Consider the following 422,899-nt stretch of genomic DNA (forward strand, 5'->3'; position numbering starts at 1 on the left):
TACGACGAGAAAGAGGCAAAATACAGTGTCGATCGGAGGAGACTGGGCCTCCACCAGGGCTCTGCAGACTCGTAGGATTCCGTGACACAGGGATTTCCCTGGACGATACGGAACGGCAAAGTAGCGTGAACGGTCATAACGGAGGGCAGCATCAGAAGGAACGCAGGCGAGTCAACGCAAGCGAGGCAGGTGTCAGTGAGGGAGTTGTGCAGAAAGAGAAAGGGGAATCCCGAAAACGAAGAACAACAAAGGCGGAAAATATCTCTGCCAAACCAGATCCACGGCCAAGGTATTCTGTATACGGGCCTGGTTGTTTTTTCCTCTTTCGTTTCGTATTGTGGTCGTTTCCTGCTCGTTGCCGTATCGTCGGACAATTTTCTCCTTGACACGTCGCACGGAGTCGTCCGTCCACTTACACGAATTGTCCGGTCGTCTATTAGCTCCAACTCCTCTTTGTCTCTAGCAATTTGCACATCTTTCTGCTCATCCTTTCACATGGGATTGAAAAGAGCAAGGGAAGAGAGCCAGCACATGCGGCGTGTGGTGTAAAAACATGGCGATACGAAGTAGCGCATCTGTCGAAAAACGTACTTTGTAAGCCGTCTCCATTGCACATCACATGGGCCCCGAGATGAAAATCCCCGACGCGGCGATCCGAGAATGAGGCAAGATAGAGGCACGGCAGTTGGATATCACGACAAATCTTGCGTACGAGAGATGGCGTCGTCCACGTCCGGATGATGTCCGTTGTAGGAGTACAGAATACCTTGGTCTTTCTCGTCCTTGTCCTCGACCATCTCCTCTTCAGAACTGCCTCGCTGCCGTCTGTGTGCCTGTTTTCTCTGTCCGTTTCTGTCGTATCCATGTCGACGCCTCTGTTCCACGCTAAGCAAATTGACAGCCTGGGGTCATTTTGTAACCCTGCCTGTGCAGAACATCTGACAGTTTTGCCTTGATTTTCATCAACAACCAATGTCCGGTCTGTCAAAAATCTGCAGCGTCACCTTTGGATAGCATGAAAACGCGTTCCTATTTTCAGCTGCGATAACAGCTTCCGCATGGCGGATGTGAAATCGTTTGGTACGACGCCGTTGTATCTTCATCACATCCGATTATCGCTCTCTGTCTTGTCAATTGCGGATGAGGACCCATGCCATGTGCAGCCATTGTTGTTGACGACTTTTCCACCATCACAAGGACCATCGACAGACAATGTACAAAGGACAACGTGCAGAATACGAATTACATCGTACTCCGAATCAAACAAAGACGCGGCGCATTCCGCAGGGACATCACAAGGATGCAGTAAGCCCAATTCCATCACACTACGTTTAAATCACAATCACATTCGGTCCATGCAGTTTTGGGCAGGTTCCCCCACGCGGCGGTGTGATTTCAATGCTGCTCTGCTCGCTCATCACAGCCCAGGCCTGGCCGTTCACGTCCTTTTCTTCTGTCTTTCAAAGGGATCATCCTCCCATCCTCCCATCCCCCCATTTCACCCAGCGCCACGCAATATCAGCCAGATGCCCGTCCGCCTCGTCTTCTGGATGCAATGCTTTGCTTTCTTTTCCTTCCGTCTCACGCCCAATATTGTGACCGTTGTTGGCAGTACGAAGCAGCGATCGCATCTGACCGTCACATTTATGCACTCTTTCTGCCTTTCCTGCACCTGTATTTCGCAGCTGTGGCGCATTCCGTCTTTCCTACACGTCCCATCGTGACTGGTGGCCTTTGAAGCACATTGTGCCGTGGTGTATTTCGTACAGCATTGTGATGACCGTTCAACATGGTACAAGAACAGTTCATGTACCTTTAGCAGATGAAAGGACTTGTGCGGATATTACTGTTGTCTCGAGTTTTCTTACCATTCTCTTTTCGTTTCTTTTCAGCTCCCGTCCGGCAGAGTCACCTAAGCCCAAGTTGGGCAGTCCCTTCACCAAACGAGAGCTGACAAAGATTGTACCTTGTCATCCAATTGACAGTAATCCATCATTTGCCTAGCACAGCGTATGTGATGAATGGGCCGGTATCGCCAGTCTATCACGTCTCAGAGGTTCAATCTCACATGCTTTTTTTTTTCTTCCTCATACTCCCTACAAGGACAAGAATAGATCACCGTCTGATCGTGATCATGGTTTATGGGGGCTTCCTGAACCCGGATTTTGGGTCTTCCGGAGTCCTCAGAGGTAAAACGGTGTTGCATAACGCCGTCATCACCTGGCAGACGAAATAGTTTGACGCATGGTAAAATACCATGAACACCATTCAGGGTCATCTCAAACGCACACAAGGACGAGAGGCCTGCTACCCGAGCCATTCCCACGTGCTGAAAATGCATCTGCACGGTCCTCTTTTCTTGTTTTTGGCCTTTTTTGTTTTGTCCATTTTCGCCCAGGTACGGAGTACTCCGTGTTCAGAGAAGTAGACGTACAAGATGAGACAGTCCAGGTATGATGCACAGTTACGTTGACATCCATCCAGTGCAGGGAACGAACTGGCGAGGAAGAAAAATGTGTCCGTGCGTAACCCGATTCGATTTGGAGGGAAAGGCAATTCTGTCTTCTCTGTCTTCTGTCGGCGAGCGACAAGAGATAGCAGCAGGACATAGACGCTTGGGGATAACTTGAAGACGGACGTGTTTTTCCTGTCCGCTGGCGTTTGTAACAACACCGTTTCGACAATGTTGATTCCGTTTCGACGTTGGACGTTGAATTTCACACCTCCGAGGACCTCCCCTTATTTAGACATAATATTACAAACCCCTGAAAACAAGTTGTGCGCGCTCGCAATCCCGAAAACTTCGCGCAAACGCAATGATCGTCCTGCTCGCATGCTGAGAAGTAGAAAATAGCTAGAAATAGGGGCTCGCGTTGCTACGTCGTTCAACGAGACGAAAGGATGTCGCAATACAAGGTAGACGGCCAGACTGGCGAGAAAGCGGGCAAGACACAAACGGAACCAGCGCCAATGTAAGACAAAACTAAAGCTAAAACCTTTGATCGTGTGTTCCAGGTATAATAACCTCCCCCGTACAAGATAACCTGCCTCCCTGCTCCGAAATCGCGAAAGGGAGAGCACATATTGACCCCGCTTATGTAGGGAGAAGTAAAAAGTAAGACAAGCATACGAGAACGACGGCACAAAAACACACGAAATGCAGGAAGCCTTTTACGGATCCCAGGCAAACATGATCGACGGCCAAAATGCGCCGCGGGACACGGCTATCCAAATAACGACGCAAAACACTCGGGCTTCCCCCCAAAGCTAGAGGATGCGAGGTTACTCCGAATGTCTCGGGTCCCGTAGATCGCCCCACGATAGCCTTGGGGCCGTTTTAGTATGTCGTAGAGGTTGTGAGGTTGCGAGGTTGTGAGGTAGTGTTGTAAGACATGCAATGGTGCTTATCAGCTGGGACTGGTGGACAAACATATCCAAGATGCCCAATGAACCGACAAGAAACGGAAGATCCCAAACGGAGCCGTGTGCTTCTTGTGTTGTACGGAATTCATGAAGGGCAGGAGAGGCGGGATGTGCACGATGTGCAAGATATGCACGATAAACATAAATGCCCACGCGTTGTATTTCACAAATACCGAGCATGGCAGGTGTCTGCTCAGGCTGTGCTGAGACCGATCTGTGTCTTGTCGTGCTGGTCATCGCCAAAACGGGCCTGGTCTAGTCGTAGTTTGAACGACAGTTGACAGTTGACCGTAGAGAAGCCTCTATTGGCCAGCCTTGCCAGTCGGTCTCCCTCTGTCAATTGCTTCCAACTACAAACAACTTTCTAATCAGTTTGCTCTTGTTGTGTGTCAGAAGCTACGACGTGTTATTCCGCACGTCGTTCAACGTACAGAGCAATCAATTTAACTTTCCCCTCACAAGAAAGTAGACGAGGTCAAAGCTTCCTGTCCCGTGTCCTTCCCCGCTTACCACACACCCTCTTTTGGGGCTTGCAAGAGCTTCCATAGCTTCATCGGCTTTGCTTTTTCTTTTCTTTTTTCCTTCCAGCCGTACATCGTCTATCGTCGGCCTGGAAACCGGTACGTTTCCCTTTGCTCGTCTATCCCTTTGAAAAAGGAATAAGAAACATTCATTACACATTAGGATACGTTGTATTGTTCGGCCGTCTCGCGGGCCTTTTCTTGTTTCTTTATTTCTGGCTGTACGACACACGATTGCCTTCTCTCGTGGCAGCCGGCCGGGATGGTTAAAAATATATGAAACGGGAACGCGAAACGCACGGGGATCTTTCTTTTTCGGTTTTGTTTCTGTTTCCTTTGTTTTCCTGGTCGCTCAAAATAGATTGCGACGGGACGATGACGGAGTCAATGAACCAAAACTATATACATATACACGTATAGAGATAGCCCGGCATTTCAAACGATTGATCTTCTGGGGAAGCGCTGACAAAAGGTCCAGCAGCGCAAATAGAAGGCCATCTGAGGCGGCCTGGGGCGATCTGAGCGGCCGGCAGAGCAAATGAATGCCACGTTTTCTAACCCGTCTTCTGGCATTGTCGTTTGTCGTTCGCCAAACATCGCTCTTTACCCGGATGTGCAAAACGGAAGCATATGTCCACGTAGAGTGGAACAGACAGAGACAGTTTGCCGTTTGTGCAAGACACGCAGATGTTGACAGAACGGAAACACGAAGGGTTGTGCCACTGCACGGGCTGCATTTCAAAACTATTTTTGCTCACGCTGCCGGTTGATCGATCACTGTGGACGTGCACCCGGGCAACCTTGCCGAGCAAAATCATGGTGCGGTTTTTTCCACTGAGCACATTAAAAACATGTCCGGAATCACAGACGTGTGTAGAGCACGACGTCGTTTGCTTTAGTAAGGTTGTTGATTAATTTATTGATTCTTTTTTAATTCGGAAAGAAAGGTTTTCTTTATATTTTTGTTTTCATTCTTTTTTCGAAACTCTTTTTATTAAATACTGATAATAAAATTTCATCACACACATTTTGTAACTGGTTATGTCACAAGAAATAAAATCCCGACAATTGATTACCAATAGCAAACCAAAATAATAAAAAGTACTCAACAATCGTTGTTGTTGCCTTGTTCTGCAGGTATCCTTAACACTTGCCACAGTACTCGGGACTACAAACGGAATGATCACTGTGTTGTTGACCGAACGTGATATTGACATTAATCCCTATGCCTTACACGTATCCAGCTGTGTGTGTCACAAAGCACGACTTGAGGGATACAAAACAGAAAGTAATACAGCGTACGCTCCGGCGTGTTGTACTGCTTTTTCTTTTTCTTTTTTCTTTTTCCCTTATAACGTTACGAGCAGGCAGCATCAGATCCAGGTTTGTGTGGCAGGCGTCTTGCTCGTATGCATCATTCGCCTTCTCTACTTTTTGGTCTCGATCGCCACTTCTCTTAGCGTCAGTGTCCATAAGAATGTACGCCGGGGGAAACAAATTTATGATACTTTGTAAATAGAACAGTTTTGCTTGTGATTGTCTCTCTCCATCCTCCGACCGTTGGCGACAAAAGAGAACGCCATGGAAATAACACCCGGAAGCCCCGATCCGGGCGAGAGCCTGTAGCAAAACGGGACACTACCCGCACGCCAAGCGCGTTAATCATGACATTCTTGACAATCGCCATAAGTGTTCTTTGCAAGGACAGACTTATGGATAACTACCGTTTTCCCATTTAGCGCCCATCCTCGTCGTAATTCTTTTGAATTCCCCGATCATACGTGCCCCGTACTGAAGGGGCGATTGTGAGCACCGGAAGATGAGCTGACTTGGGTTTGGAGCTCAGAGCTTTGGGACCTTACTGGTCTAAGCGTGTGGCGCCCGGTTTCCCAAAGGACGGAAAGGATGAAAAGGATTGAAGGATGCAGCCGCCTGCCCCCTGCTGGAGGAAAGCAATGCCTTTCGTGTCAACCCATAGCATCCTTCAATGTGGGTGGGGGTCGTCCTGTGGCGCTCGATAGACAGTCGTGAAATAGAATGCTGCAGGACCCCAAGTGGAAAAAGGTGGAAACTGCCATACGGCAATGATTCTGACAAAAGACGGAGAGAAGACAAACAACCAGCACGCTAGGAGTGTTCCAGTCCCCTGTTTTACAGAATCTGCCATACTCCACTCGGGGAACGCTGCCGCTGTTGTTAGTGAGGTCTTACAAAAGTATTTGGAACGCCCGCGTGCAATTAGGAATAAAAATGACTCGCTTTTTGGAGAGTTGTAAAGCCTGTCGAAAACTGCCAAAAACCGCCAAAACTGACAGAAGCTGACAGACAAGGGCCATGAGCGCCACCGTCACGACAAACAATACAGCACCAGAAGAGGACCTGTCGACTACCTGATTTTCAAAGCCAAGCCCCTTTTTTCAACTCATTGACCACTTTTCACATCTTGTTGTCTCCTTTTTCCCAGTTGTACGAATATCCTGTATGTTTGCCGACGTTTGGATACGAACAAGGCTCTCGTGTCCAAAGACGTACGAAGTAGGCAAACGCCCTAGCCGATCAGAAGCTGTCAAGATGACCCTTTTTTCAACAGCAGCTACCCACCGCAGCGGATGCCCCATAGTCGTGAGCATCCGTCGTCGTATCCCTTTTCCCGTCTGCCACTGGCGGCCGCAGCTTTACCGCTTTCGAACAAGAATGCAATCTTTATTATTTGATGTGGCAAAACTATGCACTCCGTATTTTTAGGCGAGCAAACAAATGATATCATTTCACGGATGGACACGATGGCAAGCCAACGAATCGACGGTCCTTGCAAGTCGTATATCCTCGGATGACGACCGGACAAGAGGCGAAAGCACGGTTCACGACGGCTGCACGGAGCACATACGATGGCAGAATATCCGAAGCATCACCCGCATCTGGGAAATTTTACACATCCTTGGGGGAAAATGAACGGAAAAGAATCACAAAAACGAATATGAAAACTCTTCACTTTGCGTTCAAAAAAGGGGTAGACTGTCCACACGACGGCAAGAAATACGGGAAGACAGCAGTGAGGCGCCGAATAGCATCACCCGTAAGACGAAGCACCGTGCAGATAATTTCGCATATGCAAGTCGCGTCGCGTTTGTGATGGACATGCGTTGCACAACATGCGTTGTGACAGACTCGTGGAAGGATCAGCAGAGCTATCACGAATGCTCGCAAAACTGCGCGAGCACAAGTACGGAGCATTTACAATATACGTCGTACCAGCACTGACCGACTATGAAGCTTTTGCTTTGCTTTCGTACCTTTTCCGCCTCTTTTCTTGTACTCACGTATGCCGTACGCCGTACGCCGTACTCCTATGGAGAACAGCTGTCAAACAGGTCATGAGGCCATGGCATGGGCTCTCCGCCTTTTCCACTCATTCTTTTCGGTACACGTCGTCCAGATTGACCGGCACCTTCCGTACGTACAACGCAACAATACTTTGTAAGCTGACTTTATCCATCTGCAGCATGCATTTCCCTCCTTTTGCGTCTGAATCGATCGCTGCTGTGCAGGACGCAGCGTGTTCCTTTTTGTTGTGTCAGCCTGCAGATTTTTTTTGTTTTGGTTAAAACGTACGCACTAATACCAGTCCATCCATTTCCTATTCTGTCCCATCAGACTCTGTACAGGGCCGTAATACTTCGTACAGGTCATTACACCGTACTTTTGTGCCGACCAGCATAGCGTGCTGTAGATTTCCCCTCCCAGTGCTCACACCCCGACTGCCTACTAAATATGGAGTAATTACTCCGGACCTCGTGTTGCCGTCGAAAAAACGAGGCTCTCCTGTTCATCCCTTGGTTCCTCGTCGCCGGTAAAACGGCAAACGGTAGCAACCAACGGCAACTACCGTTGGCGCTATTTTCTCTCCTGTTGCATAATCGCAACCGTTTGTGTTGTCATGACCGCAGCTCCACAAGCAAGAAAAGGACGGCGATTGTGCGAGATGATTGCTGTTTTTTTGGCCTCGTACGTTTGCCGCCCCCTTTCATCTTTTTTTTTGTTGCCTACTCCCCTCTCTTCTTCCTATTTATCTCTCAAGAATAGCAAAAACGACAACAGCTTCATTGGCGTCATCCGTGAACGACCTCCATTTGTCTGTGCGGCAATGCATTCTGACCATGCTTGGGCAAGTCGTAGACTACTTTTACCGTCTGTTAGAAACTGATTTTGTTTTGTTCGTGTCTGTTGATTCCTTAACCGTCTGCGCCTCGGCCTGGACCGCATGGTCCATTTGCTGGCTCTCGCGACTCCCGCAGCTATTTCCGTCTTGGCCAGGCTGGTTCGATTTGGTCTACGATGTACACACTATTGCCTTTTTTTTTAGACCTCTTTTTCCATCTGCAGACCGTACCAATTAACGGGGAGACGAGTCAGGACCGCTTCCCACAGTAAAACGGGGCCGCACAACAGGAAAAAGGAAAGAAACAGAGGGGCCTGACAAGGGTTCCCCTGCACTGGACCCGAATCCCTGGTCTATGGAGCAGTAAAGAGGAAAAAGTGAAAAGATGGGGCCAGACGAGAAGGGGGATGCAGAAAAAAAATACAAGAAAAATGAAAGAAAGCAGGGCGAAGTGGGAAACGAGGGAAAGCAAAAACTAGAGGAACCAGGACGGGAATCTTCAAAGTCGGGTGAAAGCTGATAAGCAGATAGGCCGATAGCCTACGGCCGACCGGAACCCAAGGCACACTTGCCTGTGTTCCAAAAAAGAACAAAGACCTGTAGTACGTCGAAGAATGTATATGAATCAAGAAATCCAGAAAGCAATACAGTAAGACCACAAAGGTGCCTCATCTCCCTGTCTCCTTTTCTTTACTGGTCCTTTTCGGCTGCGAGGGGGGCCTTGATTCTGTCAAATTTATTCTGTAGTTGGCCCATGCTTTCCGAAGAGCTGGAGTCGGGTCTGTGTTCGGCCACAGCGACAAGGAAGACGACTACACAGAAGAAACGATAAGCAAGGCAGTTGGCGTAGCAGGTCGCAATTACCAAGGCCATGGGAGGTGGATGCCAAAAAGAAGAGGCATTCCTGCTCCGTACTACCACCGCCGTGGTTTTGAGATGTATCACAAAAGAGGGGAGACTTGAGAGGCAAAACCCACACTCGCGGTCCCAAGAAGGAAAAGAGGGCCGCAGGTCATTCCCGAATTCTGGGACCAGTGTTGCAGCGCTTGGAGATTGGTGGGTGGTTACGCTGGTCTCTGGTGTATGTGGTGTGTTTTCGGGACTTTTATGGTCCGGTGTCCTTTAACTTGCCGACGAAAGAGGAGAGCTCGCAATTCTACACGAAAACACGAAAGAGACGACCGACGAAACGACGAAAAGATCAAGCAGAGTGTGGTATTTTTTTCTCCCTCTATTTTACTTTTTGTTTTTGGCGCTGTGCTTGGACGCTTTTTTTACGTATTTTCTTCAACCGATCGCGCACGACTAGGTCGGGGGGGGATCGACGTAAAAGTCGTGCGAGCTCGCGGCCTGTGAACGCGATCGACCACAACCTTCTCAGGCTTTCTCGCTTCTTGCTTCTTGCTTTCAAGACGTTGGGCTTTCAGTGAGGAGTTCTCCAACGATCCAATAACAGGTCGGGTTTCACCGAGACAAAAGTCCCTTGCACGTGAGTTTTGACGATGCCCAACAGAGGGCAATCATCGGCCACTTTTTTTTGTTGCGTACTTTTGTGTCCCTGTTTGCGTACTTTTATTTTGTCACTGACCTTTCCGCCATGGTTTGACAAAGTCCTGTGCATATCTGCCCTATGCTAGGACCGAGCGTGACAGCAAGACGAACAACAGACTGCCGACCCAAGCACACCATTCATCAAATGTTTCGATATCGATCTCTTGGGAATGAACATTCGCACATTGCACATCGCACATCGCACCCTGCTTCATCTCGCCTCACGTCGCCTCACCTTACTTGACCTTACCTCACCTGCGAGCATACCTAATGTCACACTCGGGTACCAACTGACCATGGGTGTCGATATTACGGCGAGGCCCTTTGGAAAGTCGACAAAAGGTCGTCTGTTGGCCATCGTAAAACCCTTTTCACTCATATTTCACCGTATTAATTACCTGCCAGCCTCAGTACATGTACTTTGTATCTTGCCTGAACTTGTCCATTGCGCCAACCGTTGGCAACAGTTTGGAGAAATTTCAGGGCCCGGACAAGGTATCCGGCACACCCGGACGAAATGTGTGGCAGTGTCCATCTGGTCTTTGTCTTTCTTTGCTTTTTGTCTTTTGTCACAAGCGGCTTGGTGACGTTATGCCCGTTGTGGCTGTTGGACCTGTTGGTCAGGGCGTCTTTGGTTCCGGGAGCGCCCCTGAACGTGCTAAAACCTAAGCGATGTCCCCAAAACGTTTACACCTCCCAAACTAGTTCAGGCACAGACCGTGGTGGGTTTGTGGGTGCCGTGAGACGACCTGGACGTTGGAAAGGGTGTACTTCCATTTATATTATTGTTATGTGTGGCTACAAGTACCTCTCCTAGCCTTGTTGTGTATTTTTTTTTTTTTTTGGTCATTTCTTTTGTCTCACTTTGGGCACCCTGGCAGAGTATTACGTGTAATAGAGCAGGGGACAGACCACTCATCCGGGGAACATGCATTTCATTCCGCCCAACTTGCAACGTGATGGGAAATAGACGCTCTGAGCCGCTGGCAGTCCGTGGGCCACACACCTTTGAGTCGCAAAATTGATACGAAAATCAATTCGAAAATCGATACATAAATATGTTCATGAAAGTGATTGACTTTGACGACACAGACGAGTTCCTGGTTGTTGGGTCCAGTGGAGGATGAGCATACCAGGTTGCCGGGATGTCTTTCTTGAAGCTCAATGGGGGGCTTTTTTATGCTCTGAAGCCACGGTCGAATACCCGTTTGATGAGCAGAAGGGGGGATGCTATCTGTATCGGACCGTGGTTTGCAATCGCCTTACTGCCCGCCACTGTGGCACAAACCTGTTAAACTGAAAGTCATTCCAAGATGCCCAACCCTAGGTACCACATCCTCTTCAGTCGTTGGCATTATGTGCGCCGTTCGTGTCATGTACAAGTCGGGCACCCGATGAAAGGCTCTGTCCTCACCTCGGTAGTGCCGTGGCGGAGAATGGTGGTTTGATAAGTTGAAGCTAAACGCGACAAGATGCTACTTGAGTTGTTTTGTACTTGAGAACTATATGGAGGTATAAAAATGGAATCGCAAACAAGAAAGGCAAGCGTAACGATGAATTTATTTATTTAATTTTAATTTTAAGTTTTTTTTTTTTTTAAAAAAAAAACCATAGACACCCCTTAAATAGCGAGTCGTCGAAGAAAAAGACAAATAAAAGACTCAAATCATTCGATACCAAATCCTTCGCACGCGACACATGCAGTAGAGGTACAGTGAGTGCAGCAATGTTCAATATTGAGATGCATGGAAGATAATCGCGCTGCTTGACTCTGACGGCAAGATTCTTACATATGACTGGACAACCAAGGGGCCGCCTCAATGGGCCGCTGGGGTAACCGCGGGACCTGAGGAACAAAACACAGAGCAACTTGTAAACGACGTTCTCGCGTCTGCGCTTACCGCTTGTGCAGTGCGTTCCACGGTCGCGGTCGACGTCGGAAAAGGCTCCGTCTAGATCACAATATATAATACTGAGAGAGGACCAGGGACAGCACGCATTTGACAAGTTTGTCACACCACTGCTCAATGCCTATTGGTAATGACTATGCCTCTCACCAATACCCGGCGAGAGAAGGATTTCTTGCGGCCGATGTTCCTGGCCCTTTCCCCTCTCTTTCTTGTCTGTGGACTGCCTTGGGCTTGGGCTTGGGTTTGGGCTTGGGTCGCCAAGGCCCCCAGTCCAATTTCTAACAACGAGCGCCCAAAGTGGAGGAGGTCAAATAAAAACAAGAACCACTACCGGAAGAGCGAGGGCCTTCCCGAGCTCTAACCAGAATACCCGTCTCCTTCGTTATCGAGAGTCTGTGGGGGCATATCGAACGATATTTTTCTTGTCGCTACAGTTGTGTGTTTTTGTCAATCAGAATATCGTGTTATTGTCTCCTCTTTGCAGCGACGGTCGTTCTGCACGGGAGCATTTTGAGTCTTTGACGAGCCATACCAATTCAGAGTGCGAATAAAAAATAAAGAAGAAAAAAGGGCACGAGCGGACAAGTGGATGGTTCAAGAGATACGAAGTAAAGGAAGAGACGAGAAACAGGAGACAACAGACAGTACAACTGGACAAAAGTGTCAACGAGCGACATAGCCGAAAAGGTGCAACAGTCGAGATGAAAAGCCAGTTTTCTTTTTGCTCGATTGGGGCTGGGCAACGTCGCAGCAACGCAACGCTGGCCACCGGTGACAGCTCGAGGTGGGGCAGCCGGGCAGGTGAAAAGACAAGACAAAAAAAAGGAAAAAAAAAGGAAAAACGACGGTGGCAGACGCAGCTCTGGCTTGGCAATGCGACGCTGGGAAGATACCGGCCTTTGCCGGCCCCTGGTTCTGCTCTCTTCCCCCACCGACCGTTAAATTGGGGCGCAAACTGGAGGCAGAGTCAAAGGCGGTAGACAAGCGACTACCTGACAAGCACTACCACAGTACTGTGTAAAGGGAAAGATCGGCCTGAACGGAGAGCGACAAAAAGCCGAAAGCGCAACGGCCAGTGGATGGGCAAATTCAACGGCAGGAACGAAGCGCAATTGGTACCGAGAAGGACCTTACAGCAACAGGACTACAAATACACCGTAGTACCAATCGACGATCCTCGTCGTATTTGCAGATATTTTTGCATATTACGCCGTCAGGACGGATATACGAAGCTCTGGTCTTTGCACTGTTTACTTTACTGTCGCCTTCGCTTTGCACTTTTTGCAAGTTCCTTTTGTCGCCTCCTGCATTTTGCTGAGGTGCGACGTGCTGGTACGCTAACGGTGGAAACGCGGTGTGGTTCGTGCCTGCCTTTGTCTTTTTTAGGCTAGCGCAGCAACCGCTTGCCCCTTTTTCAAGCTGGCAGGCTGGCAGGCTGGCCATTTATTTTTGGGGGCCTGTTCTTGCGCTTTCCGTGGTGATTCCGTATTGTGACGGAAAGGACGGTTCTTGCAGTTTGGAGAAAGAACGGTTCGGTCACACCTGCTGTGTTACGAGCCGTTGTCCACCCGTTTCCCAGGTCGATTCCGCTCTTTCGCTTTGACGCTGGGTTGCCCACAGCTGCGTATTCACCGGTTGTTCACTGGGAAAGGAAAGCGCTACCCGTCCCGCGTCCCAGCACCGTCAGGCCACGTACTTCGAGCACAAGTGCAATGTACTTTGTATCTTGGGAAGATGCGGTGCTAAAGGGATCGAAAACATGGAAACTCTCCCAAACTACGTTAATGCTGGGGATGCTGTGGGTATCAGGCCATCAATATCTTGCAAAACGGACGCACGAGTCCAGAGGGTCCAGAAGCCAATCGGCCCCTACACAACCACAACACGACAACAGAAACAAGTAAAAAACAAGACACTAAACCTTCTGGACTGCTGGCTGGGACAGGAAAGAGCCACCCGCACCCCCCTTTTCCCCTCCTTTTTCCTCATCTGTCCGTTGGACAATTTGGGTGCTGTGTACACAAACCACACGGTGACCCGTTCTTTCCAACTTCTGTGTTGACGGTGTCCGTTACGGCAGCGTCATTCAGTCCACAGAGTCACGCCTTCCCGTTTTTCTCCAGTTGTTTTCACTGACTCGTTCTTGGGCCTGGCTCTGTCCCTCTTGTTTGCTCCTGCCTTTGGCAGATGGGTGGTGATGTCCCAATTGAATGCCCGTGAGTGCGTCATATGTGTAGAACGATCTTTCCTCGTCAGTGCCTACCTGTAAATTGTATCGAACCTACCAAGCCGTCATCAGCTATTCTGCTCGTCCTTTTGGCTTCACAGTTGCTCCAACCTGCGGGGCCTGCATTCCTGTCTCTCCATCGCACCCGATCTACGGACGCTCGCGCTCTCCCTCCATCCCTCGCTCCCTCCGCCTGTGGGCTTATGCGCACTCCTGTACTTCGTACACTACGCTCCCTGCTTCCCTTGCTTCGCTCGCCCTGCCCTTCTCCAGTGTCTAATTCGCCCTCCCACTCAGAAACATACGCTGCATCGTGCGTCGACAGGCACCAGCGGCCGACACTCGCCGATACATCTCTCCGAGTGCTCCGCTTGCCGATCGGCCGGCTCATAGAATACAACCAAAGTACATCCTTCGATCGAAAGGCTGCCAATAAAGCGCCTGACAGCGAGGATCCAGAACAGAACTAATTGCGAGACTACACTCAGACAAGACACATCATCACGCACTGTCGATTACGCCAGAGCACAAGGTACGACGGTGCGGAGTCCATCTGGTCGGTTTTGAGTTTGTTTGTGTGTGTTGTCCGCGCTCCCTTTGCCACAACATGTGATGTGTCTTGTTTCTGGGGCTTGCCAGACTGCGATCGTCTCCGTCTGTCCATTTTGGCAGACGCTTGGTTGCATTAACAGCCCGTCCGTGATAGGGGGGGCTTGTCCATACAAGCAACCCAGACGCACTACCCTCGAACCCTCGAGCACCGTTGCATTCTCGCTCCTCGCTTGCTCTTAAACCTCACTGACCCCGTCGTCCGCTGTCACTCATTCCGTCTCTTTCCCCTCTTTTCGACCTCACCGATTTGTTGTCGACCTGCCTGCTTTGCTTGTCGATTCCGCGGCCGCCTTGACAAATCCAGCCTCTTTTTCTAGTCTCAAGTCTCGCCTTGTCGTCTTGTCCGTCAGCGGCCACTAGGGATAGTTTTGGCTCATGACACGTCCCGACGAAACGGAACACACTTGCCTCTGAGTGTTTACCGTCGGCTCGACACCCTGCTTTTTCTGCATTGGGCGCACATCTTCTGTGACCATCAGGTAGGCAAACGTTTCCGTCTCTTTCCAGTTTTTTCCAGAGTCCCACTGAATACCTCCGTCATTGCCTTGCCTCATCTTGTTTTGGTGCTCTCTTTTGAGAACCACCACGTATCCGCACACTCGTCTGCATTGCACCTTGGCACTTGGGGTGGATATACCCTCCCCCGAAACGTCGAGGGCCAGGGGACGCCCCTGTCTTACACCAACGGGCGGAGCTTGCCCAGGGGATCCTCTTGCGAAGCTTGCCCACAACCTCACGCCCCATCCAACCTCAACCGAGCTTTTCTCTGCGTCCCACGCCCAAGCACACGCCCCCATACACAAGTATGGCCCACTACTCTCTGTTGTGTCGATGCGCTACCCACTTACCCACGGCGTGGTTCTCGAGTGGTCTCCCTCATAAGCGCACTCCCACCCTCTCTTGACATTCTTAACAATCCCTCTGCGCCTCTTGGACTTCCACTTCCACTTCCTCTTGAACTTTGGTCTCTGCCACCAGCTTCTACATTCCTCCGCGTCTTTTTTCAGCTCCCTTTTCCCGCCCTACGGCCTATCCCTTTCTTCTTTCTTTCGACGCTGCTTCATCTCGCGTTTGCATTCCAGGCGACGACTTTCTTCGAGCCGACGCGCATGTCGGGTCTGGACCGGGGCTGATCCAAGTGAATTTGAAGGTCTTTTTTGCTTTTCCAAACATACGACAACCGTCGGCGTACTCATCGACGTACTCATCAGCATTCTTTCGACGGCACTTTCTCGCGCTCTTTCTCTGCCTCGACGGCAAGTACGATCAATCACACTATCCAACAAACAACATACAGTGACGCTTCATATTCATCCTGCTCGTCTTATTCGAATTGAACGACACTCATGGTGCTGGCCTCATCGACCTTCCAGCAGCAATGGCTATGCTGAGTGAACATCCCATGCGTACGAGCCTTTCCGTGGCTCCTCTCTCTTTTCAAAAACACTCCTTTTCGACGACCTCTTCAAACGACGATGGCTATCTGAGCGTCTACCCTCACCACGCGGAATCGTCTGCATCTTCCACCACTCTCTCTGCATCTACCGTAACCAGCAAGGTCTACAGCAACTCACAAATGACTCCGCCAGCAACACCGAATGGCTCCAACGAGAGCTTGCCACACGGCGACCACCCGCGGCAACAATCGACGGCAGCAACCGGGACAGCTGTAACGACTGCATCAGCTTCGCCGCAAGACTACTCCCAGGACCACGCGCAGGAGTATGCGCAGGAGTATACACAGGAGTACGCACAGGAGTATGCGCAAGACTACCACCACAACGAGAACTACATTTACACGTCGCCGTCAATGGTCGACCCGCCACCAGTGTTCCACAACTTCTTGCGCGCCTACTATGCTTTCCACCCGAGCTATTCCCCAGCTGACTCGACTGTCACCCTGCCGATGAACGAGGGCGACGTGATCTTGGTGCATTCCATCCACACGAATGGCTGGGCCGACGGCACCCTCCTGGCCTCCGGTGCCCGCGGCTGGTTGCCGACCAACTACTGTGACGCCTACGACCCGGAGGAGATGCGCAATCTGTTGAATGCGCTCCTCAACTTCTGGGACCTGATGCGCAGCACGACCGTCAACGACAACGAAATCTTTGGCAACCAGGAGTTTATGAAGGGCATCATCGCCGGCGTACGCTACCTCTTGGAACGGACAAACTGTCTGACGCGCGAGTCGGCTGCGGTCCAGCGCCATGATGGTCTCCGCCGCGGCCGCAAGTCGCTGCTTTCAGAGTTGTCGTCGCTCGTCAAGTCGGCCAAGCGCCTGCAAGACCACCAGCGTTCCACCAGCTCGACCGAGAATGCCAACGACATCATCGACGAGATGATCCTCAAGGCCTTCAAGATTGTCACCAAGGCTGTTCGCTTTTTCGACGTCTTGGAAGACGACCGCCGCCAGCGTGCACCGACAGTGGCTGTTATGGCGACTGTGCTGGAGGAGAACTCGGTGCCGCCAACGCCGCCTGCCGATGCCATCACCTTCCGTTCCGGCACCAACCAGAACGCTGGCACTGACGGGCAAAGCGATCATGTTATGGTCGACAGCAATGCAGTCGACAGCAACAACAACAACGACAACGACAACAACGACAACACTGTGACACTCTCTAGCTCTGCGCCCGCGGGCTTGAGCATGCCCGCCTCGGCGTCGACCCCGCTGTTGTCTGCGTCAACAGCAGTGGCACCAGTAAACAAGCGGCTGTCTAGCATCGCTGCTAGCTACCACAACCGTCTCTCCCAGACGACACCGCTTGTCAGCCACCGTATGTCCTCGTCGAGCATTTCTCATCGTGTGTCGCTGGCGGGACCCTCGTCTCTCTCCCAACCCCAGAACCTGGTGTCCAACCGGCTGAGTGACCGACACGACACGTTCTTGTCCTACCTGGGCTCGTTTATTGGCCGTCTTCACCTGCAGTCGCAGTCTCGCCCGCACCTGGCCCTCGCAATCAAACAATCGGCTACTTCCGGCGGCCAGCTCCTTGTGGTGGTCGACGTTGTCTCTGCGCACAATGCTCTCAGCCGAGAAATTTTGCTGAAATCTCGTGGCGCCATGTGCGACCGCATTGTCGATCTCGTGTGCCTTGCCCGAGACATTCTGACGAACCCCATGCCGGACGTCGAGGATGTCATCATGCCCCAAGACAATGGCCGTCTCCTGAGCGCCGCCACCGACTGTGTCAAGGCCACCGGTGAGTGTGTCGCTAAAACGAAGTGGGTCATTGAGCGCATTGGCGATTTCGAGTATGAATTTGATGATGCCACTCTCGCGTTTGACCTTGATCTGTCTGTCTTGGACGCTGCGGCTGCCGAGAGCACGGTCCACAGCCCCCTGGACACGTCTGCGCCGCTTGTCGAAGACGAGCGGCCGCAGACGGCCGGCGGTTCAGCGAGCGTTGTCGACTCGGTTGTCTCCTCGTCAGTCTCTGCGGCGCCTGCTTCTGTGGCCACCTTCTCTACTTCCCTTACCAGCAACCACGAACCGAATTCTTCCGTTGACGCCACGACGGCCTCTGCACCCACCTTTTCCTCCGCCAACTCGTCCCCCAGCAAGCGCACTACGCGTTCCACGCCCTCCATCGACAAGCCGCTGCCTGAAGTCCCCCAGGGCGTTACGTCGCCGATCGAGGAGAAGCGCTTCTCCCACCACCGGCGCTCTCTTTCCATTGCCGCCGAAGACAGCACCAGCTCCATGAACAGCAACAGCATGGCCACGGCGCCGGCTCCCGAGGTGTTTATTCGCCCGACACTGCCGCCTCTGCGGCGCATTTCGACGCTGCTGCCCAACGACGACTTCAGCCCAATCGAGCCGTCTGCGAACAACGACGGCGAGTTCACCTCGTCGTTCCGTTCCGAGAGCCTGACGGCTCTGAGCTCTGGCACAACCAGCACGTACGCTAGCCGCGATTCGGAGTCCAGCCTTGTATCGCAGTCCTCGACGCGCGCCACAACACCCGAGATGGCCAACAACGGCCCGAAGAGCCAGCCGTCTCTGTCGGACATCAGCATGACGGGTAGCGGCACGCTCATCGAGGATGGCGAGGAGGATGTTGAGTCGAAGCTCCTCGAGCGCACCTACGCGCACGAGCTGATGTACAACAAAGAGGGCCAGGTTACCGGTGGCTCGCTCCAGGCTCTCGTGGAGCGCCTGACGACACACGAGTCCACCCCGGACGCCATGTTCGTGTCGACGTTCTATCTGACGTTCCGCCTGTTCTGCACACCCATCAAGCTGACCGAGGCCCTCATTGACCGCTTCGAGTACGTCGGCGAGTCGCCGCACATGGCCAACCCGGTTCGCCTCCGCGTGTACAACGCCTTCAAGGGCTGGCTCGAATCGCACTGGCGCGACGAGACGGACCGTGAGGCGCTGGCCTTTATTGTCCCCTTTGCCGAGCACAGACTGGGCCTCGTCCTGCCTTCTGCTGGCCGCCGCCTGCTTGAGCTGGCGCAGCGTGTCAGCTCCAGCGACGTCACCCTGGTCCCCCGCCTGGTGTCGTCCATGGGCAAGACGAACACGTCCATCTCGCAGTACGTTCCTCTCGAGACGCCTCTGCCGCCCACAAACATGTCCAAGAGCCTGCAGCACGGCCTGTCCAACTGGAAGATGGGCGGCACCGCCCCCATCATCATGGACTTTGACCCGCTCGAGTTTGCGCGGCAGATCACAATGCGTCAGATGAGCATTTTCTGCGCCATCATGCCCGAGGAGCTTCTCGGTTCGCAGTGGATGAAGAAGGGCGGCCGGGACTCGCCCAACGTCAAGGCCATGACGGCTCTGTCGACGGACCTCTCCAACTTGGTGGCCGACACCATCCTGCAGTACCCCGAGGTCAAGAAGCGTGCCAGCGTCATCAAACAGTGGATCAAGATTGCACACCAGTGCTACGAGCTGCACAACTACGATGCGCTGATGGCTATCATTTGCAGCCTCAACAGCTCGACCATTAGCCGTCTCCGCCGCACGTGGGATGTGATCTCGCCCAAGCGCCGTGAGATGCTCAAGATGCTGCAGGCCATTGTGGAGCCGGCGCAGAACAACAAGGTCCTGCGCGGCCGCCTGCACGACCACGTGCCGCCCTGCCTGCCGTTCCTTGGCATGTACCTGACGGATCTGACGTTTGTCGACATTGGCAACCCGGCGACCAAGCAGCTGCCTGGCCAGGATAGCGGCGAGCCCAATGGCGCCGGCTCCAACGGCTCGGGCATGACGGTGGTCAACTTTGACAAGCACACGCGCACGGCCAAGATCATTGGCGAGCTCCAGCGCTTCCAGATCCCATACCGCCTGATTGAAGTCCCGGACATCCAGGACTGGATTGCCAGCCAGATTACGCGTGTGCGCGAACTCGAGACGCCCGGCAACAACATGCAGGTGTCCTACTACCGCAAGAGTCTGCTGCTGGAGCCGCGCGAGAACCAATCGGCGATCAAGTCGGTGGTGGACGCCGGCACATCGGCCGCTTCCACGGCGGCGCCTTCGATCAAGGAGTCGTCTTCGTCTCGCACCGACCTCTTTGCCTGGATGCGCGGTGGCAATGCCAACAATGCAGCCAACAACGCGTCGAACGGCGCAAACTAATCTTACCAACACACATACACACTCTCTCCTGTCTCCTCCCTCAACTTTCACCGTTTCTTTCATTCTATTACATCTGGCCCATTTTGCATCGTTCTACGCCTTCTAAATGATACCCATTTTCTCTTTATTTTCTTCTTTCCCTTACTTCTCCCCTAAACTCGCCACCCTTCCGATTCGATCCTTCCTTTCTGTTGTTTTTATATTTGGCTCTGATCATGGCTGTTACGCCTCTACATGTCATATCATATGTATTGCTCACGGCCGCATTCTCTAGCAGACTTTTTCTACTTTTTTCTTATCTCCTTTCATTTTCCTATTTACCTTTTTTCTTTTCTTTTATACAGCTCATTGCACATGGTTTCTTCTGCGGGCAACCGTCTGGGACTTTTTGACAAGATCAAAGAGCTTCGGAGCTCGGCAGCTGGGAGCGCTTCTTTTGTCCCCTCTTTCTGTCATTGTATTTTTGGGTTTGGTGGCGCGCTTTGGTGTGTTCGGCAGGGAAAAAAACAACTATGGGGAGTTTTTGCTGCTTTGTTTTCATCCATCTTTTGTCTCTTATATATTCGGGTGTCTGATACTGGGCGCCGGGGTTATCGACCCCCTTTCAGGATTCTTTTTTCCATTCCTCCATCTTACTTTGGACAGGCCCAAAACCAAACGAATGGGATACAAAACGGGGAAACCCACCTCGGGAAAAAGCAAACAACTGCTGCTACTATACACAACTGTCAAAATAGTGTGCTGGCTTGGATACCGGGTTCGCACCCGCCAGCTTCAGCGAACAAATGGTTCTAACTAAAATTAAATTACGTTACTATATAAACTTTTCCCGTGCATTGAGAAGTGAATAATGCGTGCTGCAAGTGAATTTGGTAGTCTGCCTGTGAGCAGCACAGACACGGCGTAGTACAGTGAAATGACCTGCTTTGGCAGTGCTTGTGGCCCCTTTTTGGCCAGGCCTTATCTGCAGATTTGGCGGGAGGCAGTTGCCTGCAAGGCACTGTCACATATTGGAAGGACACACGATCAATTGGGTCCCTATGTAGATAGCACGTGCCGCGTCGGGTTAGCGGGTCGAAAGAGGAGAACAGCGCAGATTACCATCCTTCTGCATGTGCTAACAATGCGAATTTCCCTTTCTCCTCGGGGAACCGCATGTGGCTCTCGTCTCTCCCATTCTTCGTCTTGTTAAATCTGGCAACCCCCAATGTCTCTACGGCCCCTTTTTGCATCTTCTGGCGTACTCTCCTTTACTCTCTTTTTCTTTTTTTTTCTTCTTTTTTTTCAATGTTTGACGCATTGTAGGTTTCTATGTCATTCTGCAGACATCCACTTGGATCTTGGATACGACGCAATTACAGCGGATTGTCGACGACACACTACTTGATTGACGGCCATTGATCTCCGAACCGATGCTGAATGGCCAGTTGTCTTCCATTGTTGACGCTTTTTCACCTTCTCGCTTCATCACGCATGCTAGCTGCAATTTTCATTCAATTTATATATACGGTATGGCTTGTGGCACTCCTTCCCCCTTATCTCTTTCCACCCTGCTATTTACTTGACGTATCCTGGATGCCCTGAAGGTGTCGTTATGTCGTTTCCACGAGTTCTGTCCTTTCCTTTGTTCCCGTGTCCTTGGTCCCGTCGGCCCCTCCCGTGAGGGGTACCGTCTATTTCCAGCCGTTGAACTTGAGCATGCTGCCCTGCTCGTCCAGCGCGCGGTGCAGGTCAAAGGCCTGGTACAGCAGGTGCGGCTCGTGGCCCATGCCGCGCTTCAGGCAGTACGCGTCGGCCTTGTCGAGGTAGTCGCTCAGGATGGGCTGGTACAGCGGGTGGGCGCACTTCTTGACGATGACGCGGGCGCGCTCGCGGGGGCTGAGGCCGCGGACGTCCGCCAAGCCCTGCTCGGTGACGACGATGTCGAGGTCGTGCTCGGTCTGGTCGACGTGCGTGCACATGGGCACGATGCAGGAGATGCCGTGGGGGTCGGACTTGGAGGGGCGGGCGGAGGGGGTGTGCATGATGGAGTACTTGGCGTTGCGCAAAAAGTCGGCGGAGCCGCCGAGGCCGTTGAGCATGCGCGAGCCGTTGACGCAGGTGCTGTTGGCGTGGGCGTACAGGTCGACCTCGACGGGGGTGTTCATGCCGATGACGCCGAGGCGGCGGATCAACTCGGGGCTGTTGGACACCTGCTGCGAGCGCAGCAGCAGCCGGTCCTTGTACGACGCCCAGTTGGCGTAGAAGCGCTTGAAGCCGTCGGGGGAGAAGCGGATCGACGTGGCCGTGGCAAAGTCGAGGTGGCCCGAGTCAAAGAGGTCCAAAAAGGTGTCCTGGATGACCTCGGTCCACACCTTGAGGTGCCAGAACTGGGCGTTCTGCAGGCCGCCGATCACGGCGTTGGCAATGTTGCCGATGCCCGACTGCAGCGGCAGCAGCGACGGCGGCAGGCGGCCGTGGCTGACCTCGTGCTCAAAGAACTCAATCAGGTGGCCGGCGATCTGGGAGGCGGCCGCGTCGCCGGGCGCGTTGGGCAGCGTCTGGTCCTGGTAGTCGGACTCGACCACGCCAATGACCTTTTCGGGGTCGAGCGGGATCGACGTGGTGCCGATGCGGTCCTCGACGGCCGTGATCAGGTACGGCTTGCGCCGCGGCGGCAGGTCTGTCGTGGTGATGTCGTGCAGGCCCTCGAAGCTGGGCAGCGCCGTGTTGACCTCGATGATGATCTTGTCGGCCATCTGCATGAGCTCGGGCGTGGCGCCGACCGAGGCGCCCGGCACGATGCTGCCGTCGGCCAGAATGTCGGTGGCTTCGACAACGGCCACGTCGAGGCCGCGGTGGCCGTTGGGGCGGTCCTTGGTGTAGTAGCCGTACACCAGGTCGACGGGGAACATGGACAGGTGCTTGTCGAAGAACTTGATGGAGCCGTCGTTGATGCCCTTGGCGATGGACTTGCCGACCTGGTGCGGCGAGCGGCGCTCAATCATGTCGAGCGCCGCCCAGCGGTTCTCCGTCTCGGCGCCCGAGGACGCGCCGACAAAGAGGGAGTAGCGCAGCTGGCCCTGCAGGTTGTTCTTCTCGACGTGGTCGGCCAAGAACGTCGGGATCTTCTTGGGATAGCCGACGCCGGTGAAGCCGGACCAGCCCATGTAGGTGCCGTTGGGGAAGTGGTGCAGCAGGTCCTGCGGCTGGCACACCTTGGCGAGCATGGATGCGCGCTGGATGCGCGACTTGAGGGCGGCGGATGCCATGATGTGAGGAGGATGAGGAGAGGGTGGGAGGGGGGGGAGGGGAGATGGTCTGGGGTCTGGGGAAGACGAGAAGAGGACGAAAGAAAAGACGGGGAAAGGAGGAGACGAAGAAAGGGAAAGAGACGAAAAGGAGGGGAAAGAACAGAAGAGCAAAAGCAAAGGGAAAGAAAAAGAAAAGAAAAAGGAAACGAAGACCGTTCAGGGAGGCCAAATATAGCTTCAATGGGGATGGCGGAGAACAAGGCCGGCGGCACCGGTTTCGCGTGATATCGCAACGGCACTGGACAGCCCAATGCGTGATTCGGGAGGAGCTGGAGTGTGTGGTAAGAGGCACAGATTCAGGATGTCGGCGACGAAGGGCCGAAGACGCTCTTGTGCCGATTCCAACCCCCTTTTGTGGTTGATTTGTGATGGTTCCTGGTTCCTTCTTTGTTCGTCCGTATGACGGGTATCTTCACTTTTGCTTGGTCGTTCTTGCTGCCGCTGTTGCGCCGGCGCGTTGGACGCTAAGCAGACGTCATGTTCTTTGTAGTAAGGCAAGAGCCAACGGCCGACGTCGATTGGCAGCTTCGATGCTCCACACCAGCAACAGCAGCAGCACGGCTCTTCATTTGCCTTTTACCGAGCGGCAGCCGAACTAGATCCAGGCCACACCTATTTCTGGGCCGCTCACAGCACGCCAACTGGTGCAAAAGTCCCGTTCGTCCATTGCACCCTGACTTGACCCATGGGCCGTCTTGGACGAGGCTCTTATCGATATGAATACGAAGCAGGAAATGTTCTCGCGTTTGCCACTCTGATTGACACGCGAACACAATTTCAGCGAGGGGGGCAAAAGGCCCAAAGAATGACGAGTCAATTGGCATCTAGAGCGGAGGCGCTTGTAATTCCAGTGCACTGACTCTTTTGGCACGAATTTCGAGATCGGCTATGGATATGGATGACTTTGTCCCCATTGGCCAATCGCTGGCGTTTCTTTTCTTTGCATGTTTTGGCACTTCATCTTTGGTAATGCTTCCGTCCTAGTCTCGGACTTGTGTGCCTGGCTGGACATGACCCCCGTACTCCGTATCATCCGACATGCACAAGAAAAGAACAGCACGCAAACAAAGAATTGCTTTGCTTTTATTAATCGGCAGGTAGTAGTACTAAGAGAGGACTATGCCAGGTATCACAAAGAGAAAAGAAACAGTAACTTTGACAATAGGGAAAGAGGTATTTGAAAAAGGTCTCCCATGCCAGTGCCGGCAGACATGCAAGACGAAAAGAAGACAAAACAGCTCAGTTCAATGAGCCATCGCCATCCCAAGTCCCCAGCTCCGTTCCAGACACTGGCTTTTTGTTGCACACCTCGGTTGCATCCCATCAACATGCTCGGAAAGACAAGACAGGAGCAGATACACGAGAGAACAAGGCTGTCTTGTCCCACCACGTCGACCCTGCTTGTCCGCCTTTCCTGCTCCACACATCCCAGAAAATTCGGCAGACGACGCTGTTGCAGAAAAATCGTAAACACGTCACTTGAGAAATCGCAAAATGATTGTCATCGTCCGTCACGACACGGACAAGTGTCGGCGGCTTAAACGTCGTGGTGGACAGTCTTCTCCTGGAGCGCGCCAGGGGCCATGACGTCCTCAATGGTCTCGTCCGAGAACTTCAGGTCCTCTTCGATGGTGACCGTGTCCTTGATACGGAGCACGATCAGAGGCGCAGCGACGATGAGAGCGCCGGCAAGGAGACCCCACTGCAAATGCGTTAGCTGTGAAAACAAAAGACTCAAAAAACGGAAAGACATCGCGGGGAACGGGTAACATACGGTAGCACCAAAGATGGTTCGGAAGGGCTTCCCGACGCCGTCCAGGCGCCAGAAGACGGCCGCACCGGCCGACTGGATGCCCTTGTAGAAACCAGCCAGGTTGGCAGCCTTGCGGCCCGAGTTGGACAGCGCGCCCATGAACCAGTAGATGCACGTCTGCCAGCAGGCATCGTAGAAGCCGTAGGCCATGTACAGGAACATGGGGCCAATGTACATCTTGCCGCCGTCGGTCCAGTCGACCGGGACGTAGTCGGGGTTCTTGGGCGTGGCCAGCGGGCGGGGCAGCTGCAGCCTCATCCACGCGTAGCCGCCACCCCAAACGGCAAACGTGAGGACGGCGAGGGCCACGAGGGCGATGCGGGCACGCATGCTGCGGCGGATGCCCTGGTAGTCGAGCGCGTAGCCAAAGACGGTGGCACCCAGCATCTGGGCCAGCCAGTACAGCAGGTTGTTGAGGGCGCGCGTGCGGGTGTTGAAGAAGGCCGCGTTCATGTCGTTGGTCTGGTAGGTGGTGAAGGTGTTGGAGGCGAAGAACATGGGGAACAGCAGCAGGATCCACGGGTCGTCAAACAGGGTGTCCTTGAGGCCGATCATCTCCGTCTTGATCGAGGGATTCTTCATGAGGATGATCTTGGAGCCGTCCTCGCGCACGACCGAGGTGGCGTTGACCAGGAGCATGGCAACCACGGCGCCGAGGAACATCAGCACGATGAAGCCGGCGTAGGTGCCGTCCGAGACGGTCTGGGCAGCGGTGGTGTGGATGTTCTGGCCCAGGGGAATCAGGGCGCCGACGACGCCGCCCAGGTTGAAAATGACCCAGAACCAGCTGATGTAGCGGCCCTTCTTGTCCTCGGGGGGGTAGGCCATCATAATGGTGCCCTGGCCCGTCCACAGAAGACCGGCACAGAGACCGAGGAAAGCACCGGCGAAGATGACAAAGCCGTCGTTCGCAGTGTGCGAGTAGCACAGGAAGCTGGCGGAGTAGATGCAGTAGCCGATACCACCGAGAGACAGGGTGAGCTTGACGCCAAAGGTGTTGGCGAAGGAACCGGACAGGAAACCGACGACAGCGAAGACGGAGTAGAGAGCGGTAGAGGCGGCGTCCTGGGCCTTGGTGTCGACCTGGCCACCGGCACCCATGCCGGACAGGGCGTTGAACATACCCGGGCACAGGAAGCAGACAAAGGCGACCATGATAAGCTGGATCTCAGGCGAGGCATACCAAAGCTCCTTGCCGAAGATGCGGAAGCCCTTGTACTTCCAGCCAGGAGGGCGGATCACATTTCCTTCGGGGCCGAGCACGGCGACCTCCTCAGGAGCATATGTCGGGGCGGCAGCAACCGTCTCTGTCTCGGGGACGGCGCTGACGTTCTTTTCGTCGGCCATTTTGTGAATGTCAAGGCAACAACGAGATTACACTGTTCTTTTCTGGGGATTAGTCTTCCGTACCAAAGGTCCGAGAAATGCCTGCTAGGCGCAAACAACGCGTCAAAAGAAGAGAAAGAGAGCCAGGAATATGTCGAGGGTGCGAATTGGGACCTGACGGTGCGTGGCGGCTCTTTTGAAGACGCGTGGAAATGCGAATCCGCGCTGTGGACAAAAAGACAGAGAGAGAGCCAGGGCCCAAAAAACGAGAAATGGGGCCAAAAGTCAGTTTCCACGACCCGGGCACAGAAACTGAGGTTCGTGCGGACGGGCGCTGTTTGTGTTTTTCGTGCGGATGGTCCAGCCCGTGGCGTGAGGGTGCAGGATGCAGGCGGTGACGTGGAGTGGCCCAGTAATAAAAGAGACACAATCTAAATGCAGAAAGGAACTTACAGTTCAAGCCGGACGATAACCTGTCCAAGCGATGCAAAGGCGCGGAATATGAAGGCCCAGGTCCAGTACAGAATAGAGAAGACAGGAAAAGGGCACGGCTAAATCGAGGAGCCGACCGGTGGGATATTAATATGAAAGTAACAGAAGAGAAGGTGTGAAATAAGAAAAGCCGCCGGTTCGGAAGCCTGACCTGAACTAGGGTCTGTCGTACAGGTTAATATCCTTGCTTGAAGACAAGAAACAAGAGACACGAGAAGTAAACCGAAAAAGAAGGGAAGACACGAGGTTCAAATAAGAAGGAAGTGTAAAGACCCAGAATAATTATGGAGCCTTGGTGCGGGTGAAAGAGGGCTAGAGCGCGGCAAGGTTGCAGAAGGATAAGGAAATAAGAAACGCAGAAGATAAAAAAAAAGTAAAATAAAGGACCAGGACACCATACAAAACACAAAGTAACAAATGGACCAAATGGAACAAGGGATTGCTTGTGGTAGGTGCCAAGGGTTCAGAGGTCGCTGGTCGTCTATACTGGTAGGGTGGAGGAACACGAGCCAGGTGTGATACTGGGGAAAAGAGGGTGGAGAAGACCAGAAGAAAAGCGGTACAGAAGTACGGGGGCAAACGAGAAACAAAGAGAAAGAAACAGAGGTCACTTGTACGCACAGGTTGTGCAAGGTAGCAGCCACCAGGCTGGGTCTAGTCAGGACTAACGTGTGGATGAGCCGAACGGGCAACGGCAGGCCAGCAACGGGTGGTAGTAGCACGGCGGTAGCGTGGTAGCGTCCACAGACAATGGTAGATAAAACGGAGGGTGTGGATGGACGAGGCGAGAGCACGACGTCGAAGTTGAGGGCGTGAGAGGTAGCGTCCTGGGAGTTGTATCAAGCGGCCAGCAGAGGCCGAGAGTCGAAGATGGAGAACAGAGAGATAGGGGAAGGAAGACAGTGGAGAGTCCACGCGAAGTGACAAGAAAACAAGTGAAAGAGCGAATCGCACGAGACACGAAGAGGCGTGTACGATGTAGAGCGGAAACGACACGAGTGGCGCGTGGGGCGACGTCGTACGTGACAAGCTTTTCGTCTATCCGTGGGTTCACCCTAATCTCTGTCTCGCGTTGGCAGGTTCAGGAGTCCGTTTTGGGGGGGGGGCAGGCTGTAAGTGATTTCAGATTAGAATACGACTTCTCCTACTAGGGGGGCACACGAGTCGGGAAACGCAGCACGAGAACAGCAGCAGTGCCGGTGCTGGATTCAAAGGTGACACCCGAAAAATAGAGAGAAACAGCAAAACACTAGGCACGACAGAGCAATACAAAGAGTACTCCGTACAACAAGCACCAGCGCCACTAGACTGGGGATGTCGCGACCGTAGTGGGCCTACGTGGCGTGGAAAAAGGAACAACGTCCGGGGTGACGATGATGGGATGTGCAGGGAATGTAGATTACGCCAGGGGTGTGGACATGTACGAACGCACCTGTTGTTTCTTCGCGTCCAACGTGTTTTTGTCTGTGATTGTCGGATTTGGTCAGCGACGTGTTCTTTCTTTGGGATTTGGCTGCCGCCGACCTTCACTCTGATGCTTCCTGATGCTCTCTGGTCCGTTTCTCTCTGCTCGTGTTGTCTTGCCTGCAGCCTCAGCTTACGGGAGATCCGAGTGCCGCAGCAGGATTTGGTCAGTGAGACGGCAGACCAAGCCTCCGAAGCGGGGGATAACCACTGGGCAGGAATTATGTCTGCGTCCGTTCGTAGATGCACGCAGCAGGATGCTGTGGTTGACCAATGGCAGAGACACAGTGTTCGGCTTTGGATGAATCGGGACGAGGAAACAAAAATAGGGGACCAAATGAACTTCAGGCCAGACGGGGATCGGACTCACTGGATACGAGACACCAGAGCACTGAATGACGGCGTAATTAACCTGCGCAGGTAATAAGACACCGCGCTCGTATCCCTTGTTCCAGGGAGATAGGGGTGCTGTCGATCGCCAGTTGACGTCTTCCGTGCCGTTGAGAGAATTAAGATACGAAATTGGGGGAATGGGAAGCTGGAAATACAAGGCAGACTGATACTTGTCACCCATTGTGTACAGTTGTCGCCTAGGGAAAGCGCATTCAGCTCAGTTCAACGCAGAAGGAAGGCGTAACTGTCGTGACTGCCCGTCGACACACAAAGAGGTATCTTACTGTCACAGGGCTTTGGCGCGAACCCCAGCATCGTCCACACCCAGATCGATAAGGCCGGACCGAATATGAACGGCAGCTGATTGGCCCAGTGGGCCAGTAGTCAAAGAAGGATCTCCGCTTTCCCGTGTAAGGAGCAAAAGCCCAACAGCAACGCCACAAAGGCTCGGGTTTGGGCTGCAGAGTCGCCTATTGGGTTCTTCGCAGCGAGGCAGACCTGGAGCCATGCCCGTTCAGGCAGGCGAGTGCCGGAAAGTCGTTTTAGCACCAAGAGGCTCTGTCAAGATACAACAAAGGCGCCCTCGGCGCCTCATGCAATGGAGTCGCCAAGCGTGCATCTCCGCATATTCCAGGGGTTGGAGGGTGGAGGGGTGCTGCTGGGTAGGGATAGTGGGTGGCGGGAGGGTGGCTCTTTCCCTCGTTGGTCCATTCTCTTTGCTTTTTTTGGCGTTGGCTCCTGCCCACTGATCTCGTGCAATTCTCATGTAACGTTTCGTAGAATTTGTCTAGTGTCATCTTTTTGTTTCTGCCGGCACACCCTTTTTGTCTTTTTCTGCTGCCCCTTGCAAACCACACCATCTCCAACACACCTTTGCGCTCACGCTCTGCAGCCACACGCAGACACAATGAAGCATACCATCGAGCCTTCGTGCTGGCCGGTTCAGCTGGAGGCACTAGAAGGCCTCGTGTTGCTTCGCTTCTGAACTTGTCCGTTTCTTTACTCTTGTTCTTTTTGGGCTTCCTTTGGCATATTTCCTCTCATCTCTGATCTTTGATGAGATGACTGACACGAAGTGCCCCACCGCCTTTGCATCGTACGCGGTGCCATTGTTGCATAGATAACAGCGGCGGACTGCCCGTTCCCAGAACTACGATGAGCACCAAACGACACGCGCTTCTGACGGCAGGCCCGGACCCGTGACCACGCGCGTTGTAACCTGAAGCCTCCAAGATAGTAGCTTTTATTACAAGACTCGTGGTTCATCTTGCAGTGCCTATTCTCTCCACGACGTACTCTGTACAGGGCTGCGATACGAGATCCTACAAGCAATTAGCAGCTGGCAAGCAAAGAGCGTTGAAGCGTTCTAGCCATGGTCACCCTGAAACCACTTTTCTGGGTTTCTCGTTCACGTCTTGACCTTCTTATCTGTCTGCCCTCAACCCCAGCCCAGTTTCTCACACCAGCATGACAGGTGCTACGTGACGCCTGGTCTCCACCCTCCTGTCGTCCCTTGATTTCTCATACCCTCTCCAGCACCATCAAGTTCGAGGAGGCGTGTTTGGATTGTTGCCATCTGTACGCCGTATGGAGACGGGTTTTTGTTTACAGATAACGACGGTGGTAGAGGAAGGATAGAACGGCAAGCAAAGCACACAAACACTGGCCAACACCGCGAGATACGAAGCGAGGCAATCCCATACGATATGATACCCATGTCCAATCCCGACAACACGAGATAGGAGGCAAATGTGGAAGATTACCGACCTTGTGGTGATGTCGCCATGGCCACGATGCACTTCTTATCTCTTGGATCCGTCCTTATCTGTCGTTGATGCCGGCTCATCCCATGTCTTTGGCACTCCCGCGCAAGCAGCCCTTGCTGGTGACAATCCCTTTCTGCGCTGCACGCTCTTTCCAGATCAACGACGATCTTTAATCTTTAAAACGTGTCTCGTCGTCTTCGCCATTTGGGCTTCACCATATTCACCTTACCTGGTCCATGGCCTCAATCTTCGGTCTCTCCACCCAGTCGCTGCCCCCTTGTCTACCCCATATTTTTACCGTACTCCAGACTGCATGCTCTTATGACTCGTCTATGACTTTTCGTTGGCACAAGGCCAGAATATCCGGGGTCAAAGGAACATGAGGCGAATGGCGAAAACGTGAGGAGCATGCGAACGTAGCTCTCCAACTAACACAGTAGCGCCTCCCCAGACCAAACGTAGCATCTGTTGGTATTTTGTGGAGACAGGCAGGGCCTGCAGCTCCAAGTGTCAATTGTCAATGGTGCTGTCAGAATCCAGATCGCAGAAAGGCAAAAACGATACACACACGGACAAAGATGCAGAAACGGAGGACATGTGATTCAGGAAAGAGAGAATGCAATCCCGGACTCTCGTGAGAGTCATGATCGCCTTGCATCGTATTGGGATCAGACGACACGAGCATAGACTTCGGCAGACGAAAGAAGTAAGGCAATACCACCCTTCAAAATACTTGCAAACCTGTAAACGTTATAAGCTGGTGTATTTTTTAAACAAAAGATCCAAAAGAGACACATGAGAATCCGAGAGTCGACCTTCTCAGTCAGGGTCCTCCTCCATAATGGTGTTCTCCAGGTCACTTTTCTCCCCCATTCCCCCGAGCCCCAGATCCTCCACAGCGGATGGACCTTTGTGGCCTTTCTGTTACCTAATAAGAAACTCATGTGGGCTCGGGCCAACATGCAAAAAGAGACATTGGATCCGTGGTTTCGTGGGTTTCGTGGATTTCGTTACAGCTTTGCCTGCAGGTTTGACTTGTGAAAACAAGCACATACTCTCGTGACAAGAAAGCGCGTTTCTCACAGCTCCGACACGCCAATACTCCATACATTATTTGACCGCCGTCTAATTCGTACTTGGCTTGCAACATCGATACGTGACATCGGAGAGCTTAGATAATCGGAAAAGGAGGGGGATGCGGAGGCTGCAACCATACCGAAAAAGCTGGCTGGGTAATTCATACCAGTTGAAGCTTAGGGAAGCTTGGGGAGCTTGCTCGAGTCCAGAGCATTTTGGCGGAAGTACAGCATGGGCTTGTGGACAGCCCTCTCGTTATCGTGACTTTTCCTTGCCTCGCCGAAAGGGTAGTTTCCAGGCTCTTGGGGCATGACTCGTGCTGAGCCAAACTTGAACAGACGCAAAAATGACACGCCCCGAGTGTTCTACAATGTGCGGCGCCAACAGCGGGCACTGAGCGGACCGGCATGGTTCTCGCGCGACGGCTAACACGGTCTCACGGTCTGGTATGCGAGCGGGATGCATTCACGGATGGTCCAAAAGACGAAATGTATATGGTATGTTGAGAACCAAAACACAAGAACATCACAAAACAAAAGACACGCCGCTCGACGTGTATTCCTCCGCGGGGTATCTAAACTGCGACCATCTCCGCTCTGCCCGTGTCTGTTGAGGACCGGCCGATTCTCTCGTTTCTTCCTTTCCAATGCTGAAATGCTCAATACTGATGCTGCTTTGTTTTTCTTTTCCCAACTCAGACTATGCAACAATGCAATGCAAGGACACACCGACGCCTCCTCTCCTTGTCGACGTCAAAAGCCGGACGTCTCACCGTCTCGTTGTCTACGAACTGCGACGACCCAGCGGCTCAAAGGGGAACAGCGCACTAAGCAACGCCATGCCGATGAACAGCGCCGCACACACATAAATGGGCGCCGACGTGCTGGTGTTGGCCACGGTCGCAATGACGGCGCTCAGGATACCCATGACGCGGTTGCACGCCACGGCCACGCCGTTGCCGGTGGCGCGGTGCGCGCTCGGCAGCACCTCGGGCGTGTAGGCATAGAGCGTGCCGTAGTAGATGTTCAGGCAGAAGCCAATAATGCAGCTAAAGGCAATGTTCTGGTCCTCGGTGCGCACGGCCGTGTACGCAAAGAAGAAGGCGCTGGTTAGGACCGCGCCAATGGACATGGTGTAGCGACGGCCCAGGAACTTGATCTCGCAGAGCCAGGCGGCGAGGACGGGGCCGAAGATGCCGGAGACGTTGACGAGCGCGTAGTTGCGCCAGGTGTCAAAGGTCGAGACGTTGAAGTTGGCGCCGCGGGTCGCAAGGTAGGTGGGCAAGAAGACGTAAAAGAGCGGGTACACGAGGCCAATGCACGTCCACGACAGCCAGACGAGCAGGGTGGACAGGCCCATTTTGCGCGTGGAAAACAGGCCGCGGAAGTGCTGCACGGTCTGGTGGACGGACGACGAGACGCTGCGGTGGGTCGCGCGGCCCTGCGCGGTCTGGACGACGCCGCAGGCCTCGAGCTGCTCGAGGGTCAGCGAGCAGGGGCGGTTGTACTTGGCGGCCAGGTTCTGCAGGGTGTTGACGAGGGCGGCGTCCTCGCCCTGGCCCAGCAGGTACTTGGGCGTCTCCTTGAGGCGGATGACGGTGAGGCGCAGGATGGACATGACAAACACGAGGGCGCCGCTGGTGAACATGACGTAGCGCCAGCCCATGTTGTTCTGGCGCGTGCAGGTCGCGACGGAGCTGCAGTTGAGGTAGCCCGGCGACATGAAGCCCCAGGCGATGAAGCCGGCCACGGCCTGGCCCAGGCCCCACCAGGCGGCGAGCAGCGTGAGCGCCCACTGCTTGTTGCCGGGCAGGTACTCGAGGAAGACGGTGGTGTCGAGCACGAGGTTGCCGCCGCCGCCGAAGCCGATAAAGGCAATGAACACGCCGAGGGACGCCCACGTGGGCATGGCGCCGGCCAAAATGCACGCAATCGAGCAGATCATGAGCGACACGTTGAAGGCAAAGCGACGGCCGATGATGTCGGCGCTCAGGCCCCAGAACAAGGCACCCGTCAGCATGCCCGAATACACGGCAATGGTCAGGCCCTTGTCGTAGCCGGTGCCGCCAAACTCAGTGTAGGCAGAGGTCGCAATGATGGACTGCAGCAGGAGAATCAGCGAGTCGACGGCATATCTACAGCGGGTTGTGAGTTAGCTTTGCCGCGTCCTTGGGGAGCAGAGAGAGTTCCGCGAAAAAATGAAAAGCACGGAGCGCAACGAGTTCGACACGCACCCAAAGCCGTTCAGGATAAAAAGCTTCCAGTGGTACGGGGTCCAGCCAATGTCGTCAATGGCCTAGACACACAGGTTAGCAGGCGTTCTCAACGCGGGGCCCTCCTGCTCCGGCAACGTCCTCCCGCAAAGGCTCGTGTGCTTACATTGTTCACCAGGTGCATCTTCTGGGTCAGCGCTGGGTCGACGTCCTGCTGGCCGAGAATGTCGATGCCCTCGCGCAGGGACGAACCCTCGGACGAGCGCATGAGCTGCTCCTCCTTCTTGCGCTCGTCTTCGGACGGAATCTTGCCATTGTTGCTCTCACCAGTGGCGGTGGCTGTCGCCTCCGGCGCAATGCCGACGGCCTCGCCGTAGGTCGGGAGCGGCCGAGCGGGCGCGCTGGAGGGTGCTTCGAGGTCCGCCATGGCTGAGGAATTCCGCAATGGTGCTCAATGGAAAGGGAGAGCGAGTCGCGTGCGGGCCGGTGGTCGTGTGGCCTGCTTTTGACTCCTGGGTGGCACGAGAGATGCCCGGGTTTACGAAAGGAAGTGACGGCAGGAGCAACTTATCATGGAGGCTGAAAAGGGAAGGAAGTAAATAAAGACGTGAGGGGCAGGAGGGCAAGACTTGTCTGGGAAAGAGCGGTTTGCGGGGAAATCGAACAACTTCGAGAGAAGGCTAAGAAGGGGAGAAAAACAATCGAAAACATTCTAGAGATAACGAAGGATCGGCGGGCACGACCGCAGTTATGTACGTGCCGCTGTGATGCCGACTGTTTTGGCAAGCCCCCAGGCTTTGGCATTCACGTCCCATTGGAAGCTAAGAGGCGTCTTGGCCTCGAGCTTTTCAGCGCATCTTACACGTGCATTGTTGGTTGACGCTTTGGCGCCATATGGGGGCGCCGTGGTCAAACGGATCCGTTTTGAGGAGGTGAATAAAAAGATACATGGTGTAGGATGGAGACAAAAGTATCCGATTTGCCCAAGGGACGCGTAAAACAGGGAAATAAGTGCAATGGGGGTACTCGAGGGCGAAGAACCGGCAATTGCCAGTGAGGCCCGGTGGCCCTCAGTGAGTGTGCTTGCAGCCGTACTTCGTAATAATTCGTACTCCGTTCGCCGTACCATGTAATTCGTTCCAGAACTGCGTGCTTACATTTCACTTTTCTGCATGGGTAGAGGTTTGGGGGGACGCACGCTGACGAAGTTCCTTGATTTCTGCGCCGTCTCATTTGTTTGTTCTCGTACGGGGGGCCACTTTGCAGCTAGACGATTTTGGTCGGAGCCTGGGCAGCGGTAACCGAGTGGAGAGGGCCACTCTTCGGCAGGGGGGAATGAACGACATGAACAGGACTGGGATGGGGGCACATGGGGCGAAGACCAGGGCCGTGATCCAGACGGACAGAAATTTCTGCACTCTTCTTTATTTTGGCAAGCTGCAGGATGGCCGTGGGTGGCCTCAGTGACCTGGAGGATTCCAATACGCTCACACGAAGAATGCAATAGGTGTTGGTGTTGACGAGCACTTGGCATGCCCAGATACTGCCCTGGCCGGTAGGGAAGAACGAGGAGGCACGAGAGCAATATGGCATTGGTATGGCATTCCGCACGTGTAAGCTACTCTTTGCAGAAATAACTCACACGACTGCACTTTTTCGACACTTGTCAAGGTTCTCGCGCCGAAGATTTGGTCATACTTTAATGATTCCTGCAAAGTTACGACATAGCCCAACAGGAAAACAGCAAAGGATGGGAAACTGTGCCGCATTACTGTGTATGACGGACGACAGCAGAGGGTGTGGGCTGCAGCAACTGGAACCAGAAACGACAGCCGACACAGCATTTTGGCCAACTCGTGCGTGAGAGCAAGGTGGTGATAGGCCGGGCCTAGTTGGCTTTTAGTCTCACGACGGTGGACGGGGGATACTGACAAAAAGGGAAACTGGCAGCACACGTTTTGCACTGTCCCAGGTTAGTTCGGGCGAGAGAGACGCCCTAGCAATGACTTTCTCTGGGCGGCTGTCGGATGGCGTTGTCCTTTTCTTTTTGTTTCTGTTTTATTTGGGGGCGAGGGGGGGTGAGTTCAGACGAATTGGACGGTGCTACAGGGGAACAGAGGTCAGACGAGCAGCGATACCAGGAAATGGCCGAGTGGTCCAAGACTCTTTTTTTTTGTCTTCATGGGCAGTAAGCTTAACAGTGGTTGGGTCGTAGGGCCCTGAAGACCCGCCGATTCCCCTTGATGTCTCCAGGCCAGTCGCCGCACTACCCCGGTTTCCATGTGCAAAGTTCTACTCGTAAGATTACCTCTGCAAACCAACGAAATGGTGTGCAGATCCAGCAGATAGACTCGTTGTTGGGGAGTGCGGCCACTTTTCCGTCTTTTTAGTCCGGTTTGACCCAGCCACCGCTGTAATTCTCCAAACGGTGCAAGGCTCAAAAGAAACAAGGGTACGACGCAATACAGCCTCCTCTGTACGAAATACTGAGCACAGACTTTGCCAATGGGCATGGAATATTAGCTGCAGGGAACAAAGAAGTGATCACGAGGGTCAAAATCTCACCGACTAGAATCGATCCGGGGAAGAAAAGACAGCAAGGCACTGGTCAATCTCGACAAGTGACGTCACGATTGCTGTCCAGACGGAAAGGAAACAAGCAGACTTGTGAGGGATGAAATCGTCGCCGTCTCGTTTTTCGCCTCACGAGAGGTTTTGGCGCCAATGTCCGCCATTCACTTGGCACTACCCCACCCTCTCGTCCTGCGCACGCGAATTTGACTCCGAGAGATGGGTTTTTACAACGCTGCAATTACAGCGCCTTAATGGCCGTCCGCTTTTCGTCACCCTTGTCGCCGGTTTAAAAGCTCCAATAGGAGCCGGCTTTCTCCATCAAAGCCTGTGTCCAATAGGAACTGCAGCACTCCCAGGACTGTTGGTCTAGTGGTATGATTCTCGCTTAGGGCTTACCCTGAGTTGCATGCGAGAGGTCCCGTGTTCGATCCACGGACAGTCCCCAAATTTTTGCTTTTAAACACGTCACCAAGTTGGACAAAGCTAGAACTAAGTTACGACGGTATACCAGATCCAATAGTATGTTATTTTTTTTATCTACTTTTCTTGGGCTTTATCCCCTAAGCAGCAGCTCTTTTCTAACTGGAAATCCTCGTGGGTTATAAACGTGGAAAATACAGCACATCAAAAAGTTGTGGAAGGTAAAGAGAATACCAAACAGCGTAGTTCTCTTGGGCAACCCTTTTCTCATATTTGGCTGTCTCGTTGGTCGGTCGCCGTTGCCTGTAATCGGACTAATTCCGTATGAATGAAAAGGCTCGAGTCGCAAACTCCCTTATAACGCGACGCTCGCAAAAATATTACAGGAGATCCCAACGTCGTAGAAACTTATCGCGGTGCCTTCCACAAGACGTTCAAAAAAAAGACAAAAAAGTTGGGGACTGTCCGTGGATCGAACACGGGACCTCTCGCAAGTTTACAACTCAGGGTAGACCCTAAGCGAGAATCATACCACTAGACCAACAGTCCTTATACGTTTCTAGTCGTTGGCTAAGTTTCCGGTTTTAGCACATATGTAGCCTGCGCAATTTTAGCTCAAAATTGACATGCTTGACAACAACATCTTAAACCGTTGTCAAGAAGTCTAAAGAACATCGTCATGGTCAGAAAATATTGCTTGATTATTTAATTTATACATCTTAGCCTATCGGTCCTTGTAGACTTCTGATTGAGAGGAGACGTGGTTTAACTTGTTTAATGAGAGTCGTTGCAATCTTTACTTAAATCAGGACATAGGATCTTTCACGCAGTACAGATTTTTACAGCAACATCTTCTATTCAAAGTATCGGTTTGGCGATTTCCACTTGAACGAGTATTTGTTGTCGTGTTTTGTTTTACTATTCTTATTTTATTTTTCAAACAAATAAGAATCCGCGAGAAATCTGTTTAACACATTAAAACTACAAAATAAATTAACTACCGGTTTACAAAATATCAATTGCACAGCCAAAAAAATACAACTTGACTCTTCAATATCGGCGCCAGTACACTATTATAGGTCGTTCGTACATTCTTCACTTGTATGTTGGCATTGCCTCACTAATCTAATTTATTCTATTACTATTCAAGGTGTATGAAGGTTGACCCTACAAAATGCTGATACCCAGGCGATCAGTAAACTTGTTGTTGAACATGCCCGTCGAGTTGAGCTGGCGGTAGACTGTATGCCACGCCTCGAAATCGGGATACCACGACCGCACATCGTCGTCCGTCACAAGGTCAATGTCGAGGCCCCAATGAAGACGCGGGGAGTCGATGCTGTCTGTGCACATCCGCTCTTTAATGTCCTGCGCGAGCTTGGCTCCTGTCTCGACCCCGACCAGCATGTCCAGCTCAATGGCACACGTCATGCGGCCAGCCTGCGGCGCCAGGAACGCGTCGGACGCGCCGATGAAGCGGATGCCCAGAGGGCCGGTCATGTAGTACTCATGGCGCTTGGCCTCGTCGCGGAACACGTCCAGCAGCTTGTCAATGACGGGAACACACTGCTTGGCGTCGCAGTGCAGCTCAATCGCCATCGCCTTGATGCTGTTGGCCGGCCCGAGGTTGAACACGCGGAAGCTCTTGTCCACATACGGGCCGCTCTCGACAAGCGTTGCAATGGCGCGGTTGATGGCAATGGGGCTGATGGCAGGGAACCGCTTGAGCACGCCAAGGAGGTGTGGGATCGAGTGGATGCCAAACTGCTCCAGGAGCGTGCTGAGCCAGTCTTTGCGGGCACCCGAGGGCTGCGTCTCGGCCGTCACCCGGTTCCTCTCGACACGTACGCACGAGTTGTGTGACCACCACATGTACGGGTTGAGCACGAGCTCGAAATGGTGGGCGCCGGCGACCGCCGGCGCAACCGGCGCCCAGAGCTCGGGAAGAAGCTCTTTTCGCACCTCGTCCCATCTCGTGGCCGACCGCAGCTCGCGGACATGGAAGGCTTCCGTCACGTCAATCACGTAGCTGTAAATCACCCCGACGCAGCCCATGGAGACAAGGGCCGTGCGGAACCAGTCATTATCTTGTCTGAGCACTACAGGGAGCCCGTCGATGGTGCGGGGGAAGGCAGCAGGGTCGCTCAGCGGCCCTTTGCCAACATGGGAACTGGCTGGCTCGATTTGGTAGACGGTGCCGTCGGCGACGACCAGCACAATCGCACGAACGAGGCTGGACATGGGCCCGAACCCGATGCCAGATCCATGTGTCCCGGTCGACATGACGCCGGCAACGGTCTGGCCGTCGAAAGCGCCCATGTTGGGGAGGGCCAGGCCACGGTTGTCCAGCTCTTCGTTGAGTTCTCGGATCGTGACGCCTGCTTGGACGCGCGCAAGATTGCGACTGCGGTTGCAGGCCGTCAGCAGTGCATCGCCGGCAGGCCCTGGTACTCCCCTCTCGGCCTTGTTCGCCTTGACCTGGACAGGCTTGGTGGTGCCGACGATGCCTTCCTCGCCATTGTCCACCATCGCCACCCGCTTCAGGAGGGTCATGTCGACGAGCATAGCGTCGGTCGAGTAGGTAATGTCGGAAAATGAGTGGCCGGAGCCGACGGCACGCACACGCTGCTGAAGGCTGTGTGCGTCGGCGAGAACGGCAACAAGCTGTTGGAGAGACTCGGGCTTCACAATCACCAGCGGCCGGTTGGCCTGCTCGCCGACGCAGTTCACCCACGTCGGTTTATCGGCAGCCTGGTCGTTGCCGGCGATCTTGTGGCCATTCTTGGCCTCGGAGCTGCCAATAAGATGCCCGTGAGAGGCAGCCAAAGATAGATGCACCGCCTGTCGAGCTTGCACGTAGCGCTGCTTGGCATCCCGACCCCGTCGCCGGTGCTCGACGCCGGGGTCCCGCACCACATTCCACACGCCGTCGTGTGCGTTTTCCGGGTTTTGGCAAAAGACCTTGTCCAACTCCTTCAATGTCTTTTCATTGACGGGCTTGCCGCGGGCGTGGCGGAGTTGTCGCTCAACCGAGTGCTGGTTTCCCATGTCTGGGCCTGATGCACTGGATCTCCTAGGAGAGACGGATATCGATAGAGATGTTGGATTTTAGGTGGCTGTCTTATAGGTAGGCGATTATCGTCCAAGGACCGCGTCTAGGATTGGGTCGAGAGGAAGATGTACCAGTGTAAATGCGGGTGGAAAGTGTCGACGATGCAACGTCTTGACCTTAAAGACATGCATCACCAGTCAACAGTGCATCATGAAGCAATCACGGACGGCGGGAAGCCGCGTTCCATCTTGATCCTCGGCGTCCTTGCCATACTTTTCTGCATGCCGTGATTAAGGAAGTTGTGAAGGGCCGCCATGATACCGGTTAGGAAGCCGTGTCCTTGTGGTGACCGTATTGGGAAGTCTTCAGTTGGAGTCCGGGTCCTCTGGACATATGGCTTAGAAATGAGGCTTGAAGTGCCCATCGTTCTTCCCCTCACCGAGCGTTTGCCCTCGAAATGCTGGGCTTGTGCCAGGTGGGGCGACACAAAAGTATGGAAACGGGTCCATTGCACCTTCCTAAACGAAATACATCCATCCCAAGCATGTTTGTTGGCTTCCTTCCATATTGACGAGCTTCAGTCGTCACCTGGCACGTTTGTGCTGTGGATTGCTGGTGATCTCCTCCTCACCAGTCGCCCTTTTAACCATTCAAAGTCAACACTGCCAGCTAGCTTAACGAACCATCAGCTCTTACACCGAATACAAAGACCATGTTCGACAAAAGCTCGCCATCTTACAACACGCCAGCTATAGAGCCTGTTCTGGGGATAGATTTCAAACGGAGAACGACTTTCCACAGGTCCATTGGTACCGGAATAGCGCTGGCGCTCCCCCCAGCTTGAATGGACACACCATTGATCATTGATGGCTACCCCAGAGGACCAGCGCAGGTTCGGGGCGTGACTGGAGCGAGGAAGCGTGGTCTCGAAGCGAGGTTTACAAGTGCGAAAGTGAGCATCACGGCAACCAAACTTCGGTGGAAGGTAATGTGGGTGTCCATTCTGGAAGATTTTGGCGGAGAGGCATATGGCGACCTTCCAAACATACTTAAACACAGAACCTTGACACAAATGTAGCTGCGGACGACTAGTGATATTTTGTTGCCAAAGGACAAACAACAAAAAGAAAGCAATAAATAAGCGCGCTTTGTTCAAGTACACACGCCATATTTACGAGATGGCAGCAAAGAGACGACCCACCGACAGCACCTCCTGAGGCCGACGTGAGGATCCAAACCGGCCAGCCAAGAACCTCAAAAAGATTAACTGGATACTTCAGTGGAATGAACGACGTACGCAGGGCGCGAGAAACACGGACCTCTCTGCACAGCTGAAAACACCGGGCGAGTGGAAGTAATTTTGCAAACTGGGCCTGGCTCGCTGGGAGACCTGCAGTCGTTGAACAACAAAACTGTGGAGTTGTGGAGTGGTGAATTTCGCCGTGTCTGATTTGTCCGTCACAGCCGTGCAGTTGCGAGCCAACGCAATTGCGTGGAAGCTCTGTTGGATCTGACCATTCAGGCGTCGCCCTCGACGGCTGCATAAAGCAAGGCTGCGCGAGATACATCAGCGCTTCACATGCCTTTGTTCTAAATAGGTACTCAGGAAAGGTCCCTGACCCCTTGAGCGCAAATTTTGCTTTGACGAATGGGTTGACGAGCCCGCCCTCGGTGTGGTTTTGGCCTTTCACAAAGTGCCTGAAAGAGGACATTGCACATACTCATTGTTGGCCAGACCAAGTGGCACATGCTCTAATATGGATTTCTCTGGTGTGAACCAAGCAAGGTGACCTCACCAGGCCACCTTTTCACCGACGCAGCTGCGTTGGGACGCAAGTGAGGTGAAGATGACACCGAAATATCACCAATTACAAACATATCGACAACGAAGCAAGCGTCAAATGAGGACTCCAGGCAATGGAAAACCAGACTAAAATGGACCAAAGACGCCCAGAGCCCAGAATAGCACAAAGCTGAGAAGACAACAAGGAAGTTTTAGTTAAACAGGGACGAGAATAACGCAAAGGCAGCAAACATGATCGTTCTCTATGTCGAGGCAGACCTTGCGAGAAGTGTTGAAAAGGATTGGTTCCTGTCCCTTCCTCGGCACCATGGCTTCTCGACTTTCTCCAGATCTTGTCATTAACCTGGAGTAATTTATTTGCTGGCTACACTTTATTATTTTTCTATTTTCTTTCGGATCATTACACTGGTTGACCTTGTGGATCAGGCATAATCGTTGTGCGCCGTCATGGGAGCGCAGTCCAAGATGGCCCCGCATCGGTCAACGGCGCATGACAACATGAAGAAGACACAACAGGTCTCTGGCACAAAGAAAACCGATTTGGTAGTTCTTCCATCGAAGCCTGCAGGAAAGCGGGAAGGCTTTGCCACGCACTTGCATGCGTCAACTCTAGGCGGACCGGAACCGTATAAAAGAGCCCCTTTCGTACCAGTCGAAAAGACGGGTGCAGACACCTATGTTTCAGGGGCCGAGAGCGAGATATCAAGATCATCGTCTCCTGTTACTGATATGGCAGCATCGTTACCCTCATCCACCAGCAGCTTGGCTGCATCGTTGCTCTTGCAAGATAGAGGCGCGGATGGAACAAAGGATGACTCCTCGAGACAGAGCGACGCCGACTCTTCGGGGAGAGAATCTGATAGTGGGTAGGTATATGACATGCCCGTGATATGTCAGAACCCTTTGTGGTATTGTTTTACAATTTAATACTCACAGATTGTCGACTAGATCTGGAACCGCACTCAGTGAAGTAGACAGGCAGAGAAGCGGAGACATGACACCAGGTCCGAACCTATCACGATTCAGCCAAGTGCCCCAATTACTGCACTCAGGACGGCCTACTACGCTTGCCGGTCCCGAGAACGACATTGGCAGCGGCATCGACAATGAATACAGCAGCCCCAGTACCAGCGAGAACAGCGACAGTGACCGGGACACGGATGATGACAGTTTTGACGCTGACATTTTGGCCGCTGTGGGCGGGAATATCGACCTGGCCGTGACTTTGATCCCATATCTCCACAGACTGAGAGCAAAGTCTGTACAAGAAAAGATTGACAATTGGCAGATCGAAGTGGCGGATCCCGTCGACGGTGACGATGGCACCAATGGCAGTATCGACTCTCCCGAGTCACTCCGCGCACACCGCGGAAGCTTACGGTCCTCACGGGCTGCAAGAAAGAGACGCCATCAGTCTGATTCTGACAACGACCAGGACGAATATGATGATGACGAGCGCGGGAATGATAGTCCCGATTTTCTGGGACTGCCCCAAGGAATAAAGGACCTGTATTTAGCTTGCCATTTCCACAAGTTTGATCCCATAAAGTACGGGATTCGACACTTTTCTCCGGCATCGTCTCGGAAGGACGAGTATCGAACGTGTGCTGGCCCAGGTTTCAAGACCATCCAACGACTGAAGTAAGTACAAACTTTCGTTACTGACAGGTTGTTCCGAAATATCCTTAGTCAAGTGTGTCAGTGGCTAACTTTCTCTGTGTCACCAGGGAGCATCTAAAGCGGAGGCACAAACCAGTCCAGTGCGACCGCTGTTATCATATCTTCACCGGATCGAACAGTGTCCCCTGGCTTCAGCAGCAGCTGACTGAACACCGGCAACGTGAGGAGGTCTGCCAGAGGGGCGACCCATCGTTGAAAGAGGGCATCAGCGAGGCCCAATGGACTGCTTTGGAACGCAAAAACCACAAGAAGAGTCAAGAAAAGCACAAGTTAGAACGTTGGTATGATATTTGGCGAGTTCTTTTCCCCGAGGCTGACGAGCCAACAACACCATGTGAGTTTTCAAGAGTGGGAGATCATTTGGGGAGAGATCCCAGCGGCTACAATCGAATGAGCGAACGTGCTAACAGCAAAATTGAAAGTCTACGACGCAGCGGTACCAAGGAGCAGCTTGGAACAGTCGAATGGGAGGCAAAAATTCGTTGATATGTTTCAAACACTTCTGTCCGCCAAGGTGCGACAAGGCGATGTGCGCTTCGACAGCACTTGTAGCGCGGAAGAAATGCAAGATCAGCTTAAGAACACTGTGAGCTTTACGTTCCAAGCGTTTGTTGGTTTGTATGGGTTTCCCAACTCGGCCGATGTATCTTCGATTACAGGTACCACAACCCTCCAGACATCAGCCTCCGAAGACGCCCCAGCTGCACAGCAGCCTCGATTAGGAAATGGTGGCTACCAGTACACGATGGCGCCGCCAGAACAGGAAATTGGCAATCTGGGGAGTTTGGCAGGACCGTCCTCATCTTATTTTGTGCCAAATTACGACCCATATCTGCAGCACTCACCGTCGGATCTGTCTGGGAATCCTTCCGGTGAGCACACAGGTGACGCAACAGCAGCCGCGGACACGGAAAATGGTGATCCCAACGAGCGTGGCGTACCAACTACAGCGGCTTCTCTCATACAGAGTCTCCCGTATGTGTTAGCACAGTCTACTCCCGACCCAGCATCACCAGGACAGGGGCTTGCGCAAGCACTGCACCCACAGCGCTCGCCCTTCCTCCACCAGATGGCCGAGACAAACCCATATACTGCTCAAGTTGCAGAAGCATCCAACGTGCAGCGGCGAGAGACACCTATAAAGCCGATGGGGCCGCCGTCTCACACCTCCTCACGCAAATCACGACAGCGAGCATCGAAGAAGAATGGATCACGGTCTGAGAAACGTACACTGCCGCCCCTCCAGCCGGCCCCGCACCGTGGGTCTCAGCATGTCGACCCGGCGCCGGGCTTGCCTTCAGTGAATCTGGCGCCGAGTTCTCCCCACCCACAGCTGCCGCAGGGTGCGCACGGGGCGGCATATTCACCAAATGTCCCGCAACAAGCGCACATAGGTCAAGGGGGCTACTACGGACAGCACGGACACTACGGCCATTATGGACACACTGCCGGACCACCCGTGTCCGGGTCGGGCGGGGGAGCGCACATAGCAAACACTCGTTACACAGAGTCCGGCCATAGCCAGGCTTCGGAGTACTACGACAGAGTGACGTGGGTGGCGGGGGCCGTGCCACAGGGACCTGCAGGAGTATCGCTGCCGCCGATGGAGACGCAGCCGTATGATGCAATGCCGCTGACGAGGTCGCAGGCGAACGATGCTGGCTATTACAACCCCCAACATGGATACGGGGGTCCGCACCGCGAAGATTACCGTTCTCACCAATAAGGGGACGACATGTTGATGTTTTGGGGCTCTGCCTGATTTTGATTTGATTTTGATTTCGCCTTATGGTGCTGGTTTTGGCGTTGGGTTGAACTGTTTGTTTACATAGATACGACGTACTTACCTGCTTGTGATTACGAATCCAGTGCTTCACTTTGAAAAAAGTAACTGAACATTAAGACGAGGTTGTTTCATTGCCCAGCTCTCTAACTCCTTGTCCGGGTAATACACCGGCGATAAGCTAACCATTGGTAAAAACCTGGGAAGTAGACGTGGACACACTGGGATCGCGGCCTTGTTAACAAGGCTAGACTCTTCGAAGCAGTTGAACAATGCAGCTAGTTTGAATCCTTGAAGTTCGGAGCACCGTTTCTCGACGGGTGAGAGGACATGGGCTGCATTTGATGTCTATGGATGACTTGAACACAGCCCCACGATTCGAATAGAAAGTCTTTAGATTCGGACACGAGATTTGTTGTTCACCTTCGTAGTATGTGCGCCTCAATCTGGAGCCTAAAGTCACTTATCATTTTACGCGGGGAGGATTCCTTGCCAGACAGCCCACTATTTGCTTCTAAATTTAATCCCTTACAGGCTTACCAGGCCCTGGGCAGGCATTTCCACCCTGTTACTCTGGCTCGTATTAGTTTGTGGATTGCGCACCGATGTGTCCACGAGTTTGGGGGAGGAACTGTTGTTGGAACGAGCGCCCCACTATTTTGTCTCTTGCTCGCTCTTTCCTCTCCCCAGGCTCTTCCCCATTGGTCGCTATCAGCCCCGAGGCAGACATGCCAACGCCAAAAGACTCGGACAAGTAATGAGGCGCTGAAGAAGGAACATGGGCGCCGTTGAGGTTGATTGCTCCTGCCAATACGACGCTGCGCGGCCACGCTGCGAGAATCTGCAACACGAGAAGGAAGGAGCAGGGCGACGCACGTAATACAGCTTGCTTTCCTTGTTTCTTTCTTGCCTTTTTTGTTTGTCGCCATTTCATTCTGTCTTGCTCTTTCCCGGTTTGTGAAGCTCATCAAAAGCAACCTGCGCTCCTGCCTTCCGGCTCCTCGATATGCGCCGCGCTTTCCTGTAGCTCCAAATCCTCGACCGCGCTACACTTCGAGGGGACGGGGACCGACGTGACCAGGTGGGCATCGCGACTGCCCACCTCTGAATCAACAAATTTGACAAATACGAGAAACCCCGGGGCGACAGAGAGACACAACGAACAAGCGCACGGAATAGTGCAGGCGACTGGCGGCAGGCGGCACAGCAGGCACGAACACGAATGCACACAGCCCTGCTCGTGTCTCCCGAACAAAGCCCTGTCCTTGCATCGAGTGCGTGCCGACTGTGAGCTGTTTCTTGTTTGGATCTTTTTTGCTTCTTTGGCGCGTTTGGCCGCCCCTATCGTCATCGCGTCTTGGCGGCCATCCCATTCCGGTCTCATTACGTTTTTGCTTTTTCTGTTGTGATTATTACGCATCTCTTTTATTGCTTCTTTCTCTTTTCTGCCAAACGAACCATGTTCTCCCGCTTCCACCATCGGCGAGGGGCGTCGAACTCAACGCCGACATCCCCTATACCACCCGGCACCGATCAATTGACAGCATGGGAGCCGCCTGACCTGCAATACAAGCAGCAACCGCAGCACTCCGTCGCACAGCGGCCGCTATCGACGGGCAGTATGGGCGATGCAACAGTCACGGCGGCAGCTTCGGCCGTAGGCAACACGGCAGGGGCAACTACTTCGACAGGAACAACAGCAGCGCCCTCCGCGTCCAACATGCCTCCGTCTCTCCCACCGATCACCCGTGTCGCGTCTTCTATTGGGACCTCGTCCGACGCCGACTACAACTTCCTCAGCGACCCGGCCGCGAAACCGAATCTCCCTCCTGCCGGCCCATCCTACTCTGCGCCGTCGACCTCGCTCGGCCACCGACGAACTCCTTACCAATCGACACAGCCTAACGTGCACTCGACGCCGCGCATCTACTCTCCACCTCAGATCAACGAACCCTCTCCCCAGCCCCAGCCAGCGACAACGAGCGAGTCCGGCTTTATCGGCGGTGTTGCTCTGGCGAATCTCCGGCGGCACGGTGCACAAGATCTGTCGACGGCTGCGGCAACAGCAGCAACAGTGAATGCGTCGAAGCGGCCGTCCTCTTCTCTGTCCAACGTGGCAGCGTCGCCAACATCCACAGCCATGTCCTCGCCCGCAGTGTACGGCACGCCCGAGCGACGCATGTCCCGCTCCAAACCGCCTCCTCCGCCGATCAACACGAACCTCGCATCGCGGCAATATCTATCAGCACAAGGCGCCAACGGCGGCAAGGACCCGCGTTCGGGCAGCAAGTCAGCAACGTCCTTTGTCACGCCAACAGATCTCAAGTCGTCCGCTGCCGCAGCTGCGGCAGCAGCCGCAACAGCCGCAAATATCGCCAACGAAGCGTACAACCAAAGCTCTCGAACTTCCCACGGTGCAACAAGCAGCAGCGCGGCGAGTGCGGCCGCTGCTGCGAATGCTCGGACAAAGAAGAGCCTACCCTTTCTGCGGAAAAACCCCGTGTCTACTTTACTTGGCCGCCGCAAGACCGGGGTAGGTGGTTCCGATGTCACCGGCCTGTCGAATGCCAACGCCGACGGGCCGGTTTATGTGCCCATCCGTGGCACACGCGTTCACGATTTTAGTGCGCCCGGACCACGCCGTGCGGTTCCACCGGATGCGCCTGCGGTCACCACATCGGCTGCGGCCGCAGCGGCTATGGCTGCCATTGCCAATGTCGGTGGCAGCCCCCGCCCTAATTCGGCGACCAGTCCTTCTTCGAAACAGGCGCCCGTTCCTTCGCAGATCCCCAACAACATACCTTCCTCCTCAAATGTAGGCTCCGCCGGCGTCGATACTGCACCACCGCAGCTGAGGTCCACAGACATAAGCTCCGCACGGCTGTCTCACTCGACACCGCAGCCGACGTCATCTTCTTCTTCCTACCCGTCCAGCCGAAACTCGTCGGTTACACCAGACGCAACACAAAATTCCGTGGCCCCATTACCAAAACTAGGACAAGGACAAGGTCCAGCAGAGACACAGATACAGACACAGACACTAGTACAGGCACACATACAACCACAGGGACAACCACAGGGACAACCGCAGGGACAACCACAGCCGATGGCGGAGCAGCGAGGCGGCCCCATCCACATGCCCTCCCAGAACACCCTGCAAACCCTCCAGGAAAACCGCACGCTTTCATTTGGCGAGAAGCCCCTGCCAGAGCGACCCACCACCAGTGACGGTCCTTCCTCGTCCTCTGTGCGAACCGCGTCGACCTCTGCGCGATCGCGTGTTGTCTCGGCCGATGTCGCGTCCCTCTTGAAATCGTCGCCCTCCACAGGCACCACACGGTCGCACAATGTGTCCTTATCCGACGATCTGTCGCCCAACACCAACACCACCGACAACGCAGACACAAACGATACCACTAGCGGCCTGCCATCGACCTCGGCCACCACGCCCGCGTCGGTGGCCTCGGTGGCTGCGTCTGCGCTGCCGAAGCATATGAAGAGCACCTCCTCCCGCTTTAGTTTTATGATTGGCTCAGCCAGCGAGGAGAAAATGCTTGAGGAGCGCCACCGGCAGAAGCAAGCCGAGAAAAAGGCCACAGGCGGCGGCGGCGACGGTTCCGACGACGATGGCATGGGCACGCGCGACTCGCGCTTTGACGATTTGGACGACGACGGCTACGACTACGACGCCATGATGGACGACGATGGTCTCGAGGAGCGCATACCGGGCGTCAACGCCGACGCCGACGAATACGAAGAAGACGATGCCCATCTGTTCCGCTCGGAGGACGATTACGAAGAAGAGATTCCCCACAGCGGACTGGACGAAGAGGACGTTTCCGAGACGGGTCTCGGCGGGCTGAGTCTTGATGATGAGCCCACGTTGCACATCGAGGCCGAAGACGACGATCCAGAAGGCGTGGACCCGGACAACGACCAAGAGAATTTCGCTGGCTTCGTCTTCCAGCGCTCCAACCCCGCCTCGTCCCTGGTGAGCCCGACCAGTGCTGGTGTTACGGCTACGCCGCGTGATGCAGCCGGTCGTGTGATTGGCTTTGCCCTAACGATAGATGCGACACCCGACAACTACCCTCCCTCCGCCTCGTCGCTCTCGTCTCTCGATCCCCACGGCGTTGCCGATACCGTTGTGCCAAACACTGGAGCGAGCGCAGAAACAAATACCGCCAAGAAACCGGAAGTTGGGCACTCTTTGCTCTCGAATGATGATGTACATACGCGTTACGAGGAGCAAGAATACGAGGCGTTTAATGGTGACGACTACGGAGGTGATGACTCCCACGAGGACATGGACCAGTACGAAAACGAGGTCGACAATGTCGAACTTACGGTCACCTTGCAACCCCAGCCAACGACCGTTAACTACAATACCGTAGCGCAGCCCAACCCTGCCTCGAACCCGACCTCCTATGGCGACGACCTCTACTACGACCAGGGCCTCGCCGACGAGCTCAACTTTGGCCAGACAGAATCGTCCGGTGCTGTGTTTGACGAGTCCATCTTTGATCTCGACGACACGGACGAATACGGTCGTCCGATCCCCGGTGCCTTTGCCGCGGCCCAAGCGGCCCAACGCGCCGCCATGGCTGCTGCTATCGAAGCCGCCTCGTCTGGTCCAGCCTCGGGCTCCGCGCGACACGAATCCGATGTGCCGTCGTCTGAGTTGTCTGACAAGTCTCCAGACGCCGACTCGACCGCTCATACATCGATGAGTGTGGCCGGCATGGCACACGGCAGGAATGACAGACACGGACCGATGGCCCCGACGCAGTCGACGCAGACTACGGACTCCCCGTCCGTCCCCCTGCTCTCCTCTCAGTTTGCACCTGTCCGCAAGAGCGAAGACTCGTTGACAGCCCTGCGCCGGCAGCTACCGCCTATCATGACCGATGCCGAGCGCGTTGACGCATACCAGGCAGCTCTGGCCGCCGCTGCCTATAAGGCTGCCGCCTCGGGCAAGTTCCGTCGTGACTCGTCGTCGACCCGCTTCTCCCCGGAGCCGACCAGCTCGCCCCCGGCGTTTGACATGGACGACATTCGAGGTACTGGTCTGGGTCTGCAAGGACAGACCCTAGATGCGGACGGCGGCGTCGTTGAGGTCTCGTCACCCGTTGCCACTGCTGCACAAGTGCTGGGATCGGATGGAGGCCTTGCAGGTCTGCCGGGCCCGGGCTCCGCCTCCCACCTGGCGTACGCTTTCACCAGTGAGCGCGACATGGACTATCAGTATGACTTTGATGACGACACTGGTGCATACACGCAGGATATGGATGACTATGATCTCGATGACGACGCTATTATCGCCGAAGCGAACGCCGAGGTTCTGGCCAACGACATGGATGGATTCTACGGCCAGGAGTTCAATTTTTACTCGGCCCCGCTCCCGCAGTCGTCACGCAACAACAACAGCCACGGTAGTAGCAGCAACAGCAACAATAACAAGAATGCCGACATAGACCGGATCCAGTATGCGAATGGCGGCTATTTTATTCCTGATGGCATCGGCCGTAGCACGTCTGGCCGCGTTGTGTCCCGCGAGCCCAACCTCACGCCCATCACAGAGCGCTCCGAGTACTCTAACCGTAACAGCGTTATGTCTCTGGCGGTGCCGCCATACGGAAGCAGCAGCGAACTCCGCTCGCCTGGGCTGGCGCAGCTTGCCCTGCTGGCTGAGGGTGACAACAGCGACCTCAGCCTGTCGGCACTGCTGCGCCTGCGGAGCCGGACCTTTGGTGGCAGCAGTGTCAGCTCGAGCCGCGAGGGCAGCCCCATGCTCATGCAGAGCAAAGATAAGGACCTCCGCGAACGCGGCGACCGCGACAATGCCTCGTCGCCCTTTCCTGGACCGACGGCGTCGCAGCTTCAGTTGGTCTCCAAACAGTACCCCCTGCCGGCGCAGTACCACCACCGCACGGCCTCGGGTGGCGGCAGTGGCAGTGGCAGTGGCGGTGGCGGTGGCGGCATCACCTATTCGCCTCGCGGTGCGGCGGGCAGCGACCTTAACTCAGACAACGGCAGTGAGTGCGGCAGCCCGACGCTCACGAACCTGCACCCCGGGACCAGTGGTGGCGGAGGTGGCAGTGGCTATGGTGCTAACAACATGTTGCCGTTGCCGACATCGCCGATCCCTCCGGCGAGCAGTTTCCCTCCGGTGATGGAGGAGGACGACGAGATGCTCGAGATGACCGAGGCCATGCCTGAGACTGCCGAGATCGGTGGGGCGGACGCAGAAGCGCACGCGGTGGCGGACACAGCGGTGGTGGGCCAGTCGGATGTGGGGGGCGGCCAGAGTGCCATCAGCTCGGCTTCGGGGTCCATGCTCTGGATGCACAACCCGTTGCAGCGCAGCGGCAGTGCCCGTACCAATACGAACACAGGCCACGGCTACGGCACCGGCACCAGCGAGAACAACACCGTCCTGCCCGAGGACCAGCGCCAGCAGCTGCGCCTCAAACAAATGCACGACTCGGAGGTCTTGGACCTGGAGCAGCAGCTGCAGGTCAAGGCGCGCGAGACGGAGCAGATGCAGAAACAGCTGGAGTGGTTGAGGACGCAGCAACATCTGCTTCAACAACAGCAGCTGCAGCAACAGCAACAGCAACAGCCACAGCCGCTGCCACAACAACAGCAGCAGCCGACAGCGGACGCATCGCCCATCTCCCCCGCCCGTGGTCCGCCACCGCCCATCCCTCCCATGTCGTCGCGCCGTCCGGGCAGAGGCCACGGCCACCGCCATAAGGGGTCCTCGGACAGCATATCGTACGTCAAGGAAGAAGAGGCCGAGAGCAGCGAGAGCCGGTGGGTGATGGAGCGGCGGCGGCTGGCCGAGACGGGCGAGGTCGAGCTGTTGGAGCGCGAAGTGGTCAAGAGGATATGAGCCTGGACTTGGTCTTGGCCTTCTCTCTCTCTTTTTTATTCGATGCCTTTCGGTTTTTTTTTTTGTTTTTTTTTTTTTTTTTGTTTTACGATGTTGGAGGAGTCAGCGAGCGTTTTACATTACTCTTCCTTTTGTTGAATTACCGCTTTCTTCCACTTTCCACTTGCTCAGCATTCTAGGCGTTGGAGATGGGTTTCTCTCCTTTGGACAGGACGGCGTCCATTTTACGGTGTACAAAAGTTTTTGACCATATCCTTTACCAAGCGGAATCAGAATAGAGATGGTAGATATGGGGTGGGATGGAAAATGGTGGGGAGTTTCCACGAGCTGCAGACTTTCCACCAGGATGCATTTTTATTTTTCTTTGATACCACTTGACCGCAACACTGCGGTCGATAATATTTTTGGAACGGTATATTTTATTGAATTGGATAAAGACCGCACACAAGCACTTTTAATCAACTGGTTTGCCTCCCTTTTCTTTTTTGTGTTCTTTTCCTATTGTCATATCTGGCCATTCTCTCTTCACCAGCAACTGGCTTTCTCATGTATCCGATGGCAAAATGGGCACGCTCTTCATCCAGTGGTAGGCGTTTGAGTTGCCCGTTTGAAATTGAATGCATGCGAGGTCCAAACATTATTTCCTGCTCGTCATGAACCGCCTGTACGCGCAGGCCTTCTCGCCGGCCATCCCGCCGCCCCAGCCCTCTACGCAGCGTGTCTCAAATCGAGTTGATGATGCCAAGTTGACGCCCACCCGCTTGTCATTTAACTCATTTACCGACAGACGTTTACAAAACGTTCTTGCGTCCTTTCTCCCTTTAACCGCAACCCGAAGAGAGGAAATAAGATGAGAGAATTCAGGAAGAGCTTCAGACACGGACCGCCAATATGCAATATCGAGCAACTGAATTACCGAGAAATCACAAAACTTACGATTCTACCGCCCAGCGGCTGTTCCCCCGCAACCATAGGCTCGTCCGTTTCTGGTGCTACCGAAATTTGCTGTTCAGGGCATCCTATCGTTATGAAGAGACTTTAAAAGAATGGCCCCCCTTTCGACACACACCATGTTGGCAACCACTTCGACCTGTACCAAACCCACCTGCTTGTCGGGATAACCGCCAACATGCTTCCGTCTCTACTCATTGTCCTCGGCGCTGCAGCCGCTACGACTTGGGCGCACACCTGCCCCGTCGCCGACACGTCCATTGTGGCGCACAGTGGAACGCCCGTCGGCAAGATAGAAGCTCACAATGGCTTTGACATGTACATTTCCAAGCCTGAAGGCAATGCCACCAAGGCTGTGTTGTACCTGACGGACGTCTTTGGCATCCAACTGGCAGAGAACAAACTGCATGTCCCCCCCCCAGCTCCGTGCACGACCAAGTCCATTCACCCGCACACTCACTGACCGCCGACGCAGCCTCGCCGATTCGTTTGCCCGTGCCGGCTTCTTGACGGTGGCCCCCGACTTGTTCAACGGCACACCCGCTCCGGGTGACATCAATGTGCCCGGGTTCAACACCACGGCCTTCCTCAACGACCACGGCCCTGCACAGACCGATCCCATTGTCGCCGCCGGCCTCGCATACATCCGCAGCCTGGGCATCACACGCGTTGGCGCCACGGGCTATTGCTTTGGCGGACGCTACGCCTTCCGTGCGGGCAGCAATCTGACGACGACGTCGATTCGGCCGGGGCAGGGCGCACGCGCCGTCTTTGCCGCACACCCAAGCATGCTCGGCGACGAAGAGATCGCGGCGATCCAGGGCCCGGCCAGCGTCGCGGCGGCCGAGACGGACGCGTTGATGCCGGCGGCGCGGCGCACCGAGATTACGGCGCTGCTGCAAAATTCGGGCCAGGAGTACAGCTTTGCGGTATACGGCGGCACGAGCCACGGGTTCGGTGTGCGGGTGAACGTGACGGATCCACGGCAAAAGTTTGCCAAGGAGGAGGCGTTCTTGCAGGCGGCGCGGTGGTTCTCAGTGTGGCTGTAGAGCGGGCAAGGGCACGGACGAGCAAAGCAAAATGCCCGGCAGCTCGAGTTGAAGAAGTGACAGTCTGAGTTCTCGTATACTGTGAATGTGAAATATCAGTAGTGTCATCATACGGCATGGCGCCTTGCGGCATTACTGTGATACGGAAAATGGCCTCTGAGCCGCCCACAGCCACGCCACCCTTACCCAGCCTCGACCACCAGACCAATTTACCCAGAACCGAGCAGGGGCCAATTGCCCATTATACCATTATACCGGCGGCTCCATGCTGCGCTTCGGTACCGAAAATCAATTCAAATAGCACTCTACCCCCCAAAGCATAAACGTTGAAATTGATTGACATAGGAGATCCGCTACAGATGAGCCTGTGGGGGATTGTACGTACGTATTTAACGGACAGCGATCGCCCTCGAATCGTCTGCAAATGCACAAATTGCGCCGCCTGTACCTAGCAATTCTCCGATTTAATTTGGAGATGAGTGTGTCCGCCGGAAATCGTCATGGCAAACTACGTCAATGACGAGGACAGCTCGAGCTGTGCATAAATGTGACGAGGCTAGCTCTTCGACAGCACCGTGGCCGTTCTGCAGACGTGTCTGTGCGGCGCAGCGGACCTCGCGTCTCGAAATATGCCCTGGCTTGTCCCGGAGTCGTAGTCCGTTGGGGAGCTCGTGTGTCCGCGATATTATAGACGCCCACTTATGACGTTTTTGACCAGTCGCTGATCCACGCGGTCTGTTGCATGTGATGATCTGCCCTTTGCATGGTGTCGAATATTGGTTGGCACGGCATGAATCGGGGGTTGCCGAAAGTCACGCTGGCGACGTTGCTGAAGCTCAGCTGTCAAGTGGCCAGTGGTCAGCACCAACAAATATAAATAGGACGACGGATGGCCATCGTGACCATTGAAGGGAAACATCTCGACACCATCACCCAAGACAGAAACAGAAACAGACAACGCTCGTCCTCTCATACAACAACCACCTCCCAAACATAACATCATCACATCCTTCACATCCACAATGGCCGCTCCCATCCCCGTCGCCAGCCTCGGCCGTGATGCCAAGGTCTCCGAGGCCGTCCGCGAGCGTCTCCTGCCAGACTACGATGGTGGGTGAACTACCCATACACCCCTTCTCGTTTGCTGGCTTTCTGCTAACGTCTCAAGTCGTCCACACGTGCCTCGACCTGGCCGCCGCCGAGGTCGAGCTGCCCGCCCTCTTTGGCGGCAACCTGCAGACGGCCAACGCGGCCGGCCTGGGCAGCAACGCCACCAAGCCCGCCGACCAGCGCGCCGTTCCCCAGCTTGTCCTCTTTGGCGGCGACATTCCCGACGACGAGGTCAGCCGCATCACGGCCGCCATCCGCGCGCAGGCGCCGGCCGTGCGGTCCGTCAAGGTGTCGAAGCTGGACGTGCTCAAGGCGGGCGGCCTGGGACCCAACCCGGACGTGATTGCCAAGGTGTACCGGAAGAAGATTGCCAAGGACGAGTAGGGTGTCGACGGGAGATGGGGTGTCTACCGGGGGGCGTCGGATGGATTGGACGAGGTGACTGCAAGGCGTGCATCCTCAACGTAGGTCGAGTTCCAACCTTTTATTTGTCAGTAGACAGTACATTTTCTCGCTCAAAATGGAAAACTCGTCGTTCCTTGTGTCGCTTCTAAGTGTGTTTGCCAGACAACGAAAAAGCCATTTTGTAGTTCACATATGCACGTAGTGTATGGAGTAGAAGTCGACAGGGTACAGACGCCACAGTAATGGTGGCAAACAATGGGAGAGACCTGCGTGCATCACGCATCCGCACAACAGAGTTCAGTTCAATACTGTCCGCATGCAAGGTTACGGAGAAAGTCAACTATGGACGACACGGACCAAGGTGACTGATGCTGCTCGCTTTTCCGGGCCCCCTTTTGCGACGACGGCCTTGGCTGGCCCATCGACAGTGCCTTACAAGACAGTCATGCCCACAAAGTGCCGCGTCCCAAAGACGCCTGGCACGGCCAAGGCCAACACGTTCCAGTGCCCAGCCGGCAGTAACGGCAAGAAGTCTGTGGCCCAGCAGTTGCATTCGCGCACGCCAGAGACCAAACCACACCCAGCACGCGAGGCCAAGGACATTGTCGCGCTCATCAAGGAGATCAAGGCCACGGCTGAACGCATCGCCACGGCCGCTGCGGATACGGCGGCTACTTCCAGCTTTGGCAAGGGGAATGACGACGACGACGACGACGTCGACCGTCCGGCCACCAGCGGAGGTGTTCGACTTGTGGCCAAGAACAATGACGGGGGCGTGAGTGGAGGGAGTGATTAGATTCGGAGCGAGTGGAAGGTGACGGACGGGTGACGAAACTGGGCCTCGAGAGGCAGCTGATAAAGGCACTGGGGATATCGATGGATGCAACGGGAGATGAAGAACTAGAGAGTACGAGTCAGAGACGTGGCGTGGCAGAAGCAGAAGCAGAAGCATGGTCTCAAAGAAGCACAGGTATAATGTGACGGACTGGCATTTTGTCAGATGTCTGAAACCGGTGATTTTTATCTTTCAATGAAGTCGTTTGCAAAGTGACGGCGACGTGACTTTTGTGGGTTGCCTACACTCATTCGATTGCACAGCCGTCCAGTCGACGAAACCACAAAGCCGGCGACGATAACCCAACTGAAGCTTGTGAACGGCGATTTGGTTACAGTGACTCTGCCCAACGTACATGGGCGGGCCAAGTTGTGGTCATGATCGACGTATGGGCTTCCTGGAGATAAGAATGACCACACTCGGTCGTCTGCACCACTGTCTTGTTGTCACGAATAAGCACGAAACAGATATATTTCCGGTACAAAAAGGCAAAGAAAAAGTTGCAGCAGAAACCGCATCGTCGAGTTTCCGCCAAAAAAGTCGACGCGGCGACTTCAAAAAGCTGGGGACTGTCCGTGGATCGAACACGGGACCTCTCGCAAGTTTCGCAAACTCAGGGTGTTCCCTAAGCGAGAATCATACCACTAGACCAACAGTCCTGGTCGTGCTGCTGCTGCTGCTGCGCCTGTTGTTCCGGTCGGGCTAACTAGAGGTTTACTAGGAGGATACCATGTGGGAATTCCAACTCTGCTGCCGTCTCCACGTGCTCCTGTCGTGTCAGCCTCGCGGCCAAACATTTCCAGATAGAAGACATAGACAATGGGCATGATGGCGACAGGCATCGGGCGCCACGAATCGTGGTCATGGCTGAGCTGTGGTTGATGGCTTAAGTTGTGATCGTGGGTTTTGCGTTGTAATGGGCATTCTTTCCCCTCTTCCCCGCACAACGTGCAGTGTGGGAATGGTTGGAGTAGGGAAGCTGCAAGATTGCGTCTCGTCTCCTTGTCCCGTTGTCTCCTGTTTTGGCAGTAAATCAACAACTCGAACGTGGCTGTGATCAGCAGATGCCTGACTAAATAAGCAACTATAATTAGCCTCTCAACCACTGCTCTCCCATCGTCGTACACCGTCTCACCTCTCCACTGTCCACTCACCGCCATGAGCCTCGACAAATTCAACCTGCCCAGCTCCATGCGGGCGCTAGGTCTGTCTCCGATGTGCATGTGCCATGTATCGTGTGTCCCTCACTGACGACATCTAGAATATGCCTCTGCCCGCAACTTCTCCGTCGTCACCAAAGCCCTCCCCCCCGTCCGCCCCCACGACGTCTTGATCAAAGTCAAAGCCTGCGGCGTCTGCGGCACCGACGTCCACATCCACCACGGCGAATTTGGTGCCGTCTTTCCCCTGGTGCCGGGCCATGAGACGGTGGGCGTCGTCGCTGCGTTTGGCAGCGCGGTGTCTGGCTTTGCGGTGGGCGACCGCGTCGTCGCCGACAACTCGGAAGTGTGCGCGTCGTGCCACTACTGCCGGCGCGGCCAAGAGCTGTTTTGCGAGCGCTTTGTCGCGCACGGCGTCGTGGTCGACGGCGGCTTTGCCGAGTACGCCGCGTACCCGGCGCATCGCGTCTTTTTGCTCCGCAGCGACACGCTGACCGACGCCGACGCGACGCTGCTCGAGCCGGCCGCGTGCGCCGCCCACGGGCTCGACCGCATTGCGCCCGCAATGGGCTCGACCGTCCTGGTGTTGGGCGCGGGGCCCACGGGACTCGTGCTGGCCCAGATGCTGCGCGCGAACGGCGGCTGCCGCACGGTGCTGGCCGCGCCGCCCGGCCCGAAACTGGACGTGGCCCGGTCGCTCCAGGCGGCCGACGAGTTTGTCGAGCTGCCCCGCGACGCGGCGGCGTCGGCCCAGGCGCTGGCGGCGCTCCGAAGTGACAACCCCTACGGCTTCGACATTGTCGTCGAGGCCACCGGCAGCGCCGCCATTCTCGCGCAGGCCATCGACTACGTCGCCAAGGCCGGCACGCTCGTCGTGTACGGCGTGTACAACGACGCCGACACGGTCGCGTTCGCGCCCAACAAGATCTTCAAAGACGAAATCACCATCCTGGGCTCGTTTAGCCAGACGCACAAGTTCCCCGCGGCCCTTGACTACCTGACGCGCGGCCGCGTCGCCGTCACGGGCATTGTCAACAAGACATACCGGATTGAGCAGTGGCAGGAGTGTCTGGACGCCATGGCCAACAAGACCGTCATCAAGGCGGCCATTGTGTTTGACTAGGGTAGGCGGGGTGGATGTGCATAGGATGACATGGGCAGTATCAAGGTACGATGAGCGAGGTGTTTGAATGTGTGTGTTGCAAGGCTGGTGGTGTTTTTCTAGATTCTCGTATGTTATTAAACGATAAGGGCGAGGTCGGTACATATCCGGCAAATTATAAAATAATAAACTTTAAACATTCTTTTTGGCCAGGATCTACTTTGCTTGGGAACGTGACTGCGGCCCCATGTCCTCGCCTTTTAAAAACCATACATGTTTTCGTCTTCCGTATAACCCCAATCTAAACCATTGTTAGCAACAAGCAGGGATACGCAACGTAGGACGGCGCAATCGATAATGGTTCCAACTCACCTCTCAGGACTGGCAGCACCGCATTCTGAATCATGGCGGGTGGTCCGCACAAGAACACGACGCTGTCCTCGGCCGGCGCAAACAAGGTCTCCCGGATCAGACCGGCGTCGACGTGGCCGCGCCGCCCCTGCCACGCTTTGTCGGCGTGGCTCAGAATGTGCGTAATCTTCATCTGTTGCTGGTCCCGGCTCGCTGCGTTCTTGGCCAGGGCATCGAGCTCGTCTCGAAGCAGGATGTCACCCTCTGCCTTGTTGGCGTCGATGACGCGCAGCTGCGTCTCGTCGCCGCTCGTGAGCAGGATGCGTGCGATCAGGGCAAACCCCGGCGTCACGCCCGAGCCGCCCAGCACGAGCGACACGCGGGCAAAGCGCCGCGCGCGGCCCTCGATGGTAAAGGCTCCGTGGCCGTCGTACGTGATCTCGCCGGTCGGTCCGCGCATCTCCACCTCCTCGCCCAGTGGGACGCAATCAAGAATGTTGGACATGGCACCGCCCGGCTGCGACACGTCCGGAAAGTACGTCTTCACCGTCAGCTCGAACGTGCCGTGGCCATCCCGCACGGACTCTGTGTCGTCGTCGTCGTCGTCGTCGTCGTCGTCGTCGTTCGCTTGGCGTTTCGCCGTGGTATTGGCCTGGCCGCTTGGCAGCGCGGGCAGCAAGGGCCGCGTCGGGGTGTAGCTCCGGACGAGCATGCGGTCTTGCATGTGGAAGCCGATCAGGATGTGTTGGCAGGTGCCGAGTCCCAGGGTGTCCTTGCCGTCCGGCAGCTGGAACGTATACTTGCGCGTGTCGTGCGAAATGTCGCGGCGGTCGACCAGCCGGACGGGCACCCATCGGTGTTTTTGTATGGCCAGCCCGCTGGGTCTGCCCTCGTCGGCCGTCGCCTGTTCCTTGGCGGCAGCCTCCGCAGTCTGCTGGATAAACTGCCGTGCCTTGTCCGTCACCGACCCTAGAGCGCATTCTTTGTTTTCATCACAGTCAGCATTTGCCTGTGCCTTCGCTGGAATCTCACTACCTCACGTACCATTCAGCTTCGCATAGGCGTAGTCGTCGTGGATGCTCGCAAACTCGTCCGTCGTTTGCTGGTGGACCTTGCCAGCATGTGCCAGGATGGCCGCTTTGCCGCCGGGATGCCAGCGCAGCACACTCGTCGCGTCGTACACCCGGCCATCGACGACGAGCCAGCAGTCGTCCTCTTGGCCGTGCTTCTCGATCTCGTCGCGCGTGAACTGCTTCTCCGGCACCGCCGACGCCTGCTGCGCCGCGGCAATCTGGTTCTCCGCGCTGGGCTGCATCCAGCCGCCGTCGCCCGTTCCTGGCTCGACGGGGTGCCTGAACAGCACAGCCAGCATGTCCGAGTCGGGGCGTTCCACCGGCTCCGCCTGGACGACGTAGTGGCAGTTGTTCATCATGCCCATAATGTTCCAGTTGGGCTTCTCCGGCTGCGTGTTCTTGAAGACGTCGAAGCAGCGGACCGTGATGCTCTGCGCGCCCACGAGCTGCACCACGTCGACGTCGACGTGCCAGTGCAGCCAGGTCCAAAACTTGTGGCCGTGCCGGATCGGGTAGTCGGGCAGCGTGCGCACGCAATACAGCCACGTGCTGCCGCCATCCAGGGAGACTTCCACCCGCTGGACCGCGTGCCCGCCGCCGCCGTACGCATACCCTGCGACGCGGTAAGTGCGGCCTTTGCGCGCCTCGGCCAGCGGCACCGTTTCCCCGTGCGCGGGCTTGACAATCACCGAATTGAGGCTCTGCTCGTTGCAGAGCGTGTCGGGATGGTGGAACATGGCCTTGGCGAACGCGCCGTCCATGTCCGTGACGAAGCCGGGGAGCACACGGTTGTCCCAGATGTGGTAGTGCGAGCGGTTCTCTGTCGCCGTGATCCACACCTTGGACAGCCACTTCACACAGCGGCCGCCGACGTAGCCCGGTATGATCAGGCGGACGGGGTAGCCGTGGTCCGGCGGCAAAAAGAGGTCGTTCATCTGGTAGGCCAGCAGGACGTCGTTCGTCGGGTCCATGGCGTAGGCGAGCGGGATGCACGTTTCGTAGCGGCCCGCGCTGGGCGTGTCCGCCCCGGCAAAGTTGACCCAGTGCCGGGTCTGGCCGTCGTCTTCGGTCGGCAGCGCCTCCAGGACGCCCGACGACAGCAAGACGTCGCGCAGCAGCGGGCCCTTCCAGTACGCGCAGCTGGCGGCCCCCGCGCCCCAGTTGAAGCCTTTGCTCTTGCGGATCTGGTTCAGCTCCTTGCGGCGGTTGCCGTCACACGCCAGGAGGACAGGAATGTTGATGGTGTCGTAGCTGTCCTTGAGCTCGTCCATGGAGAGCGACACGGTTTTCGCGCCGCACGCAATGTCCAGCCGGTGGAACTCCCACAGGAGCCTCGGCACGGCGCCGTGGTTGCGCACATAATGGAGTTCATTCGGCGTGATGAGCCCGGCGTCGAAGAGGTGCGACAGATGCGGCTCCGCGTTCAGGGGATGTTTGCCGGTCAGGCGGATGAGGTCGGATGAGCGGGGCAGCCAGTTGTCGGGCGTGAACTGGTCCTGCTCGTCAATGGAAATCGTCGTCCTATTCGCAAGGCGCGGTGCCGCTCGACGGCCGTCGTTGACCTGGAGCGTCGACATGTACTGTTTCTCTCGCAGGAGGGTTTCCAAGAAGGCTTGCTCTTTTGGGCTGTACGTGTCTTTGTCCGCATGGCCGCTGTCTTGGTCTTGGCTGTCGTCCTTGGTCGTTTGCTCGTCTGCCTGCGTTGTGCCGCTTTCGTTCGTTCCTCGCGATTGCGTTCCCTCGTTTGTCTGTCGCTTGCTTGCATTCGCCGGCCACTTCTGCTGCTGCTTCATCCAGTCCTCTGTAGTATTAAGCACATAGCGCCAGCCGAGCGAGCGATACTCTGGGTGGCGTAGGTGAAAATCCTCCTGGCGCTGGATGACCTCCCGAAAATCGACCAGCTGGCCCTCCTTTTTCTCACGCTCTAGGGCAGCCAGGTCTTCCCTGGACCTCTCGATTTCCTGCACATAGTCGCCATAGCTGTCGCTGAGCCCTGGTATTCGGCCGTCGCGGTTCCGAAATCCAATGCGGTGGTTGTGCCGACTGGTCCAATTTGGCTCGTTGGCGATCGCCTCGGGCGAGGATCCCGGATGAGGGTTGAACGGGGCCATGTCTAGAATGTCGTAACGTTGCGGTGGAATTCAATGATTTCAATGATCCGGACTTGTTCACAACGAAGCGGCGTCGACTGCCTATTATGTGCTGGGCCTTGCATCCCCGGCGTTGTTATAAGAATATCAATCTCCGCGGAGACACCCGAAAATGACGTTTACTATGCGTCATCTGCGCCTAGTTTCCAGACAGAACCAAATAAGCGAGACATACCGCGTCAGTGGTGGCATTGGGAAGGCGGGGAAGCCAGTACAGGCGACAGAACTTTTGTCTCCAAACCCCATGTAAAATATATGCCAGAGGGATAATCCGCATTCCCCTCCACGCCATCTTTGCCGTTGCTGCGTGAAAAGCCAGAGACTTTCGTCGAAGCCAAGAAAAGGTGTACTGGCGTCGGTGGTGGTTCAGCGGGCCGCCATCAGGCACCCTTACCACTTAGGCACGGGCCGCTGGTGTCTGGCCTGGCACGTTTCCGGCGGCCAAAGCTGCTCAGTCAACTCCGTGGGCATCAGCGGGGAATCGACGGGGCATCGTAGAGGGCATTGCAGAGGGCTCCCGGCGCTGCTGTCCAAACAGTACAGTTAGGAGGCGTGGGCCGTCATAGCCACCTTGTGGGCGTATATTCGACGTGCGTTTCGTGGACACTGACGCTCACACCCGCCAACACGATCCGTGATGATTTCCATCACACTGTCCGTAGAAACTGATGTGGTAGCGGTCACCGGCCGTTACTCTATGTACAGTTGGTCAACGAGGACGAGACGACACACTTCCTGTTGAAGTTTTTAGATGAGACGCCGCTTGCGGCGTTATCATGTCATCAACTCGCGGGATCACTGTCGTCTCCCGTCGAGGGTCCGTCGAGGGGCCTGGTCGTACGAGTGCTGCGATCTTGCTTTGGTGTATGCTCTGCGTTTTGCACATTCCACAGCCCTGGGTCGATGATTGGACATGGGAGACCAATATACGAAGGCTGGCGCCCGCGGGGTATTTTTTGCATATTTCAGTGCCTTGTCCATATTCCCTGGAGTCAGGCCGCGAGCAGTGGCGGTGCCGTCTCGAGATCGATCAGCAAACACATTTCTGTCGTTGTCTCCCCTCCATGCCCAACAGAAACGAGAAGAACGCTCCCGGAACCGTTCATCAACCCCAGAAAATAGCGACACGAGAATGGATCGCCAGCATCCACCGCCATGCCACTTCTTCGCACGAGGACGTTGCCGGAATGGCGACTCCTGCGGGTTCCGACACGACAAGCCGAGTGACGATGCAACCATTGCAGCAGCACCAACGCTGCCTCCCTCCGTCGGGCCGGCAGCCCCTGTCCGTGCATGGGTCCCTTGCAAGTTTTTTCAGCGAGGACGCTGTTTGAACGGTGCGGACTGCGTGTTTTCGCACGAGGTTCCCGTAGCAGAGGCGAGCGGCGACGACGGACCCGCTGACACGGACAAGGACGAGGAGGACGACGGGTGTCGCGTGCTGGGCGGTGCTGTGGTCACGTTTGGGGCTGGGGCGACTGTCGCCAAAGTGCGGTTTGCCTCGGACTTCTCCGCGGTGCGCATGCAGGGCCTGCCGGCGACGTCGACACCGGACTCGGTCGCTGCTCTGCTACTCCGTCTTGTCCCACCGGAGCACGCCCTGCTGGTGAGGGACGCCGACATACGCGTCATCCCCCCCTCCAACGACGAACCGGGACACTGCCAGGCCGACGTACAGGTCGAGGATCCGCAGTTTGCGACGCGGCTGTGCACGGCGCTGTCAAAGGCCGGCAACGATGGGATGTCGGCCGTCGCCGTCAGCAGCAACATTGCGCTCACGGCGGCCGCCGCAGCAGCTGCCGCGAGCACGAGCCTGGGACGCGTGGACTCGAAAAAGGTGTTTGTCTCGTGGCACAAGCCGACGCAGATGGTGTGGCTCGAGTTTGCGACCCGAGCCGCCGCAAACACGGTTGCAGAGCGGTTTCGGACCGGTATCTACACAGTCTGTGGCCAGAAATGCCTGGTCAAGTACAGCACCACGGGATCGTTTCGCCGGACCCGGTCCGGTGGAACCACTGTGTACACCGTCACACTGGGCGATGTGCCCGACCAGGCGGCCGCACGGGACGTTACGCAGCAGATTGGCGACCGTCTCCTGCGCCTGCAGGTCAATATGCAGTCCACGCCCGCTGGCGCGGGTGCCGACTTTGCCACGGCGAGCGCGTCCATCCAGTCGCTGCTTCTCGGTGCTGGCCCGCTCGAGTGGTCGGAGAACAGCACCGGGGCGCTGGCCGCGGGCAAGCGGTACAAGGCGACGGCGCGGTACGTATACGAGGCGGACGCCGCCCGCGCCGTCGACCTGTTCCACAACAAGCCGCTGCCCCTGAACGAGCGCGACACGCTCACCGTGCAGCTCGTCCACACGGCGCGGCTCAAGGTCGCCGACACTGTCTACGGTGCCGTGGCCAGCACCGTCACGGACCATGCCGTCCACGACTGGAAGCCTCGCCACGTCAATTTCACCGCGTTTCCAGCCAACAACGGGTTCCGCGTGCTGAAAGTCGAGGGCACGGTGCGGCACGACGTGGCGACGGCCAAAGCCACGCTCGAAACGGTCGTGGCCGGCGCCCTGGCCGTCGACCCGTCACTCGACCACAACGGCCCGCCCACGCCGCTCTGGCTGCCGGAATTTTCGTCTCGGAGCGGCACAGGCGACAGGGGCGTGCGCATCCGCGGGCAGCTCAAGGCCCTGGAGAAGAAGCATCTTGTGGCGTTCCTCTACGACTGGCGACGGTGTGAGCTGCGTGTGGTGGGCACGCGGGAGCGCCAGCGACGAACCATCGACGGCGTGGCGGCCCTGGTCCACGCCGTGGCCCGGCCGACACAACCGACACAACCGGCAAACGGTCCAGAGACCAAAGATGTGGCCATCGCACTGGACCGCGCGCAGCTCGCGTGGGCCGCGCAGGGTGGGCTACGGGCCATTGCGGAGGCCGTCGGGCCCGACAAGGCGCGGATGGACATTGTGTCGACGCCGAAGCGGATCCTCGTGGTGTCCTGCAGTGCAAGCGAGCACCAGACAATCTTGGCGATGGTGCGCGGGCTGCAAAAGGTGCCACCCATGACTGCCGTGGCGGTGACTGCCGCCGACGTTGTACCCGCCACCTGCGCCGTCTGCTGGGGCGAGGCCGAGAACGCCGTCCGCACGCCATGCCAGCACTGGTACTGCCGTGACTGCTTTGGCGAGATGTGCCAGGCCGGTGCGGAGTCCGCCCCGGGGATCCGGTGCGTAGGCGACGCGGCCACGTGCGACACGCTGCTGGCGCTGCCGACCCTGGAGGCACACCTGTCGTCGGTGGTGCTCGAAACCGTGCTGGAATCTGCCTTCCGGGCCTACGTCGTCCGCCACACCGACGCCCTGCGGAACTGCCCGACGCCCGACTGCGGGCAGATCTACCGCGTGTCAAAGACGGCCGCGTCGGCCGCCACAACGCTCTTTACCTGCCCTGCGTGCATCGCGCCCGTCTGTCGGGCCTGCCATGTGGCGCACGAGGGTCTCAGCTGTGCCGATCACCGGGAATGGGCCTCGGGTGGCTACGCCGCGCTGGAAAAGGCGAAACGAGAACTTGGTATCAAGTCGTGTCCAAAGTGCTCCACCTTGATCGAAAAGCGTGACGGCTGCAACCACATCTCGTGCTCGTGCGGCGCACACATCTGCTGGGTCTGTCTCGGCGTGTTCAGTAAGGATCACATCTACCCACATATGAGGAAAGTTCACGGGGGTTTGGGTATAGATGTGCCCGACGAGTGAAGCAGGGAAATGTGCCGGCATTTATAGTGAGCTGCGTTTATGCGTCTATGAAATCACACCGTGCTTTCTTTTTCGTTGTTTTTTTACTTTTTGTTTGCCTCGGTTGTCAAAAAGATAGAAATATCTCTCTTGCCAGTAATTCCCTTGCGACGTAGTACGTTCTTGTCGAGGCCGGAAGTTGGCCAACAAGTCGTCCAGCAATGGCGAATCGACGTAAACGCGTCCAGGACGGAAACCTCCTAGGCCTCTCCGACCAAGGCTGCCTTGTTCAGCAACGTCTTCTCTCTACTGTCCTCGGCGACGAAGGCATGTCTGAAACGGCGTTTGCCTTGGATCACGGCGGTTTGCAGCCAGAAAACGTTATTGTCGATGCCGATGGCAACATTCAAAGGTGCGTCACCAACAGAGCAGAAGACGAGACAGAGGCAGATGTCCTCTTACCTTGGTTTGTCCTTCTTATTTACCTTTCTGCATCGAAATACAGTGTCATCGACTGGGCCTTTGCAAGCATGGTCCCCGTTGCGCGTGCTGCGGGACTTCCTCGCTTTCTGTGGCCATCCGAAAGTCTCGGCTTCGCCTCAAGTCCTCTGGCCCAACGGGACAGGCAAGTTTACACTGCTTCGTATGCCTCCCAATCATCCCAGGCGGCTGTTTACATACGACGCTGGCAAGGCGGCAACGACATGGATCTCCGCTCGCTGTATCTAGAGTCGATTTTCAGCAAAGGTATGCACTTGAGCTTGGCGCAGCTGGGATGGCAGCCACTTTCGGGGCAGAATGAACAAATTTGTACATTCCAACAGGGTGCCATGCAATCGCATACAAACCGGCGCACCAACCGAGCTCCGCACTGCGTCTGCGCCGTCAATATTGAGCCCCATACGACTCCAACAGCTCGACCACGTCGTCGTACCCGTCGTCGTCAGCATAAAATAGCGGCGTTTTGTCAAACTTGTCCCTCGTATCGATGTTGGCGCCGTGCTCCAGCAGCAGCCGCACAGCGGCCACGCGCCCCTGCTCAGCCGCCAACGACAGCGGCGTTTGCCCGTCGTTATTTATCGCTTCCATGTCCGCGCCTCGTTCGAGCAGCAAGCGCACGATGCCCTCGTACCCCCGCAGGGCGGCCCATAACAATGGCGTCATTTGAAGGTCGCTCGTCACATTGACGTCGGCGCCTTCCTCAAGCAGGATCCGCACGATCGCCTCGTGGCCCTGCATCGCGGCCACCCATAATGGCGTCTGGTCCCTGGCGTTCGTCGCTTCGATGTCGGCGCCTTGTTCGACGAGCAGCCGCACAATGACCTCCCACCCTTCACTGGCGGCGAAGAATAGCGGCGTCCAAGCATCAGCACCCGTTGCTGTCGCCGTGTCGGCGCCCCTGTCGAGCAGCAGCCGTGCCACGGCCGTGTGCCCATAGAGGGCGGCGTACGTCAACGGCGTGAAGCCGTCTTCCGTCTTCGTTTCGATGTTGGCGCCATTGTCGAGCAGCAGCCGCGCGACGGCCTCGTGCCCCTCTTCGGCGGCGTACGACAGCGGCGTCCGGCCATGCGCATTCGTCGTTTCGATCGGCGCACCCGCCTCCAGCAGCAGCTGCGTCAGGGCTGCGTTCTCGGCGGCGTACGACAGCGGCGTCTTGCCGTCCTTGTCTGCCGCCTCGACATCGGCACCGTGCTCCAGCAGTAGGCGTACGACGGATTCGTGATCCTTTTCGATGGCATGCATCAGCGGCGTCCTGCTGTAGGTGTCCCCCACGTTCACGCCGGCCCCATTTTGGAGCAGGAACCGCACGACCGACTCGAGTCCAAAGTAGGCGGCGGCTGTCAGGCCCGTTAAATCCTCGGTGCCCGGTCCGAATCGAACTTCGCAATAGATGGCGGACCACGTCACGTGGCTCCCGGATTCTGGATCGCAAATGCCGGACGCCAGCGGCACGATGCGTGCGTCGTCGGCAATGCCGGCCTCGTGAAAGTGGAAGGCCCAGTGCAACGCCGAATAATTCAAAAACGCGATGCGTCTGTTGTCGTACCCATCAGGTGCGTCCGGTTCGTCCAGTTCGTCCGGTTCGTCCGGTTCGTCCGGTTCGTCCCATTCGTCCGATGCGTCTGTTGGATCGGTGAAGGAGACCACGTCCGGCGTAAAGTCGTACAGATAGAGCACGCAGAGCTCGGCCAGGACGGTGTGTGCATGACGGGCGGTGATGGAGTGATGCCAGCGCAGGTTGGATGGCGACGGCGACGTAGGCTGATCGGCCAACAGAAACTCGCGCGCCGTTTGGTGGAGAAAGTAAACCTTGCCGTGATAGACGGAGAGGAACAGGCCGCACCACGAGCGCAGATTGTGCTTGAAGTCCTCGTCGTCTTCCAGGTCCAGGTCGTCAAAGGCGTTGTGGCCGACGTTGTCGTCCTGTATGTTCATGGCGACGTTCATCTCCGAGAGCGTCAACGGCCGCCGCGCCGCCAAGACGATGGCCAGGGCTTTCCGGGCCTCGCGGTGGTTCTTGGATTTGTTGAGAATCTGCTCATATGCCTCGGGGACGCTCTTGGGCAGCGTCGCAATGGCCGCATCCACGCCCTTGGCCGTCTTTTTGAAGCTTTCCGTTTCGAGGTGGTCAAACACCATGTAGATCCAGAGATAGGTCCGGTGCGACACGGCAAGCAGATTGTCGGTCAACCGCACCCGGACCTGGGCCGGTAACTTCATCCGTTTGACGCGGTATTGGATGACGAGATTGACTTCGGAGCCGATGGCGTCCGACTGTTCCTCGCCGGGTATATGGACGTGGGGAAAGGCGTCCAGCAGGTCCTGGTCGCCGTCGAACTGGGACACAATTTGCTCGTACGGGCGGCTCGTGAGAAGCAGCTTGAGCTTGGGACGGGGCGCCTGGGCCGGGTCGCCGCCGTCGAATTGGTCCTTCAGGTGCCGGATCAGGTCCTTGAATTCGTCTTCGGCGCATTCGTCGAGGGCATCCAGGACGACGATGACAGTTCCGGCGCGGGCGTCGCGCACAGTACGGTCAAAGATCCGCCAGAGGGATTCTGTCGCATGGACGAGTTGGCTGCCGTCGCGCGCGTATTCCGGCACCGCGTGCTCGATCAAGGCCGGATTCTGGGCAAAGAGCTGGTGAAGCAGTGCACAGAGTGCCTGGCGCACGGTGTTTTGGTCCTGGTCCTTGAAGAAGAAGTAGCAAATGGTGGTGGTGGTGGCCGCAGCCGCGGCCGACTGCGGCAGCGCGTGATCGACCAAGTACTTGGCCAAGACGGACTTGCCGCAGCCCGGATCGGCCGAGACGAGCAGCGGGCCAAAGTCCTGTTCGCGCAGCCACTGCTGGAAGTGGTCGTGCGTCAGAAACCACTGGCATGTGCCTTCGACGCGGTCTTCCACACGGTTCTTGTACCACTCGTACGTCGCGTCTTTGCCGTCGGCCGTCAGGCGGAAGACCTGGTGTATCTTTTCTTCCTTGTCCGTCAGCGCCCGCTGCGCTGCGTCTTCCTGGAACGCAAGCTGTTTCTCTGCAATGTCCACGTGCTTCTCGGCGACCCGGAGCTGCTGCTGCGACACAGACAGCAGCCCCAGCATGGTGTCGTGGGAGGCGTTGCTCGTCTTGTCGAGCGACTCGAGCACCTGTCGCGACACGAGCTCGTTGATTTGCCTCAGGTTGCCGTTGGCGGCCGCCTCCAGCCGCTCAATCTCCTCTCGCATCGTCTTCCATTCTGTTGGTAGAAAGGTGTCTTTTGCGTAGCCTTTGAGGCGGCTCTGATAAAACCGCAGCACACTCTTGATCTGGAACTCGAGGATGTGCTGGTAGAGGTCCATGATGCTGCTGCTGGCTTCTACGATCAACGCGTCGGTGACCCCGGCGTTTTCGCCGAGCTTCGTCAGCAACGGCTCCAGCGCGGTGTAGTAGCGCATGCGGGTGGTGACGTATGTGAACCCGTCGCGGTTGGCGTCCTCTGTCGTCTTGGCGTTTGTGAGGAGCGGCAGAATCATGCAGACACCGGCCCACGCAATGGACGCCTCGGGCGACGCCTTGACGGCCTCGCCGATCCAGTCCTTGGCCCAGAGCACGAACCCCGCGGCCTGCGCGACCTGGTCGGTTAGGACAAATTCGTGGCCGGCGATGGTGTATTTCGCCTTCTTGTCTTCGACTCGCTGTAGCCCCTGTCGGATCACGGTGTCGAGTTGGCTGTGCCGCGGTGAACTGTCGGGCGCCAGGGTCACGTCGTTGTGTGGCGCGTCTTGTGCGGAGGAGTTGCTCTGCAGCGCGGGATCTGTATCACAGAAAGTATAAATTAACGTATGCCTCGCGTGTACGATACCATAAAATGACGTCGCGGTCCATACTCGCCATCTGCTCCTCTTGCGAGAGCAGTTTTTCATAGTCCCGCACCAGTTGCGCCTTGTCCTTGCCAAGGGCGTCATATGCGCGATCCCACAGCGACTGCGCCGTGGCCGACGAATCTGACTTTGGGCGATGGACGAGGTTAACCGGGCTGTCACCGGAACGCTCTAAATGCTCCGATTGCGCGTGTTGGTCGTTTTTGCGGACTTTGGATGTGGAAGCAACCGATGCGGCATCGGATGCGGGGTCGGATTCGGCGCCCGGCTGTGCCCGCCCGTCACCCTTTCTGTCTCGCCATTTGTGTAGCTTGTCGCGGAAGCCTGCCATGTCCTTTGCATCCGGGGTTTCAGATGTGCGCGATCCGTGCTGTCTGTCGATGTGTTTGAAAAAGCAAATTCAGGTCAAATTTGTTTTGGGACATTTCGCAATCATATTTTGTGGCCAGGCGCGGGGGGACTTGGCTGCGCATGCAGCCAAGACACGCGGTAACTGGGCGACAGTCTGTGGAGGATCGAGGCGATAGGCATCATTACAGAAGAGCCACAGTTAAAAGCGACAGGTACGTGGGGTCGCAGAAGGAAGGATGTGGCTTGGAAAACGAAATACGAAACGGCAGCGCAGCTGGAGAGTCTTCACGGGGCGTTGTACATTGCAGTGTTCCAAAAGACCCCATGCTGTAATATAGGGCAGTATCCTCTCGTTTTACATAGGTCTACATGTATATGTCTATTTATTTATTTCCTATCTTTTCGAAAACAACAAAAACAACACATGCATTATGTACGTTTTCCTGCGCTCGCGGTTACATTTTGTGGCAGCGGCTGTAACGCTAAAACTCACTAGTCGCACTCTACTTTGTCTGCAAATCACAGGGGACGAACGCTGACTAAAAAATTTTTGGTCCACCGGTTATCTGGAAATATCGTCTCTAGATGCAAGGAGATTTCACAGAAAACGAAAGCAAAATGCTAGAATGGCACAGTCGAGCTTTTATTGTTTTTGTTTTTATTTTAATTTTCTTTCTGTTTTATATTTCTATATTTTTCGTACAAGGCGAGGGAAATATAAATGATGTTTCAAATATCTCTTCACAATAAACTGAAGATCTTTTGCTCAAAACATTGCAAGTAGGTTTGTCCATTAGCACATTAATTAAAAACCTTCTAATAAAAACTCAGTCGTCACCTACGGTTCTCATGACATTAGCCTGCCAGTCGTGCCTGGGCTAGCGTTACCTGTTTGGCTGTTGTTACATGCATGGTTCGATATCAAGGGCCCAAAGAGCCCGACCAAAGTACACTGCATTGTTGACCTAAGAGACGGGACGCACTGATACTTGATTATTATAGCCAGAATTCTCGCTACGTGACGACTCAAACTAGCAGCGATGCTTCCACTTCCAGTGGTGACATTGGCCGTTGCGTAGTCGTGAATCCAACCGTAGCCACGGCTCATGGGTGGTCTCAAGTGCGAGACTTGGACGTCGGGATAGAAGCGGCTTGTGAGGGCTCCACCAACAAGAATACGCTTAATACAATGCGAACATGGCGAGAGACTGAATGCGGTAATGATCACAGCAACAAGCATTTCTTGGCCGCTCCCCACTGCGACGGTAGAGCCTCTTTGCCCCAGCGTATCCCAGGCGTCTGGATAAGTAGCGATGTACCGTCAATTTTAGCGGCGCGCTTCGACACGCGTCGCACAGCCCCATCGAGGTAGTATTCTTTCGCTGTCGACCCTACGCCGATACCATACTATCTCTACGGGAAGTATTTGAGGATTGCCATAAAGGTCAAGCTTGTGACGAGCGAAATATCATACCTGTACTGTAATTGTCCAAGTCACGGGCATTCGTATCTCGCCAGAAAACGGCACCGGCGTGATGTTGTCTCCGGCCAAGGTCCTCGCACCTTACATTCCCTACGCCCATACTTGTCGGACGGGGAGTCTGTTAGGCCGACTTGGGCGACTAGCCGAAGAGCTAGAGCGGCAGGTGCCGAACCGCGGGGAGGCAGAGGGCCTGTTACGGCGGGGCTATGCCACAAGCTGCTATCTTAATTGGATACAGATAAAAGGAAGAGCAACGGCTACGCTATGGCCCGGGACGGCGGTTTTGCCTGGGATGCCAAGTGCCAAGCAGAGATGCCGATGCGGCCGCGTGCCCTTGAACTAAAGCCCGAGGTCTAGTCAGTGGAAAACGATGTTTCCACGAGTCCCCCTGAAAAACGATTGTACAACATACATATGTTAGGGAGCATTCTTTATTTGACACGACCTGGCTACCTCGCCAACGGAGAAAGGCCAACAAACCACCGCGTTACTTTAACCCTACCTCTTTTGTTGTAGTGGTGGTCTGGCACTGCCCCAATGGCGAGAGCCTATATCTTCCACACACATCCCCCTGCCCTTCGTAGTCCCATGGATGCCAGAGGTCCTAAACCACAATCTCTTTGATACAGTTCATGACAGAAATCATCATTGAACATGGCGGCGACGTCTTCCTCCCCCAGCCGTCTATTCCCACCCGTTGTAAATGCATACTCGAACTGGGGACGAATAAAGACCTTCGACCTCTGCGGTGCCAGCCGGGACGAGTGCTTGTATGTCGTCGAGTCGCACACCGGCTTCAGCGGCAGAAAGCCGCTGGGTGCCAGACCAGGCCTCCTCCTGCACAGCGGAATGAGCAGAAAGGACCCCGTCCTCGCCGCAGCGGGCAACGAAACCCCGGGCCGCTCCCTCAACCCGGACACCATTGTTCTGTTACCGTGTCTCGACCCCAACGAGGAGGCATCCACAATGGCCATTGAGAAAATGCGCCTCGCTACCACGGCCGGCTCGCTGCGTTTCGCTATCGAAGCGGGCGAGGAGATGCGGCGCGAGGAGTTCGAGTGGCGGAAGATCCGCAAGGGCGAAGACAACGCGGCTGCGTCCGGCGGATTCAGACTCGTGCGGCTCTCGTCCCGCTCCCCGACGGCCCAAGCGCGCAGTGGCAGCATGGCGGGTAACAGCACGCAGCTCTCCGCGTTGTCACCCGCAGCAGGTGGCTACGAGACGGTCGCCATCCTTGCATGGAGGATGAAATGGATAGGCTCCACCCACGGCTTTTCGCTCTACCTGATGGGCACCGAGAAGCTGGGCGACCGCTGGGCCTTGATGACGGTGATAACGGCACTGAGGCTCTTCTCGCTGCATGTCAGTGGCAAACTGGTATTGGGGTTGGAGGGTGCGCAGTTGGGACTGAAAGGGGTCTCGGCTGGGTTCAACATAGCGGGGTCTCTGTAGTGATGGATCTACAGCAAGGATTATCCCCTTGAGGCCGAAAATATGACTTTTTTCAGCCGCACCTTATAATTGGTCAATTAGGCTCCACATGACCAAAAGATACAAACAAATACATTACCCCACCACCTAAAAATAAGTCACACCTGTTCAGCGCCATTTCCAGCCCCTGAATTAGCCCACCGATGCCACCGCGCCCAACAGTCTCTTTTTGAATTTTGGTACAACGTAACGCCGCACTCCTGGCATCCCGTGTTAATTCGAGCCTTCTGGAGAGGTGCCCTGGCAAGTTGAGGCTCGAAAAACAGCATATTACGCTTTTTTGAAGAGCAATAGACACAAAATTGTCGCTTTTGTAGCCGAATCGTCGTATGATTTATAGTTACGGGCGTGTGAATGTAAGGTGTGCCCGTATGGTTTTTATGGCTCCGTAAGGCGACTTGTTGACCGAACTTCGTGAAGATTTGCTCAAAAAGTTGCTGTCGAAAAGAGCCATAATTACTTTTTTCGTCGTTGTTGTTATACCGTCGTAAAAGGTATGCGTTTGAAATAGATATTTCAAATAAAAAGAAGAAAAGAAGTGTTTGTTGCCCACCTCGTCTTATTCGTCTTTTTGACTGAAATCCAGCACGTAATTGATCACCAATATCGACGCTATTCATATGGTGATTATATGAATCTATGATACTTGGTATCATGAGGTTTTTCGTAGACTCGTTGCTAAAAGGTAGACGTGCGGTTTTTGTACTTGTTGATGTTTTTGCTGGCCTTCGACGAAGTCTTTCGACAGGATCTTCCCAGCCATTGAAAAAAGTACTCAAAAGAAGCACAAATGCGTTATCCTTGAAGCCGAATTGCATAACGTCGGTATCCTTATGTTTTCTGGCATATACGGTGCCCCATGGTATATGATCCTTGGTTTTATCCTCCGTACGTAATGTCGACATTTGTTTACTGTCGATACGATTATGGCGTGTTGTCCCGGTGGCTGAAATACCTCGTTTTCGCAGCTCTTCGAATAACTGTGGTGATGTAAATAGATTATCCATAAAACAATGGTAACCATACGAAGAAGAAGGCGGTGATGGTAATCGATCAAGAAGATCAATAACAATGCCTTGTGTAGGTGCGAGGCCCTCTTGTTGTTTATATTCGACAGGTCCTTCACCTTTTGAATGAAAAGACCACTTCAAAAAGTAGCCAGCATCGGCGACGACCCAGATCTTATATCCTACCGGGATTAACTTATTCGGTAGATGCACGATGTCTTTACTTCGGCCTGTAAATCGAACCATAGCTTCGTCGACGCTGACATCACTAGAAGGTCGCCAAAATGTAGTCGAAGTAAGCTGTAAATGGTCGCTCCAGCCTTTGATTTTTTCGAATACTGTTGATTTTGATTTATCCAACGTGTCCCACGTACAAAAACGCCTATATAACCCGACGAATCTATCCCGTACCATAAATCTAGTGATAGGATGGATAGTGGAGGTTGGAGAAGTGTCCTAATAAGCGTCAATTGACGGTAAGGTGATATATAATATATATATTAAAATACCGAAGAAAACGTAGAGCTCTTCTGTATAAGTAGGCTGCTAGTGACTAGACCGTCTAGCATTTATATAGACAGCCTATTCTGCCACGAGAGAGAGAGGGCAAAAGAGAACGAATATTTCGAAAGGATCACGAGGTAAATCAGGAGAGATTTGCCGGGCGAATTGCTTCTTTTCCATAGTTTTGAATGGTGAATAAGGAGTCAGAATATACCGTATATCTGAGGGTGTAGGCACAGGTTTGAGAGGTGCAGATTCAAGTGTAGAGACAGGTGCTTTTCTAGGTGTTTTTTTCGATTTTTTGTTTATTTTTTTGGCCGGCGTAGTGGCTTCTTTTTGTTTGATGTTTTTACTCCTTTTCGGTGGCATCTTCACGTAAATTCCAGAAAAAAGTAGCGATGTTATGCCTGAGACGCGCTGCCATAGAAAAATGTATGGCGTGTTGTCTAGAGGACTACGCGTTACCCCCTGCCATAGAAGTAAGTAAAAGTACTCACCTCCCCACAAGAGGCCCACAAAAAAAAGTCATATTTTCGGCCTCAAGGGGATAAGCTACCGACCCTTGCCAGGCCTGGGGATCTTACAGCATTGTTCTCTTAAGTGCCAAACACAACGTATGTTTTATTTTTATTTTTATTAGCGAATCTTGACTATTTTTAACCTCCGCTTGTGCCTGAAACTTTGCAATTTCTGGTTCTAGCGGCCCCCTTAGCGTTCTCTTCTCTTATGGTCCCTGCGTTCCTGGAGGCGCCAATTAGTTATTTCTATTCTTCGAGCCGCCCCTTGTTTCCTTCGTACATCGGTCCAAGTATTTTCTCTGTTCTATCATCTCTGGCAGACCTGGGTCTTTTCTTTTGTGGCCTCGTGCGCGCTCTCGTATGAAGGCACTTCGACAAACAGGCATTATTTAGTCACGTGAAACTCAATTAGCAACTTGAAGGCGGGGATGACACGAAAATATAGCCATGTGACTAGCACGTCCATCTCATCCAATCTCAGGTTTCATCAAAACAAAAACATTCAAACGGCTTTGACGCGCAACACTCCGTCCGGTATACACGTACCTGGTGCCCCATGCGCTTCTTGCGCGCGCCCTTTGCTCAATACGCCGTGTTGCATCCGCAAACCACATGACGCAGCGCCATGGACTCGCCATCGACAATACCGACGTACGACGGCGAGGACGCCGAGCGCGTGTTTGCACGAAGCCGCGCACACTGGCAGCAGGCGCTCGCCCAGGCCCTAGCGCTGCCCAGCACAGCAGCGGCCGCAGCGCCCAAGGCTCTGGATGTGCAGCGTGCGCTGTTCCGCACACCGGCGCTGCCGGACTCGCTGCCGCGCGATGCCGACACGATCTACGGCATGCCGTTCTGGACGGGGGCTCCCCTCAAACCGTGTGCGCATCGCAATCTACAGGGACCAAAGGAGAAGTTTTCACTGCGAACAAAGTACCGCATCCGCGTGACGGTGGCGCCGGCGGAGAGCATGTCATTTGCAACGTGGCCAGGCACGCCCCACAATGGCGTGGCGTGGCTGGCGCTGGGCTGGGCCTATGTGCTGAGTGCTAGCCTCGCCGAGCGGCAGGGCGTGTCCGTCGAGTACCGCGACGAAGACACTTGCAACGTCGACGGCCAGACCGATGGCGTGCAGCATGACAATACGCAACAGACTGTGTCGCTCCCGTACGCCACGCCGGCCGAACGGCGATGGTGGCGTGCCATCACCGCCCCGGGCGCTGGCTGGGTGCTTGCGGACGGCGGCTTGACGCCATGGGCCGTCGATGTGGCCGAAGAGGGCCTGGGGCGCGTCGCTGTCGCCACGGATGCCGACGAGATCGACGCCGTGGCGGAGACACCTCCCACGGCGCGACAGGCCGCGCGCTACCTCGCCCGCATGTGCGCCTTCTTCCGTCTCGGCAGCCAGAGTTCCGCCGCGTTCGCTGCCGCGCTCACCTTTCCACTGCATAGCCACACATTTTGGCGTGAAGAGAACCCCATCTGCTTGCCACGGCCAAGGCTAGGCACCGATATTGGCCGTGGTGGTAGCCGCGGTCGTGGCCGAGGTCCAGGTCGAGGTCGTGGACGTGGCCGTGGCCGTGTTCATGACGTTGATGCCATTGATCCCGCCTGCGATCTTGCCAACTGCCCTTTGTCCAGCGAATTCGCTAACCTCAGCTACTACTTGTCGCTCAGCCTCGCGCCGTGGGTGATTGGTTCGGCTCTCTTCAGTGCCTTCTGGGAGCGTGACGTGCCTTGCCACTTGGCTGGTGCCTGGATCCAACCCGCCGCTGCCATCGTCATACCAATCCTGTGGACGGAAACCGGTGCCACCCGGCCCGATGGCGACTTTGAGCTTTTTGCTAAAGTGCTCTCGGGGACGCGTTCGGCTCCCTTGTGGCTTGGTGTCGCTCTTTGTGGACACGGCCGCTTCTTGCAAAGCGTTTATTGGTACCTGTCCCACCTCCAGTCTGCGGGTTATTTGGTCTCAAGAGGGATGGCGGCCGCTTGGACGGGCCTACAGGCCTGCTTTTTACATGACTTACTATCGGCCTCGCCACAGGGTGCCGGCCTTGTGTCCCGTGCCCACGTGTGTCGGTTGCGGCATGCGTTTACCAGAAATTACCCTCCGGATGAGAACTTTCAGTACATGCCCTTGCATCCTTGGCCCCCATTTGGCGTGATGCGCGTCGAGGACGTCGAGTTGGAGATTCGCGCGCATGTGACATGCGGCCACCGCTGGACATATTCCCACTGGACCTGGCTAGTCCCGGGTGCCGATACTGACCAAGACGATGGCTTCTTCCTCAACAGGTCCACACCGATGCCGCCTGCTCGAATCATTCCGCCCCCGCCGGCACCCGATTCACCTCTGGATGCTACGCTTACGGCAGCCTTGGAAGCAAACCCCATTCAGCCCACCGAGTGGGACAAAATCCGTACCATGTCCCGTCATGCCACAGAGACTATTTTTTGGTGGGCCAACACTCAAGTCGAACGGGGTTTTGCTGGCACCGTTTTGCCGCAGATGCCGGCCCAGGGCGATCGTTTGCCTGCAACGGGTAGCCCGAAGCAACTCAAGCATTACGATGCCATGTCGGTGGAAGTATGGCGAGATGGCGTTGTGCAAGCTGATGCGCCAGGGGCACTGAGTCGCCTTAAGATGTCGTAAAGTTGACGACGAGAAAGATAGGTATATAAACAAAGACATATATTAACAGATCATAATAAATTCGGGCACCGAGGTAGCGTTGAAGAGCAGCGGTGGAAATCGGTCAATATTTGGATATGGGTATTAAATCAATTCTGTTCACAAATTCTAACAAGTAGTCAAGCTACCGTGTATGTAAGACTTTGACTATCGTCGACGCTTTCTTCCCCCTGCATTTTTACGGTTTTCTGTGCCCTTCCCTTTTTGCTGCAAGCCTCCGCCATCTTTATGTTTAAAAGTATAAAACCCGCCTGTCGTAAAGGGCGGGACATATAACAAACAGTCCACCTGCTCATCCTCCGTAAATACAAACGACTTGCTCCAATCCTTGACATCTACTGTGAACTGCTGCCCATCTGGAGCTGTGAAATATACCTGCTTATTTTCGGTCAAGAAGGTTTCCACGTAAATTGGCAGAGACGCCTCGAGAGGATCATGAATCTGCGCCTCGCCGAAGGCCCCCTCCCAGCCAGCGATTTCCTCTTGGAACTGTTCCACGCTCCAGTGCAGAGGGTCAATGGAGTCCTCGGACTGTGTCCGTTCATGCTTCAATGCATGTGGATGTTGGGCCTCGACGTCCGCGGAGACTGCAACGCCACTGGCCTCGCCGATTGTCAAAGCCCTCTCGTGTCGAACTGGACGTCATCTGGACAAAAGTGCGCACCGGCCCGTGGCTGGCCTGTATGAAGGATGACAAAAGAGGGATTAGTTTTGATTTTTCGACACGTTGACAGGATTTCTTACACTTTACCTACATGTAAGGCATACGGGAAGCAAGTATCTTATTGCATACAGTATCTCTTTCTCACATCACCGGACAAAAAAAGAAGATACAACGTTCTTTATACGCAAGCCGTGACGCAAAAGGCGCAGATTGGAACACACTGCAAAGCATAATAATAGTAGGAGATTTTTTTTCATAGTCAGCAGGTTCGCCCTGGACAACGAGCACATCGATTTTGCCATTCATAATGGCAAGGAGAGTGGTTGTCGATATGACACAAATGTGCAGAAAAGCGAGCTGCTGCCTAGCTAGGCGGTTTGTATTGGCCGTCGTTACTCCACGGGCGCCTGTAAAGACTGTATGATGCTACAAGTGTGTGTGGTATTGCAGCACATTTGGGGGCCGACGGTATCCTTGACCCCTGCACCTGCCTACGGTTCACAAAATGCATATGTTTGATGTTAGCGACGACCGCAAGCATTTGGAATATGGGTGCTTCGAATCTGGAGGTGTGTGTATTTGGTGGCTGACGTGCAGCCGACAAGTTCTGTGAACTGTGATGTTGCTGCAGAAGGCGAACAGGGCGAGTTTGTGCACGTTCGAGAATGGGCCAATCCGGCGTGTGATACCGCCCAATCTGTGAACGTATCTCACTATGAGCGTGTGAAGTCTAACATATGGATATTATGATGGGCCTAACGCAATGCTTTTACAGCTCAAAGGCTACGAACCAATGAAAGACGTGAGAATGGACTTGTGGAGATGTGGTACATGGATTTGCGGCTGTGACGACCCAAGCACCAGAGGAGGGCGAGCGAGAGAAGTATACGTCGCGGAGCAGGCAAGTACGCACATTGAAACGGCACCCTGGTACTCGTCTTTGCATATATTGCCGCTGCCGTCGACTGTGAAGAGCGTGTACAGTTTAGCAGCAGCAATTCTCTCGGCATTTCCATCCGCTAGGTTTGTACCCCGAGTCCAGCCAGCACACGGCCGACGAGATACATTTGCTATTCGCCGCGGAAATCCCCTGAACATAGGACGGCGAGGCCAAGTGTGCGCAGCGCAAGGCCGAGAACCCCCGGTCTGGCGGGCGGTGCGTGTGGTCCGGTCGGCAGAGGTATCGTGGCCCATCCAACAGAAGGAGGTGACTGAGGAGCTGAGGAGACGAGAAGCTACGCGCGATGGCCTAGCCAACGGCCAAATAACATGTTACCGAACCATGGTTCCGCCGGCTGTCATATTACCCGGTCCGCCAAGAGGCACGAGCCAGTGGCCTTTTGTTAATTTGCCGGTGCACTTTGCAGAGATCCGACATTGCAGGTGATATTTGCCATTACGAACATTGATATTGGCTGTAGATTGTTTGCCAGCGGCCTGCAAAAAGCCAAGCAGTCGGAAAGTCCACCCGTGACGGTTCTTCCCCGCCCCAGATGTCCGCTGTCCGTAGCAAAAGAGGCAAGATTTGCCCTGGCCAGAGGGCCCTGGCCGTCTTTGCATGTCCAGACGAGTATGTAGCTCAGATTTTGCTCGTCCCGGGTCTATTTTGGGGACACGAAATAAACCAGGAATTGTAGCCAATATAGTAGCGTTGCTCTGGCGTCTGCACTATGACGGCACAGAAAATTTTGTTTTTGGTATATGTATAGTCAGAACATCCTGCGGCAGTGACGCCGTATGGCGATTGTTTGCTCGTCCAAGGTTGTTGCGCTGCGCTCGCGATAAGCAATCGAACATGTGGCGACAGTGGACCATTCTGTTTGCCACAGCGGCCTCCATCGTCACCGCTACGGCATCAGCACATGGCGTTCGCGACCTTGCCGACAGTCTTGCATCGTCGACAGAGTCTTCGCCAGCACAGGCCTCGACACTCATTACGAGCACCGACGGCACCTGCGGCAACGGAGTAACATGTGACGGCTCATCCTTTGGCAAGTGCTGTTCCGAGCACGGGTACTGTGGCGACGCCGATACCTACTGCGGCACGGGCTGCAATGCGGCATTTGGAACGTGCAATGGTGGCAGCGGTGGCAGCGGCAGCAACAGCGGCAGTGGAAGTGCCCCGGCTGGGCCAGTGGCCACGTCTGTTGTGTGGCTCACCGAGACGGTCACGGTGTCTCGAACCGCAGTGGCCACCAGCATAGTCACCTCCACGTCGGTCATCGTCTCCACGTCTTTTGTTACGGCGACCGCCACCGAGACGTCCGACATCGCGGCGACAAGAACGTCCACCGTCACCTCCACAGCCGTCGTCACCCGCACGTCGACTGTCCTATCCGTCTCCACCGTCCGGACAACCACGACTGTTGCGTCCACCGCTGTGTCCACATTTATATCAACCATCCTGCGGACCAGCGTCACCATCGTCACCTCAACAGCCATTGTGACAGCCGGAGGCGGGCCGACCACGCCAACAAGCCGACCACCAACAACCGGCCTCCCGCTGCCGACCGTCACGACCACGGTCATCGTCTTTGGTGGAGGCGACGACGGCAACGGCGGCACCCTGCCGTCGTCCACGCTCTGGTTCCCGCAGCCGACACGTACGGGCCCCGGTCGGGCGCCGCCGGCTGCGACGCCCTCGCCCGTTCTCAAAGGCACCGTGAGCGGCTGCACGCAGTACTACCGCATACAGGCGGGCGACACGTGTGATTCGGTGTCGGACAAGGAGGACGTGCAACTGGTGAACCTGTAGGTGGGGTTGGCTGCACTCGGACACGCCTGGTCGGGAAATATGCTGCTCACAATGTGCGGTACTAACGTGCGTGCAGACTCACGTGGAACACGAATCTCTCGCGCGGCGCGGATGGCTCGGTTCTCTGTGGCCTCTCCGGTCTGCTGCCCATCATCAGCTCGTGCAAGACGTCCTGTGAAAGCCTGCCGGCTGGCTACTACATTTGTGTGGGCGCGTAGGATGGAGTGTGCTTCTGTTTGAATGCATTGAGGGGACTCATGGGGGGCTGTTTCACAGCACTTTTATTCATCGACTGGTTAATTGTTTTACTCGCATATAATTTTCAATATTCTGCATTTATTTCTGCTTTTTGCATTCCGCTCTTCGTTTTATTCTTCAACGAAAATGAACAGGAAAAACAATTCCAACATCGTGCAGTAGCTCACATTGTTGGATATAGATTATACGTTCTTACTGTCGTCGACATGATAATACTCACAGCATATCAAATCTCGGGTCGTCTACCGTAGACAGGAATCGCCATTTTCCACAAAGGACAAACCGAACGATGACTACGGCTCCCCTACCTCGGTATCGCCACTTGGTGCGGCCCTGGCGCGGCTGGCGCGGCCTAGAATATTAGTCACGTCTTCGACTGACAATCACCAATATCGCGGGGCTGACGAAGACCCCGGGAGCTGACGGATATCGAGGAGGCTGACGTCTATCGAGGGGTCTGACGGCCTGCGCAGAACCACGACGTGTCCGATGGCAAACAAAAATGAACGAGGCACTGATCGGGAAATCAGCCAACTTGGAACTCGCAACTCAAATACCAGTCAAACCTTCCACGACATAGATTCCATTCCTACTTCATCAGCCGACCAACACAATGGCCTCGACCAAGTATACGCTTGCCAGTCGCGTCAAGGTACTCTCCATGCCCGAGCAATGTGTGTGTTGATCACATCCGCTGACCCGTGGACAGCTGGCCGACGGCCATACGATGCCGCAGATACAGCTCGGCCTCTTTGAGATGTCGCGCGCCGAAGCCAGCGCCTCCGTCGAGGCCGGTCTCGCCGAGGGCTACCGCGGCTTTGACTGTGCGCAGATGTACGACAACGAGCGCGAGGCGGGGCAGGCGTTGCAGGAGGGACTGGCCCGCCACGGCCTGACGCGCGCCGACGTCTTTTACACATCCAAGCTCGCCGAGAACAGCACGTCCTACGACACCGTGCGCGCGTCCATCCGCGAGTCGGTGGCGGCCTGCGGCCTCGGCTACATTGACCTCTTTTTGCTGCACAGCCCCTTGGGGGGTCCCGCGGCGCGGTGGACCAGCTGGCGCGCCGTCGAGGACGCCATCGCGGCGGGCGAGGTGCGCTCGGGCGGCGTGTCCAACTACGGCCCGCAGCACGTCGAGGAGCTCCTGCAGCACAGCGGCCTGCGCGTCGCGCCCGTCGTCAACCAGATCGAGTCGCACCCCTTCAACACGCGCACCGACATCCGCGACGCGTGCGCGCGGCACGGCATCGTGGTGGAGGCGTATGCGCCGTTGACGCGCGGGATGCGGATCCAGCACCCTGCCGTGACGCGGCTCGCGCAGAAGTACGAATGCACGCCGGCGCAGGTCTTGGTGCGCTGGTCGCTGCAGCACGGCATGGTGCCGCTGCCCAAGAGTACCAAGCGGGCGCGGATGGCCGAGAATGCCGACGTCAACGGGTTTGAGTTGTCGGCCGAGGACATGGCGGCGCTGGATGCAATGGACGAGCACCTCGTGACCGACTGGGATCCAACGGATGCAGAGTAGTGTGTACGGCCACGCTGCGTGTCTGTGTCGCTGTGTCAATGAAGAGAGGAAAAAAGAAAAAAAAAATAGGCTGAATGTAGCAGTCTCTGATTCTTTGGCTTCAACCGCCTTGTCATCGACCTCGAGCAACGCGCAGTCACCTGTACGTCGCTGCAGCGGTGGCCCTTTTCTGTCGAGCATGCCTCACTACGAGTGGCGACCGGCCATATTCTCCGGGCACAGGAAGATACATTAAGGACATGGGTGCATCGCTCCTCTTGTACGGCCCACTGTCACGCGATTTGCCACACCCTTCGTCCGCTTGGAGGCCGGCACGGGACGTGTTTGCAGTGTCTTTGTCATCCTGGCCCGTCGTCTACTGCCTGACTGGCTCTTTTTCGTAACTCCGCGCTCAGCTGTGCTTACGTCGGTCGGAGTACTGCATTAGTCCTCACTGTCGTTGGGCGTGAGCAATTAGCGGCACCACTCTTGTCTCTAAGCTTATTATAACAGACAGTCTGAAAAGGCGTCGATGACATCGCCTAGGGCCGGTTTGCAGGATCTCAGATTTATTCAGCAAACACATTTGCAGTGTATGGTGACAGCTTCCCCTCACGGACAGCCTTTTGTCGCAATTCGTGGTCAATCCCCAGCAGGTTGTGGATGCTCACGAAATGTATGTCGTACTCCGCACAGCCTTCCACATCTCGCGTCGTTTTGTTGCCGACTTGCGCGAGTCGTGTCTCCGCATCTAGGTCGTCAGCACTATATGCTATCCAACAACTACAGCTATCGACCTTGGCAGTGTGCTGGGCCGAGTTGGTCCGGAACATGAGGGAACCCGTCGCGAGGTGTACGGTCGATTTTGTGGACTCTACAATTGCGTATCCCCGACCACGCGGAACGTATTGATCGGGTCGACTATGGAGACGTGCTTGCCATGATTGGATAGCAGGCCTCTGAATGACGCTGGCGAGATAAAGTCGTTTGTTGTGTCGTATTGTTTCATGACCCCTCAACCCCTCCTCATAGTCCTACAAAAACAAAAAGGTCATTGTATCTCCTCTCCGTCCAGTCTTACTGCCCATCTCTTCATCGCCAAGATACCATTTCGTGATACCATTTCGTCTGAACAGCCGCCATCATGTCGACGTAAGTATTCACCCGCTCAAATGCCAATGCAAATGGAACGAAACAAGAAGCTTACCAAGACAACACCTCACCAGCTCTATCCTCTTCCACGACGCCACCATTATCACGTTTGACGACGCCACCAAGCGCATCAAGGTTGTCGCGCCAGGCTCACTGTGGGTCCAGGACGACCGCATCGCCGGCATCTACGACGCCGACACGCCGGTGCCGGCCGACCTGCCCGCCAACACCGAGAAGGTCGATGCCACCGGCAAGATCATCTCGCCCGGGTTCGTCGACACGCACCGCCACGGCTGGCAGACGGCGTACCGGTCGATTGCGGCCAACACGACGCTGCCCGAGTACTTTGTGCGCTACGGCCAGTATGCCGCCCTCGGCGCCTTCACGGCGGACGACGTCTACGCGGGCCAGCTGGCCGGGCTCTACGAGTGCCTGAACGCGGGCGTCACCACGACGCTGGACCACGCGCACCACTGCTGGGACGCAGCCACCTCCAAGGCCGGCCTGGACGCGTCCATTGACAGCGGCCTGCGCGTGTTTTGGTGCTACACCTTCCACGACCTGCCCAACGGCTACGACCACGCACAGCAGCTCCAGGTGGCCGACAAGCTGCGCACCGACGAGCGGCTCAAGACGTCGCCGACGGAGTTTGGCGTGGCGTACGACGGGTGGGCCATGAGCCCACCCGAGACGGTGGCGTCGGTCGTCGAGTACGTCACGACCAAGGACGTGAACGTCCTCACGACGCACTCGCTGGGCGGTCCGTGGGTGGCCAACCACGGCCCGGAGGTCCTGGAGAAGCACAAGGTGCTCAACACGCCCGTGCCCGTGGTCATCTCGCATGCGTCGTTTGTGAGCGATAAGGACGTCGAGCTGCTGCGGTCGTCCAACCAGTACGTCTCCATCACGCCCGAGTCCGAGATGCACTACGGCCACGACCACGAGCACAACCACAAGTTCTTGGACCAGTGCGCCCTGGGCGTCGACACGCACTTTACCTTCTCGACCGACATGGTCCAGCAGGCCCGCCTCTGGCTGCAGGTCACGCGGCGCACCCTCTTCCGCGAGAAGCTGGCCCAGAACACCATCGGCCACCCCAACCCGTTTGACGTCGAGCAGGCCTTTTACCTCGCCACCGTCGCCGGCGGCCTCGCCCTGCGCCGCCCCGACCTCGGCGTCATCCGCAAAGGCGCCAAGGCCGACCTCGTCGTCTTCGACGGCGACTCCCCCAACATGCTCGGCTTCGTCGACCCCGTCGCCGCCATCCTGCTGCACTCCAACGTCGGCGACGTCCGCCACGTCCTCGTCGACGGCCGCTGGCGCAAAAAGGACGGAGTGCTGCAGCCCGCCGCCAACACGGGCGCCGACTGGGCCGACACCATCAAGCCCACGTTCCTCAAGAGCGCCCGCGGCATCCAGGAGCAGTGGGCCGCCCGGCCGCTGCCGACCATCGAGGGCAAGTTTTGGGGCGTGACGCCGCACGCAGTCATCGACAAGGTGAATGTGGTGAGGAAGTAGGGCATGCGGGGGAGCAGACAACCTTGAATGTTTGGCAGCAGCGAGTGGAGGACTGAGCACAAGGAGTGGTGATGACAGATGAGAGATGAGCGACGATGAGTGATGATAAGCGACGATTAAAATGAATCATTTACCCTACGAAAAAAAAAAAAAAAGCCATATGAACTCTCCATCTGATGTATCAATAAAAAAATGAGCAATGAGGACGGCGAACTAACAAGAAAGACACGACAAAAACATATTGTCAATCGTCTTCCTTGGAATCCAATTTGGGCTCAGTCGGGGATCGAACCCGAGACCTCGCACATGTTCCTGCAAACTGCAGAAGGGGATTGCACCCGAAGCGCGAATCATACCACTAGACCACTGAGCCGGCAAGGCCTGGTGCCCTGCATTTGATGGGCAGCGGCTCATCCAGCGGCCATTTAGAGCCGAGAACGGCCGCCAACGCTGAGAGCGAGAGAAAACAACCGCATGTCACACCGAATTTGAACAAGCAACTCCTTTTCAGTTTTAATCATCATGGAGCATGGAAAGTAAGGTAGCAGTGATCAAACATGATGTTTTATTTGCATGTTTGTCGAGTGTGCTATCTGAAAGCTAACTCATCCAAGAAACCATTCACATTCACAATCAAAAGTCACAACCAAAATTCACAATTGGAATTCACAGACGGGGCTCCAGCGGCACTCTATCCAACGTTCAAGTCAATATTGACAGCAGGGCGGGCCACATTGACACGCCAGTGGTGGCGGTTGGTCGGGTCCTTTTGGTAAACATTGACCTCAAAAAATTTGTTGTGAGAATCGCACTTGTAGTTTTTGTACCTGGCAGGACGTTGTCAGCATGTCTTCTTCTCTCATCAGCGTATCACCAACAGAGTTTCTCACGTGTTCAGCTTCTGAAAGTTGGCTTGGATCAAAGCCTGCTCCGTGATCTCGACAAACTCCGTGGAGTCACCCCCGGCCGGCATAAAATACCGCTTCGATTCCAGGGCGCCGTAGTTGACCTGCTTGGCCAGCTGGATGACAAATATCGACGACGTCGCGTTGCTCAAGGCGTCTGGCGCTTCGTTCGGTGAAGTGCTGCGCGGGTACTCCGCCCATGCCATGAAGCGAACAAACATGTTCTGGTGGAGAAGGTACGCAGGCCGGTACGGCTGGATGGAACCACAACAAAACAAAGAAGACATATTACTGTACAGTGAGATGGCAAAATTGGCGAATGGACACTGTGAGATGTTGTGAAACGGGACAATATCAGAGTGAAAGTAGACAATAGCAGTCACCGAACAACAGGAAACAAACAAGCAACAAGATTACAATTCAAGAGATAACCTTTCCCAACAATTAGAGACAACATACCGTCCTCCTTATACTCCGCGTTGCCGCCATGGACGACCGCGTCTCTCAATCTGTCCAAACGACGCATTGTGCCTTCAGGAAGACAAACATCTTGACACCAGAGGATAAACAAAATCTAATTGGCCACAATGCAGGACACGCCTCAAAATATGCAGCCGGTCTGCAGGTTTCACAAAAGTGCAAAACTATTCAGCTCCCATCCGCCTGCAGATTTTGAGGCGTGGCCTGCTTCGTGGCCAATCACATCGAGTGAGGCCGACCTCGCATCCAACTCCTCACATCTGGGAACCAACCCATCAGGCATATATGAAGAGCCTACCTCCCCCGCGACGTCTTTTCAAGCTTCTTTTTTTTTTCTTCTCTTTTTCTCCACGGTCGGCACTTGGTTGTGTCTCCGTGTACACTCCTTTTGCCTTTTTTACTGTCACTCCTTTATTTGCTTTTTATTTCATTTTTTTCCGCTGCTTTTGGTGGTCATTTATTTCCCCCTCGCCTGCCCGTTGCGTCGTCCTCTCTTCAAAAACCAGGAGGCTGTGATTTACCTTTTTTCCACGTCTCGATAGAGGCCACCCCTAATATCTAGCCAAGAACCAGCCGCGCCACGTAGCCCAAACAACCAGCAAGAACATCATTTTTCAGACCAAGATCGTGACTGCCATCAGTTTGGGTATGTTGACCCGAGTTGGGTACAGGTTGGTAGTCGAGGTCCTCTCGACGAGTACGACTGGGGTGATTTACGACTTGTACAGCCTGCTGGACAGGACGGCGACGAAGACGAGGAGCAAACAATATGGCCAGAGCACCAACAACAGCATCCACAAACCCAAACCCAAAATCAAAATCAAAACGGCAATGATCCACAGAGCGCCAGTGCAGACAATCCACTCCAGTGTCCATACTGCCGCAGCATCTTTGCCAAGAGGAAACGCTTGACGTAAGTGGCTCTGGCGATGCGTCGTTGAATTACAGTCTTTCTAACAATGCCCCATCCATCCCAGGCAGCATCTTCGGATACACACGCGCCCCTTCTCATGTGAGGAGTCGCAGTGCACACGTGCCTTCTCCACGCAGACGGACCTGGACCGCCATGTGCGCGAAGTGCATGGCCCCAGGCTGTACTTCTGCAGGTATCCCGGGTGTACGACCAAGGCAGCGCGGGATGGCATGCCGCGCAGGGCCAACTGGCAGAGGCATATGCGAACACTGCATGGTGTGGAGGTCGAGTAAAGAAAGGAGCATGGTGGTGGGTGATGCATCGTGTTCGTGTTGCCTCGAAACGCAGGCGATTCTAGACAATACAATCATCATTGCCAAAAACGTGTGCCTTGTAATGCAGCTGTCCAATTTTGTGACTAGTAAAATCACATCGACTATTGGATGGCATTGTTTCATAAGTTGTGCTCCAACTCCTAGTCATCATGAATCACCGTTCGACAAGATGACATTGGGGATGAAAATATTAAGTTGAGTTTTATTCAATATTTACATAGCCGAGAAAAACATATCTGAATAAAACTGGCAAAAAACTTTTGTTCATTTAGGTATTTAATTAAAAAAATAAAAAGATAAAAATAAAACGATTTGCACGCCAAGTCATCATCCCTCTCATAAACTACATGTTACTTATTAGTAATATTAGGAGGCATTAAGCACTGCCAAAGTATCATACTCATGCTACAACGTTGTGGACGTGACCACATTGATCTCGCAATTGGTAGTGTCGTGTGCGGTAATACGGCTGCTTCTGCCACACATAAGCACAAATCATCATGATAAAGGCCACATAACAGACATTGCTTCCAAAAAGGGCGTTGGACATAACGCATGATTACCAAGCAGACAAACGTTATTTCAACGTCGTGTTTCATATGGGACCAAAACAACGACCGCTGCGGGCTTCAGGAGTTAAGCTTAGCGCCGGGGCTTCAGCGACAGTTGGCAGTTAAACATCAGGAGTAACGTGGATATCTTACCCCCAAACTCGATGCGCGGCCAAATGAATGCCAGAGGCTGTTCCAAAGACGTGACACGGAGTTTACATTGGTGTGCTGTGTCAGTCTATCTTACATTGGCGGGGCCAAAAGCTATGGTGGGTCACTTCAGGGTTGTAGCTTCACGGATTGCACTATTGGTGTGACAGACAGGTACCGTTCGGCGTACGCTAAAAGGATACCTCGGGGATGCGAAAAGGTACTAGCCAAGCAATCAGGCCCACTGCAAATTGCGCTACATCGCACCCGACGTACAAGTCACTTTATGTCCAGTTTCGGCGCAGTGCATTCCGACGCCGAAGTGACTTCCATCCTAAATCACTAACCCACATCGACTGGCGGGAGTGCGAGCCGCTGCACGATGCGTCTGATAGGTGCATCTGCTGGTAAGCTCCGGGGCACCGACATTACGGTTGGGATTTACAACCTTTTCACGCGACGACAAGAGCCGCTCTCCGCAATCTTGTCCATTTAGCTGTCCTCGTGGATTGTAGCTCTATTTCCAGCTTCTCCCATTGTACTGTTGCTCGCCGCACGGATTGTGGCCGCGCCGAGAGATGACAGCACAAAAGAGGACCATTTGTCAGAAAGGAGCCTCAGCCTGAGAGCATAACTGTCAGGTAGGATCACGCATGGGGATGGGAGACGAGCATATTGCTGCTATTTGTAAGCCCTTGGGTGAATATCTGTGTGTTTTGCATAACTCGGTTCGGCGCCCTTGCGTGTCCTGGTTTTGTCGTCTTTGTTTGTTGGCGTGGTCGTCGGCCGTATTTACTCATCATTTCTTTTTTCTTTTTTTTTTCCGTGTCTTTCTTCCCTCCACGTTTTCAATGTCATTCGTCAACTGGAAACGGAGATCTGTAGGTTGGCCATGGGAAGAAGTAAGGCCCGACTGCATATTGCACGCTGGCGGAAACGTGGATCAAGGAAATCCCACAGTAAAATGGGATATAAATTCAAACCAGTAAACAAGCATAACGAATAACGACCCGGAGGCGAAGACGTTTTCAGACCATGGGATAAAATTCAAACAAATAAACAAGCATAACGGCCCGGAGGTGAAGACGACTTCAGGTCGTATCTCCGTTCGCCGTCTTCCACTTCGTTTCACATTTCGGTATAACATGTTCTCGTTCGTCTTGCCTGGTCGTCCACCCATGACTTCATTTGTTTTTCTCTTTTTCTGTTTTTATCCACTCCCATTTTCCATTGTCACTCTTATTTATACTTGCAAGACCCCCCACGACATTTGCCCGTCCATCCCCACTGACAGTCAGATCACCACATCATAAACTACCTACTCGTGTCTCGGGGCCACACTGTCTGCAACAAGCGTCTGCGAGTATCTGAAGACATTACCGTCCCGTACGCTAACTTGCTGCTGCTCTCGTCATCCCATACCCGCATCTTGCAACCACACAACCACTCCACTCCACTCCACCACTAGGCAAGATGTCTGATAAGGAGACAACGTCCGGCACCGGCACTGACACCGATAACAACACCCTGCGTGCCGACCACACACCCGTTTCAGCCGCTGCCATCGCCCAAGGCAACCCTGCCGGCATCCGCACCAAGGTCATCGATGTGGAGAAGAACAGCGGCGCACCCAATAGTGACGACGACGACAAGGCGGACGACGACAAAAACGGCGTTGCCGCGCCTGCACAGGGGCCCTCGCCCTTTGGAGATGCGCCCGATGGCGGCCTGAAGGCCTGGCTGGTCGTCCTCGGCGCATGGGCCACGTCCTTTTGCAGCTTCGGCTGGATCAACAGCATCGGCGTCTTCCAGGACTACTACGAGAACGGCCCGCTGTCCAACTACTCGTCGAGCACCATCTCGTGGATCCCGTCGCTGCAGCTCTTTTTCATCATGGCCTTGGGTCCCGTGATCGGGCGCCTGTTTGACGCGTACGGGCCGCGCTACTTGATCCTGGGCGGCACGCTGCTCCACGTCTTTGGCCTCATGATGGCCTCGCTCTCCTCGCAGTACTACCAGTTTATGCTGTCGCAGGGCGTCTGCAGCGCCATCGGCGCCGCCGCCATCTTCCAGCCCGCCCTCAGCTGCCTCCCCGGCTGGTTCAGCAAGCGCCGCGGCCTCGCCTACGGCATCTTGGCGACGGGCACCTCGGTGGGCGGCGTCATTTTCCCCATCATGGTCAGCCGCCTCATCGACAGCGTCGGCTACGGCTGGGCCATGCGCGCCAGCGCCTTTCTGATCCTGGGCCTGCTCATCATGTCCAACCTGACCGTCAGCTCCCGGTACCACGACCACCCCGACTTCCAGCGGGCCCCGCCCCTGACCGGTAAGCAGATGGTCACGCCGTTTCTCGAGCCCGGCTTTGCCACCATGCTCGCGGGCATCTTCTTCATGACCTTTGGCATCTTCGCGCCCATCGACTACATCCCCGTCGCCGCCCTGGCCACCGGCAACGTCACCCCCAGCCTCGCCCTCTACATGGTGTCCATCTTCAACGCGCTCTCGCTCTTTGGCCGCCTGCTCGCCGGCTGGGTGTCGGACCGCATCGGCAAGTACAACACCTTCATCATCGCCTGCTACGCCGCCGGCGTCGTCGTGCTCGCCCTCTGGATCCCCGGCACAAACCGGTCTGCCCAGATCGGCTTTGCCGCCATCTTTGGCTTCTTTTCCGGCGCCTACATTGCTCTCATCGGCTCGCTCGTCGCCCAGGTGTCCGCGCCCAAGGAGATTGGCTACCGCACCGGTCTCGTGTTTCTCATCGCCGCCATCCCCAGCCTCACCACGAGCCCCATCGCCGGTGCCATCCTGTCCGTCAACAACAGCTGGCTCGGTGTCAAGATCTTTTCCGGCGTGCTGCTGCTCCTCGGCTCGTCCGTGACCCTGGCCGCGCGTGTCATCTACACCGGCTTCAAGCCGACGGCCGTCTTCTAGGACGACAACAAAAGGCATGGTGTGAGCCGCAGGTTCAGAGTCTCGTAATCGTAATAGAATGGACAATGCAGAAATTCTGCCAGTTGGAAAGTGGCATGATGGGGGACGGGGTAGTTGTTTTCTCTTTTCTTTTTTTTTCTTGCCTGCATCCTCTCCGGCGTTTCCTTCTCTCTCAACACTAAAAATGTCGGCAAAGGGCTTGCATTCACTTCACATACGGCGTTCTAAGATTCCTATTCTTTTAATTCTGTCATGTTCCTCTACTTTGGACCTGTTTTCTCATCTTTTTTGTCTAGATATAGCTCCGTATACCAAATTCGGAATCACACCTCTCCATTTCCATCATATTGTAAATATTCATGTCCATGTCCGCAAGTCCAGTTGCCATTTTCTACTTTCCATCATCTGTAGTCGTTACATCGTCCTTCCTTTAAGTATTCACATCGTATGTGCGCATCCGAAAATCGTCTTCCACCGTGTTCCAGTCCATAAACCCGCGCACCCAGTCCACGTCCATGTCCAGGCCCAGTGCGCTGTCCCCGAGAAACTCTGTCATGTCCGCGTCCGCAAATGTCGGCTGCCCATAGCCAGAGCCTCCATCCAAAGGAGGAGCCGACGAAGGAAGAGCAGCAGCCGCAGCATCTGCTGGACCACCCAACGCTGAAAGAGTCCCCGCAAGAGCAGACCCAGAGGCCGGCGCGGCTCCGTTTGTGATGGACACGCCGGACTGATTTGCGCTCGTTCCATCGTCGTCCGTATGGACGTTGTCTCCATCGTCGGGAAGCGGCACAGTCGAATCCGAATTTGAATCCAACGTCTTCCCGTTCTCGGGCATCGCCTTCCCGTCCAACGCCGCCTGCGCCCGCAGCGCCTTCTCCCGCAGCATCGTCAGCAGCGCCCACTTGGAGTTCCGGCCCCCCCGCGCGCTCTGCCGCGCCTGCCGCGCATCCTCCATCTCGTACATGCTGTCGGCCACGGCCCACGCCCGCGCCCGCAGCGCCGCCTTGTCGGCGGGGTAGGCCGGGATCGGCTCCACGAACAGGTGCCATAGCACGTACAGCAGCGGGTGGTACTGCGGGTAGATCTCGGCCGCCCACCGGTAGTCCTGGATCAGCTCGTCTTCCATAATGTCGACATTGAGCTCCATCACCTCGCAGGCGAGCGCCAGGACGCCGTCGCTGGCGACGGCGCAGCGGGGGTTCCCCCCCGCGCGGCGCGGCCAGCCGGTGGTGGCCAGCGCGGCCGCCAGCTGCAGGCGCGTGATAAACTCCATTTTCCGCTGGATGAGGCGCACCGTCTTGTAGGCGAAGCGCTGCACGGGGACGACCATGTTGCACTGCTGGAGCAGCTCCTCGACGTAGGCGTTGCGGGTGGCCATGATGGCGCGGCGGCGCTCTTCGGTCAATGGCAAGTCGGGCGAGGAGGCATGGCGGGCCAGTCCGGAACTTCCTGCGCGCCGTAACGCTTTCGTCTCTGCCACGAGATGCGTCACGTACGCCATGGTAGTGCCCAGCCGGCGGATGCACACGGGCAGGGTCATCTCCGTCCAGCGCATCTGCGGCGTGGGCAGAACCGTCATGTCCGGGTGGAGCTCGCGGTCGTTTACGTTGAGGGCTTCTTGGATGTCGACGTCGGTTTCCGTCAGGTCGATGTCGATGCCATGGTCCTCGGAGGCGCGGTCGTCCTGCTTGATCATGTGGCCCCATACGCGGCGGCGCATTTCAGACTCAAAGGGCGTCAGGTTAAAATTGGCGCCGTCACGATGAAGGCCGATCGACTGCGCCAGCCGTACGACCATGCCGTACAGCACCCAGATGGACTGCCCGGGGCTGTGCGCGCGGGACATTCTCTGTGTTGTCAGTTAGTACCGTGTGTCATGGCAATGGCAATTACCAAACGTCGCAGAGGGTCGTGGCATACCAAGAACAGCGTCAATGCCTGCAGAGTGGGCAGGCTGGGCGACTCGAGGAACCGCGCCTGGACCAGCGCTCGCTCCATGCCAGCGCGGTACCGGTCAAGGGCGACGGCTTTGTCCTCGCCAAAGGCAGTTTGGTACGCGGCCGGCTGATAGGACGTGACCGTTGCGTAATAGATCGAGAACAACAGACTCTCAAAAGCGGGATCCGTCTTCTCGGGGCTGTGGATGGCCGTGAATACGCTCACTTCGGCTGTTGGCACGTGCAAGACCTTGTTCATGGGTTCGACAGAATGCAGGTACTCGTTCCACAGCTGTATGGCCTGTCGTTTGGGCGGGTGGAACGCGGCATTCGCATTGGCGTCCCCGGAGGACAGCGTGCATGGGATGCTCTGGCAGCCGCTCGCGACCAAGCCAAAGAGCGTTATGGCGGGTGCCGCCGTTGCAGAAGCGCCTTGGGGAAAGACAGGCTCGGCGTCTTGCTCGCTGTCCTTGGGTGACGCCAACGCCGACCGAAATTCTTCTTCCTGGTTCGGTTAGCCACGTGTATTTATTATTTTATTATTGGTGCGGGCGCACAACATCGTACGACGTACCGCTTCGAGAATCTTGGACAAGAGCATCTCGTTGATGTAACGGCTTGCGTAGGCGTTGTGGAGAAGCATCTCCCGTTTTGCTGCACCTTTCCTACTCAGTGACCCGTCACGAAACGGCGACGGATGGTCTTCACTCGTGCCTCCTCTGTCAGATGTTCCGCTTGAGTGGCTGTCGCCGCCATGGCTCGACGTCATGGTTGCCGAACGCGACGTCGGTACGGCACGGCCAGCACGTCTTTCCAGCGCGGCGGCCAGGCTGTGACTGCCACTAGCGGCACTGTGGCTTGGCCGCGCTGTGTCGCTCTCGTAGCCTCCGCTTTCGTCCTCATTGGTGTCCCCGTCGCCGCCCGCCACGGCCACAATGGTCCGCTCCAGTTGCACCAGCCGCGACGCAATGTCTGCAATCGTCGTCTTGGACTGCCGCGGCGCCCGCTTGTTGGACGGGTAGCAGCACAGCACGCCCGACCGCACGCAGCCGGCACACGGCATGGTCTTGTCGCAGCGCACTTTGCGGCGGTGGCACACGATGCAGGAGCGCTCGACGACCCGCTTGGGCGCGGTGCTCCGGCGTTGCTGGATGCGGTAGGCCGGCGATGCTGCGGCAATGTCTGCCCTTCTCGCCGGGGACAGCGTCTGTACGACCGGCTGTGCGACGGACGCCGGCGTCGAGGTCGACATGGAGCCTGTCGGAGCAGAGGCCATGATGTTTATGATGTTTGAAACTGTGGTGTTTGTGTTGTGTGCGATCGAGGCCGGTCAGGTCATTCGTTGCGTTTATGTTGTATGTCGTAGTGTGTTGACAGCTGACATCTTCACGCGCACTTGTGTACGCTGTCGGTCAGATTCGTTGCTGGTGGCATAACGCTCGGCGATGCGACTCGTTAAGTGATTATTAAAGCAGCTCTTCACAATATAGAACCCCAAACAAGGAGATACCTTAACTCCACGACTGGCCATGCCAGCTGATCACGTGCACAGTGCCGGCAGCTTCCCAATGATACGAAGGACATGATGTGCGAACCAGAGAGTCACAATGCAGGAAAGAATCACAATGGGCCATGTCAGATACAAAATAAGAAACACAGCAAGGTTGTGGTTTGCATTGACCAAGAGCATGTGTGAGGGCCATTAGCTACGTCGTGGATCGTGAGAAAGGAGAGCCCCAGTGCCTAAAGACCCAAAGACAGTGCTTTCAACACTAGTTTACACTGTATTGACCGCCTCTCTCCCGCGTTGTAGCCTTGTCTCTTTTCGTGCAGCATGCATTTTCACGCGCTGAACACATGCTAGAAATGGCTCGTTTTTCGTGTTCCCCTCATTTGCTGTGCCGAGTGCACTTACCCAAAACAGTGCCGATCGCTAAGCTCCGGGGCTCATCTCCACCTGAACACTCCAGACACCACTAAAAAGACGCCAAAATAAACTCCAAAGGTCGCCATTGGCGTCGCACCAGCGCCCACCATTGCCAGTATTGACCAGTACTGGCAGCTTGGAAGAGGAAAAACGCCAGCCAAGACTGCTTAGCCTAGGCCTGTCCAGACTGCCCCTTCCAAGACAGCCCTGTCAGTGGACCTATCGTCCAGTCGTGGACCTCTCCTGGACCTGTCGAGCTACACGACGCCCCATCCACACTCCACTGTAAGATATCAGCCCCATCCTCCCGACGCCGACACCTTTCTCTCGCTGTCGAGTGTCGGCCTGTGTGCCTGTGTGTATCTTTTCTTTCTGCCCAGGCGGCCATCTTGGCTTTTTCTTGTTTCCATCTTCCGCGTCAATCGCATATTCATCGTCGACATCCAATCGGCGAGTCGACGTTGACGATACAACGGCATTGCTAATCTCGAGAGCCGTCTATTCAGTCTACGGCCTCTACCGCGCCTGTCGCCTCATTCTACATTCCTGACTCTTAAGCATCCGCCGACAACCACCTTCACCTACCACACAACAGCATCCGCGACTCTCCTTCCGTCATGGCCGCCCGCTGGAGCAAACGGCGGCTCACCATCAGTCTCCTCCTCTCTGGCATCTTCGGCATCCTCTACTACCAGTCCAAACAGCACATTGTTTCGCCATGGGGTAATGTGCTGCCACCCGGCTCGGCGCCCCTGCCGCACCCGGAAGAGGCCAATGGCGGCGCCACAACACCCGTTACCCCGGTGGACGACGGCAAGTTCCACTGGTCACAGGTCGAGCTGCAGCACCCGATCCCGGTCGAGTCGATGCGGCCGGTGCCCTCGCCCAACACCGTGACCCTCAAGGGCATCCCCAAGATCCAGCACAGCTTCAAGACGGAGTCGGCGGCCGCCCGGGAAGTGCGCCTGGCGCGCCTCGAGCTCGTGCGGGCCAACTTTACACACGCGTGGAACGGCTACAAGACGCACGCATGGATGGGCGACGAGGTGCGGCCGCTCAAGGGCACGCCCGTCAGCAAGTTTGGCGGCTGGGCCGCGACGCTGGTGGACACGCTGGACACGCTGTGGATCATGGGCCTGCACGCCGAGTTCCAAAACGCCGTCAACGCGGTCGACCAGATTGACTTTTCGACGACCAACCTGGACCAGGTGAATGTGTTTGAGACGACGATCCGCTACCTGGGCGGCTTTCTGGCGGCGTACGACCTCAGCGACGGCCAATATCCGTCCCTCCTGGCCAAGGCGACGGAGCTGGGCGACATGCTGTACCTGGCCTTTGACACGCCCAACCATGTGGTGGTGACGCGGTGGAAGATGAACGACCGGCGCAAGGGCATCTCGCAGACGCCGCACCGGTCGTCGCTGGTCTCGGAGCTGGGCTCGCTGTCGCTCGAGTTCACGCGCCTGTCGCAGCTCACGGGCAATCCCAAGTACTACGACGCCGTCCAGCGCATCATGGACCTGTTCGAGGCGCAGCAGGACCGCACGCACCTGCCCGGCCTGTGGCCCGTCGTCGTCAACGCCGAGGCCGCCGACTTCACGGGCGGCACCGGCTTTACGATTGGCGGCATGGCTGACTCGCTCTACGAGTACCTGCCCAAGCAGTTTCTGCTGCTGGGCGGCGCCGTCCCCGCATACCGCACCATGTACCTGAAGGCGCTGGCCGCCATGAGCGAGCACCTCTTCTTCCGCCCGCTCACCAAGTCGGCCAAGCCCCTCCTGTTCCCGGGCGACAAGAACACCAACGGCAAGCTGCCCGCCGACACCGTGCGCACGCTGCCCAAGGTGCAGCACCTGGGCTGCTTTGCGGGCGGCATGGTCGGCCTCGCCGCGCGCCTGTTTGACCGCCCGGCCGACATGGCCGTGGCCGAGCAGCTCGTCGAGGGCTGCCTGTGGGCCTACGAGTCCGCCCCCTTTGGCATCATGCCCGAAATCATGTCCGTCGCCCACTGCGCCACGGGCGCCGCCAGCACGCCGTGCGTCTGGGACGAGAAGACGTGGCTCGGCGAGGTCGCCGCCAAGCAGCGCCCCGGCGGGCCCAAGAAGAACGGCGACGCCGACAGTTTCAACGTGGCCAAGGTCGTCGACGACCAGCGCCTCGTGCCGGGCGTGCTGCGCTACGAAGACCGGCGCTACATTCTGCGGCCCGAGGCGATTGAGAGCGTCTTCATCCTGTACCGCCTGACGGGCGACGCCACGCTCATGGACCGCGCCTGGGGCATGTTCGAGTCCATTGTCAAGGTGACGCAGACGAGCATCGCCCACACGGCCGTCGACGACTGCACGCAGCCCCTCGAGACGTGGGCCGACAGCATGGAGAGCTTCTGGCTGGCCGAGACGCTCAAGTACTTTTACCTCATCTTTGAGGACCCCCAGGTCGTCAGCCTCGACACGTACGTGCTCAACACCGAGGCGCACCCCCTGCGGCGGCCAGCATAGACGTGCTGGCTATACGACTTGTGTTATCTCTGTTTGTCAGGTGATTGTGTACGTTATTTTCTTCGGGGTTTATGTAAGCCAAAGTCAACAAAGGGTTGACAAGGTCGGCTGTGTATGGACAAGGGTTTCAGTTATATACTACTAGAGTAACTTGCAATTTGGCGTTTTTTTCTGGTGATGAACAAACTTGTACGGTCTGAAGAGAGCAGTATGCATGTTTGCAACCCCAGCGGCAACGTGGGGAAACTGCATTCCATTCGGTGCATTGCCAACATATGCGACACGCTTGCAAAGTGGCCAGGCACGAGCATCAGTTTTGTCGACGGCGGCCAGCTCGCCGACAACAATCTCAACATGTCGGAGAACGACTGGGTTCGTCCCCAGACAATAGATCCGTGCAAAATTCTGCGTATCGAGCGGAATGGACCTACCGGTGGAAGACAAAGACGAGCGGTGCGACTGGTGCCGGCGAGTACACAGAGCCCTCCAAGACATGGGCTACAAAGAGGCGGCAGAAGTATGGATGGTGTGGTGGGACTTGCCTTGATCTTGACCGCGGCCTCCTGACCATCCCATAAAAGACATCATCACACTTTCGTCTTCCACGTACGGCCATAGATAAAGGAAAATACGGGATCCCGTCCGCTCTCCCCTAGTCAAACCTTTAATCGGCGGATTAGTAGTTGGGTCGGTGACGACCAGCGAATACCCGCTGCTGTACGTTTTTTGTCCATTCTTTTTGCCTTTTTTTGCCTTTTTTTGCCTTTTTTGCCTTTTTTGCCTTTTTTGGCCATCCTTTGTCATTGACTTTCTTTCTTTCTTTTTTTTAACTTTTCTACCTATACTTATATATACACTTTCATCCCGTGGATTTTTCAAATGGCACGTACTTAATATGTTATTCAGAACCCGACAGGTCTTTTGCCCACTAAGAAAATGAAAAACGAGTCGTCTAATATCGGTGTCCATCGGTGTGGCACAGATAATTACACTTTATGCCCGACATGGAAAAGCACGGGACGAGCCGTCAGTGGTAATTCGTTCCCTGTATCGGCCATGGTTGTTATTTCGGATGTCCATGTGAAGTTTACGAATGTGTGCCATCTCTCTATGCGGTCCCATGTCGTAAGATAGCACAGCCTCCTCTTCTCTACCGAACTCAAAACCTCGGTGACATCATTTCCTTCACGCGATAACGCGGACGCTAGCATGGCTCCAGGGGTACCAGCCCTGGCGCAGTGGCATTGAAAGCGACAATGATAGTGCCCAGGGAGTACTCCAGCAGATTACAGGGCAGAAGAGTATGCCGATTCGGGGCGTCTCGGGATACGGCCGGGTGCTGGTCAGCGCGGGTTAGGGAAGGCTTTGGATTTTTAGGGCGTTGTTAGCGGCAAAGGCGCAATCGTAGCGGCGTGATTTCTACACTGCTCTGTTGCGCAGACGCCTCGCAGTTAACGCGGCTCGGCACAGCAAAGCCGAGATCCGCAGCGAATAGACCCCAAGTCCCCTAAAAGTCGCCAAATCGGTCGCGTTGCTCGGGGCGTAACGAAAATGACGAAAACCACGAAATTGACTACAGTAGGAAAAGATCTGATTAACCGACAAAAGAGTCATAAAACCAAACATTGATTTGGTAAATTCGAAGAGGAGTGACACAACGGGACGGCATTCTGACGGATACAATTTCATAGACTGAGAGGCCCTGACAACTCTGACTGTGTCATCATAGTCATCATACCTGGAACTTCATATTAGTCAAACAGGCAAATCGCACTTTCGATTGTGCCGTATTGGCGTCCACTCTTTATTCGTTTCCACTTTCGCAAGCCTCTCTTCGAATTGTCAACTCTTCGTTTCCTTTGTCCTGCATACGCACCTCGACGATGATTGCTGGTCTGCTGTCGCGTGCTTTTTGGCGGCCACAGCCGATGCGCCCGGCGCCTGGGCGCAACCTGAGTCAACTCGCCGCGACCAAGCCACAACCGCTTTTCACTTTCCGGTTCCGCTTACAGAACAGCCTCCAACGACCACCACGACGGACACAGACGACACAGACGACACAGACAACACAGACAGCAAAGTCGGAGCAGACCCAACAGCAGGCCCGTGAACCACATACAGCCAAAGCCGAAGGGCACCCCGAGGCCGAGACGCACAAGAGCCTGCCGTCGCCCGGTCCGCCCAAGGACGACCCCATCCCGCTTCCCAGCAACGTCACGCCCCTCCCGCTGTGGCAGCGACTGGGCCCACTGACCTGGGCGGCCGACTCGTACGGGCGCGCCCAGCGGCGACGACCCTATGTGACGCAGCTGTGCAGCGCGCTCGTCATTGCGCTGTGCGCCGACATGTCTGTGCAGCGCATGAACCGGGAGGCGCCGTACGACCCCAAGCGCACTGTGCGGTCGTTGGTGATTGGGGCGATCTCTGCCATTCCGGGGTACAAGTGGTAGGTCAATCTGCGTAGCTGGCAGCTGGCTGTTGGCAGTTGGCAGTGAACGGCTGTAGTCAACATTGTCTTCCTCCCCCCTCCCCGACGTCGAACATCATCATCCGCTAACCGCCGCTCCTAGGTTCGTCTACCTTGCGCAAAACTTCAACTACGGGTCGCGTGCCCTCTCCCTCCTCGTCAAGGTCTCCATCAACCAGGTCGTTTTCACGCCCATCTTCAACACGTACTTTTTCGGCATGCAGGCGCTGCTGGCCGGCGAGTCCCTGCAGCAGTCGTGGGAGCGCGTGCAGCAGACGGTGCCCACCAGCATGTACAATTCGCTCAAAGTGTGGCCGGCCGTGACGGCCTTTAGCTTCACTTTTGTGCCGCTCGAGTACCGCAGCATCTTTGCGGGCGTCTTTGCCGTCGGCTGGCAGACGTACCTCATGTACCTGAACCGCAAGGCCGAGACCGCCCAGGGCATGGCCGGTGCGGGTGTCGCACCAACAGCTGTTGCGGTGCAGAGTGAGCCTCCTTCACAGTCGGCCATCGGTGCGCCGGCGGTCGCAGCATCTCTTGCGGCCAAACCATAGAGTTCCATAGAGTTGGCGATACGATTTACGCTGCCATTTTCTTACGTTTTTCATACACCTACAAAGGGCCGTTCATTTGTTATAGACCATAGACTTTATGAATTTTACAGGAATTTAATTGATTCTTCATTTACCTTTGTAGAATCGAAGAAGAGTGAGTCACTGCACTCTGACAACCACATCAGCACTCTTGCTATGTCCACAATACCATAGTACCCGTGCCGAGATGCATTCAATCATTAAAAGTCAACATAACTTTACATTCCAGTATCTCATAAACAAAGGACCAGCTCGTCGTCGTCGGCAGTGTTGACAGCCGATGTTCGAGAATGTCACGTGTTCGTCATGTTAATATCACGTGCAATGCCTCCGCAAAAAAATCGCGTCTCGCGAGAGCTTCTTGCCTCAGCCGAACTTTGTTGTAGCTGCGACCCGTGTTTTCGTCGAAGCTCTCCACGTCGGTTGAGTCTACCATTGGCGTTTCATTCTTTTGTCTTTCGCCATTCTTATGTCGTCTCCGACGACTGTTTGACACGTTTCGACGATGGCCCCCCTTTACCTCCGTTTACGGCCCTCGCTGGCGTCCGTTCTGCGCCCAGCACACATTTCCCGGCGCCACTTGGCTCGGAGACGCAGCCCATACTCGACGACGGGCGATGCGGTCAAGGCCGCTGCGTCGACGGCTGCCACCACCGCAGATGCTATCAACAAGGCTTCGAGTGCCGCCGAGTCGGTCAAGGCGACGACGGAGACTGCCAAGTCTGCCACTACAACTGCCGCAAACACCGCCGCCAAGACAGTCGCAAAGGCAGCCACGACACCTCCCCCTCCTCCGCCGCCGCCGCCACCGCCACCACGTTCCGGTAGCAGCTCATCAGGCTCAGGCCTGCGTACTGCCGTCTACGCCACCGCCGTCGGTGCCACTCTGTTTGCCGTCTTCTTGTACGGCACAGACACACGTGCGTCGGTGCACCGCTGGATCGTGCCGCCGCTGATCCGGACGCTGTGGCCGGACGCGGAGGATGCGCACCACATTGGCACGGAGGCTCTCAAGGTGCTCTACCGACTGGGCCTCCACCCCAGGGACCGGACCGACGACATCCGCACGAACGTGCTCGAGGGCCGCGCCTTTGAGTATGCCCTTTCAAATCCCATTGGCATTTCGGCCGGCCTGGACAAGGACGCCGACATTCCCGACGCGCTGTTTGACCTGGGCGCCGCCGTCGTCGAGGTCGGCGGGTGCACACCGCGCCCGCAGGCGGGCAACCCGCGGCCGCGGCTGTTCCGCGTGCCGAGCGTCGCGGGGCTGGTGAACCGCTACGGCCTCAACTCGGTGGGCGCGGACGCGCTGGCGGCGCGGCTGCGGACGCGGCTGCGGGCGTTTGCGCGCGCCCACGGCATCCGCGAGGCAGACGTGCTGTCGGGCGCGGCGGGGGTGCCCGTCGGGTCGCTGCGCGCGGGCAAGGTGCTGGCGGTGCAGATGGCCAAGAACAAGGACACGGACGAGCACGACGTGGCGGCCGTGGCGCAGGACTACGTCTACTGCGTGCGCCGGCTGGCGCCCTACGCGGACGTGCTGGTCGTGAACGTGAGCAGCCCCAACACGCCCGGGCTGCGCGACCTGCAGGCGGTGGCGCCGCTGACGCACATTCTGTCGGCCGTCGTCGACGAGGCCCGGACGACCGCGGCCCCCGCGGGCAGCGCGGCGGCGCACACGGCCGCCATCGAGTCCGGGCTGCAGACGCTGCGGGCCTGGCCGCCGCGCGTCATGGTCAAGGTCTCGCCGGACGAGGACGCGGACGCGCAGATTGACGGCATCGTCGAGGCCGTCGTGGCCAGCGGCGTCGACGGCATCATCGTGGGCAACACGACCAAGCGCCGCGACGGCCTCGTGCCCGACAAGCTGCGCCTGCGCCGCCACGAGGAGGCCAACCTGCACGAGACGGGGGGCTTTTCGGGCCCGGCCATGTACGATCGCACGCTGGCGCTGGTGGCACGGTACCGGCAGCGGCTGGACGAGCAGACGCGAAGCGAGGCGGCTGGTGGTGGACCCAACACGGAGCGCAAAATTCTGTTTGCCTCGGGCGGCGTGACCAACGGTGACCAGGCGCTGCGGCTGCTGAATGCGGGCGCGAGCGTGGCGATGCTGTACACGGGGCTGGTGTACGGCGGTGCGGGCACGGTGACGCGCGTCAAGGAGGAGATGCGGGCGCTGGTGGGATCCAAGGAGGCGGCAAAGGCATAAGTTGGACACGAGGGCTGTTCCTCTATGTCGCAAGGTGTCGTGTTTCAACAGTGTATTATTGGTAGATTTTGTCATTTTATGTTTTCGTGGTCTGTTTATTATTGATTATTTTGTTGTATACATAGATCAAGAGCAAAGAATACAAAGAAATGCCCTGTCTTCAACCGCCTCCATCCTCGAATGTATACCCCATTACATGAGCTCCCCTCACGATGGAGGCAACGGCCTCTGTCCCAGCCCGCCTCCACCGAGTTCGAAAACCCGCGCCGCTTTCAACACGCCGAGGTCGTCAAAGCGTTTCCCCACAATCTGCATCCCGACAGGCAGCATGCACTGCCTGTCGAGCGACGGCGCCCATCCACACGGCACACTGAGTGCCGGGTGACCCGTCGCGTTGAACGGCGCTGTGTTGTTGATGGACCCGGCGGCGAGTCGAAGCAGGCGTTCCGCCGACGACCATCCGTCCATGTCGCGGTCGGTCATGTCCGGCAGAGGCGGTGCGACAGCCGGCGCCGTCGGTGACACCAGCACGTCGTAGTTTGCGAGCGCTGCGTCGTACGCGGCGCGCAGCTGCAGGACGTGCCGTCGAGCCTTGTTCTGCGCCGCATACGGCAGCTCCTCCCCCAGCAGCGTCTCGACCATGGTGGCCAGAACGACGGACGGGTTGTGGGCGGTGACGACGTCGTAAAACGGCTGGCTTTTGTGGTGGACACGCACGTCCGGTGTAATGTGCGGCAGGTCGTGCGCGAGTACGTCCGGTGCCCGTCCGCCAAACGCGTGCGAGGCCATCTGGTTGCGCACGGCGGCGGTCCAGATGGCCGCGCCGAGACTGTGGAGCGGCACCGAGACGTCTTCGACGACGGCGCCCATTGCCCCAAAATGATTGTGGACCGCGGCACGGACACACGCGGCATTGTTGCTGTCGGTGCCGGGGATGCTAAACGATTCCGTGATCAGGCCGACCCGGAGAGGACGAGAACGAGGCGTGAGACTGGCACGCTCCGCCGTGGCTGCCTCTGTAAATCTCTGCAACTCCTCGTGGTACGCCACCACATGCTCCCGCAGAGGACTCTCCGGGCCCATGCGCGGATCGAGTCCGTCGTAGCCGGCGAGCACAGTCAGACAGAGGGCAATGTCGTCCAGGCTGGTCGCCAGGGGGCCCACGTGGTCGATCATCGGCAGCAGCCCTGCAACGCCCGTGTACGGCACGAGGCCAAACGTCGGTTTGAGGCCGTAAATGCCGCAGTAGGCCGCCGGCACGCGGATGGACCCGGCTTGGTCGCCGCCAATGGCAATCAGAGGAGCCCCCAGGGTCATGGGCACGGCCTTGGTGGCCGCCGCTCGCATCTGCTCCCCCACCAGAGCCGCCGACCCGCTGCTGCTGCCCCCGCTGTTGTACCCCCGCTGCCATGGATTGTGCACCGGGCCCCAGATGGACGAGAACGACATGGGCGACAGCGAGAAGTGCTCGCACGTCGTGGTGCCTTTGAGGCGGGCGCCGGCCAGCAGCAGACGGCGCACGACCGTGGCATCGATGGGAGACACGGGATACTCGGTGCCGGACGAGCCAATAAACTCGGGGAGGGTGCCCAGCGTCTGCGGCAGCCCCCCAACCGCCACGGTGTCCTTGACGACGACGGACCTCCCTTTAAGGAGAGAGGACTCTGGCGACTCCGTCGACGCCGGCTCGACGACGGCCGTCACGTCGCACTGGTGGCACCAGGCATTGAGCGGGTTGTCGGCCGGGTCGGGGCGGCTGTACTTTCTCGGCGACGCCGCGGTCGCCGAGTCGTTTTCGTTTCGCGTTGGCACAACACGCAGGCGTGGATCAATGTAATCGGGCAGAGCATCGATCTGCGTGGCAATGGCATACGACGACCGCAGCCCGAGCAGGTACGCGGCCTCGTGCTGCGGTGCGACCTGGAAGCCGTTGCGACGGGCGAGATCGTGTAGCTTCTCGCGTGTGACGACAGGATCGTCTCTGTGTCGTCCTTGTCAGACACAAAATAAGGAAGACGAAGAAAATCAAAAAAAGAAGAAAAAAAAAACCTGCGAAAGCAGTACATGACTCACACTGTAGGATCGGACAGGGATGCCAGAGACATGGTGACGGTGAAGAGATACTCGTGTAGGTGGCGAATGTGTTGACAAGATTGTTTGGATGTTCGTTTTCTCCGTTGTTTTCACAGTTTACACAAAATACGCTCTGTCATTATCAAATATAACCACCGCACTCTCCAACTGGCTCCGTGATCGCTTTCTTGTTCACACGAATGATCGTACATACAAACGAATAGAACAGCACCTGTGCTGGCATTGTCATTGGTGTTGATGCCAGCCGACGTCGCAATTGCTTGGAAGCGGGGATTGTTCGGATAATGGGCGTTATGAGGAAATAGTGGTGACGGTTTGGCCGACGGACATTGTCGGACAGTGCCCTTCGGATAAAGCGCAGAGGATGTGGCCTAGTGAGCTTGTAAGTAGCAAGTGCTGTTGTTTTATTATTATAATACGATATTTATTACTTTTCCTTATTCTTTATTTTTATTTTATTTTTTAAAAAAATAATGTACACTTATATCGTTCCGAAAATCGGGTGGCTCTCTTCATTCGGAGTTACTTGGACTTTGGTGATGTCGTGAGAACTGCAAAAAAGGCAAGCATTTATAAGTGCACGAAGTTCATCTATTCTCTTCAATGCATACTGCACTGCATGCTGAACGAACATTGAGTGCATTTCATCACACAACAGCACAATATACATCTTATTCGCACGACAACACCATGGCCTCCGACGACGTCCAGTTCCCGACCTACCCCGACATCAAAGGGAAGGTCGTCTTTTGTAAGTCTGTGCTCTCGTCCAAAGTCAACTCGTCACTCGCACTCACTCATTGCTTGACCCATCGACGCAGTGACCGGCATCGGCCAAACCGGCGACCAGAGCATGTGGGGCAACGGTGCCGCCACGGCGCGGATTCTTGCCCGCAACGGCGCACGCATCTTTGGCTGTGACCTGAGCCTGGCCGCCGCGCAGCACACCCAGTCCCGGATCCGCGCCGAAGGCGGCGAAATTGAGGTTGTGAGCGCCAACGTCACCCAGGACGCGTCCGTCCAGGCCGCCGTCGCGGCGTGCCTCGCCGCCTACGGCCGGATCGACATTCTGGTCAACAACGTCGGCCGCTCGGAGCCGGGCGGCCCCGCCGACATGGCCGAGGCGGTCTGGGACGCGCAGGTGGACGTCAACCTCAAGTCGGTGTACCTGTGCTGCCACCACGTGCTGCCCCTCATGGAGAAGCAGGACGGCGGCGCCGGCGGCGGTGTGGTGGTCAACGTCGCCTCCATTGCCGGCCTGCGCTACATTGGCAAGCCGCAGGTGGCCTACGCGGCGACCAAGGCAGCCGTCATCCAGTTTACCAAGGCGACGGCCGTGCTGTATGCGTCGCGCGGCATCCGGCTCAACGTCGTGGTGCCAGGCCTCATGGACACGCCGCTCGTCGGGCTGCTGGCCGACAAGTACGCCGGCGGGGACCTGGCCGGGTTCAAGGCGAAGCGCAACGCCGCCGTGCCCATGGGCCACATGGGCAGCTCGTGGGACGTGGCCATGGCGGCTGCGTTTTTGGCGTCGGAGCAGGCACGCTACATCACCGGCCAGCCGATTGTCGTCGATGGTGGCATTACGTCGTCAACGGGCTAAGCGGTGGTCGGGGTATAAGTTGTACTGTGTCATAGATATAATACTTGCTATTGAATGAATATAAAAGAGTTGCTTTATTATCGTCATCCACTAGGGTTACCTTTGACTCGTTGTTCCTTCTCAACACCCCTACCCTACTTCTTCTCCAGCAACGCATACACGGCGTGGACCTCGGGCACCTTGGCCTCGAATTCCTGGCGGGCCTCGTCCCACACGCGCTGCTGCGCCACCCTGCCGCTGCGGCGGTTCATGAACGGTGGATAGGCGACCGCGTCAAAGTCGTGCAGGATCTGGCCGTTGGCCGCGGCCGGCGCAGAGGCGCCGTTGACGAGCGCGGCGGCCCCGTAGCTGGGGTCGCGGGCGCTGATGTTCATGATGAGGCGGGGGATCAGTTTGGCCTGGTTGGGGCTGGTGAGTGGGGTCCAGGCGGAGCCGGGGTCGGCACTGGTGATGGTGACGGCCGGCGGCTGCTGTTGGCCGGTCGCTGCGCGAGACGCCGTGCGCGCCGCCAGCTCGCGCGCAAAGTACAGCAACAGGCCCTTGGAGCGGCCGTACTGGTGGCCCTGCGCCAGGCCGTCACGGCTTGTGCTGAGGCGGCGCAGGTACGACGCGCCGGGCTGCCGCGGCAGGCCCATGGTGAAGGACGACGGGTAGATGCCGAAGGACGTGACGAACGTCAGAACGGGCGGCTGAGGATTGCCGGGCGAGGCCTTGAGGTGGGGCAAGAGGAGGAGGGCGATGAGCGCCGTCGACAAGAAATTGACCTGGACAGAAGACTCCCAGCCCTCGGGCGACTTGCGGCGGTGGAACGCGAGAATGCCGGCCGTCAGGAGGACGTGGTCGAGGTGGTCCACGGTCGCTGCGCGTTTGGCCAGCTCTCGACAGCCTGCATAGCTCATCATGTCGATCTGCCACACCAGAATCGTCGGCACCGCCTTGTTCTGAGCGCGCAGATCCGCCTCAATCTGCTTTTGCACGCCGGCACAGTCCTGCACATCGACGAGCACCAGCGTCGCGACGCCGTGCTGCGCAAAGAGCGTCGCCGCGCGCGAGCCGTACGCGCCATTGGCGCCCGTCACCAGGGCTGTGCGTCCGGCGTACGACGCAGTCCGCACCGTGGGCCGGCCGCTGCGCTGCTTCCACAGCAACTGCACAGGGAAGTACTCGGCCAAGAACAGCGGGAACGCGAGAGTGAGCAGACCAAGTACGGCGGCCACGATGCCGCCGATGACGAGGGCGTTGGCCATGGGAGGCGAAGAGGTCCAAGGTGGGAGAAATGCAAGAAGTGAAAAGAAAGTAATAAAGTAATGATCAGTGTTATCTATCCACAGATTGCTGGTCAAGCTGCTGATGCTGGGCGCAGTCTGCAAAGAGTGCGGAGACGACATACGTTTGACACTCGACCTCACATGATATTAACGAGGAGCGCCCCACCCACTGTGTGGCTGGCGAGCAATTTCCTATTTGGGTTTAGCATAGTCAGCTCTGCTTGACGGAGGACCACAGCAGCTTGTTTGTATTTACGGCTTCAGGTCTGTCATAGTAAACAACATCGCTGTCCTTTATTTTCCCCTTTTGATTATGGACAACCCCCACCACGCCTATGCTTTCCCTGCCGACTTGAAGACGTGCATCATGCGCTCAATCTCGCGCGAGTAGACCTCGACGCCCTCGCTCTGCAGCGCCGTCAGCTCCTTGGTGGCGCAGTGGTCCTCGACAAACTTGTGGTACTCCAGGCGCACGTTGCGGTTCTGGTTGATCTTGACCATGCCGAGCTGCATCGACGTGTGGATGAGCGCGTCGGACAGCGGGTGCGTTCCGTGCAGCACCAGCGGCACGTCCGTGCCGACGGCCTCGTGGATCTGCCGCAAACGGTCCAGCTGCCACCACGCTTCGGCGCCGCCCGGTCCATAGGGCCCGTGCACGTTGCCGAAGCTGGGCGCCAGAAAGTGCGTGCCCGTCTCGCGGACGAAGCGCGCCGCGTCCTGCGGCTTCGTGAGGACCTGCTCGAGCTCCAGGAACGGGATGCCGTCCTCGCCGCCCTCCATGCGGCCCAGCTCGGCTTCGATGGTGACGTTCTGCCGGGCGGCGCGCTCGACGATGCCCTTGACGTAGCGAATGTTTTCTTCTTCCTCAAACAGCGACCCGTCGACCATGATGGAGTCGAAGGCGCACTCTTCGAGCGCCCGGTCCGCGTCCGCGGGCTGCAGGCAGTGGTCGAGGTGGACGGCCACCGGCACGGCCGCGGCGTGGGCGACGTCGGCCACGTAGCGGACAAAGGCCGGGCCCTGGAAGTGGATGGACCAGGGGAAGAGCTGGATGATGGCCGGGGAGCGGCAGCGCTCGGCGGCGCGGATGACGGCAAGGACGCCCTCGACGTTGTACCTGGTGGCTGTTAGTGGGGTGGAGCGATTGGCACATGCCACTGTAGAGGTGAGCTTACACGCAAAAGCCACCGACGGCATAACCGCCTTTGCGTGCGGCGTCGAGGATCTGCCACGTCCTGTTTTCTTCAGGGTAGACCATTGTGAGGATAGCAAGTAATGACAATGCGTTGATTGGGGTCTGTCGATGGTTGGTATGTTGTCAAGCAGCTACTCTCCTGTGAGCTCGGGATGTCCAGATATTTTGTGCCACAAAGTGTCACAGCAACAAACAATTTGGCTGCGACACCGGACGGAGCAGGTGCGGACAATAGCCAGGTTTCGGCAGGGTTGTGCTTGTGCTTCATCTTCGGATTAGACGACTCAGAGCGGAATCGGACATTGGCGCCACACCGAATGCGAGCTAATTCGGAGAAATCTGGTCAGAGGGCAAGACAACACAAACCTGGTCAAAAAATCAACGACGCAGCTTTTCCATCTCCAGCTCCTGCGGCCTCGGCTCCAGAAATCGGTCCACCTCCTCCTGCCAGTACGGGTTGTAGGGATTGACGTGCCACGCGTTGGTGTACTCCCAATACGCCGGCATCCATGCGGCCGTCTCCCAGTCGATGATGCCTGTGACCGTGTCGCCGTCGGCCAGGATGTTGTTGGCTCTGAGGTCGCCGTGGGTGAGCACCGGCGGCTGGGGTTCTTTGTAGTTCTCGTGGAGCGCGAACAACGTGCGCAGGGCGGCAAAGCGCTCCTTTGTCTCGGTGTCCCATCGGCGCGGCGTCAATGGTCGCATCATACCGTTCGTGACGTCGTGGCACTGCTTTGACAACAGGAGGTAAAGATGTCGCGGTCACACTGAAACAAAGTACAGCGCTCCTTGTGCAACGCCCGAATCTTATTGGCCACCTTACCAGCGCACCATCAAAAGACGACACATGTAGCATGGAGTCACCCAAGATGTCGTTTTACATTTATTGTTTTATTTTCTCTTATTTAAATTCGTCGTCAAATTTTGACGCCCAACTGAACCACTCTCCTGAATCAACCCATGACAACCCTTGGTTCCGCTGGGCCATTCTCGCGGCTCCCCTCACTTCTTGGCAATCTCCTCGCCGGCAACGGCAGAGAAAAAGGCGTCGCTCAGGTGCCCGCCGCACCAGGTCATCTTCTCGTAGCCGTCGACCTTGTAGGGCGTGCGCGTGACGGCCGGCGTCTGGATCTGCTCGTAGTAGGCGCCCATGCCGCCGTCCGTCCACAGCGCCGCCGCCCGCTCAATCTCCATGTTGACGCCCTGGATCATGTACATTGGCTGGACCTGCCAGACGACGCCCCAGTCGGACAGGATCTGGGACGCCTCTTTGCGGCGCTCGTCGGTCCAGCCGGCGCTGGCGGGAAACGGCCACTCGCCGCCCCAGGCAAAGGCAAACATGCGGTCGGGGCCGAGGGCGGCGGTGACGGCCTCGTGGTAAGCCTTGAGGTCGTGGTAGTTGGGCTGGTCCATGCGCGCCCAGGAGAGGTCCGAGAGGGGCGCCACCACGAGGGCCCGCTCGACAATGGTCTGCACGGTCTGGCGGAAGAGGTACTGGCCCTGCGCCGAGCGGGGGAGCTCCCAGTCAAAGGGCACGTCGAGGCCGAGCACAGACTGGGCGGCCGCGCGGCGCTGCTGGAGCGAGGTGCCGTAGCCCGTGCGTGCCGTGTACGCGGCCACCTTGTCTGCTGGCACGCCGGCAGCGGTGGCGGCAGCCGCAACGGCCTCGTCAAACGTCGCCAGGCCGGCCTCCTGCATCCACGACGCGCGCGCGTCGGCCGCCGACTGACCTGCCTGGGCGGCCGCCGCGATGGCCTGCTGCAGCGTGTACTGTTTGTCGAGAAAGGCCGGGTTCGTCGCGCCGAGGACGTACGCGTGATCCCGCGCATCGGCCACGCTCGTGATGAACTCGGCGTGGTCCGTGTCGCAGCGGGCAAAAATCAGCGTCTCGGCGCCCAGCACGTCCAGCTGCAGCCGGATGGCCTTGACGCGGTCCCTGTACTCGGACGTCGGCACGACCGTCCGGCCCTGGCCCGTGGTGAACTTCTTGAGGCCTAGCGCTAGGTCGTCGATGTGGATGGCCGCCGCGCCCAGCTCGGCCAGCGCCTTGGCGGCCTTCATGCCAACCGTCAGCGACCCAAAGCCCATGTCGCCGTCGGCCACAATCGGCATCAGGTAGTCCCAGTGCTCGGCGGCGGCGCGTTCCGACGCGGGGAGCGACATGCGGTACTGCCGCTGCCGCTGGTCGTGCCACACCTGCGACCGGAAGATCTTGTCGACCACCTTGGGCACCGTGTCCCAGGGATAGTCGGCGTGGTCCATGCCCGGGTACGCGTTCTCGGAAAACCCCGAGAGGCCTCCCGACACGTACACGGTGCGCATGTACTTGGCCATCTGGCTGACGCCCACGGGGTCCGTGGCGCCAAACGTGAGCTCGGACGTCTTGTTCTTGTGGTGGTCCTTGAGGAGCGCCCACAGCTTGAGGGCCGCCGGCGACGACACGCACGGCAGCGTCTGCGAGCCGCGCAGGGCCGCGACGGTGCGTGCTGTCCACGGCCGCTGCACATGCTGCTGGCGCGGCGTCGCCCACCAGGCCTCAATGTCGCGGACGGTGGCGTCAAATGACGCCTGCTCGGCCTCGAGCGATTCGGTCGAGGGAATGGTCATGGTGTTTGGTAGGTTGAGCAAGACGTGATGATGGTGGATGTGCCAGTGTTTGGTTGTACATTTGCAAGTCTACAAACATGTTTGTATAAAGTGAATATTCTGGTTTCTTAAGCACATTACCATCTGGCTCCTATATCGGACGGAAAATGATCCTATTGTACATACATGTGGGTTTGCCCGTGGCCGTTTGTCCGCGAAGATCGCTTGTGAAGGGGTGGAACTAAAAAGGAAAAAAAAGAACTGTTGGATGATAGTCGCATCAGCTTAGCTACTTGTTCTATTATTCGGACTCTGCAAGCTGCATCAGGTCGGACTTGTCCCATCGGCAATAAGAAATCAGTCGAATTTCAAATCGGTATAAAAGTCCAATATCAAACAGAGCTAGTGCAAGCCCATCAACCATATGGCGCCGTCTCTCCATTCCCATTCCCATTCCCATTCCCATTCTCCATTGTCCGAGACGTTCTTCCCAGCCCCCGGCAGACCCCGGCAGTCCACGGCCGTCACACGACTTGATGTATCTGCACCCCACATAAGCTCACATGGAAAGTATGGGGACAAAGTATGGGGAAACTACGGCGTACAACGTATCCAACGTCAAGTGTCCGTGCAAGTAGATGTCTTGGAAATGAGATGCATTTGGTCTGCTACGACGAAGATGACCACCTATCAGCGGTTGTAGTATTAACTGCTCCATGTGGCCCATCTTCCCCATCATCCCCATCATCCCCATCATCCCCCATATTTCTCCGTATTCGCTCAGCATTCCCCACGTCTCGTTGTCTCCACATCTGTGTCTACAAGACTTTGGACAGAATCTTCTGCAACTGGGTCTTTTGCTTCTGCTGCGGGCTGTCGCGCTCGTCGCCTTCGACGCGGCCCGTGTACAGGTCCATCTCGTCGAGGGCGACCATTTTGGTCTTTTTCACCAGCTTCCAGAACGTGAAGAAGCCGGCAAAGATGGGGATGCCGACGTAGGCCGACACAAAGTTCTGGGCGTTCCAGTTGCCGTGCGTAAAGACGGCAAAGCCGTTGAACAGCAGCACGACGACAAAAAACACGAGGCCGAACCAGGCCGTGTACGGCTGCCCGGGGCCCCGGAAGGGCAGCGACGACCGCTCGATGCCCTGGGCCAGGAGGGCGCGGCGGAAGCGCGTGTAGGCGTAGCAGAGGCACGTCCACGTCAGCAGGTAGCTGGTGGCGACGAGGCCCGACAGCCAGTGGAAGACGTTGGACGACGCCGACGACACCGTCATGTAGGCCAGCAGGCCAAAGACGGCGGTGGCGCCGACGCAGTAGTAGGGCACGCCCTGGCGGTTGCAGGCGAGCAGGAACCGCGGCGCCTGGCGCTGCTGGGCCATGGCGAACAGGTAGCGCGAGCCCGTGTACAGGTTGGCGTTGGCCGACGACGCGGCTGACGTGATGAGGACGGCGTTGATGAGGTGCGGCAGGACGGGGATGCCGGCCGACTGGATGGCAATGACCCAAGGCGACGCCTTGACGCCGCTGCCGCTGACGAGGTCCGGGTCGTTGGACGGCACGAGCAGGCCGACAAAGAAGGCGCCCAGGACGTAGAAGAGGGCCAGGCGCCACAGCACGCGGCGCACGGCCTGTGGGATGGCGCGCGTCGGGTTGTGCGTCTCGCCCGCCGCGACGGCCACCTGCTCGGCGCCGCCAAACGCGTAGGCAGCGCTGATGAGCGTGCTGAACAGCCCCAGGAAGCGGCCCGTGCTGCCCGTGGCAATGTACTCGTTCATCGCGCCCGGGTGCACCCAGTAGCGGAAGCCGATGCGGTCGTGGCTGGGGCCGCCACCGAGGTCGAGCACCAGCCCGAGAATCAGGAGGCCGATGATCGTGACGATCTTGAGCGACGCAAAGAAGAACTCGGCCTCGCCGTAGATGGCGACGGCGCAGAAGTTGAGCGCAAAGACCAACACCAGGATGATGGAGATCCACGCCGCCGGGTTGATGTCCGTCCAGTACTGCACCAGCAGGACGGCGCCGGCCGTCTCGCCGGCGATGGCAATGGCGCAGTTGTACCACTGGTTCCAGCCGACGGAAAAGCCCAGGGCCGGGTCGACAAACCGCGTGCAGCTCTGCGCAATCATGCCCGGCAGCGGCAGCAGCGACGCCATCTCGCCGACGCCCTGCATCATGGCCCAGATGGCCATGGACGTGAAGAGGTAGCCCAGGAACAGCGACAGCGGGCCGCCCGTCGCCAGCGCGTTGCCGATGCCCACAAACAGGCCCACGCCGATGGTGCCGCCAATGGCTATAAACTGCACATGGCGCTCCTTGAGGCCGCGGTTGAGGTGGCCGTGGTCGCCTGCCGTGTGGACGTCCTCGACCTGCGCCTTGGCCTGGCTGTCCACCTTTTCGAGGTCGTCGCCGGCGTTGGGAGTCCCCATCATGACGGAGTCCTTTTTGTCGTCCATAAAAGGCGATGCCAAGTAGTAAGCAAGTAAAGAGGAATGCAGTAGCCAAGTAGAGTGATGGATGAAATAAAAGGGACACGGTATGAGCGACGTAGGAAAGAAACATCCACCAGCCGATCACGTCCCACCTCAAAGGTCAAAGTCGACCTTGATCTTTATATCTAGAGACCAGTGACCACGGGGTCTTTGGCACTTCGTATCGTATCATCCTCATCCGTCGTCGTCTCTTCTCCTTCCCCTGCCTCCTCACCTTCCCGGTTTCATTGCGCTAAGGAGCGTCTATTCCCATCCTAGTGCAGTGCCTGGGGTTTAGTGTAGGATACGCCTATCTTGGGATGTTCCGTTTAGTCGGGTTGACGACTCGCCGCTATCAACGACTCCACAGATGAAAGATTAAGTGATCGGACAATGCAAAGACGAAAGCGGGGAAGCGCTAGTGTCCTCGACACGTCCAATTGTCCGAAGCGTATGGAGTTGCCGAAACATCGACAAACTTATATATCGTGACATTCGTAGACTGTCAATGTTTGTTGACCGTGTCACTCGTCCATCGTCGCAACAAAATCCCACGTACCTTGCATTCTCCACCGGTTTCGTTCCTCGTCACTGTCACCATCACCATCACCATCACCTCACCTCACCTCAAACAATGGCCTTTGTCCAAAAAGAATTCTTTACCCGGCCGGCCCACCCTCCCATTGGCGCCGCGCCCGTCTCCCTCGCCGACGCCATCGCCGCCAGCACCACCGGCGATGGCCGCCCCGACCAGTGGTACAACATCGGCCCGGGCATCTGGGAACTGCAGCTGAACGGCGATCCCGCCTCCGACAACAAGGCGGTCCTCCAATGGTACGAGCCCAACACGCGGTCCGTCGACCCGGTGGCCGTCATTACACACACGTACATTGAGGAGGTGTGCTTTATCCAGGGCGGACTCACGGATGTGACGCTCGGACAGGGGTGGGGTCCGGGGAGCTATGCCTACCGCTTACCTGGCATGAAGCATGGGCCCTACCAGGCATCGTCAGAAGGCTGTCTGCAGTTTGTTAAATTGGTGCCAGTGGAGAACCAGAAGTAGAGGAGGAGAGGAGGAGGGGAGGTCAACGCAGATGTAAGGAGAGGACTCGGTGAATAACTGTACATAATGTTCAAACTCAGAATCATTTGGCAGAGTTGCATGTCCATTGAGATTATGAAGGTGACTGCAGAAGTACATGACAATATCACCCCTGAATAACTCCTTTTGTGACCTTCTTGTCACTCACTTCGGAGGACACGCCACTTTGGATCCTGTGTGTCCACCTTTCAAATAATACGAGAACGTACGTAATACCTATTGTCCGATGGAATAGTGCAGAGTTGCGCAGTGACCGACACCGGCCCCTGTATGCACCATATATCTATGCTTGTGACTGGACCTGTATTCCCTTTGCATCTTTCTTTGGCCGATAGCATCATATAAGCCACAGCATTGTCAAAAACGGCCGCCAACGACACATCATCACCGACCATCAGACAATGGGCTCCATCGACCACACTGGCCTGCCCGAGGCACTCATCCTCGGCGCTGTCCACCACGCCACCGATGTCCTGGACCGTCTGCAGCGGGCGTACACTGTCCATGTCCTTGCGTCCGGCGTCACGCGAGCGTCCTTCTTCGCGGACTGTGCCGCCGGCCGCTACGACAACGTCGTCGCCATCGGCCGCTCCGTCGACTCGGTTGCGTTAACCGGCCGCTTCGACCCCGAACTGGTCCACCGGCTCCCGCCGTCGGTCCGGTTTGTATGCCACAACGGCGCCGGCTACGACCAGGTCGACGTGGCCGCATGCCGCGCCCGCGGCATCGCCGTGTCGAACACGCCAGACGTCGTCAATGCGGCCACGGCCGACACCACGCTCTTGCTCCTCCTGGCCGCGCTGCGGCGGGCCCGCATTCCCCAGGCGGCCGTTCTGGAGGGACAATGGACGCAGCCTGGCTTCCGGCTCCCGCTGGGACGCGACCCGGCCGGGCTGACGCTCGGCATTGTTGGGTTGGGCGGCATTGGCGCGGCCGTCGCCCAGCGCGCCGCGGCGTTTGGCATGCAGGTGCAGTACCACAACCGGCGGCCGGCCGCAGATGCGTTCCTCAACGACAAAGGTGTCCGTGCGACGTACGTGACCACGCTCGCTCAGCTGCTCCGCACCAGCGACGTCGTCTCGGTGCACGTCCCTCTGTCGGACGCGACGCACCACTTGATTGGCGCCGCCGAGTTTGCGCAGATGAAGGCCGGCGTCGTCTTTGTCAATACAGCGCGCGGGCCGGTAGTGGACGAGGCGGCGCTGGTCGACGCTCTGGAGAGCGGGCATGTCTGGAGTGCCGGTCTGGACGTGTTTGAAAACGAGCCACACGTGCATCCGGGTCTCCTCCGAAACGAGAATACTGTCCTCTTGCCGCACATTGGGACAGCCACCAAGGAGACTCGTCGGGCCATGGAGGCACTCATGCTGGAGAATGTAGAAAGCGGACTAGCAAGGGGGCATCTCAAGACGCCAGTACTGGAATGCAGAGAGACGGAGAGCAGCTGAAAGTAGCATATAGTATTTTAAATTATATTACATACTTAATCTTCTCTCTACGACGAGTCTGCTAGTCCCAATGGCACAGGCCCGTCGTATTGCTGACTATCAATGGCATCAATCATGTCCTGCCACGTCACCAGGTCCGTCGGCCCCGGAAACGAAAAGGCTTCTGAGAAGGGCGGCTCACCGCTGGCTCTCAGCCGAAAGTCTGTGCCCAGCCATGCCGCGTTCGGATCCCACGGTGAGAGGGAGATGTCTTGCAGCAGCGGTTGCCACGCGTTGGCGGGCGTGCCTCCTGTTGGGAAGCCGTTGAGACCGGCATTGAGGCCGGGTTGGAGAGGTGCAGAGGCGTGTGCGGGCATGGGGGCTGCCGGTTCAGCAGCTGGAGGTTCTCGTTCGGGTTCGGGTTCCGGTTCGGGTTCTGGCTCACGTTCTGGCCCTGGCTCTGGCGGTTGCGGATACTCTTGTGGTGGCAGAGACGTTTCCTGTGTCTCTCCCAGTCCCGCCCGTCTCCGTAACCGTTCAATGCACAGCTCTGCCACCTTGACTTCGGCGAGCCGGAAGTCGTTGACCCAGATCTCGTTGCGCTCCTTGTCGCAGAAAGCTTGCAAGTCGTTGACGACGGGGTGGATGTCGACCCGCGTCTGGTTTACGTTTTCATTCTGTGACCTCTTCGTCCGTTGTGCCACGGATCCCCCAGTGCGTGGAAACGTCCTGGGAAACGGTCTTGGTTGCTCCTGGATGGCCAGCAACCCGAGAACAATAGCGCTGTTGAACAGCTGCGGCGCCCCGAGACACCAGACGTAGTGGTCGGCCGGCCCGCCGCGACCCTCGCCCGCGACGTCGTGCTCCAACCGCGTCTTGAGGTCGGCACACGCCGATGCATAGCATACCTCCCGACTGTAGCGGTGCTGATCCGTGACGGAAATGCGCCAGGCGTAGGGGCGGTGCAGTGTGATGCGGGAGAAGTGGAATGCAGTATGGAGGTAAAGGCGGTGCCATTTCAAAAAGGGACGGCTGCTGTCCAACGAAACATCCGTGTCCTCCAAGGCAAAGTAGGCCGGCAACGACTGCTTCCAGGCGAGCAGCTGCGCGTCCAGGCGCATGACTTCGCGGTACGACGCCGCGCGGAGGCCAAAGGTCTGTTCCTGGATGCGGCCAATGATGCGGGCCAGCCTGTACGAAAAGATGGCCAGGACGCTGGGTGTGGGATGCGTGGTGAGCGGTTCCGCCCGCGCGGCATTTGCTTCGTCGTGCCCAAGATCGTCGAGAAACACGTTTTCCGGCTCTTGCGTCAGGCTCAGGTTGTCCAGGATGCAATAAGGACGCCCCAGTGCCAAGGAAATCATCCGGTCCAGCAGGTACAGGTGGCACCACAGCCTCCGCCTGGCCTCGGTCACGCGCCGTGGCAGTTTCCAGTGGGTGCCATCAATGTGGACGCCCTGCGCAATGGCGAGCCGCGATGCGAAGCCCACCGTCAGCCAGCCTTCGGTGATGCGCTGCGAGAACAGACAGTACCGCGTGGTCAGGATACCCGCCCGCACCAGATCCGTGCTCTCCCCGTAGAACGACGGGGCAATCACAATGGCCCGCCGGCACGCCCAGAAGAAACTCATCGACGCGTCCTCGTACTCGCGCTGCACTTCTGGTGGCGCGCCGCCCGGGCAGTCCAAGTAGGTGCCAATGGCGAGGACGATAAATAGCAGCGCCAGCCAGCGGATGTCGACCGTCGTGACATCGTCGAAGCCGGCCCTCCGCGAGTAAAAGCGCTCGTACTCGCGGCGGAACGAGGCCGGGTGCACTGCGTCGGCGGTGACGCTCACATTGGCCAAGAACTGGTCGACAAGACGGTCGACTGTACTTCTCTGCCGCGGCAGCATCCCCAGCAAATCCCAAAGTTGGGAAAAGGGCCCGCCCTCGTCACGGAACGGCCGCGCAATCGAGCTTCTGAGGGACATGTTGGCACCTGGCTGGACATACGGCGCGGACGTGTCGAGCAGAGCAGCCGCCGCCTGCGGTCCAAAGTAGGAACTGCCAAAGAACGTGGGGGCGCCGCGTGATTTCCACAGCTGGCCCAGCGGGGCGACATTGCCTGCACCGGTGTTGGTGGTCGTGCTTGCACTGGTCGGCCCCGGCTGACTGGTGGACCCGGCGCCGGAGACAGACGTCGACCCAGAGCTGTTACGTGGTTGTGGGCGGCCCTCGTCAATGTTGCCCGGTTGAACCTCGAGAGATTGTGAGTTTTCGGCGTCCTCAACTGTCGCCCGTGCCGATGTCGATCTGGGCGCCGTCGTGTTCTCTATCGTGTTCTCAGCAAGGCCAGACCCAAAACCACCTGCTTTGTCCAAACCAGGTGCCGCGCTCGTGTTAGGAGTTCCGGCCGTGATGGCCGACGCCGGAGTGAGAGGATGGGATGGTGACGCGGGTGGACTGCCGGCACGACCGTGACGTAGCGGTCTTGGTCGTGGCGGTGGTCGCCCCGTTCTAGCAGCGGCCCGCCGTGTCCGTCGGCGACTGCTCTGCTCTTCGCGTTGCTCGTCACGAAGCACGCGCGGCCGGCAGAGGTGCTGGACCTGTCGGAGACTACAGTTGTGGCACGGGATGGTTCCGTCGCACTGCTCGTCAGTGGTGATCACGGAATGTGTGACCGAACAGGGGAGCGGTATCACCTACCTTCTGCTTCCTAGTATGGCATTGTGAACACGCCTTGGCAATACGGCCGCGTCGCCGGGGTGTCAGCACGCCCTCTGAAACACCGTCAAAAATGCCTTCAGAAACGCCTGCACCCATCCCTACGCCCAAGGCCATGGACATGATAGCTTCAGCGCCCGCTTCGGCCGATGGATCGTTCGGAGATGTCTGCATCCTGACGGGGTATGCGCACGTGCTGGGCGAGGAGAATGGTGGGAGTGGCCTGTTGTCGCATAGATTGTGATTATTTTGGTTTGCATCGGACAGTCGGACTAGACAAAATATGCAAGCAAACGCGACCCTTGTTTACATCTTTATCTTGGACGAGAGAGGCAAACCGTTTACCGGGGAAAGCACGACCAGTGTTTGCCAGGCGTCTTGTTTGGGAAGCCACGGCTTGTGTCGTCGGGTGTCGTGCCGGAAGGCGCTAAGAGACAATCTCCGATGGCGCAACGATTGTCCGAAGAACGTATCAATCGCCAAAAGAGGAAATGGTCAAAGAGGGGAACGTTAGCCGTTGTCCATTGTCCGAAGGCCAAACTCAGTCTGGATTAGTCTTGCTGTCAGAAATGCAACAGTTAGGGAGCGAGTCACTGACACCAAATTCTGTCACCGAATACTCGGCTGCAGGCTACATTATATGCAAAAAAAAAAAAAAAAAAAAAAAAAAAAAAGAAAGGCGCACAGAACTAACCAAAACATCGAATTGGCGTTGGCAAGAGGGCAGACTGCCCAGCAGCAGTTTGGGACGAGACTCGCTTGGAATTCAATGGTCCCTTCTAAAGGAAGAAAAAACATGGTCGTATTTACAGCAACTCCCAACTAAGCTGGCCGACAAAGTATCAGGTTACCGTAACCAGTAACGATTATTAAAAAACTCTTTGATAGTAATTCAACAGAACCAAACGTGTCTACACAAGCTATTTGTGGGCACGACACCGCGTATCACTAAACAAACGTAAAAATCCCCATCACTCAAACGATATATTTCCAGATAAGGCTGGCATAATTCTGGAGGTCCACATCGGTAATGGCGATATCGTGCTCTCCGACGGTAGGGGCACGAAGGTAAACTTCTGCAAATCCAATCACCAACGGGGCGCCACTGACGCGAAAGCGTGCCGGCGTCCGGTCTTGCTTCGACATATCCATAATGGGAGCAGGGCCTGTCCAAGTAATATTGATTGATTGGTCACAGAAGGGTTCGGGCGCCCGCAAACCAGCACGCGTAACCTGGCGCGTCGTCGTGGCTCCTGGACGGTTGGGCCGTTCCACCCACTTTTCGATGCAGATGGTTTCGTGCGAGGCGTCCATCTTTACAAGCACGACCATCTTGACTTGGTGGTCAGATGCCGAGAACCACCAGCGCATCTTGGCCCGAAGAGACGGCAAGGTCTGCGAGAAACCGGCTTCGACGACCAGCGTTGGCCAGTCGCCTGCGTTGCGGCTGTCAATCGGCCAGCCAGCCGAGTCAGCTTGTCCTGAAGAGCCATTCGTTGCATCGAATGTCGTTGTGCTTAGCGACATCCATCCGATGTGGGCTGTCATGTCTCTCAGACTATCTCGAACCATATCGTAGAGTATTGTATGCATATTGGAATGCCCGAGCGTTGGAACCGTGATAATGACCGCTTCATACGCAGGTTGGTAGAAAAGGCCAAACTTCTTTCCCTGGCGATCACGCTCCGCTTCGATATCGCGAAAAGTTTCGGGGGATACATCACCGACGCAAAATACATCTTGGTTTTTGTCAAGGTTGGCCAGAGACACTAGGATATCTTCGACGCTCGTAAACAAAATGTCGGGATGCGGTGAGTCTTCGTTCTCCATCGTAGTTTCCAAAGAGGCGGGCGTCGAATCTGTTGCCATCGTGTTGCTTGTCTCGCTCGTATGCTGTTCCTATACAGCTTGATCAGAGGGAGAAAACGCTGCCGGATTTTCCTTTCGCAAATGGACTTCTGTCGTGTAGTAACCAGCACCGCCCAGAACGCTGCCGGTATTTGCTTGTGCGAAGTATTCCTCCATACTAAACGATGATCAAAGCGACGAAAAAAATTGAGATTAGAAATGGTTTCGATGAGTCAGGGCTGGTGGTGGTCGGAGAGCAGAATATTGTTTGTGGCTGCCTGGAAGAGTAGGTTGGAAATTTTTTCCTAGTTCGACTGTTGCGAATTATGTGAGCTGAACGTTGTACACATGATGTCAAAATCATGTGACGAACTTTGACAACTTATTTGTATTTTACACAGACGCAAAAACCCACCAAATCCATCGACAACAGACGCTGACCATCCAGCCCGGGTTAGTCTTGCTGGCAAAAAGTCCGACGGTTGGTAAGTTGGCTTCTGCTTTGCATGTACGAAATCTAGTCATTCTCCGAAGAGCGGCTACACCATAAATACTGTGCCATCATTCTCCACCACGACAAAGAAAACATGCACACACACACACAAAACTGACCAACATGTCACAACCAGCTTCGGCGCCCCCCATCAGGGCCGTCTTCCTCGACTTTATGGGCACCTGCCTGGACTGGCACAGCAGCGTTGTCCGTGCACTGCCGGCGTCACTCACAGAAGAAGCCCGGTCGGATTTGGCCTTGGTGTGGCGGCAGGCATTTTTCGACGACATCCGCAGCCGGCCCCCCGGTGAGGCCCCGGAAGACATTGATGTGGTCCACGAGCGGCTGTTAAGGCGGTTGCTGGAGGAGGGGCCGCGCACCGATGTTGCCCACGCTTTCTCGGACGCAAGCATCACAGAGGCCGTTCAAGCATGGCACCAAATGACGGCCTGGCAAGACGTGTATGCAGGGCTCGCAGCGGTCCGCGAGCAGCTGGGAGTCGAAGTCTTCGTCCTCGCCAACGGCACCACGCGCTTGCAGCTGGACCTTGTTCGCTCGTCGGGCCTGGCGCCCGTCATCGACATGCTCTTTTCGAGCCAGCTGCTGGGCGTGGCCAAACCAACGCCCGAGATCTACAAGCGAGCACTCGACTTGGTGGGCCTCGGCCGCGACGGTCCGGGAGGAGCGGTCATGGTGGCGGCGCATGCGTACGATCTGCGCGCGGCCAAGGCAGTGGGGCTGCGGACGGTGTACATTCGGCGGTGGACGGACGACTTGGACGAAACGGACGACGAACTGTTGGTGCGGGAAAACGATGGCTACGTTCTGGATGACTTTGCCGGATTGGCGGAGGTGTTGAAAAAGATGCAGTCAGCATCCGATGGTCATTGAGTCAAATGTTGAGGCCAGCAAATCAACCACGCCATATGAGCCAGCGAGCTGTACAGCGAGTGCCGGCGGCCGCTGAGGAGGCCGACATTGGGGCTGCGGTGTTTGGGTGCAAGAAGCACGCAGACGGTGATGAGGGTGTCAGCACTATGGACCTAACACAGGCGACGCCGTTGCTGTCGGGGACGATGTAGAGGTTGTGCTGCCTGCGCTCGTACCATTGCCCTTGGTCTGGCTTGTCATGATTATTATTGTTATTTTGTCATTCTGTGCTTTTGTACGAGATGAAATATCGATTTGGTTTGCTACGGAATTTTTATGCATTTTTGTGAAGTTAAGTGGAAAATTTCCTCTAAATACTTTAATAGCAATACGTGTATTTTTTATTTTTTATTTTTTATTTTTTATTTTTTATTTTTTATTTTTTATTTTTTATTTTTTATTTGTACTATCATCTTTATTTTTATTGTTATTTTTGATGCTGCTAACAAAGTCCTTTTTCTACATTTTCTAATAAATTAACAAAACCTGGGGAAAATTGATGGACCAAAAAAAAAACACTTGAAATACACCCGGAGATCATACGATACCCGTTACCATGTCTGGATTGGTCCTGAGGCTTTTTCTCTTTTCTTTCAAAGCACAAGGTCCTCGTATCCAAATTAAGCTTTAACCTTGTTTTCCTCTTTCACCCAGCCTTTCTATGGTTAGTCCACCCGTACATGTAGATTTCTTTCTCGTATTGCGACACAGGCCATGTGCAGAGCCGATTGCCGAGACAATTATTCGACTTTGGTCTTGACAATGTACGTTTAACGTTTGACATGTCCCGCCAATGGCCGCCAACAAGTGCACCAAATGGGGCACAGCGGTGACGAAGAGCAGCTTCCCCAGACTCGACCATGTAGCGACGCCACAGAAGGCAGAGTACCAACTCTCGCCTCTTGGTAGCTGCCGTAGTTCATTCGCACGTTGTTCGACATGTGTTTGTAACACGGAGCAAGACCCTGCACCGGGTTACATGCCCTTTTTTGCTTTGCAGCTACGTGGTACATGGGGACGGTGCATCGCATCGTCGTGGTTGACCGTATGGATAATGGACACAAAGATAGGACTGGAGTCAGTTCGACCCGGATGTCACACAGAGCTCACCGAGACTTGTGCTATTGTGGCACGGGGGTCTGAGACAATGGATAGACATTGCCGTATTGGAACTTGTTGCAACTGAATGGCTGCAAGTCTCTGTTGCCTTCCAAATTGGATGTTTTGTACGACGCACGGCGGAAGAATTTACAAGGCCAGAAGCAGGATAGACTCAGCACAGTGTCTCATGGCGATACAATTTAATTACGCGGTAAACTGGACAGATGTGCCAGTTCTCTCCCTGGCGCGGTTCTGTTCCCTGTTTCGTTGTCTTTCTTTTCTCCCTCATTGTCGGTCAAAATCAAATTGGCGAGAAGTAGTGACACCTACAGTTTCTAATTTGATGCGTGCAACCTGTCAAACTTGCGAACTCTACTCCGAATTTATGATAGGTTGTTCCCAGTTGCTATCTTACCACAAAAATGGGATTATCAGGGGCTGCATCTGGAGGGGGAGACAATTTATCACGGTCCAGAACGTGGCTGGCTAGAATATCCAGATCTGGCCTTGTGCACTTCACACCCCTGTATCCTTCGCTTCCACTGGGCTTGGCGGGTGAACTCTGGCTCGTCTGGGTTCTGCTTGTTTGCTGCCCTTCGTCCTCTTTTCTTGGCCTGGTGTTGAAAGAGAAAGCGATCTCCTGTCTACTTCGTACTGGCGCGCCTGGGATTGAAAATGTCGGCAACGAAACAGGGATGCAAAACACTGAGGTGTAAAGTCAAGTCTGATGGCCGCTGACGACCCTTTTATTACAGACTCGCAATTGAATTTCGGTTGCTTGTGCTATTATCAGCTGACCCCTTCTCCTTAGGGGCAGTCAGCCTCAAAAGGGGTAGGGTGGATGGGATAATTAGTGAATACGACCAAAAAAAAAAAAAAAAAAGAAAAAACGCGGAACATGCGAAATACGACTTGTAATTACGACCTAAGCATTCTTTGTTTAACATTCTGTATCTTTGCTCTAGCGTTCCTGGCCCCTGTCCATCTTGTGGGCCGTCGCGCTGGAAATGGTGACTGGAAATTGCCTTGGCCAGTTTTTGTTTAGGCTTTTTTGTGCTTTTTCTTTCTCACCACGAACTAAGATATTTCTTACCAGTCATTGTCAGAGTGCTTTTCTTAGGCTACCCCTTTATCGATCGCCTATTCCTGGTACATCCCTTTTTCGATTTCCCCTTCTTTTCAACGCGGCTCAGCGGGTGAGCCGGTGGTTAAGGAACTCTGGGGTTCAAAGAAAAGGGGGGGAGGCGAAAATGGCCGACGACTTTGTCTGTTCGTCCCATCTGGCCACCATTTGCATTGCTTACTTGGTACAGAAGTAGGGCAGCATGCTATCAACGTTGCTTCACTAAAAGGTACGTCTTGGCGACGACGACCTTCATCTCTTGTCCCACAATTCTTTCCACAATTCTTTCCACAATTCTGCCCACCTTTTTTTCAGCGCTCCCCTCATTCCCCCCCGTTCTCCAGCATCATCAGCATTCCTTGTCCATTCTACGACCCGCTGAGCAAATGAGCTGCTTCATAATCGTCCAGATCGCTCCCCACTGGCCACAAATCTGCAACACCGTCGAGACCGTGTCACAGAATCGAGAGAATCGTGGCGGCCGATGTTCAGAGCACGGCGTTTCCCGTCATTTCCATTCCAGTTGATCTTGGCTCACATTTGATGCTGTTGATGCGCACACGGTACCGAGATTCACACGATCGTCCTTTTGTTTTGGCCAGCTGTTTTGTTTCAGTCAAACAGCAAATCATGGTATCCGTTTGCGTCTGTCTCAGACGAGCCTCAGACGCGCCTGTTTGTCTTTTGCGTCTACAGACGTCGTTCTCAACCTCTGCCTTTCGTACTGTTGTGTACCGAAATGTGTGCATGTTCGATTTCATCTCAACATGGACTCCCGCTAGATTTGTATCCCTACCCTGCATGTACGCCGGCGCAACCTCCGTAGACATGCATGTAATGTTGCGAGCACAGCCGTACCTTTTCACTGTTCATGCTAGTTTGCCTTATGACAGCGAATAGTGTGCGTCTTGCAAGCTCGTAATTCTACGACCAATACGAATTACGACACACCCCCCCTTCTCACTGCATTCTGTGGCGTTTGTGCCAAATTTAATCAACCTTATTTTAGGGAGCCGCCCGCTGTCATTGTCTGTATCTTAACTTGTTCCGCCGCTTGAGACTTTTTCCTCATCACGGACCCTCTATGCCCTATTTGGTTGTTGGTCGTGCCTTGCCTTGTCTGGTCCTCTCCTTTTCTGCCCTTTTCTTTTTTTATTTGCTGCGGATTTTTTTAGTATGCTCGATTTCGCGCTCGCTTGGTAACTGCGCCGTTTGTGTCGTGTCGTGACGGCCGTATCGTGGCTCCAAGTTGTCTCGTTGTCTCGTTGTTTCTATTCTTGCGTTATGCCCTTTCATGACCACAACCCATGTCACTCGCCACCTCCACGTTTTTTCTGGGCCCCTTCATCTGCGATAATATACGACTACTGACCTTTCTTCGAACCGCGTCGCGTTGTCCACCCTGTACACGGTTGGTCTTTTTCCAGTCGTCCTATTTGTGTGCACCTGAATGCCAACGGCCTCTTAGTCAGTCCTCAGGCCGTCATCCACCATCCACCACTATCCACCGCCGACCCTTGGGCTCACGCCCCTGTTGACGGATCGACACTTGCCCTTGCCCTTGCCTTCCGTCATCTTGGCTCGAAAGTGCTTGGCTTTGCGGCCAATTGTCCGTTTTCTGAAGCCGTCTCGTTCTCCTTTATTGTCTGGTCGTTTTGTCTTCTGCTTCCTGTCGTCATTTTACCCTTACCCATTCACTCGTTCTCGCTCTGTCAGCACTGTCACTCGCTTTTCTTACTCGGCTACGGAGAAACAAAACGAGAGACAAGACAGGACGATAAGACACGACGACAAGACAACAAATACAACGACCCTTCGCATCGAAACCTGTCCGCTACGCTCGACCGTATCCACTGTACCCTCCACTCGACTCTTATATTACGGCCTGTCCCGAACCCTCCCATTTTGCCCTCGACGACCACGACGACATCATCAGCAGCGACGACCTTCACCACCCGTTGACGCGCCCATGAATCAATTCTAGGTGGTCGTTCCGTGTCTCCTGCCCTCACCGTCACACTTCACCATTGCAAACACACCGTCACACAGCGCAACATGGCCAACGCCGCCCTCCGGGGCCTCCGGCGATGGGTACACTCCCAGATGCAGCCGCTGTACAACCAGCTGCCAACCGACGCCGACAACGACCGAGAAATGGAAAAGGAAAAGGAACAGGACGTGGCGATTGAGATTAGCAGCGTGGGCAGCAGCCGGTCCGGGAGCAGTGGAAGCGGCAACAGAAGCCCAGAGAGCCCACGGACGTCACACGGCGAGCCGCGGTTTGGACATGGGCGGACAGCGAGCAGCGCCCACCGGCCACGAACACGACTGGCCGCGGCGGTGGCGGCCGTGATGGCGGTGCCGCTGGTCCTGCTGCGGTTAGTCTACCTGCTGTGGCTGCTGGTGACGGCGCCGTTCCGGCGGATCCTGCGACTCTTTGTCCCGTCGGCATCGACCTCGACCTCGACGGCGACGGCGACGGGCGCGTCGTCGTGGCCGGACCTGTACGAACAGCTGGAGGAATTCCAGCTGCTCGTCCCTTCGTTCCTCAAACCCAACGCCGGCGGGGGCCCGCCCAAGCGCATGCATCCGACGGCCTGGCTCGACGGCCTGCGCGGCGTCGCCGCCTTCCTTGTCGTCTGGCACCACGCCAGCTTGCTGTGGTTCGGCTGGCACGTGCACAAGGGCTACGGCAGCGAGCCGGGCGAGCGCTACCTCGTGCAGCTGCCCATTGTGCGCCTCTGCATCTCGGGCCCGCCGCACGTCGCCGTCTTCTTCATCGTCTCGGGCTTTGCCCTCTCCTACAAGCCCCTCCGCCTCTCGCACCAGGGCCGCGTGCGCGAGGCCGACGTGGCCATCGGGTCGTCCGTCTTTCGGCGCCATACGCGCCTCTTCCTCATGCCCGTCGCCGTCTCGTTTGTCGCCTGCATGATGACGTACCTCGACCTCTACGGCGCCAAGAACTGGAAGGGCGTCGCGCTGCCGAGCCGCCGGCCGCCGCAGGCGCACTCCCTGTCCGGCCAGCTCGACCACTGGCTCCGCAGCGTCACGCAGCTCACCGACCCGATGTCCAAGTCGCTCCGCCGCGGCGGCACCTTTATGTACGACCAGAACCTGTGGACGCTGCCCGTCGAGTTCGACTGCTCGCTCGTGCTGTTTCTGTGCCACGCCGCCTTCAACCGCTTCCGCCCGCGCGTGCGCATGCTCTTCGTGGCCGGCATGGCCCTGTTCGCGATCCTCTACATTTACTGGGAGGCCTACCTCTTTTTGGTGGGCATGCTGATTTGCGACCTGCACCTGGAGCTCGAGGGCGTGGGCCAGACGCCGCGGCCGGCGGCGGCCACAGATGCGACGTCCACCGACAACCGCAACGACGGCTCGACCGTCGCCATGGGCGGCCGCCCGTCCTCCGCTCGCTCCCTCCTCGTCCGCATCGCCATGCTCCCCGTCAAGGCGCTCCGCTGCCTCCCCCGCCCGTCCGCCGCGTTTTTCAAGCGCCACCGCACCGCGCTGGGCGTCACCGCGTTCGTCGTCGGGCTCTATCTCTTGTCGATCCCCGAGGCCGGCCGCGGCGGCGGCAAGACGCCCGGCTACATCACCCTGTCCCAGTGGGCGCCCCGCTTCCACCGCTCCAAGGGCAAGGTCGACGAGTGGTACTTGCCCCTCGGCGCCACCATCATCGTCGTCGCCATCGAGCGCACCCCGGCCCTCCAGCGGCTGTTCATGCACCCGCTGCCCCAGTACCTCGGCTTCATCAGCTTCTCCATGTACGTGCTGCACGGCACGGTGCTCTGGACCATCGGCCACTGGACTGTCCGCAAGACCGTGGCCCTGACCGGGTCGGCGACGGACTGGCAGTACGGCATTGGCATCGCCATGTGTGCCGTCGTCGTGTGGTTCATCATCATCGTGCTATCGGACCTCGTGGCCCGGACCGTGGACAAGCAGGCCGTGTCGGTGGGCCATTATTTGTATGCCAAGTGTGTGCGGCCGGAGCCGCCGCAGGACGTCCTGCCGACGCGCCGGGAATGACGCGCGCCTGGTTTGTTTGCTTTTTTCGTTTGTAACTTGCTCTTCTCCATTTTGTTCTAGCAGGCGAACATGTCGGGGTTTCATTCTTGTCCAGTCCATTTTCATTTGTTTTGGCAACACCGTCTTTGTCTCACAGGAAGCGACAAGACACGCATAGAGCGTCTAGACATGTAGGCGTTTCAATATTCAATATTTAATATTCAATATCAATATGTGACAACAGAGAATCGCAATGCGAGAAAGCAAACAGATCGCGGAGTCCGCCGAACTGTTTAACTGTCGTCAGTCAGTGAAGAACCAGGGGAAGTAACACCCTACGAGACAGCATTGCCCATGCCAGCTGCCTGCATTGCAACGACGGCAGATGTTTTGTGCTCTGGGTGTTGGATTTCAAGGCTCGTGCCATTGATGCGGTGGCAAAACGGCGAATATTTATGTCTCAGTACAATGTACAGGTCATTACAGCGACTGGCAGCCCCTATTCTGCCACGTGCTCGAGCCGGGGTTTTTGTAGCGACAACCTTCCGGCCTCGTTTCCAGACACTGTACTTTTACATTGGTTAATTCGGTGGACAGATGCCTCGGCTGTCAGTATTTGCTCGTCTCCAGCACGAATTGGAGCTGCATATTTACAGTGGTTTGTGCAGCCATAGCCCCCACTCGAGCTGCCCAGTGCACCAATCAGCCCCTGTAATGCCACCAAAGCTGCGAAACAGGCCGAATGATATAAATAAAGCCTGGTTTCTCCACTGAAGCAGAGTGACGACAGCGGCGTAGGTGTCCCTGGTCACTAACACACATGAAATACGACGTACGGCGTAAGTGGCGTTGCCATGCACTGCTCGTTTTCGTTTACATCTTCCTCGGTCCACCAAATCCACATACTGCACTCTCTCAACACATTATTTTCGCCTCCTGCAGCTGATAGTTCAATATTTCCTGTTACAATCTCGTCCCGCCGCCCCTGTGGACTCCTTATGGTAAGACAGAATGTAGACTACAGCTGCCCTATTGACTTGTATTGGCTTTGTGGTGGCTGTGATTTACCCCTGGTGGCTTACTATGTACATACTGTAGTCTTGCTTGTGCCACGGCATCTAGGACAGCAAGTACGACCGAAGCAGACACTCCGTGCATGACCCTCGTGGGAAGGAGCGATGCCAGGAGTGGAGCATGGCCTCCGAAGCTTTCTGGATGCTTTCCCCGCCTGTGCAGATCGCAAGGATTGGGGCTTTTGTAGTCCGTCGAGCCTGTCTCGGATCTCACCGACCCTTACGACATAGTGCTTTTGTATATGTATTCATCGCTTTATTTTTTTTCTTTGTGCCCCTGTCTTGCGTTAGCCAGATTTGCAGATCCTTCAACTTCTTTGTATATGTGCTGCCCCTCCCCGCTGCGTCATCGTTCCTTCCTTTGTTTTGCTCGTTGATGTTCTTTCTCTCGAAGTGCCATGCATTGAGCTTGTACCTTCCACTTCAAGCCATTGGTGCTGCAAAGCCCCATCTACATCATCATCGTCGACCTCCTTTTCCCCTTTTCCGCTTCGCTTCTTCCCCTCTTCCCTCTCGCCATGGACATCGGCACAGAACAGATCCCGTCACCGCCAGGCCTGCCGCTCATCGGCAACCTGCGCGACCTCGACGTGGCCGCCCCCATCCAGTCCATCAATCGCCTCGCCGAGCAGCACGGCGACATCTTCCGGCTCAACATTGTCGGCACCACATCCGTCTTTCTGTCCAGCAACGCCCTCGTCAACGAGGTGTGCGACGAGAAGCGCTTCAAGAAGAACGTCGGCAGCGTCCTCAAGCAGGTCCGCAACGGCGTCCACGATGGCCTCTTCACGGCCTTTGGCGAGGAAGAGCCCAACTGGGGCAAGGCCCACCGCATCCTGACGCCCGCCTTTGGGCCGCTGTCCATACAGAACATGTTTGACGACATGCACGACATTGCCACCCAGCTCGCACTCAAATGGGCGCGCCGCGGCCCCAGCGAACCCATCCATGTGACGGACGACTTTACCCGCCTCGCCCTCGACACGCTGGCCCTCTGTGCCATGGACTACCGCTTCAACTCGTTCTACAGCGAAGAGATGCACCCCTTTATCAGCGCCATGGGCAACTTCCTCGTTGAGTCTGGCAACCGGAGCCGCCGCCCACCACTGCCGGCCATGTTCTACAAGGCCGCCGACCAGCAGTATGCCGCCGACATTGCGACCATGCGTGCCGTCTCCGACGGCGTGGTCAATGCCCGCCGCGCACAGAACCCGCCGTCCGAGCGGAAGGATTTGCTGGCCGCGATGCTGAGCGGCACCGATCCGCGGACCGGCGAGACCTTGGACAATGCCTCCATCACCAACAATTTGATTACCTTTTTGATTGCCGGCCACGAGACGACCTCGGGCATGCTGTCGTTTGCGTTTTACGACCTCCTGCGGCACCCAGAGGCCTACAGCCGCGCCCAGCAGGAGGTCGACGACGTCTGTGGCACCGGGCCCATCACCGTCGACCAGCTCCCCAAGCTCAAGTACAGTGCCGCCGTCCTGCGCGAGACCCTGCGCCTCAACGCCACCATCCCGGCCGTTGGCGTCACCGCCCGCAAAGACGAGACGCTGGCCGGCGGCAAGTACTTTGTCAAGGGCGGCGAGAACCTGGTCATGCTCCTCATGCGCGCCCAGGTCGACCCAGTCGTCTTTGGCGACGACGCCCGCTCGTTCCGCCCCGAGCGCATGCTCGACGAGAACTTTGAGCTCCTCAACAAGGCGTTCCCCAACTGCTGGAAGCCCTTTGGCAACGGCGCGCGTGCCTGCATTGGGCGGCCCTTTGCCTGGCAGGAGGCCCTGCTGGTCATGGCCATGCTCCTGCAAAATTTCAACTTCCGATTCGACGACGCAAGCTACCAGCTGCGTCTCAAGGAGACCTTGACCATCAAGCCCGACGGTTTCTTCATGCGCGCCCAGCTACGCCAGGGCCTGACGCCCACATTGCTCGAGAAGCGACTCGCGGGCACGCCCACCGACAGCAGCAAGACCGCCTCGGCCTCGTCGACGCCCAAGAATGGTGCCGCTGCCGCTGCCGCCAGCGCCACTGGCAGGCCTCTCAACGTGTACTACGGCTCCAACAGCGGCACATGCGAGGCCATGGCCAACCGCATCGCCGCCGACGCACCTGCCCACGGCTTCCACGCCGATGTCCTCGCACCCCTGGACGCCGCCCACCAGGCCTTGCCAACCGACGGCCGCCCCGTTGTCATTGTTACTGCCTCGTACGAGGGCGAGCCCCCAGACAATGCCGGCCTCTTTGTCAACTGGCTGCGCAACGGCAAAGCGGGCGACGCGGTTGCCAAGGGCGTCGCGTATGCAGTCTTTGGCTGCGGCCACCACGACTGGGCACAGACCTTCCACAAGATCCCGACGCAGGTCGACAGCCAGCTGGAAGTGCTCGGCGGTGATCGCCTGGCCACCATGGGCAAGACCGACGCTGCTGAGGGGAACATGTTTGAAGACTTTGAGACCTGGGAGGACACTGTCCTGTTCCCGGCGCTCAAGGCCAAATACAACGTGGGCGGTGGCGATGCCAACGGCAAGGGTGGTGCTGCTGCTGCTGCTGCCGCCGCCGCTCCCGTGCCCGACCTACGCATCGAAATCTCCACGCCGCGTGCGTCGAACCTGCGTCAAGATGTGCGCGAAGCCGTCGTGGTCGCCGCCCGCTCGCTGTCGGGCGAGCCAGGCGAGCCTGGCCGCAAGATGCACGTCGAGATCGAGCTGCCGACCGGCATGACCTACAATGCCGGCGACTACCTGGCCATCCTGCCCTTCAACCGGCAGGCGTCCATTACGCGCGCCATGCGTCGCTTCCACCTGCCGTGGGACGCCAACCTCACCGTGCACACGAACGACGGCGGCGCCGACTCGACACAGACGAACATGCCAACAAACACGCCGCTGCCGGTCTACGGTGTCCTTGGTGCCTACGTCGAGCTGGGCCAGCCAGCCACGAAGAGGGTGCGTCTCCATTCCGGTTGTATTGACTTGAATTGCTAATCCTATCTTGCTCCCAATCTTCCCATCTCCCTTGATACCGTCATCCTGTCTACTCATACTAACTGCAACATTAGAGCATCCTTGCCCTCGCCGACGTGGCTGATGGCCAGGCCAAGACGGACCTGCAGCGCCTCGCCAGTGACGACTACACCAGCGAGGTCAGCGCCAAGAAGGTGTCCATCCTCGACCTGCTCGACCGCTTCCCCTCGGTGGACCTGCCCTTCGGCACCTTCCTGACTCTGCTGCCGCCCATGCGCGTCCGCCAGTACTCGATCTCGAGCTCGCCTCTCTGGAACGCCAACCATGTCACCCTGTCGTACGCCATCTTGACGGCGCCTGCACTGGCCGACGAGTCGCGCAAGCATGTGGGCGTCGCGTCCCACTACCTGTCGAACCTCCAGCCGGGTGACCGCATTCATGTCGCGGTCCGCCCCAGCCATGCCAGCTTCCACCTGCCTCACGACGGGGAGAATGTGCCGATTGTGTGCATCGCCGCCGGCACCGGTCTCGCACCCTTCCGTGGTTTCATCCAGGAACGTGCGGCACTGATTGGTGCCGGCCGCCATCTGGCGCCCGCGCACCTCTTCTTTGGCTGCCGCGGCCAGGCCGACGATTTGTACCGCGACGAACTCGACAAGTGGGAAGCCCAAGGCGCCGTCACCGTCCACCGCGCCTACTCGCGCCAGACGGATCGTAGCGACGAAACACACGGCTGCAAGCACGTCCAGGACCGCCTGTGGCACGATCGCGAGGACATGGTCGAACTCTGGCAACAGGGCGCCCGCGTGTATGTGTGCGGGTCGCGCCAGCTCGGCGAGGGCGTCAAGCAGACGCTGCTGCGGATGCGCCAGGAGGCGTGTGCGGCCGCCGGCAAGCCGGAGACGGAGGAGGAAACGGATGCGTGGTTTGCGCGCATCCGGTACGAGCGGTACGCCACGGATGTTTTTGACTAGGGGCCCGCCGAGCTGGGACCCAGCCAGGGGGGAGGATGGTTGTACCGTAGCAAGCAACAGCCGTGCCAGCGGCAATGTAAAAACGCCCATAGTCTCCCAATCGTAATGAATCTTTGCCATCGTTTTGACTCCTTTTCCGTGTCCCTCTTTTCTGTGTCTCTCAAATCATATCTTCGTCTTCGTCGTCATCGTCGTCATCGTAGGCACCCGCGGCACCACGAGCGCCTCCCGCGCCGCCCATCAGGTCTTCTTCGTCGCGCCGGCTCGCCTCTGCGGCCGCGCCCAGTTTCCGCACCCCGTCGTGCACGGCCGCCACCAGCCCGCGCGCTTCCGCCAGCTCCATGGCCCCGATGCCGCGCAGGTTGACAATCGCCGGTGCCGGCTTGCGCGCCAGCGGATGCTGCGCACGGGCCGCCCCCGCCACTGCGTCCGGGCCGGCCGCCGCCATGGTCGCGAGGTGCCGCACTTTGGTGGCGCGGGCCTCGGCGAGGTCCCGCAGCAGGGCGCGGACCTCGCCGACGGGGGCGGGCAGGTCGTCGGGGGCGTGGGCCAGCAAGATCTCGGCGACCTCGAACCAGTGGTAGGGCAGGTAGCCGGCGGGCGCGTCGGCCGTGCAGGAGGGCAAAAAGGGCGGCGACAGCGGGAGAGGGGCGCCCAGCAGCGGATCGCCGACGAAGCCATGGACCGACGGGCCGTTTTGCTGGCCGATTTGCTGGCCGTGTTGGCCATTGACCCGCCGCGCGTTGCCCGCGCCGTCGGCGCGCACGGGCGGCGGCGGCGGCGGTGCAAACCTGACGCGCGTGCCGTCGCCGTCGTCGCCGTCGTTGTCGCCGTCCTCAAATCCCTGCGTACCGTGCCGCTGGTTGTCCCGCTCGGCGGCCGGGTCGTCGGGTGTCTGGTTCTTGGTCTCGAGCACGACCAGCTCGCGCAGGCTGGCCGGGTGCAGCCAGGGCGGGGCGACGATGCTGGCGCGGCGCTGGCGCTTGAGCAGCAGCGCCAGCCACAGCGGCAGGACGGCGCGATAGGGCGGGCGCAGCTGGGGCGTGGCGCCGCCGAGGAGGGGGATGGGGTCGAGGCGCTGGCGGGGCACGACGGTGACGTGTTCCATTTCGCAGACAAAGGCGACCTCGGCGGGGAGGAGGCCCGGTGGAAAGGACGAGGCCATGGCGCGAGAGTTGTAGGTGTGAATTGGCGTTGATTGACGAGAACTGGGGGAATGTAAAGGTCGTCGTCTCTTCTCTTCTTCAGTGGTCCTTTTTTCGTACATTGAGACGCGCTTGACGCGTCCCAGTAAGTTTAGCTTAACCCCCCGCGACCTGCACATGGTGGGGTATGCACCTAACCCGTGTTTACTCGACCGCTGCCCCTTTTCGCAATTCACCCTCAGCGATGTCATACAACCTTTTTTCTAATTAGTACAATTCTGGAGTCCTACAGTTTTATTTTCCTGGAAATTTATTCATAAATTCATTTGCACCCCGATTGACACATTGTCACTCCTGTTTTATCTACCCCCATGGAATCCCCGATGCACGTAAAATCCCCAACCCAACCATCCAATGCCCTCCCATGTAACTGTGAAGTTGCCCATCTTTCTTTTCTATATTTTTCCTGGCCGTTCCCATACCGTACTGTTCATTCACTTTCCGTTCAATAAAGGACCACCAGACTACCAGACCGCCAGACCACCACCCCCTACCGATCCCACCTGACCGTCTGTGTCAGCTTCTCAAACTTGCCTGTCGCCTTGTTCTTGACCCACGCCGTCATCTGCACCTCGGGCTTGGTCTCGTCGAAAATCGCTTCGCGTTGGCGCAGGCGGAGCCATCTGGGTGTGTTAGCAGGATGTCATCAGTTGTCATCAACGGGCATCAGAGTGGGTGGTTACATGCGCGCTTTCGCGCAATCCGACGTACTGTTCATAGAGGCTCCCTTCGGTCTCGTTTTCGGCTTCAATCACCCGGTTCCAGTCCGCAATCGCCCACAGAATCTTGCTGTCCCAGAACCCGTCGCGGCGCGGGTACGCAGCCAGCAACCGGATGGACTCGTCGCGCACGGCCTCGACGCGGCACTTGCACGAGACGACAAAGAGGGCCATGGTGGGGCCGTTGTCCATGGTGAAGAGGTCGCCGCTGCCTGTGCCGCCTGTGCCGCCTGTGCCACCTTGGCCGCCTGTACCACCATTGCCGCCATTGCCGGGGCTTGGGCTGCCTGAGGGCGGCCCGAAAATGGAGGACGCTCCACCGCCAAACGGCGACCAGGCATACCGGGGCTGCTTGGGGAGGATGAGGGCGGCCAGCCGGTTCAGCTCGCGGAACTGTGGCGTCAGCTGGTACATGGCCTCGTAGTCCGAGTAGACGAGGGACGAGACGCCGATCCACGCCAGCAGGTAGGGGATCTTGAGGCTGGCGGCGCGGAAGTAGGCAGCCTCGGCGGCCGCGGCAGCCGTGGCAGACGCCGGGTCGCCGCTGCCACCGCTGCCACCGCTGCCACCGCTGCCACCGGGGTGTGCGCCCTGGCGCCGTGTGGCCTCGTACAGCGGATAAAACGCGGCGTACCAGCGTTCCAGGCAGTGCAGGTAGTCGCGCTGGATCTCGCGGGCGCCGGGGACGTCGCAGATGTCGAGCATGCGGCCGGCAGCAGTGGCGCGGGCGGCGGCGTCCGGATTCTCGTCCATGTAGCGCTGCAGGGCGGCGACCATGTAGCGGGGGAACTGGAGGATCCAGTGCTGGACAAAGTCCCACCAGCGGCGGGCGTCGTCCAAGGTATCGAAGCGGGCGGGGATGGTGGCGGGGTTCAGAGCGTCGAGGGCTTGGAACTTGATGTCGGCCGGGCGGGTGCGGCGCAGGCGGAAAACACCGAGGGACCAGGCCTGGAAGTCGAGGCGGCGGAAGACCTGCATGACCTCGTCTTCGAGGACGTAGGGCGCAGGGGAGCGCGTCAACACGCGGGTCAAGCTGTCCGAGGGGCGGTCTTCGCTGAGAGTCGTGCGGTGTCCGTTGTGTCCGTCTTGTCCGCTGGCTGTGGTGCTTACCGCATCGGCGGTGCCGTTGCCGTTGCTGTTGCTGTTGCGGCTGGCGGCCGGGTCGTTCTTCTCTGCCAGCAGACCGAGTTGACGGTCCCGCTGGCGTTGGCGCTTCCGCCGTCGCTGCCACTCGATGTCGCTGTCGGTGCCGGCCAGCAGGCTGGCCTCGTCGGGCGAACTGTAGGCCTGGGCCTCGGACAGGGCGCGCGGCGGCAGGTTCCGGGCCACAAACTGGTCGACAATCTGCAGGCCGCTCGTGATGTGGCGGAGGGCGGCCTCGCGATTGCCCTGCAAAGCCTCGAAGCAGACAAACAGCAGGCAGCAGAGCACGGCGGCGCGTTCTTTCTCGGCGGAGGGAGGCGTCGCGGGGTTGTCGCCGGTGTAGAGCTGCTGTACTAACGTCGGATGGTTGAGGGGCCGGTGGAGATGGAGCCGGGGGCCGTGCGTCCACCGCCGCCCAGACGAATGAGGCGGAGTGCGTGTCCATGGTACGTCAGAGCGTTGCGGTAGTGAGGCACGACGCTGCTGGCGGAGACGGAGGGGTCGGCGGGCGATGGCAGTGCAGGTACGGCGGCGCCACCGCCTGGCAGTTGTCCGCCAGGGGGTTGATCACCGCCGAGCATGTGGAGGTAGGACTTGCCCAGCAAGGCTGGCGACATGGCCTGCGCCATGGCGCCAATGGCAATGGCAGCAAAGCGGACGGCGGGCTCGTCTCGGCACAGCTGCGGGATGGTGCTGGTCCACAGGTGGGAGGGGAACCAGCCGCCGCCGAGGTTCGGCGCAAGTGTTAGCCAGCTGTCAAAGTAGGCCTTTTCCCATTGCGAGGCGAACATGACACTGTTGTAGTTGGGTTCGAGCGGGAAGGACGACGACGCAACGCCGCCATTGATAAGGGCCAGGTCAAAAAACGGCTGGGCAAACGTGTTCCGCTGGGCCGCGACAGCGCCTGGGGCATGGGTATAGTAGACGTCATAGGCATCGTTGGTGCCGTACTCGGCCTCGACTCCGTAGCCGTTGTCGTCGCCGTCGTCTTCGTATTCGCGTTTGTATGCTGTCTGTGTACGTGGGTATTGTGGCGTGGGTCGTTTTGGCTGCCATGTCGGCTGCCGTGCGGACGGCTGTGGGAGCGAGGCGACACTGGCTTTGCCGTTGACGTCGCCCAGATTGGTCGGTTGGTAGAGGCGGGCACGTTGCGTGTCGATTTCGTCGTCGAGGCCGGGTTCGCGCTTTATGTATGGGGCAGACAGGCTTGCTGTCGCTGCTTGCCTTGGTGCGACTGCTGCCGAAACGGGTACAGGCACGAATTCGGTGGCCGAGACGTCAGAAGCCGGCGTTGTCCGCCGGGAGCCTACTGTGGCCGACGAGGAGGACGTGGAGGGTGCGCCGTCTGGGTTGGGGTAGTTGTTTGTGTCTGTGGGAACGCGCAGCCGCGGGCTGTTGGATGTGCGCGGAGCGCCCGGCGGTGTCCCGGCGGGGGTTGTCGTCGGCGTCGCTCGAGATGTCGTCTGTGGTCGTGCCGGTGATGCCGCCGCCGGTTGTGAAGCAGCCGCGGCGGCTGCCGTCGCCGCAGTTGCATCTGCTGGCACTGATTCGTATCCTTCACAAAATCCCTGCCACTTGATGCATCGGATACACGACGGCTTGGCCTCGTCGCATTTGACGTGCCGTTTTCTGGGTGGTCAGTATGTCGTCCAGTTGTCCGTACCCTCACCAGACGTTCTCATCCGCAGTCCTACTCACTTGCCTGCATCGCGTTAGTTCTGTCCAGTCCCAAGATGAAAAAAGAAATGGCAGTCGTAGCTCAAAGCAAGACCTCAAAAGACATCACGAAACGTACATGTTTTGCACCCTGTCCGAACTTTGGGGACGCTGGCGCGGGTGGCGCGAGGCCGGTGGTTCAGGGCAAATGTCAAGACCTTGGGGCCCTGCTGCTGTTGCTGTTGTTGCTGCGGCTGTTGTGGCTGTTGTGAATGTTGCATCGGCTGTGTGGACGGTGGGCCAGGCGGCAGTCTGCTCAGTGTCAGTGTCGGAGAAAGAGTCATCGCCATTGTGAGGGGGGGAGTTGAGGCTGGCAGTTGGCGTTGAGAGTGGACAAGGGAAGGAAGCCGAGGAAAGTTGAATTTGAATCGAAATGGGAAAGAACCAGAGGATGACTTCTTTCCATATTTTGGACTCACCTGAATTCGGAAGGAGTGCCTGCAGTGGTTCGCACCTTCTGTGAGGACGAGCCACTTTCAGGTGCAGTTGCATCTGCCGCGCCACTCCCACTGCCACTGCCACTGTTGTCACTCCGGTTCACTGTAACGCCACTGTGCTGCAGAGACGACGCCATACTTGTGTCTCGGGCAATATTCCGTTTTCTGCTGTGTTTTCGCGACCTCTGTTCTCAGCACGCTCGTATGGCATTATCGTGGTGCGTCGGTTTTTTGGGCCACCAAATGGCGATTTGTCGCCTTCTGCTTCCCTCCCAGAGGAAACCGCCAATAATAAAAAATGAAGAGGCAAACGAAGAGAAAAGAAGAATAGCGAGTGCCAAGACAGGGTGTTGTATGCGTTACAAAGCAGGATATATCACAGACGGCGAACGGAGGGCAAAACTGGGAGGGATCCCGTCAGCGGTCTCACCCCCTGACAAAGACAAGACGAAGAGATAACCAGTCGGGCAGGGCGACCGATGGCCAAGGGCCGGCAATATGTGGCGCCGAGGAGAGTCTGATAAAGAAAATATGTATATCAGAAACTTGGTGTCAGAAAACAATGCACCTCGAAGAGGGCCTGACCCGAGGGACAGGAAACGAGGTCAAGCTTCCCGGACCGAAGGGTGTGACAGAGACGCGAGAGATGGTGTCGAAGCAATGGGATGACAGACAGATTGGGGGCCAGTCAACCTTGTCGGGATGCGCTTTCGTGGGTCTTTTTTTCTTCTTTATTTTGTTGTTGTGACTGTTGGTTGGGTCGATCTGACCAATACCACGCTTGCCAGGCTGCTTTTTTTGTTTGGCAACCCCTTTTTTAATTTTTTTTTCTTTTTGTGTCCTTTCCTGTCCCTCGTCCCCGTTTATTTGTCGTTGCTGTACACACTTGACAGTGGCACCACGCTTCTGAGACGACGTCAAGGGACGAAACGAAAAGAAATGGGCTGCCCAAACGGGGGAATCAAAGAGACACACACAGACGCAGACACAGAATAAGCTTGAGTGAGCGTGTCCGTCTGTGCTGTGGGGCAGGGAGGGGTGCAGTGAGCAAGGACGGAGCAATGTCCCAACACAGCGGGATGTGTGTGCACAAAGTATTATTTCCGTACTGACACAGACCGATTCTGCGTACTCGGCTCCGGTTCGTCGTGTCCGCCGCGTCGGTCGCGGGCCGTCGAGGTCGATTGGGGCGTGTTGCTGGCGGGAAATGGGTAGAAAGGGGGATGGAATGCAGAACAGGTGGGATTCGACAGAAGAGGAAAATCGTAAAAAAGCAATCGCGAGAAAATAAAGAATAGCAGGAGGAGAGGGGGGGAATAAAGGACTTGGGGGAAAGGAGAGAAGAGGGGGCGGGCGAGGGGGGCATGGAAAAGGAACAAAAACGAACAACCTTCATACTCGTTACTTTGTACTTTGAAAATCCAGGTTCAGCCCAAGTTGGACCCGGGGGACAAGGACCAGAAGACCGGGCCAAGAACCGCGTCCCAAACGGCCAGGGTCGTGTCACTTGCGGTTGCGCAGGGAAGCTGCAGGGAAGCTAAACTTTGTACGGAGAACGTCGAACGGAGGACGCCAAGGTTGGGGTGCCATAGCTCCGAGCTCAGGTGATGGTACGTTGTTGCGTTGCGTTTGCTTTCTTTTGCTGCGCGAGGGACGACTTGCAGAATACACCATAACAACACACGCCCTCTTCTGTTCCCAACGGCGTCCTCCATTTTATTTCAAACCGCCAATCTTTCACAATCTTTCAGCACTCCCCGGACAGGCACTAGGCAACTTATGGCACTCGCCGTGGGGACATGCATTTTTCTTTTGGCGAGGTCAAGATGGGGTGGGCCGCCGTTGCAATGGGTGTGAGAATGGAAAGACAACGTGAGAGCTGGCGCTGGGAGGGTTGGGATGGATGGGATGGATGGGATGGATGGTATGGATAGGCATTGCACGACAAACGTATTCGTCCAGCAAACTATTTTGTTCCTCTAGTTTCGTGCAATTGCCATTGCCATTGACGGCAGCCTTTTCTTGTTCTCCGTCGTTCATGTCCAACGCGAGCGTCTTCGTCCATCATTCCTCGTCTTCATTAGATTCAGCACCACGGCCCTTGAGGAGCCGCCGTTGCCGTTGCTTGTCTCGAGCGTGGTGGCGTCTCCAATTCGACCTGGTCTAGGCGCATCAAAAGAGGGGAATCCTGCGTGGGCCGTTCACCTAGTGAAGATGATGAGCGCGTAGCTTGTCTAGGCATGCGCCCGGCCGACACTTGCTGGGCGCCGGTTGGTCGGTTTGCGAGCTGGCGCGCTGGCTGTCGTCGAGCGTCTCTTCGCTTCTCTGTTGGAAGGGGGCTGAAAGGGATGATCGGCTGCGGGCATCTGGCCAATACCTGTCGATCGAAACTCCACATTCAGACGACCGCATGCATGTCCGAAAGACCGTTGCAACGATGTTGACCGTATTGCGAATACGAGATGTTGATCAATCTTTATTGCTGCTTTTCCTCTCCAGCACTCTTGCCCGTTTGGAAAGTGTCGCCAAAGTGGCCGCTTCATCTGGCGAGCCCGTTGCGAATCCTTCCGTAACAAGTCCCAATTTCAAGCGGCTCAGCCGTGTTATTTTACTGGTGGCCCTACGGGGCGACAAAGATTGGGCGATCTTGGCAGCTAGGGAAAGCTTGCATAGGTCGTAAGCTTGCCCTCTATCTGCCTCGTTTAATTTCTTTAACGATTGGTACTCTTTTAATTTCCTTACTTTTTTTTATTAAGTCGCCAATATTCCAGGATCTTGATATCGACGTACGGTCGCCGCCTCAAACAGTACTTCTCTTTCCTCAAGTCTCGAATCTGGCCAACGCAAAGAGATAGGGAGACAATGTCGATCGCCAAAGCCAGCACAACCCAAGTCCTCTTCCTGGCCTGCCGGAAAAGGCCAGGTCCCCTGCTCTCCCGGTGAAATCCTTCCGCCGGGGCTGTGGCTCGTGTGGGCAGGGATCGCCAAACAAGGACACGACACCCAACAGTCGTTGGCAGCACGTGGTCTGTTGGCGTCGTGTTTGGACGCTGGACCGGCAGTTGATGGTGATGCGACTATGGACCAGGGCGACTTCACGACAGCTACCATTGCATTGGGACATGACAGGATTTGTTGTCACAAATAAGAGTGGGAGAGTTGGACGATGAAACGAAACAATGTCAATTGTACGATTCTGATTAGCGAGTACCACCTGAGCCACTTTTGGCGGACAGTGGAAGCCACAAACAAAAGGGTGGAAGGCAACAAGGCGGAGCGTGTTGTTCAATACGCAAACTCCTCCGAAATGCCATATTCCGAAGCGGACTTGGACCGGCGCCCGTCGATCGAGATCGACCGAGTCGAGTGACTGTTGTTTCGTCCACGGCGCAATGCCATTCGTCTCCTTGCACTGCCTGCCGCGTCGAGACATTCTGACTCTGACATCCCAGCAGTAGGATGCATCCTGCATCCTGCCTTAGGTGGAACTTGTGTTTGCCATTTGCCGAGGCAGGGGGTGGCACGGTGGGCAGGGAACTGTAGACATATTTAAGGAGGACAAGCTGCGGATAGCAAATCACGGAAACAGGTAGATTGACCATCCCACGTATTTCTCACTTCCGGGAGTTCTTCGGCCATTGTCACGGCGTCCCCGAATGCAACAGCGGGGTAGGTGCTGTGGCGCTGTGCTGTTGTAGGGCTCTGTAGGGCTGCTGCAAGGGAGGTGCAAGTCTGCCGCAAGTCTGCCGCAAGTTGAGTTTGTCCATGTCGACATCCTGGTGAAGCAACTGCACACAAGGCCCCAGCAGACGCATCCCGACAATGTGGTCAAGACATTCGTCAGCACGAGTGGAAACGAAGGATCAAGACAAGCAAATGGGAAACAACGTTGCCTTGGGACTTCCCGCCATCGCGTCATTTGTCATCTGTGCTATTTGGAAGATGACGGCTGACTACAAATATACAGCAACTATGTGCGACTGGCGCAGCGTGCCAAATTGCACGTCGGGCCAATGAGAAGGGGAGAGACGGCTCCAAGGGCAGATGAACGGACGGAGGGTTCGGCAACGAGTCAAAACTGCGCCGTGGGTGTGGCGGCCATCCCGGCAGAATGGAACCATCGAGTGGCCAACGGGACGTGGAAGGAAGAGCAAAATACTGGAAGGAATGCGGTTTGCGATTGTCAAATCAAGTCGTGGCCAGTCACAGCGCGAGGTCAGCCGGAGCATGTACCTTTTCCGTCAGAAACAGAGTCCTGTCGTGCATCGAGGACAGGCCTTGTACATTCAGCCTTACGGCGTGGGAGGTGAGATTTTGGGGCCAAAGCGGATGGTCAAGGCACTGGGCGGTTCCAGTTTGGGGCTTGTTGGGATTCTTGTCATTCGTGGGATGCAAAGCATGTACAGAAGTATGTTGAAGGGTTCCATAATTTCGTCCGTTTCGGCTGACAACTCCGAACAGTCTTTGCTGTCCTGCCTCGTGCTTGAAGGACTGACTCCAACCATTGACAAGAAAATCAAGACGCACAATCAGCGTTGGTCTACTCAGCACATTGCATGACACAGTGTTATTTTACTACTCGTCACTTTACGTACAACATATGATCGTTGGAAAGGAGGTCTTTTATATATATATTATCCAAGAATGTTGGTATAGTTATGTAAGGTTGACGACCAGCGTCACCTCGGTCTCCATCTAGACATCTCGTCAAACCCCCCTACGTGCTCTCCTCGTCCTCCTGCCACGCCCGCGCCGGGATGGTGGAACCTTCCCTGTCCTTGATCAGTGACGTGCCGCCACAACTCAGACAAAACGCGTACTGCAGCTGGTCGTGCCGCACAAAATGGTTCGCCGGCACCAGCTGCCGCCGGCAGTCGGGCCAGCCGCAGCGGCTGCGCAGGTCCTCGGGCTGCTGGACGCGCACGGCCGCGTAGGCGATCCAGTAGGCCGTGCTGACGGCCGGGTCCAAGCAGCCGAGGAAGTGGTCGAGGCGGGCGTCCATGCCGCAGCAGAGCATGCCGACGGCCTGGAGGGCCGCCCAGGGGGTCCCGTACTGGCGACTGTTGGGTCCCGGTCCTTGCTGCCGTCCGTACATGGGCCGGCCGTCGTAGTCGTCGTCGTAGTTGTAGAAAGACTCGGCAAAGGCAGTGTCGTGGAGTGCTTGCTGCACCTTCTCCCAGACGTCTGCGTCGTAGATGCTCTGGGCAACGGACGCTGCCTTCTTGTTGAGGCACCGCAGACACAAGTAGTGGCCGCACGGCAGAATGTGCAGCTCGCCGACGGGAATGTTGTACTTGTTGCAGTCGCGGCAGAGCGAAGAGTGCCAGTAGTCAATGTCCAGGATGTGGAGGTGCCCGCCGCAGTTGTGCGCGCCGGCCAAGTCGGTCCGCGGAAGAACGCCGTCGAGGGCGCCCGGGAACAGGACCGGGCTGGCCACATCGAGCGGGTTGTTGACGGGGACACTCTGAAGGTCGGTCTCGTCGGGGCACGGGCACGGTCTGCTGTCTGTGGATATGTCAGTGGACGTAGCTGTGGACGCATCGGTTAGTTCTGTTACAATCACCTGTTCGCCTGTCTCCGTCTGGACCATTGACCAGAAAACCTGCTGTGAAGGACGGCGGGTCTTGGGAACGATCCGCTTGGGAGCCCGAGCAGCCCAGATGGCCTGCGAGCGTGTCAGCGACCGAGTACTGGACTTGGCCTTGCCCTTTTTCGCCTTCTTGTTCTTGCTCTTGCTCTTTCTCTTGTTGTGCGACTTGTGGCTGACCCATGAGGTGTGACGCTTCGTCGATGACCGTCTGCCAGCACGGGAGTTTGACTGCCATCTGTCTTGGCGCTGCTCAATGCCAACGGCCTCTTTTGGTGACGTAGAGTCCATTGCGCAAAAGGAGCCCAAGGTGACGTTGTTTGGTGATGTATGTTGCTGTTTTTTTTACTTGGTTTGAGCTGCACTGATAATTCCGTATTGTCGTCAACGATGCCGGAAATATCAGTGGATGTATTGTTTGTCGACTACAGCCCACAAGAAAATACTGCAGCATGCGGGCTATTTGTATACAATGCATGGTATTGTCGCTATTATTTATTGTTCATCGTAGTTTGTTGTTTTCTCGTCATGTTCAGAAACGAAATAGAGTACATGCTCTGTTCCCGAGATGAACTGTTGCACAAACAAGCGTATTGTTGTATGGTCTTTGCTATGAAGAGACCCGTTTGTCTTGTGAAATGCTATGGCAATGTTTAACAAATGCAATCATTGTCCTGAACAGTACGAATACTTCAAAGACCACTACCTTTTTTCATTTTGTTCATATTGCTGTTTATATTTTTATTTTTATTTTTTAAAAAAGTCCAGCTTGTATAGTTTTTTTTGACATAATATTGTTCGTTTCATTGAGGCATAGAGCACAATGATGCGGATGTTTGTTTTGTTACAAATGTCACCTATCTTTGTTAAACTTATACTAGATTGTTCATCTATTTATTGATTTTGAGACGATTAAAACAAAGAACATCAAGGACCGTCAAAGAATCACACAAAGAAAACAAATTCAAAAACAGCCACTATTCAGTCACCACTCAGGCTATGCTCTCCCTCGTTTGTTTCTATCCACAACAGTCTCCGTGTCTCTATCCACAACAGTCTCCGTGTCGTCACACCCTCCTTGTTCATCTCTGCACCGTACGTCCGTCCTGCTGCCATTTTGCCAGGTCCTGCTTCAGGCCGTCCATGATGCCTTGCACGTTGGTCAGGTTCGACTGCATGGACACAACGCGGTGCAGCGCCGTCGCCAGATCAAGGGCACTGAGTGTCGTGCCGTCAACCATGTGGTGGTCGTGTGCTTGGCGTTGGCTGGTGTTTTGTGTCTGTGCTTGCCCGTTGTGGTCACTGCCGGTGCCGCGCGGCAGTAGAGATGCCAACGCGTGTGACACGCTGGATGAAAGGGACACAATGGGGCGGGCGAGGAGGCGGCGCAGGGCCGTGGTTGGCGGTGCGGCGGTATCGAATGAGGCAGAGGCGGAGCGGGCTCGCCGAAGGAGTGCACGTCCCCTATTGCTGTCTCGTCCATTGTCGTTGTCCTCCTCGTCCGAATAGAGCCACAGGTCGTCGTCGAGGGCCCCTTTCGACGGCAGCTGTGGATCGTACGCCGTCTTGTCGGGGTAGGTGGCCATGGGCAGGTACGGCACCCAGGGCAGGCTGTCCTTTTTGAGGACGGCCGGCGCACGCCGCTTGTGCTTCTTTTCCCACAAGAAGTACGAGTACAAGCCGGAGTAGTCGTCGGGGGCCTTGTCCATGGCCTCTTTCCATGTTTTGTAGGGCGCTCCATCCTCATTGTTGCTGTCTCCGCCAACATCGTTGATGAGAGCGTTTCCATCCTCGTCCACATGGTAGTCCATCTCGCTGTTCGTGTCCGACTCGTCCCACTCACCACTGCGGTCCATGCTAAGGCCGAGCGTATCGAGCTGGGCTTCGTAGGGCAGCGCTTTCCAGGCACGATCGCGTTGCGCGCGTTCCCTGACACTGGTCGTGTTCGAGTCGGTGTCACTGTCGGACTCGCTGCCCACGTTGGCATACCGTCTCCTCAGAAGGTAATCTTCTTCCTCCTCGCTGTTGTCACCATTGCCAACCATGTCAAGTCGCCGCCGTTTCGAGCTTCTGCCGTTTTTGCCATCGTTGCCGTCGTTTCCGTCGTCGTCGTCACTGTCGTCGCTGTCGCTGTCGTCCACAAAATGGACCCGTTTGTTCTGGTTTCCGTCGACAGGTGCTGGGTGCTCGACTGCCGGCTGAGCAGCCGCGCCATCGCCGCCAACGTGACCACCAGCACGACCAGCACCATGACCATCGCCGTTACCGTCATCGTCGCCACCCTCATCTGAATCCTCATCCTTGTTGATCCATCCCAGTCGCGGCAGCAGATCCCGGGGCCGCACAAACCCGTCGGGCAGCTGCCGCAGTCCTTTGTACGGGAACTTGTCCGCCGCGTCGTCGTCGGCCACTTCCTTGAGAAACTCCTGCAGGCTCACTGGAATGTCCGGCGGTGCGCCTGGGTCGTCGGGATACAGGGCCGGGCTGTAGGTGCGCAGCCGTTGTTTGTGGTACCCATCCGGCATCACGGCGGCCTGGGCCTGGAGGACGGGCCGCAGTGTTTTGAGGTGCTCGATCAAGTTGGTGCGCGCGTCCGGGCCGAGCATGAGGTAGAGCTGCTGGGCGAGGAGGTAGAGGGTCAGTTCGGTGCCGATGACAGGTGCGGCGGCAGGGTTGTTTCCGGGTGGCGGGGGAAGGTTGGCGACCTGTGCCTGCGGGCCGGCAGCCGCGGCGCCTCCTCCATCTCCCGGAACAGCGTTGGCTGCGGCTCCGACTGCGGCTCCGACTGCGGCTCCGACTGCGGCTCCGACTGCGGCTCCGACTCCGGCTCCGACTCCGGCTGCGGCTCCCGCGCCTGATCCACCACCAGCGTTTTGTATCGGCATGGCTGGATTAGCCTGTACGGAAGGGGCAGCACTTGGTCCTGCTGGAGTTGGATGCAACGGCTGAAGTACTGCAGGAGCTTGTGTTTGGTTTTGTGGTGGAGGTGGTACTGCCGGTGTAGGACCAGGTGGTGGTGGAGGTGGAGGTGCTTGAGCCTGAGTAGGTTGAAGAGTGGGAGGTTGGTTTGTATTTGCACTCGCGTTTGCTTGTTGTGGACCAGGAATGGCAGGAACGGCAGGAACGACAGGCACGGCAGCAACGACAGGCACGATCTGTGGAGGAATATTCACTCCAACGTTGGCCACGACAGGCTTTGGTGCCTGTCCCTGCTGTCCTGGCTGTCCTTGTTGCGGCTGTGCCGGCCCTACATTGGGCTTTTGCACCTGTCCTCTGATATGGGACTGAAGTCGTGCGGCCTGGCCATTGTTGGCGGGTTGTCGTTGCGGTTGAGCTTGTTGAGGTTGCAGTTGAGGTTGAGGTTGAGGTTGCGGTTGCTGCTGAGGCTGTTGAGGCTGGTTTGGCGGGTTTGACGGGTTTGGCGGCTGTCCCGCGTTGTGTGCTTGCTTTGGAGGCATCGTGATGGTCGATGTCCAAGTGAATATGGTGTTGAGCTTGTTTGTGCTAGTCGCAGATGGAGTGACGATGCCGTGTCACGACACAAGTGAAGGAGATTAGCTGTTTGACTTCATGTCTCAACTCTACATTTCTACGTCCTCACAGCTGCGCACTTTACTATCGTCGCAGAACGACTGTACTCTGCTAATACCATTTGCGACGAAGAAACGTCTGTTGGTGAGGGCAAACGCTGAAAGCGGCGTGCGCAAGGGATGAAAGACGGAGTGACGGCCGCAATTGGCTACCAGGTCCAAACAAATTCAGGCCTATCAAAGAAAATAGAGCAAGTCCATTGCATGGAAACAGAATCAAGGTGCTTCTTTGTTCTTTTGTTCGCGTATGCTTTCGAAAGACTCTACGATCTACGAACGAATGCACATCCATTTGCTTCTCTACGTTTACAAAATCTACGCCCGGGAAAGGAATACTAAATAATAGGAAGAAAGGCGGGAAACACCATGTCCAAGTTGAAAAAAGGAAGTGAATACAAACGCAGCCACAAACGAAAGAAACTTACCAAACCTACCCAAGTGACAAAGAGACAAAATGCGGTCTGCCCTCACGCACGATACTTACCAAGATGCGTCGCCATCCCGATCGTGCGGGTTCTCGTAGTCGAACCGGTCGTCTGGTCGCTGTCGGCCCTCCCGCTCGTGCCGCCGCACCACGTCGTCAAACAGCGCGTCCACATCCACAAAGACCGCCGACCCGTCGCCGCACGCCGTGCAGCCCAGCCCAAAGGCCGACCGTGCGAGGGCCAGCTCGCTGCCGTCGTCGTCGCCGTGGAGCGTCCCCACCGACAGACCCTTGGCCTCTCTGTTTTCGTCCATCAAGCGCTGCCGCAGCGCGAGGACCCACTGGTCGGCGGCGGCCTCTTGGGCTTGGCGGGCGGCTTTGCGGGCGGCGGCAAAGCCAGACGCGCCGAGGGGCGGCAGGTGCTTGTTCATTTGTGACGAAGCGGGCGACGCACCTCGGACGACAACGTCCCGGACATCGGCGCCCCCCGGCACGTCCCGACGAATCCGCACGCGGGGATCGGCGCCGTGGGCAAACTGGCTTGGCGGGCGGTGGTAGTGGCGACGGGGCAGGAGGGCCGTGTTGGTGTTGATAGTGGCGTAGGCGTCGGTGTAGGCATCGGTGTCGGTGACAACGGCGATATCGTTGCTGTTCTGCTCGACAACGGCACCACTATGGATAAAGTCGGCACTGGCCCACGGGTCGGGCAATAGGTTACTCTGTACGGGAGGGTTAGTGAGACGGGGGAGGTCAGATGATGACGATGGAGACGAAGACAGGGCCAGACGCGGCACTGGAGGGAGAATCCATGACAGCGTGGCCGCCAAGACAGCAGCCATCAGTATGGTCCCCAAGATGCGCTGGAAATGCTCGCCCACGACAATCCGCGTCTCTTCAAAATTGGAGTGGTCGCCGTTGGAGCAGAGCCGGCGCCCTCGGGGCACACCGGACGACCACGGCGGCGGCGGTGGGGGCAGAGGCAGGCCGTGGAGGCTGGCCTCGATGGCGGAACTAGCCCATCTGACCCACTGGGCGGCCCACTGCACTCGCAGCACAAAACGGCCCGCCCAGTACACGGTGCAGTCCAGCAGCAGCGGGTTGTGCGCGAGCAAGAGCCAGATGGGGAACGCCGGGGCAAAGACGCAGGTCAGGCCATCACGGGCCAATGTTGAGGCGACGGGCCAAATTTGGTCCATAGAAGGAAGCAGAGGAAGGTGAAATGAGAACAAAAAAGAAGCAAACGGGAAAGACAACGTCGTACAAAGCAAAATCGGAGGGTGATAGGTCGGTGGGATTCAATGTCCGTAGAGTGGATCCTCTTCGGATGGTAGGATTGGTGATGACGGTCCCGGTTTGGTAACGATGTTCCCCGGCTGTGGAAATGAAATGCAAGGCGTGAGTGTAGTGAGTGAGTGCAGGATGCAGAGAACAGGTGCAGGGGTGTCGGTGAGTTGATGTGCGCTGGGATGTAAAGATACAGAATCATACGGAGTCAAGTTGAGTCGAAGCGAGGGGGACATGTTGGGAATCACTGGAATATCTTTATTTGTCGTTCGATTTGATTTCGATTCCTGTTCCTTGCATGTTCTAATGAACAAACAGTGGAAATTCGACTTTATTTTCTTCGTAAGTTTGTTTCTTTCTTTTCTTTCTTTCATTTGTCTTCTCTTTTTTCTTTGCAACATTCGGACGAAACGAAATGTCTTTGTACGTTTTTTCTCTTTCTTAACTCTTTCTACCCCTGTGGTGCATCCCACGTTATGAATAGGCACACAGCGTTGCAGTGCAGCAGAACCCAAGCCTGCAGACAGCCCAGTCCATCCACAGCAGAAGCAGCTATCCCCCCTCCCATGTCCCTTTTTCGACTGTTCTCCGTCTCACCCGTCCCCGGCGCGTTCCAGAGATTATGCACGAGCAACAATAGCCGCTGTTGTGTTGCAGGGCGCCATGGATGGGTCTGGGTCACTTTGGACGGCCACGAGGATGGGACAAAAAAGGACAGGGTTTTGGTACAGAACGTGTTTGTCAACTTAATTTCCGCCGTTTGGTCGGGTCTTTACGTCGTACTTTACCCGGTTTTCTTGTTATCAAGACGGCCTTGTGCTTGTGACGGCGTAAATGAAATGTGAAAGCAGTCGTAAATGAAGCTCCCTCCCAGCCGCATATCATTGACAGGTCATGGGTGCACGACAACGAATGGAACACCACCCTTGCATTTGCGGGAAGCAGGGATGAGCTGTCGAGAGTGCCGAGACTTTCGGCCTGGTGCTGAATTGATGCGTGTTGCCTTGCACTTTGCTGCTATGTCTTTGCCTGCACCTCTTCCTTTCTCAACCACTCCTTTTCGTATTTCGTTTTCGTCCTTTGCTCCCGCCTTTGTCACAATCAACGGTCAACATTGGAAACACGACGGTTGAACGGTTGAACGGCCGAACGGCTTAATAGTATGGTAGCTTCAGAGGGTAAACATATGCAAAATTGTGCTGTGCTGAGTATGTGGTGTCCTTGTCTAAGACATGTCTCGACTGTCATGACTTGGCTGCAGAGGCATGCAGAGGGACACGTTAGGCATCCAACGGCTGCAGAAGTGCAGAATTGCAGAATGCAAGCAGTGAGATGACGGAATACATGTTCGATACACAGGGAGACAGAATGCGAGCTTTCTGCCCGCCGCAGAGTTTGACTGTCGCTGGCTTTGAGAATCTTCACGTTGTCTTTCCCGAATGTCGACAATGTACAGAAGGGCACTTTCATTATGATTTTTCTTCCACACCTCGGCTTCTGTCCGCCTTATTGGTGCAACTGGCCCATAACTAGATGCAAAAACGATGCAAGACAGCGGGCGGTTACAGTTGCTGTTGCTGTTGCTGGTACGTGCACTTTGTTGTCATCTACATGGTTGTGCACATTGTGCCGGGCATGGGTAGGAAGCCAGAAACATGCTTCAACGTGCGACGGGCCGTGTCCGTTGGCGAAGGCCCAAAGGGAACTGCCTTTTCTCGTCCTCCACGACCACTCGGCCTCCACTTACAGCGGACCTGTTATGAAGATCGACTGACTGGGTGCAGGACGCTACAACGAGGGCCTCTAATGTACTAGAAGTATGTTGTATTCTACGCACAACTGTTGTCTCTCTACTGCTGATTCGTGAAATGTAGGACATTTCATTGATTCTCTGCGTCCCTGGTCTCTGGTCTCTTCTCGCCTCGATTGTGGTCGGAAAACATCGTCATCACACCCCCCAGCCTCTTCCAGGCACCCCGGTCTTCTTAGCCTCTTTGGTTGGAACGGTGCCTCTCGCTTGTGCCCGCTGCGTCCGCCGCGCCCGCCTTTTGTTCCCATACGTCGTAGTTCGTTCCTTGTCCGCTACCCCATGCCATGTTGGGCTTCCACCGCCATCCCGCAGGGGTTTGTTGCCTCGAGAAGAGTTCCCGTCTGCACACACGCCTTCCCTGGCGCCCTTCCCTGTCCTGGCAAGGTCCGGCTCACGCAATTCCCACAAAAACGCACAAACCACTCGCCAATCGACCCTCTTCCCTTCTTGGTGCGTGTCTGGAGATGATTTTCTGATTGTCGAGTGCAACATTGGGGACAAGGGGCATGGGCAGAAGAAGGAAAGAAGGACAAAGGAAAGAAAGAAGATAGAAAAGAAGAAAGCTTGTAAGTACCTTGCACCCTGTGGAATGGTTTTTATGACAAGCCCGGACTCGGGACAACGTTCCCTTGCAGTGACGAAACACTCCCCTTCATAATCGTTTCCGAAAAGAGTCGTCTGTACTTGTAAAATGTCGAGCTGTGTTGTACGACTTACGGCGTATGTCGCAACGAGGCAACGTCCGTCCCGGCCAACCCCAAAAGGCTAGAGCGGCGTGGCAGAAGAGACAATAGAAGAACATAACTCTCCGCAAGAACAACGGAATTGTCTGTGCTTTTGCTTTCGCGTCACAAATTCTCCATCTCCAGTATTGATTCCCCTCTTCAGCTGCATGGGTCATGCTACGCTAGTGACGAAACGGGACGAGACAAGAGAGGAAAGAGCGACAGAGGAGAAAACAAGGAAAGTGAAAAGGGACAGCGAAAGGAAAAGGAAAGGAAAAGGAAAGAGAGGAAAGTGCAGCTGGGCACATGGACGCTACGAATGTATTTCGTACACGACGATAAAAAGGAAGGCGCACAGCAAGGGACCGCAGCTCTTTCCCAAAGAAACAACACGTCCCCCGATGTCACCCTGCTCTGAACCCACAAGCACAGCAGGGAAAGAACGAAGGAGCTTGTCGAAACTGTCGAAAGGAAGCCGCAAAGGCTTGTCTGAGCTCAAGTGGGCCTGCTGTCTCTGCAACCATTTGCCGTCACTGTCTCTTGTGTCTCTCCTCACCCTCACACTCGTCCTGAAGACTGGCCCTCCTTCATCTACATATCTCGCAGCAGACCCTCTTGTTTCTGCCCTGTCTTTTGTCTCTTGATTTGCCTTTTTAGGTCGACGTCACCCTCTCTCTGATAGCTGAAATTGGCGTGTGGTGACTGGTGTTTTCGGCCTCGATCTCATCCCCTCGACGGACGACATCGAGCTTTTTATATTGTCATCGCCCGAGCGCCACTTCTCAACTCACCTCCCTCCCGCGCTCGGTCCCGGTCAGCTCGCCGTGACTGTAAGACCATTCTCACGTTCTCACACCATCACGCCCCGATACTGGCATAAACATCGCACAAAACCTCTTCCTTATTACGGTCCTCCGGGCCTTTGACCTCCCCGGATGATGGCCCTCTTCGCCTCCGCCTCCTTGTCGACCGTGGCCCTCGCCCTCGTCGCCACCGCCGTTGTCTACTATGTCTTCAGCGCTGTCGCCGCCGCCCGAAGGCTGCGTGCCTTCCCCGGCCCCCGCGTCGCCTCCTTCTCGTACATCTGGATGGCCAGCACCGCCTTAAGTGGCCGCATGTGGGAAATCTACTACAAAAAGGCCACCCTCCGCTACGGCGAGGTCGTCCGCATCGGGCCTGGCGAGCTGCTGACGAGCGATCCGGCCCTCATCCGGCGCCTCTCGGCCACCCGCCAGCCCCAGTACCGCCGCTCCGACTGGTACAACCCAAACCGCCTCGACCCCTACGAGCACAGCATGTTTTCCCTGCGCGACGATGTCGCCCACGACCGCCTCAAGGGACGGACGGCCGCCGCCTACGCCGGCCGCGAGAACCCGGCGCTCGAGGCCGAGGTCGACGCCGTCCTCCTGCAGTTTGTCGACGTCGTGCGCACGCGCTACGTCGCCACGCGCAAGCCCATGGACCTGGCCGTGCTGGCCCAGTACTTTACGCTGGACAGCATCACCAAGGTCGCCTTTGGGCAGGCCTTTGGGTTCTTGGAGCGCGAAGAGGACGTCCACGGCTACCTGCAGAGCATCCTCGACGTGGCGCCCGTCATGCAGACGAGCAGCGAGGTGCCCTTCCTCAACCGCATCGTCACGTCGCCCTTTGTCCTCAAGCTGGCCGGGCCCAAAGTCACCGACAAAGACGGCATCGGTCGCATGATGGGGTGAGAACCTGACCAGCCCCCATTTGCTCGTTCTCGTTCTCTTCCACGTCACCTGCTAACCCTTCAGTGTTGCCCGCGATATCGTCGCCGAACGGTTCGTTCCAGACACCAAGGACCGTCGTGATATGCTGGTGCGTTTTCATTCATCGTCTTCTTTTATTTGTTCTCGCTTCTTTCGCGCGTGTCTCCATGGCGCGCATGCACTAACTAACCTGACCAACCCAGGGCGCCTTTGTCCGCAACGGCCTCTCCCAACGCGAGTGCGAAACAGAAGCCCTCTTCCAGATCATTGCCGGCTCCGACACCACCGCCACCGCCATCCGCATGACGCTCCTGTACATTATGATTACGCCGCGCGTGCACGCCCGGCTGCGCGCCGAGGTCGACGCGCACTTTGCCGACCTGCCGGACGACCGAATCGTCTCCAATGCCGTCGCCGAGACCCTGCCGTACCTACAGGCCGTCGTCCTCGAGGGCCTGCGGATGCACCCGCCGTTTGTCGGCCTGCCCTTCAAGGAGGTGCCGCCGCAGGGCGACACGCTGCCCGACGGCCGGTTTGTGCCGGGCGGCACGCGGATTGCGCCGAGCATCTGGGCCCTGACGCGGCGCAAGGACGTCTTTGGCGAGGACGTGGACGTCTTTCGGCCCGAGCGATGGCTGCCCGCGCCCACGCCCGTGCCCGCGCGCGTGGCCGACGGCGAGCGCAGCGAGGACAAAGACACCAACGGCAACAGCCCGGAGACCATTGCCAACATGCGGCGCACGCTGGACCTCATCTTTGGGTACGGGCGCTGGGCGTGTGCGGGCAAGACGCTGGCCTTTTTGGAACTCAACAAGACGCTCGTCGAGATGATGCGGCGCTTCGAGCTGCAGCTGATGTACCCGCTGCGCCCGCTGTCGATGGTCAACCACAATTTGTTTTTGCAAAAGGAGATGTGGATGCAGGCCACGGCGCGGTCAACGTGACGTCGACGACGAGGCTTGCATCGTGGGGAGCACAACAAACGGAAACGCCAACGTGAACACCAACACTCCATAAAGGCACCTCCAGTTATTCCCCACGACACATGTCTTGGTTCGGACAGTGATGGTTGTTAAGAGTCCGTTCTTTGCTTTATTGTCTCGTCCTTCTTGTCCTCCAAACCCATCTCTTCATTCTGTTATATCTCCTCCCATACGTTTGTTCTTTCTGCCATAATGACCGTCATGACGATCCATCACCCCATCTACGAATGAATTTATCGCCGCGATTAATGGATTACCCGTTCTTACTACAGCAAAATCATCCGCACTATATTAAGCACACCAGTATTATGATAAACTGTCTAGATGCCGTCCTTGGACGTAGCATAACGAAAGAAGAAAAAGGAGACAAAAGAAGAGGGAAAAGTACAGGAAATGAGCGACATGAAGATAAATGAGCAGAAATCATATGATACCCGAAAAGCAAAAGCCAAATGCCTTGCTGCATATGTACAAAACGACGTCCCCCCCAAGATTGGTCTTCATCTAAGGCAGCTCCTTGAAGAGAGCCAGTAGCTTCGGGTAGTCGGGCGATCCCAGGCCCGTCACTGGGTCCCAGCCCTCTGCCGCCGGGAAGCCGTCGGTGCCACAGCCCGGGTTCGAACCTGAGGTAATGTCGTTGAACACCTCCGGGTGCTGGTACAGCACGGGGTTGACAAATCCCACCGTCGACTTGCCCTGGTCCAGCCGCACTTCGTTGACCAGAGTCAACACCGCTGCCCACACGGGCGCCGCCAAGGATGTGCCGCCAATCGTGGCCCACGCACCATTGAGCACCGTCACATAGTGGTCACCAATGGCTGACACGTCGGGGAAGCCGCGGCCGCCAATGTGGTAGACACCGTCGCCTGCTCCGCTAAAGTTGCCGTTGCCCATATCATAGTAACCCGTGAAGCTCAGGTCCACCTGGCTGAAATACTTGGCTACAGAGAACGCCTGGTACGACGGCTGTGGGAAGTAGTTGCTGAAGCCACCACCCGAGCCGAAGCGCGACGTGGCCCGCTCTGTCAGCTTGGGCACGTGTGACGACGACGTGCCAGAGGGCGCCGTGTAGTTTCCGGTGCTGTTGCTGCTGGGTGGCGTCAACGGCTCGGCCAAGTCAAACTCGGTGCCACCGACGGCCAGTACGTAAGGGCAAGTCGCTTCGCTTGCGGGGTAAAAGATCTGGCCGTCGCCGCCACAGCCATCGTAGTTGCCCCCGTCGTACGCGCCCGAGGCCACGCCGTCGTCACCCGACGAGATGACAACCGTCACGCCCTGCAGACCCAGCTTGAGGATCTCGGTGCACTGTCTCTTCCAGTAGTATGCCGGAAGGTCGGCCTCGCCGCCGCCGTAGCTGATGCTGATCACGTTGGTGGGCTCGTAGACACCGCACTGCAGAGTGCCGTTGTAGCCGCCGGGAGCGGTGTCCGGGTACGACGGGTCCATGCACTCGGGCTTAACGCAGTTGCCCGTCTCGCCAAAAGCGCTGAACGTGCAATACGAGCCGTCGATGGCGTCGAAGAACGTGTTCCAGAAACCAAGGTACGGGGTGTTACCCGAGGTCATGTTGGCCTGGATGCGCTCATCGTCGACCTGGAAGAGGACCGCCTGCTGCGGGTAGATCAGCGGCATGGCGGCCTGGAAGTCGAGCTCAGCTTCGCCGCCAGCAGTGTCAGGCTGGGTGTCGGCCGTTGCACCGTCAATGAGGCGTGGAATCGGGTACGTGCCCTGGGGAATGTTCCTGGGTGTGTTAGCTGTGGCACGCTGTACTAGACGACATGAAAGAGCCAGAAACATACGGTGAGACGACCTCAAAATAGTCGTCGAGGTCCGACTTGCTGTAGTGCTGGTTGAGGGCCTCGAAGATGCCGAGTTCGTTGCCCGGCCTGGCCGTGGTACCATTGGGTATACCGTACTGGGCTACAAGGAGGAGTCAGCAGTCTAAACGATGTCTTGAACAGCCCCATTTCTTCAACGTACTCCGAATGCAGTTAGGCGTCACGTATTCGTAGCAGTTGCTGCTGTTCATCGGCGGCGGCTTGTTCAGCGTGAAATCGGTCCCCATGGTTGGGCCGCCGGAGTCCTTGTTGGCCGACACACCGCTGTTGAGGTACGTCGGATCGGTGTGCATGGCCTTGGTCCGGCGACGACGGTCCACCAGTCCCGTGTCCAGGTCCCGGCGCCGACGCTGCTTGCGTGCCGTCTCCACATCATGCCGCAGCCGAATGCCCGGGATCACGTAGTCAACGTGCTCCTGCACAGACCGCGGCAAGTGATAGTGCTCAGCCGCGACATCGCGGGTCCGCGTCTCGCCGTGCTCGTAGACGTGGTACTCGGCCAGCAGGAGTTCCTCGGCCTCGGCCACTGTGGCATCAAACTGGATCCACTGCTTGTTGGCCGACTGCGTGATACGGTCAATGTGGATACCGGCCGATGTCAACCACCCGACAACAGCGTCGACGGTGGCACGCTCGGGCGCAAAAAAGTCGACCACCTCCTTGGAGGACATGTGTTTGCCGTAGCTCGCCGAGGTCGGGTCGGCAATGGCCATCAACCGCGCGTGGGCGCTACCGTCGTCGACGTTCCGCTGCTTGAGACCGACCCGCATGGGCAGCAGGGCGTCCGCAGGGGCACGCTGGGTGCGGTCCCAGCGGCGGGCCCAGGTCTTGGGCTGGCGCTCGTGCAGGGTATGTGTGTCCGGAATCATGCGGCGGGAGCTTTTGACTGTTGAGGACGATATCGACTCGGCGTCCTTGTTGGTCGGGTGAAAGACGCCGCCAGGCAGGTCCTTGAAGTGGGCTCGTGTATTGTGCTTGTGGGCGTGCGCTTTATGGGCTGCGTGAGCCTCGGCGTGAGCAGCGGAGTTGCGGCTACGGTGTTTGGTATCATGGGCGTCGTGGTGAGCCACGGCACGTATGTCCAGCACGGCGTGCACCTGGTTACCGATTTCAATGCCGACGTCCGGGGCCGGAACCGGACCGGCGGCGGCCTCGAGAGCAAGGCCGCCGACGAGGGCCACGCACGCGAGGGTGTTGAAATACATGGCGTTTAGCGAGATGTTATTATCATGGGGAATGGCGAGGATATGAAGAGAGTGCGTGTGCGTGCCAAACGTGAGTGGTGTTCAAAGAGCGAGAGAAAGGCAGCTCAACGGAAGAGTAAATAGAGGTGACTGTGATGTGAGCTCAAATAGAAGGAGTGAAATACAGAAACACAGAAGGAGCGACAGGACGGCTTTGGTCGATGCTGGAAAAGCCCAAAAGAGAAGGAGTGACGGATGGCACGAAAAGACAACGAACAAAACACAAGGAGGGAAGGAGCAACACAAATGAGTGACCACGGCCAGAGAGAGAAAAGGGAAGGAGAGAAAAGACGAAGAAAGGAAAGAAGAAATGTCTTGAAAAGAGCAGGTGCACAGAACAAAAGGACAACAGAAAAGGAACGAAAACAGGAGGATGGCCACGAGAAGCCCGGGTTACATGACATGGGGACGTACAACCCTTCTTCTCGGCATCAAGATCATCTTTATCTGCCGTGCTCCCTCGATGCCACTGAAAGCTGGGCGACTGACTCTGCCATCTTGCCTTTTTTACCCATTTCCACTCTTTGTGCCCTCTTTTCTGGGTCTATTCCCTCGTTGTCGCCTTTGACTCCTCTTTTTTTGCCCTTGTCGTGTGCTCGTCGTCCACCTTTGTCTTCTTGGCCGACTTCCCAAACGGGAAGCTTACACGGGAGATCAATAGAAGCGCGATGACGACACAGAGGCAGGGGACGAGGCCAAAGGGCAAGAGAGGAGAACCAGAGGATGGAAAGGGAAGGGCGCTGCCGCGACTTAGACATGCCCACATGCCGGACAGCCTTCCCTGCGCGTACGACTTGGCCGGCCACTCTTATTTCTTCTGTGTCTACTGGCCTTCCAAGCCTAGCTTTGTGGCATCATCGTCGGCACCCAGTACCTGGACCCGCGGGGCCAGCCAGCGCGGCCGTTGAAACAAGGCGACAAGAGATAAGCCAAGGGAGCTTTAATCAAGGGCGGCAAGCTTAATTTGCCGTACTATGAGGTGGTCGTTTTACAAGCTGTACAACATTGGTGGTCGAGGTCGTGTCTCGGTCGTGCAAGGAGGATCTCAAGTTTTGCGGCGCTACTACTGGCTGGCATGTTCTGTTTGGCACCAACCCCTGGCTTTGGTTCCTGGACTAGTTTGCGCAGCGCGGGTGCCATCGACGATCTAACGACCTAGCATGTGCGCAGAAACTCAAAAAGACGACCATCAGCCATCAGGACCTCGCCAGGTCGTCTTGGCGGGCAGCTGTGGCGAGATGAGAAGGGACATGATATGCACAAAAAAGCAGGTATGCAAATGGAGTACGACGAAACGAAACGCACCAGGAGCCTGGCGGGCGAGGCGCTCAGGCGCTCTCGCGCTCTCCGTGTTGCACGATGAGAATGGGGAACCGAAGGGGGAGAAGCAACGGTGCGCCGACAAAACTTGGAAGAAAAGCGGAGAGACTGTGAACATCATAGGCAAACCTGCACGCCTTGTAAGATACTTTTGATTTTATTCATCTCGCAGCGGTAGAAACACTCGACAAGATTCGCGGCACAACTTGTGTACGGGTTGTTTTATTTGCCGTACTCGGCTTCTTCTTCTGGAAGGTCGACCCTGACACCCGCTCAAAAAGGCAGCTCTATTTGCTCGCCTCTTCCTTTCCTGCGCAGCAGCAGCTTAATCGTAACGATATGTTAGACGGACTTGCATCCAATCCGACGCAGGAGGTCTGTCCCTTTCGTTGCCCGTTTTGATAATGATCGTCGCCTGTGTCGCCGCACATAATCAGGCTCGACAGGCGGTTGGCCCCCTTGTCAGGTCCCTTAGCCGATTCCCTGGAAAACGGGATGACGGGAAAACGGGATCGGCAAGCACGGGGCGCCTCTCTTTACCGGAACCTTCTATTTTGTTGGTGAACTGCGACATCCGCCACCAAACGGCGTTCTCTGTATTTATGAGGAGTTTCCCCCCGAGACACTTGCCCAGAGTGCAATAGAAATATCCTCCCTGGCAGTCCAATCGCCGTTGCACAGATGTCGTGAGATTACATATGCTAAATGAATACATGCGCACAACAGATGTTCTACAATCTCCAAGAGCCTTACACGACAGTTCCATACAACAACGAAAGAAGCAGAGTCGCGCATCCATTCCTCCCTGGTCTTATCCTGTGCTAGATAAAATGCAATGCGGCCCCTCCCATTCCCTCCACATAGCTCTCCCCTTTCTTGAACTCTGCCTTTACTTCATGTCACCCTCCCGTCTTGTCGTCGGCGGCTTGACGTTATCGTCCTCTCCCTAGCTGCGCCAGCGACCTTGGGTTCCACAGACTGTTCTGTCAATCTTTCGCAGACGTTCCATTCCTCTGCATGCCAACGCTGCCACAGATCTTCTAGAAGAAGCATGCATGAGGCAGCAAGAAGCATATACGGAGTAGGACATATGCACGAAGCACATGCGAGCATACACGAATACAGCGTGCAGTGGTTGCCACGCTGTCTGACACTGTCCGACTGGACAACGCAGCTGCTGTGATGCCGTTGCGATATGTGTCGTGCCGTCGAGGAACAAAAACATTGGGCATTATCAGCACGGGCTACAAGGCGTCCTTTTGCTGGCCGCTGCCAGCAAACTCGCCTGCAAAGTGCCGTCTTGGCTCTGTCCTACTTTCTTCTGTCGTGTTGTCTCTACGGCAACCTACATACTGTAGAGAGACCATCTCGAGAGCAGTGGACGACGGCGATATTGATTTTGTCATATTTGCTTCGCACAACAGTGTCGTAGAAAAAGTCCCAAGTCAATTCCGGATGTATGCTGCCTCTGGTGCACGTAAAATGTCACATGGACATGCTCATGGTTAAGCTTCATCTGTTTCCTGCTTTCTTATGTTCCTTGTCTTCTTCCTTGACGCCGTGATGATGAATCGCGGTTTCCTATTTAGCCAAATCGCGTTCCGACCCAATAGGGCAGGCACCCGCCATGGCAATCGATGCCCGGCTTCCCCGAGTATGGAGCCCCATTGCGCCTCGCTCGGCACGCGGCACCATGTTGGCGGTTTGGGTCGACCCGTCGATGTCCCTGGTATTTGCCCCCGTGCCATTGAATTTGCCTCTCGGGGGCAGGAAGGCTGTGCAAATCGCTTGCCCACGAACACGGGAGCACAACGGACTCCAAATCAATCCGAGTCCCTCAGGCGCGTCGAGTAGAAAATAACGTGCATATGTGCTTCTTTTTCGTCCAATTCTTAATCCTCCCGTACGACGGGCCAATGGGGATTCTACGCAGACATCTTGAACCAAGCCCCCCCAAAAAAGACGCCCAGAGTGCTGCGACATACGCGTGGATTTGGGCCGCACTGTGTTCGTTTAAGCAGCTGAAGGACACGTGACACTCCCTCACTCCTGCAAATGGCACTGTGCGAAGCAGGGAGCAAGTGTAAACCATTTTCAGGGTCCAACTTGATTGTCAAAGATATCCCCACGAATCGCCTCACTTGTATTTACTGAGGAAATGCCAGTGACATCGAAACAGTATTCATTTGCGGAGAACCTCGTCAGAATTCACACGGGTGCGATAGCTCCCCATAGCCGTAACGGTCAAGCCAGTCTAGATCCAGCATACCAGGCCCTTCTGGCCCACTCAACCCCCTATTCTCAGCCCCTATACTATTGTTAGAGCCCCTGAGGGATATGGAGACCTCCTATTTATAAGTGACGAAACTCGATATCCAGCTGTTCATTTGCACGAGAAGAAATGTAAATACGACACACCAAAGTGGAGATGTTAACCATGAAGAATCACAAGGCAGACGTCGACTTAACAGGCGGTAAAGATCAAGTACACAATAAATTGCAATGTTTAACAGGACCAGCTTTATGAAAACGACGCCAATCGATTTGATAACCAAATGTTGTGCTGCATTCAAAGGCACTGAGAGCAGTGTGCTGCAAGGGCGACAGGATAATGCCTACAGTGTCATCTGGCTGCAAATATACTGTGTTCAAACCTAGATTGATTGCCCCCGCCATGCTGTTGCCGCCACCTGTTTTGCCCCTGGCGCCAGGTGTTTCCGCTACAGATTAGCGCATGCTTACGTCGGTCCAGCACCTAATCACGGACGAAACCCCGCCCTGTCTCAGCCTCTTCCGCCATCCACGCTGCACTCACTCTGGCACTGTCAAAGGCTGCCCCGGGGCGGGGACTGCACTAAATTGATTACAGGTTGCTGAGAAGTCGTCTCCAAGCCCAGCCGCCATGGTTATCTTACAATGCAGTCCCTCCCCGCTGTTGCCCTCCGTCACCGAGTCGGCCAAAATTGACGGGTCGGTCCTGCTCTCTAATCCTCCGCCTAGTCTCAGCTTCTCCTCACTCTGTGCCTCTTTCCCTTTCTCACTCCTCGTTTCGCATCTACGTTCCTTTCCGACTGCTTCTTCATCTTTCCCTCGATCACGACCTTTCGACACGTCCATTGACAGCGCTTGATTCTCGCCTTTCTGCATTCTGCGCACCTTCATTAGCAGCGTTGGTTTTGTAACTGCGGCCCATTTCCTTCCGAACCTAGTCTCCTCCACCGCTCTCCGCCTTTCTCTCACACTCGCTTTCCTCGTTTTCCGCATTTCGACCTCTCAAACGTCTCCTGCGTCTCGATTGTCCTCGACTGCCCACAACCCGCTCTTTGAAGACTGTCTCGGTTTCGTGCTCCGCTGTCTGTTGGCTGTACGTCGTCCAGACAGTGCCTGCGTCAAACACTCGATCGACTTCTCCAAATAAAATCCCCTCCAACCTCCCCACCTCAGACACAGTTTCGCGAACATGTCGACGTGGAAATTGACAAAGAGTAAGACACCATCCAGCCTGTCCCGGCTTCTTCCAAGACAATGTAACATGGATCGTTGTGGGAGAATGCATGTCCCAACGTCAACCCGGAGGCTGTATGCTCGGAACGTGCCGGACATATCGGACGCACCTGAATACCAGTATGAATCCAAGGCTGACCATATCTCCCTCCTACTATAGAGCTGAAGGAGACCCATCTGGGTCCCCTCGCCAACTTCTCGCGGTCGACGTCCACGTCCACCATTGCTCCCGAGAAGGAAGAGAAACCTGCGGCTACGCCTACGCCTCCCGTCGCCTCCAGCACCCCGACACCCCCTTCCAGCAACATTGGTAAGCCGAACTCCGCCCGCATGTTGAGTGTCTCCTGGGGATCCTAACTCTTTCTCCAGCTGCCTCTGAAGCACTCAGCCAAACCGACGTCATCAAGCCCCCAAAACCCGGCATCCTGGTCGTCACCCTCCACGAGGGCCAGGGCTTTGCCCTGCCCGAGCAGCACCGCAATGTCTTCAACCCCCAACACCAGTCTTCTCTGTCCACCAGCAATGCCCTCTCCAACATGGTCTCTGGGTCCGTCCGGCCCAGCTCCTCGCAGCGCCCAGCAGGCGGCTTTACAAATGGCTCCAGCCGGCCGCAGACGTCCGCAGGCAGCGGCTTCGGCAGCATCCCCACCAACCACGGCCGTGTGTCGGGCAAGTACATGCCGTACGCCCTTCTCGATTTCGACCGCATGCAGATCTTTGTCAACTCCGTCGAGGGCACCCCCGAAAACCCCCTCTGGGCCGGCGACAATACCCAGTACAAGTTCGATGTGTCCCGCGTGACTGAGCTCGCCGTCCATCTCTACCTGCGCAACCCCAACGCACCCCCCGGCTCCGGCCGCAGCCAGGACATCTTCCTCGGTGTCACCCGCATCAACCCCCGCTTCGAGCAAAGCCAGCCGTACGTCGAGGACCCCAAGCTGGGCAAGAAGGATCGCGAAAAGGCCGCTGCCGAGCACGCGGCGCGCGAGCGTGCGGCAGGCTTCAGCGGCATCGACTGGGCCGATGTGCAGTACGGGCAGGGCCGCCTCAAGATTGGCGTGACGTACGTCGAGAACCGGGCCGGCAAGCTCTCGATTGACGACTTTGACCTCCTCAAGGTCGTCGGCAAGGGCAGTTTCGGAAAGGTCATGCAGGTGTGCAAGAAGGACACGCGGCGCATCTACGCGCTCAAGACCATCCGCAAAGCCCACATCATCTCGCGATCCGAGGTCGCCCACACGCTGGCCGAGCGGTCGGTGTTGGCCCAGATCAACAACCCCTTCATTGTTCCGCTCAAGTTCACCTTCCAGTCGCCCGAAAAGCTGTACTTTGTGCTGGCCTTTGTAAACGGCGGCGAGCTGTTCCACCACCTGCAAAAGGAGCAGCGCTTCGACATCAACCGCGCACGCTTCTACACGGCCGAGCTGCTGTGTGCGCTCGAGTGTCTGCACGGTTTCAACGTTATCTACCGCGATCTCAAGCCCGAAAACATTCTGCTCGACTACCAGGGCCACATTGCCCTCTGCGATTTCGGCCTCTGCAAGCTGGACATGAAGGACGAGGACCGCACCAACACCTTTTGCGGCACGCCCGAGTACCTGGCGCCCGAGCTCCTCATGGGCCAGGGCTACAACAAGACGGTCGATTGGTGGACGCTCGGTGTACTTCTGTACGAGATGCTGACGGGCCTGCCGCCGTTCTACCACGAAAACACAAACGAAATGTACCGCAAGATCCTGTCGGAGCCGCTCTACTTCCCGGGCACCGACATCGTGCCGCCGGCCGCCAAGGACCTGCTCACCAAGCTGCTCAACCGCAACCCGGCCGAGCGCCTGGGCGCCAACGGTTCTGCCGAGATCAAGGCGCACCGCTTCTTTGATGCCATCGACTGGCGCAAGCTGCTGCAACGCAAGTACGAGCCGGCCTTTAAGCCGAGTGTGGTGAGTTCCTCCCCCGTGTCCCAACAAACCCGCACGTCCACATGACTAACCGTTTTTTGATTGCTACGCACAGACCGACGCACGCGACACCGACAACTTTGACCCCATCTTCACCAACGAGGCGCCCCTCGACTCGTACGTCGAAGGCCAGCCCCTATCCCAGACCATGCAGTACCAATTCGAGGGCTTCTCCTACAACCGGCCGATCGCCGGCCTGGGCGACGCTGGCGGCAGTGTGCGGGACCCGTCGTTTGTGGGCAGCATCCAGGATAACCGATAAGCGTGCGGCGGAGTTGTCCAGTCCTTTTTTTTTCTGGTTTTTTGATATTTTGATCATTTACATCTGTTCATGCTGGTCGTCCTGTTTTTATTTTTTGCTTTCTTTTGATACACTTTCTTGTTTCTTGCCATTCGCCTTCTCGTCGTATCGTATCTTACATGTAGACGACATCGTCCATTGGTATTCGACCTTTTTGGGTGCTTCACCATCGTTTTCTGTACGGACAATGCACACAATATATGGATGACAGACGACACGGATAGGACGCTGGCCGACATACAGCGGCTGGCGATTTTCACTTTCTGTTCTTTGGGTTTTTCTGAGCCATTCCGAAAGGACGGCTTCTATGATATGTTGTCGAATATCGACGTCCATACACGCTGCCTCTTGACCCAGTGCAATGTGACATACGATGGTATTGTTGTTTCCGGGTTCCCATCCCGGTGGTTACAGATCTCATCGCTTGATATTGTACACATGAGGGTTGGTATTTTAAACAATTTGTAAGCGGCTTTATTGATCACTTATTTATTTGTATTTATTTTAAGGAACATAAACAACCAGAATAAATATTAAAATACGACGCGAAGTCTAAACTTTTCTAAATTAAATTAAAAAAAATATATATAAAAAAAATGCAAGAACCATTGACGAACTCCTACTTTCATGGTTTTAAACAACCAAACAAACAAAATATTTCCTTACTCGTCACAATCTCTGTATTATGTTGTACTTTGTCAACAATTATTTAATCATCTGTGCATAGGTGCTTTGTCTTGCTTAGGCAAGGGCTGTCTGCTTTCCAATTACACACCATTTTATGCAAGATCCGTATCCGAGCAAGATTTAGGCCATTTTGTCATTGTTGTTGCTGCGCTTAGACGTGTTTGGTCAGCTTTTGCCCAGAACGCGACAGTTCATTACTCAGCATCACAACACGCTGCTCTCCTCCTGTTCACAATTCCTTTGCTGCCGTCTTCGCCTTCCATTCCTAACTTCCTCGCAGCAAGCTCATCCAGCGCACCGGTCTCTCAAACCTAAACAGCTTGGCAGGACTGGGAACGTCGGTCGGTATCGGCAATCTGACACCCTCGGATTTGCGGGAAAATGGAATGCTATTCATTGACCAGAAAAATATGGAGAGCGAGGCCTGGAGGGAAGAAGGGGCCCGATTGGCTGGGCCAGGTAGCGCTGGCGAAAGAACGCAGGTCCTTTGGTATTAAGATTTCTTACCCCTCCATTGCTCAGCTTCAGCAATAGTCGGCGAGCTTCTGGCTTTCGGCGCAGCGATAACGTCACTGCAAATACCCCTCAATGTACACCATCTACTCTCGCGGGGCCTACTGGTGTTCTTTCTTCCAGGTTCAGACTGACTTGAGCTGGGTTGCTCCTGCCGCCTTCTCGCGAGCGTTCCTGCCTGTACCTTACACTTGTTAAACAGCTCCTTAAGATAGCTAAAAGCGAAATGTCTTGGCGGACAAAGACGGACCTCCATAGCTCCTTCCTGCCATTCGCCCTAGCCGCTGCCCAACTGTGTTAAAAAGAAGGCGATACCGGTGACGACCTTCCCCCCAAAGCGACTGCCAAGCATCGTCAATTCCCGCTCACTAAGAGCCCCAGAATTTTGGAGCCGTAAGGAAATAAGGGAAACATGGCCTCGCACGGAGAAACTCTCGCCTCGTGTCTGTGTTTCCCCGATCCAGCCTCCGTTTCGTGGTTGTCGGTCGATTCTCATCCCACGCCCACACCCCCCTGCTGGTTCTGGCCTCGCCGGAAAAGCGATGCGTAGTAAAAATTAAAAAGCTCTTAGAAATAGTATATGTCGTAGCTCGGAGGCATTCGAAGAAAGAGGAAAGAACGACTGGCCCCCCCGATAAACGATTAAACATAAACTCCTTCCAGCTACTGTTGTTCTCACGAACCGTTTCTTTCCCAAGCTCTTGTCCTCCTTCTCTCTCCGAAAAGCCTCACGTTTTCATCCAGTTGTTTCGTCGGATAAAACCAGCTGTCTTCCAACCCCACCACAACCGCGACCTACTGCAATGTAAGTGCTTTTGTTTGTTTGTCCTATCAGGTCCCACTCTCTGTCTACCTTTACGAACTCTGCATGTTCGTGGTTTGAAGCTTGAGAACAGGCGGGGCAGAAGGGCAAAAGAATACGACCGAGAGCGAGAGGTGAATGATACACGAGTTCCTGCAAGAGATTGCGCAGTCCATCGGCCGAATTTGTTTGCTCGCCCAATGTTCCCCACGTTTCGCCAATGGATGCGGTCATAGCTGGCCCAGGCATGCTGGCGGTGGTGGTGCTGGTGCTGTTCGCCGTATGAAATAAGCACAGCCCTGGCCACGGCCATTGCTTGTTGTCAAACAGTGCTTTGCTAATAAGTGGTGGGCGGCTCTAACACCGATACAGACTTCGGATCTCTCGCTCTCGCTGTTTCTTGTTCTTCTGTGTCGCTTTCGTTCTTTCTAACTTCAACCATCAACTTACTTGAATTCACCATCCAGCCAATTCTCCCACATAAACTAAAAGCAGCTGCTCTAGTACTTTCCCCTGCTCGACGTCTCGAAACCTGAGCGTTGATCCCCGCTTTCGACCGTCTCCAAACTCTCGAGGTACGTGGGACTGTCGTCCGCTGAAACAAGCTGCGGAGCTGTTTCGCCATGCTCTTTGCTTCCATGCTTGTTCTTATACTTTGCTCTGCTTTGTTTAGTGCTCCCTTGCGTTTCTTTTTATTTAGCCCTGATACGGTGTCTGGTCGTCGAGCGTGTGCTTGTCGCAGATGCATCTAGGCTCTGTTTCCACATGATGTTTTGTCTTCATGCCGGTAGCAAGAGGCAGATAGAGGGTGGAGAAAGAGTTGCTGGCAGCATCATGGGACGCAAGCTGCGACTGCCAGGAGCACACAGCTCCATGGCGGACGCATTGGACCGCGGGATGCGGGGAAAATAGTCCATGGTTACAAGAGGGCTGGCTTTTGCAGATGTGCGCTTTCTTTTTTGCATGCTTTTCTTCACCAGTTGCTAACATCAGTATTTTTAACCTCTGGTAGTGAACTACTCACTTTCCACCACTTCTTCCCAACGACGACCATAAACCCCTCCCACATTCACAATGCCGCAGGCCAGTTCTTTGCCCGCCTGGGCCGAGCTCCAGAAGCACCGCAACACCGTTGGCGAGTCCTTTGTGCTCAAGGACGCCTTCGCCAAAGACCCCAAGCGCTTCGACAAGTTCACCCGCGTCTTCAAGCTGCCCGCCGACATTGCCAGCGATGGTGTCGAGACCGACATCCTCTTCGACTTCAGCAAGAACTTTCTGACCGAGGAGACTCTGGCTCTGCTGCTGAAGCTGGCCAGCGAGGCCAAGGTCGAGGAAAAGCGCGAGAGAATGTTCAAGGGCGAGAAGATCAACTTCACCGAGGACCGCGCCGTCTACCACACCGCTCTGCGCAACGTCGGACCTGAGCCCTGGACCATGACCGTTGATGGTGTTGATGTCGTCAAGACCCCTGGCGGTGTCAACGACGTGCTGAAGCACATGCAGGAGTTCAGCGAGGAGGTCCGCAGCGGCACCTGGAAGGGTTTCACCGGCAAGAAGCTGACCAACATTGTCAACGTCGGCATTGGCGGTTCGGATCTGTACGTTTTCTATCCTTGCCGCTTACTGAGATGTGAAGAGGGAGTTCTGACTTCTGACAACGGTATAGTGGCCCCGTCATGGTCACCGAGGCCCTGAAGCACTACGGCGCTGCTGACACGACCCTGCACTTCGTCTCCAACATTGACGGCACCCACATGGCTGAGGCCCTCGCCGCCTCGGATCCCGAGACCACCCTGTTCCTGATCGCTTCCAAGACCTTCACGACCGCCGAGACCACCACCAACGCAAACACGGCCAAGACCTGGTTCCTTGAGAAGACTGGCGGCAAGGGTGATATTGCCAAGCACTTTGTGGCTCTGTCCACCAACGAGGCTGAGGTCACCAAGTTCGGCATTGACAAGAAGAACATGTTTGGCTTTGAGTCGTGGGTTGGCGGTCGCTACTCCGTCTGGAGTGCCATTGGCCTGTCGGTCGCCCTCTACGTTGGCTACGACAACTTTTACAAATTCCTGGCTGGCGCCCACGAGCTGGACAAGCACTTCCGCGAGACCCCTCTGGAGCAGAACATCCCTCTGCTGGCCGGTGTCCTGAGCGTCTGGTACTCGGACTTCTACAACGCCCAGACCCACCTGGTTGCTCCGTACGTGCTCCCCCTCCAGTCACACAACCAACAACACCTGCGATGTATGATTCGTGATTGCTAACACTTCCCAGCTTCGACCAGTACCTTCACCGCTTCCCTGCCTACCTCCAGCAGCTGTCCATGGAGTCCAACGGCAAAACCGTCACCTCGGACGGCTCGTCGGCCAAGTACACCACCGGCTCCATCCTCTTTGGCGAGCCCTGCACCAACGCCCAGCACTCCTTCTTCCAGCTCGTCCACCAAGGCACCAAGCTGATCCCTACGGACTTCATCCTGGCCGCCCAGTCGCACAACCCGCTGTCCGACAACGTGCACCAGAAGATGCTGGCCTCCAACTACCTGGCCCAGGCCGAGGCTCTCATGGTTGGCAAGACGGCCGACCAGGTCCGCGCCGAGGGTGGCGTCTCCGACGAGCTCGTGCCCCACAAGGTCTTCCTCGGCAACCGCCCCACCACCAGCATCCTCGTCGGCGGCCACATTGGCCCCGCCGAGCTGGGTGCGCTGATTGCCTACTACGAGCACGTCACCTTCACCGAGGGTGCCATCTGGGACATCAACTCGTTCGACCAGTGGGGTGTCGAGCTGGGCAAGGTCCTGGCCAAGAAGATCCTCAAGGAAATTGACGAGGAGGGCAACGGCACCGGCCACGACTCCTCGACCGGCGGTCTGCTGGCTGCTTTCAAGAAGTACTCCAAGGTCTAAATGCAGATTGGAAAAGACGGCGTAGGTGCAGAGAAGGCTGGGTTGACGGGACGCAATCAAGACTGCCTCTGTAAAGAAGCAAACGACAAATGGGGTGGCCATGTTGTAGCTCATTGCACAATATCGTTCCAATTTATACCTGATTGTCGATGACCTGTTGTCAGATTCTACTCGTAGAGATCAAACTGTGCATTTTGTGACTGTATGCGGTACGTATTGTCAAATGATTTGCTATTTGCAATCGTAAAATTTGAGTAATTTTATTAAGCACTTTTTGGAGAAAAAAATAAATATGCAGTTTGCCGCTCAATGCAAAACTGAAATAGAACATCTAAAGCCGTCATAAATATGGCGGGTAGAAGTAGGGACAGTATTGAAAGTAAAGTCATCGCGCCAGTAAAGTCAGAAGGCCTCCGTTCCGTTCCGTGCAGTTGACATGTATGTCGTCAATCTTGCGTTTGTAGATCCAGAGAGTATGGTGATACGTCTCTCCCAAAGCGCCGAAAAGAAAGTACTTCGTATTGAGGGTATGATATCCTGAGAACGCAGTTCAGAACACGCGCCGGAGAGAAAGCAGTAGAAAATGGACTGAGAATAAGAGAGAAAGGCCCAGAAAACGCGAGAACGGATTATTTTGTTGCGTCGTCGCGTTAGGACGTTGCGGCCGGCGTGTCGCCGCCACTGCCGCCATCGTTTTCATTTTTGAGTTGCGCCATGCGGTCCCTGTGCAGTAGGGCCCGTTTCCGATTCCGCAGGTCAAAGTCGAGGACGTGGCCGTAACCTCGTCGCTGCAGCTCTGCCTGGATCTTGGCAATGGTCCAGCCAGGACTGCTGCTGCCGTTGCCGCCGCCAGTGTTGTTCGTGTCACCGCCGCCCTTGCTGTTGCCACCCGTCCCCACAGTCGATGCATCCCGCAGCCATTGGTCCACCTCGGCCTTGAGCGCCCGCGGGAGCTTGCGCGCCCGCGGGTCCAGCATCAGGTCCGCCGCCGCATGGTTGTGCTGCATGTGGTCGTCGTTTGTGTAGTGCACGGCATAGCGGTCGGCACCGGGGCGCACCTCCACCAGTTCGAAGCGGAAGGGACATTCGCACTTTTTCGAGATGCGGTCTGTTGTAGGCTTGCGACGGCGCGGCGGCAGGTCGGGGAACAGTTGCAGCCGTTCCTTCTCTCGCTCGCGTTTGGCCTCCTCTTCTTTGGGCCGCAAGCGTGAGCGACCGCCGCGAAAGCAGACCATGCGGATCTTTTGGCGGCGACCGTGGGAGCGCGTGCCATTGATGCGCATACTGTAGCCGCGCGGGATCGTCCAGCCGTCGAGCTCTTCTTGCAAGGTGGCACGCCCAGACACGACAAAGCCCTCGGGCAGGGCCTCGAGTCGGCTCTCGCCGACGCCAGTTGGCTGTAGCTCCTTCGGTAGCGTGCCGCTGGTGCTCCCACCCTCACCGGAACCGCCTGCTTCGTCTATTCTGCCTTGTTGCTCATCATCGTCGTCATTATCGTCATCGTCGTCTTCGTCGTCGTCGTCTTTGTCAGCCGGCCGGCTGTTGCTGGCCTCGAGATCTCCGTCGCTATTGTCGTCTTCGAACTTTACCCTTGACTTTGTCGCATGCGACGGTTGCGAGGATCGTTTGGAGGAGGATATCGAGGTAGGAGATGGCTTCGAGGGGTCAATGTCGTATGGGGAATATGGTATCGGTGTTCCTGTCGGTGGTATGCTGAAGGATGTTGGAGACGGTATAGAGGACGACGGTGTTGTGGCTGCAGCGAACTGTGTAGCGCTTGGTAATGGTTGGTGGAGTGGTGGTAGTGGTGGCGCTGTGGACGGTAATGGCTGTCGGCTAATGCTGGTGTTGGCTTGACTGTCACGATGCTGCGTAGGGACTCGTGCATGCGTTTTGCGGACGGTTTGAGGTGTTGCCGACAGCTGTTTGTGGTCTGGAACGGCCAAGACGTTCTCGATGACGTTGAGGCGCTCGTTCAAGGCGTTCAGCGAGTCCAGAAGACTGTGCAGGATGGGGTGTTCGTCGTCCCTAGCAGACGGCGGCTGGTCATGTTCAGGTGGCATTGTGGACGGCTTCGTGGTGGCGGTGTTTGGTGTTGGAAAACATCTGCTCTCTCCAATCCGATTGCAGTGCACGCGGCGCGGACCCGGCTGGGAAAAAGGTATGCAAATGTCACGAGCGTGTTTCGGACATGGGGCGGGGAGATTGACCGGTCGATGCGAGAGGATGCGTTGCCGGCAATCTGGGGGATCGTGCAAGCGATCCTACGATGTCAATATTTCTAGACGTGGGAAGTTGTGGCAGCCAACTATTTGCCGACGAAGTGTGTTAAATTCGTCAACTGTCACTATGTGTTGCTCGTCTCGTTTCTCCGTTCTTCTATTTCTCGGAAAATCCTCTTTTGGGTTGCCGGAAAAGGTACTCCCTCCGACGTTAATCCATTCGTAGGGACCTGTGTACTTGAGAGTACGGAGTATGCCGTGGGTGGGAGTGTGAGATGAGACACAAACGAGCGAGTGATCGAGCCAGACAGTGGCAGGAAGGTAATTGAAACAGTGTGCGTGAGGCTGACGTTGAGAAGTCTATGCAAGATTTCACATGGTGAAAAAGAAATAAGAGAAGGTTTGGGAGAGCACGATTCAGAACAAATTTGAGATAGAAAATGGAATTGATTGACGGGCAAGCGAAGGAAGGTGCAAGGCAGAAGTAAGCAGGCAGCCTTGCTACGTATCGAATTGCGACTTATGGAAAGCGCCAATGAGTCAAGAGAAAGCCGGTTACAAAGACAGAGCAGAGGAAGCAGCGATGCAGATTTACAGGAGCTATTGCGCTTGCGCATGCATGTCCGCCTTCTCGTGCTGATGCACAAACGATTTCAAGTACGCTTTTGGAAGTGACTCGATCGGAATGACCAAAGCCGCGGAAGACTGGAAAGCGCCGGAGGCAGGCGCGGGCAGGCTTCTGCGGATGCATGTGGTGGAACGGTGGTTTGTCAAGTTGGCTCTTTCCAACTTTTAGGTTCCTTCCGAGGTTCTGGTGATGTCGCTGGGGACGGAACTGGGGAGGAGGGGGACTAAGCGGGGACTGAGCACTAATTAATTCGTAGTCTTCGTGGCTTCTTTTTTTTTTTGGGTGGAGAGGGGAATGAGTGTGCGAAGGAAGGCAGAGCGAAGACGGCGCGATGAAGTGTGAAGCAAGAGCAACCGGCGTCCTGTGGTGACATGTCCAGGGGCAATTGGAGGCGCGTCGGAGAGCGTGCCCGACGACATTGTTGATGGCAGACGCACGTGACGCTGTTCAACAGGTGGGGCGGCGTTGTTGACATATAAGAAGGTCGTGCCGTTCCTCTTTCGCACATCGACGACCATCGCTCTTTCCTCTTTTATCAAACTTTCGGCCTGCACACAGCACGTGAGAACTCCAATTTGAAAGGAGGGGTCGACCTTACCTTTATATATGGCTGCAGCCAGCTATTCTTCCGATAGAAGAGCTTGGTGTAGTGGTAAGAGCTCAGATGGTTCTTTCCTCGAGTGTCACCTAGGAAAGCATGTTGCTGACCTCCGCACCCCAGAGTACCCGCAAGGGTGCGCTTGATGGTGTGCGGCGCGAAGCATCCTCTGCCTGTACAGTTTCGCTGAGGTCAAAGGATCCTCTCTGAGAAACCTGCCGCGACAACCAGGAAGATCTGGATCGATAACCAATGATACCCGACCGCTAGGGGTGGACTGCGTACGGATCTTGGGGTTCACCTGTCGTGAAGGATCTAGCTCTTCCCGTGGGTCTGATCAACTCATTTTTTTGTGAAAATTTCTAATGTTTTTTTTTTTTGGTGCAGGTCACCGTCGCGATGCATCTATGAGTGTAGAATGGGCTGTTAGGTATCGCTTTTGCTCGAGTGAACGAGAGGCAGGAACGATTCGACGATACCGCGATGTGAAGATGAGCGGACGGAAGGTGCGATGCAACGAAAGATGCATACTTTGTCTCTTTTTATCTTTATGGTAATGGCAGCTGCGGGCGTCATAAGGCATGGAAAATGGAGTCCTGAAGCTCAGCTATCCGGGACAACCGTCGAAAAAAAGTTTGGACGGCGTGGGCATTTTGCACAGCCAATTGCACCCATATCTTGTGTATATCACAACACATTTTTGGAGGCAAATGCGGAAAAAGGCAAAAGGGCCAAAAATGAGGGATGGGCTGCTCTTGCCTGGGCTTGAACGGGTGTACGGGCGTGCCTTCCTTTGCGGTGGCTTGCGGTGGTCGCTCCTTCCCTAAACGCGTCTCATTGATGCCCCGCTACTGCCAGTGAGTTGCGAGTGCAATGACGCTGTGCATGGTCTTTGGTGAATAAGGGGGAAGCAAAATTGGGAGAAGGAACGAAAGCCCCCCAGCATTCATAACTTTCGAGATGCCATTTCGACGATGCAGTGAATGCTGTCATGGAACCCGGCATATGCGATGTGCCGTCGTCACTCAAATGCAGCCAACATCCATGTTTAGCCACGGCCATGCGCACCCGCTCTCTACAGCAAGCAGGCCCAAGGGTGTTCATCTGGGGGCGGCAGGTTTCGATCAGCCTTGACGATCCTCCATCGGTAAATAGCTTGTCAAGGTTGCCTCGACTCCGGACGAAGCACATGCTGCGGCTATTTCGAACCAGTTTGGGCAGACAAACCAGCCATTGGAAGAGGCATGGACGTATTCACATCGTGATCTTTGCGAAAGAGAAGAGGATGGCATAAACGTCAAATCGAAGGCTCAGCGAAAAGTCAATGGAAAGACATGGGACATGAAAGGCAAGCACTGGTACTGGCAGTTGTGCAGACTAGGAGTCTTCCACCGACGCTCTCTGCTGACTGGAAATCAGTTTATGTCTGGGGTCGCCAACAATCGCGTCACCAACTGACGTGATGCACAAACACGCCCTCGAATTTGCCGCCTGGGTTAAAGGCTGGCGGTGCGGCTACGGCCCATCTCGCTACGACGTACCAGACCATGTGCGGCTTTGGCGCCTCGGAGCTGTTCAGCGTGCTGTCCAGATGAGCAAGCTGTCGGAGACGCAGCGGCGGTACCCACTCGACCTCTTGTTCACGACGAAAAACGACGCCGGCCATACGATTTTTGCGGACTGGCATCGGCTCGTTGACCGACATGGCGTCGATTGTCACGAAGGACGCCGGTGGGTCTACGGAGGAAGCACTCCTGGGGACAATATGTGTTTATTTGGGTTTGGGGTTGATGTTAGAAAGTATGCTATTCTCTTTTGGACCGCTCATTTGGCTGCCTAAGCGTTTGTTTCACGCCTCTTTGAATTTAGTTTGCTTGCTGTCATATCAATTTTCGGCGTTCACTGGACCGTTATCTGTATCGTCTCATACTGCGGGTCGTTGAGGATTTCGCCTTGCATAATGCCCATCACATAGCTGTCGCCCAAAAACTTGAAGCGCGTCTCGCCTGCCTTCCAGTTCGAGTCCTTGGCCGTCTCGTCGCCGGACGGCTCCGGCTTATCGACCTTTCGCATGACAAACGGCGCCTCGGCACCGATGACTACAACAATCGAGTCGCCTTCACTGGTGCCCGCGGACACTTGGCACAGGCGCCCAGACGTTGTGCGCGCCAGCATACGCATGGTCGATATGCCCACCATGGACGTCTCGATTATGGCGCTGTACTGGGACATCATTTCATCAATTTTGGCGGCCGCCGCAGCCTTCGCATCGCCATCACCGTCATCGTCACCATCGCCCTGGGCGCTGGCGCCTGTGTCGGTCGGTGTCGGTGTCTCAAACATGCCCAGTGTGTGTTCGACATACTCGTCAAACGCGTCGTACACGGCCGGCGGCAGCGGGTCCCTCCGGTTGTTCATCTCGCTGGTCATGACGCGTGCAAACGCCGACCACTGCTCGGGCGTCATGGGCAGCGTCGCCGGGCTGTTTTCGAGGTCGTCGACGCCGAGGATAAAGTTCTTGGCGACGAGCAGCAAGTTGCGTCGCCACAGCTGCGTGGCGGTGAGCTCCTTGTGATTATCAAAGCGGGCCAAGAAGGGCGCAATCTCGGCCTCAGAGGGTACGCAGCGGTCGATGACGTCGCTGGGGAGGATGCTAGCGATGGTGTCGACGACGCGGGCCTGGAGGTACAACAGGGTGTGGTCGTCGGACACGGAGATTGGCGGCGTCGTGGGCCCGCCAGCATGGAACAGCTGGGGCAAGACGGAGTAGCAAGTGAAAGGGTTGGTAATGCCCATGCCGGTGAGGTTGGGCACCCACGAGGGCAGGTCGAGGGGTTCAGATCGGGTGAAAATGCTGTCGGATGTTGTGGCGGTCGTGTTGACAAGGCTGCTGGCGGCCTGGGCAAGACTTCGGCCCCGTTTGTCGACGGGTAGATCCGGTAGAAGGCGTCCTGTTGGTGGTGGCGGCAGTTCACTTTCGGCAACAGCGACGGTACGAGGCGGGCGCGACAGTTGCGGACACAAGCCGAGCAGCTTTAGATTCTGGTCGCCGACAAGGGTGGCCACGGCAAAGGCCGTAAAGACCTGTTCGGTGGTCAAGGTGTAGTCGGGCCGCAGCTGGTAGCGGGACGTTGGGTTCTGGGGCACGCTCAGGACGGCATAGATGTGGTCGCGCGGGTCGGAACACTCAAAGAGCGGCGTGGCCATGATGCAGTCCAGCAGCTGGCCGACGTGGCGGAACGTGCGGATCATGCGCATGATCTGGATGTTTTGGAGGACGAGTCCGGCCAGGTTCATGTCGTCAAAGATGTCGCCCTTGTCCTTGTCATTGTCTGTGGCCGGGTCCTGCTCGGAGACCAGCCCGGGCCCGCGGAACACCGAGGCGTGCTGAGTCAGGCTGGTGCTGCCCAGAATCTGCAGCAAGATGCCCCCGGCCGTAGTGTTGTAGGCGACCTCGGCCAGATGTGCCCAGGGGAACGTGATGCGACCGCACGCCACAAGGATGTCTTGGGCCAAGCAGACCTCCTGGACAACCCATTTGCGGCGGAACCAGGGCCGCGTGAGCAGCGCCACAAGGGGTGCCCAGTCGTGGTCCAGAAAGTTGGGCTTGCCTTGGCGCTGCATCTCCAGAGCGGTGCCATAGATGCGCTGCTGCGTCGCGTAGAGGGCCTCGCTGTCGAGCGGCATGTCGGGCAGGAACGCCATGGCTTGCCGCAGACATGCAGGGGCATCGGCCACGCGCGGATCGTCATTGTCCTCGCCGAGCCACACGAGCACACGATCGGCGCGCGAGTAGACGTGCGGCATATGCAAGATCTGGCCGGCCTTTTCGTCAAGATTTGTCTGCTGGATGCAGATGGCGTCGGCCCAGAGGGTGCGCTTCGGCTGGCCGGCAGCGGGGCGAAAGCGGCGGAGGGCGCCGTACAGGCTGACGGTGATGTCGAGGGGCTCACCGTTGCACTGGATGGAGCGCACGTTGCTGGGATCGCCCCAACAGTAGGAGATGGCTTCAAAGGGCGGGAGGCTCTCGAGCGAGGCGGAGTGCAGCTCGACACGGACAATGTCGTCATCGTGTGTGTCGGCGCTGGGATCGTCACCAGTGGCGGGTAACAGTTCGAGCAAGCGGATCTCGAAGTTGTTCGAAATGGGTACGTAAACGCCGCAGGCTGAGGGAACGGCCTCTGCCGTGGCCTGAACAGGCGACGGTTCGGCCATGTGTATCTGGTGATGGTGCGTACGGCGTCGGAAATGAGGGTAAACAAAGAATCAACTAACAGCTGAAAGACAAGATGAACGACACCCAGAAATGGCAAAAGACAACAAACGACGTCAGGAAACACGACAAGACACGACGATGTTTCAATGAATCAAGCAATACAGACACCTGCATGACACGATCAGGCTCATTCTCACTCCCCCCTGCAGACTGCCTGGCGTGTGGGGTAAGACGAACGGCTCGCGGAATTCTGCGCACCTGCGCACGATGGCACGGTAGAGATGACACCCCTGTCGTTCTGGCCCAGTAAACGGCAAGTTTTCTTTAGCATGTAGGTCTCGATGGATGTCGTCCATTGTACTTTTCTAAATGTTTTTGTATGTCTTTTCTAACGTCTTCTATTACGGCTCACGCAACAAGCAGATCTGCCGACCTTCATGAACGCCCCGTTTGTGATATCAGTTTTGCTTTTACTTTGCTACGCACGCACACTACCACCACCTCCACCGCCTTAACCGCCGCCACCATACCTCCACCCTATGCCGACTTCCAGGTCACATCGGTAATGGGCGCGGTCCACGAATCGCTCGTGTCGACGGCCACACAGGTCTGCAGCCCCTCTTTGTTGACGACGCCGTTGACGGTCGTGGGCCCGCAGTTGACCTTTTTCGAGACGACTGTGGTCGACCGCCCGGAAAAGGCGACGGGGTGCTGGCGGTCCAAGTCGCTGCAGTACCAGTCGGCGACGAGGGACAGCTGCTTCGTGGAGGGCACGTACTGGAAGCGGCAGTCGTGCGGCCACAGCGTCGGGCTGTCGTCGCCGCCGTTGCCAATGATGCAGTCGTACCAGGGCTCAGTGGTTGTGGTCGTGGCGTTGCCAACGGGCAAGGGCAGCGTGGTGTTGCCGCTCCACTTGGGGCCTTGCGAAATGCTGATGGGGAACTGGAAGCCCGGGTTGGACGTCTGGAGGATGAGGTTAAAGTTGATGCCCGTGACGCCCGCAGAGCCGTTCTTTTGGGAGTAGCCGAAGGCGCTGTAGATCCAGACGGGGTTCAGCAGCGAGGAGACCGTGCAGCCGTCCGGGACGGGCTGGGGCTCTTCGATGGAGTAGGCGGGCAGAGCGACGGTGCTGGTGACGTGACCGGTGACGATGATGCCGCCCGTAGTGCCGTTAACCTTGCTGGCGACGGGCACACACTGTTTGCTGGTCTGCGCGGTGCCGTTGCCGCCGTCGGTGGAGCTGGAACCCGGCAGGGTCTTCGTCACGCACCTGAGAGACAACGTGGCACTCCCGACGGCCGTGATCTGTACAGGCCGCGCTGCATCGCCGTCGTCGCAGAACCACGTCTGGTTCACGGTAAACGTGGACATCGCCGGGTCAAATGAGGCGTCCGTCTGCGGCCGGTACTGGCCGATACCCGACGAACTAAACTCGACGCCGGTGCAACCGACGTGGAGGGCCGTGGGCGACGTGCCGTTTGGAAGCGTTCCCGGGGCCGGGGGGCCACCTCCCAACCCCGGGGGGCCACCGCCCACCCCATAATAGGCCGAGCACCCAGACTCGTAGCCTGTGGCCGCATTGACAAGCTGCGCAATAAAGTCCTTCCGTGCCATGGACGTGACGCCGTCGCCCGTCCGGTCGACATACGAAACATCGCTCAGCGTCCAGCGGGGTGTCTTGGAGTTTGCCGCACAGCCCGGTTTGGCATGACCCGGAGGGCCCTTGGAGTAGGCCGGCGTCACCTCGACGGGCTTGTGCAGCGAGCCGCGGACCAGCACGACATCGTCGACGGCCGTGCAGCCAGTCGCGTTCTTGCCGCCGCAGCTGAGCTTGGCCGAGGCCGTGCCCTCCGCACTAAAGGTCAGCGGCTGCGACGCGTTGCGGTCGCTGCACGTCCACGTCTCGTTGAGGCCGACGCGGACGGTGGTGCTGTTGGCGCTGGCCTGGACCACCGAGCCAAGGTCGAGAAACAGGGGCGACAGGGACGCGACCCTGCACGGTGTCCATCCGTCGGGATGCGCTGCGCCGCCTGCTGGACAGGTGACAGCGGCTGTACGGTTGGTGGCGCGGTTGACGACGTGGAAGGTGGTGCCCGCTGTTTGCGAGACGGTCAAGTTCTGGACGTACCAGCTGGGAATGGAAAACGAGCTGGTCGTGCAGCCAGGGATGATGGGCGACTGTGGCGGGAGGACCTGTGCCGAGACGAGCAGCACGGCAGCCGGCGATACCAGCAGCAGCACCGAGAGGGAGAGCATTCTGGACGTGTGGACGTGGATGGGCAGTCGGCAGTCTATTTTGTTGCTCTGGCTCTTGTCACGTCACGGAGTTGCTGCCCAAGTGATGAAGCATCGCGACACACTGCAGTCGTTTTGCGTTATATACGGCCCATTGGCGTTATCTCTTTTTCTCTTTGCTTCTCTTTTATGGAAACTCCTCCTCTCGTTTATGAAATCTAATTTGGGTCTGAATAGCCTGATTCAGGGATACGATGGCAAAGATGCACGGAACTGGCAGCAATTCAATGAGGCACGAGAGGAAAATACACCGAACCGCAAACACGCACTTATTGTTCCGATCCAATTCTGGGCGCGGAATGATAACGACGAAGACAGGACGAACAAATAATATATTGGCAGAGACATTGATTCAACAGCCGCAGACACGGCTCGGGAAATTGAAGAATTGAAGAATACATGGGACGAAGACGGCGACGAAAATATCACAATTAACGACAATTAGTGACGATTCTCCCTAAATTCCGGCTTTCTGGGCCACAGCCGTCGGCCAGGCTGCATTGCACTTATCCAGGAACCGAATAATGAACGACAAGGCAGCGATGCAAATCCCATGGGTCTTTTTGATTATTCGACTCTCATTCTCAATGGCCATGGCCATGAAACAACTGAATAGATGCCACGACGTTTTCTAACAAGTTCATACCGATTACGACGGCCAACTTGTGTCGACAATATTTTTTCGTTTTCAAATTATTTCCCCTTTTTCATATTGTTTTCTCAGCCAAGTCAATTCACCAACCCACAGAGCTGTTCCTCTGCCTGTTCTTTGTCCTAGATCGACATGTGGCTCACAAGGCTGCCACTAAGAAAGATGCCACTGCTTTGCAGCTGCCACAGCGCCTCTCGGAGATAATCAAGTCCGACGGTGGCTTACACCCGTATTTGCGGCGATGTTAAAACGTCAAACATCAGTCACCGACGTCTACCGGCGTTTCCCACGACACACACCAATTGACATATTCACACACCCACGATGGCCGGCTTCATGTTCGTCAATGGCCGGCAAAACGACCGGTCGACGCAGCGGCGGATGCGGCGACACGTTATGCAGGGAAAGAACGCCGGCAAGACCCTGCATCGACCATCGCGCCAGCTGAAGCCTGTACGGAGGGGAGACACGGCCAAACAAGAGGCGATTGCAAAGTCGACGTCGTCGTCACGCTCCAATTCTTCGCTCTTTAGCCTTACAGAATCATTGGACATCTTGAAACGGCTGCCGCCGGTCACGGCATTCTATGCGGCGATCGACAGCCCGGTGGCCATGACATCGTTTGCCTTGCAAGTGATTGATGCATGTGAGTTGTTCTGTCCTTCTTTCTTTTGTCTAGTATCCTCTATAGTGGCTGCTTCGCAACCCATCATTTCTTGGAGCATCGCTAACGCGCTGCTCGGGCCATGCTCGCTTAGACTTCAACGGCACCGTCGAACGCGTCTACGCACACAGCTTCGGCGTCACCTCCGCCTCGGCCAAGCCGCTCTGGTTCCAGTTCATCTTTGCCGACGAGACCGCGTACCACTGCACGCTGGCGCTCATGCAGGCCAGCAACGAGGTGGTCTTGGGATCGGCGACGGGCTGTGTGGTGGCCACCAGCAGCGGCGCCAGCGGCGACAGCGGCGACAGAAACGTCGCCACGTATGCGCACTACGTGGCCGAATCGCTAAGACAACTCAAGACGAGACTGGACGGCCCAGAGGCCCTGGCCAACTCGACTATCTTGCTCGTGCTCATGTTCATTTCGCAAGAGCAGATGCGGCACGCGTCACGGAACGCGCGCGTCCACTTGGCCGGTCTCGCGCAAATGGTGGCCCTGCGCGGCGGCCTGGCAGCGTTTGAGACGCGGCCCGCGGACCGGCCGCTGCTGCTCAAAATCTGCAAGATTGACATTGTCTACGCCCTGCAGTTTGGCGCGCCGCCGCTCTTTTACCGAGACGTTCTGGCGAGCGTGGTGGACCAGCTGGACCTTGGGGGCCGGTGCGTGCGGGCCGCCACAGACACCGCCGTCACGCACCACGCCAGTCTGGCCCTCCAGCAGCCCGACCTCTACGCCCTGCTGTGCGACGTCTTGGCCGTGTCCCTCTTATTTGAAAAGGAGCTGCCGCGGCGGCCCATTGACGTCTTTACCTTTGGCGACATCTTTTCGTCGCTGTGCTACCGGCTGTTGCGGATGGGACGCGAGACGTTTCGAGCGGATTCGACAGCCGATCTCTACCACCTGGGCATGACCATGTTTGTCATGTCCCTGTTTCTCCGGTTTGACCAGCGACGGCTGCTGGGCTACCGGCTGATTGGGAAGAGGTTTCGAGCGGTTGTGGAGGACGACCCAGGCGAGAACAGGAGAAGCGAGCGCAGCGAGGACCCCAACGACATAAAAAACGACGAAATTTGCTTTTGGGTGGTAATGATGGGCGGAATGTGGACACAAGGGGATTGGTCCAAGGGAGACTGCCCTGGGCGGACACAAAAGGCACGCAAGGTACGACAGTTGGCCGACCGGCTGGGAATCACGACCTGGGACGATGTACGGACTGTCCTGGATAAGTACCCGTGCTTGACAGTGCTTCACAGCCAACCAGGACGGGAGCTGTGGGAGGCGTCGAGGGAGGCAGTGTAATGCATGCGCAGTTCGGTACAGCTTGAGACCTACCCAGTACCTTTGTCAGGCCGACTAGTCTTTGACTCCACTTCCCCCATGCCGCTGACCTCTGGTCATGTCCACCAAAATATCTGATTCTGATTCCATCTGGAGCGGCTCCGTTTCTACCGTCTTTCGTTCATATCCCGTCCGTCGGCCTTGTGCTTATCTCCGGACACAGCTCTGGAGACCTCCTGACGACGGAATTGGTCTCCAATCTCCGGTGTAGCAAATATTACACCAGAAATACAAAAAACGAATCCTTACATCGACCGTTTTTGTTGGCGGTTGTGCATCGTCCCAAATAGGAAGCCGATCTCGTATTGGTCAGTTCAGGGTCTGGCTAGTCCTGATCGGGTATCAAGTCTCTTATTGGCCGGTGTCACAACATAAGCGGGTCATATTCTCTGGCATTTCTTACGCTTGCAAGAAGCAAACAGGTGCTAGTCCCAAAACGGCAATAAGTCTCTTATTGGCGACGACAACATCAACGCATCGACGACGACCGAACAGATACGATGCTAACGAACGTGGCCACGAGAGACGTATATAAGAAGGGGGCATGTACGATTTACGAAATTCTGTTGCTCTTTTGTCTCATTCGCAGCTCTTCTAGTCTTCCCTCTACTCGTCTTCAACTCACTTAGTTGTCCCATCTCCTCGTCAACATCCAACCACCACCACATCCACCACATAAACTCCCACCACTCCCTCCACCAACATGCCTACCACATACGCCGAGTTCGGTCCCAACACCGAGGCGACAGAGGTTGCCAAGGCCTTCAAGGACCGCGTCCGCGGCAAGACTGTCCTCGTCACAGGCGGCAGCATCAAGGGCATCGGCTACGCCACGGCCTACGCCATGGCGTCCCAGGCGCCTGCTCACCTGATTCTGGCCGGCCGCACGCCTGCGAAGCTTACCGAGTGCATCGACGCGCTCAAGGCCGCCTTCCCGGCCGTCGATGTCCGCCCCTTGCCGATCGACCTGTCGAGCCAGGCGTCCGTGCGCAAGGCGGCGGCCGACGTGCTGGGATGGGCCGACATCCCCACCATCGACTATGTCTTCAACACTGCCGGCGTCATGGGCCTGCCGCAGCGCACGCTGTCCGTCGACGGCATCGAGATGCAGATGGCCACCAACCACATTGGCCACTGGCTGCTGTCGTGCCTGCTGATGCCGAAGCTGATTGCGGCGGCCCGCGGCCAGCCCAAGGGCAGCGTCCGCATTGTCAACGTGTCGGCGGGCTCGGCCTATATCGGCGCCATGCGCTGGAGCGACATGAACTTTGACGTCGTCAACAAGCACCTGCCGGCCGCCGAGCAGCCCAACTACGCGTTCATGACGCGCTGGGGCTACACGGGGCTCGCGGACGTCGCGTACGCCGGCATCGACGGCTACAACCGCAGCAAGGTCGCCAACGTCCTGGCCGCCATCGGGACGACGCACGCGCTCTACGCGACGCACGGCATCCTGAGCGTCGCCGTCCACCCGGGCGTCATCCTGACCGAGCTCGGCCGCGCCTTTGAGCCGGTCGTGCGGGAGAGCGTCAACGCCATGGTGGCCGACGGCACCGTCACGTACAAAACCCTGGGCGCTGGCGCGTCCACGTCGCTCGTGGCGGCCCTCGACGACAAAGTGACAGTCGAGGCGCGCGGCGGCCCCCGAAACCGCGAAAACTACGGCGCCTTCATGGTCGACTGCCAGGTCAGCGACGGGGCCACCGACCTGGCCACGTCGAGCGCGGAGGCGGCGCGGCTGTGGGCCCTCTCGGAGGATCTGGTCAAGGAGAAGTTTTCCTGGTAGGCTGAGACAGACAGAAGAGACGTGTTGCGGAGATGTCGAGGCTCGCTCTTTGCGGCAGCAGCCAAGACATAGGCATCACATTGAACCATTAGAATACGCCGCCACGACTGTGCTTTAAGCAAGTTGTATCTTAACTACAGTCAGGTTTGAAGATCAGTTGTGGAAGAATTACGGCCCTGATGGGGCAGCCAAACAAACTACAGCCAGCTCGTGGAGCCGTGCGCGGCACAGACCATCCGGCAGAGTGTCCGTCGTGCACGTTGACATTGGTGTAGAAACAACGAAGTGTATGTTGAATCTTTGAATATTGTACTTGAATATCGTATTCATCCGTCGTACTACCAGGGTATCTCGCATGTAAATAATGAAATACACAAAACAAACTACCACGCTCGGTAAATGCACTTTTTGCCTCTTTGGCCCTTCGTATTCACTGCACAACAGGCGACATCACCAAAATCACCCACGCCACCGTCCCGTCGACGTCCTTGAGCGGCGTCCAGTGGCTCATCAGTCGCTGCAGCCGGGGAGGCGCAGAAACACCACCACCACGACGCTCGCCCGACCCGGTCCCGGGCCGCTCGTACGTGCCACTCCGCTTGCGCCGGCTTGACGGCGGCCACCGCCCGTCGGACACGCGGCTGCCGTCCCACGACGACATGCCCTCGTCATCCATGGAGTCCCGCTTCGACCGACCTCCGCTCAGCAGCAGACTGGACCGCCGCGACGCCGTGCTCGCGCCGGACTCGTCGCCGCCGCCGCCGCTCGCATTCGCCGGCGACGCGAGACCCGCGCCCAGTCCCGCCGACACAGCACCCGGCGCCATCACACCACTGGCGGGGATGCTCAGCTCCAGGCTGGCCGACTCGGAGGTCACCACCCGCTGGCGCACGTTCGCGCGGAACACGGGCGTGATCGACGGCGAGCCGGCCAGTTCGGAGAGCACGGCAAACACGTCGTGGTACATGACGGCTTCTTGAGCCGCCGGGCCCAGACCCAACAGGTCCAGCATGGGCAGCGACGAAAAGGCAACCTTGAGGCGGCTGACGGAGGCGGACGCGGAAGGGTGCAGGGCGGACGTGACGCCTGCACTGGAGCCGTAGCGGCTGTTGCGCCGAGACGATGACGACAGCGGTGGTGGCATGGGGTTGCTGTAGTCCGGACCGTGGCTGGAGCCGGGCACGAATTGCAGCACCATAAACCGTGCGTACATGGACGTCGTGTCGTCGAGAGAGGGTGTGGCGGGTGGTGAAAGGTTGATTTGCGGTGCTGCTGCCGTCGTCATCGGCGACTGAACCGGCGGCGTCGAACGAGAGACCACGTCACTACCAAGGTTGAAACGGGCCGCCGACTCGCCTCGTGATGATGGAGCCGCCGACGTGTCGGTCCGCTTCTTGCGCGAGAAGGGGTTGAAGAACGACTTGGACAATGGCTTTTCCGTCCTGTCCTGCTTGGAAAGCGGCGGGCGACCGGACGCGACGTGCGAGGCCGTAATCGTGCCCATTGGGCGGTTGACGTCGCGGTGGACCGGCATGGTCAGTCCGTGGCTGGGCGCGGGCTGAAGAGCAGCCGGCGCCGCAGCCGACAACGCACTGACAATATCCCCTCGCGTCTTGACGGCGTCCGTCACATCCACCAGTCCAGAAAGCACAAACCGCACGCGACCACTGGCTGTCTTCAGGGGGCAACCCGACACCAGACTCCAGAACGGCCGGTTGTCGCGGTGATTGCGTGTGAGCACCAAATCCTCACAAAAGGCATCCTCGTTGCTCACTTCAGGTCCACGGAAGAAGCGGCCCGTTCGTGGGATGTCCTCCGACCGGTTGTATCCCAATACTTTGGCGAAGCTGTCGGATGCGTACACGACCGGGTTGTCTGGGCGGTACGGGTCCGTCAAACAAAACGCCTGGCCCAGACCCTCGAAGCGGAAGGGCGTACTGGCCGCACCCGCCGACGAGGCGCCCAGCGAATTCTTCATGCGGAACATGAGCTGGCGCTTGACAAAGTCTGGGTACATGTTGCGCACAACGCGCTCCTGAATGTGTGCATTGACGTCGCCGAAGAGCATCTCAAGACCAGGCAGGATCGATTTGGACACGTGCTTGACGTCGGCGTTGAGCGATTTGGACAGCGGCTGCGGGAGGTTCAGGGGCTCGGTCGCCGTCATGCATGTGTACGTGGTCGAGATGTTGGCCATGAGGGCCGTGACGCTATGCAGCGCCTTGTTGTATTGCTCGACCTATTCAGTTAGCATCACACACACTTCTCCTCGGTTCTCGTGGCACCGTGTCTCTGCTCACCATCTCCAAAAAGTCGAGGTTCTCGGCGCCGCCAACAGAGCGTGTGTACTCCATCAGTCGCTGCCGCGCCACAGGGTCGTCGAGCACCGCACGGACCGTCTCCCACGAGAGAAGCTTCGGAGTTGTCGGTGTCCCTGCCACGGCGCCCGGTGCCCGGTTGCCGCCATCCCCCGTCTCCTCTCCGAATCGTCCGTCCGAGTCGAAGCGCTCGTCTGTCGGTGGCAGCCGTGTTGAACCGTCTGCATTGTAGTCCGTGTACCGCCGCAGCGCAGCACTGTTGGTGTGCAGTGCCAGGCCCGAGTTGCTGCGCAGCCGGTGGATCGACAGCGTCTCCTCTGCGCTGCTGGCAATGCTGCGCGTCCGTGCCTGCTCACCGTCTCGGTCGCGCCCTCGGTCGCCGCGGCTGTTCCGCTCGTAGCCACGCTCCGAGGTCGCACTCTGCACACTGCTCATCGACATGGTCGGCGACATGGGCCCGCTCGAACGCCGCCGCTCGTACAATGTCCCACTGATGTCGAGATGCACCAGTTCGTCTGGTTGTTTGGCCAAGGCGTAAGCATACGCATCGATGGGCGTCGACACGGCCGATCCTGACGAGGACGGTGCTTGGGCAGGTAGACTCCGGCGGCGCTCGCTCCGGTTGGACGCCGACTTGGTGCTCCGGGCACTGGGTGGCGGCGTGGGCAGAGCAACGGGCTGGCGCGCGTTTTGGTAATCAAGGACTGAGGACGGCTTGGCCAGGGCCGACGCCGGGCGCTGAATCGACAATTTTCTTGGCGAAGACGACATTGTTGCTGCTATGGAAAAGATACGGGGATGAAAAGGAGAGGCGAAGTTATCGGCCGACGTTGCCTGCAGGTGAACATCTGGCGAAGTGAGCACTACAGCATGGCCGGTGGGGAGTAGAAAACGTCAAAAAACAATAACGGGTAACGGTAGGATGTTCTGGTTGCGTGCGATGTGGAATAACGAGAGGAAACGACGCTGCAAAAATATCTGGTTACAAAGAAGAAAAGGGTCAGGAGAGGATGCTTTGAGTAAAGTAGGCACCAAGTGAGGTAAAATAACGGAGGAAGGAGAGGAGCGGGGACGTGAAGAAGGCACGATCGATAAGATGAGTTTCTGAAATAGGAAAGAAAGGGGAAAGTCTGTTGGGTCCCGGGAGGCAAGTGCTCCGCTACGACATACGGCGTCGGCCTTTTTAGCGCGGTGGTCAGTCTTGGGGATCTGCCACAAACTGGGGGCTCGGTACAAATAAAGCACAGGTTAGACGGTCGTTTTACCAAACATACTGTGTACATTGTAATGTTTCTCAAGACGCAAGATTTGAGACGGGTGGAGCGAGCATCTTTCTTCGAGGGCGTCAACATGCATGTAGGGACGTCGCTGCCATCAATGGGTAGGAACGCAAGACTCAAGGTCAAAAGTGGAAAGAACCATGCGTGTCCCCAATATTCTAGTAAGCATTTGGAATTGGAGGAAAGATACGAAATACAGGGAAGGGAGTAGCAGCGAAAGAGGGAAAGAGGGAAAGGACGGCTGCGTGCGCCAGGACATCCATGTTAGTTTCTTGGAAGGCAGGAACTACGGTGATCATTTGTGTTGCGGTGGTCGGGCCTTCCCTTTATTTAGTCCTCGTCGTATTTTCGGGAAAGGGCAACAGACAGCCGCGGGCACGGGAGATGATAGTGAAGTGGCAAGAGCGAAGCGCAAGGCAGACCAACGCATGCGGACGTAAAGGGAAAAGGTCGAGTCGGGTCAACGGAGAAAACGAGGAACTCGAGAGAATACCGATAACAACCTGCATCAGAGGGACACCGGCCTTGCAGATGCAGTGCATGGAACAATGGTCGAAGGACGGCAGAAGCCCGTCGACGCATGGCAGCATGGCAGCATGGCACACGCAGAAAAACGAACCAAAGACATCCCCCGCGCAGAAAGCGCAGGATGCAATGCCTGGGCAGCCAATGCATGTGTAGACACATAACGACAATGTTTGGTACTGCCTCCTTGCGCACAGTACTGGATCCTTTCTCCTAGCAACTCAGGCCCCTTTTGACGCGCAGATGTAGTGCCGTTTCCCGTTCTGCAACACGGTGCTGTTCTTTCCTCTTTGGGAAACTGACACCTTGAAAACAGCCAACCAGACGGCACAGCGCATCGCTTGAAGAGGGCCTTGACCCTCTCCAGCACCCCCACTCGACCCGCACCGCTCCTTCCCGGATGGCACATCAAGCAAAAAAGCGACAAAGAAATTCGACATTTGTCGAAGATCAAAATTGGCCGAGAAAAAGCAAAAATCAGTAAGAACGATCGGCCAAAAAACGCCCATAAATGAAAAAGGAAAGTTGCCGGAGGAGGTCGGCCAGCAACGCAATGCAATACAGTGTTCAAAGCAAAGCAGGTCGCGATATGCCGAGCTGAACGCCTATTGTAACATGGAGCATCCGCTAGCATGGATGGATACGAAAATTAAATTAGGGGATGCCTAATCGTTGCTTGCCCCGGGCGCCGAGTAAGGAAGACGCCGGTCGTTGCTTCCATTTAGTGAAGCACGAACGCTTTCCGAATCGACCGAATTGAAGAAGGAGCGCTGACACGGAGGGAAAGAGCGCATTTCACAATGTTCTAGGCACGTGCCGTTACCCCTTTTATCGTACCATGGGAAAAGATCGGCCACATCGTCTACCGCGTCTTTTTGTCGTTTTGTGATTCTGTACGGAGAGCAGACCTCTCAAAGTTCGTTCGGCTCATACAGCTCGAGGTCGCCGATTGAAAGGCAACGCTGTCGCTTGGGCCTTGGCTCTGCCAACATCCCTACCTCGCAAAATGCCAACGTGAAGAACGTCGAGGTCCAAGCGATGGCGAAATCAATATATTACCCAAGTCGAGTGCTACGGTGTGTGTTGCATGCTACGACAGTACATCGTACATCGTTTTTTTAGCCACACGAACACAAAGGGCCCAAACCGCAATGACGGGACCATGGTGCTGGAAATGAGACGCTACCGTCAAGACGCGCACAGAGCCAGCGGTGACTGCAACTGTGATATGGATCCCAGTGCCCAGGACGATCCGTGTGGCAGACCAGCGTGACCACCGGGAGCATGCCTAGAACGGTAAGTGAACAGACCCCATCATCCCACAGTGTGATGCAGATCGTCCCGGTCCAGCCGAAATGCGTCGCATAATGAGTGATCCTGCGTGTCTCCCACAACGTACGACAGATCAGATGACAGATGTGAATGTATATTGCTGATGGATGCTAGTTCCTATGGATATTGACGATCAAAACGAAACGTTACAGACCCCCTCTCTCAAAGTGTCCGCGGTACCTCGTCTCACGCCGCGTGCCGGCCGTCGTGTTCGCGTTCCCCGTGTGATATTCGCCGACACTCGGCGGCCGGTCGGCGGCGGCCCGTCCCCAAGTGGCACTCTCGTTGCGGCCCAGCGTCAGGACCAGCTCGTGGCCCTCGGTGAAGAAGGCGTGGTCCACCCAGTTCTTGGTGTACGGCGCGCCGTTGAGCGTGGCGCTCTGGATAAAGACGGCCTCGTACGTGGCATCAAAGTTGGTGCTGCGGATGACGGCTGTCTTGTTGGTGAGCGGGTGCGTGATGTGCACTGCCTCAAAGAAGGGCGGGATGATGAGGTACACGTTCTGGCCGGGGTTCGGGAAGAGGCCCATCATCGTAAAGGCCAGAAAGCTGCCCATGGCCCCGCTGTCGTCGTTGCCCGGCAGGCCGTCCGGCGTCGGCGAGAAGAACTGCGGCACGTACGTGTGCGCGCGCTTGGCCGACAGGCCCGGGCGGCCGGCGTAGTGGTACTGGAAGACGGTCAGGAACGCCGGCTCGTTGCCAATGTACACGATGCCGTGGTCGTGCAGGTAGTCGAGGCGGCGCACAAAGGCGTCGTCGCCGCCGTACAGCTGGATGAGCGTGGCCTGGTCGTGCGGCACAAAGAAGCCGTACTCCCAGAGGCTGCTCTCAAACGTCTCGGCGCCCGTGTTCTGCAGCGAGCACACGCTGGACTCGTCCGGGTTGCTGCAGTTCAGCGGGTTCTGGTAGGACCACGTGCCGTTGAGGTTGCGCGGCTGGAAGAAGCCCGTGAAGCCCGTGTCCGTGCCGTTCCACCACTGCGACGGCTGGTCTGCCTTGTACAGGTTCTGCCAGTTGCCGCTGCGGTCCAGGTACGTCGCCTCGTCGGCCGCCGACGTCGCCAGCCCGCCGTGGGCCATTTGCGCGATGCAGTAGTCGTTGTAGCTGTACTCGAGGGTGCGCGACACGCTGCGCGTCATGGTGCCAAAGCCCTTGTAGTCAAAGTCCTGCACGGGGATGTACCCCAGCGCCTTCCAGCTGTCGAGCCCGCCGCGGCCCTCACTGGACCAGTCGTACGGCTCGACCTCGGCGTCCTGGAGGACGGCCGCGTACGCGGCGTCCCAGTCGATGCCGCCCTGGATGCCCTTGGTGAAGGCGTCGGCGAGCACGTTGTCGGCGTTGGAGCCGCCCTGCGTGTAGCCCTTGCACAGCGACATGCGGCAGTCCGGCAGCCAGCCGACGTGGCGGTACGTGTCGACGAGCGAGCGGATCATGCGCGCCAGCGCGTCCGGGTCGATGATTGTGAGGAAGGGCATCTGCGAGCGGAACAGGTCCCAGATGCAGTAAAACGAATCAAAGTACGGTTCGCTGCTCGACCACAGCGGGTTCTCGCCCGTGTAGTCCTGCGGGTTGATCATGGTGCGGTAGATGCCGCTGTAAAAGTTGCGCAGCATGTCGTCCGGTGTCGTGAAAGCGACGGCCGCCGGCCGGGAGCTATTGCCAGCGGACGTCGCGTTGGCAAAGATGGACGTGCCATTGGGCGGCGTCAGTGGCAGGGGCCGAAAGGTCGGGCGCGCCGTGCCCGTGCTGGTCGTCGACGTCGGCGGCGGCCGCTTGGGCGGCGGCACGCTCGATTCGTTGGCGTGGGTCTGGTTCTGCACGGCGAGAGCGCCTGTGAAGTTGCCGACGACGATGCGGATCGGACGGAGCTTGGCCCGCCAGGCGTCGGTCGCGGCCTGCGCCACGCTCTCGAAATCAAACGAGGGGATCTCGGTCTCGGCATGCTGGCACGCCTGCTCAACACTGATGAAGCTGGTGGCCACGCGCGCCGTGATGGGGTTCGCAGCCGATGTGAACCGCACAAAGGCACCGCCGGGCAGCGGGTAGCCGTTAATCGATCGCGAGATGGTCAGATTGTGCACGGCCGTGCTGGCCCGGCTGTTGGCATAGATGCCACTGTCCAGAATCGTCGCGCCGTCAAAGTCTGTGCAAAAATACAGCACAAAATTGCCGCTTCCAAAGCTCGGCAGGAATCGCGCGCTGCCCGTGATGCGCCCCGTCGCTGGATCGACCTGGATCGTGGCATTGTCCTGGCGCGAGTCCGCCAGGTCGGACAGGTCCTGGAGGATGAGCGGCTGGACGGGCCCCGTGTAGCTCGTCGTCTTGGTGGCATTTGTCTTGTCGAGGTACGTGCCCGTCACCGTGCCGTTGTCTGGGAACGTGAACCGGAAGAGCGCCGTGTGGTGCGCCACCGTCATATTCACATAAATGCCCGTGTCCAAGCCGATCCCGAAGAGGCCTGGGCGCGCCGTCACGCTCGCGTTGCGGAAATGCCCATACGTCGCCCGTCCCTTTTTGGGGTACACACAGCCGTCGACGGCGCCGTCGTCAGCGCACGCCGTGTACGCAAACAGCGGGAAGTTGCCGAGCGACGGGCTACCGCCCGTGCCCGAGTCGTGCATCATGCTGAAGCCCGTGACGGGGCTGCCGTCCAGCGTGAACCCGCCCTGGTTGGACCCGCTGTTGGTGTCGGCAACGGCCTTGGCCATGCCGTACGGCAACGACGCGCCCGGGAAGACGTTGCCGCCATTGGAGGCGCCAATCAGCGGGTCGACCCAGGCGAGCGGGTCGAATGTGGTGCTGTTGGTGCTGTTGGAGCCGCGGGCGGCGGCAAAGTGCGGTGGTCTTGGTCGTCTCAGCAGCGAGGGTGCGATTTTGTGGAATTCTGTCGCCGATGACGCAGCCGTGGATGATGCGGAGGCCAAAGAAGGACAGGGTGCAACGGCCACGAGAGTCAAGGCGAGCAGAAGCCAGTCGCTGCTGGACGTCCTGCGACGAGAGCTGGCCATGGTGCGGACGGTTTGTGGGAAGCTGTAGAGCCGGTTGCGTTTTTGAGCTGTACTGGTGATGGTCCTATGATGGTACTGTGATGGTACTGGTGATGTATGGAAAGATTTCCCGAGGTCTTTCGGTCCTGGAGCCTGGCCAGAAGGTCGTCACTGGCGGCGGGTAATGGACTAATTAAACCGCGGCACCGATAGGATGAATGGGATGCAGACGGGTTCGAGGAGTGGTTTTGCAGCCATGGATATATATAAATAGAGAGAGGAGAAAGAGACGCCAGCAGGCGTTGGTGAAAGAGGCGTGCGTTTCGCGAGCATATGCAGGTTGTTTGAGTGCTTTATGGCTCGCTGCTGCAGCCGCATCTGCTGTGCCTATTGTAGAAGAACCGTTGTCGGTCGAGTCGATGCGTCGTGAAAGGCGAAACAAGACCAGTCATGCGGCCGGAGGAACAGCAAAAAACGTTGGAAGAGCGCCGTAACTAAATGAAAGGGATCAGATGGTGTTGAGAGTGCTGGCCCTGTGAGTGATGTCGTCCAGTGTATTGTAGGGACCTCGGATACAACGACGTCGAAGATTGGACGCAAATGAGATTTGGGGCAAATTGAGAGAGTGACGCCGTTTCTCTATGAAAAAAAAAAAATGCAGTCATTGCAACTGCCTTTGGATGTGTGGTGACCTCTTAAAACACGCGACTCTCGTCGGCCTCCCTTTGACACGAAAACAGAAGGTGCGATGCATCCATGCATTGGCGGCAGTATTCTTTAATTTGCAGCCACTCAGTTACTTAGACACGGAATATCAGAAACCAGGAACAGACGATCTGCTCATTATTTGTCGCGTCGTTTGTCCTTTCCACAAAGGGAGTTGTCTCCAGTTAGATTGTGATGATCGGCGTCTGTTTATGGTGGCATCCCTCTATCCCTGTCAACGCCGCCCTGTGTTCAGAAGACAACAGCATCACGGTCAACTATGTGCTCATATTGTGGGAATTCAACCCGTATGTGAGAAGCAGCGAGGCAGCTTGAAAAATTGAGGTTGGTAGTATTTATTATGTCCTGGGTAGGTGCGTGGCATAATCGCAAATTAAACGGCCGGTGATGTTATCGTTTTTTTCATTTTTCATTTTTTTTTTAAAATTTTTTTAAATTTTTTCTTTTGTTTTCTTTTTCTTCTGTCTGTCTTTTCTTTCTTTTTTCTATTTTTTTTTTTTAAGAAAAAGAAAGAAAAGAGAACAATTTATAGGTAAAACACATTCCTCTTATTTCAGATATTATATTAAACGCTGAAGAAAAACGACACAAAATACCTCCCGCGACGAACTATTTCATATAAAGACACATTCATATACAGACACATCGAGGCTCTCTTTATTAGGCACCTATATAAAGATCACGACAGAGGGAGTGCTGTCTGATTTTCAACGTTGTCAGCCTTCAAAGCACTATCTTGTGGCCGATTTAGCCGGAGGTCTAAACGTGACGACACGAAGGAGGCGGGGAAGACAATACCGCCGGCACGTACGGATAGTAAATAGATTTACCGGGATATACATGTACAGAGACAGTGCCGCATTCTAAAGAGCTCTTTGATCGAGTGACCTCGCCCATTGTGGCAGGTCCAAAAAGCAAGACAGACGATACCCCCTAGGAGTAATGAGTGAGAGAGTAAAACGGGTAACATGGCAGTAATGCGTATGGTATCAAAATACAGAATCGTCAAGGAGAACGAAGAAGCCGAACTGTCACTCCTATTGCCCAAAACACCACTTTTGTCTCTCATAAGCATCATGGGCCATAAAGGGAACAAAAGAAAAACATATGCAAAATAGAGATCCACAGTCATAGCCAAAGTTCGTGTCGAGCGTAGAAATTCCCCAGCACAATATTCATAAAAAGCCCGCTCAGTTGTCCTGCCCCCGTGCTGCGGCGATCTTGGCCCGGGCCTTCTGTACGCGCTCCTCATCCATCGTCTGCCGCCACTCGCAGTCGTCGACAAACTCGCAGTAGCCGCACTTGAGCGCGGCCTCTTCAATGTCGACGCCAACGGGCGCCCGCGCCCCGCGCCACCATGCCAGGTAGTTGGCCAGGTAGCGGTCCAACACATTCTCGTCGACAGGGATGACGTTGGTACCGATGCAACGGCCGCCGTCGTCGCCGTCCCGTGGCCGCTGACGGTACTCCACAGCCACAACGTCGCCAACCGAGGCGGCGCCGTGCGGGAACGTCAGTGCGACTTCGTGCTGGAGGATGCGCACAAAGTCGTGCAGCGTGTTGCTGCTTTCCGCGTCGTCGGCGGCGGCGTCCTCCGTCAGCTCCACAAACAGGGGGTCGGCGTACATTTCCGCCAGAAAGTCGTCCGAAAACAAGTCGTGCTGGTCGACGTTGTAACGCTGAAAGACGACCTCGAAGCGGAAGTTGCCGCTGGCGAGGTCGCACAAGAAGCGGTGGTACAGATACAGTTGAATTTTGGATGGGCGTGCCGCAGCGCCAGTGGGTAGACGGGTCGACTCGCGGGTCTTGACGTCGGTAATGTAGACTTTGCGAAGTGGTGACGATGGCGGCTCTTTTTCCTTTCTGGGGCTGGATTTCGCCTGCTCTTGTGACAATGGGTCCAATGGAGACGACGGAAAGTAGTCGGTAATGTGTGCCGCTGAAGATTCGATGGAAGTCGCCGTGGCAGCCGATTTGGAGCGACGCGTTCGTCTGGTCGGCGTTCCATTGTCCTGTCCGTTTTGCCGCGGTGGCTGTTCCGCCGGATCCGGGTTTTCGTAGCTCAGCGCGTCAATTACGCCATTGACCACTTCCTGCTGGCTCTGGCCGTCGACCGGAGGAGGGCTCACGTCGACCAAGCCCCAAATGTCCAGCTCGCGCGTCAGCCCCGTCTCGCGCAGCGTCCGCAGGCCGTGGACCATGTTCCAGATCTTGACACCCAAAACGTCTTGCGGCTTCTTGACGGTTATGGGCACCGTCGTGTGCACCTCGTCCTCGAGCTTCTGGTGCACCTTGGAGCCCGCGCGCATCGCTGGCGTGCGCGTACGACGGCCGCCCGGCAGCCGCGTCAGCGTGTATTCGTACTGCAACTCGCACCAGGCGCCGGCGGTGAGGTCGCTGACAGACAAAGGCTTTTTGGGATAGGTGCGGAACTGGGCGAGCGGTGATGCAATGCTGGCGGAGGCCAAGTTGGCGGGTATGCCTGTGGGCACGGCTGCCGGCCTTGGCGGCAGCGGGCCTGTCTCGTCTGTGTTTCCTCTATTCATTGCAATCCCAACAACAGCCTCGTCCCCATCGGCCATTTCACCGTCGAGGTCGGCCACGACTTGGCTCACTAAACGCTGTTGTTAGAGTCAGAAACGGCCTTTCCCCCTTTTTTGCGACCACAAACAAACTTCTCGCATTCACTTACAATCCGGGTATTCGACGTCGAGGCCGACACGGGCCGCGTCCAAGACAGCAGCCGCGCTTGGATCGTCGTCGTCGGCGACTGGGTCGTGGTGAGGCGCAGCAGTGGCACCCACCGCCTCCGCCGCCAGAGGGCCGAGTGGCTGCGAAGCGGTTGCATTGTGTTGTGCTGGCGTGTCGGCGACGACCGGCACGAAGAGTCGGGCGCGTGGAGAGGAAGAGGCGAGTGCGATGTCCGTCTGCGCCGCTGTCGCGTTTAAGAGTTTGTGCACGTCTTCTTCCAGCGACAGGTCCCAGCCGTAGTCGCTTTCGCTTTCGCTGTCAATGTCAACGTCGACGGTGTCGCCAACCTTCTTGCCGTTGCTGTCGTTACCAGCCACAGGCATGGTGGAAATTGGCAGTCATTGCTGTGGAATTGGCCAAGTAGAGAACGAGGGAAAGATTATGGAAAAACACGACGCGGTCCGACGTCATGGTGGTCAAGCCATCGCCAAAGTCTGGCCGTTGGGTTGCGCCTGCCCAATGACAGCCCGGCGATTGTTAGTCGCCTGCCACAGGCAGCAATGACCGTAGCGTAGGGCCCAAAACGGCAAGACCTTTTCGACGCGGACGTCACAGGAACTCACGTGAGGCCATCTAGAGACCGCTGAGCACGTTGATTCCTCTCCCAGTTGCTGCCGTGTCATCACTCCTTTTGCATGCATTAGACGGATTGGCCCGTGCAAGTGTACCAGACCCAAAGTGGCCGTGACCCTAACACGCCACAATGGCTGTTTTTGCCAGGCCCAACGTAGCTTACGACAGGACTTTCCATTTCCGTCAAATACCTCTTGTGTCGTCTAGCGTGCCTTCCCCCAACCTTTCTTCTCGTATTCTGGCTCTTTCCGCGACAGGTGACTCGTCGGCCAGGCCAATCGTAGCTCCTTCCGTATCTGTCGCATGGTACATCGCCATCTTGCTGTCCTCCTTTTTCCTCCACAGTCCTCTTTCATCCTTTTTCTTCCTTTCTTCCACCTCTCCAGCCCTGTATCAGCCTAGACATCCAATCGACCTTGTCCACAGCCTCCACTTTTAGCGGCAGTACCCTTGTTGTTGGCCTCCAAGGCTGCCCGCAATTACCTCCATCCAACTCCTATTGTCTTCGATTTAGAGTGTTCTTTGGCACGACGACATTACACAAAAGATTACAATAAAGACATACCCTGACAGCCTGACGGGTGGTCCTGGCGCTTGGAAAGAAGCCTTGCAGGCCCGAACAAGAATACGGTATTTCGTATGCGGGTGCCTATTAATACCCTGTTAAAGTGGACCATCTCCAGCTTGGTCCCCGCAGGCCTACCAAACAGCGCATGATCCCCAGTCCTCAAGACAGAACCAAAGACATCCCAAGCGCCACAAAATACAGCTTGAGGTGACAGCCGGGCGAGACACAGCCTCGACAGCCTTCGTCGCGGTGGTCCTATTGTGGTTGTGCCGGTGCCTTGTTCCTGAATTTAGGGTGCCGTTGGGCCTGACCGGCGCCGCTTTGGGTGCTGCTGGCATTACTCAACCACCATCGTCCCACACTCCACAGTTCTAGATACCTCGCATTCCTCCATGTCCCTCCTCGTGTCTCTGCTCTTCCCACCCCTTGTTTCATCTACTGCAGCCGGAAGTGGCCTGCACGCTGTCATTCGGCGGCGAAATCCAGGACGTCCAGAAGAGCGTTGGACGTTATCCTGCAGCCTTCTGCTCAGCTCGAATACTGCATCAGTTTTGCTTGTCCTCTTTATTTCCTCCTCTTATTTAGTGTCTGCCTCGTCCTTGTCAATTTCGTTTCTCAATATCTTCCCCATCTTCCCACTATCCCGACCCCGTCACTGGCTTTTATTGATCTGTCCTTTGGTAAGGCAGCCGCGAAACCGATTCGACAAGACATAAATACGGCAGGTTTGGCCGGAAACGACTTGACGTACAAATTGATCAACATCAATAACCTGCCACATCACATATCTTCCTGCTTGTCATACACCGACAATATATACACTTCTTCGCCATGGTGCTTCGGTGGCTGCCAAATTTCCGGTCCCCGGTTCAGGCTCAGGCTGCTGGGTCTCAAGCATCAGCAATTGCGTCATCCAAACTGCTTACGTCTGGTTCAAATAAGACCGTCGCCGGTCTTGACCCGAATGCCGACGACGACACCATCACCATCTCGCCCCGGCCGCCCCGCTCCCTCATGAGCCTGCCACCGGAGCTCCACATCCAGATCGCCAAGCAGCTCATCTACCCAGATGCCCTGTCGCTCAAGCACTCCTCCCGCTACTTTTACAACTTTGTCGACACCGGCATCGAGCTCAAGATTAGCTGGCTCATGTCCCGCCGTCTCCTGCACCTCGACTGCCCCAACGACACCCGCTGTGATCTCGGCAGCGATCTCCGTTTCTGCCGCGGCAGTGTTCCGTAAGTTTGGCCCTCGCTTCGCTCGCTTCTTCCCTTTCGCCCGCTGCTTCTCCGCACTGTCTGGTTGTTTCCTGCTGACAACAATAGACTCCTTATGAAGCGCCGTCGTGAGCACATAGAGTGCGAGAGCCGTCCCGACCTCGGCTGCCTCATTTACAATACCAAAACCTGTGTCCACCGCCGCCCGCCGCGTCTATTGCGCCGCTGGTTCCGCCGGCGCCTCACTGTCGAGATGTGGTGGATTGTTCTTGCCCTCATACCACTCGCACTCTCTTGGCTCTGGTTTGCCGAACTTTTGTTCTTTTTATGAGAAGTTTACGCTTTTTTGTGGCTGTATTATGTACAGTCTCTATATGACTGCGCATTTTTGTTTGGATACTGTACTATATATTATGCGGCCTTCTGCAACTTTTACGACATTACGACAACACGATTTACACGTCGGGCGCTGCCCGCGGACATGTATTTGTCCTCTTTTAATATTTAATACGGTTTACTTTACTTTTATATTGGGATCTCGTTTGAGAAAGGTGTTTCTGTTTTCTGTACATTTGTCCTTCTGCTATGCCCCTCACATGACAATAGGAACTTGAACGAGATTAGTTTTATACATACTTTTCGTACACATTTCCCCTCTTCCCCTTCCTATCGCAAGTTTTCGACCAACCGCAGAAGCTTGACAAACTCTCTTCTCGCCCGCTTCTTTTGATCTCGTGTCATTTCCGACCGAACATCCGGCAAGTTCCGCGCAATCGCCTCGGCGCCCGGGTCCGCCACCTTGATGCATTGTGTTAGTGCATTGTACACAGCCGCCTTGGGCTGCACCGGCACCTGCTCGCGCATCATCTCGTGGAAGCATCTGCGCACGGCGTCGACGCACAAGGCCTTGTGGCCGGTCTCGGCCATGCGCCTGAATACGTAGACGTACAGCGCCGGCGACCGCGGCAGGCCGTGCTGCGGCGGCATGCGCCAGAGCGCCCAGAACCGGGCCCAGTCCTCGGCGTCCGCGTACGCGCCGAGCAGGGTGATGATCTGGGCGTCCTCGAGGCACGGCAGCTCGGCCTGGTGCAGCAGGGCCTCGAGCGTGGTCTGGAGGTCGTCGGCGGCCTGCGCGGCGGCGCTGACACCCACGGCCTGGTGGTCGGCGTCCCGTGCGTCGGTCGCGTCGGCTACGTCGAGCCCCCGCGGCACGTCGTTGACGGCCTGGAAGCGGCGGTTGCCGTCGCGGTCGAGGTGTGCCGGCGGCGCGGCGACGGGGCGCCGGGCCTGCTCCAGCTTCTCCGCAAAGACCGCATGGGCGGTGGTGCGGGCGCGGGCGACGCCGTTGTGCCGCGCGAGGGCCGCAATCATGGCCACAATCACGTCCCGCGCAATCGTTTCTTGCCCGCGCTCGTACATGGTGTTGAGCAGGCCCAGGGCTGTCTCCTTTCGCAGATCCAGCAGCGCCGCCGCGCGGGCTGTCTCTTCTGCGGACGGCACCGCGCCCACGCTCACAGCCACGCTCGGCTCGCGGGTCTCGTCCGCCTGCGGCGTGAACAGCGCCTGCAGCAGCTGTGCGCACAGCGCGCGGTCGACGGGCAGGCCGCCCTGCTGCATCTCGCGGATTAACTCGACTAGGCCCGCCAGGTCGTAGCCGCCGTGGCGCAGAATCAGCGCGCGGGCGTGCACGTGCGCCCGCAGCGCCCAGGTCTCGGCGGGCGGCACGTCGCGCATGCAGACCGCGCTGGCGGTGATGAAGTCGGACGTGGGCCGGCCGCGGCCGTGTGGTTGCACGGCGCCCAGCGCGTGGACAGCCTCCGGCTGGCCGAGGCTGTCGAGGTAGCGAATCAGCTGCTTCTGCAGCTGCGCCTTGCCGGCGGCGTCCTGCGCCAGCCGTGCCCCCAGCTTGGCGACGTCGCTCGCGCCGATCCAGGGCTGCGTCAGGCGGGACACGATGTCCGCATCGGGGCTGGTCTGGCCGGCGTGCTCGCGCTCCAGGTTGGCCCGCCGGCGTGCCGATGTCGAGAAGTAGCGGTGCTGCCCGCCAAAGGAACTCGAGGGCGCGCCCGAGGACGGTGCGGCTGCCGATTGCACAGTCGACTGCACAGGGGCATCCTCGAAACCGGTGTCTGCTTCTGCTTCGCTCTCTGCCCCGTCGTTGGTGTCGGTCTCTTTCCCACTGCGCGCCTTGGCCGCCTCCGCCGCGGCAAGCGTGTATTCCGGCAGCGCCTCGCCCGCTGCGACCCGGGCCTTGACACTGCGCACCAGCGTCCGCGACCACAGCGCTTCGAGGTCGAGCTGCTTCCGCTTGGCGTCCGTAAACATCTGCACCACGACTGTCGTGCCGGGGGACCGCAGCGCCCCAAAGCCGCTCGTGCGGCCCGCGGCGTCCAGCGTACTGCCCTCGTCCGCCGACCGGCCCAGCGTGCCCGCATGCAGACACACCCACTGCGTGCTGATGCCGTCGTCGACCACCTGCGCGGCGTCCTCGCCCCGGGACGCCGCGTCCAGCTGGGCCATGCCACTAGTGCCACTGGTGCCCAGCAGCTTGGCCCGTCGCGCCTTGCGCCGCAGCTTGATCTTGAGCTCGTTGCGGCCCAGCAGGCCGTCCGCCGTGGCGTGGACGCCGTGCTTGCGCAGCCAGCGCACCAGGCGGTCGGCGCTGACGTGCAGGTGGCGCTCGCTGCGGGCGCTGCCAAACAGCATGAGAAGGTCTGGGCCGAGGGCGGCGGGCGGGTCGAGGGCGCGCAGGTCGAGCAGGGCCAGGTCGTCGAGGCCGAGATCGTCGGCGACAAAGAAGAGCAGGGGCGTCAGCAGGGCCGGCGAATGGGGCGGGATGTCGGGCAGGGGCACATCGTGCGGCGCGAGGGTGGCGTGTTTGGGGACATCGACCCTGAGGTACCACGGGATGTTGTCGGACGGCGTGGACGAGGGTGTCGAGGGGGTCGAGGGAGTCGAGGGGGTCCCTTTCGTCTCGTCAGACAGAGAAGTCTGTGTCGCGCCTTCGACATCGTCGTCGTCCTTGTTTCGTGCGGGGCGCGAGACAGACAGCCACCGCGCTTGTGACAGCTGTGCTGGCCGTGCCGGCTGTGCCGACTGGCCAGGCTGTCGCACCAATGCTGTCTGTGGCCGTGATGGTCGCGTGTGCGAAGATGCTTCGAGTGCAGATCGACAAGTTGCCCGTGCCGGTGCAATTTGCAGAATACGCTGCAGCTGTGCTCGGCATGCGGCGCTGCCTGTGGCCCTCGCTGTCGGCTGCAACATCGCGGGTCTGTGCAATGGCATGCAATTGGTGCTGTTGGGGAGGCTTCTTGCAATCCAGCACCTTGAAAAGCACAACTTAGCTTTTGCCTACCACATTTTCCGCGGCTAGCAGATGCATTTATGCATTTAATGTTCGAATAAATTTAATTCGTCCTGTGGCCTCGTTGGCGGGCCGGGGCCTCGCATGCCCCACACAGCGGGCCAACTGCCACAACCAGCCAATCAGCATGCTCAGCCGTGCTCTGGGGAGGCCGGCAGCTAGCGGCCAAAATTTCTAGAAGGTCAATTTTTTCAGTGCAGTTTTTTCTGCCTCCTGAAATGAGCATCCATCGACCTGTCTGCCATTTGTTTTGTTTTGTGCTTCCACCCATTGGTTTGTTTCTGTATCATATCCATCTGCATTTCTTTTCGTCTCGTTGATAGCGACCGACTCTCACTTTCAATGGGGGCATAGATGTGCCGCCTCCTTTTCCCTCCTTCTTCTCCTCTTGTCATCGCCATCTCGACTTCTTTTTTTCCTGTCGCGTGAGGACCATCGCGATGCTCACACGACAAGCGGGCGGCCGCCACGCTGTGGCCCTGTGCCGGCTGCCCTCCGCCAACACGATGCCAAGGCTCCCGACACAGCCGACACGCGTATTACGACCCCTGCGCCCCGTCGGCGTCGACCGCCGCCTCCTCACAACACGTCCCGAACTGCGGCCATGGCGGCCCAAGACCTTCTACAGCGGCATCGGCTACCTGCCCGAACGCACGCTGGCCACCGCCCTCAACGACTACACCCCGATCCCGCATGACGACGGCGCACATGCCGCCGTCTCTCTCTCGCCCGGCGCGCCGCCCTCTTCTTCCTCCGCCTCGTCCGCTTCCTCTGTCTCCTCCGTTTCCTCCGTTTCCTCCGCTTCCTCCGCTTCCGCCTCACATTCCACCGCACGATACCCTCTCCTGTATGCGACATCGCCACCATTACCGCTCTCTACACCAGCACCACCACGCGCCCGCACGGCCGTGCCCAGCCCGCTGCCGCTCTGGGAGCTGCGGCCACACAACGTAAAGGCACCGCTCGTGCTCGACGACACCGAGAGCGTCCCCGTGGCGCGCCAGAAGATCAACACGCGCGGCGTCCCCGGCGACGTCGACGAGATGCTGTCGGTGCTCGACGCGTGTCTGCAGGTCGGCAAGCTGGACCGCGCGGCCCTCGTGCTCAAGCGGCTGGGCCAGCCCGGGTTCGCGTCGCCCGACGTCGACCTGGTCGAGCTGCACAACCGCTACCTGCGTGCCGTCGTCGACCAGCTGCTCGCCGACCCCGACCTGGCCACCGCCGAGGAGCTGCACAAGTGGTTCGAGCTCGAGATGCGCGGCAGGCGGGCCCAGCAGACCCCCGAGACCATTGCCTACATGCTCAAGGCGTCGCTGCTGACGGCCCACGGCGCGCGGCGCGAGCGTCTGGTCGACCGCTACATGGGCCTGGCCCCCGGCGACGCCGGACTCGAGGTGCTCTACATGACGGGCATCCTGAACGACCAGGACCGCGCGGCCATTACCGACATCTGCCGCACGTACAACCTCGAGTCGTTTGCCGGCGGCGAGGCCGAGGCCACGACGCTGTTTGAGGAGGCGCTGCGGTCGATTGATACGGCGGGTGTGGCGGCCGGCGCGGAGGCAGCTGAGGCAAGCCATGCGGCCACGGACGCATCCGCTTCGACGTGTGCGTCTGCCCCCACGGACGTGCCTGACATGCCCGCCACGCCCGACACGCTCGACACGCTCGACACGCCGCCTGTCCTCGGCACGCCGCAAAAGGGCATGGGCCTGCGCATGCTCAAGCAGACCCTCAGCCTCTTCGCCGAGATCCCCGAGGGCCGCGACATTGCCGGCCTCAACCTGTCCGAGCGCCGCGAGATCCAGTCGCGCCTCGAGCGCGACTGTGTCGACGCGGCCGTCGAGCGCTGGAAGGAAGAGAACCAGGCGCTGCTCAAGATGGGCCTCAACACGTCGCTGACGACCGCCTCGCTCAACGCGCGCCTCTACGAGTGGCACAAGGACCTCGAGCTGCGCCTGTCGCAGGAGCTCAAGAAGGTTGAGCTCGCCGAGGCCTCGGGCAGCAAGAACAAGGAGGACCTGGACCGCTGTCTGTACGGGCCGTTCCTGCGCCAGTCGCTGCCCAGCCGCCTGGCCGCCGTCACCATTGTCAGCACGCTCAGCGGCATGGCCATGCAGGGCGCCGACAAGGGCATCTCCATCAGCAACATCATTACGCAAATCGCAAAGGTCGCCGAGGAGGACATTCGCCTGCAGCAGCACACCAAGATGATGGCCGCCCGCGGCCAGAAGACGTCCGCCCGCGCCGCCGCCAAGACCGCCGCCAAGACCGCCCTGCGCAAGGCCATGCGCCCGGCCAAGGTGTCGCTGCAGCATGCCGGCGACGCCGCGGAGACGGCCGCCGCATCTGTTGCCGCATCTGCTGCTGCTGACGCCGCCAACAGCACCCCTGCCACCACGCCCAAACGGCCCGCCGACCGCGACGTCGCCTGGCCCATCACCATCAAGGCCAAGGTCGGCGCCGCCCTGCTGTCCATGCTCATGGAGACCGCCAAGGTCACCGCCGTCAAGGAGCACCCCGAGACGCGCACGCTCGTCTCCCAGCAGCAGCCCGCCTTCAGCCGCCTCAACCAGCTGCGCCGCGGCAAAAAGGTCGGCGTCCTCGTCGCCAACAGCACCCTCGTCGACCTCATGAAGCGCGAGCCCCGCGGCGACTTCCTCGCCCGCCACCTGCCCATGGTCGTCGAGCCCCAGCCCTGGCAGACCGTCGACAAGGGCGGCTTCCTCGAGTACCCGGCGCCGCTCGTGCGCGTCAAGGACTCGCGCAAGGACCAGAAGATCTACGCCGAGGCCGCCATTGCGCGCGGCGACATGGACCAGGTCCTCAAGGGCCTCGACGTGCTCGGCCGCACCGCCTGGAAGGTCAACCGCCCCGTCTTCAACGTGCTGCTCGAGGCCTGGAACACGGGCGAGGCCATTGCCGACATCCCGCCCATCGCGCCCAACGTGGCCGTCCCCCCCGAACCCGACTCGTCCGAGGATCCCATGAAGCGCCGCACGTGGCTCAAGGCCGTCAAGGCCGCCGAGAACCAGCGGTCCGGCCTGCACTCGGTGCGCTGCTTCATGAACTTTCAGATGGAGATTGCGCGCGCCTTCCGCGACCAGACCTTTTACTTCCCGCACAACGTCGACTTCCGCGGCCGCGCGTACCCGATCCCGCCCTACTTCAACCACATGGGCGCCGACCACGTCCGCGGCCTGCTGACCTTTGCCAAGGGCAAGCCGCTCGGCGCCGACGGCCTGCGCTGGCTCAAGGTGCACCTGGCCAACGTGTACGGCTACGACAAGGCCAGCCTGTCCGACCGCGCCGCCTTTGCCGACGAGCACGTCGACCAGATCCGCGATGCCGCCACGAACCCGCTGCGCGGCGGCCGCTGGTGGCTCGCGGCCGAGGACCCCTGGCAGTGCCTGGCGGCGTGCATGGAGCTGACGGCCGCGCTCGCGCTCGACGACCCGACGGCCTTTGTCTCGCACCTGCCCGTCCACCAGGACGGCACCTGCAACGGCCTGCAGCACTACGCCGCGCTGGGCGGCGACTCCTGGGGCGCCAAGCAGGTCAACCTGGTCCCCGGCGACCGCCCGGCCGACGTCTACTCGGCCGTCGCCGACATTGTCCGCGCGAGCATCGCCGAGGACGCCGCTCACGGCGACCCCAACGCGCGCGCGCTCGACGGCAAGATCAAGCGCAAGGTCGTTAAGCAGACCGTCATGACCAACGTCTACGGCGTGACCTTTGCCGGCGCGCGCAAGCAGGTCCTCAAGCAGCTGGACACGCTGTACCCGACGCTGCAGGCCGACACCGACATCCCCGCCATGGTCCTGGCGTCGTACATTGCCACCAAGATCTTCCAGGCCCTGTCGACCATGTTCAGCGGCGCCCACGACATCCAGCACTGGCTGGGCGAGATTGGCGGCCGCGTGTGCCGCGCGCTGACGCCCGACCAGATTGAGCGCATCCTTCACAACGAGCCGCACCAAGAGGCCACGGCCGCGGCAGCGGCAGCGGCAGCGGCAGCACCCAAAAAGTCGCGATCCAAAGGCAAGGGCAAGGCCAAGGCCGGCGCCTCGGGCAGCACGCCGACCAAGACGATGAAGCGCGAAAACGACGAGATCCTCGGCCAGTTCCGCTCGACGCTCGTGTGGACGACGCCCCTGCAAATGCCCGTGGTCCAGCCGTACCGCAAGGCCGCCAGCCGCACCATCGAGACCTGCCTGCAGGACCTGATCCTGTCGGTCCCCGCGCGCAGCGACCCCGTCCACAAGCGCAAGCAGCTGCAGGCCTTCCCGCCCAACTTTATCCACTCGCTCGACGCCAGCCACATGCTGCTGTCCGCCCTCGAGTGCGACGCCCTGGGCCTGCAGTTCGCCGCGGTCCACGACTCCTTTTGGACCCACGCCGCCGACATCAACACCATGAACCGCGTCCTGCGCGACGCCTTTGTGCGCATCCACAGCGAGGACGTCGTCGGCCGCCTCGCCCGCGAGTTCGAGGCCCGCTACCGCGGCTCGCTCTACCTCGCCCAGGTCCACCGCGGCAGCGCCGTCGCCCAAAAGATTCTCGCCCTCCGCAAGGCCGCGCCGCGCATGTCGCTCAAGGACGAGCTCGTCCTCGAGCACACGCGGCTCGCCCTCCTAGCCTCCGACGACCCCGCGCGCGTCGCCCAAGGCCGCAGCATGGTGACGCCCGCGAGCCTCTTTGCCGAGGCCGCGGCCGCCACGGACGATGCCGACGCCGTGGTCGAGGCCGAGGACATGTCCGAGTTTCGTCTCGGAAGCATCCCCGCCGATGAGGCGGCCGCGCAAGAGAAGCTCATGCAGGCCGCCCGCCCGGCGAAGGCGGGCTCTACGATACGTACGACGTCTACAACGTCTACAACGTCTACAACTACGACTACGACACCTGCGACGTCAGCGACTGGCCGCGGCCGCGGCCGCAGCATTACTGGCGGCATGAGCCTTGACGGCATTGGCTCGGCAATGGGCGACGTCGCGACCGGTGACGAGATGATGGCGCTGGAGGAGGACGACGAGCTGGCCCTGCTCGAGGACGCCGACGCCGACGCCGACATCGATCACGACGTCGACCACGACATTGACGAACTGTCCCCCGCCGACGTGGCGCTCGCCGGCACGGGTCACTTTGAAGCCCAGCTGCGCGGCCTCAAGAAGCCCTTGACCAAGGCCAAGAAGGACAAGACGGCCGCCGCCTTGGCCCGCCAGACGCCCGTCCAGGTCTGGGTCCCGCTCACCTTCCCGGCCATCCCCGCCAAGGGCGACTTTGACGTGCGCCGCCTCAAGGACAGCGACTACTTCTTTTCGTAGGCTGTCGTTGTGTCCCAGGCCCGAAACCGCCCCCCCTCCCGTATGGGCCGGCCTCTGGCCTGCCCCTCCTTCTCTCCCACCCCTCCCGCCTCCCTCGACTCGCCTCACCCTCACCTTGTACATTATGAACTGGGCGTTACGAATGGTGGTACGATTTTTTTTGCGCTTGTATTTGCTTCTGGGTTTCTTTTTGGTGGGGGAGGCTGATTGGTCGGTGTGTTGGTGAGCTTCGAGGGGGGAGCTTACGCATGGGTGGCGCGGGTACATCCTCGACCAGCCACCGTGTCGATGATCAATCTACGATTACGAGTACGTGGTACGAGGTACAAGCGTACATTGAGGGAGAGTTTTTGTGCATTTTCTGGTGTCCTTTTTTTTTATTTGTGGCTGCTTTTTTGGCATCCCTCATCTCCATTTGGCATCACTGGCATATATAAAAGCATGTTTTAGGGGACCGAGGCAACGAGAGGGTCTTGCTTTCTTCTCTCGGATCTCTTGTATAGATGTACAAAACTTGACAGAAATGATAAATAATAATTAAAAATGCCGAGCAGCAGCACAATGTGACTCGATGTGAATTGAAAGAAATTGAGAAGCGTTCCAAATTTGAAATAGACGGAAACTCCGCGAGCATCGATTTGGGAAGTAATTCGGCCAACGTGTACAAGTAGAGGTAGAAGCAGAAGGCGAGAGCAATGGAACATCATAGAAACCAGCGTATCAGTTTAAATACGTCAGGGACGTGAAGTAGCACAGTAATGGCCACTCCAACGCATCTCCTATTTGTCCTGTTGGTAACGTGTGTAATGTTAGCCTTGTAGCGGTAGCCCTGTACAGAATAAGCCATACCCAGACTCAGCGTCCAATCAGGTAGCGCCAAAGCCACGTCCACCAAAAACGACCAGCGGCTCTTCCGTGTACTACGGACTTGCAGCAACCATCACCAACATTCTCTGCCATCTGCATCTATTCTTGTATTCAGACTGCGGCCATGGCATTATTCACCGCCCATCACCGCGTCGCCTTTCCAGAGTTTTCAGTATGCTCTGGTCTCCCAAGTTGCCCATACATCTGGCAATCGCCATTAAAAGCTGGGTGGTGGTTCTTGCTTCCTTCCTTCCCCCCACTTTTTCGTTCCTTCCTTCTATCCTGTTTTCCAAGCTTCCTTCCTTCCTTCGCTTCGTTTTTACTTCCTCCCTCGCCCCTTTCTCCTCTCCTTCCTTTTTAGGGATTGCTCTTCCACCCATCTTTTCTCCTTCTCCCGAATTCATTCAATCAAACTCATCCAACTTTTCAATTTATTCTCACCAAAACAATCGCCATGAAGTCCAAAGCCGCTCTCGCCACGATCGGTTTTGGCATCACCGCGTATGTTTTCTCTCAAAGTTGCCGTCGCCTCTACTTGGAATAGGAACACGTGCATCTAACTAACCCCACCTTAGCTGGGCTGCTCCGGCCGACACCTGTCTTGACTACTCTGTTGGAAAGAGTCAGTGCTACACGGCCACCACCACGGTCGGTGAGGGTATGTTCACGCCCGTTGTGCTTGATGTTGTCATTGGTGTTGCTGTCCACGGCCATGCCTCACGATATCTAACTCTCCGCAGTCAACCCCTGCCCGTATAATCAGTGCCCGTTCCTGCACCGCTGCCGCGCCACGCCCCTGACGACGAGCACCATTGTTCCCATTCCTTGCAAGTATGCTCAGTTCTCTGCCTCTCTCATCTTGTCTTTGTTACCGTCGCATCATTGACAACAACCAGGAACCCCTGCTGCCGCAATACTGCCACCAAGACGGTCACCACGTCATGCGGCACCTGCCCCACGACCTGCACTGCGATGTTCACGGAGACCATCCACCGCTACGAGGATAAGTGCGATGAAGACGGGTTCCCCCTCAACTACGACGCCGTGGTTGCTGCTGTCCCTGCCCACATCGATGCCACTCCTACTGCTGAGCCCGGCCGCAATGGCGTTGCTGCTCCGACCCACCAGTCTCCTCCTGGGCCCACCGCCCGCCCCATTGATGACTTGGTTGAGGTCGAATGCAACCCTCGTGTTCTTCAGGAGATGCGCCAAAAGATCGAGGAGTTTGAGACCAGTCCTCCAGAGCCTGACGTGATCTTGGACCTGCGACAGCAGCTGCGCGAGAAGTCGGCCATTATTTCGGCCTACCGACAGTTGAATTTCGTGGAAAACACAAAAGTAGAAATGGGGCTCGATCGATACCAGTTTGTCAATGAAGAGCAAATTGTTGAGGACATGAGACAGGCGGCCGTCGGACAGCACTACCGGAAGCGGTCGCCGCCACCGCTGTCGCTCGGCCCAGACGGCTCGGTAGCCACGCTGCAGCCGACGCACCACTTTGGCCCCGGCGGTAGGCGCCCGGATGCCACCACTGAAGGGGGTGACGCGGCAGTCGAGACGGCCACACGGACGCCGACGCCCGAGGCTCGCAAGGACTGGCACCCGATTGTGGCGGAGCCCGAAGAAGAACCATTCCCGGAGCTGTGGCACTCCAAGTGGGGTCACGGCCCAGTCAACAACCGGCCCTCGCCTTCCACCCCTGATTCCCTGCCGACCTTCCCGGGCCCGCCTCAAGGCCTGCCTACGGGTGGTGGTATGGCTGATGCAGCCCATGCAGCTGCAGAAACTGATATGCCCACGCCTACACGGGCTCCCATCGCTGCCCGTAGGCCGCCCTCACACCTGGGGCCTACGCCCTTGGCCGCGTACAAGATCCACGAGGAGGTCGCTGAGGCTGCTGCTGCTCATGCCGTTGCTTATTGGAAGAAGTTTGACGAGGAGCAGGCTGCTAAACAGGCGGTTGCCGAAAAGGCTGCTGTCAAAAGGGAAGCTTCCGACGAGGCCGCTGCCCCTGAGCCTGCGGACAGCGCTAACGGTGTCAACGACGGCAATGACGGTTATAAGGACCCTTATCCCGACCCCGATACCGTGGGTGGCGTGCCCAAGTACGAGAAGCCCCATCACCCTCACCACATCCCGCCAAACAACGGCTCTGGCGGTGAGACGACCGATCCTTAAGGCCCTGGCACTGGCCCCACGACACGCGAAGTTGCCGGTGATGAGACTGCCACCGAGAACAAGGTCGAGAGGGACAGTGGCCCCGATGTCAACCACGGTCCCGCCAGTGACCCTACCGACTCCGACGGCCTCATCATCGAGCCGCCCCCGCCGCCGCCCACCACCGGTGGTGTGCCCAAATACCAGCACAACGAGGCCGAGGTCGAAGAGGCTCGCGAGGCTGAGGCCGCCGTGGACAAAGACGCCACCCTGCCCCCACCGACGCACCTGCCGCCTCCCAAGATCAGCCTGCCGCCCTGGGCCAAGGGGCCACTGGAGACACATGTCTCCGAGGTCAGCCATGCGTGAGCGTTGTTGAAGTTGACTCTATGGGATGCTTTCTATCCTTCATTTTTAAGATATTGATATGATGACAACGTCGACAAAAAGTCTTTTTTTTTCTTCCACCGGTTTTTTTCTTCATCCCCTTGTACCTTTTTGGCTCGGTTCGCAACTTTCGTCTTCTGTTTTTTTCTTCTTTGCTTCGTTTTACTTGTCCTTCTTTCTTTTGTCGTCTTTGTTTTTTCCAATATTCCACCTTTCTGTCGCATTCCAACTTACCAAAGGTCGACGTGTTGAATGATACCCATGCCACTGATATCCCCTATGCCCTTGAACCCTTCCACTAATGTTTGATGTTACGCTGACTTCCCAACGACCAAAAATAAGGGAAGTAAACAATGGGAGGTTTCAAAAAGGTTAATTGACTTGTAATAGTTTTTGCTCCTGTTCGTTTTTCAGCTCTGTTTTTTAATTCCTTGCAAGATGTTCGCTTTATGTCTGGGGATCAAAAAAAGATCCAACAGTAAAAATAACTCTTCTATGGCTATATTTAAATATATCCAAAAACTTAAATCATAAACACAAAACCACAAATGGCGACTAAAATGTATGTCGTAAATATCATCAAATACATGTAAATCATCACGCTAACCTACCATTGAAAACTCTCTTCCAGGTAGTCAATATTGCCGGCGTCACGCCGGCCCAGCACGTCCACTACAGACTTGCGCGCCTCGTCGGCCATACGCCCGGGCCCGCAGGCCACCACGGCAAGCTTGCGGTCCGCGCTGCCCACCCGGTTGCGGCCACGGCGGGCAGCCACCTCCACCTCACTTTGCACGTCGGGTCGGCCATAGAGGACGCGCACGTTGTGAGGCAAGGGCTCACCAAGGATGGTGTCGCCCAGCGGCAGTTGTGGCCGGTCGACACCATTCTTTGGGCGGTCGTGGCTGGCGCGGACGCTGCCATTGACGGTCTCGTCTTCGTCGTTTTCTTCGCTCGCATGTCCAACAGGGCCACTACCGCTAGGTTTGGACTGGGTAACATGAATGTCCATGGTAACGCGCGTCCCGCCCATGCCACTCGTGGAATTGTCTCTGTCGTGACCAAATATGTCACCAAGGTCTTTCTGCAGCACTTCGGCCGCAAACGCTGCTTCACGGACGGCCCAGATGATACGAATATGCTTGAGACGGCGGCCCGCAGCCGTCGCCTTGGATAGCGTGTAATCATGACCAAGGCCCGTCAAATGCGACAAGGCCACAACAATGCCGCTGCCGCCGACGACAAAGAGGACTGAGTCGTACTCGTCATCGAAACGCTGGGCGTGGCCGTACGGCCCGTCGACGAGAACTCGAAGATTGGCCGGGGCCGGCCGGAGGGGTACGGAGCCGGTTGAGCAGTCCGTAGAAGAGTAGGCCGGGTTGGCCGCGGCGGCGGCTTTGTCCCGTAGCCGACCCGTGAAGCTGTCATAGGGGCGAATGAGGAAGGTCATGGACGAGGCGGCATGGGCTGGTGGAGAGACGGCCGAGGACACAGTGGACTGGAAAGTGGGGGACGATAGCTGATATGGATTGTGACAGCAGGTGCTGCCGTAGTTGGTGTTCGACAGGAGGCGGCTGTTTTCGGACGTATCATGCTCGACAGATGTTGGTGTGTCTGCGTCAGTATCCACGCCGAGATTGACATCATCAGTGTCACTTTGTGCGTTGGACTGGTTTTCGAGCTCGACCAACTGCGGCGGTAAGCGGCGCTTTTTGGGGCTGATCGACGAGGAAGCATTTGCATCGACATCGGTATCCACGTTCGGAATCGGGCCCCTTTTCTTCTCGAGCGAGGCCACAGTGGCCACGGTAAACGGATGACTCTCCCAGAAGCGCTTGTCGTTAAGCACATTCAGGTAGTAGAAGGTACCTGGCTGCGGCTGGTAGAGGCTCGCATTGTACGGCACGACGACACGTACAATGTTGGACTGCGGATCGTAGGTGGCTTGGGCACGCGTCTTCCAGAAAAGCGGGTTGAAAGCGACGATACGCAGGACACGCATGGCGCGATCAACTACCCACACGATGAGGCACGCCCAAAAGTAAACGTCGTACTCGCCACGGAAGATGGACACGTGGGCCAGCATGCCAAAAAGGATGAGGATGGAAAAGCCAATATGGACTAGCAAAAATACCTCGTAGGCATGGCGACGTAGCCAGTAGAGCGAGAGACCCAGGAGCAGTGACATAAAAATAGTGGCGACGCCGCCTGTCCACCAGAAGAAGCGAGCCCACCAGTTCAGGAAGCTGGCGAAGCCGCCGTCTTTCCAGACGAGAGCAGTGTAGCCAATGGAGTGGACAATGGCCTGGACAGTAGCGATGCGGGCGACCCAGCGATGGAAGTTGTTGTAAGTGCCAAAGTCCCAGCCAGTCAGCCACAGGAGGATGTTGTTGCGCATGCCGAAGAGCCAGATGAGCGGGAAGTTGGCCCAAGAGATGATACCGGTGCGGTCCGAGACATAGCGCAGGAGTTGTTGCGTGATAGTGGGCCAGCTGGAGGTGGTGAGCATGCTGTTCAGATGGAAAACAAAAGAAGACGATACCGTCGGAACTTACTACATGTTGCCTGTGAAGACACGGTAGCCATGAACGCAGAAGACCGTATTCATGATGGCAAATATCAAGAGCGTGACGGACTGCACACGCGGCGGCACGGTGTACCAGCCAAAATCTTGTGAGCAGCGCTGGCCAAAGGTCGCGGGCGTCGTCAGGTGGCGCTGCAGCCAGATACGCGGCCGGCGGGCAAAGCTGTGGCCAGCCGGGGTCATACCCTGCTTCTGGTCGTAGGAGTCGCGTCCTGTAGCATCGATATCGTCAAGTACAAGATCATTGTCCTCGACCTCTTCCTCGTCAACCTGGTGGTAACCCGTCGTGGTCCGGCGGTGGAGAGTAGGTGAGAGAAAGCGACGACGCCGCCGTAGGTTCTGCACAACGGTCATGCAAACGCGGTTGCCCATGCCGTACAGGATGACGACAACCCAAAAGATAATCACAGCACGGCTTATGAAGCACGTCAGCCAAAGATCACCAATGGGTCACAACAGAAAACAGTAAAAAAAAAAAAAAAAAAAACAACTCACCCATAGAAATTGTGGTACTTGCGGACGTAGATCAGGTCCGCCAGCGTGTCGTACGAGTTCTCGTACAGCTGCTCGGAGAGGACGACGACTTCTGAGAGGACTGTGCCGCCCACAGCTTCGGGACGCTGCAGTCGCCGCAGTCGCAGCACCTTGTCGGGCGGGTAGTCGGCCAGCACGCCCTCAAAAGAAGGCAGCGGTTCGTTGCGCAGAGCGGTGCAGCTCCGGTTCATCTCGTCGAGGCTGCCGGCACCGCGGCCGTCCGAGCAGTACCCGCGCAGACAAATGAACAAGGACACCTGCATCAGCGGACTGTAGCAGTCCTTGACGCGGAAGCCAGCCTCAGGCGGGACGTCAACAAAAGTGGGCTCTCGCAAGGCCAGCTGGCAGGCGTGGAGACATGTCTCTGGGTTGGAACGGACGACGACGGGAGCGGGTGCAGAGCCAATGTGTCGTAAGGATGTGAGGGAGTACGTGTCGTCGCTGGAGACGCCGGGGCCGTCGAAATCGATGTCGTTAATCGATGGTGAGACGTGAGCCATGACGCCGGCCGTCCAGAGTCCGGCGACGACGCACAACAGCGGCAGAAGAGCCCGGCTGCTGGTTTTCCGTTTCCTCATGGCGATCGAAGGTATTGTGACGGGTGCAGTAAAGAGTGGCATGGCGAGAAAACGAATTCTCGTAATCTGAACGATAAATCGAAGTCAAAAGGCATCATCAGGATGCCATCGAAAAGGAGGAAAAAAATGGTGCAAAGGAGGGGATATGTCAGGGGGTTGACAACAGGCAGGAAGGACAGTAGGTTGAGGCGGGTGCTCAAGGCATCTCTTTCCCTGTTGGGCACTGTTTTGTTTGTCCGTCTGGCAGGTGCAGTGCTGTGAAAGGAAGCAGGAGCGCCCCCAATTCCAGCAGTTGTGCCCTCAGACAACCCACACTTGGATACCGTTCCTTCCCTTCTTTCTCCCGTGAAGTTCGCCAAGTCTCCCCTCCACCGACTCGTGTGTAAAAAGAACGCTAACATGCAAAGATCCATCTTATCAGATCCATCTGTGGCTGTTGATTGGCCGCAATGACTCCACCCGAGCGTGGGCTACGTATCTGATTGGCCTGCAGCGATCTTCCGGGTTCTTCTTGCCCAACTGGCGTTGTTTTGGTGCGAGCCGCGGTTGCCCTTTCCCAGATTGCCCGTCAACTCCTGGGGCGCGCACCAAAAATGGTAAATACAAGTACCGCCGAAACCGGGGAGCCGACTGATTGATGGTAAATCTCCTTTTTTGCCATCTTACACAGTCCACTGTGCCCACCATTTTCACATCCTTTTTGCTATTTCCAGCTTTTCCGGTGGACATGGCGTGCTTTTCACGCCGTGGAAAAAGTGGAAAGGGGAAACGATGCGCCCAGATGTGCTCTCGGAAGAGGGAATTAAAGACTTTAAAACAGCATGAAATGGCTTGGATTTACAAACTGTTGCGGGTCTGTCAGCACTTGATCTGATAATCATCTGCTGAACAATCAGATAAAAATCTGATTAGTCCAGAGAATCAGATAAATACGACACGGTCAGATGCGATCACACATTTCCTCCACAAACAACGACAAATAAGGAGCAGTGAAAGCACTGAAACGGTTATCTAGACACCCGAGGAATCGATTCGAGCAAAACCGTAAGTCAAGCGGCGCTTACAAATGTTGATGGTAAACATGCAATTCATGTCTCTACTACTAAGAAGCACATAAGAAAAGGAGAATGAGCGGCGAACAAAAGAGGGTATGGCGTTATTGAACGGACAGGCAACAATCGACGTAAAAGTAGTTAAAACAAGAAGAACACGGACACGCTGAACAACACCTAGCCGCCGTGTCGTGGATTCCACACGGACGTTTGCTGTTCTGGTGACGGCACGACGCCCATCTCGACGTCGCCGTTCCGCCGCTGCGGCGACTTTTCAAGGTCGTTGGGACCATCCGAGACGTTCGTGACTGCCGTGATCACGACCGCTGGTTTGGGTGGAGAGAGCCCGCCCTCCTCGTGGCTACTGAGGTCATCGTCGTCGATGTCGATGTCGTCACAGTCGGACGACGAATGCAGGGAGTGGTGTGCGTGCCGCGAAGGGCGGCCATGGCGCGCAAGTCCCGACGGGAGGGGTGCCATGGCCAGGGCGTTGGCGGACTTGTTGCTGTTGGCGCTGCCGCCGAAGCTGCCGATCGTGTTGACATGGCCACTGGACTGGCCACTCGACTGGCGCGCGTAGGGGTGGTGTGGCGACATCCTGGCCGACTTGCCGGCGACAAACACGGCGCTGGTGCTGCTGTGTGCGGGACTGGCATTGCCAAAGACGCCGGGCCAGAACTTGGCAAAGAGGGAGCGCAGGGGCGGCAGCGAGACGCAGACGATGCCAATGGTGCACTCGGCAATGGTCCACATGACGGACGAGACGAGGTCGTCTATGTTGGTGAGCAAAAAATAAATAAATAAATTCTAATACGTGACACACGGGAAACTCACGAGTCACGTCGATGGGATCGTAGAGGACGTGCAGGTAGGCGAGGCGGACGATGGAGGCGATGCAGGCGAAGCCGCCCAGGAAGAAGAGCACGGAGATGACGATTTTCTGGCGCCGCGGCAGCTGCAGGCGCCAGAACAGCGGGATGGGCACAAGGCACAGAATCAGGTCGGTCGTCACGTTGATGGCGGTGCTCGCGTACAAAAAGTTGACAAAGGTGTAGCAATGCGCGGCGCTGTCGTTGAGGGACCAGGCGCCGGCGACGGGGATGCACTCAAAGATGGTGGCCGGGACCGAGGCGACGCCGAGGCCGACGGTGACGCACGCCGTCGCGTACAGTGTGGTCTTGAGGAGCCCGCGCGGCGCAAAGATGTGGAGGTAGGAGGCGAGGATAGACAGCTTGGTAAAGGCGATGGCCGCCGCGTAGAAAATGTTGGCGACAAACATGAGCTGGATGCAGACCTTGAGCTGATCGAGGATCGTGGCCCCGTCCAGGTTCCAGACGTGCTGGCCGAGGCCGTACTTGGTGGCGGCAATGACAACCGAGCAGACAACGAGCGTGAAGACCGAGGCCAGGATGACGAGGTAGTCGTCGAGGAAGAAGCGGCCGACAGAGTAGCGGCGCACGGTGAGGCGCAGGACCACGGTGGACGTGATGAGGGCCATGGCGACGGCGGAGACGACCGTGACCAGCGCTTCGAGGGAGGACTTGCTGGCGAGGTCGAGCTGGGCGATTTGGGCGGGCGTGGGGTTGGCCGTGTACAACGCGTCCCGGCGGCGGTGGGTGGCGGCCATGGCGGCGGCCAACAGTGAGCCAGAGCCGGGGCCCTGCCGCTCGAGAATCATGTTGATGCGGACAAGGGCATGTACAGGCGTCGGCGCGCAGTCGTGATCGATGCAGAGGAATGCACTCGAGGTTTGCTGGTTGAAATCAGACGCTGGATGGTTGACGACGAGAGCAGGAAATGAAGTAGAAAGTGTAAAAGGCGAATAGAACTGGTTGGACAAACAAAACAGGAACGAAAGAATGCGTGGATAAAGGAGGGAGAGACGGGAGAGACAACGGCAAACAACATTCGAGAAGATGGGCGGGCACTACGGTAGAAGTAATATTGGATAGATGAACGAGACAAACGGCGGAGAAAAACAAGACGAGACAACAAACGAAACACATCCATCCGCCGTCTTGATCATGGCAAGAGGCGATCTGTGGACTGTGGACATGTCGTGTAAGTGGACAGGAAGCAAGGGTGCGTCTACATAAGATACACAGAGGATCTGCTGGGCCTGGCTGAGCCCCTGTCCCTTGCCCAACGTCCCAACGTAGCGCCAGCGCCCTAGCGCCCTGCATCTGCTCGGCACTCCATAGTTTGTGCATTGAATGGGTGGGTGCAAATCTGGGAGTCCGTACAACGTACGACGTGGCCGACGGACTCCATTGACATTGATAAGACACTTTTGTGTTTGTGCGCGTGTGGACAGCGAGACATTGGGGATATGTGGGACGGAGCACGAGAGAAGACGCGACTGGCGGCGTTTGGGAAGGACAAAAAAAGGAACAAAAAAAGAAACATATCAAGACAAAACAGGAAGACATGGCGTCGATCATATATGCTAACTGTACACAGGCAAGGCTCGACAGTAGCAAGACATGCAAGGAGGAGACGGGGCTGAAAAACGAGTAAAAAACGAGCAAATAACGCGACAAAAACGAGACAAGACGAGAATGAGAGACATTCCCGTCGATAGTCGATAAGTAGTGGGCGTTGAGAGAAACTGAAAGACGAAAAACTTTACAATGATTGGAGGCTCAGGAGCGCAACACAATAAGGGCGGGCCAGCTGGATGTGACTGCGTGGTGAGAATGTGGCTTGTCAGGTTAGGAGGCAAGACAAGTGGGAAAAATGAAAAGAACGAATGGTGAAAAGTATCACACCAACACGCCTCTTGTCCGCCCGTCACACTGTCCTGTCTCGTTAATTTCGTTTGTGCTGCGTGAACGATGGGAGAGGAAAGCTCTACGGCAACATCAATCGAATTGATCGACAGGCAAAGAACCAAACCAGCGGTCTCCCGCTCCCGCTCCCAAGTCCGTGACCATTTCCTCGAGCCGCATGCAAGGGGCACACACTCGACGTTTGCACTGGCCTACTTTTGCTTCCACGTTCGACTAAGAGTATAGCTCAACCAGGGCAAATGGAAGTAGCAACGTCAACTGTCTTCCTCTCCAGCCAAGTAAGGAGATGGAAAGGGAGTGCAGACGCCGAGTCCATTTGCTGCCCAGGCTTGGCTGGACGTGGAGACAAACTGAGACATGCATTTCCAGTTTCTCGTTTTCAGTTGGATCGTTGCCCCAAGCCGCCTTGCCATAGCCATATTGTTTGGGGATTCTCGTTGTTGCGTCTCCCCTCTTCCTCGCTTCTTTTCTGCATATTGGGAAGTCGACTGCTGATCTTTGGGGTAGAAACGTGCTTCGTTCCCAGGCGAGCCAGGCTTACAGCACACTTTCTTTTCTTTATTTATTGTCTCTATTTTTATTTTATTTTATTTTATTTTTTTGGCGTGGCCACCATCGTGTTACTTATTTTGTCTTTTGTCATATTCCCCGCTGCATCGCAACCCATATCCCCGGTCACTTTTCACACCATTATTTATTTCCCGGGTCGATCCCGTCCCAATGCCCTTTCCGTCACTTGCTGCCCCCTGCTCGATGTGACTCCCCGCCTTGTAGTCGTTTCTTGTTGCGCTGTGTCCACCACGCACTACGATCGGCCTGTCATTCCCTAGATGGACGCAAGGGATGTGCGCCCTGCCGGGACGCATGCTCGTTCAGGATAGCGCACATCCTTGGTCTCCTGCCATGCATTAGTGGCCTCATGGCGGCCGTGGTCAAGCTGAGACCAGTCAAGGCCGGCGGAGTGCATTCGAGCTGTCGCCTTTCGTCCATGCCCTATTTCCCGTCCTTTTCCCGTCCCTCACACCAAGGAACTCGTGCGTGTAAACATCACCAACGCTTTTAGCCTCGTCCACGCTATCGGCGCGCGCCAACGGTCAACCACATCTGTTGTCCCACGCACTTGTTCCAAGACAGTCGATCCGATCGACTCACGGATCATGCAGTCCGTTACCGCTCATATTATCCATGGTAAATATCCATGGCCATCTCTGTCTTGGTCCGATCTATCCCAAAAGTCTACCTAAAATGCATTACATTCGTCTTACAATAGTACACAACTCTCGCATGAACTTGTCGTCTCTGACCACCCCAGTCACATTCACGTATACCGCGTCCGCCCGGTGCTGTTGCTCATGGACGAGGCGGCACTGCTGCTCGGCGGCCTCCGTCCGCCGCTGCTGCCGCCCTTGAAGATGCTCTTGGCGGACCAGCCCCCGGTCTTGATGGGCCGCAGCGGCGCCAGGGACTCCTGCTGCAGGGTCTTGGTGAGGATGTGCGACTGGGGGAAGACGCCGAAGCGGCCCTTGCTGTTGGTGCCGGCCCAGCACCAGTGGTCGGCGTAGAGGCACTTGACGTTGGAGATGGTCTCGCCCTTGTCAAACGACAGCCACAGCGACGCCTCGCCGCCGGCGTTGAGCACGCTGCTGCTCGAGTCGCCGGACCCTTTTTGTTTCTTGCCGTCCTTGTCCTTGTCCTTCTCCTCGTGCGGCTTCCACTTCCAGCGCGTCGTCACCGACATGCCGCTGTCGCTGCTGGCCATGGGAATCTCGCTCGGCCGCGGCGGCTCCATCAGCGCCGCCTTGGCCGGGAACGCGCCCACAAACCCGTCGTGCCAGCCCATGCACCACTTGCCCTCCCACTTTTCCGGGAACATGACGCCCACCACGCGCGCCCCCGCCAAAAAGTGCAGCATGTCGCCGCCGTAGTTGGGCGGCCGCGCCAGCTTCTTGGCGCCCCACCGCTGCAGGTGCTCGCGCGTGGCCGTGGCCACGGGCGCCTGGCCCACGCTGGGCGGCACCGGCGTCGGCAGCGGCGGGTTGACGAGGTGCAGGTCAAAGTTGTTGGTGTCCGGGTCCGAGCTGCTGGCCGTGCTGACGCTGCTGGCCGACGCCGGCTGGTAGTCGGTGCCGTAGAGCACCGTGACGCCCGGCACCAGCGGCAGCGGCTGCGGGTGGCGCGCGAGGTGCAGCAGCAGGTGGTCCGGCGTCGTGAACACGGTCGCGTCGCCCTCGCGGACCGTCGCGCCCGCGTGCACGCAAAAGATGCACGCGTAGTGGCTCTCGGCCTGCCGCTGCGAGCTGATGGCCGTGGCAATGTGCGACTTGTAGAGGAGCCGGAGGCGGAACCGCGCGCCGCCGGCTTTGGTGAAGGTGGCTTCGGCTGGAGGTGTTAGTCAGCAGCGGGAGGGGAAGGTGATGATACAGGGAAAGGGGAAGGGACGGAGGGACCTACGCTTCTTCTCCATGTCCAGGCGGACCTCTTCGTAGTTGTGCGCATAGCTGCAGCCGACGCACCGGCCAATGCTCGCCTGCTTGTTGGCCACGTAGCCGCCCGTCTGCTTGATGCCCTGCCAGTGGCCGCCGCTGCGGTACAGGTCGGCGCCCTTGCAGAACCCGCCCATCATCTCAAACGTGCTCTTGGGGCCGATGCTGCAATCGGCCTCGCGCACAAACTCGCGCGTCAGGGGCACGTCCGCGTTGTCGCCCGCGGCCGATGCGGCGCCCGCCTTGGCCTTGTCCTTGTCCTTTTCTTCGTCCACCACCATCAGGCCGTTGTCAAACACCTTGTCGGACATGCCCGACGGGATGCTCGGTGGCAGATTCGGGGAGGCCATGCCGGACGGGGACGGCAGGTCGTGCAGGTCGTGGTCCAGGATGGTCTCGGGCGTGGCCGGTGGGCGGCTGTGTGGCTGTGTCTGCGGCTGTGTGGCGATCGAGGACCGTCTCGTCGTCTGCCGCGACATCGGCCGGTCGCCCGCTGCTGTCGTCGCGTCCCGCACGTCGGGCTGCATTGTGCGCTTGGTGTTGATGCGGTCGTGCCGGTCGTGCCGGAAAGGCTGCTGCCGTGATCCCGGGCGCTGGTAAATCTGCTCTTCCAGGTCGTCCAGCTCGGCATCCCGCATCAACGGATCGTCTCCGCCGCCATCATCACCACCACCGTGCACGTCGTGATCGTCGTCGTCATCAATGGCGTCCACGTCGTCGTCCACGTCGCCGCGTCCGCGGCGCGGCAGGTGTTTGGGCGACAGCGGCAGGCTGATGGGCGGCACGGGCGGCGACGGCGCAAACTTGATAAAGTCCTGGATGCTCTGCGACGAGCCGTGGCCGTGCGCCGCCGACAGTGCCGGCGGGGGCAGCGCCGCAATGGGCGGCGCAACAAAGGGGGCCGGGCCCGACGATGTGGGCTTGTTGTTCATGTTGTTCATACCGGCACCATCGGAACCGTCTGCCTCGCCCAGCGCCAGGATCGGCGACGACGTGTAGCTGGTCGGCGCCGACGAGAGGTACGACGACCGTGCCGCGGAGTCGAGGACGGGGCTGGGCGCCGTGGTCGCGCTTGTGGCGCTGGTGGTGGCCGACGCCGACCGCACGGACCCGTCGACCGTCAGCGAGTTGAACCGCGAGAGCATCAACGGGCCGTCGTACGAGTAGTCGGTGGCCACGGTGTCGCGGGACGCCCTGGCGCGCAGGCGCTGGCTTGGTGTCTGTGTCTGTGCCTGCTGCTGCTGTAGTTGTTGAAGATGTTGCTGATGGCTCCTCACCCATGCCGACGTGCGGGGAATCGACGGCGGCGGCGGCGTCGACCGCTTGCCGCCGCCCGGGGCCACGCTCTCGCTGTCGTCGTGTCCCCGCTCGTCCTGGCCCTGGCCCTGGCCCTCGGGATGGTCGTACAGCTGGTAGCGCTCGGCGTGGTCAAACAGCATGCCCCCCCGCGTGGACGCGCCCGACATGCTGGTCGCCACCGAGCTCTTGGTGTTGGCGCGGCGCAGGCTGCTGTGGGCGAGTGACGCACGGCTCGACGACGGCGCCGTCGAGGGGGCCACCGAGGACGTCGGCGTCGAGGCTTCGAACAGCTGGTCGTCGCCGTCGTCCATTGAGTCGGGCCGCGCCGTGTGTGGGTGGGACGTCAGCGAGGCGAGCCGCGGCAGAGATGCTGTAGCGCCACCGCCGCCGTTCTTGAGCAGGGACGCCCGTGACCGGCGCTCGTTGACGTTGATCGGGGGCAGGGAGGCCAGGTTCGGCATCGGCGGCAGCGGAGGGATGCCGGCCATGGACGGGGGCAGCGGCGGCAGGGGCGGGAAGCTGCTCTTGGTGGCCGTCGTGGGCGTGGACAAGGGGGAGGCCGTCCCACGTGCCGCGGACCCGCCGCCGCCCGCAATGGCCGCCAGCTGCGCCGCCGTCGACGCCCGCTTGGGCGACTCCAGCTTCAGGCGCTTCGTGTGGTTGATCACGTCCAGCGCAAACGACCGCGTGGCCGCCTGCAGCTCGACGAATTTGGCGGCGTCAAACGACCGCGGCTCCGTGTAGTCCTCAAAGTCGTACAGTAGGTCCTCCAGCTCCCGCCGCCGCCGCTCAATGTCGTCCTGCTGCAGCATCGCGTCCTTGAAGGCGTCGCCGTACTTTTCCACCTGGCCGTCCCACACCGGCTGCAGCCGCTTGAGCGCGCGCTCGCCTTCGCGGACGACGGCGCGGCCCGCCTTGGCCATGTCGGCCAGCACGCTGCCGTCGACGCTGCTGGCATCGTCCGCCTCGCCGGCCTCGGCATTCTGGATCGCCTCGTTGCCGCGCTCGACGACCTCGCGAAACGGCCGGACAATTAGTTCCTCGGCGTCGACACCCATGGTGGGGCCGGCGAGTCGAATTAAGGTGTGCGACGTGAGTTAAGGTGTGCGACGTGAGTTAAGGTGTGCGACGTGCAGTTGGTTGTGATAATGGGCCGGAGAGTGAGCACAGACGAGAAAATTCGGCAGGTAGTATGGCGATCGCAGGCAGATGCAGGCAGATAAGGCGAACGGACAAAAAGACGGAAAGCTGCAGAAACGGTTGTTGGGTCAATGTGTCGAGAGAAGGAGGGTGTGAAGGATGCAAGAGGTGCGTTTGTCACAGGTTATGTATGACGGTGTCCAGTGGAAACAAGAGACAGCAAAGGAAGACAATGGAACAGACCAAATCAAAAAAAGGAATATAAAATAAACAAGAAAAGAGAGGTTGAGATATTAGACTGGGGAAAGGAAAAAAAACGAAACTATCGAACAAGACAAGAAAAGAGATGAAATGATAAACACCAAAAAGACGAACCAACGTCCACACCGGTCCAGGTTCTCGCATGGCAGCCAGGAACCGTAAAGATACATTCGCCATTGGCGTCGTTCCGCGCGAGCTAAAATCGGTCGGTCGTCAACGGTCACTGGTACCTGTCTCTGGGACATGTGCCCTACACCCTCTCCTGTTGGCTTCGTGCCCCTCGCCATTAAGAAGCGGATCCCAGAGGGGCGGGAACCAAGACGAAGGAGACGGTGGGAATCCAGAAAAAGAAACCAAACGACGATGCCCGGCGAGCCAGCCAGCCAAGACAACAATGAGCTTCTTTCGTGAGAGTGGTGGATGGCATAGGATCATGCATGGAAGCTAGTGCCTCACTGCCCCGTTCGAGCTGCCACAGGAAACAATGCCTTTTGGGAATGTGTTTCTCCTTTGACCCCCCACCCATCCACACTATTTGCATTGTGCATCCAGACAACACGGGGGAGAGATACGACGCACCGTGAGCCTTGGCTTGCATGGAGCGTCCGCGAACAAGACGTGACTGGGCCGGAAGACTCCTGCAGCTCTCGGGACGTACGATGTAAGAACTCAACAAGCACGATGCCACAGGAGGGTGCTTCATTTCTGTCCGATTGTGAGTTGGATGGACTCCCCGGCTTGTGCGAGTATTTCTTTTACTTTTTCTTTTTTATTTGCCTCATTTTCTTTTATTTTATTTTCTTCTTCCTTCTTCCTTTGTCGGGCTCAGCACAACTCGGCTCTTGTTTGCCACCCGTCACAGGCCTCATCACAGGTCGGTCACCGTTTTCTGTCTTGACTGGCTGGGCATGGCACAAACACGGCGAGGGGTGGGGGGAGGAACACATGCGAAGAAGTGGCTGTCTGAGAAAAAGAAAACATATTCAATGCATCCGCGAGGTGGAACATTGAAAGTGGATTCGTTTTGTACGGAGTCCTCCGTTCTCCATACGGAGAAGGAGACAAAACAGAAAGAGAAGCGAAAATAAGTAATAAAACAGTCAAGAAAGGAAGGTTGTTCCTGGCTTTGCAGCAGTTTCTTCTTACACCTCTGCGTTGAATTCAAAAGTGAATGTCTCAACACGGTGCCCAGCATCGGGTCGGTGGACAAATCAGGAATGGTATTGTCCCGAGCACAAAAGTGTGGGTAACAGAGTCAACCGCGGGACGCCACCCACCCTGCCACCTCGACGTCGACCACACAACCATCGATAGACAGGGGTCCCCTCGTTCGAATGACGGTAGCGATGAGACCTCTGGTTTTGGAATGAGGCACGAGAGAGACACTCCAAGACAATGATGGTAAGATGTTGCAGAAATCTCTGTGGGCGACACTCGTTGTACAGAATATGCATGTTTAAAACATCACACGTGCTCTTCTCCAGCATCTCGGCGGCCACATCTGCCTCTCTTCTGTCTCAAAGTCCATGTTGGTCTCGCCTCGTGTCAACTCAACGTCACCCGTTTCTGGTAAGAGCGCCGTTGAAACTAAGAAGAATGGCGTTGGCGACCAGCGGACCGGCTTCGGTGCCATTTCGACTGTCTGTGCCATGACCTCCTCAAGTCTCCCGATAGCCTACGATGTAAGCCGTACAGTAATTACACAGCACGTCCGTGAGACACTTAATGGTGCCTTTCGTCTAAATATACCTTTGCCCACTTAGTATGCTGTACTCCATAATGACATCCGACATATTTGCTCTTAACTTGCAGCTCCTATTTCTATTTTCGAGAAGAAGCCGACGCGTCGACGTGATCTCCGGGCTCGACCAACTGCGACGGTATTCGTCCGTAAGTGCTTGACATGGGAGGAGTCCGCAAACTGTACGTCGTAAATGACAAACTTCTCCCCGAATATGTACTATGGCGTGGAATTCCTACGGCGAGCCATTTGCGCAACCTCGCCCCAGATCGCTTCACAATGCCTGCATTGCACAATATTTGCAAAGCCGAGGCCTTTTCTGTCCGTGCGGGAGCTCAGTGGATTTCCAGGCAGGGGTTGTCGTTGCGTTGAAAAGAAGGTCGTCGACGAAAAGGTCGTTGTCGTTGACAAGGGTCCCTCACAAGTGCTAAATTAGTGGGTTTGTGTCGAAGTGGGCCCTGACAGGGGCCACTGGCCTAAAATGTCTCCCAATTGGGTCGCTTCCATCCCCTGGTCCTTTGATTCAGGGCACAAAACAAAACACAGGAATCAAGCACGTGGGCAGCCAGACATATTCCAACTTAAGAGTGCGCTGCGATACGTTTTGGTCGAGCATTTTGGCATTTTGTGCTCAGTACGCATACATGCTGTCTCGTTATTTGTCGTTATTGTCCTGTCCTTTTCTATTTCAAGCTATTGAAAAAAGCTTGCCTCATTTCCGTATGTTCAGTTAGTAACAATACAGTCTCCAGCCCATTCTTGTCATGACAAAATTCAGGATTCAATTACCAAACATATCGCGTCAATATCATCGCGTCAAGTATCACGCAAAAAATAATCGAAACCGACACACTGCAAAACTCCCGTGAGTCTGTGCCCTGATCCAAATGTTCCGGAAACGTCCCGCCTTAAACGACACCCAAACCGTGGAACCAAAGACGACAAAAACGCCCGGTCTTGATGATCCTTTCCTGGATCTGATTTTCCTGCCCCCCATTCCTTTTCCTTTCCTCCTTCTTCATCACTTCGATTCGACCCTGGCAGCCCACCGTTATCCATCTGACCCATCACGGTCCTTGACGGTCCCCATCTCTCTCACCCTCCTCTCACCATCCATGTCTATCATCATTGCAGGGCCTTGCAGCCTCCGAGCCCCCGTCCATCATTGGGCAGCGTCTTCACGTACATTATGTGTCGAAACCAATCCTCATCCATGGTCTTCACCAAGTCATCCAACGGCGTTTGTCCATCACCCACGGTGTATCAATCTCTGTTGATCTCAATATCTCAGTATGTTACGTACCCCTCTGTGCCTCTATTCCATCATTGTATTTCGTACCATCTTCTGCTTCTGCCTTTCCCTCGCTGTCACAGAGAGCCAGTCTCCTGGGGTTGCGACCGTACATGATACCTCCACAAGGCGAATGCGGGCCTCGTTGGTCGATCGTCCAACCTATCCTTGAACTGTCTCCGTACTTCCTTCTACGCGACCGATGGTAGGTAGAATGACGTATGTCAAAGGCCGTGAAGAACATCAGCATCTTCCCTTTATGCATGTCTGCTATTTGCCATGATTGTTCGTTGTATGACAACCCTTGATCATGCCAATCAACGGAGAGACCACAGAGCAATCCAACACACGCGCCCAACCGACTGGTTTTTGGCGGTGCGTACAGCGCATCTGACATGAAGTTACTGCACCCGATGAGCCGGCCGACTTCCGTTAAACCCAACATCGACACCGACGCCAAACGATGTTTTGATGCAGAATCGTGAACGCCACAACAGCATGCCTTCCATGTGCTCTCCCCAGTTTATGCACCCGCCCCCACGTCCTGTCAAACGTGGGACGAGGCCACGACAACAATGGAGAAAACGATACAGGATGCGGCGGACGACGACGCGAGACGGGGCTTGACGCCACAAAACGCCAGCCTCTTCCACCAGTAGCACGGCGCCGGGCTCCCACGCTGTGCCACCCCTTGTCATGCTGTGCATTTGCATGTGCATTTGCATCCGTCCGCCGTCTGCCATTCGCTCCCGCGGGCCAGCAGCCTTGCATCTGGACGGAGAAATAATGGGAGATATACAGAAATTGCTGGAAAGGCAGTGGGCGTGCGATTTTGAGCCTCGTTCCGAATGCAGTGTCCCCCGTCAATCAATAGTGTGCTGTCCCATGGCGTAATTACAATGGCACATTCCTGGCCACCGCTTTCCTTCTTTCACACCGACTGCCAGGTCGGTGGGTGAATCGGGTTATCCACTAGAACGGTTGGGAAACTAGGACTTGCCCCCGGCACAGGGAGAATGATCAACCACGGCGCCGGTGGCGGGACGATGCGGGACTAATTGGGTCTCAGGCTTCAAAATGTTCTGTCCTTTCTTCTTTTTTTCTTTTTGCATTTCTACGGCAACTCGCTGGACAATGCCATTTGTCCGACTAGAACCGTGCAGACGAGAGGCCGGGGTCCGGGTTTGTACTTGTGCATTTGTCGATTGTGATGAACGACGCCAACGCCCGCTCTGCAGGCATCATTCGTGTGTTTTATCCATTTGGAGGCAAAGGCGGTACTTTTTAGCCGAAGCCACGTGCTGTCAAGGAAAAACAATGCAAGTTAAAGACGGGTAACTGGGTTCCTGACAAAGCATATTATTTTAAGGGGACTGCTTGTATGTCGTAGTTGAGGATATTTTGTGGAATAAACGCTTCATGTGTGTTTTCTTGTTGGATAGGTTTTGTTTTGTTTTTTGTACGCATTCCTTTTTTTAAAAAAAAAAAAAAAATAAACATTTGATAAAAATTCAGGTAAAAGCGTAGATAAAGTAAGAGGCTGTTGCATAAAAATACGGCTAACTAATTTTTGTGCGGCGATATCTGCCAGACTCACGACAACGAATTACCGAAGAGAAGTGTCATTACCAAGGCGTCCATCACGACACATATGACGAGTTGCTACACGACCATTCGTGAGCATCATTACGAATATGGCCGTATAATAGCGAATTCTTGGCGTGAAGACTTTTTCGTATATGGTTAAAATAAGGTTTGTTCTTGCCGTTCGGACATTGCGGAGAGACAAGGGGAAGACGGCAAAACGGACTATAATATAGGACGGGCAATAACGCCATGAATTAAGAGCCATGTGTTCAAAATAAAAAACGAGACGATATATCGCCTACCGGGAATATGAAGCACATCAACTCTATTTCGTCGGCAACCGTGCTGGCCGGCAGGAGTCTAGACTCGACAGATGTGAATACCAGTGAATCTATCTTTGGCCGTCACAATCCTTGGCAGCCGGTTCAAAATAATATTTCTTCTTCATGATGCCCCTAGTCATTTGGGCCCTTTCATTATGGCTTGTCGACATTGAGCTCCAGAGTCAGAGACTGGAAGAGGAAGAACCGCCGGAACACGCGTAGACTTTCCACACGGGACAAGGGAATGCAATTGCTTGCGCCCTCGGACATCGGGAATGGATATATTGAATCCACCCAGAGCTCCGCGCCTCAGAACATTACCCTAGCGAAATGATTGTGTTTTTACATCGTTGATCGGATACCATGACGCACTCTTGGTCTACCTACGATGGCCTTTCTTCATTAATAACTATCAGGAAGTTATTTACCCCTCCTTCGGTCATTGCGCTCTGTAGAAATAATTGGATACTGGTGTTCTAGTCCAAGTTCGGAGAAAAAGAGATTCCAGACACGCAACACGCGGCATGATATTAGCAGGGCAACAATGTCAACTCACATTACACCCGAGCCAAAAATAAACAGCCTGGACTCTGGGACAGGCGCAGTCCACCACAAACAGCCAAAATGACGATACCACAATGTGAGAGCGTGTCTACATATAAATATCTGCTTACAAGTCGGTCGTCTCGTACAATAAGGAGGCTTAACAGCTTCTGGTACCGCTCCTTGCCACCTCTTGTTGTACGCCCCCTTCTACAGGCACACTGCACTCTTTGGCAATCTGACTACATCATCCACCTCGGCAGAGAACACAATGAAGAACTTCCTCATCACCCTCCTGGCCGCGGCCTCGGCCCTGCAGGGCATCGTGGCGGCGCCTGTTGCCACCACAAACGCTCTTTCTCTCTCATCCCCGGTTCTTGAAACTCGCCAGCGCGGCGGCGGTGGCGGCGGCGGTCACGGAGGTGGCGGTGGAGGCCGCGGAGGCGGAGGTGGTGGCGGTGGTCGTGGCGGCAATGGTGGAGGAGGCCGTGGTGGTAACGGTGGTGGGCGTGGCGGAAACGGCGGCAACCGCGGAGGCAGCGGCGGCAACCGAGGTGGGAATGGAAACGGAAACGGAGGCGGCAACCGCGGCCAGCGCGGCAACGGTGGGAACCGAGGCGGCAACGGCAATGGCGGCAACGGCGACGGTCGCCATCGTGGCGGTAGCGGCGTTGGCGGTGCCGTGGCCGGGGGTGCCGTCGGTGGCGCGGTTGGAGGTGCCGCCGGTGCCAACTTTGGCAATCCAGGATATCCAGGCAATCCAGGCAATTTCGGCAATCCCGGCGGCTTCGCCGATGCCCCAGACACCAACTCTGGTGACGACGGCGACGACGGCTCCAACGGATATGACGGCAACGACTTTACGGATCCCAATGGCGCTGATGGCGGCGACGACTCGGCCGACAATACCGTCCCTGCCAACGACCCGGCCAACGTCCCTGCCGACACGCCGGTCGATGACTCGGCTCCGGACCCGGCCGAGGTGCCTGCGGATGAATCCACAGACGACGCCACCGCGCCTGCCGCTGAAGAGGCTGCTCCGCCCGCCGACGATGCTGGCGCCGCCGAGAACGACGCCGATGCTGCACCCACGCCTGCCGCCCGCAAATAGTGCACGGCTGGCATGTCCATATTTTGAATACAGATTGATCACTTGTAATATATTTCATTTCCCCATTTCAATTACTAGGTTTCATTGCAGACAAATGTAATAACAGTGCACGGATGTAATGTACTGGCATGGTCTCGTGAAAGATACGCTGCATGGCTTGCTTCGACGCTACTTGGCCGCCGTTTTAAACGATTCAGTAATGCCGTTCACGCCTGTCTCAATGACCTTGAACGCCGCTGCGTCGCCCTGTCCGCTGGCGGCCTGTGCATAGGCCTCGTCGCTGCGGTCGCACAGCACGTCCAGGTCGTGGTCGCTCAGGACGACGTCGCTGTCGCCCGACACCGTGTACACCTGGCCGTCCTTGAGGAGAAGCGACCGTAGTGTGTCCGCGTCGAGGTCGTTGCCCTCGCCCTCTTCGGCACCGTCGTCACCCGACGCACCAACAGCCATTGTTGGCTTGAGCTTCTGGTCCATGGTGCGGAACCCGCCCTTTTTAATGACCAGCTTCTCGAGCCGCCGCTTGGCGTCCGCGCTCATCAGCAAGTCCTCTTCGACCGTGCCCTTGGTTGCCAGCCGGTACACGACCACGGGCCGTGTCTGGCCGATGCGGTGCGCGCGGTCCTGCGCCTGCAGGTCCTGCTGCGGGTTCCAGTCGCTGTCAAACAGAATGACCGTGTCCGCACTGGCCAGGTTGATGCCCTGGCCGCCGGCGCGCGTCGACAGCAAGAACAGCTTGTACCGCGGGCTGCGGTTGAACAGGTCGATCTGGGCCTGGCGGTCGGCATGGGCGACGGAACCGTCAATGCGGCAGACCTTCCACCGGCGCAGCTCGGCACAGTACGCCTCCAACAGGTCGAGCTGGGTCTTGAACTGTGAAAAGATCAAGACCTTGTGGCCGCGGCGGAAGAGCGAGGGCAGCAGGCGATCAAGCAAGAGCATTTTGCCCGACGAGGTGACAATGGACTCGTCGATGGGGCGGTCGGCACCGCTCTCAGACGACCATGACCATGGGTTGTAGAAATTGTGCGGGCTGTTGCAGACGAGCCGCAGCTGCATCAGTGGGTTGCCGAGCTTCTTGTTGGCGATCTCGCGCTTGGCCAGCTCGAGCGTCTGCACACGCTGGATTTCTTCGCCGGAGAGACCAGAGAGGCCTGACTCGTTGCCTTCGTCTTCCTCCGCGGCAGCATATTCGTCGCGCAAAGCGGCCTCAAATTCATCGTCGGACATCTTGTCCTCGTCCGAGGCGTCAGCCTCGTGGTAGGTGCGCCGGCGTCGTGTCCTGGTGCGAGACAGGTCCCTGGCGGAGACGTCGCTGGCTGCCGTGAAGCTGCTGCCGGGCGTCGAGTGGCGGCTTGACTTGGCGCTCTTTGAGGCAGGCTCTTCCGTGGTTGGCAACGTCTTGCGTTTGTTCGTGGTCATCCTTTTGGTGGCCGCCGGGGGTGCGGTCTCGATCGATGCGACCGGGACAGCGGCAGCAGCAGCAGAAACATTCGTCTTTGACTTGCCCATCAGCACGGCAAACGCGTTTTTCGCCTTGATTGCGGGAGCCGGCGGCGTCTCCACCGTCTTCTTAGCACGCGGGCTGCTCCGAATGGGGACCGAAATCAACTCCACCTTGGCTTGTGGTGCTTTGAAGCGAGACGACTTGGTCCGCCCCTTGGAGGGCTTTGCTTCCTCTTCTTCTCCCGTCTCCTCTTCCTTGACAGCAACAACTGTGCTTGCCCGACTCGAGCGGGACGACCGCGATGGCCTGGATGACGGTGGCGGCGTACGGCTGGCAGCCTCTTCCGTCAGATGCTCGGCCACCTTGTTCTCCAGGTAGGCGCGCGTGTCGACAGTCTTGTCGCTGATGGCGTTGTAGAGTCCCGTCTGCTCCTTGGTCATGGGCGCATACAGAATGTACTCTCGCTTCTTGGGCAGGTAGCTGGCCACGTCTGCCTTGACACGCCGCAGCAGCAGGGGCTGCAGCACCATGTGAATCTTCTTCACCAGGTCCTGCTTCATGCGGTCCTCGATGAACTCGGCCGTCGTGTCCTCGTCCTGCAGCTCGCTAAAGTCGAACCAGCTACTGAACGCCTCCCAGTCCGTGAAGATCTTGGGCATCAAAAAATTGAGCAGCGACCACAGCTCCTTCAGGTTGTTCTGCAGGGGCGTGCCTGTGATCAGAAACCGCGTCGCCGACCGGAACGACTGCAGTTCACGGAACAGCTTCGAGTCAAAGTTCTTCATGCGGTGGCCCTCGTCGATGATGATAAACTCCCAGTTGATTTTCGAGAGATCGGCGCGGTCGCGCAAGATGATTTCGTAGCTCGTGCAGACAACGGGGAACTGGTCCGTCGGCCGGCCCTTGGACAGGTGCTTCTGGATCCGATTCGTGAACAAGTCCTTGCGCTGCTGCGGTGTCCCGTGGTACATGACGACGGGGATCGAGGGCGTCCAGTGCTGAAACTCGTTGATCCAGTTGTTCAGGGTGCTCAGCGGTGCCACAATCAGGTGCGGGCCCAGGTAGTTTTCTTGCTCCCTCAACAAGGCAATGAGCGAGATCGTCTGCACCGTCTTGCCCAAGCCCATCTCATCGGCCAGGATACCGCTCATGTTCTGCAGGCAGATCTCGAGCATCCACGTCAGGCCCTCAAGCTGGTAGTCCCGCATCGTGCCGCCCACCAGGCACTTCGGCTGCGTCGCCATCTGTAGGTCGTGCTCGCCGAGCGTCTGACCGTCGAACCCGGACCCGACGCGGCCCAGTACCTGTGTCTTTTTGGTCAGGATGTCGCTAAAGGCCGCGCTCTGCTTAAGAAGCTCGTCCAATTCGCGGCCCTTGGCCTCCCGCTCGGCCTTGTTGTTGGCCTTTTTCTTGTTCTTGCGCCGCGCGGCGGCCAAGCGACGTTCTTCTTCGACGGCATTGGCCTTGCGAGCGCGGCGCTCCTCGGCCTCGATCAGAGCTTGGTCTTCCGAAGAGATGTCGGCGAGGGTCGCGGTCGAAGCTTCTGTGATTTCGGTGGCGTCGTCGGTCTCGGTCTTGACCGGCTCGTGGGCCGGAGGTGATGACGGTGGGCTTGTCATGACGTTGGCAGGGCTTGAACAATCGGTCCCAACGTCGGATGGAGAGCTGAGATGACGGGCCATGGTTTGGAGATGGATGCGAAGGCGAGAAGAGAACGGTGTGTGAAAAGTAAAAGGGGCAGAACAGAGAACTGCCGAGACGTGAACGCCCGTGAAACACGCAATTCAAAAGCAATCTGAGAGAAATCTGAAGTGAATGTGAAAAGAGAGCCCGGGATGAGAATATTAAGGATATGCCAAAAAAAGACGAAATTCTATGCGACAACGAGACAAAATAGCTGTCTTCCAATCAATCCGAAGTCAATACTCGTCGAGGAAGGGATGAAGCCAAAAAAGGGCGCAATCCGCAGTGGCGATGTCGAGCTGAGTGCACCAGGGAAAAGGAAGGCGCGTCACGCGTACTTTCCCCGATCATTGCCGGTTTCAATTAAACTGTAGCAGGGGCAGGAGCCGTGAAGACCCACCTGGACGCCAGGACAAACGCGCCAGACTTTCGCGGTGTCACGCGCTAGCCAGGGACAGATAAATGGGACGGAGCCTGGCCGTGTTATGTAAGCCAGTTTAGTGTTGCCCCTCTGTCCTGAAGGCAGGCGTAGTGAAGCAAAGCTCCCAATGCGGGGCATTCTAGCGCTAGAAAAAGTTTCCCGCCCGTTTTGTCACACTGTTGTCGAATCTCAACGTATGTCCTTCGGATAACCTCACGAACCTCGTGTGACAACTGTGCTGACCGCAACAGCTCACCAACCGCCAAACTGTCCCTCCTACGCATCTTCCGCCCCTTTGCGCTTCGAAGCCCTCCCCGGTTTCTTGCGCCCGCTCCAACGACTTTTTCGTTCCTGCGGCCTCGATTTATTCCGAAACAACAAAAACAACAAGCATCCTTCTTCTCTACGTCCACGACACTCTTCTCCTCCACCGTCGCCTCCACATCTCCAATCATGGCGGCCATTGCCTCCCAGACCTACACCCCCGCCGAGGAGACCGAGATCCAGAAGTGGGTTGACACCGCCGCCTCGGCCGCCTCGACGCCGTCCGTCCTCGCCGAGCTCAACACCCTCCTGGCCACCCGCACTACCGTCCTCGGCTCCAAGCCGTCCAAGGCCGATGTTGCCGTCTACGAGTCCCTGGCGCCCGTCGTCAAGGCGTGGACGCCCGAGCAGCGCACCGGCAAGGAGGGCCTGCCCAACATTGTGCGCCTCGTCGACTTTGTGCAGAACAGCCCCGCCTTGTTCGGCGTGACGGTCGCCGACGCCGACAAGGTCGCCATTGACGCTGAGGAGGTTCTGTACGTGGCACCGGCAGTCGATTCCAAGGCCGAGAAGGAGCGCCTGAAGAAGGAGAAGGCCGCCGCCGCCGCCGCTGCTGCACCAGCAGGCGAGGAGAAGCAGCTGGCCGACCGGACAAAGAAGCAGGACAAGAAGCCTGCCGCAGAGGGTGAGGCTGCAGCAGGTGGCGCAGCAGGTGCTGCTGCTGGTGCCGCTGCTGGTGCCGCCGCCGAGGGCCTCCCGACCAAGAAAAAGGAAAAGAAGGAGAAGCAGGCCCGCCCACCCAAGGCGGCGCCGCCACCGCCGGCGCCGCCCTCGCCGTCTCTGATTGACCTCCGCGTCGGCCACATCCTCAAGGCCGTCAAGCACCCCGAAGCCGACTCGCTCTACGTTTCCACCATTGCCATGGGCGACGCCAAGGGCACCACGGACACCGAGGAGTACGAGGGCCAGGTCGTGCGCACCGTCTGCTCCGGTCTCAACGGCCTTGTGCCCCTCGAGGAGATGCAGGGCCGCCGGGTCGTCGTCGTCTGCAACCTCAAGCCCGTCAAGATGCGCGGCATCAAGTCGGCCGCCATGGTCCTGGCCGCGTCGCCGCGCCTCAAGGAGGGCGAGGAGGACCACCACGGCGGCCCGGTCGAGCTCGTCAACCCGCCGGCCGGTGCCCCCGCCGGCACCAAGGTCTTCTTTGAGGGCTGGAAGGGCGAGCCGGAGGGCCAGCTGAACCCCAAGAAGAAGGTGTGGGAGATGTTCCAGCCCGGCTTTACGACCACGGACGACCTCGAGGTTGGCTTTGACGCGGGCGTGGTCAAGGAGCTCGGCAAGGAGGGTGTGGGCAAGCTGGTGACGGAGAGCGGCGGAGTGTGCACGGTCAAGTCGCTCAAGGGCGCGACGGTGCGGTAAAAGTCTTACGGGCGAAGGAAAAACAAAAAAAGTATAATGCTACGTTTAGGGCATTGGGCGTATTATGGCACGGCTACATCCTTGTAACAATGGAAAATACTTTTTAAAGCGTGCCTTGATTCATGAAAGATGGCATTGAGAGCTGAGTGGTTGGAAATGAACTCGAGTCGCGGCTGGAAGACGACGATGTCTGTCTATTCCTTCACGGCAGCAGCAACCAAATCTGACATTGGCTGGAAAACTCCTACGAGCAATTTGGATATACTTCATGTCAGCGGTACGTTCCGTCCATCTTATAAAAACGAAACATAAAACGATGCCCAGAGGATGATAACAGTAAAAGTAACAAAAATGTAACCCGACCGGTACTTGCCATCATCATTCTCATCACCCTTCTCCCCATCCTCGCCTTTGCCTCCCTGCGCACTCTCTTCTGCGATTTCGTCCCATACCCGGTGTCGACCCGCCGGAACACCCAGCTCTCTCAGGATGTCTTCCGGGTCGGCTGGAAAGTACGCTTTTGGCACGCGTCGTTTGTGTCCACCGACAACAAATGCATAATGTGTGTCTCCATCCGCATAGCATAGAACGGGCTGGTGGTTTGCCATGCACAGACAACTATCAAACAGAAGACGGGCGTTTCCATTGTTTGATTGAAGCAGGCTGGCAAGTTCCGCGTCAGGACGGGCCACCATGTGCTCAAAAATCCGTTTCGCGCGCTCGTTGAATTTCACAGCGCGTTTGGCTCGTACGGTATGTTGCAGCAGCGGCAGGAGAATGTCCAGCGGCAAGGTCGACTTGCGATAAAGTGTCGATTCCGCCTTGTTACGCGTTTCCGTAACAGAACTCGTCAGGCACGACAAGATGCTCGTTAGGACGGGCCGAGAGACCAATTCGCGGTGCGATAGGGCAGTTATGAATGCCACCGAGAATACTTCAAGGCTGCCGTCGCCGTTGCTAGAAGGAAGCTGCTCCAGTAGACTCGACAAGACGCTCTCTGGCAATGACTGCCGTGCGCCAAAGATCTCCGTAATCTGTCGCAGGGTTGCAAAGTTGACTTCGGCCACCTGGTGGCGTGCTGTATGAATTTGAATGTTTTGGAGTTTAATTAGCGTTTGTATTTGTTTGGGTGTTGCTAGAGTCTGCAAGGTGGGCTCAGAAAGACGGCCAGCTTGAACCTGAAATACGGCGAGTATCCATGTCCGTATGCAACGCGCCGTTGTGGAATCCCACAGTTTCTGGTCCAGGACGTCCATTGTCGCTGGAGACAGAGGCAAGGTTGTGGGAAGGATATTAAACACACGCTGCGTAAGCTTGTTGTCAAAGTTTTCGGCCTGTGATAATATACCAAGGACAATATCGTCCACGGCAGGAAAGAGAGGTGTTGTATGGTAACATAGAGCCACGGCCGTATAGCCGCGGACACCAAAGTCCTGGTCCGCAAGACCGACAGCAAGCTGTTGGTATATGTGTGCGGGGAGAGGCCCGTCTGTCAGTCGAAACGCCAATGCGGCAACGCCACGGATTGTGGGCGTTGGACCGTTGTGCAGCAATTCGATCAGCGCCTCAAAAACAGGATGCTGTGTGTTCCTGGCCTCGCCCTTGCGCAGGCTACGTATTCGCTCCATTCTCCACGCGTTGTCCGGCGTTCTGCCCAAGATGTGGATTGCCGCCGCTTTTTCTGCGTTGGACGACGAGCCGAGAAATTGGGCCAGGCGAGCCAAAACGGCATCGGGCAGCGCTTCTAGTCTTGCTCCAAACACTTTTACTGCCGCCGACCGGACGTCGGGCGCTGGATCCAGAAGCCGGCCGGTAATTTCCAGGAATATTTCTACAGGGAGCCTTCGCGCTTGCCTCACGGCCTCTGCAGCGGCTCGGCGGACACTGTCTTTTTCGTCGTGCAGCTTGTCGCAGATGACGACAATGGCGTCTTGGGGAAAGGGCCGCACGTTGCACAATGCGACCATGGCATTGCATGCCGCACCCTCAAACACATCGCTGGTGCAACAACGAACCAGCGCCGCAACGGCCTCGGGCGGGAGAGCCGCTCTGTCACACGCGATCCCGGCAAAGGCGGTGGCGGCATTGGCCCGCACAAAGCCCGTCGTGTGTCTGAGACAATCGAGGATCAACGGCAGCGCGTCACCGAGATGCTGGCCCAGTACGTCGAGAGAATGGTGTGATCGGTCGATTGGAGAGTGGCGAAGACGGTATGTGATGGCCTGGAGAACATGGACTGGAAGAAACGGCTGCTTTCGCAGTAGCTTGCAGGTAGCGAGTGGCATGCGCCCCGACGCGTCAATGATGCACAGGTCCGGGGGCACTTCCCGTAGAAAATTGCTCTGCAGCAGCTCCAACGTCCTTGTCTCGCTCAGGGTAATGGTCCCCGTCTCGTCCTGCACAATGGGACCAGATATAAGCTCGGGAAACGAGAAGAGTGACAGCACCCGGAGTGTCTGCCACTGATCAAAGTCGTACGCTACCCACTCCTTCAAGCGGCTGCGGTGCGCGTCAAAGAGGGCCATGTCCTGGGCTGGGTCGGCCTCGACCAGACACTGCACCACCAGCGCCTGGTGCTCGTGGCCCACAATGTCGCGTGGCTCGCTCTCCAGGGCGTCAAAGAAACGCCCTAGACTGGCCGTGTCGGGGGCGTCGGTCTCGTTGTGGAGCAAGCCGGCCACGAAGCGCCAAAATCGGCTGTAGCGAGCGTCGTACTTGTGGGCGGCAAGAAACCGGTCCGTGCCCATGACGTGCCTTGCACTATCCTTTGAGACAACGAAAGCAAGCGCCGTGCCAGCTGTCCAGCAGCCGACAAAGTACTGTGCCGCAAAATACTCCTGGAACGTAGAGTGCACAAAGTGGTATGTCCGGTGGCGGTCCGTGGTGGCCATCGAATCCAGCGATGCGATGGACGGCTGCAGGGTGCGCAGACACGACACGTGGAGCAGCACATCGTCTACGGATCCAGAAAGGCACGGCGCGTCCATGTGTCGCAGCACGTTGTCGCAGTGGCGCTCGTTAAAGTAGACGGTCTCGCTGACCAGCCCCGAAAAGGCCATCTGTTGCAGAAACGCGGCTTCGACGTGGACCAGCTCGCGGATTTGCTCCCGTATCCGGAGACCACGTACCATGTCTTCGGTGATACGGCCACGGGGGCCGTACTTCTCGAGACGGGGAATGTCCTTGCACCACAGCTTGTCTTCAATGGCCCGGTAGATGGCCGTGGCCGTTTTGATGGACTGCGCTGCTTCGGTGGCGTGGTTGTCGTTGTCGGGGTTATCGTCGTCGGGGTTGTCGTTGGGGTTGTCGTTGGGGTTGTTGTCTTGCCAGATGTAACACAGTGCGTCCAGCAGCAGTGGGATCTTGACGAGCTCCGACAAGAGCCTGTGGCGGTGCAGGAACCGCAGAAACGCTTCTACACGCTGCCTGTCGCTGAGAGAATGGCGCACGTACTGCTGTACTTGGTAATCATTGAACCCCGTCGTCTCCAGCTCGCAGTCCAATGGTGGTATACGCATTCGGTTGGGAATGCGTACACCTGGTCTGGACGTGATGATGACATCCGGCTGGCTGAGCAAGGAAAGGAGAAACTTGGCTGCCCGGTGGTTGGCGTCAAGGTACTGTGACACCTCGTCGAGGCCGTCGAGTAAAAACAGCGTGCGGCTGCTTTTTGCGTCATCGTCGCTGGACGCTGTGCAGTGATCGTGGAGGACCCGTGCGAAGACTTCACCGTCTTGCAGTGCGTGCATATATTCCGCCTGAAAGAGATCCAGCAACGTGTACTTCTTGCCAGGGTCGTGACTCGTTAGATTTCGAAGGGGGAGCCAAATGACCCTGTCGTACGCCGCCGTCCAAGATTGAAATTCGGGGCTCACTGGGGATCGCGTGAGCTCGTACACAACCTTTTTGCAGAGTGTCGTCTTGCCAACACCAGCAGCGCCGTAAATCAAAAGGCGACGAGGCACACGCATCACCCCGTCCTTGCAGATGCAAGGGTCGAACAAGCTGTGAAGAGGCACCGTCTCGTTGCTTGTGTTGGACTTGGACGTCTTGATCATTTTCAGATTGATATAGCAGTCCTGCATGGGCAACCACGCGCCAGACAACCGCTCGATTTTTAAAAGGTACTCGTCGTGAGCAAGGTAATGCTTTCGAAGACGTGTATCCGCGTAAAATCGCTGGGCCTGGGTGCACCGAAGCCATGCTTTTGAGAGGAGACCGGTAGGCAACGACCCGAATGTGACGGTGTAGCAGTGAAGCGTGTCTGCGTAGTCTTTTGTTTTGTTGTCGTTGTTCGGCTGCGGTGTGTGGCTACGCATTGTGCGAGCAACCGCGTCTTTCCACGCGGCCCACCGCTTTTTGTTGTCCGACGCGCCGCCAATGACACCGTGCAGTGGATCCGAGCGGCTCTTCGGCTGCGGCAATGACGCAAATACGGCTTGGACATGATCTCGCGTGGCGCGTGCTTGGGCACCATCGTCGGCCGCCGCCTGCACCCACATTTGCTCCAGCTGGGCAGATAGGCCACAAAGAAAATCAATGTCTTGGCGGCAGGGCACCTTGTCCAAAAACAACTTGAGGATTGCAAAGGCCCTGTTCTGGATCAGCATGTCGCCGTAGCGCAGCGCCACGTACCAGCTCTTGGGCTTGCGTTGTTTGCTGACAACATCCTTGGCGGCATCAAGACTGCCCACGGCCTCGGAGATCGACTTCACCACGTCCACCATGGCAGAGACGAGATCGGGCACATCGGCCAAGCCCACAGCGCCGTTAAATAGCTTGGAGGCGTCCATGGTCGCCACTGCTCCGGCAATCTTGCTCACGGCACCAACGACGTCGACCAACTTGAGGAGGAGTATCTTGTAGGGGCCTTCGCTGTCGGGGAGGCATCGGAGCGCTTCGTAGGCATAGGTTGCGGCCTGCGCAAGGCGGATCTCCCTGTCTTTGCTCAGCGTGTCCAGCGTGTCCAGAAGTGGCTTTTGCACCGTTTCGCGGTCAATGCCGACCATCTGGACGTCGTACATGGCATGCAGCACGCTGCCCAGTGTCGACACCAACTGGTATTCTGCATTTGGGTCACCTTGTGCCACAGCGGACTCCAGGCGCCGTTTGAGGCTGCTGAGGACGGTGCCAAGTCGACTGTCGACCTTGGTGCTCGGGTCAGCGGTGTCGCGCGTGATGGAGCATCGCAGGACGTGCACAAGCGATTTGCAAAGAACCGGGTGCAGCACATTGTCGTCGGTGGTGCCCTCTATGATGGCATTGGCGAATGCCCAGAGCAGCTCCCGGTAGCGCTCTGGGCTTGCCACAACGGCCAGCGCGGCGGCTTCGTGTCCCAGGCGCAGAAGTTTTTCTTCGCGAAACACTTCGAACATCTCCGTGGCGAGTGCCTGTAGGGCGATTCGCTCCTTTTTGCTTATTACCTCGCTTTGCAGACGCTTGACAAGATCGGTGGTGGTTGTTGGTCGAGACATGGCGGCATCTTTCGATCTTTCGCGGGTTTACCACTGTCGTAAAACGTGTATTGGAGGTTGTTTGTTGTAGTCGCGCGTCGTGAGAGAGAGGAGAAGAAAGACAAAGAGCTTATAAAAAAGCCGGCTGCAAGGGGGAGATTGAAGCCTTAAGCGCCAGACAAAGAACAGCGAGCGGGGCTGGCAAGGCGTGGGATTCAGCTGCATGTTGGTCCTCGCGACCATACGGAGCGCTCATGTCCAGCCAGTGAAAAAGTTGAAACAACGTAGGATTGTTCTCGACCAATAAAACAGTAAGCCACCTGAGGGAGCTGAAATGAAAAAACACTGCTCCTAGTGCATGGGGAGAATGAAAACTACGTGCATGACATGCTTTTGTTTACTTGAGGATCGCATGGAAAGCAATACTTATAACTGCTATAGAAACCTCGAATCACGAATGGAGGAGTGCAAAGCAGTGTATTCCGTACGTTGTATGACCTGATGTATGTCGTACTCCGCATTGTGTTACAGTGTACGTTTTGAGGACCAGTGCATACATTCGTGTAAGCCAAGCCGTCGAAAACTAAGTGGATAGCTGTATAGCGACAACAAGTAAAGAAAAAACCAAGACGGAAGGAAACAGGACCTGACTGAAGAAAACGAAAATTAAAGACAATAAATTTGAGAGATGGAAGAAAGAGGGTAGGTAAAAAAAGCTGAAGTAAAAGGAGCAAAGGAGTATTGAGTCGGGGCGGAGTGCCCAGAGTATTATGTAAGACTTAGGATTAGGTGAGCCGCCTTGTCTCGTGACATGGTGGGCTTCTACATAAACCATAATCGTACTCGGATCATATAACTAAAATCTCGTCATATTTTGTTTACTTTTGCCCGCATCCATCACCATAATCCTCCTGTATACATAATCTGCACGTTCCTTTACCCCCATCGCATTAATTAACCCGTCGTACAGAAGGAGATCCACTTTGAAAGATGGTCGCTTCGAAGTGGGTCATCCTGTTAGGGCCTAACGGGTCGGTACGAATCGTACCTACCAACTTGGTTTAACAGCCTACGGGGGCTGACCCTTTAGATCGACCCCGTGTAAATCGTAAACCCCGTTGAATCACCGTAGACGCGCCAGCTTCAAGGGCAAGGGATAAGGTCTATAACAGGTAAACGAATAATTTTCTTTGACTTACTGTAAAAGGTGGCCATTTTGGCGATATTCCTCGCGATGCATTTTTGTTTTCTTACGTTTTTGACGCGCGGACGATCATTTAAAAACGATCACATGACTTGTTTTAGTCAGCTTTTGTCACATGATCCGTGTTTTTTGTTGTACGATTATGGGACGTCGACTTCTGATCAGAAGTCCGTGCGTAAAAGGAAATGATGAAATGAAATGGGGGAAGAAGAAAGATATACAAAAGATTAAATTCAAGCACCTTCACACAGAGAAAAAAAGAGGTAAGTTGACAGGAGCTTCCGTTCGGATCTCCTGCCGACAGTCATCGAGTCCTTCCATCTACAAGTGACTTCATCCTGCAGGAAAATGGCGAGATACTCTAGCCTTAACCATAGATCTGCTTCGCCATTTCGTAGGTGAGTGTTGAGATGGCAGGGCAGCGCATTCCACCCCATTTCAGTATGTAGTTCCTAGGAATGGATGCTATATGTGACACCACAGACGTTCATAAGGTATGCAAACAAGGGTATGACATCGTCATGCGCTTCGTGGACCGGGAGTCTCTCGACGCGTGAAGATGAAATTCGTCTCGAACCTATCGTAGGCATGTTGGCCCGTGATTGTCGGTTTCGATTCCGCCGGCCTTCCGCCCACGTATAGATCGTCGTCGTCATCACGGTTGTCGACGACCTCCATTTGTGCCTCGGCGGCTTGGGTAAAGGGAGGGAGGCGTGTCGTTGGTTCAGGACGAGGGATTGTCGCAATGGGCTCCGGATCCCTGCTGAGAACCATGTTTTTGGAGCGGGCAAGGGACACATTGCGGCTTCTAGGGGCTTGTTGAAAAGCCACATGGATGGTGGACCGTTCTTCGGGTTCTGGAGAAAGGGTCTCAGTGGCGGGTGGCTCGTCAGTCTCGGCAGGTTCAGGCTCGACAGGCTCAGTAGACGCAGAACCCGGCAAGCCGCCGTTGGGTTCGAGATTGGGTGGCTCGGTGCTGGCTGGTTCGACAACAGCCGGTCGCTCCGTACCGATATTTGCCTCGTCCGAGGGCTCATTCGCCTCGCTTTCGGACTCCTCGGAATGCCTATCGTCACAGAGGAAGCGTTTTCCGACAAGGCGGCGAAGCGCTTTATAGTAGCCCTGTGTCGACATCTTAAAGTCCCGCACGTACTGGTCGGCTGCCGACTCGAGCATTTTCGCCTCGAGGGTTTGCATAACCTCGTCGTGGGACGTGTGGGCCGACTCGGATGTGGGTATGCCTTCTGCTGCCCATACGCTAGGTCGCTTAATCGCGTTCTCAAAAAAAGCCCCCGGGTTGTGCAGGAAGCAAGCCAGCCCTCGTAGGACAAAGAGGCCCTTCTCGTCGTGGGGCGTGCGTGGCAGGTCATGGGCCAGGTCGAGTCTGGAAATCAATTCGGTCTGGCCAGGGGCAGGTTGCGCAAACTCATATTTTTTGAGAAATTTGACAACCCTATGTGCCTCGACATAGAGTTCGTGGCCAAATGGATCCAGAACGGCACTCAGGAACGGCAGCGCACCCGGGCCTTCTGCCGGACACGGAAGGTGCCTCCCCCGGAGATCCGCAAAAATGACGGACCAGTGGGACCTGTGGTTTACGGGAAATACAAGGAAATCGCAGGCCCTGGCAGACGGCGGAACGGTGTATTCCATGCTGCTCAGAGAATGCCACATAGAGGCCGGGACCAGGTGCACGTGGGCGTGTTGCTTGTGCTTTTTGCTCAACTCAGCAAATAGCGTTTCGAACATGTCCTCAGTGTAGTAGGCTGTTGGGTTGGCCTGCCTCAACAGAACTTCATGTTCACGGTCCAGTATTTGTCTGAGCGTCTGACTCCTTCCAGATTCTTCGTCTTCATCTTCGTCTTCATCGTCGTCTTCATATTCGTCTTCATCTTCGTCTTCGTCTTCGGCTTCGGCTTCGTCTTCGTCTTCGTCGTCTTCGTCATCGTCGCCATCATCGCCGCCGTCGTCTGTACTTCTGTCGTTTGCCCCACCATTGTTGCCATCATCGTCTTCACCGTTGTTGGTACGTTCAATGTTGCCACGGTTATTAACGTCTTTATCAGAACGTCGGGTTCGTTTCCTAGCTGATTGGGACTGGTCTGCATCTTTTCGACGCTTAGAACTTGTGTTGCCCTTTCCGAGAATATTAGTGCCTTGTAGGCTTATGTGGAGAGTCGTACCGATACCAAAGTCCGGCGAGGAGGTATAGGAGAACTCAATAGAGGAAGGAATTAAATGAAGAAATGTAGAGGAAGGAACGAATAAAATGAAGAACTGTGGAGGAGGGAACGAAAAAATGAAGAACTGTGGAGGAGGGAACGAAAAAATGAAGAACTGTGGAAGAAAGAACGAAGAATATGAAGAACCAATGGCGAAAAAAGCCAACGGGGAGGACGAAAAAATAAAATGCTACTCACCGATCTCATCGAAGAATTTGCCGCAATTACGCATGGTGCCTGTGCAACGACCATAGACACATCACAAGAACCGATGTTTGTGATGGTTCCATCCCCGTTGTCTCTGAAAGCGATGCGCTTGTGTGCGCTCTACAAAGATAGAAAACAAAATCAGTCAGAAATCCACACCGAAAGAGGCGGTGGCCTCACCATGAAATCAAATAAGAATAGCACTGTCATACTCTCCAATGCTTTGCAAGGCCTATTGTATTTTTTGCGTTGATGCCGCAACCAGCAACAGAACATGGCCATTTTTCGCTGCGGTTAGGGTCAGGGAAGGCGTATCCCCAGGGAAATAGGACGGCCTTTAATGTTGTCCACCCGCCTTGGTTGTTGGGTGCCTGGTGATAGCCCCGACCTGGTTCTGCCATCTTGATCCGTGCTGTCTCATCGTAGGACTCGCTTTCGCGATCAGCTCCCGGCCTGTTTGCTGGGAGTATTCGAACTACCTTGGTGGGCCGTGGCTGTGACGGTGTGGCCAGCTTTGCGGTCCCTGTAGTGGAACTTGGCGAGGCCGCCATTCTTGAAGGCCGCTTGTTTAGAAAAGTAGAGGGCATTTGAGATTCTGCAGGCTGACCAAGAAGACAAAAAATAGTAAAGTAAAAGAAGCACCGGTTGCAGGGTTGAACAATAAAAGGAGACGATTCAAATCAAAGAAGCAATGGCCACTCGGGGGCACCAGACGCATTTATACTCTTTGCGCCTACACCAATTTCAAGTGCTCGCAGCCCCGAAGAATATTCATGGTCTTTGTATGCTGTATGTCTGCCCAGCTACCTCATCCTGCTCTGTTGCTTGATGGCTTGTTTACGTTATGCACGCCCCTTCCCAACGTCTCTTCTCAACCAGTCGAACAGCCAACGCGGCCGGGATGTTTGCCGCAAGAAAAAAAAATTTCTCTCTCCCCCCTTCCTCGTCCCCCCTCTGCTTGTATTTTCCTGCTCCGTCATCCTACCGTGGCCTGGACACGCAGCTTCGTCGACACAATAGGGGTAAAAACTGCACTTTGCTGAGGGTGGGCGCACAGACAGGGCCGTCTTCGTTTCCTCATCACTTCACCTGCGCTGTAAAGTCCCTGGACAACACTTTTTGCCTCGTTCAGCTGGTTTCGACCTGGTCCATCATGTTACGACCTACGATATTCAGTATACGAATGCGCACCTAAAAGATGGTCTCGAATTGAACGATTGAACGGATGTGATCCGGAAACGACTGCCACAGCCCCCCCCCCCCCTCCAACCCCCCTGTACTGGGAAAAAAAAAAAAAGTCAGGGGTCATGGTAGACATGGGGATCTGATTGGTTGTCTGTTTCTTCGTTGTTTACGTGGCTGTCGCCTAGTTCCCAAAGTAGATAAGTACGAAGCAAGGGAGACGTCGTATGACATGAATAGCGTCTGTGACGGATGTGTGTCCGCGCTTCTTCTGACTAGGGGTCCTGAGTTCTGGAACGGGCTATTAATACAAAGAAAAGTCGCCGTGAAAACAGCGGCGCCGTCATGATGCCACTGGCTTGTACTCTGTACTTGCGATTATCAAAGGCAGTTTGTATCGTTGCAGAAGTACAAAGTACTTATTTTGAAAATTCGACCTTTCACAAGACCTAGTAAATAAGATTGTGACGAGCCAAGCGAGAGGTGCATTTTTGTACGACCTATTGGTCCGTGTCCATCTTAGGTATCAAGTGTAGCTGAGTATGCCTCCCTCTTGCCGGATATGCGGCACTCCTCTGCCCCGACCGCTCCCCCGCGGAAGGTGTCCTTGCTATTTTCTCTTGAATGAGATACGTCGAGTCGCTTTACTCTCTTACTCTGCATGAAGCCCGTTCGGTGGATTATTGCTTGTGGTGTTGATATGCCAGAGCTATTCTATTGGCTATCAGACTAAAGTCTATACTTCCTTCTCGACGACTCATTATGGCATTACTGGCAGAAATCTTGTGTCGGCCTTGTGCATCAGCCCAAAGCGAAATGCCAAGCTACGGCTCGATTGTACTGGACGCCTGGATGTATGTACATTTCTCTTTGACTAGATCTAACGGTGTCGAAAGCAAAAACAAGGCTAGAAATTAAGCGCCCGCCCTTGTCCCCACTTCTTTCCTTCTGGCACGCTAGGCCCCCGGAAGCGGCCAACGGCGACCAGAGCAGTAGCCATACACCACTTTTGTTTTATTTTTATCGGTGCTTTTCACGCAGGCTTCTCTCTAGGGACGGTGAAGCCGTCGGGGCAGACTATACTGGGCGCCTCGGCCTCCCTCTATACCTTTGCCACGGGTTGCAAAAACGGACACACAAGAAACGTAGACAAGAGGTTGGCCGCAAAACAGGACAGGAGAGAGTCTCAAGGGGCCGATGCGTTTGAGAGAGACCGACTTTTGGCCTCGACCTCTCTGTAGACCCGGGGCAGCGTGGTCTTGTCTCCGCGGACGGCCTCCCGTCGCAGGATATGCACCTGCAGCACGCAACTGAGCAAGGCAGACTGGGCAGAAAAGGAGGCGACGGGCTAAACATGGTCATTTTGTCTGCGATATCAAAGACGAGTTCGTTTAGTCCTCCATTTCTGGCCCCTGAGAATGGACGGAAAACGAGTCCATGGCCAGTCCAGAAATGGGAAGGGGGGGTCAGAACTGGTCATAGGGGACTAAATTTGTAGTTCTGGCCAGATTTAGGGCGTGGATGCCTCGTTGAAACAGTTTGCTGAGAAGCACAGGAAAAGGTACACATAGAAATAGTATTTAAGAACGTAATACGACGATACCTACTCGAAACTGAGAGACGCGTCAATACTCCCCTATTGTTTTGCTACTAGTATTTTGTAGCACTATACTCAGAATTCGGCAATTCCCCCATCCCCCCCATTTAGATTGTCTTTTCTTCTGCCACAGAAATGTCAGAACTACCAGGGCTGACGCCACGAGACCCCGTGCCTGGAGGACGTCGTGAAACTGACAATGACGCAGCGTCCATTTCCTCCACCAACATTAGATACTACGGACCGGAATGCGAGATTGTGATGGCAGAGCCGGGCCGCACATATCACCAAGCCCGTCGAAAGAATCGGTTTGCCAATTCGAAACATGCACTCCTACCAGCGGAATATGACTTCCCAGACGGCGACAGATGGGCATGTTCTGTGCGGGGATGCTTAAAGACGACGAGGGGATTGGTTGGCCTGGGGCACCATTGGATAGTAAGTAATCCTCGATGCGGATAGTTTGGCATTTGTTTTAGCTGGCTTGTCCTTGTCCTTGCTTACACTGTACAGGCAAGTCACATACGGACGGCATTCAGAGACAACGGGGATGGCTCGCTCTCTGCTGTCGGAACATGCGATGTCTCCATGGTCGTGAAGCAGATGCGCCCAGTAGTAGGAGCGGGCGTGACTGGACCGGTATGTATAGCCTTATAGGCCCCCAAAGCTCCGTCTCGCCTCGATGCTGACCTGACAAATCACAGAGGACGCCACAACGCAGGCGAAATATACGGCGCCGTGGCACTGTTTCCCGAAACGTGAGAGCGCGGCTGAATCTCCGAGAGCAACGCGCGGACCGCTACAACAACATTAACCGTCACATTTATAGCGACATCGAGACGGATCGCAACGAGCCAGATGAGCAGCAACAAAACGGCACGGCTGCCACAAATGACAGCTCCCACAATAATGCGGCCAGTCCAGCCGCGGACGACGTTCGGGCCGTCTTTGTCAAAAAACGACGCACACTGATGGCGCTGGAAGACCCGTCCGCCGACATCAATGCCGACACCATTGACGCGTCCGCAGAGCAGCTCCAAACGCGCAACAGGACGCATGACAATGTCTATATTTTCCCCTCCATGTTCTGGAAGAGCCAAGGCGACCGGCCGCCCCCCGCTCTGCCCACGCAGCGTCCGCTGCTAGCAAAAGACCGTGATAGCCTTGTCTTCCCCATCTACCACGAGCACGGCGACAACAAAGGGTGGTATGGCGTCTTCGTGCACCGGCGCGCTCCCGTGAAATTTGTGTTTGCTGTCGTCGATCCGACACATCCTGCAGACGCCTGGAAAATGACCGAGGCCATCGACATCTTCCGTTTCTTGCAGGCACAAGGCTGCCTCTGTGACCATCCCGCCGCCTCGTTCTTCAACCCAGACCCCGGTCTTCCTCGTGCGGCACACGGCAGCAGCGATGCCCACAGCGGCGTGTCCTTTCTGCGCGCACTGGGCTGCTTCCTCCACAGCCCCAAGGCCTTCTTTGACAGTGCGGTGCACGGCATGCCGCTACGATGGGCTCGTACGAGCTCCCGGGTGGCGTCCGCTGCACACATGACACGGGCGAGCATCCTGGACGATCTCAAAGAGTCGATACACCGCGACTTTGTGGACGAGGCGATCCAAGACTTCGTGTCCCGCGTGGACGAGTATGCAAACGGCCATGTGCAGGAGAAACGGCACCTCCTCATCTTGCACGCGGAGGCCGCAGGCCGCGCTGCGACGCAGCTTGTGGAAGAGAGCCAGGACAGCCCGCCCGAGTCGCGTACCAACAGGGCCGATGCCGCCGACGCCACAGCAGGTGAGACAGCCAGCGATGCGCCCGTCGCAGCTACATCGGCAGCGACATCGGCAGCGACAGCCTCGTCGTCCGCTCCAGTGGTCTCCAGGGAGAACGTTGTGGATGGCCATGCGACTGTACCCGCCACCCGACCACGTTCCACCCGCGCGTCGTCCCCGTCGTACTCCCACTTTTTTCCGCGCTCTCTGTCACGGACCGTTACACCAAGGCCAGCAGGGCCAGCCGCTCCATCCGCTCCGGCCGCCACAGCAGCACCAGGCGCACAGCCGACGCCGACGGCCGCGGCAGAAATATTTGTTCGCGCGGCGACAGCCGAAATGGAGGTGGACGAGGAAATAGACGTTCGCGAAGTGCCACCGCCAAACGTTCGCAGCAGCGCGGTTGATACCGACGTCGAACGCAGAACGAATAACGCATTTGTTGTTCTAGGGTCCACGTCGCATTCGTCTTAGTAATCTAGTCCCTAGTGTCCGGCTTCCTTTTATATTCGCAACGTCTAATTCGTAGTACTGGTGTTACCAACGCATGGGATAGGAACTAGCATGGCCCTCCTACCCTCCTTCGTCGGACATACGGGTGCAGGGCTGACAACCTACTTTCAGGGTTAATTCTACCTATTACAACCTACTCTCAGGGCTACCGGGGATTAGAGGTAAATAACCAAGAGAATAAAAACAGTTGACAAAGTGAATTGATCCGAAAAAGACGCAACGTGAGGTTAAAATCGAAGCGAAAATACGCGTAAAAGATGGAAGTTGATGATAATTTACAAGGTCCAAATGGGCAACGCCCATGTGTACACACTCCCTCCGTAAGACGTAGTATGTGACACCGTGCAAGGCAGACTGCAACATCCAGGGCATTCCAAGCATAGACGTGCAGGTTCAGCTGCGCCTATCGTATTGTGAGATGAGCATGCATGTATTTCGTAGGATTGCACTGATCCAACTGGATAGGTCCGTAATGTACCAAGAAGATTGCCCCACTTCAGCCTAGCGTGAGGTCAGCTTTCCTTTTACTTATGCCGCGTGTTTTTATGTACGTCTTACAGCTTGAAAGTTGGTGGTGTGTGCAGAACACGTTGTCGCAAGAGCAAGGTGTATACGAAGCACTCTAGTGAAATCCACGTCTGGATATTATGTATTTCTTATCTATAGCTTGTTATCTTCTTAAGTTTTAAAACTAAATAGACTAAGGAACAGTCTCTGTCGGTATCTTAGCATGCCGATTTCTAAAGAGCGGGCAGTCCCCTTGTATCTCCTTCTGGAACAATAGGAAGATTAAGAATATTAGGAATATTTTGAGGTACATTAATGTTAGATATATTTTGAGTAACATTATTGTTAGGGTTATTTTGAGTAATATTATTGTTAGAAGTATTTTGAGGATTATTAATAATATTTTCTGGAACATTTGGAGTATTCTGAGTAATTATCCTGATGTTTTTGTAGGTTTAAGTTTAGTTAGTAGTTTTGGCCTCTCTCCCTCCTTCTCCCCAAAAAAATATGGCCTTAAAAGAGCTTCCGATTAGAAGTCCATGCGTAAAATGAAATGATAAAAAGGAAAAGGGGAAACAGATAGACAGTGAGGAAAATTGTCAGAGGGTCCTAGGGATAGGGGTTCAATAGAGAGAGGATCACGAAGCAAGACAGCCAAAACGTAGGTAGTAGGATGTGCAAAATCTAATCCTTACCCCGCCTCATCGAGAGGAGAGGGCTCGGATGAGCTTATATTGTTATCTGTAGAAACACCGTAGATTCCCCGTTGAATCAACGCATACCTAAGACACCCACGCAGAAGGCGCCCTGGCCTTAGAGGCTGGCGGCCAGCTATAGAGGGGAGTGCATAGGCACTCTGCGATGCACCGTAGAATCTCTGGCGAATAACAAGTAAGTGGAAGGGGCCTGTAGGTGCCTGACAATTGGCCAGGGCCGTGCCGGCTGGCGGCGGCCATGCTGGCGGGCCGCGCCCAGCAGGCACGCTAGTAAGGCCTGGCTGACATAAGCGGTGAAACCCCGTTGAATCCCCGTAGATTCAACGGTGTTTGGGCATGCCATGACAAAAATGCAAGCAACTACACGTCGAGAAAAGAAGAGGTAACTTGACAGGAGCTTCGTTCAGAACTCCTGTCGACAGTCATCGAATCTTTCCATCCGCAAGAGAATTCATCCTGCAAGGTGGGATGTTTTAGCCTTAGTCATAAATCTGCTTCGCCATTTCATTAGGTAGCATCCCACACCGTTTTAGTACCTTAAGACTTAAGACTAGACCGCTACCACTAAGCCAACTGGCAAAATAGAGAGCCCTGTGGCACCAACGCTAGATAACAGGTCTGAGGTACCGCAGTCCAACACGTAGTCTGACTACATAATACGAAATACAGGAGCTCATAATAAGGAAAGAAAAAAAGGCATAACCCATATCCCGAGCAACAGCAATGTGTGTGTATTGTCCAGTGTTTTTCCAAGACATTAAGAAGAAACCTCGTCTCCAAAGTACTAGAATATAAAGTCTGAAAGAGCGAAAGGTTCGAACAGACACATACTGCCAACGATTGTATGAGCTTGTAAACTGGATAAATAAATCAACCATAAATCAAGCAAAATTGCAGTAGGGGTCGTCTAACGGTCGGATTGAAATTGAAAGGTTGTCGACATGTCGCGGAGAACTTGGTCTACTTTCATTGAAGCCAAGTAGTTGTGAACGACCTACGCTAGGGCGGTAGGGCGGAGAGAAGAGATGTTGGCCTTGGGACCCACTTATTTTATTCTGCCGTACTTACTCGTCAACCACCAAGAAAATTTACAGCGTCAGAGCTGTCCTTGCGATTGGAGTCGCTCCGCGTCTTGCCATATCGACCACTTCACCCAGCGACGCTCGAGAAACTTGTCGCTTTGGACACACGACCGCAAATATGGCCACAGTAGAAAGCTCAGACACGGTCGCCACGCCTGACCCGGACCCCGTCATCGCCCGCTACAACGTCTTCCTCAAGCCGCAGCTGCCCGCTCATCAGAAACTGCTCGTGCTCCAGTATCCCAATCGCACCGACAAGAATGCGGCCGGTAGCGGTGCCGGCGCCACCTCGCTCAGCGGCCAGACCCCGACCGAGCTGCGCATCAAGACCGCGTCGGGCATGGTCGAGGTCGACGTGCCCCTCGACTACGCTTCGGCCTACGACCGCGCCAAAGGCATCGCCTGGGGCACGGCGCTGGCGACGTCCACCAAGGCCAAGGCGGGGGGCAGCCACGGTCTGGCGGGCGGCTTTGGTGTGGGCGGCACCACCCAGGGTAACAACCGCCACGGTCCTGGCGGTAGTGGTGGTGGTAGCCGCGGTGCCGCTGCTGCCTCTGCCCAGGCGGCGGCCGCGACCCACGCCGCCGCCGAAGCCGAGGGCGGCCCATCGGCTGGGGCTGGGGCTGGTGCTGGGACCACATCGTCGGCCGACTGGGCCGAGGCCGTGCGCCAGGACCGCGTGCTGCGGCTGCAGACGCTGGGCGGCATGTGCCCGCCCGCCCGCATCGCCGAGGCGCGCTGGATGATTGGCGCCTTTGACGGCGGCAACCTGCATCTGACGCCCGTCAACTCGCTCGTCCACCTGCGGCCGCAAATGCACCATATTGACGCCGAGGCCGAGGTCGAGCGCGCCAAGCACCGGGACACAAATGCTGCGGCGGGTGCCGGCGGCGGCGAGGGCGGCACTGGTGTTGGCGGCGCTGGCGGTGCAGGGAGCGCCGGTGCAGGCGGTGCAGGCGGTCGTGCGGCCGGTGCCGCTGGCGCTCGTGCTATCCACATGACCGTCAAGAGCGCCGGTGCCGACGGCGACGAGGTCATTACGGAAACCATGGCAGACCGCCTGCGCGCCGTGCAGATGGAAAACTGGGCACGCATGCTCTACGTAGGCGACGACGACGAGACCTCGTGGGAGGTGTACGACCAGACGCTGTTCCTCAAGGACCCGGCGGCGGCCATGCAGGCAGCAACGGCCGTGGCGGCTACGACGACAGCAACAGAGAGCGGCGCCGACGACGTGGGCGGCAAGGGCAAAGACATCGTGACCGACGCCGCCCACGGCCAGCTGGTCGACAAGGTACCGGCGCTGCTCACAAACTGGACCGAAGACGACATGCTGCAGGCCATTAGCAGGATTGAGAAGCCGCCCGACGACCTGACACCCACCCCTACCGCCAGCATGGCCAAGTCGAAAACGGCCGTCAAAGGCAAGGGGCCGGCATTGCCGTTGCCCACGGCGGTTGGTGGTATCGAAATCAAGAGCGAGGCGGACGCACAATCTACGTCGCCCAATGCACAGCGCCGGACGCGCCCATTGGCCCGCTCAGCCGCGTCCAAGGCTGCGGCTGCGGCCCCTGCAACGACATCGCGCGCTCGTGGTGCTCGGGCACGGCAAGCAGGGCGTGGTGTGGCCATGGACGTGGACCAGTAAAGGTGGGGTGGATTATCTCTTAGGGCTGAACATATTAAACTTGGGTGTACAGTGCCCTTGGCGTTGATAGTCTGAGCGTTTCTTGACATTGAGAAATTGCTAGGGACTTTGGGCTGAAACGAGGGTGACTTACCAATTTGCGCCCCAGAGGTACGTCTTTGGAAGCACTCGTGGGTCGAGTTAGGGCATAAGAGCCAACCATGTCGTGCGGCTGAAATCGTCACATTTTTGGACATTGGATTCTGATGGGGGTGGAGTGGGGGTCAATTCTATCAGCATTTGGCATGGCGTTACAATGGGATTTGGGAAATCGGGCCGTCCGTTGCGGTACCGTCTGTATAGAATTCAAAAAGATATACAACCACAAGATGCACCTCGGAGGAACCAAGTTCTTCCTGCATTGCCTCGTAAAATGGGCATGCCTTGCATTGTCTTTTCTTCTTTTGGGCCTGCAAGTTCCTGGTCGATCCCCAAACCTCCGCTTTGTCCTTCTACATGTCCTTGTTGTAGCATGATACGTAAGTAATACAATACAGGTTACAAGTAGCAACACACCCTTCGTTGTGCTGTCCCCCGTTTCCAAGCCCTCATTGACAGCAAAAAAATAGTCTCGGGCACTGGATTCCTGAAAGCAACCTCCTTCTTCCCCCGTCAATGCTTTCCTATGTTGACAGTTTCTGTTGAAAACATCAAACTGTGGCAATTTTCCGTTTCCCCATCCCTACGACCCAGGCCAAGTTAAAAATGTCTGACGCTGGTGTCTTCTTGTCCCCAGAAATGGCACGTGGTAAAAATGGTCCATTTGTGAACAAATCGGCGAGCTAGACGTGGTCCAGTCCTCCCCAAGGTGGCCAATGCTCGAGAAGAACGGGTGCCGTCGTGCCGCCAAATGTCCATGTGTGCTCGATGGAGACGAGGAACATCTACCAGGCTATTTCGAGCTTAGCAGAGAGGCTCGTCCCAAGGAGTCTTTTGTTGTGTCTTGTTGTGTAGTGGCCTGTTTTGTTGTCGTGACTTTCTAACTTTTGTGATTTTTTTTTGGTTGACATTGTTGTGGTTTGACGAACTTCGTCGACGTTGTGGTTTGTTGCCGAGCAGGGTTGATAAAAATACTGCATTCGACTTTTGTGAAAAGCAAATAAACGTGAAAAATGCAGAGCAGAGGATACAGCGCAAAGCAGCAGCAACGCAAATCAGAACAAGCGACAAAACAATGCAGAGCTTGAAACAGGGGAAAGCAAATAAAAAGCACACGCTGAACGGTAAAAATCAGAAAGGCCGTTTAGAAAAAGACACGGACACTTCCAAGGGCGTCATTGGCAGTACAGACGCCTGACGCCCTGCGAATGGCGGACACGTTATGGGGACGTGCCATCACCGTCTCCTACTGGAGCAGCTCGACGTCCAGACCGATGGAACGCATAAACAGGTTCACATTCTGCAGGCGCTGCGCCGACAGGTCGACCGGCAGCGTCTTGGCCACCGCGACGGTGTCCATGACCCGGTCCTTGACGGCCAGGACAAGGCGCTGCTGCTGGTCGGGCGTCGCGCCAATGCCCAGCGCCGCCAGAAGCTGCCACACGTACATGTCCTCGCCCGACGACACCGTGCCGGGGAACATGTAGGGCAGCACCGGCTCGAGCGCATTGAAGAAGTTGTTGTAGGTCATCTCCCACGACTGCCACTGCTCGGGCGTGCCGCCGCCGGCCTGCTTGATCAGCTCGGCACGGCTCAAGATGGTGGTCAGCATCGACGCGCCGATTCTCGACCGCGCAACCACGTCCACCTTGAGGTTCGTAATCAAGCCCAGGACGCCCGCCACCAGGTCCAGCTGCAGCTCGCTCATAAACGTAAACAGCGTGTGCACCACGGTGAGCGTGAACAGCTCAATCTCCTCGCGCAGCGCCGCATTCGGGCCCGTGCCCTCATCGCTGTCGCTCGTGACCTGCGCGTTGCGCACAATGTCCAGCTGGTCGAGGTGCACAACAATCATGGTCAGCACCGTGGCGCGCAGCTCGTCCGACAGGTGGCGGAACACGCGCGGGATGGCCTTCTTGCCCTTGGGAAACGACAAAAAGGCAATGAACGGGTGCACGGGGAACTCGCCAATGGGCTCGTGCACCTTGAGCTCGCGCCACAGCTGCGTCTTGAGCACCTCGAGCTGCTCGGCCCACTCGCCGCGGCGCTGCATCAGCTCCAGGTCGTCCTGCTCCGTGGGCGGCGGCGGGATCGAGCGCGCGTGGTCCTCAATCTCCATGAGCGTCGCGTACACCTTTTCGATGCTGTTGAGCACGGTCTTGCGGTCGAGCACACGCGCGTGGCCGCTCGTCGACTGCGACACTTTGTGGTGGGCACTGGCCGGGCGGTCGGCGCCCACGCTGCCACTGCCGCCTCCGCCGCCTTCGGCGCCACTCGAACCGCTGCCGCCACCGGCCGCAGCGGCCTCGGACGATCGCTTAATGTTAAGAAGCGGCTTTGGGGTCTTGGCGTTGCTGAAGGAGATCTTGCCGAGGGTGCCTTCGATCACCAGCTGTTTGTTCTTGGGCCGGTTCTTGGCGGCCTCGACGGCACGTTGTACCTGCTGCTCCATGCGCTGCATGTGGTTGTCGGCGCCACGGTCCCGGTTCATGTAGCGGCGCGAGTTGAAGCGGCTGCCCGTCTGGAACAGGTAGGTCTGGGCAAAGTTGTTGAGCGGCTGGCCTGGGTGCTGACGGTTGCCGCCACGGATCTGGTTCAGAACCTGGTAGTAAAAGTCCTCACGGAGAGCCTCGTCGGTGCCGTGCTCGTTGGGGTTGCCAGTGGCCGACACGAGCTGCTGAAGCTGGATGCGCGTAACAAAGTTCTTGTCCTGGGGCGTCATGAGGCCGTTGTTCTTGGACAGCAGGAAGATTTTGTGGTTGCGCTTGGCACGTCTGGCCTCCTGCTCCAGGTAGGCCGCCTTCTCCTCGTCGGACAGGTGCACGAGCTGCGACGGGTGCGTAATGATGTGGGGAACACCCGAGAACGAGCTGGTCTGACGATGATGCGAGGGCTGGTTGGGGAACTGCTGCGGAGGCGGCGCACCAAACTGCTCCGAGAGCCGGTTAGGGTTCTGGAGGATCTGAGTTGGCTGGGCGGGCGGCGCTTGCCGGTGTTGCAGATGTTGCTGTTGCTGTTGCTGCTGCTGTTGCTGTGGATTCGGGAACATGCCCGGCGATGTCTGCTGTGCAGGCGGGCGCTGCAGCAGGGCCATGGGATGGTTCAGGCTATGAAGCTGGCTAGGATCGCCCAGAAGCTCCTGCGGCGGCACCGGGTAGTAGTCGCCAGGAGGTGGCTGGTGGTACTGCTCCGGGATTTGCTGGTAGATGGGCTGTTGCTGCTGCGGCTGCTGCTGCGGCTGCACGGGAGGGGCTTCCTGGGCCTTGCTCTGGTTGCGCATGGCTGCTTCGACCTCCTCCAGGCTCAGGATCTTGCGGCCGGACGGAGCAGTCTGGCTCGTCGTCGACGAGGCCTGGGGCGTAGACGAAGCTGCGGGTTTCTTGGGAGCGACGCCCCACAGGGCAGCGTCGACCTGCATGTCGGGCTCGGGCTCCTTGTATTTTTCGTAGCCGGAGCGGACAGGCTTCACGGCGGGGGCCGGAGCAAAGTAGTTCTGGTTGTAGCTGCCCACGGACGGGCCCTGTGTATAGTCGTTGCGAACGGGAGCGTTCCGGGCGACGGGCTGCATGCGGTTGAAGCGGGCGTGCTCCTCCTCAATGGCATCGGAGACCTTGGCCGTTTGGCCGAAAAAGTCAAAGTCGTTGCCCACCTTGGCCGAGCCAAAGGCGCCCGTGTTGCCGCCGCCGCCACTGGCGCCGCCGCTCGCACCGCCTAGCACAGCATCACCACCAAAGGTGTCATCGTTGAAGGCATCGCCGGTCTCCTCGAGCTGGTCGCCGAGGCCGTCGTAGGTGTCTTCGAACTCGAGTGCGTCGTCGACCGCGTTACCGCTCGCGAGACCAGCAAAGGGATCGTTGATTTGGGAGAAGCCCGGCGCGGCCGTATTATGGCGCGACTGGGAGGATTGGTCAAAGCCAAAGAAGGCCATGTTGGATATGCGGGGTCGTGGCTGTCGATGTAATCGACATGCACGAGTTGGGGGGGAGGGTTGTTGAGCTTTTGTTTGGTGTTGTGGACGGCCACGATGTTGCGCAAAATGGTGCAAATGGTGCGCAAAGGTAGGTGGAACAGTTAGCTCAGGAAATGCGTGCGCTGTCACGTGATTATAAATAATGGAGAAAATACGCCGCAACCAATCACAACGGCAACTGCCACAGAACAAGATTGAAAAAGTCGGAGCTCTTCTTGGTTTGCTCTTCTTTGATTCATGGTTTGCTGTAAGTCGTGCCGAATGCTTCTTACAGCAAATGCCGTCCTGTGCTTTGTGTCAGCCGTGTGATGACCTTCGTGTGCCACGAAGACGAAGAAGCTTCGAAGCCACATTTGAGCGCAGGAGTGTGGCGTCAACAACCGGCCAGAACGACCTTATTCTTTGAGAAGGATTCCAATTGACTAGCCGATAAGAATAAGCATTATTGTCTTGGCATGCTTGCATCTCTCAGTTGCCGGTCGCCAAAATCGCACTCCGACGGCGGCAGGACACGTCTAGGTTTCGAAACATCAATATATGTCGTACTCGTATGATGTATGCCGTGCTACATCGTGGTTCTATCAAAACGCAACGGCAGTGCAAAAATGTGAATAAAACGCCAACCATGATTGTGAACTGGGCCCCTATGGCCATGTTTTGTTTGGTGCTCTAAGTATCATGTGAAAACCTGACGCGCAAAGTGTCCAGTGCATCCCCAACGAAAACAAAGCCCACGGCAGTTGGAGCCAGTAATTACGAGCCAATACAACCCTAGTAAGTACGATCGTAAGATGTAGCAGAACAGTACCAAGCGAAGGCACTCCAGTCCTTCCGTTCCTCCGCTTCTGCCTCCTGGTTCGAGCGCCAGTTTACTAACGAACTGCTAACGGCCTCTATTAAAAAGTACCGATATCCCTGATCATCAGCTTCTATATTTAATGTGAGTCGTATTGTACCTCTGGTCCAGCACTTGTCTTTTCCTATTCAAATGCCCCTTTGCGGCTTCAGTGGCGTTGTATTGCCTTGTGCTCTAGATTCTCATTGGTCCAGCGCATCAAGCTATCTTACCGTACATATATCGGACCTGGGGGACTTGACGCAGCCTACTGTGAACGTGCAGGACGAACGCGTTCCAGAAAGGAAAAGAGGTGGTTAGCTGAGATGAAATGGGACGCTGCATTGAGTCTATGAGGTCGCTGCCAATCTGCACACCCGCTAGTGAATACGAGATGTCACTTATTACTTGGTCGCCAATATAAATTGCCTTCAGCGAGCCTGCCGAAGCAGCCTCCAAGATGCCAGCGCGCTGTGGCGTAAACCGTCCTGCCGGTAACCACGACGCAGTAGTCGGTAATTTTACTGCTGAAAATTGTAAGATTCCACTATTACCTGTCTAGTATGCCGCAGAGGCTCGTCAAGGCGCCACATCCACTAAATCAAAATTGTTTAGGGCCACAGTTTCCTCGTAGTTAGATACACCCACTGCACGACGCAATTACACACTAACCGCGAGCTGAATATACCGCCCAAACGGGCTAGACGTACCTGCGAGCCATGCGAGCATGCCTACCGTCACGCTACGCCACGCCGGGCAATTTCCGTTGAACTGAACACGTTCTAAGGGGCGTTAGAACAGGGCGTTCCAGGGCGTCGCTCCAGTGAGAGGAACCTTGCAAACACGCGGCGCGCGCCTCTTTCGCGCCATAACTCAGCGCTCTCTGTCCTCCTGGTGAATAATCCATGCGCTGTTATTTAGTTGCATCTCGACACTATGGTCAGGCCATTCGATTGACGAGCCGACGCCGACACACATGTCCTCCCAAAGACAAACTAACTTGGACAAAGGTCCGCTTTATTGCGCCCTCCTCGTAATACACCCTTGCCTTGCTTTAGGCCCCTATTCTGCATTTTGTCTCTTTTCTCGGCTCTCCCTTGCCAGGCCTTGTCCATCGCGCCTGCCTCCTTTTCTTGCTTTTTGCTCCTGCCCTTCGTATGTCGCGTATGGCATTGTCCCTGCTTCTCCTTTTTCTCAAGTCTCTCGCATCCTTTTTCACTCCAACGGAGTAACCAAATACAAGCTTTGATATATTTGCACAGGCAAAGGGATCGACCTATTCCGCTTCTTGGGGCACCCCTGCTTGTAGGCTCTTGGCTTCATTGAGACTCCACCCCCCACACCTATCCCCTTTCTTCGTCTTCGCCTTCCCTTTTCGTGGATCTCTTTTTCATCTCGTCTTCTACATACAACGCACCTGTTCACTTCTCTTTCTTCTCTTCAGTTTGTCTTCTTTTTCATTTTGACTTCTTTTTTCCCTTGAAGCAGTTGAAGGGACGTTTCATGAGCACGGTTCCTTCGCCGACATCCTTTCTTTTACTACGCTCTTTTCCAAACCGCGACATTCGGTTCTCTTTTTGTCCATCACAGACTTTACAGCTCAAGCGTCCTCTTTAGGTCGCCATCGTTGCCGCAATCATGGTCGGCAACGCCCGCTACGTGCGGTACATTGTGATCGCATTCTTTGTACGTCGACCGCTTCTTTTCCCTTTCTTGATGGCCGGCGGTGGCCCGCCGGTGGCCCCATACTCGACGACATCGCTAACCGGGTTTCCTCCCACAGGTAATCGCCATTGTCTACTTCGTCTCCAACACATCCGATAATGTCGCGTTGCGGACACCCGAGATGCTCGGTCTGAGGCCCAGCAGCAGCTCCTCGTCCTCCGGCTCATCCTCCGACTCGTCCAGCGACCCATCGGGCCACACAAACTCCCACACTGAGTCTTCTTCAGATAGCCAGAAGGCCATCAAGGAGGGTTCTACCAGTGGTTCTACTGGCTCCGGCAGCTCGGGCAGCTCAGTATTCGGCAGCACCACCACCAGCGGCGGCAGCGCCGTCGACTACCCCCTGGCCATGTCCCCCAACGACCCCGGTTTCTACGCGCCCGTCGATACCGCCCCCGGCCCTCGCATGAACGCCACCTTTGTCACCCTGGCCCGTAACTCAGACGTCTGGGAAGTCGCTCGGTCGATCCGTCAGGTGGAGGACCGCTTCAACAAGCGCTACCACTACGACTGGGTCTTCCTCAACGACAAGCCGTTTGACGAGGAGTTCAAGAAGGTCACGACGTCCCTCATCTCCGGCACCACCCACTACGGCCTGATCCCGCCCGAGCACTGGTCGTTCCCCGAGTTCATTGACCAGGACAAGGCCAAGAAGGTCCGTGAGGATATGGCCAAGAAGAAGATTATCTACGGCGACTCGGTCAGCTACCGCCACATGTGCCGCTTCGAGTCTGGCTTCTTCTTCCAGCAGGAGCTAATGCTCAACTACGACTACTACTGGCGCGTGGAGCCCAGCATCGAGTACTTCTGCGACATCCACTACGACCCCTTCCGCTACATCCACGAGAACAACAAAAAGTACTCGTTTGTGCTGTCTCTGTACGAGTACGCCGAGACCATCCCGACTCTGTGGGACAGCGTCAAGAAGTTTATTAAGGAGCACCCCGAGCACATTGCCGAGGACAACTCGATGCGCTTCCTCAGCGACGACGACGGCGAGACCTACAACAAGTGCCACTTTGTATGTATTTGCCGATTTATGTTTCTGTGCTTTTCTCGTCTTTTTGCTACCCCAACTGACCTGTCTAGTGGTCCAACTTTGAAATTGGCAACCTGAACTGGTTGCGCTCCAAGGCCTACACCGACTTCTTCGAGTCGCTCGACCGCGATGGCGGTTTCTTCTACGAGCGCTGGGGTGATGCCCCCGTGCACTCCATCGCCGCCGGACTGTTGCTGCCGAAGGAGGAGATCCACTTCTTCAACGACATTGCCTACTACCACGTTCCCTTCACCCACTGCCCCACGGGCGAGGAGACGCGCCAGCAGCTGCGTTGTCACTGTAACCCTAAGAACAATTTTGACTGGAAGGGCTATTCTTGTAAGTTTAAATATTGTTATTTTGTTTTATTTCGTTTTGTTTTGGCGTAAACTACGTCGTCGCGGCAAAACATGATCGCTAACAGTCCAGGCACGTCGAGATTCTTCGACATGAACAACATGGAGAAGCCGGATGGCTGGGAGAAGCAGAGCTAGAGCAGCACCAATCTGCTCTCATCACCTCCAATTGAAAACCATACAACCCTCCAACCTTCCAACACCGAAATAGATATGCGCGAATCACCATAGTTTTCAGAGCATGGCAGTCAGAAATGACATGGGTTACATTGAACTCCGGCGCGTTTCATCATGGCCTCCATGACGTTAAGGCACAAGTGTGCTACGTCAGACATGGCGCTGGTACGGGTCTGCTGAAGGTGGAAATCAACAGTCTGGAAATAACAGGCGGCGCACTTTGCACAGGATTGACTATGAAAGCAGTCGATATTTTGGGAATGCGGTTTTCTGTTTTGTAAAAACAAATTCTTCATAATCTTGTTTTCCGAACCGCGAAATCCTGTTTCTTTTTCGTGCCTCTCACTTTACTTGTTTCTGTTTTCTTACCTTTGTGTTTTGGATGGTTCATACCGCAGGCTACGGATAGATTGAAACGAAACAACAGGATCTGATACTCTTTTTTGGCTTTCCGGTTTGGTGCTGTACGATAAGTTGGTCAAGCCCAAGGCGAATTAAAACAGACTCGATCGTTAATGGGATTCTAGTAAATAATGTGAACGGATCAATACGATAAGGTCAATACGATAAGTGGAAGCGTTGAAAATATAACGGTAAATTTTTGGCTTTTATATCGTACATAAGATACCCGGTCACGACATATCTATCAACCCAACGCTGTCTTCCTAGCTCGAATGGCTCCTATGAAATCCAGACCTAGCCAACAGTGGCCGTCTTTGGCTTCTTCGTGCCGTATTTGCTGCGACTCGTCATCCGGTTTGCAACGCCAGCCTGATGCTGTTGTTAGCATATTGTCGCACACCAACAAGCAAGACGATGTACAGAAAACAGTCAGAATGGACATACCAGATCATATGCGCCACGGACGAGACGGTACCGCACACCAGGACAATCCTGCGCACGACCGCCGCGCACGAGCACCACACTGTGCTGCTGGATGTTGTGCCCCTCGCCGGGAATGTATGCCGTGATATGGCGGCCGTTGGACAAGCGGACACGCGCCGTCTTGCGCTCACCAGAGTTGGGTTTTTTCGGCCGCGTGATGCCGACCTTGAGGCACACGCCCTTCATTTGCGGCGCCTTCATCTCCGACAGGGCCGGCGACACAGGTTTCCGCTTGCGCCGGGGCTTGCGGCAGCCGCGAAGCACCTGGTTCAATGTGGCCTGGGTGGAAGGGGTCGAGGAGAAAAAACGGAATGCGGGCACGGCGGGCAGACGTAGCGCCAGGGAGACAGCCGGTGTCGTCATTGATGTGCATGCGGTCGTCTTGGCCACGGATTGTGTGAATCGAGTCCGGAGCGGCGTCGCTGGCCGCAACAGCAGCCGCAGGAGCGGCGACACCATGCTTGGCTGCATGGCTGGTTGTGACGGTCTTGTGGCTCGGGGTAATGGAAGAGTGATCGGCCGGAGGAGCTTCACGGTTTCCGAGATCGCGAGACCAAAACCTCACGATGCTCTGTATTCTCACGCAACCTCCTTTCCACCTTTCGTTAGCCTCCGCCAAAATTTCCCAATTCCCAGACCACGAATTTGGTCACGTGGTGATAACGGCTCAAGCACTCCAAAGTCTCCAACCGGAAGTTCACTTTTTGCGGGTCCCGTCGCTCCACGATCTGTCGCGCCTCGCTTTCTGATTGTCCCCACCTACAGGACCGACGGCAACCATTTGCTCGGCTTTGGCGTGTTCCCCAAGCCGCTGCCCCCGGTCAGCTCGCCTCCAAAGTATCAAAGAGCGGGCCTTTGTCACAAGCAATGGATACCCTCGGTACAAAGCATCCAAAGGACCGCTTATTTTCTACCGCGGGGCTGTTTGGTACACTCCGCTTGACCAGCGAGCCTATTTTCGCTTGTGGACGACGTCTATCTACGAAAAAGGGTCGCGGTAATGACGGGTTTGAGTCCTTAGATACTGTATTTTCTTTGCCAGGGTCGTTTTCTTCTTTTTATTTTCGGTCTACTTGTTGCCGTCGTGACCCGCCAAGTGCTTGTTCCTTGCTATATATGCATTCCACTGGTCGCTCTTACCCCAACTTTGCCCTCCTCTGCCTCCTTTCTCCCTTTGCTTCTCTTTCTTTGTCGGCCGCCATTCTACAACTTCGTCCCTCCTGGTTCTCCCGACCTCCCGACACAGCCCACCACAATGTCGTCCTTCGTACGAGTTCTGCGCCCGGCCCTCCGGATGGGCCAGGTCTCTACCATCTCCAGAATCGCCACGGCTGCCCCACGGAGAGCACTCCCCAGCCGGATAGTGGCCGCTCAAGCGTAAGACGAGCTGTGATGTGCCCTGTTCTGATTTATCTTTGTTGTGTGATTTACCGTATCGAACATTGCCGGCTGACCCGTTTCTTGATGCTGTCCGTGTAGCACCCGCTCGTTCTCGTACACACCCGCCCGCCGCGATGACGACGTCCCCCACCTGCCCATCATGTCCCTCAACGAGATCGAGTCGTCCATGCAGGAGGCCGTGCAAAAGTTCGCCAACGAGATTGTCCTGCCCAAAGCCCGCGAGATGGACGAGGCCGAGGCCATGGAGCCCGAGATCATTGAGCGCCTGTTTGAGCAGGGGCTGATGGGCATCGAGATCCCAGAGGAGTTTGGCGGCTCCGGCATGAACTTCACGTCTGCCATCATTGCCATTGAGGAGCTGGCGCGTGCCGACCCCAGCGTCAGTGTTCTCGTCGACGTCCACAACACGCTCGTCAACACCCTCTTTACGCGCTACGGCAGCCCCGCCATGCAGAAGCGTGTTCTGCCCAAACTTGCCTCCGAGTCCGTCGGCTCCTTCTGTCTGTCTGAGCCTGTGTCGGGCTCGGACGCCTTTGCCCTGGCCACGCGCGCCACCGAGACCGAATCCGGCTTCCGCATCTCGGGCTCCAAGATGTGGATCACCAACAGCATGGAGGCCGAAATCTTCATCGTGTTTGCCAACCTCGACCCTTCCAAGGGCTACCGCGGCATCACTGCCTTCCTCGTGGAGAAGGGCACTCCCGGTTTCTCCATTGCCAAGAAGGAGAAGAAGCTGGGCATCCGCGCCAGCAGCACCTGCGTCATCAACTTTGACGACGTCGACATCCCCAAGGACAACCTGATTGGCGAGAAGGGCCAGGGCTACAAGTACGCCATCGGCCTGCTGAACGAGGGCCGCATCGGCATTGCCGCGCAGATGACCGGCCTAGCCCTCGGCGCCTGGGAGAACGCCGCCCGCTACTGCTGGAACGACCGCAAGCAGTTCGGTCAGCTGATTGGCGAGTTCCAGGGCATGCAGCACCAGATGGCCCAGTCCTACGTTGAGATTGCCGCCGCTCGTGCGCTCGTCTACAACGCCGCTCGCAAGAAGGAGGCCGGCGAGGACTTTGTCAAGGACGCCGCCATGGCCAAGCTGTACGCGTCGCAGGTTGCCGGCCGCGTCAGCAGCCTGGCTGTTGAGTGGATGGGTGGCATGGGCTTCGTGCGCGAGGGTCTCGCCGAGAAGTTCTTCCGTGACAGCAAGATTGGTGCCATCTACGAGGGTACCAGCAACATCCAGTACGTTACACCTTTCTTTCTTTCTTTTTCTTATTTTTTTTTTATTTCTTCCACGTGCATCCATACTAACTAGTCTAGGCTGAACACGATTGCCAAGCTTCTACAGAAGGAGTACACCGCATAGAGATCCCACAGTTATGTTTAGAATGCGTGGCGAAATGGAGAAGCGTCACTTCATATCCAGAAGCAACAGCGCGGGACCCGATTCTTGATTTTTGGCGTTTTTGTTGGCCTGGGAATTTAAACGTACATTGCCGGGTGAAGTACACAAAGAAATAAATACATAAATTGGATCAACACACTCCGCAAAGACATGAGCGCCGTCCGTAGCCCGCGTTTACGTATTTTGATACAGATCTTCTCCTTCAAATCAAATCTGAACGAGGTCAACTAAACCGGTTTCCAGACATCACCATCTCGCCGTACTTTTGCAATGTGTTTTACATTTTCAAGGTAGCATCAGTCTACTACCGACACCTCGAGCTATCTCACATTCTATATATAATTGGCCAGGTAAGAGAACTGTCGCCTGCAGTACTTTTCAGTTGAAACCGGCAATGTCGTGTCACGTCAACTTTTTGTCAGCTCGAACATTTATCTCGTCTGGTCGTTTTGTGCCACGTGTATACGAGTTTTATTTTCTCGGGAATTTATTTTTCTGTTATTTTAAGCTTTATGATTTCATATTCAACAATAGCCGAGTACACACGTAACGTTATCTTTAAATTTCATTTTCATTCAAAGCTCAAAATCATTTTTTTTCTTAAATAAATTATTAAAATCATTATGATATACATGGTAATGCTAATAATCAGGAATAAAACGAGAAAAATGAAAAACGGTTAAAATATAGTTTTCAGCATGAGCAGTTTGCCCTGAACCGACGTCAACCGTTTCTCGCTACGAGGCCATCCGTATTGCCACTGTGGACAGTTTACGCAGGAAAGAGTCCCCACAACTAATTGAACCAGTCGAGAGGACTAGAGAGCTAGTGCCCAGGTTCATGTTATGCCACTGTGCCAAGCGCACTGGAGGAAAATTGAGATGCACGACATACGACGAACGGGACGCAAAACGGACCAAGTAAATTATGAGAAAAACAAGGAAAAATATATGGTGACATAAGTAGCGAGATGACTGCAGCTTGGGCTTACCCCGGAACGGCTGCCTCTTCTGGCTCGTGTTTGTTTGACGTTGCCGTCGGTCACGTGCCCCTTTTGATATAATTATCACTATTATTGTTATTATGATTATCATCATCATTTATTTTTATTTTTATTTATGTTTTGACGCAGAGACTGTAAACAAGCTGCACCAGAATTTGTAGTGCAGAGCCCAGCATATGTCGTCCGTTGTCTTTCTGCTGGCAGTCAACACTTGATGCTTGTTTGCTCCTGACAGTTGGGCTGATGTTGTGTCTTTCCCCACCTGCTGGTTTTGGGCGACACAGGCGGGGGTTTGTCAGGCAAGTCCTAGAATCTAGGACAGTTTCTAGAGCAGGAAAGCGCGATTTGCAAAGACGCCCGATCTGACAGCGCCCGACCAGCCAAACTGGTAGGAAAAAAAGGGAGGAAAGGACGGGCCTCGACAAAGTAAATAAATAGAAATATGGTAACTTCTGCTTTGACATCACTCTGCCAAAGCAATGCGGTACGGCGGACCTTTCTGTTCCCACTCCCACCACTAACGTCACCTACGATACGTCACTGTTCTGCAAGCGTAAAAGCACACCCCTGTTTAGAGCCCCTCCACCACAACCATTGCTTTGCTGTGAACTGCTTCGCGCCTTCCGCCCACCTCCACAAAACAGCGTGCCAAAGAGATTGCCACAGCGGCCGTAAAGCGCAGGAACAACCAAAACAGCCCCTCTTCTCCGTCCCTCCCCGTCCTCTTCCCCTCCTTTAACGTATCTTGAGCAAGTCTTTTTTCGCTCCTTTTGGATTTTCATTCTCTCTAGGCGGGTATTCATTCTGCGCCGTTCCCTTGTCTCCCGTTTTCAACCCCTCCCTCCTCTCCTGTTCCCAAAGCCTGCGGCATCGCATTCTCGCGCCGAGACTAGGAAACCCGGAATACTGCCCCGGTTCCTGTTCTCGTCTTTCTTCTCGTCCCACCTCTCGCCCTCGCAGCAATACGGGCACTTCGTCCTTTCTTTCGCTCACGCGCATCTTGCATCACCAGGGCTGCCATTGTCACCATAGCCTCTCGCATACCTGAGCAGCAAAGGCCCCCGTTTGGTTTTGTTCTCCAGAACTGAAACATTTTCTAGCTTGTGTTTTGTCTGCCTCGCGTCCCTCCACAACCTTTCCCCCCAATCCCCCCTCCCTCTCCTCTCCCGCCCGCTGGCGCTCCCCTCCTCCCCCCCTACCTCCCAACCGGTTTCTGCAAGAGCTTCGTCCGCTCAAGCTTCTTCTGTCTCGACCTTTTTCTTGTGCACGTTTTTGCCTCGGTCCTTCGCGAGTGTACAGTTCGCGGCGCGATATCCAGGCACGGCGGTTTGTCCTCGGCAACACACTCACGACACGACGACTGAGCTTGTGGACTGCAAAAGGAGACAGCACGAGATTAGGCGATTCCAACATATCTGGGCCTGTGGTTGTAGACTCGCATCCACGTCACGATTATTCCGGTAGGCATTCTCGAAGACAACCGTACCGGACTGATCGTTCCAACTTTTTCGGGGATCTCTTCGATTCTGTCCGTACAGCCTGACTTGGTCATCACGAACGCCACCCGAGAATTGCCACAAAACCGCTTCGCAACAACTTCCGAAACAAAAGCACCTTTGGCAACTGCTTCTCCCTTGTCACCTTCGGTTCTCAGGATTTCTTCGGCGCCCAAGATTTCCCAATAAGGCTTTCCAGAGCGTGTCAATTTCAGCCGGCCTCATCTCGCATTACAACGACAGGTTGCTCTCTGCGCCTGAACCTCCTGAAACCCAGCTGTACCGATTCTAGAGCTGCTGCCACGCGAACCAACGCGTGGCCCGAAAACTAGCAACCATGGCGGAAGAGCAGCAGATGCAACAGATCTTGAAGAAGATCGACATCGAGAAGGTGTTTTTAGGCAAGGCCATTGAGATGCGCAAGGCCGCCAACTCGGACAATGCCGATGTTCTTTCCAAACTCGATTCCGCGGTCCACTCCGCGCGGCGCCACCTGGAGTACTACGAGGACATGCTTCGTCAGGTTCAGGTGCGCCGCCTCGGCCAGGGTGTCGACAACATGAGCCTGGGAAGTGGTGGATCCAATTCTCCGGCACCTGGCTCTCTGCGTCCCCGAAGCACCGATCTGCGAAATGAAGCTGGCGGCGCCCCGCCGACGCCGCCACCAAAAGATTCTGCGTCATCTTGGGGTGACACTTCCACTCTGAACTCGCAGAACTACGCTGCCAGTACATACTCGCAGCATGGCGTCCAGTCTCCTTCGAACTACTCAGACTCGCCGGCCGACACAGCGGTTGTGAAGACGCGTCCCAACTATACGAAACTTGGTAAGATACCGTCCATGCTAGGACGCCTGCGCTCTCCTGCATGCCTTTACCTCGATATATTCTAATGGTTTCCTTTCATAGACCTCATCAAGTACGACACGCCGTACATGGGCCCTCGTATCCAGCACATGCTGTCCCAAATCCAGTTTAAACTTGATGTCGAAGAACAGTACCTCAAGGGCATCGAGAAGATGGTCCAGCTGTACCAGATGGAGGGTGATAAGAAGAGCAAAGCCGACGCAGCCTCGAAGAAGGTGGAGAGCAAGCAAAAAATTGTACTTTTGAAGCAGGCTCTGAAGCGGTATGAAGAGCTGCATATCGATGTTGACTCGGGCGACACACCAGATGGTGAGTGCTTTGGCACAGTAAAAAAAAGCGGCAAACGTCGTTCGTTGAACTTTTGGTCGTACATACTGACAATTGACTAGATGACAGTGTCAATGTTCCGAACATGCGGAAGCCGCTTTCTGGTAACCTGTCCATTCGCATCATGGCTGTGAAAGATGTTGATCATGCGCCGACCGGTCGATTCAGCCGCGGCCCGGATACCTTTGTCGCCGTGAAGGTCGAGGATAATGTTGCAGCGCGTACGAGGCTCTCTCGCACCGACCGTTGGGAGAGCGAGTTCCATAGCGTGGATGTCGACAAGGCAAACGAGATCGAACTGACGGTTTATGACAAGCCTGGCGAGTATGCCATCCCCATTGGCATGCTTTGGGTCCGGATATCAGACATCGCCGAAGAGATTCGGAGAAAGAGAATCGAAGCTGAGATCAATTCGTCGGGCTGGGTGTCGGCCGACAAAATGTCGGCTGCTCCCAACCGGGTACCGCCAGCTCAATTCCCGATGAATCCCCAGGGTCAGTTTGGCGCACAACAAAACGCTCAAGGCGGGCCTCTCTCGCCCCAAAATCCCCATGGCGGCGGTTTTGACGGTGTCGGTGCTCACGCCGCTCATCTGTCTCCCGAACCGATTACGGGATGGTTCAACCTGGAGCCCACCGGCCAAATCCAGCTCAACCTCAACTTCGTCCGCCAGAACAAGGATCGTCGGCCGTTGGACCTTGGTCTCGGTCGCAAGGGTGCCATTCGTCAGAAGAAGGAGGAAGTCCACGAGATGTACGGCCACAAGTTCGTCCAGCGCCAGTTCTACAACATCATGCGCTGCGCGCTCTGTGGAGATTTCCTCAAGGGCGGCGCGGGCATGCAGTGCGAAGACTGCAAGTACACTTGTCACATCAAGTGCTACTCAAGTGTGGTCACCAAGTGCATCAGCAAATCCAACGCCGAAACCGATCCCGACGAAGAGAAGATCAACCACCGCATTCCCCATCGTTTCCAGCCGTTTGGCAACTATACTGCCAACTGGTGCTGCCACTGTGGCTATTTACTGCCATTTGGAAAGAAGAGCTGTCGAAAGTGCTCAGGTTAGTTTTGCCCTCACTCTGTGTTAATGAATTAGGACGTTTTGCGCTAACACGTTATAGAATGTGGTCTTACTGCTCACTCTGGTTGTGCCCACCTGGTACCCGACTTCTGTGGCATGTCGATGGCCGTGGCGAACCAGATCCTGGAAGGTATCCGTACCCAGAAGCAGCGGCAAAAGCAGTCTACAAACTTGAGCGACCGTACTCTCCGGCCAGGAAAACCAAACTTGATTTCCCAGCAGGGTGGGTATGGTTCCCAGAGTGCAGCGCCTTCTCCTTACGGCCCCGGTGCTGCGTCCACTCAGGCAACCGAAGCCGCCAAGGTGATGTACGCGAACCAACCCCCACCACAGCGTCCCCAGCATCCCGATCGGACGGCGAGTGCATCTTCTTCGGCTGCTGCTGCCGCCGCCGCCGCCAGCATGGCTATGTCGGGTTCTGGTGCCAAGGCTGGAACTGGTCCTCAGGCCCAGGCGAGCCAAGACTCCTGGAGACATGACCCCGGAAACTACGGCGACTCATATGACCCCCAATCTGTGCAACAGCAGCAACAGTCGTACGGAAATGCACCACAGCAACGCAAGTACAACCCGGCAGACTACATTAACGTTGGACAATACCCAGCGACCCAGCAGCAGCCTGGCCAGATGCAACATGCTCAGCAACAACCGGTTACCATTCAGCAGCAGCAGCAGCAACAACAACAAATCTACCAACAGCCGCAGCCGCAGCCACTACAGCAGCAGCCTCCCCAAGCCCCGGTGCAGGTGAAGACGCAGCAATCCGAGCCACCCGTTTCGCTTCCTCCCGTTTCTTCCACCGCCGTCGATGTCACTGGACCTGGCGTCAAGAAGCCGCTGCCATCAGCGACCGACCCCGGCACGGGCCAGCGCATTGGCCTCGATAACTTCAACTTCCTTGCGGTTCTCGGTAAGGGTAACTTCGGAAAGGTCATGCTGGCCGAGACAAAGCGCTCGAATAGGCTGTACGCCATCAAGGTCTTGAAAAAGGAGTTCATCATTGAGAACGATGAAGTGGAGAGCATACGGTCAGAGAAAAGAGTGCTACTCGTTGCCAACCGGGAACGGCATCCGTTTTTGACCAACCTGCACGCTTGTTTCCAGACCGAGACGCGTGTATACTTTGTGATGGAGTACATTAGCGGTGGTGATTTGATGCTGCACATTCAGCGTGGCCAGTTCGGTACTCGTCGGGCCCAGTTCTACGCCAGTGAAGTCTGCTTGGCGCTCAAGTACCTCCACGAGAACGGTGTCATCTACCGCGATCTGAAGCTCGACAACATTCTGTTGACGCTGGATGGCCACATCAAGATTGCCGATTACGGTCTCTGCAAGGAGGACATGTGGTACGGTTCGACGACCAGCACTTTCTGTGGTACTCCCGAGTTTATGGCGCCCGAGGTATGTTTGCTGCCCACCTGATATCTCTTATACGTCTTTTTTGTACGAATTGCTAACTTGCGGTACTAGATTCTTCTCGACAAGAAGTACGGCCGCGCTGTTGATTGGTGGGCGTTTGGTGTGCTAATCTACCAGATGCTACTGCAACAGTCTCCGTTCCGTGGCGAGGATGAAGACGAAATCTACGACGCCATTCTGGGCGACGAGCCCCTGTACCCGATCCACATGCCCAGAGACTCGGTTTCAATTCTGCAAAAGCTGCTCACGCGCGATCCCGACCAGCGCCTGGGCAGTGGCCCGACGGACGCGCAGGAGATCATGTCACAACCGTTCTTCCGCAACATCAACTGGGACGACATTTACCACAAGCGTGTGCAGCCGCCGTTCCTGCCGACCATCAAGAACCCTACGGATACCAGCAACTTCGACTCGGAGTTCACGAGTGTGACGCCCGTTTTGACGCCCGTTCAATCAGGTATGTATAGCTGGTTTCGTATCCATGTCAGGGACTCTGTGAGACGCTTTACTAACGCCTTTACAGTACTGTCACAAGCGATGCAGGAGGAGTTCCGTGGCTTCTCATACACGGCAGACTTTGTGTAGCTCCGGCAAGCACTGGAATTTGACGATATCCAGACTTTTGTTTCTGGTTTTAGATTTTCATTTCATTTCATGCCACCTTTTTGAGGGAGAGAATTGGAGCTTGCAGCTTGTTTTATGTCGCGAGATTTTGTTTTACACTCGAGCGACTTAATGTGTTATTTGGATACGGACATAGAAAAAGTCGATATGTTTTTGGATGTCAGCTTTCTCAGCGAGTACAAGTTTGGCGACGGACGTCGCGAGAGAGCCCCTGGCGAGACCGGCGGTCGGGCGGTTCCACCTGGCTCACGTTGTTTGTTGTTCAGGCTTCTTCTGACCAGCCATCGCTATTTTTGTAATTTCTTTCTGTCGCGTTATTTCTGCGCGCCATTTCAAGCTTTGCGCGTTCCAACATTTTTCATGTCGATATATCCATTTTCACCGAAGTCATTGTTCACTTTGGGCGGCAGTTTTGCTCTTCTACAACATGCCAGCCACGTATTAGTTGCTTGGAGCGTTTTAATAAAGCCTGGATTTTCATATATTGATGTATGTTTTCTACTTTTTGAACATCAGTGTTTTATACATAATCTATGTACAGTGCCTCTTCGGATTTTCTTTTGACAATCGCTAATATTACAGTTCGCAGGTAGGATAACGCTTCCTACCGGAAAGCAAGCACCAGACCGCCGACAAAAACAGCTCCCGCGATGGCACTCTGCAGTGCTACGATGGACACATCTCGCATCCGCACGTTGACCGTGCGTTCGCTGGCAATATCCTGTGCCCATGCCTTCCACCGGACAGGATCGGGTCCAAAGGCCACGACATCATGCCACGATGTTGGCCAAGACAAGGTGAACAGCTGCAGCCGGAGCGGTGGCGAGGGGAGCGCGTCGGCGGTGGATGTGAGGGTAGGCTGCTCTGCCAAGGAGAGGTCTACTGCTGCTGCGTCGGCATCGCCGGCAAGTGGGATGTCGGCCGGTCCTGTCGTCGATACAGCAGCGCCCGAGACGGTTGCCAGCGCCGCGCGCACGTCCGCCAGCTCCTTGCGCACATCCTCCAGGACGCCCGACTCCGCCTCGGCAATGCCGCGCATCAGGCGCCTGCGCCGCCACGGCTCCGCAACGACTTGCAGGATGATGAACAGGATCACGTTGAGGCCCATCAGGCCCCAGGTGCCCCAGGTGCTCTGGCGCCGGATCCGGTCGCTCCAGACCTGCTCCTCGTGGTACCGCTTCAGGATGCCCGAGGTCAGCGCGGCGCTCAACCGCGACTCGTCGGCTTCTGCCTCCTTGAGCTGCTCCACGGCGCGCTGCGCGCTCGTCTCCAGCTCGTGGTCCTGGCGGTACAGCACGGTAAACCGTTCGAGGTCCGGCGGCGCCCAGCTGTCCTTGCGCGCCAGGAGGGTCGTGACTTCGCGCTGGGTGGCGGCGCGGCGCTCGTTGACGGCCTGGTACGCACGGCGGGCGACGCGCAGGTCGGCCTGGGCAGTGGCCAGGTCGGTCTCGAGCCGGGCGTTGTTGGCCTTGATGTGCTCGATGGCGGTATAGCCGGTGAGGTCGCTCAGCGTCTGGGAGGCCGACACGAAGCGCGCTTGCAGGTCGTCCATGAAGCGGCTGAAGCGGGCATTGAGGGCAGACCGGCGAGACTCGACAAACGAGGGGAGCGACGAGGACGAGGACGAGTCGTCGGCAGCGGTTTCACTCTTGCTGTTGGCTGCCGCTGGTGGCTGCTTGGCCGTCGCAGACGCGCCCTCCATCTTGACCTTGTCCGTCTCGGCTGTTTCTGCGTGTGGTTGTGGCTCGTCCGACTTCGGGGCCGAGGGCGCATCTGTGTTGGGCAGCGGCGGTGGCTGCGACGAGGCGGGCAAAGGTGATTCGGGTGGTGGGGGAGCATGTATGATGGAGGGTAGGGTGTCGTCTTTGGGCGGCTTGTCGGAGGAGGACGAGTACCACCGGCCCGCGGGATGGTCGCATCTGGGACAAAATACCGCGCGCGACCCAACGCTGCTCCTCGCTGCAGACATCGCCATGCCTCGTTGCGGCACACTCACCACGTGCCTGGCTGTCCGTTGTGGCCAAACACCTGCAAGCTCCAACGTCGTCCTACCCGGCATAGCGCTCTTCAGCAACGTCGTCTTCAACTGCCGGCCCATCCGTCCAGCAGCCGCCGGACAGGCACCTGCCCGGGCTGCCATGCCTGCACAAGCGCCAATGGCGATCGAAGCGACTTTCTTGTTTCGTCGAGGCGTCGTGTCTATTCCATCAAACAGGCTGGGCCTTGAGCTGCTCGCGTGAACCTGCGAAGCTTCGCCGTCCGAAGTCCAGGTCGTCTGCGGTTGAAATTGCGGGGGAAATGGAGCCGTTGGGGCTTACGCGGCGAGATATTTTGGATAGGAGAGGGCGTGCTGTGGTCGATGCAGTCGTGTTCCAATTGTCATTCAGGTTGGACCAAATACACTGCTGCCGTTTTGTCGCGCATGACAAGCAGTCGTCTAGCTTGTTGGTTCCTGGTTCTGGTCGATTCGTTTGCCCGGCCTCGGGCCGCGAGCTTCTCGTCGGCATTAAGGCCCTGAATTAGCGGCGAGCCACAGTGTGCCGCGCCCCACCTCTTTCAGGGCAGCAGTGTACATGTACAGCAACTGTGGCGGCTGAAGAAATCGAGATAAAGGTTGAAGAGCTGGTGGAAAGTCTCTTGAATGTCTTGAAAAGACAGAGGAGTTCTTGAATTTATTCGATTTTTGACGCAGTGTTTCACCTTCGGTTGTATCCGTACCGACATATAATTGTCGCCAGTACTTACAGCACCGACTATGCTGAAGACGGTGCTGTATTTAGGCATTTGGTGTTTATTTGGTGTAAGGAGTCAGTGTGCAGCCCGGCCTTCACCGCCCAAGTCGAGTGGACACACAATGGGCCCATAATTTTTGAAAATGCCCCACAAAAAAGTAGAATACGGCAGAAAAAGTTGAAGTTTTGATGCACTCTTTGGGAAGTCGCAACCGCCTGAAAACACCTTAAGTGAGGCACACTCTTTGGTTTCGTCTCGTCCTTCTCGCCCTATTGACGACCACGACAACCATATCTACATACCGCACCGGAATTGTTGCGACCATGGCGACTCCCAACGGGAAGTCCTCGACCCGCAGACAACCGCGGCCACAAAAAGTCGACCGCAAACTCAAGCGCAAGCGCGAGGTCGAAAGCATCGAAGCCCTCCAAAAAGCCGTCGACGAGCTCGATCCAAAGACTATCCCGGAGCAGTTCACCGAACTTCCCCTGTCGAAGCCCACCGCCGCTGGCCTGCGAGACTCCCACTTCGTCTCCCTGACCGACATCCAGGCACGTGCCATCCCCACCGCCCTCAGAGGACCCGACATCCTCGGGGCCGCCAAGACTGGCAGCGGCAAGACGCTCGCCTTCATCGTGCCCGTGCTCGAGAAGCTGTACCGCGCGCGGTGGACGGAGCTGGACGGACTGGGCGCTCTGATTGTCTCTCCGACACGAGAGCTCTCGGCGCAGATTTTTGAGGAGCTGCGCAAGGTGGGACGGCACCATGGCTTCTCGGCCGGTCTGGTGATTGGTGGCAAGAGTTTGCAAGAGGAGGCTGAACGGGTTGGGCGGATGAACATTCTTGTCTGCACGCCGGGCCGGATGCTGCAGCACCTCGACCAGACGGCCACCATGGACGTCAACAACCTGCAGATTCTCGTCCTGGACGAAGCGGATCGCATCTTGGACATGGGCTTCAAGGCGGCCGTCGACGCCCTGGTCGAGCACCTCCCTCAGTCCCGCCAGACACTTTTGTTCAGTGCCACTCAGACCCGCAAAGTGTCTGATCTCGCCCGCCTCAGTCTCCAGTCACCCGAGTACATTGCTGTGCACGAAGCCGCGGCCGCCGCCACGCCCAGCCAACTACAGCAACACTACGTCGTCACACCCCTTCCCGAGAAGCTGGACACGCTCTATGGCTTCATCCGGTCGAACCTCAAGTCCAAGATGATTGTCTTTTTCTCGTCGGGCAAGCAGGTCCGCTTCGCCTACGAGGCCTTCCGCCAGATGCAGCCGGGTATCTCGCTCCTGCACCTGCACGGCCGCCAAAAACAGGTCGCCCGTCTCGAGATTCTGCGCCGCTTCGCCGCTGCGAAGCACGCATGTCTCTTTGCCACCGACGTCGTCGCCCGTGGCGTCGACATTCCCATGGTTGACTGGGTCGTCCAGGTCGACTGCCCCGAAGACGCCGACACCTACATCCACCGCAGCGGTCGGACGGCGCGGTACGAGAGCGCCGGCAAGGCGATTCTGTTCCTGGACCCCAGCGAAGAGGCCGGCATGATCAAGCGGCTGGAGCAGAAAAAGGTCCCCATCAAAAAGGTCAACGTGCGCGAGACGAAGAAGCAGAACATCCAGGACCAGCTGCAAAATATGTGTTTCCAGCAGTACGATGTCAAGTACCTGGCGCAAAAGGCCTTTATCTCCTACACACGGTCGGTCCACCTGCAAAAGGACAAGGACGTCTTTAAGCTGGACGAGCTGGATCTCGATGGGTTTGCAAAGTCCCTCGGCCTCGCGGGTGCGCCGCAGATCAAATTCCGCAAGGGCGACAAGGGCGAGGACGTGAAGACGATCAAGAACCGGTCGCGGGCGATGTTGTCGAGCGGCTCCGAGGACGAAGACGCGTCAGACGGCGAAGGCGGCCTGAAGACCAGAGACAAGAGCAAGGACAAAAAGAAAAACGAGGTGCGCACCAAGGCGCAGCGCATGTTTGAGCGGACCAACCAGGACGTGCTCACCAAGCACTACCAGAACCTCATTGGCGAGGAGGGCAACGAGGCACCGGGGACAACCGACAACGCCGACGAGGCCGACTTCTTTGCCGCCAAGCGCGTCATGGACGACGATGCCCTCACGCAGGCGGCCGGCCTGCGCGGCCCTAAGGGCAGCCAATCCGCCGCCGCCGATCCCTCCAACTTTACCACCGCCAAGGTCCTCCATCTCGGCGGCGAGCGCGATCTCGTTATCGACTCCAAGCGCCGCGAGAAGCTCCTCAAATCCAAAAAGCAGCTCCTCAAGTTCCAGGGCACCGGCACCAAGATGGTGTTTGACGACGACGGCAACGCCCAGCCCCTCTACCAGCTCCGCGACGAGGCCCACTTCCGGGAGCAGGGCGCACCCGAAGCGCAGCGCCAGCAGTTCGTCCAGGCCGAAGCCGACCGTGTCCGCACGGCCGATGTCGAGGACAAGGCCCTGGCCAAGGCCAAGCGCCGCGAGAAGAAGCTCAAGCGCAAGGCGCGCGAGCGGGGCGAGGCGGCCGAGAGCGACGGCGAAGCCGACGGAGACAGAGGCGAAGACGAAGACGACATGGACGGCGGCGCCTACATTGGCGGCAGCGGCCAGTTTGGCGACGACGGCGACGACGGCCTGGCACTGCTGCGGTCCCTGCCCATGGCCGGCGAGAACGGCGACGGCAGCGCGTACGACAACGGCTATGGCTCAGAAGGAGATGCACCTGCACCCGCCAAGAAGAAGCAGAAGAAGTGGTTCCAAAACGACAGCGACGTCGACAGCGACGGCCAGCAGAGGACGACCAAGAAGGCCAAGACGTCCAAGAAGGACAAGCACAAGGTGTTTGAGATGGACGCCATGCCGGACAACCTGGAAGACCTGGAGGCCCTGGCAACAGGTCTGTTGGACGACTGACGCGATTGAGGTGGTGGTCACAATACTTTGGCATAGCATGGGTTTTGGTACATCTAGATTCAATAGGAGTTTGTCTTTTTCTTTCCTTAGTATACTCTGTAGTCCGCAAGTGAAAGGAGCCTCGTGTTCTCAAGATTTCGAGGTAAAGACCAGCCACCATCGGTGAACTTTGTAAATTGGAGTCATCCCAATACGATCCGTGTCATCGCCAAGTGTGTCCGAGCACACGCCGTGGCCAAGCCTCCTTGTCGGCCCAAGACGGTATGCAGTTGTCGTCACAAGACGAGCAACGCTGACGACGACGTCAAGGATGAGCGTGGTTGCTGGTTCGTATGAACGAACTGGAAGGTAGCTGAAGGATGGCGGCTTGATAGTGGAAGGAAGAGCACCCAAGAAATACCAATACGATTTGTACTTGCTCTACGGAAGAGCCTACCAAAGTACAAAAGACCTGAGATGGCGCAGGTGATCGTAAGGATAGGGCCGAAAAGAGATGCTGGTGTGGGGTTGTTTATTTTGCTATCTTCAATAGCTGAAAACCAGGACAATGACAAACCAAAAAAAAGGACGAAAAATAAATGTGGCCAGAAGAAATAAATTCCCAAGGCCAAGCCCTTTGGTTTCGGTGTACCGCCGCGAGGGGGCTGGTTTTGATTCGTGTTTCTGCCCACTCGCCGCCTCGAGCAGAAATAAATCCTGGGTCACTTGGATTGTCGGGATCTTGGGGGGCTTGGCTCTTTTTGGCCGCATCGGCATGTTGGTAGTGTCAGCCGCGCAAATGCAAGAGGCTGCAGGTGTCAACGCATGTACTGTACTTCGATTTCTTCCTTGTTATTTTTATCTTTTAGGTTTGGTTCTACCTGGCCCCCCGTGATGAACCAACCTCTTTGCGAACACGAACCGACCCCAAGAACTGCCAGCGCGAGGATCCCGGGGGAGACAGCACTTGTAGCGTTGCAGTGGACATGGCGAAGAATACGGAAAACGTAGATTAATCGCCCCCTCGCTTCGGCCTCGGCCACGACCGCCTATCGTCTTATTTTGTCTTTTACTTCCCATGTACGTATTCCACCTCTTTTACTTGTACTGATTTTGGTATCTTCACTCGGGCCTTCAGATGACTCTCCACGTGAACACTCCGTATTACTCCGCTTTCATCAGAGTCCATCAAAAGTGCCTTGGCATGTCTGTTTATATATTTTAGGCAATCCAAAAAAGTACTCCAGTGAGGAGAAATGGGCCCAGCGGCTGAGGCCCCGTCAAGCATTTTGCTCTTGAGGTGAGCCAGAGAACAGCCTTAAGTTGGCCATTAATGTCGGGCTTGGAGAGGTCCGATGCCTGGGATCCCCTCACAGGGCGGGATGTTACGTTGCGACATGTTCGTGTTTGGTTGTTCCTAGGCTGGGCATTGTTTTATTTATATTCCTTTTTTTTTGAAAAAAACAAGGCCAAGTCTCAGAAAACTAAGTGCAATAATACAATAGTTCCAATGTGTAAGGGAGCCAAAACAAAATTTTACCCCATCTACAACAATAATTGCCTCTCGATGCTATTATGGCCCTGGCCATTCGCATGAGACTTGTACGTGAAAATAATAAAATATACCTTTACAGGGACGCACATCATTGTTCGAGATGATAACATCATGGCTGGCAGTTCATGCTCAAACTTTCCGAGAATGAGAAGGTTCCGCGGCCAACATTCCGTATCGGGAAAATCAGGGAGAGCATATGGCAGTTCGTCCTGCAGCAGCTCCATGTCTCATAACCTTAATCCAAGACAAAGGATTTTACCCCAGATCTTTTGATCAGGAAGACTGCAAAGCAGACAACGAGTATACGGTGAGGAACAATTGAACCGGAACCTCTGCCGGCCCTTTGTTGTGGCCCCTTTTCTGTCGGTGATTATCACCAAGAACTCCCTTCCCGCTAGATGAAGGCGGCCCGCTGCGAGGAGCTAGTAGATACCGACGTCAGTGATGGCCTGGGTAACTTGGATCATATTGGCATTTCAAAGTAGTGATTCTCTGGTGAAGCTATCATATACAGACATAGATGGTACTGTGATAATATAGTCAATGTACGGCGCAGTCAATAAGGCCTCGTCCCTAAGCAAACGAAAAAAAAGGTGCAGGCCCATAGGTGTCCAAGGAAAAGCAGAATGAAAGGATACAACATATTACCGTGAGCCAGCTTGATACAAAGATCCTACCGGGGAAGATTGTCGAGAGATACAGTTTGAAAGGGGAAAACTGAAGCGTGCCGCCCGGAGAGGAACCGAAAGGACCTCCCTCTTTTTCATTATCCCTATTCTCAACAATTTGAAACCAGGCGCAGACATGCCATAAACCTCGCGTAAGGCAGACCGACGCCGGCGTCCGATATATTATGTGTATTGTGCGAAGCTCAAAAATACGATTGCGGCCCCGCAGCTGGCCTACCGGGTTCATCGGTTCGACGTCTTGGCTCTATGGCTGTTTTGAATTTCCAATTTATTTTCCCAGCGACCTGCGGCACGGGCGGGCTAGAAAATTACGACACAAAAGTACACGTCTCGTGCCTTTACTGTGAGATGATTGTACGCCAGTCTCTCTGTTCTGTATGTAATTTTTACATTTTTTGCAGGCCAATCTTGCACAGATGACATATAGACTTGGGTGTGAGAACTTCCAAAGTTAATGCCAAGGCGCAAAGAGATGGACCGTGGGACTTACGTATTCATTATAAAACAGACCGAGTTAAGAGGCTGTGTTGGGCGGTATGTTCATCGGGTCTACCCAGGATTCTATAGTTTGTTGAACTTGGGCTTTGTCTACGAGATTCGACCTGTGCCTTTCGGTACACACTTGTCCATGGCGTGGCATATCATCGCCGATTGTGTTGCCTATCTGCAACTCTCTCGTTGTACACTTAGGTATTGTGAATCCCAAAACCAAGCAAAAAAAGACTCCAAATGGACTTCTGAGAAGCAACGGCTCAACATATCATAGATGTAGACGGAGATGTGCCAAATAACACGGCATCTTAGAAGAGAGGACGTGTACAGTTAATACTTTGTGACATCCACTACCGTACAAGGATGTATACACGGCTACTACAAGCACATGTGAGCTGATCCCACGATTATGTGACAACGTTACCATGTTGATTTAAGGAACTGCTACTAAGCGCGACAAGTGTAAGTCAAGGCGCCGAACCTCTTTCTTGTGCAAAGAAAGGGGCTGACAGACGGTCGATATAGAATACTAGCAGAAGGGAAATGCTAGGTCGATAAAATATGCTCGTGGACTTATACACGCAGGTAAAATGCTCAGAAATTCAAACCGGGTAGGTACTGGCACTATTTTGACTTACAGTCTCCCAGCAAGATCTATGCCTGTTATTTAGTTTTGTACAATTATTTCATTATCGACGTTTTCCTTCTGTTTGAATTTCTGACATTATTTCAATAAGATATCCGCTGGCGTAGCGGTTCCCCAAACGGAAAGTTCATCCTGCCGACAACCGACAACCGTCGATTCCACCTTCGCGCTTTCCGCATGCCTCCTTCTGTCTAGTAATTTGCAACCTTGGACACTATCTCACACTTTTGTCGTACACGCATCGAAACTGGTAATCATAGCTCCTTCCTTGTTTGTCGCTGCATGATCTGTTTTTGGAACGCTCTTGCTTACGATTCACATCTACACCGGACGAAAATGTAACAGATTACGTACCCACACCAAAACCTTTCCCAAGATACCAAGACAATTCCGGAGAAAACCACCTCACACGACATGGAAATAAATTAAGTACAGGATTTCTATTTGTGGTCGCTCGTGCTCCATTTCCTGCCTTCGCAGTTCGCGGGAGGAAATTGGGCGACAGTCTTCTGGCAATTTTGGCCACCAAGACCGATGCGGAAAGTTCATCCCCCCACTGGCACCAAAAAGAGTGAGAGCGAACAACAAGAGGCCAAAAAGACGGCATGAACAATTTTACAACTCTCGGCAGGGGAAGGAGCGATGCGGACAGAGTCTCGAGAAACTGACGGTGGTGAAATTTAAAGAGACGTGTTAGAAGTGGACTTACGGATATGCGCTGCGCCGCTAGAAACAATTGGTACCTCTTTACCACGTCAGTTCAGTCAAAACGGGCTACAATTCATTGAAAAAAGAAAAAAAAAGGAAAGGTACGGGTGCATCTTGGCTTTTGTCATCTCATCTGAGGCGCTGTTTCTTATCCATTTAACCCCCAAGATCATTCTTTCCCTTTGGATTTCATAATGTGCTTCGCCGTAGCCAGGGAAGGAAGGCGCGTCTCAGTTTGTTAACCCGTTCTTGACTTGGAAACATGTCTGCCGCGCCGATCAGCGAAGAAGGCAGGAACATACTGCATCGCGACTTGCTACTTCCCAAAAAGGTAACTGAACAGTAAAAGGGGCAAGTGAAAAAAAAACAGACGAAAAAACACAAGCACAAAACTCAGCACGACTCGCCTAAAGATCGGGTTCTCTTTTATCAAATTTTGCAAACTGTCAACATTACAACATCACCAGACACACGACCCTCTGCACCATCACCAATCTGCCCCGTGCGCACACACGAGTGGTCACGCCAACGCAAGAAGAACGTTGATTGCAAACGACGTAATGCCACAAACGGACGTGACCACATCGACACCGTTTTTCTGCTTCTGTGGTTTTCTTTAATATGCGCTGGCCAAGTCTTTCGGTACGAAGCTTGACCTGCCTAGATGGGTCATGATCCCGGGTCAATCCAACCCGGTTAATACCTGCGCAATCTAGCCGACTGGACTGGCCAAATGCCACCTCTTGTCTCTCTGCCTGGTGCCGCTTCAATTCTGGCCTCACTGCCTGCCATTTCTACTCTACTGCTTCCCCTCATTGTCTTTATCCCTCGTCTTGGCCTTCTCCTTGGCCGCTATTTCTTGTCTGCCGCATCTCCTCCAGCCAGCCCTCCCTCTGCCGTATTCGTTCCATTTAATATATATCATGACTTCCGAGTGGCCCGTTACCTCCATCGTCCATTCTGGCGGCTGTCCCGTTTTTGGCCACCCGCCATCTGCGATGGGAAAAGGGGGTAGAAGGTGGTGGTACCTTCTCTACTTCGCTATGCATCCAGTGTTTACTAACCTGCCACGGTACCCAGGAGCCTGTCCCTCTCGACACCCCTTTGCTCGCTGTCCCCCTTTTAACCTGTTGACGACTTCATCCACGACCACACGTATCCTGAGATGCGGCCTAAACGCCATGGTGACCCATCGCGCCCCATCTGTCCTTCCAAGTTAGCCCACCCCCCATCCCGTCTGTTATCACCATTGAAGTCGACTGTGTTTCTTCCATCCCCACTCCCCCAATTTCCACAGTGATTTCACATAATTTTCTCTCACATTTTCCCACAAGTCATGCTCGAGACGACTAAACGGTAGCCAAAAAGGTCCAAGAGTACCCATCCTCCTGGGCGGCCAAGTTATTGCGGCCTGGAGTCTGGAGTCTGGAGTCTGGAGTCTGGAGTCTTTCTCCTGGCCAACACCATAATCATCCCCAGAAAAGGCTTGCAAATGCCGGTGTACGCTTTAAGTTTTAAGATGCACCCGGCGCGGGAGACGCCGTGGGGAAACAAAGGTCCTTCATTCCGCTGTCGATGTTGGCTCTGAGTCTGGGCAATTTCTTCACCTTCTGTACCCCTTGAAATACACTCGCGGCTCTACGTTTTATGTGCCTTCACATTCAAACGCCAGCAGAGCTCACATGCCTTCCCCATCTGTGCTGCTTCTCCGTGATCCGCTTGCCTCGAAGTCTCACCTCTTGCCATATTGCCTAGAAAAAGAAGACTCAGACATGTTGCGCCACTGACGGTGAGTGCACGGTTTCGTCTGTACGCGACGCTCCCGCACTCGCAGCCCCTCTGATTCATACTTCTCCTGTATTATTTTCTTACTTCTATTAAACATCCTGCCCCCATTCACCCCGTCCCCCAGCCATTATACCACCGCCACCATCCGCAACCTGCCATCGGTACAAACCGCGGGCGAATGCAAATCATTTAAGTCGTTCAACCACAAAAGGCGGAGGGTATCCCCGTTCGGAAAGATTTTCACTACTTCACCCCGGGCAAAACAGAATTTAACGTCTCGTGTCGACAACCGGAACATGATGTAGAAAGGATCCAGATTGGAAACGACTGCAAATCTACGACCAAAACACAAGGGCATCAACGACATACGTCGACGACAGCGTCATCAAGAAATATAACGGCCCCAAACCTCTACGCGTTTCCTTCTCAATACGATACCGGTTGAAATTCAGTCATTCGGGTGTCAACGTTCGAGCCACAGTCCAGAGCACAGCCAAGCCAGCACAGAAACTGGCCGCAAAGGCGCTACTTAATCATTTTGAATTTTGACGCCTGCCCTTGGTCCTTTGCTTTTTTCACGTGTGGTGAAAATCAAAGGAAAAGAAAAGGGATGGACTACGGCCAGAAAGCATGTTACTTTGCTTGTTGATCCTTGCCACTACCCAAGATGGATATTCGAGCTTCGAATGGTGGCCTGGGCCTCGCTCAAAACACAACATGCCCGTAAGTATGCCTTGGACAACAAGTCATGGCAACAATTCACTCCAGCTGACGGTTAATAGTTACGAAGAGAAGGTCGTCACCGACCCAACGACTGCTCGCATCGTTCTCACATTTCTGCGCGAGTTTGTTGAGCAGAAGATAATCTACTCGCACAGTTCACAGGGCTACTACTGCCCAATGACAAAGTGCGAATCCTCGTTCACAGAGCCCCTTTTTCTTGTCCAGCACCTATTTACGTGTCCGGAGCTCGGAAAGGGCGAGTTTGAGTGTTGGAAATGCTGCAGCTGGCACCGGTTTCCTACGACGGAGAAGGAGTGGACTGAATGGGCAGGCTGGAAGTCGACAGCAGTAGGCTTTCAAAGGAAACGGAGCCTTGGATCAAAGATGAAAGAAACATTGACGGATACCCTTACGCTTCGTCGACGAAACTCGAATCGCAGATTCTCAGTGTCCAGTGCTGGCCCTGTGGGAAATGCCGGCCTGGATCAGACGCCCCATCCAACGTCCACATCCTCGATGATTTCATCTCCAACATTGACCGGCACAACAGCTGATATGGACGGCATCGGCTCGACCATCCACCACTCGGAAAAATTTCTAGCTTCGACGGATGCCTGTGAATGGAATCAATTTCTCGGCCTAGACCAAGCACAGATGCTCTCGCCTCGTTCAATACAAGAGTTGCAGACGGCGTACAGAGTTGACCAGCAGATGGTGCCCACATTTTCACATCCCCCAGGAGCAAACCATGGGCTCGACTCTACACCTGGGACTGCAAATGCATCGGGGTATACGTGCACATTCGACGAAGGATGTTTTGTCACGAGCGAGCACCACCACCACCAGCAGGGAATCGGTGTGAAGCCGGGGTCAGGAGCGGGAATATCTACAATGGCTGCTGCTTGCTCATGTGATAGCTTCGGCAATGCAGGAGCAGTAAGCAGTAGCATGGATGACCGAAGCGCGTCTATGATGTGGTCAACAGACATAGACTCTAGCGACACAAGCAACATTTCCTCTACCCGGCCATCGACAACGTTTGACCAGACTCCATCCCTTCCTTCATCGACAAACACATCACAGGGATCATTATTCGCGGCACAGATCCTGCCTTCGTTCTCACCAGATGCTGCTCAACTTATTGCGGCAGGTTTTGCAGGTGAACCTCCGGCAAATGTATCGTCAGATATGTGTTCTTTACAGTCGCCCCCATCCACCGCACCTCTTCTTATGAATGAGAGATCAGGCACGAGTGTATTTTCACCAATATCGCCTTCAAAGGGGGACGACCGCCTAACGGTGCCTAGTTCCTTTGCGTCAACACCAGCTTCAGGAGATTTTGACCAAACCGAGAATCTCATATTGGACGAGCGACATAACTGGTACCATAACAATCAAAATGCAACTGCCTCCGTCGTATTGGCTCCTGTTCCCACCGATGGTAGCCTCGATCATATCCCGGGACCTGTCCTGACCACAGGACCTTCACTACCTTCTACAACTACCACAATATCCAACCCATTGCACAATCCACCGACAACTTTTGAAAATATAGCGAACCAACATACGCCTCACAATCCCCATCGAATAGATTCGAATCCGCATGACTCACTGGCGGTGTCAATGGATATTGACATGGATGGCTTGCCAAGTCGCCCACTCCCAACACCAACTCGACCTGTTAACCAGCAAGTCGCGTCTTTCATGCAAAGGCCTCCATCCATTGCATCAGGCCATCTTCCAGCCCAACACCCCCAGCAACACCGAGACACCTATCCACACCAGATCGGTCCACCAACCATCCCAATCGCGGTCCAGGAGCCCCCGACACATATTAACAGCCAAAAACCGCTTCACGGCGGGCTTTTCCCTCCGTCGTCCTCTCAAATGTCGTCGTTGACAGCGCATGCAGCCAATCCGCGATTTGAGTTCACTGGCACAGGGGTATCACAAACAGGGACCAAACCAGTCAGCCACCAGCGCCATCCATCCAGCTCGAGGGCATCATTACAGCCGCCGAAGACACCTACGTCGACCATCGACGATGACATCGATCCTGAGGACTTGGTATGCGACGAATGCAATTGGAAGCCTCGAGGCGTCCGTGAGAACCTACGGGGATACTTACGCAAACACAAGAACGTTCATAAAGGCCTTCGTCTTTCTTGTGACATACCCGGCTGCAAGAAGAGTTTTAGTCGACTTGACAATCTCAAAACACATCGCCGTGACAAACATGGAATCGACGAATCCACCACAATCTCCAAAGCAGCGAGCACAGCATCCGTAAGCTCTACGGGTGCCTTAGCCAGTGGACAAATTGTGACCGGTGGCATCAGTGCCCTGCCAGCCAAACGAATCATGACTATGAACGACTACAAGAACGACAGTCTAGCCGTCAATGACCTAGGTGCCGTGGTGCCCGTGTCAATGGTATCTACAACGGCACTTCCTCCACAGTCCCAGAACGTCCTTCAGGCTGCAGCCAGCATCGCGCAAGCTCAAGTCCAAGCACAGCTTCAAGCCCAGGCACAGGCGCAAGCACAAGCACAAGCACAAGCCCAGGCTCAGCTACATACCCAATTCGACCAGGGTCATCTTGTGATGCAAGACCATACTCGTGGCACTAGTCATGCTCATCCACACGTGCAGGTAGCGAATATGCAAGCCCAGCAAGCCCAAGAACTGACACAGGCACATGTTGCACAAAGTCAAACTGAGCTTTCTCGTCCTGATTCCAAACGACAGAGGGAGAGCCTCGATCACGGAGGCTACCGTGGCGTCAGAGGCGAGCATGCAGCACTTTGGCCGCTCATGCAGATTTGAGAGCCTGCATCTTGTCCAGCAGCATCATGAACACATATTTCTTTTTCTGAGCACATATTTCATTCTCTTTCTGGTGTTGACTTCACTTTAGCCCTTTGCTAAAGCAATACATACACTTTCGTTTTTTTTTTTTTTTTTGGCCTATTTTTGCAATTTATTGTTACCACTCTTTTACTGTTTCCTTTGTTATTTCTTATTTATCTCTAACATCCATGCTGCATTGTCTGCAAACCCATTCGCTTTGTCGATTTCGAAACACATTTTCAGTCATGTCTCGAATATTTCATCATTATACCATTTTACATTCAAGACGCATATAGCAAGCTCTCGCTTCTTCTAGTTTACAATTTTATACTTCCTAAGCAGATTTCCTGTCGAGGCAAGGCTAACTGTATTTGAGCACTTGCCTGAACATGGTATTTGTTGCATAAAATGTCATACCTATTTTTGTCCTTCCATTTTCAATATGATTCTAGGACTGCAACGATATTCATTTGGTTTTCCACATCCTTTGCCTTGCTTTGTGCCTTCTTTTCACTTAAAGAAAACAAAACGACCCTTGAAAATTTCAAGAAACGAATTTTCATATGTTAACATTTCTACTCTCATCGATAAAAATGCCAATAGATATACAACAATCCGGTCGTTATAGGCATAACTGCCAGAAGAAGATGCAATGGGTAGGAAATGGATTGAACAAATCATGAACCATTAAAATTTGTGTTGTCTCATCTGTCTAAACGGGAAAATATTTTGTGGACGCATGTCTGGAGTACAATAATTGACGGCTGGAACACACCGCAAGCAATTTGGAGTGTAATGCACAACAGCCGCCAAGCACATTCCCTTGCCGCCCCAACAAAAAGCAAAAAAATCCAAAAGAAGACAGGTCATCATGTCGTAAAGAGCCCAGTTTTTAATACAGAACGCAAGGACAAAACAAAAAGTCTTCTAAAAAATAACGTAACTTGCGGCAACAAGGCATCGAAATGCTTCGAGTACAGGGTATACGCGAAAGAGAAAACATACAAAAACGAAACAAATATGAAGACAACGCATACATGGAAGCCCAACCGTTTCCCATTTAGCCGTTGATTTCAGTCATGGCGAACTCGGCATGGCCGCGGCTTTGGCGGTAGGTCTCGTTCCAGCCCCCGTCCCAGCCTGGTGCCGGATGGCTGTTGTGCGGTGGCGGGGCCTGTGGGAACATGGGCGGCATCTGGGGTGTCATTTGTGGTAGCTGCGTTTGTTGAGGATCAAGTGGTTGCTTGACGTCGCCTGGCCAGCCCCACTCGGCAGTTGTTGCCCCCTTGGAAACTGACGGGCGCCGCGGCTGGTCGTAATAAGGGTGAAAAGCGTTGCGGTATGGCGGCTGTGAGGGCTGCTGTTCATACGATCCACCATGCAAGTTGGGCGACCCTCTTGGCTCGCCTCGGTCTCGATCTTCGCGCTCCCAGCCCCGAGGCGGCGAGTCGTCAGGGTGGTAGCGAGGACGCTGCTGTCGCTGCTGTTCATGGTACTGCCGGCGGCGGTCTTGCGTATGGTAGGGCGGGCTGAGTGACCGGCGCCGCGGTGGGTAGTCGTCGTGGTACGGAGCACTTCTGACTGGGCCACGGTCATCGTAGTCGTCGCGGTAGTCACGGCGATCACGCGGATATCGGTGGTGGTCATAGTCGTCGTAGTTGTCATCTTCACTGTGCACAAAGACTGCATGTCCGTCATCGTGATGGTCCTCACGACTGCCCCGGTTGCGATAGCGGTTCCATGGCTGAGGCCTTGGCGGAGGATGTGCACCCGAGTCTTGTGGCGGAGGTCCGCGAACCGGCTTGGCGTGGTCGTCCCCCCGGATCCAGCTCGAGCTCCGTTCTGCTGCAGCGGTCGGACCATTTCGAGGACCGTTCATCCCTGTTGCCTGAGCACCAACCCAAGGAGCGGCTGGTGGCGGCATGCCGAAGCGCTCGTTCCAAAAGGATGCCCACATCGAATCTATGGTAGCAGCACCAGCACCAAAGCCAGTACCGACGGCACCCATGCCCATATCAACGCTGAGTCCATAGCCTGTGGCTTCGGGACCACCTCTGGGCTGTGTCTGGTATGGATAAGGGCCCATCATGGGATGCGGCGGTTGCGTGAAGTATGGTATGCTAGTAGAACCTGGAAAGCCACCAGGAACAGCAGCACCACCAGCTCCTAGTGGACCTGGATGTGGCGCCTGCGAGTGCATGTGAGCAGCCGGTGGTGGGACAGGCGCCTCGCCAGGGTGTGGGATGTGCGGCGGTGTGTCTGGGGGTGTAAAGACTCTGTGCTCGGTATCGGGAGAAAATTGCGTCTCGTTGCCGTCGTCGTTGGTATTTTTATCTTTCTCATTCTTGCCATCGTTGCTTTCGTTGGCGCTCTCATACTCGCTATCGTCCCTCTTCTTATTCCCTGGCTTTGTCTCGGCGTGGTCCCCTTCCGCAGCCAACGCCTCGGCCTTAGCGTTACGTTTGTTCTTCGCCATCTGCTTGGCTTTAGACTTTGTTTTCAATTTAGACGTTTCTGCTTCAACAGCATTATCATCTTCCCCGGCGGCAGCTGGAGGAGTTGGTGGCGTAGGCAGGACAGGGGCTACCGGGGGCGAGGAAGCCTCGTTAGCTTGGCCATGGGTTTTCCCAGCAGACGTGCTGACATTCCCATTCCGTTTTTTGCCCGAGTTGTTTGATGGTGGCAGAGCATCTCTTATATCGACCGTCTCAGCGTCTGAGTAATGCTTCTCAGCATCTTCCTCACTCTCAGCAGAAGCCTTCTCGTCGCCCTGCTTGACCGGCTTCGAGGACACAGCAATGGGCTTTTTAAGGTGGTACACGACACGTTCAAGGCCCAGCTCCGTTGCTGCTTGTGCATCGTACCCTGCATCTGCCTTGCCTTTTCCGGGGGAGGCCTCATCACCTGCCTTGTTGCCTGAACCGTATCGTTCGTTCTCCTTGTTGTCGTTGGCCTTTTGAGAGTCATTGCTCTCCCTCCGGCGGCGGCCGGTTGAGTCGGGTTGCCTATTTACCGGGGAGTCATTATCGAAGTGGCCGTCTTCATCAAACTGGCCATACGCAGCTGGTCGGCTTGGAGGCGCCAAACTACCACCACGGCCCATCTCAAGCCCAGGCGCGTAACGATATGGTCGTTCAATGGATCCCCGCCTCATGCTGGGGAACGGTCGGCTTTGCGGGAGGCCATCAAAGAGATCACTAGGTCCGTGGTGGGTGTCACCCGCGGCTCCACGAGGTGAGAAGAATGACTGTGATGCTGCCATGTATTGTGGATGAAGTGGGTAGACACCGATAGGGAGCATCGCAGGGTGGGGTTGCATAAATGGTGGCATATCAAACGTAGCACCAGTCTGTGTTTGGTACCCCAGAGGATTAGCTGGAGGATATGGGAAATGCGAGACACCGAATGGCTGGCCTCGGCCATGAGGTATGAAAAAGTCCGGTGACGGGTATGGTGGTGGGAGATCATCATGATCTTGCTCGAGGTCGTATTGTGCAATCTTGGCGTCCCGGGATTTACTTGGCTCGGCCTGCGTCGCTGCTGCCTTGGGAGTGTCGGCTTGATGCGCGGGCGTTGCTTCAGGAGCGCCACCGGTATCGGCTATGAGCCCACCTTTCTTTGTGTCCGCCGTATCAGTGCTGCCAGCCTTGATGTCATCCATGACCTTTCTGTCTGAATCTTCGGCCGCATTATTGTCAGCTGTTCCAATGTCCCTGTCGTCTGACGGACGCTCAGGCTCGCTAGGCTTCGTGGCGACTGCTTTCGCCTTGCCCTTGAGTTTGGCCAGTTTCTTAACTGCCTTCTTTGACAGAAAAACTGGAGCAGGTTGCGGCTCTGGTTCTGGCTCCGTCATGGCCTCCTTTGTTTCCGTACCGGGATTGCGCATATCCTTCAACACATCCTCTGCTGGTGCATTTCCGTCTGCTGGCTCTGCCGCAACTGCATCCGCAACTTCAGATTTTTTGTCCGTCTTCGGCAGCACAGCCTCTACGAGAAGCCACTCAACAAACTGGCGTGGGAGCCGCTCAGCACGGTCACTTTCTTTGATTCTGTCTCGTAGCCTCTCATAGATCCAGTCGGCTGCGTCAACTTTGATGTCGACGGGCGCCTTGTTCTTGGACTTTCCCTTCTTGGACGCCTTGGGGTACAAGGCAACGGGGGCAACATAGAGCAAGGAGCCTGGTCCTGTGATGGCCTCTTCGTCATCACTCGGATCGTCGTCCTCGGGACCAGCAAGCCTTTGCTCAATCGTCCGGACATATATGATGACGGCACTGGTCAGCGTCTCGGACGCAATGCGAAACCTGTTTTGATTGATAAGATTGGCGCTGTCGTCGCTGGCATGCGCCTGTGATGTGGCCAGCCGGAACACGGTCGCCAGAAGAGCAAGGCTATTGCGCATCCATTCCATCTCTGTAAAACGCTCCGCGGCGCCCGAACCGGGGAACAGTGTCTTGAGCCGCCCGAGCTTGTTACTCGACTTGTTGGTGCTCGGCTTCTTGCTGCTGCTGGGTGTCTTGCCACTGACAGGGGCTGAACTATTTTCGCCCAGGCCGTCCAGGAAGGTCTTTTGTACCATATGAACACGGTCGATCAAGGCGCTGACACGCTCCAAGCATGGAGGTGTCAACGATACCGAACCCGAGCTAGACAGGAGTGCCGATGCGAGATCGGCCAATGTCAGGTTGACGTCGACAAAGGCCTGTGCAATGCGGCCGATCTGGCACTCGACGCTGGGATACTCGGAGGCGAGACAGTAGAGATCTTTGGCCAGTTGGACACCCAACTCGGCGGCGTCTGAAGCGCTTGTCGCGACAAAAGACGAATCCATGACTTGTCATAGTTTTTCTTTTCAGGAGCATTGACCGACAGATGTGAGAGATGTGTGCGTGGCACGATAAGGACCGAGAGTGCGCTTTGCTGACCGTAACAACGAGCAATGGGATACCTTTCCGGATCAAACGACCAGCGCCTTGGGCGAAAGGAGACAAGAGTGAGATGTAGTCTTGTAATAGAGACGAGGGATTTGCTGAGGTGGGGGAGACCAGCGTCGTCGCGCGAGTGAGTCGTCGATGCGCGCTGGCAGTGGAGGCGGCAGAAATGGAAGGAGATGAGGAATGCTGTACGGGAGAACCCACGCAAATGAAATGGAAGAATTTCAAAAGCCACAAACATAAAATGTACACCCCTCTCGTATTTTTCCCAACAGCCAGGACGAATTGGGATAAAAAGGTATGACAGAAAATGGCGAAGTAGGACAGAATAAAGAGCCGAAAACTTACAATTTAATGCGCAGTCTGGCTCATTGATGTCCAACTGAGGTCTGTGAGCTCAGCATAGCGGCTTCGATTCCCTTGTCTGGGTTTGGCCCCATCATGATGTGTCCCTTGTTCCTGCAAACCAACCCATCCATACAACATAAAACTACCGGCGGCCCACAGTCCTGCCAGTGCCTCATGAGAACGGCAGCATGTCCGTTTCCCTTTCCCTTCTCGCCCCTTTCGTCCTTGATTCCGAACCCTGTCGGCCCTGGTTGGTTCTTCGTCATCTGTGGTTGACTCGTTTGCTTGACTGCTATGTGTGGGCACTCTTTGCCCTGGCTCGCTCGCTTGCCTTATTTATTTTCATCCATGCTTGCGTTTCATCCCTGTTCACCCATCTTTCCGGAACATATTAAAGTGGGCAATGTGCATGATGGCACGGGTAGTGACGCAGCCAACGAGAAGTGAGACGGCGGGGCGCAAAGCAGAAAGCGGTGCACGAGTTAGGACACACACACCAAAAAAAGACGAAAGAAAGAAAGAGCGAGACAGCAGATGCAACGGTATCATAACACTCAAAACCGTAACACGCGAAGAGGTGACAAAACACGACCTGAGGATTCTCAGAGTGACACGACAAAAGGCCGAACGGACAAAAGACGAAACGGCGACAGGGCAAGACAAACCGTACACGACGTAAAAAATGGTGACAGCAGACGAAAAGGTTGATATGTTTTAGCCCGCCCAAAATGCACAGCAGCAACGGCCAGTTGGATCAGACGGCGATGACGTGGCAGTCGAGGAAAGTGTATGAGTTTAGCAAAAAAACTGCTAACATGAAATGAACACAAGCACAAGAGCAAACGAGCACAAGAAACCACGAAAGGGCGATGTGGAACGAAAACACAAAGTGCTGGACGGAGCGGACGGTTGGACCGCAGGGACGAGAGAAGGTAAACAAACGGCGAGCGCATGACTGCAGCTGTCGCGCGTTTTCTCCTATCAGCACACTTGTTTTCCCTCCTTGATGCATTCGTAGTGTTACCGTCATGCGTGTCTTGGTCGTCTTCACGTCAGTGTCTTCCAATCGTTGCGCGTGCTTTTGGCTTTAATGGTGGCCTTTTGTTGTGCGCTCGCGGCCAATCGCTGTCAAGGGAGGGATGCAAGGCAATGAAATTTGAATATTTGCCAAGGCCAGCATGAAAGCTCCCGACAATAATTCGACGGAAGGGATTTGTGTGTTGAAGGGATGGGGCAGCTATGCATTGCATATGCAGGTGGGATGCAGCAAGGGTTTTGATCCACTGGTGCTACCGCGCGCCTCAGAAATGGCAGCTTTGCGTGAGAGAAGTCTGCATCGTTAGATTCGTTTGCTCGTGCGTTGGTGGAATATCGATGCGAATGCAAACAAAAGACAAAGTAATTGTCGCAAAAGGGCAAAGCCAAAAATCGTAAACAAAGGGACGACAAAAAAAGGGGAATATGATGTCGAATATTCTTTCCGTGACCGCGGGCCCTTTCCTTGGCCTGCTCTGTTGAGACCACGTTTGGCCGTTTGCACTTTCCGAACCCAGGAAAAGCGGCATGCAACCCAAAATGTTCTGGAAGGAGCGTGCGCGCTTAAAACAAAAGGAGAAAGAGCGGACGGAGAGAAAATCAGGAGGAAAACGTTACGAAGCACGGGAAGGAGCGGATCAAGTTGCAAGTGGGTGAGGGGACTTCCATAGCCCTGCTTGAATTGGCTACAACACCGATACACGATAAGCCCGGGCGCTACCACACTACTGGGCCAGGGTAGTCAAGAAACTGTCTGTTCAGCGGCCTTTGGGCGATCTAGTTCCAATTTATCTCCAAATTAGCACAGCACTGGTCGTTGACGTCGTAGCTGCTGGTGCTGACAACCCTCAATGCTGACGTTCTAGGACGGTCATGTCTGTGATTCGGATGTTCCAGTCGTAGGGATTTGCTATGATGTTGTCCAGGTCGACAAATGCATTGGCACTACGTCAGTGTAATTGGCAAACATACCCGGCAAGTTCCATAGTAAACGTGAGACGTTCAAAGTGTTGCCTTGATCGTCCGCTTGGCTGGCCTTTCGACTCGCCGGTGCGGTCCAACTCAACGTGGCAAAGGTGGTGGGTGAGGCGTGATCCAACGATACAATCTGCTTGTATGAAAAGGTGCAGGGCGTGGTTAATAGTTAAAGACATTTTGTGAGCAGATGCGTTTTTGGAGTGTTCGTCTTACAACATGCCTGTGTCGGTTGTCAAAGAGAAACCTACGACCCGAAGTCGTAAACAATTTGCTTCCGTAATGGCACAGCGCAGGTGAATTCAAATTACAAATGGCACATGGCATGGTATCTTAAACGTTTCTTCGCCCCTTTCCGCCATCAATATTAATGCCTTCCTGCTTCCCGTACCATACGACTTTCCTCCGCGACAACGCTATCCACCGTGTCCATGATCGTCTCAAAGACAGGTCTTGGCCGCCATCCCAGCCGGCCCTTTGCTTTTTCATTGTTCGTGACAAGCGCCGGACCCAAATGCGACGACACATTACGTCCACCACTCCCACCAGAACCACCAACCATCGACGCTGCCCTCGCCACCCAATTTGGAACACTGATCGACGGCACCTTGCGAGCCTTTGCGAGCGCCGGTCGCTCTTTGCGGATGGCCATGGCGATACTCGACAGCGACACAGGCCGGCCGTCGGCAGCGGCCAAGAAGCGTTGACCGCTGGCGGTCTCCTCTGACGCGGTCATGGCCCGCACGTGCAGATCGGCGAGGTCGCGGACGTCCACGATACCCAGGTGGAGGTCGGGCAGGGCAGACCACGTGCCGTCGAGCAGGTGCTGAATGGCACTGGGCGCGGGCGGCGGAAGGCCAGGAAGTGCCGGGCCGTACGTACCCACGGGGTTGAGGACGGTCAGCTGCAGCTTGTTGCCGTGACGCTCACCGCCAGCGGGCAAGCCCTGAACATACTCCCAGGCGGCACGCTCGGCCTGAAGCAAACCGCGGTGGTAGGCCGGAAGCGAGTTCTTGTCGTCGACCGACCATTCGTTTTCCGTGAATACGTGGCTGCTCTCTTGCGGATGGCCGTAGCCAATCGTGGCAAACGACGACGTCAGGATGACACGATGGACAGTCGTCTCCTGGGCCGCACGAAGCACGCGCAAAACGCCATCCTTGGGTGCATCGCCCGACAACGTATGGTGGATATATGTGCAGCCGCGGACGGCATCGGCCCAGCCGTTATCGGAGGCGAGGTTGGACGCAAAGAAGTGGAGCCGAGCAAGGTAGCCGTCAACGTCGGCACCGGCCGCCGTCAGGGCGATGCGCAGACTCTTGCGCACATTGTCCTCCTGTGACAGGCTGTTCAGAGTTGTGCGGACGGCGTAGCCAGCCGCGAGCAGTTGGAGGATGAGATGCGACGCAAGGAAGCCAGATCCCTCCGTGACAAGGACGATGGTAGCCGAGTTTGCCTTGGCATGTGCCGCATCCGTTACGCCACTTGGCGTGTCGACGATGTCGTCCGGGGAATGTGCTTCGAATGCGCCGGGCGCACGTCCGGCCGGATGGCTGTGCGAGTTGGATGTTGGGGCCATTTTGGCCTCCAAAGTCGGGTTGGTCCACTACAGTCAAGTTGCAGCTAGAATGAAGCAATTCCAAGACGGCAAAACGTACTTCGTAGGTGCGCTTGGATAAGCCCAAAGGATCGTGCCAAGAAGGCTTACCTGCAAGCAGTTAGCATGACTCAAACGCCGACTCGGGGCCAGCTAGACATCTGTCATCTTCCAGGGTCCCAGTATCAGTGTGGTGATACCTGACGACAACACCAAAGACTGCGAAAATAAACCTAAAGGGCACTCCGTCTACGTATTTTAGAGATTCTGTCCTTTGTCATTTATACTTGTTTCTGTCACTCCTAGCTTTCAATGCAACAGTATTGAATTTTCAGTCTGCGCACACACCGTTCACAGATTACATTCGACGTCCTCCCTGCCACTAAACGGCGCAGACGAAAACCCAGCCACGACTTGGCTCAGCGAACATTCTTGATAACGACGGGTTTCTCCTTTGGCACACTAGAAGCATCTTTGAAGGCATCCAGAGGTGCGTCCTGTTTTATGTTAGCGGGGATTTTGTAATACATGTTGGCCCGCCTCCTAGGGACCTTGACCACCGTAGAATACCTTTTGATCGGGCGTCTTTTCTTTTCCGGGACCGTCCACCGCACCCCATTTCAAGTATAGGTCCTTGGGCAGCATCATGTCTTGGTCGACGCTGCGAATCACCAGCTTGTGCCCTTTGGTTCGGTCGTATTGGATTGTGGCATGTCCTCCCCGTTCTCTCGTGACCAGGACAATTCTGGAGACCAATGCAGCCAGCTTTCTCAGATCGGACTGTTGGGCGTCTTCCCATTGTGTGATGTCGGCCGCTACATCCTCCACTTGCGGCTTCGGGAAAATGCCCCTGTCGTGATACGCTCGCACAAGCTTGGGCGTCTGGGCAATCCAGAGCTGCGGTGCCACATCGTGGATGGCGAGGCGTTTGTGGGCGACGCGGGTCTTGATCTCGATGAGGGAGTCCGGAGGCACGGCCTGGCCTTGCAGTTGGATCGTCAGTTTCGTTGGTGTGGCTGTCGTTGCATGCGTGGGTTTGGCAAATGCAGCATCGGCCGAGGGACCATCGGGTTGGGAGAGGGACAAGGATTCCATCAAACCAGAGAGGTCGTCACTTTTCATCGCCGTTGCTTTGTTGCTGGCAGGCTTGCTGGCAGACTGCAGATGGTTGGCATCAGCGACGTAGCCTTCCGTCTTGTAGCGGACGATAAAGTTGAGACCGCCAAACTGATACGAGATGATGCGATGGTGCCCCGTGCCGCCGGTGATCTGCTCTGTGGTGTATGCTTTTTCAAACTCGTTGCCGTAGCCCCGGAACTCCCACGGTAGAATCACCTGCGTAGTGTCCGTCTCTGTTCGGCAGAATACGACAGTCGTCTTGTTGACCTCGACCCGGATCGTAAACGACTCCTTTGCGTACCGGTTCATTCTTGGGTTGACAAAGGCAAGCAGCTTTCGCATGTTGTTTCTGTCGGTCACAATGTCCACCGAGCGAATGTCAAAGGACGGATGCTCGACATACAAAGCGCGGAACAGAGGCTCCAGGGGACTGTCTGGATGGCGTGCCGCATTTTGGGCAATGTAATAGAAGCCCGTGTCCTTTTTGACTTTTCGGGGGCCCTGTGGAGCAGTCCAAAGTGCTGGGCTACCCGGGACGGCAATCGTGGGCTGCCCGGCTTCAATCCAGCTGTACGAGGCAAGGTGCTTGACGTTTGTAATCTTTGCAGCCGCAGAAGGGTGGAGCGCTTCAAGATCAGACGACGTGATCTCGGCGATGGTCGAGGAAGGTGCCATTGCTTTGAGAGTGAACGGGGCCAATTATGGTCTGAGAAATAGGGAGAAATGGAGAGATTGATGGAAGTAAAAGGCGGTCTCTTTTGCAAGAAACACATTGCTTCTCAGAAAGGCGGCGACGCTGGCCATCCGAAGAAGGCAAATTTGGCGGGGCCGTATCGACATCACGGCCCCAAATAGACCACTTCATTCAGCAAACAGCGTCTATACCCAAAGAGACTCTCTTTGTCAAGGTGTGGCCGTGCGATTGGTTGGCATTGTCGAATATTGACTGGTGCCTCTTGAGTTCCGTACTCTTGATGTGAGGCGAGGGAACTGAATGTACAGTGCACCTGATGAACGGCGGGTAGTTACACATAGGCTACAACCACCATTGAGGAAAGTCAACAATGCTCAGTGGTTGGAGTTGGGCATTGTCTTGAATAGGAAATGGAACGACAATTTTACCGCCTCAACTTCACAGGGCGGTTCTGGACATAGCCAAACGAATTTCGCCACGTCTGTGGGAGGCTTTGTGCATAAGTTCAGCCCCCAACATCACATACATGAGAGCGATGTAAAGGTTGCGAGATGCAGAGCTTACGCTGCAGAATGCACCACAGTAACACTTGAGCAAGCAATGGCCTGTGGTAATGGGAAGAGTGGGACAAACCAAGATAACAAGGAATACTATCGTAAAAAAAAAAAAAAAAAAAAAAAAAAAAAAAAAAAGAAAGAAGAAGATCTAGCGGTCACTCTACTTCCCTAAATAGTCTGACAGTCACAATCCCCGAATAACCAATGTATAGAAGTCACAACTGGGAAAAACAAGACCCCGTTAACTTTATAGTAAGGAATCTTGCGGCTTATCGCGTTGCGTTGTTGTTTAATGGATAAAATATAGCAAATTTCATAGATTATAAATTTAGCTATATGCTTCTACCTAAAGAGCTCTGTGGCTTGAATTACGAAGCTTTTGGCAACAAAAAACAGTATTTCCACACGTAGTTTCTGTGTTAGTGTATCTAGTTTTTTTCTTTTCTTTTCTTTTTCTTTTTCTTTTTTTTCTTTTTCTTTTTTTTTCTTTTTTTTTTAAAAAAACAAACAAAAAAACAAACTTAGAAAGTTGCTTTTCCCATTCTGATATCACATACGATAACCTACGCCGCCGTACACGGTAACGGCAGGTGTAAAACATCGTCAACCGTGACAGACATGTTTGCGGCCTACTTCGTCACCGCCGCCAAGTTATCATCCGCTTTCAATGGGGTGTGAATTAAATCACCTGAAAGGTGAGCAGGTATATAGTCTAATTCTAAAACATGACCGCGTAAACGAACAAATATAATATTGTAGCCACGCTCCGTATCTGTCTTCTCTTCATAGGGCATCGGGAGCAAACTAAATTTTAATGTGGAAACGGCCCCGTCTGGTAAACCGGTTTTGGCTGCTCCACCTATCGGAGCGGTAGTGGATGCACGTGACGTGGATCGGCAGGGACCATGGCTCGAAAGCCCGTCCAAATTGCGGCATAATAAAACATCTTCAAAAGACCGATTACGCCTACACCAAATTCACTCCTTTTTACTCCTTTACTCCTTTTACTCCCACCCGCACAAAATGGGCTCCGCAGCAAACACCGTGGACCGGCCAGCGCTGGCGTCCAACCCCAAGTACATCTTCTTTACCGACTTTGATGGCACCATCACCCTGCAGGATACCAATGACTACATGACCGACCACATTGGCTTTGGCGAAGCACTTCGCCGGAAGGGCAACGGCGACGTCCTCAGCGGCGCGCGCGACTTCCGCGATTCGTTCCGGGAGATGATGGACTCGATCCGCACTACCTCGTTCGAGGACTGCATCGCCCTTCTCAAGAAGAACATCAAGCTTGACCCCCACTTCAAGACCTTCTTTGACTGGGCCGACGGCGCCAACGTGCCCATTGTCATCCTCAGCGGCGGCATGGAGCCCATCATTCGCGGCCTGCTGAGCAACTGGCTCGGCGAGGACGCCGTCCGCCGCCGCCTCCAGATTGTCAGCAACAACGTGGCCGCGCGCGAGCCGGGCGTCAAGGACCTGTACAAGGACGCTGGCGGCTGGAAGCTGGTGTACCACGACGACAGCTCCTTTGGCCACGACAAGTCGATTGAGATCCGCAAGTACTCGCGCAACGCCGACGGCAGTGTCACGCCCGCCTCGGAGCGCCCCGTCATCTTCTACGCTGGCGACGGCGTGTCGGATCTGTCGGCGGCGCGCGAGACGGACCTGATGTTCGCCAAGGCGGGCAAGGACCTGGTCGAGTACTGCAAACGGGAGAACGTGCCGTACACCGAGTTTACGGATTTCAGCGACATCGCCAAGGATGTCGAGAGCATTGTCGAGGGTCGGGCTACGGTGGCCGACGTTTTGGCGAGAAAACAGTAAAGGATACCGAGGGGATACCACGAACAACACAGCGAAAACATAGACATAGACTCAGGAAAGGCAAAAAGAGACATTAGAAGAGAGGGTCCACCTGTAGCATAGAGATTTGGTATAGGGACATATAATGACACTGCATAGAAACCGATACGCTCTATTATTTCACCCTGGGATGGGCGCAACGCTAGTGATTCAAACACTTGGTGAAGATTCGTCTGGAAGGAAGGTTAGCATAAGCCATGAAGGTGGAACACAAGTCAGATGTCAGGTTCATACCCTGTAAAACTGCTCAAACATGATGGTATCGGCTTCGAAGGAATACGTCGGTTTTTTCCAGAGTGGTAACTCTTTGCCGGTCGGGATTTCGTGCCCCACAAACCCGGCGCGCTCAAAGTCAATAGCAATCAAAGTTCTGTCTGGTCGCTGCATGACGTTTCCCGGGTGAAAGTCATTGTGAACAACTCCGGCATCGTGTATCTGTTGCATTATTGTTTGTACTTCGTCCGCATGCTGCTCGATCAGCGTGCGCACTCGGACTTTGAGTGGTTGCTCCATACGGAACCCAAAGATTCCGTCCTCATCGACCAACGGACCCGGGTGGACAGAAACAACGGGCACATTTTGGGCTACAAGTTTTTGAAGGAGGACAAACTCGTCCTGGATCGATCGACGCTGGCAAGCGTTGACGGCCACCTTGCACACCGGGAAATCGTCGTCTTGTACACAAGGATCTAAGAGCCGGATATGGGAGTCGGAACCGTGGCAGACCGTGCTAGACTTGGCCCATATCTCGTGCACCTGGGCGCTATGATGAATTCGTGTTGTGGTATTCGTGTCAGCAATATCGGGGAAGGTGGTCAAGTCGGGTGTGTCTCTCCAGCTTCCAGCCCAGCTGACACGGTATTCTTCTTTTTCAAAGTCGATATTGATGGCCCACTTCCCCTCCCATTTATAAACTTCGGTTATTTGAGCCGCCATGTCGCAGTCGTCGGTTCCCAGTGCCAACCTGGACGGGTTGAAAATTCATTTGTACGTCAGTAGGCAAAACCAAGGCAGAAACAAAAATTAAAATTCTGCTGATTATTTAACGAAATCTAGTCACGTGTCGTCGTCTTGAACTGAGTAACAGAACGAAGAACCAAACGACATTCTTAGATATTTTCTCACCTGCCATATTCATTATGTAGTATGGCATTCCGTAATCGTGCAAGGTCCATATAATGTGGATGTTGGAATTCACGCTGCAATTCTAGGTGCTGAGCACCGCGATCGCCTCACAGCACCCTTCCCTCGTAATGTTGATTCAGTACGGAGGACATAAAACGATTATTTCCACACAAAAGTTAACAAATCGCTATTCGTCGACGTCTCCCAAGGGATTGATAAGTCGATGACATCCCTCTCCTAACTGCACTGTCTCGTGTGCAGCCCCCAGCGGTAAAGGTCGTAGGATTGTCAGGTCGTGGGTAGTCGAGGTCGATTTTTGAAGCAGTTAGAGCATGGCGTGAAGTTTGCCACATTAGTTAGCACGTGACACAAGCTGTAGAGCACGACAAATCACGGAGTCTGATTACAGAGCATGTCAACCCCAGTTCTTAGCAGTTTGACCCACCTTCTCGACGCTTCCTCAACGTCCGGATTACATTTCGACACGTTCTCATCACAACCACGCCACGATCGAGTTTTCTCCCAGTGTGATACCAACAGCGTACATATCGCATTCTCGAATACGCCCTTACCGACAGCATTGTTCGTTTTGGTATCTTTCGGCACGCCACGTACGCAGCCGCTGGCGGAGGGTTCGTCTTCGTCGGACCGGATCTTGACTCGCCCCAGCTCATAGCCTCGCACTCTCCCTCCTCTCCTTCGTATCGAGGCCGTCCACCGCAGTCTGGTGCAGTATTGCACCGCCTGACGCGTCATGGTGGCGGCAAAGCGAAAGGCGCCTCTCCCTGGCCAAGGGGCCAACAAAGCGCCGCGGGCGTCCAAAACCTCGACACCCGGTCCATCGACGCCGAATGCTGGCGACGACAGCGAGCTGGCCGAACAGTCTGACGCGTCGGACGGCTCCGAGGCGCTCGGTGTCCCCGATGAGCTCAACAGCATGATCTCCGACAACGTCGACCGGTTCGGCATCGGCGCCTTTCCTTACCTGCTCCCGTCCGGCGCCAACGACTCGGCATCACGCCACTTCCAGCCCCAGAACAAAAAGGACTTTACAGCGCTGCCCATGAAGCCCGACCACGAGTCACGGCCGCTCTGGGTGGACGGCTGGGGCAAGTTGGTTCTCGAGAGCTACCACCCGCTGGCGCGGCCTGTGCAGGATCTGCTGATTACGATTGCCGAGCCCATCTCGCGACCCATCTTCTTGCACGAGTACCGTATCACACCCCACAGCCTGTACGCCGCTGTGTCCGTGGGCCTGGAGCCCCGCGACATTGTGAGCTCGCTCGACCGGTTCTCCAAGACGGACATCCCGCCCAACATTGTGCAGTACATCAAGCACTGCGGCAAGAGCTACGGCAAGGTGAAGCTGGTGCTGCGGCGCAACAAGTACTACGTCGAAACCTCGGATGCGGCGGTCATGCAGATTTTGCTGAAAGACCCGGAGATCAGTGCGTGCCGCGTGCACGGCGCGGAAGAGATGACACTCAAGGCACCGACCAACGCGGGTCTCGCCATTGCGGGCACCAACGACGCAGCCGGGCTGCGGGCGGCCCAAGGCCTGGACACGCGGCCCGCAGCAGAGGGCAACGCGCAGGAGGCGCTCTACACGCAGGCCTTAAATACCCTGGCCGACGACGCCGACGACGCCGACGATGCCGACGCCAGCGGCCGCAGCTCCGTCTTTGCGTTCCAGATCAGCGACGACAAGGTCAGCGCCATCACACAGCGGTGCTTGGCGCTGCACTACCCGGCCCTCGAGGAGTACGACTTCCGTAACGACTTTGCCAACGCCAACCTCGAGATTGATCTGCGGCCCGCTGCCCAGATCCGGCCGTACCAGGAGCAGAGCCTGAGCAAGATGTTCGGCAACGGACGGGCCAAGAGTGGGATTATTGTTCTGCCGTGCGGCGCCGGCAAGACGCTGGTGGGCATCACGGCGGCGTGCACCATCAAGAAGGGCGTTGTCATCCTGGCGACGAGCAACATGTCCGTCCTGCAGTGGCGCAACGAGTTCTTGAAGTGGTCCAACATCAGCCCCGACGACATTGCCGTGTTCTCGTCGGACAACAAGTCGACGTTTTCCGGCAACACAGGCATCATCATCACGACGTACTCGATGGTGACCAACACGCGCGAGCGGGCGCACGAGTCTGCCAAGATGATCAAGTTCCTGCAGAGCCGCGAATGGGGCCTGATGCTGCTGGACGAGGTGCACGTCGTCCCGGCGCAAATGTTCCGGCGCGTGATTGGCAACATCAAGGCGCACTCGAAGCTGGGGCTGACGGCGACGCTGCTGCGCGAGGACGACAAGATTGAGGATCTCAACTTCTTGATCGGCCCCAAGCTGTACGAGGCCAACTGGATGGAGCTGTCTCAGCTGGGCTTCATTGCGCGCGTGCAGTGTGCCGAAGTGTGGTGCCCGATGACGACGGAGTTTTTCGAGGAGTACATGCGAGCCAATGTGCGCAGCCGGTCCATCTTCTGCGCCATGAACCCGACCAAGTTCCAGGCCTGCCAGTATCTCATCAAGTACCACGAGAACCGCGGCGACAAGATCATTGTCTTTTCCGATAACGTCTACGCCCTCGAGGCCTACGCCAAGAAGCTGATGAAGCCGTTCTTGTATGGCGGCACGGGCAACGCAGAGCGCCAGCAGATTCTCGACTACTTTCAGAACTCGCCGCAGTGTAGCACGCTGTTCCTGTCCAAGATTGGCGACACGTCGCTCGATCTTCCCGAAGCCACCTGTCTCATTCAGATCTCGGCCCAGTACGGCTCGCGCCGCCAGGAAGCGCAGCGCCTGGGTCGCATTCTGCGGGCCAAGCGGCGCAACGAGGACGGGTTCAATGCCTTTTTCTATTCGCTGGTGTCCAAGGACACGACGGAAATGGCCTTTTCCGCCAAGCGCCAGGCGTTTCTGGTCGACCAGGGCTACGCCTTCAAAGTTATTACGCACCTCAAGGGCATCGAGAACATGCCCGACCTGGCCTTTGGCAGCTCCCACGCCCGGCGCGAGCTGCTCCAGAAGATCCTGGTCGAGGTCGAGAGCAAGTCGTGGCGCGACGAGGAGGAAAAGGAGAGCGCCAGCCTGCTGGCCGACAGCAACATGTTTTACGGTCCGGACGGCAAGCCGCTGCGCAAAGGACCGGCCAAGCGCAAGGCAGCACGGCGCACGGCGGGCACGCTCAAGGATCTCAGTGGCGGCCAGGACATGGCGTACATTGAGCAGAATCGGAGTGCCAACAAGATGATCAAGAGCAAGAAGGGACCACAGAACGCCTTTTTCAAGGCCATTACGAGAGAAAACGAGAGACGGAAGAAGATGGAATAGAATGTGTGCATCTGATCTGCTCGTGTTCGTGTTTTTGTTTTCCTATTGGGTTATTGGATTGTTATCGGAAATGGCTCAAATTGCATGATTGGATGGGTAACGGTTCACTGGGAATACAATGGCACATGGACTTTTGTAAAATAGAAGGATAAGAAACTCCATAGCGGAAAGAAAATATATTACAAGATTTCAAAATTTCTTGCAACAAACCAAAGCTGTCGACCAAAAGAACTGCAATCCTAAGATTGTTATATCACATCGTCATGACCACACCACAACCACAACACCACCTCCATCTAGTCCTTCTGCTTGGAGAGATCCGGCACCAGGTACCAAAACACCAGCATGGCTGTAAACAGGCAAATGACAATCGGGTGCAGCACAAAGGTGCCCACTGCCTGCGCCAGGACACCGGTAATAAACGGCGCCGCCGCGCCGCCCGCACTGCCAAACGCGCCCATGACGCTGATGCCCGCGACGCGCTCGCGCCGGCTCAGATTGCGCATCATCAGGCCGACGGCGCAGGGGTAGACAGGGCCCAGAAGAAGGCCCACGGCCGAGACGGCGACGGCGTCGCCCATGACGTTGGGCACAAACCACACGAGCAGCTCGAAAACGGCGGACCCGACGACCAGCAGGTACACGGCGCGGCGGGGGCCGATGCGCTGGGCCGGGACGGCCAGCACAAAACGGCCGACGGTGATGCCGGCCCAGAAACCGGCCGTAACGTAGCCCACCTTGGGCTCGGTGCCGCCGCGGTTGGCAATGAGGAACGACGTGACCCAGCCGGCGACGCTGACCTCGGCGCCCTGGTACATGAAGAGAAACAGGGCGCCCAGAAGAACCACGCGTGACGAGGGGACGGTGAACATGTCCTTGAGGCGGGTGGTGGCGCGCTGTGTGCGGAGGCGCATTGTTGTGGGCGTCTGCGGAAGCCCTGGCGACGTCGTTGGCGTCATCGTAGGCGTAGCCATCGACGGCTCCGCCAGCCCCGCCGGGAACAGGGGCGCTGTTGACGAAGCAAACGAGTGAGAAGGCGTAGCAACGGCTGATGCCGGTGCCGACGGCCAGAAGGGGGGGATGGTCTGGGGGTGCGACTGGATGGGCGACAGACTGGGCCGTGGCGGTTGAGGCGATGCGAACTGCCGCACGGGCGACGCGGACCGCGATCTGACACGCGACGGTGCTGCCGTGGCGTGCGTCGACGTGGGCTGGGGACGCTGGATGGCAGAGGCATTGGACGCAAAGTCGACGAGTTCGATGTCGGCTGGGGGTGAAGGCGGCGCTGTTGCGGCCATCGCTGTCTTGTCTTTTGTATCCCACGGCACGGGGCCCGCCGCCCGTTCCGGCCTGTCCTGTCGTACTTGCTCCTGCTCCTGCTGCTGCTGCTGGTTGTCCAAGGCTGCCTGCCGCTGCCGCCCCACAAGCCACCGTCTCCGCCGTTCTGCGGCATCTTCGGAGCTCGACGAGTCCGGCGTCGCCTCCCGCACCTCGCCCCAGTCCCGTTCGTAGCCCGCAAACGTCCACGCCGACAGCACGGACGTCAGCACGCACACGCCAAACGGTACCAGGTAGAACCGTCCAAACGCAATGGCCGACTTGCTGTCCGGGTCCTCGGCAGCACCCGTCGCCACCGTCATCGCCGTCGCGATGAGGGGGCCCGAGATGCCGCCGATGCCGTACGAGCCGTGCACGATGCCCAGGGCCAAGGTGCCCTGCTGGATGCCCGAGCAGTAGGTGTTGCCCATGGCGACATTGAGGGCTTCGCCCAGACCGACGGCAAAAAAACCAACGACAACGGCCACAAAGGGCGCCACCGTGGTCAGCAGGGGGACGTAGCCGACGGCCATGATGAGCTGGCCGATGCAGAGTGTGCGGGCCTGGCCGAGCCGCCGCTTCATGGGGTCGGCGACCGTCGCCGCGATGATGGACCCGAACGCGCAGGCCACAAAGATGAGCGACACGACGCCATAGCCAATGTTGTAGTGCCGCTCAATGTACGGCAGCAACGCACCGGCGGCGCTGTCGTTGAGCCCGTCGTTGAATGCGTTGAGGGCCGCGTTGGCCATGCGGAAGATGTTTTTGCGGGGCAGAAACATGCTCTGCAGGACTTCGACGCCGTTCTCTGCGTCGTCGCCCGGCTCGCTGCCCAGGCCCGTGTGGTGGCTGGCTGTGTCGGCGTGGTGGACGTCGGAATTGCTTGTGCCGCTGTTCTCGTCGTCGTTCTCCACCGGCGTCACGGGCCTGCTCCTCTCCAGGTCGGCGGCATCAAACGTCTTGGTCGACGGCTTGCGCTCCAGTAGGACATTGTCGTCGTTGGCGGCGAGGGGACTGGTCGGACGGGGGCGGGCGACGGCACGCGCAGGCCGGGCAGGGATGGATGGCGAGGCCGAATAATGTGTGCCAGATGCGCTGGCCATTTGAACGGACGTGCTCGTGGAATGTGCTGCGTGTTCCGTGCGTCCAGGCTGTCCCGTCGATGGCGACGATGTCACCGTCGATGGCGAAGACTCAATGTGGACGAGGGACAACATGGTCAACTTATAGGCGATGGGTGCTTTGAAATAGGAAGAACATGGGATATGGTCCAAAGTATGTGCAATATAGTCGCGCCAAGTGAGATGGATGTATTTGCAGTAGGCAGGATACGGAACTGGCTATCATCTATGCACAGAGCCCATACCGTCCGATACAGGACACAAAGAGGGGATTCCGAAGACTGGGAGACGAGGAGAAGGGGAGACTAGGAGGCGGACACAAGGGGAAAATGGGAATGGCGCCGCTTCGATCTTGGGTGTCCGGAAGGTGTTGTGACTGCTTCGAAGTGTCTATAGTGTCGTTGCGGCTGGTCTTGACGTTGTGGCCCAGGTTGGCCCACTGCGGTCCCGTGAACTGTGATGTGATTTGGATTTAACCGATGGATAGCCGTGGCGGAGTTGGCTTCGAAATATTCGGAGGTTGGATGACTGCAATGGGCGGAGAGAAGTCAGGAAGACGGCGGATGACATACGCTTGGGAAAGTCTGAGTCTGAAAATAGACGGTGAAAAGGTCCCAGCCGAATAAGTGCGAACCGCCTGAAATAAGAAGACGGCCGACTCTCTACCGACGCTCACTCGCATTTTCTTATTTCTTTTTCTTGTCGTTGTTTTTTCTTCACGCTTGGGGATTTGTCAGATCCACACCTCCACGGCAATGACTACCAACGACGTGATATTCCGCCCTTACCCACGTTCACGATCCACTCCCACTTTCCACTTACACCTTGCACGCACTAGGGTATCGGACCTTATTGTGTTCACATGGGATGGGGTATGCATCGCAGCGGAACTGCCATCACAGTTGCCTTACTTGTGGGCCCCAAAACTCCGACAGCCACGGCCAGACTCCGACAGGAGTGGTTGTAGACAAGTAGACAAGCAGGCACAACATAAAACAGGCAAGGCGTGAAAGCGAGCATGAGGCAAAGTGGCCATGTGGTCATTGGTCGAGCCTTGTGCACGGTTCTTCTGCGTCGTCTTTTTGCACCTTCACTGCCGTGCTTTTGTCCGTCGTTTTTATTTTCGTCTCCGGCCGTGGCTGCAGATCAAAGGCTTGACTGACACAAGGGCCCACCTGTTCCTCGCCAGGAAACAGTATTTCGACTTTGCCGGTCTCTTTGCCATCCTTATTTTTTTTTTCCTTTTCGTTCCCAGCATCGCATCTTCCCTGTCTAGTGCCGGATTTTCATCGGTCTAGGCCCGGCCTCCAGAGCAGGCGAGCAAGTCGCATCATCTCTATCATGCAGAGGAAAAGGCAACAGGACAAGTAAAGGCTCCAAGACCTCGTCCAGAGGGCCAAACGTGCTTGGGCTGGTCTTGTCTCCTGGCCCGTCTCGGCCTCAGTCTCATGGCCTCGTCCAGTCGGTCCTTTTCTGCCAGCTAGTCCTATTCCATAATTTCAAGACGTGGGTGTATTTCGTGTCCCGCCGGATCGTGGGACAGGGGACTCGAGGCGGAGATGTGGAAACGCCAAAGTGACGGGCGAGAAGAAACAAAGGAAAACAGCTTGTCAGTTACAAGTTCGGAGTCGTGGAGGATGTGCTGTGCGGAGGTCTAGCGTCGCGGACTTTCCCAATTGGGTGCATCCGCTCCGCCAAATTATACTACTTGACACACAATGCAGAACTCCAACCCAAATAGTTCTTTTCTTATTTCTCACGCTGCTATCATCGTCCTCTTCAGGAAAGCTCTTCGCTGGCAAAAATTCGGCAGAAGTTCGCCTGAACATAGCTGAACCAGCCACACGAATTACGAGCCCATGCACCGTGAACTTTTCGGGTTCTTTTTGTGATCGGTTTTTTGTCTGCCCTTGTTTTAAGGCCACCTGTCGGTTGCCCTCCCATTTTCCCACATGTTGCGGTTCCCTGTTCTCTGACAAACAGATATGAACTGCGTCTCTCGTCTGGCAAATACGATATCTACCTACAGAGTATTTCGTCCTACGATATCTACTATGATCTGCTATTCTCGTCGAGACCACCAGCAGAAATAGACTTACTCGAGATTTTTGAAATACTCGTATTCACCTGAGATGGAACTCTTGCGCCGATTGCGGCCCTTCTTAACCTTTGCTTTGGCTCATAATGCAGTCTGCCGGTTGAGTCATATCAATGAAGGAACTGGTGACCAAAGACGTTGAGAAGCGTGACGAATGTGGTTAACATTCACACAGAAGATTCACTCGTGATCCATTACTTTGAGAAGATGGAAAACTTTCATGGCTACGATTAGTAGCTTCCCGGACAAACACGAAAAAAAGAATCTAAGTAAGCGCTGCGTACAATTGCCCGTGAAATTTAAAAGTCCCCACGCCCAAGTGATGCGAATGGAGTTGAAGCTTTTCTTGTTAAATTTCTCCCGGGGCATCGAGATGCCTCAATTGGCGACAAAGCGAACAAGGGCGGCAGGGACAGGAGGGAAGAGTTCCAATTGGCTCTCGGGAGTGCCCTGTGCTGACCCTTAAGGGGGCCACCACTTTGGAAGCTGATCGCACACCGCCAAAAAATAATGTGGCAGAAAACAGCTCTATTTGCAGTACAGGATGTGTCATAGTATAATACTGAATGAATAGTGCGCTTAACGATAAAAATAAAGATGGAGTAAAAATTTCAAAAGACACGAAAGCAAATAGCAACAGGGTATCACATCCAACAAGCTCGACAGATTCCTTTTTGAAATATTCGCACTATCGCAACAATGTCCTCCGATGCCACGTTTGAGCCCAAGGTCGACGTCAACGGCACTACGCCGCCGGCGACCCTGACCCCCACCCAGTCGCTCGCCCGCGTCTTCATGGCCGAGGGCAACGGCCGCTACACCGTCATCCTGCCCGACAGCAGTGCTGCCCTGGCCCTCAAGTCGGGCGCGACCGATGGAACAGAGAGGGCGGAGAAGAAGTCCACAAAAGGAGGCAAGTCGGCAAGGGGTGGCCGTGGTGGAAGAGGCAAGACCGTTCGCGGTGGTGGTGCCGTTGGGTTTAGCGGCATGGGCCGTGTAGGCTGCGGGGGCGTCGGACGGTGCAACGGCAGCTGTCTCGATCGGGGTGGGAAGACATGCAATGGTGGTACACGCGGTATTGCGGCGGCCGACGCGCCGACAGGGGAGAAGGAGGCGGACACCGGAGAGGCCACACCAAAGACTGCGAAAAAGAACCGCGTGCTCGTCGACCTGCACACGGCCTTTCACAACACTGTCCGCGTCGCCCGCCATAGCATCGTGCTCGTCGACCTGGCCAAAGCACCCGAGAGCCTGCAAAAAGGCAGCCGCGTCGTCGGCACCATTGTCAATGTCGTGCGAAATCCACAAGTCTGGGTCCAAGCGTCGTATTGGCCGTACCCGCCGCCAGCAGCCACCGTCAAATCCAAAGAGGACGACTCCATTGTCGGCCAGATGCCGCCGAGTGACGACGATGAGGAGTGACCAGAATGAGTGACCACGACTCACTCCTCCTTTTTCTCGCTCGTCCCCACTCCGACAACTGGGGCATATTCCTCGGTGGCTCCCCACCAGACGAGCGCGACCGTCACCGCCATCACTGCCACAACAACGCCCGAGCTGACGGGCGTGCTGGGAAACACGTTCCACGCCCACTCCTGCGCGGCCCACAGCCCGTACTGGACAATGGGATGCACGCCGCTGCGCCACAGCAGGTACGGCGTCGTCCAGGCCAGGTACGCATAGAACTGGTAGTGCAGCGAGCGGGCTGTCAGCAGGCCGACAAGGTTGGCCGTCAACACGGTTGTGAGCACAAAGCGCGGCGTCGCGGCGCGGGCCGACAGTCGTGCTTCTTCGCTGTCCGTAAAGGGCGGTGCAAATCGGAGGAGCGGCGCCACAACGGACGCCAGCGTCCCCGCCGGGCGCAGCCAACGCGTCGTGGCAAACAGAGCCAACAGCGCGACGTGTACGCCCAGCAGGCCGAGCGCAAAGGGCCGGCTCAGAAAGACATCTTCGCCCACAAACCGCCAGTTGACCGTCCACTTGAAGAAGAACTGGCGCGACAGTTCAAACGCCCGGCCCAGGTAGCCCTGGGGGTTCTCCAGCAAAAACGGAACGGCAATGGCGAACTGGACCTGGGCGAGAACGGCGGCCAGCCGCACCGCGCCGCGGAAGCCGCGGCCGTACAGAAGAACAAGGCCAACAGCGGGCAAGCTCAGCAGCAGGCTCATCTTGGTGCCCAGGCCCCAGGCATACGCCAGCAGGCCGAGCGCCCAGTAGCGGCGCTGGAAGAAGAAGATGGCCGCCCACAGGCAGAGCGCCGCAATGCCGTCGTTGAAGCACCGGAGCATGTAGATGCTGTGCAGCCGTTTTGACAGGATCAGGAGGGGAAAGACGTACGGAGGGGCCTACAATCAACAATAGCACAATTAGCACAATTAGCACAATGAGCACAATGAGCACAATGCATAGACTGTACTGAGACTCGTTACCACGCACATTTGCGCCCCAATAGCACGACATGGCCAGGGCCAGCGCCGCCAGGTAGACGCCGGCAAAGATTTGCTGCGCCAGCAAAATGTTGCGGCCCGCGTCCGTCACGTAGTACAGCCCCGTGTACGCCCACACGTGCGCCGCCGGATACACCAGCGGGCCCGTGCCACCCGCCATCTGCGTGTAGTCGCGCTCGCCCGCCACGAACTGGCCAATCTGCTCCATGTACGCGACCCAGTCGATCTCCGTGTACGGCACCTTCCAGATGACGACGGCGCACAGGACCGCGTCGAGGGCAAAGAGGCCGAGCGGGACAAGGAAGGACAGCGCGCTGCGGCCCGCGAGCACGTCGAGTACGAACTGGACCGCCTGGAGATGGAGAGGAGGCGACGCGGACGAGGCTGCAGGAGGCGCCGCAGCCTGTGGGCGTTTCGGGGGTGGTGGCGCCATCGTACCGGATCGGCGACTGTGTCGCGCCAAGAGTGTCGTGTGCAATGGGATGGGATCGTGGACGGGTCCGTGGGGTGTCGCGGGCGCAGTTCCGCGATTGTCACAGAATGGGATGAGTTGAGACCTTGTCTCGCGGCCGAAGTCGCGTCGAATCGCTGGTCTATTTTAGTGGGGCGCCCCCTGGCTACTGTGTAAAGGTGGCCACAACAGCTAAGCTTAGCTTCTGGCAACTGAAAACGGAAGGCACGGTGGGCAGGTGTGCTTTCCACGTTGTAAAAGCCAACCTGTATAATTACGTCGCGTCCAAATTCAACCTTTATCACATCGTCCACCCATCAACACCGTTACCCAACAGCTCTGCCAACGATCTGAAGCAACCCGAATTATGCCGTCCCCGGCTTTCCTGCGATAATCTCGGCCACCAGCTCGACGACGCGCTGCGAACACCCATACGAGCCCTGGTAGCCCCAGCCCGCGTGGCCGTAGTTGTGCACCACCCAGACTTTGCCGGTGCCCAGTCCTTCGACCAGATCGATCTGCTCCGACTCCAGCCGCACACCGCCCTCCCGGTATGGCCGCAGGCCCACGCCGTGCCGAATCACGTCCAAGTCCGCCGCCGTCTTGCCCGCCGCCACCAGCGTCGGGTGTGTCGCCGCCATCCGCGCCAGCAGCCGCAGCGCCGTGTTCGGGTCCGGCTGGCTCTCCCAGTTGCCCACCTGGTACGTCCCGCCAATGACGGTGCCGCCGCCCGCCGCCCGCATCATGTTGTACACCGTCTCACTGTGCGGGGGCGCCCCGTAGCGGTCGTCCGCCTTTCCTGCACTAAGCATCGGGCTCAGCTCGTCGCGCACCACGACCACCTGCCCGCGCGCCGGCTGCACCGCCTTGTCCATGACACCGCCGAGGCGGCACGCCAGCAGACCGCTGCAGTTCACCACGATGGTGTCGCTGTGGTCCAGCACCGCCCCGGCCGACGGGGCGGCCGTCGTCCCGTCTGTCTGCACCGCGAGGTTGGCAAACGACGCCGCCTCCGTCACATGCTGGAGGACGGCCCGCCGCAGCACGACGCCGATCGCGCGGCACTGTCCGACGAGCCACGGCAGGTACAGTGCCGTGTTGATGCACACCGACGTGAACTCGGACGCCGACACGAAGCCAGGCGGCACCTGGTCGGTCGGCACATCGCGGTAGTCGTCCACGAGCGTGCTGAACCAGGGGTCGTCGTTAGACGATGCGTCGGACAGCTTGGAAGCCGTGTCGCCGTCGGCAGCGGGAGCCACGGATGCCGCTGTGGCCTTCTTGTCGCGGCGCAAGATCAGCGACTTTTGAAAGTGGATGCCGGCCTCGGGCACGTCGGCGGCCAACCGCCGCAGCTCCGGCCACGTCTCGCGCTCCCACCGGCTGCCAGGGGCCGGACTCATCCTGTTTGTGTGTTAGTGGTTCCACTGTCTCCGAGTCACCTTTGTCGTCTTTTCTTTCATTTTAAGGGAATGGCGCACGGTAAAAAATCGGCGCCTGCCCAAGGCGAGGTGTATTCAATGTCGTAGTCGCCCGGCATATGGCGGGCCACAACCGTGACGCGGTTCTTGGGGTCGCGGGCTAGAAGCAAAGCAGTCGTCAAGCCCGCGACGCCGGCACTACTCGCGTTAGTAGACGAAGGAAGACGATGGCCAGAAGGACGTACCCGATAACGACAATGTTCGGCATTGTGAGGTGAGACGTAAGCTGTCGAGTTGCGTAGTATAATTCGCGCCAACTGGCAATTCGTAGAAATGTCTAGATCTTATTGTCGTCCTCGTATGTCGTTGCTGCGTTATGAGTCTCTACACGAAACCCTAAATGTCAAGGCACTGGGACGGACGGACGCCCTGTTCCTCATATACGCTTCTTCCGCAGCGCGGCACAGCATTCCCAAGATGGAACATTTGTTGTCAGTAATACTACGTTAAGATGTATCGAACTAGTAGCCCCTAGACCTCTCCTCTTCGTTTCCGTACTCCAACTTGGGGAGATAGCACCGGCCTTGGAACTTCCCCTCATAAACTTGGCAGTTCTAAGCCGACGCCGGCGCAAAGCGACTACAAAATGTGCCTGCGGGGCTGCCAATAGCGACTGCGCCTGCAATCGCCAAGCTCTCCGACTTAGGACATAAGAGGAGTAGACGGATGTGGTGGTTCTTCGTCAAGGCATTTGGTCAATGAGGAAAACAAGAAACAGGATTGCACCCAAGATTGTGCGTCAACGCACTTCCATGTCCCTCATTATTATCTGTCGCACATTTGGCTTAAACGACAAGTCCTGTTTCTATTGCAATGCAGAATCTTTTTGCCCCTTGTCGTTTTACTCATCTGGTATCTAGAATCTAGTATACTGCCTCTAAAGCTGTGACTGGTGATTATGCACCTGGCAGGCAGAGGCCACCCATCGGGCCCTCTTCCTTTTAAAAACAAAACGAAAAAAAAAAAAAGAAGAATATGCAATAGAGCCTCTCCGCCCTCAGTTGTTCTTCTTCAGCGCCTCCAGCAGCTTGGCCGGAGGGTCCTGCCGGTAGCCCTTGGGGTTGTTCTCCACCCACCGCCACAGGTCGTTGCACGCATCCTCCATCGTCAGCTCCGTCTTCCAGCCCAGTTCCTTGTTTGCCAGTGCCGGGTTCGCCGTCAGGTCCAGCACATCGCCCGCCCGCCGCGGCACCACCTCGTATGGCAGCTCACGGCCCACCGACGTGTTGAATGCCTTGATAATCTCAAACACCGTGCTGCCGCGGCCCGAGCCCAGGTTCCACGTCTTGAGACCGGGCTTCTGCTCGCGCAGGTACTTGAGCGCCGCCAGGTGGCCGCGCGCCAGGTCCAGAATGTGAATGTAGTCGCGGATCGCCGTGCCATCCCGCGAGGCATAGTCGTCGCCAAACACCAGCAGCTTGTCACGGTCGCCCGTCGCCACCTTGCCCAGCAGTGGCAGCAGGTTGTACGGCACGCCCTGCGGGTCCTCGCCCATCAGGCCCGTGGGGTGGGCGCCCGCCGGGTTGAAGTACCGCAGCAGAGCACCGTTCCACCGCGCAACGTCCGCGTCCGACTTGCCCGCCTTCTTGGCGTTGTTGCGCTGCGCGTTGACCTGGTCCGTAATCACATCCTCAATCATCGACTTGGTGCGGCCGTACGTGTTGGTCGCCCCCGTCGGGCAGGTCTCGGGGATCGGGATCATGTTGGGGAACCGCGTGACGTCGCCGTACACGGTGGCCGACGACGAGAACACAATGTTGGACACGCCATGCCGCTCCATCGCGCGCAGCAGCGTGATGCTGCCGCCCACGTTGACGCGGTAGTACTCGACGGGGATCTCGCCCGACTCACCCACGGCCTTGAGCGCCGCAAAGTGGATCACGCTGTCAATGGCCGGGTGCGCCTTGAACACGGCGTCGAGAGCCGCCTCGTCTGTCACGTCAGCCTTGTGGAAGGCCGGTCGCCGGCCGCAAATCAGCTCGATGCGGTCGAGCGCGACCTCGGACGAGTTGTAGAGGTTGTCGACAATGACGACATCGTAGTCGTTTTGCAGAAGCGTGAGCGACGTGAACGAGCCAATGTAGCCAGTGCCACTGTTTGCAAAGAAAGTGAATGGTCAGGTTACGGTCCTTCTATGGCTTCTGTGGTGGGGAAGCTTTTGGAGAGATGTCTGCACGGAGGGGCTAAGGGGGCTTGGCTTACCCAGTCACCAGCACAGTTCCGACGACCATGACTGCAGATGTGCTTGTGGGGAGAAATTGGGGGGAAGAATGAAGAATGAATCAATTGGTTCTGTTTTGTCGTCCGAAGTTGAGGTCAAGAGAGAATAGGGGGCAGAGGACAGCAAGGCCTGGCCAAGTTATAAAAACAGCAGGAGCTATTGCGGGGGTTCCGTGTAAAATGTATGGCCCGCTTTGCTACAAGCGCCGGTCCCAGTCACAACTGCCGCGCCGTTCAGAAATTCTCGCAATAATACGCAGTAGTAACGTTAACCTGTTCCACACCGGCCACCGCTCTTCTCTCTCGCAGCTCCAGCACAGCTAATAGACATACCTGGCGTCATCGTGTTCCATCCTGAGCCTACCAGTCGCTGTAAATCAGACCGAATGGGATGCCTGCGACGGGGAACGTCGGGAGTACCGTTGTAGCGAATAACATTCATGTGAAATCGCTATAACGGGGCGAATTATACGGACCCGTGGCCATTCACTTGAATATCCTATTCACGGTCGCGACTTCTCTAAAATTTCTATATTTATTCACGTCGCAGGAGCATTGTTGACGAGACGAGATGGAACAACGGCTATTCTGGCCTTCGCCAGCGGGGCTAGCACCGAAACGTGGGGTCGACCGTATCCGGCCTAGCACTGCCTTCAACAAGGAAAGCACGGACGCGCCGTAACTTCCATTTGCGACGCGTTGATCCAGTAATACCGTCCCTGCCACCTCTTTCCCAGCCTGCACGCGAAAAAAAAAAAGAAATAAAATAAACAGAAAAAAAGGAGCAAAAAGAGCAAAAAAGAAATCGACCAAGCTTCACCGACCTACCCCGGTTCCTCGGCCCCAACCACCCCCGGACTCCCAAACGCATCACGAACCATTTTGTGTTTTGTCACATCGCGGCCGTCTCTCCCACCAGGCGCGCAAGCAAAGAAACCGCAGGGCTCCTCATCGATAGAATGGCAGCAGGCTGCTGAGCTTCCTTATTGTCGTCGCCTCTGCTTTCTTCGCCATTGGTCTAACATCGGTGGCTGTTGGTTTCGCCCTTTGCCCGACAGTTACTTTCGTCCTTTTGTTTTCCTTTGCTGTTTCCGCCTTTCCTTTCTCTGTCCTCCTTTGTCTCGCACCCTGCCGCTTGCGGGACTCGCCAATCGACAACAAAGAAGCGGCCGACCCCTTTGGTCGCAACAAGCTGTCGACCTTTAGATCGCGACGACGACGGTGTCATTTATTTGCGCGCCCATGCCGGCATCCAAGGGGCCATCTCGACTTGCTTCGCTTTTCCTTCACCTACGTCGCAAGCGACAGAATACGCACACCATTCACTGCGCATCAACCACGAATCTCATACGCAACTTCTCAAGCTCGAATTACTCTTCACTGTTCCGACTTCTCCATCTACTTCATGTCGTAAACATCACAACGACCTCGCAGCCTCGCAACCATGCCTCCTAGACGATCGACACGCGTGACGTCGTCGAGCCTGCTCTTCGACGGCAGCTCGGAAGCCGGCGGGCCTCTCGACAGTTCACATCTCGACAATGTCCAGCCACAGTCTGTTCACACCGCCGTCGGCCGCGGCATGTCACCGGGCCCCGCCAAGTACAGTTCGGCTTACGGCTCTCCCCCTACCATCCTTCCCACAAGACAAAATGTTGCACGGCAACGGTACAACTTCTCGAGCGCTCTGAGCCACGTTGTAGATGCGGTCGAGCAGGACAACGAGAATGACGCCCGCGAGCGCGCGCAACGGGAAGCCGAACAAGAACAGCGCCTGCGGGCCGAAGCCGACAAGGCAAAGGCGAGCCAGGCGGCGGTGCCACTGCTGCCCCCGGCTCCGGTCCCGTCACGCCCAGCAGACGAAACGCTAGAGTCGGTGGAGCTCGTAAGAGAGCCAGTTGCCGACAGGGAGTCCGAGGCGGCCAACACCTCCGACCGAAACTCAAGGCGTACGTTATATTCTTCACGTCCTGGATGGTGACTCGCGCATACTAATCTTTTTCTTTCCCCGGACAGCTGGGCGCAAAGCACAACCAACAGCAACAGGCCGGTCTTCGCGAGCGGCGACGGAGACATCTCTGCCCAGGGAACAACGGGAATCGTCCCCGGAACTGGACTTTGTGGCGGAAGAGCAGCTCTTTGCCGAGACCCGGATTTTCTCGCCAGTCGTCCCAGCACGGACCACCAGCGTCGTCTCTAGAACTTCGAACATCCTCCAGAACATTCTCAATTCAGCACGCCGTATCTCAAACTCTACTACCACCACCCGTGAGGAGCCCGACGACGAAGCCATCCGACAAGCGTACCCGCAATTCCGCTTCATTCGACCCAGTGCCGACGACCTTTCCGCGAATGCCAACTCGAACCAAACAGAAGCCGAAGCCGCGCGGCCTCGGGCCGCAGCAGGAGTGGCCGAACCAGCAGAGGTACAACCACCACCGGCTACGACGGCTAGAACGGCTGCAACGGGAACAACGGGTACACCAGGTACTACACGTGCGGCTGCAAAATCGATCAAATCGCGGATCGCCACGCCAGGTCCGGGTTTCAGCATGCGTAACCGCAAGAGCTTATTCAAGCCATCACGCGACCCATCACAGGACGAGCTCGCTTCTAACGATAACGACGTCGAGACGGTTGCGTCAGCTAGGAGTCTGCTAAGCCGGAGGCGTACACCTAGAGCACCGTCCCAGCCAGTGGCGGAGCCGAGGCAACGGGCAAGCACCGAAGACACTGAAGTCTTAAAACCGACGTCTTCCGGTACAGCATCAAAACGCGTGGGGGGCATTTTCGTGGGCCTTGGTCAACTGGCAAATGTGCTGGCGATGATCATCACCGTAGCCGTCCTGGGACTGGTAGCTTTGCGCGTATTCGTTGTATCGACTTCGCCGGCCGAGCTCTACCAGGGCTACAGGGTCGACAACCGTCTTCGCTGGTATGGAAGCGACTGGAGGAGCAACTTGCGCCAGCTTGTGCCATTCGCACTGGTGCATCCTCTTGGTGCCATCAGCGACGACGAGTTTGCCCGCATGAACGGCCTCCTTCTGAGCCATGCCAACGAGATCGCGCAGCTGAAACATGCAGACCGCCTACACAGCGACGCCCTCGACCGCATCGGCCGAATCTTGCCGCGTATGGTGCAGATGGAACTCGACCGGCACGGGCGCCCCGTCATTTCGCAGGAGTTTTGGCACGCGCTCAAGGAGAACATGCAGGCCGACAAGGACATCTTCAGCCTGATCTGGAACAAAGACGGCTCCATGGCCATCTCAGATCTGCAGCTGGCCGCGATTAAGCGCCAGCTGCAGTCGGCCGGTCTTTTGGCGGACCCCAACACAAAGGCCCTTTCGGTCGCCGATGTCGAAGGCACCGTCACAACCACAGTGTCCAAAAGTTTCGAGTCGTGGCTGCGGCAGAACCAGAAGAAGGTCCAAGACATTCTCGGTACACACGCCCCAAAAGACCACTCTACGCCGTCCCCGTCGGCCGAGTTCGACTATGGCGAAGTTGTCGATCGACTCTCCGAGAGCCAGGTGGTGAAGCTGGCCAATCTGCTTGCGGCCTCGCCTGGGGCCAAGCAGATCCTTGTGTCCCGGCAGGAGTTCTTGCAGCATTTGCAGAATTCGTTTGTGGAGCACCGACTCGAGATCAAGGGCGAGATTGCCGACCTAGAGACGCATGTCGTGGACGCGGCACGTGTCGCGGCATCTGCACTGTCGTTGGCGCAAAACTCGCCCACGGAGGCGCCGCCCACGACGACAGGTGTGGCTGGCAGTGGCGGGTTGGGCAAGCGCGAAGTCACGGCGCTTGTTGACCAGCTCGTCCGCCGCATCATCACCGACACGCAGCTCGAGGCGATGGCGCGTGGTAAAATCAAGGCCCACTGGGACGCCGACCTGATCCAGCAAATTAACTTTTTCACACAACACCACGGTGCCACGATCAACCACCACTTCTCGAGCCCGACGTACGAGCCAACCAAGTCTCTCTTTGGCAAGCTGGTCGGCGGCGGCAGCGGCGGCAGCGACGTCGGCCCGTCGCATGGTCTCCCGTATGCGGCTGCCGTGTTTGCGCCGTGGGAGCAGGACGGTGATTGTTGGTGCGGTGCGACCAAGGGCAGCAGCAGGGCGCGGACGCCGTCGACGTCGACGTGGAGGAGGAGCGCCAGTGGCCAGGGTCCGACCGACATTGGAATCAAGCTCGGCCTGCGCATTCTGCCGCAGTTCCTCGTCCTCGAGCACATCAGCCCGTCGGCCACACTGGACCCCGGCGCCACGCCCAAGGACCTCGAGGTGTGGATGCAGATCACCGACTACGCGCAGCAGCAGCCGCTGCACGACTGGAGCATGGCCCAGTTTCCGGATACGGACGACCGCGAGCCCCTCTTTGGCTATGGCTTTGTCAAGGTCGGCGAGTTTGTGTTTGAGACCACCAAGGCCGGTGGCGTGGCGGGCGGCGGCAGCGGTGCGGCCCAGGTCTTCCGGCTGTCGCCGGATCTCGAGACACTCGATGCCACGACCGACCACGTCATCGTCCGCGCGGTATCCAACTACGGCGACCAAGACCACACCTGCTTCTACCGCATACGTATGTACGGCCAGCACCGGCCAGATGTTGTGGAGTAGGGCGATTTTATTGGTTTTTCATTATCTTTTGTCTTCGTTTCTCTTCGGTTTTTTTCTTTCCTTTCTTTGTTGGTGTGCGGCGCAGGACGGAAAAATACCCTAGCGATTTGTTCAGCAGACTGGGGTGGCTTTTGTTTTAGTTCGTGTTCCAATGTTTACACAAATCAGGGGGGCAGGCGTTTGGCAGGCGTTTGGTGTACTCTCTCCATATTTGATGTTTTTGTCTATTCGACTCTTTTTCTTGTTTAATTGCATCTTCATATTCTTGTTCTCCTTTCTTGCATTGCGGTCATTGTGTTCGTTCATTACGTTCGTTCCGTCATGCACACGTGAAAATACAGTTGATTCCAACGGTTTGCTACTTGGTATCCAGGGGTATCCAATTTTGTGCCAATTTCGAGCCAATTTCGTATTCCTTGCATCCAGTCAACGACTGTGTCAACATCTACACCATCGCATCTGCGCCATGTCTGGCCTTCTTCTCTTCGGCCTCTGCATCCTCGAGTGCGCCCGCTTTGTAGGCAGCCGGCTCCTCGTACGCCAGCTGCAGGTCGTCGTCAATGGCGTCACCGACCTCCATCCACTTGCCCGTGGCGCTGCATGCGGGCACCGGCCACAGACGGCACAGCAGCCAGTACATGCCAAACGACACGAGGAAGCCGCAGAAGAAGTTGAGGTTGTAGATGTAGGTGGCGCCGACCGGCACGTCGCGGCCGATGGCGCCGGCGAAGCCGACGACATTGATCAGAATGCCGGAAATGTACGCGGCGTAAGCGCGCCAGTGGAAGCCCTTGAAAAAGTAGTAGGGGCTCTCGGCGCGGCCGTCGTAGAGCGCGCGGACTTCCAGGTAGCCGCGGCGCACGGCATAGTAGTCGGAGACCATGACGCCGGCAATGGACGACAAGAAGACCGAGTAGGCGGACAGGTAGGTGGTGAACTGGTTGCTGCTCGTCAGCAGCGTGTAGGGGCACATGGCGAGGCCGACGGCGGCGCAGATGTAGCCGCCGCGGCGGATGTTGATGAAGCGCGGCAGGAGGGCCGTCAGGTCGGTGCCGGCGGACACGGAGTTGGCGGCAATGTTGGTGCCGAGCTGGGCCAGGGCAAAGGCCAGGGCAATGACAAAGACACCGAAGCGCTGGGCCGAGCCGCCGTCGGTGATAAAGTTGTCGAGCATGTCCAGGGGGTTCCAGATGGGCTCGCCGTAGATGACCTGGGACGCGGAGCTGACAAAGATGCCGATGAAGCTGGTGATGCCGAAGCTGACGGGGATGGTGCAGAGCTGCGGGAACAGGGCGTCGCGGGGCCTGCGGGCGAAGCGCGTGAAGTCGGGGTCGTTGACGATGAGGGTGGCAAAGTTGGCAATGCTGCTCATGATGCCCTTGACAATGGCCCAGCCGAGCGCCGAGCCGGACAGCGTAGCGCGCTGCTTGATGACGGGGCCCGCACCGCCGGCGCGCAGAAGCGTCCAGATGAAAAAGGCAATGCCGGCGCAGGGCACAAAGTAGGCCTTGACGGTGAAGAGGTGGCGGATCTTGTGGACAGGGAACCAGAGGGCGGGCAGCGAGCACAGCCAGAAGATGAAGAAAGAGGCGTAGTCGGCGGTGGTCGTGCCCGAGTCGGGCGCGAAGGTGTTGTGGATGGTCGTGCGGTCCCAGCTTTTCCAGATGGCGCGGATCATGAGGTAGACGCAGTTGCCGCCAATGTACGACTGCACGCCGTACCAGATGCAGGCCATGGCGGCCCGGTTGAAGACGGGCCACAGACTGCCCCAGATGCCAAAGGACGCGCGGTTGACGACGGGGAAGCCGATGTGGTAGACGGCGCCGATGCGGCCCGTCAGGCACACAAAGTTGGCGGCAATAAAGTAGCCCACCCACACGCAGATCCACGACTGCCACCACGACAGGCCGGCCGTGACCATGGTTCCGGAGATCATCCACGTGTTAATGTTGAAGGCATCGCTGATCCAGAAGGCCACAAAGTTCCACGACCCCCATTGGCGCCGGGCCGGCTCAACGGGTTTCAGGTCATGGTTGGTCAGCTAAGAGAGGGCACAAAATTAGCATGTCTGCTGCGGGAGGCAAGGGGCATCGCAGCAAGGCGGCCGTACCATCAACTGCGTGGACGTCAGCCCCGGCTCGGCGTCGACGGCCAACGCATGGATCAGTCGTCGCATCGCCATGTCGGCGGTGAAGGGCGATGAGGGACGATGAGGGACGATGAAGGACGATGAAGACTTTATTAGATTTCTGTTATATTTAAGTAACGTCAAGTGGATGATTAACACGAGTTGTGTTGATGTTGTCAGAGTCAATGGTGATTTGAAGCGACACTTTCTCGAGCTCCAACGCAATGGTGAACAACAGATGCCATAACAGTGACCATGATGCAAACGACTGGAAACACAGACGGGCGCGATCGATTTATAAGGAATGCCAGCTGCGCAAACCCGTCAATCGACCGTGGGAACGTTGTCGCACGGCGACATCTCCACGTCGGCGCAGATGCTTGTTCCGTCGCTTCTGGCTCCATTCTTTTCACGGTTTCGCCGTTATGGCTGGTCGCTTCCCCGCAAAAATCGTCACTTCTTCCAACTAAGATACAAGGATACAAGGATACAACCCGAAGACGAGAGCATGTGCTTATTGTCAATGACAATTAGACACGAAACTAATGTCCTTAGATTGTATCGACTGCCTCGACGGTGTGTATTTGCATAGTAGCCGCGTCAAACGGGGCGAAAACCAGCACAAATCAAGATAAGAGAGGCCGACGGAGAAGAATCCTGGGATTGGGTGGTATTGGCGTCACAACCAGCGGGGGCGATCTGCAGTGCTGCACGCTTCTCACCTTTGTATTGCCAACCTATGTTTGGGTGTCTGCCGGGGGCGCCATGTGGTCCCGAGGACTTAAGACTTTGGGGGTCAACTCCCCCATCGATTGTCTCGATTGTCCTGCCAAGGCTCACTTTTCCATTGCATTTTCAAAAACATAATGCGTTCATTTGTCGCCTCCAGGGGCATTGATAAGAAAAAGAACGCAGGCAAATGTCTCCAGAACGCAGCGGGCCAACATCCACTTGGCGGCAGGCAAACGCTATCGCAGCAAGCCGTCGTATGGGTCAATGGGGCCGCTGTCGCACAGATTAAGCTTCGTGACAAAATTCCGACTGTCATAGCGGGCAAGGCCCTGGTCCCTACATAGTACGATGTACAGAGTGGACTGGACTCGAGGTGAGACTCAAAGACTCAAATGGAGACATCGTGGTCGGTTGCCGAGGAAGATGCGAATAACCCGAGAGGAGACGGCGCGACAGGGGTGAATGGGTAGAAAGCAGGGGGCACCGTCTAGGAGTCGGCTCGCCATACTGCCCCGATCAGCAGTGCTATCGACCCGTCAGCATGTTGTACGGGGCCAGAGCATGACTCTTTACTGAGCGGCCTTCACATGGAACGGCGTCCATGACGGAAGCGGAGGCGAAAATAGCAGTAGCGGGGCGCCGACGTCGGCAAATTTAGGATTATGTAAGGAAGCGTTATGGTCACGTGTTGCTGTGAAGAAACATGAGGCGGTGAATGAATGTGGATGGGTCTGTGTCTATGCAAAAGTGGGGCATCCAAAATACTGCCGTCCCATGTTTTTTTCTGCCGTGGGCCTAGATATTTTGGATTCTCGAGATGCTTTACGACCGACTACTGCGCTCGACGAACGACCACCACCCAGCGTTGTTTTACCAGTCACCACAGCCACCATGGTATGCACAATTCTCTCTATTTTCACGGTTGCTGAACCGTCACTAACACTGTTCTCCAGAAAATCAAGGTCTTAAATCGATCGGCGGCGTCGTCGCAGCACCAGCAGCGCAACCATGACCCGGCGCTGCATCCCTTCGAACGCGCCCGCGAATACACCCGTGCGCTGCAGGCGGCCAAGATGGAGCGCATGTTCGCCGCTCCCTTTGTCGCCCAGATCGGCGTTGGCCACCAGGACGGCGTCTACTGCCTCGCCAAGGACCTCGAGAACACCGACCGCCTTGCGTCTGCGAGCGCCGACGGCATCATCAAGATCTGGGACCTGTCGACACGGGACGAGACACAGAAGGCCAAGGCGCACGAGGGCCTCATCAAGGGCATCTCGTGGATAAAGACCCAGGCCGGCCGCTACCTGGTGTCGTGCGGCACCGACCGCAACATTACCGTCATGGACGCCGTTTCGGGCGAGGTCACGTCGGGCCTCGGCGACTGCGCCTTCACGTCCATCACGAGCCACCGCACCACCCCGACCGCCGTTGTTTCCGGCTCCTCGCGCATCTTTGTCTACGACCTCGGCCGCCCGACGCCGACTGTGTCCGAGACGCTGGCCTGGCCGCACTCCGTCGACACCATCACCGCGGTCCGCCTCAACCAGGTCGAGACCAGTCTGCTGGGCTCCTGCGGCAGCGACCGCAGCCTGGTGTTTTACGACCTGCGCACCTCCTCGCCCATTCACAAGACCGTCCTCAACTTCGCCTGCAACGACCTCGCCTGGAACCCGCAGGAGGCCTTCAACTTTGCCGTCGGCAGCGAAGACTACAACATCTACCACTTTGACATGCGCCAGATGAGCCGCGCCCGCAACATCCAGCAGGGCCACACCGGCGCCGTCCTGTCCCTCGACTTCAACCCCACCGGCACCGAGCTCGTCAGCGGCTCCTGGGACCGCACCATTCGCCTCTTTGACGTGCGCAGCGGCCAGAGCCGCGACGTCTACCACACCAAGCGCATGGCCCGCGTCCACGCCGTCAACTTCACCCCCGACGGCAACTACGTCCTGTCGGGCTCCGACGAGGGCAACGTGCGTCTGTGGCGCGCCCAGGCCGCCTCGCGCCAAGGCATCAAGTCCACCGCCGAGCGGCAGAAGCTCGAGTACGACGCCACTCTCAAGGAGCGCTACAAGCACATGCCCGAGGTCCGCCGCATCCTGCGCCACCGCCATCTGCCCAAGGTCGTCAAGAAGGCCGACCAGATCAACCAGGAGATGCTGCGGTCCATCAAGCGGAAGGAGGAGAACCGCCGCAAGCACAGCGCCAAGAAGGACAGCAAGCGCACGGCCGCCCGCGACAAGGTCGTCCTGGCCAATGTGGAATGAAGCGTGGTGGGCGAGAAGTTCACGATTGCCAGCTCATTTACCTTTTATTTCCCTACGTCTCCTGCAGTGCCGAGCCGCGGAGAGGATCGACTCGTATTGATCGGAGCGAATTCAAACTCGGCACTTGGTACCATTCTGGACACACCGACAACTGGAAAAGCAGGGATACCAAGACATATGCCCAAATGGACACGCTACTATCAAAAGGGCGTGCTCGTCTTTTGCAGAAGGACGACCATTTTACGATACCCCAAAAGTCGAGGGAATGTACATATAAAAGCGTTTTATGTTAGAATGGTTTACAAAAGCATTTTGGGTGGGGTTTAATTCATAAACGGATTGCGCCCCCTAATACAGGCAAATAGCGAAAGTATTCGAGACGAACTGAGTGCGGGAGAGCCAAGCCCGCGAGTCTGCCGTCTTTCTTTTGCCGGGAAACAATGTAAATATTGCTCCTCTTGTCTCGTGAATGACTTTGAAAAGTATGTGCCTCAAATCCAGGGACGAGGATAGGCTCGACTGTAGTTTACTACTTCTTGTCTTCTTCTCTCGCCGCTAAGCTGTTATGGATGTTGTTGACAGAAATTAATCATGAGACTTCCATCGACTCTTGTCGGCCTCGTTGGCCTCGCCGTCTCCGTTTTCGCCGACGGAAATGCAACACAGCTCGGCCTCATCCGCAAGGCCACCGACCCTCAGGTTCCGCCGGCGTATCCGATCGGGTTGTCCAAAGAACCATTTGCCAAACCAGCTGGCCAGCTGTTTGACATCAACGGAACAGTTGGCTATTTTGCAGGTAAAAATCCCTGCAAATTGGTTATCAGAAACAATGCTGTTCAGTAAAAGCTAAGAACGCAGGAACGAATGCATGGTGGCTTGGCCATCTCACTAAAAATGAAGATGTCGATACGGCCATGCAACAAATTGCCAATGTGGGTGCCGATTGGATGTTCTCAGATTTCCATTTTTACTTTCATATCTAATTTCATATTTATTTTTATTCATCCTTCCGCTAACACGACCAGACGAAATACAAAATCGTTCGCGTCTGGGGATTCGGCGACATCAACGCCGGCTTCCGTCCATCGACAGACACGGCCGATCCGCTCCGTGTCTGGTTCCAGCAGCACCCTGCGTCCAACGACACAGAGGCCAACCAGGCCGCGCTGATCAACTACTCGCCCGAAGACGGCCTGCCGCGCCTTGATTATGTCGTGTCCACCGCCGAGCGTCTCGGCCTGAAGCTTGTGCTCCCCTTTGTCAACAACTGGGCCGACCTCGGCGGCATTGCGACCTATGCGGCTGCCTACGGCGGGTCGAATGCGTCCGTGTCCTTCAACTTCTTTGAAAACGACCGTGCCCAGCGCGCCTACCGCGACTACATTCGTGTCCTCGTCGAGCGCTACCGATCGTCCCCGGCCATCTTCGCGTGGCAGCTCTGCAACGAGCCCCGCTGCGACGGATGCGACCCGGCCGTCATCTACCGCTGGGCCGCCAACGTCTCCGCCTACATCAAGCAGCCCGGCATGGATCCCCACCACATGGTCTCGCTCGGCGACGAAGGCTGGTTCGCCCCGGACGCCGGGTACCGCGAGGCCAGCGGCGCCTCCTCGCTCGCCTACGAGTCGCACGGCGGCGTCGACTTCTGGGGCAACCTCAACATCTCGACGCTCGACTACGGCACCTTCCACCTCTACCCGAGCACCTGGGGCTATACCTACTCGTGGGGCGACCGTTGGATCGAGCAGCATGCCGATGCCGGGAACCGGGCCAAGAAACCGGTCGTGCTCGAGGAGTACGGGTCACCGCAGCGGGACGACCATGCCACCGTCCTCGTGCCCTGGCAGCACGTGGTGCTCAACACGAGCATTGCTGCGGACCAGGTGTGGCAGTTCGGCCCGGCCAACCTGTCGTTTGATGCGACAAAATTCGGTGACGAGTTCAGCGTGTACGCAGACAAGGCGGATTTTGCGAATGTGAGCCAAAAGCATGCTCAGGCTATGTTGGACAAGGTTGTTGTTTTGTAGCAACTGTATTTACTTTGTCGCTGGATTATTTGAGTTATTCAATATAAGTTTTTTTTTTTTTTTCAATTTAAGTCGTGAGTTTTCTTTACTTTATGTAGCTATTTACAATTGTGTATGATTTAAGAGAAAAGAAATATTCACCAATTTTTGTTTTAAAATTCACAGAAATTATCTTTTCAAACTCTTGATCACAATATAACAATCAACAGTTGCTTTGCATTCATCTATTTCTTTTAAACAACAAAGCAAAGCCACACAACTAAATGCGCCATTTCGTTTCATTTCTACTCTTTTGGCCGCTCAGGCAGCTTCTTCTCGTTGTCGCCCTTGGTCTTACCATCAGCCTTGCCCTCACCCTTGCCCTTCTTCGGCTCCGGCGGCGGCTTCGGCTTGGGGTTCGGGTTGCCGCCCCACTGCAGCTTGCGCGGCGTCATGTAGGACGCCAGCACTTCGTCGGTGACTGCTTTTCTCCGCTCCTGGAACTCCTCGACGTTCTTCTGCAGCACCTCAATCGCCATCTTCTTGAGGTCGCCCGTCAGCAAGTCGCCCTTCTTGTAGTCGTCGTAGATCTTGGCCAGCTTGGCGTCGTCCTCCTCAAAATAGGTCAGGTAAATGTACGAGACATCGACGTCCGGGTTGCCGCCGAGCGCGCGGTGCTCCTCGACGGTCTCGCGGCCGCCGCTGAAGGCGTGCTTGTTGATCTTGGTCTTGACCTGCTTGGCGGTGTCGGTCATGAAGATGGCCGAGTTGGGGTTGGACGAGGACATCTTGCCGCCGGCGCCCTGGAGGGCCGTCAAGAACTTGGAGTGGATCAGGGCGGGCTTGGGCGACGGGTAGCGCATGCGGTGGGCGTTGTCGCGGAGGAGGCGGAAGTACGGGTCCTGGTCGATGCCCATGGGGATCAGGCAGTCAATCTTGGCAATCTCCTTGGTGCGGACCGCGGCCGGCGTGTCGGCCCAGATCTCCGGGTACGACGTGGCAAAGCCGGCGGCGCACTGCACCGACGGGAAGAAGACCTTGCCGACGTTGGAGCTGCCGTCAAAGCCAAACGCGCCGCGGACCTGGTTGAACGTCACGAGCCGCGAGAACTCCCAGGCGTTCATCAAAAAGTGGTTGCTCAGGTACTCGAGATCGCTGAAAATAAACGTCTTCTTCTGGTCATAGCCGAGCGCAATAATGTCGCGCGCATTGTCCTTGCCGTACTGCAGCGTGTCCTCAAACGCCAGGCTGTCCTTGAACAGCGCCTTCTCGTCATCTGTCAACATGAAGACCAGCGGCACGTCGAACACATCCTGCAGCCACTTTGTAAACTGCAGCGGGATCGTGTGTCCCAGGTGCAGGTTGCCCGTGCTGGGTCCGCGGCCTGTGTACAGGAAGAAGGGGTCGCCGTGCTCGTAGCGGGTCAGGATGCGATCAAAGTCGCGGTGGCTGAAGAAGAGGCCGCGCCGCAGCCAGCGATGTGGCTTGTGGCCGGTGACGCGCTCGAAGCGCTCGAGGAGGGCCTCGTCGATCAGGCTCGTGCTCCATTTTCTGGTCCTGTTAGCACGCAACGCAACGAAAAGACGACTGCATACGGGTCCGACTTACTTGCTAAGCGCCGCATAGTCAATGGCGACAACGTCGCCGTTTTCGTCCACGCCGCCCTGTACCGACCAGGGGTTGATGTCCTGATCGGCAGAAGCAGGAGGAGCGGCGGCGGCCGGTGCGTCAGTTGCCATTGTTACGTGGGCGGGGTTCGGAGCGGATCGAGGTGAGGTCGTGTGCAGCTGGATTGGCCGAAATGTGTCATTAGATGCCAAAAAAGTGAAGCTTCTCGGAGGAGCGCAAAAAAAAGGACAGCGCTCGCTGGCAAAACGGGAAGTTCTGCGTTAGTCACCTCGCGGGCCGTGGGTCGTGCCTGCCAGATTGGAGTTGCCCCGCGAAAATATGCAAAATCGCTTCGAGCCGCCTTTTTGCTGGCGAGGGGCAGGCACAAGGGCACTTTAGCAGAGACAAGGTGCAGTGGGGCCGCTATATCATTTTATAGGGGACAACGAACTTAGCTATTTGGATCAATGGCGATCACGTGTAACGAAATGGCCGCGACGAGATGCTTCATGGTCAACAGGGATGACATTATTGCAAGTGCGTAGGCATTTAGTGATCGTACATTGGTGGAGGAACGGCCCACGGTAGTATACACTGACGTTTGAGATGCCTTGCGAAAAAATAAACAGTATGCCTGTGCTCTCTATGCTGCATGCGGATGATTCCAAACTCCTTTTAAGAAAAACACAAAACAACCCAAAAGCTTTTAGACAAACACAAGAAAATCCAGCCCTCGTAGAAAGTGCCTACAGCCCCGTGCTCACTTCTTTCCACGGTCGCGGCGGCCCACCTGGTGCAGCCGCAATTTCTTCTGGAACCGTCCACCAACCATGCTGTCCTCGTGGCCGGCGCCGGCACCGCTGCCCCGGGGTCCGTCGATCGTGTCAATGCCCCGCTTGCGGCTCTTGTCTAGCATCGAGCGCGTGCCTGCCGCACCGCCGCCGCCGCTCTTGCGCTGCGTCAGACGGTTGATCCGGTCCACGCCTTCGCCCAGGCCGCGCCACTCCTCGCCGCCAAAGCTCATCTGGCTGCTGCCGCCCTGCTCAGCAGCCCGCTTTGCGCGCTCCTTCTTGCTTGTTTTGGGCATGCGCACAAAGTTGGCTTCTTCGTACTCGCGACGCTCGTCCTCGCGCTGGCGCTCTGCGGCCGTCGTCATGTGGCGGCCGCGGCCGGCAATGTTGGCGCCGACGCTGAGCTCAGCAATGGGGGCCGTCGACAGCTCGTCGGCAATGAACTCGTCCATGGTCGCCGACTTGAGCGGGCCGCGGGCGCGCTTCTCGCGGCGCTCGGTTGTGGGCATCATGGTCGGTGCGATCTTGGGCGGGCGGTAGACCCCGACACTGCTGCTATCGGCCTCGGCGCCGCTGCCACCCACCTTGGCCTTGGCAGCCGCGGCGGCAGCCGTCGACGTGGCCGGGCGGACAAACGCGCTGCGATTCGGCCGGCTAGCAGACTCCTCGTCCTCGTTACCGAATGCGGCGTCCTCGTCTTCGTCATCCTCCGCGTCCGATCCAGAATCAGAGTCGGCGTCGGAGTCTGAGTCCGAGTCGGACTCTGCGGCAGCCGCCTCGGCCTCGTCTGTCTTTTGCTTCGCCGTACGCTCGACCTCTTCGGCGGCCCGCAGCGCTTTCTCGACCTGGTAGCGCAGCTTCTCCTCGAGCGGCCGGACGCCCTTTTCGAGGTAGAGACGCAGCTCGACGAGCTTCTTGACCACGGATTGGCCCAAATCGGAGGTCTCGAGGCTCAGATCAGCATCGGAATCGGACGGAGACGAAGAAGCGACTCTGCGCAGCTTCAGCAGTATTAAGAAGACCATGTGCTCGAGGTAGCTGAGGAGAAGTTCGTTCTTGACGTCGAGCAGCGACAGGCCGTCTTCGGGCGGCGTGAGGGCCGACAGCTTCGGGGTCGCATCGGACACGGAGACGACAGACTTCTGGAGCGACTCCAGAAGCTGTGGTAATGTTGATGTCGCCATGGGGCAGGGAGATGTGTGTATATGGAAGACTCGGATTGCGTCCTGGGAAACGGTCGTGCAGGAGACGAAGTTTGTTCGAGTCGCGCCTGCCGGTTCACCTGTAATTTTTTTCTTATCGTAGATATCTAGTGGATACCCTGCGCTACGATAAGATGGCCCGCTGTTGCTGCCCGGCCTAAGCCTCGATTTTAGCGAATGACTAAGATAACGGCTGCTGACGGTTACTGGCTGGTTTTTGCGGCGCTCCAGAAACGGGTTAGATACCAAGCTCCAGGCAGGAGCGAAGCAGGGAGCTGCAGAAAGGCTAACATCACCAAACGTGTCGTTTACATCACGAGCATCGACACCATCCTCTCCACGCAGACCACCCATTGCACACACTCCACGACGGTCCTAGGCAGCGTCGGCACGCGTTTTCTGCATCACTGCATTTTGCATGCTCGGCAATTAATGACAGCTGCAGACCCACAAAGCTGTGCTACAGCAGGCAACACCCTTTTGTCCTCCCCCTTTTAAAACGTCTTCCGAGGCGCACGACCAATTTGAGCGCCCCATAGGCGACAGCCTCGGGAACGATTGGACTGTGAGTTACGGGCCTGCGATCTCCTTGTGTAGATGTTCGATGTTACGTGGCGTCCACGCTGCGACCGAGACAATCCTAACGTCCCTGAAGATCTTCCGGTCTACCCGCCTCTAGGCACATCCCAAAGATACGAACTACGAACAGCCTCCTCAACCGCCACGATGATCGCCCGCGCCTTCACGCCGTCCTCCGCGGCGGCGCTGGCCGCATCTCTCCTCTTGTCCACCCTTCCCCAGCCGGCGTCGGCTTTCTACCTGCCCGGCGTGGCACCAACCTCCTACGAGCCCGGCAAGACTGTGCCGCTCAACGTCAACGCCATCCGTCCTATCGCGGCGCCACGTGATGCCATGCTGCATGCCGTCGTGTCCTACGACTACTACCACCCCTCTCTGCAGCTGTGCCAACCGGCGGGCGGGCCCAAGAGCGTTGGTGAAAGCCTGGGCAGCATTCTGTTTGGCGACCGCATCATGACGTCGCCCTTTGAGCTCAAGATGGGGCAGAACGAGACGTGCAAGACGCTGTGCGGGGTGACGTACGAGGCTGAGTCGGCGCAGTTTGTCAACATGCTCATCGAGCAAGGCTACAGTCTGAACTGGCTCGTGGACGGCCTGCCGGCGGGCCAGGAGATCATCGACGACCTGACGGGCACCGAGTTTTACAGCCCCGGCTTCTTGATCGGCCAGGACAACGGCGACAACGCCATTGCCTTCAACAACCACTACGACATTGTCGTCGAGTACCACGAGGTCAGCGGCGACCCGAACCAGCTGCGCGTCGTCGGCGCGCTCGTGCAGCCCAGCTCGCTGCGCTACGACGACCCCAACGCCATCGACTGCTCGCTGCAGCACCAGCCCGTCGTCCTGGACACCAAGGCGGGCGGCAAGACGCCCGTGACCTTTACCTACAGCGTCTACTGGACCCCCTCCAGCACGGCCTGGGCCACGCGCTGGGACAAGTACCTCCACGTCGTCGAGCCCAAGATCCACTGGTTCTCGCTCATCAACTCGGCCATTATCGTCGTCTTTTTGGTGCTGACCGTGCTGTCCGTCATGGTGCGCACGCTCAAGAAGGACATTGCCCGCTACAACCGCCTCGACCAGATCAACCTCGACGACCTGTCCGGCACCAGCGCCGTGGACGACGGCGTCCAGGAGGACTCGGGCTGGAAGCTCGTGCACGGCGACGTCTTCCGCGCGCCCGCCCACCCGCTGCTGCTGTCGGTCTTCCTCGGCAACGGTGCCCAGCTCTTTGTCATGACGGGCTTCACTATCGTCTTTGCCCTGCTCGGCTTCCTGTCGCCCTCCAACCGCGGCTCGCTCGGCACCATCATGATTCTGCTGTACACCATCCTCGGGTTCGTCGGTGGCTACGCGTCGGCGCGCGTCTACAAGGCCTTTGGCGGCGAGAAGTGGAAGCTGAACATTGCGCTGACACCGCTGCTGGTGCCCGGTCTTGTGTTCACCGTCTTCTTTTTGCTCGACCTGTTCCTGTGGGCCAAGCAGTCGTCTGGTGCGGTGCCCTTTACGACCATGATTGTCATTGTTGGCATCTGGTTCGTCATCTCCGTCCCGCTGTCCTTTGCCGGCTCCTGGATCGGCTTTCGGTCGGCCGCCATTGAGTCGCCCGTCCACACGAACCAGATCCCGCGCCAGATCCCGCCCGTCACCACGTACCTCAAGCCCATCCCCAGCATGCTACTGGTCGGCATCCTGCCCTTTGGCGCCATCTTTGTGGAGCTGTACTTTATCATGAACAGCATCTGGTTCAGCAAGATCTACTACATGTTCGGCTTCTTGTTTTTGTGCTACGGCCTCATGATTATTACCTGTGCCGCCGTCACCGTCCTCATGGTCTACTTCTTGCTGTGCGCCGAGAACTACCACTGGCAGTGGCGCGCGTTCCTGGCGGCCGGCACGACGTCGCTGTACATTTTCGCCAACGCCATCATCTACTGGATCAGTAAGCTGAGCATCAGCAGTCTGGCGGGCAGCGTGCTGTATGTGGGTTACAGCGCCCTCATCAGCTTCCTCTTTTTTATTCTGACTGGTATGTTTCTCCTTGACGCGTTCCCCTTCTGTTGATGTGCCAACCACAACCTCTAACATGTACAGGCTCTATTGGTTTCTTCTCGAGCTGGTGGTTCACCCGCAAGATCTACGGCAGTATCAAGGTCGACTAAACGGCGCCAGATGTCAGCTAGACAGCATTGGCAACGGCGACACGAATGTACCTTGTCGCGTGCTACGAGCACAATTCCACACACGCACATACGACGCACCCTTACGTCCCTTGTCGTATGTACGTTGTGTGCGAGAGGTCATGCTACAAGGCCCTGATCTCTTAAGGCACGGTCTTTGCGTCATACGACCCATGGGGCGTTCAGTTCTAGATTCAGCAACCTACCAGCAACGTGTCCTTGGACTGGTTATTGGTTGATACGACAGGAGGAGGAAGAATCAAAGGTAGAATAGGAGATGCTTTGGGTTAAGAAAGTTAGAAAAAGGGGAGAGGCTAGGCGTTTTCACTTTCGCTTTGATGTCACTGGAATTATTTTTGGTTTGTTCTTGTGTTATTCATATTTTCAATAGGTTTACGGCCGTAACTTTTCGGGACTGTCTTCCACGTCTTATTCATAAGTTTTCACTCTCCATACAACGACACTATGACTCCTGTCATTTGTGATCTTGATTAGCACCTTTGCGTCTCGCTTCTTTCGAGGCTTTGTAATCTGAAAATTGGATTGACATACAAAAACATAAAATAGATAGCAGGCGTTTACACAGCAAGAGGACATGGACCGTGCAGCTTCCCAATCTACGCCAGACGCCGACCCCAATCTGGATCTGATGTCACGAGAGACTGCATCACCCGACCAGGTTGATGTACGGTTCCGGCCACCGCCCAAACACGAGTGGCCGGTCGCCCAGGCGTCCACTGAGCGGCGCCAAGACGCGCACCTTGCGCCGCTCGGCATCGACTTCGGCCACGTACACGAAACCAAGCACAGTGGCATGCTGGATCACGTCCGGCGGGTCGTGCAGTCCCGCGTTCATCACAGCCAGCGTCCAATGCGCCAGCGACGGGCCCGCGTCCACTTTTTCGAGGTTGTGCTCGCCGATCGCGCCCTCTTCGTCGGGCCCGTCGTCAACACCCGCGTCGCCATCGTCATCATCGTGACCAGCGCCACCAGCGCCGTTGGCACGCGCGGCGTTGTCTCCCGGCGGCAAGCGCAGCACGGTCAAGGCGTCGGCGTCGACTTGCTGCGTGTACGGACTCAGCGTCCGTTTGGCGTCGCCGAAAAAGTACTCCTTGATGCACGCTTCCCGCTGCTGCTGCTCAACAGCATCGCTGCGGTCGACCACGCCGTCGGAGGCATCGAGTTGGACAATCTGGATGGGCTCGCCGAATGTCGTTGTCTCGCCCTGGAAGCGGTTGGTCAGGGCCTGCTGGATGGCCGTGCTGGCTGCGCCGTCGCCGAGCACAACCACCAGGTTCACAGAGAACTCGTCGATGATGTGGGCCAGCAGATCCATGGACATTAAATGGCCGTGTTTGCCGTTGTTTTTGTTTTTGTTGTTGTCGTTTGCCTTGCCGCTCTCGTCGGCCGTCACGGCCGGCGTGTCGATCAAGAGACCGCTGGCCGCCACATTGGCGTCCTCCGACGCGCGCGACGCGACGGCACCTGCTAACCGTGTCACGAGTCCGCGGTACAAATCTGGCGCATCGCTGGGTCGTGCATAGCCGTAGTTGTAGACGAGCGGTAGCTTGACGGGCACGGCGCTGGGGCCGCTGCTGGGTGCACCGCCCCAGCCCGAACCGCCCTCGGTCTCGAGGTCCATGAGCGTCGCAAACACGGCCGCACTCAACGTCCCCGGCAGGCTCAAGAGGCCCTCCCGCGGGTCGACATTGACCACGCACGGCTGCTGGTATTGTGGCGGCGGAGGGGGCGGCGGCTGTTGTGGCTGTTGGTATGGCTGTGGCGGTGGTGGCGGGGGCGCCGCGAAGCTAGCCATCTTGGTCGCCCATGCCGTGAGCATGCGCACCAAGCTCGTGCGCCCCGAGTGAGGAGGTCCGCAGACGAGGAGTCGTGGCCCTGCCGAGCCCGGGCTGCCGCGGGGCACCGACGCGGCCGCGGCACGCTGGGACGCCAGCAGCAAGTGGAGGTTCATGTAGGAAATCATTGGCGACTGGGCGGCGTTGGCACCGCTTCGGGCATCGCTCTTGACACCCCCCGGGACGACCTCGTCATGGTCGCATGCGCCTTCCACTTCGAGCTCGCAGCCGGGCCACGTTAGGATCTTGGACTGCGTGCCAGCGAAGGTGTAGGTCTGGCTGGTGGCCAGCTCCGTGCCGTCGCGCTCAGCCGTGCCGGACAGCACGCGGACCTTGATAGCCGGCTGCGAGACGGAGAAGCGCCATTCTGACAGCGGTGCGAGCTTGAATGTGCGGGTGGTGCTTGCGGTGGTCTACTTTGTTGCGTCAGTCAGTTACGGGATTCTCGTGAGAACGAGCGCATCGCATAAGTTGGCCACTATTCACCTGGACGGGGATCTGTCCTAGACCGGGAATGGACATTATGGGTGATGATGCGGCATGAGAGATGCTGTATCCCGATAAGTGTTGTTATTGCTGGGCGGCGTACGTCCCAAGGGCAGATGACGTTGATGTTGATGAGCTTGTGAGCTCTGAGCTCGAAGGTGACCTTCAAAGCAACCTCGAAAGTGGTCCAGGGAATGCTTCTCATTGGCCACGGTGGTCAAGTCAAACTGGAGTGGAGTTAGTTCCTGCAGTGTCAATGCCCTGAAAGTTTTGGGATTCTGAATGCATATAGCGTGTTTTACAGCGCTATGCAGTAACCTGGAGCTGTTACTAAATTGCGTGGCATGATAAGTATTCTTTGACCTCTGATAGCGCCACCACACCGCCAGGCCAAAACGACCACGATTATAGCGGTCTACTCTACCTGATGGTTCAGAAGCCTACAACACAGCGGCTTTTCAAAACGTGGAAAAGTTTTCCGACTATATCGTTTTGTTCTTCATCCCGGCATGTTTCTACAGCATGACACAACGTTTCACTTTCTTTTTCGTGTGTCTTTGTTACTCGGCGTGTTCATTCCAAACTTTCCCTCATTACAACTTTGGTCGTGGCCTACTCGGTTAACTCCGCTAAAGGCGCTGTAATGCGCTGAAAGGAACAACCTGCAGCGTGACAAGTCCCCGCGTTATCTCCTGCCTCTTGGGGAGTCCTTGAATTCGTCTGCCTACCTCGTTAATCCTTCGCAGGTCTTGGCACAGCCCCCTGACAGTGTCTCGAGTGTACATGTATTGCCACTGAAGGAGTCTGGAGTGTGCCGATGCCCCCCAACCCTTGTCGTTGTTCCCCTCGTGCCACTGTGCTGTTGTCATAGCGTTCCCGTACTATTACGTGCACTCCGCCCGCCTTCTCTTTTCTTGCCCTCTCTCTCGACGCTCTCTTTTCGTTGATATCACCCACCACAACCGCTAGTCTTTCATCTTCAATCGTCAAGCGTTGGCATCGCTAGACGACAACTTTTTATATCGGCGACACAGATACGCACAGACTGCGGTATCCGCATCCGCAACCGCAACGCGACCGTTTTTTCTTTCCTCCTTCTATGTCCTCTTCGAGCGTCGTCATGAGCTCAGCGGACATCTTCCTTGGCCTGCTGGCCCTCCTCTTCCCACCTCTGGCTGGTGAGTGACTACTTTCCGTTTTCGACCGTGCCGCTGGACCGCCGACCTGTGTGTACAGTGTGGTGACGTCTGTTGCCCTCGCTTCCGCTGCACACGGCCTGACTCCGGGGAACGATCGGGTCATTCCAGCAAAACACATACTAACACGCATCGGCAGTCTGGGTTAAGCGCGGCATCTGCTCTGCCGATTCAGTCATCAACATTCTCCTCTGTGTTTTGGGCTATGTAGGTTCTCCCGTTTGTTGCGTCATCTGCGACCGCCTCGCACTAACGTCTTCCAGATCCCCGGCCTGATTCATGCCTGGTACATCATCGCCAAGTTCCCCGAACCCGACTACGAGTACGAGGTCCTCAACCAGGACGCCGAGAACAACGGCCGCGTCACCTATGTTGTCGTGCACGGCAGCCGCCAGCACGGCAGCGGCCGCGGTACCAATGCCAACAACCGCCACCACGTCACGACCAACGGCCCTGCGGATGCCGACAGCAACGCCGTGCAGTCGGCTGCCCCCAAGATCCAGGACAATGTGAACTACGGCACGGCGTCGACGGGCAGCCCTGCTGCTGCGGCGGGCTCGTCCGCTCACGACAACGGCGGCGAGGGCGGCAGCGATGCCCCGCCGCCGAGCTACGCCCAGGTTGTGGCCGGCGACAACAAGGTGCAGAGCCAGGAATAGAGAATGCGCCACGAAGCTTCTCATCTCCTCCTCCATCTTTAGCCACCTTGCAGTCAACCAGCATCTCTCACCGGCATCACTCAATATCGGCCTCTTAAACGGATCCGACTTTTTTGCTCGGCCGACCTCGAGCCCAGCTCGATTTCTTCACGACCAACAACGTCCCTTTCTCTTCTTGTATTTCGTTTCTGGAACTTGGCCGGGATGGCTTATCTGTTACTGCTTAACTCTTATTGCGACCTGCCCAGCACGGATTTGCTCTTGCATTTGTTTTACAGTGTGCTTGTTTGTCACGTCATATCTCTACTGTTGTCTTTTTTTTTTTTTGGCTATTATTAGGCGTCGTGTATGTCTTCCCAATGCTCAAATCAACTGTATTAAACTGATTGAAAAAGTATGGTAAACTACGAGTGCAACCGGAGACACTCAAAATTGTGAAATACTGGTGCCTGGCGAATACGCCACCAGCGTGGGCCCGGCGTTAAGGTCCGTGACGTACGCAAACCAACTAATACTGGCACCTGCATAACACCTTGCCACACTCGGTCCTAACGGCGCAGTCAGACAGCTACGGCATTGATTGGATGATGCTTGTTTATATCTGGAGTTTGATTTTCCTATGCAGCTAACTGCAGTTTCCTGTCATCTAATCACCAGTGTCCGAAATCCTGTTCTTCCTTATCCGTAGATCATCCGCTTTTTCTAGCGACCTTTCTTAGACCCTTCCTTTCGTGCCGTATGCTAATTTTTTTCCCCTATTACTTGTCATCCTCCATCTCCTCATTGGCCGCCTCGGCCTCAGCGTCGGCATCGGGGTTATCGACAGACGGGCCTTCGCGCTCGTTCGGCCGGGGCTCCTTCCAGTCGGACATAAGCTCCTGCGGCAAGAAGGTGTAAAACGAGGGCAGCAGCTCTTTGACGACCGACACGAAATTGAGGTCGCAGTTGAGCTCGTGCATGACGACGCGCAGCTTCATGCCGGGGCACAGCAGGTCCATGAGGTCGACGTCCAAGAAAAACGCATGCCGCAACCGACCGCGGCGGGCCAGCTCGTCCTCAGTGGGGATTGGCTGGTTGGCAACACCTTCTTCAATGCGGTAGTGTTTCGTTATGACGACACCGGCGCGTCTGATAATGTTGTCCGCGTCCACTGCCTTGTTGGAGGTTGACTTGTCATTGGTGTTGGTATCGGCGTTCTTGCCTCCTGCCGCCTCCCCTTTGGCAGTGTCCTCGGCAATGGCTGCAGTATAGCGTCTGTTCATCGTAGAAGAGGGCCACACCATCTTGGTGATCTCGAGCTCCAGCTCACGGGTGCTAACGATTTGAATACTGGACATGTCGACCTGGGCCATCGTGGTCGCCCGGGTGCCAATGACCAGGTCCTGCAGCGCAACGGTTGCCCGGAAAATGTGTTCTGCATCCCAATCCTTGTTGGTGAGTACGGCCAGCGGGTCGAGGCCGTCATGCTCGGCCTTGTGCTCGGCCGTCTTGCAAAATAGCTTGGTGCATGCGATGTTGAACTGGCCTGGCATGAGAGGCAGTGCCCGCAGCAGGTTGGGCAACTCCGTCTGTGCCTTGTCACAAATTTGGCGGGCGTTCTTGACGTCCGCTTCGTACTCGGGGCAGACATCGTGGAGCTGTAGGTAGCGCAAGAAATTGTCGACGACGTCAATGCCGACTTTCATGAGCCTCTCGTTGCTACCACCAATGCTGCGGAGGGTAACAGACCTAGATGCATTAGCAGCAGAACCGTTTGGAAACGAAATTAGTGGTACATACAAAAATCCAGACAAGACCCCGGAAAAGTCAACGGTCCAGAGGTCGGCATTGTCCGAGGCGTAGTACTTGGAGTTCTTGCTGCCGGCACGCGACACGACGTCGGTGGCGGTCAGGGCGCGCACATCGTCCTTGGTCAAGTTCTCGCCGTCCTCCATGCCAGCGGCACCATTGAACATACGGGGCGTGCAGTCGATGCCACCGAGCCTGAGATATTGGTTGAACAGGTTGGTGCGGTCATTGTCAAGGCGACGACGGGCGCGGTAGCGCTGGATGCAAGTCTCGATGCGTCTGTGCCACAGTTAGTTATGAGCGCTAATCTGAAAACGGAGACGGAAAGATGAACGAACTCGTCAAAATTGAGAGAACTGTGAGTAAAATTGAGGTCAGCATGATGTTTACGCCCGGCATAGTTTGCCCAATATCGGCAGTCAGGGGCGGAGTGCATGCACAAGACAAGGCTGCATGCAAGGCGAACACCACCGGCGCGTGCCGGGCAAGATTGTCAACACGAAAATGGCGAAATGGGCTTCTTACGCGTGGTACAGGTCCAACTCCTCCTCAAACTCGTCGACGGTCAAGGGCGGTTCCGCATAGTATTCTACAGTTTCGCGATGGCGGCAGGTCGTATCGTGGAGCTCCAGTCAGTGTTCCGTTCAAAACGAAAAACTTTAATTGGACAGAATATGGAGGCTTTATGCACGAGCTTCCGACAGCTACTTAGCTTGCAGGAGCTTTACACGCTTTTGAGGCATCGCGCCAGGCGAATGGCTAGGCAGCAGAGCCACCACATCGCACGTCCGTTTAGGGATCCCGGCAACGAAATAAACGCAGCGCAAGTGCAAGGCAATACCTCACCTTCGAAGCCGGTACCGCATCTCTTGGGAAGGGCCGTCGGGCCCCGTGCGGCCGTGGACTTGCTCTTTCGCTTCTTTTTGCCCGTCACAGTGGCTTCCTGCATGTCGACGACTTGGGCAGGATCGTGAGCAAGGCCACCGGGCCCGTTGGCGATACCGCTCGGGTTACCCTTTTCGTCACCATCTTTGCTGGGGGCGTCTTCGAAGAGATTGGCCCTGCCGGCTTTGTCTGCGTGGGCGTCTCTGTTGGGGTCTAGTTTAGTGGTCGTTTTGTCGTTGTGGCCATTGTCGAACGGCGGCGCAGCACCTGTGGTATCACCACCGGGTGCCACCTGGGCCTCGACTGCCGCAGGCATGGCGACGAATAGGTGGTCAAAGCTCTCGGAGCTGTCAAGGTCGTAGCGGAGGTAAAGGCGAAGCTTTTCTCTTGCAAGGGCGCTCAATCCAATGACGGTAGGTCGGAAATCTTGACGTAAGGAGGGTATCAGCGGCGAGTGGCTTGGAGGAACGGACTCGAGAAAGCGGCTGCGTTCCGCCGGTGAGTAACGCGGCGAAGCGATAGAAGCGGAGATGTATGAATGGTGACGACGTGAGCAGGAAGTCAATACTATCACAGACGCAGCCAAGTGGGATTGTGGCCCAGATATGGAAAGTGCAGATGTTTTTGCTGAGATAGGAAGGCACGACGCATCAACAGCAACAACGCAGACAGGTATGATTTACTGTGAAAGAGCGCAAGGAGGGTGCCAACATTGGCGAGCTCGTCAAACGGGACAGAAAATGCTCACGACACGCTGAATTGCTTGTTTGCACTTCAGACTTTCAAACCACAATACGAGATGTCTCAAAACGAGCTGTCCACGCGGCTCGCGTTTGCTTGTCACTTCAACCATTGAGGTCAAGTGCAGAGGCCACACCGACTACGTGATACGAGACAATTCAGCACTTTGTGAAGTCATTAATGTTTGTCCTCTTCACTTCCGGTCGTTGCAGCTGCAGCCAAACGAGTCGTCGGCTTCGCGATGGCTGTGTTACGTTGAAAAGCGGGTGGTTCCCGATCTACGTCCCACAGTCGCCATAACAAACTGCACGTTTCTTACTGGGAGAGTGGGATATTTCTGTTAGAACTAGGGCGCACCCCAGGCATACAGGACCTAACGCATCTCAACATGCGAGAGAAGAGGGAAAAGTGAAATTGCACGTCCGCGCGCAGGTGGTGGCAAGTTTTTGCAAGGCCGGGTGAAAAGATGGAGATAGTACTAACAAATATGCTGCATTTGTACAACGCTTTTCGGGCAATCATGAAATTTTTTGGATCATCTACCCGCGTTGTGACATAAAGACGCAGGAGTTGTTTACATTGAATAACGGTTGAATGCACAACGGCGGCCAACTTTGTATATAGAGCAGTTGCATGCCACATGAGTGGTTTTGACAGTAAGTTTCCGAGTAAAAAGCACGACGTAGTAACGACATGTAGGCAGTACAGAACTTCTTCTCCTTGTATGAATTATAAAAACTGCACGTTATGAACATTTGTCCGTGTGCACCTTGCTTACCTGCTCTGGAGGACCATCCCGGTGCGACCAGACGCCGAGTCGAGCTCACCTGTTGCTCTCATTCCTTGGCTAAACACGTCATAGGAATCTTGGTGTCTCTGGTGTTCATGCCGCGAGCGCACTTGGTTTGTCCTTCAGTTCTACCAAGTGCTATAGAGTATTTAGTACATTGTGCTGCATTGCAACGTTTCCAGGTCTCCGAACTTCAACTACCTGAAAGTAAGTGAGTCCCCATAAGTACCGGTTCACCCCAATTCCGCTGGGTGCTACGTGATGTATCTTTTCTTAGCAATTCAATATAAAGGTACATCAAGGTACAAGTTAATATGTTCAAGCATTAAGAAGCTTGCCTACTTGTTAATTTTATTACTTGAAATCGGCAAAGAAGAAATTCGATCAAGTACTATTTGCATATAATTTATATACTAAATGTACTTTGCCTCATGGGCGGAAGGGATGATGAGCACTTAATCTGTATAACAGAGTACAAGAAGATGATAATACAGAGGCGTGGGGCCTGCGCACGCAACTGACCTGTTCGTATGACGCGGAAAGTAAACGATGGGCAGCGGTGGATAGTTAAAGGCACCAAGATACCAGTGCGACCAGGCTGGGAGACGACGAAAGGTCAAAGGAGGCATCAAAGACACAAAGGGGAGGAAGAAGAGCCAAGTACTTCGTACAGCAGACACGAGACTGAAAGGCCACTGTAAACTAAAAAAGGAACAACGGACACAAAAACAGACAGTGGAAGTGACAAGGATATGGGCCATGCATTGGCTGATGCGAGTATGGCCTCCATGGGCGCCAGGGGCAGTGCAGCTCACGGCGGCGCCAGCTTTCACGAGGCCGACGAAGTTTCCGTCACGCCTCTGCTGTGATACATTGTCACTCATTTTCTCTCATTTCACTTCGTATCGTCCATATGTCGCCTTTTTGCTCAAGAACGTCGCGAACTGCAATGTGCTGCGCCGGCAGGCCGGGCCAGGCAGTTGGCGTGCCTGTTTAGGGACTGTCATGCGAAATTTCTGTTTCTGCTCCCGTGCCAGCGGCCGTTTTGCGGGCCGCTGGGGCTTGCTGGGCTGACGCTGATGCACAAACCGAATGAAACGAAAGGCGAGGAAGCCTCCATTGAAAGCAAATCTGGACTGAAAGGGTGGCGGAGCAGCCCGAAATTTGCCTTTGGCTCTGCCCACAATGAGCTTCAGCCAATAGATGGCGAGGGCTGCGCCGGAAACTGCAGACTTCGCCCGATAGCAACGGAGCAGGAAGGTGCAGGACGATGAAAAACACGGCACAAGGGATGCCACAAAGAGAAACAGAGAAAGAGAAAGCGAGAGGACGAGAAAGACCAAAACACGCAGCCCCTCGATCCCGCCTTCCCGCAGCCACTATTCTTACCTTTGGTCCCTACATATTTCTTGGAAGGAACTATCGGCGCTAGCAGGGAACCAGTGCAAGGAACAACAAAAGCCCATCGAAAGGCCGCGCGAAAAAGACGCTACTGCCTCCTTCCCAGGATGTACCGTTTGGCGGTGAGTTACTAGTAATGGTACGCCCGCGCACATTCGTACCTTCCGTTAGAGGCGCCAGGCCACTTTCGCCCCCCGTTGAGACAATGAATTTCGTTCCAGGAATGAACCCAAGCAGAAACAACGACACAAAGAAAATCGACACCCAATTATTTATATCACAAACACGGCCACCCACAACGCAACACGAGCGCATCGTCACCGGGTACATCCCACGAGACTTGTTTATCCTGTCACACACAACCCAGACACTGGCTTTCTATTGCCGGCAGTCATATAAACCACCTGCGCCGTCATCCCAGTCTTCCGCCCCGCCCGAATGTCGCCCACCGCTCCTCGCGTCTCGCCATCATCATCTCTATTATCGACACCGACGCTGACACCGACGTTGACATTGGCACTGATAGACTGCCCCTCGATCAGACTGTGACTCCCTATGCAACGCTTCACTGATACTTCCGGCCACCTACCGCACCGTCCGCTTCCTGCAAGCCGCTTCGCGCCCGTCCTCTTTACGCGCGCCTACAACCGCCCTTTTCTCGTCGCGACATCCACCCAACGCCGCCTCGCCGGCCACTGGGCTCCAAGGCCCCAGACACAAACCAGCGACCATGGCACCAAGAGAGATGCCCAAAGTCTCTGAGCTGCGCGCCTATAAGAACGCCGTTGCCGGACAGTACGTACATGCGCCCGGATGCTTGACCACTTGTAACCCTGCTAACTCGCCAGTGCCGGAACACTGTCGGACGCCAATGGTGACCTGTTCATCAAGCCCTGCGTCCAGGCCGAGATTGACTTTTACCAGCGGGTCTTTCAAGGCGACCACGCCGCCCTGGCCAGCATCATACCGCTCTACATGGGCGAGCTGTCGCTGACCGAGACCACCGACGCGGCCGCCGCGGCCGTTGCCGCTGCTGGCGGTGTCGTGTCCGCCGACGTGCAACAGGCCATTGCCGGCCTCGACACGCAAACGACGCAGCAGGAGCAACGGCCTGCTCCGTCATTACCAGCTACTACGTCACCTGCCACCTCAGCAACCGTCGCAGGTCCCACTGCTGCATCGCAAACCGCCCCCGCCCCGCCTGACAACGTCACTTGGATTCCTCGCGGCAACGCCAGTATCAACAGCGACCGCGCTGTTGTCCTTGACAACGCCACACAGGGCTACAAGAAACCCAACATCATGGACGTCAAGCTCGGGCGCCGCCTCTGGGGCGACAGCGCGCCCCTCCAGAAACGCCAGCGCATGGACGACGTGAGCGCCAAGACCACCCACGCCACCTACGGCTTTCGCATCTCGGGCATGCGCGTCTACCAGGGCGATGCGGCAGCCGCAGCCGCCCAAGACCCGACGTCCGACGGCGCCGGTTACCGCATTTACGACAAGGACTATGGCCGCATCGAGGTCAACGACAGCAACGTCGTCGATGCGTTCCGCACGTTCTTGTTCAATGAAGCCGCCGGTGTCGACGACGCCCACGGCCGTGCCGTGGCCGAGGCGTTCAAGGCCGAGCTGGAGCGCGTGCGCGACGTGCTGGAGAGCGAGCACACGCGCATGTACTCAAGCTCGCTGCTGTTTGTCTACGAGGGCGACGGCGCCACTCTCCAGGCGGCCATCGCGGAGGGCAACGCGCGCGCGACGGCGCGCGAGGCAAGACAGAGAGAACGACAGCAGCGGGAACTCAACTTGTCGCCGACGCCCATCCGCGTGGTCGAGGCCGAGTCGGCGTGTGAAGAGCCCCAGACGTCGACAACGGTTGTATCGCTCCTTGACACGGAGGCGGCCGACGCCGCTGTGGACGTGGACCAACGCTCCCGCTCCCGGCGCGAGGTCCTCGGAAAGGCCGCCGACCGCTCGTCGAGTCGGACAGATAGCGGCATCGTCATCGACGAGGACGAGATGGAGGACCATTTGACCGTCGACGTCCGCAACCTGACCGAGGCCGACTTTTCCTTTGGCGACGACGTCGTCGGTATCATTGGCGCGGATGACTACGACGACGACGACGACGACGACGACGCGTCCGACACCGGCAGCGACAGCGACGGCGAGTCCAAGTCGCCGCCCATCTTTGGCCTCCGCCTCATCGACTTTGCCAATGCCAAGTTTGTGTCGCCCGCCGAGGGGCCCGACGAGAACAACATCGCCGGCGTGCGGAGTCTGATTGCCATCTTTGACGAGCTGACCAAGTGAGCCCAACCTGGACGACGCAGGCGTTGTCGCAGCGTGCTTCTTGGTCGTATACGTGTCTTGTTTTTCTTGTTGTTCTATTTCCTAAAAGCGGTTCTTCTAAGGCCCACGGCGTTTTCATACACACGTTCGCTTTATTCATTGATTCCCCTCTCGTCACACCCCACACATATAGGAGTCTATTTTTGTTATTTTTTTGTAGTGTTTTGTTGTTTTCTCGGTTTATCTGATTAAAGTAGGGCGAGCATATAGAGGTGCTTGCGGGGACATTTTCATAGGACATTCGCTTAAAGCATATATTTCTTGTTATTTCCTATCTTAACTTGGCTCTTGTATCGGGACGCATTGTTTTCAGGACAGGTTTAACACGAACTGATGAACAAATCCACTTCTCTGAAATAAGTGAAGACACTGTCGTAGCTCTCGGGCACGAAGAACAGCTATCGAAATAGCCTCGGCGGATCATCGGCAACAACCATGGTCGGGTCGTTGCTTGTCTTTTTTTCTTCTATTTCGTCCTTTTCGAGCAGTCCTTTCCTCAATTTTACATCACACGCTTCAGCACATCACAAGACGGCTCGCGTATATTAGCCGGTGCACCACTTTTCTTGTCTCGACAATGATGAGACACTGGTCAATACGCACTGCGAAAGGTTAAATTCGACGAAACCACTGATCGTCCGTCGTAAGTTTGGTTCTAAAGGATGAGGCTCTTCCGTTCCTCTTCCTTCGGTGTGGCTGGATAAAAACGTCAATAATTGATGTCGGCCTTGGGGGGAAACATACGTATTTAAAATTACGACAAGAAAAAGAATGATAAAAACAAAAAAAAAAAGACAAACAATTATTGCACCTGAGATCCGTATTGAATTTGTACATTCATTTTGATATAGAGACAATAAAAATAATGAATAAACATTATTCTACATATTTACTTTGCATCTTCTTCTCAAACGCAATTAAATGAAAGGACCACCATATACGCGATACATGCGACAATCCCCAACCGTTACATTCACACGGACACGCATCGCCTCTGGATCTTGGTTCACGCATGTCCTCCAGGGATTCTCCACAGCGGCCTTGTTTCATCCGATCGTGCATCTCGATGATACTTCTCCGTCTGCACAGAGCCATTGTCTGGTACCGGCTGCCTTGTAGTGTCCCCTACGTTTCTCTCCTCGCTTCATCGACCATCCTCGTCCCCTGTGATCCTGGGCGAATGACCGCCATGAACAGCCACATCCCGAACCAGAGCCAGGAAAAACGAGCATCCCTCCTATGAGACTGCATGGTGTCCAAGAGTCATGCCATCCGAAGCGGCAGTCCACGAACATGACTCTCCACTTGACAGGGGCGCGTAAATAAGGCAAGCACGAGAGGGGAGGCTGAACGGGCGTCACAAGTTTCGACGATCGCGCATCGGATGCGCTGTTTTCCTTTACACGTCTGCTTGCGCAGGCCCTTTCCCTGTCTCTGGCAGCCCGTGCAATACACTCAATGGAGCCAACAATGTTGCTCGTTCCAGACCGAAGTGCCATGTCGGATGCCGGGTCGAGAAGGGACTGCCACCTAAGAAGGAAGCAGGCAGGAAAGAGATCGACCTTCATAATAGACGTATTTCCTGGTCGGTTTGCTCTCGAGTCGTCTATTTTCTCTCTTCTTTCTCTCTCTTTTGTTCTCGTTCCCTCTCTCATCACCCTATCTTTGCCAAAGACCAGCGCTGCTTGAACCCGGTTGTTCGATCGCGTCATTCACTCTTTTGAATATTGTCTTTTTATACATAAATATATTTTTTCTCTTTTCCATCTCTGTATATTTATTCCATCCCCACCATGTCTTCTTCAGCAGCTGCGCTGCTTCTCTTCCTCGGCGGCGCCGCCGTCGCCCAGCAGATCGGCACGGCCGTCCCCGAGGTCCATCCCAAGCTGCCCACGCAGTTCTGCACGACGGCCGGCGGCTGCAAGACCATGCAGACCAGCCTCGTGACGGACGCCCTCTCGCGCGCGCTGCACGCCGTCGGCCAACCGTCCGTCGCCTGCGACGTCGCCAACAAGACCCAGTGCCCGGACGCCACCACCTGCTCCAAGAACTGCGCCCTCGAGGGCTATGACTATGCGGCGCACGGCGTGTCGACCACCGGCAACGCCATGACGCTGCGCCTGTTCAACGGGTCCGGTACCAGCGTCCAGACCCTGAGCCCCCGCGTCTACTTGTTGGCCGAGGACGACAAGAACTACCAGCTGCTCAAGCTGGCCAACCAGGAGTTCACGTACGACGTGGACATGTCCAAGGTCGGCTGCGGCGTCAACGGCGCGCTGTACCTGTCGGAGATGGACGCGTCCGGCGGCCGGTCGGCGGCCAACCAGGCGGGCGCCCAGTACGGCACGGGCTACTGCGACGCGCAGTGCTTCAACACGACCTTTATCAACGGCCTGGCCAACTTCAACAACTCGGGCGCCTGCTGCAACGAGATGGACATCTGGGAGGCCAACAACGCCGCCACCGCCATGACGCCCCACACCTGCAGCGACGCGGGCCTGTTCCAGTGCACCGGCGACGCCTGTGGCCGCGGCGCCGCGGCCGTCTGCGACAAGAACGGCTGCGGCATCAACCCGTACCGCGCGGGCGCCAAGAACTTTTACGCGCCCGGCGGCTCCGTCGACACCTCCAAGCCCTTTACCGTCGTGACCCAGTTCCTGACGAGCGACAACGCGACCACGGGCAGCCTCGCCCAGATCCGCCGCCTGTACATCCAGAACGGCAAGATGGTCAGCTCCGCCACCAAGTCGTCCAACGGCTCGACGACGTCGCTGTCGTCCCTGGCCACCGGGTTCGGCACCATCACCGAGGACTTTTGCACGCAGAACGGCGCCACCGACTTTGTGCGCCTGGGCGGTCTGCAGGGCATGGGCAAGTCGCTGGCGCGCGGCATGGTCCTGATTTTCAGCATCTGGGATGCGGCCGGCGACTTCATGACGTGGCTGGACAGCGGCGAGGCCGGCCCGTGCTCCGCGACGCAGGGCGACCCCAAGATCATTGCCATGAACAACTCGGACGCCGCCGTCACCTTTTCCAACATCCGCTGGGGCGACATTGGCTCCACCATCAAGATGTCGCCCAACGGCTCCATTGTCGCCGCCACCGACTTGGCCCTGTCCAAGCAGACATCCGGCGGCGCGCCGCTGCTGTCCATGTCGCTGTCGACGACCATCCTTGGTGGTCTGGCCATGGGCTTCGGCTACCTCTTGATGTAAGACGTCGGAGCAGATGGAATCGAACATGAATCAAGCATTGCTGGGACAGGACTCACCAGTGTCGAGGACGGCCAGCCATCCTGCTGGGCAGGCCGCATGATACACTGTGGATTGCACATAGAGACAAATCGAATGAAAAAATAAAAATGAAAACCGGAAGAGCATTGTGCAAGAACTTAAACGAGAAAACACATGTCCTTATGCTACACTAGATGAACCCCTGATAATAAAACAAAAGACTCTGAGTCGCCGAGAGTCTGAATGTGTAATGTGGAACGCTGGAAACAAATGTACAAAATGGACAGCACAAAGCAGAAAAAAAAAACCCCAAGAAAAAGAGCATCGACGCCAGCCTAACCCCACGTCCCGCCGCCGCCGCCCGAGCGGCCGCCGCGCTTCTGCGCACTGATCCGCCAGTCCTCTTCGGTCTGGAACTTGTTGTACAGCGGCTGGATCCGCTCTGCGCGCCGGCGCCGGCTGAGCCGGTCGCTTGGCGACAGCTTGAAGAAGGTCGGCGCCGCATCGACGAGCCACTTGGCGTCAATGGCAGTTGTGCACTGCATGTATTCCTTGGTCGTGAGCACCAGCGTGTCGTAAATGACCCACTCGGCCTGCTTGCCAAACAGCGCGCTTGACGGGTGCAGGTAGACGGGCGTCCCCTCAATCAGCGTCTTGAAGCCCTCGTGCGGGTCCTTGCGCGACGCGTTGCGGAAGAAGCCCGCGCACAGCGCCTGGCGCACGCGGTCGGTGTGCGTGCCGCACGACACGATGCGGTGCTTGTAGCGCTCCATGATGCGCTCGAGCTGGGTGCGCACGTCCTTGGCGCGCGTCAGCACGCGGTACTGCAAAAAGTGCTCCTGGCACCACGGCTTGCTGAAGCGCGCGCGCTTCCAGCTGTTGTACACGTTGAGCATGGTCAGGTGGTCGCCGTGCGGGTCGTTGAACTTGGCCTTCTTGGCGTCCGCCTGCTGCTGCTTGTCCTTGGGCCGGTACCACACGCCCTTGGGCTGCGCAATCATGCCCATGATGCTCAGCATCTCGTCGCTGCACCCCAGCTCGACCGACGCGATCAGCGCCTTGGACGACGTCGGGTCCATGGGGAAGTCGGCCATCTTGCGGCCGAGCTTGGTGAGGAGGCCTTCGTCGTCGAGCGCCGACAGCGCATACAGCTCTTCGAGCGCCGACAGCATCGTGTTGATCGGCGGTGGGTCCATAAAGTCAAAGTGCAGCAGGTCGTTGATGCCCATGGCCTTCAATATCAAAATGGTGTTGCTCAGGTTCTTGCGCTGGATTTCGGGAATCGTCGTCGGCAGCATTTCCGTCTGGTACGCCGCCTCCGTGTACAGCCGGAAGCACTTGCCAGGACCCGTGCGCCCAGCACGCCCGGCACGCTGGTTGGCCTGCGCCTGCGAGATGGGCGTGACGACCAGCGAGTCCATGCCGAGCTTGGGGTCGTAGGCATTCTGCTTGACGAAGCCCGGGTCGACCACATAGTAGATGCCGTCAATCGTCAGACTCGTTTCGGCAATGTTGGTGGCGATGATGACCTTGCGGCCGCCCGGGGGTGCCGGCTCGAAAATCTTGGACTGCACCTCGTTGGGCAGTGCCGAGTAGACGGGGAGGATGACGAGCTCAGGCACAGCAGCACCGAGACCCTTCATGCGCTCATACAGAATCTCGCAGCTGGTATCGATTTCTTCTTGGCCCGTCAGGAAGACCAGGATATCGCCCGCGGGCTCGGTGAGATGGATCTGCATCACCGTCTCCAGGGTGGCGTCGAGGTAGTCGGATTCGGGCTCGCGAGAGTACAGAATCTCGACGGGGAACGTCCGACCCGGGATTGTGAAAATAGGAGCACCGTTGAAGAAGGTCGAGAACTTCTCGGCATCCAGAGTCGCAGACGTGGCGATGACCTTGAGATCCGGTCGCCGCTTTACCGTCTTCTTCAAAAGACCAAACAACACATCGGTGGCTAGGGCACGTTAGCAGGAGAACATAAAAGATAAAACAAAGAGTGGGAGTATGTGAACTCACCAATCGTCCGCTCGTGGGCTTCGTCGAGCATAATCACCGAATACCGCTTCAGCTCCGGGTCGAGCAGAATCTCGCGCTGCAGCATGCCATCCGTCATGTACTTGATGCGCGTCGCCGGGCTCGTCAAGTCCTCAAACCGAATGGTGTAGCCGACCTCCTCGCCGAGCGGGCAGCCGACCTCTTCGGACACACGCTTGGCCACGCTCATGGCGGCCACACGACGCGGCTGTGTGCAGCCGACCATCTTGCCGCCGCTGGTGAAGCCGGCCTCGGCCAGGTACTGCGTGAGCTGGGTCGTCTTGCCGGAGCCGGTCTCGCCAATGACAATCAGGATCTGGTTGTCCCGGACGGCCTGGATGAGCTGCGAGCGGAACGAGTAGATGGGCAGCGACTCGCGCTGCTCTTTTATGCTGAGGTCGGTGCGCTTGCCAAACGACTGGTCCTTGTTCTGGATGATGCGCTTCCACTCGGGCACCGGCTCAAACCCGCCCGGGCCGCCGCTGCCAGCACCGCCGCCGCTGCCGCCGCCAGCGACCCCACCGGCACCGGCACCGCCACGACCGCCGTGGGCGGCACGCGCGTCGTTGGCAAACTTGCGCTGCTCCGGGTTGGCCATGGGGTCGTGCCACTGCGACGTCAGGTCCACTTTCTCCTTGTCCCGTTCGGCCTTGGCCGCATCGGCTTCTTGCTGCCGCAGCTCTTTGCGCTCCTTGGCCAGCACGGCGCCCGCCATGGCGGCGCGGTTGAGGGAGCCGTCGGGCGCCTTGACGACGCGGATGGGCGACAGCTCGAGCGAGAGCTTGGTCTGGCCGGCCAGGAAGGGCGGCTCTTCGTCGCGAATTTCAATGTCGACGTCCTCCTCGAGCTCGATAGTGCCCTCGCCCTTGAGCGTCGCGTTGTAGTCCTCCTCGAGGTCCGGGTAGTCGGACGCCTTGGCGACGCCGCTGGCAATCAGCTGCCGGATCTCCCAGCGCTCGGGCGACGTCATGCGCTTCTTGCCACGGCGGTTGGCCGCAGCGGCAGCCGCTGCACCACCGCCGGCGGCGCCACTGGCGTGGTTGCCGTCCATATCCAGGAGCGTCGAGCTGCTGATGCGCGCGCCGCCACGCACGCCCAGCGCCTCCATGTTGGCGCCCGACTGGAACATGTCCTGGGGTGCCATGTTGAGGTCCTCGCCCGACACCTGGTCGACCTCCTTCATGGACAGGCCGATGCGGCGGTCCTCCACCTTGACCACCTTGACCTTGACGGGCTGGCCCATGGAAACCACGTCCGAGGGATGGTCGACGCGCTGGCCGTCGACGAGGGCGGACACGTGCACCAGGCCGTCCACCTTGCCACGAACGCCGTGGATGTTGACAAAGACGCCAAAGTCCTTGATGCCCGTGACGTGGCCGTCGTAAACCTTGCCGAGCTCGGGTGTGTCGTCGAGCGGGCCGCTGTCGTGGTGGCTGTTGTGATGATCATATCGGTCGCGGCCGCCGCGTTCCTGTCGGTCGTCCCATCCATTTTCAAGCCCTCCGTGTCGCTCTCGCTCTCGTTCGCGCTCTCGCTTGCCGTTTGCGTTGCGCCTGCTGCCGTAGTTGTCGTACTCGTCGTCGGCGTCCTCGTATCCGTGGCGCCCGCCGCCTCGCTTGCGGCCCCTCGATCGTGAGCGCGACTGCGACGGCGAACGTGACCGGTACCGAGATTTGCGGTCGCGGCCGTTGCGGCCCCGGGGGCTTGCGCTGTCTCGTGTCCTTTTGCGTTCTCTGTCTTTTGCGGCGGTGGAGGTGGGGTTGGCCGTGGTTTTGTCCGTTTTCGGCGCTTGGCTGGCCAGGCCTTCGAGCAGCGCCAGAGCGTCGTCGATCTCGTCTGCTTCGTGCGTGTCATCGTCCGGATCGTCCGCCTCGACCTGCTTGTCCGGCAGGGACAGGCCTTTGAAGATGCTGTCTTTGTCGGACCGCTTCTTGCTTGACTTGCCGCCCGGTCCAGCAAGTTTGGCATCGCTGCCGTCTTTCGCGTCCTTCTGGGATCGGTTGCGCATCTCCGGATGCAGCGTGCACACCAGACGGTCGATGCTCTCGACGAGGCTGGGCGGGAAGTCGACGTTGAGCTCGACGAGCTTCTTCTTGAAGGCGCGAAAGCTGTCGCTGGCAAGGCGCTGGGCAATGATGAACTCGGCCACATCGCGGTCGTTCATGCCGACGTGGTTTTCCATCTCGGAGGCGACCTTGGCCACCAGCGAGATGACCTCGAGCGCCTCGAGGCCCTCCATGGCGGGCGGTGCTCGTAGTGTCGCTGCTTGCAAGTGCGGGTCGTGTTCGCGTTCGCAGCCTTCTGTCGAATCGTAAGGTATCGCTCGCGTCTTGATATTTGTGTTTGGCTGGGGCGCCGTCTTTTCGCTGTGACGTTACGCGGTTGGAGAATGAAGCAGAGGAAAACGTCACGACACAACGTGACGATGTGCCGTCAAAATTCTTAGTGCGGCGGCGACCAGGCTGAAAGGTGAAAGGGCAGCAGCGACCAGTGGTGGGCTGCAAAGACCCACTTTAATTGTACCGTCAGCCAACCACAGACAACGGCCAAAACAGCAAGCCGCCACAGAGGTGTAAGACGAACTTGTTGACATGGCCACGTGTATTAGTTGAGTTGTTTCTTTCGACTCGAGTCTATTCCATGACAGAAGAGAGAGCTCGAGAAGACCTACATTTTTAAAAGGGCATGGATGCTCCTCGTTATATTTCCTTTTTCTGTCCTTTGTTTCTCGTATTGCCCGTTCTGGCAGGAGCTCGAAGAACACGTCCAGCCGGAAGGAGCGCTGCGACACAACATATCAGAACCAGGAAAACAAAAAAAAAAAATAGTGAATTTATATCGAAGGTATTTTGAACTTGGCCGTGATGCAGCTTTGAGAAAATAGCAGATATGAGGCATATCGTTGGGGCTGGATAAGACTCGACACGATAAACACAATTGGACAGCATGACGTTGGGTATGCGCGATGAATTGGAGCTGTACTGAACGAGAAGAAAGCATGCAATTTCTATATACATCGTCACCAAGGCACCTTCATGTCTGCTCACGCCACATTGGTGATGGCCCCCGTGGGCCCCGATTCGAGCAGGGCCTGCAGCAAGGCCAAGTCCTTGAGCGCCTCCTGCGGGCTCTGCTGCGGATCGGCCTGGCCAGCCGCGACGCTCGCCGCGAACGCGGCCACTTCGGAGACGACGCCAAAGTCGGGCTCGTAGGTGTCGGTTTTGGGGTCTGTCTGCCCGCGGCGGACGGACACAATCGAGGACGGCGCCCATGTCCAGGTCACGCGGCCCTCGGTGGTGACGACCTCAATCTCCAAGACATTTTTGAACTCGGTGCCAAAGGACATGGAGATGGTGCCGTTGACGCCGCCGCGCGTGGACGCGACCGCGTGGATGCTGTCGACGGGCGGCAGCCGCTTCTCGAGGAGGGACGAAAAGCTGGCGACGCGGGCGACCTCGTCGCCGGCCGCCGCCAGAAGGAAGCGCAGGCCCGCGACAAAGTGCACGCCACCGTCGAGCAAAAAGCCGCCCTGGTAGCCGGGTTCCTTGCGCCAGGCGGTGTTGTAGTACTTGTCGTCCTCCAAGACGAAACCGTTCCGCACGAGGTGGAAGCCGACCAGGCGGCCGCCAATGTCCTTGATCTTGGCGGCGGCATCACGCACGACGCGCAGGTAGCGGAAGTTCTCGGCAACGGACCAGATGGGTCGCGTGGCGGCGGGCAGGCTGTCGTAGTAGGCGACGAGGTCGCGGGCGGCGGAAACATCGGGCGCGACAGGCTTCTCGCTCAGCACATGTTTCCCGGCCGCGAGGGCCTTGCGGACGACATCGGGCTGGGCGAGGATGGGCAGGCTGATGATGACGGCGGCGATATCGGCGCGGGCAAGGAGCGCGTCAAGGCTGTTTTCAGAGGCGGGGCTGTCGTAGTAAACCTGTGGTTTGGTTTCCTGTTTGGCCAGGGCAGCGAGTCCCTCCGCAGAGGCCTGAGAGCGGGAGTAGACAGCAAGCAGGTTGAGGTCCTTGGCAGCTTCGACAGCAGGAAGGTGTTCTGTTGTATCTTGTCAGTATGGATGTCCATAAGTACAGAGGGCCGGGCTGTTGGAATAGACTGACCTATTTTGGCAAAGATGCCAGCACCAAGCAGAGCGACACCAGTCATGATGAGAATGCAGTATCAATTTGGGTTAAGACGGATGTCTTTTTACGAACAAATGAGTTCAGAAGGCGGTTCAGAAGTCAGTTCAGAAGTTGGTACAAAGTAGGTCGGTTGCGCTGACCATGAATTTATCTTGGTTCGCTCCGTTCTGTATCGCCGTAGTGCTTTCCCCACCTCCCATGTCGACAATTTGTCCCCGCATAACGTTATACGGAGTAGTGTTGGCCCGGGTCTCCGAGAAAACGCCGCCAACGCAAATACGGATTCTCTGCGACTTTTTATTCGTGTCCGTTTGGCACGGAGGACAGGCATTCGGTAGGCATCTCGGCCAGGCTTACAGCATCACAAGAGTTGGCGGATACAAGGCACAACCACCCCGAAAATTAACGCCTTTGGACTGAGCGGCCTCGATGCGCATGACCATGGCCTGCACATTTTGTTCCGCATGCCAGGTGCGCAACGACACTAGAGAGGCCCGGACGACGGCCGTTGTGTCAGCACGAGGGGCGCACGCAGACATTGGAATCGGGTCCGTTGCAGAGTACGAGGTTAGCGTGCCAGGCCAGCAGCTGTAGTGTGGCCTCCTCGACCAGCTTCGGCGCGTCCAGCACGTGCTCGTTCCAGGCGACATCGCCGGCGCCGTGTCCGCTTTCACCACCCTGCATGCTTGAACAGATTCCGCACAGGGCAATCTCCGAGAGAAACCAGTACATACCGGTCTCGCCGTAGTGAAGGCTGAGGTATCGACATACAGAGCCAGTTGGCCAGAAAGTACATATATGTGCGCTGGTGCGCATAATTCAGAAATTTGCTACACATCATAGCAGAATGGGCCTTCAAAGGCACAGTGATCCTCCGTTTCCCTTGCCTGATCAGACGAAAGCAACACCAATGTGACCAAGTCCGCTACGCCGTTGTTGACCAGTAGAGTGCGGCATCGTCCACCACTTTCTGTTCCCAGCCCTCCTCTGTGAATGGCCCGAGCACTTCGACCGTCGTTTGGCCGGCCGCAAACAAGGACCGGCATGGCATATCCAGTGTCAAGTTCTCCGTATTGCCCGTCCCCGTCAGCGTCTGCAGGGTCTTTTCAGATGCGAGATACACAAGACGGCCGATATGCGCCCAGTAGATGGCCCCGGCGCACATGGCACACGGCTCCCACGTGGACACCATGGTGCACTGGGCGAGGTAGTCCCAGGCGTAGTTGTCGGCCGCATTGCGGGCAAGCTCGCACTCGGCGTGTCGGACGTGGGAGAGGGACAGCGAGGTCATGAGCACCGTTTCGCAGTCCGGGCCCAGCAAGAGAGCCGCAAAGGGCCGTTTGGCATGCGTTTCGCGGCCTGAGCGCTGGAGTTCGGTGCATTTGGATGCAGCGGCAGCCAGTCGCGCTGGCGTCAGCGTCGACGCTTCCAGCGAGATGGGTGTTTGGGCCATTTGTCGTTTGCCGTGGATGTAGTAGCAAGGAATCCAACGACAGAACGTAGTTTGGTTCTATTATACGGCATATAGGCCGGTTTTCGGAAAGTCGGCGGTGTCCGCTGATAAGACCTAAGCGTTTTGTTCCTGGCGGCAGCCGCGCATATCTTACACCCGTCCATGAGTAAGAGAGAGTGACTGGCTGATAAGCCCCACAGGCTTCATCTTAACTTAAGTCCTGTTCCATCAACTTCATCGTTATATATAGTACCCACAAGTTCGTATTATTAGTCCTAGAGGGCTATATTGTCTTCGTAAAGAATGTTTATATCAGATGCCAATCACCGCTTCATCCACTCCCAGTTAGACTTAGCAGACTTATTGTTTTGAGCATAAAAACACTACGTATAGAGGTGCTTCTAATAATGTCGAAAATGCCAAGAGTGCGGGCGTAGAGAGAGGACTTTGAGGCTGACAAGGAGCTACGCGTCTACATATCCAACCAACAGCGAGCATCACTCATCACAGCAACTCGAACGCGAACAGCGCCCTACTCCGTTCTTGTACAGTGTCCAAAACTTTAAAAGAAAAAGGATGATTACCGCGGATTATATCATCTTGTTGCACACCCAACAGACACAATGCACGCAAAATCCGCAACCACGAACTTTATCCAGGATTCTTTAAAAGTACGACGTCTCTCACCGTCCCTTGTCTCCTCTTCCCAGACCCATTTCTTTGCACCTTTAGAACAGAAACTCAATTTATACGTCTCGCTTTTGGAATCCTTGTTCCTTCTATCTATACTTTTGGTCACATCGCTCTTCACCTTGATACGCGCTTCACAACGGCGACCAAAACAATGAGTTGCTTGTCTTGGGAGCGTTTCCCCCCAGAACTGCGCCTCCTTCTCCTCAAGCACATCGCTGGACCCGACCCAGATCCACACCAGGGGCCCAGACATTGCTCAGAGGCAGAGGCGGCAAGGAGGGGCAGGGCAGCGGGAGCGAAACTGCACACATACGCGTGGGCACCGTGTGCGGCCGTCTCGCGCGAGTGGCAGGCTTTTTTCGAGCGACGCACGTTTGCGTCGCTGGCGCTGTTCAACGACGATGTGGAGCCGTTTTGCGCGGCGGTTCGGCGGCGTCCCGACCGGCTGGCGTACGTGGGCCGGCTGCGGCTGACCATCGACCTGCCCGGGTACACATGCGAGGAGTGTGGCACAGACGAGAATGCGGCGACGCTCAAGCGCAACAACATGGCCTTTACGGGCGTCCTGTGGCGTCTGCTGCGCGGGCTTGCCGCATGGACGGGCCCTGTGTCACAAGAGCGGGGACTGCGGCTGGAGTTGGGTGTGCGCTCCATCAGCGATGGGCAGCACATGTGGCAGGAGTACCGCATCTTGCATCCGTACGGCACGATACGCTGTGGCCAAGACTACAGGTGGTACTTTAGGGAAACACGGCACCTCCGCAAACATTGTAGGTACGGATGGGAAAAAGGGGGGGTCGGTGACATTGTCATTCCACGAATCCGACTACCGCCTGCGGGCTTTCGCCGTATTTTCGGGACACGTCCCCTCGCACTAGACGCCGATGGTGTCGAGGCAGATGCGATAAACACCGGAACCAAGGAAAGCAAGGAAGACAAGGGACGGAAGCGGTGCAGCAACCGGCATCTGCGATATTGGATGCGTCATGGCCCACCGGCCGCGCCGATTGTGCAGACACTTGTCGTCGGCCGCCGGTTCTTCCGCGCGATGCACCCCAATACTTTGCACCACCTGCTCCATGCGAGCTTTCCAGGCGTGCAGCAGGTACATCTGGAGCCGTGGCGGCCTCTGGATGCAGCCAACTTTGACACCATGGAGCGCGGCTACAGCCGTCTGCTCGCCGATCTGCCACCGTCGCTGCGTTGTCTCAACCTGTTTTTGGAGAGCAGCCTTACGCTTCACCGGCAGTTTCGTGGCTTTGACGGCGAACCCGTCGGCCTCACAGCCCTGACCTTTCGCCGACTCCGCCCGCAGCTCGGACGCCAGCTCGCCGCGGGCAGCAACAACCTGACCGTGATCAACGTCGCCTTTCTCTGCAACGCGGACGACTTCTTTGCAGCCGCGGCAGGTCTGCCCGCAGCGACACACACGTGGCCGCGGCTCGCCACGATCGTCTTGACGGCGCCGACGCTGGCGCCCTCCTCGTCGCCCGATGCCATTGTGCGACTGCTGCGGCGGGCGGCGGCCGTGGCGGCGCGGATGCCGCAGCTGCGGGAGGTCGAGCTCTGGTATGTGTGCTGCCAGAACGCATGCACGTTTTCGGTCACGCTGGCGCCGTTGACGCCCGGCGGCGCTCTCGCGGGGATATCCAGAGGGGCGGCACCAGAGGCGCACTTGACTCTCCGTTCCACATGGCCGCTGCAGGCGGTGCTCACGAACCGTGTGGTCGGCGCGTGGCGGACGGTGACCAGAGAGTGGGTCAGAAGGACATGGCCGTCGGCCGACGAGTGTCGTCTTGACGACTGTCTTGTCGTCACAGTTGAGACGCTCCAGGTGAGCTCAAGTGCTATGGAGCGGGGCATGGATGCGCGCATGCTGGTGCTCACCGGCAGCACACTGGCCAGCAAGTACATGTTTCGGCAGTCTTGCGAGGACATGCAGATGGAACGGACCGGGAATTGGAGATCGCTTTTTGCGGTAGTATGATATTGAATTTCATGGCGGATATGTATGAAAGGTCCTTGTTTCGGAAATGTACTTGTGATATAGAAAAAAAGGGAAATCAAAACGAGACCCACGGCGGCGCCAATACAATATACAATACATTTTACGTATATTCTTATTCCGTTTCCGTGTTTCCAAGTCTTCTGAGCACGGAGGTCTCGTGACATATTTGCATCACACAAGATTCGAACGGAAGTGGGCATCGAAGGTCAAGGCCAGTCGGTGAGCAGACTCATCCTATGGTGTAGTAAACTCCAAATCCGTTGAACGGTCATTTGAACAGTCCCTCAAGTACCAAGAAAGAAAAGAAGAACGGAAACAGTGAAAGAGCGAAAGGGCTTCAGGGCAGGGACGTCCAACGCTCTTGCCTACTGAGGTTGTAGGTGCAATGAGCGTCATATTTGTTGGCGACAGGTAGCGCCTTCCTGCAACGCAAGATGCAGTGACCCAGCCCAGACATGTTCTTTCCATAATAACAGAAAATGTCAATAAACAGAAAATGTCAATAAACAGAAAATGTTGGAACCAAAACATGGTCGCAAGACGATGTTTCTCCACCACCACAGCTGCATCTACAACGCCCACCACCGTCACAGACAGAGACCACGAACAACAACAGCAGCAGCAACCAGAAGAGCAGCAGCAGCAGCAGAAACAGCATGCCGCGTGTAAGAGTCTTCTCCTGTCAAGCTACGAGTCCATGCTACTGCGCGCCTAACTAACATGCGCTGTGACAGGCAACTACAGGTCGTGGCCGGCGTGGTCGGCGTGGCCGGCGCCAAGGCATCAGGAGGAGCCGAGCTGGCGGAGGAGGACGGCTTCGGGCCGACAATGAGGACCTGCTGACGAGAGCACTGGCGATCATGCGCGAAGAGGAGTCGGAGGAGAACCGCAGGACCGCCGAGAATTCACGCCGGGAGACCATTGAGCGATTCATGCATGAGGCTACCAATGCCGCACAGGGGGCAGAGATGGCAGCGGAGCAGGCTACAGTGGCGAGAAATGAGGGAGGAGCTGAGATTGCTGCCGGACTGGTCTGGAGTCCGGGCGATGCTGCGGCCGAAGCCCGCCAGGAGGCGGAGACAGCTCGTGCGGAGAGAGAGCGCGCAGTGGCGGCAAGGGCAGAGATGAGGAAATACCGCCCCACCCTCATCGAAGCTGAAAGTATGGAGGTCCAAGTGTCGGCAGCGGCGAGGGCCGCGCAAGTTGCGGAGAAGATGGCCGAGAACATGGTGGCAGCGGCAGCGGCAGCGGCAGCAGCGGCGAAGAACGAGGCGGACTACCATCTGCATCACCCGCAACTAGGCGAGGTGGTCGGTATGGCACGCGGAGACGACATTGTGCAGTTTCGCGGCCTTCCGTTTGCTGCAATTCCGGGTCGATTTCGACAGGCGACTCTGCTTGAGCAGCTCCCAGAGAATCCGTTTGATGCTCGGCAACCAGGGTGAGTCACCTTATGTGATACCGAAAGGCACAAGACTTACAACTCACATTCTCTAGCGCATACTGTCCCCAGCCACACATGCCGTTTCTGGAGTACTGGGACGGAGGACCTGTCAGTGGCTCTCCAGAGATTGCCATGCCGCCGATGGACGAGTTTGCCTGTCTCAATGTCGACATTACGGCACCTCGGTCGGCCGTGGAGAGCGGCAACGCAGGCGTGCCCGTCCTCTTTTTCGTCCACGGCGGCGCGTACATCGGCGGCAGCCACAGCGTCCAGGTGGCCCGGCGCGAGGTCTACGACGGGACCGATCTCGTCCGCGCGTCCGTCGCCGCCGCCCTCCCCGTTGTCCTGGTCACCTGCAACTACCGCCTGGGCCCCCTGGGCTTCCTGGCGTCGGAGGAGCTGGCCGCCTTCAACGCGGCCCACGGCGAGCCCGTGGGCAACTATGGGCTCCACGACCAGCGGCAGGCCCTGGCGTGGTGCGCGCGCTTCATCGGGGGTTTTGGCGGCGATGCCGGCGCGATGACCATCAGCGGCACCAGCGCCGGCGGCAGCTCCGTGCACTTCCAGAGCATCTATCCGGGCCCGCGGCACTTCCAGAGGGTGATCGCGTCGAGCGGCACGATGATTGGCATTGGCCCGATGCCCACGAGCTACCAGCAGAAGAACTTTGATGCGTACATGGCCAAGGTGGGCGACGACGGAACACGCCGTCGTAGAACACGAGGCCGCGATGCGCTTGACATGGTCCGGCAACTGCAGCAGCTTCCTGTGGACGACATGGTCACGCCCGTGACGACGGACATTTACTATCCCGTTGTCGACGACGAGTGGATCAAGGGCGGCTACCTCCAGGACTTGGAGACGCCGCGCCGCGAGGACGGTAACGAGCCCGATCTCATGATTGGTGCCTGCGCGTACGAGGTAGGATGGCACAGCTCACAAACAAACCGCCGGGGGGCCCGTCAATCATGCTAACGTCTGTTGTGTCCCTCGACTACAGCAAGATCTCACAACGACAATTCTCATGGACATGGGCACCCGCCAGCCCCACGCCGACGACCACATACGCGGCAAGCTGTTCAATTTCTTCGCGTCCAACGGCATGGTCGCCGACGCCAGCGCGTTTCCCTCGCCGCACATCGCCGACGACTACGGCCTCACAGCGACCCTCAAGACGCCGTCTGCGGCCGTCGCGCCGTGGGCGGAATTCATGGCCGACGTGGCTTTTCGCATTCCGCCGCTCCACATTGCCCTCCAGCACCGCCGCGCCAGCGGTGTCCTCGTCTACAACATCGAGGCCACAAATCCCTACCCCAACTGGCCCTCGTCGTATGGCCGGGCCAACCACGCCATCAGCGACCTCTTCCTCTTCAACGCCGCCCCAGACCAGGTTCCAGCAGAGCTGCGTGATGGGTACGGCGGCGCTGTCGCACAGATCCGGTCGGCCTGGCTCCGCTTTTGCCACGGTATCCTGCCGTGGCCGCCCCTCAGGACGACAGACGGCACACTGGGGCCCATTTATACGTTCCAGAACGGACCGGCCGGCCGCCTGAGCGAAACTTTGGAGGAAGCAGTTGGTGAGCAGAAGGCGACGAAATGGAGGAGCATTCTGCAGTCGGATGCGACAGTGTAGACAAAGGGCCTCATGCAGGCGTAGCGGACACCGTATTGCCTCGTACACTGATAGAGAGTAGGCCTACGACTTGGCGACTCTGAGCAACAATTGTTATTATATGAGACAAGATTCAGCCTATGAGTACCGTGGCCAGTATTAAGGTACATGCGAAAAATAGTCCAAAAGTATTGTACAGGAAAGGAAAGGAAAAAAAGGAATGGCAAAAGTATTTGTTGGTCGTCGTCGTCCACCATCCACAATCGTCTACAGCTGCACCCACGAAATCTGCAGGATCACGCCGGACTGGTCCTTGGTGTAGATGGTGCCCTGCGTCGTGCCCGACGGCACGGCCTTTGCATAGAACGTGTTGGACGCGCCGTGCGTCAGGTAGCTGCCGTCGTAGCCAAAGCTGCTGGCCGTCGTCACCGTGCTGGCGCACAGCAGCGAGGCGTCGTCTTGGACGGCGCACTTGCCCTTGGACGTGTTCAGCGTGAAGGCGACGCCGTCGGCCGCGGGCGTCGCCGTGTACGTCGCCGGGGTGCCGCCGCCGCGGTACCAGGTGCCCGCCGTGATGAGCACGCCACCCGACGCGACGCCGGGCGACGAGACCTCGAGGTGGCCCTTGCCCGAGAGGGCGACGGCCGAGCCGGAGGGGGCGGGTGCCGACGACGACGAGGCGGACGCCGACGAGGCAGGCGCCGACGAGGCAGACACCGACGAGGTGCTGGACCGGGTGACGGTCGACAGCGTCGAGGACGCCGCCGGCGTCGACGAGGGCAGAGACGACACGACCGACGACGGGCTGATGCCGCCGCCCGGCGCAACGTTGGCGCCGCAGACGTTGAGCAGAGCCACCGTGGGATCGTGGTCCGACGTCTGGTCGTTGTAGCTGACCCACGTGTTGACGTGCAGGTGCTCCTCCTTGGGGCCCAGGGCGGCAATGGCGCTGCTGACAAACACGTGGTCCAGCTCCTCCATGTTGTTGTCAAACGTGTACGTGTAGCGCTCCTCGGCCGGGATGCCGGCCGCCACGTCGAGGTCCACCATGCCCGAGACGTTGGCAAACGCCGTCACGGGCTGCACGACGCTGTACTCGTTGAGGTCGCCCCCCATGATGACACGGGCGTCGCCGTCGAGCGACAGAATCGACTTGATGAACGCGCCCGTGATCTGGGCCTGCTGCGTGCGCTTCGCCACAGAGAGGTTGACGGGCGGGCGCAGGTCACCCTGCAGGCTAGAGCTGCCGCCCTTGGACTCCCAGTGGACGTTGACCGTGAAGAAGACGTGGCTGCCCACGACCGTCTGCCACGCGGCCGCGAGCGGCTTGCGGCTGCTGGCCCACGCCGCATTGGTCGGGTCGATGCGGCCCGGATTGTACTTGAGCGCGGGCTTGCCGCCGTTGCTGGGGTCCGCCACCACCGCGTTGGCATCCAGCGCGCCGCCGGCCGTGCCCGTCGTGCTCTGGGCCAGGCGCACCACGGCCGCGTTGTACAGGTACGCCTGGCGGATGTTGCCGCCGGGCTGGCCGCCGTCGGCGTCGTTGACCGGGTTGATCCACGTGTAGCTGTACTGCAGGCCGCCCTTGCTGGCAATCGCCGCCACCAGCGTGCTCAGCGTCAGAGACGAGTCGACCACGCCGTTGTCTGTGGCGCCGTTGTTGTCCTGGATCTCCTGCACAAACAGCACGTCCGGCGTCTTCATGTAGTCGACAATGTGCGCGGCCACCGCCGCGACGTGCGCCGTGTCCGACGGCGCAAAGTTCTCAATGTTGTAGTCGCCGACGGTCAGGCCCGCGCACGTGCCGGTACTCCGCAGCGTCGTCGGCGGCGGCAGCGCCGGCGCGGCCGAGCTCTTGTAGACGGGCGCCACCAGCGGCAGCAGGTAGTAAAAGCCGTACTGGTAGTGCACGACGCCCGTGATGTCGCCAAAGGTGTCGCCGATCTTGTACGTCGTCACCGCCTTGGTGCCGTCGAGCGGCGCGCCGACAATAATCGCCTCCGGGTTGGCGTCTTTGCTGCCCAGCGTCAGGCCGCCGCGGCCGTTGCGGCCCGTCGCCGTCCAGTTGCCCACCATCCACGTCTCGCCGTAGCTGTTGGGCTTGGCGATGGCCACGGGGCGCGGGAGTGTGACGAGGTCGCCGTTCAGCGCCTTCCAAAAGTCCAGGCCGTACACCTCCGGCTGCAGCTTGGGGTTCGCCACCGACACCTGGCTGACGTTGTTGGGCACGCCGAAGATGTCGCCGCCGTCCAGGCTCGTAAACTGCTCCGTGGGCGGGCTCAGCGACGACGAGCTGCCCAGCACGCGCGGCTTGGGCGCCCCGCCCTTGCCCGCCGCCCAGCCCTGCACGACGGGCGACTCCAGCTCCGTCGAGTACAAGTATGCCGCCGACGAGCGGTACTCGGAGACCTTGCCGCTCAGCGTCAGCGTGTCGCCGATGGCGATGCTGGCGTTGCCGCCGAGCGTCGAGCTGTACACGTACAGGCCGTTGCCAATGCGCGCGTCGCACGACAGCTTGGGGCTGCGCAGGAACAGGCCGGCCGACGACTTGGCCGTCACCACGCCGACAACGCCCGAGACTGACTGGCCATTGTACGGCGAAAGAAACCTGTTGCCCGTGATGTCATGGATGCTCTGAGCCTGGGCGACGACGGCCGTCAGAGCGAGCGTGGCGAGGAAGTTGTTCATGGTGAAGGGTGCCGATGCGTGACCGATGAGCGGCTTCCGGTCGTTGAGGTTGGGCCCTCCCCCTGTAGGTCTCGTTTTGCAACGACGATCCCTCCTCTTTATCTATTTATTTCCCAGCTTGCCATCAGACGACTGCCCTGCTGCCATCCGAGTCCGCCTGCCCTGTCAGGAACAGGAAACGAACTGCACCGATCTGGGTTCGCGTTTCCTTGTCAGCCAATAACGCGCCCGACAGTGTGGCAGGCCGGGGGGCCAGACCTAGACCAGGCGACCGGAAACCACGTTGTAATGAGCACAGCTGCGCATCTGCAATCTAAAGAATCGTCCATCCTTTGTGTCTTTTCCGCATGCTATTGGGTGCTGTTGAGCTTTGGGGTGAATGCGTCGTGGAAGTGATGTAAAGTGTAACTGCATGCCAAGAGCCCCTAACGACCAGCGGAAAGAGTAGCCAGGGGCACGCTGGGCCGTTCCTTCCAATCGTGGCGTCAGCCTCTCCCGCGTGCCTCTCGATGAGGTCTTGGCATTATCTACTTGTAAATACTCATCCAACACGTCCTTCAGTCTTGAAGCCCCTGTCCGTGATGAGAAGGTTGGCCGGAGTACGAAGTCGGGTTGTGTTCCTGGAACTGCCAAGGCAGGCCTTGTCGTTTAAGAACACCGACGCTTTCGTTTTCTCTTCCTTTTTATCAATAATCAATAAATCGAGGCAACAATGGCGAGGCGGCAGTCATTGACGAGCTGCCGTTACGTACTCTATACTCTTTACCATCGTCTGGGCGTCTTGCTTTGTTGTTTTCGTGCCGAGTTGGAAATGTCGCCATATTGTGGGTGTCTTGATTCGGCACCGCAAAGCTTGGAAGGCGACTAGAGATGTATTAAACATGACGCTGGGTAGAGCCAGTCAGAGACAAAGCAAGAGCAATAGAACATTGCATGTTGTAGATTCTACGATAGTCCCTACATGGCAGATTTCTACCGAATAAAATTTCGGGTAACGAATAAATAACACAGGCCGGCAACAGACAGATCAGCAATCTCTTCTCCCATCCGAGTAAAAGAGCGTGTGATCCAAAAGATACGACAACGATAGAATGGTAGTTTTCAACATGCACTACAGAAAGGATCGACTCTCCGCATGGCAGGCGACAAACGGCAAACGGCACGAGAGGATCAAATAAAGTAAGGATTGTAAAGAAGGTGAACGTGGGCTGTGGACATGGCTAAATAAGCTCGCGTTGCAAGCACCACTAACAAAAGCTGCCCTGGATCTAGCCGTTTTCCCTGTCGGTCAGTGTCTACCAGCACGTGCTCTGCCTTGTACGAAGAGCACGTTCTGCTGTTTCTTTGCTTCGAAGAGGACTTGTCGGAAGAAAATAAGCTATGTTAGGACTCCACGTCAACTGATCCACATATTCACTCATTTCTTTTCAACCGCGTTGTCCTTGTGGAGCAGAAAGCAGGACTATGGGGTATTACTTCGTACGATGGACAGTCGGTCTATTTGTGCCGTACTGCAGATGGCAAGGAGAACCAATCAACGTCAAGAGCCATGGGAACACATATATTACACATGGCATCGGATGCAGGGTATGATTTACATCATGTCGGATGAAAGAAAACGCTGTCATATAAAGTCTGGCCATTTGGACCCTAACATAATACTAAGCACAGAAACGTACCGTGACACAAGCAAACCACGGCTCCAGCCATCCCTTCTCTACAAAATACATCAAAGCCTCAGTCTACAGCTCGCCCATGGCGGGCGTCTTGGCACCGTCCACACCGGCACTCTTCTCCAGCTTGTCAAAGTCGGCAAACGCCAGCTCATACACAAAACCCAGCGTCATGCGCGCGTGCTGCAGCATGTGGTCAAACGACAGGTACTTGATCAGGTCGTCCGTCGAGTGGATGTGCTTGTCGCTGAGCTCAAACGACGACTCAATCACAAACGCCGACGGGTAGCCCGCCTTGCTGGCCGAGGCATGGTCCGAGCACGCGTAGCCGCACTTGGTCTCGACGAAGGGGATGTCGCAGTAGGCCACAATGACCTTCTTGATAAACTCGGTGAGGGCCGGGTCGACGTAGTCGACAATGACCCCGACGCTCTCGACCTGGCCGGCGTCGAGCGTGCCCTGGGCGTAGCCCGTCATGTCCTGCTGCAGCATGGCGCGGACGTCGTGGCCGGCCTTCTCGTAGGCGCTGAAGATGGCCTGCGAGCCCAGCAGGCCGCCCTCCTCGGCCGAGTACCAGTGGAACTCGACCGTGTTGGGCGCCTTGCCGGCCTTGATGTCCTCCGACTGCAGGAGGGCCGTCAGCGCCTCGAGGATCGTCACGGTGCCGCTGCCGTCGTCGTCCGAGCCCGGTGCCGCCAGGATGGACGGCAGGAACAGGTTGATCGAGTCCTGGTGCGCGCCCACGACAATCGTGCGGTTCGTCTGGCCCGGGATGCGCGCGATGATCGAGTTCTGGCCCCACGGGTGCGGGAAATGCTCCACCGTGATGCCGCTCTGGCTCTGGAATCCGCCGGCCGCGCCCACAATCTTCTTGACCTGCCCCAGCAGCCACTCGGACGACTGCCGCCCGTAGTCCGACTTGTAGTAGCGGGTGTGGAACGACGTCAGCTTCTCGAGGTGCGCCTGCAGCGACGCCTTGTCCAGGTGCTTGGCGAGCGGCGCCACCTCGGACTGCAGTGTGGCGTTGGCCGGGAAGACGCGCGTCTTGCCCGCTGCGTTGACCTTGACGGTGTTGATCGCGCCCAGCTGCTCCGTCTCCGTAATGTCCATGAACCGCAGGCCGTTGCGCTTCAACTCCCACTTCTCCTCCTCCGTAACCCAGCGGGTCTCGCCCGGGCCCAGCTCAATCAGAAACTGCTCCGCAGCCGCCACCTCGGGGTGCAGCTGGACGTTCTCGCCGTTGTGGCTGTCGACGAAGCGTGCGGCCACGGCCGGCAGCAGCAGCGCGAGGGCGTTGGCGGCTTTCATATTGTGTATACGGGGAGGGAGGAATTTGAGAGAATGTGGTTTTCGGAAGGAGTTTTCGATGATAGCGTACGCAGTGTCGATGCTTGTCCTGTGGCCGTTCTTGATATTGTTTTGTTGTTGTTGTTGCTGTAGGGGAGAGCTGTTTGGTGTATGGGGAAGGCGAGGATGACGGATCAGAAACAGGCAGCTCTGGCTGATTGCGCCAGCGGCCTCCGCACTGCGTGACTGATAAGCAAACAGTGGTGGGCTATCTCCTTCCTAGGTTGGCCAGGCGGCGCATGTATGGGTACTGCGGGCATATTCTCAAGCACGAAGCCATGTGATTGGCTGGGACCAGTGCGGAGAGTTTCACAGTGGATTGCGTGCCACGCGGTCAAAGTGGTACGTCTTAGAGCCGGATGCAGTCACTTACGCTGAAGGACCCACTGTGGACGTTAGCAGGCACAATGTACGGATTAGCGAGGCCCGAATACCATACAGTCTACTTTGTAACTGTTGGGCATCTCATGGCATAACGGACAGAGCTTTCCTGGTAAAATTTGCCGGCATCATAGTCATTCCGTATCAAATCAGTTGCTTATCAAACTGCTTGCTTTCTCTTCTTGCTCTCCTACATGACGTGGCAGGCGCACGATCCATGCAATGTAATGTACGCCGTCCATACAAGTCAAAACGCTTTCTATATGTCGATGGTCTATATTCAAGGCGTACGCTTATGAAGGTCGCTTCCACGCTTCCATCCTCGTTCCGTCCTCCTCTTTCCTTACATGCTGTCTTCCATCTGCCGGCTCCGCGTCTTAGTCCAGTTGTCGTGCTCGGGTTTGCCGCCCTGGCTTTCGAGACCCATGCCACGCTCGACCCATTCCTTGCTGCCCATCTGCGTCAGCCGTGACAGTGCACGCCCAAAGGCAAAGGCCTCCTCCTCGCCGGTAAACAGGTTCGAGTGCTTGAGCTCGGCCATCATGTTGTGGCCCTCCATGCCGTCGACGAGGTGCTCAATCGACTCGTTGGTACTCTGGCCTTGCTTTGTCAGGGTATCAATGATCTCGTCCTTGGACACAAAGAGCTGGTTGAGCGGCACGGCCGTCGTCAGCACCAGCTTGGCCTGCGCCTCGTAGACGGCGTCGATAAACGTAATGAGGCGTCGCGCGAGGTCGCGCTGCCGGTGCGTCATGCCGGGCACATCCGTCACGATAAATGCGTCGTACGCGCGCACGAGCTCCAGGTAGTCCGCGGCCGACGTCGGCTTGCCAATCAGCTCATCAAACGTGAACCAGGCACACCGGCCGCTGACGCGCGGCACGTGGATCTCGCGGCCCCAGACCTTTTGCACCTCGGGGTGCGGTTCCGGGTGCTCACGGTCGCCCAGGAAGCGGAACCACTTTTCGGCGTGCGACGCCGCGTGGCTGTCGAGTGGTGTGTGATAGACGCCCGACGGTGGACGGGGAATCTTGCGGTAGTCGGTGGGCGAGTCGAGATTGATGACATGCAGTCGTCGCTTGAGCAACTCGATCGCAGGAATAAGGACTCCCGCTGGATCCCATTCTTGTACAGCTCGTCCGGCTCGCGGTTGGACGTCGTCACGAGAACGACTCCATGCGACATGAGCGCCTCCAGCAACCGCCGCAAAATCATGGCGTCCGCCACATCGGTGCACTGGAACTCGTCAAAGCACAGCACGTTGCCCTGCTCAGCAATGTCGGCCGCCACAAACGGCACAGCGTCGATTTCGTTGCCGTATTTCATCTTCATCTGGTGCAGCCGCTTGTGCACATCTTGCATAAAGTTGTGGAAGTGGATGCGCGTCTTGGACCGCACGGCGCTCGGCAGCGTGTCGTAAAACAGGTCCATGAGCATGGTCTTGCCGCTGCCGACGTCGCCGTATAGATATAGACCCTGTGGCAGGTTCTCGGGGATCTTGCCGAGGGCCGCTTGTTTGGGCCCGCCGCCGCCAAAGAGGGATCCCATAAACGACTTGGGCTGCGGCTGGAGACTTTCAATGTCTGGGTGCACGACGTCCGGCGCATGGTAGTGGCGCAGCTCGTCGTGCATGTGCTGCAAACTCTGTATGATTCCTGGATTGCGTGTCAGTTATTGTCCTTCGCTTCTAATTTTCCGCAGCCTCTCACGAGGGCAGACGTACCTCGCTGGTGCTCGTCATTCCGCAGGCGGCCGGCCTCGACACGCCGGTCGTACTCTTGCAGCGGCCCAATGTCGTCGCGTGTCGCCTGCGCCGTGTTCTCTTCCGTTGCCGTCGCGATGCTGGCATGTTGCCGCTGCTGGCCGGTCCGCGCACGTGTCAGAGGTGACGATGCCGTTGGAGACAGTGTCGAGGATGGTGTAGCACCGTATTTTGGCGTCGAAATAGGCCGGACAGACAAACCCGCCTTGGTCTGCAAACAGCGCCCGCATATAGTCGCAGGTATTGTTGTCGGAGAATTCAAAGCAGGAAAACCAGCCGGCGCTTGTGGCGGGAGTGGACGTCGCCGAAGCGGTGTCGGTCGCCGCACGAGGCCGCGGCGGACGGCCGGGTAGAAGGAGGAGGGAGAAGACGAACGGGCGATCATTGCATCACCGAGGGTCGGTGGTGGTCGAGGGTACAGTGGTGAGGTTGCGGCTCGCGAAAGAGTGCAAGGCAAGTCAAAATGAAGTCAACTGCGCAAAAGTGCAACAGGGCGAATTAGTCCCGCGGTACGGAAATTGAACAGGGCAGGAACAGCTGGTGTCTGGTTGGTTGGCTAGACTGCGGGCACCTGGTTTGACACTGCCGAGATGCTGTACTGCGCTAAAAATTTCGAATAAGTCCCAGAGGGCCCCAATGTTCATAAGCATAACGTCACTGACGTCGCGACTAGGGCGGGATTTAACGGGAAAATGCCCCCCCCCCCCACCACGGTTGTTAATTTTACAGCAGACCAACACGGAGGAGACGCCGAATACCGAGCATGACCGACACACAAGCAATATGGTGACACCAGAAAATAAGTCTGGGAACTTCATCGACAATATGACAAAATGAAAATAAAAATGAAATAAAAATCATCGTCAACCAAATAAGAGCCGAAAGACAAAGGTTTTTCCGTGCATTTTCATATTTATGTGTCATTATTCATGATTACAGCGCAAGGGAAATATGTACAGATCATTAACAACATCCATCATACAACTCCCTTTTCTTTCCTACAGGAAGCACACGGCCAAAGCCACTGTTACTGCCACCCACAAAGAACGCTCCAAAGCCGCAGCACTGCTGCTAATGTCGGGGATAAACGGAAAGCACCAGGTGCTGGCCGACGTAATATTGGCACTGTTGCCGCCGCAGATGGTCCCGTCGGTCGTTCCGTTGACGGTCGTGCCGTTGAACGCCAACGTGCCACCCATAACGGCCGGAGGGGATGTATTGTGCGACGCATTTCTGGCCATAGTAGCGTAGGTGATCAGGTTGTGGTGGCTGGTCTCGCTGCTGTTGTAAGTCGTGGCCGGGTTGACGACTCCGTACATACCGTCCTGGCAGTGCCGGCTGGCCGTGCAGTAAAAGACGAACGGCTCGGACGTGTGGACAGTAACGCGAAACGTGGCAAGCTGTTGGTCAGTGCCATATAAAAATACAAAAAAAGAAAGAAAAAAAGAAAGCCGACGGGAAAACAGCAGACTTACGCCACTCTCCTCGTCGGCGACTGGGATGAAGCCCGAGAAGAAGCCATTCGGAGCGGGCGCGCAGGCCTTGTCCCAAGAGCCGAGGGCCACGCTGTGGTTGCGTGGATAGAAGGAGAAGACGAGAAGGTCGCCGACGGCGGCCGATACTGTGTTTGGCGTAAAGGTGAGGCCAGACTCGCCCACGGTAATGGTCACAGTGCTCGGCGGTAATGGGGAGGTTGATGATGTCGGGGCTGAAGTCGGTGCAGAAGTTGCAGTGGTACTTGATGGTAGAGCTGTTAATATTGGCGAGCGAGTTGACGACGTGCTCGATTTATGGTTTTGTTTTGTCGATGCAGCCAGGGTTATGGGTAGGGTCGAGGAGGCTGCAGAAAGTTGAAACGAAGGAGCGGAAGATATCGGAGTTGTCGAGCCCATTACGCTGGTCGGTGTCGGAGATGTTGTCGTGGCCGACAAAGCTACACCGATGAGGGACACAAATATCGCCTGGCGTAACGACATTTTGAAGACGACGTGTCCGGCAGATGCGAATATTACAATTTTTGAGTGACCGAAAACCTCGTTGGGTGTCTACCCATGGAAGAGATGTTCAGTCTTTAGATGAGGGCGGACACCGGACTCTGACGACAACGAGACGGAGATCCGGACAACCTTACGTTCTCTGGTATGTCTTCCTCTTACCTTCATTCTTTCTTATTTGTACCAAAGAAAAGCATTCCCAAACGGAGGCATACGCACTCCGACGGGCATATGCATGGCGTGGTGGCACCTGCTTTGCTGTTTCCCGGCACCAGTACGCGTCACAACGAGGTAGTACTGTAAGAGCCATTTCTTTTGTTTTTGGCGATGGGCACATATTTTCTCCCACCCCCCTAAGAGGGAGGGGTTTTGTTGTTCGTGTTCTTTCTCAGTCGCCTGGAATCTGCATATCTCAACTGTCTTGGTCCCAAAGACGAGATTCGTTGGAAAGTTGAGACACAGTCACATTCATGCAAACAGTACGCCGAATGTGAGCAAGGGGCAATAACAGACCGTTGTAAAGCGCGACTACTTTAGACACGAGGGTATAAATGCGAACGGCAAGTTGTAACAGTTGTCTTGATAGTCCTGAGTTCGTATTGAAGTTAAAGAGTGAGTCTGGGTGGACATTCACAGGAACGTCAATTCACTATGCTTGCCTTGTAAAAGGCGCTGCTAGTGTGCCGTGTAAAACACAAAACATAATTTGTTTCTAAATATTGTACTTTTTTAATTAAAATCTTACGGGACAAGGAGAAGAAAATAATTCCCAAGGGAAGTTGTAAAATGGTGAACATGCGAGGAGTCAGTTGTCAACTTCCAAGCTGAGTAAAAGAGTGGGGATCTTTTTAGTCGCATCTCACGAGTCGAGTGACGTCGCTCCCACCAAGAAGAGAAATTTCACCTCTCCCTCATAAGCACTAATAACGCTCTCAGCCTCCAACAAGAAGTCCTAGCTCCTGTCTTCGAACAGGTTCCGTGGTGCAGTTGGTTAGCGCATCGTACTAATATTTCTTCAACGAGAAATCCAATGCGAAAGTCGAGGGTTCGAGCCCCTCCGGGACCATTACATAACTTTCTTTTTTGGAGTTTCGAGAAGATGGCCCATTTTAATTTCTTATTTGCTTTCAGTCTTCCATTTTTGTTATATTTTTCTTATCACTCATTTTTATCCGTGTTCAACTTTTCATCAGCAAACTTTCATGTTACATGTACTACGCCAAAAGTAATCGTTTGTTATCCCATTGTCCAAAATTTAACCCAAGATATTCCTAATGTGATTAAACGCCATCGAGCCTACTCATAGCTGTCCAAACTTGTACCTGTATCCAAATACGCCGTGAAATCATTGTCTGCCTAGCGGCATGTTTCCAAGCCATCCATCAAATCCCCTAACCCCTGTCATCTCGCCAATGACCTTGGAAGTGGTGCTCCACCAGCGTCTGCTTCGACCGGCTCCTGCTTGCGTGTGAATGCGGTACGCCCGTCGCAAACCCGTCAATCGGCAGCACCAGCGTGTCTCCGAACAGCTGCGGTTCCCTTATGCCATGCAGTGTCTCCCACGTAATGCGCGGCTGCCCGACGCCCGTGCCGGCCACGTGGTTCAGGTGCTCATAGACGACCTCGGTCCACGCGGCCGGGCCGGTGATGGCCAGAACGTCCTTGTCGGACAGTTTTCCCGCCAGGAAGCCTCCTTTTAACTTGGCGCCCTTGGCCAGAATGCGGTCCAGCATCGTCCAGAGTGTCGGGTGGTTGGGTGCGCTCGCCAGGGTCCACTGGCAGAACTGGACCTCGTAGGTGGTGTCCTCGACGGGCGGGCTGGAGTCGGACTCGAGGCCGACAATGAGGCGTGTTTCCGCCCGAAACTTGCGGGGAACCCAGTCACCAATGGGCTGCACGAGCGTTGTATCCATATCCGAGTAGACACCGCCGTCGAGAGCGAGCGCGAGGTAGCGCATAAAGTCCGCACGTAGCACACGCCGCTGCATGCCTTTGTACTGTGTGAGGGCGTCACGGGCAAAGTCAAGCGTTCTCATTTCGAGTGCGGCGTCATTGATAGGGCCAGCTCCGCCGGTGTCGCTGAGGCTGTCACTGACGCTGTCGCCCTCCACACTCTCGGTCGGGCCAGTGGTCTGGCGAAAAGTGTCTGGGTAGATAGGCACGCGCTGCAGAACCTCTCCCGCTTTAGGGGTAGCCATGGTGACAAGTCGGCGGACCATGCTGAGGGCGCCGCCCTTGTCCAACAATGTGTATGAGTATGACGGCGAGCGGGACAGCCAGGTGCCCAGGGAGGTTACGGAGAGAACGCTCGGTTTGAAGTCGAGGTAGATTTGCCAAATCTTGGCAGGGATGTGTGGAAGATGTGTCGTTGTCGTCGTGTCAAACTCGTCGACGGCCATGTTAGCAACATATTTTGCAGCTTCGGCCTCCGCCGCAGCTTCCTCCTCCCGTAGTTTCGTGACGTTGATCGCCGACCCGCCGCCCCAGGGCAGGTGTCGCATGCCACCTGGCACGGAGAGGCCATGGTCTTGCTCATTGAGGTGCATCATGCCTATTGCGAAGAGAAACAGGCCAGCAAGAATGAAAATGATTCGTCGGAACCGGGCAACACCAGCGAAGCGGGGTCGAAATAAAAATGCTGATGCGCGTTTTGGTACTGACGTGGATGCTGCGTCGGATTGGATGCACCATGCCCCAGCACCTGCCAGGCGCGCAGAATGTTCGGCAATGTGCGTTTGCCACCGAGACAACATTGTGTCCTGTGGTGACACCGTCATGGTCGTGATGTGTGTGAATAGTAGCTAGCACGACGTATTTTCCGCGTGTTTTTCGCGGCGATGTTGAGCTTGCCGGTTGATCCGGCGCGCGTTGCTACCGCGGTTTTTGCGAAAACGAGAAACCAAACGTAAGGATTGCTAGTCGTCGAATGTCGTCTAATGACCAGCTTGTACCCGCCACCTCCGTTGGTTTCGGCAAGATCCGTACGATGTGTCAAACAAGAAAGCTGTAGCCGTACGTCTCGTGTACTCCTACAGCGATCGTCGAAAGAATCAGACTGCTCAGCAAATATGTGCGAAGAGTGTCATATTGTACTCCGTTCAGCCAGTCGTGAGATTTGGTACAACGCCCGACGGTTCGATGCCGGCCAACCGGAGGTTGGAGGGGAGCTCAGGGGGGCCTAGAACGGTGAAGGTCGAAATAGGAATGGCCAGCGCAAGGTTCTGAATAAGAGGCCTGGATTGGGAGTGTCAGATCGAATGACTTTGGTCTTCCTGTTTTGCTGTGCTCTCGATACGAGGTTGCAAAGCTTGGCAGGTACAAGTGGTATATACCAAGACCGGATCGGTTGCGTTGGGAAGAAGAAGGGCAGTTTCACGTTTTCTCGTCTTGACTTCTCGCCAGAATTGAAATGGCGGCTTTCGTGGGACTGTGCCGTAATACATATGCAGAACAAAGAAACGCGGCCCAGGTAAAAGCTATGCGCGGCGCGGCCCATCTTTTGTCTCCGGCGTTTGCCGTTCGTTGCCCTGAAGACACCAAAACCAAGAATGTATTACTTCGCCCCAGGCGTTTGCCTCTTCCATCATAACTTGGACCTTGTCGAAGACCAGGACTGTGGAGGGTGGACCGAGGAAAAAGTGGACCCAATGAGATCAGAGCAAAACCTCTCAGAGACGAAAGACAGGGAGAAGATGGATGGTAGCCGAAATTTAAGTTTAAAGCAGGGAGGTGATCGGCGACGCGCAAATGTGTGACAATTCCCTACATAAAAGGAAGAAAAGGGGTTAGTCAGGCAGTCAGAGTGCCTAGCTTTCTGGGAACGGTCTTGGATGACGACGGACAGGGCCTCGTGAGTTGCTTCTTCCATTGTCACATTATCGTCAAATCGCTGGTCGTCTGAAATTGGAAGGGAGCGAGTCGACATTCTTACGGTACGTTCTTGTAGAGAGACCGTCAGATCGAGACGTTGGAAAACGAAGATGTGACGTGAATCTGTGGTCGTGCCAAGTCCTTCTGCCGGTCGCTATTGCAGTGCCGACCACCCCAATGCCACCCGGGTCTAGCGGCAGTTGGCCGCATGTGTTGCTTCTTGGCAGTGACGTAAAGCTGGGAGCGCAGAGAAAACAATGAAACTAAAAGTTCGAGACGAAGTAAAGGTAAAATCACACCGAAACAAAAGTTTGACAAAAGCAAAGGCAAACGGACGATGTGATTCGAAATCAGGAAGTGGAAGTTGCGACTTAATGCGACGTGCTACGACTGGAAGCCACGACTGACGACAAACCATTCTCAGAAAGAGCGATGTGCACAGTAGCTGGCGACGCGTCACGCAGGTCTGATAAGGAGGCAAGAGCATGCGTCGTGGCCATGTAGGGAAGGAAAGAGCAAGGGCATGCGTTCCTTTCGTTGCATTTTCATTCACCTAAGATCTGCCCCTGAATTGTTCCATCGCGTATTGCCCTTCTCCCCCCCTTAAATTCGCACAAATACGCACGCAACTTGCACACGAAGAGCAATTCTTGCAAACGCCACGCGGACCACAGAATATGAACCGGCGAGCACTGAGATACTTACGAGATGTACGGAGTACTGATTCTCAACATCAGCTGCGTTCCAGTAGTTTAAACGACGATGCACAGTCAGACCTTGCGAATGGCTCCGCTGTCGTCCTCGGTCGAAGGTATAAAAGAGGATCGTCAGACAATGGTGTATCTGACTGCTAGATTGTGTTCCTTTCAATTAATATGGCCCTTCACTCTGCCATCTTGTTTCTTCATTTAGGAATGTGTGGAAGTTTGGACATGTGCGAACGAGAAGGTGCCTTTGCGTGTGCAAGACACGACAAGAGCCATAGCAATATGGTTTCCAAGCGACTGCTTTTTATGCGACCGTTCGAAGACATGCTTCGTCTGTTGCCTGCATTCACGGCAAACTCTTGACGTTCTACTTTCTGCCTTATCCATGCTTGCAAGCAATCAAACGACACCCGTTCATCTCTCCCAATCTCCCTACAGCTGCAGATCCGACACCCGCCACACCAGCCGCTCGGCACTGACCTCCTTTCTGCGCAACACATCCAAGGCCTTTTGAGCGCGCTCCAAGAGGGTAGCGCCCTCAATAATGCGCTGCCTGTTGGGCTTGACGATGCCTGCGGTCAACAACGCAGGAACGACGGTTGACTGCAGGTGTTCCTTGAAGAAGGGGTCCTACACAGTTAGCGATGAAGAAAGGCATATAACACCTACACTGGGACGGAAAGGGGGTACCTCTTGATAAAAGTGCGCGCGCACACCGCGGGCTTCGACACCATCGGCCCAGTTGACGGCAGCCTGTGTGTCCATGGCGTACTCGGGCGCGACGTCGTCGGTGGCATCGCGCACAATGACGGGCAAGAGTGCGGCGACGGTGGTACCGTGCTGGGCTAGATCGGCAATGGGGGCGAGGCTGCCCTGCTGGGACGCGATGCAGTCGAGGACGTACGGCACGGCCGGCCCGGCAGCGTTGGCTCTGGCGCCGCTCTCCTCGGCAACGGCCTGGAGAATTTGAGCGGCCACATCGACGTCGTGATAGTCAAATACATGTCGGGCGCCGAGGCCGCGCAGGTCTGCGTGGTGGTGCTTCGAGGCGGTTGTCAACAGGTTGGTGTAGCCCCATTGGCTCAAAATCTGCAGGGCGTACAGGCCACAGGACGAGGCGCCGCCCCAGATGAGGATGGGCGTGTTGGCGTGGGGATTTGACGACGCAGGTGGCCGGGGCCAAGCCAAAGGCAACCCGAAGTCTTTCGTGACGGCATGGAAGACGGAGACGACATTGTTGGGCAGAGTGACAACCTCCTGCATAGAGAAGCCAGCGGGGATTTTGCCGAGACTCGTCTCGGGGACCGTGGCAAAGTCCTGATAGGCCTTCTGCTTGTTGTCCTTGAACGCGAAGCCAAAGACCTTGTCACCCACGCGCAGACTCTGGACGTCAGGCCCAACGGCCGTGACGGTACCCGCAATACCGTCGCCCATGACCTGGGGGTGCGTAACGAGCAGGCCGCCGTCGTTTTGGTGCAGGTCGAGCGGCGTCGAAGCAGTCCATTCGACGTGCACCTGGACCTCACGGCCGATAGGCGTTGGCGTCGGGACGTCGATGAGACCCAGGGGGGCCCGCACGGCCACGGTGACGACTGCCTTGTGAGTGGACATGGTAATTCAAGTGTTAAGGAGTCAAAACTGTCAAGTTGTGGGTATTGGTGTGATTGATGATGCTTTCTTTGATTCCTTTCTTTTGGTATTTTGTTTTTCTTCCGAATACCTTCTCTTGGAAAATATTGTTTGGCGTTTCTTGAGTTGGTTAAAATACTTTTTTGTTTATTTTCGTCCTACAACGAAACGCCATCACAAACATAAATACTATATATTATGTTCGTGAGCCCAATCCGTCGGTTCACTTAAACAACTGCTGTCGGATAACCCGAATTATCATTGTGTCTTGGAACCGTCGCGGCGCTATCAGGGCATCCGTTAGGCGCTAGGGCGCCAGAAGAGCATCAGACAGCCGCCGACTTTGCCGACGTTTTTTGGTGTCCTTACAAAGCATCTCCGACGAGACCCACTTTCCCGCCCGAAGCATCCAACGACTCTCCATTGATCAACCCGACACCCCCGACTTACACGATCAAAACAAATCCGACACCGAGACACCTCGACATCGACAGCAATAAACATAATATCCACAGCAGGGAATAGCGATAAAGCACAATTGAACAAGAGGACGACAGGATTTTTATCCACTCTGCGGCATCCACATCTTCGGCATGGATTCGATGCAGACCCGAGAAGTCGGCGGCCGAACACCTCAGGCGTGCGAAGCGTGGTGAGTTTTGGCTGTGTCTAGGCCGCAGACAATATAGAAATGCTACGAAATATACACATTGCTGACTCTTGACATCGGGTAGCCGACGCAGCAAGACCAAGTGCAGCGGCACGCGGCCAAAATGCCGGCGCTGTCTGAAGCGCAAGACGCCATGCACGTGGCCCGGCGCGCCCACCTTCCAAGATGTCCCGAGCAGTGCAGACATCCCCGGCATACCTGGGACGCCGGAGTCGTTGCCCTCGATATATGGACAATCTCAAGCGACCCAGAGCAGTCCTGCTGTCGATGCCTACGCCCGTGTGGGCCCCTCGCAAGCCGTCGCCCTCCCCCAGCGGCTGCTTGACATATTCTTTGAGCGCCACCATGAGGTTGAATTCTGCGCGTTCTTGCACAAGCCGACGACCACCATGGCCGGCCTGCGAAAGCAGGCGCCTGTTCTGGCCACGGCCATTGCCAGTCTCGCGGCGTTGTACTTGACAGCCGACGAGGCGGGCCACCTCACCAAGACGCTCGGCTTGCCGACAGCCTGCACTGTCAGCCTGTCCGACTTCTATGCACGGCAGGCCTCGGTTTTGGGGCGTCATTTGACGGACCAGCCGTCTATCCCCACCATCCAGGCCTTTTTGGTCCTGGCCGTCCGCGAGCTCGTCGCCTGGAAAGACTTCAAGGCCTGGATGCACGCCGGCACCGCCCTGCGCATGGCCGATGCGCTGCAGCTGAGTGTGGAGCTCGACGCCGACCAGCAGGCACCCTTTGTTTTTGGGCCGACCGCGACGTCGGCACGTCGCCACGTTGGCCCCCGCCAGCGCGAGACCCGCCGCCGCACCTTTTGGGCTTGCTTTGTTGTCGACCGACTGATCTCTTACACATGTCACCACCGTTTCTACATTTCGCTGCCGCCCGTCATCTCCAAAGGTGTCGCCACCAATGTCCTCTACGGGACCCGCGGCGGCGGCGAGGACGTGCGTCTGCCGTGCGCCGACAACACCTTTGCCTTTGACGAGAACGACCCGGGCCCGTGGCTCAACGACTTCATGGGCGGGCAGTCGCCCCATCAGACGCCGGGCGGCCAGCTGTCGTTGTCCCGCACCAGCGTCACTCCCTTTTACCTCTGCCTGCTGCGGCTCTGGGGCGACATGGCCCTGCTGCACGCGACCGGTGGCCGACGCCGCACTCCGTATGCGCCCACAGATCCTGCCGGGCCCTTTGCCAAGGCCGGCGCCGCCATCTCCGACTTTGCCACGCAGGTCGTGCCGCCTGCCATGCACTGGTCCGCCGCCAACTACCGGCTGCACCGCCTGACAGGGCAGGCCCAGATGTTTGTCCAGTTCAATTTCCTGCTGCACCACGCACGATGCGTCATGCACCACGAGTACCTGCCGCAGCTGGACATGCAGTACTACAGCCCGCTGTTGGAGACGGACGGAAGCAACAGCAGCGGCTTTGACGTGGGCCTGGGCCTGGACTTCGACTACCGCTCGCTCATGGCGTCTGACGCGGCGGGTCTGCCGCCCGACTACTCCCACAAACCGCTCATTGACACTTGCATCGATGCTGTCAATACCATTACGGACATGGCCACCCTGCTGTATCACGGCGGCGATGAGGGTGAGGTCGCACCAGTCGGTTCAGGCGGAGTTGGTGGTGCCGGAGACGTCCAAACTGAACGCGACCGCGGCCGCGCTATGCTGCAGTCCACTGTCGCCGCCAATGCTCTCGTGACGGCGGCCGCTGTCCACCTCTGGGTCGTCTACACCCAAACCTGCGACCGCTGCCCCAAACCGGCGGCCCGCGCCAAGTTTTTGTTGCTGCTGCGCATCATCCAGTCCTGGGAGCCCCGCTGGCCGGTGGCTGCTGCGTGGGGCGAGACACTGGGCCTGCTCTACAAGCTGTATGAGTACTCGTACGGGACCGAGCCCGTCCCCGAGTTTGACTCGTGGGAAGCGGAGGGAGCGGATGGCACGACGGCGGCGACCAAGACATCAGCTGCAGCAGGTACAGTCTTCTCGCCGAACTGGAAACAAGGCGAAAGCAGCGCCTGCCGCGACCACCCTGGCCTCTCCTATGGTGATATCCTGCCCGACCCTGCCGCCGTCGGCCAGAGCCTGCACGACAAGGTCCGCAGCATTCTCGTGCACCCGCTGCATGCCCCCGACGTGAAGCGCAAGAATCTGCGCGTATTCTCACAGACCCTGTGGCAGCAGAACCTGTGGTTGCTGCCTGGCCTGCTGGGCAACAGCGCCAGCAACGACGGACTCGACATGGAAACCATGTATATGTGACGTGGGATGTAAAGAAATGGGGGCGTCAATCTTGTTCAATATTGTACCATGATAAATAATGAATAATGCCAGCGCAATTCATACACAATTAATACGCAAATATGTTACAAATGTTGTGAGTATGAAAAGCAAAATCAGAAAGAAATGCGGCCGTAAAGGCTGACCGAATATGCCTTTTTGTCTATCCCATTTAATGCCAAAAGAGAAAAGAGAGGACACACACACCAAAAAAAAAAATCAGCTCCGCCGTTCCATCCCTCACAACGCCGCCTTCTTCGCCTTGCTCTTGACGGACTTGACCAAGTCGGCCAGCTCGTCGCTGCGGGTCGAGTTGGTCTTGGCCTTCTTGCTGGACTTGGACGAAGCGCCACCACCATCCTCGCCATCGCCGCCCTTGCGTTTCCGTCGCGCCTCGTTCTGCATCTGTTCCAGACCCAGCGTGTCCTTGTACTGCGGGTGCGACGGGTCGATGGCAAACTCGCCGCCAGCAAACACCGCCTCCAGACGCGGATCTGCCACGTCCACGCCGTGGATGGCAGCAGCGGCGCTGGCGCCGCCGGCTGCCTCACCGGCATCGTCCTCGCCGTCATGCCGCCGGTTGTGGTTGCGCCGGTTCTTCTTGCGCGCTTCCTTTTGCCGCTGCTTCTCGGCCTTCATCACCTCGCGCATGTCAAAGTGGCCGGCGCTGCCACGCGCTTCCTCGCCGTCGTCGCCCATCAGCGCCTCCAGCTGCGCCCGCGACGCTTCCTTCTCCTTGGCCGCGGCCTCGCGCGCCGCCCGCTTCTTCAGGCGCTCCTCCTTGCGGATGGCCGACTTGGAGGCGCCCGCGCCGCCGGCCGCGCCGAAAGCGCCCGGAGCATCGTCCAGGAAGAACGGATCATTGAAGCCAAGGTCTTGGTCGTCGCCGCCCTCGGCGCGGCCTCCATCCTCCTCCACATCGCTCTCTGCCTCGGCATCTGCGTTGAGATCACGGCCCTCGCGCTTGGCAATCGCCTTCTGCTTGCGCAGGGCCTTGCGCTCCTTCTCCTTGCGCTTGTACTTTTCCAGTGTCGTCTCTTCGCTGCCGTCCGCGCCGCCAGACTTTTTCTTGGCAGCCGCGGCGTCGGAGAGTGCGGGGGTGAATGTGATTTGCATGCCGCCCACAGGGCCGTTCTTTTTGTCTTTGCCGCTCTTCTTGGCCGGCTCCTCGGCCAGGCCCAACGCGGCGCGCATCTTTTGGCGTGCGAGCTCCTTTTTGCTCAGCTTGGCAGGTTTCTCTTTTTCCTCGTCCTCGTCGGCATCGTCTCCTTCTCCTCCGCCGCCCTCCTTGTCGTCGCCGTTCTCCTCCACGCCACCAAACTCCTCTCCATCGTCCTCAAAGCCGTCCTCGCCGTCGCTGTCGCTCGCCAGGTACGCGCGCAGATCGTTCTCAATCAGCTCCGCCGGCGTGCCCGAAAACGCCTTCTTCATCAGGTCCTTGCGCGACGTGTCTTCGGGGTGCATGTCCCACGTCAGCTTGACTTTGCTGTGCTGCAGCGCCTGCGTCACAAACTCCACCGGCTTGTAGTTGGTGGGCACCTCGGTGCACTCGTCCCGCGGCTCGTCGTCGTCAAACGTCGTGTCGTCCGGCACGAACCGCAAGTCGATAAAGTTGGACGACGACTGGTACTCGGTGCCGTCCGTGGCCCGGTAAATTGCCTCCGCCGTCGCCGTGTCCGAGCACACCATCACCGCATAGTAGTAGCGCAGCCGGTCCAGCTGGTACGACCGCAGAGCGTTGCTGTCAAAGTCCGTGTCGTCCTCTTCACGAAGAAGGTCCTGTTTCACCTTTTCATCCTCGTCGTCGTCGTCCTCGTCGCTGTCGTCGTCATCCTCGGAGTCTTTGCTTCCCTCCTCGTCGTCATCCTCCTCCTCGTCGCTGTCCTTTGCTTTAAAGATTTCTCTCGGCGGGCCCTCCAGCTCCTCCCGCTGCATCCGCTCCTTGCCAAACTGCGAGGGGTACACCGAGATCCGCTCGATCCGTCCCCGTCCGTTTTTGGGCACAAAGCTCGCAAACATTGCCATCAGGTCCCGCGCCTTAACGTGGTCCCAGTCCAGGTTGACAATCGCCAGCCGGTGTGTGATCTCGCCCGTCGGCACCTCCGCTTCTTCCTCGCGGAACTGCTGCGTGTCGACAGCCGCCTCGTCGCTGTCGTCCGCGTCGTCCTCGCCACCAAAACGCTCGCCGTCTGATTCATCATCGTCGTCCTCGTCGTCCTCGTCAGACTCGGACTCGGATGCCGAGAAGCCACCGCCTCGTGCCGCGTCGTAGTTTGCGCGTGCCATCTTGGACGGCTTGCTTGGTTTGCTTGACGCGGACTTGGTATCGTCCTCGCTGTCTTCGTCATCCTCCTCTTCGTCGTCCGCCGCCTCGTACAGACGCTCCAGCGCCTTCTTTTTCTTGTCCGACTTGAGCTTACGCCCATACCGGTCAATCTGTGTTGTGGCCGTAAACTCCTTGTCTTTCAAAACCCGACTGAACCGCTTGTCAAGCTTCGTTTTCGCGTCACGCCGCGACGGCAGTCGGTACCGTGGGTCGCTCTCGAACTTGGCAAACCGCGCATCGTTGATCCGGCTGGGCGAGCCACTGCGCTCCTTGTTTTTGGGAGCCATGGCAGTACGCAGCTTGGTACGTTTCCGAGTGTAATCGTGGAGAGGGCAGTTTGTAAGGTCAGGTCGCGGGAAAGTCGTAGGCGGCAGTTAAGGAAGGTGTCTGTTCCTGCAGTGCGCTCTTGCCTTTGCGACGACTCTCGTGAGTCTGGATGTTTTCTGCCAAAACTTTTTTTTTCTGGGCCGGCAGAATCGCCCGAGCGATAAAGGCGGTGAGAGCGCGACTGCCACCCCCAGCCTAGCGCCTTTCTGGCCCACTCGACCTGGCCTACAATTGGAGGCTGCAATTGGGACCTGTAAATCATACTTGTAAATTGGGCCTGCCAAGACCGATCTCATCCCATCTTCCTTCAATCTCACTCTCGATAAAACAAATGTTGCCGTAAAGAGTCTGGGGCATATGAGAATAACATGCCTAGCCACGAATATCTTGCATTTTGATCTAGCAACATTGTAGAAGAAGATGTGCCGAAAACACACAATAGTGGCAAGCACATGCCCTGCAGCCAGTCTTCCGCTATTACTAGCCAGCTACAGCGCCGTAGGGCCACCTTTCGCGCCCCTTCCAGGCTAACACCAGTGGACTATGCACACCACTGACGTCATCCCAGAGTCGTCGCATTCATAGCTACGACGCACAACATACAGCTTTGACATGCTTTGGCGAGGGGGCAGGACCTCGCTAACAATTGCAATTTCAATGTAATACACTCCACCACGCAACTTTCGCTAGCGTCTAGGTTAAACATGTCTAGAAGAAAGGTCGTGGTTGGCTCCTTTCCAAGTGCAATACCATGTCTCGCAAGTGTGTAAGTGAGCATTGTACTTTCCAAACCCGTATATTCTGCCCACATTTCGCAGCCTGTTTCTCGAAGCAGTGGTGACGTATACTGACGATCCCATTGAGCGACCTAACGACGCATCTATCCCCCTCCCGCCTTCCCGAATTGAGCCAACAAGCCAATCGCTGGGACTTGCTCAATGTTTACCCCTTGCACAGTCGCACTTTCCTCCACTGTTCTCCTTAAAAGCAGCTGCGACCCCCGTTCTTGGCATTGACTTTGTTTCTCTTGGCATCTCCAAAGCTTCAATCGGCGCCTATTCCGTAATAGAGTCACGTTTGACGCAGCCCGTCGCCTGTTTCGCAAGCCCCACACATCTCATGGAACAGACCACACAGAGTTAAGAAATAAGAAAATAACCTCCGGTTCAATCGTTCAGCCCTATCCTTACGACGATCAACGAGCACCTCCGCTCACAACATCATGGAGACCAAAGACTTTGGGATTCTCAAGAAGGGGACGCTTGGCAATGGCATTGTCGAGCTCTGCACCTCCAAGAACAGTGTGTCGTCGCTGGTGGCTGCCGATCCCACATTGGCGGCTGGCGATGCCTGGCAGACACTCTATGGGAAGTACAGCCATACCAAGGACGCCAGTGACAAGGCAGCAACCTCTCAAGTCGACGACCTCCAGCGCGCCGCACAATGCGGCAAATGGGGTCCTACACAGCCGAGCGAGCTCTTCTTGAAAGTGAGTGCTCTTTGTCTCAGTGAGCTATTATAAGTGCCTTCCGCTGACGGCCACACAGATCTACCGTGATGTTCTGGCGGTTGTCGAGGAAAGCCCGGACCGGGCTATGGTCAGCCCGTCACTGCTAGGCAGCTGCGGCGTAGCACCGCTGACGGTGATCTCGACCATCCCGGATATTGCACGGCACATGGCCAATGTCATTGCTCGCGCCGAAAAAGAGGTCTTTCTGGCGACGAACTACTGGCAAGACAGTGTTGCCTCGCGCTACATCACAAACGCCATGCGTGAACTCGACCGCCGCGCTGGTGCCCGAGGCGAGCGCGTTGTCTTCAAGGTCATGTACGACCGCGGCAGCCCGAAGCAACTAGTCGACCCGCACTACCTTGTCGGTGTCGAAGAGTATACGGGCAAAAATGTCATGATTCCATCGTCCGAGGAGATACCCAACATCGACATGCAGGTCATGAACTACCACCAGGCGATGGTCGGCACCTTCCACGCCAAGTACATGGTCGTCGACCGCAAGATTGCCATTCTGCAAAGCAACAACATCCAGGACAATGACAACCTGGAAATGATGGCCCACTACGAGGGCCCCATTGTCGATTCCTTCTACGACATGGCCCTCATGTCCTGGCATAAAAAGATGGAGCCTCCGCTGCCGAGCTACAACTCGCCTGCCGCGGCCGGCGGGCTCAGCATCAACGGTGCGGCACCTGGCCAAGCCAACATCACACTGCCAGCGAATGCCAGCACTGAACCACCCACTGTCGCACGACAACAGCCGCAGACTACACCAGATGCGGTACAGGCCGGCCCGATCGTCGACGCGAGGGGCGTGCGTGAGCCGGGTGCACTGGACGCAAAAGCCGCGTACGCACCTGTTGAGAGTGATGACGTGCACCGCTCCGATATCGTCACCGGCCCGACGACCACTGCCAGCACGCTTCATCCGCATGCCTCGAAAACCAGTGGCGGGAGCAGCTTGGCCAATCCAGAAATGGACAAGGCGGCTGCTGCACAGATTAAAGAAGGGAATACGGGCAGTGCCGAGGGGACCCAGGATGTTATCAAATTCAGCCCCAACAAGCCGAATGGCCCGGACCCGGCCACTATTTCCTTCTTGAGCAGCGGGAAGCAGCCAATATCGGCCGCGTCCATCCACCAGCCCACTGCCCCCGACACACTCCTACCACAAAGCACAAATGAGCACCCGCAATACGACAGAGACATTGCAGGCGAGGTCACCCGCGTGCAGACGTCCGTCTCGGCAAAGCCAGGTGAAACACAGATGGAGGCCATCAGCCGGCTGCTCAACCATACCGTGAACCACCTCAAGGCCGATGCGCCAGAACCGAGCGAGGGCGAGGAAATGACACCCTACATTCCCCACGCCACCCACGAGCCGTTCCCCATAGCCATGGTCAACCGTCCACCGTTTGGTCCTCCGACGCACTCGTCGGTGGTGCAGCCCCAGAACGCGGCGTGGCTTTCGGCACTCAAGAATGCGCGAAAGAACGTCTTCATCCAGACGCCTACGCTCAACGCCGAGCCCTTGGTGCCTGCCATCTACGAGGCGTGCGAGCGGGGTCTCGACGTGATTCTGTACGTGTGCCTCGGCTACAACGACATGGGTGAGCTGCTGCCCCGCCAGGGCGGCACCAACGAAATGATCGCCCACCAGCTATACCAGGCCCTCTCCGAGACGGGCCGCCAGCACCTGCACTACTTTTGGTACGTGGCCAAGGACCAGACACGGCCCATCCCGCAGAGCAAGAAGAAGCGGGACTGCCACATCAAGCTTATGATTGTCGACGAGACGATTGGTATCATGGGCAACGGCAACCAGGACACGCAGAGCTGGTACCACAGCCAGGAGATCAATGTCATGCTGGAAAGCCCCGACGTCTGCCATGCGTGGATTGATGCCCTGCGCCGCAACGAGAACACTCATCTGTATGGCGGCCTCGACAAGAAGGAGGGCGTGTGGCGCGACCACGAGGGCAAGGAAGCCGACGATGTGCTGGGCATCGACCCTGGACGCTTTAGCTGGGCCAAGGGCTTCGTAGGCGCCATCAAGCGTGTGCAAGGCAAAGGTGGTTTCTAGGAAGAGCTGCCATGTGGCGCACGCAATGACTGGTGGTGGTCATTCCAGGAAAAGGACAACAGGGAATGATGAACGGCATTGTCTCTGGCGAGAGTTTTTGGTGGCGTCACGTTTTTGCATTTTTGAAGAGTTATATTCGTTATATAAGAAATGGTTTTACTTTTTTGTTTTCACAAGCTCATTGCCAAAGCCTGACATCAAAATCAGAAATTCAGTCGCTCTCCGTACCGCGCGCCGCCGTCTTGTCCACGTTCCACATGCTTCTTGGAAACACACAAGGTGTGAGTAAAACGCTTGACGTGCAAGCTAAATCAAACCAAATCCTCGCTTGATACTATTTTTCCACGTTTTTATTTTTGATTTCCCTTTCCACACACTCTAATAACTGCGACCGAACATGACCCAGGTGTTGGCGGTGCGCTCGCACTCGGGGTTCAGGCACTTGGTGCCTTCGGCCAGCTTCTCCTCCGGCTGCTCAAAGGGAATGCACAGACTCTTCATGCCCATCGACGGGGCTTTTTGGCCATCAGGGCCCTCGGTCACCTCGTCGCTCTTGGTCAGGTCCTTGATGCGGTCCTCGCACTTTGGGTCCAGGCAGAACGGGATCAGCACCACGTTCTTGTTGTCCAGAGCCGGCACCACCTTGCTCCAATCCTTAATCACCAGACGGTGCTCGCGGAAGGACTTGTCGGCCTTGTCGTACAGGTCCTTCTGCACTGTCTCGAGCAGCGCCGGCACGGCCGTCGCCAGCTCGGCCAGCGGGATCGTGCCCTTCTCGCCCGTGTCGCGGCGCGCGTAGCTGATCACGTCCTTGGCGGCGTCCTTGGGACCAAACTCAAGGCGCAGCGGCACGCCCTTGAGCTCCCAGTCGTTGAACTTCCACGCGGGCGTGTAGCCCTCACGCACGTCAATGTCGGCGCGCACGCCGGCCTTCTTGATCTCGGCGAGCAGCACGTCGCACTTGGCCACGTGGGCCGTCTTCTCCTCGGCCGTCATCTTGGCGGTCAGGCCGACCGGGATCAGAATGGCCTGGACCTTGGAGATGCGCGGCGGAAGCACGAGGCCCTTGTCGTCGCCGTGGATCATGACCATGACGCCAATGACGCGCGTGGACAGGCCCCACGAGTTCTGCCAGACATGCATATGCTGGCCCTTTTGGTTCGGGTCCTCGACGGTAATGTCAAACATCTTGCTAAAGTTCTGGCCCAGGCAGTGGGAGGTGGCACCCTGGATGCCGCGGCCATTGGTGGGGATGTAGCCCTCGACCGTGGTCGTGTAGTAGCCGCCGGCAAACTTCTCGTTCTCGGTCTTGCGGCCGCGCACGACGGGGACGGCGAGCAGCTGCTCGTAGACACCGGCGTACAGCTCGAGGATCTCAAGGACCTCCTCGCCAGCAGCCTTCTCGGAGACGTGGGCCGTGTGGCCCTCCTGCCACAGGAACTCGCGGGCGCGCAAGAATGGAGTCGTCTGCTTGGCCTCCCAGCGGACGACGGAGTTCCACTGGTTGAGACGGAAGGGCAGGTCGCGGTGGCTGCGGATCCACTTGGCGTAGTAGGGGTACATGACGGCTTCGGAGGTGGGACGGACGGCCACAGGGACTTCGAGGTCCTTGTCGCCGCTGTGGAGGTTAGCACAAAGGGTTGGATACACAAGGCTCATGCTCATTATCAAAAACATCACGAGCATCGAGGGAGACTCACGCTTTCGTCACCCAGGCCAACTCAGGGGCAAAGCCCTCGACGTGGTCCTTCTCCTTCTCGAGCGACTTGGCCGAGAGGAACATGGGGAAGCTAGTCTCCTCGACGCCCATGTGCTCGATGCGCTCTTGGAACCACTTGCGAATGACGTTCCAGATGTACATGGCAGGCGGGCGCAGAATGTAGAAGCCGGCAATTTCGTTGTAGTAGTCGATCATCTCGGCCTTGAGCACAACTTCCTGGTACCACTGCGCAAAGTGGTCGGCCTTGCTGACGGTGATGCCGATGATGTCGTCCGCCTTCTTGCCGCCCACAACGGCGACGGTCTGGGTTGCCGCCTTGGCCACCTTCTCCGCCTTGGCCTGGGCCATCTTGGCCGCCTTCTCGGCCTTCTTGAGCGCGCTCTTGGAGGGCTCCGTGCTCGCGGGGGCAGCTGCGTCGGCCATGTTTGTTGATGGTGACAGGGGTGTCAAAAATGGTGATATTTTGGGGATGCCGTGAAATTGGCGATGCAGCCACTTTTAAGGACAATGTAAACACGCTCGGGTCGTTCAAAATGCGCAATGCTCGTTTCTTCCGTGAGTCACCCGGACAGTTGTGTCGTCTTCTCCGGTGAGTATTTTCTTATCCCAACTGTTATTTTTTACTTTTTACGTTCAGGCAGGGACCAATCTCAGGTATATTAGTTTATTTATTTGGAGGGCGCTATATGTCCTATCTTGTCGCCGTGCCGCCTGACTCTTTGGCGGCTGCCATGCCAAAATCTTTCCAGTTGCCCCGCACTCGCGGGCCCCTGGTTCGCTTCAGGCGCTGATAGAGGGGCTAGAGCCCATGGAACCTCCTTATCTCTCCTTGCCTGCCCGAGAGGGGAAAGCGGTGTGTCTTATCACTGCGCGTCGCTTTTCTGCCAGGTCCCTCCTTCCCCCTGTGCCTGCAGGGCATGGATCAACTGATTTTCCGCCCAAATATCAAGAAAGTGCTATGGAGCACTGTATAATCCGTTACCAACAGAGGGCCTAACTGGTGGTTTTGTCTATGGCTTCCCCTGTCTTCTATTCCCCTCCACGGCTCCCCTCTTTTTTGCCCCTATTGTAAGCAAACTTGCAGGCCCCAACAGCAACCGCCGGGAGCTGCTGCTGCGAAGCTCTCCTATTTTTCAGAGCCACTCAAACTATACGAAATATTTCTGCCTTGGTAAAAGAAGCTACATCGAAGTCGAAAAGCACAGCATATCCCCCCCTCACGACCAGGCGGCAGTATTACGTCGACGGCACTCCCGCTCCCGGACGGCAATCGATCGATCTTTACAGTTGTCGTTTCCGTGATACTTTTGCCCGTTTTCAATTCGCATTCGCCTCCATCCACACCGCCATCGCCATGACGTCCATGTTCGAGCAGTCCCGGCAGGGGACGCTCTTTTTGGGTGGCCAGAAGATTTCTGGCACCGACATTCGTGATCAGAACGGTAGGTCGGAGTCGGTTGTGTGATTTTGTTGCCCTAGCTCCCGTACTGACGCTCCCTTTCCGCAGTGATGGCAACACAGGCGATTGCCAACGTGGTCAAGAGCTCCTTTGGCCCCAGCGGTCTGGACAAGATGATGGTGGACGACATTGGCGACGTGACGGTGACCAACGACGGCGCGACGATCCTCACGCTGCTCGACGTCGAGCACCCGGCCGGCAAGATCCTGGTCGATCTGGCACAGCAGCAGGACAAGGAGGTGGGCGACGGCACGACGTCTGTGGTGCTGATCGCGGCCGAGCTGTTACGGCGCGCCAACGAGCTGATGAAGAACCGTATACACCCGACGACGATCATCACGGGCTACCGCCTGGCGCTGCGCGAGGCCGTCAAGTACATGAACGAGAACATTAGCATCAAGGTCGAGCAGCTGGGCCGCGAGTCGCTCATCAACATTGCCAAGACGTCCATGTCCAGCAAAATCATTGGCTCCGACTCGGACTTCTTTGCCAACATGGTCGTCGACGCGCTCCAGGCCGTCAAGTCGGTCAACACCCGCAACGGCGAGACCAAGTACCCGGTCAAGGCCGTCAACATCCTCAAGGCCCATGGCAAGAGCTCGACGGAGTCGGTGCTCGTCAAGGGCTATGCGCTCAACTGCACGGTGGCCTCGCAGGCCATGAAGACGCGGATAACGGACGCCAAGATTGCCATTCTCGACATGAACCTGCAAAAGGAGCGCATGAAGCTGGGCGTGCAGATCACCGTCGACGACCCGCAGCAGCTCGAGCAGATCCGCGCGCGCGAGGCCGGCATGGTCATTGAGCGCGTCGAGATGATCCTCAAGGCCGGCGCCAACGTCGTCCTGACCACCAAGGGCATCGACGACCTCGTGCTCAAGCTGTTTGTCGAGCGCGGCGCCATGGCCGTGCGCCGGTGCAAGAAGGAGGACCTGCGGCGCATTGCCCGCGCCACCGGCGCCACGCTGCTCAGCACGCTGTCGGACCTCAACGGCGACGAGCGCTTCGAGGCGTCGTACCTCGGCCACGCCGAGGAGGTCACGCAGGAGCGCATCTCCGACGACGAGTGCATTCTCGTCAAGGGCACCAAGGTGCACTCCTCGGCGTCCATCATCCTGCGCGGCCCCAACGACTTCTCGCTCGACGAGATGGAGCGCTCCGTGCACGACTCGCTGTCGGCCGTCAAGCGCACGCTGGAGAGCGGCAGCATTGTGCCGGGCGGCGGCGCCGTCGAGACGGCCCTGCACATTTACCTCGAGGAGTACGCGGGCACCGTGGGCTCGCGTGAGCAGCTCGCCATTGGCGAGTTTGCGCAGTCGCTGCTGGTGATCCCCAAGACGCTGGCCGTCAACGCGGCCAAGGACGCCTCGGAGCTAGTGGCCCAGCTGCGGTCACGGCACGCGCTGTCGCAGCGGGTGCTGGACAAGCCGGCGGCGGGCGGCCACGGCGCAGTGGGTGCGGCGGCATCGGCTGGTGCGGCCGGTGCTGCATCGGGCGCGGCGGGCGGTGCCGGCGGAGCCAAAGACGCACAGCAGCTGGCGTCGCAGGCGGCCACCTCGCAAGGCAAGTCCGCGGCGGCCAAGCAGCAGCAGCTGGACGACGAGAAGGCGATTGCGCGCAAGAAGGGCTACAAGAACTACGGCCTGGACCTGATGCGCGGCCGGGTGGTGGACGAGATCAAGGCAGGCGTGCTGGAGCCGAGCATGAGCAAGGTGCGGCAGCTCAAGTCGGCGGTGGAGGCTTGCATCAGCATCATGCGCATCGACACGCTGATCAAGCTGGACCCGGAAGAGCAGAAGGAGGATGACGGACACGGCCATTAAAATGGGGCGGCGTCGGAGAGCCTCCGGCATTGAGTTTCATGGCGGATATGTATGAAAGGTCCATGTTTCGGAAATGTACTTGTGATAGAGAAAAAAAAGGGAAGTCAAAACGAGACCCACGGCGGCGCCAATACAATATACAATACATTTTACGTATCTTCTTATTCCGCATCCGTGTTGCCAATCATCTGAGCACAGAGGTCTCGTGCCATGTTTGCACCACACAAGATTCGAACGAATGTGGACATTGGAGGTCAACGCGAGTCGGTGAGCAGACGAATTCTATGGTGTTGTGAACTCCAAATCCGTTCAAGGAGTAGTCATTTGAACAGCCCCTCACAGATAGTGCAAGTATGAATGTACGTTCCCCTCGCTCCATCCCTTGCGGGTGCCTGTGGGCCGCCTATCGTCGGCTTAAACGCTAAGAACACGCAGACCCGCCCGCTGTTTCCGTTCTGCAAGCGGTCTTCTTGCCCGTCGATTTTCCCCGGTGAATGACACGGAAAACGGAGTAAGAAACAATAAAATACGTCCAGCATAAATGGGACTCTGGTTTGAACAGCTCCCCGTACATCCTGTCCGCTGTTCGGTGATGTACATTTTGTCGAAACGTTTTTTTTTAATAAAAAAAGGCAATTACATCTGCACGACAAGGGCGATGACATCGGCAGGAACGACCAGAAACATTCTCCACCACTCTGTCCTGCTTGTTTGGGGCAAGTGCGGTTTGATTATTTGCCCGTTGAGTACAGCATATATGCAAAAATACTGCGCTTGATGGCTTGTACTGTGTTGTTTTTTTCTGTTCGCCAATCACGAACTGAGCTTTTAGTCACAAGCTCACAAGCGCCTTCTTTTCTTGGATTCTGTACTCAACTTCCTCCGTAGAAATCAGCCCGTTAAACCAAACTACACAGGCCAAGGCCGGCCGTTGCTGTACCTAGTGCGGCCGATCTGCCCTCTCCAAGTTCTGTTATTGTTCCATTGTATCTTTCCATTGTGGACCTATATATACATATACGGCACACCGGTTCCTGCATCCAGGCTTCTCTCGTTTCTTTTATCTTCATCGTCGAGTCGTTTCTCGAAATAACTTCTTTCCTTATCGGCCAGTTTGCACCAAACGAAGCAAGAGCTGACGCTAGACCCACGCACGCCTACGCACCTTCCCCCGCGAACGAGGAAACCGTCTGCCATCGGCTCCTCCTTCCTTTTTCGTCATTCATACGTGAACAAAAGGGATCCTGGAATTGACCCAACCAGAACTTGCACGATTCATCTACAGCAAACTCTGACGACGAAACGTCTAGGCCTTACACCCAATTGCTTCATTTTGCTTCATCGCCATATATGATGGGCTCTACAGGCCACGACGAGAGCCTGCCGGAGGCGACGGACCCGGCCCTCGTCCTCGCGCTCCCGACAGCGCAAGAGCGCCGCAAGGTCTGGGAGCTGACGCACACCATGTGGGGGAACGCTCTCCTTTTAGACGACTACCTGAAGCGTGAGGAGTACTTGACGACGGTGCCGCTGGCCATGGAGAGCGGGATCACGCACTGGATCCTGACGGACAGCCGGCGGCCGGTCAACGACCGGCCGATCCTGTCGAGCTGCGAGACACTGCGGAAGCACGCCATGTCGGCCGAGGCATCGACGACGGCGACCGTGGTGGACGGCATCGCGCACGGGATAGCGTCTGTGTTTACGGACCCGGCGTACCGGGGCAAGGGCTACGCAGGACGGATGCTGGAGGAGCTGGGCCACCGGCTGGAGCAGTGGCAGGTGACCAGCCCGGCACACGAAGAGGTCGGCGCCAACATGATGGCCACCAAGACGGACAGTGAGGGAAACGGAAAGGGCAATGCACCCAAGACGCTGTTTTCGGTGCTCTACTCGGACATTGGCAAGACCTTTTACGCGAGCAAGGGCTGGCCGGCGTTTCCCAGCACGCACCTGTCGTTCCCGCCGCTGGCGCTGCCCCTTTCGGAAACGGAAGACGGCGCAGCGTCCTATACGTCCAAGGCTGTGCACAGCGAGGATGGCAGTTTCACGGTCACGCCGCTCGGCTACCACGAATTGACGGAGCTGTGTCCGATTGACGTGCAGCTGCTGCGCGCGCGGCTCATCCGGCGGGCCACGCGGCGGGCCGTGCTGGGCGGCGGCAGCGGCCGGCCCAGCCTCGCGGGGCCGAGCGTCACGCTCGTGCCGGACCTCAACACGATGCTGTGGCACCTGATGCGCGAGGACTACATGACCAAGCACATTTTCAGCAAGACACCCACGGTGCGGGGCGCTCTGTGCACCTTGAACAACGCCCCCCAGCCCGGCGGCAGCGGCGTCGTTGTCGAGAAGCAGCGCAGCATCTGGGTCATTTGGACGCGCGGGTACTACAGCGGCCTAAAGACGCTCAACGGCGAGGGCAACACGCTGTACATTCTGCACGTGGTGCTCGAAGACCTCGACGACGACTTCCCGGCGGACCCGGGCGAGGTGCCCATCTCGCAGCAGCACGTCGACGGCTTTGCGGCGATTGTGCGCATGGCGCAGGGCGAGGCGGCGGCGTGGCGGTGCGGCGAGGTGCAGCTGTGGAACCCGACGCCAGCGCAGCGGATTCTGGCAGAGCGGAGCGGGATTGCGTACAAAGAGGTGCTGCGGGATAAGGACAGCATCCCGAGTCTGCGGTGGCACGGCAAGGGCGTGTCGGAGGACGTGGACTGGGTTGCCAACGAGAAGTTTGGCTGGTATTAGAACGACGTGGTAGGCGGTGGGTGGCTCGTCTTGCCTTCTGTTGGTTTACAAAGTGGCACTTTTGCCTGGATGGGAGAAAAGTCCTCTCCAGCTTCATCATTATTACCGTTTTTGAGTCAAAAATGAAAGCAGTTGCAGACTGCTTTCCGGAGCATCCCCACAGCCCCGGAGTTTGTTTCGCCGTACGATGCCGCTGGTAGTGGCCCCGTTATTAGCGCTGCCATTCACTGAATCACAGACTAGTTCTTCGGGCTTCCGGGGCACTAGCGCTCGTTTTAGGCGGGTATGGTTACCCGTTTGGCGCTGCGGGGTGCCGGAGGCCGGACCAGCAACAACACGCCTTGTTGATATAAGACGGCAGACATCGACTCACGATGAGAATGGCTGCCGCTTCTCGTATGATATAGTTTGAAAACGGAAAACAAAAATCGTATTGTTCCCCAGCCGCCGCCAAGAATGCCTCCCACATCCTATACCATGGTCGCGTTCATCAAGCGCAAAGAGGGCATGTCCCTCGAGGACTTTTACACGTACTGGGAAGACGTCCATGGACCGCTCGTCAAGCCCTGGGCCGAGAAGCACGGCCTCACCTACAAACAGGTATGTTTGTTTTTCTTTGCTTTGGGAGGGGGGCTCCCTTGGTTATATCAAACAACGTGGCTGACCTTAAGGTCCACACCGGCTCAAACGCCCCGACCGGCGTCGACTCCGAGTTCCTCAGCAAATACGACGGCTGTGCCATCTTTGAGTTCTCAGACCCCAACGCCATTACAGTGGCGTTTGCCGACCCGGAATTTAAGCGGGATGTGTCGCCGGACCAGGAAGTCTTCATGCAGGAACAGGTGACAATTATGACGACGGGCAGCACTGTGACCATAGTGTAAGGGTGTACCGTCCGTCCCAACTGTATATCGCTGATCAGTATTCACCACGTCGATGAACGATGAACTTGTAGTCATATAAACAAACTTGTGGATATAGTACGGTGTAAGTGAATGCACATTGAAACATACCCAATAAGAAATAATAGCAAAACATTTAAAAAAAAAAAATAAAAAAATAAAAAAAGTATGCGGATGCGTCCGGGGTATGCAGGCGCCTCGAATCAAAGATGAGACCTGTCGACATCAGCCAATGCACATCCTGTCGTCGACCGTCACGCCAACACATCACCATTCACAAAAGTGTACATCGAGTTGCACGTCTTAAAATGTGTGGCCAGTGCCTTGGCCTTGTTGACTTCGTTGAGTCTACCGTGCCTTTCTCTGCATGCAGTATCTTGTTCAATGCAGTCTACACAGCCCAATCCTACCCCACATGGAGATGCAAAGACATTTTGACAGTCCAAACAGGCTCACAGCCTATGCCTCTCTCATTTCCTTGACGTGGGTGAAGCAGACCAAAGACGATCAATAGCGAACTGTTGTTTGTCGTGTACCCGGTCAAGCCAAAGCCAAGTGGCCCAAGTTCCGCTGTCCCAGGTGAGGGCTACCTTCAGACAGGCGCGTGCAGAATAAATGATATCACAGCCTGGTCCTCGAGGCCGGGCAAGGGTGGGTTGCAGTGGGAGGGTTGAGCAACAAATCTTGTTTTTTAGACGAGATCCCGTCTTAGCGTTGATTATTTATATTATTCTTTTAATGGCCCACTGGCCCTTAGTGCAGGCTAAAGAGACTGCTGTTTCAAAATGGAACCGCTGTATTTCGTAGACGCCTAGTGCAATGACGACCTGGGAAGGGGGCTCGGGGTTGGCCTAAGGCGTGGCCTGTGGGGTGTTGGCGACAGGGCAGCCGGGTGGCTAGGCCGGGCCAGGAGGGCTAGACGGTCGCCCGCGCGAGCCACTGACGTCAACACTGTCAACCATTAATGGGTGGGAACCAACATGTACATCACCAAATCAAATTATGCACATACAATCTAGTAAACAAACCCTGCCAAACGTGACACACTGTCTCTCCACACGACCACTTTTTGTGTGCGTGTATGTGTGCGTGTGGGACTTGTACTGATCTATGATTTGCCACGCGATCGATAGACTCGAAAAACGGGCAACGAATGACTGAAAATGACGGAACACTGAAGAGGACAAACGAGATGAAGCTAAATACGCATATATAAACAAAGACCCGTCCTAGTCGAGTTGATCCCAAGCTGGACCTGTCGATACCTTCTCCTTTCGATGCACAACGTTGAACAGATTATTTTCAAACCAAGACCGACTTACACCAAAGCCACCGCGCAAAACACACACACGTGAATCGCACCACCACCATCCCCTACACAGCCATCACGACCACCGACCACCACAATGCCTACCGTCCTCGGCCTCACAAACGAGAGCTACGACAAGCTCAAGGACATGTCGACCCAGGACATCGGCCCTGACAACAAGGGCCGCCTCTCCACCATCCTGCAGCGCAACGTCGCCGCCGGCCGTGCCATGGACACCCAGCTCTGGCGCGCCCTCTGCGACGAGCCCGCCACGGCCGTCGCCTACATGGCCAAGGATTGCGTCATTACCAGCCCGCTCGTCCCGCCCGCCGATGACGACGAGGGTAGTAGCGACAAGTTTGCCAACGTCGTCGCCGGCAAGGACAACGTCGAAAAGGCCTTGTCCAACATGGCGCCTTTGCTGTCGTACAAGTTCCACGACATCAAGGTCGTCCAGATCGACCTCATGGCCGTTGCGGCCGTCTACCGCGTGACCGTGTCGCGGCGGACGTCGGGCGAGGGCAAGGGCTCGAACAAGCGGGACGAGATTGAGGATCTGGAGATGGTGGCGCACTCGTCGTGGCGGCAGACGGCCGGCGCCGACTGGGAGCTGTGCGGCCATTGCGCCGGGTTTGCCGAATAAAGGGAATACGGGTTGTGCTTCATCTTATTGTCTTTTTATTGTCTTTTTATTGGGAATATCAGCGACTTTTAGAACAAGACGTTCTACGTTCTTTGTTTTCTTTACATTTTTGAGTCTCATTTTGCCTCGTTTCTGAGCGGATTTAGTTGCTGCGTTCTTTTTTTTCGTTATTATTAATTTTGCGCCATAAATACCATTTCAAAATCATGAAAATAGAAAAGAATGCTCTTGCCACTTGGTCATATTGTGGTACATAATTTTGAACGAAACGAAAACTCAATATCTCTCTGCAATATTGATTCAACGCTCACAATCAGTTTCTCCACTGCCAAGTCTGTGTCTCTGGCTAAACGAAGGCGCATAGATGGTCGCATGCATGCATTATTTCGTCATCCATTTCCCGTCCGCCTTTGGCTTCCCGCCCATGTATCCTCCTTCCCGCATTTCCAAGCGTGCGCAGGACGTAAAGTCATGTCGGATAGGTCACGCCCGATCATGCATGCTACCTGCCATTATTTCATGTTACTATTGCGTATGGGTGAGCATGTTAACTGTTGGATAATAGCAAGAAAAAAAAGAAGTATTCTCTATTATGTAAAAGAAGAGCTATTTATTTTCTTTCTTGTAAAAAGAAAAAGAAAAAAGAGGCTTCAAAACCCTCACAGTGTTAACCATATCGTCCGTCATAAGGAAAGAGAGAAATAGGAAAGGAGGAAAATAAAAAATAAACAAAGGCCGTCAACCAAATCCCAATCGCCCATAAACCCGCTGGAACGTCACCAAAATAAAAAAGTAGAGCGTACTGGATACAAAATTTGATATTTCGTTTTTCCTATGTTGTAAGCGGCCAAGGAGCCCCCCCCCCCTCCTCATCTACAGTAAGGACAGTCGATAAAGTGGGATGATAAAAGAGAGACAATGATGAGCCCCTACAGCAAAGGAATCAGAGACCACAAATTTATGCAGACACACCCAGGGCGCTGTTGAAGGCGTCCGCCGCAGCCTGGCCGCTGGCGGCGTTGGCAGCCGAGGCAGCGCTGTTGCAGGCCGACACGGCATCCGCGCCAGCCTTGCAGTTGGAGCTGAGCTGGCCGCAAATGAAGCCCGAGATGACCTTGATGTTCAGGGCCGAGCCGTGGCTGAACTGAGCCGAGTCGACCGGCGCGAACGACTCCTCCTTGCGGCCGTCGAGGCCCGCGGCGAACTTGATGGCGGGGTTGGAGCACGAGCCAAAGTCAAGAGCGGCGCGACGGAGCTTCTTGACGCGCTTGGCAGCACCCGAGGCGGCCTCGCAGGCGGTCTGCTGGGTCTCGCACTGGGCAACGCCGCCCGAGATCTGGCCCGAGTTGGCAGCCGTGGAGCAGGCGTTGTGCTGGACAGAGCAAGAGCGCTGGAGAGCGGCACCCTGATTGACAAAGGTCGAGCCGTCAACCGAGAAGGGGCGCTTGGGATCGGCATCCGAGCTCACCACAGGTGGGGGAGGGCCGCCCAGGGCGCCCGTGAAGGTCTGGACGTTGACCGAGGCCGAGGCACGGGACTTGACCTTGACGCCGGCGACGGCAGTCTTGATCTCAGCCGCCGACAGGTCGGCGACCAGCAGCTTCTGGGAGTTGATGCAGCCAGCGGCATCGGCGGCATCATCGCAGGTGTTGCCCTTGGCAGTCGGGTCGCCAATCTTGCCAGGGGCGAAAGTGCCGGCTTCGTTGGCCAGGGTCGGGTCACCGCCGACGGCAGCGATCTGCTTGGCGACGTTGACGGCAATCTGCTTGTTGCCCGAGGCGGCAGCCGAGGCAGGGTCTTGGTGCTGGGTGATGGCAGCAATCTCGGGGTTGACGGCGGTCTGATTGCAGAGAACCGACTCCAGGCCGACAGAGCCGGTGTTGCGCTCCAGGGCACGGTAGAGAATGGCGTTGACCTGGCCGTTGACGTCACCAGCGGCGACGGCATTGGTGAAAACCTGGTCGGCAACAATCTGCTGGAGACAGTCGAGGTTCTGGACGTTGGGAGCACCCTTGGCAGCGGCAGCGTTGCCGAGCAGACCGAAGACGGCGTCCTGAATGGCCAGCGGGTTGTTCTGCTGCAGGATGGGGTTGACGATGTCGAGGATGTTCTGGTGCGAGTGCTCCTGGGGAACCTCACGCTTCAGGACAGCCTTGTACAGAGAAATGTCGCGAGCAGCGGCAGCGCCAGCGAAGGCGAGAACGGCACCAGTAGTCTTCATTTTGTAAAGATGGTAGAAGAACGCGTTACAACAACAAGAGAGTGTATAAAAAACGAAGTGAAGAGGCCCGGCCTAAAAAAGCAAATTATATAAAAAGAGTGTAAGAAAGATAAAAAGTTCACAGAACTGTAGAAAAGAAAGAAAGCACACTGGGTGAGAAAAGAGAGCGGTTGTTGAGTAGGACTGAAGAAAAAGAGAGAACAAAATAGAGAGAGGCTCGAAGATGGGAAGAGGAAGCGAGCTATATGTATGGCATGATGATCTGACAACAATAGGCAAAGCCCATGTCAACAAAGAAAAATACACACACCAGTCAGCCTGTCAAAAATAAATTGGCAGGGGAAACGCAGGAATGTTGAGACGGGATAAGGTGGAACAGGGGACAAGCGACCAAAAGACCAGATCATGGCGGACCAGATCTGTCGGCAAGATTGGAGAGAGGCGAGAGGGGCCGGAGCTGATGAGACGGAGACAGACGCAGGATTCAAACACGGGCATTGTGGCGGTCTGTCTCCAACCGTGCCCCTTCCCACTCGGCTACCCGCCTCATATTTGCGTCTGCGATGCAAAAAAGGTGTGCAATAGCATGAATCATAGGACCCCCTCGCTAAATGCCCTCCGTCATTTTGCAGATCATGATGGACGCATCGCCAAAGCCCAAATGGGAAAATAAGAGAATGGGAGGGTGGGAGAATGCTGAGAGTGGTACAGACGGGGCAGGGGCGTAAGGAGAATGTTTTCTGTATCGGGTTGGACGGTGTCCGGAACAAGACACCTTTTACAGTTTGCAGTCGTGTTCGAACGAGAGCCCATGGCGTTCTGGTCTGTGTGGTGGGTTGGGTGGTATGCTCGCCAGGTCTCCTCACGCCCCATGTTACTCTCCACCAGAGCACACACGCCCCAAGCCAGATTCAATGAACAGTCTGCCGGGCTAGTTATGGGTGTGAGAAGAGTCGACGTTACAATAGGTTCGAAGACGTTGAAGACGGTTGTACGACATAGAAGCCTCTCACTCCTGCAGCAGCGGCATCGGCTCTGTCCGTGAGCAGGGGCTTGAAAGAGGCTGACATGGCCTCCCATGGGAAGCATGGGAGGCTCTGCGGGTAAGGCAGGCCTGCGTCAATTGCACAGGCAAAGTCCACATTTGTTCGTAATGTGCCCTGGGCAATTCTCGTTCGAATAGCAGGTGAGTTTCGTTGCGAAGTCGCCCTCTTCCCCACCGGCGAAAGAGGCATCAACGTCTCATCGTGGCCAGTCTCGGTGATGTCTGTCCGTCCGATGAAAAAGCATCAAACGAATTCTCGGACGATGACAAGCTCCCTTGACGCGAGGAACGGCCGCGATTTGTTGACTTGAGCACAGTATACGTCAATACGACAGCATGGGCAGGTGCCTTGAAAAGAAGGTTCTTTCAACCCCAGGCTTTTGGTGCTGTAGTGAGAAGAAAATAAGTCTGCCTCCGGTTGTTTTCGACGCCGCGGCTGTTTTGGCGCTCACGGGGCGGTCAGCCACGCATGTGTCTGGGATGCCCTCCGATCAGACTGCCGATGGCACGTCGCACGTCTCAACTGCGCGGAAGCCGCACCAACCCGCAATTGGATGTGGACGCCAAGAAGGCAGAAAGGCAAATGGGGTGAACATAGCGGGAAAAAACAATTGACATTCTGTCGATTCGAAATATGGCCAATGGGGTTCGATGCCTTTGACCTCCCTTAAACCGCTGCATCGGAGAGGAAGGAGCGATCTTTTCGAGTCGATGCATTTGGGAAGGCGCATTTCTCGCATTCCATGGCAACGTCAGCGTCCGTGGTCGGTCTTGCCGTGCCTGAATACGGTGCTCCTTCATTTTCGTCCTTAATTGTTTTGTCCTGATCTTGCCCTCTTCGGAGAATACCTCGGACGTCTTGCGCCTTGCTTTTCTTTATTTCTAACATGGCGATGATACGAGGGAGGCGACAACCACCAAAGCGCGCCAAGCTCGATAACTTTATGCTCGACTACAACTGGTGACGTCCTCCTTCGGCCCAGCCTGCATTCAGTGGATTAGCCGCCAATAGCCTCCTCTCTCATATTTGTCGACTAGACTTTAGTATGCCTCCATTTTGATGCGTACATTTCGCTGCTCCCTGTCCGCCCAGACGACAAAAGACATAACCCGGTGAATGTGACTTTCCCTGTATCCGCCTCGCCATGGCGTTGTGCCTCCTTGGATCTCTGACTGGGAATGTCTTCGACATCAGACGAGGCAAGTCAACGCGAGATGAAAGGAGAGTTAAAATCGGACAGGGAGCCCAGATACATTATCATCACGCTGCCTGTCCGCATTTCCTCTTGAAGCATCGTGGTATCGTTCAATGCTTGTTTATTTGCCTTTTTTGACGACACTCACTTGTGCCAAGCTTTGCTATCCAGATCACCTTTGTTTCTTCACGCTTTACGAGAAACAAAACATCGATAAGCAGCTAGCAAGCCGTTGTAAAAAAACGTACCAGAAAACAGCATTCTGCGTTGGCGAGAGAAGATGCGTTCAAAGTAAGGATGCAGCCGCATCAATATCCATCTCAACCAGAAATCACAGAGACAGAGAACAATATATGAGGAGTCGACCAGACATGCCTCAAACCGGGCACGCATTTTTCCCAGATTATAAAGGATGATGAGCGTTTTGGGCTCAGGTGTGTGTCAGCCAGGAAACAGTTGAGACAAAATGACCCTGTCGTCCATATGGCAAATGAGCAAAATCCCATTGTGCGAAACGTGTTTCACAACCACGACAAGAGACGGTGGACCTAAACGCCATCGACTGTCAAGATGGCCAAGAAAAACGAAGACGAGATTCCGATTTTCGTCCGTTGTCTCTCGTTCACAACCGGCGAGGTCTCTCTCACCAATTCTGCTTTTTCCAGTCTGCAAGCTCACGCTTCCCCAGCTCTGGAGCCTAGAAAATCAATGCCATGATCGGAGCATTGCAACTCTTTAAAGCAATCTTGCTTCGAGCGATCTTTGACACGAAACGCCACGTACCAAATGGCAGCCAGCTGTGGCTCGCTCATGGTCCATGCGACATGTTCCACGCACCCCATCCAAAACACATATCGTTGTGTGCAACAAAGCTCGATTTATACATGACGAAGTCGGACAAAGGTTCCGAAACTGGAAACAAGAGAATCCAAATCGAGACATTCCCCAGCTTACGGAAGCCTTGACTTCTCCAGATACGGACAATAACTCGAGACGACAACGCACGCTGGCACAACGATTCAAGGTCATTTTTCTTGTCCCAAGAAAAATGGGGCAAAATTAAGCATGATAAAACTAAGGTTGCCTTTTTGATGCTCGCTCACTGTCTGGACAGCGATGGCCTCTGTTCCCCGGATGTCATCAACTTGGATATGTGGCCCTTGCCCTAGCTATACGCTTTCACTTGTTTCGGCGCTGATTGTTTCCGCACCCCTTTGCCCTCATTCGCCTCCTGCAAGTCTTGGATCGCTGCTCTTCTGTTTCCAAAATAAGCATCATCATTGTGATGTGCAGCATGTCTTGATCGTGATTGCATCGTTATGGTCCTCGGCCCTGCCAACCGCCCGTTTACCTGGAGCAAAGCAACTGATACTCGCTCGATCGCCTCACTAGTCCCTCGTCTTCTCATCTTGCTCCCGTCTTGTTTTGTTTTATACGCGTCGCGGTCTCTCGACCTGACCCCACGATTCGGTTTTTGTTCATTCATGGCACGATGTGGCAAGCTGAAGCGGCGGAAACTATCGTCAACAAATGGGTCATGTGAACATTGGTGGCGCTTCGGGTGTCGGAACATGCTACCTCAACTGGGTCACTGCCGCCAACCGGTAATTACACACAGCAGAAGTCGTCCGTGACGCAGACTGAGCAAAAGGGACAAACTGAACAAAGTAAAATATGTGCTTTAAAATGATAGCGAAGTAGGTGACAAGGGCAAGGCATAGTTGTGCAAACCCTTTTCCGCTGTCGTCCTCTGTGCCTCTCGTCAGCTCGCCAGCAAATATGAAAACAAAGCAGCAAACGGGCCAAAAGGGCAACGCAACAAACTGTCTACCACCGACCATCTCCTCCACCAATCCGCTCCCCAGACCGTCTTCCCATTTTCCAATGTATCAATATGTACTCGTACATTTCTGTGTAGGATGGTTGTAGTTTTGTATGTTTTTCTTTCTATTGTTTTTGTTTTCGTCCCTTCTTGATATGCTGTTCATGTTCACGCTCCCATCACTTTCCTTACGGGGGGAAATCGAACCGCTCAACCAATGACGAGCTTCTCGTCCTCGGGGAACTCGTATTGCGGGATCTCCAGGTTCAGCGGCGCCGGGCCCTTTCGTATACGGCCAGAGATGTCGTAGTGGGAGCCGTGGCAGGGGCAGAACCAGCCACCAAAGTCACCGGCCTCGCCGATGGGCACACAACCCAGGTGCGTGCACACACCCAGCATAACAAGCCACTCAGGCTTCTGAACACGGTCAGAGTCGGCCTGGGGGTCGCGCAGGCTCTGGACGTTGACGGCGTTGGCCTCGGAGATCTCGGACTCGGTACGGTGGCGGATGAAGACGGGCTTGCCACGCCACTTGATGATGACGTTCTTGCCCTCGGGGATCGTGGTGAGGTCGACCTCAACCTTGGCCATGGCCAGGACGTCGGCGGAGGCGCTCATGTTGACGAGGAACTCTGCAACACGGGATGTCATGTCAGTATCCAGTTGTCACATCCGTTGTCGTTTCGTCTCCCAATCTTCTCCATCATCATTCTGTCGCGCTCAGATACGGGGCCCATGGCCTGACTCCGGGACCTGGCCATTATCCCACTCCAGTGTCCGGACCATATCCATTTTGCACAACTCGTATCCGGTACCTCGGCACCCAGGCCCAGATCATATTGGATAATGATCGAGCGCACCTGCTCTCATCTTCCTTCCCATCGTTATCTTCCAATTCGATTGCACCTACCCTGGACAGTCGACTTGGCGCCGGCAGCGGACAGCGCGCCGAGGGTGCCGACCATGAAGTAGCCGAACAGCGCGTTGGCGTTGCCGCTCTTCTTGGAGAGGTAGTGGCTGAAGTCGGGGGCCTGTTCGGACTTGGACGTGCCGCGGAAGGGGCTCTTGAAGGTGGCGGCCGAGCCATCGTTGCGCGCGACGGACGTGCTGAAGCTGGAGGAGGCGACGGCCGCGAGCCGTGCTGTTGTGTTGGCCGTGGGCTTCGTTGTCTGCTGGATGCACTGGGCCGCCGAGCGCGCAAGCACGCGCGATGCCGTCGAGAGAGGGGCCATTATGACAGTGTCGGGTGGAGGGAGCGAAAGACGAAAAAAAGAAAATGCGATAGAAAGGGTCGCCGGTGGGAGAGTGGTGCGCGGCGGAACGAGGAGAAAGGCGATGTTCAATTCAATGGGGACCCAGGAAAGGGAGCTTCGAGCATGTCCTGAGGTTTTTTCCGTAGTCTTATTTTTCCCTCTCCCCCAATTGGCACAAGCACACACCCAGAGGGAAACAGCGGGCGGCGGGCGCTTTCCCGGCTAGTGCTGGGGCTTCCAATTGCGGCGTACAGCAGGTAAGGAGAGGCCCAACTCTGGCCTCAGGCATTGAAAATGCAAATTGCGGGCCTCCCATTGGCTACCGTCAGGTGGGTCGCATGTGCTGCTACAGATTTCCGATCCTGCCCGAAGGACAACAGGCCAGAGCTGTAATTCGTAATCGTACTCCGTCAGGCCGAAGGTGAACAAGCCACAGCACGAGCCACACTGCCACACTTGTCGTCTAAAGATCAACGACGAACAAAATAACGAAAATGCATCATGATAAATTCGCTGTCGTAGATATGTACATCATGCTACTGCACCGTCTCCTTTTTCTAACTGACGGCGAACGATGATTGGATAAAAAAGGAATTTGTCAAGGAACCCGAAAAACCGTACCTCGTCTCTAGATCAGTGCAAACGCTTGAGCTCTTCGATGCTGCTACGAAGATCCTCAACGCTCGGGCCCAGACCCTGGGCCACCTGTTTCTGTGTCTCGTCGTCCAGATCCAGGAATCGCTCCAGCATCTCGCCGTCAATAAACCGGATTGGTTCGGCGGCCTCGCGCTCCTGGTTGCGGAATCCGCGGTACGACGCAAAGGACGTCTTGCCCAGGCCGGTGACGGTGGCGTCGAGCTTGGCCTGGAGACGCATCAAAAGATCTTGGGCGGCGGGCGATACCGTGCCGAACATGTACAGGGCGCCTTCCACGGTCGCCAAGAAGGCCTTGGGGTGCACCATGGCGTTGGGGTTGGACTCAACGGAAATCGGCTGCATGCGATTGACCATGTCGCCTAGGTTCATTTCGGACGTGGCGCGCAGTTTGCGACGGTCTTCTTCAGTGACGCCGTTGGCGTTGCGCTCGAGAACCGAGAGATTGCCAAACCCGTCGGCCTCGAGCCAGGACTCGCCTTCAATGTGGCAGACGGCGGTGACCCAGCTGGCCTGGTAGTAGCGCGCGCGGCCTTCGAGCTTGGCGGGGGTGGCAGGCGTTGCCTTTTTCTCCCCGTCATTGTCGTCAACGTCCATGCTGTCGGCGCCGGCAGACGTGCCACCAATCCTGGCCACATCTTTCTCTCGATCATCGTCGTCGTCGTTGCTGCCGCGTGTCGCCGGAATGTACTCCACGATCGTCGTCGACTTCATCATGTCGCCGACGGCGATGTAGTTTCCGTAAACGGCCAGATCAGAAATAAACGTCGCGGCGCGGAACGAAGCAATCTTCTTCAGCTTGGCCGACATATTGCTTGTTTCAATGTAGTCGCTGATGATGACCGTCTTGCTGAGACCCAGCACAATCTTGCCGTCGAGGACGGCCAGACGGCGACAGGGTCCGCGCATTCTGTGCGTCGAGACAATGTAGGGATTCCGCTCGGAATCGACACCGACAACAATCACGCGGCCCTGGCTACCCCCGTCGTCCACAGCTGCTTGGGGTACGTAGCTCGTACCCACCAAGAAGCGCTCGGCAGGGTGACCCTGAGAGTCGAGCATCTCGGCACGGATGACAGACTCCACCAGCTCGCCCTGCTCGCCGTCGAGTGGCAGAGGCCTGCCAATGGTGCGGAACATGGTCTCGTCGACGAGCTTGATGGAGCACGTCGGCACTTCAATGCCATTGACGACATTGGCCCCGATGCAGCCGAGTGCAAAGACTTTCTCGACGGGAGAGTAGGCGATGCGGCGGATGGTCTCGTGCATCTGGATGGTCTGAACATGGGTCTGCTTCTGGGTGTCCGGGCGGGCGATTTTGATGGATGTAAGGGAAGCCACAACGATGGCGTCGGGGAAGTCGTCGCTGTCAAAGGGGCAGACGACGTTGGCATCCTGCGCTGTGACAGCAGCATAGACGATTCTGCCTTCGGAGCCATAGATAAGACTTGGGTGCTCGGTCGTAGCGAAGATGGAGTAGGTGCCGTCCGGTTGAGGGAGGGGGTAGAGGTTGGCACGGCGGGTGCCGAGGACGACGCTCTTCTTGGAGTGCAGCGTGCGATCCTCTTTAGAGACAGAAAAGGTGACCACCGTACCGTCGTCCATGGCGACAAACAGCGTCGGGCCAGAAAGGTGCGTCGGCATGACCTGAGCCAACGCTAGGCTGCGCGGCACGGATGCTGTGTCCTCTTTTTGGCGCACCGAGACGCTTGCCTGCGTGGGCTGAAGCGTCGCAAGATCCACGACGGCAACGGTTCCCACCATCCATGTGCCAACGACACCGGTATCCAGAAACTGCGGTGCAGCATGGATGGCGGCAATCTGATCGTCGCCAAAGTCCTTCTCAGCTGCTAGTGTAAGGCCCTTGTCGATGCGGAGCGATACGAGAAGCTTGCCCTCGATAGAGAGCAACGCCCACCGATCGTTGGCCGAGGCGAGGGAAATAGCTTTGCCGTCTTGTGGCGACCAGCTAGCCAAGGTGTCGCCGTTGTCTCCGTCTGACAGCGTGACAGACTTGGCAGTGATAACGAGAAAAGAATTGTCCTTTGCCCGGGCGGCAAGCAGAGTCTCCTCGTCAAATTGAATGCCTGGGAAGAAGGTCACCTCTTCGACTTCGCCGTTGGCATCAAAGGTGAAAACACGTGTCTCGGTCAACAAGGACACGACCAGCGTGTCCATTTTACCGGACGCAGTCGGCCGCCTGCGGAGCGGAAACAAGGCACGTACATTCGAAAAGTCGCCCAAGATGCCAATGTCTTCGAGGCCTACGCCGCTCCGCACCGACCGGAGACTGCCACCTTTGTTTACGCCGCTCCCAGTAACAATGCGAGCTTGGCCAGACGCATACTCGTTGGCCTTGCCGTCTTCGCGGTTGCCCATGTCCATAATGGTAAAATCGAGTATAGGGCCAATATTAGAAAAGGTCTGGACCAGCTCACAGTACTCGTGCTTCTTCCCGCTGGCCTTGTCGTTGGCAGTAGTCGCCGACTTGCCCGGCTCGTCTGTCATGGTGTCGTCGGTGCTGTCGTCGGTCAACTTGATGCGGTAGAGCTGGGAGTCGCCGTGATGCGATCCGACAAACAACAGGCTTCTAGACGGATAATACACCAACGACGAGGCAATGGACGTCTTGCCAATGGGGGAGACCTCAATCTTTTTGACAACCTGGCCATCCGTGATAATCGTGAGCAGTCGTAGTACACCCTGGTCGTCAGCCAAAAAGTAGTGGGTGCTGTCAAAGCGCGCCCAGGCGACATAGACAGCCGGTGTACGAGGGGTCACGGTCTTTGTCGCCTGCGTCGTATCGTCGATATACACCAAACTCGTCTCACCGACGACGAGCAGGCCGCCGAGGTGTGGCTCAGCCGGTGCGTTGTTGCTGGTCTTGCGCACGTTGTGGCGGCGCTCGCTTTCACTCGTCTCGACGGGGATCAGCAGAGCGGCGCCAATGTCGTCTAGGTCGAGATTGATCTCGCGCTCGCGGGTAGCATCAAAGCGCGAGACGACGGCGTCGCGGTCGTCGGACGTCAAACGGTAGGAGGACAGCTTGGCGTCGCGCCGTTCAGACTGAGACTGGTACAGAAACGCAATCTTGGGGTGGCCCGTCTCGCTGTACAGAAAGGTGCACGCTTTAATAAAGAGCTCCGACAGGCGCACCTGGTCCATCCAGTCAATGTTACGGGCCTGGTCACGACGGGACTTGAGCCGTAGCACGCACAGGACACCCTCCCAGAGAAGCAAGGCCATGTACCGTCCCGAGGGGTCGACGATGCAGCGGTCTTGGCTCTGGGAGTCACGCAGGTGCTTCTCGCCGACATCGTGGAAGTTGTCAATGGTGTCGAGGCCTTGCCTGGCGTCGTCCCAGACGAGGGTAAAGTAGTCGAAGCGGTCGGTACCAACAAAAAGCAGCTCGGTGTCGGAGTCCTTGGGCCGCAGGGCCTCCAGCATAGCCACGGTGCCGTAGATCTTTTGCGAGTGGAAGAGGGCCAGGTCGTCGTGTTCGGTGAACCGCCAGATCTCAATTCGGTTTGCTCGCCTGGCGGAATGGCGGTCAGCTCAGGTCACGTATATAGTACACCACTTGGAGGATTACTTACGATATTACTAAACAGTCCTCCTCCGCTGAGAACAGCTTTATCCGGAGAGCATGTCGGATGCTGCTTGGCCGGTGCACTGGTGCGACGTAGGCCATGATGAGACGTGAGGAGAGGGAGAAAGGGTGAAGGAAAAGGGGAGGAGGGGAGAAAAAAGGAGACGGAGAAGAGACGAGAGGAGACGAGAGGAGGCGGGAGGAGAGGATGGCGGTGGGCTCCGCGGAAGGCGAGGGCTCGACGATACAACACGATACGGGGTGTGAAAGGGACGGAAAAAGGTTAGGAAGAAGATCAACAGGTCGCTGAATACAAGCGGGGTGGGCTTGGTGTGTCAATGTCGAGATTGTGCGTTGTATGGAGCAGACGAGTGGTAAGGACGAATGACGATGTGAGGTTGAAGTCGTAATCACACTAAAACGCAGCTGCTGCCGGAGTTAAAGCGCGGTATCGGTAGCAACTTCCCCGCCAAAAAAAGTACGCGACGGAGACGGGAGATAAAGTGGCAGGCACGCCCCGCAATTGTCCACTCAGAAGTCTGGTAAGGGTGCAACACGCACTCTCACGCACATGGGATGGAAGTTGTATTCCGCCTATAAGAGATAATAGAGTAAAAGTACAAAACTCTGGTGAAACACTGAAGAGAAGTGCACTGTATAAAGAAACGACTGCGCTCTTCTGTATACGACGTGTTCTAAATTCTAAAGTTTCCTGGCGTTTACCCCCAACTAACAAATCTGCTCGCGTGCTCTGGGCAGGATGCTGACCCCAGTCATCTCAAGAGCGGCGCACTCGGACCTGGCTGGGACAGATAACATCATCACCCAGCGCATTGCTATTTTTTAAAAATAGATACGCCAACAGGTAGCTTGAAGAGAGAGACAGGCCAAAGATCCAGAAGCTGGTACGAGTCTAAATCGTCGAGCCGCACGGGTAGGGTACGCCCGTGCCTTTATGCCACCGCTGTAAGAAAAGCTTCGAGCGCAGAAAATGAAATTAGACTAAGTAAATATAGATGTATCGAGAAATTCTCTTATACTGTTAGTAAATCTCGTCCAAATCCAAGACGGAGATATCTGCACTCAGAATGACTCTACATACTCTGTCACTCAAGCCTCTCCAAACACTGCTTCCACCAATCCAAAGCGTGCCCCACTCACGTGGGAGTGTATCGCGCCATAGGGTGCCTAATTCCGGCTGAGTCAGTGGAAGAAATGGAACAATAGGAGGGCTGGACGGGCGCACAGGGGACGCCAGACTGCTGAAATCCATTAAAGTATGGGCCCTAGATGCCGCTCCTTCCCCGCGTAGGGTGTGCGCGCCGCGCCTTCCCACAGCGAAGGCCCCCGTATCTATTCGAGAAAGCAGTGTGATAGAGGCTCCCTATTAGGAACCTTCTTTAGGGCTCGTTCTTCTCGTTCTTCTCGTTCTCTTTTCTGCTTTGAATATACCTTTGTCAACAGCATCGATACGGCCATCGTTACGTCTATTTGATTCTTTCATTCTCATTCCCTCGTCCGACCGACACCGCGCCGTCTCGCCGACGAACGGTCTCTCGAAACCATCGGCCGCTCTTATCTACCCACCAAACACCCCATAATACCGTCGTTCGCTATGGCGACTGCATTCGAGAGAGGCCCCCCGGTCGAACTGGAGGAGAAGCTCCAGCACACGGAAGAATGGACGCGCAGCATCCTCGAGTCGCTTGGCATGTCGTCGGATGCCCGCGGCACCGGTGGTGAGCCGCTCACGATCCCGCTCGACGAGCCTGTCCAGCCGCGCCAGCGCAAGCTGGTCCTCGGCCCTGTCATTGTCGATTCAGACGACGAGTCGGATGCCCCTGTGGCGCCCCGCGCCACGCTCATGAAGCGGCGGCACTCGCAGCGGGACAGCCAGCGCCACCGTGATGCGCTCCTCAAGGGCAAAGAGGGCAGCCGGCAGCGCCGGCGGTGGGAAAACGACCGTCTGCTGCACGTCCCCAATGCACAGCCGCCGCTGCCGAGCGACTGGGAGGTGCACCCGACGCACACGGTGCACTACAACCTGCCGTACCACCTGGCCCAGTTTTGGGACCGCGGGCTGCGCGAGATGGTGAACGAGCGGCGCGCGGCGGAGGCCGTGCTGCGGCGCCAGCAGCTGGTTGCGCAGCAGTCGGGCACGGCTGCGTCGCCCTCGCCCCGGTCGTCGTCCAAGAAGAGCCCCAAGAAGGCTTCGAAGAAGGCCAAGGCAGCGGGCTCGCCAAAGCCGACGTCGCCGTCTCCCACATTTGGCATGGTGACGCGCGACCTGCGGCAGGCCGTGAAGAAGTCCGAGACCATCAAGCTGTGGGTGCGCGCGCTCGAGGAGCCCGTGCGGCAGTACGTCTTTGCGGCCGAGGCTGCGCGGAGGGCGCTGGAGGGCGACGAGGAGACGGTCGCTGCCGAGGCGTCGCCGTCCCTCGAAGACGACGACGGCAGCGACATGCCGTCGGACCCGACGGCCGCCAGCGACACCTATGCTGTCTCGGATCAGGACGATGACGAGCTCGTGTTTGTCGGCCGGCGCACCGTCGTAGAAAAGGAGGCCCAGGCCTCGTGGAAGCGTGTACACCGCGAGGTGGGCAATAATACCGTCGACAGCGGCATCTTGTTCGATGCACTTGGCGACGGCGAAACCGGCTCTTTCAAGTATGTTCCCATCGTCCCCCCCCCCCTTTCCCCTCCTTATCCGCTCTCTGCCACCCACTAACAATATAGACGTTGGATTGCACACTCGCTGTCTGATTACTACGGCCTCACATCACAGTCGACGAACATCGACGCGTCGAATCGGGTTGTCTATGTCTCGCTACGGGACGAGGCCATCCGGTCGGGCGCCGGGCCCATCTTAATACCGCGGCCGATGTGGGAGCTGTTTGAAGCGGCGTGATTCGATCTTGTTGTATGCTATATACTGTCTTTCTTTTTTTCTGTTTTGTGTGTGTTTGTTTTTGTCGCTTTAATTTTCGAAACTTGGAAACACGACATACACCACATAGATTACACGGCAGGTCCTATAAACAACGTAGACAAAGAAATACAACTGCATGTACCTCTCCTAAGTCAATTGCCGATCATGTCTTGCAAACACGTTAAAGGCGGCTTTACATGCGCATCCGGAATGATGAATACATCTCCGTGTGTCGCGCGAAGGATCGGCCTTGGCGTTGGCTCTTGATAAGCCTATTAGAAGCCTTCTGTAATTCGAATTCTGGGTCCTCCCACAATTGCCGAAGCCGTGAATCCTTTCAACGTCTTCATCCTTCGACCCATACTCACTCGCTTTCATTCATGGTTGACTCTCCCCTCTCGTCCTCTCCTTGCCGGCTTCAAGCAAAATGGCTAGCACACAGCACGCCGTCATACCAATGCCAACATCCTCCCCGTTCCGCGTCGACTTTGCCACATCCGAACAAGATCTCAAGGACATTGCGGACCTCTTCGTCGAGTACACCAGCAGCCTCGGTATCGACCTCGCCTACCAGTCGTTTGCCGAAGAACTTGCCGGTCTGCCGGGAAAGTATGCCTCGCCGCACGGCACGCTCCTGATTGCGCGGAGCACTGCACCGGGCGCCAAGCCCATTGGCTGTGTCGCCCTCCGGCCGCTGCCCGCGGGTGAACCCAAAAACAGCCCGCGCTGTGAGCTCAAACGCCTGTACGTCCGATCCGATGCACGCGGCACCGGTCTTGGCGAAGCATTGGCACGGCGCGCCTTGGCGGAGGCGGTGTCCCGCGGGTACGGTGAGGTGGTCATGGATACGCTGCAGTCCATGGCGGCGGCGCGGCGGCTGTACACAAAGCTGGGCTTTTCCGAGACGACGGCCTACTACGAGACGCCCATCCAGGAGACCGTCTTTTACCGGCGAACGCTTCCTTGAGAGACGTTGTAGATCAATTAGGGGCGTTTAGAAACGACATGAAAGGAGGCGCAGTAGACAAACGAAGCATACGAATTAACTAGGCTTTTCGTGTTTACCGAGATATTATGAGCTGTGCCTTTGTTTCTGGCTGACAAACGGAAAAGTAGCATAAACAAGGACCCGCATTGTACGACAGAAGCATCTCTCGCCTTTTATTTCCCGAGCAGATGAGGACACCCTTTCCTTCACTGCGGCAGCAAATCAGGAGGCCGTCAGGCTTGTCTTCGACCAAGAAAGGTAACCCGGAGAGGTCAGGCCGCAAAAGCTTCAGTTGCTGGGTTCGCCCGCTCTGGATAGCTTCTTCCCCGGATTTTACATTTTAACAGTCGTTTTCGAAACGGAAAGCTATGGACAGAGCTCTTGATTGCTTTTTTTTATCTGCAAAAGTGAGATCAAAAGCAACGAGATTAGTTTCCCCTATTTCACGCAGTCAGCACAGCTTTCACTAGACCATACGAAATTCACGCCAGATGCCCTGTGGCGCCCTACTTTTGTCGTACTGCCCGTTTCCGCGGATGTCCCGCCTTTCCCTGCATTTATCTGTCTTGGCTGTACGAAAGTAGCAGGCCAGGGAGGCGCATCTCCGCCCTTTTTACGGAGTATACGGGGCACACGATCGTTGTTCTTCACTTCAGCTTCCCAAAGATGGCCAGCCACCTGCTTCTCATTTGCTCTTCCCCTGTGGGGGGTAAATGACCTTCAAAGGACCCCCGACTTTCCCAAAGCTTGTCTTTTGCTTCAGCATCGTCTCTCACTTCATCTTCCGTTTTCGCATGTTATGCCTTTCGCGATGGATATTCACTTCTGAACATCCTTATTGGTTTTTCTCCGCGCAGCCCTGAGCCTCAACGACACGTACTTGCACACCATTCTGCGCAATGTTTGACTCCGCCTCGGCACATCGTGGACCATGGAAAGATTCAAAGCCTGGCTTTAAGAGCTGGCTCTCATCACGATGGCATAATCCACGGTGGCGTAGGCGCGTCGTCCCCCGAATCGGCGCCCTTTTAATCACGACCGTTCTATGTTATACTGCCCTTTACTACCGCGGCGAGGACTTGGCCTCCCTCCGTTCTATCGAGAGCACGGCCAACAGCACCTCCATTCTCACCGGCGATAGCGCTGACAGCAGCACGGTGACTCCTATTGTCGAGCCGTCCTACCCGTCCGATGACAGCCGATTCCCAGGCGGCTGCATGAAGTTCGAGGCGCGACTCTACAACAAGCCACAACCACTGTCGAAAGGAAAGTACCAGCTCCCGTATGTGCGTCCTCCGCCGGCATGCCGGACCTTCAACCTGTCGTCTCTGGAGGCGCTCATCGACGAGATGCGGACGACCATCCACGACCCGGATTTGTTCCGCCTGTTTGAGAACGCCTTCCCCAACACACTCGATACCATGATCAAGTGGTACGGCTACGCCAACGTTACGGACCCAGACACGCAAGAAGACACGATGACAGACGAGGAGCTCACGTACATCATCACCGGCGACATAGACGCCATGTGGCTACGCGATTCAGCAGCCCAGCTGATGTCGTACAGCAGTCTCCTCGTCGCCGACGACAGTGGCAGTGGAAGCGAAAACACGCCGACACTGGCTCGGCTCTGGCGTGGCCTTGTCAACATGCAGGCCCGCCACGTCCTGATCTCGCCCTACTGCCACAGTTTCCAGCCGCCGCGGGAGTCCGGCATCCGGCCCACGCGAAATGCCGCCTACTCACACAACCACCCGTACCCTCCGTACGACCGCACGCTCGTCTTTGACTGCAAATGGGAGCTCGACTCGCTCGCCTATTTCTTACAGATCTCGGCGACATACTTTGAAAAGACGGCTGACCTTGCCTTCTTTGGTCGCTACAACTGGATCGACGCGGTCACGGCCGCCGTCGACGCGGCGGGCGCCATGCGCGAGGGCACGTACGACGCCGAGGGCCACGCCCTCAGCTCCGCGTACACGTTCACGGGTTGGACCGACCGCGGCTCGGAGACACTCACCAACAACGGCCTCGGCAACCCGAGTGTCTCCAACGGGATGGTGCGCACGTCGTTCCGGCCGTCCGACGACGCCACCATCTTCCAGTTCCTGGTGCCGGCCAACATGATGTGGGCCTCGTCACTGGAACGCGCATCAGCCATCATGCAGCAACTGGCCGCTCTGCCGTCAAGCTCCGGCTTCACCAAGCAGGGCAAAGCCGAGAACCTGACGCTCGTGATGCGCCAGTTCGCGCAAGGCGTTCGCAGCGGTATCGCACAGGATGCGGTCGTCCGGCACCGCACATTTGGCGACATTTTTGCGTACGAGGTGGACGGCTACGGCAGTGTCAATCTCATGGACGACGCGAACATTCCGTCACTGCTGTCGATCCCTCTTCTCGGCTTCCTCGACACCCCCCTACAACAAGAAGGCAGTGGCGTTGACAGGAGAAGTGTCAGTGGTAGCGATGATGTTGGCGTTGACAATGCCAAGCAGCATCACGAGTATGCACAGATCTATGCAAACACCCGCCGCTTTGCTCTGAGTCCGGCCAATCCCTACTTTGCCTGGGGCGAAAAAAGCGGATTTGCAGCTGTGGGCGGCCCGCACTTGGGCCCCGGACGAGCATGGCCTATGGCTTCGATCGTGACGGCCCTGACCACATACATCCACGATGTTGATGGTGGCGATCGCAGCAGCCGCGACACGATTGTCGCTCTCCAGCTTAACATGCTGCTCAACTCGACATTTGGCACCGGTGTTATGCACGAAAGCATCGACACATGGGCGCCTCATGTCTGGACGCGGCCGTGGTTCGGTTGGGCGAATGGCTTGTTCGGGGAGCTGGTCCTAGCCATTGCGAAGGACGACAAGCAGCGGCAGGCGGACGAGCGGCTTCTGAGCCGAAGCTGGCAATGAGCCACGTCCGTTGGCAGTGGACAGAACACGTCAGCTTGCGAAACCCACCAGCCATCTCCCAGTGTCTGCCACGCCACGATCGGGCACCACGATTGGACCGTTCTCGACTGGCTGGCCAGACCTCGGTCGCCAGCTTTGTGAGGGTCGCAGGTCCCTAAGCGGTGGGGTGGGCAGTGTGTGTGGCTTGTCTCTCGCTTTCAACTGCCGGCAAACGGCATGGAAGAAGCAACACCAACGGCTCTGATCGTCCACATCCGCAGCCGCATCCGCATGTTTCATTCTTCCCGTCTCCCATACCCTGCCTGACCCTCGACCGTTCCAGGGTCGTCTTCCGCGGCGGGCGTCGGGTCATGTCGATCCCGCAGGAGAGACGGAGCTGACCACGGTCTCTCCCAAAACAGCGGTTTTCACTGTGCTTTGCACGTCTCGATCGCAAAGTTCTGGACTTTTGGACCCTAGGATCGACATCGCGACGATCAGGTCCAGCTGTCTCTCGGTTCAAGCGGGCCCCATTGTCTTGATCCGGCAATTTGGATAACAAAAAGAAAAGGTTGAGAGGAAACAAATGAGAGAAGAAACTATCCCAATCGGACTGGAATGTCGCTAGTGCTAAAATGTCTTGGAGCCGCGCTGGGCAAAGACGTGGGCTTCCGCAATGAGGAATGATGCGCTTGGAGAGGCTGCCGTTCATTGTACGGATTTTTTCTTGGTGGGGGCCGAATAAGAAAAACTGAATGCATTTTTGTATTCTTTCTCAAATCCTCTTTTGTTTCGTGGTCGGCGGCCACTTTCCTTCTGAGTGTGCTCCGTAGATATAGGCCTGCTTCCGAAACAGGCAAATAGGCTAGCACTAACACGACCAGTGACTGCCAAGCAAACGCTTGGTGGCTCCTTCCGTAAATCCTGCAGACCAGGCCTGGTTCGAAACCAGGTCGTTGTTTCTTCATCCAGCGGCTCCTGCCCAATCCTTGCCGAGTGCAACAAACACCCCCCCCCCCCCCTTTTTTTCAGTCGATCCTTTTGAAGTTCGATCCTTCAACTCTCAAGTCTCTCGTCTCTCGTCTCCGTCGTCTCACTTTCTCATGCAGTTGTTCGCCAAAATCGCCAAGAACCAACGCCCACCGCCACAGGCAGCCAAGCCTGGCTCGGCCAGCTTCTGGAATGCGCGCTAGTACAGTCGCTTCACAAGCGCCCGTTCAGCCAGCACCTGTGGCCACAGATCCATCCGTTGGACGAGTCTTTTCAAGGAGCTGGCAACCGTTGGAATGCATGCGCAACTGTCCCGCATTCCTCCTACCTCCTACCTCTTCTGTGCTCTCTCGACTTTTTGCTTTGTTCTGCTATTTGCCTTAACTTGTCTCTCATCGGCGTTGCCCTTTCCATCTGCCCCTGGAGACCCTCTCCCTGGATGTCTTTGTTGTTCCAACAAAAAGGCGTGACTACAACGACCAACACCATCAGTCAATGGTCGTTTTATCTCTCTTGCGTGGGCAGCCACTCTCGCCCCTTGCTTTGTTCCCCAAGAACAAGGGCTGGCCACGCGTTTGTCACGCTCCTGGTCGCTGGTCTTTATGGTTTCGCCAATACAGACCAGCTTATTGAATATTCTGGGAGCCGGGGCTGGCCATCCTGGGCTCAAAATTGCTGGCCCGTTTTGGGCGGAAGCGGCCCCTGCCTTTGACTCGCTCTCGACGACTTAGACCCAAAACTCGTATGCGCCCTGAGATCTTCCGAACAACAACAAAGACCCTTGAGCCTGCAAGACCCTGTTCCTGTATTCGTTCTGGATTCGGTGGGCGGTCACGAGCCACGCTAACCCCTGAACACCTCCGGAAGCGACTCCTCTTCGTCAACCGTCACCGATCGGCAGCCGCATCTCTACAAGACCAAGATCAACAATGGGACTTCCACGTTTGCTATTCAGGGCCCTCTGGGCGTATCGCGCGAGCGTCTTGTCCTTGTGTGCAGGCGCAAAAATGCGCACCAAAAGTCCCAAATTACACGGTCTGGCCTGCTAGTGCGGTTTTTGGAGCCCACTTGTCCTTCAAGTGAGACACTTGGCTCAACCTATTGAGGGACGTCAACATTCCGATGCCCGGCTGGCGGCCTACGCAAAGCCGTCTGGATCTTTTGCTTCTTGCACGTCCTCTCAACGCGTGCTGCTTGCCCTATCACTTGAGCCTGATCTGCGGGGCCTCCCGGTGTCTCAATACTTGGTGGCCCAGCCTAGCTATTGTGTCTCTACGTTGTACTTTCGCTACGTTTTGAGTCGATTTTTCGTCTTGCCTTTTTAAAAGATCGTCGATCCGTTTCCGTTCAAGTTCAGCCATCTCTGGAAATGCAGTCGTAAGAAAACACGAGCTTGGTATCTGATTTCGCTTGTTCGGGTCTCTTTTCGTCACTTTACACTCCTTTGCCCTACACTTTGTTCACATTCATTCCGTGGCTGGCACCAATCCCTTGTTTCTTCACAAAGGTGAAAGCTGTTCACCGTACACAATCAACGCAAGCAAAAAAGGACAGCATCGTCTGGCACGTCTGGCCTCCCTCTTTTTGTGCTTTGTGTTCACATTCATTGTCCGTTTTTAGAAATTTCTCGAGACATCCATGATGCTATAAAGACAGGCCACCCTCCTTGTCTTTCTTTTCATGTTCATCATTCAAACCATCCTTTGCATTTTTCCTTTGCTCAGTCAATAAACTCTCGGCAGTTTGCTATATCATCAGCAACATCAACACCAACACCCATCAGCAAAGAGTCAGTCACTCACTCCTGTGCATTCTCTCCCGTGCAATACAACAAGCACTCGACATCAAATTTCATGACCCATTGTGCTGGACACTTTCGGTCTCAGTAGAGCCTCTGAGCTTTCGTGCATTTTTATTCATACACCAAACAACACACCACACATTACCGGCAGCCCAACACAAATTTCAAAATGAAGTCTGTTGCTCGCGTCGCTCTTGCTTCTACCCTGCTGGCTGCCACCGCCCAGGCCGCTTCCTATTCTCTAGTGGACAACTACAACAACACAAATTTCTTCACTGGCTTTGAATTCTTCGACGCCCCAGACCCTACCCACGGTTTCGTGGAGTACGTCGACGCCCAAACAGCCAGCCAAAGTGGCCTTGCTGGCTACGTCAACAACATGGTCTACCTGGGCGCCGACCACAACACGGCGAACCCGGCGTCCGGCCGTCCTTCTACCCGCATCACCAGCAACAAGGGCTACGAGAAGGGTCTCTTTATTGCCGACATCCAGCACATGCCCGTCGGCTGCGGCGTCTGGCCTGCCTTCTGGACACTGGGCCCGAACTGGCCCGGTGGCGGTGAGATTGACATCATTGAGGGTGTTAACAGTCAGTCTACGGACGCCATCACATTGCACACCGCCCCGGGTTGCACCATGACCAGCTCTGGTTCCTCCTCTGGCACCAAATTCAGTAACGGCGCCTCTACAGTCGACTGCGGTGCTGACGGTGGCTTTGCGGGTTGCTCGCTCTCCACAACAAACACCAATGCCTACGGCCCTGCCTTCAACGCGAACGGTGGTGGCGTCTACGTCATGGAGCTCACGTCACAGGCCATCTCTGTGTGGTTCTTTGCGCGGAACACCGCACAGGCTGCTAGCATCGTCTCGGATGCCACCCCCGACACGTCCACTTTTGGCACGCCTATGGCCACGTTCACCGGCTGCGACATTGACCATTACTTCTCGGCACAGCAGATCGTCTTTGACACGACCTTCTGCGGCGACTGGGCCGGCAAGGTGTGGGATCAGGACTCTACCTGCGCGCCTCTTGCGAGCACGTGCGACGCCTACGTCAAGCAGAACACCGCCGCATTCGTTGATGCCTACTGGCTGATCAACAGCGTCAAGGTCTTCCAGGCTGCCAGCACCGGTTCAACCAAGCGCCGGAGCCCACCCAAGACGGAGCAGAAACAGAAGGAAGGCATTGTGCCTGTGCCGTTCATGGCATAGTCGCGCTCCATCTCCAACCCCTGCCCCCCTTCACCCCCTCCTCCCCCCCCCCCCCCGGCCGCGTCCCCGTCCCCGTCCCCCTCCCCAAGCGGT

General features: G+C 56.5%; 142 protein-coding genes and 5 non-coding genes across 147 annotated transcripts; 74 read left to right on the plus strand and 73 right to left on the minus strand.

Annotated features, from left to right (window-relative positions):
* Nucleotides 1–11,694: 11,694 nt before the first annotated feature.
* SPSK_10941 (uncharacterized protein) lies at nucleotides 11,695–11,925 on the plus strand (the record flags this gene model as incomplete). Its single annotated transcript, XM_016737171.1, has 1 exon — nucleotides 11,695–11,925. One exon carries the CDS (start codon nucleotides 11,695–11,697, stop codon nucleotides 11,923–11,925), a length of 231 nt encoding a protein of 76 aa, XP_016586932.1.
* A 2,834-nt stretch (nucleotides 11,926–14,759) lies between these two features.
* SPSK_09897 (uncharacterized protein) lies at nucleotides 14,760–15,310 on the minus strand (the record flags this gene model as incomplete). Its single annotated transcript, XM_016736464.1, has 2 exons — nucleotides 14,760–15,216; nucleotides 15,252–15,310. The coding sequence occupies 2 exons, from the start codon at nucleotides 15,308–15,310 to the stop codon at nucleotides 14,760–14,762; spliced, it is 516 nt and encodes a 171-aa protein (XP_016586933.1).
* A 471-nt stretch (nucleotides 15,311–15,781) lies between these two features.
* Nucleotides 15,782–19,999, plus strand: SPSK_08320 (CDC25 protein; the record flags this gene model as incomplete). Its single annotated transcript, XM_016734921.1, has 1 exon — nucleotides 15,782–19,999. The coding sequence occupies one exon, from the start codon at nucleotides 15,782–15,784 to the stop codon at nucleotides 19,997–19,999; it is 4,218 nt and encodes a 1,405-aa protein (XP_016586934.1).
* Nucleotides 20,000–21,672: 1,673 nt separating this feature from the next.
* Nucleotides 21,673–23,250, minus strand: SPSK_09099 (acetyl-CoA hydrolase; the record flags this gene model as incomplete). Its single annotated transcript, XM_016735678.1, has 1 exon — nucleotides 21,673–23,250. The coding sequence occupies one exon, from the start codon at nucleotides 23,248–23,250 to the stop codon at nucleotides 21,673–21,675; it is 1,578 nt and encodes a 525-aa protein (XP_016586935.1).
* Nucleotides 23,251–24,829: 1,579 nt separating this feature from the next.
* SPSK_09067 (uncharacterized protein) lies at nucleotides 24,830–26,452 on the minus strand (the record flags this gene model as incomplete). Its single annotated transcript, XM_016735647.1, has 2 exons — nucleotides 24,830–24,994; nucleotides 25,067–26,452. The coding sequence occupies 2 exons, from the start codon at nucleotides 26,450–26,452 to the stop codon at nucleotides 24,830–24,832; spliced, it is 1,551 nt and encodes a 516-aa protein (XP_016586936.1).
* Nucleotides 26,453–32,406: 5,954 nt separating this feature from the next.
* On the minus strand, nucleotides 32,407–34,262 carry SPSK_08890 (MFS transporter; the record flags this gene model as incomplete). The annotated part of the gene is made up of 3 exons (XM_016735476.1): nucleotides 32,407–33,757; nucleotides 33,857–33,918; nucleotides 34,002–34,262. The coding sequence occupies 3 exons, from the start codon at nucleotides 34,260–34,262 to the stop codon at nucleotides 32,407–32,409; spliced, it is 1,674 nt and encodes a 557-aa protein (XP_016586937.1).
* Nucleotides 34,263–36,764: 2,502 nt separating this feature from the next.
* SPSK_11250 lies at nucleotides 36,765–36,852 on the plus strand. The gene has a single exon. It is a non-coding gene; the product is annotated as a tRNA-Pro (tRNA).
* Nucleotides 36,853–37,286: 434 nt separating this feature from the next.
* On the minus strand, nucleotides 37,287–37,378 carry SPSK_11270. Its single transcript has one exon. It is a non-coding gene; the product is annotated as a tRNA-Pro (tRNA).
* A 618-nt stretch (nucleotides 37,379–37,996) lies between these two features.
* SPSK_08873 (uncharacterized protein) lies at nucleotides 37,997–39,877 on the minus strand (the record flags this gene model as incomplete). The annotated part of the gene is made up of 1 exon (XM_016735459.1): nucleotides 37,997–39,877. One exon carries the CDS (start codon nucleotides 39,875–39,877, stop codon nucleotides 37,997–37,999), a length of 1,881 nt encoding a protein of 626 aa, XP_016586938.1.
* A 2,255-nt stretch (nucleotides 39,878–42,132) lies between these two features.
* Nucleotides 42,133–43,851, plus strand: SPSK_08982 (uncharacterized protein; the record flags this gene model as incomplete). The annotated part of the gene is made up of 3 exons (XM_016735564.1): nucleotides 42,133–42,551; nucleotides 42,622–43,326; nucleotides 43,413–43,851. The coding sequence occupies 3 exons, from the start codon at nucleotides 42,133–42,135 to the stop codon at nucleotides 43,849–43,851; spliced, it is 1,563 nt and encodes a 520-aa protein (XP_016586939.1).
* Nucleotide 43,852: 1 nt separating this feature from the next.
* On the plus strand, nucleotides 43,853–45,091 carry SPSK_09350 (uncharacterized protein; the record flags this gene model as incomplete). Its single annotated transcript, XM_016735924.1, has 1 exon — nucleotides 43,853–45,091. The coding sequence occupies one exon, from the start codon at nucleotides 43,853–43,855 to the stop codon at nucleotides 45,089–45,091; it is 1,239 nt and encodes a 412-aa protein (XP_016586940.1).
* Nucleotides 45,092–46,607: 1,516 nt separating this feature from the next.
* On the plus strand, nucleotides 46,608–52,043 carry SPSK_08282 (uncharacterized protein; the record flags this gene model as incomplete). Its single annotated transcript, XM_016734886.1, has 1 exon — nucleotides 46,608–52,043. One exon carries the CDS (start codon nucleotides 46,608–46,610, stop codon nucleotides 52,041–52,043), a length of 5,436 nt encoding a protein of 1,811 aa, XP_016586941.1.
* Nucleotides 52,044–53,172: 1,129 nt separating this feature from the next.
* Nucleotides 53,173–54,043, plus strand: SPSK_09673 (dienelactone hydrolase family protein; the record flags this gene model as incomplete). Its single annotated transcript, XM_016736245.1, has 2 exons — nucleotides 53,173–53,432; nucleotides 53,470–54,043. The coding sequence occupies 2 exons, from the start codon at nucleotides 53,173–53,175 to the stop codon at nucleotides 54,041–54,043; spliced, it is 834 nt and encodes a 277-aa protein (XP_016586942.1).
* Nucleotides 54,044–55,065: 1,022 nt separating this feature from the next.
* On the plus strand, nucleotides 55,066–55,537 carry SPSK_09965 (uncharacterized protein; the record flags this gene model as incomplete). Its single annotated transcript, XM_016736530.1, has 2 exons — nucleotides 55,066–55,153; nucleotides 55,212–55,537. 2 exons carry the CDS (start codon nucleotides 55,066–55,068, stop codon nucleotides 55,535–55,537), a joined length of 414 nt encoding a protein of 137 aa, XP_016586943.1.
* A 136-nt stretch (nucleotides 55,538–55,673) lies between these two features.
* On the plus strand, nucleotides 55,674–56,354 carry SPSK_09805 (uncharacterized protein; the record flags this gene model as incomplete). The annotated part of the gene is made up of 2 exons (XM_016736375.1): nucleotides 55,674–55,707; nucleotides 55,783–56,354. 2 exons carry the CDS (start codon nucleotides 55,674–55,676, stop codon nucleotides 56,352–56,354), a joined length of 606 nt encoding a protein of 201 aa, XP_016586944.1.
* Nucleotides 56,355–56,958: 604 nt separating this feature from the next.
* Nucleotides 56,959–57,052, minus strand: SPSK_11269. The gene has a single exon. It is a non-coding gene; the product is annotated as a tRNA-Pro (tRNA).
* Nucleotides 57,053–57,551: 499 nt separating this feature from the next.
* SPSK_09459 (alcohol dehydrogenase, zinc-containing) lies at nucleotides 57,552–58,676 on the plus strand (the record flags this gene model as incomplete). The annotated part of the gene is made up of 2 exons (XM_016736031.1): nucleotides 57,552–57,597; nucleotides 57,655–58,676. The coding sequence occupies 2 exons, from the start codon at nucleotides 57,552–57,554 to the stop codon at nucleotides 58,674–58,676; spliced, it is 1,068 nt and encodes a 355-aa protein (XP_016586945.1).
* A 239-nt stretch (nucleotides 58,677–58,915) lies between these two features.
* On the minus strand, nucleotides 58,916–62,190 carry SPSK_08411 (nitrate reductase (NADH); the record flags this gene model as incomplete). The annotated part of the gene is made up of 3 exons (XM_016735009.1): nucleotides 58,916–58,956; nucleotides 59,028–59,987; nucleotides 60,051–62,190. 3 exons carry the CDS (start codon nucleotides 62,188–62,190, stop codon nucleotides 58,916–58,918), a joined length of 3,141 nt encoding a protein of 1,046 aa, XP_016586946.1.
* Nucleotides 62,191–63,361: 1,171 nt separating this feature from the next.
* SPSK_08556 (uncharacterized protein) lies at nucleotides 63,362–65,980 on the plus strand (the record flags this gene model as incomplete). The annotated part of the gene is made up of 1 exon (XM_016735149.1): nucleotides 63,362–65,980. One exon carries the CDS (start codon nucleotides 63,362–63,364, stop codon nucleotides 65,978–65,980), a length of 2,619 nt encoding a protein of 872 aa, XP_016586947.1.
* Nucleotides 65,981–66,844: 864 nt separating this feature from the next.
* Nucleotides 66,845–70,646, minus strand: SPSK_08354 (ankyrin repeat-containing protein; the record flags this gene model as incomplete). Its single annotated transcript, XM_016734954.1, has 2 exons — nucleotides 66,845–70,248; nucleotides 70,322–70,646. 2 exons carry the CDS (start codon nucleotides 70,644–70,646, stop codon nucleotides 66,845–66,847), a joined length of 3,729 nt encoding a protein of 1,242 aa, XP_016586948.1.
* Nucleotides 70,647–72,803: 2,157 nt separating this feature from the next.
* On the plus strand, nucleotides 72,804–73,601 carry SPSK_09724 (uncharacterized protein; the record flags this gene model as incomplete). The annotated part of the gene is made up of 1 exon (XM_016736294.1): nucleotides 72,804–73,601. The coding sequence occupies one exon, from the start codon at nucleotides 72,804–72,806 to the stop codon at nucleotides 73,599–73,601; it is 798 nt and encodes a 265-aa protein (XP_016586949.1).
* A 2,693-nt stretch (nucleotides 73,602–76,294) lies between these two features.
* Nucleotides 76,295–78,319, plus strand: SPSK_08780 (uncharacterized protein; the record flags this gene model as incomplete). The annotated part of the gene is made up of 1 exon (XM_016735367.1): nucleotides 76,295–78,319. One exon carries the CDS (start codon nucleotides 76,295–76,297, stop codon nucleotides 78,317–78,319), a length of 2,025 nt encoding a protein of 674 aa, XP_016586950.1.
* Nucleotides 78,320–78,793: 474 nt separating this feature from the next.
* Nucleotides 78,794–79,045, plus strand: SPSK_10174 (uncharacterized protein; the record flags this gene model as incomplete). Its single annotated transcript, XM_016736724.1, has 1 exon — nucleotides 78,794–79,045. One exon carries the CDS (start codon nucleotides 78,794–78,796, stop codon nucleotides 79,043–79,045), a length of 252 nt encoding a protein of 83 aa, XP_016586951.1.
* A 1,772-nt stretch (nucleotides 79,046–80,817) lies between these two features.
* SPSK_09418 (uncharacterized protein) lies at nucleotides 80,818–81,995 on the plus strand (the record flags this gene model as incomplete). The annotated part of the gene is made up of 2 exons (XM_016735990.1): nucleotides 80,818–81,773; nucleotides 81,854–81,995. The coding sequence occupies 2 exons, from the start codon at nucleotides 80,818–80,820 to the stop codon at nucleotides 81,993–81,995; spliced, it is 1,098 nt and encodes a 365-aa protein (XP_016586952.1).
* A 653-nt stretch (nucleotides 81,996–82,648) lies between these two features.
* SPSK_09638 (alcohol dehydrogenase (NADP+)) lies at nucleotides 82,649–83,563 on the plus strand (the record flags this gene model as incomplete). Its single annotated transcript, XM_016736210.1, has 2 exons — nucleotides 82,649–82,711; nucleotides 82,745–83,563. The coding sequence occupies 2 exons, from the start codon at nucleotides 82,649–82,651 to the stop codon at nucleotides 83,561–83,563; spliced, it is 882 nt and encodes a 293-aa protein (XP_016586953.1).
* Nucleotides 83,564–84,686: 1,123 nt separating this feature from the next.
* SPSK_09141 (chlorohydrolase family protein) lies at nucleotides 84,687–86,212 on the plus strand (the record flags this gene model as incomplete). Its single annotated transcript, XM_016735720.1, has 2 exons — nucleotides 84,687–84,694; nucleotides 84,769–86,212. 2 exons carry the CDS (start codon nucleotides 84,687–84,689, stop codon nucleotides 86,210–86,212), a joined length of 1,452 nt encoding a protein of 483 aa, XP_016586954.1.
* A 271-nt stretch (nucleotides 86,213–86,483) lies between these two features.
* On the minus strand, nucleotides 86,484–86,585 carry SPSK_11268. The gene has a single exon. It is a non-coding gene; the product is annotated as a tRNA-Pro (tRNA).
* A 318-nt stretch (nucleotides 86,586–86,903) lies between these two features.
* On the minus strand, nucleotides 86,904–87,404 carry SPSK_10915 (uncharacterized protein; the record flags this gene model as incomplete). The annotated part of the gene is made up of 2 exons (XM_016737151.1): nucleotides 86,904–87,039; nucleotides 87,103–87,404. 2 exons carry the CDS (start codon nucleotides 87,402–87,404, stop codon nucleotides 86,904–86,906), a joined length of 438 nt encoding a protein of 145 aa, XP_016586955.1.
* A 3,615-nt stretch (nucleotides 87,405–91,019) lies between these two features.
* Nucleotides 91,020–92,477, plus strand: SPSK_09187 (monocarboxylate transporter; the record flags this gene model as incomplete). Its single annotated transcript, XM_016735764.1, has 1 exon — nucleotides 91,020–92,477. One exon carries the CDS (start codon nucleotides 91,020–91,022, stop codon nucleotides 92,475–92,477), a length of 1,458 nt encoding a protein of 485 aa, XP_016586956.1.
* A 430-nt stretch (nucleotides 92,478–92,907) lies between these two features.
* On the minus strand, nucleotides 92,908–95,690 carry SPSK_08504 (C6 transcription factor; the record flags this gene model as incomplete). Its single annotated transcript, XM_016735099.1, has 3 exons — nucleotides 92,908–94,326; nucleotides 94,398–94,919; nucleotides 94,989–95,690. The coding sequence occupies 3 exons, from the start codon at nucleotides 95,688–95,690 to the stop codon at nucleotides 92,908–92,910; spliced, it is 2,643 nt and encodes an 880-aa protein (XP_016586957.1).
* Nucleotides 95,691–96,958: 1,268 nt separating this feature from the next.
* Nucleotides 96,959–98,839, plus strand: SPSK_08874 (mannosyl-oligosaccharide alpha-1,2-mannosidase; the record flags this gene model as incomplete). Its single annotated transcript, XM_016735460.1, has 1 exon — nucleotides 96,959–98,839. The coding sequence occupies one exon, from the start codon at nucleotides 96,959–96,961 to the stop codon at nucleotides 98,837–98,839; it is 1,881 nt and encodes a 626-aa protein (XP_016586958.1).
* Nucleotides 98,840–99,016: 177 nt separating this feature from the next.
* SPSK_10030 (uncharacterized protein) lies at nucleotides 99,017–99,406 on the plus strand (the record flags this gene model as incomplete). Its single annotated transcript, XM_016736592.1, has 1 exon — nucleotides 99,017–99,406. One exon carries the CDS (start codon nucleotides 99,017–99,019, stop codon nucleotides 99,404–99,406), a length of 390 nt encoding a protein of 129 aa, XP_016586959.1.
* Nucleotides 99,407–100,722: 1,316 nt separating this feature from the next.
* On the plus strand, nucleotides 100,723–101,860 carry SPSK_09451 (protein Mpv17; the record flags this gene model as incomplete). Its single annotated transcript, XM_016736023.1, has 2 exons — nucleotides 100,723–101,285; nucleotides 101,410–101,860. The coding sequence occupies 2 exons, from the start codon at nucleotides 100,723–100,725 to the stop codon at nucleotides 101,858–101,860; spliced, it is 1,014 nt and encodes a 337-aa protein (XP_016586960.1).
* A 544-nt stretch (nucleotides 101,861–102,404) lies between these two features.
* On the plus strand, nucleotides 102,405–104,105 carry SPSK_08999 (dihydroorotate dehydrogenase (fumarate); the record flags this gene model as incomplete). The annotated part of the gene is made up of 1 exon (XM_016735580.1): nucleotides 102,405–104,105. The coding sequence occupies one exon, from the start codon at nucleotides 102,405–102,407 to the stop codon at nucleotides 104,103–104,105; it is 1,701 nt and encodes a 566-aa protein (XP_016586961.1).
* Nucleotides 104,106–104,312: 207 nt separating this feature from the next.
* On the minus strand, nucleotides 104,313–106,210 carry SPSK_08862 (amidase; the record flags this gene model as incomplete). Its single annotated transcript, XM_016735448.1, has 2 exons — nucleotides 104,313–106,086; nucleotides 106,179–106,210. 2 exons carry the CDS (start codon nucleotides 106,208–106,210, stop codon nucleotides 104,313–104,315), a joined length of 1,806 nt encoding a protein of 601 aa, XP_016586962.1.
* A 679-nt stretch (nucleotides 106,211–106,889) lies between these two features.
* On the plus strand, nucleotides 106,890–110,201 carry SPSK_08404 (uncharacterized protein; the record flags this gene model as incomplete). The annotated part of the gene is made up of 5 exons (XM_016735002.1): nucleotides 106,890–106,950; nucleotides 107,021–107,789; nucleotides 107,897–109,069; nucleotides 109,134–109,192; nucleotides 109,429–110,201. The coding sequence occupies 5 exons, from the start codon at nucleotides 106,890–106,892 to the stop codon at nucleotides 110,199–110,201; spliced, it is 2,835 nt and encodes a 944-aa protein (XP_016586963.1).
* Nucleotides 110,202–110,643: 442 nt separating this feature from the next.
* SPSK_10083 (uncharacterized protein) lies at nucleotides 110,644–110,973 on the minus strand (the record flags this gene model as incomplete). The annotated part of the gene is made up of 1 exon (XM_016736640.1): nucleotides 110,644–110,973. One exon carries the CDS (start codon nucleotides 110,971–110,973, stop codon nucleotides 110,644–110,646), a length of 330 nt encoding a protein of 109 aa, XP_016586964.1.
* Nucleotides 110,974–111,267: 294 nt separating this feature from the next.
* Nucleotides 111,268–112,872, minus strand: SPSK_09079 (isocitrate lyase; the record flags this gene model as incomplete). The annotated part of the gene is made up of 1 exon (XM_016735659.1): nucleotides 111,268–112,872. One exon carries the CDS (start codon nucleotides 112,870–112,872, stop codon nucleotides 111,268–111,270), a length of 1,605 nt encoding a protein of 534 aa, XP_016586965.1.
* A 797-nt stretch (nucleotides 112,873–113,669) lies between these two features.
* Nucleotides 113,670–115,280, minus strand: SPSK_09072 (amino acid transporter, AAT family; the record flags this gene model as incomplete). Its single annotated transcript, XM_016735652.1, has 1 exon — nucleotides 113,670–115,280. One exon carries the CDS (start codon nucleotides 115,278–115,280, stop codon nucleotides 113,670–113,672), a length of 1,611 nt encoding a protein of 536 aa, XP_016586966.1.
* Nucleotides 115,281–115,956: 676 nt separating this feature from the next.
* Nucleotides 115,957–116,385, plus strand: SPSK_09996 (uncharacterized protein; the record flags this gene model as incomplete). Its single annotated transcript, XM_016736560.1, has 1 exon — nucleotides 115,957–116,385. One exon carries the CDS (start codon nucleotides 115,957–115,959, stop codon nucleotides 116,383–116,385), a length of 429 nt encoding a protein of 142 aa, XP_016586967.1.
* Nucleotides 116,386–116,825: 440 nt separating this feature from the next.
* Nucleotides 116,826–117,872, plus strand: SPSK_09517 (D-3-phosphoglycerate dehydrogenase; the record flags this gene model as incomplete). Its single annotated transcript, XM_016736089.1, has 1 exon — nucleotides 116,826–117,872. One exon carries the CDS (start codon nucleotides 116,826–116,828, stop codon nucleotides 117,870–117,872), a length of 1,047 nt encoding a protein of 348 aa, XP_016586968.1.
* A 47-nt stretch (nucleotides 117,873–117,919) lies between these two features.
* SPSK_08496 (uncharacterized protein) lies at nucleotides 117,920–120,731 on the minus strand (the record flags this gene model as incomplete). The annotated part of the gene is made up of 2 exons (XM_016735091.1): nucleotides 117,920–120,439; nucleotides 120,540–120,731. The coding sequence occupies 2 exons, from the start codon at nucleotides 120,729–120,731 to the stop codon at nucleotides 117,920–117,922; spliced, it is 2,712 nt and encodes a 903-aa protein (XP_016586969.1).
* Nucleotides 120,732–121,532: 801 nt separating this feature from the next.
* SPSK_09661 (uncharacterized protein) lies at nucleotides 121,533–122,426 on the minus strand (the record flags this gene model as incomplete). The annotated part of the gene is made up of 1 exon (XM_016736233.1): nucleotides 121,533–122,426. The coding sequence occupies one exon, from the start codon at nucleotides 122,424–122,426 to the stop codon at nucleotides 121,533–121,535; it is 894 nt and encodes a 297-aa protein (XP_016586970.1).
* Nucleotides 122,427–123,021: 595 nt separating this feature from the next.
* Nucleotides 123,022–123,789, plus strand: SPSK_09746 (2-haloacid dehalogenase; the record flags this gene model as incomplete). Its single annotated transcript, XM_016736316.1, has 1 exon — nucleotides 123,022–123,789. The coding sequence occupies one exon, from the start codon at nucleotides 123,022–123,024 to the stop codon at nucleotides 123,787–123,789; it is 768 nt and encodes a 255-aa protein (XP_016586971.1).
* Nucleotides 123,790–128,107: 4,318 nt separating this feature from the next.
* SPSK_08808 (hard surface-induced protein) lies at nucleotides 128,108–130,084 on the plus strand (the record flags this gene model as incomplete). Its single annotated transcript, XM_016735395.1, has 1 exon — nucleotides 128,108–130,084. One exon carries the CDS (start codon nucleotides 128,108–128,110, stop codon nucleotides 130,082–130,084), a length of 1,977 nt encoding a protein of 658 aa, XP_016586972.1.
* Nucleotides 130,085–131,654: 1,570 nt separating this feature from the next.
* Nucleotides 131,655–135,076, plus strand: SPSK_08392 (cytochrome P450; the record flags this gene model as incomplete). Its single annotated transcript, XM_016734991.1, has 2 exons — nucleotides 131,655–134,084; nucleotides 134,198–135,076. 2 exons carry the CDS (start codon nucleotides 131,655–131,657, stop codon nucleotides 135,074–135,076), a joined length of 3,309 nt encoding a protein of 1,102 aa, XP_016586973.1.
* A 160-nt stretch (nucleotides 135,077–135,236) lies between these two features.
* On the minus strand, nucleotides 135,237–136,241 carry SPSK_09553 (GINS complex subunit 2; the record flags this gene model as incomplete). Its single annotated transcript, XM_016736125.1, has 1 exon — nucleotides 135,237–136,241. The coding sequence occupies one exon, from the start codon at nucleotides 136,239–136,241 to the stop codon at nucleotides 135,237–135,239; it is 1,005 nt and encodes a 334-aa protein (XP_016586974.1).
* Nucleotides 136,242–136,771: 530 nt separating this feature from the next.
* Nucleotides 136,772–140,433, minus strand: SPSK_08367 (uncharacterized protein; the record flags this gene model as incomplete). Its single annotated transcript, XM_016734967.1, has 5 exons — nucleotides 136,772–136,904; nucleotides 136,993–138,496; nucleotides 138,553–139,772; nucleotides 139,939–140,169; nucleotides 140,279–140,433. The coding sequence occupies 5 exons, from the start codon at nucleotides 140,431–140,433 to the stop codon at nucleotides 136,772–136,774; spliced, it is 3,243 nt and encodes a 1,080-aa protein (XP_016586975.1).
* Nucleotides 140,434–144,340: 3,907 nt separating this feature from the next.
* SPSK_09926 (uncharacterized protein) lies at nucleotides 144,341–144,856 on the plus strand (the record flags this gene model as incomplete). Its single annotated transcript, XM_016736493.1, has 1 exon — nucleotides 144,341–144,856. The coding sequence occupies one exon, from the start codon at nucleotides 144,341–144,343 to the stop codon at nucleotides 144,854–144,856; it is 516 nt and encodes a 171-aa protein (XP_016586976.1).
* Nucleotides 144,857–145,013: 157 nt separating this feature from the next.
* Nucleotides 145,014–146,174, minus strand: SPSK_09436 (uncharacterized protein; the record flags this gene model as incomplete). Its single annotated transcript, XM_016736008.1, has 1 exon — nucleotides 145,014–146,174. One exon carries the CDS (start codon nucleotides 146,172–146,174, stop codon nucleotides 145,014–145,016), a length of 1,161 nt encoding a protein of 386 aa, XP_016586977.1.
* Nucleotides 146,175–146,965: 791 nt separating this feature from the next.
* Nucleotides 146,966–149,341, minus strand: SPSK_08632 (uncharacterized protein; the record flags this gene model as incomplete). Its single annotated transcript, XM_016735223.1, has 1 exon — nucleotides 146,966–149,341. The coding sequence occupies one exon, from the start codon at nucleotides 149,339–149,341 to the stop codon at nucleotides 146,966–146,968; it is 2,376 nt and encodes a 791-aa protein (XP_016586978.1).
* Nucleotides 149,342–149,953: 612 nt separating this feature from the next.
* SPSK_09450 (uncharacterized protein) lies at nucleotides 149,954–151,093 on the minus strand (the record flags this gene model as incomplete). Its single annotated transcript, XM_016736022.1, has 1 exon — nucleotides 149,954–151,093. The coding sequence occupies one exon, from the start codon at nucleotides 151,091–151,093 to the stop codon at nucleotides 149,954–149,956; it is 1,140 nt and encodes a 379-aa protein (XP_016586979.1).
* Nucleotides 151,094–154,651: 3,558 nt separating this feature from the next.
* Nucleotides 154,652–156,390, plus strand: SPSK_08970 (cytochrome P450 monooxygenase; the record flags this gene model as incomplete). Its single annotated transcript, XM_016735552.1, has 3 exons — nucleotides 154,652–155,424; nucleotides 155,492–155,555; nucleotides 155,650–156,390. The coding sequence occupies 3 exons, from the start codon at nucleotides 154,652–154,654 to the stop codon at nucleotides 156,388–156,390; spliced, it is 1,578 nt and encodes a 525-aa protein (XP_016586980.1).
* A 543-nt stretch (nucleotides 156,391–156,933) lies between these two features.
* On the minus strand, nucleotides 156,934–159,472 carry SPSK_08579 (protease S8 tripeptidyl peptidase I (cln2); the record flags this gene model as incomplete). The annotated part of the gene is made up of 3 exons (XM_016735172.1): nucleotides 156,934–158,170; nucleotides 158,229–158,349; nucleotides 158,410–159,472. 3 exons carry the CDS (start codon nucleotides 159,470–159,472, stop codon nucleotides 156,934–156,936), a joined length of 2,421 nt encoding a protein of 806 aa, XP_016586981.1.
* Nucleotides 159,473–160,179: 707 nt separating this feature from the next.
* SPSK_10182 (uncharacterized protein) lies at nucleotides 160,180–160,419 on the plus strand (the record flags this gene model as incomplete). Its single annotated transcript, XM_016736732.1, has 1 exon — nucleotides 160,180–160,419. The coding sequence occupies one exon, from the start codon at nucleotides 160,180–160,182 to the stop codon at nucleotides 160,417–160,419; it is 240 nt and encodes a 79-aa protein (XP_016586982.1).
* Nucleotides 160,420–164,291: 3,872 nt separating this feature from the next.
* SPSK_08674 (non-specific serine/threonineeeee protein kinase) lies at nucleotides 164,292–166,555 on the plus strand (the record flags this gene model as incomplete). Its single annotated transcript, XM_016735264.1, has 4 exons — nucleotides 164,292–164,316; nucleotides 164,496–164,645; nucleotides 164,705–166,275; nucleotides 166,349–166,555. The coding sequence occupies 4 exons, from the start codon at nucleotides 164,292–164,294 to the stop codon at nucleotides 166,553–166,555; spliced, it is 1,953 nt and encodes a 650-aa protein (XP_016586983.1).
* Nucleotides 166,556–169,670: 3,115 nt separating this feature from the next.
* SPSK_08908 (glucose-6-phosphate isomerase) lies at nucleotides 169,671–171,501 on the plus strand (the record flags this gene model as incomplete). The annotated part of the gene is made up of 3 exons (XM_016735494.1): nucleotides 169,671–170,194; nucleotides 170,263–170,796; nucleotides 170,871–171,501. 3 exons carry the CDS (start codon nucleotides 169,671–169,673, stop codon nucleotides 171,499–171,501), a joined length of 1,689 nt encoding a protein of 562 aa, XP_016586984.1.
* A 650-nt stretch (nucleotides 171,502–172,151) lies between these two features.
* On the minus strand, nucleotides 172,152–173,564 carry SPSK_09215 (uncharacterized protein; the record flags this gene model as incomplete). Its single annotated transcript, XM_016735791.1, has 1 exon — nucleotides 172,152–173,564. One exon carries the CDS (start codon nucleotides 173,562–173,564, stop codon nucleotides 172,152–172,154), a length of 1,413 nt encoding a protein of 470 aa, XP_016586985.1.
* Nucleotides 173,565–176,396: 2,832 nt separating this feature from the next.
* On the minus strand, nucleotides 176,397–176,654 carry SPSK_10164 (uncharacterized protein; the record flags this gene model as incomplete). The annotated part of the gene is made up of 1 exon (XM_016736715.1): nucleotides 176,397–176,654. The coding sequence occupies one exon, from the start codon at nucleotides 176,652–176,654 to the stop codon at nucleotides 176,397–176,399; it is 258 nt and encodes an 85-aa protein (XP_016586986.1).
* Nucleotides 176,655–176,848: 194 nt separating this feature from the next.
* Nucleotides 176,849–179,164, minus strand: SPSK_08653 (uncharacterized protein; the record flags this gene model as incomplete). The annotated part of the gene is made up of 1 exon (XM_016735244.1): nucleotides 176,849–179,164. The coding sequence occupies one exon, from the start codon at nucleotides 179,162–179,164 to the stop codon at nucleotides 176,849–176,851; it is 2,316 nt and encodes a 771-aa protein (XP_016586987.1).
* A 538-nt stretch (nucleotides 179,165–179,702) lies between these two features.
* SPSK_08983 (uncharacterized protein) lies at nucleotides 179,703–181,421 on the minus strand (the record flags this gene model as incomplete). The annotated part of the gene is made up of 1 exon (XM_016735565.1): nucleotides 179,703–181,421. One exon carries the CDS (start codon nucleotides 181,419–181,421, stop codon nucleotides 179,703–179,705), a length of 1,719 nt encoding a protein of 572 aa, XP_016586988.1.
* A 1,015-nt stretch (nucleotides 181,422–182,436) lies between these two features.
* Nucleotides 182,437–184,075, plus strand: SPSK_09057 (uncharacterized protein; the record flags this gene model as incomplete). Its single annotated transcript, XM_016735638.1, has 2 exons — nucleotides 182,437–182,745; nucleotides 182,804–184,075. The coding sequence occupies 2 exons, from the start codon at nucleotides 182,437–182,439 to the stop codon at nucleotides 184,073–184,075; spliced, it is 1,581 nt and encodes a 526-aa protein (XP_016586989.1).
* Nucleotides 184,076–184,817: 742 nt separating this feature from the next.
* On the plus strand, nucleotides 184,818–185,900 carry SPSK_09496 (uncharacterized protein; the record flags this gene model as incomplete). Its single annotated transcript, XM_016736068.1, has 1 exon — nucleotides 184,818–185,900. One exon carries the CDS (start codon nucleotides 184,818–184,820, stop codon nucleotides 185,898–185,900), a length of 1,083 nt encoding a protein of 360 aa, XP_016586990.1.
* A 430-nt stretch (nucleotides 185,901–186,330) lies between these two features.
* SPSK_08542 (uncharacterized protein) lies at nucleotides 186,331–188,989 on the minus strand (the record flags this gene model as incomplete). Its single annotated transcript, XM_016735135.1, has 2 exons — nucleotides 186,331–188,139; nucleotides 188,201–188,989. The coding sequence occupies 2 exons, from the start codon at nucleotides 188,987–188,989 to the stop codon at nucleotides 186,331–186,333; spliced, it is 2,598 nt and encodes an 865-aa protein (XP_016586991.1).
* A 2,512-nt stretch (nucleotides 188,990–191,501) lies between these two features.
* SPSK_08483 (alpha-1,2-mannosidase family protein) lies at nucleotides 191,502–194,363 on the minus strand (the record flags this gene model as incomplete). Its single annotated transcript, XM_016735079.1, has 1 exon — nucleotides 191,502–194,363. The coding sequence occupies one exon, from the start codon at nucleotides 194,361–194,363 to the stop codon at nucleotides 191,502–191,504; it is 2,862 nt and encodes a 953-aa protein (XP_016586992.1).
* A 1,895-nt stretch (nucleotides 194,364–196,258) lies between these two features.
* On the minus strand, nucleotides 196,259–198,142 carry SPSK_08871 (uncharacterized protein; the record flags this gene model as incomplete). The annotated part of the gene is made up of 2 exons (XM_016735457.1): nucleotides 196,259–197,682; nucleotides 197,761–198,142. The coding sequence occupies 2 exons, from the start codon at nucleotides 198,140–198,142 to the stop codon at nucleotides 196,259–196,261; spliced, it is 1,806 nt and encodes a 601-aa protein (XP_016586993.1).
* A 1,649-nt stretch (nucleotides 198,143–199,791) lies between these two features.
* Nucleotides 199,792–200,508, plus strand: SPSK_09773 (F-box domain protein; the record flags this gene model as incomplete). Its single annotated transcript, XM_016736343.1, has 2 exons — nucleotides 199,792–200,198; nucleotides 200,286–200,508. 2 exons carry the CDS (start codon nucleotides 199,792–199,794, stop codon nucleotides 200,506–200,508), a joined length of 630 nt encoding a protein of 209 aa, XP_016586994.1.
* Nucleotides 200,509–200,843: 335 nt separating this feature from the next.
* Nucleotides 200,844–203,441, minus strand: SPSK_08561 (uncharacterized protein; the record flags this gene model as incomplete). Its single annotated transcript, XM_016735154.1, has 1 exon — nucleotides 200,844–203,441. The coding sequence occupies one exon, from the start codon at nucleotides 203,439–203,441 to the stop codon at nucleotides 200,844–200,846; it is 2,598 nt and encodes an 865-aa protein (XP_016586995.1).
* A 540-nt stretch (nucleotides 203,442–203,981) lies between these two features.
* SPSK_08297 (DNA-directed RNA polymerase, mitochondrial) lies at nucleotides 203,982–208,865 on the plus strand (the record flags this gene model as incomplete). Its single annotated transcript, XM_016734901.1, has 1 exon — nucleotides 203,982–208,865. One exon carries the CDS (start codon nucleotides 203,982–203,984, stop codon nucleotides 208,863–208,865), a length of 4,884 nt encoding a protein of 1,627 aa, XP_016586996.1.
* A 1,321-nt stretch (nucleotides 208,866–210,186) lies between these two features.
* On the plus strand, nucleotides 210,187–212,258 carry SPSK_08765 (uncharacterized protein; the record flags this gene model as incomplete). Its single annotated transcript, XM_016735353.1, has 5 exons — nucleotides 210,187–210,233; nucleotides 210,308–210,390; nucleotides 210,473–210,563; nucleotides 210,629–211,890; nucleotides 211,912–212,258. The coding sequence occupies 5 exons, from the start codon at nucleotides 210,187–210,189 to the stop codon at nucleotides 212,256–212,258; spliced, it is 1,830 nt and encodes a 609-aa protein (XP_016586997.1).
* Nucleotides 212,259–212,883: 625 nt separating this feature from the next.
* SPSK_08859 (ferric-chelate reductase) lies at nucleotides 212,884–214,785 on the minus strand (the record flags this gene model as incomplete). The annotated part of the gene is made up of 1 exon (XM_016735445.1): nucleotides 212,884–214,785. One exon carries the CDS (start codon nucleotides 214,783–214,785, stop codon nucleotides 212,884–212,886), a length of 1,902 nt encoding a protein of 633 aa, XP_016586998.1.
* A 45-nt stretch (nucleotides 214,786–214,830) lies between these two features.
* SPSK_09411 (uncharacterized protein) lies at nucleotides 214,831–216,014 on the minus strand (the record flags this gene model as incomplete). The annotated part of the gene is made up of 2 exons (XM_016735984.1): nucleotides 214,831–215,275; nucleotides 215,356–216,014. The coding sequence occupies 2 exons, from the start codon at nucleotides 216,012–216,014 to the stop codon at nucleotides 214,831–214,833; spliced, it is 1,104 nt and encodes a 367-aa protein (XP_016586999.1).
* Nucleotides 216,015–217,201: 1,187 nt separating this feature from the next.
* Nucleotides 217,202–218,702, minus strand: SPSK_09157 (plasma membrane protein Pth11; the record flags this gene model as incomplete). The annotated part of the gene is made up of 2 exons (XM_016735736.1): nucleotides 217,202–217,797; nucleotides 217,859–218,702. 2 exons carry the CDS (start codon nucleotides 218,700–218,702, stop codon nucleotides 217,202–217,204), a joined length of 1,440 nt encoding a protein of 479 aa, XP_016587000.1.
* A 2,429-nt stretch (nucleotides 218,703–221,131) lies between these two features.
* On the minus strand, nucleotides 221,132–224,653 carry SPSK_08383 (uncharacterized protein; the record flags this gene model as incomplete). The annotated part of the gene is made up of 2 exons (XM_016734982.1): nucleotides 221,132–222,192; nucleotides 222,265–224,653. 2 exons carry the CDS (start codon nucleotides 224,651–224,653, stop codon nucleotides 221,132–221,134), a joined length of 3,450 nt encoding a protein of 1,149 aa, XP_016587001.1.
* Nucleotides 224,654–226,391: 1,738 nt separating this feature from the next.
* SPSK_09738 (uncharacterized protein) lies at nucleotides 226,392–227,173 on the plus strand (the record flags this gene model as incomplete). The annotated part of the gene is made up of 3 exons (XM_016736308.1): nucleotides 226,392–226,397; nucleotides 226,481–226,678; nucleotides 227,045–227,173. 3 exons carry the CDS (start codon nucleotides 226,392–226,394, stop codon nucleotides 227,171–227,173), a joined length of 333 nt encoding a protein of 110 aa, XP_016587002.1.
* Nucleotides 227,174–230,752: 3,579 nt separating this feature from the next.
* On the plus strand, nucleotides 230,753–231,592 carry SPSK_09695 (uncharacterized protein; the record flags this gene model as incomplete). Its single annotated transcript, XM_016736267.1, has 1 exon — nucleotides 230,753–231,592. The coding sequence occupies one exon, from the start codon at nucleotides 230,753–230,755 to the stop codon at nucleotides 231,590–231,592; it is 840 nt and encodes a 279-aa protein (XP_016587003.1).
* A 168-nt stretch (nucleotides 231,593–231,760) lies between these two features.
* Nucleotides 231,761–234,718, minus strand: SPSK_08460 (snf2 family helicase ATPase; the record flags this gene model as incomplete). The annotated part of the gene is made up of 1 exon (XM_016735057.1): nucleotides 231,761–234,718. One exon carries the CDS (start codon nucleotides 234,716–234,718, stop codon nucleotides 231,761–231,763), a length of 2,958 nt encoding a protein of 985 aa, XP_016587004.1.
* Nucleotides 234,719–235,593: 875 nt separating this feature from the next.
* On the plus strand, nucleotides 235,594–236,823 carry SPSK_09365 (aminoacyl tRNA synthase complex-interacting multifunctional protein 1; the record flags this gene model as incomplete). Its single annotated transcript, XM_016735938.1, has 1 exon — nucleotides 235,594–236,823. The coding sequence occupies one exon, from the start codon at nucleotides 235,594–235,596 to the stop codon at nucleotides 236,821–236,823; it is 1,230 nt and encodes a 409-aa protein (XP_016587005.1).
* Nucleotides 236,824–237,116: 293 nt separating this feature from the next.
* Nucleotides 237,117–242,297, minus strand: SPSK_08290 (uncharacterized protein; the record flags this gene model as incomplete). Its single annotated transcript, XM_016734894.1, has 1 exon — nucleotides 237,117–242,297. One exon carries the CDS (start codon nucleotides 242,295–242,297, stop codon nucleotides 237,117–237,119), a length of 5,181 nt encoding a protein of 1,726 aa, XP_016587006.1.
* A 1,702-nt stretch (nucleotides 242,298–243,999) lies between these two features.
* On the minus strand, nucleotides 244,000–246,460 carry SPSK_08611 (uncharacterized protein; the record flags this gene model as incomplete). The annotated part of the gene is made up of 3 exons (XM_016735203.1): nucleotides 244,000–245,757; nucleotides 245,901–246,029; nucleotides 246,122–246,460. 3 exons carry the CDS (start codon nucleotides 246,458–246,460, stop codon nucleotides 244,000–244,002), a joined length of 2,226 nt encoding a protein of 741 aa, XP_016587007.1.
* Nucleotides 246,461–248,823: 2,363 nt separating this feature from the next.
* Nucleotides 248,824–250,937, plus strand: SPSK_08742 (uncharacterized protein; the record flags this gene model as incomplete). Its single annotated transcript, XM_016735330.1, has 3 exons — nucleotides 248,824–249,126; nucleotides 249,202–249,327; nucleotides 249,393–250,937. The coding sequence occupies 3 exons, from the start codon at nucleotides 248,824–248,826 to the stop codon at nucleotides 250,935–250,937; spliced, it is 1,974 nt and encodes a 657-aa protein (XP_016587008.1).
* A 2,462-nt stretch (nucleotides 250,938–253,399) lies between these two features.
* Nucleotides 253,400–254,929, plus strand: SPSK_09134 (DNA-directed RNA polymerase III subunit RPC5; the record flags this gene model as incomplete). Its single annotated transcript, XM_016735713.1, has 1 exon — nucleotides 253,400–254,929. One exon carries the CDS (start codon nucleotides 253,400–253,402, stop codon nucleotides 254,927–254,929), a length of 1,530 nt encoding a protein of 509 aa, XP_016587009.1.
* A 1,384-nt stretch (nucleotides 254,930–256,313) lies between these two features.
* SPSK_08536 (DNA topoisomerase 2-associated protein PAT1) lies at nucleotides 256,314–258,995 on the minus strand (the record flags this gene model as incomplete). The annotated part of the gene is made up of 1 exon (XM_016735129.1): nucleotides 256,314–258,995. The coding sequence occupies one exon, from the start codon at nucleotides 258,993–258,995 to the stop codon at nucleotides 256,314–256,316; it is 2,682 nt and encodes an 893-aa protein (XP_016587010.1).
* Nucleotides 258,996–261,510: 2,515 nt separating this feature from the next.
* SPSK_09069 (alpha 1,2-mannosyltransferase) lies at nucleotides 261,511–263,130 on the plus strand (the record flags this gene model as incomplete). Its single annotated transcript, XM_016735649.1, has 4 exons — nucleotides 261,511–261,558; nucleotides 261,656–262,618; nucleotides 262,687–262,975; nucleotides 263,066–263,130. 4 exons carry the CDS (start codon nucleotides 261,511–261,513, stop codon nucleotides 263,128–263,130), a joined length of 1,365 nt encoding a protein of 454 aa, XP_016587011.1.
* Nucleotides 263,131–263,865: 735 nt separating this feature from the next.
* SPSK_09826 (30S ribosomal protein S12) lies at nucleotides 263,866–264,525 on the minus strand (the record flags this gene model as incomplete). The annotated part of the gene is made up of 2 exons (XM_016736395.1): nucleotides 263,866–263,946; nucleotides 264,016–264,525. The coding sequence occupies 2 exons, from the start codon at nucleotides 264,523–264,525 to the stop codon at nucleotides 263,866–263,868; spliced, it is 591 nt and encodes a 196-aa protein (XP_016587012.1).
* A 784-nt stretch (nucleotides 264,526–265,309) lies between these two features.
* SPSK_09149 (uncharacterized protein) lies at nucleotides 265,310–266,818 on the plus strand (the record flags this gene model as incomplete). Its single annotated transcript, XM_016735728.1, has 3 exons — nucleotides 265,310–265,431; nucleotides 265,534–266,694; nucleotides 266,773–266,818. The coding sequence occupies 3 exons, from the start codon at nucleotides 265,310–265,312 to the stop codon at nucleotides 266,816–266,818; spliced, it is 1,329 nt and encodes a 442-aa protein (XP_016587013.1).
* A 2,875-nt stretch (nucleotides 266,819–269,693) lies between these two features.
* On the plus strand, nucleotides 269,694–273,634 carry SPSK_08342 (classical protein kinase C; the record flags this gene model as incomplete). The annotated part of the gene is made up of 6 exons (XM_016734942.1): nucleotides 269,694–270,183; nucleotides 270,265–270,531; nucleotides 270,612–271,610; nucleotides 271,671–273,031; nucleotides 273,101–273,506; nucleotides 273,573–273,634. The coding sequence occupies 6 exons, from the start codon at nucleotides 269,694–269,696 to the stop codon at nucleotides 273,632–273,634; spliced, it is 3,585 nt and encodes a 1,194-aa protein (XP_016587014.1).
* Nucleotides 273,635–274,277: 643 nt separating this feature from the next.
* On the minus strand, nucleotides 274,278–276,180 carry SPSK_08858 (She9; the record flags this gene model as incomplete). Its single annotated transcript, XM_016735444.1, has 2 exons — nucleotides 274,278–275,948; nucleotides 275,992–276,180. The coding sequence occupies 2 exons, from the start codon at nucleotides 276,178–276,180 to the stop codon at nucleotides 274,278–274,280; spliced, it is 1,860 nt and encodes a 619-aa protein (XP_016587015.1).
* Nucleotides 276,181–276,729: 549 nt separating this feature from the next.
* SPSK_08565 (ATP-dependent RNA helicase DDX10/DBP4) lies at nucleotides 276,730–279,315 on the plus strand (the record flags this gene model as incomplete). Its single annotated transcript, XM_016735158.1, has 1 exon — nucleotides 276,730–279,315. One exon carries the CDS (start codon nucleotides 276,730–276,732, stop codon nucleotides 279,313–279,315), a length of 2,586 nt encoding a protein of 861 aa, XP_016587016.1.
* A 6,524-nt stretch (nucleotides 279,316–285,839) lies between these two features.
* On the plus strand, nucleotides 285,840–288,721 carry SPSK_08476 (uncharacterized protein; the record flags this gene model as incomplete). Its single annotated transcript, XM_016735072.1, has 2 exons — nucleotides 285,840–285,895; nucleotides 285,955–288,721. The coding sequence occupies 2 exons, from the start codon at nucleotides 285,840–285,842 to the stop codon at nucleotides 288,719–288,721; spliced, it is 2,823 nt and encodes a 940-aa protein (XP_016587017.1).
* Nucleotides 288,722–289,805: 1,084 nt separating this feature from the next.
* Nucleotides 289,806–293,576, minus strand: SPSK_08358 (uncharacterized protein; the record flags this gene model as incomplete). The annotated part of the gene is made up of 1 exon (XM_016734958.1): nucleotides 289,806–293,576. The coding sequence occupies one exon, from the start codon at nucleotides 293,574–293,576 to the stop codon at nucleotides 289,806–289,808; it is 3,771 nt and encodes a 1,256-aa protein (XP_016587018.1).
* An 863-nt stretch (nucleotides 293,577–294,439) lies between these two features.
* On the plus strand, nucleotides 294,440–294,706 carry SPSK_10155 (uncharacterized protein; the record flags this gene model as incomplete). The annotated part of the gene is made up of 1 exon (XM_016736706.1): nucleotides 294,440–294,706. One exon carries the CDS (start codon nucleotides 294,440–294,442, stop codon nucleotides 294,704–294,706), a length of 267 nt encoding a protein of 88 aa, XP_016587019.1.
* A 1,204-nt stretch (nucleotides 294,707–295,910) lies between these two features.
* SPSK_10106 (uncharacterized protein) lies at nucleotides 295,911–296,216 on the minus strand (the record flags this gene model as incomplete). Its single annotated transcript, XM_016736662.1, has 2 exons — nucleotides 295,911–296,007; nucleotides 296,035–296,216. The coding sequence occupies 2 exons, from the start codon at nucleotides 296,214–296,216 to the stop codon at nucleotides 295,911–295,913; spliced, it is 279 nt and encodes a 92-aa protein (XP_016587020.1).
* Nucleotides 296,217–296,404: 188 nt separating this feature from the next.
* SPSK_09392 (dihydroflavonol-4-reductase) lies at nucleotides 296,405–297,616 on the minus strand (the record flags this gene model as incomplete). Its single annotated transcript, XM_016735965.1, has 1 exon — nucleotides 296,405–297,616. The coding sequence occupies one exon, from the start codon at nucleotides 297,614–297,616 to the stop codon at nucleotides 296,405–296,407; it is 1,212 nt and encodes a 403-aa protein (XP_016587021.1).
* Nucleotides 297,617–298,053: 437 nt separating this feature from the next.
* On the minus strand, nucleotides 298,054–299,428 carry SPSK_09251 (geranylgeranyl pyrophosphate synthetase; the record flags this gene model as incomplete). The annotated part of the gene is made up of 2 exons (XM_016735827.1): nucleotides 298,054–298,131; nucleotides 298,205–299,428. 2 exons carry the CDS (start codon nucleotides 299,426–299,428, stop codon nucleotides 298,054–298,056), a joined length of 1,302 nt encoding a protein of 433 aa, XP_016587022.1.
* Nucleotides 299,429–301,027: 1,599 nt separating this feature from the next.
* Nucleotides 301,028–301,837, plus strand: SPSK_09713 (uncharacterized protein; the record flags this gene model as incomplete). Its single annotated transcript, XM_016736284.1, has 1 exon — nucleotides 301,028–301,837. One exon carries the CDS (start codon nucleotides 301,028–301,030, stop codon nucleotides 301,835–301,837), a length of 810 nt encoding a protein of 269 aa, XP_016587023.1.
* Nucleotides 301,838–302,341: 504 nt separating this feature from the next.
* Nucleotides 302,342–302,569, plus strand: SPSK_10198 (uncharacterized protein; the record flags this gene model as incomplete). The annotated part of the gene is made up of 1 exon (XM_016736746.1): nucleotides 302,342–302,569. The coding sequence occupies one exon, from the start codon at nucleotides 302,342–302,344 to the stop codon at nucleotides 302,567–302,569; it is 228 nt and encodes a 75-aa protein (XP_016587024.1).
* A 1,186-nt stretch (nucleotides 302,570–303,755) lies between these two features.
* Nucleotides 303,756–306,332, plus strand: SPSK_08566 (DNA excision repair protein ERCC-3; the record flags this gene model as incomplete). The annotated part of the gene is made up of 1 exon (XM_016735159.1): nucleotides 303,756–306,332. The coding sequence occupies one exon, from the start codon at nucleotides 303,756–303,758 to the stop codon at nucleotides 306,330–306,332; it is 2,577 nt and encodes an 858-aa protein (XP_016587025.1).
* A 296-nt stretch (nucleotides 306,333–306,628) lies between these two features.
* On the minus strand, nucleotides 306,629–308,866 carry SPSK_08689 (uncharacterized protein; the record flags this gene model as incomplete). Its single annotated transcript, XM_016735278.1, has 1 exon — nucleotides 306,629–308,866. One exon carries the CDS (start codon nucleotides 308,864–308,866, stop codon nucleotides 306,629–306,631), a length of 2,238 nt encoding a protein of 745 aa, XP_016587026.1.
* Nucleotides 308,867–311,567: 2,701 nt separating this feature from the next.
* On the plus strand, nucleotides 311,568–312,290 carry SPSK_09767 (uncharacterized protein; the record flags this gene model as incomplete). Its single annotated transcript, XM_016736337.1, has 1 exon — nucleotides 311,568–312,290. The coding sequence occupies one exon, from the start codon at nucleotides 311,568–311,570 to the stop codon at nucleotides 312,288–312,290; it is 723 nt and encodes a 240-aa protein (XP_016587027.1).
* Nucleotides 312,291–312,310: 20 nt separating this feature from the next.
* On the minus strand, nucleotides 312,311–313,748 carry SPSK_09197 (alpha-1,3-mannosyltransferase; the record flags this gene model as incomplete). The annotated part of the gene is made up of 2 exons (XM_016735774.1): nucleotides 312,311–313,213; nucleotides 313,305–313,748. The coding sequence occupies 2 exons, from the start codon at nucleotides 313,746–313,748 to the stop codon at nucleotides 312,311–312,313; spliced, it is 1,347 nt and encodes a 448-aa protein (XP_016587028.1).
* A 383-nt stretch (nucleotides 313,749–314,131) lies between these two features.
* Nucleotides 314,132–315,455, minus strand: SPSK_09289 (D-amino-acid oxidase; the record flags this gene model as incomplete). The annotated part of the gene is made up of 3 exons (XM_016735865.1): nucleotides 314,132–315,170; nucleotides 315,248–315,385; nucleotides 315,433–315,455. The coding sequence occupies 3 exons, from the start codon at nucleotides 315,453–315,455 to the stop codon at nucleotides 314,132–314,134; spliced, it is 1,200 nt and encodes a 399-aa protein (XP_016587029.1).
* A 789-nt stretch (nucleotides 315,456–316,244) lies between these two features.
* SPSK_09360 (UDP-glucose 4-epimerase) lies at nucleotides 316,245–317,478 on the minus strand (the record flags this gene model as incomplete). Its single annotated transcript, XM_016735934.1, has 2 exons — nucleotides 316,245–317,340; nucleotides 317,450–317,478. 2 exons carry the CDS (start codon nucleotides 317,476–317,478, stop codon nucleotides 316,245–316,247), a joined length of 1,125 nt encoding a protein of 374 aa, XP_016587030.1.
* Nucleotides 317,479–318,911: 1,433 nt separating this feature from the next.
* On the plus strand, nucleotides 318,912–322,092 carry SPSK_08424 (uncharacterized protein; the record flags this gene model as incomplete). Its single annotated transcript, XM_016735022.1, has 2 exons — nucleotides 318,912–319,416; nucleotides 319,484–322,092. The coding sequence occupies 2 exons, from the start codon at nucleotides 318,912–318,914 to the stop codon at nucleotides 322,090–322,092; spliced, it is 3,114 nt and encodes a 1,037-aa protein (XP_016587031.1).
* A 445-nt stretch (nucleotides 322,093–322,537) lies between these two features.
* SPSK_08971 (nucleobase:cation symporter-1, NCS1 family) lies at nucleotides 322,538–324,274 on the minus strand (the record flags this gene model as incomplete). Its single annotated transcript, XM_016735553.1, has 2 exons — nucleotides 322,538–324,133; nucleotides 324,203–324,274. 2 exons carry the CDS (start codon nucleotides 324,272–324,274, stop codon nucleotides 322,538–322,540), a joined length of 1,668 nt encoding a protein of 555 aa, XP_016587032.1.
* Nucleotides 324,275–325,843: 1,569 nt separating this feature from the next.
* On the plus strand, nucleotides 325,844–327,219 carry SPSK_10882 (WD repeat and SOF domain-containing protein 1; the record flags this gene model as incomplete). The annotated part of the gene is made up of 2 exons (XM_016737130.1): nucleotides 325,844–325,846; nucleotides 325,906–327,219. 2 exons carry the CDS (start codon nucleotides 325,844–325,846, stop codon nucleotides 327,217–327,219), a joined length of 1,317 nt encoding a protein of 438 aa, XP_016587033.1.
* Nucleotides 327,220–327,810: 591 nt separating this feature from the next.
* Nucleotides 327,811–329,246, plus strand: SPSK_09198 (uncharacterized protein; the record flags this gene model as incomplete). The annotated part of the gene is made up of 3 exons (XM_016735775.1): nucleotides 327,811–328,015; nucleotides 328,066–328,151; nucleotides 328,245–329,246. The coding sequence occupies 3 exons, from the start codon at nucleotides 327,811–327,813 to the stop codon at nucleotides 329,244–329,246; spliced, it is 1,293 nt and encodes a 430-aa protein (XP_016587034.1).
* A 284-nt stretch (nucleotides 329,247–329,530) lies between these two features.
* SPSK_09199 (tryptophanyl-tRNA synthetase) lies at nucleotides 329,531–330,964 on the minus strand (the record flags this gene model as incomplete). The annotated part of the gene is made up of 2 exons (XM_016735776.1): nucleotides 329,531–330,782; nucleotides 330,834–330,964. The coding sequence occupies 2 exons, from the start codon at nucleotides 330,962–330,964 to the stop codon at nucleotides 329,531–329,533; spliced, it is 1,383 nt and encodes a 460-aa protein (XP_016587035.1).
* A 629-nt stretch (nucleotides 330,965–331,593) lies between these two features.
* Nucleotides 331,594–332,808, minus strand: SPSK_09390 (U3 small nucleolar ribonucleoprotein LCP5; the record flags this gene model as incomplete). The annotated part of the gene is made up of 1 exon (XM_016735963.1): nucleotides 331,594–332,808. The coding sequence occupies one exon, from the start codon at nucleotides 332,806–332,808 to the stop codon at nucleotides 331,594–331,596; it is 1,215 nt and encodes a 404-aa protein (XP_016587036.1).
* A 744-nt stretch (nucleotides 332,809–333,552) lies between these two features.
* Nucleotides 333,553–335,570, plus strand: SPSK_08782 (uncharacterized protein; the record flags this gene model as incomplete). The annotated part of the gene is made up of 2 exons (XM_016735369.1): nucleotides 333,553–335,437; nucleotides 335,503–335,570. The coding sequence occupies 2 exons, from the start codon at nucleotides 333,553–333,555 to the stop codon at nucleotides 335,568–335,570; spliced, it is 1,953 nt and encodes a 650-aa protein (XP_016587037.1).
* A 685-nt stretch (nucleotides 335,571–336,255) lies between these two features.
* SPSK_08992 (polyribonucleotide 5'-hydroxyl-kinase) lies at nucleotides 336,256–337,966 on the minus strand (the record flags this gene model as incomplete). The annotated part of the gene is made up of 2 exons (XM_016735574.1): nucleotides 336,256–337,857; nucleotides 337,883–337,966. 2 exons carry the CDS (start codon nucleotides 337,964–337,966, stop codon nucleotides 336,256–336,258), a joined length of 1,686 nt encoding a protein of 561 aa, XP_016587038.1.
* Nucleotides 337,967–339,050: 1,084 nt separating this feature from the next.
* Nucleotides 339,051–339,785, plus strand: SPSK_09761 (stress response RCI peptide; the record flags this gene model as incomplete). Its single annotated transcript, XM_016736331.1, has 3 exons — nucleotides 339,051–339,108; nucleotides 339,266–339,333; nucleotides 339,390–339,785. 3 exons carry the CDS (start codon nucleotides 339,051–339,053, stop codon nucleotides 339,783–339,785), a joined length of 522 nt encoding a protein of 173 aa, XP_016587039.1.
* Nucleotides 339,786–340,543: 758 nt separating this feature from the next.
* Nucleotides 340,544–342,774, minus strand: SPSK_08691 (uncharacterized protein; the record flags this gene model as incomplete). Its single annotated transcript, XM_016735280.1, has 4 exons — nucleotides 340,544–341,513; nucleotides 341,565–341,852; nucleotides 342,099–342,162; nucleotides 342,420–342,774. 4 exons carry the CDS (start codon nucleotides 342,772–342,774, stop codon nucleotides 340,544–340,546), a joined length of 1,677 nt encoding a protein of 558 aa, XP_016587040.1.
* A 3,346-nt stretch (nucleotides 342,775–346,120) lies between these two features.
* On the plus strand, nucleotides 346,121–347,703 carry SPSK_09096 (arginine metabolism regulation protein 3; the record flags this gene model as incomplete). Its single annotated transcript, XM_016735675.1, has 2 exons — nucleotides 346,121–346,185; nucleotides 346,239–347,703. The coding sequence occupies 2 exons, from the start codon at nucleotides 346,121–346,123 to the stop codon at nucleotides 347,701–347,703; spliced, it is 1,530 nt and encodes a 509-aa protein (XP_016587041.1).
* Nucleotides 347,704–348,788: 1,085 nt separating this feature from the next.
* Nucleotides 348,789–349,241, minus strand: SPSK_09978 (uncharacterized protein; the record flags this gene model as incomplete). The annotated part of the gene is made up of 1 exon (XM_016736543.1): nucleotides 348,789–349,241. One exon carries the CDS (start codon nucleotides 349,239–349,241, stop codon nucleotides 348,789–348,791), a length of 453 nt encoding a protein of 150 aa, XP_016587042.1.
* Nucleotides 349,242–349,535: 294 nt separating this feature from the next.
* Nucleotides 349,536–350,957, plus strand: SPSK_09208 (endo-beta-1,4-glucanase celB; the record flags this gene model as incomplete). Its single annotated transcript, XM_016735785.1, has 1 exon — nucleotides 349,536–350,957. The coding sequence occupies one exon, from the start codon at nucleotides 349,536–349,538 to the stop codon at nucleotides 350,955–350,957; it is 1,422 nt and encodes a 473-aa protein (XP_016587043.1).
* Nucleotides 350,958–351,310: 353 nt separating this feature from the next.
* SPSK_08343 (ATP-dependent RNA helicase DHX8/PRP22) lies at nucleotides 351,311–355,248 on the minus strand (the record flags this gene model as incomplete). Its single annotated transcript, XM_016734943.1, has 2 exons — nucleotides 351,311–352,929; nucleotides 352,992–355,248. 2 exons carry the CDS (start codon nucleotides 355,246–355,248, stop codon nucleotides 351,311–351,313), a joined length of 3,876 nt encoding a protein of 1,291 aa, XP_016587044.1.
* An 804-nt stretch (nucleotides 355,249–356,052) lies between these two features.
* On the minus strand, nucleotides 356,053–357,164 carry SPSK_09471 (uncharacterized protein; the record flags this gene model as incomplete). Its single annotated transcript, XM_016736043.1, has 2 exons — nucleotides 356,053–357,053; nucleotides 357,119–357,164. 2 exons carry the CDS (start codon nucleotides 357,162–357,164, stop codon nucleotides 356,053–356,055), a joined length of 1,047 nt encoding a protein of 348 aa, XP_016587045.1.
* Nucleotides 357,165–357,655: 491 nt separating this feature from the next.
* SPSK_10109 (uncharacterized protein) lies at nucleotides 357,656–357,958 on the minus strand (the record flags this gene model as incomplete). Its single annotated transcript, XM_016736665.1, has 1 exon — nucleotides 357,656–357,958. One exon carries the CDS (start codon nucleotides 357,956–357,958, stop codon nucleotides 357,656–357,658), a length of 303 nt encoding a protein of 100 aa, XP_016587046.1.
* Nucleotides 357,959–358,067: 109 nt separating this feature from the next.
* On the minus strand, nucleotides 358,068–358,595 carry SPSK_09915 (uncharacterized protein; the record flags this gene model as incomplete). The annotated part of the gene is made up of 1 exon (XM_016736482.1): nucleotides 358,068–358,595. The coding sequence occupies one exon, from the start codon at nucleotides 358,593–358,595 to the stop codon at nucleotides 358,068–358,070; it is 528 nt and encodes a 175-aa protein (XP_016587047.1).
* Nucleotides 358,596–359,439: 844 nt separating this feature from the next.
* On the plus strand, nucleotides 359,440–361,275 carry SPSK_08904 (uncharacterized protein; the record flags this gene model as incomplete). The annotated part of the gene is made up of 1 exon (XM_016735490.1): nucleotides 359,440–361,275. One exon carries the CDS (start codon nucleotides 359,440–359,442, stop codon nucleotides 361,273–361,275), a length of 1,836 nt encoding a protein of 611 aa, XP_016587048.1.
* Nucleotides 361,276–361,825: 550 nt separating this feature from the next.
* SPSK_08576 (uncharacterized protein) lies at nucleotides 361,826–364,373 on the plus strand (the record flags this gene model as incomplete). Its single annotated transcript, XM_016735169.1, has 4 exons — nucleotides 361,826–361,961; nucleotides 362,041–362,737; nucleotides 362,794–363,661; nucleotides 363,741–364,373. The coding sequence occupies 4 exons, from the start codon at nucleotides 361,826–361,828 to the stop codon at nucleotides 364,371–364,373; spliced, it is 2,334 nt and encodes a 777-aa protein (XP_016587049.1).
* Nucleotides 364,374–364,619: 246 nt separating this feature from the next.
* Nucleotides 364,620–367,040, minus strand: SPSK_08622 (uncharacterized protein; the record flags this gene model as incomplete). The annotated part of the gene is made up of 1 exon (XM_016735213.1): nucleotides 364,620–367,040. One exon carries the CDS (start codon nucleotides 367,038–367,040, stop codon nucleotides 364,620–364,622), a length of 2,421 nt encoding a protein of 806 aa, XP_016587050.1.
* Nucleotides 367,041–368,782: 1,742 nt separating this feature from the next.
* Nucleotides 368,783–370,021, minus strand: SPSK_09351 (bacterial leucyl aminopeptidase; the record flags this gene model as incomplete). The annotated part of the gene is made up of 1 exon (XM_016735925.1): nucleotides 368,783–370,021. One exon carries the CDS (start codon nucleotides 370,019–370,021, stop codon nucleotides 368,783–368,785), a length of 1,239 nt encoding a protein of 412 aa, XP_016587051.1.
* Nucleotides 370,022–370,784: 763 nt separating this feature from the next.
* On the minus strand, nucleotides 370,785–372,588 carry SPSK_08929 (uncharacterized protein; the record flags this gene model as incomplete). The annotated part of the gene is made up of 3 exons (XM_016735514.1): nucleotides 370,785–371,427; nucleotides 371,451–372,096; nucleotides 372,165–372,588. 3 exons carry the CDS (start codon nucleotides 372,586–372,588, stop codon nucleotides 370,785–370,787), a joined length of 1,713 nt encoding a protein of 570 aa, XP_016587052.1.
* A 613-nt stretch (nucleotides 372,589–373,201) lies between these two features.
* On the minus strand, nucleotides 373,202–374,179 carry SPSK_09579 (extracellular serine-rich protein; the record flags this gene model as incomplete). Its single annotated transcript, XM_016736151.1, has 2 exons — nucleotides 373,202–373,603; nucleotides 373,679–374,179. 2 exons carry the CDS (start codon nucleotides 374,177–374,179, stop codon nucleotides 373,202–373,204), a joined length of 903 nt encoding a protein of 300 aa, XP_016587053.1.
* A 990-nt stretch (nucleotides 374,180–375,169) lies between these two features.
* SPSK_11251 lies at nucleotides 375,170–375,263 on the plus strand. Its single transcript has one exon. It is a non-coding gene; the product is annotated as a tRNA-Ile (tRNA).
* A 325-nt stretch (nucleotides 375,264–375,588) lies between these two features.
* On the minus strand, nucleotides 375,589–376,974 carry SPSK_09242 (uncharacterized protein; the record flags this gene model as incomplete). Its single annotated transcript, XM_016735818.1, has 1 exon — nucleotides 375,589–376,974. One exon carries the CDS (start codon nucleotides 376,972–376,974, stop codon nucleotides 375,589–375,591), a length of 1,386 nt encoding a protein of 461 aa, XP_016587054.1.
* Nucleotides 376,975–379,206: 2,232 nt separating this feature from the next.
* SPSK_09416 (alcohol dehydrogenase) lies at nucleotides 379,207–380,385 on the minus strand (the record flags this gene model as incomplete). Its single annotated transcript, XM_016735988.1, has 2 exons — nucleotides 379,207–379,404; nucleotides 379,444–380,385. The coding sequence occupies 2 exons, from the start codon at nucleotides 380,383–380,385 to the stop codon at nucleotides 379,207–379,209; spliced, it is 1,140 nt and encodes a 379-aa protein (XP_016587055.1).
* Nucleotides 380,386–380,996: 611 nt separating this feature from the next.
* SPSK_08646 (uncharacterized protein) lies at nucleotides 380,997–383,337 on the plus strand (the record flags this gene model as incomplete). Its single annotated transcript, XM_016735237.1, has 2 exons — nucleotides 380,997–381,055; nucleotides 381,138–383,337. 2 exons carry the CDS (start codon nucleotides 380,997–380,999, stop codon nucleotides 383,335–383,337), a joined length of 2,259 nt encoding a protein of 752 aa, XP_016587056.1.
* Nucleotides 383,338–383,595: 258 nt separating this feature from the next.
* Nucleotides 383,596–385,968, minus strand: SPSK_08635 (pre-rRNA-processing protein ESF1; the record flags this gene model as incomplete). The annotated part of the gene is made up of 1 exon (XM_016735226.1): nucleotides 383,596–385,968. One exon carries the CDS (start codon nucleotides 385,966–385,968, stop codon nucleotides 383,596–383,598), a length of 2,373 nt encoding a protein of 790 aa, XP_016587057.1.
* Nucleotides 385,969–387,230: 1,262 nt separating this feature from the next.
* On the plus strand, nucleotides 387,231–389,604 carry SPSK_08633 (iq calmodulin-binding protein motif protein; the record flags this gene model as incomplete). Its single annotated transcript, XM_016735224.1, has 2 exons — nucleotides 387,231–387,497; nucleotides 387,556–389,604. 2 exons carry the CDS (start codon nucleotides 387,231–387,233, stop codon nucleotides 389,602–389,604), a joined length of 2,316 nt encoding a protein of 771 aa, XP_016587058.1.
* A 378-nt stretch (nucleotides 389,605–389,982) lies between these two features.
* Nucleotides 389,983–391,747, minus strand: SPSK_08956 (prolyl-tRNA synthetase; the record flags this gene model as incomplete). Its single annotated transcript, XM_016735539.1, has 2 exons — nucleotides 389,983–391,222; nucleotides 391,305–391,747. 2 exons carry the CDS (start codon nucleotides 391,745–391,747, stop codon nucleotides 389,983–389,985), a joined length of 1,683 nt encoding a protein of 560 aa, XP_016587059.1.
* Nucleotides 391,748–392,678: 931 nt separating this feature from the next.
* Nucleotides 392,679–394,606, plus strand: SPSK_08840 (T-complex protein 1 subunit alpha; the record flags this gene model as incomplete). Its single annotated transcript, XM_016735426.1, has 2 exons — nucleotides 392,679–392,766; nucleotides 392,832–394,606. 2 exons carry the CDS (start codon nucleotides 392,679–392,681, stop codon nucleotides 394,604–394,606), a joined length of 1,863 nt encoding a protein of 620 aa, XP_016587060.1.
* Nucleotides 394,607–395,959: 1,353 nt separating this feature from the next.
* Nucleotides 395,960–397,354, plus strand: SPSK_09231 (uncharacterized protein; the record flags this gene model as incomplete). The annotated part of the gene is made up of 1 exon (XM_016735807.1): nucleotides 395,960–397,354. One exon carries the CDS (start codon nucleotides 395,960–395,962, stop codon nucleotides 397,352–397,354), a length of 1,395 nt encoding a protein of 464 aa, XP_016587061.1.
* A 456-nt stretch (nucleotides 397,355–397,810) lies between these two features.
* Nucleotides 397,811–398,238, plus strand: SPSK_09997 (uncharacterized protein; the record flags this gene model as incomplete). Its single annotated transcript, XM_016736561.1, has 2 exons — nucleotides 397,811–397,954; nucleotides 398,026–398,238. The coding sequence occupies 2 exons, from the start codon at nucleotides 397,811–397,813 to the stop codon at nucleotides 398,236–398,238; spliced, it is 357 nt and encodes a 118-aa protein (XP_016587062.1).
* Nucleotides 398,239–399,662: 1,424 nt separating this feature from the next.
* Nucleotides 399,663–400,208, plus strand: SPSK_09900 (uncharacterized protein; the record flags this gene model as incomplete). The annotated part of the gene is made up of 1 exon (XM_016736467.1): nucleotides 399,663–400,208. The coding sequence occupies one exon, from the start codon at nucleotides 399,663–399,665 to the stop codon at nucleotides 400,206–400,208; it is 546 nt and encodes a 181-aa protein (XP_016587063.1).
* A 958-nt stretch (nucleotides 400,209–401,166) lies between these two features.
* On the minus strand, nucleotides 401,167–402,429 carry SPSK_09329 (uncharacterized protein; the record flags this gene model as incomplete). Its single annotated transcript, XM_016735903.1, has 1 exon — nucleotides 401,167–402,429. The coding sequence occupies one exon, from the start codon at nucleotides 402,427–402,429 to the stop codon at nucleotides 401,167–401,169; it is 1,263 nt and encodes a 420-aa protein (XP_016587064.1).
* Nucleotides 402,430–402,781: 352 nt separating this feature from the next.
* SPSK_10040 (uncharacterized protein) lies at nucleotides 402,782–403,157 on the plus strand (the record flags this gene model as incomplete). Its single annotated transcript, XM_016736601.1, has 2 exons — nucleotides 402,782–403,003; nucleotides 403,062–403,157. The coding sequence occupies 2 exons, from the start codon at nucleotides 402,782–402,784 to the stop codon at nucleotides 403,155–403,157; spliced, it is 318 nt and encodes a 105-aa protein (XP_016587065.1).
* A 984-nt stretch (nucleotides 403,158–404,141) lies between these two features.
* Nucleotides 404,142–404,363, minus strand: SPSK_10205 (uncharacterized protein; the record flags this gene model as incomplete). Its single annotated transcript, XM_016736751.1, has 1 exon — nucleotides 404,142–404,363. One exon carries the CDS (start codon nucleotides 404,361–404,363, stop codon nucleotides 404,142–404,144), a length of 222 nt encoding a protein of 73 aa, XP_016587066.1.
* A 2,339-nt stretch (nucleotides 404,364–406,702) lies between these two features.
* On the minus strand, nucleotides 406,703–407,143 carry SPSK_09987 (ubiquinol-cytochrome c reductase iron-sulfur subunit; the record flags this gene model as incomplete). Its single annotated transcript, XM_016736552.1, has 1 exon — nucleotides 406,703–407,143. One exon carries the CDS (start codon nucleotides 407,141–407,143, stop codon nucleotides 406,703–406,705), a length of 441 nt encoding a protein of 146 aa, XP_016587067.1.
* Nucleotides 407,144–407,376: 233 nt separating this feature from the next.
* Nucleotides 407,377–407,724, minus strand: SPSK_10064 (uncharacterized protein; the record flags this gene model as incomplete). Its single annotated transcript, XM_016736622.1, has 1 exon — nucleotides 407,377–407,724. The coding sequence occupies one exon, from the start codon at nucleotides 407,722–407,724 to the stop codon at nucleotides 407,377–407,379; it is 348 nt and encodes a 115-aa protein (XP_016587068.1).
* Nucleotides 407,725–408,378: 654 nt separating this feature from the next.
* SPSK_08361 (DNA damage-binding protein 1) lies at nucleotides 408,379–412,090 on the minus strand (the record flags this gene model as incomplete). Its single annotated transcript, XM_016734961.1, has 2 exons — nucleotides 408,379–411,934; nucleotides 411,996–412,090. 2 exons carry the CDS (start codon nucleotides 412,088–412,090, stop codon nucleotides 408,379–408,381), a joined length of 3,651 nt encoding a protein of 1,216 aa, XP_016587069.1.
* A 1,513-nt stretch (nucleotides 412,091–413,603) lies between these two features.
* Nucleotides 413,604–414,896, plus strand: SPSK_09306 (uncharacterized protein; the record flags this gene model as incomplete). The annotated part of the gene is made up of 2 exons (XM_016735881.1): nucleotides 413,604–414,655; nucleotides 414,725–414,896. The coding sequence occupies 2 exons, from the start codon at nucleotides 413,604–413,606 to the stop codon at nucleotides 414,894–414,896; spliced, it is 1,224 nt and encodes a 407-aa protein (XP_016587070.1).
* A 448-nt stretch (nucleotides 414,897–415,344) lies between these two features.
* SPSK_09904 (GNAT family N-acetyltransferase) lies at nucleotides 415,345–415,884 on the plus strand (the record flags this gene model as incomplete). The annotated part of the gene is made up of 1 exon (XM_016736471.1): nucleotides 415,345–415,884. The coding sequence occupies one exon, from the start codon at nucleotides 415,345–415,347 to the stop codon at nucleotides 415,882–415,884; it is 540 nt and encodes a 179-aa protein (XP_016587071.1).
* A 920-nt stretch (nucleotides 415,885–416,804) lies between these two features.
* SPSK_08781 (uncharacterized protein) lies at nucleotides 416,805–418,823 on the plus strand (the record flags this gene model as incomplete). The annotated part of the gene is made up of 1 exon (XM_016735368.1): nucleotides 416,805–418,823. One exon carries the CDS (start codon nucleotides 416,805–416,807, stop codon nucleotides 418,821–418,823), a length of 2,019 nt encoding a protein of 672 aa, XP_016587072.1.
* A 2,939-nt stretch (nucleotides 418,824–421,762) lies between these two features.
* On the plus strand, nucleotides 421,763–422,806 carry SPSK_09522 (uncharacterized protein; the record flags this gene model as incomplete). The annotated part of the gene is made up of 1 exon (XM_016736094.1): nucleotides 421,763–422,806. The coding sequence occupies one exon, from the start codon at nucleotides 421,763–421,765 to the stop codon at nucleotides 422,804–422,806; it is 1,044 nt and encodes a 347-aa protein (XP_016587073.1).
* Between the last annotated feature and the right edge of the window lie 93 nt (nucleotides 422,807–422,899).

The sequence above is a fragment of the Sporothrix schenckii genome (genome assembly GCF_000961545.1).
Source record: "Sporothrix schenckii 1099-18 chromosome Unknown Cont44, whole genome shotgun sequence".
Taxonomy (NCBI): domain Eukaryota; kingdom Fungi; phylum Ascomycota; class Sordariomycetes; order Ophiostomatales; family Ophiostomataceae; genus Sporothrix; species Sporothrix schenckii.